The 487,587-nt window shown below is 40.2% G+C and overlaps 1 protein-coding gene across 8 annotated transcripts; it reads left to right on the forward strand.

The window, feature by feature from the left end:
- Nucleotides 1-107,083: 107,083 nt before the first annotated feature.
- Nucleotides 107,084-486,531, forward strand: sipa1l1 (signal-induced proliferation-associated 1 like 1). 8 transcript variants are annotated; one of them, XM_073040260.1, is made up of 24 exons: nucleotides 107,084-107,402; nucleotides 152,282-152,353; nucleotides 260,621-260,672; nucleotides 334,025-335,810; nucleotides 358,852-358,982; nucleotides 369,717-369,905; nucleotides 372,025-372,199; nucleotides 378,576-378,679; nucleotides 389,240-389,397; nucleotides 390,247-390,823; nucleotides 401,724-401,998; nucleotides 411,832-412,104; nucleotides 427,630-427,785; nucleotides 433,302-433,429; nucleotides 445,321-445,439; nucleotides 447,723-447,802; nucleotides 449,446-449,676; nucleotides 451,285-451,323; nucleotides 466,953-467,115; nucleotides 472,192-472,411; nucleotides 473,465-473,611; nucleotides 480,642-480,756; nucleotides 481,741-481,822; nucleotides 484,966-486,531. In XM_073040260.1, the coding sequence occupies exons 4-24, from the start codon at nucleotides 334,289-334,291 to the stop codon at nucleotides 485,107-485,109; spliced, it is 5,028 nt and encodes a 1,675-aa protein (XP_072896361.1). In that variant the 5' UTR covers nucleotides 107,084-107,402; nucleotides 152,282-152,353; nucleotides 260,621-260,672; nucleotides 334,025-334,288; the 3' UTR covers nucleotides 485,110-486,531. The 8 variants fall into 8 exon arrangements, with proteins under 8 accessions (XP_072896361.1, XP_072896353.1, XP_072896360.1 ...); XM_073040252.1 differs by having other exon boundaries at nucleotides 107,085-107,402; nucleotides 447,723-448,198; XM_073040255.1 differs by having other exon boundaries at nucleotides 107,086-107,402; nucleotides 447,723-448,198; nucleotides 472,192-472,378.
- The last annotated feature ends 1,056 nt before the right edge of the window (nucleotides 486,532-487,587 follow it).

Below are 487,587 nucleotides of genomic sequence, written 5' to 3' on the forward strand. Positions count from 1 at the left end.
TTTGTCACATTGGAACTAAAAATCAGATAAAGGAGAAAATTATCCTTTTCAGCCTTAACTAATATCAGACAGGAACACACTGGAGTATATTGGTAAATTTGATTGGTGAGATCTACAGTTGCCCCATCTCCTTCCCAAGATTTTACTCCAACACTGAATCACTACTGATAGCTCTTTCACAACCCACCATAATCAATTCATTATGTTGTATGTAGCAATAAACCTAATACCTGGGTGGCGAGGTGGCGATACATCTGTATCAAAGGAGGTGTAACATTCTCCTTCCCTCCAATAGCCTGCAAGGTCACCCTTGGGTAAGGTGTAGTATCTGCTTTGGATCTCCCCACTCCCAATTAGGATCATGTGAAGCCATGGGTGTATGTGGTGAATGGTTGTATATGCAGCTGGTACATATCACTAGGTCTGATTTTGTGACCACTGACGAAAAGGAGACGATCTCTGAAGGGTATTGATAATGGCCCAGGTCACCCGTCTTGTAAAGACACTGGCCTGAAGAAAGTAATGGCTAACCAATTCTGTAGAAAATAATTGCCAACAACCATCATGGTCATGGAAAGACCATGATCACCTACGTCATCTGACACAGCACATAATGCCCAAACGAACGAACAATATACAAATTCTGAGGTAAGTAATTTGTTTACGAGTTGTCTTAATTGGTACAATAAACTCAGTTAATTCTTTTGAAAAAATCTCTGCCAATATATTAAAATAATAGAGAATTCTAAAGCAATAGGATGTTCAGCTTTCAAATATTGGGAAGGTTGATTTCATGGGTCCAAAGGTTGCATGAGATGGTCAACACAGCATTTACTACAAAAGGTAAATTTGCTGTACCACTGAAATCAAGAGGAGTTGTTTAAATCAGCTCCTTCAATGATCCATTGGCATACAATGCTATCTATTGACATGATAATGAAGATGTCAATGATAACAAGGGAGATGAAGGAGAGGAAGATGGAATGTAGCCTAGACATAGATTTGTCAATATTCTGCACAAAACCTCTGATCTAGTCTCTACTCATCTGTATCCTCAGTCCCATTCATCACCTTACAGTCTTTTACCAGGAATAATTGAGATAATGGTATGAGGAGATCCATGTAGCATCAGGGAATTGGAGGGAGAGGGCTTTGGTACAGATCCATCTTCTCAGTGGAGACTCAAGAGATGGTGTCAAGGAATTGAGAAGTCATGAGAAAGGATGCTTAAAGGACATCACAGGTTGACTTCCAAGGACTTAGTTTTAGTTCTTGAGATTAGAGCTCTCTGGTGTTAATATCAAGAAAAAATATTTCCAGTGTAATCATCAGTGAAACAATTTCAGTCAATTCAAGGAATAGCTAGGCATTGATTAGAGCATCCAACTCCACAGGTTCGCTAGTGACTGTACGTCTAGGCTCAACCTGCCAAACACTGCCTCAAAGGGGAAAGTGCCAGCATTCTCCCTCAGGGTGAGCTAGTGAAATGGAACAATTGGCCAGAAATAATATAGTAAGGAGCCAGGTTTCTTAAAACAAGATACATCACATAATCGTGTAAGATCTTTTACAGTTAACAAGCTCGCACAGTTCCAGCTCTTGTCTTATGTCTTGGAAATATATGGTTGGGTCAAAGATAGATAACTGTAACTTTTAGGGATAGCAAAGTACTAAAGAAATATAGGTTGAATATGCTGACTTTGAATTGTTCAGTAATAAAATAGAATGTGTACTTTGCGCCAAGGATGCATTCATATTGTGCTGAGCTGTTGAGTCAGTTAGTTTTTATTGGCATGGTCACATAGAGTAAAGAGGGTGACTGCATTTATCATATTCAAGAATAGTTCTAGATTTCTTTATTTCAAAATAACTATGAAAGGTTTATGATACTCAGTTAATAGAAAAGGAAATATTTTAGTATTAGGTTGTGCTCGGATGTCATTTAGAAGTCATTGCTAAAGGAAAATTGGCTTGCAGGTCTCCTCCAAGTACTTATGCCAAGGTGACCTCACAAATAGGTCCATTATGGTGAAGCTTTACAGGAAGCAATGCTTTAAAACCACACTTGACACTTGAGCTGAAATATAGTGCCGACTTGTTACAAAAGATTTCTGTGCTGGCTCTCTTATGGACCAAAAAGGCTGACTGTCCTTCTTCCATGTTGTAGTATGGAGCAACGTACTTGTTTAGAATGGGGAAGATTACAGGCATATTTAAAACTATGTGTGTTCAGTACAGTAAAGAAGGAATTACATTTTCCATCAGGAGAATGCCAGTAAGTGCAGATTTAATGTGTTTTTGGAAAAAATAACAAGTGCGTAAGGATGAATTTATTTTAGAATGAGTTGTGATGTTTTGGATTACCGTGCCTGAGGTGAGATGAAGGCAGAAACAACTGGCCAAGAAACTGAAAGGTGCGGGGGTAACAGTAATAAACAACTGCTATCATTCTGATGATGCTCAGCCATAGAAAAATTCAGTAGAGTTCAATGCCCAATGTGTCAGACACGACCAAATGCCCCTAAACATTTACCCTTGCATGTAATGTCTTTTCACACAGGAGAAAATCTTGAATCCAAACGTCAAACAATAGAGCTGAGAATAGAGGAGAAAGCTCCATCATGGGCACAACCCTTCCCACTACTGAGGACAGCTTCAAGAGGTGGTGACTCAAGAAAGCAGTATCCATCATTAAGGAACCTCACCATCCAGGACATGCCCTCTGCTTGTCACTACCATCAGAGAGAGGTACAGGAGTCTGAAGAGCCACACTCAGCGATACAGGAAGAGTTTCTTCACCTCTATCATCAGCTTACTGAACGGTCCATGAACCCGTGAACACTGCCTCATTATTCCTTTCTTTTGCACTATTCAATTATTTCATAACTTATAGTGGTGACAGTATATGCTGGAAAATACACGGCCATCCATCTGGAAGGAAAAATAGAAGATCAAATTACCTAAACGGTGAAAAGTTGCAGTATGATGTTATGCAGAGGGACTTGAGAGTGCCTGCGCATGAATCTTAAAAGATTGGTTTGCAGGTCCAGCTGGTTATCAAGAAGGCAAATGGAATGTTGCCCATCATTGAACTTCAGGCCAGGAAAGTTATGCTGCCACTCTACAGAGTACTGGTGAGGCTGCATTTGGAGTACTATATGCAGTTCTGGTTTCCTTACTTGAGGGAAGATATACTGGCTTTGGAGGTGGTGCAGAGGAAATGATTCACCAGGTTGATTCCGGAGATGATGGTGTTAGCCTATGGGGAGAGATTGAGTCGCATAGGACTATACTTGCTGGAAGTCAGAAGAATGAAAGGGGATTTTATAGAAACATATGAAATTTTGAAATAGATAGATAAGATAGAGGCAGGGAAGTTGTTTCCGTTGTTAAGTGAGACTAGAACTAGGGGACATAGCCTCAAGATTTGGAGGGACAGGTTTAGGACAGAGATAAGCAGAATCTTCTTTTCCCAGAGAGTATTGAATCTCTGGAATTCTCTGCCTAGGGAATCAGTAGGGGCTACCTCGTGAAATATATCTAAGATATAGATAAATTTTTGCAGAACAGGGGAATTATGGGTTATAGGAAAAAGGCAGGTAGCTGGAGCTGAGTCCATGATCAGATCAGCCATGATCTTATTGAATGGCGGAGCAGGCTCAATGGGCCAGATCTTCTACTTCTGCTCCTCTTTATTATTTTTGTTTATTCTTTTGGCCACAGGAGATAGATGCCTAATAATCATGGTTTGGAAGTCAAATTGGAACCTGTATGGGATGGCTGCAGTTGATCAGGTCCTGGAGCAAAGATGCAATGTGTCAGGAAATGGAGCCGTATTCAGGGAGTTGGTAGGTGAATGGTCATCTGATTCTGATTGAAACGTGCAGTGAAATGTGTCATTTGCATTAATAACTAGCATGTGCTGGGGGCAGCCTGCAAGTGTTGCTGCACTTTCCAGTCCAACATAGCTTGCCCACAGTGTTCCACAGAGCAACTCAAGTAATATCATCAACAACAAAACCGAACAAGATGACAACAGCAACAAATCAAGTCCCTTTCCCATTCCTCCCACCTACACACCTACAGAGGCCTCCAACCCAGGGCAGGCCTCTTCCCAGCCTTCTGTCCTTGTCCCCAGATTCTCAGACTCACAGAAATCAGGCTTACAAATTCAGACTTCATCCCAGGACAACAATCAGGGTTATGAAATAGCTACATTCTCATCGAACAATCCTCGTTCTCAGTGGTTGGGATGCCAGCCAGGAATTGTCACCTTGAGCAGTGGCAGAGGATTGAAGTGGGAAGATTGGGTAAGTAACTTACCTTGAGGGGATTTTTTTTGAGTCAAGTTTGCAATGCCAAGCAGGTCCTGCTTTAAATTGTTTCGCTCATAAAACAATGGGTTCCAGGAGAACCTAACTACAAGCATGTACTAGATGGTTGATGTGGAATCTGCTCTCTCTACATTATTGTAATAGTGTTTTGCTATTAAATATGCCATGATGAGTTTCCACAGTGGCACAGTTTGGCTTGGAAATCATCAAAGTTGTATTCTATTCCAGAAATAACCGATCTTCACTTGCAAAGTGCTGAAAGAAGCAGTGCAGTTTGACTGAACTTCCATGCCTGTAACTATTTATATTGAATGTATATTTGGAAAGCAAAAATTTGCTGCACTATGGAGAAAAAGATGAGAATGTAATAAATTGGCTGGCTTTTTCCAAGAGCAGGCGTGAACTCAATAGGCAGCAAATTCAATTTCCATGTTCTATGATTTTATGATTAGACAAAGACCTGCCAAAGTGATTTTCATTCCTTTCTGTAGCTTTCATGTCAGTGGAAGGGAGGCATACTAAGTTTCTCCTGATAGCCTCTGCTGATCAGAAAATGTAAGAATTTGTTCCAGGTCAGTGTAAGGAGAATGACAGAAGAAATCTGCCATAAGTGGAAATCATGACTGAAACTCTCCCATGGCTTTGAAATGCAGTACCTGTACTGTCTTCAGCTGCACCCTAAAGTTCTCAGTCAAGTTTACTCCTTGTGGCTTATAAGCCATTAAAATATCTACAACTGAGATTACACAGTTCTAAATCTTTTAAGGGTTCAAAAAGCTCATAGGAATGTGAATTGTTTGTATGGGGGTTGCGAGACTGTGCTCCATCCTGATGCATTTTCAACCACTACTAAAAATATCACTTGTGACAACTGTAAGGAAAAACCATGATAAAAGCAGCACCAAGTTTCTAGGCTTTAATATCAAAGTGAGTTAGGAATGAAAATGACTCCAGTTGCATAGACTTTACTCCTCTAATCATCACAGTGAAGTGATGAGTGTTGGATTTTTATTAAAGAAACCTTGTCATGCTATTTTAAGATCACATTCTAAAATAAAACTGACCTTTACAAAGTGAAAATTTCAGAGCGGGGAATGTAGGACTTTCTATAACAAGTCTTCAGTGTCAAACCTGGTATAATACAGACAGCTGCCAACCAAAGCTTCCACAATGTCCTTTAAATCCAGGCTTTTGGAGATGTTCCTACACCTCCATTATGCAATTCTATCTCAAATCCCACACCGACCACACTGGTAATATGGCGGTATTAGGAGTGTAATGCTTGCAAGGGATAGGAATCTCTTCACTTCCTCTGAGAGATAATTTAAGATATGGTGCTATGCTTTTTAATGCATGAAGTGTTTCCTTAACTGCTTCTGCAATTGAAAGAATGTTGTCATTCAGTGGAGGAATTTGGTGTCTTGGAAACTTCACTCAATTATGCAGCTTGTGCAATTGTGCGTAATAATATATGCTGAGCATTTACCAGACGGCAATGTTTGAAGGATTAGTGAGGAAATGGCAAATGTATTTTTCACAGTTTTTTGAGGTATTTTTAACTGTTACATTTTTCTTCTTTTTTTTTATTTAATGGCTGTCAACAGTCTCTATGTTTCCATATTGTTGCTCAGAAAAGGTTTAATTATTGATCTTCTCACAGATTTTCTCCCTTTTCTAGCTTCATCATGGCTTATGTGAATTTAAAAAATGGGGATCAAGCCTATAATTTCTCCTGTTCTGAAGCTCCCTGCTGAACTTCACAGCAGCCTTGCTTGGCTCCATCTTGGCATCATGTTTACGATTACAGTGGTTTTTTTGCAGTTGATTCAGTTGCAAATGCTGTACAAAAATAGCAGTTTAAGTATATCCTGAAAGGATTTAAGCAATTGGAAGCCATGTCTTCTTGCATATTCACATCATTTTCTTGTCAAATCTAATGTTCAATGAAGTAAATGATGTATCATTATTAATGGAAGCTGTGATTCTTGCCAGTCACTCTCAATCTTTTCTGTTTGAGCAGCTATCATGACTGTAGTTGGAACTGGCTCAGACTCATATGGACAGGAACAGTTACTACTCTTGCAAGTCACGTACTCCAACAGTTCTGCTTCTTTCTGACTATTAAAGCTGTTTAGTTGCGTAACATGTCAACATGCAAGTATGCTGTCAGATACTATGGCATCCCGCTTTTTATGTGATTAATAGTAACTTTCTCAGCATGTTCTGTTTTGCAAAGGTAAGCTCATTGACTGTTGAGAAACTGCTCAGACTCTGTGACTTCAACTTCACACCTGTTCTGATAAATGCTGTCAAAAATACGATGTGCATTTCTACAGTACATGAATCTCGCCTTGCATTGATCAGAGTGTGACATTTTTAAATGGTGAAATGTATATCATTCTAACCAAGCAAGACAGTTAAAGAACAAGAATTTGAGGTGGTATTTGTTCGGTGTGTCCAGGAAGGATTCCTGTCACAACATGTGTACAGTCCGATGAGAGGAGAGGCCATATTGGATTTGGTTCTGGGCAATGAACCAGATCAGGTGTCAGACCTCTTGGTGGGAGTGCATGTCAGAGCCAGAGACCAGAACACCCTGGTATTTACCATAGCCTCTTAGTGAGGAGTCGGAACAGATGGTATGGGAAAGCATTTAATTGTAGGAGGGAGAATTATAATGTTATTAGGCAGGAACTGGGAAGCAGCAATTGGGAACTCTGGGAAATGCACAACTGCAATGTGGAGGTTGTTTAGGAAGAGCTGAAGAATGGACTTAGGAGAGCTAGAAGGGGACATGAGAAGGCCGTGGCAAGTAGGATTAAGGAAAAGTCCAAGGTGTTCTACATGGATGTGAAGAACAGGACGATGGCCAGAGTAAGGATAGGAAGAATCAGGGATGCTGGAGGAAACATATGCCTGGTAGGCTTTCACCAGTGAGAGGAACTTGACGATTGTGAAGACAATGTAAAACTGGCTGATATGCTCAAACATGGTGATATTAAGAAAGTGAATGTGCTGGAACTTTTGAAAAGCATCAGAATAGATAAGTCCCCAGGCCAGACAGGATATAGCCAAGGTTACTACAGGAGATACCGTATTCTTGGTAATGATCTTTGCATTGTCATTGGCCATGGGAGTAGTGCCAGATGATTGAAAGGTGGCAAATATTATTCCTTTGTTCAAGATAGGGAGCAGGCATAACCCTGGGAACTATGGACCAGTGAGTATTTCTTCAGTGGTGGAATAATTATTGGACTCTTAAAGACAGGATTTACAAGTATTTTGAGAACCATACACTGATTAGAGACAGTCAGCATGGCTTTGTAAGGGGTAGGTCATGCCTCACAAGTCTTACTGAATTCTTCGAGGATGTGACAAAACACATTGATGAAAGTAGAGCTGTAGATGTGATGTTTTAAGGAGGCATTTGATAATTTTTCCCATGGTAGGCTCATTCAGAAATCAGGAGGCATGAGATTCAGGTAACCTTAGCCATGATTATACAGAATCGGCTTGCCCATAGAAGAAAGAGGGTGTTCATGGATAGAGAGTATTCTTCCTGGAGGGAGCTGACCAGTAGTGTTCTGCAGGGACCTGCACCTTGTGATTTTTATAAATTACGCAGATGAGGAAGTGGAAGAGTGGGTTAGTAATTTTGCAGCTGACAGAAAGGTTGATGGAGTTGTGAATAGTGTGGAGGGTTGGTGTAGGCTGCCACGGAACATTGACAGGAGACAGATCTGGGTTGAGCAGTGGCTGATGGAGTTCAACCTGGAAAAGCATGAAGTGATTCACTTTGGAAGGTCAAATTTGAAGGCAGAATACAGGGCTAATGTTAGGATTCTTAGGAGTGTGAAGGAACAAAAGTCCATGTCTAAAGATCCCTCAAAGCAGCCGCGCAAATCGGTAAGATTGTTAAGAAGACATGTAAAACCCTTGTAAGACCATGCTTGGAATGTTGTGTTCAGTTCTAGTTGCCTTATTATAGGAAGGATGTGGAAACTTTAGAGAGAGTGCAGAAGAGATTTACCAAGGTGCTGCCTGGAAAAGAGAGCATGTCTTATGAGGATGGGTTGATTGAGCTAGGGCTTTCCTCTTTGGAGCAAAGGAGGAATAGAGTTGACTTGATATAAGTGTCCAAGATGATACACTGTACAGTATAGATAAAGTGGATAGCCAGAGACTTTTTCCCAGGTGGAAATGGCTAATACAAGGAGACATAACTTTAAAGTGATTGAAGGAAAGTTTAGGGGAGGAAGTCAAAGGTAAATTATTTACACAGAGTGGTAAGTGCATTAAACACACTGCCTGGGTGGTGGTAGAGACAGATACATTAGGAACATTTAAGAAACTCTTAGGAGGGAACATGGATAATTTAAAAAATGATGGTTATATAAGAGGGAAGGGTTGGATTGATCTTAGAGTAGGTTAGCACAACGTTATGAATCAAAGAGACTGCACTGTGCTGTAACCTTCTATATTCTATGTTTAACAATCAGGATTAGGCAGAGGTCAATTGAAGGACAAGAAGAAATTTCCTACTTAATTACATGTGAAATTCCTTATTGCAATTTGGTCACTTCTATCCTGAAAAACATGATTCTGTATGGAATTTTCCCATTATTTTAATTTACTTTTTCTAACAAAGTTTTGCAGATCACTTTGGAGAAATGAAGTACCTTTTCACCTCTGGCCCAATTCCATTATTTTCTGAAACTCTGTGCCTGTGGCACAGGTGCTGGAGGTGACCAGGGGTCAAAGAATTGTGCAGCGACATAGACTGACTGCTTTTCAATAATGTGAGTTTTCTGATTGATGATGTTAAGACAAAAGTAGGAAATGGTTTCACTAGAATGATACTGGAGGTAAACCTGTTAATTAATGAATGAATTGTTGAATTATAGACAATTGACTAGTTTAGGTGGTAATCTAATTGAATTGTTCAGGTGGTAATATTGTAAATAGAGGAAATTATTTCCTGTGGTGAGGCAAGTTCAAAGCAAAAGGATGTAATCATAAAATTGGAGCTACTCTACACCATTCAGGGTTGATATGAGGAACGACTTGGTCCCACAAAGGATGGTGAAATTTTAGAAATTCCTCCCCAAATAATTTTCTTGGCTAAGGTTACAAAATAAAAAGCCTGATAAATGTAATTATGATACAGATCAGCCATGATCACCTTGAGTGGCAAGCCCATTTATTGCTACTTCTCTGGGTCATGTGAGTGTTAATTAATGAATATAATCTCATGGTTTTGTTTTCATTTGCAGTGTTTCTCTACAGCAGGGCTTCCCAACCTGGAATCCATGAACCTTTTGCTTAATTGTGTTGGTCCATGACATAAAAAAGATCTACTGGGTCTACCTAACTTATATCAGCTCGATGCATGAGATGTCCAGAGGACAAGTGTCATGAAACAAGGGTTCATAAAAAAGATCTACTGGGTCTACCTAACTTATATCAGCTCGATGCATGAGATGTCCAGAGGACAAGTGTCATGAAACAAGGGTTCATAAAAAAGATCTACTGGGTCTACCTAACTTATATCAGCTCGATGCATGAGATGTCCAGAGGACAAGTGTCATGAAACAAGGGTCCTTAACGCTCATACTTTCAGGGAACTTTGGAACTCCAAAATGGTGTTTTGGTGTCAGATATCATGAACAGTGAATGACCACAACAGTTGCTGGTGATCTCAATGAAACTCCAGTGTTTAGCAGTTTGGGAAATTTCTTGTTGTAAATATATTCAGGAGCAAGATAATGACATTCCCCTTCCTTTCACCCCAAAGGGTGCATCATTCACCAGATTTAGTGCTCCACTGATTGATTTTATTATTCTACAAGTGTTTACTGCTTTCCATTATTATTTCAAGTGGCAAAGGTGGCAGGTGCTGAAAGACTTGCTGTTAACTTCAATGCTTCTGCTCAAACTATGTGTCAAATTCTTCCCAGACAGTGAAACATTACTATGGATGCCTCTTGAAACATTGTACAATTGGGAGAATGAACAGAAGGTATTCAAAATGAGCTGATGATAAAGGAAGGTTAAAAAATAAAGAATAATCTGCAGCAAGAAGGTGGAGGAGGATTTGGAAAATGTCACCCAGGAGCTGGCCATAATCAGAAGTAATAATCCAATCTGAATTTTACTGAGACATCTGCACTTCAGAGTAACTACAAATGCAACCTCAGAGCAAATCAAGAGCACCACTGTCAGCATTTGTTAATGTGACCATGGCAATAAACTTTAATGCATTTGGCTCCTTCCAGGCTGCTGCTGGACATAGTTAAAATGCACAAAACTGTTACTAGAAGAACATCTTTTAGAGTTGCTATTTAAGGAAAGCTGACTACACTTCATTCCTTGGCTAGTGACCAGGAGACAGTAAAAGCACGAAGCTTTGCTCGAATAGCAGACATCCCCGTGGTACAGGGAGGCCAGCAGCTGCAACTTCAACTCCTGATCATGGCTTTGCTATCATTGCTTCAGAACCTAGATGTTTTGACATTGACATCAGTGCCCTGAGTGAGCCATGATTAGCAGGAGATGGCCCCCTCGTTACATTGTGTCCTTGAAAGGCAAACTGGAAATGGAAGACCTTATTCATGAGATGGGTTTTGCGATCAACAGCAATCTAGTCTGGTATCACAGTAACTCCCCCTGTAGGACAGGTGACTGTCCTATGATCAATTCACTCAGTCTAATATGGAATCAATATATCATCGTATTGAGTGTATTTGCCATAAACCTGGAAGCTTCATGTGGGGCCAAGGAGGACTTCTACTCCATGCTAGAAAACTTCCTGGTCCACATCCCAAAGGCAGACAAACTGATCCTCCTATCCAACTCAGTCACTGGGAAGAGATCCAGTCCTCTGGCGAAATGGGGTGGGCAAGAAGGGAGATAGACAAACTGGCTCTAATGGGGTCCTTCTGATAAAATTGCTTGGAGTACACTCTTGTTGTTACCAATAACCTGCTTCTCTAAAGAGATGAGCACAACCCCAGTCTGATTACTATATATCATCGTCTGAGTGATAGGTAAGAATAATATCTATATCACCAATATCAAGGCATTGATGAGCATTGGACTGATCATCATCTAACCTGCTCTGTAATTTTCATCAGCCTGGCTCCCAAATGCCTGCATCAGCAATGACATTGCAACAAGGAAAACAAATCTGAAGCTCTTAAGGATCCCACAGAGGTGTTTCAACTTAAACAGTACCAGACAACCAGACAACTCCCAGGTGTTAAAGCCACGGACTGTCTACAATGGATAAACCTCTCTTAGTCAACCAAAATTGGTAGCTGTGAAGAAACATTTGGCCTGCCACAAGAACTAGGAAGATTTGATGAGAATAATTCAGGACTTCTTTAACTACAAACACAAGATGGCACTAAATTGACACTCCACCATGCTTAGGGGTAAAGTAACAGTACTAAAAGTGATTAAAGGTGGAGATACAACAATAAACAGGAGGTGGTTTGAGAGAGCTAAGGAGAATCAGCAACTTGCAGACTGCCATGATATGTGTGCGTTTTTCAGCTCTATCCAGACCATGCGTGGCCAACGTTCCAAAGCCAGATCCCACTGAGAGTCAAGAACATATTGGCAACAGAGAACAGTCAGTGCCCAGAGGAGAAAACACGTCAGTAACCTTCTCAACTGCAACTTCGTCCTTGTAGTGCACATTCTTGATTCCTTTCAATGAGTTTGAAGTGATCACATACCAACTAAAACACAACAAGGCCAAAGTATTGTTGTTCTAAAATTTAGTAGTGAGTTGCATCAGTCACAAAGCTACAGCCACATCGTCCACATCTGAGAAGAGGAGTGCATACCAGGAAACCCTGGAGATACAATAAAGACACCATCTTCAAGTAATGAAATAAATCTGATGGTGGTAATTAAAGAGGAATCTACCTGTAACCTGTCACAGAAAAAATTATTATCACCATCTCGTCACCTGCATCCTCCCAATGGCCATACAGCTGCTCTCCAAGTAACAGAGGGATATTTTTTCATCTGGAGGCACCACAGACGTGATTCATTTATTTTATTTATTTATTGAGGTACAGGTGGAATAGGCCTTTCCAGCCTTTTGAGCCACGCTGCCCAGCCACCCCTCAATTTAATCCTAGCCTCATCGCAGGACAGCTTACAATGACCAATTAACCTGCCAACTGGACTTTGGGGGGAAACCAGAGCACCCAGAAGAAACCCATGCAGTAACAAGAAGAACATGCAAACTCCTTACAGGCGGCAGTGGGAATTGAACCCTGGTCACCTGTACTGTAAAGCATTGTGCTAGCCACTATACTGCCATGCTGCCCTCACCTTGCAGCAACCACCGTACGCAGCCTTTTTCAACCCCATTAAAGCCTTTGATTTCATAAACCGGAGTAACTGTCGAGCACCTTCCTCAAGTTTAGCTGCCCAAGAAATGAATCTCCAGCCTACGTTTGCTCCATTATTGCATGCAAGCAATGACTCTAATATGTCAACAACAGAACCAACCTCATTGCACAATGTTGTCAATCAAGGGTGATTCATTGCTCCAACATTTATTTCAATTATGCTGACACAATGCTACATATTAGCTTCAATAATCTTCCCACTGGAGAGAAACTAATCAACAGGATTAACGGGGAAAACATTCAGCTTATATCGTCTCCTCTCCAAAATATAGGTCTCCCCAACCTCAGTAATCAAGTTGTAGTAAACAGGCATTGCCTACATTTGCTCACATTTGGAGCCGGATTTCCCAGTCACTGTCAACATACTCACCTGACCCCTGACTACTGAAAGTAGAAAGAAGCATTTGGTATTGGATCTCAAGTCTATCAACAGGTCACCACCCGCCCATATGATGAAACTACCCGCCCATCTGTTTCATCATATAACAGCCTGTGGCTCCCAATTCAGCCTCATTAGCCATCACAGAACTCACAAAGCCAGAGTGGAAGTAATTCATCCTCGATCCCAACGGACTTCCTAAAACAAAAAGAAGATAGTGGGAATAGCCCGGATGTGTTGGCTGTCATGCATTGCCGGGAAGACAAATGCAGACAACATGACAGAACAATTAAGTTTGTCCAACACAGAGCCAATGCTACTTATCAGCTTCCCCTCAACGATCTCCATTATCTTTCAGAGAACAGTTTATGACTGCTACAGCATCTGACAATACGGTTTGCACACAGAGTTTCCCTCCCCTTCCATGCTGGTAAGGGTCGGCTTCACACTTCCCATAAGGTCATGTGCCAAGCCATGCCACACTCTTACTTATCAGCAAATATGTATTTCTGATAGATTTCCTAGTGCATCAAGCAAGTAGGTGCAGATTTCTCCTTGCTTTCTTCTGAGTTATTATATATAGCAGTATGGTTATGGGATGAATCTAAGAATGATTGTGGTGAGTTCTCATTGGTAGATAACTTAGTCTGAGCAATGTCTGAGATTATGGAGTATTTGTCAATATGACCTAGCATTTAATGGATTTCATTTTTATTTTGCATTCTCTTTCCAAAGCATAACTACTGACATGAATCTCAATGTCTATCTACCTCACTGTCTTACTAAAATATGACTGATTGGCTTCTTGGCCCCTTGCAAATCTAGGACATTTCTCTTCCATTGTGTCTCCTCCACCACTGCCCCTGGCATCTGAAAACCTTGGAGACCAGTCACTCCCATTGCATACTGATTCTTATCTCAGATTCACTACAACAACAGCTTGAATATACTCCAGTTTCACTGCATCCTGTGCTTAAGGGAATTGTTAGTTTCAAGCAGTGATGACATTTCAGTCAGCTGGAACTGCTGACGTTCATTGGATGAAGTTAGCATGTTGCCTGGAGTGCAATCAATAAGCACTGGGCTGCCTTGCAAAGTTATCATTGCATCTGTTTTCAAAGTTCAATTTTTCAAACTTCAAAGTAAATTTTTTATCTAAGTATGGATACCATATACAACCTTGAGATTTATTTTCTTACTCACATCCAGGGGAAATACAACTGAATCCTTGAAAACCACACATAACAAAGAGTGACAAATATCCACTGTCCCAAAGAGGACAAATCGTACAAATAATAAACAGTAAGCAAAGCACACTGAGAACGTGAGCTGCAGAATCTGCAAAAGTGAGAACACGGACTATAGAGTCAGTTCGGCGCTGAGGCAAGTGATTTACTCAGAAACTATCGAAGTTATCAGGTGCAAAAAATCAGCTTTTACAAACTATTAAGGTTACCCTGTGACAGGTACTAGACTTAATATGAAGATGTACATTAATCCCATTTATTATGAAGTACATCATAATAAATGGGATTAGAGTAGACGGACAAATGGCAAATGGGATTAGATTAGATGGACAGTAATATCCTCACGGACATAATGGACAGAAAGTTATTTTTCTCTGGTGTACGACTCTCTACGACTTGATCAAACATGAAGCAAACAAAAATCTGTTTTCTTTCCTGTTCTATTTTTGAGTCTGGACCAGTTTATTAAAATAGGGGAACAAATGTGCATGCTGAAACTTGTCCAAAGCTGAATGCACTTTCCTCCCATCCACAGGCATCTGAGATGATAGCTTGCCATTTCATGACTTGACAACGGGCACCCAATAGGCTGCCTTCAGTTACGTGAAGGTAATTATCCTCCAAACAATTGCAACAGAAAAGAACAAGCAATACCAAGATTCAACCATATTTTGTGCAAGTTTTTGTGGTTATTTGCTGATCTAAGTCATATAATTTTCTGTTGGGTAATCAAATGTGGTTTAGAAAACAAAAAGTTGCACTATGCAATGTGATTGAATTAGTTAAAAATCTGATTGCTTGCTATGGTCAGATCTTTCATGTGTGGGTTCCACAGGTTATTAATCTACTTACAGGTTCTCCACATATTCTCCAAGTGGACCACAACCTTACCATAGGGTTTGGAGGCTTGCGTGCCTCAATGTCTCAGAGAGCTATGTTGGCTGGAGTCAGCACCTTGTGCTTTGGCTGTCAGTGGGGTCACCCATGCGAATCAGGTCAAAGGGCAAAGGCCAGACTAAGAGTGGTCTTGCATTCCTCCAGGTTCAGGGTTCAGCTCAGGGCTAACAACCCTGACTGGTCAAAAAGCAATTGTTATGGAAATAGTGATGAAGAATTCTTCCATATAGTCAGAGATGGAGGGTCTTCACTGCTGCTTAAATGCCAGTGGGGAACCAGGCAGTAACCATCTCCACATGTGATGCACAAAAGCATGGGATATACACAGTGATGTTAACTAATATGCAAGCCACCTTTACCTTATTAATTGTATTGAACTCAGTTACACATCTATACCCAACTTCGCAGAAGCCCTCCTTAGCAAATCATTTGAGGCACAGTTGTAGACCATATGGCCCGTGGCTGTTAAAACCTGAACCATGGATCCTCTGACAGGAAGGTCTTCTTTATTACTTGCTGCACAGTCCCACTTGTTGCTGCAAGTTTCATTCATTTGGTTCTAAATTGTTTGGCATAAATATTCACAGAAAACAAAGGGGGCAGTTGGTTTCCCATAGCGTTCTGTAGCCAAAGAAGTTACTTGGAAGTATAGTCGTTCCAGTGAGGGAGAAAATGAGACAGTTTTTATCCAATAATCTTGTGCAAATATCAGTGTGATGCTGGGCAGATGTTTAATTTCTTGTTGATCGGGAAATAACATTGACAGGATTCCTCAGATAACTCTCCTTCATTTCAGGGCCTCAGTATAATACTTCATCCAAAATATGGTGTTTTTAACAATGTTGCACTCCCTTTGGGTGGCAGGATGGAGATACTTCTCTACCAAAGGAGCTGTGAGGTGCTCCTTCCTTCTGCTAGACTGCATGTGACCCTTTAGCAAGGTGTAGAACCTGCTTCCCCCCCCCCCCCCATCAAACAATCATAGGCCATGATCACCCACATCATACAACAAAGCACATAATGTTGATGATGGACACTCTCTTGAGATTCAGAATTAGATAGGTCATTGCCTCCTCTGAGTAGCCAAGCTGGCAAAAAAAACTTTGAGGAACGGGAAAGAAAATTCCCAGATTTCTCACAATATTGAAGGAGGCTTTTTTAACACATTGTGTCTAGGCCTACCCATTAGAGCATTCCCATTTGACCCATTTCTCTACATATTACCCTGCAACCTATTCTCTCCCAACTCCATTCTGATAGAAAAACATAAATGCTAGAAAAACTCAGGTTCTGTGTAAAGAGAAACCAGTTAACGTTTCACATCATAAAACCTTCATAATAACTCAAGTTTGTTTTCTAACTCCACCCTGGTTCTGCTATCACCCACATGTGTTAGGGCCACCCTGTCTCTGGCACAAAGCACAGTATTTTTAAAGCGCACAGTCAAACAATTTCCAAGAAGACAATATGCTCATTCAAAGGATGCCAAAGGTATTGGCAGGAGTACTGACTGTATAAAAGAAAGCCGAGTAGAGAAACGCAACAGGTCAGTTTTGGGAAGGAAGACAGTAAATTTGTGTTTTTATTACATTTTGATTCTTCATCATCCAGGACACAGTGAAGAATACTGAGACAAAAATCTATACTAAATTATTACAAACTTTATCAAATAAAAAGTTTACATTATGTTTTGATTTTTCAACAATATCTTTGAGAGATACTGTATTGCCGTTTAATACATTTCACTTGGTGGTGACGGTGATGAGAGGGCATACAGGTGCAAGATATACCAGCTAGTTGAGTAGTGTCTCAGCAACAATTTTGCACTCAATGTCAGTAAGACCAAAGAAATGAGTGTGGATTTCAGAAAGGGTAAAATGAAGAAACACACACCAGTCCTCATAGAGTGATCAGAAGTGGAGAGAGTGAGCAATTTCAAGTACCTCGTTGTCAATATTTCTGAGAACCTAACCTGGACCCAACATATTAATGCAGCTAAATGAAGGCAAGACAGTGACTATATTTCATTCAGAGTTTGAGGATATTTGGTTGTCACCAAAAACACTCGCAAATTTCTACAGGTGTAGCATGGAGAGCATTTTAGCTGGCTGCTTCGCTGTCTGGTATGGAAGGAGTGGGGGGCTACAGCACAGGATTGAAGTAAGCTGCACAGAGTTGTAAAATTAGCCAGTTCCATCATTGCCACTAGCCTCTGTAGTATCCAGATCACCTTCAAGAAATGGTGCCGCAGAAAGGCGGCATCCATCATTAAGGACCCCCACCACCCTGGACAATAGACAATAGACAGTAGGTGCAGGAGTAGGCCATTCACTGTGATCATGGTTGATCATACACAATCAGTACCCCATTCCTGCCCTCTCCCCATGTCCCTTGACCCCGCTATCTATAAGAGCTCTATCTAACTCTCTTTTGAATGCATCCAGAGACTTGGCCTCCACTGCCTTCCGGGCAGAGCATTCCACATATCCACCACTCTCTGGGTGAAAAAGTTTTTCCGTATCTCTGTTCTAACTGGCCTACCCCTTATTCTTAAACTGTGGCCTCTGGTTCTGGACTCACCCATCAGCGGGAACATGCTTCCTGCCTCCAGCGTGTCCAATCCCTTAATAATCTTATATGTTTCAATCAGATCCCCTCTCATCCTTCTAAATTCCAGTGTATACAAGCCCAGTCGCTCCAATCTTTCAACACGTGACAGTCCCGCCATTCCGGGAATTAACCTTGTGAACCTACGCTGCACTCCCTCAATAGCAAGAATGTCCTTCCTCAAATTTGGAGACCAAAACTGCACACAATACTCCAGGTGGGGTCTCACCAGGGCCCTGTACAGCTGCAGAAGGACCTCTTTACTCCTATACTCAATTCCTCTTGTTATAAAGGCCAGCATGCCATTAGCTTTCTTCACTGCCTGCTGTACCTGCATGCTTGCTTTCATTGACTGATGTACAAGAACACCTAGATCTCGTTGTACTTCCCCTTTTCCTACCTTGACTCCATTTAGATAGTAATCTGCCTTCCTGTTCTTGCCACCAAAGTGGATAACCTCACATTTATCCACATTAAACTGCATCTGCCATACATTTGCCCACTCACCCAACCTGTCCAAGTCACCCTGCATTCTCATAACATCCTCCTGACATTTCACACTGCCACCCAGCTTTGTGTCATCGGCAAGAAGAGGACATGCCCTCTTCTCAATGCTACCATCAGGAAGGAGGTACAGAAGTTTGAAGGCACACACTAAATAATTCAGGAATAGTTTCTTCCCCTCTGACATCCGATTTCTAATCCATGAACACTCCCTCACTACTTTTTTTTAATTCTCTATTTTTTGCACTACCAATTTAACTATTTAAAATATACCTACTATAATTCACATTTTTCTTTTCTCTCTCTATTATCATGTATTGCATTGTACTGCTGCCACAAAGTTAACAAATTTCACAACCTATGCCAGTGATATTAAACCTGGTTCAGATTCTGGTCTCGTGACTAATTTGTTGTTCCAGAAACAGTTGGCTGCCACCATTTTCAAAAATTGTATAACACTACTCAATCCCATCAGGGTTTACTCAGTCCTGTAAACTTGCAGCCTTTTAAACTCAAATCTTCTAACAGATTTTGTTTTATTTCTAACTTATTTCTAGCTGATATTTTATTTCTAACTTTTTTCATCAGTTGGCTTAAGTTCTTGAAGAAGTTAAAAGGACCAACCATTAGTCCGTGAGGTGCATGAATTTCCATTTCATGGCATCTAATTGCATGTTGACTAGGTGCTTTACCTCTTTTTATTTTACTGCACAAATCATTGTACAGTTTAATGTGAGCACAATCTGTGAGTCAGAATTCCACAGATTACTGAAGAGACTAAAAGGAAACAGAAAAAGAAATATATATGATTAAACAATAGGTTTCTAATGCAACAGAAAGCTGGACTGAATACAGAAAATACAGTAAAAGAGAACAAGAGACACTGAAACTGAAAATAAGTTAAACAAATAAAACAAAATGGAATATCAGGGACTTTTATAAAGATAGGAATAGAAACAGCACAGTTGAGTCAAGGATGGAAAAGGAGATTTTAGAGGCAATGCTGACGTACTGAATAACTTCTGTGCATTTGTTTCCATAAAAGGAAATGCTGCTAAGGACACAGTAAAAGAGGCAGTGGAAATTGCAAAAGAGTAAAGAGAATGATTTAGAAATTCTATTACAATGCAGCATTTAGATACACTGAGCAACAGAATTCTGTTGAAAATGGTTAGCAACGTGTACACTAGTCATTAATTCATTTCAGATTCCTACATTTATATGAGACTTTCATAGATGGAGATGTGGGGCATGCATATTGATATCCAAAAAAAATATACTCAGAGGCTACTTCATTAGGTACACCTATACACCTGCTCATTAATGCAAATATCTAATAAGCCAATCATGTGGCAGCAACTTAATGCATAAAAGCATGCAGACATGGTCAAGAGGCTCAGTTGTTGTCAAACAAGACATCACAATGATGAATAAATGGGATTAATGTGACTTTAATTGTGGAATGATTATTGGTGCCAGACAGGTGGTTTGAATATCTCAGGAACAACTGATCTCCTGGGATTTTCACCTACAACAACCACCAAAGTTTACAGAGAATGGTGTGAAAACAAAAGATATCCAGTGAGCAGTAGTTCTGTGGTGAACATGCCTTGTTACTGAGAGAAATCAGAGGAGAATGGCCATACTGGTTCAAGCTGCCAGGAAGGCAACAGAAACTAAATAACCAAGAGCTACAATAATGGAGTGCAGAAGATCATTGCTGAACACACAACACATCAAACCTTGAAGCAGATGGGCTACAGCAGCAGAAGACCACACCAGGTTCCACTCATGTATCTAATAAAGAGGCCAGTGAGTTTATTTTTTTATTACAAAAGAAGTTTTCCCAGGGCTGAAATGGTTAGTGCGAGAAGGCACAGTTTTAAGGTGCTTGGAAGTAGGTACAGAGGAGATGTCAGGGGTAGGTCTTTTACACAGAGAGTGGTGAGTGCGTGGAACGGTGTTTGAGGCGGATACGATAGGGTCTTTTAAGAGACTCCTGGATAGGTACATGGAGCTTAGAAAAATAGAGGGCTATGGGTAACCCTAGGTAATTTCTAATATATGGACATGTTTGGCACAGCTTTGTGGGCCGAAGGGCCTGTATTGGGCTATAGGTTTTCTATGTTTCTAGGTTTCTAAGTTTACCTTTTAAATTAAAAGGCTACAATTCTTATGGGTAGGGGTACATAAGTGGCATTGGTGCTATGTACTGAAAAAATGTCCCTGCACTACTAACGTATGGTAATATACTTTAAACGTAATAAAATGGTACATGCTTAAACCACACTATCAATGTAAAGGGCCATATATTGTATTTTTATTTTGTGCTTGTATATATATTCTTAATAATAATTAAGTTTATCCTTAAATAAAAAACACAGCTCTCTCTCAGGCAAATATCCTAGCATGATTGCAATCTTAAAAGTGACTACACTACTCCTCTCCAATACATCGTAACCATTATACTGCTTCTTCAACAGATCCTGTCCTTGACCTCCTCTCACCACAGCAACTGATCATGATCTCTGGCAATCTAACACAATCCTTGAGATCCTAAATCTAGACTAACCAAAGCCCCTATCCTTCTTTTCTCTTTCCTGGATCTCTCGTCAGCAGGAATCACAGCATGCTCTGCAATCCAAAACTCTGTGGTTTCCTCCAATGGTCAACTAAGTTGAGAAATTAACCATCTGAAGCCTATGCTGTTATATCTGGTGCCTTAATTATCAGTTCAGCAGTCACACAATTGGTAGTTGAATTATTCACTACACAAGTTGGAAAATCACACTTAAGATGCAAGTGCGGCTGCTGAGAATCATGGAACACAATTCCTTAAATAAAACAGTTTTGTGAAATTTGTTATTAAATTTGAATTCTTTTCTTCCCATGAAACATTCTTTGAGGAAACGTGAACTCTTTGGTGAACTTCTCGGGGTAAGCCATGCAGCTTGCTAAGGAAGGCAGAAAGAACATCCAGGAGATTTACCCGGAATGAACGCAGAATAACACACAAGAGCCTAATGGAAAGCTTTGGTGGGTACAGTCAATGCAGTTACAAAAGTTGGCAGCAGTTCTGCTTTCCAGTGGTGGAAGAATTTGTAGTAGTAAGGTAGGAAAGGCTGGGGGAGTTAGAAAAATTAAGACAAGGCAAGTTTGTCTTATTAACTTCAATGCAGAGGGGAAATGAATATTGAGATGAACACGTTATTGGATGAGTGAAGGGAGATTTGGGTAAGGATGGAGACCATTCCAAGCTTGTTTCAAGGGGCACTGAAGAAATTGGATGTTGAAGTTACCAAAAAGAATGGATAAGCTTTTCAAAGAATTAAACAAAGTCTAGCATTGAGAAAACTCAACATAACTTTGAAGGTTATGAAACATTGTCTTGTGTACTGCCAAATTCCGTGAGATTAAATGCAATAGTATTTGGAACTCACCTTCTCTCAGTGGCGAGCATTATCCCACATCAGACCGATTATATAGGAGAAGAGTTTTATCAAATCAACTGCATTATGACAGTGGTATTTGTCTTGAAAAAATAACCTAAATTCTTTTGTTTTCTGTGTTGAGACTATTAGAGCTCTGAATTTATGGTTCTGTTCTCACTCTTCTTGATTTTTGAGTGTTCAGTTGACATTTTGACAATATTTTCAGATTAAGCTCTGATGAAGTAGAGAATCCCTTCAGGCCTGTCCTGGATATTGCATCAAAACTTGAATGATCTCAATGTCACATGTGCACTCAAGGTATGATTTGTTCATTCTGTTACATCCCCCCCTAAGCAGCTATCATATTTAAAAGTTTTCAATCTAACCTCCATGAGTGTTAGAAGGAGTTGATCAGACAGGATGTACCTTTCACCATCATCAAGACTGTTTGTCAGACCTTCAGGCTTCTTATAGAATATTGTTCCCTTATCCAAAAATATTCTTTGGTGTACCTGACCTGTTTAACTTTGGCACTGTGTCAGTGAAGCCTCTGCCTGAGGGTGTGTTAGCAGTTCCAGACAGAGATTAGTGAAGGACTCAATACAGAGTGAAGCTAAGCTTTATTTGTGTATAAAGAATAAAGGACATTTTACTTCAGAATTCCCCTGGAGTCCAATGTGATTATTTTTGGCAGTGAGAATGAAGATCAATTGGCAATGGATCTGTCAGCATTAGGCATGCCATTGAACATCAAGTTACTTTCAAAGTTCAAAAAGTATACTTATTATCGAAGTACACATATATCACTAAATACAGTTCTGAGATCCATTTTCCTGCGGACATTCTCAATAAATCAATAGAATAATAACCATAATAGAATCAACGAAAGATCACCCAACTTGGGCATTCAACCAGAGTGCAGAAGACGACAAACTGTGTAAATACAAAAGGAAAAGGATAATAATAATGAATAAATAAGCAATAAATATCCAGAACATGAGATGAAGAGTCTTTCAAAATGAGTCAGTAGGTTGTGGGAACATGTCAATGAGGCAAAAAGAATCCCAATGAGAATGCAATGCAGTATAGATATCCTTATCTCTATACCCAGCTCAGAGTACAGTACTGCTTTCATTCTTGGGCACCAAGATCAAAATAGTTACTTTGGGCTTAGATTGGCTGAACCTGAATGATCTCAGAGCTAACAATGTTAAGTTATGAGCACAGGTGCTATTCACCAGTGCTCTGTTGAATTGACTTTATTTACTTACATCCTTCATATACATGAGGAGCAAAAGTCTTTACATTACATCTCTGTCTAAATGTGCAATGCGCAATTTATAGTAATTTATAATAAATAGTACAAGGGGTGATTGATAAGTTTGTGGCCTAAGGAAGAAGGAGTCAATTTTAGAAAACCTAGCACATTTTTTTTCAACGTAGTCCCCTCCTACATTTACACACTTAGTCCAGCGGTCGTGGAGCATACAGATCTTGGATCTCCAGAAAGTATCCACAGATGGGTGATTGATAAGTTCGTGGCCTAAGGTAGAAGGAGATGAGTTATACAGCTCTCGTTACAGAGACACGCAGGTCAACTCTTTGAGTGATTAGGCAGAAAGTTTGAAGTTAATAACTCATCTCCTTCTACATTAGGCCATGAACTTATCAATCACCCTGCTGATTTATTAACTGAGTTATTAACATCGAACTTTAAATGTAGGAGGGAGCTATTTTGAAAAATAAATGTGTTAGGTTCTCTAAAATTGACTCCTCCTACCTTAGGCCATGAACTTATCAATCACCCCTCGTATGTACAAAAGAAAGGACAGTCAATGTAACATAAAAATACAATTGTATCAACATGAGTTAATCAGTCTGATGGCCTGGTGGAAGAAGCTGTCCCAGAGCCTGTTGGTCCTGGCTATTATGCTGCAATACCATTTCCTGGATGATAGCAGCTAGAACAGTTTGCAGTTAGGGTGACTCGGGTCCCATGTAGCAGGTAAAACAGTTTGTGGTTGGGTGACACAGGTTCCCAATGACACATCGGACCCTTTTTACACACCTGTCTTTGTAAATGTCCTGAATAGTGGGAAGCTCACATGTACGGATGTGCTGGGCTGTCCACACCACTCTCTGCAGAGTCCTGCAATTGAGGGAAGTGCAGTTCCCATACCAGTCAGGATGCTCTCAAATGTGCCCCTGTAGAAAGTTCTTAGGATTTGGGAGCCCATGCCAAACTTCCTCAACTGTCTGAGGTAAAAGAGACGCTGTTGTGCCTTTTTCACCACACAGCCGGTATGTACAGATCACGTGAGATCCTCGGTGATGTGTATGTCAATGAACACATTGTCTTAAATGTGTCTATTGTCTTTAATTTGGACTATTAATGGGTGGCTTAAATCAGACATTTAACATGATGGAAGGAGTTTATAGGATAAGCAGAAAGAAAATATTTTCTGTGGCAAGCCACTCTGTCTGGTGGATTTGTGAACTAGATGGATTTTAATGACAATTTGGAAATTTTTATGTGGCACCTGACAAATCATTCCCCAGAAGCTGATGGGAAATCTATCCTTGTTGGGTCTCAACACTTCCATCTATAAATGGATCTTGGACTTCTCAAACAAAGAGACCTTAGACCAGGTTTCCCGACCTGGGGTCCATGGACCCCTTAGATAATGACAGGGGTCTACAGCATTAAAAGGCTGGGAACCGTTGCCTTAGACAGTCCATATTGGCAGCTCTGGCTCTATCACACTGAGCACCGACAAGCACCGCCAGCCCCCCCAAGTCTGTGTGCCTAACTCGCTGCTGCTCACGCTGCTAGCGCACAAATGTGCTGTCAAGTCCAGTCCTAACCACATCATTAAGTTTGCTAATGACCACAACAGTGGTTGGTCTATCAGCAACAGTGATGAAACAGTGTACAAGGAGGACGTACAGCAACCTGTGGACTTGCGGAAATGCAACGCCTGAGTCTCACGTGGACAAGGCTAAAGAGATGATTGTGAACTTCAGGAAGACACGGGCTGACTATTCCCTACTACATGTCAAGGGCTTCTCTGTGGAGAGAATCAAGATGACAAAGTTTCTTGTCGTGCACATGACAGACTACCTCAGGTGATCCCTCAGTACCACCTCTTTAGCCAAGAGAGCACAGCAGCACCTCCACTTCCTGAGGAGACTGAGTGAAGCACCCCTCCCCCATTCTCACCACGTTCTACTGGAGTTCCATTGAGAGGGTCCTGACCAGCTGCCACTGTCCAGTATGGGAATTGCAATGCCTCAGACCTCAAGACCCTGCAACAGATCGTGAGGACTGCTGAAAGCATCATCGGGGTCTCTCTCCCCCCACCCCCACCACTCTGGACATGCTGCATTTACAGTGCCTCCAGCATTGTTAAAGGCCTCTTCCATCCTTCTCATAATTTCTTTGACTTCCTGCCATCAGGCAGAAGTTACTGTCGCATGAGAACCAGAACCGTCAGGCTGGGTAACAGTTTCTTCCCTCAGGCTGCTAGACTTCTTAACATCCTGCTGCCAGCCAATATGCATGTACACCCTGTCTGAATGCCCTGCTGCCTCCCCCCACCACCACTCCCCAAATCAGACGTACTCTCATCCCGCACTGGTCAATTTTCATCTTTCATTGTGCTGTTTCACATATTTATACCACTGCTTGTTTTATTAGAATAGTGCCAGTAGCATTATCTGTCTTACAGAAACACGTGCCTCACACTTAATGTCAACCTGTCGATCTTCAGGCCATGTCACTCAGGGACTTCAGTTAATATTATTCTGTGGCTGTGTGCTGGATCGTAACTACATGTGCTGCGTGTGACTATATGCACCGCATTTTGTATCTTGGCCCCACAGGAACTATGTATGCAGGTGTATGGTTGAATGACAATAAACGTGAACATAAATCTGAATAAAGGTTATGGGAAACACTCCAAATTTAATTTGATGGGAATTCTACTCATAGCATTAGGATTCCTAGCCTATTAATGTTTTCATTATACGGTACTGGATCTAATACTTGGGAAGAGACCTGCATCTCTAGAGCTGCCATAACTTGTATTCTCACAAAGCACCCTTATATTAGACCATAAGACCATAAGATATAGGAGCAAAAGTAGGGCATTCGGCCCATCAATTCTGCTCTGCCATTCAATCAAGAGCTGATCCAATTCTTCCAGTCATCCCCACTCCCCTGCCTTCTCCCCATACCCTTTGATGCTCTGGCTAATCAAGAACCTATCTATCTCTGTCTTAAATACACCCAATGACTTGGCCTCCACAGCCACTCGTGGCAACAAATTCCACAGATTTACCACTTCCTGACTTAAGTGATTTTTCTGCATCTCAGTTCTAAATGGACATCCTTCAATCCTGAAGTCATGCTTTCTTGTCCTAGAATCCCCTACCATGGGAAATAACTTTGCCATATCTAATCTGTTCAGGCCTTTTAACATTCGGAATGTTTCTATGAGATCCCCCCCTCACTCTCCTGAACTTCAAAGAATGCAGCCCAAGAGATGCCAGACGTTCCTCATACGGTAACCCTTTCATTCCTGGAATCATTCTTGTGAATCTTCTCTGAACCCTCTCCAATGTCAGTATATCCTTTCTAAAATAAGGAGCCCCAGACTGCACACAATACTCCAAGTGTGGTCTCACGAGTGCCTTATAGAGCCCCAACATCACATCCCTGCTCTTATATTCTATACCTCTAGAAATGAATGCCAACATTGCATTTGCCTTCTTCACAACTGACTCAACCTGGAGGTTAACCTTTAGGGTATCCTGCACAAGGACTCTCAAGTCTCTCATTTTGAATTCTCTCCCCATCTAAATAATAGTCTGCCCATTTATTTCTTCCACCAAAGTACATGACCATAATCTTTCCAACATTGTATTTCAATTGCCACTTCTTTGCCCATTCCCCTAAACTATCTAAGTCTCTCTGCAGGCTCTCTGTTTCCTCAACACTACCTGCTCCTCTACCTATCTTTGTATCAGTGGCAAATTTAGCCACAAATCCATTAATACCATAGTCTAGATCATTGACATACATCATAAAAAGCAGCAGTTCCAACACTGACCCCTGTGGAACTCCACTGGTAACCGGCAGCCAGCCAGAATAGGATCCCTTTATTCCCACTCTCTGTTTTCTGCCAACCAGCCAATGCTCCACACATGCTAGTAACCTCCCTGTAATTCCATGTAATTCCAGCCTCATGCGCAGCACCTTGTCAAAGGCCTTCTGAAAATCCAAGTACACCACGTCTACTACATCTCCTTTGTCTACCCTGCTTGTAATTTCCTCAAAGAATTGCAGTAGGTTTGTCAGGCAGGATTTTCCTTTCATGAAACTATGCCGGCTTTGGCCTATATTGTCATGTGCCTCCAGGTACTCTGCAATCTCATCCGTAACAATGGATTCCAACAACTTCCCAACCACTGATGCCAGGCTAACAAGTCTATATTTCCTTTCTGCTGCCTCCCATCCTTCTTAAATAGCAGAGTAACATTTGCAATTTTCCAGTCATGTGGTACAATGCCCGAATCTATTGATTCTTGAAAGATCATCGTTAATGCCTCTGCAATCTCCCCAGCTACTTCCTTCAGAACCCAAGGGTGCATCGCATCAGGTCCAGGAGATTTATCCACCCACAGACCATTAAGCTTCCTGAGCACCTTCTCAGGCATAAGTTACATTGCACAAACTTCACTTTCCTGATACTCTTGAATGTCCGGTATACTGCAGACATCTTCCTCTGTGAAGACTGATGCAAAATCCGCATTCAGTTCCTCTGCCATCTCTGCATCTCTCATTATAATATCTCCAGCATCAATTCCTATTGGTCCTATATCTACACTCACTCTCTTTTACCTTTATATACTTAAAAAACCTTTTAGTATCTTCTTTGATATTAGTTGCCAGCTTCCTTTTATAATTCACCTTTTCCTTCCTAATGCCCTTCTTAGTTTCTTCCTGCAAGTTTTTAAAAGCTTCCCAATTCTCTATCTTCCCACTAGCTCGGGCTTCCTTGTATGCCCTCTCTTTTACTTTTTCTTTGGCTCTGACTTCACTTGTCAGCCACGATAGTTTCCTTCTTCCCTTTGAACATTTCTTCTTATTTGGAACATATCTGTCTTGCACTTCCCTCATTTTTTGCAGAAACTCCAGTCATTGCTGCTCTGCTGTTCTTCCTGCTAGTCTCCCTTTCCAGTCAACTTTGGCCAGTGCCCCTCTCATGCCATTGTAATACACACACACACACACACACACACACACACACACACACACACACACACACACACACACACACACACACACACACACACACACACACACACACACACACACACACACACACACACACACACACACACACACACACACCTCATTGTCCTACGAGTTTTCTATTTTCCACTATAAAGACCAGCTGCTCAATCTGTGTTGAATGGAACCTATGTTGAGTTGGTGTGAAATAAAAGAAATTTAAGTGCTTAGCCTTGGGCCAAATTCAGATTAGACACTGTTGTATTGTATTTAACGTTATATCTAAATTGACCTCTGTGCTCTTCAGTTCTGCTCAAGTTCCTTCATGGCTTTGGTCCTCCCCTAACCCTAATCTATTTTTATAAATCCCCCCAATCAACCCACACCCCTCAATTATCTGAGTCTGCGATGTTAGAAAAATAGTATTCAATGCCATGTTGAATTCTCAAAATTATTTTTTAGATTAGTGGTTGCCAACCCCTCAATCGCGATCGACTGGTCAATCTTTGAGACTTTCCCAATAGATCCCGAACAAAAAATGAAAAATAAATACACAAATACTGTTGACATATTGTTTCCGGGTTGTGGGGTTTTAGTTCCATTCTTTCTGCCCAGTGCGCATGCGTGTATCTCCCCCGCACTACACAGTGTATTTCAGTGGTCCCCAACCACCAGGCCACGAGGAAACAATATGAGTCAGTTGCACCTTTCCTCAGTCCCTGTCACGCCAACTGTTGAACTTGAACGCACGCGAGGTCATTACCCACGTGAGGTCATCAGTCGCCTAAACGCAGTGATACTCTCGCGCGGCCAGCGGGAAGTGCCGTTGCTACCGGCCTGGAGCGCAGACAGACGGGCGCTGCCTCTGAACCTGTTTAGCACACCGAATGTTCATGGGAAACCCGGTGCTAAAATATTCGCAGACAACCTAATCCAGGCTCAGGGTTTCATAAGTAGCAGAGCAGCTACCGCACTGTGATCTACTGAAACAAACTTTTGTCGGCCGATAGATCCTGCAAGGGGGCGGGCGCGGGCCCTGTCGCACTCCTCGCTGAGTCAGTCGCTCTCTCTGGACTGCGACTGCCACAGACCCGGCACGGGGACCTCCGGCCCTGACCTTGTCCTCTCATCCCACCCACGACCAGCCGCACCTGGCGGCCGGCGGGCAGAGGCTGGAGTTCGGGCCTGGAGGCTGTCTAATGAGGCAATGAAGCCCTCAAAACTGCTTTGGTATCCTGAGTCCAAGCACCCCGCACTTAAAGACGAACCTGCTGAGCTTTTTCAATGGAAAAAACATGAGCAGCACGGGACAGCAGCTAAGTACCAAGAGCTGCGAAAACTAAATTATGGAATAGACCAGACATTAGGAACCTGCTTCGAGTATCGCTGTATTCCCTTCATGTTTATCACCCCGCCTCCCACCGTCGGCCGGTCCACAAGAATATTGTCAATATTAAACCGGTCCGCGGTGCAAAAAAGGGTGGGTGCCCCTGGTGTTTATACATTATTTCTACTTCCGGGTTGCGGGGTTTTACTTCCAGTCTTTTCTGCCCCAGTGCGCATGTGTGTAACTAATCAATCTGGAGTCGATCTCGCCTTTCACTAAGGCCGAGGTAGAGGATCTTGGGCTTAAAAAGGCTGGTTACCACTATTTTAGATGATTCTTTCCTTTGCTACTGCTAGATTGGGAGGGCTTTTCCTGTGATGGCCTGGGCTATATCCACCTCTTTCTGTAGTCTTCAAAGGAAATAGGGGTGCTATTGTGCCTTCTTTGTGATGACATTTATATACCAGTCCCAGTACAGATCCTCTGAAATGTTAACACAAAGGAGTTTAAAACTACTGACCCTCTCCACCTCCCGAAGCCCGAAGCCACTCTCAAAATCTTCAAATCGGTTCAATGCCCAGAATGAAGCAAGCTCACAGTTGTACAGGCATCAGAACTCCTCTGCCTTGACTTCCTATCTCTGAATGGCTCACTCCATCTGCAGTGATTCTTCAATGCACCAATACAGCTTATCCCTCCAACTTGCTTCACCTTCACTTGCCTCTTCATTGTTTGCGGTGATAATTTCCACAACTTACTTCAGAAAAGGTGTTTTTAGTCAAATCTTTTTGCCTTTTGAACTACCAGTGATCTGCCACATGCATTCAGCAGCGTCATGTTTGCATGTTCTCCCTGTGATCATGTGTGTTTCTGCCAGGTGTTGCACCAATATCCCAAAGACACATGGGTCAGAAAATTAACTGGCAACAGTAAATTGATCCTAGTGTGTAGATGAGTAGTAGAATCATCTACTTTTTGGGTGGGCCAAAGAGCATCTTTTTGCGCTGTATCTGTGATTCAATGTCAGAAAGTTGTGAGCTTCAATGTGAATAGAAACTGGAGCACTTGATTCAATGCAGTGCTGAGGGAGTGCTGAAGTTTCAAGAAGTGCTGTCAATCAAGTGATAAGTGAACCAAGACCAGCCTGTTCTTTCAAGTATTCATAGAAGAACCCACTGCATTATTCTGAAAAGGAGTAGTTTTCCCTGATATGCTTAAAAATATATACTCCTTAATTAAGATCACTCAGGCACACACTATCACGTTTTTATTGGACAAAGCTAGACTTAAATTTGCTGTTGCATTTAATAAATCCTTAATTAGCTGTAATGTGCTTTTGTATCGACTAAAGTGTGAAAAACATTATGGATTCATTGCTTCATTTTAGCTTTTGGAAGTCTATGAAGGAACAGTTGAGATTTGGTAACCTGACATACATTGGAAGAGTTATGGGGACGAGAGAGGACATCAAGAAAACTTGTGGAAAATCCTAGGATGACCCCGTCTCACACTTCACTTCTTTGATGTAGCCTGCTTGATAGTATCACAGCATGGTGTCATACCTTAGATCTGCAGCTCAATAAATGTGAGATAATATGCACCAACAGCTGTTTTAACATCTATAATGCCGTTACATTTTGGTGTTTGCTGGATCACTTCTAAGATGAAATTATTACTATCAATGTCCATTTAGAGATTAGATGGCAGAGGGGGGATCACTGAGTGTGTGCATTCAGGCTTCTGTACCTCCTTCCCAACCGATGCACTCCCTGATTAAAACCTATAAACTTCGTTTTGAAATTTCCAATTGACTTTGTGTTTTGCATCATTTTGAAAATACACTTCTTAGTGCAACCCTAAGTTTATAGAAAGCAGTGAAAATATCCCACTGTTCTGGCAGCACCTGTGAAGAGAAAAATAGGTTTAACATTTCAAATCATGAGCAATGGCAAAAATTGGAGATGCAGAAGATTTTAAGCAAACACAAAATCGGAAAACAGGGAAAGGGGATCGTATAGAAAAGAGACCTTTAAAAGTCTCTAATATTTTGGAAAGCAGAATGGCGTAAGGCAGAGAAACTAGTCATTAAAAATAGCCTGATGCAAGTAATAAGAGGTGATGTTTGAAAAACTAAGCAAGGTAACTAAGCAAGATGTGGTTACTCAGTTATTCAGACCACATCTCTGTTATGCTAATCCCAGCATACAGACCGCTCGTCAGGTACTCCGGACCAGTTCAGAAGCGGGTGAAAACCTGACCAGCAGGAGCCATCTCTGCTCTTCAAGACTGCCCCCCCAGGGTTGTGTGCTCAGTCCACTGCTGTTCACTCTGCTGACCCACAACTGTGCTGCAACACACAGCTCGAACCATATCATCAAGTTCACCGATGATACGACCGTGGTGGGTCTCATCAGCAAGAACGACGAGTCAGCTTACAGAGAGGAGGTGCAGCGGCTAATGGACTGGTGCTGAGCCAACAACCTGTCTCTGAATGTGAACAAAACAAAGAAAGGGTGTTGACTTCAGGACGGCACGGTGCAACCACTCCCCACTGAACATCAACGGCTCCTCGGTAGAGATCGTTAAGAGCACCAAATTTCTTGGTGTTCACCTGGTGGAGAATCTCACCTGGTCCCTCAACACCAGCTCCATAGCAAAGAAAGCCCAGCAGCATCTCTACTTTCTGTGAAGGCTGAGGAAAGTCCATCTCCCCCCCCCCCCGCCCCCATCCTCATCACATTCTACAGGGGTTGTATTGAGAGCATCCTGAGCAGCTGCATCACTGACTGGTTTGGAAATTGCACCATCTCGGATTGCAAGACCCTGCAGCGGATAGTGCGGTCAGCTGCGAAGATCATCGGGGTCTCTCTTCTGGCTATTACAGACATTTACACTACACGCTGCATCCGCAAAGCAAACAGCATTATGAAGGACCCCACGCACCCCTCATACAAACTCTTCTCCCTCCTGCCAACTGGGAAAAGGCACCAAAGCATTCGGGGTCTTACGACCAGACTATGTAACAGTTTCTTCCCCGGAGGCATCAGACTCCTCAATACCCAGAGCCTGGACTGACACCAACTTACTGCCCTCTATTGTGCCTATTAGCTTGCTTATCTATTTATTGTAATGCCTGCACTGTTTTGTGCACTTTATGCAGTCCTGGGTAGGTCTGTAGTCTCATGTAGTTTTTATGTCTGTGTTGTTTTTACATAGTTCAGTGTAGTTTTTGTACTGTTTCATGTAGCACCACGGTCCTGAAAAACATTGTCTCATTTTTACTGTGTACCGTACCGGCAGTTATGGTTGAAATGACAATAAAAAGTGACTTGACTTGACTTGAAGGTTATCTGAATCTGAATGCATTGCACTCAAAGAGGATCTATTTCCATGCCGTATCTCTCTTTGACTGATGTATTGTAAAATTCCTGATTAAAAGATGAAGTTCTTTAAGCTTCATCAAAACAGTATGAGAGGCCATGCATGGGCATATCAGAGTAAAAGTTGGACAATGAACCAAAACTATAGGGGACTACAAACTCAGTGTCAAGCTTTGAGGCGGAATAGTTATATTCAAAATTTTGCTGCTAATCTGCTTTTGGACTCCCGAATGTTGAAGCCACTTTGTCAGCAGCATAAACAGTGAAGAAAGACAACTGAAGGCACATCTATATCAAAGTAAATTTATTACTGAAGTACATTTATGTCATGTATACAACCCTGAGATTCACTTTCTTGCTGGCATATTCAATAAAACCAATAACCATAATAGAATCAATGAAGGACTGCGCCAAACTGTGCAAGTATAAAAGAAAGAATAATAAATAAATAAATAAACAAACAAACAAACAATAAATATCGAGATCATGAGATGAACAGTCCTTGAAAGTGAGTCCATAGGTTGTGGGAACGTTTCAATGATGGGACAAATGAAGATGATTGAACTTATACCCTCTGGTTCTAGAGCCTGATGGCTGAGGGATAATAACTGTTCCTGAACCAGGTAGTGAGGGTCCTGAGGCTCTTGATAGCAGTGAGAAGAGAGCATGACCTCGGTGGTGGGGGTCCCCAATAACAGATGCTGTTTTCCTGCCACAATGTTCCATGTAGATATGCTGAATGATGGGGAGCACTTTATTCATGATGGACTAGGCCGTATCCCCTACATTTTGTAGGATTTTCCATTCAAGGGCATTGGTGTTTCCACACCAGGCTGTGATGCAGCCAGTCAATACATTCTCCACCACACATCTATAAAAGTTTTTCAAAGTTTTTGATGTCATGCTGAACTTTCACAAATGTCTAAGGAAGCAGAGGACCGCTGTGCTTTCTTTGTAATTGCACTTCCATGCTAGGCTCGGAACAGCTCCTCTGAAATAGTAGCTCCATCCTTGTTGACCCTCTCCACCTCTGATCCCCTAATGAGGACTGGCTTATGGACGTCAGGTTTCATTCTTCTTCAGTCAGTAATCAGCTGCTTGGTCTTGCTGATATTGAGTAGGAGGTGGTTGTTGTAGCACCACTCTGCCTGATTTTCAATCTCTCTTCTACGAGCTGATTCATCACCACCATTGTTTTGGCCTATGACAGTGGTGACTAGTTAAGAGGAGAAGGAAGCAGGAATAATCATATGGCAGCACTGTACTGAGTGGCTAAAATATCCCAGGATTATCCATCAGAGAAAGTTTCTGTCTATTCATCGAACCAACTAACCACCTTAAACTTAGATCAATACTTAATCTCCCATCCTTTAGAAAGTACAGACTTATCGTATATAATCTTTCCTCACAAGCCACAAACTGTTATCCCTAGTGTGATTAGTTTTTAGCATGACTTTAGGAGGGAGGAAAAGAGGTGAGAGCAGGTATGTGAGAAATTGAACAGCTACCATAGAATGCCCTGTGATAACAGAAGGATAAGCATCAAAGATCCCCCATAAAGAAGGTGTGATGATTAACTGGAGATTTGCACAAGGGTCATTTCGGGAAATAGGTTGGCAAGTCATAGTTAACATAGCTGTGGGAGTTCTGGACTTAATCATTTACAGCTAGTGTCAGAAAAGTTGAGGAAAGAAAAGGCAAAGTAAGTGACACCCAATTAAAAGGGAAGCTAGAGATTTGAAGTAAAAATTGAGAGTAGGAAAGCAACCAAAGTATTCATCAATGTACAAGAAAAAGAGGTGAAACAGTGAACTGAATTAGACCATATTACCATAAGATGTAGGAGCAGATCAAGGCCGTTCAGCCCACTGAGTCTACTCTGCCATTCTATCACAGCTAATTTTTTCCCCTTTAACCCCATTTTCCTGATCTCTTCTGTAACTTTTGACATTCATACTATTCAGGAACCTTGAATGACTTTAAATGACTGTGTGAGTTTCCTCCAGGTGCTCCGGTTTCCTCCCACATTCCAAAAAACATACAGGTTTGTAGGTTAAGTGGTCACATGGATGAAATTGGGTGGTTTGGGCTCGCTAGGATGGAAGGGCCGGTTACTGCACTATATCGCGAAATAAACAAACAAATAAATGAATATACCCAATAGACTGGAACAAAAAAATCCTTACTTGTGTCCCATGTAGGCTTCGGCTTTCAGAAACAACTCAGTGAAATGGGATGTCTTATGGTCTATCTCAGTGGGAAGGTGGGCACTGGTTTAATAAATCTGCTTAAGTGCAGATTCAAGAGAAGACCTCATAGGCAGCACAGTGACATAGCTAGTCGAGGTATGGCCTCACGACTCCAGAAACCAAAGTTCAACCTTGACCTCAGGCATTGTTTGTGTGGAGTTTGCATGTTTTTTGTGTGGCTGCATAGGTTTCTTCCTGGTGCTGTGTTTTCCTCCCACATCCCAAAGATGTGCAGGTTGGTAGATTAAATCATGACCATGATTGTTCTTGGCAAATTTTTCTACCAAAGTGGTTTATGATTGCCTTCTTCCGGGCAGTGTCTTTACAAGTCAGGTAACCCCAGCCATTATCAATACACCTCAGAGATTGACTGCCTGATGTCAGTGGTTGCATAACTAGGACTTGTGATATGCACCAGCTGCTCATATGACCATCCACCACCTGCTCCCATGGCTTCCCGTGACTCTGATTGAGGCTAAGCAGGTGCTACAACTTGCCCGAGGGTCCCCTGCAGGCTACTGAAGGGAAGGAGCACCTTACACCTCCTTTGGAAGAAATGTACCTCCACCCCACCACCCAGATTAATTAGCCATTGTAAATTGACTCTAGTGTGTATGTGAATGAGTTTAATAGTAAGTGGACAGAATAAAAATTTAGTTTAATATAGAGCCATAGAGTACTACAATACAGAAACAGGCCCTTCAGCCATCTTGTATGTGCCAACCTCATCTTCTGCACCTAGTCCAATCTGTCAACACCCAGACCATTTTCCTCTAAACACCTCCATCCACATACCTTCCCAAACTTCTCCTAAATGTTACAATTGAAACTACGTCTACCGCTTCACCTGGCACCTCATTACACACTCACATTGCCCTCTGAGTGAAACGGTTTCCCTACAGATTCCCTTTCAATTTTTCACCTTTCACTTTGAACTTATGACTTCTAGTTCTAGTTTCACCTAACCACAGGGGAAAACCCAGCATCTATTTACCCTACTATTCCCTTCTGTAAGATATCCTCTCATTCTCCTAGGCTCCAGAAAATCAAGTCCTAACCTGTTCAACATGTTTCTATAACTCAGGTCTTCAAGTCCTGGCAGCATTCTTGGGAAATTTTCTCCGCACTCTTTTAATCTTGTTGATATCTTTCCTGTAGGTAGATGACCAGAACTGAACACGGTACTCTAAATTCAGCCTCACCAACATCTTGTATGACTTCAACATAACACCCCAACCACTGTACTCAGTGCCCTGCTTTATGAAGACCAAAAGCTCTCTTTAAAACCCTATCTACTGCTTTTAAGGAATTATGTGTTCTGAGGATTACCAAAGATCATCATAGCTTTATGTAAATGTGTTGTTGATGATCCGTGTAGACATGATGGGCTGTAAAAACTACTTCTGTTCTGTTTCTCTGAATGATGTTGATGACCAGAGGAGATACTTCGAACTTCGTTTGCAATAAAGGTATCTATTCAATGGGATCTGTATTACTTCAAGCACCATAATATTATGATCCCCAAAATAAATTTACAAAGTTAATTGTGACTTGCCTCAGATAAGACCCTCAGACTCACCATCACCAAGTTCAAGGATATTTTCTGCTCCTCAACCATCAGCTCTTGAACAAAAGGAGATAACTACATTCACTTGCCCATCCATTGAGATGTTCCCTCAACCAATGAACTCACTTTAAGGACTCTTTATCTTGTTATCTCATGGGTTCCGTTATTTATTGATATTTATTTATATTTGCATTGGCACAATTTGTTGTCTTCTGCACACAGGTTGATCTTTCACTGATCCTGTTACAGTTACTGCTCTATAGATTTGCTGTGTATGCCCGCAGGAAAATGAATCTTAGGGTTGTCTATGGTGACCTATATGTACTTTGATAATAAAACTTACTTTGAATGTAAAAGGAAATTTCACAAACCTGAATAATTATTTTCCTACAAATGTGTTGATGTGTTACTACAGTATCACTGCACCAACAGATAGTGTTTGCACTGCTGAAGATGCCATACTTCAGGTGAAATGTTAAAGAGAAGTTTCTGTTCGACTTCTCGTGAGAATGAGGGGTCTTGCTGTATTAATAACATTTTTCCAGAGTCCTAGTTGATATTTATCCCTTCAACTGCTCATGCTGACAATGGGATTTATTGCTTTTTTGCAGCTTCCAAGTGGACAAAACAAATGCTAATATTTATCTCCTCGGAGGTATTTCTGGCCTATGATCACTCAAAATGGAGAACAAGTATTCAGATAGTATAAGTTACTTTGGAAGTAAGTGGAGGCAAAGAAAAGCTTCACAGCACCTCCCAGCCAACTTGTCCATCCATCTCATCAAAAGCATTTGCTCCACAGGTGGTAGAGTTGAGAGCTCCCATATTGGCCTCATCAGCCACTTCTAAATCCACAGAACAGGGATAGAAGCAATTTACCCTTTATCACAGGAGATTAGTATAGAGGAAAGAAAATTGGAGCTAGGGATTACATTAACAAAAAAATGTGACTACACTAAAAAAAGATCTGATTGGCTGTGAGGCATTTTTGGGATGTACTGAGGTTGTGAAAAGGTGCTACAAACAGCTTCTTTAGCTTTTGCTTTCCTGAAGGATTTAAAAGCTAAATATTCCAATAGCAATGCAAAGAGGACAGGAAGTTGGCATTACTGATCTCACTCATTTGTTTTGCTCTCAGGAATTGACTATTCAACTCTCAAATCATCGAGCTGGGAGTCATTAGGCAGGTTAACTGCAGCATTAAGACAACAGCCTCAAATAGCTGAAGGCTTAAATCAGGCTTCTATCTGATGAAGAAACTATAAGAATCAAGTAACAGATCTGAAAAGGATGATGGGATAAATGTACTTTTTGAAGTCTCCCATTAAATCTTTAGAGCAAAAGACCTCTAGAAGTTCTTGTGGTAGGACTTTTTTTACATTATGTATTTTGACCCCAGGAGTAACTAAATTTCAGTCCAAGTTTATAAAGATGTGGAATATTGAGGGGAAACAAGGGAGTGTGCTTGCAGTGGGGTATGTAGGGTTGAGAGTAAAACCTAATAATGTTGGATGAGAAAAGGAAATCTGTTTGGTTGTGCCAGAATACATTTGGGTAATGTCTAGGTGAGCTTCAACCAGTTCCTTGTGTATTTTGAAGAATTAGTTTTGAAAGACTTAACTTGCTGATTTGAAAACCTTGATGCTCTCTCTTCCCCCCCCCCCCCCCCCATATCAGAACACATAATGAATTCTCAGTTCTTCTCATCACAGTAAAGTTATTTCGTGCATGATGGGTGCATGATTTATTCATGGAAAATGGTAAGAATTTTCAGGGAATTTAGAAGAAGAACATCTGGATTAGATTGTTTTCTCTTGAGTGGTGGACACTGAGAGGAGACATGGTGGAAGTTAATAAGATTATGAGAGCCATAAATAGAGGTGACAACTAGGTTCTTTTTCAAAATGTCTAAATCTAGAGGGCAAGCAGTTAAGGTGAGAGGGGTGTACAAGGTAAGATTTGTTACCTCATTATGTGTTGGTGTGAGGAAAACACTGCCAGGGACTGTGGTGCCAGGAAAGGTAGAATCATGTGCAGCAGATGGGACTAGTTACTTCTGGAGTCATGGTTGGCATGGATATTGTGGTACAAATGTTCAACAGTTATTTTTCTAGGGATGATATTGATCAGAATTTAATAGAAAATTTACAAATTCTCATTTTCGCTTTGATGTCTTTGATTTCCTTTGATCATCCCTTCTGTTTACAAAGTCTTTTTCCTCATAACTATTTGATTTTCTTCAATACTTCTTAATAATTTAGCATGTACTAACAGGCCTTGAAAATACATGAGGTAAACTTTCAATTTTGGCAATTAATGAAATGGATTTAAAAGATATTCAGTTAGTTTTTGTCAATTATTGATTTCAGTTCATGTTCAGACTTTTACTTGGTCTTGTGACAAATTGGATGAATCACAATTGGAAAGTAGTTTTTTATTAAAACAGGATTAGTGAAAGTTTAGAGCAAACATGTTCTGGGAATAGTAAAAGATAAAGATGGCAAGATTGAGGAACTATGAATGATAAAGGCCATTGAAAGACTGTTCAGAGAAAAATGGAAACACATGTCTGGTATAGGCAACCACACTCAATCATGTCTCTTGATGAATGTAGAGGGTGGAGAAGAGTGCTTAAGAAAGAAGGAAGTAAGTCAAGTCAAGTCACTTTTTATTGTCATTTCAACCATGGTGCTACATGAAACAATACAAAAACGACACTGAACTACGTAAAAACAACACAGAAAAAAAACTACACTAGACTATAGACCTACCCAGGACTGCATAAAGGCAAAAAGAGGCCACAACATATCCTTGGCAGGTAAGATTAAGGAGAATTTTAAGTCATTCTAGAACAAGGGTTGCCAACCTTTTTAATGCCATGAGCCAATACCAGTAAGCATTCTAGAACCCCAGGTAGAGAACCTCTGTTCTACAAGTATATCAGCAAGTGGTTAGCTTATAAAGAGTGAGTCCTCTGAGGGAATAAAGGTGTGACGTATGTGGGGAACCAAATGAACACTTATTGTCTGCATTCACCTAGGAATTGGTCATGAAGCATAATGAGTTCAGGAAGGGATACTTTGAAAGTGTGGAGCATGTCAACACTCGGAATGAAGTAATGTTGTTACTTTGGAATGTATGACGGTGTATAAATCTCCAGGGCTGAATGAGATGTATCCCAAAATGCTGTGGTAAACTTGGGAAGAGATTTATAGATACAAAAGTCAAGATTGTTTAATGTCATTTCTAGTACACAAGTGTAGAGGAGAACAAAATGATTGTAACTCTGGAACCCATGCAGCATTAAAAAAACACAATACGATAAAAAAAAATCAATAAAAATAAATACAGAGCCTATAAAAAGTATTCAATCCCTTTGAAATTTTCATGTTTTATTGCTTTACAACATTGAGTCACAATGGATTTAATTTGGCTTCTTTCACACTGATCAACAGAAAAAGACTTTTGTGCCAAGGTGAAAACAGATCTCTACAAAGTGATTTAAATTAATTAAAAAATATAAATCACAAAATAATTGATTACATAGGTATTCACAACCCATTAATATGACACACCAAATCATCACTGGTGTAGCCATTTGGTTTTAGAAGTCACATAATTCGTTAGATGGCAGATCTGTTTTTGGAGACCTGTGTGCAGTCAAGGTGTTTCGATTGATTGTAGTAAAAATACACCCGTATCTGTAAGGTCCAGCAGCTGGTGAGTCAGTACCCTGGCAGAAATTACACCATGAAGACAAAAGAACACTCCAAACGACTCCACAAAAGGTTATTGAATAGAACAAGTTAGCAGATGGATACAAGAAGATTTCCAGGTCACTGAATATCCCTTGGAATACAGTTAAGTCACTCATCAAGAAATAGAAAGAATATGGCACAGCTGTAAATCTACCCAGAGCTTATTGACTGTACAAGAAGGGAGCTAATGAGGGAAGCCACCAAGAGACCCATGACGACTCTGGAGGAGCTACAAGCTTCAGTGGCTGAGATAGGAGAGACTGCACATACAACAACGGTTGCCTGAGTGCTTCATCAGTCGCAGCTTTATGGGAGAGTGGCAAAGAGAAAGCCACTGTTGAAAAAAACTCACATGGATTCTTGGCTAGAGTTTGTCAGAAGGCATGTGGGAGATTTTGAGGTCACCTGGAAGTAGGTTTTATGGTCTCATTAAACCAAAATTGGGCTTTTTTTGCCACCAGACTCTATGGTGAAGCATTATAGTGGCTGCATCATGCTGTGGGGATGCTTCACTGCAGCAGGTCCTGAGAGGCTTGTGAAGGCAGAGGGTAAAATGAATGCAGCAAAATACAGGGAAATTCTGGAGGAAAACCTGCTGTAGTCTGCAAGAGAACTGTAACTTGGGAGAAGATTTGTTTTCCAGCAAGACAATGCCCCCAACCATAAAGCCAAAGAATGGTTTGAACAGGAATTGTTTAAAAACAATAAAGTTAATGTCCTGGAGTGACCAAGTTAGGGTCCAGACCTCAATCCAATTGAGAATTTGTGGCTGGACTTGAAAAGGGCTATTCACTCACGATTTGCATGCAATCTGACAGAGCTTGAGCAGTCTTGTAAAGAAGAATGGGGGGAAATTGCAGTGTCCAGATAGATCTTTTATATGGGTACTGTACATAAGGTGAATCTGACAGAAAATGATAAAGTAGTGGTGGGAGAGGGGGTAGTGTGGAGCGGCGGATTAGTGGGAGAAGGTGTTGATCAGCCTTACTGCTTGGGGAAAGTAATTGCTTTTGAGTCTGGTGGTCTAGGCGTGGATGCTCTGTAGCCTCCTCCCTGCTGAGTGTGGGACAGTCCATAAACAGGGTGTATGTGATCTTGCATGATGTTACTGGCCCACTTCTGGCCTGTTTCTGTGTATATGTCCTTGATGGTGGGTAGGCTGGTGCCATTGACGCTTTGGGCTGTCCTGACTGCCCGTTGGAGAGCCTTCCAGCTTGCAACAGTGCAGTTTCCTTACCATGCAGTGATGCAGAATGTTAGGATGCTCTCTGCTGTGCATCTGTAGAAGGATGTAAGTACAGATGTGCAAGGTCCAGCTCTCTTCAGCCTCTTCAGAAAGTAAAGGCATTGGTGAGCTTTCCTGATTGAGAAAGATGTGTTCAGGGACCGTAAGAGTCCTGAAAGAGATATCTGCATATATTTTAGCCATATACAAAGTGCCAGAAGACTGGAGATGAGCTAACTGTTGCTGCTAAGTTAACAAATTTCACATCACATGCCGGTGATAATAAACTTGATTCTGATTCTGATTCTGTCATTGCATCTTTATTTCATGAAGACCAGCAGGAAAAGTCTGGGTAACTACAGGCTGCTGAGGATTATGTCAATGGTAGGGAAATTACTGGAGCAACTTCTAGGGGTAATATTTACCGTAGATTTCGCACTACAGAGCGCACCTGATTAAAAGCCGCTGGCTCTAATTTTAGAAAGAAAATCAATTTTGTACTTGTACAAGCCGCACCGGATTTTTGGCCGCAGGTGTCCCACGTTGTAATATGAGATATTTACACAGAAAGATATTACACGTGTTGGGCTTCAAATTCTGCCCTGTGTTCGTTTTGGAAGAGAGACAACCAACACCGGATTATAGTGAAGCGTGGCTTTATTGCAGAACGCGTTCTGCCTTCCCCTTACATTCTGCTCTTATTTATACCCCTTTTTCCCCCAAACCAAACCCTCGCTACACATATTTGGTAAGGCTAAACTTTGTTATACCTATTTGGTAACATCGGACACTTGTGTCCTTATTGGCCCGATGCCATTCACTCACGAGTTTTCCTGTTTTTTTGTTTACTGAATCACTAGCAGTTTTGGTGCAGTGGAATCCTCAGTTTCGCTCCCTCCATCCCTTGTACTGCTGTCTCCTAATATCACGCGAGCCACTCCTGACCTGAAGCGGCAGTCCCAAATTAACCCTAACACACGTGAGGATTTTTTAACTTTTAATTAAATCCGTATGGTAACATAAACAAATACATATTGCAAATGCTTTTTTTCGAACCGTGCCTGTAACACGGCTACTTTTAAAATACATACGTATTATGCCAAGATTACGTGCAGCAGCTCGATTTCCTTCTTCAACCGCCAGATTGATTGCCTTTAACTTAAAAGCTGCATCATATGCTTTTCTTCGAGTATTTTCCATGTTGATGAGGGTGAGTACAAATGGCTGATTTACAATAATTTGTGAAAGTGCGCTTGATTTATCGTACAATTTCATTGGACCTCTGTGAACTACTCATCAATTTTATTGGGCTACTGTTACCAGGCAAAATGTTTTTGGCGGCATGAAAAAAAACCATGCATTAGCCGCACCGTAGTAAAAGCCGCAGTGTTCAATGCTGTTCAAAGCATGGGAAAAAAGTAGCAGCTTAAAATCCGGAATCTACGGTAAGTACAATTTCATTGAGTTTTTTGAGGTGGGAAAAGATGGAGCACTAGATGTGGTCCATATGGACTTCAGTAAGGCATTTCAGTAAGGTCCTGCATGTTAGGCTGGTCCAGAAGATTAAGGCACACAGGATCCAAAGTGAGCTGACTAATAGGATCAAAAATTGGCATGATGTTGGGAGGTAGTGGAGTAGTGGTGGACGGACGTTGTTTTCTGAATAGATGTCTGTGACCAGTGGTGTACCAAATGGATAAGTGGTGATATCTTTGCTGTGATATATATCTGCATGTGGATGTTGGAGATATTAGTAAATTTGCAGATTATATGAAAATCGTAGTATTGTGGATAGTGAGGAAGTTTTGACTTAGTCTACAACAGGATATACTGTACAGTAGATCAGGGAAAATTAGGTGGAACATTGGCAGATGAAATTTCCTCATCCTCCTAAACCCTGAAGAGGTGTTGCTCCTCAGGATGGAGGAGTAGCACTTTATATTCCATCCGGGTAGCCTCCAACCTAATGGCATGAATATCGATTTCTCCTTCCAGTAAAATAATATCTCCCTCCCTCTTCTTCTATTCCCAACTCTGGCCTCTTACCTCTTCTCACCCACCTATTACCTCATAGATATCCTACTTCCCCTCCCCCCAATTTCATTCTAGCATATTCCTCCTTCATTTCCAGTCCTGAAGAAGAGCCTTGGCCCGAAATGCCGACTGTTTATTCATGTTCATGGATGCTGCCTGACCTGCTGAGCTCCTCCAGCATTTTGTGTGTGTGTGCTTTGGATATCTAGCATTTGCACAATTTCTCGTGTAGATGAAACTTAATCCCAAGGATTGCAACATAATGGATTTTAATGCATTGGGGTAGGACATAAACAAAAATGGTACAAAGAAATGTTGATGAATGTGAAGACTCTTGGGACCAAGTCCATTGTTCCCTGAAGATGACAACATGGGTGGAAAGGATGATGATGATGAAGATATATGACATGTTTGCCCTTATACTGTAGGTCAAGGCATAGAATATCAGAATTTGAAATGTTATGTTGCAACTTTGAAAACAATGGTTTGGCCAGACTTAGAATATTGTGCACCATTTTGGTTGCCACACTATAGGAAGAATGTGATGGGATTGAAGAGATTCACCAGCATGTTGCCTGGATTGGAAGACTAATTATAGGGAGAGAATGGACAGACTGGGCTTGGACTTGTTTTCTTGGATTGACCAATGACCTGACTAAATTATATAAGAATACTATAGCGAAACAACATTTGTGAGAGGAAGGAGATTTAAAGGAGACCTGAGGCCTAAGCTTTATATTCAGAGAGTGGATGATATTGACAATGTGCTGCCAGAGGTGGATTCAGGTACAATAACTTGGAGGCATTTAGACAGATACTTAAATAGGCAAGGCAAAGAATGATAGAGTCCCAAGGCAATCAGATGGGATAAGTGTAAATAGGCAAAAAGGTCTGCATGGATATAGAGGGTTGATAGGCATTTTTCTATGACTCTGTAACTAAGGTGCAATTGAGCAGGCAGACTGCATCAGTCTTTCAGCTTCCTGCTTACAAAGTGGCTGCTCATCCCACAAAGTTGCTGTATATTGTTAAACTATGAAGTTCATAGGGGGGAGGGGGTTGTGTATGCATGAAATAGGAATCTTTATAGATAGTACTGAGTGGTGTGTTTTTGAATATTTTGATTTTACCTTTTAAGTTTTAAGCTTTTTGTCCCCTTTTTCTTTAGGCTGTACCCTCTTGAACTAGTCTTTTCCAGCCAGTGGTGTAGTCAGGCAGTGTGCAGCGTGAATGGTGTGGATCGGCCCATTGATCAAGATTTGCCATTGAGGTGATGCCAGATGAAAGATGGTAAAAGCAAGATGCTCTGTGCATTCTGGGAATGCTCCAGAAACTCGTGGCAGGAAGCTTTACCTGTTATTTATCACATCTCTTGTGATATGCAATCTGAGGAATAAGTTTAAAACAAGCAGTGAGAATGTGAGATCTGCCGTTGTTTTGTTTTGCTTCCTTGTTGCTGCTTATGTTGTCTTACTGAACACAATGGGCATGCAATGTTGGCGTTAGAGTGTTGGCACTGGAATGTGTGGTACACTTGCAGGCTGCCCTCAGCACATTGATAGGTTTTGTTGGTTGTTTCTGTAAATTATGCATTTCACTGTACGTTTCAATGTACATGTGATATATAATGTTATATCTGAATCAGAATTCAGGCTCACACCCATGCCTGCACTCGTTTCATACCTAAAGTTAACATTGCGGCCTGGCTTAGATTCCTTGTCACAGGACCATTCCAGTTACTGACCTCTGCCACGTCACACAGATTTTAATCTCTTGCTCCATTGGAGAGACAGCTCATTTCAATTAGCTAGTCTGAGAAGACAACGTATCTGACCAACACACACAAATTACTGGTGGAACGCAGCAGGCCAGGCAGCATCTATAGGAAGAAGCACAGTCAACGTTTCAGGCCGAGACCCTTCGTCAGGACTAACTGGAAGAAGAGAGTGTAAGAGATTTGAAAGTGGGGGGAGGGGGAAATCTGAAGTGACAGGAGAAGACAGGAGGGGGAGGGATGAAGCTAAGAGCTGGAAAGTTGATTGGTAAAAGGGATACAGAGCTGGAGAAGGGAGAGAATCATGGGACAAGAGGCCTAGGGAGCAAGAAAGAGAGATGGGAGCACCAGAGGGAAATGCAGAGCAGGCAAGGAGTGATTTTGAGAGGGGCAGAGAGAGAAAAAAGAGAGATTAAAAAATGGGATAATTAATTAATTGATAGATAGATAGATAAATAAATAAATAAATAAATAGATAGACAGATAGATAAGTAAGGGATGGGGTAAGAAGGGGAGGAGGGGCATTAACGGAAGTTAGAGAAATCAATGTTCATGCCATCAGGTTGGAGGCTACCCAGCCGGTATATAAGGTGTTGTTCCTCCAACCTGAGTGTGGCTTCATCTTGACAGTAGAGGAGGCCATGGATAGACATATCAGAATGGAAATGGGATGTGGAATTAAAGTGTGTGACCACCGGGAGATCCTGCTTTCTCTGGCAGACCGAGCGTAGGTGTTCAGCGAAACGGTCTCCCAGTCTGCGTCGGGTCTCACCAATATATAAAAGGCCACACCGGGAGCACCAGACGCAGTATACCACACCAGCCGACTCACAGGTGAAGCGTCGCCTCACCTGGAAGGACTGTCTGGGGCCCTGAATGGTGGTGAGGGAGGAAGTGTAAGGGCAGGTGTAGCACTTGTTCCATTTACAAGGATAAGTGCCAGGAGGGAGATCGGTGGGAAGGGATGGGGGGGACGAGTGGACAAGGGAGTCACGTAGGGAGCGATCCCTGTGGAAAGCAGAAAGGGGGGGGGAGGGAAAGATGTGCTTGGTAGTGGGATCCCGTTGGAGGTGGCAGAAGTTACGGAGAATTATACGTTGGACCTGGAGGCTGGTGGGGTGGTAGGTGAGGACAAGGGGAACCCTATCCCAAGTGGGGTGGCAGGAGGTGAGAGCAGATGTGCATGAAATGGGAGAGATGCGTTTGAGAGCGGAGTTGATGGTGGATATTCTGATATGACTATTCATGGCCTCCTCTACTGTCAAGATGAAGCCACACTCAAGTTGGAGGAACAACACCTTATATTCTGTCTGGGTAGCCTCCAAACTGATTGCATGAACATTAATTTCTCTAACTTCTGTTAATGCCCCTCGTCCCCTTCTTACCCCACCCCTTATTTATTAATTTACCCCCCCTCTCTCTCTTTCCCCCTCCCTTTTTTCTCTCTCTACCCCTCTCAAAATCACTCCTTGCCTGCTCTGCATCTCCCTCTGGTGCTCCCCTCTCCCTTTCTTGCTCCCTAGGCCTCTTGTCCCATGATCCTCTCCCTTCTCCAGTTCTGTATCCCTTTTTCCAATCAACTTTCCAGCTCTTAGCTTCACCCCTCCCCCTTCTGTCTTCTCCTATCATTTCGGATCTCCCCATCCCCCTCCCACTTTCAATTCTCTTACTATCTTTCAGTTAGTCCTGACAAAGGGTCTCAGCCCGAAATGTCGACTGTACTTCGTTCTATAGATGCTGCCTGGCCTGCTGTGTTCCAGCAGCATTTTCTGTGTGTTGCTTGAATTTCCAGCAACTGCAGATTTCCTCGTGTTTGCGTATATCTGACCAATATCTAGGCAACGCATCTTTTTCTAATTGCAATTGTTCTTTAAATTTACAACTCATGGGGTGATGAATGTTCTCAGAAAGGATTCAAAGTTGACCATAAGATCATAAAATCATAAGATATAGGAGCAGAAAAAGGCAATTTGACCGATTGAATATGCTCCACCATTCGATCGCGGCTGATTTTTTTTCCCTCTCAACCCCATTCCCCATAGCTTTTGACATCCCTATTAATCAAGAATATATCAACCTCTGCTTTAAATACATCCAATGGCATGGCCTTCATAGCCATCTGTGGCCATGAATTCCACAGATTCACAATCCTTCAGCTAAAGAAATTCCTCCTCATCTCTGTTCTAAAAGGACATCCTATTCTGAGGGCTGTGCCCTCTGGTCCCGGACTGTTGAAAACATCCTATCCATGTCTACTCTATCTCGGCCTATCAATATTTGATAGAATTCCCCCTCTAATTTTCCTAAACTCCAACAAGTACAAGCCCTGGACTATCAAATACTCTAATATTTTAACCGTTTAATTCCCACAATCATTTTCATAAACCTCCTCTGGACCTTCTGAAACACAAGCACATCCTTTCTTGTAGATAGCATAAAGTGAACTAACCACCAATCTCACTCCCTACATTTATCACCACCACTAAGACAACCCCATATATTTTTGGTTTGGAGGCCATCTAATGCCTGGCTTGTCCTCTTCAATTCCTGTCCTTTACATTGATGCAATATGAAATTTAATTAAATAAATCCACAGCTTTCAGATTCCCCACTTAAGCTTAACAAGCAAAGGTAAAGTCATCTCCCCTGGTGCATTAATATTTGTTGAACTTATTATCTGAAGGTGTTTTTGGAAAGGGGAAGAGTTTAACATCTGTCAGACCTCTGATAGCATACAGAAATAACATCCCAATGGCTGATTGACTCAGGTATCAGCTCTAATCTTATTAACTTCAATTGCTATGAATATTGCAACTGAATAGAATAGTTATGCATGATTTTATCATTTTTACATCCATTTACTCATAGCAAGGAAATCAGATATCAGATAGATATCAATGGAAATGCCATGTAGAAAACAATTATTCACCTTTGCAGTCAGTAGATAAAAAGAAATCCCTTCTTAACTGTGATAGATCCATTTTTAGAAAACTTTATGAAGATAGTTCCCTTTCAATATTTCAAATTTACTCATGTAAATAGGACGTGGGATCCTATTGGCATTTAAAAGAAGCAGACTTCCTTCTGACCCAATATCTTCAAATTGATTCAGGAGAAACTAGAGTTTTGCTTCATTCCTCCTAATGGGTGGGAAAATTAGGAATGTAAAGGCAAAAAGGATCTGGAGCTTTCCCAGCGTATATGACGGATAAACTCTTTTCAGGCTTCCAGACTGGTGGAAACCTGATAAGAGTTTATTCAATGTAGAGGCATGTCTACAGAGTCAGTGCGTGAAGCAGAATATTTGCGATGAGGCAGTCTGTCAAGACTTCATGGAGACAGGAGTCAATGCTCTTACTGCCATGTTACTGTCGGAGAGCTGGGAGTGAGTGTTGCAGCCGATTGCACTGGTACCAGCTGTCCTCACCTGTTTTCACATGGGATTAGCTCACAGTGAATCCTCTATTTTTTTCATTTACAAAGAGCAGAGCCTTGGGAAATGACCATTCAGGCAGCCCAGACCTGAGTCATCAATCATTGCCTGAGTTCTCAAAGAAACATTTGTCACATATTGTATTATTCTTTCATGCTTGTTTCTCTGCATATCTCGGTATGATGATTTGCCTCATTACCTTCGTCTCATTGCTGCTATTTCTCTGTTGTTACTTACTAGTCAAGTGGATGCAAGAAATATGGGCCTGACAGCAGTGAAATAAAAGAGATCTCTTTCTAACTCGAGTGTTCTGATTACCTCAGGAGAAGAGGTCACCAGCACATGCATTGAGATATCGGGCTGGAAGATCCAGAGCCTGGCTACCCAAACTACTGGATGTGACATGGCTACCTATGACAGGGTCAGACTGGATCAGGCATTAGTCAATTATTTCCTCTTGCTGGGTTCTGGAAGGTTCTGGATGACCCATAATAAATACATGTAAATGCACTAAAGCTCATTACTGCCTGAATAAATTCAATAATATATGTGTGAGGCTCCCAAGACTTGTGGATGGAACTTGACCACGTGAAAGAAATACTGATTTCAGGTTCAGGTTAGCCTCAGCCAGGTTGGACTCAGGTTAGATTTTGTGTTTGTTCCATTTTTAAGGCTCAATGCCTGAATGACCTAATTCTGCTCCTATGTCTTATAGTCTTATAATCAAGCTGCCATTCCTATAGCCACTTTCAAGCCTGTGATAAGCATTATAGTGAATGAAGTGCTGTCACTGTCAACATGTTGGAAATGCAGCTGCCAATTTTTGAGTAGTAGGTTTCTACATACTGAAATCTCTCTCTTTTGACAGCACAGTGCCTTCTAAAACATGGCAGGGCAAATAATTTTTCAGACAAGATGTTTTCTGGTTATTCGATTCATAGGAAGCATGCCCTCTCCTTATTGTCCCATCAGGAAAGAAGTACAGAAGCCTGAAGGCACATGCTCAGCAATTCAGGAACAGCTTCTTTTGCAGGTTTAATAAATGATCCAAAATTTGGCTGCCAACAGATGTGAATCGGGTAAATGGAATTCTGTGTTCAATTGACTGATTTGCAGTATGTGCTCTGCTCCCTTGTCTGAAAGAAACTGAGTTCTATTAACAAGATTATTAGTTGCGTTTACAGTTGGGATCATGTGCATTTCCTACAGTTGTAAAAATTGTAGTTCATAAGGCTGGGAAAACAGAAGTTGCTTTTGTTTCCATGGTTCTACATGAATTGGAGAAGGATATTAATCTATGTGAGAATCAGAGGGCTCATTATACAACAGTATTCTTGATGGAGTCTTAGATGCCAAAAACAGGTAACAGGAATCAAATTGGATGTGCTGGGACTATTTTTTCTGATTCATTTCTCAAATTGTGCTGCTCCAGAGAGGGATTATGCTGAAAGGTCAAAGACTGACTCCAAATGTTTTTTTATTCTAACACTGTTCCAATAAATATCCCAGGATCCCTGGTTATAGGCCACAACACTGCTGGCTTGGAGGGTCAGAGAAGATTGAGCATAAGGAAGTAAGTGTCTCTGTTTAAGTTCTGAGGCAATGGCTGAGTTTCATTGCATGCAAGAGGCTAATTTAGAGAAAATGTCAGGGATTGGATTGTGTCATACTAGTGCTATGACGGTGATTGGAGCATTTAATATTTTTTAAAAAGAATCTTTTCCAATTCTTACATTGGGAAACGTAAGAACTGTTCAGTTTTGGAACACCTGCCCTTAATAAAAGGTTTTCAATTGTTAGCCCTACCTTGATTTGAGTGATAATACTTCCAGCAACAAAAATAAATTCCACAGACGTTGTGGTTGTCATGGAAACAACCCAGCATTAGAAGACCCAAAATCAACAACTCAGTAACAGCTTCTCTGATTTCACCGTCATATTTTTGAATGGTTCATGACTCCATGAACACTACCTCGTTACTCCACTTCCTTGCACTTTATTTATTTTTGCAATTTTTTGGGTAATTTTAAGCCTTTTCTCTGCACTTCTAACACAAAACATCAAATATTTCATCATTTAGGTCTGTGATAATAAACCTGATTTTGATCCTGACATTTTCCCAGTGGAAAACAGTCAGTGTGTACAGAGTCTTCGGATATCTGGGTCCTCCACAGAGTCTGCATTAATAAAATCCATGTGGCCATTAGACCTAAACTGATGGACAAATGCAGACATCACAGATATGACTATTTCTTCATTAATGTGCAGTTGGTATCCTGCATATTATTTATGTTATCGAGAGAGAAACTGTGATGCTTTCATTATGCAGCAGTTCACCTGTTCCAAGACAGGTGCTGGTTGAGCTATTAGGAATTTCTCTCTCTGCAGGCTTCAGGGTATTCATAGCCATTCTCACAATTGCTCTGTTCTGGTATTGTAAGAGCTAAGCTTTAGGTTTTTTGAAATAGATTATCTTTAAAAAGTCTACTATCCCAGAAAACTTCAGTAATCCTCTCCAATTTTTAAATGCCTTGCAGAGCATCATAGCCAATCAGGTTCTTTAGGATTCTTTAGTTAGTTATTTGTGTTAGTCCCCCCATTGACAATTCCCAGACAGTTTTTGTTTAAAGTAAGAATCTGCATCTATTTATATCAACTGTAATGCAAAACACATTACAATAGTTTATAAAGTTCTCTTGTTGAAGTTGTCAAATTGACAAACACATGGCAGCAAAAATCTGATACAAAGAAGTGTGAAGTGATTTAATTTCACATAGAAAATAAGAGGCAATGCAGATGAAATTGTAAAGCATAAAGGACAAGTACAGACAGAGCTAGCAATAGTTGAAGAGAAATCTTCAAAAGTGGCAGGAAAGCAATGAAATCTAATAGGCAAGAGAATCTCTATATTTGGAAGCATAAAATGAGGATGGTGAGGATGTTACACTAAGCAATTACAAAACAGTGGACAGTTAGCAGTTGAATACTATATTTGGCTTTGGCTCGACATTTTAAGAGGATTGTCAAGGCTTTAGAAAGAGTGCAGGGGAGATTAAATAAAAGTGCCAGTAATGAAAGACTGGGAAAATGAAATAAGTGGAGTGGTTCTCCATACAGCAGAAAAAAAATTAAGGAGAAATTTGAGAGAAAGCTTTGATAGGGTATATAAGGTAAAGTAACTTCTTGTAGCAGAAAATTTGACAACTATAGGATAGAGATTCAAAGTGATTGGCATAAGAGCCAAGGGTGGCACGTGCAAAACAAAAGTAAGTTGTTATGTTTTGGAATGTGCTGCTTGAAAAAAGATGAAAACTTACCAAAAAGAGTGCTTAAAATATAAAATCTTGTAGGGCAATTGGAAATACCAGAGAAATGGGACAAATTGAATACCTCTTTCAAAGATCTGGCACAGGAACATTGGATTTAATGACATTTTTATGATTCTATGATTTTTAATATTGTTTCTTGTCTGCTGCATTTAGTATCATTGGCGGGGATCCAGTGGTTCATAGGTTGACAAGTGGACCGTAACACCAGAAAAATGTTTTTTTTTGTTCCACTTACCTTTGAGTAGCCAGATTTGTGGTACAGCTGGCAATGTAACTCTCCAGTAATAAAAATATAAAGCTAACAACTCAATTTTCTATGATAATAATGTCCTGAATTGCAAAGATGATGGTGAGGTAATCCTGGAGTACTGTGAACTGCTCCAGTTCTCTTATTGAATAAAAAATAAACTGACATTAAAGGTAGTTCAAAAGAGGTTCATGCAGCCAATACCTGGGACAAGAGGATGTTCCTATTACAAGTGACTGGTTAAGTTGGATCTGTATTCTTTTGAGTTCAGAAGGATCAATTGTAATCTTGATGACGAATGTAAGATTCATTGGGTATATGACACGATAGATAATGAGAGGTTTCCACTCATGGGAAAGTCTCAAATGAGGTTCATTGTTATAAGATAAGAATATAGTCATTTAAAACACAGATGTATGAATTATTCTCACCAGAGATAATGAATCTCGAGAATTCCCTGTCTCAGAGAAGTGTTGAGGATAAATCAATGGAGGTACTTAAAAGGCAGATTAAATGCATTGTGGACTCTGGAGATCTGGGCAGGCTTGAGGAGATAGATGGCCTAATCCTGCTCCTTTTGTTTTGTATTCTTATTTTGCTGACCTCATGAGACAATATCAGCATGCACTATCCAGTTTCTACTATGTCACTGAGTTTTCAAAAAAAAAGATTCAAAAACTTTATTGTCATTCTAACCGTACATCAGCTCTGCAGGGCAGAATGAGACAGCGTTTCCCAGGAGCAGTGCAATCATAACATAACAAATGCAACACTAAATAATAAACATAACAATAAATAGTAAAACACAAAGCCACATGTCAGTTAAAAACAAGTTATAAGTGTCCAGTGCAAGTTAAAAGTGTTAAAATTTAAAAGTTACTGCCTTCATTCAAATAATGGAGGGAGGGTTCACGCCAGTCCATTAATTCAGTCTTCTTAACATTTGAAGCCCAGGTAACCTACTTGGTGTTTATGTTTTTGATTTCATCATAGAGCTAGATATATTAAAAATGAAATGCCTTTCTAATTTTGCACATGTAATGCCCTGGGTAAAGTTTCTACTGCTAGTCTGTGAGTATTTTTGCTTTAACAGTTTTCTGTAAAAACGTTGTGTCCTGCTGGTAAGAGTGTTTTGGCTTGGGCTAAAGATAGGGAGCCACAATGCCAACTTAGGAATGCTGTGTCCACCAAACAGATCTGTTGTAACTTTCTGTCTTGTAGGATGTGAGAAAAGATTCTAGAAAGATGGGCCAGATGAGATTTCTGAAGGACAGTTGTCTGGTTTGGGGTCTTTTGGTGGGAGGTGCAGAGAGAAGAGCATAAGGGAAAACGACAGGAGGATCCCATCCGGAGGGGAGACCCTAATGCAACAAGTGCTTTGCAGGATGAAGGATTCCAAGAAGGGAAGTTCACCTGTAGCTGGTGATGGGAATTCAGTGCTGCAAGTAAAGTGATACACCAGCTACTACAGAAACGAGCTCCAACATTTATGTGCTCATTTAGACTGGTTAATTGTATTTTTTTTATTAATCGTTTGATAAAGTTGACATTGGTAAATATACATTTTTTGTAATTTTATTCAATCTGCCATTTCTTGGCAACCCATAACTCTGTATGGGCAGTATCTACACAGCATTCTCTACAATCAATTTTCCTTATTTGAACATCCCAATCCTCCAGTTTGGTTGAACCTAATTCCTACTGACTCTAGGCGTATTTTGCTTATATAAGGTGGCTTCTCACTGCGGAGTCACGTAGCTGTTACCAGAATTAGCTAACCAGCCAAGCTGTTATACAAGCTCTGGTGAGAAGGTTGCATTTGAGAAGCTTGTCTGGAATTCATATGCTGTGTGAATGCTGTATAAGGATTGAAGAAGCAGTTTATTTGTGTATTTATTTAAGCCACTGTTTAAACTCGCGTTTGTGGAAAGTGAGGTATATTGTAATTAAGGTGTTTTTTTAATGAATACCACAGGGATTAAGTTTTGGTGCATTTCGAAGAGGTTCTCCACAAGTAATGCTTGTGCTCTGCATGGGATGGATATTCAAATTCACGCGGAACTGCTATTTAGAGTAAAATTATTGAGAAAAGTTACACTGGTAGAACAGTGTTTTGGCTAATCAGCTGGTGAGGATGTTGTGACTGAAGTTGTGCTGCCCATTAGGATAATGGCTCCAGGAGATGTGGGGACATGGCCAGTCCATATTTTTAAAGAAGGGGGTAATGTAACTGAGGGGAAGACTTTAAAGACAAGTTGTTCTCACTTCTGCGAAGTGAAGGAAAGCAGTTGTCTGATGTGAAAGATCTAATGGGTCCTTCAGTGGCTGATTTAAATTCTGAGCTGGTTTTGACTATTACATCACTGGTTGATAAATGCCAAAGTGCGCTTGCAGAGAGCCAAAGTTATTGCAGGTTGTGAGTGTTCTGAGGAGTCAAGGCCACCTCGGATGGGAAAGAAGAGTATGAGGCTTGGGTGTAGCAGACATCTCTGTAACTTGATAAGTGGCAGTGCTCGACTAATTTGAAAAGACTGTGATTGGTAGAGACTTTAAAGGTCCGGCTGCTGAGGTGATGAGTTCCTTAAATGCAGAAACCCATTGGCCACCTCTGTGAACTACATGCAAATGTTGGGAAATGTTTTTGGCATGACAGACATCCTTGCTGAACTTATAATGAGGTTTAGGCACCCATTCCAGCAGAAAGGGGAGATACTTTCTGCCTACATTTTCAGGCTAGAGAGACAGCTGCATTGCTTGTGCCACAAGGGGGCTATTCAACTGGTTGGGATAAATTGATTATGGATGGAGCAAGCTGTGAAGTGCACACTGTCACATGACGTGATGGCTTTAAGCATTCGAATGACCGACAAGACGTGTCCCTCTCCCTCATTTGTTGAGCTGATCAGAGAAGTAAGAGAGGAGGAAACTATGATGGAGGAGTGGGAGGCCTCTGCCAGCTGGGTAATGTCCCCAGTAGCGGCCTCTGTTGCTGAAGCAAGCCCTGATGCCACACAAGTGAGGGTTTTGCAAGGTGCAGTGAAAAACAGGCAAACCAAGGTATCTTGGTTGATGTTGGCTAGTGCTACAACCAAGCGTGACAAGGGTAACAGGAAACCTGACCCACCTGTAGGACGTACTAAGTCAAGGAATGCTTTTGATGAGGGAAGCAACCGGTATTTTCTGTTACAACTATGGAGAGGATGGACACTTCAAGTGGGAGTGTAAAGGACAGGAAAAGTAACCCAACAGTTGATTAAACAAAAAAGGAGGTCCGGAAACTTTGGTGGAACCCTGTAAGGGAACAGACTGGTGTTTTGCAGAGGACACATTCCAATCAGTGTGTCAAGGGAAATACTAAAATGCAAAACCCTATTCCTGAAGGTTTAATGGGACAAGCTCGGGTGTATCCAAACAGATTGAGGGTATTTATGCTAGAACCACACTTGACACAGGTTCTCAGGTTACTTTACAGATCCTTTTACAACCAATATTTGATGCATTTACCATTGACGCCACTCAATGTCCCGAGAAATTTTGGACCTTGGTACTGATGATTACCCGTATGATGGTTACTTGTCGTTGAAACTGGGTTTTTGGAAGCAGATGCTCGAGTAGTTGAGACCATTGATACATTAGTGTTCGTCTGTCTGAATCTGCTTGATAAAGGGGAAGCTTCCATTCTTGTGGAAACAAATGCTTCCATCGTGAGAAGGCTCGTGGGATCATGCAAAAAGAGAGAGGGTGGAAATTTTTTGAAAACCCTGTCCATTCACCCAGTGTTCAGAGCTGCTTTTGAGAAGGCGCAAGTTCCTCCTAAGCAGGATGATGAGCAGAAATGAGGAACTGTGTGGTACACCTAGTTCAAACCCATCATGTTACTTCCTGGGGAAGTATCTAGAGTGATGGGAACTCCCGAATTCCCCAGAATGCCTGTTGCTGAGGCCCTCCTATTGGATACTCTGGAGTATCATGAAGGACAGTCGCATTTACCTGCTGGAGTGCTGGTGAGACCTGAACTACAGAAACCTTCAGCTGGCCACACAAACAGGCTGACAGTGATTTGTCAAGAATATCTCAGTAAGGGAAGTTATCATCAGACAGGTGATGCCGATGGCACATATTTTTCCTGTGACGGTAATGTTTATTTTTCCGGTGAGAAAACTGGAAGAGAGATAGTCTCCTAGATTGGGAAAGTTAACAGCAAAGTTGTTCAACTTTGGTGACTCCCCGGCACCCGAGGAATAGAAAAGGAGACTAACTGAGAAGATGTTGAAGCTCAAAGATGTCTTTTCTACTGACGAGTTTGATGTGGGTTGTTCCAAAAGTACTCGCTGCACTATTAGAGGGACAGAGGACGCCCCTTTCAGAGAGGCATCTCGACAGCATCAGCAGAAGTTGAGGATGTTCCTGCTGAAGCTGAAGAAAGCTGGAATTATCACTGAGTCGAGAAGTCCCTATGCATCACACATAGTGGTGGTGAGGAAGAAGAATGGGAAGGTATGAATGCGTGTAGAGTATCAGTCACTGAACAGACGTACAGTCCCAGACCAATATACTGTTCAATGGATCAAGGATGCTCTGGTCTGCTTGAGTGGAGCAAAATGGTTCAGTGTGCTGGATCAAAGGAGCAGGTATTATCAGATACCCATGAGTGAAGCTGGTAAAGAGAAGATGGCATTGATATGCCTACTTGGATTTTTTCAGTTTGATAGAATGCCCCAGAGCATATCAGGAGCACCAGCTAGTTTTCAACTTGCCATGGAGAAGACTGTTGAGGCATGAACCTGCCTGATGTACTGGTGTACTTGGGTGATCTCATAGTATTCAGGTCCACACTGGGGGAGCACGAGATGAGGCTGCTGAAGGCGTTAGACCACCTGAAAGCTGAGGGCTTAAAACTGTCAAACTACAAGTGCCAGTTCTATAAGACGTCAGTCAACTATGTCGGGCACATAGCCTCTCAGGATGGAGTGGCTATGGATTTATCCAAGATAGAGGCAATAACGACTTGACTAAGCCCCATCAATGGCCTATGTGCATTCCTTGAAGTTTGTGGATACTACTGGAGATTTGAGAAGTACTACTCCAGAGTAACCCATCCTTCGAATCAGCTTCTGTGAGAAAAAGACAAGGTTTATCTTACCCCTACAGAGCCTTACAGAGAAATATGGGGTGCAAAGCATGAAGTGGCATTTCAGCTGCTGAAAGGGTTGCTGACTAAGTCACCTGTGCAGGTCTTTGCAAACCCCCAGTTGCAGTATGTATGCCAGTCATGAGGGATTAGGCAGTGTTCTATATAATGACCAAGGTAAAGGTTTGAGACCTGTTGTTTTTGTCAGCCAGAGTCTGTCACCATCTGAACAAAACTACCCTATGCATAATTTGGAGTTTCTGGCATTGAACTGGGCAGTGGTGGATCAGTTAAGTGACCGTCTAAACAGTGCCAAGTTTGGAGGGGGTGGACTGACAACAATCCACTTATATCTTGACCTTGGTGGTTGGATGCCACAGGTCATTGTTGGTTGGTCTGTCTGCTTATGATTTCAGCCTGAATTATCAGCTGGGGAGCTGGAACATTGATGGAGATCTGTTGTCCTAGCATTCGCATGAGGTGCCAGAAAAGGATGGCAAGTAGGAGGGTAGTTCTGCCTCTGGTGTTAAAGCAATGTGCCTATTTTCTGTAGTGGGGAAATCAGAGGCAAGGCCTGATAGAGATGTGGATCATTTGGGAGCTTCTAGTCAATGCATTCCACAACCATATTACAACTTGATCACTCTGAATAAGAAGCAATTGTCCATCTTGAGTCCTGCAGTATTGGCAGCAGCCCAGGAAGATGATCCTTGTATAGGTGTTATTTGGTCATCTGCTGGCAAAGGGAATATGGCCCAAGTTGAGAAGACAAACACCCTACCATACCTCTACTGATGAGGGAGTGGAAAAAAATGGAGTTGAGAAACAAAGTTTTATGCAGGGCCACGTCTTCTCCAGACAGACCTCAGCTTTCCCAGTTGGTTTTGCCTGAGCATACCAGAGGATTGTACTTGCGTCACTTCATGATGACTCAGACCATTTGGGGTTTGACAAGTCCTACAGATTGGTCCGAGATCAGTTCTACTCACACCGAATGAAGGTCGAAGAGTACTGTAAGTCATGCATCCGATGTATTTGGAGGAAGGCTCTGCCAGCGGGAGTTGCTCCATCATCTCATTTACAGATTATGGGACCACTTGACTTAGTGTGTATGGATTTCCTCTCCACAAGAGCCTGATTACAGTAACAATGTGAATATCTTGAGTTACTGAGCATGCTTGGAGTCTGGAAGTCGAGGACCATGCCGTATCACCCTCAGGGTGAACTTCAGCCTGAAAGGATCAACTGGACATTGTTAGACATGCTTGGAACCCTGGATGCCAACAAAAAGAACAAGTGGAGTCAGCATATTGGGCATTTAGTACACTGCTACAACTGTACACAGAATGAAGCTACTGGCTACTCATCATACTAGCTGATGTTTGAACGGGAAGCAAGACTACCAGTAGATCTCTGTTTTGGAACCGGCAGTGAAGGCTTGCCACAAAAGTCTTATCTCAAGTATGTGTCTAATATTAGTAAAGAACTGCAAAAAGCTAATGAGCCAACAGTGGTTTCTGTTACAAGCAAAACCAAGAAAACAAGAGAGGATATCATCAAAAGATTAGGTTCTCTTAACTGATGCCTGGTGACAAAGTTTTATTAAGCGATTTGGGGCTACCAGGGAGGCATAAGTTGGCTGACCCCTGGGTTTCTACCCCTTGTGTAGTGGAGAGCCAGATGCCAAATTTGCCAGTTTTCCAGGTGGAGCCGGAGAATGGAAATGGTCCTGTCAAAATTCTCCATCAGAATCACCTTCTACCCTTAGGGCAGGAGAGCCTGACATGGAACCTACGCCTAGCAGGAGAACAGAAGGCAATAGGCTGACAACAGTGTGATTTCAGTGGAAAGACCTGAAGAGGAAGCAGCCTCTGAGTACTGTTCAGACTCAGAGGATGAGGAAATGGGTCGGTGGTACGCTTTACCTTATGCAAACTCGCCGAGAAGTGATGAAGAGATTTCTGAATCTCCTAGCCCTGACTCAGATATAGTGGGGAGGACTACCAGTGGACAGTCAGACATGATAGTAGACAGTGAGAGGAAACTGGGCTCCAATATATTTGGGGATGAAGTTGAGCTCAGTGAGGCGGCAGAGGTTCCTGAGTTGCCTGAAGCTATGAGTGACAGAGGGGCGAGGCATCCCCTAGTAGATACGGATGGTCACAAGAAGTGGTTGAAGCTGAAAAAGCTGAAGATGAGATAAGGAAGCCTCAGAGAGTCAGGAAATCCCCAGATAGGCTGACATATGCTGCACTGGGAGAACAAAGTGTTGCATTCATGCCAATAGTGAGATATGTTACCTCCATTTACAAATGGATTGGGAGTCCTGAAATCAGGAAATAAATTTGAACACTTTTTTAAATAAGTTCCAAAATCATGAGGGCATAGCTATTTTTGGTAGGGGGAGAATGAAAGATTTCTACTGCTGTGCTGTGTGTTATTTTTCCTTTAGCAGTTTTCTGTAAGTATACTGTGACCTGCTAGTAAGTGTTTTGGCTTGGGCTAAAGATAGGGAGCCATGATGCCAGCTTAGGAATGTTGTGTCAGCCAATCAGAACTGTCTGGGTTCGTGTTGTAACTTTCTGCCCAGTGGGATGTGAGAGAAGGTTCTGGAGAACTGGGCAGGATGAGATTTCTGAAGGACAGTAGTCTTTTGGTGGAAGGTGCGGAGAGAAGAGTACCAGGGATGTCGCCTGGAGGATCCCATCTGAAGGGGAGACCTTGCAAGGAGTGTTTTGCAAGATGAGGGATTCCAAGAAAGGAAGTTTTACCTATGGTTTCTGATAGGAATTCTGCGCCGTGAGTAAAGCAATACACTAGCTACTACAGAACTGAGCTCCAATGTTTGTGCACATTTAGACTGGCTCAGTGTAATGGGCACTTTATTTTTTCTTTCTTCTCCTACTAATTGTTTGATAAAGTTGAAATTGGAAAAGACACTTCCTATGTAATTTTATACTGGTGTACAATCTGTCACTTCTTGGCAACCGATAATTGGGGATGGGCAGCATTTACACAGTATTCACTACGATCAATGTTCCTTAATTGAAAAATTCCAACCTTCTGGTTTGGTTGAACCCCAAATCATACTGACTCTGGGTATATTTTGCTTATGTAAGGTAGCTTTCGCACTGCTGAGTCACGTGGCTGTTAGCAGAGTTAGCTAACGAGCCAAGTTGGTACACAAGTCTCAGTGAGAGGGTTGGACGCACACTGAAAACTCCTGGGTCACTCACTGTTTGGACTATTGAAGACTACAGCTCAGGAACAGGCTATTTGGTCCATAAGGTTGTTCTGAACCAGCCAAAGAGCAAATCAAAAACACCCAAATATGAATCCCTCCTACCTACACCATGTTCATATCCTCCATCTTCCTTATAGCCATGTGCCTATTCAAACACCTCTTAGAAGCTTCTAATGAATTTGCCTCTTCCACCATACCAGGCAGCACATTCCAGGCATTCATGACTCTCTAAGTAAATAATTTACCCCGCATAGCCCCCTGAACCTAACCTACCCCTTCTCATCTTCAATGCATGCCCGTTGGTATTAGACATTTCAACACTGAGAAACAGATACACTCTGTCCACTCTATCTATGCCCCTCAAAATCTTGTAAACCTCTGTCAGATCTCCCCTCAGCCTCCGACACACCAGAGAAAACAAGCCATGCCCTCTAAACCATGCAGCATCCTGGTGAACCTCCTCTGCACCCTCTCCAAAGCCTCAACATCCCTCCTATAATGGGGTGACTGGAACTGCGTGCAATACTCCAGATATGACCTAACCAGAGTTTTTTAAAGTTGCAACATAACCTCCTGACTTTTGAACTCAATGCCTCGACTAATAAAAACAAGCATTCCATAAGCCTTCTTAATCACTTTATCGACCTGTGTAATCTCTTTCAAGAAGCTATGAACATGGATCCCAAGGGCGCTCTGCTCAGCAACACTTTCAAGGGACCCTGCCCTTAACAGTGTACTGTTTTCTTGCATTTGCCCAACCAAGGAGCAACACCTCATATTTATCTGGGTCAAACTGCATCTGCCATTTCTCAGCCTATATCTGCAACTGGGCTAAATCATGCTGTATTCTTTGCCAGTTTTCTACACTATCCACAACTCCACCTATCTTGGCATCACCGGCAAATTTACTAACCCAACCATTTACATTTTCATCCAGCTAATATATATACATTACCAACAGCAGAGGTCCTGACACAGATCCCTGAAGAACTCCACTAATTACAGATCTCCAGCTCAATATGTCCCTTCAGCCACTACCCTCCAACCTTCTGTCTTCTATTCACAAGCCAGTTCTGAATTCAAACAGTTGATTTGCCACAGATCCCATGCATCTTAATCTTCTGGATTAGCCTCCCATGAGGGATTTTGTCAAAGGCCTTACTAAAATCCATGTAAACAACATCAACTGCCCTACCCTCATCAATCTCTCTCATCACCTTGTCAAAAAACTCAATCAAGTTGATAAGGCTTGACCTGCCATGCACAAAGCCATGCTGACTCTCCCAAGTTAGGCCATGGGTTTCCAAATGCTCATATATCCTATCCCTAAGAACTTCCTTCAGCAATTTCCCTACAACTGACGTGAGACTCACCAGTCTATAGTTCCCAGGATTTTTCCTTGTTCCTTTCTTAAATAGAGGTACAATGTTAGGTACTCGCCAGTCCTCCTGGATCTTGCCTGTGGCTAGAGAGGACACAAAGATACTGGTCAAGGGCCCAGCAATCTCATCTCTTGTCTCTTTCAATAACCTGGGGTAAGTCCCATCAGATCCTGACGACTTATCCACCTTCATACTCCTTACAAATCCTCCCCTAAATCCGACCATCCTAATTATATGGCACATCTAACTCCCATCTCTTATCTTCAATAGTAACCCAAACAAGCATGAAAACAGAACAGACTGCTCTTGCAGTCTGTCAAAATGAAACACATACAGCATAACAGTAAAAATATGAATCAGAGCATTACACAATTTTCCCTAATGGCTACAACATCATAGTTCCATGTACTGATCCATGCTCTAAGCTCATCACCTTTACCTATAATGCTTCTAGCATTAAAATACACACACTTCAAACTATCTGATCCATCATACCTGTTACGTCAATTTTGCCTTTCAATTATTTTTCTGACATCTACCTTATGATCCAATCCTTCCCTTACTGACCTGGGGCTCCAGTTCCCAGCCCCCTGCAAAACTAGTTTAAACTTTCCCAAATAGTTTCAGCAAACCTCCTGGTAAGGATATTGGTTCCCCTGTAGTTCAGGTGCAACCCGTCCCTCTAGCACAGGTCAACCCCTTCCCCAGAAAAGGTTGCAATGATTCAAGACATTAAAAGCCATGTCCCCTTCACCATCTCCTCAGCCACTCATTCATCCATGCTATCACCCCATTCCAACCTGTACTAGCCTATGGCACAGGGAGCAATCCAGAGATTACTACCTTGGAGGATGTCTCTTCAGCCTCTTTCCCTACCTCTATAAACACGGTGTAGGACCACTTCCCCTTTATGGCCTCTGTCATTGGTGCCAATGTGCACCATGACCTCTGGCTGCTCCCCGCCCCCTTGAGTATATCCTGCAACTGCACCGATACGTCATGGACCCGAGCACCCGGGAGGCAACAGACCATCCTGGTGTCTCTTTTATGGCTACAGAATCTCCTTTCTGTATCCTTAACTATCGAGTCCCCTATAACTACTGCACTGCCTGACTTTACTCTTCCCTGTTGAGATTCAGAGCCAGCCATAGTGCCACCAGCCTGGCTGTTGCTGCCATGATCTGATGGGGTATATTTGTTGCTAAGGGGATTGGCCACAGGGAAACCCTTCACAGACTTTTTAATTCCCTTACCTCTCTTGATGGTCACCCATCTACTGTCCATTCTGTCTACATTATCAATAACATTACGTAACCGAGGCTTCTGCTGCACAAGAGTGGACACTAATTGTCTACTTCTGGCTTCATTTTGTACTTTCTAAATGTATCCGACTTCGAATGCTTACTGACATGAGAATGAGCAGGCTGAACACAGATCTCTGACCTCTGCATTGCATAGAATAAAACCTGAGAATTTACAGCAAAGAATAAAAAAACGATCTGTGAAGCTGAATGATGTAGTAATAGTGAATTCAACATTGAACATATCCAGCCAATCCCGTGCAGCAAATTACAAAGTCAACTGAGTATCAGGTGACATTGTAAAAACAGAAGGATACAAGTCAAAGACATCAAGGTTGTATCTATAGAATTCTTACTGGGGTGAAAAGGAGCTGTAGAATGGATTTCCCTGATGTAACAGACTTAAGTTTCAACCTGGAATGGAAATACCTGCAGCAGAATAATAGAGAACTCTCTTGCCAGAATTCGCAAAAAAATTACCTGGACTATCACTTCACTCAGAAAAACACAGGGCCAACCCAGAATCTAGGCAATTCTAAAGAGGTAGTATTGATGGAAGAACAAGAGATAACATTTCATTTCAAAGCCATAATTGTTTCGAGCATTTTCTGCTTTTATTTTAGATTGCCTGCACCTATAGGTTTGTTTTTATCTTACTTAATTCTACAGGGTCTTCATGCCCATAGAACTGTGAGCCCTGTAAGTCAATCTTGATCAAATTAATTTTAAAGACATTTGTTTTGACTGTTTGGGCCAAGTTTTGGTAATAGATCACGTACAGAATCATTGGACCGCTAGGTTCTTCCTGCAGCATGGTTCTTGGATTCTATTAGTAGCAAAAGTCATAGAAAGGCTAGCAATCCAGCTGGATTACTTCCAAGGCTGACACGAGACAGAAACAACAGCCACAGTGAAGGCAGGTGATTGTAGACTTTAAAGAGTAAAATGGCACAAAGGTTACAGTAGCAATTGTCAGGTCTGCACAGGTAGGCACCTCCCAGTCTCCACCCAGCTAATAGGATTCCCCTGCCGCTCATTCCAGACTCGTTCAGACTGCTACCTGCACAGAGACAGAGCTGAAAGAGCAAGGCTCCAGAGATCAAGACAGCCAAGAGGCTAAGGAACAGTTACAGGATTCCCTTGAGTCAGCGGACTGGGCCGTGTTCAAGAACTCATCTGAGGACCTGAATGACTACACCAGGGTCGTTACACACTTTAGTAAAGCAGATGTGGATTAGTGTGCCCCCACAAAATTGTTTAGAGTTTCTCCAATCAGAATCCCTGGATGAACAATGAAATCCAGAACCTTCTGAGAGCCAGATCAGAGACATTCAAGTCTGGAGATCAAGAATGCGACATGAGGTGCAGGTATTGTCTCTGGAAAGCCATCTCTTGGGCAAAGTGGAGATTCCAGACTAGACTGGAATCAGCAAGGGATGCTCAGCAGCTGTAGCAGGGTATGGATGGCAAAGCTTCCTACAAAGCTAAATCTTGCAACATGGAGCATAGCAGAGCTTCGGTCCCAGATGCACTCTATGCTCACTTTGACCACCAAAATAGGAAGGAACCATCACACATCCCCATCTCTCCCAAATATCATTTGGTCTCAGTATCTGAAGTTGACTTGTAGGCTGCCTTCAAGAGAGTGAATCCAAAGAAAGCATCCAGCCTGGATGGTGTCTGACAAAGTACTGAAGACCTGTGCTGACCAACTGGCTGGTGTGTTCACAGATATCTTCAACCTCTTTCTCCAGCAGTGTGCGGTACTCATCTGCTTCAAGTAGGCTACAATCGTACCAGTGCCCAAGAAGAGTGTGGTAAACTGTCAAAATGACTATCACCCAGTGGCACTTATATCCACAGTGATGAAGTTTTTTTGAGAGGCTGGTATTGAAGCATATCAGCTTCTGCCTGAGTGTGACTTGGATCCACACCAATTCGCCTCCTGAAGCAACAGGTCTTCAGCGGATGCTATCTCTTTGGCTCTTGAAACATCTGGACAGCAAAGATGCATACATCAGGATGCTCTTTATTGATTACAGTTCAGTATTTAATACTGTCATCCCCTCAAAACTAATCAGTAAACTCCAAGACCTGGGCCTCAATACCCCCTTGTGCAACTGGATCCTGGATTTCCTCACTTGTGGAACCCAGTCAGTCTGGATTGGCAAAAACATATCTTCCACAATCTCCATCAGCACAGCAACACCACAGAGATGTGTGCATAGCCGCCTACTCTACTCGCTTTACAGCTATGACTGTGTAGCTAAGAACAGCTTCAACACCATAAACAAGTTTGCTACTGTAACCACTGTTGCAGGCCGTATGAAAGGTAGTGATGAATCAGCTTACAGGAGGGAATTTGAAAACTTGTCTGAGTGTTGCAAAACAACACCCTCTCACTCAATGTCAGTAAGACCAAGGAAATGATTGTAGACTTCAAGAGAAGGAAAGCAGAGGTCCATGAACCAGAATCACTGGAGGATCAGAGGTGAAGAGGGTCAGTAATTTTAAATTCCTGGGTGTCACCATCTCAGAGGACCTGTCCTGGATCCATCATATAAATATTATTGTGAAGAAAGCACGACAGCATCTCCACTTCCTTGGGATTCTGCAAAGGTTCATCATGTCATCGAAAACCTTGGCAAACATCTATAGATGTGTGATGGAAAGTATACTGACTGGCTGCATTACGGCGTGGTATGGGAACACCAATGCCATTGAAGGGAAAATCCTATAAATATAATAGATTCAGCCCTGTACATCATGGGTAAAACCCTCCCAACCATTTAGCACATCTACATGAATTGTTGCTGTAGAAAAGCAGCATCCATTATCAAAGACCCTCAACAGCCCAGGCCATGCTCTTTTCTCACTGCTGCCATCAGATAGAAGGTACAGGTGCCACTAGCTTCAAGAACAGTTACTGCCCTTCAACCATCAGGCTCATGAACAAAAGGGAATAGCTACACTCATTTAAGTTTCTTATACTCAAGTACCTCATTTGGCCCTACCTGCCTATACCTGCTATACAACTCCATTTTCTTAACCAGGGTCTCAATATCTCCTGAAAATCAAAGTTTTCTAAACCTGTTATCCTGACCTTTTATTCGGACATGTACGTATAGACCCTGTACTCTCAAATTTTCACTGTAGAAGGCCTCTCACTTATCAAGTATACATTTGCCAGAAAACAACCTGTCACAATCCAACACTTGCCAGGTCCTTTATGATACCATAAAAACTGGCCTTTCAATTTAGAATTTCAGTCAGTGGAGTAGATGCATTATTTTTCATAATTACCTTGAAACTTACGGTATTATAATCACCAGGTGCAAAGTGTTCCCCTATACAGACAGACAGACAGACAGACAGACAGACATACTTTATTGATCCCGAGAGAAACTGGGTTTCGTTACAGTCGCACCAACCAAGAATAGAGTAGAAATATAGCAATATAAAACCATAAATAATTAAATAATAATAAGTAAATTATTCCAAGTGGAAATAAGTCCAGGACCAGCCTATTGGCTCAGGGTGTCTGACACTCCGAGGGAGGAGTTGTAAAGTTTGATGGCCACAGGCAGGAATGACTTCCTATGACGCTCAGTGTTGCATCTCGGTGGAATGAGTCTCTGGCTGAACGTACTCCTGTGCCTAACCAGTACATTATGGAGTGGATGGGAGACATTGTCCAAGATGGTGTGCAACTTGGACAGCATCCTCTTTTCAGACACCACCATCAGAGAGTCCAGTTCCACCCCCACAACATCACTGGCCTTACGAACCTCTGTCACCTGCCCTGTTTCATCTCCTAATAGGAGATCTAGTATCACACTTTCTTGAGCTGGGACTTCTATGTACTGATTAAGGAAACTTTCCTGAACACATTTGACAAACTCTTTCCTATCCACCCCTTTTACGGTATGGGAGTCCCTGCCAATATGTAAACATTAAAGTCACCTAATATCACAAACTTCTGTTTCTTACAACAGTTGGTAATCTCTCTACAAATTTTCTCTTTTCAATCCCACGGACTGTTGGGAGCTCCATAATATAATTCCATTATGCAATTCTTATTCCTCAGATCTAGCAATAAAGCCTCACTAGACTGAGCATTGTCATTACATTTTCCCTGATTAGTAATGCCATCTCTCTCCCTTTAATCCCTCCCACTCTATCATGTCTAAAACAACAGAACCCAGAACACTGACCTACCAGTCCAGCCCTTCCTGTGTCACTAATGGCTACAATGTTATAATTCCATGTGTTGATCCATGTACCAAGCTCAGCCACTTTTCCTATTTTATTCCTTGCTTTGAGTCCTTCAGCATCTCCTCAAAAACCAACTGTACTGCCAGTTAGAAAAACATCAGCTTTGCATCCCAGTCATTTCCTTCTGGGTTACATCCTTTCACTCCTAGGCATAACCTGAACATAGACAAAGTGTGCACTGTCTTGGAATGACCCTGACCATGCTCCATCAAACAGTTATGGTGTTTCTTGTACTTCTCCAACTTCTATCATTGTTTCATCAGAAAACACAGTCAAATTGTTGCTCCTCTCACCTCCCTCACCAAGTCACCTTGCTCCATAACGAGACTGAGGTCTTTTAACATCTGCCGGACAATGCTGAGGATGTTCTATGAGGCTGTGGTAGCCAGTGCTATCATGTTTGCTGTTGTGTGCTGGGGCAGCAGGCTGAGAGTAGCAGACACGAACAGAATCAACAAACTTATTCGTAAGGCCAGTGATGTTGTGGGGGTGGAACTGGACTCTCTGACGGTGGTGTCTGAAAAGAGGATGCTGTCCAAGTTGCATGCCATCTTGGACAATGACTCCCATCTACTCCATAATGTACTGGTTAAGCACAGGAGTACATTCAGCCAGAGACTCATTCCACCGAGATGTAACACCGAGTGTCATAGGAAGTCATTCCTACCTGGGGCCATCAAACTTTACAATTCCTCCCTCGGAGTGTCAGACACCCTGAGCCAATAGGCTGGTCCTGGACTTATTTCCACTTGGCATGATTAACTTATTATTTAATTATTTATGGTTTTATATTGCTATATTTCTTCACTGTTCTTGGTTGGTGCGGCTGTAACGAAACCCAATTTCCCTCGGAATCAATAAAGTATGTCTGTCTGTCTGTACCTCAGAGATAACCTGGTGTGCTACTGCAAACCACACTTTTGAAGAACGCAAGAGGCCCTTCACGTCTTCCATACCCTACCATCCAAGCCCTTCCAAAACTTTTGTGGTAGAGATAAATGCACGTGACATGAATGGGGACGGGATGGGAAGACACATCCTTGTGCTTTTTCACACAAATGCAACCTTACACAGCACTGTTATGGAGCAAGAGATGGTGCTACTCAATATTAAATGGAGACCTTGGCTGATGGGAAACATCGAGCCCTTCCTGATCTTGACTGACCACCAGAACCTCATATACATATAACAAACCCATGGCATGGTAGCGTAGTGGTGAGCACAATGCTTTACTGTACCAGTGATCGGGGTTCAATTCCCACCATTGCCTGTGTGGTGTTTGTACCTTCTCCCTGTGACCGCATGGGTTTCCTCCAGATGCTCCGGTTTCCTCCAACAGTCCAAAGATGTACCAGTTGGAAGGTTAATTGGTCATTGTAATTGTCCCATGATTAGGCTAGGGTTAAATTAGGGGTTGCTGTGCAGTGGGGCTCAACAAGCCAGAAGGGCCTACAACACACTGTATCACAATAAACGAATAAATAAACTCATCCAGCACGCTGTGCTCTCTTCATCAAACAATTCAACTTCACCATCTTGTATCAATTTGTTTCCAAGAACACAAAGACAGACATCCTGTTTGACCCACCTGAAATGGAGACGTAACCTCAGCCCATCAGTCCACTTTCCCAGAACCTCATCCCAGGCATCTGGGACCCTTGAAAGCCAGATCTGCCAGGCCTGACAGCACGACCCTGCTCTGGCCAACACACCTGACAACCACATGTACGTACCAGTGGCCATACACTCTGAGGCCCTCTAGTCGGCCTGCTCCTCACACCTCTCCAGCCATCCAGGTGCACGATCAACCCTTGATTTTCTGCAACGCTGGTTCTGGTGGCCCACCATGATTGCAGGTGTGTGTTAGTTCGTCGTGCCTGCCCTCAGTGCACCTGGTCCAATTCCTCCAACCAGCGGTCCACTGGGTTGCTACGGACCCTACTGTCCCTCAACGACCATGGTCCCTTTTGCTGTGGATTTCATCATGGATTCAGCAGCTTCTGATGGGGCCCCAGTGGTGGACAGGTTCTCCAAAACAGCCCACTTCATTGCCTTCCTCAAGCTCCTGTCAGCTGCTGAAATGGCAGACCTGGTTCTCCAGTCTGTAGTTTGCCTCCACGGTTTTCCTCAGGACATTGTGTCGGACCAGGGCCCACAATTCATCTCCCACTTCTGCTGAGCCTTCTACTCCCTCTTCCACACCTCAGTGAGTTTGACTATCATCTGCAGTCAGAAAGAGTCAATCAACAGGTGGAGAAGTTTCTGTGATGCTTTGTCACGTCTAACCCTTCCACATGCAAGAAGCATCTGCTCTGTGCTGAGCTGAACCACAACCTATATTGCTCCTCGGTTACGGGAATGACACCCTTTGAAGTGCTTCATGGCTACCAACCCCTGTTGTTCCCCACAGAGGAGCCCACTGTGGGGGTCCAATCTACCAGGGCCTTGGTTCTCAACTGTCAGAATGCTTAGAGGAGGGCATGGAGGGCCATCCTAGCCACCAATCATACCTACTGCTGCCAGGCCAACTGCTATCGGTACCCAGCCAGACCAATCTGGCCTGGAGAACATGTCTGGCTGTCTACCCAAGATTTGCCCCAGTACACCAACTCCCGCAAGTTCTCACCCCAGTTCCTTGGTCCCTTCAAGATCACCCATTGCATAAATCCAGTCACTTATAATCTCCAGCTGCCACCATCCCTCAGGGTCACTCCTACTTTCCATATGTCCTGCCCCAAGCCCATTATCTATGGGCTACTCAACCCAACTAAACCTGCACCTCTGGAACCTAGGATGGTGTTTCATGACCATGTATACACAGTTCGGTGGCTGCTAGATTCACATCAGTGTAGACGGGGTGGGTAGTACCTGGTTAACAGGGACGGGTATAGCCTGGAGGAGCAGTCTTGGACATCGTCCAGTTACATCCTGGATCCATCACTCATCAATGAGTTCCACCAGTCCCATCCAGATTATCCTGGGCCACTGGGGGCTGGCTGTGAGGGGTTGGGGAGGATCCTGTCAGTCCTGTACAGGCAGGCACCTCCCAGTCTCCATGCTGTTAATAGGATTCACTTGCCACTCATTCCAGACTCATCACCTGCAGACGATTTAACCCAGTTCTCATCCACAGTCCCTGTTCATTCATTCAACCAGTTGCTCTCAGTTGCTCTTTGTGCTTATTTTTTGCTCTCTCTTGGTTTGCAGCCCCTCATGACTTGTTATTTTGTGGTTTAGTATTAACATTCCCTCTTACTGCTGAATCATCTCCACTGCTCTGCTTTTGGGCCAAGCCTCCTCTACAGTCTCGGACAACAATACCGGCAGAAAAGTTGCTGAGAGTCTGCAAAGCCATATTGGATTACAGAGGAGGCTACACCAGCAGGTAGAGTATGCTGTCATTGGCTTTTGTCATCTGTTGAAGGAGGAATTGAAGACAAACTCTGATCTGTACTTAAATGTGATTCTCAATTTCTACGTCACAGGCATATTCCAGGTATCAACAGGTGATCTGTAAAACACAAAATGCACTGTAGATGCTGTGGTCAAATCAAGACGTACAAAAAAGCTGGATGAACTCAGCAGGTCGGGCAGCATCCGTTGAAAGAAGCAGTCAACATTTCGGGTCGAGACCCTTTATCAGGCTCCGCTGCATCTGCTCCAAGGATGAGGCTTTCTGTTCCAGGACATCCCAAATGGCCTCTTTCTTTAAGAATTGTGGTTTCCCTTCTGCCGTCATCAATGATGCCCTCACCCGCATCTCCTCTATTTCCCGCACTTCATCCCTCACCCCATCCTCCCGTCACCACAACAGGGACCGTGTCCCCCTTGTCCTCACCTATCACCCCACCAGCCTCCGGATCCAGCATATTATCCTCCGCAACTTCCGCCACCTTCAACAGGACCCCACCACTAAGCACATCTTTCCCTCTCTACCCCTCTCTGCTTTTCGCAGGGATCGTTCCCTCTGCCACTGCCTGGTCCACACGTCCCTCCCCACTGATCTCCCACCTGGCACTTAACCCTGCAAGCGTAAGTGCTACACCTGTCCCTACACCTCCTCTCTTACCACCATTCAGGGCCCCAAACAGTCCTTCCAGGTGAGGCAACACTTCACTTGTGAGTCTGTTGGGGTAATCTATTGCATCCGGTGCTCCCAGTGTGGCCTCCTCTACATTGGCAAGACCCGACACAGATTGGGGGACCGCTTCGTCGAGCACCTACGCTCCGTCCGCCACAACAGACAGGATCACTCAGTTGCCACTCCCTTCAACTCTCCTTCACATTCCCATTCGGATATGTCCATACACGACCTCCTCTACTGCCATGATGAGGCCACACTTCGGTTGGAGGAACAACACCTCATATACCATCTGGGTAGTCTCCAGCCTCTTGGTATGAACATCGAATTCTCCAACTTCCAGTAATTCCCTCCCTCTCCCTTCCCCCATCCCACCTTCACTCTGTCTCCTCTTCTAGCTGCCTATCACCTCTCATGACTCTGCCTTCTTCTGCTACCCATAGTTCTTTCCCCTTAGATTCCTTCTTCACCTCTCCTACCTATCCCCTCGCTGCTTCCCTTCCCCCACCCCTTGATCTTTCCTCTGATTGGTTTTCCACTCTCACCCCACCTTCTTTATAGGGCCCCTGCCCCCTCCTTCTTTAGTCCTGACAAAGGGTCTCGATCCGAAATGCTGACTGCTTCTTTCAACGGATGCTGCCTGACCTGCTGAGTTCATCCAGCATTTTTGTACGTCTTGACATCTGTAAAACATGTCTTTCTGTTGCCCATACAGACATGAGGCAGGTGATGGATGCTGTCTTTTTTAGATGATAATAGTATATCCCCTTATAAACTGCTGATCAGGGAGACAAAGTTCTCAGCTATTCCTTGATGACAGGATTTCTCTAGGTGCTGGTCTTATCAATGGGTGTTACATTCTCCCAGTCACAAAGCAGCCATGATTTACACTGCAAAGTTCATCTTCCAGAACCAGATGTGTCTTTCACCAAGTTATTCCATTACAGTTACATTTTTGAGAATATCGCCAAAGGATATCTTCTCCTCACATGAAATAGGACAAATGCAATCTTACAAATTACAAACCAAAAGTCCATTCTTAATCCTCAGCAAAGTGATGGAAATTTCCTTCAACGGTACTACCAAATACCATTTACTCACCTATTACCTGTACACTGGTTCCTTTTTGAGTTCCACTAGTACCAATTTTCTCCACAATTCTGCACAGAACAATGAGCTGAATTCTAGAGATGAGATGAGAGTGACTCTCTTTGATATGAGGCAGCATTTGACAGTGTCCTGCTAAATTTGAAGTCAACATACACCAAAGGAAAAACACTACAATGGCTGGAGTCATACCTCACACAAGTGAAGATGGTTGTAATTATTGAAGGTCAATTCTCCCAGCCCAACATCATTTTTTCAAGTGGTGTTCTAGGTCCAACCATCTTTACCTGCTTATTAATGGTAGAAATGTTTGCATATGATTGCACAATGTTCAACTCCTTTTGTAATTCCACAGAAAATGAAGCCATCTACACCTGCATGCAGCATGCCCAGACAATATTCTGAGAATATTGCCGAAAGTGGCAAATGACATAGGCAGCATACAACTTCAGCCAATGACCATTTCTAATATGAGAAAATCTGATACTTACCTTTGATAGACAATAGTGTTATCAACATCACTTCTCCCATTATCAGCATTGTGTTGGTCATCATAGACCAGAATTTTAACAGAACCAACTGCTATAATTACCATAAAATTTGACAATAATTTGTTTCTCCTATGAAAAATAATTTTCTGCTTGATGCACCAAATCCATTCCATTAATGACAGGTCAGGAGAGGGGTGAAATATCTTGCACATGACCGGATGAGTGCAGCTCCAACAATTTTCAAGAATCTCAACACCATCCATGATCAAGCAGCCCACTTCTTTGGCACCCAGCCACCACCCCTCAATAATGGTGTACAGTGACTGCAGTAGATACCAACCACAACATGCATTGCAACTACTCATCTAGACTCTGAAACACAGAACATAACCAACAATATAATGGGACTGACTTCACTGGAAGCACCACTGCAGTTCAAGATAGCAGCTCTCTGTATCTTCTCAACAGCGAAATTTAATGGACCATAAGAGCTGGCTATGAAGTAAAATCAAATCCCAAGGCACGAATAAAAAGGTGTGTATGTAGCAAACATTGCAGATCTGTGCCTTCCTTGGTAGTAGCCGTGATTCTTCATTTTAAGGCAATTATCAGTCACTTCTTTCAATTTCCTTTGTCTTTAGTAAATGTTGGCTTGGTTCTTTTGTGTGGCAGTTCCATTCACACTTGAAATTTCACTTCTGTCAGAATCTTGATTACAGACCAATTAGGACAGTCATTAAGGATAAGGTCTCTTATTGAATATGATAGATATCTTCAATGAACGTTCTAGTTTCTGTACTAATCCTCTAGACCAATGGTTCTCAATGTGGCCCATATGACTCCTCCCCCCCCCCCCCGGGGGTCATGCCAGATTTCGTAAGGGCCACGAGTAAAAAACAGTACAGTTTTCAGGAATTTCTGAATGGGCCATGACAAGTTTATTGATTTAATGAAATGTTATTAAAATAAATACAAAATTAATATACGTAATTTAATTGGAACATTCTATTAACTGAATGGGAAAATATACTGGATGATGCAAATGAGGCAGCAAACAGCTTAGCCTGTGGGAGGGGGGAGGGGTGCAGCACATCAATCGTTATCTTTACTTCTGTTTGGCAACACACAAATTACCGTTCACACCCTACAGGGTGGCCTGCTGAGCCTCACAGCAAGGCCAATCAGCGAGTATGCAGCAGGAAGCTGGTTCCATTTGCCTTTCACTGACCCATGCGTGTTATCATACTTATAAATAAATTCTATTCAGAGCTTTGAAATAGTTCTATTTTTCATAAGCACCTGTAACATTATATTTAACATATAATACCTATACCCTGTTAAAACATATATATTGACTCTATATTAGTACAGCTGACCAAAAAAAACTTTAGCAACTAATGGAGACTATGGAGGGTGGGAGTCATGGAGGTAAATGCAACTCACAAGTGGGCCATAAGCAGGAAAAGACTGAGGACCACTGCTCTAAACTCCTATTATCTACCATTGAGAGCAAATGTTAATAAGTGTTTGATTTATGTAACACAACCACAGAATTTTGAGAGACCAAGCCTTGCATTTGTTACTGGAGGAAGATACAACAGCAAGTTGAAATTATAGCAAATATAATCTGGAGGTATATCAAGGCCAAGCTGACAATAAATAAATTTGAGCAGAGATTCTCCTGAACCAGTCCTCTCTGTACTACATCAATGTTCCAACTATTTGAACACCCACCTTTAAAATGCTCTTGAACATTACCATCCTATTGCTCTTTCTCTCTTAAATAACTTTGATATGAAGAGTAAGGCTAGTATTGTGTAGATAAAACACTTAACTTCAGTGATAAATATTTCATAATATTTTGCCTCCTTTCCATATTGAAATGAAATCATCCTGGTACAATTCCTTCATGATTAGCCTTCTGAGCCGGTTCAGCTACCTGAAGTAAAAAATTGTTTTTCTGATCGTGAAAGACTAGGAGGTGAGAAACAATAGATTACCCACTGAGGGCATTTGAGATTGGCCAGGAGATTGATTGCAATGAGTTTGCAACTTGTCAAAGTTACTGTAGACTCCTATATTTTCATGTAGGCTGAAGAGGTCAGGGACAACTTTTGTTTGTGACCAACTGGTGAACTGGGTTAGTAGCTGGCAGAGAAGCAGGACTGCTATGATCCAGAGAAAGGAAAACACAGCCTCTGCCATAGAGCCAAAGCCACTACAGTATTGTTAAGTCACTATGCATGACCTGCTTTGTGTGAAAACTACACAATTGAGAACGAAACATCAGCCGTCCCTAACCTACAAGTGAAGCCATCAAAGCAGTGACCCCAAGATGTGCATTTTTTCCTCAGCTAGTGTGACCTGAACTGTTGCCTTCCTTATTCCTGTACTCTAGAGTTTAGCATGCCACCCAATGCAGCGTCTATCATTTCATTATCAGTATCACTACAGTTTAGCAACAGTATTACCATTTTGCACTAAAATTGACTTCTTCTTGTTTCAATGTGTTCTTTCTTGTGAAAATTGTGTATAATTTATATTTTTCAAGTAAGTGCTGCTTATCAGCTGCTATGTGACAGTGATGCTGCTACATGTAAAATCTTCGTTGCACCTGTGCAGACATGTGCATGTGCATATGATAATAAACTCAACCTTGACTTTGACTTTCTTTGATGTAAACCCAGCATCGGTCTCTGATCTGATATTTTCCACAGGATGGTAAAGTGACACTGTTACAACCCTTTGAGATGGTTTCTCTCAATTTCTCTGCTGATAGTGAAGATCAGGACAAAAATCATTGTCAGCAATGAAATCAGAAGCTTATAGATCCAAATTCCACTCCAGAATCTTGAGCAGAAAAATATGAACTGCGACTCCAATGAGATTTTAAGCAAGTGCTACATCCCACTTTCCACAATTACTTGCAGCCTCTGTCTCAAAGTGCATTCCCCCCCACCCCACCTGGCTCTGTCTGCCCAATTGGTTCCACCTCCCACCTACCAGCTTCAGTCTCACTCCTTCCTCTCACTTGTTAGAATCATAAAGTAATGCAGCAAGGGAAAAGGCCTTTGGCCCATCTAGCCTATGCTAACCATCACACCTTCCCTCCTAGTCTTAGTTACCTGTGTTCAGCTCATAACCCTCCAAGCCCCTCTCTCCCATGTACTTATCCAAATGCCCCTTAAATATTGCAATTGTCTTGGCAGCTGATCCAGGTACTCACTCCCTTCTGTGTAAAGAAGTTACCTCTCAGCTCTCTTTTAAATCTTTCCCTCCTTATCTTGTATCTGTGCTTTTCAGTTTTGGACTCCCACACCCTGGAAAAAGACTATGATTATCCAGCTTATCCATCCCACTCATGACTTTACAAACTTTTATGAGATCACCTCTCATTCTTCCATACCCCTAGGAATAAAGATCCAGCACGACAACCCTCTCTCTGTAACTCAGGCCCTCTAGTCCCAGCAGCATTCTTCTAAATCTCTTCTGCACTCTCGGCAGCTTGACAATGTCTTTCCTATAACAGGGCATTACATTCTTGCTATTATATTCTAGTACTCTCAAAATGAATGCTAATGTTGCATTTGCCTTCCCTACTACTATCTCAACCTGCAAATTAACTTTTAGGAAATTCTGCACTAGGATATCAAGTCTGGTTTCTGAATTTGCAGCCCGTTTAGAAAATAGACTTTGCCGTCATTCTTCCTTCTGAAGTGTATGAGCATACACTTTCCCATACTGTATTCTACCTACCAGTTCTTTGCCCATTTTCCTAATCTATCCAAGTCCTTGCTTCCTCAACACTACCAGCTCCCTCACCTCCTTTGGATCATCTGCGAACAGGACCACAAAGCCATCAATTCCGTCATTCAAATCATCAACGTAGAATGTGAAAAGGAGCGGTCCCAATACCGACCCCTGTGGAACACCACTAGTCACCAGCAGCCAACCAGAAAAGGTCCCTTTTATTCACACACCTTGCCTCTTGCCAGAAAGCTGATCTTCTATCTATGCTAGTATCTTTCCTGTAATACCATGGGCTCTTATCTTATATAGCAGCCTCACATGCAGCAGCTTGTCAAAGCCGTTCTGAAAATCTAAGTAAGCAAGATGCACTGACTTGCCTTTGTCTATCCTGCCTTTTATTCCCTCAAAGAATTCCAACAGATTTTCCTTTCAGGAAACCATATTGACTTTGTACCACCAAGTATCCCAAAACTTCATCCTTAATAATGGATTTCAACGTCTTCCCAACCACTGAAGTCAGGCGAATGGCCTATAATTTCCTTTCTTTGACCTTCCCTCTTCTTAAAGAGTGGAGTGAAACATGCAATTTTCCAGTACTCCAGAAGAACCATTCCAGAATCTAATGTTTCTTGAAAGATCATTACAGTCTCCTCAGCTACCACACATAAATGCAAATTTTTTTAAGTTATATTTGGATTTTAGCACAGAGGATGAGCAAAGGTGAATGAAAGGCGAACGTTGGCAGTGTCTCTGGCATAGCATAGTGGTGTGCGACCTCGGTGAGAAGCATCAGAGTAAAAGGAAGCCCAAAATTTGCAGAATCCTTCCTTTAGCTTAATACTCACAAGGTCTCTGATAAAGATAGTGAACATCTCTTCTCTACCTCTACGGACCTCAGGAAGTACCCCATACCATGCTGCAACTAAAAGGAGAGATTATCGTTGGCAGCCCTGCTCAATTGTTTGAGAATGGGATCATACAATTATGGCAGGGTACTGGATTAAAGATCACTTTGTTGTAGACACTGAATAAAAGACAAAGTGTTGAAATATTGAAAGCAAAAATGCAGAATATGGAGATTACTATCCACTGATACATGGGAAGAGACGTATGTGTGTCAGGAGTTTGGGCACAAATTGGGGTTATACAGAAAGTCAAAAGAAAATGGAGTTAAGAGACTTACATTATCTGCCCTGGTCAGGTTAAACTTCTTCCTACGCTGGAACTGGGCTCTTTTATTGGTACTGTATCATCTTAGCAAATAATCATCCAACTATTTGATATGGATGAGAATGCATTAGAGCCTTTCCAATTAACTTGAAAACCCATTCAAATATATGCTACTGCTATTATTTTCTCAAGGTAGCTTCAGGTTGTCCAAAACTAATACACTTTTTTTTAAAAAGAGGCACAATCTGTCTTTAAATTGCAATACATTCATTGGTTTGATTAGATGAATGGCCAATTACCCATGAGATTAATGCAGGCAGTCCACATCTTCAAATGAAGTGAAGATCACAATTAATTTACTAGTAGTGATCCCACTCCACCACTGGCAATTGATGATTCCTGACTTTTTACCCAAATGAGTAACCAATAGAGGAAAAGTAACCGAAGTGAAAACTTCAGAAATACACTTTGCAGGACTTTTCTGAATGAATGAACTTTGATTCAAATGACCTTCCACATCCATTATTAATGACATTGGTAGCAAAGTCATATCAAGGTTTTCTTGCCTTTGTTATACTTTATACTTTGTTATACTCTTGATTCCTGATGAAAGGCTTCATATTAATAGTCCAAGGAATCTTGTTATGATTGAAATGTAAAATTATATTCTCACTGTCTAAATATCATCAAACTTGCCTCTGTGTTTTTTAAATTAAAAATTGGCATTGCATTTAATCTAAGCAATGTCTACTATATTGCCAGACCACATTTAGAACATTAAAACATAACAAGAAAAACAGCTAAGAGATTTTGAGTTCTTTCCGCCTACGCTCCCTATGTCTTCTAAAATGAATCATCTCTGTACAATATTATTAAGAAAACTGCTGTCAGTGAAACAGTGCAGCCTTGTGGAAATACTACAGTTGGCCCTTTCAGACACTTAAAATCTATGAACCATTATCTGCCCTGTTGGGTCACATTAACACTATCCCTATGTTGTTTTTAATTAACATAATTGCTCCAAATTAACATCTAATTTTAAGGAAAATTTATCACTTTGTTTAATAGATGTGAGCGATGGCTAATCCATGTCCTTAAATTGCCGTCTTGCCTTGTGGTGCTCCCCTCTTCTCAAGCACCAGAATGGTAATTTAAGACAGGTGACAAAACATATTGCAGGTGTATTGTACGAGCAAAATTCCTCCCAAGTGTCTAATCAAGTCGACTCATGGATTTAAAAAAGGAGCTATTATTGAATTTTTTATACCGTAGAAAGTTCTTTTCCCTTTCTCAGTAAGCCTGCTGTATCAGTAAAGAGCCAACATCAGTCATGACTTGAGATATTCAAATGCAAGTTCAACCCTTTAATACTTTCTGCTTTCACAAGGAGGAGTACTGATACCTGCCTTGCAGTTTTCCATTCATCGCCACAACTGTTTTGCTGCTTTGAAAGAAGTTGGGTGACTGCACTGAAACCGCACACCACTAACTATGATGTTGGAAAGACATAAAGAACATATTGACCTTTCTCAACAGTGTAGAAGAGCATTCAGAGATTTCTTTCTACAACAATAAGTGTTGATATGATTTTTTGAAGCTCAGCTTCATTTCATACTGAAATAGTTTCTTCCTCATCCTTCCTGTTAATTCCTCATTACAACTGTTCAGGGAAGGATTTATTACCCAATCTGGAATTTGGATCGAGAGAAGACCTAGAAATCTCACTGACACGTGTTTATGCAAGTCACACAGGTGAGCACAGTATACTTGAAGATCATCATCTGGTATTCTTACTTTCTCTTCCAACTCAGAGGTTTGGAAATTGGAAAAGATCGTGATGGCTGTTGCCCTTAAGCAGGGTTAACTTGGACAGAACTGTGGAGATGATTAATTTGACTTTGATAAGGTTCATGTCATTTTCTTGCATTTGAAGATTGATTTCATTAAACTTTGCAAGTAATTCTGCAAGTAAGCAATATCATGCCTATCATTCTTGAGTTGATTACTGAATGAAGCATTCAAGTCTTCAGAGAATTTTATCATAGTTTCAAAAAGAGCATTAAAAACATTTCAGGTACTTTCCTTTTGAGAGCCGTCTGAGTTCTGTGTGCAGCAGCAAGCGTTCAAACTGTTCATCATTCTCAATAGAAAGCTCTCAAAATAGTCAAGAATTGAGAACATGGGACTTGATTTTACTTTGACAACAGTATTTAATGATTTGTATAGCCAATCAGTTGAGTTTTCTAGCAAGATGTTATCTGTGAATTACACAGTGAAAGGTAAATATGTTAAGCATAGCTTCAGCTTGTTTTCAAAATAGAAATAACCCTACAGTGGCATCTTGACATTGATGGTGCCCCATCTAATGCACAACCAAGAATGGCGGTAAACAGAATGTCCTTCTCTTTCAAAAATTGCTCAACAACCCAAAATATTAACTCCCCCTTTCTTACCTGTTTCTAGTACCCTTGTAAATAACAACTCTTGAACCATGCTTTCATTTTTCATGAAGCAAAGATTCTTTGCCTGACAAAGTCGACTCATCCCACTGAAGAGTGGATTCTGTTGTCCTAAGTATGTTGCACAATGTGTCTTTCGCATTGTCAAACATTTCATCTATTCATCTTTAAGCAGAGTAATCACGGAGTGGAATTGCCTTAGTTATTTGGTCTGGTGACTTATGCAAAATAACCTCTCTTACTGATGGCAGAATCAGTTCTTCTGCAATTGTATGGGTCTTTCCAGACTCATCAACAGCAATGAAATGTTGAATGAAGCATGCAAACTATCACAGCCCCTCACTCCAGGTCACATAACTATTCAACACTCTCTGCAATCTCCTGGCCCTCTCTGATGACTCCTTTAATTTAAAAAAAACACCTTCCTTCTCTTTGTTCACTCTCGTACCATGACTCTCCCTCCACACCAGTCCCTAACCTCACCAATTTCCCTGGTTACTGTAACACCAACCAATCCCACTTTTGCTGCCATGCACAATTTTAGCCAACAGTTTTGTCACTCACCACATGATTCCACTTACTGTACATCATCACAGTGTTGCCATGGCTCAATTTAATCCAGTCTTTTCAAAGAAAAATTTCCCACTGCACTCCAGAAACATTGTACACGTGTTTAAAATAATACTTCTCTTAAATTAAGCCTGTAATCCCTCAGACTGGGCCTTCCACCCCCCCCTCCCCCCCCACTACTTCCATTTTTTTTGCCTCCTTAGAAACTTCCAATGCCCCAGGCAGGCAATATCACCCACTTTGCTAATCACTAAGTAGGATCTATGGGATAGTGAAATGCAATGACAAAATTTTACCTCATCTCAAAATATCTGAGGAAGAGAAAATTGACATGAGATCTTTCTAAGTCTCTCGTTTGTGAGCAGTATCAGGCTTGTGTAGTTATAACGTAGATGGTGAGGCTTCGAGCTGCTCAGCAGGCTTGGTGGATTCATCCTGATGAAGGGCCTCAATCTGAAATACTGACTGTCCATTCGCATCCATTGAGAGAGTTTGACCTGCTGAGTTCCTCTGGCTCCTTTGTGTGTTGTTCATTCAAGAAAGCATTCTACCAGCGAAGGTGCTATCTTTTGACAGAGATGTCAAGTTGAAGCTTATCCTATCTGTTCTGCTGGGCATGAGAAACTCCATTCTCTAACCTAATCTAAGCAAACTCCTCTGACGTTTAACTCACTGCAATTTGTAGAAACATTATGTATGCAAATAATCTGCCACATTTCCTGACACTAAATACTTTTAAAATATTTAATTAACTATCAAATGGTTTGAAAAGGGCTGAATATTTTCTATAAAGGCTGCATATTCTCCTTTTTTTCTTCTTCATGAAGTGGCATAGGCCTCCCAACAACCTCTTGCTGTTTTTACCAGCTAGGGAACATTGCATGACTGCTGCAAGGTCAAAGAGAGAAGAAGTCAGTTTTAGAAGCATATAATGCCCAATATAAAATGTTTATAGATTTGATACTGAAGATATTACAGTTCCTGTATTATCTTGGGACATGCTTCCATAATTATTCAAATAATTGCAGTTACTGTATATTACAAGGCATGAGTGACTTGTGTTAACACACTGTGGCAATCTCTCAGAAGTAAAATTGTCATTTCTAGATTCAACTTTTATACTTTGGAAGCAGGAAAAGAAATTAAAACATTTTGACGCTGAGCAAGTGCATTCAGTACTAGATATGTGTCTGTTCAAGGGTATCTGTGCCTTATGCTTTGGGTCATTTTCAACATACCACGTAGTCATTCCATCATAGGTCTTTTGATCTGATCTTCACACAATGTTTTAGCTCAGCGATTCCTCCACAGATTCCTGTGAGGTGGCATTCTGGGTCTTTGAATAAGTATAACATTTGCTGCCACCATCTACTTCATTCACCTCAGCTCAAAACCCTTAACATATTACTGTAGATGAGTGCTTGTAGAGTGCTCTTATCAGCAAAGGAGGAGGGATTTCATTGTTGTGCCTTACCACTTTGCAGGTCCGTGGAGCTTTAAGAGGAAATTTTGTGACATTTAATCATTTTCTTCTTAAAATGCAATCAATGCACAGCTAATAGCTTAATGTGCCTCCATGGCCCAGTCATGCTAGCCAATAGCAACACACAAGTAGGCTTTTTTTAAAAGGGAGTTTAATGGAAGAATTTCAGGTTGTAGACAGCATATATTCTCTGATATTAAATTGAACTATTGAACATACCAGGGATTCGTCTTAACAGTGATCTTTCTTCAAGGCTATTTTGATTGGTTGCTTTTAAATAATCATTGCTACAAAGTACATCAAGCTTTGCTGATTTTATGAACTGTTGGCAATAGGCCAGAAATTCCATGGATGCATGAAGAAAGGGTGCCCAATTCTTAGGATGTGGAAAGACATTTACACATCATGTACAAAAATCATTGCAGGCACCTCCATACCTGCGACACTCTATCCCACTAAAGCCATTAGGGATGTAGCACTTAGTGGACATCACTAGTATAAATTTCTAATGTGCATTCAATGCTCAGGAGAACCCAGCAACAAATTCTAACTGGAACGTTGAGCTTTACTTTAGTGTTAAAGTACCCACCTTACAGGTCCCACTGCCAGAGAACCCAAGGCTGACCAGACTGGTAAATTTCCATTATTACTGAGAACCACCTCTCCACAAAAATCCAATCACTGGTGATGACTCTACCCCAAATATCCTGGCCTTGTACTTCTCTGGCATCATTCACATTTTTCAAACCTTACAGTAATACAGCTCTTTAACTAAATGTTCAACCACCATTCCTGATTTTCTGCCAATCACTTGCTCCATTTATCCTCTTAAGGAACTTAAGATACTTTCTATGCTAAAAGGTCAAATTATTCCATTTCTGATTCTATCAATCAAATAATTCCTTGCTAGATCAGCGCAATTAACAATTTATTTATCTTGGCATGTTTCTCACCAGCACAACTCAGGGACACTATTTCTAGTCCATTTGAGCTCTGAGAATGTTTGTTATTCTTAAGCTAGCATTGATTAATAAGGAAATCCTTTGCAGCTTTGATATGGTGAAGTTATCTAAAATCAAATCCCCATGGAGAGAAAATCCTTGGATTTCTACAAAAATACACCCAGGTTTTATTTCATAAGCTATGCAGATTCTATTCCATATTCAGTTCATGTTGTTGCAAATTTAATAAATGTACAGAGAGAGAGATGAGTGATTTGTGCTTAATTTAAATCAGACAATTATGTGTCAGAAATGTTTACAAACCTTATGGTGATTCAAGCTAGTAGTAGAAGAGAGGTATATGGCAGAAATGAGCTACCTTAGCAGAAAGAACTGTCTCATACCTTCCACTAGCTCCTTAGTACTAATTAGTTTGCATTCCAAAATAATTTTTACTTTAATTTGACTTTTTATCTGTAACTTCATATATCATCATTACTGGTGGTATGAATGATAGCAGCCTTCATTTTTCTTCTGTTCTAGGCTCCAACAGATAATCAAAGCCTTTTGCAATCTGCAGCTTGGTATGTGTATATTTGAGAAACCATTGCCACACACACACACACACACACACACTCACACTCACACACACAGCGTCAGGCAGGGAAAAACATCAGAATATAAAAATCACAAAATGGAGTTCATGGCAGCCCTGAAGTGCAGAGACATGCAATGGTGTCCATGGTTTAGGATGATAGGGTGAGGAGAAAAGAGGAAGTTTCAACAGCAGATGTAAAGAAATTATGCTGGGGGAGGAGGTTAAGCATTGTGGAAGGAAATAGTTTCTGTCAGTGGAAGAAAGTGTGAATGATAAATAGGCCAAGGCAAATAACTTTGGTTTAAAGTTCAAAGCAAATTTAATATCAATGTACATATATGTCATTATATACAACTCTGAGATTCATTTTCTTGTGAGCATACTCAATAAATTCATAATAGAACAATAACCATAATAGAATCGATGAAAGACTGCACCAACTTGGGAATTCAACCAGTGTGAAAAGACAACAAACTGTGCAAATACAAAAAGAACTTAATAATAATAAATAAATAGGCAATGAGATAAAGAGTCCTTGAAAGTGAGTCCACAAGTTTTGGGAACATATTAATGATGGGGCAAGTGAAATTGAGTGAAGTTATCTCCTTTGGTTCAAAAGCCTGATGGTTGAGTGGTTATAACTGTTCCTGTCCTTGGTTGATGTGAGCTGCAGACAATAATTCAGGTAACATGCATACTAGGGTAGAACAAGGACGAACAGTATGTTGGGGAACCATGGTAGCATAGCAGTGAGTGTGATATTGTTACAGCTCAGGGCATCAGAATTTGGTGTTCAATCTCAACGTCCTCTCTAGGGAGTCTCAGTATGTCCTCGTTGTGGATTGTATCGGTTTTCTCAGGGTCTTCTGGTTTTCACCCACAGTCCAAAGACATACCAGGCAGGTTAATTGGTCAATGCAGATTGTCCTGTAATTAGGTTAGGGTTAAATCAGGGTTGACAGGAATTTCTGAGCAGTGCAGCTTGAAGGGCTGGAAGGGCCTCTTCCACTCTGTATCTCAAAATTAAAAAAATATAATGTGCACGTGAGCTGCACAGGATAAAAACTTGGAACATATTCGAGACTAACAAAGTTTTATGAGCACTTAGAACAAATGCATGGTAGACAGAGTGATGAAGAAGGTTTTTGAAGTACTGATCTTCATCAGACCAAAATCTGGGATGTTATGTTGCAGCTGTACAACATGTTGGTGAGGCTGCATTTGTAATATTGTGATCAGTTTTTGGTTACCCTGCTCCAGCAAGGTTGTCATTATCCTGGAAAGGGTGCAGAGGAGATTTACAGGGATGTTGCCAGGATTCAAGAGTCAAAATTGTAGAGTGGTTGAGCAGGTTGGGACTTTATTCATTGGAGCACAGAAGAATAAGGAATTATCTTATAGAGGTGTATAAAATTGTGAGGGGCATACATAGGGTTAATGCACACAATCTTTTTCACAGGGTTGGGGAAATAATAGAACCATAGATTTAAGGTGAGAGGGGAGACGTTTAATAGGGAATGGAGGGGCAACTTTTTCAGACAAATGTTGGCCAGTACGTAAGCTGCTAGAAGAACTTGTTGAGACAGATACATTAACAACATTTAAAAGGCACTTGGACAGGCACATGAATAGAAATGATTTAGAGGGGCATGGGCCAATCACAGGCCAATGGGACATGCTTAGATGGGAATCTTGGTCCTAATGGGTTTCTGTGCTTTATGGCTCTATTTGTGAAATTGAGCAGCTACTGGAAACCTAAAGCTAATACAGAAAGCATTGAAAACATGCAGCATTTGCAGGGAGTGAAATGGAGTTAATATTTCAGAATTGGAAAAAGTTAGTATATCGACCAGTTTATAAGGAGTAAGCATAAAAAAGTGAGGTAGTGAGGACAGATGTGTGGGAAATAGAATGGTTATGATCATAGTGGCAAGGAATTCTGCATTGAAGGGAAAGGATATATATCAAATGGAATAAATGTATCCGATAATTTTTTAAAATGGTAGAATGAAATTGAGTCCTTATAGAAAGTAAATAGGGAGGATGTACAATTAAGTAAGCTGTGGGAATCAGTGGATTGTAGACAATGATGGACAACCATGAGCAGAATTAGAGAGGGAGAGGTCAGTGAAAAGCTACATGAAAGCAAGAAAACAAGTACAAATGCAAGCAAACATGTTGATATTTTTCATCTTAGGAAGATCCTCCTTTTTCATCAGGAGATTGATGAAGCTAACACACACAGCAATGCTGGAGGAACTCAGCAGGCCAGGCAGCATCTATGGAAAACAGCACAGTCAGCGTCTCAGCCCAAAATGTCGACTGTACTTTTTTTCCTGGCCTGCTGAGTTCCTCCGGTATTTTGTGTGTGTTGCTTGGATTTTCAGCATCTGCAGATTTTCTCTTGACTGAGACCAATGAAGGTTGTGTTTAAGAAAATGATTCTAAAGGTGCTGAAGACACTAGAATTTTGTTGCCAGGAGAGAAAGATCCCTGAAGGCAATATTTCAAATTTAACAAAATGGTGATTGATCTAATATATGAAAAAAGGCTACCTTCAGGTTAAACAAAATGTGAGAATTTGCCAGAATTCAGCACAACTAGGTTTGCTCCGGTGAGTATCCTGGAAAACATATGTAACTGCGGCCAGAAGTCAGGAGATGCTGATTAGCTTCAGGCAGCATGGTAATGCATAATAACATTGAGCAGTTTAAAAGCAGCTGTTTTTAGTAATAGGTAGATTACTAAACAAAATTGCCCAAGGTGAAGGGAATCAAGCTCAAAGCATATGGTGTTTTAGTTGTATTCTGACCTATTTTCAGAACATCAGGTTGCAAGGAAGATGAACATGTCCTGCAGACAATTTAGAGAAGAAACATAAAACATAGCTGATCCTTATGAAGTCTGAATTATGAAATTATTTTAAAATGGTTTATTCAACCTCAATCTTCTAAAGATTTGTTGGGTAATCAATGACATGGAAAGATAGATCCACTATATAACGTTAAGCCAATTTAAGAGAGAAGAACAAGGAAATGGGGGTCGAATTAGTAAAAGCCAGATTTAGGAATGATATTAATAAGGTTGCAGAGCTTCAGCTTACCTTTGATATTTTCATCTCCAAGTATGTAGGTGAAGCCCCCTCAGCAGATTAGTGAGCTGGGAGGCTAAGCATGTTTTTTAAGTCCTGTGACTGACTGTGTTATTACCGGATTAGCCACATTAGGTACTCGTCTGCCTGGAATTATTTTGTCTGAATGTGAATGGCCAAATGAACATCAGCATCCCACCCTTGGCACAGCCTGCTCCTAAGAGACATCAACAAAGATGCATAAGGCTTCAATGAGCAATTACTTCTTAGGCATTGTATCCACAGAATAAAACAATGGCCTTTAATGCCTCTGAAGTTATTTGGAGCCACCTGAAATTGCACATGATGGAATTGGGAGCAATTAAACAGCAGACTAAATCAGTGGATTGAGCAGCATCCGTGAGAGTAAAGGAATCATCGACGTTTTGGGTCAAAACCATACAAAGGGCTAAGAGAGGAAATGGGAGTTAGCTCATATAAAGAGGAGAGGAGGAGTGGTGAGGCAAGGCCAGAGGTGCTTGGAGCATAGAAGTGGGGTGAAAAGCAATGGACAGATTGAGACAAGTAGTGGAGGAGGGGTAGAACTGGGAGTCAGAGGTAATGGGTGAAGTATATTGGGCAGATCAAGCCAAGTAAAGGAAGAGGAGTATTGGAGTTAGGAGACAAAAGCATATGGATGGTAGATGGAGGCAGACAAGTAAAAGAGGAAGGGAGTAAAATTGGGGGAGGGGAGCTTTGAGAGTGATAAGCAGGTACACAAAAGTAGTAGCCTGATGCAGAATGTGATAATGGGAACTATTAGGAGAGAGGTGAATGGCAGATGGAACCAGAACTTGAGAGCAGAGAGGAGAATTAAATGATGAAGTAGGTGGGGGGAACTAGGATTGGGAGAGAAGAAAAATGGGTGATGGGGTCTGGGGTATGTTTAGGAAAGGGAGCAAAACTGAGAGGGCTAAAGGGTAATTAGAAGGAGGAGGGAAGTGAATAGGAGAACACACCAGAGGTGAGACTTACCCAAAAATGGAAAATTAAATGTCATAACATTAGATTGTAGAGCACTTAGTCAAAATAAAATATATAGTTCCTCTAGGATGCATTGCGCCTCAACCTGGCAGTGGAGAAGGCCAAAGGTGGATGGGTTGATGTGAGAATAGGAGAGGAAATTGAAGAAGGGTGCAACTGGGAGCTCAGCCTGGTCATTGCAGAAAGAGCACAGAGATCCTGGTCAGCTATCTGTGCTTGTTCTCATTAATGTAGAGGAGGCCACTCTGATCAGAATCAGATTCAACTTTATCAACATTGATAAATGTAATGAAATTTGTTGTTTTGTGGCAGCGGTACAGTGCAAGACATAAAAAATACTATAAGTTACAATAAAAAAGTAAAATAAAATAAATAAGGATTTCAGAAAAAGAATAGGAAGACAGTGTTCATGAATAGGAAGATAGTGTTCATGGACCGAATGAGGTAGACAGGTCTAAAGGAGATGTATCTGAACCATTATCCTATCTGGAAGGGCTGTTTAGTGACAAGGAAGGTGTAAGACCCAGTGAAGTTCTCCAGCTTGCTGTCTTTTGATCCAAAGGTTATTTGGAACTGGTTTTAAATTACCATAAAAGTCAGTGATGATCAAAAACATATAGATAAAATAAATTCATCTGAGGTACCTAGGAGATAGATGTAATTTTGAAAGACTCGGCAGCTGAGGGTTATGTGGAACTGGCACAGAAGAGGAGAGAAGGCCTTGGGCAGATCAGCCACCATCATATTGAATGACAGTGCAGGCTTGCATACCCCGGCCTACGGCTGCTCCTGTTTTCCCATATTTCTATATTCTTAAATTCTAATTCAATTAAATAAAAAATATTAGAAAATTGAAATACCTTAAGTAAATACCTTGATATATTAATAAATATTACACGACTTGTCAGCTCATCCAGGGTTTACAGCTCACAGTCTAACCATCTCTTACAGCTAAGGGGCTGGATCATCCTTATCATGTCGATAGTATATAGATTGCCAGAGTAGGAGCACAGGTGGGAATGGTATCTCATCTCCTGTTGGTTTTGGACTTCCATGTTAGGTTCACTCTGGAAATTCCATGTGCATAGCCCTTGACTCAATATTAGTTTTCTCATTCTAAGTCAGCAAAATTTAATTTGGAATCCCATCCAGCCAATGTTAAGAACCTTGCTCAGAAACTCCCCCCATCTCCTCCCACCACACATACACCCCCCTCCAGATTCAGCCACAAATGCAGATTACTTTGAGGCATCCTAGGAGAAAGTGTCTTTAGCTCATGGACTGCTACCAAAGATAATATGATGCTAAGACATGGAAATAAACACAGAGGCATAGCAGACAGAAATTAATTAAAACTGGATCATAGAGAGGTGTAGAACTTTAAGGAGTGAATTTCAAAATGTAGGGCTTATGCAGCCAATGTTGCAATTAATAACGTGGGATAATGCAGGTTACAGCATACACAGTAAGTTTAAGTTTATGAAAAGTAGCATATGGAAGATTGACCAGGATCATGTAGGAGTAGTTAAGTCTAGAGATAACAAAGGCATAGTTAATGGTTTCAGGATCAGGTGAGCTGAGCGGGGAGGGCATTAGATAATGTTAAACGTGGGTGGAAATTGGCAGAATTTTCTCTATGGAATTTAAATGCGTCTAGTAAATGGAGATTAAATTGTTCTGCTAATGCTTCAGATTGTACTTGGGCACTGGAAGTATATTGGGTTGAATAGAGCTTGTTATAAAGAATAGTGTAAATGGTTTAAAGCAGAGTTATTGGTTACATAGATTTCGTGATTAGTGATAGTGGTTAGTGATCGTGCAGCTATGTGATCAGAAGCTTATATCATTGTAAAATACAACACCAAGGTTGATTAAGTTATGAACATAGAACAGTACAACACAATACAGGCCCTTCGGCCCACAACATTTAACCTGCTCCAAGATTAATCTAATCCTGTCCTCATACATAGCCCGCCATTTGTCTTTCATCCATGTGCCTTTCTAAGAGTCTCTGTATTCTTGGGGTGCCATGGTAGTGTAGCAGTTAGCGCATCACTATTATAGTGCGGGCCGATGAGCTTTGGAGTTCATTTCCGGCATCATCTGTAAGGAGTCTGTACAATGCGTGGGTTTTCCCCAGGTGCTCCAGTTTCCTCCCACAGTCCAAAGGGTAGGTTAATTGGTCATTGCAAGTTGTCCCGTGATTAGGTTAGAGTTAAACTGGGGTTGTCAGGGGTTGCTGGGGCGGCTCAGCTCGAAAAGCTGGAAAGGCCTATTCTGCACCGTATCACCAAATAAATAAATAAATCCCACCTACACTTTCCTCCAATCATTTTAAAATTATGTCCCTCATATTAGCATTTCTGCTGTGGGAAAAACTCTCTGCTTACCAGTATATCATATCAGTTTAAAACAAATCCAGTTGATCTTCTCCATCCTTCCATTGCTGTCCTCTAACAGGGTTTACCACAGGACAGAGACAATGTCAGAGCCATGGTCTATGCTCCACTAAGTTTAGACTCAAGAGCTGTTGAGCATGGAAACAGGCTATACGGCCCAATTCATCCATGTCAACCATGATGTCCATCCAAATCAGTGATGTTTGCCTCTATTTGCAATATATCCCCTTAAATCTTTTCCATCCATGTACCTGTCTTATAAAGATTGTAATTGTACTCACCTCTACAGCTTCCTGTGCTAGCTCTTACCAAATACCCACCACCCTCTTTGTGAAAATTTTAGATAAGATTAACTTTATTTGTCACATGTGTATTGAAACTTCGAAACATACAGTGAAGTGTGTCATTTGTATCAAATCAAGTCAGCAAGGATTATAGTGGGCAAGTCGCAAGTGCTTCTGGCGCCAACATAGCATGCCCACAATTCACCTTAACTGCACATCTTTGGAATGTAGGACTAAACCGGAGCACTGGGGGAAGCAAGCTCAGTCATGGGGAGAGTGTACAAATTCCTTACGGACACCAACAGGAGTTAAACCCTAGTCTTATTGCTGGCATTGTAATAGCATTATGCTAACCACTATGCTACTATGCTGCCTCAATTTCTCTCCTCATTTCCACTCAAAGCTTTCTCCTCTCAACTCATACTATGTCCATTAGTTTTACATTCCTTTATCCCAAGAGAAAAACTGTGTCTATCCACTTTATCTAAATCCTCATGGCTTTATGTAGCTTTATAAGGTCACCCCTCAGCCTCCTATGTTTCACAGAAGGAAGTCCCAGCCTAACCAGGATCTTCTTATAACTTGGGCCTTCCAGTCCCAGTGACATCCTCATGAATCTTTATGGCAAAGTTGTCATACCTGGCCCTAGTAGCTTGAAGTATGCAGCTGCCTCCAATTTGCCATGGGATTATCACTGGCCTGAAATATATTGCAAAGAAATCTATTTAAAATTACAGCCGAGTCTTCACCATTCCCTCCAACCTTCCCCTGTCCTGAGCAAGGCTCTTATCTTTGTTCCTCCAGACCTTCGCCTCATTGAGTTCCACACCCATGCCACACTTTTTCCATCGCCTCTGTCTCCAAGCCCACTTCTTTGGCACACCTTTCCCATCCTGCATGGATGACCCTTTTTCCTGTGTTCAATCCTCACCTTCTTCTTGGACATCCTACACAAGTCTTCTGCCCACTCTGGATCTTTTCTTCTCTAACTAGTGATAAGACATGCACTCCTCTCTCCTATTTGAACTCATACCCTCTGAACGCACTGCCCTCCACTCACTCCACACCAATCCCAATCTCACCATCAAACCTGCAGAGAAGGAGGATACTCTTATAGTCTAGTGGACTGAGCTACCTTGCTGAGGCCAGATAACATTTCTCAGACACCTCCTCTTACATATCCCTTAAAAAGGACCTTGTTAAGGAACATCAGGTCTCCTGCACCATCACTAATCTCAATGACTCTGAAAATCTCCCATCCACTGCCACCAACCTCATAGTTCTCTTATCCCACTGCTCATTTCTGCTCCCTATCCAAGATCCACAAACCTGCCTATGGTTTCTGCCTGCTCCTACCTCACTAAACTCAGGTCCACATACCTCAAATTCATTTTGCCCTCTTGAATCAGTCCCTTCCCTTCCACATCTATGACTCTTCACATACACTTGACCTCTTCAATTACTTTCAATTCCTTGGCCCAGATCATCTCATTTTATCACTATGGATGTTCAGTCCCTATAGTCTTCTATCTCCCAACATGAGGTCTTAAAGCTCTCCACTTTCTTTCTAGACAACAGATCCAATGAGTTCCCCTCCAAAACCACCCTCCTCTGCCTGGTGGAACTGCTCATCCCACTTTCTCCAAACCCAAAATGAAACCATGGGCATCCGCGTGAGCCCCAACTACTCTTTCCTTTTCATTGGCTATGTGGATTAGTCTAAGGTCCAACCCCACACTGGTAATCCCAACTCTCTTCTGTGATACATTGACATCTGAATTGTTGCTGCATTCCAGAACCCATGCTGTGCTCATCAATTTCATCAACGTAGCCTTCAATTTCCACCATGCCCTGAAATTTACTTTGCCCAACAGTGACATGTCTCTCCACTTTCCTGATCTCTCTGTCTCCATTTCTGGAGAAAGCCTGTCTACTGATATTTCTTATAAACTCACTGACTTTCACAGCTACCTTGACTATACCTCTTCCCACCCTGTCGGTTGTGAAAATGTTCTTTGCTTATTTCAGTTCCCCTGACTCTATCAGAGCTGTCTTCAGGAGGAGACTTACCATTCCATAACATCTGAAATGTCCTCTTTCTTCAAAGAACCTGGTTTCTTTTCCTCTACCATCAAAGTAGCCCTCTCCCACATCTTGTCCATTTCCGAAACATCCGCCATCACCCTATCTTCCTGCCAAGTGGACACCGCTACATTGTTGAGATCAGCCATAGATTGGGGATCACTTTGTCAAGCACCTTTGCTCCATCTGACACAACAGGCGAGATTTCCCACAGGTCACCCATTTGAATTCTACTTCACACTTCCATTCTGACATATCAGTTCATTTTCTCCTCCACTGCCACAACAAGGCTACTCTCAAGTTGGAGGAGCAACACCTCAAATTCCATTTATGTAGCCTCCAACCTGATCAATTTCTCTAACTTGTGTTAATTTCTCCCCCACTCCTACCCTCATTTCTCTCTTTTTCCTCTCTCCATTCTGGCTTCCATCTTACCCCTTCTCCTCGTCACTTGCCCATCACCTCCCTCTAGTGCCCTGCTCCTTCCCTATCAGATTCCTTCTTCTTTAATCAATTACCTTTCACGCCTATCACCTCCCAGCTTCTCACTTCATCACTCCTCCCTCACCCGCCCACTTTACCGCTCACCTGGTTTCACCTTTCACCTGCCAGATTGTACTCCTTTCCCCCCTCACCTTTCATGCTAGCTTCTTCACTTTTTCGTTCTATTACTGATGAAGGGTCTTAGCCCAACATGTCCATTGTTTATTCCCCTCCATAGATGGTGCCTGACTTCCTGAGCTCCTCCAGCATTTTGTGTGTGTTGGTCTGCATTTTCAGCATCTGCAGAATCTTTTGTATTTAAAATTACTTGTAGATCAACACCTGACATCAACCCCTCACTGTATCAGAGTTTTGATGTACATTTGTTGAACCTTTCCCATCCTAGATCTTTCTCTTCTATATTCCCCAGCAGTCCTATTATGTCATTACATAACATAGTAGGAACCGACTGAGAAAATAGAAGGAAATGATCCATCAAATCATTTCCTTCTATGACATACCAATGCATCATAGTAGCTTCTACTCAACTATTAATCCCATTCCACAGGCTATCTGCACTCCACCCCATCAAATTTTCAGCATGACAGCAGAATATTTTTCCTTCCCAGTAGAAGCCCCATCCATAGTCTTCTAAAGCTGAACTAAACCTGATCTAACAATCCATGAGCCATCATGTACCATGATAAACCATTCTTTCAATCCGCCCAATCCCTTTGACTGGGTACAGCATGCATGAGTAGGGGGTTTTGATACTGTCTAGGAGTCAACTAGACTTCTGCATACAGTTCTGCTTGCCACATAGCATAAATAACATGTGTATTCATTAAGTTCTTCAAGGAGATTATGAGGATTTACATGTTTGATGCTTAATTATGGACAAAAATTGGTCAAGCTTGAGTTATTTTCTTTCAAACAAAAGAAAGAATGTGTATGTCTAGAGAAATGAACAGGAATTAACATTGGTAGAGAGGTTATATATTTAAGGTAATTGGTAGTATAGTATCAAGGGGTATTGCTGAAAAAAATATTTCTCTCAGACTGAAGTAGGGATCTGACTCACTGGATACAAGGATACTGTTAGCTAAGACCCTCATTATATTTTAAAAGTACTTGAATGAATGTAAGAATAAGCATATATAGGAATATAAGAAATAAAACCAAGAATAGACCACATCTACTCCTCCTATTCAATAAACTCATGGCAGATCTTCTACTTCTACCTTCATGATGACACAAAATTAGGAAGTAGTTATTGAGAGTGAATAAGGTGATCAGAGATTACAAAGGGATCTTAAATTGGTTAGGGAAGTGGACTAAGGTGTGGTAAGTGTGAGATGATATGTTTTGGAAAGTTAAACCAGTTTAGGACTTGTATTATGAATGGTAGGACATAAGTGACGTTGGAGTATGTGCATCTTTTATTAAAAGTGGCATCAGGAGTAGTTAGGGTGGTGAAAAAGGTGTTTAGCCATAATCAGTCAGGGTCACTGATTTTGGACATTATGTCACAGTCATATAACTTTGTGGTGAAGCTGCAATTGGAGTACTGTGTACAGTTTTGGTCAACTGTAATTGGAAAGGCACAGCTAAGCCGGAAAGAGTGCAGAAAAGGTTTACGGGGATGTTGCAGGACTTGAGGGCCTGCATTATAGGGAGGATTGGCCACGCTAAGTCATTATTCCTTGGAAAGTAGGGAAATGAGGAGGGAACTTTGAGAAATGTTGAAAATTATGAGAGGTGTAGATAAGGTGTATGGTAACAGTCTTTTACCCAGGGTAGTATTTAGCCCACTACTAAAAGGTGTAAATTTACAGAGGGGGCAAGATTTAAAAAAGACTTGAGGGGCAACTTTTTCATGCAGAGTGGTGAATGGAATGAGATGCCAAAATGGTTGAGGTAAGTACAATTATATAATTTAAGAAGCACTTGGAGGGTCAGGCTTAGAGGGATATGGATGGAACACAGGAAACTGGGACTAGGTGGTTGGGCACTGTGGTCAGCATGGGCTATTGGGCCTGTGTCCATGTTGTATTGTTCAATAACTCTGTGCCAGATCTCGCCTTTCACCCCACATCCTTTAATATCCAAATACCTTTCAAATCTGTCTTGAATATACTCAGTGACTGAACATCTTCAGCCCTCTTACAAAGATTCACTGTTCTCTTAGTGAAGGCATTTCTTTTCATCTCCGTACTGAATGGCCAATTCTTTGGTTTGATACTGTGACTCCTGTTTTTAAACACCCCAGCCCGGGAAAACATTAATGCCACATCTAATCTGTGAAATCCTGTAATAATCTTGCATCTTTCAGTCTATCTATGCTCCCCTCATAGGACAATCTACCCGTCCCAAGAATCAATGTAGCAAATCTTTAATGCATTCTCTTTATTACAAGTATATAATTTCTGAGGCAGTGAGAATATTAGGCCTATGCATAATATTCCTGATGTATTCTAATGAGAGTCTAGTTTAAATGCACTGTGGTATCTTTGTTTTTGTACTCAAATCATTTGCTATTTTGGTGTTGTTTCGTATGCAGGTACAGTATTTTTCTTTTCGCACCTAATTGTTTTTTGTCAAGCCACTCCTCCAGTTCATGGCCACATCGATGAACAACGGCAACGCTGTCTCAGGTCTTGGTGATGGGGCATGTTTGGACCAGGTGGGGGACATCCTGAATTGGGGCACTACAGCGGCAAACTGGAGTTTGTCGGGCATCCGATCGATGTAGTGTTTGTGCAGTTTTGGTATATCGACTTCTGAGTCTATTTGTGGCTGTCCAGTTTTTTTTTCCTAGTAGCTGTAGTAAAGCCTGGGAGGAGCGAGGTGGGGTTGTTGATCAGATCTCCACCGGGGATGGGATGAGGGGGGTGGGGGACGTGTTCATGTGCCGGTATTGGCACCATTCAGTGTGCTCGTCATAGGAGTTGACGTTGTTCAAGTTGTAGAAAGGTTTTCAGGTTTTGAGTTGGAAAGTTGGAGGAGCATTTTTGATGAATTTATGAACTAGGAAGTTATTGGACATATTTTGGATACACTTGTTGAATTTTTCTGAAGTGAATCTTCTATGGATCTCTGGGGGTGCTATTCTGCTCATTGTTAGGAGTCATTGGACAGGTGTGGATTTTAGAGCTGCTGAGATTATTCTCATAGAAGTATGGAGCTGTGTATTGATAATGCTTGTGTGAGCACTTCACTCCCAGGTGGGCGTTCAATATTCAGAGACTGAGAAACATGATGCTAGGCTAGATGATCATAACACTGACTGGTTAGCACCCCATTTGGTTCCTGCTACCTTCCTGATCATGGTCATTCTGGATTTCAGTTTATTTGTAATATTTCAAAGGTGGGTCTTGTATGAGAGAGTTCAATCCAGTGTGACTCCTAAGTACTTTGTGTCTAGGTCATTGGGTAGCTGTTTGTCATTTAGTTAGATATTAAGTTTAAGTTTGGTTAGTCGGTTATCCTGATGAAATATGGAAGCTACTGTTTTGTTGACATTCATATTTAGGTACCACTTTGAAAAGTAGTCCAACTGCAGCTCCCAAATGGACAGACTTGAATCTGCCCCTACTGGGCCACACTTCATCATGAAATAAGCCAACTTTTCAATCAATTTTGCTATCAAGGCCAATGTAGCATTTGGCTTCCAAATAGCCTGTTGTACCTGCACATTAACTTTCAATTATTTGTGAAGAAGGACAGCCCAGTTTCTTGGAACACCAATGCTTTTCAGTATCTGACTATCTGAGAAAAACTTTTGTGTTTTTCTCATTTTTCCACATAATATTCCATCTGTTACATCTTCACTATTCACTTGCATGGATTTCCCTTGGGAGTTTCTCTGAGTCACATCACATCTTGATAACATCAGTAAACATAGATATTTTGCTCTTCTAAATCATTGATATATGAACAGCTGAACGCCCACCCATCACAGCCTTACAAACCTGAAAGACCTAGTTTTCCTGTTCTCTGTCATCTCTTAACCATTCCTCAGTCTGCACCAGTATTACTGTGAGCCATCCATAATGTAGATTTGTTTTATAATCTCTTGTGTGATGTCTTGCCAAAGATGTTCTGAAAGTCAGGCTCACCATTTCCCCCATTCACATCTGAGGAAAGACAAGGAGGAGAAGAAGAAGAACAGCTGTAGGAAAAGCGTGGTTAAAAAGCGATGGCAAGGGGGTTTCCCTGGCAAATCTGTGCTGAATCGCCTTTCACTGCAGCTAGGAACCAGAGGATCAAACCAAAGAGTCACTTTGTGTTAGTAAGTAACAAATCTTGAACATCATCTCAACTTGAACTGATACATTGACAGCATACAAAGTAATTCCCAACTACATGAAGAAGCCTGTTTCCCCTTGCCAAAGCTGAGAGCCCCCTATCTATTCAGCTGGTTACAGGCTCAGAAACCTAACTGATTTGCTAAACGTGATCTTCTTTTCATAAATCCATGTGGACTCTGCCCAATCCTATTATTATTTCCTAAGTGCCCTGCTGCTGCTTCCTTAATAATAGATTTTATCATTTTAAGAGCTGTGACTGACAGCCAGAAAATAGGATTAGTCTGGATAGCTTTTACTTTTGCTTGGCATGGTACAATGGGCAGACTGACTTCTTGTTGTGCCATAAATTTCTATGACAACAGGCATACGAGGCTTTTAAAAGTTGTGGCTGTGGCAGTGTTGATGGTGGCTGCCAGAATTCTCCTGATTCTTAGATAATCACAGCAGACTGGGAGATAATTGAATGTTATATTAGTATTTAAGAAGAGGGAGAGAAAAATTGGGGAATCAAATACTAATTAACCTGGCATCTGTTATCTGAAAAATAGAGAGATGTCATTCCTGACGTGGTGACAGGGTATTGGGAAAATGAGACACAGCTTCCACCCTCAAGACAGTCCTGTTTCTGAGATTCAATGAGACACCAACATCTTGGAAGGCTATTCTGGGCCCAAAGTATTGATGCAGTCATGAAGAAGGCAGGCCAGCATCTATACTTTGCTAGGAGCTCGAGGCAATGTCACCATTGGTATGTCACCAATGACTTTTCCAACTTTCTGCAGATGTATGATGCAGAGCAATCTGACTTGTCACGTCACAGCGTGGTATGGAGTCTCCAAGACACAGGATTGCCAGAGGCTGCAGAGGGGTGTAACTCTGCCGTGGATCATCCCAAGCCTGCCCTTGAAAAGAGGAGGGTTGGGCATGGAGCTAGCAAACCCATCCCATAAAAGCCTAGAGCTACAGGAACACCAACAGAAGCTCCAGAGTCCTCATGTCTGGGAGAGGAAAGATAAACCAGTAAGATGGGCTACACCTGGGACAACTTAAGACTGGACAGAGGATTCTGGCAAGCTGCTCTCAGTGGCCGATATCCTAATAGGGGAGATGAGCTTAAGAAGAAGAAGAAGAAGAAGAAGCAGCATGGGGACTGTAGACTTAGCTAGCTCCATCATGGGCACAACCCTACTCATTATCAAGGACATCCTCAAGAAGGTCGCATCAATCATTAAGGACTTTTTCCATTTGAAACATACACCCTTTTCATTACTACCTTCAGGGAGAAGGTACAGGAGCCTGAAGACCCACACTCAATGATTCAGAAACAGCTTCTTTCCCTCCACCATAAGATTTCTGAACAATCCATGAATTCACAAAAGCTACTTAATTTTTCCTGTTTTCTTAGAATATTTATTATTGTAAGTAATAATGATTTTATGCCTTTGCACTGTCTGCTGCAGCAAAACAACACATTTCACATCACATAAGTCATTAATAATAAATCTGATTCAGATTCAGTATCTCTGTGAAAGTATTGGTTTCCAGTACTAGTATCTGTCTAAGTTGGCAGAGGTATTGTATCCTGCCCCACAGACATTGGCCATCCCTGTGCTACCCTGTTGAAGTCCTCATGAAATCCAGTGGTGCAATCCTTCACAGGTCTTCCTGCTCCCAAGCTGCAAAGTTTGTCACCTTGCAGCCATATCAGGTTAAACAAGGAACAGTCAAGGCAGAACCCTGCAATGAATAGGGTGGAAAGGCAATTTGATTACATTTCTACTAGCTGCTTGTTAACTTCAGTTACCCTAATTTATTTTGAGAAATGTTCTGAATCAAAATCAGGTTTATTATCACCGGCATGTGACGTGAAATGCATTTCATCATTATAGTTGTATTTCTTCTTGATTTAGTTTTCTAGTTAAAACAGCTAGGAGTCCATCCTGGTAGAGGGGCAGAGGAAAGGCTGACAGTTTTGGGCAATGGGAGATCTGCATAAGTATGGATCAGGAAAAGCCATCATGAAAACTGTTTTGCAGGGTGCATGAATGTAAATACATTGTATATGGATTTGCAAAGGTTTTTGATAGGCTACCACATAAAAGGTAGCATAATAAGCATGGATAGAAATTTGTTTATGTGACTAAAAGTAGGAGATAGAAATAGATGGATTGTTTTCAGGTTGACATGTTGTCGTTTATTGGTACTACAGGAATTCAAACTTCTCTTCAATCATTCACAAGTTATGTTAATCACTTACACAAAAAGATGAAATGCAATATCCCAAAATTTTTCATGATGCAGTAGTGAGAGGAAATATGTCTTTGCTGAACTGAGAAGAGGACACATAAGCTGACAATTTTCTCTATGCCTTTATTTCACTGTGGTAACAACAATCTTGCGAAGAATCACAAAATTTGTTATCACCAATTCCAAATCAGCACTAATGAATTCCTTCATGTAATTAGTCATTAAGGAACAGTGGGCATTGGGGTTGGATTTCCTGTACTTGAAGCATCTTTCCTTGTATCTCTGACATAAGCAATCAGTCAGTATGAGGTCACACTATAATGCAATGATAAGCAGAAGAGATTCCACAGATGCAGATGCTGGAAATCTTGAGCAACACACCCAAAATGCTGGAGGAACTCAGCAAGTCAGCCAGCGTCCATGGAGGTGAATGCACAGTCAATGTTTTGATCCAAAACCTTTCATCAGAGCTGGAAGATCAATCTACTGACCTACTGACACTCATAGATATCTTGATCAGACCTCTTCCCAAACAGTCCTTCCAGGTGAGGTAATACTTCACCTGTGAGTCTGACAGGGTCATCTATTGTATCTGGTGCTCTCACTACAGATTTCTCTACAATAGCAAGACCTTACGCAGGTTGGGAGATCACTTCTTCGAGCACTTCAGAATCTTCTAGTGGCTTCCCATTTTAATTTGACTTCCAATGATGAGGCCAAGTTCAGGTTGGAGGAGCAACACCTCATATTTTATCTGTGTAGTCTACAACCTAATGGTATGAAAGTCGAGTTCTCAAACTTCTGGTCATTTCTGCCTCTTCCCCTCAAGTTTTTTTCCATTCCCCATTCTGGTTATCCTCTCAACCTTTCTCTTCTCTTCTCCTGCCTATCACTTTTCTCTGGGTCCCATCCTCCTTCCTTTTCTTCTATGATCCTCTGTCCTCCTATTAGATTCTTTCTTCTTTACCCCTTAACACTTTCACCTATCACTGCCAAGTTTCTTACTAAATCTCCCCTCCCCACTCACCTTTCATCTCACCTGGTATCATCTATCACCTACCAGCTTGTACTCCATCCCCTTACCCTTCCTTTCCAGTCCTGACAAAGGGTCTCTGCCCAAAGTATCAACTGTTTATTCCCAACCATAGATGTTGCCTGACATGCTGAGTTCTTCCAGCATTTTGTGTGTGTTGCATAATGCAATAGTGCACTTTCAGTAACTAAGGAGTACGTACTCGCAAGGAATGAGTACAAGTTGGAATCATATCTGTGGACTAGCAGAGTCCTCTGGGGCTTGGAGGCACCCTCTCTTGCAGACATTTGATCTCTGAAGAGATGAGGTGAGACTGTCTTGTGAAAAACTTACCTGCCTAGGCATTGCTTCTGTAGATAATGCTGGCTAAGGTGTTATGGTCACCTCTTTTGTTAGATGATTTTCTCCAGCTTTTTAATTATTTCCCATCTGGTGAACATGGTACACTTTCATTTTGCAAGTTGTGTGCTATGCTAGAAAGTATGGAAAAATAACTTTTTAAAATGTGTAGTATGCAATAGATATTAGTGTACAGATGTATGTATCTTGGTCTGCTGTGTCATGAAACACAGAAAGGAATTAGTGAGGGAAGATGCATATTGGCCTAAGTTGGAATCAAGGGCACATATTATTTACCTTCCTCAAGTGAGTCAAAACATAAAATGCTGGAAGAATTTAGCAGGTCAGGCAGCATTCATAGAAAGGAATAAACAGTCAATGTTTCAAGCCAAGTCCCTTCATCAAGACACAATGAAGGTTCTCTGTCTGAAATGTCTGATGTTTTTTTTTCCTTTTCCATTGATTCTGTCTGACCTTTTGAGTTCCTCCAGCATTTTGTGTTTGTCACAACACCTCATATTCTGCCTGGGCAGTCTACACCCAAATGGCATGAATATTGTGTTTCTCAATTTTAGGTAGTCCTCCCTAACAGGTTGCTTCTTGACCTCCTTCCCTTCCCTTTCCTCTCATTCGGATACCCTCCTGTCCTCCTTGTTTTGTTCCTTATCCTGTATACCTCCACCCATCTTCGTTCCCCATTCACTTCCTTGTTCCATCCACTCACAACACACAATTCACCTACTGTAGCCTCCACAGCATCCCTTCACCCCCTCCATCTGGTACTGGTGCTGGTTCCACCTGCCATTCACCTCTCCCCTAATAGGTCCTAATATCATCTCCTTTACTTGTACGATTGCAGCATTGGTAGCCCTTTGTTCCTGCTTATTGCCTTTCAGCAACTATCTCCAATCTTCACATTCCTTCCCCCTACATTGCTCCATTTCTCCACACTTTTTCTTTACTCTCCACTGCTGAGGACGGTTCTCCCAAAAGACGTAAGACCATAAGGCATTGGAACAGAATTAGGTTTGCTCTGCTATTCGATCATGGCTGATTTATTATCCCTCTCAACCCCATTCTCCTGCCTTCTCCCAAAAACCTTTGACACTTGTAACTAATCCAGAACCTATCAAGCTCTATTTTAAATGTACACAATAACTTGGCTTCAACGGCCATCTGTGACAATGAATTCCACAGACACATCACCTTAGAATAAAGAAATTCCTTCTCATCTCTGTTCTAGAGGGATGGCCTTTGGTGTCTCTGATCCTAGATCCTCCCTGTATTTGAAGTATCCTCTCCATGTCCACACTACCTTGCCCTTTCAGCATTAGATAGGTTTCAATAAGATATCCCTCATTTTTCCATTTCAGTGAGTACAGGCCCAGAGCCATTAACTGCTCCTCATTTGTTAACCCTTTCATTCCTGGGCTCATTCTAGTAAACCTCCTCTGGACCATTTCCAATGCCAGAACATCCTTTCTTGGGGCCCAGGACTGCTCACAATTCTCCAAATGCAATCTGACCAATTCTTTATAAAGACTCATCATTACACCCTTGATTTATATTCTAGTTCTCTGGAAACGAATGCTAATATTGCATTTACCTTCCCCACTATCGATTTCCATGGTAATCCTGCACTAGGACTCTCAAACCCCTTTGCACTTCTGATTTCTGAATTTGCATCTCATTTAGAAAATAGAGTACACATTTATTCATTTTACCAAAGTGCATGACCATACACTTCCTTTTCACTGTATTCCATATTCACTTCTTTGCCTATTCTCTGAATCTGTCCATGTCCTTCTGTAGATTCCTTACTTTCTCAACACTGCATGCCCCTTCACCTATCTTTATATATCTGCAACTTGGCCACAAAGCTATCAATTCTGTCATCCAGATCATTTACTGTAATATGAAGAGAAGCAGTCCCAACTTCGACCCTGCGGAACACCACTAATCAAACAGCCAATCAGAAAAGGTCCCCTTTATTCCAACTTTTTTGCCTCTTGCCAGTCAACCAATCTTCTGTCCATGCTAGTAATCTGTAATACCAGCCTTGTAGGTGACACCTTGTCAAAGGCCTTCTGAAAACAACATCCACTGACTCTCCTTTGTCTATCCCACCTGTTATTTCCTCAAAGAATTCCAAAAACCATGCTGACTTTAACCAATTTTATCTTGTGATTCCAAGTACCTGAAACCTCATCCTTAATAAGGATCTAACATCTTGCCAAGAACTGACGTCAGGCTAAATGGCTTATAATTTCCTGTTTTTCACTCCTTCCCTTCTTCAAGAGGGGAGTGACATATGCAATTTTCCAGTCCTCTGGAGCAATTCCAGAATCAAGTGATTCTTGAAAGATTACGACTAATGCATCCGCAATCCCTTCAGATGCCTCTTTCAGAACCCTGTAGTGTACTCCATCTGCTCCAGGTGAATTATCTACATACCTTCAGACCTTTCAGCTTCCCAAGCAACTTCTCCTAATAGTGACTACACTCACTTCTGCTCCCTGACACTCTCAAATTTTTGGTATACTGCTGGAGCCTTCAACAGTGATAACTGACACACTCCTGATTTCCCCTTCCAGAATTCCACCATCAATGTTTAAAACCAGACCATAGGTTTAAGGTGAGAAGAGGGTTAGTGGGGAGCTGAGGAAGTATTTTGCTCACCAGGATGGAGATTGCAGCCGATAGCACATTGTGTGAAAACATAGCTACTCCCACAACATTTTAAAAATATAAGGCACAGAAGGCAACAAACCAAGTGCTGGTAAGGAAGATCAGTATGGATAGGTAGTTGATTTCACTAACTTCCGTTAGTGCCCCTCCTCCCCTTCTTACCCCGTCCTTTATTTATTTATTTATTTATCTCCTCCCCCCCCCTCCCTTTTTCTCTCTCTGTCCCTCTCACAATCACTCCTTGCCTGCTCTCCACCTTCCTCTGGGCTCCCCTCTCCCTTTCTTTCTCCCCAGGCCTCCCGTCCCATGATCCTCCCCCTTCTCCAGCTCTGTGTCCCTTTTGCCAATTAACTTTCCAGCTCTTAGCTTCATCCCTCCCCCTCCTATCTTCTCCTATCATTTCAGATCACCCCCTCTCCCTCCCACTTTCAAATCTCTTACTATCTCTTCTTTCAGTTAGTCCTGATGAAGGGTTTGACCCAAAACATCGACTGTATTTCTTCCTATAGATGCTGCCTGGCCTGCTGCGTTCCACCAGCATTTTGTGTGTGTTGCATGGATAGGTAGTTGATGGTTGGCATGGACATAGACAGCTAATAGGCCTGCTTCTGTGTTCTATGGCCCTTTAACACAGTTCCATTCTTATTTGTGACCTCTTAAAAACCAAAAAAAGTACCAAATCACACATGTTCCTTCCATGCTCTTTAGGCAGAGTCAGGATTGTCCTCATAGCAAGATAATGCAAGGAGGTCCTACTGAAATTGTACAGAGCTTTGAAGAGAACTCATAAGACAAAAGACAATGGAGTAGAATTAGGCCATTCGAACCATTAAGTCTTCTCCACCATTAAATCATGGCTGATTTATTATCCCTCTCAACCTGTGGAGGTTAATGTGGACAGTTTGAGCTTTCTTCTTTAGGTGACAGCAGTAGAGATTACTTTTTTTTCCATAAATAGAGGGTTTCCTCATAATGATTGAGAAGAACTTGGAAAGATTATGAGACTTCTGCTCACTGAGACACAAAAGGTTTTAATGGGGACTGGCAGGGCTTGAAGCATTGCTTGCTTCCTTTACTTAGCTAGTAAATCCAGAACAATAAATCTCACCTTGGGGCAAAGAGATTGCCATTTTAAGCTGAAGCCAGAAAAAAATATTTGAACAGAGGCTTGTAACTCTTTGAAATTCTCTATCTGGGAGGCTGTGTTATTTTCAAAACTGGATATTTGGATGCTAATGGGAAAGTGGACATGAGGCACAGAGCTTGTCACAATCTTATTCAATGGTGGAGCAGGATCAAGAGGGCATTCACCTATTCCTACCTTGCTTTCCTATGCAGTTCATGAATCTTGCAATGCATGACTTTTCACTTAGGTTGGAATCTTGCATATTGTATGAGAATGTTTGTAATATGTTAATATGTTATGTGTTTTAAAGTATGGTACATGAAATGTACATTCATCCAAGTACAGAGTACATGAAACATTGAAAGCATAACAATACAAATATTAACCAGCATTTATAGTCTGCATGGCCACATCTAATTCTAGGCTGCTACTCCATTTCCTGACAGAAGCGAGATAGTGTTGGTTGCTAGCTATTCCTGGGTATAGTGCATGCTCAATATGTTGATTTTATAATTATAAACACATACCAACTGGAGAGATTCCTGACAATTAAGTGTAAATTATTTACTGAGCTATTTCATTATATTTTAATCCTTGTGTGTGAGTACCATATATCAGTAACACAGCATGAACTAGCAGATGGCAAACAAACCAAACACTGAACAAATTTATGCCTAATTTGTTCCCCTGCTTAGCATGTTAGACTACATACCTGGCCTGTGTTGAGCTGACTAGACTGATTTGGGGCCCAATATTTTGATATTTTGCCCCCGCTGATCCTTTGATAATGAGGATGTTCTTTTACCGGAATGTGCATCTATATGCACTTCAGATAAGGACTTGGTTAAAACAAATCAGAATTGTAGATCTACTATTTATTTCACATTTCCAGCATCTGCAAGTTCTGTTCCAATTGAGTTTGATTCTGAGGCTGTCCACGGTTAAATAGTACACTCTAACGACAAGAATGTTGCAAAGCCGCACAAAACACAAATAGATTGATTCGATTAATAATTTATCCACAACAAAAGTTTGTTACATTATTGAATGGCAGACAAAACTGCCTGACTTTACTGCATGATCTGAACAGATTCTTCTAAGTATGATTGCTGCGTTGCCTGTGGACAAACTGCTGTCTGCTTGTGTAAGCATGAGATGGATACTGAATTATAGCTCTTATCTTGGACAGTATTAACCAAAATAATTTAATTGCTTCTGTATAAAATGGCCACTGGTTTTGCTTATACCATTCAAAGTAATTGAGAGAAAGATGACATAAATGCAGTTATTTTGAGTCTGACACTGACTTGAGTCGATAAAATAATATCCGCTTGAAAACGCTTTCAGTGTACAGTACTGTGAAACCCCATCCCGTAATGGTGGCTGGGGAGGAGATAATTAAATGAAAAGGCTACCCTTGTGATAACCATTACACTTATGAAGCTTACATTTTCTACAAATGACACATTAAACTGGAATATTAGTGTTTACAAAATTAGCCGTTCCTTCGGCAACCGCTCAGAAAGTTGAAAGAGTTAAGTCGTCCTCTGCCCTAGCCAGCGTGCTGCTCCTCGGCAACAGCACAGCCAACCGCCCTCTCCTGCACTTCAGTATCGCGACGTTTTGCCGCAGTGACCTCAGACGCTGGAGGTGGATTGGCCTGAACTTTTTCGGCAACTTCGAACAACCGGCTGCACTCGGGGCAGGGGGTTGGTTTTGAGGCAGGCAGGCGGGCACATCGCTATACGGCGAGCCGTTGCTTTGACGAATCGGGCGCTCTGATCGGATCTTAAATCTTACTTCGGAGTCTGGAAAATAAAGAGCCTCGCTGCCCTTCAGTTCAGAAACGGGCAATTCCAGCACACTTGCGGGTAAGAAACCACAGCTTTTTTTTAAATACGAAAAGGAGAAATAATACGAGAGTCTCTGCATGGATATGTAAGCGCTCGAAGCTGCAGCTTTCGTCCCTCTTTTGTTGACTCTGCGCTAACCTCGGTGACTGCAGTTCCACTCACACACACACACACACACTTTGCTTACTGGTATCTTACATTTTCTCAGAAATGTTTGGAATACTTAGAAAGAATCCGAGTGGATCAAAATAATCTGCTCAACATAAAACTTTATACACTGCCACTGGAAAGATCCTTGCCGCTGGTTGCAGACTGTCACAGATGTAGCAGATCGTTTATTTTCCTCGGATCTCAGTTTTTTTTCGGTTCAGCGCTTGTACAGAAGCAGTGAAAAAATCTGCGTTGAAATACTAAGATTACCCACCTCATAGTTACAGAAGAATGACACAAGTTACAAATATTGTGGGGGTGGGTATGATAATATTCAGTACAACAAGCTTCAGAAGCGGCAGTAAATGGATCAGAAGCCAAAACTGATTTGAGGCCGTTCTATTGTGCCAGGACTGGGTGGTTATACAGACATACAACGATTGTTCACACAATATCACGGCCGGTTGAATGAAAATAAATGAATGTGACGCTGTGCCTGTTTCTCTACGTTGGTCGTTTCTGTTTTGAAACACTCAATGTTTTCATTAATATATTTATTGTAAATTACTGCAAAATGACACCGAGAAAGGATCGCTGTCTGAAAAGGTTCAATATCTCAGTTTGAATGGGAACGTCGCTTCGTTTATAATCTAATTTTCTCCCAGTGAAATATTTAACGCTTCGGTTCAGATGGAAATCGTTTCTGGCAGCCAAACAAATGTCTCCGGCTGGAGGTGACGGCGAAACATTCACCTGCTACTGTCCGGGTAACTTGCTGTGTGACAATTTTACCACGTTTTTTCATTCACTGTAGACATTTCGAGTACAAGTGAAAATGTCCACTTTGAAATGCGGGTCCGCGGTAGGAGTGTAGACAAACTTCATGAAAATTGCTTGTTTTCTGGTGTCTCTGCGCTCCAGTCATGAAGGAGATCGGAAAACGACTCTTAAAATTAAATGACATTTAAACAAAAATATGTGCAAATTTATCTTTCTTGCTCTTCTGGCACATTATTTTGTTTATTTCTACCCTTCTTTGCATATGGATGTTCAATAAGATTAATGTGTTGATGGCGGTTTTATTTCATTGTATTACAATATCCTTATTGAATTTCCTTTGGGAAATTTTTGATCCTTTCGCCATTTGTGAAGTCACTGTCGTTCACAGTAATTTTCATGCTAATGGAGATTGCCTTCCTCGTCGTATAGAATGTAACCATTGACACACACAGGTAAAGTAGCCACCAGAAGCGACTCGTCCGTTCATTCTTTTGGTGCAAGTCCCATGAATATTTCCGGCACCCCCCACCGTGGTTTGCAAAGTTCATTCATGGCAAGAAGCAAACGGATAATTTTGCAATACTATTGCTGTGGGTCGTTTATATTGCTAGAAAGCAAACAAGACTGTGATGGGCAGCTAATCGCCATCGTTAGGAGCTTCATTTCACAACGTGGGCGTAGGTGCAGGCCATTTATTTCTTTCGCTGAGTGCCATCATCTCAGGCGCCACCTGAGCAAGTGCTTGAACACCTCAAGCTGCAACCTGGTGACCAGTCCTCCCTCCTGCCTCCAGAAGGGAGCTTGCGGCCGGAGCTGCCGCATCTGATTGGCCGATTCCCGAACGTCAATCAAACTGTCGCTAGGCTCTGCCCGTCGTCAAGGAAGAAGAGCGAGCCGACGGCGCAGTAGGTTGAAAGGACGAGACCTGCTGTGCGGAGGTAAGAGGGTGGCAGGATTCGCGAGCTCTTGACAGGCAGTTTCAGCCAGTGAAAGGCCTATTGGAGTAAACATCTGGCACCGTAACTACCACGTTGGCTACGAATCACAGTATTAACCTTCTACACCCACTCGCCTTCTCCAACCAGCCGCCCACTCAGTGAGAAGCCTGCAAATTGGATACAGGTGGGTAAAGGGAGATAGCAGCTTTTAATGGTGTGATCGTTGCGTGCTTAAAGAAAAGTTGTGCTAGTTTAAATCGCCTTCGCTGTGGATAGCAAGCATGCAACATAACGATGCATTCTGATGTTAATGACATCATTGTTGTTTCAGTGAACCGGCTTCGCCAGTCGTGCGATAGGATTTTGGTTCATTGCCTAGTGAATGAATATAGTGTTTTTAATTTTCTGCCCTTAAACTTGCATGTACTATACTTAAAATAATGACGACCTTCGAAGTGTTGCAGTCTGTAATTTGTAATGTTCAGCTGACGAGTCAACTGTTTTATTCAGTCACCATCGCCTTGAGATGTGATAGAATATTTTCCTCAGTATTTACAAGATACACAAGTTCACACACAATTACAATTGACCACTTAATACTCGTACACAATCTCTAAGTGTTTCAATTTATCTTGTAATTCCAATTTTATCACTTTCATTTATCTTACATCCTGGCATCCATAATGTTTAACAACCTTTAAATCACTTTATGATTGCAGGCTCTGTACGGGGGGCGGGGTGGGGGGGGGGGAGAAGAGACATAAGGTTGCTTTGGACTGCCTGGGACGTCCCTGGTCTGCCTATTGTTCTCAGCACTGTGGTGTAGGGCAGTCGATGGCAATCATGCATTCTCCATTACACAGTGGAGGATAATCGTAGAAAACATCAAATAATTCCTGGGACTATTCTTTCTTCTAACCAGCACCAGCATAGAGAGAAATGTTGGTCACAAGTAGCTTGGTTAGTGGGTCATTTCCAAGATGTGACCATCAGGATCAAATAAGTGTCTCCTTATAAATTTGTGTGGGGATTGGGGAGGAAGATCATGAGCTTGAATTTGGTAGTGACTGGGATATTGTATTATAAAATCTATGTTAGAATATCAGTCTCTTGTGTGCCTCCTGCTGTCATCCTCTTCACTATGAATTGGGTGACTCCTAGAGGTAACGCTAGCAGTCAGTGACAGTGTTTTAGCGTTAAGCAAGAAAGGCAAATAAGATTTGCTCGATATACTCTCAATAAAAGTCACTATGGATTAGATTATGAGCGTGGGGGTGGGAGGAATGAAAACCGCATAGGAATTGCTGATTAATGGAATTTAAAAGCAAAGGAACATCAGAGCTGCGTAGTCAGATGGACAAAAGATGTTTGCCCAAAATGTTAGCATCTATCAGTGCACGTCATTTTTCAAAAAGCTAAAAATGATGTCATTCAAAAGGGAGAAGTCCATGTACATTATTTTTATTTTCAGCCCACCTATATCCAATACAGCGATGCATTATGTAACACATAGATAAGCTACTGTGGAGAGTTTTAAGATAAGACCTTAAGACATGGGAGCAGAATTTAGGCCAAGTGGCCCATCAAATCTGCTGTGCTTTTGCATCATGGCTGATTTATTATCCCTCCCAACCTCACTCTCCTACCTACTTCCCATAGCCTTTGATGCCTTGACTAATCAAGAGCCTATCAACATCTGCTTTACATCTATTCAGTGACCTGGCCTCCACAGCCATTTGTGGCAATGTTTTCCACAGATTCACAACCCTTTGGCTGAAGAAATTCCTCCTCATCTCTGCTGTAAATGGACATCTCTCTAATCTGAGACCCTCTGGTCCTGGACTCACCCAGTACAGGTAATATCCTCTCCACATCCATTCCATCTAGGCCTTTCAATATTTGATAGGTTTGATCACCTATCTTCTGATCTCCAGTGAGTAAAGGCCAAGAGCCAGCAAATGCTCCTCATCCATTAACCCTTTCATTCCTGGAATCATTCTTGTGTACCTTCTCTGGACCCTCTCCATTACTATCACATCTTAGATAAGGGTCCTAAAACTGCTCACAGTACTCTAAATGCAGTCTGAACAATGTCTTCTAAAGCCTCAGCCAACATATCCTTCCTCTTGTATTCCAGTCCTCTTGAAATGAATGCTTTTGTATTTGCCTTCCTTCCCATTATCTCATCCTGCAAGTAGGTCTTTAAGGAATCCTGTACAAGGAAACCCAAGACCCTTTGCATCACTGTCTTTGTTTTGAATTTTCTCTCCATTTTAAAAAAAGTGTACACATTTATCCCTTCTACTGAAGTGCATGACCATACACTTCCTTCCATTGCCTATTCTCCCAATCTGTCCAAGTCTTTCTGCAAACTCCCTGCTTCCTCAACACTAACTGTCCCTCCACCTTTGTATCATCTGCAAACTTGGCCACAAAGCCATCAATTCCATCATCCAAATCTTTGACATATAACATGAGGAGAAGGTCCCAACACTGACCCCTGTGAAACACCAATAGTTAAAGGTAGTCAACCAGAAAAGGTCCTCTTTATTCCTACTCTTTGCCTTCTGCCAGTCAGGAAATATATCCATGTTAGTATCTTTCCTGTAATATCATGGATTCTATCTTGTTAAACCGATTCATGAGTGGCATCTTGTCAAAGGCCTACTGAAAATCCAATGAAAGAACATCTACTGATTCTCCTTTGTCTATTCTACCTGTTATTTCCTCAAGGAATTCCAACTGGTTTGTCAGGCAACATTTCCCCTTTAGGAATCCATGCTGACTTTAGCCTACTTTATACTGCCTTCAAGTACCCTCAACCCTCCCCCCCCCCCCCCCTTAATAATGGACTCCAATATTTTCACAATTACTGAAGTCAGACCAACTGGCCTATAATTTATTTTCTTCTGCCTCCGTACTTCTCAAACAGTGGAGTGACATTTGCAATTTTCCAGTTCACTAGATGCCAGAATCCAGTGATTTCTTGAAAGATCATTACTAATGCCTCCACAATCTCCTCAGATACCTCTTAACAGAACCTGGTCTGTAGCCATCTGCTCTAGGTAACTTATCTGCCTGCAGATCTTTGTTTCCCAAGCATCTTCTTAGTAATAGCAACTACACTCACTTCTGCCCCCTAATACTCCCAAATTTCTGGCATTCTGCTCAGTGATAACTGACACAAAATAAACCCACCATTTCTTTGTCCCCCATTACTAACTCTCCAGCGTAATTTTCTGCTAAATGGTTTCTACTAACAGTCAGCAAGCCAACTACTAAAGTTACCTAGAGGCACAGTTCTGTACTTCCCTTTACTGAAGGGTTAGGGTTAAAGTGAGTAAGTTGTGTGCATGCAATGTTGATGCCAGAATCGTGGCAGTACTTGCAGGCTGCCCCCACTACAATTGTTGGTTATTCGATTAAGCGAAGCAATGCATTTCTCTGTATCTTTCAATGTACATATGACAAATAAAGCTTTATCTTTTCTTTGCACACTAGAATGTCAGGTTTAATTGATATTCAGTGTTGCAATTTATCATTTTGATGAATGACTATGCTGCATGATGAAGAAAAATTGGTCAATGTTCCTAATTTATTACTCAACAAGGAAGATAATATTTCAAAGTGTTTGGAGTATGCTGCAGTGTGGGAGTTATCTAGATTCTTTATCTGAAGACTAATATTAATTGGATTAATCGCTCTGATTCTCTCCTTTATAGTTCTATTATGGAGATATCTTTGTGGGAGGGATGGGAAATGTATTTGAGGTTGTTTGATACTTATGATTCTCTCCTAATAAAACAGTAAGCAGGTTGCCCAATGGCCTATCCCACCATTCATTATGATCGCAGCTAATCATCTTACTATCCTGTTCCTGCCTCCTTTCACCTCCTTATTGGTTTCCACTGCTTTGTGTAGTAGTGATTTCTACAGGTCCACATTTCTTGTAGTTAAAATATTTCTCCTGATGGCTGTTTGAAATGGCCTACCCTGTATCCAAACGGTATCTGGCTCTGGCCCCTTCACCTCCATTTGGTCTGTGCAGAAAACATAAGTTTTTTGTGTCTGAGGTACCCTCTCATTTTCTGAAATGCCAATGAATTTAGGCTTAATTAGAACATAAGACATAGGAGCAGAATGATCAATTTGGTACATCGAGAGTGCTCTGACATTTGATCATGAATGACTTACTTTCCCTCTCAACTCAGTTCTCCTTTCTTCCTGTAACCATTAACACCCTTCCTGATCAACTTCTGCTTGAAATATACCTAATGACTTATTGCCAGAGACAGCCGTGGAGATGAATTCCACAGATTCACCACCCATTAGCTAAAGAAATTCCTCCTTATCTGTTCTAAAGGGACATCTTTCTATTCTGAGTCAGACACATTCTCTATTGGGGGGGGGGGGGGGGGGGGAAGAAATCCCTTTCCTCTATCTAGGCATTTCAGTATTTGGTAGGTTTCAAAGACACAGTCTGTCCTTGTATATTAGTTCTGGCATTCCACAAGTAAGTCCAGTAAATCTTCCTCTCACCATCTCGATGGAAGAACATTCTTATTGGATAAGAAGGCCAAGCAGCATGGGCAATTTTCGGTTGGCTTACGTAGCTGCAGATTGATATCCTGGCTCCATTGAAGGCCCATGTACCATTTGCCATCCCAGTTATTCACTGCACCTGATTACTGGGGATTACTGGAAAATGATACCAAATCTCTTTGCACCTTCTCTTTCTCCAATCTAATCTTATTCACAATGTCTTTCTGATCTTCAATCCTTGCCTGGTCTGGCCAAATATGACTCTTGATCCATAGTAGTGTGGATACTCTTAATAGCTGTCAGAGATAGACTTGCATAGTGATATCCAGTTAATAAATAAATTGAAAAGTATCCACGACTGCTTTGTTATAATAGAGCATGGATAGTGTAGTGCGAAGGAAAATATTCATTTGAAAATTGTTAATAAAATACTTGCTTTTTTCCCAGTGTGTCACTTGAACAGACTGTAGTTTTCCACTTGTTTAGAAATGTTATACAGTACTGGCAATACAACAGGAACCTCCAATCATACTTTAGATTCTGTGATCTTCATTGTGCTTACGTGGCCTAGAAACTGTTCATTATCTGAGCTCCCCACTGTGAAGGTTTAAGTGGGTCATAACAGACTCTGATATCTGGAGCAAATGCATTTTGATTTTTATCCAATTCTATAGTGTATGAAAAATTTGTGTTTAGGCCACTATATAGGTTATTTGAAAAAAAGGAGAACAATTGGTAAAAAATCATATTGCTATAATTACTTGAAGTTGAATTTTGCATAATTTTATCATGTTGTTGTGAAATTAATACTTGTGGTGGAATATGCTGGTACATTAGTTTCTTGGCAGCTTGCATTTGTGCAGGAAGCAATTTGTTCTTGGCAGTGCAGTTTCAGTGATTGGAAAATCAACGGTGCCTTCCTTTATTATCATAAGAAAAGATTATAGCTATCTATTTGACCTCCTCATTCCAAATCATGATTGATGCCATCTTCTGTTACTTCACCCCTGTTTTTCAAGATGTTGGATGTTCTTCTGCAGCTAATTTTTTATCTTCCATTTCTCAAGTTGCATTTTTACGAAGTATGGCAAAGTGTTTAACAAGCACGTTAGTAAAAGGGGAAAAATGGCATCGCTCAAGCATCACTTGGAACGAATGGCCAAAAGCTTGATCAATGAGGTAGATTTTAAGAATTTTTGTTTGAAATTGGGAGACAGGAAAGATGGGTAGGGAGTTCCAGATGTGGGACCTGGCAAGTTTTAAGCATGGAATGATCAAACTTGTTTGAAAAGATTTTTTGAATTAAAAATAATTCAATACAAGACCATATGAGCATAATTAGGCCATTTGGCCCATTGAGTGTGCTCCACAATTCGACCATGGCTGATTTATAGACAATAGATAGTAGGTGCAGGAGTAGGCCATTCGGCCCTTCTAGCCAGCACCGCCATTCACTGTGATCATGGCTGATCATACACAATCAGTACCCTGTTCCTGCCCTCTCCCCATGTCCCTTGACCCCGCTATCTATAAGAGGTCTATCTAACTCTCTCTTGAATGCATCCAGAGACTTGGCCTCCACTGCCTTCTGGGGCAGAGCATTCCACATATCCACCACTGTCTGGGTGAAAAAGTTTTTCCGCATCTCTGTTCTAAATGGCCTACCCCTTATTCTTAAACTGTGGCCTCTAGTTCTGGACTCGCCCATCAGCGAGAACATGCTTCCTGCCTCCAGCGTGTCCAATCCCTTAATAATCTTATATGTTTCAATCAGATCCCCTCTCATCCTTCTAAATTCCAGTGTATACAAGCCCAGTCCCTCCAATCTTTCAACATGTGACAGTCCCGCTATTCTGGGAATTAACCTTGTGAACCTACGTTGCACTCCCTCAATAGCAAGAATGTCCTTCCTCAAATTTGGAGACCAAAACTGCGTACAATACTCCAGGTGGGGTCTCACCAGGGCCCTGTACAGCTGCAGAAGGACCTCTTTACTCCTATACTCAATTCCTCTTGTTATAAAGGCCAGCATGCCATTAGCTTTCTTCACAGCCTGCTGTACCTGCATGCTTGCTTTCATTGACTGATGTACAAGAACACCTAAATCTCGTTGTACTTCCCCTTTTCCTAACTTGACTCCATTTAGATAGTAATCTGCCTTCCTGTTCTTGCCACCAAAGTGGATAACCTCACATTTATCCACATTAAACTGCATCTGCTATACATTTGCCCATTCACCCAACCTGTCCAAGTCACCCTGCATTCTCAAAAAATCCTCCTGACATTTCACACTGCCACCCAGCTTTGTGTCATCAGCAAATTTGCTAATGTTACTTGTAATCCCTTCATCTAAATCATTAATGTATATTGTAAACAGCTGCGGTCCCAGCACCGAACCTTGCGGTACCCCACTGGTCACAGCCTGCATTCCGAAAGGGACCCGTTAATCACTGCTCTTTGTTTCCTGTCAGCCAGCCAATTTTCAATCCATGTCAGTACTCTGCCCCCAATACCATGTGCCTTAATTTTGCCCACTAATCTCCTATGTGGGACTTTATCAAAAGCTTTCTGGAAGTCCAGGTACACTACATCCACTGGCTCTCCCTTGTCCATTTTCATAGTTACATCCTCAAAAAACTCCAGAAGATTAGTCAAGCATGATTTTTCCCTTCATAAATCCATGCTGACTTGGACTGATCCTTCTACTGCTATCCAAATGTGTCATAATTTCCTCTTTTATAATTGACTCCAGCATCTTTCCCACCACTGACATCAGGCTAACCGGTCTATAATTCCCTGTTTTCTCTCTCCCTCCTTTCTTGAAAAGTGGGACAACATTAGCCACCCTCCAATCACCAGGAACTGTTCCTGAATCTATAGAATATTGGAAAATGATTACCAATGTGTCCACGATTTCTAGAGCCACCTCTTTAAGTACCCTGGGATGCAGACCACCGGGTCCCGGGGACTTATCAGCCTTCAGACTCAACAGTCTATCCAACACAGTTTCTTGCCTAATATAAATTTCCTTCAGTTCATCCTTTACCCTAGTTCCTTTGGCCACTATTACATCTGGGAGATTGTTTGTGTCTTCCCTAGTGAAGACAGATCCAAAGTACCCGTTCAACTCATCTGCCATTTCCTTGTTCCCCATAATAAATTCACCCGTTTCTGTCTTCAATGGCCCAATTTTGGTCTTAACTTTTTTTTGCTATTCACATACCTAAAGAAGCTTTTACTATCCTCCTTTATATTCTTGGCTAGTTTACCTTCGTACCTCATTTTTTCTTGGCGTATTGCCTTTTTTGTTATTTTCTGTTGCTCTTTAAAAGCTTCCCAGTCCTCCGGTTTCCCGCTCATCTTTGCTATGTTATACTTCTCTTTTATTTTTATTGTCCCTTCCTTCTCAAGAACCTATCAATCTCTGCTTTAAATACTGTATACTCAATGACTTGGCTTCCTCAGCTGTCTGTGGCATTGAATTCCAGATTTATCACCCTGTGGCTGAAGAAATTCCTTCCCATCTCAGTTCTAAAGGAACGTCCTTGTATTCTAAAGCTGTGCTCTCAGGCTGTACTTTCCCGCACTATTAGAAGCATCCTCTCCACGTCCACTCAATCTAGGGAGTTCAATATTCATTAGGTTTCAGTGAGATAGCCATTTACTGTTTTAAACTTCATTGAGTACAGGCTCACACCCATCAAGCACTCCTCATATACTATGCACTATAAATTAGCTGGAGAAGGATACAAAAATAGTCAGTGCAGATTTCACAAGCAATAGAAATGTTTAGCAAGCTTTATTGGATCCTTCAGACGTGGTAATAGAAAAGGTTGGAGTAAAGCAGTGAATGTGATCTGCATTGACCTTGAAACCCCTTTGATAAAATGTACACTAGGGACTCCATTCTGAAGATCAGCATTTTTAGATTCAGAAGTTTATTTGCAGAACATATTGTGAATTAGCTACGTAATGGAAAACACAGTAATAGTTATGAAGAGTCTTTCAAATTGACAGAAGTGGTATTTTACCGCAAATATTGTTGGAATCATGGTTGACAAGTTAGATGAATGATTTGGACGTTTCTGAAATTAAATTTGAATTTTAAGGGTATGGTTAATATTGAGGGAATTGTGCCAAAATACAAGAAAACGTTAGTTACCTTGCAGAATAAGTGTGTGAAAAGCAAATGTGTTTCAATATAGATTTGTATGATGTGCTTTTTTGATGGGAAGAATAAGTAGGCCATGCTGTTCTTGGTTAATAAAAGCTTAAATAGCATAGTTGTACATTAAAATAGAAATGTAGTAAAATATGAGGCCATGTTCAAGCTGCAACAGCTTTGATTCTTATTCATTGGAAGAAACTTCAAAAGCAGGAGTTGTGTTCATCTCTAAAGGTTCCCTGTTTAGGATACATTTTAGGTTCTGGTATCTATTTCTGAAAAATATTAAACCACTGGGGAACTACAAATAAAAGTACGAAGTAATAATAACAGAACCTTCGCTTTAGAAATTAGTGTATTGAATTGTAATCTGATCTCTTGCAGGTCTTAATTGTAAATGTAAAAAAAAAACTAGACAGTGTTTTCTAGTATTTTTGGGTGGAGGTTATGGTAAGCAAGGAGTGTATGAGAAGAAATCATTATTAGTAAAATCAGGAAGTTCAAGAGAAACTCCCTGACCCAGAGTGAAGCATTGTGAAATTTGCTTTCTTGAGCTCAAGCTGAGGTACATAGTATTTAGAAATGTCTTTTAAGGGGAATGAGATTATGATGGAGGGAGGAAAAAAAGCTGATTGATAAGGCTTCTTTCAGTGTACTCCATCCAATCCTGTGTGGACTATGAACCACCGGCCTGTCTCTGCACAGCCACATAACTCCACTTTCATACTGAACTTCTTGCAATATTCTTTAATTGATAGCACTTTCATTCTGTGCTTCAGGTAGGATTTACATGTTTTTACTTTTCATAAGCATTATTATGCATTTATACTGCTGTTGTGGGAAGTCATAACATCATCTCTGAAATTTTTGTTATTTGACTGAAAATCATCTTTTGATTTGAGTTCAATTTGAAGAATATAAAACATTGAATTTGTAGCATAGAAACTGTGTGGGCATTTGACCCAATAGTTCTACGCCTTTGTTGATATTCAAGTGACCTTCATCCACTTTGCTTAACCCAAACAATATGTCCTGTTTTTCTTGGCCCTTCCTATATTTTTTTGCTTCTCTTTAAATGCATCTTTGCCTCAAATGTATCTTCTGGTTGTAACTGGTACCCAATTATCATCACCGTTGTTGAAACCTATATTTTAGTAGCTTATTCTAGAACCATTGAAAAGAATTTTATTTTTAGTGTGGATGAAATGTTTGTTAAATGACACTGTAATTTAATTCTTCAGTTGTTGCTGGGGAGAAACAATCCTTTGCTTTCCTGCAGTATGACGCAAAATATACCCAGTGGATTAATGAAGTGCATATGTATAGAAATAAGAATGGATGGACATTTACCTAGATGACAGTCAACATAATGTGGATATATTTGTGACGTTAAATATCATTATGTTCTTTGCATTTTCCCTGTAATTCCTTTCTAATGTTGCAACACTGATACACATGCGTCAAACAGCATATTTAAGGTAGTTTCAGTGAATTAATTACTAGCAAAATATTAGTTTTGGGGCTGAATATCTATATATTTAATATTTATATATGAATAAATGATCTTATTAAATAAGGTAATATTTTCCCAGCAAATCAATTTATTTGTGCAGCAAACAAAACTTGCTCATGCTGCGGTACTGGTGCATGGTAAAATCTTAAGTGTCCTGCTTAGGTATCAGCATCAATGAGTGTGCTAGTTGTCCCCATGGAAACCAAATTGCATGCTTGCACAACCACTTCACACTGCATTTTTGACTGAAACTGCGTGTTTAACATATGTCTGATGAAAGAAAAGCCAGGCGGTTAACCCCTGTTGGCATGTGGGTCAGGTAATGGTAGACTCTGAGCTCTGTATATTTGCACATTCTTTTAAGACCTTGATAAAGTGTAGCCTGTGTCTGGGTGCAGTGAGATTTGTGAAACAGTAAGTTATACAAACTGGGAGCAGGATCTGGAACTAGTCACATGACCCTACTCGGCCATTTAAAAAGATTGGTGCTGGTCTGTTTACAACCTCAACTCCATGTTCTTTTCTAGCACTTGAAATCTTTCACCTTTTTGCATAATAAGTGTCCATCCATACACCTTCAAAATGTTCAAAAACTCTGCTTCTACCACCTAAAGCCTCATGACCCAACTAAAGGGAAAAACGTGGTCTCATCTGTCTAAAATGGGTGAACTCCCCTTCAGTTTGAAACTATCTCAAGATAAATGCCCTCTCATGACACCCAAGATTTTGTGCTTCACTTTAGTCAATCTAGTCCCTTCTTAGTCTCGTACACCCACAGATCCAAAATTGGTTTCTTCAGCCTGTTCTGTGAGGCAGCTAGCCCGTTGCAAATGTTGAGTCAATCTCTGAAATAAACCAGACAAGGGATGAATCTAGATAAAATTACAATGCTTGGACAGAGACTGGAAAGGTTTAGAAGGATATGTGCTGAACACTAGCAAATGACGTTAGGGTGGATAGGCATTTGATTGGCATTGAGGTTTTGGCTGATGGGCACTATTTCCATGTTGTGTCATTTAATTAATCTATGAATAATGCCAGTGTATTTGTGAGCCTTTAAATAAGATGTCCGAAGTGTTCTTGCAATATCCTAGGTAATGGAAACATAATCTTTTTCCCTTCCGTATTCAATTTCTTAGTAATAAATAACATTGTTAGCTTTCCTAATTCCTTTTATATTTAATGCTAGTGTAGCGATGTGCTACACACTGCGCTGAAATAACGACACGCAGTCGGTAAGTCGTTTCGAGACTAGTTTATTCAAACTTAGTGGTGCTGGCATTTAATCCCTAGCGCCCGCCCTCTCTGGGCAGAAATGATGTCAGAGGTGCATTACCAAAGTCTCCCCCCGTGTGCTGGCTATCTGTGAGCTGGTTCGCCTGCGCAGAAAGTGGGTCGCCACACTAGCTTGTTTGAATAACATTTAATTCTATGTGCAAGTATATTGTAGTAATAAACAGAGTGCAGAATATAGTGCTGTAGTTACAGAGAGTGTGGTGCAAGTAGACAAATAAAGTGTGAGGTTGGGAGATCTAGAGTTTATCTTGTGCAGGAGAGGTCTCCATTTAAAAGCCTGATAACAGTGGGATAGAAGTTGTCCTTGAGCCGGGTGGTATGTACTCTTAAGCTCTTTTTTTTTCATGTGGTTTTGGGCAGAGCAGTTGTCATACCAAGCTGTAATGCAGTTGGAGAGGTTGCATTCTATGGTGCATGTACAAAAAAAAACTAAGAGTCATCATAGTTATTTTTGTATCATCAAATTTAACACACATACCAAATTACCTGAACAAGTTGTAAAATGTTGAGATCCCAGTTCTGATCTCTCTGGCACACCACTTACCCACTAGATAAAAAGATAGATTACATGCTTTCTCTGTTTCCTATGGTTAACTAATCTGCTACCCAGCGCTGTACTGTTATACTGTGAGGTCTTATTTTCTGCAATAAATTTTGATGTATCACCTCAGTAAAGTATTGTGCATCCATTGGTTCCCATGTACTATTTCAAGGAATTTCAAAAATTTGCTCCTTTATTTTTTACCATTCACAAAACCGTGTTAATTTTCATTGAACATCTTGAATTTTTTGATATGCTCTGCTATTACTTCGTAAGTAGTCCTTCCAGATCGAAGATTATTTAATTTTAGACTCAGTTTTGTTGGTTGTAGATATATGGAAATACAGATTCTTCAAGTGATGGGGTAAGTAGTGATTGACACAGCATAAGTGTCTGTAATCTCTCCTAATAGATTAATTCAAGATACTACATCCAAAATACGTCTCCACTTTTGATTGGTAATGAGTCAACGATTCTCTTGAGTCTGTGGGTAAAATGATATTTCTTCAAGAAACTTTTCCTTCAATATTTCACTCTGTTTACCTGGCAATCTCTTCCCATGAAGGAGCTTGGAAGAGTGTCTATTTAGGAGTCTGGTGTTAGGTGATGATATTGTCTGAGAAGGTACCTGAGTGTAACTCGGGTCTTAATATTGAGGACATTGACTTGGGAGATGACCCTGATATTGGCTTGCTCATGTTTTTTTTTCCATTGAAGTTGAAGGATGTTATGGATGCTGTGTTGGTGGCATTTTTCTTTGCCTTAGGATGCCTGCTGCAGATGGTTCAGGACTCAGAACTACATGGGACAGGGATCACTGTTGCCTGAGGACCAGGAGCTTTACCTCAGAATCAGAGATGTTATCACTGACATACCTGCTGTAGCCCAGCCCTTTCAAGGTTTAAAATGCTGTGCATTCAGAGATGCTCTTCTGCACACCACTGTTGTAACGTGATTATCATCTTCCTGTCAGCTTGAACCACTCTGGTATTCTCTTCTGACTGCTCTCATTGGAAGACATTTTCACTCGCAGAACTGCACACTCACTGGAGGTTTTTTCTGTTCTTGTAAACTCTAGAGACTGTTGTGCATGAAAATCCCAGGTGATCAGCAGTTTCTGAGATACTCAAATTCCGTCTGGCACCAACAGTCATTCCACGGTCAACATCACTTACATCACATTTCCTCCCCATTCTGATTTTTGGTCGGAACAACAACTGGAACCCTTGGCCATGTCTGCATGCTTTTATGCATTAAATTGTTGCCACATGATTGACTAATTAGAGGTTACATTAACGAACAGGTATGCCTGATAAAGTGGCCATTGAATGTATGTTGTGATATTTATGGTAGCAGTACAATGCAATACACAAGAAATTCCTTATGTTACAGAAGAAATATAAAGTGCAAAATATATAGTCCATTTGGAAATCTGATGGCAGAGAGGAAAAAGCTGTTCCTAAATTGTTGACTATATGTTTTCAGTCTCCTGTAACTCCTTCTGGATGGTATAATTGAGAGCATATCCTGGTCGGTGAGGGTTGCTAATGATGGATGGCGCCTTCTTAAGGCATCATCTGTTGAATATGTCCTGAATGGTGGGGAGACTAGTGACCATGATGAAGCTGGCTGAGTTTATTCCAATCCTGTGCGTTGCTGCCTCCGTACCAAGCGGTGATAAATGTGCAGAAATTTACTTGAATTGTTAGTGACATACCAAATCTTCTCAAAATCCTGATGAAATATATTCACTGGCTTGCCTTGTTCATAATTGCATCAATATGTTGGGCAATATAGATCTTCGGAGATGAGGCTGCTTGCCCTTTCCAATGCTGACCCTTTGACGACTAGTATGTGTTCTGGCTTCCCCTTCCTAGGCATTACTGAGTGCAAGGTTGTTGTGACACCACTCAACCAACTGATCTCTCTCCTGCATGCCCCCTTGTCACCATTTGAGATTTTGCCAACAACAGTTGTGACAACTGCAAATTTATAGGTGGCATTTCAGCTGTGCCTAGCAACATAGTCAAAAGTGTAGAAAGGAGAGCAGCGGGCTAAACACACATCCTTAAGATGAGCCTGTGTTCATTGTCAGTGAGGAAGAAGTTTTATTTCTGATCCGGTCTGACTATGGTCACATGATGTGGAAGTCAAGGATCCAGTTGCAGAGGTAGGTATGGTGGTCCAGGCTTGCTGATTAATACTGAGGGGATGATGGTGTTAGACCACTGAACTGCAATCAGTTAGCAACAGCCTGACGTGCATATTACTATTGTCTTGTGGTCCAAGCCAAGTGGAGAGCCAGTGAGATTTCATTCGCAATAGACAAATTGCAGTGGGTCCAGGTCTTTGCTTAGGTAGGAGTCAAATCTTCATTCAACCAATATCTGTGCTGGTATATTAAAGACCACGGTGATTGCACCATTGATTACTAGTTTTGGTGAGAGTCACAGGATATGAGAGGATGTCCCTTTTTTCCAGACTCTTACTGTGAACTTTCATTGTTAATGGGCAGTATGGTGTAGCAAAAAGACTTTTCCATAACAATTTTCCTCTGACAGATGATAAGCTAGAGTTTTTATTGCCTTTATAGCTTCCTTTCTGAAAAAGGACAATACGTATTTTCAATCAAATTGAACATTCTCTAATATTATCTAGGGAGTTTTGGCAATATTTTGAGTCTTGTCACTTCCAACAATTGGCTCAGTTTCATTTACCTGCAACTGTAATTTGCCACAGTTGCTCATTCCCAACTGTTCTGATTTCTGATTGGCAGTAATTTCTGGGATGTTGTTGATAAAGTCTATATTTAAGACTGCACAATATCAGTTTAATTCACTTGTAATGTTAAGTATTCCATTACTAATTCTTCAAACTCACTTTCTAGAGGAGCTACATTAGTTGTATAATCATTGAAGCTTTCTTTCTGAAAATGTTTATTTTTGTGGCAAAAATTCAGATTCAATAATTTGGCTGACAGTAAATTTTGTGGTGTCTTTGTTTCTTCGTTATTTTGGAAATATGAGTTACGTTCCATGGTACAGTTTTAATTTAATAGATAAAATTCCTCATAGTATCAGAGGTTTATGAAAATTTACATTAATATCTCAAATAGCAATGTGATGAGGGTCGACTTTTTTTAAAAATTATAAATCTATTGATCAGAGGATTCATAATGTACAGGATACTAAAAAAGTGCTCTTGGATATTCTTTCGTCAGTGTTTTTGGATGTTTCAGCATAAGTGAGGATTGAAGTTTGATTCTTCTACGTTGAAACACTAAATCAGTAGTACATTGACATTTGAACTTTGAGTTTGTTGCACACAAACTTAAGAATCCAAATCCACTGCTTTGGTAAAGATGTTCTCTGTATCTCCACCATCTGAACCATCTCTCACCAACTGCCCCCTCCCCCCCCCCCCCCCCCCCCACCCCGGCTCGTCTCAGCAGGAACAAACAACAAGATGATCCAACTGAGGCATCCAGAGAGATATGGCAACTAGATGAGACTCTTTGAGCTAATAGTCGTAGAGCACTACATCACACATACAGGCCCTTCAGCCCATCTAGTCAGTGCCAAGCTATTATTCTGCTAAGTTTCATCAACCTGCACCTGGAGGATAGCCCTCCATACTCCTCCCATCCATGTACTTACCCAAACTTCTCTTGAATGTTGAAATCAAACCGGTATTTTTTTGCATCACACTCTGAGTGAAGAAGCTCTCCCTCAAGTTCCCCTTACATCTTTCACCCTTAACCTATGTCCTCGAGCTGTAGTCTTACCCAACCTCAGTGGAAAAGGCCAGCTTGTATCTACCCTACATATACCCCTCATTATTTTGTATACCTGTAATAATCTCCCCCTCCTCCCCCATTCTCCTATGCTCTAGGAAGTAATGTCCTAACCTAGTCAACCTTCACCTGTAACTCAGGTTGTCAAGTCTCAGCCTTGTGATTACATCCCTTCATTTAAGACTCTTCCCACTACTGAAAACATCTCACAGCTACTTTGGCATGTCCCCTCAGGAAATCAAAGTAATTCTGCAATGTTTTAATTAACAATGTACAGTCCTTATCAGCGCGTTCTGCACGCGCGAATTCAACCAATCGTGAAAACCCGGAAGTGCTGTTCCAGCACTTGTTGTTTGAGCATGTACAGACTTTTTTTCTTGTCATTATTCCCTAAGCAATGCAGTATAACAACTACTAACATAGCATTTACATTGTATTAGGTATTAGAAGTAATCTAGAGATGATTTAAAGTATACGGGAGGATGTGTGTGGGTTATCGTGGATTGGGATAAAAAAAATCGGAAGTTCTCTTAGTCGGAACAGGTACATCTGGTATTAGCTTCAGTTAGTCAAACGTTTGTCTTAGTATATAGTATATATTTTACCTTTCTATGCATATAAAACACTTAAGAACGTACGTTTCAGTGCCTGGCTTGGGAACAGAAGTTCCCGAGTTCGATCCAGTGACAGACTGCTTCCGAATGCGCTCTCCATCTGTGCCGGGTTGATGTGGAGGATCAAAAACCCAAAACTCCAAAACCCAATAATTAAACCGCTGTGTTGCTTAGTAATAATTGTAGCTTTCATCGGCGCAGGGCCTTTCTCACTTTATCCTTTAAAATTGTTCCGATTGTTGACCGATGTAGCCCAATGCTTTTACAGTGACCGATGGTGTTTCATCTCTTTCCGATCGCTTTATTATTTCCACTTTATTTTCAATCGTGATCATGATTATTTTCATGAACAGAGCTCTGCCGCCGGATCATAATGTCCACCGCACTGAGACAGGTTAAGTAAAGTCTGGGGTTCCGCTGGGTCCTAAGGTCCACCGCATTGACACAGGTTGAATAAGGGACTTGAGCACCCATGTTTTTTGGTATCTGCGAGGGGTCCCAGAACCAATCCCTCGCGGATAAGGAGGGCCAACTGTATATAAATAATCTGCTGGATAAGCAGCATCTGTGGGAGGAAAGAATCTGTTGATGTTTTGGGTTGGAACACTTGTTGTCAATGTAAGTCGAGATCCTGAGGTAAAATGTGATAAAGACTAACCAAGGTGGGGTGAAGTTAAGTTTGAGAAGAGATTTGCTGTGAGTTATCTTAAAGAATGAGAGGAGTGGAGAAAAATCATTAAATTTTAAGGACGGAATTGCAGGGATTAGTTGGAAATGGATGATGCTGAGCTGTGGCCTCTGTTGAGTCACGGCCCAGATTTAGATTTTTTGTTAAGTTTAGAGGAATGCATTTGAGCGCTGAGAGTGGAGTTGTAGGTTAGATTTGGGTGTAGGGACAGGTATATGGGAGGAATTAGAGGTCAAGTGGAAGTGTAATCTTCTGTTCCACATTTGATGGTCAATGACGCATTTGTGCGATATCTGTGGTCGAGTGTCAGGATGGCTGACCAGCAGGGACAAGGGTTCTGGTTGCCCTTCTAACCACCCACAGGGTCAGCGAATTGTCGGAGGGTTGTGGAGTTAGATTTCCCTGTGGGCGGAGGGAATTGAGTGCATGACGCCCTGGGGTTGCAGATTAGAGAGATCAGAGTTTGAGGCCTAATATTTGGGGTCCCATCGTCGGCAAGACTGAATTTCGTGGTCTAGTGTTTTGGTGATCAGCAGGTCCTGGGTATGATGCTGAGGATCAAGCCTAAAGATTGAATCAGAGGTCCAGATGTCAGGGTCTGTGGGCTGGGGCATGAGTCTGTGAATCTCTGCAAGCCTTCTGGAGATGTTGAGGACCCAGTGTCAGTGATTCTGAGTCCAAGTCTGCTGGATGCTGTCGACAGCCTGTCCTGGATTTGAAGAACTGTGTATGCACTGATGTTAATTCTTAATTTGAGGTTTAATCTCACAGAGTAGGAAAGCCTTGTTATGTACTACCCATGTTGGTGACTTATTGGATTAAATTGCATAGCTAGCAGTCCTGATGAAGGGTCTTGGCCTGAGGTTTCAACTGTTTGCTCTTTCATAGATGCTGCCTGGCCTGCTGAGTTCCTGTAGCATTGTGTGTGTGTTGTAAAAAAAAAGATACTTCTCATGAGTTCAGATTGTATTTTACATTTAACATTAAATGTAGTCATCAATATTGAAAACTAAAGGAATAAATCAGTTAATTTTATTAGTGGCAAGGCTCATGTGTACTAATGAGGCAGCACAGGAGACTGAAGAGAGATTTAATTGTATATAAATGTGAAGTGCCAGTAATGGAATAGGGTCTATAATCCCTATGCAGAGGGATTAATATCTTCAGGAAAAGTTAATTAACTGAAGATTTTGTGAAAAGTTGAAGAAAATTTACTTTTCAATCAAACAGTGATCTAAGTATGCACAGATATCCCCACCTTTGAAAGATTATACTGTATCATTTTACATACATCTCAAGGACTGGTTTACTTCATTGTTCAGACTCCATAACAGGGTTCAGTTGTCAATTATGACTGTTTGAGTAGTGGGTTCTCCCCCACCCCCACCAAGCATAAGATAAGTTAAAATTTTATTTATCCCAAAGGAAATCATTGTTGCAAAGTTGCTGAGTCAGAAATATGTACTTTAAAATACAAAGTGTAAGCATTGAGGTATGAAAAAAATACAAAATGTGCATTTAAAAAGCAATATTGCAAAATACAGGTGTGGCATGAAACCATATACTTATATACTTAATGAGGAGGAGTTGTAGAGTCTTATAGCCACAGGGAGAAAGTATCTCCTGTGGCTTTCAGTGGTGCACCTCATTGGAATCAGTCTGTTACTAAAAGCTGATCCTCTGTTTGTCCAGTATGTCATGGAGGGAGCGAGAGGGATTGTTTGTCCATAATGCTCTGCAACTTCTGCAGCATCCTCCTGTCAGACGCAATCACTAGGGAATCCAGTTCTATCCCCAGAACAGAACCAGCCTTCCTGATGAGCTTATTGATCTTTTTGGCATCAGCTGGTCTCACCCTGCTGCCCCACAAACTACAGTGCAGAATAGAATGCCGGCCAGCACTGAGTGGTATATCATCTGCAGCATAGTTCTGCAGACATTGAATGACCAGAGCCTCCTCTGGAAGTACAGTCAGCTTTGTCCCTTGTACAGAGCCCCTATATTTTCAGTCCAGTCCAGTTTATTGTCCAGGTGAGTTCTCAGGTACTTTTAGTCCTGGACAACTTCCACGTCTGTTCCCTTGTTGGAGATGGTAATGCAGGGTGTTTTCATCTATCTGTCCTGAAATCCACCACCAACTCCTTTGTCTTAGTGATGTTGAGCTGCAGGTGAATCAGCCCACACCATTCAACAAAGTTGCCCACTACTCTTCTGTCTTAGCCTCTTGTCTCTGGCTGATAGAGCCCACAACTGCCAAATTGTCCGAAAACTTTTACAGATGGCAGGACTCATAGTTGAAGAGAGGGATAAGACAGTCCCCTGAGGTGACCCTGTGCTACTCACCACAGTTTCTGATACATGGCTCTGCATCTCACATACAGTAACTGCCTGGACCAGTAGTCTGTAATCCAGGTCACTAGTGAAGCATTCGTTTGCATCTCTGTGAGCTTACTTCCTAGTAAAGCAGGTCATATGGTGCTAAAAGCAATGGATAAATCAAAGAACATGACTCTTACAGTGCTGTCTGGCTCATCCAAATGGGTGTAAGCCTGTTGAAGCAGGAATGGCGTCCTTGAGTCCAATATGTGATTGGCAAGCAAATTGCAGTAGGGGGGGGGGGGGGGGGGTCTAGTGAATGGTGTGTGTCAGGATTAGTTTTTCTAATGATTTCATAATGTGAAGTCAGTGCCCTGGTCTGCAGTCACTGGGCGTGGTGGGACATGTCGTCTTGGGTAATGAAACTAAGCAGAATGTTTTCCTCAGTACTGGGACCCTCTCCAAGCTTAGATTAAAGATGTGTTGAAAGATTGCACCCAGCTGAGTAGCACACACCTCAAGATGCTTGGGCTGATGCCATCTGGGCCCGCTGCCTTGCCTGGGTGAAGTCTCCTGAACTCTCTCCTTACCTGTTCAGCAGTGATGGGATGAGATGTTATCAGCTAACAATGTAGTTTTAAATAGTTTATTTTAAAACTTTTAGTTTTTTAGTTTTAGTAATGCACATTTAATTCAGACAAAATAATTCTTGACAAAGACTTAAAACTCAACGAATTTTTAACTTCAAGATCTCTGAGGATCTAACCTGGTCCCAACATATCGATGCAGTTAAAAAGAGGACAGCGACTGTACTTCATTAGGAATTTGAAGAGGTTTGGCATGTCAACAATTACACTCAAAAACTTCTACAGTCGTACCATGGAGAGCATTCTGACAGGTTGCATTGCTGTCTGGTATGGAGAGGCTACTGCACAGGACCGAAAGAAGCTGCAGAGGGTTGTAAACCTAGTCAGCTCCATCTTGGGTACTAGCCTGCAAAGTACCCAGGACATCTTCAAGGAATGGTGTCTCAGAGAGGCAGCATCCATTATTAAAGACCTCCAGCACCCAGGGTATGCCTTTTTCTCACTGTTATCATCAGGTAGGAGGTACAGAAGCCCGAAGCACATTCAGTGATTCAGGAACAGCTTCTTCCCCTCTGCCATCTGATTCCTAAATGGACATTGAATCTTTAGACACTATATCACCTCTTTTAATATCAGTATTTCTGTTTTTGCAGTTTAAAAAAATATATTCAATATTTGTAATTTTGTTTATTATTTTTTCTCTGCTAGATTATGCATTGCATTGAACTGTTGCTGCTAAGTTAACAAATTTCACGTCACATGCCGGTGATAATACACCTGCTTCTGATTATAATTGATTTCTACAGTACAGGTACAGTTCTTACAATTGAAAAATACATAACAAATTGCAGAGAAACAAGTCATCTGTTACAGGAACTGAAGACTGAGGAATAAATTCTCGCATCTTCCTACTGTCATTCCCATAGTCCTGGCTGCTTTCTAACATTTATACTGTTTTGCTACTCTGACATCATCTGCATGTGATGTTTTCAGTTGCATTCAGCACACCTGGAATTTTTAATTATCCTGTTGTTTGTCTTGATCAAATCATGGGTCAATAAGAACTTTATGTTCTGTTGTTTATATAAGAAGAGGCTGATCACGGTATATTGGTTAGAAGTTTAACTTGGTCACAAGCAAGTCTTGGCCTTTAGAACCCAAGTCTTGGTCATGCTGCTGTGATTTTAAAAAAAACTGGGATTAGCAGTTAGCTCCTTGGGCCCTGGAAAATAAACATCTGTCACAATACATGCTATTTTTCTCAGTAAACTCAGTTATTTTCAAAGGTTATATTTGTGATGTCCTCCTGCCTCTGACGGCACAGCCTAGGAATGATGTACTGCAGGTTTTCTTCCTGCAGTGAAAGTCACATGATGCTACCAGCAAGGAAACAGCTGAGATTGGGAGATATGAAATCAGTTAGGTTTAGCATTTTTATGGAAAAAAAAACCAAAGTCAATATAGGAGCAAGGGTTCTTATGGTTAAATCCAATTTTTTTTAGGCTGAGGACTGAATTTGCAAAAGTGGACTGGAACCAGCTGCATGATGGTAAATCGGTCTCCAAGCAATGGAAGACAACGAAGAAAGCGAATCAGGGTTCAGGGTAAACATCTTCCAACAAGGGAAGAAGGTGAGATTGTCAGATCTAGGGCTGTCTGGATGGCAAGGAAAGTTCATGTTGGATACCGATCACTTAAAGGATTGAAATTAGAAATGAAATTGGCAAATAAAAGGGAAGGCATGAAAAATATTTGAAGGTTTTTTTTAAAAAAAAAGCAAATATTTAAGTACCTTTTAAGAAAGAAGGCATTTAGAAATGAGTTGGGGCCCACCGGAAGCTACAAGTTAACTTATTTATGGAGGTGGCAGATAAGGAAGGATTCTTAATGAATACTTTGCAGTCTCCACAATATTCTGTTTTTTTTTGTACTTCCCTTGACCTCAGTGTATTGCCGTGTACATGTCTGAATTAAAATCCATTTGCCACTACCTGACCAGTCCACCTATATCCAATGCTGATGTGTATAGTTAAGGGTGAAATGCTGGGTGGGTGAAAGTAGAAAAGCAGTAAGTTTATTGGATTTTGAAATTGGATAAATCACAAGGCCTGGATAGAAAATGTCTCAGACTATTAAGAAGCAAGAAAGAAAATAGAATCATTTTTAATAGCCCTGCCTACAGGAAAGGTAGCGGGGGGATGGAGAGCTACCATTGTTTTGAAATGATGCAATAAAGTAATTAATTACAGATCAATTAGTTTAACTTTGCTGGACATCTTATTGGAATCAATTCTGAGAGAAAGTATAAATCTTTAGTTGGAAATAAATAGTCAAATGTCTTGGCATAGATTTGAGCTAATCTATTTATTTCCCTGTTCTTGAGAATGAGGATGCTGATATTCACACAGACTTCCTCTTGAGGTTCTTTTTGCTGTTGCTGTACACAGTAGTTCCATTAAGCACAATGTAATGTAACAACTTGTAAAAGCTTCTTCAATAATACTTCACATATCCACAAACTCTTAACTAGATGGTGAGGTCAGCAGGTAGAACTGAACAGCAACATGTTTCCCTTTAAGTCACATGCCACTCTTAAAATGAAAAATATTGTCGTTCCTCCTTTGCTACCAGTTCACAACTCTAGAATTCGCTACTTGTCCTTCATTATGAGGGTAATTCATCTCTACCTCAAGCAACCCAAATCTTGTTTGTTTATTTAGCAATACAGCATGGAGTAGACCTGTCCAGTCCTTTTAGCCACCCCACCCTAGCAACCCCACAATCCTGATTAACCCTAACCTAATCACAGGAACATTTGCAATCACCAATTAACTGTTACACCTTTGGACTGTGGGATGAAAGCGAAACACCTGGGGAAAACACGCTTATTCCACCGGGGGGCCATGCAGAGACTCCTTACAGAACGGCTCTGGAGTTGAACTCCAGACTCCTGAATGCTGTGAGCTGTAATAGCGCACTATTAGTAGGATATTATCATTTGTGGGATAGTATATTGCAAATTCACAGCCATACAGTGTTATATAAGGAATATGACTTTTTTTTAAAATTTGGACCATTGCAAGTGTTTTAATACAATCAAATTACGAGACTGGATAATTAGACCTGTGGTAGTTTTAGGATCAAAAATAAGTAGATATAAATGAAAATTTAATGCAAGAGATTTTGAGCAGATGGCAGGAGAAAGTTCTTCAAATCCTGACCCAGTGGATTTTTATTCCCAGTTTCACAGGACTATGCCAGCATTCAAGATTAGCTTGGCTCAGTGTGGATGAAAGAAAATGATAGGAGGGATAATGTAACTGCGTTGGTAGATATGATTGAAACTATTTGCTTGATGAGTAAAATCCAACACATATTAGGCAAAATGTTACATTTGCATTTAGGACTTTGTATGTTCCTCTCTACAAACTGAGAGGCTGACACGTGTAGTATATATTCTATACTAAAAGCAGCACCTATAATCAGATAAAGAAGTGATTGTAAAAATAGTCAAGGTGACTTGTTGCTTTATAATAGTTACGTGTAGAGGTTGCTGTAAATGTAATGTAGTTTGTCTTGCATTGTTTGGTCTTTTGGATGAGGTTTCTGAATTTCATACAGTGATCTTTTTTTCCCCATCCTTCACTGTTTTCAGCAGAGACCAGAGTTTATTGTTTCAACCTCCATGCTATTTAATTAAAATTCTTCCCGAAGTGAGATAGGATAGAATATCATTGTGTAGTGTGGTTTGATATGATTTAAGAAGGGCAATCGAAATTAATATCTTTTCTGGGCATGGCTCATTCAGCAATAGTTTTTAGTGTACATCTTCTTGTCTATACTTTTTCAGAGAGCTGCCATGAATGGTGCATAATTAGAATATTTTGAAAAGTTGGTTATTAAAGTTCTTTGTTACAACTTGTGTAATTTTGATGTGTGAAATGTAAAACTCTTAAGTCGTTAAAAGAACTGTTGTACTTGAACAAGAAAATCCAGGCTGGTGGCATGGTGCAGACCTGAAGGAGTGCCACATTAACAGGTTTATCTTTTTGACATGTCATTGAATTGATAATATGACTGTGCTTATGACTGGGTGATAAAGATTCCAAAGTACTACCTTGAAGAAGAATATGGCAGTTAGCCTAACCAATTTTGCTTCCAATTTGCTATTTTTAAGAATCTCATGTAGGCAAAATAGTTGTCATTTTTTTACTCTGAGTCCCTCTCCATGACTCTTATTTGATAATCTATAACCTTTTGAAGGAGAAAAAACTAGTGAATGAGGACTTTTGATCTGTCCAGTATCTTGTGTCATTTAACTTTATCCCTTCACTTAAATCATTAAAATAAGGTATATGCAGATGTAGCTATTTGAATTTTGATATTAGCTTTTCAGATATATTACCGTACTGCAGTTTTGAGTTTCTTTATGAGATATGTTACCTATACTTCAATGTTGTCAGATACTTGGGTGGTTTGACGGGAGAGAACACTCTCTCCCAGTTGTCCGTGGAAGGTCTTGTATGGCTTTAACATGTATTAAGGCATTTTAAGGTAAATTAAGTATATGAAGAAGAATTTATTTATTTTTGTTACCTGTTGATTGTAAGAACTATCATGGACCTCCACTCTAGGATATGGTTGGATGCTGCTTATTTATCTGTCATTTTAGAAGAAAACTAATAAGTGAGTAGAAGAGATCAATAGTACCTTCTGCATTTGTTGCCAGAAAATTTCAAGTGCAAGTACTGAGGGTAACAGTTTTCTATAACATGAATGTATTTACTCTTTTTTTTTAAAAAGAAGTCACATTTAAAACTCCACCACCATGTATGCTATATGGCAGCAAGTAAAGCAGTCATTAATTATTATCCAGCATGATTTACATACCATGAACCTAGTAGCTTTTTAATCAATGGATCAGAAAAGCAAACAAATGAGGTAAAGCTCTAGTTCACTAGGTAATCAACTGTCATCCTGTTCCTGCAGCTACAGGCTTACTCAATATGAAGTTTCCAATTTAAATTTTATGTAACAGAGATGTGATGAAGTGGTGGCTCCATTAGAGCATTTGAGAGCAAAGTTTTCAAATTATGCAGCACCCTTTTAAAGTTTAAAGAAATGTCGGAATGCTTCACAACAGTGCTCTTTGACACACTTGTCAGTGAGCCATAGTCACTCCCTCTTGGCTGAACAACTGTTTTATAGATTTATAACAGATATGTTAGCAGCAGTAAATGATCTGAAATCACAATAAATGCAGTATCTATTGTCTGTCAATCTGCTTATTTGCCAGTGTTATTTCAAGTCCGAAGCAGCATTTATTCCAATATTTTTGAGACTCGGTGGCCAGAGGAATTGAATTGTCAACCTGCTTCGTTGGGCTCTGCTTATTTGGTAACGAATTCAACGCTGCCCTGAAGAGTTTGTTGTTGACTTAGTTGCATGGAGCACCAGCAGCTAGTTGTGACTCATGCGTATCACTGTCCTAGATTCAGAACTCCTACAGTATAGCAGCATAAAATATGCTATCAGGTTTGCATGATAGCTTACTCAATTGCTCAATCAGTTTTCACTCTTTGTTGTAATCATCACCTTGGCTTAGCAAAGGTTGTGGAGTTCAGCCCTCCTGAACCTGCTGGCTGTATTAAGTATAATTAACAGTGGTGCCTCAATTAATATTTTTTCTTTCCACTTAAGGGTCGGCATTTTTTTTTAACAGGGGTGCAATCTGCATGCTTCCTTAAGCCTGGTCAAATGCTAATGAAGTCATTGCATTGTTTGAAAAGGAGTTTGGAATTTCCCTGCTGACCCTGTCTAAACATTCCTGCAATAATTGCATCTGGGGCTACCTATAGAATATTCACAATGCCATCCTGTTTGGCTGCATCTGAATTCACAGAGCTCCATAGTAAATTGGTGTTGTTGAATGATCATTTAAAATATTTCGGGTGAAAACATTAAAATATTTTTGACATTTATATTATGTTCAACTGATAGTCTTGTTCCGGAGGCACTTACTTAATATCATGTGTTTCATTGTAGTCTGAGCATTTCTCATCCCCAAGGAAAGAAGTAATGGAAATATTATTGGCTTATTCCCAAATCAAAACCAATTAATATTTGTGCACAACATAATTTTTATTAAAAGACAAACCAACTTATTTTTCAACAACTTTAATTTGTTCTTGGGATTTGTTTCTAGTGATACCAGCATTAATGATTATCCCTAACTGCTGTTTGAGAAGGTGGTTATGTAGCATTAGGATATTCGCATTTCATGTGGTATAGCTGCTCCAACCGTGTTATTAGGTGGGACATTTTGTTGATTCTAACTCAGCAACAATAAGGATCAGCAGTGTGTTTCTTATGCACCCGCTGTCTGGACCCATTGCAATTTGCCTATCGTCATAATAGGTCAATGGCAGATGCAATCTCAGTGGCTCTTTCCATGACTTTAGACCACCTGGAGAACACAAACACCTATGTTAGTATGCTGTTCATCGACTATAGCTCAGCATTTAATACCATCATTTCCACAATCCTGATTTGCTGTTAAGGCATAGTTCAAGTACGTTCTATAAATTTGCTGATTATACAACCATTGTTGGTAGAATCTCAGATGCTGACGAGAGGGCGTATAGGAGTGAGATATGTCAACTAGGGGAGTGGTGCCGCAGCAACAACCTAGCACTCAACGTCAGTAAGACGAAGGAGCTGATTGTCGACTTAAGGAAGGGTAAGGCAAAGGAACACATACCAATCCTCATAGTGGGATTAGAAGAGGAGAGTGAGCAGTTTCAAGTTCCTAGGTGTCAAGATCTCTGAGGACCTAACCTGATCCCAACATATCGATGCAGTTAAAAAGAAGGCAAGACAGCGACTATACTTCATTAGGAATTTGAAGAGATTTTGGTATGTCAACAAATACATTCAAACACCTTTATAGATGTACGGTGGAGAGCATTCTGACGGGCTGCATCACTGTCTGGTATGGAGGGGCTACGGCACAGGACCGGAAGAAGCTGCAGAGGGTTGTAAATCTAGTCAGCTCCATCTTGGTACTAGCCTACAAAGTACCCAGGACATCTTTAAGGAGCAGTGTCTCAGAAAGGCAGTGTCCAATATTAAGTACCTCCAGCACCCAGGGCATGCCCTTTTCTCACTGTTACCATCAGGTAGGAGATACAGAAGCCTGAAGGCACACACTCAGTGATTCAGGAACAGCTTCTTCCCCTCTGCCATCCGATTCCTAAACGGACATTGAACCTGTGAGGATTACCACACTTTTTCATAATATATATTGGTTTTTGTACGAATTTTAATCTATTCAATATACATATACTGTAATTGATTTACTTTATTTTTCTTCTATTTTGTATTGCATCGAACTGCTGCTGCTATATTAACAATTTTCAGGACACGTGCCGGTAATAAACCTGATTCTGATTTCCCCCCCACCCCCCAAGAGGTAGGGGGCATTGCTGTTGAAATTACTATTGTAGTAACTTATTTGCTGCAATGTACTACTTAGATGCTAGAGATGGAGGCTGAATATTTTGGGTGGTGAATAGATTTCCAGCTCCTCTGTCCTAGCTTGTGCCTGCTTTCTTGGTTCTTGTTCAGCTGCACATCTAGCCAAATGGAGAATATTCCATTGTACTCACTGCTGACTCATGCTTCATAAACTTCAAGCTAAGTCACTGTTGACGGAATATCAGCACTTAATCTGTTCCTAAATTACAGTATTATTTTTGTATCCAAGTTCATCTCAAGTTCTGGGTAATAGTGCGCTTGGTGGTGGTACCACTTGGATACAAAGGCTAGTCATGTCTAGTTCCTCCTAAGCAATCCCTCAGAATTGAGGATAACTTCCTTCCATGATTTGCTTCATCTCTGATTTAGTGGGTTCCAAGACGAGTGATATGTGACCTATAGATGCATTCATAAACGAAGTAAGAGGTGGCTGAAGGAGAAGGTGCAAATGAGTAATTTGTAAAGTGGTGCACTCTTCTTCCACTTGAGATAGGTTCCTGTCTCTGCCTCCAATGTATGATCTTAAAAGGTTCTGAATACCAACCCAAACGCTCCTCCTCCACTTTGGGTAATGAGGCTAGAGGCAGTGTGATTGTGCGCTTCTTCAGGGAATTTTTCGGTACATCCTTGAATCTTTTATTTGACAAATTGGTAATCTCCTTCTCGGGTACAGGTCAGATTTAAAGTACATCTATTATCAAGGAACGTATAAATTGTACAACCTTGAGATTTCTCTGTTTACAGGCAGCCACAAAACAAGAAACCAGAAAGAACACCTAATGTGCAGAGAAAGGGATAGAAGTGAGTAACAGCATTCAGAACTAAATTGAGTCCTTGAAACCGAATCCCCGGAGTAGCCCGGCGCCTCAGTATCAGTTCATCACATTAGTGGGGCAAATCAAATTAAGATTTAAATTTAATTATCACATGTACATTAAAAACACACAGAGAAATCTGGCATTTGCATTAAGTCAACAAAACCAAGGATGTGCTGAGGCAGTCCACAAGTGTTGCTATACACTTGAGCCAACATAGCATGCTCACAATGCAGACAACTGGTCACATCTCACAAGGCATGCTAAGAGCAACTTGGCCTCAATGCTGGAGTATTTTCTTGTCAGAGGACACAAAGGAGGTTTGCTTACCCTTTCAGTAAATGTGGAGAATTTTGCAAGGACATCATTGATATTTTTACATTGCTGTGAGGTGCCTACTTTTGGTGGTCCAGATTTCTGAAGAGTATAGGAAGGTAGGAGTAGCGTTGCTCAGTAGACCACAAACTTTGTGCTCGTTTTGAGACCTTAATCTTGAAATAACATTTTTATGTCAATTGATCAAAGGCAGTGTTAGGGCATTGAAGGCAGCAATGAGTTTCATCATCTGTATCTGCCCTTGCTGAGAGGTGTCTCCTGATATATATGAAATGGTCCACGTTTTCCAGGGTCTTGCCTTGAACCTTGATTGTTAGTTGACAATATGGAGCCATTGGGCAGGTTGGTAGAGGTATTTAGTGGATGTTAGGTGCAAGGCCTTTCCACTTTAATGTCTTATGCGTAAGAGTTAACAATGTATTGGAGCTTGGATTCCAAGTTTCATACTTTTGTTGGAGATTGTTGCCTGGCGTTTGTATTCCACTTATCTGCCTATGCCTAAGTATTGTCCAGGTCACATCTATGCAAACCACTTCATTATCTTGGAAGTCACAAATGGAATTAAAAACTCTAATCATCGTAATTTTCATTACGATGGTGAATGTAAAGTATGAGTTATTTTCTTTTGTGTTGGAATTTAATAGCAGCTCCAATTCCCTCGTTTATAGCTTGCTGTGGAATTAGTTGTACTACAGTACTAATTGCATCAAATTACTTGTTAATATTAACTGAAGGAATTTTTAAAATTAATGCCGGATCTTGAAGTATCATTGATGCTTATTTAAAATTTAATAATTTTTAAATTTGTGCATACAGTTGTTAAGCTTGATTCACTTCTATCATTAAACTGCCTTATTCAGGGCAGCTGGTTGTTATAATCTGGAGCAAAGAAGCAAATTGCTAAAGGAATTCAGCTGGTCAGGCAGGACCTGTGGAGGCAACAGGATAAATTGTTCTGAATTGGTGTGGCAGAACTGATCTTCTTTACTGCATAGTGCTTTCTTTGACTACATTCATAAGGAATTGCCAAAAATTAGCCTGGCTCTGTTCAGTATAGTATTTTGTACAGTTTTATCATTCATTTTCATAATGCCATAAATAGGATTTCAGACGAGAGAGAGAGAGATCTGTGTAAGAAATAGAAGTGTGAGTAGGCCATTGAATCCAGATGAAGGGTCTTGATCTAAAACATCAATTGTCCTTCATAGTGCCTGACCCATTGCAATCCTCCAGCAGTCTGTGTTCCTCCAGATTCCAAAACCTTCAGTCTTTTGTCTCCATTTAGCCTTTGTGGCTGCTCATCCATAAAACTGTGATTGTCAACCTGGTGCCACTTTCCTGCATTAATTCAGTAGCCCCGATTGCCTTAATACCCAAAAGTCTCTGCTTTAGATACACTGAGTGACTGAAACTCGGGCAGAGAGTTTCAAAGCTATGCTGTTCTTTTCTCAGTGAAGAAATTTCATCTCATCTCTGTTCTGAATGATTATCTTTTTGAGACTGTAACCCCAGCCAAGGGAGTAATCCCTATAGTCCAGCATTTCATATGTTTCAATGAGATTGCCTTTCCCTTTTAAACTCATGATGGGTGAATGAGACTTGGTGTGCATTAAAACAGACAAAAAAGGTAAGGATTATCTCAGATGTAAAGTGCTAGGATGCTAGGGGCCCATTAGGATTTCATTGGAATATTCCAATCTGAAAATTCACACTGGTTTCAGCAGCAGATGGATAGAGACAAAGTTGAATTCCGGAGAGATTAAAAGGAAAAAAGTGGAAATAGATATTCTGAAGCTCTTTTCTGGGTCAAAGCTGGCAGCTATTTCTTTCAATCTTAGCACGGATACCAGGTTTAGGAATGGAGTGACTCAGAGGATGTTGGGGGCTGGAGCCATAGGGCTGATTTCCAGCACTGCCATAAGTTTTTCTTCGTGGAAATCTGGTAACGACACCTCTGTTTCACAGACTTCCATAGTCTAATCAGCGCTCAGGCTGGACATCTGCCTGCTGGGTGTGTGCCAGATTAAAATTGATGCAAGCACTGTAATCCCATTAAAATGGGAATAAACATTTGTCAAGAGAAAGGCAAGAAGATCTTATTTGATTTAATTTTGCTAGTTTAAATTTATTAAATTAAGTATGTATGTTTTTGCTTTTTCATAAACCACTTTTTAATTCTGTTTTCTTAATTCTCAGATTTTTGGATGTTTGCTGGCCTTAAAGACAATACTCAGGTCATTCTGACATTTAAACAATCTCCCTCAAAAGATCATTGCACCTGAGCTGAAAGGGCATTAATGTCCTAGCAGGAAGGTTTGCTAGTGCTACATGGAGGGGTTTAAACTAGAGTAGCGGGGGATGGGAACCAGAGTGCCAGAAAGTTAGTGGAGAGGTTGTGGAGACAGATGTTGTTAAGACCTCAGAAAAATTCAGGAATCAAATTGGTGCGACTAGGCTTGACCTGAGCTGTGTATATTTTAACGCACAAAATATCGTAGAAAAGTCAGATGAGCTCCGGGCATGCATCAACACAAGGAATTATGATATTCTAGTCACTAGTGAGACTTGGTTGTAGGAGTGGCATGACTGGCAGCTCAATATTCTGGGGTTTTGTTGTTTTAGACACGACAGAGCAGGAGGGATTAAAGGAGAAGGGGTGGCTTTTACTAGTTACAGAAAATGTCCCAACAGTGCTCAGTCATGACAGATTGGAGAACTCGTCTGGTGAGGCACTATGGGTGGAACTGAGAAATAAGAAAGGTATTTCCACGACAAAGGGGCTATATTTGACAACTATATAGATTACCCAACAGCCCAAGGGATTTAGAGAAACACATTTACAGAGAGGTTGCATTATAGTTGGTGATTTTAACTTACCACATACTGACTAGAACTTCCATACTGTAAAAGGAGTAGATTGGATAGTTTTGTCAAATGTGTCCAGGAAAGTTTCCTTCATCAGTACATAGAAGTCCCAATGAGGGAGTGTGTGATGCCTGATCTGTTACTAGGAATGAGAACAGGCAGATGACAGAAGTTTGTTAAGGGGCACTCTTCTGTTTTAATGGATATCTGTAGAGAACAAGAATTTCAGGTTGTATATTGTATATATTTCTCTGATATTAAATGGAAGTATGGAACTCTTGAGCTTTGCATCCAGTGATCATAATGCAATTAGTTTCAATGTAAGTATGCAAAAAGGTAGGTCTGGTCTATGGGTTGAGATTCTAAATTGGAGAAAGGCCAATTCTAATGGTATTGGAAAGGATCTGGTGAATGTGGATTGGAACAGGCTGTTTTCTGGCAAAGTGTACTTGGTAAGTGGGAGGTCTTCAAGCAAAATTTTGAGAGGAAGTGTTTAGACAATTAAAAGTTCAAAGTAAATTTATTACCGAAGTACACATGTCACTGTATACAACCCTGAGATTCATTTTCTTGTGGGCATACGCAATAAAATTTATAGAATAAACTTGAATATGGCATTGGAGCTTTATTTTATTGATTTAACAAGCTGTTTGTATTTCCCAAGTTTTATTATACCAATTGTTCAGATCTTCATTTATGTGGAACCACATTTGATTGTCCTGTAAATATGTACTGAGTATCACTTTCTAGCAGAGCCACCTTCAAACCTAGCTACTGGTTATTTATGTCCCATGTGGATGCCATTAAATGCATACTTTTAGGTGGTGAGGGAAGACATGGGGCCAATTGAGAACCTATCTGTCTCTGGTGGCAGAAAACAAGACGGGAATATTTAATATCAGATGTGAACTGGTCTGTGCCTGAACATTAATTCAGTTTCTCTTTCCACCATGCTGCCGGATCTTCAGAGTTTCTAGGATTTTTAGTTTTTACTTGTAATAGATGTTTACTAAGAAAGAAGATTTTGCTAAACTTTTGTAATGTTGATGTTTGATTAGGCCAAATTTGTGTTTTGTGTGCAGTTCTGGGTATTAATACGGCTGAAAGGTTGCAGAGAAAATTTAAAAAGGATGCTGCTAAGACTTGAGGATCTGTGTTGTAGGGAAAAGTTAGAGTGAGGGCATTCTCTCTCCCCCCCCCGTAGAGCATAGGAGTTTAGGAAAGATTTGATAGAGATGTAAAATTATAAGAGGTATTAATAGGATAAATGCAAGCAGGCTTTTCCCACTGAAGATGGGCCAGCCTAGAATTAGAGGTCATAGATTAAGGTGAAAGATTTAAGGGAAGGTGAGGGGAAACTTCATTCAGAGGATGGTGCAAATATGGAATGAGCTGCCCACAGAAGTGGTGGTTGTGGGTTTGATTCCAATGTTTTGGAAATTTTTTGAGAAATTTTGATTATCCCTCCCCCCCCCCCCAGCCTTAACATTTAAGAGAACATGGATGGGAGGATTATAGAGGGGCATGGTCAGGCACGGGTCAATGGGACTTGGCAGATTTATTCTTTGGCGTGGATTAGATTGGTTGAAAGGCCTGTTTCTGTGCTATAGTGATCTATGACTTTGTGATCCTTTATAAAGGGGAATCTCCACGGCAAAGAAGGAGAGCAGAATCCTGTGAGTAAGTTGAATGATGTGGCCTGTTGTAGCAAAGGCCTGTTTATTTGGAATCCGTATTTTCTGCAGTATTTCTTTATAGATGGCTTTGATAATGTGTAGCTTTTCAAATGATGGGTGTATTTAAGATCCAGAAATGATTTTAAACACCATATTTTTGGTATCGCTTGTTTGGTTTCAGTCTTTCCAAATTGTACAGATCTGCATGTTCTGTAAGATTTCATTTGGTTGAAAGGCAAGTGGAAAGGAGTTGGTCAAAAATGAAATAACTATAATATTTTTCAAAGTAATATAGAATTGAGGAGTAGTACTTGTATTTCTTTTTTGCCTTCACCTGCTTGGAGAGTGTACTCCTTGTGTTCTTTTCAGGCAATTGATCAGTTTCAGTATGATTGAAGATGTGTGAGATGCTTTACTTTGGAGCTGCACTAACTTGTTTTGACAGCAAAAGTAACTCATTGAAGGATAAACTGTCCACTCGGGGAAAAAATTTGAGTAAAAGGCCTTAGAAAGGGCAGGAAATAAATTGCTGAAATGAATGGGATCAAGAATAGAAATATTATTTAAGTTTCTGGTTTTGGGATTGATGTTCCTTCAGTACCAGAATTGAAATATAGTTTGAGTTCAAGTTCAGTTATTCAACCATACGTGAATATATCCGAATGAAACGGCGTTCCTCCGGGGTCATGGTGCAAAACGTAGTACCAACAGTCATACACAGCACAAGGCACATACAGCACATTTAAGATCACAGTAAACATACTGTCACACAAGAACATAATATAGACCAAGTCCCGAAGTAACATGCCCTGCAGATTGATGGAGCATGAATGTTATTGACGAGAACAAGCTCTCAGCAGTCCGCAAACAGACTCGTGCATGGAGCTTCCACCGAGCAAGCACTGGAGGCCAGCACTGATGGGAGGAGCCTGTCCCCAATTCGGCATGGATGCTTTGTCACACTGCCTCTGGCCTCTCCCCTCCTAGTGGCTACAACAGGCAATACAGTGGCTTGAGGCCTACTCCTCACTACAGCCAAGACCATGCTCCCACCGCCAGTCTCGCCAATAAATCAGTAAACTGGATTTGCAATATTCTATCTTACCGAAGTCCAACAGGGTCTTGTGATCACAAGAGAAACATAAAAGAAAATCACTCGCTGTTAGACTACACACTGCCTTTGCGCGCCTACGTTGACGCCTTTCTGTCGCAGGCAGCAACATAGTCCGCATCATGTCCAGCTCCTCGTGCTCTTCTGCTAATGAGTAACTCGCTGATGGAGCAGACCTGCAATGCTTGGAAGTTTGCAATGTCCAGCCGTGCCTTGTTATCGTAGTAAAAGGCAGAAACACCTTTGGTTGGCTGCTGCATCTGAATGTGCCACCATCTGGCTGGAGATGTTGAACCTGAAAAGTTACTGAGAAAGTGAACCTGATGTTCCATTTTAACTGACCGTGCATGTTGCTGGATCAGTAAAATTCTTCTGGGTCCAAGTACACTACCTGTGCAAATTATAGTGGTATAAATGAAATGAATTCTGAGCTTTGTCAGATGTTTATATTCTGATTAAATACTCACATTTACATTGTTCAAATTCAGATTAGCATTTCATATAATATTTGTTGCATTTTGCAATTATTTCTATATGCATGAGAAAGATCATTTGAGTTTTGCTGCAAAACATGCAGTGGATATATGATTGACTAACCTCTAATTCTTCAAAGTATTTCTGCCACTTTTGGGGCAAAAGCAACATATCAATTTTCAAACCATCCAGGAAGAAGCTGTTGTCCTGATTGACACTTGCCCATCTAGCCGACAAATAAAACCAGTGATGGTGCAATGAACCAGCTGCACATCTTGGCAAGGCACTCTGGCTTGGAAACAAAGATCACCTTCCTCCTGGGTCTGAAATACTTGATCACCATATCTAAAGTTTGTCAGATACCTGTAGTGTTTCAAGAAGTTTCACCATCAACTTCACAAGGAACAGGGTAGTGAGGTCAGCTCTTGATTATGTCAACCAGTTGCAAGGTTGATAGTTTTTGTGTGTAATAAAATACACATTTTGTTGTGTAACTTTTTTTTTATTCTGCCAGAAATTGGATTGTGCTGAGATTTTTTTCTTTGGTTCTCCTAGATATATTTTAAGTCTGTAAAACTAAGTTGGATTGTCAATGTTTTTATTTAGAGTTGTGAAAGTACAAACATTTTTGTGTGTAGCTTCAGGCAATGGCAGTTTCCTAAATAAGAAAGAACATTAAAATGAGGTTACAGTGATGAGGCAGCCTATTTAAAGTCCTCTGGACTTCAAGGCAGTACTGTGTATATGACCTCAAAACTTTAAATAGATTTTTGGCCATTAGCAGGGAGATGAATTTAATCATTTCATGAGTTGTAGAAGGTAATGGCCAGTTAAGCAAGCACTTTTTGACCAATTAATTCTTTTGGGAAACACTTATCTTTTTCATGTGCCATTTCATTTGGTTACATTGTAGCTTTCAAGGTTTTTGTCTTGCTGTGAAATAAATTGTTATGATGGACTGCAGGTAATGTTGCTTAGGGAATACACTATGCATTAATTTACTTGAAGCACTGTGATGTATGCTTTTATAGTTAACATTTGTCACAAGGTACATCAGTTAATCTGGGGCTGCTGCTTATTTGGGACAACTCTTAAAGACCGAAAACTATTCAGGAAAATAACTGGTATTCCTTTTGTTTATTTGGGATACTATGCCACTTAATTTGGCAAAGAAACAGTAGACCAAACAGCTTTTAACTAGCGATAGACGAATTAACTTTGTGGCCTTTCGTCACTACACTGTGCTTAGGGTGAACAGTTTTTAAATAGCATCAGTTCTGTGTGCCTCGGTTTAAAAAGCAGTGAGTTTGGTCACTGATAGTTGGCGAGAAATAAGTAGTAAGATAGTTCAGAACTGTTTTGCTCATGGTGGTTTCAAGCACTCGGGCTTAGAAATACCAGAAATGGCTGGGAGTGAAAATGAAATTATTTCATGACTTCAGCTAGTTAGGAACTGTGGAAAAATTTGAAGGTTTCAACAGTTATCTTGAATATTACAATGTAAGTGAATATTTGGAGGATGCAGTTGGTGAAGAGAGTGCGAAGGCAGTCCCATCATCTACGTTAGGTGTCTGTGCTGATTTTGTTCATTTACAGTCAATCAAAAGAACACTGCAGCATGCACTCAGCTGTCACCCGTGGCTCCCAGGAGCTGTTTGCATGCAACAGCGAGCACACCTGGTACATCATTTCAACAAGTAGGTTAAACCAGGTGAAGATAGCTGGTGGGCCTTATACCCCTGAGGAGTAGAGACATGCCTGTCTTTGAAAGTAAAGTCAGCTTCAGTGGACTGGGTAGATGAGATCTACAGTGAGAAGCAATGGTCAGGAAGGTGGTTCTGCAAAGCTCTGTGGAGAGTGAAGGGTATAGCGGGGCACTGAAGAAGACATGGTCAACCAGTGCAATCAAGGAAGACCCGAGTTGAGACCATTGAACCCAGACTTCCGAGTTCGAGAGACTGCCCTGGTTCAACAGTGTTTCCACTTTAAAAAATTTCCACACAGGTTTCCTGTCACCGTTGGATACAACGGGCAACCACCAAACCGACCATTAGGACCTGGTACACAGCTTAATAGTACTGTAGTAGTATTGATAGTATTCTGATTTGTTCTGAACTTCATTTAAATACATGTTACTCAGTTAAATAGTAGTTTGCCTTTTTTATATACCTTTTTAGCTATTTACACAAAACTTCAGCTAATTGATGCAGCTGTGTAATTGGGCCAAAGTGTTTTGAAATCTAAGTTGCACAACCTGCTTCTCCACTCAATGATATATCATGCATTTTTTGGCTAATCAGTATTTGTTTTAAAAGTTTAAAAAGTTCAAAATGCCTATGTGAATTTTGTGAATTACCAGTATCATTGCTTGTGGTAGCTGTTGTAAGTATATTCACTGCCTTGCTTCTGCTATTGTATTCATTTTTTAATGACACTGAGTAAATGTGTTTCTGGATTTGCTAAAACTGTACATAGAATCGTAAAAAGTTACAGCATAGAAATTAGCCGTGTTGGCCTACCTCATCCATTGCTGTCTGTGATGCCTGAGCACCCTCATTCCTGCCCTGATGAAGGGCATCGGCCCAAAATATTGACTGTGCGCTTTCCATGGATTCTGCCTGGTCTGCTGAGTTCCTCCAGTGTTTTGTGTGTGTTGCTTGGATTTCCAGCATCTGCAGATTTTCTTTTTCTTTTGCCTACATTGGGTCTGTATAACTTTTGTGCCTTCCAAGTAATGTTCAAAGCAAACTTATTATCAAAGTACATGCATATTACCATATACAATCTTGAGATTCATTTTCTCGCAGGCATACTCAATAAATCCATAATAGAGTACTAACCATAATAGAATCAATGAAAGACCGCACCAATCTGGGCATTCAGCCAGTGTGCAAAAGACAACAAACTGTGCAAATACAAAAAGAAAGAAATAACAAAAAACGAGTAAGCAATAAATATCAAGAACATGAGATGAAAAGTCTTTGGAAGTGAGTTGTTAGGGGCAAGTGATGTTGAGCGAAATTATCCTGTTTGGTTCAAGAGGGATCCAAGTGCCTTTAAAACATTTGTAATTGTATTTTTCTCTACCACCTTCCTTAGCAGTTTGTTCCATCTAACCACCATCCTTTATGAAAAGATCTGCCTCTCAAATCTCCTTTAAATTTCTTTCCACTCACCTAAACCTGTACCCTCTCATTCTAGATTCCACTGCCCCAGGGAAAAAGACGTGGACTATCCAGATCTCTGTCCTTGTACTTCTATAAATCTCCAGAAGGTCACGCCACAGCTTCCCATGTTACAGTGAAAACAAGCCCAACCCACCCAGTCTCTCCTTGTAGCTAAGGTCCTCCACTCTAGGCAACATCCTGGTGGATCTCTTCTCTTTTCACCACATACATTTTTTTTTACCCCAGATAAAGCTATCTAGAACACGTGTGGCAAATGGAATTGTATGCAATATTCTTTAATCAATCTTTTCTTCAGTTGGACTGTGAAGTCTTTATACCTACACTCACTGCCTCGGCTCATGAAGGCAAGTATGCCAAATGATTTTTGCGTGACTCTTTCCCACCCATGTCACTACATTCTTTCCTGGATAATTTTAATTGACACTGCTTGTTGTGTGTGTCAACTCAGTCTTTTATTTGTACATCCTACTATAATCATTTAGTTCAGCATTTTGTGTTTGTTGCTTTGGATTTCTAGCATCAGCAGAATTTTTTGTGTTTATGATTTAGTTAGAGCTGTGCAAGCTAGTAGAATTATCAAACTATCTATGTGCTAATTGTCTTGAGCGATATGATTGTGATGACAAAATCCAAATTGTCGCTCACGTAAGTTCCATAATTTGAATGCAATGTAATATCCTCAGGTCTTTATTAACAGCATTATAAGTAGTTTTACTTAGTTGTTCTAAAGCTGTTGTATGCTTTTATTATACTGAGGAAGGTTTCATTTACAGAAGAGTATTTATAAAGTGACGGATTCAATATCCTGGTAATAGCTAACCCTAAGCCATTAGCTTTAAGTAGAATAAACCTGTTTATCAGGTTACTCTTCATGGGACATTAACTAAATGCATTTAGCCCTCTCAACTACTCTAACCAACTCATGGTTCTGTTGAGCACAAAATGCTGGAGGAAATCAACGGGCTAGGCAGCATCAATGGAAAAAAGTACAGTCGATGTTTTGAGCTGAAACACAAACAAGAGAAAATCTGCAGATACTGGAAATCCAAGCAACACACAAAAACCACGTTTTTGCTCAAAACATCGACTGTACTTATTTTCCATAGATGCTGCCTGGCCTGCTGAGCTCCTCCAGCATTTTGTGTGTGTTGCTCGAATTTTCAGCATCTGCAGATTTTCTCTTGTTCATGGCATAGAATTTGAAAGTTGGTTGGCTCAAGATATAACTCTGGTTTGGAGGATAATTGAGATAATATCTGAATTTAACTCGTAGGCGTTGCAGGCTTCACATATCGCAACAGCTACTATTGGCAACATGGGTTTTTTCTAAATGTACTTATCTTGAGGTGCTTCTTTACTTACTGCCCATCACACCATTGGTGTTCAGGGCAGCATTTGAAGGTCCTCCATCTCTAGCAGTTTTCGGGGCTTCCTTCTTCACGACAGTTGCTTCCTCTCGGTCTTCACTACTGTCGCTCAGGGACGTCCCGGAAGGAGACTGGGAATACCATTGCGCTCTGATGTAGAAGGTATTTTTCAGTGCTGTTTCCGTAAGAATTTTGTTTTACCTGTCAGAGTTGTTAGCCCTGAGCTGAACCCCTGAACCTGGAGGACTGGTGGACCAATCTTGGTCTGGCCTTTACCCTTTGACTTGTTTGGCAAGGGTGACCCTACCAAGAGCCAGAGCATAAAATCCTGTCTCCAGCCAACATAACTCTCTGGGTCATTGAGGTACACATGCCTCCAAACCCAACAATGAGATTATTGTCCTCTTGAAGGTTAAGGTGCTTTGCAGAAGTTTAAAACATGGGTTTCTGGGTAGTGGATTCTCTATTTTTGCTGAATTGCGGATGCTGAGAATAAATGCAGTATATTTATCTGAACTTTGGCTTTTTTCAAGTAGAGTTGATGACAGATGTGACTTGCTGATTGCATTTCAGGGTAGTGTATGGTTGTATTTCAGGACAGCCAGAGTTCTGTATTGTTGATCCAGATTTGCAAGATCAAATCCCACCATGTCATCTGGGGAATTCAATTCCAATTTTTTTCCAAACAGGAGAAAATCTGCAGATGCTGGAAATCCAAGTAACACACACAAGATGCTGGAGAAACTCAGCAGGCTAGGCAATATCTATGGAGAAGAGTAAATAGTCGACATTTCGGGCCAAGACCGTTCATCAGAATTCTTATTTACTAGTATTTCAAAGAAAGCTAGTCTTTCTAGTGATGACCATGGAATTACTGGATTGCTGTGAAAAGAAAATCTATAGTTCATTAGGCTCCTTTTTAGGCAAATAAATCTTATTGTGCCTTGGTGTGACCTATGTGAAAGTACAGACTTGAAAATGTATTTTAATTCTTATCTGCTGCTGACTCAGCCTGTACAGCCCACATCCCTTAATAAATGGAAAAAAAAAGATGCCACTTGTATGCATTTGAAAATGTATGAAGTATACTCATTTGGTTTGGGGGAAAGATCATGTTTGCATCTTGTATGAGATAACTAATGGATGTGTTGGGTTAAAACCATAAGCCAAGTTTTGACAACTGTTGGCACGGTTTAATATATTTATATCTGATTTATATCTGTGGTGGAGACGGATGTCAAAACTGAAAGCAAAGCTCTAATTTTGACCATTGAAAAAAAATCAACTCTTCATTCCAGAAGAGATTGAATTAGAATGTCTTGTTCTCTGGTTGTTGATAGAGCAATTAAGGTGTTTCCTGTTTTAAAGGGCCTGCAACAATTGTGTCTTGACTTGTCCCATGAGTCATGCACTGATAATGAGAATGTAATTCTGGTAACACAGCATAATGTTGCCCAATGCAGTAAATTAATGTTTCTGTGAAGTATTTTTTGTGCCCTGTTTATCACACCTGTTTACATTATTCTTTGGGATTGGTTCACACTATATTGAGTTAAATCTGACCTGGATGGTCTTGTTTAATATCCCTATTAAGCACTGCACAAGCAATTAACAGCACGTGAAACTATTCTTTATTTGAAGTTCTTCAAGTATTGTGATGTAAAGTGCCTTTCTGAAAAGTTATTTTGTTCTTAAGTTTCCTCAAAATGGAAAACAGAAGTTTTTTTGTTGCAGCAGTATGTTTGGATTTTGACTTGTATTCATGTGTCAAAGATTTCAAAACAGAAAATCTTTCTTTTATTATTGCTTTTTTTTGCCATTAATGTAACTCATTTCCCAACAGTTAACTAGGTGAAGTACAGATTTAAGCTAGCTTGACTCCAGCCAAGAGGAAAATACTGAATTTATTGAGCACTTTTTTCACAATTACAGAATGTCGCAAGTATTTCATCATCAACAAAATTGCTTTGGAATGTAGACGTTATTGAATGGGGTTATGTGATAGACAGTCCATGTAGAGTAAGATCTCAAGGAGTAAGGGTGAATGGCTTTAAGATAGAGATAAGGTATGTGGAGTGAACTTGAAGAAATACTTAAACCCAGGCTGTAGCTGAAGCAGGGGTATGATAGAAGCAGTACTCCCAACAGCATTTATTTGCATTTACTCTTGAAATGCTGTAGCTACAGCATTTGGAAAATGGGAATGGTGTAGATAGGGGTATAGTAGCTGGCACAGACGTGATTCTCAGAAAGGCCATGCTGTGTAACTCTAAGCAGAAAATAAGTTGAACAATCAAGTAATCCAAAATGATTACTTTATTGAGATACAGTGTGGGATAGGCCTTTCCAACCCTTCAAGGCACGCCGCCCAACAATCCCGAGATGTAATCCTAGCCTGTTTATGGGACAATTTACAATGACTAAGCTACCAACCGGTATGACTGTACGGTTGTGGAAAGAATATGCCCAGCGCATTATGTAATTTCAAACTCATTTGACTGGTCCTCTGGGTGGCACAGTAGCACAGTGGTTAACGCATCACTTTGCAGTGACAGCAATCGGCAATCGGGATTCAATTTCTGCAACTGCCTGTAAGGAGTTTGTACGTTCTCCCTGTGACCGTGTGGTTTCCTTAGACTTTCCAGAGATATACAGTTAGGATTAGTGAGTTGTGGGCATGCTCTGCTGACACCGGAAGCGTGGCGACACTTGCGAGCACCCGAGCACAGTGCTTACTGATTTGATAATGATCATAAAATAAAGCAGACTTTATGTATACCTGTATGTTTTGAGGTTTTGATGTACATGTGACAAATAAAGCAAATATTTATCTTCAAAAAGATCTTTAGTGCCATGTAGTCCTTTATATCTGCATGAACTACTGAATAAAATGTCACATCCTCACTCTGATGTCTCTGCTGATAGATGCCTGCTTTGACAATGCAGTACTCTCATATTGAAAAGATTGTCTGCTTCACGGAGCTTGAGTGACCAGTGGAAAAACCTTGGGTCTTGATGTATTCCCTAGCTTGTGAATTTATTTTCCCACAATAATGATTTATGATTATGACAATGTTCATCATAACCTGCATTATGTGCAAATGTATCCAAGCACAAATGATTGTAGTCTCATGTGCTATCTAGGGTTATATGCAGTAATGGGCCATACTGGGACTAAAGCTGTCTGGGGATGTATTAAAAGGTTCTTACACAGGTGACCCTTGTTGAAAAGTACTTATTCTTGAGGTTCAAATCATGAACACAAGAAACGCAGACGCTAGAAATCCAAAGCAACACGCACAGAATACTGGAGGAACTCAGCAGGTCAGGCAACTTCCATGGAACTGAATTGATAGTCGATGTTTCAGGATGGGTTTTGGCCTGAAACATCAACTATTTTTCATTTCCATGGACGCTGCCTGACCTGCTGAGTTCTTGCAGCATTTTGTGTGTGTTGTAATTGTTGAGGTTGAGTGGTTTTGATAAGTTTGAACTGCCGAGGGCGAATGTCCGATTTGTCTTTTGAACCTGCAACACATCCTTTTTGTGAGTGCTAGCTTTGCTTGAGGATGAATAGCTAATGTTTCCTTTCCTTCTCATTTTCAGAATAATTCCACCTGCCTTAAAAATGGAAATAGTGAATGTGCATGCCAAACTTCTGAGCATCTGAAAATAAAGGTGAGGTTAATTTATTGTTTTAAAATGACTCCCAAATCATCTATTTGTTTTTATTGATGTCCTATACACTTCACTATTGTTTTACTTTGGATTTCCAATTATCAGAGCTTCTAATAAACTGACAGCATTAAATGACTGTTTTGAATGGAGTGCAGGTGCTCTGCAAAATGATGGCCTGTTTTGCCAATGTAGAGGAGGTCATCTTGAGTTTTAAGTTGCATTTTCTCTGCCTTCTCCATGATGAGGCCAAATCCAATCTAGAAGAACAGCATCTTCTATTCCTTTTGAGTAGTCAAAACAAAAATCAGGTTATCTACTCCCCTTTTTCTACTCCTATCAGTCCATCCAGGATCTCTTTCCTTGTTCACTTTTTCCATATCTTCCCACTCCCTCCCCCACCCCACTTGTTAACTGCTTTCATCACCAACTCCTTCCCCCTTGCCCAAGACAGAGACACACATTTGGCTCCATCTACCTATTTATTTTGCTTATTTTTCCACCTATTATCTTCAGCCTTTGTCTCAATACTCCCACTCCACTGCCCTCAAAACCTCTCCCACCCTCTCCCTATCTGGTTCCACCTAACACCTTCCAGCCTCCCTCTCTCTCACCCCTCTCTTTCTTTTCTTCCATAGAACACTGCAGCACAGAAAACAGGCCATTCGGCCCTTCTAGTCTGTGCCAAAACTTTATTCCGCTAGTCCCATTGACCTGCATTGACCCTACACGCTCAGCCTTGATGCGAGATCTCAACCTGAAATATCTACCATCTCTTTGCTCCTTAGATGCTGCTTAACCAGCTGACTTCTTGCAGTAGTTTGTTTTGCTTCAGATTTCAGCATCTGCAGACTCTTGTGTCTCCTTTCAGGAACTTCTGTTCTAAATACTTTTAGGTTATTTAGATTTCATAACTGTACTGGTCCTGTTGCATTTGCCTCAAACAGAGCAGGATCATTTGAAATTACAGATGGAAGATGTTAAGGATACTCAGTAGGTCATGGAAAGAGAAGCCTAATTAATGTTTCATGTTGATGACCTATTAGAACTATTTTGGTGAGATGTGGTGACATTATACATTAACTCTCCTTCTCTTTTCAGCTATTTTTCAGCATTTTGTGTTTGCTTTAGATTTTCATAATCTGATTTTTTGCTCTTTGATTTATGTATGTATTCATCTGTCTATCTACTCACCTATTGTCTTTCATCCCTTCATACCTCCATGCCTTCGAGCCCTTTGAGCTACGCAGCCTAGCAATCCCCCAATTTAACCCTAGCCTAATCATGGGGCAGTTTACAATGACCAATTAACTACCCACCAATACATCTTTGGACTATGGGAGGAAATCGGAGCACCGGGAGGACATCCACACAGTCACAGGGAAAACGCAGAAACTCCTTACAGACAGCATTAGGATTTGAACCTGCGTCACTGATACTGTGAAGTGTTGTGCTAACCACTAGACTACCATGCCTGCCTGTGTGTCTGCAATCCCATGATAGAATGAGAATCGGATTTAAAAGTCATCCCTGCCATCAGAATAATATGTAAACGTTAACAACCATATAGCTACACGTGTGCCACATGAATGCCATTCAAGTGAACCCTTCTGTTGTCACTGGAGTTATCAATCCATATTGGTCATAATAAAATCAGACTTGGAGGTACACAACAAGTCAAGTTGCAATTAACATTTCACAAGTCAAAATTAACATTTCAGGTCAATGACCTTTCAAAAGAAAGGAATCAAGTTTTAAGTTTTAGGGAGAGCAAAGTGAGTGTCCATGCTCATGAGTAGTAGTTAATTGTTTATTTTAAAGTCAGCTGGCATTAACTTAAAACAAGAATTGTCAACTGTCTTGCTCACCATGCCGTCAATATATTGTTTTGCTACTGGACATCCATAGCAAAGTGTTAAGACAATTGCACCTGTTTCAGTGATCTCTGGAGACAGACTGTTCATTGACATCTTCTATAAACCCACTGATTCTCATAACTCCTGATGCTCATGAGAGGAACTGTGACTTCTATGTCCAACTGGCTGAAATCTGCCAAACAATGGAGAATGGACAGTTCATTGGGTCTAATTAGATGGCTTCTTAACAGTTGACTATGCGATGGAGCAAAAAGGCATTAAATCATTTTGTAAAAGAATTTGGATGTTTTTTCTCTGATCAAGATGGAGAGAGGGGATGGGAGGGAAGAAAGATCATGCTTCAATTCCTCTAGATAGTCTGCTCCTACAGTGCTGGTGGGTGGTGATAAATTTACTGCAATCCTCTGATGATGCGTATCTCCTTTCCGCTAATAGTGCTAAACTGTAAGGTGTGGAGTTTAAGCTTTTCCCTCACAGCTTTGTTTTAATTTGTAGAAATTAGTCTGCTCCCAGCAGAAATGAGAAGAATTCAGGTGAGGTTAATTAACAATTAGTGACAAGGGTGCTACACAAGTAATGAGACATATTTATAAGGTTAGGTAGGGTTTATGCTGAAACCATACTTTTTAAAAAAAAATTTCCTCAGAGATCCTGGAAGTTACTGTTTCCAGAACAGATAACTCAATACTGTGAGAGAGCAGGGTTAATAGTCTGCATTTTACAATCTTACTCTTTACTAGTCAGTAAAAATGTAATCAGAAAGGTATCAACATAATTTTAGTTTTGATTTTTTTAAAAATTCTACATGGATATGAAGTATATGATTAAAGACTTTCATGAGTAGCAGAGACTGAGGCTAGCCTTTCAGATAGAAAGAGTGTACATATGGGTAGTAGAGCTGTCTGCCTTCAAGCTCCATCAATGCATTATAGTTATTTTTGCAGTCTTTGCCATAGTGTAAGTTTGTGAACATTGAATGTAGAACAGTGTATTACAGGAACAGATCCGTGCTGACAGTGGTGCCCATTTAAGCTACACATTTGCTGGCGTGTGGTCTGTATCCCTCCATTCCTTATCTGTTCTTGTGCCTGTCTAACTGCCTCTTGCACGCAGCTATCATATCCGCTTCTACCTCTTATCCTGGCAGTGTGTTCTTGGCACCTACCACTCACTTGTGTTTTTAAAAAAAAATACCTGCCTCACACATCTCCTTTAAACACTTCTCCCATTCCCCCTAAAGCTATGCACTTTGAATTTGACATTCCCACCCTGGGGAAAATGACTATCTAGTGCTTTATTTTATGAGCATGTATATTGTATGCACACTTACAACTCACTGAAATGTATATAATACAAATATGAAAATTTGATTTTTATTCCCGTAATGTGGGTGTTGCTGTGATGGGGAGTATCTGACCCACATTTCTAATAACGCTAGAAGGCTGTGCTGCCTAGATGTGTAATTTGGGGAAACTGGTGATGTTTCTATGCATCTACTTACAGCAGTTCCCTTGGTCTAAGTGTTGGCGAAGAGTCTCGGCCTGAAACATCAACTGTTTATTCCCATCCATAAATGAGCACCTGTAGCACATTATGTGTATTGCTTGTTTGAAAGGTGTTATTAAGAACCCTTGCTAAATTGCATTGCAGCATCATATAAATGCTACAGAGTAGAAGTCAAGTTTTTTAACTTGGTTGATGCAGTAGCTTCAATACTCTGCAATTTGTAGTTGCTGCTCTTGGGGGGGCCACTGGGTCCCAATACTCTCGGAGATGTTATCGAAGTCTGTAATTTATGGATTGGACTGTAGTTCATATCGGCCTCTTTCAGTTCTATTGTGTTCTTGCCCATTCATTCTTGTTACTGATTGGTGGGCTGGGGTTTTGTGGTCTGATGTTGTTTCTCTATGTGAGTGATCTGTTGGTCTTTGTGTGAGGGAGGGGTGGGGGGATTTTGCAGTTTAGTTTTTGTTTCTTTTTCTTTTAGTGTAGGGAGGGGATTGATTGTCTTTTAACTACTTCAGTCATCTATATTTTTTGGCTAACTGGAGAAGACAAATCTTAGTTGTATTCTACATACATATTTTGATAACAAAAATGGATCTTTTGAACCTTTTCCTGGATGATGTTGAATTGTCAATTTTTTTTTTGTTGCAGCATAAGTGGAGACTTTCGTACAGTTGACTTATTCCTTATAGAAGATATCAAGCCTTTAGCAAGTTAGCAGTAGAGTAACTGGCCAGAGAATTCGTACTATATGACCTGCTCTTGTAGTTCATGATAATTGTGGGTGAGTCAATTACCTTTGTGGTCAGTGGTGACCCACTAGATGATTTGTAGTTAGTTCCATTGAATAGTAAATCACAATGGTTTACTGAGGTTTTGTTGGAAAGAACACTTCCCATATAAAATGTTACTTGTTCCATAATAGTCAACACCTGGCTGTTGTCCATGTTTTGCTGCAGGAAACACAAACTGTTTTATTTCTGGGCCAAATCTCCCTTTGTTTTAAATTGCATCTCTTGGTAAGAGCACAGCTGCACAGCAATCTGTTCAGCTGAAACCCTACTATATGACACAATTTTAATATTTCATGTATTTCAGGGACTTTACAGCTCTTCTACAGACAAACTGCCTCTTGTTTGAGCCAAAAATTTCAAATTTTGACTCATCCGTCCAGAGCATTTGCTGCCAAAAAGCCATTCCTCCAAAGTGGAACTGGAGCTGAAGGGCTGGGGTGCTGAACAATGACAACAAGTTCTGTGGACTGATGAGTCAAAATTTGAAATTTTTGGCTCGTACATGAGGCAGTTTGTCTGTAGAAGAGCTGGAGAGTGCTACTTGGGTGAGTGCCTGCAGCCAGTAGTGAAGCACGATGGAATTACCTGCAGGTTTGGAGCTGCATTTCTGCAAATGTGATCAGGTCAGAATTAATGGAATCCTCAGTGCTGAGAACTACACACAGATATTCATGCATCGTACAGCCTTATCAAGAAGGTGCCTAATCAGTCCCAACTTCGATGTGCAGCAGGGCGATAACCCCGTACACATGGCCAAGGCCATAAAGAACCATCTTCAGCAAGAAGAATAGCGGAGTTCTACACAGATGGTATAGCCTCCACAGAGCCCTGATCTTACATCATTTGAGGCTGGCTGGGATTACCTGGAGAGACAAACAAGTGAGATGGCCAGTGTCTGCAGAAGAACTGTGGCAAGTTCTCCAAGAACAACCTACCAGCCAATTTTTCTTATAAAACTGCATGACCGGGTACCCAAGAAAGATAATGCAGTTTTAAAGACAAAGGGTGATCACAATTTTCTTTTTACTGTTTACTGCTCTTTATAGTAAATTTTTTGATATTTAGTAACTTTTCATTATTTTTGAAAGCATTTTTGCTTAACAATTTTTTTTACATTTGCCAAAGACTTTTGCACAATACTGTGTATACTCTGAATCATATTCAATCCAATCCTTGTAAATACTTTATATAACTGTTGAAAAAGACACCGTCTTTCCAAACTATTTCATGGTTAGTGGGAAAAGCAATCTGATCATAGATTTATTTCTAATACTTAATTAGAATCCTTAAACCAGAGTAGCCCATTTTGCCTAATTACACCCATGTGTCTAACTTGCCTACTAACCTGTATACCTATGGAATGTGGGAAGAAGCCAGAAAACTCAGAGGAAACTTGTGCTGTCATGGTGAGAAATTACACCCTCCTCAGGAGCAGGAGTTGAACAAAAGTCACTGGCGCTATAATAGCTTAATGCTAATCGCTATGCCACCGTGTTGCCTCACCATGTTTTTTTTTCAGCCTTTATTCTGCTTTCAGCATTCATGGAACTAGTTCCTGTATTTTTAACTGGTTATTTTAAAACGACTGTTATTTTCTCATGTGATCTCATGTGATGCATACTTAGTTGTAGCAGCTAAGAATTCAAGGTTCAGTATTTGCATTAACACAGCAGGAGACTGCAGATCAATTTTTCCCCCTAATGTGTTCATTTTGATCAAAATTTAATATATTATTCCTGCTTACTCGTATCTAATTATTCAGTGCATTCAAAATAAATCTCTGCAGGGGATAGAGGTAAAGTAGTTTACAACCACAGAATGCAGAGACTTTTTTTGTAAGTGTTGTGAACATTTCGATTGCGCTAAAGGCAAATGACCAAGGCAGCTGGAGATCAATTTAGTGTTAACGATGCTTTCTGGAAGAAAATCTCTCTTACAGTCTGCCTCACCCTAGTGGTGGTATTAAAGGAGAAAGGTGAGGTGATTTCAATTTACTGTCAACACTTTCTGGGGATCTTTGTTTTCTCATTGCCTTACTTTCACAACAGTTCTGGAGGTTCTTGGGTGACAAAAGAGGCTAACAACTAGTGCTGCAGATGGACATGTTGTGCTTGATTAGTGGTGAGCCAAATGCATTTCTGTGTACTGTACATCTGTTGTTTGTGTTTGGTCTTCATGTGCTTTGAATGGATAAACTTGTGCACAGTACCTTCCTGTATGCTTCTCTGCTGGTTTCAACTCTTTCTTTCCATAAATAGTGAGACTGTCATGGAGGCTTTGAGGACATGGAGGACTATAGTGTATTTTTTTTCTACCCTCACAGAAATTGCTTGCCATGATGAGCTCAGAGTAATGTGTTTGTTTTGGACTTCCGGCATTGATGTGACTCATCCATTGGAGCTGATAGAATGTGATCGGAGTACCTATCCTGGGGCATTGGCCTGGGAAGAGATGCTGATTATGGCTTGCTTATTCTGCCAGCACCATTAGTGATATATCTCCAGTGCTTTGAGGAGCCCGCTGTAAATTGTCTATGTATCTGCATACTGAAGAGTGGGAATCACTGATGTTCATTTGATCATGAATTTGGTGATAAGTTTACTGAGATTTATAAAATTACGAGATGGGATAGTCATTGTCTTTTTTTACCCCCAAGATTGTAATGTCACATGCTAGAGAACATAACTTTTAAGGTGAGGGGGAAAAGGGTTAAAGAAGGTGCCTCTACTATCCTGCCAGGGGTGGAATAGAAGCAGAATTTATGATGACACTTAAGAGGATCTTTTATACTGTCCAGGTTTCACATCCATACAAGAGACTGCTGAGGACAATAGCTTTGTAAATCTTTAAATTTATGGGCAGGCGAATGTTCTGCTGGTTCAACACACATGATCACAGCCAACCAGTGTTCTGGCTGGTTTTGCAAATCCTAATGCTGTGTTTAGTGAGTCGTCAGTACAGATGACACCGCTGAGATACTTGAATTCTTCCACTGTAGCAGCTGACCCAGGAGCAGGAAGAAATGGTGCTTCTACAGTGGCATGCAAAAGTATGGGCACCCCTGATCAAAATTAATGTTACTGTGAATAGCTAAGTGAGTAAAAAATAACCTGATTTCCAAAGGGCATAAAGTTAAAGATGACATGTTTCTTTAATATTTTAAGCAAGATTACTTTCTTTATTTTCATCTTTTACAGTTTCAAAATGACAAAAAAAGGAAAAGGGCCCGAAGCCAAAGTTCTTCGGGTACCCTGCATGGTCAGTACTTAGTAACACCCCCTTTGACAAGTATCACAGCTTGTAAACGCTTTCTGTAGCCAGCTGAGAGTCTTTCAATTCTTGTTTGTGGGATTTTTGCCCTTTCTTCCTTGCAAAAGGCTTCTAGTTCTGTGAGATTCTTGGGCCGTCTTGCATGCACTGCGCTTTTGAGGTCTATCCACAGATTTTTGATGATGTTTAGGTTGAGGGACTGAGGGTCATGGAAAAACCTTCAGCTTGCACCTCTTGAGGTAGTCCAGTGTGGATTTTGAGGTGTGTTTAGGATCATTATCCTGTTGTAGAAGCCATCCTCTTTTCATCTTCAGGTTTTTTTAAAGACAGTGTGATGTTTGCTTCTAGAATTTGCTGGTATTTAATTGAATTAATTCTTCCCTCTACCAGTGAAATGTTCCTTGTGCCACTGGCTGCAATACAAGCCCAAAGCATGATCAATCCACCCCCGTGCTTAACAGTTGGAGAGGTGTTCTTTTCATGAAATTCTGCACCCTTTTTTCTCCAAATATACCTTTGCTCATTGCGGCCAAAAAGTTCTATTTTAACTTCATCAATCCACAGGACTTGTTTCCAAAATGCATCAGCCTTGTTCCTTTGCAAACTTCTGACACTGAATTTTGTGGTGAGGATGCAGGAAAGGTTTTCTTCTGATGACTCTTCCATGAAGGTCATATTTATGCAGGTGGCGCTGCACAATAGAACAGTGCATCACCACTCCAGAGTCTGCTAAATCTTCCTGAAGGTCTTTTGCAGTCAAACGGGGGTTTTGATTTGCCTTTCTAACAATCCTTCGAGCTCCTTGTTAAATGTGTAAAACATGTCTGCATCAGTATTACCTTGTATTTCCGTACAATGTTACATTAGGCTGTTACACATCTATTGTCAGAGAGGTACTTGCATAAATAGGTAAACCACCTTCATACGAGCAAGGACAGAAAACAGGGCAAAGTGAGTATACTTATTTATTCAGTAAGTTATGGGTCAAAGTATTTGGTGAGTACATTTCAAACTCTTCTGGCTTCAGTCTCGTTGCTGTCTGTTCTGAAATTGTTAAATTGCATTCAAGAAAACAATGAAATGGCGCGCTACCATCTGACAGTGTTTTAAAATTTCTCTGGTTACCCTGTCCACACTGATCTGCAGAATCGGTGTTTTCAAAAATACCCACCCTGGAGAGCGTTTCTGAAAAGCTCCAGTTTCGGGGGACGAAAACGTTGTTTTAGTGTGGACGGAGGGTAAAAACGAAGAGAAAAAGCTTGGGTTACGGATTTATCTAGTGTAGTGTGGACGTAGCCTTAATGATGGGGATCAGTGAGGACACTGATACTGGTTGCTTACCCTTCCATAGATTTTGCTGTGCCTGGGGTAGGTGGTCCATGTCTAAAAGTAAATGGGAGGTTAAGGATGCCACAAAGATTTGCTGCCAGGTAGAACATGGGTTTTGTGTCAGTTCTGAGGTCTTAATCTTCAAACGCACTTACCTTCATCAGCTGAAGACTGCTGGTGTATTGAATATACAGAGAACAGAAGTCTGGACACGAGTTACTGTGGCTGCAGCTGCTGTTAATGGGATGGGGGTGGAGTGGTGTTGAGGTGGAAGGCGTTTTCAGTGAACTGTCAGTAAATTAGAGAGCATAGTTCTCTTCTTTGGCTTATGCACTGCATTTTTATAATTAAAATATTTTGACCACAGAGCTATCAGCTTGCAACCTTAATTTAAGTATGAACATTGGTATAGATTTTGTCATATAATATTTGTTCAAATACATCTATGACTCAGTCAAGTAGCAAGTTTTTGCTCTTGTTATAAATATCAAAATATTTTCATTTTCATTAGGAAGGTTTTGTTTGTTATAGCATATTCTGCAGTGTTTATAAATAGAATTATAGAATTTTGATATTAAAATGTTATTTATAGACTTAAGTACTGATTAAGTCCTCCTAAGGTACCCCAAGTAATTGAGGTTTATTTCAAAGTGTATGGAATACCATGTAGCACCACTGATGGGGAAATGTACACCCATTTACAGCTTTCTTATGTGTAATATCATTACCACTGTGTTGGATCCAAATAATGATTCTGTCCCACATATAACCAACGTACAACAGTCCTCATGAAAGGTAGGTACTTGTGGCCTTTGTAGGTAAACTTGCCCTTTTCATACTTTATCCTTAACTGGCTTGCATATATAATTAATGAAAGAACTGCATTGGATGTTGTAACTGAGTCTCTGGTTGCTGAACCTCTGAACTGGACTCGATTCTGTGATGTGCTGGCAACGAATTACCATTTCAGATGTTTAACTTTTAACTTCCAGCTTGCTTTATGTGTATGTGTCTCAAATTTACATTAAAGCCTTTAGTGCCGCTGATGAAATGGTGAGAGCTTCTGTAATGCAAGATGAAATTTCAAACAGAGCAATTGGTGCACATTAAAACCATCAGCATGATGATGACTAAATGGTATGTTCCCTTGATGTTGATTTACGGGATCACTATTGGCTAGTGCACTGGTCACGTGTTAACTTTCCTTAAGACCCTGTTAACCCAAGTTAAATTATATGTGTATATTTCGCTGAGCTGGTTAGGCACTACCTGCTATGTGTATGTCTGCTGAGCTGAGATGGAGAAGTGTGTAAGCCATGGTGTGATTGTGTCGATAATGTCTTTTGATGGGGACAGATGTAAGCCATTATGACCTGGATCATATTTCTATGGTCTTTATACCTAGAATATGTCTGCCTTTCATCTATTGATCTCTTCGTTGAAATATTGTGTGGACATAAAGTAACCCCCAGAGTTGTGTTTTAGGGAACAGTTCAGATTTATGTTATCTTTTGTATGAAGAGGTGTGATTTTGATGTTGAATTGACCTGACTCCAATTTGTTATACTTTCTTTATCCTGCAATCCATCACCAGAGGAAACATTTACTCTCTGTACACTCTATTAAATCCATTAGTTGTCATATTAAATATTTCGTTTACAGCATCCATCAAGTCAACTGTACTCAATTAAATAGAAGTATACATAGTCTTGTTCTGATAGTTTAACTCTTTTATTTCCAGTATCATCTTGGCTAAAACAATTTCTTCCAAGGTTTTTTATTTAGTTAAAGGGTGGTGCCCTGAATTGAATGCAGCCACCTGAATGCAGTCTAAACAGAGCTCTATGTACGTTTAAAAAGGAATGGCTCTACTTGTATGAGTTACAATCTCTTTGTGGGAGAGAGACCAGGATTTTATAAGCCTTCTAAGTTGCTTCCTGAGACTGACTGGTTATATTTTTACTTATTTCTTACTACTCATTTTAGCAACAACTTAATTGTTTTCAAATAGAATTTGACACTGAGTATTTACAGTGTTGGTGGTGCAGATAATGAGCTGGTTGGGTTGAAAAGTAGAGCAAGGCCTTTAAAGGGGAAACATGAGTTGATAGAAATGGAGAAGTTAAGAAAAGGAATTCTCAAGTTTTAGGGCAACAGAAGACATGGCTGCCAGAAGTGGAGTAATGAAAACAGGGTGCACACAGATGCTAGAATACTGATGCTTCTGTGGTTTGGAAATCTGAGATATGGAGTATGATGACATGAAAGATTATGAAAATTGGTATTTTAAAAATTGAATGATTATTCAACTAGAAGCCATCTTCTCTTTGGACAAGTTTCTGTACTTTCAGTTACTTAATTTAGCACCTCCTCTTTCTCTCCCCCCCCCCCCCCCCACCAAAACAAACAAAAGGAAAAAAACACATTAGGGTTGCATCACACCAGATGGTGTTTTGCAGTGAAAGTGGCTTTTGAGATGGACAGTTAATGTTGGCCTCCTCCTGGTACTATACAACGGATGAATGAATAAAGTTGAGGCCCTGTTTTTTTTTGCTTCCACCCCCTGTTGCTGCTGCTGCTATTATTTTATTATTCTACTGATACTACACAATTCCTTATGGTTACCTGAGCATTCATCCAAAAATACCTGGATGTTATCCCACTCTTCTGCTGGTCAAGGCACTCTCTAGCCTGCTTGATTGATTGATTCAGAATCCTGCTACTTCTTGGAATGCAAATAATGTAGTTTTACAGCATGTATGTCTCTTATTTAAAATAACTCTGGTTACATGTTCCATTTGCTTTTTAGAGCATGCATGTGGGACATTTTAACCATAAATGTACAGGATGGAATACTAGGCCATTCAACAGCCCAGTCCCAGAAATGAAAGCATTACCATCTTTTTAGAATGAGTCTCAGCACAAGTTTATGCATTGTCGACTACAATTGAGTTCTTGACTTGTTTGGTCCGCAGAATCGCCTTTCTCCCTTTCTCTCCAAAAAACACAATACCTATATTGTTGTTAGATTTCTTTTGAATTGCATTTTCATTCTGCTGTGAGACAAATAAGAATGGCGAAGGCAATAAATAACACATTTATCATAGAAAATTGGTCTTTCAGTCCATCAGGTTTGCAACAACACCCATTTATCTGAACCCTACACAAATCCCATTTCATTCTCATCAACTTCCCCGGATTCTGCCACTCAACTACACAGTTTGGGTGATTATAGTGACCATTTGACTTTGCTAACCCTTGCATCTTTGGAATGTGGTTGTGGGTGGGGGGGGGGGGGGAGGTGTTGATTGTAGCACTGGAGGAAACCTACAAAGTTGTTGCAATTATGAGGCAGCTAGTCCTGCCATCTACAACTCTTTAATAGACAAATGTGGTGCATTATCTACGTATGAAGGTTGGATAATGGGACAATAACTGGGAGAGCATTATTAATTTTGTTCCTTGCGTCATCTGCATGTTGCATGTGCGCTTCAGGGATTTGATGAAGATTCAGTAGTCCATTGACATAACTGAGCATGCACAAAAGCTATTCATTGGGAATGCTAGAGTGGGAACTGTTGTTATCATTAATGCAACTATAATGCAGCATCAGCACAAAACCCTTAGGGAAGAGGGAAGTGAGCGGAAAACACGTTAATATTAATTGGCTGAATAAATTAAATTATAGAGCCAATCACAAGGATGGTTGAGTTCTGTAAGTTTTAGCTGGAAAGTGATTACCAGCCATCTTCCCACAAGATAATATTCTGAGACATACATTGACAAATAGAATTCCTCTAACCAAGCTTGGGTTTGTTATGAGATACAGATCTAATCAGAAACTTTTGATATGCAGTAGTTCATCACTCACATATGAGTAATCATTTTACAAGACCTACAGAAGACTGTCAGAAATAAATTGAAAGACAGTAATTTATTGACTCTCTGGAATGCTTGTGCACACCTTTTAGTTGAGTAGAACATTGCTGGAGTTTCATTTATAGGCAATGCAATGAAAAGTATTCAGAAACGTGTACGTGAATGCTTCATCCCTAGTGGATAAACTGCTACCATCCACTGGGAGGAAGTAGCTGTGTTGTTGTGTTTAGGTTCAGCTCAGTATTCTGGACTGAATTCAAATCAAGTTGAGGTTGTAGAGAAATTTCACTTGTCCACAGGGTAATCTATTTAACATAAATTTCTCATTTATCTAGCACGTGGCCAGCAAAGTCCACTCAGCTGAAAAATGCCCTTTATGTGTAAAATTGCAATTCTCCCTGTTCCAGCATTCAGAGAGACTATGGCTGGTATTCTACTTCAGCACCATTTTCCTGCAGTAACCCCATATCCCTTGATTCTCTGGATTCCCTTGTTATTTTAAGAAAACATCTGTCTGCCTTTGTACTGAATTTACTCAATGACTGAGCCTCTACAGACAGCTTTCATGAATAATTATAGAAGTTTACTACTCAGAAAGAATTCCATTTTGTTTTCGTTCCAAACTGCCAAACTGTATTTTGAGATTGTCTTTGCCTCTAAGTATACACTTTCAAGCTACTTGAGAATTCATTGATGATCCCTCACTTTCTTTATAAACTAGAGAATGACTGCTTAATCACTGCCAATCAAAACTGTCATCCCAAAATTTAATCTGGTGATCTTTCATTCCATTCTCTCTGTTGCCAGTATATTCTTGGAGAAATCAACCAGATCTGTGTATGATATTCTACTCAAAGTCCTATATTCTCAAACTTCTACTGCCTTGTGGCTCTACCCACTCATGGGGAATGCTTTGGGAGTAAACCCCGAAGGGAAAAATTCAGAGCTGGAGTCCCTAGGTCAGTTCTACTTTGAGTTCAATGCTGACTGGCATCTCCTGTGATGCCACTGGTACTAAACTGTACCAGTCTCTGCTATTCCTTTGGTCTCATCAACTGCATGGAGAGGGGGAGCCTGCGACATGGGCAGTGGTTTGCTCTCCATACTGTACCCCCCGGCTTGAGTATCACATAGACAGCTCAGATGCAACCTCCATGGTTGACCCCGAGCAAAGGAGGGGCCCCCTCCCATATAACTGGAGCAAAGTATCATGATTCTTGCATCCTAGATCTTTTTGGAATTGAGGCCATTTGACATTCCAATCTGGGCTCTGTGCCTTCTGGGAGAGGTCAGGCTGTTGTGTCATGCTCTTACTCTATGCATTTCTCTTCCTATTGCCTTTCTTCTTTTCTGCATCTCCTCTCCTCTCCCCATATGCTAACATCCCACTTCGCAACAGCTGAGCTTTTGTACTTGAGATACTGAGTCAGACGATGGTCAGCAGCACAAGATTGGAGTGGGGTGTGTTGGACAGAGGAAATGAGATTAGTGTGGAAAAAGCTTTGGCCTTTGGAGAGGGTACAGTATATGGGTGATGATGCTTAGTGATCCAAACAGTGGCTGTGAATGTTAAAGAATTAATCATTCTTCAACTAGAATAGGAGATTTGCCAGGATATCGGTCTGGATTGGAGGTCTTTAGTCATGGGGAGAGATTGGCTCGGTATCGGTCTGGATTGGAGGTCTTTAGTCATGGGGAGAGATTGGCTCAGTATCGGTCTGGATTGGAGGTCTTTAGTCATGGGGAGAGATTGGCTAGGTTACTCTTGAGGAGACCAAATGACCTAATAGAAGTATAAAGAAAGTATAGTAGGCAGCCATCGATCCCATGGGATAATGGGTTTGCGCTTCTGGTGGACTGTGTCCTCTGCTGGGCGGGAAGATTTGAAGAACCAGCTGTTGTCCATGTAGTGAGCTCCCCCTCTCCATGTCACTGATGTAGTCCAAGGGAAGGGCAAGCGCCGATACAGTTTGGCACCAGTATTGTCACAGAGGTTGCCAAGAGTGAGTTTGTAAACAACATCAAACTGCCTTGGGGATCCCAGCTCCGGATTTCTTCTTCAGGGTTTACTCCCGAAGCCTGTCTCATGAGTGGGTTTGGCCACAAGGCAGCGGATGTTTAAAATCAGTTTTCCTTCTCCTAGGCGGGCTGCAGTCCAAGGCTGACAAGCCCTGCCTGCTCAAAAAAGAAGGTAGATGGTGATTGTTCCATGGTAGGAGTATCAAAAAATAAGAATGCGCAGCTTTAGAGGGTGAGGAAGGAGATTTAAAAGGGATATGAGGGGTAAGGTGTTTTTTTTTAAATACAGAAGAGTTGATATCTGGACCACAATGGCAGAGGATTTGGTGCAGTGACTACATTTGAGAGGCATTCAGACAGGCTCTTTAAATGGGCATGACATTAGAGAGATATGGTCCCTAATGTAGGCAAAATGGTTTGGTGTCATGGGCAAAAAAAGTTTCCATGGGCATGGTGGACAGAAGATCCCATTTCTTTGCTGGACAACTCTATGACTTTATTGCCTCATTCAGGGCTACCTTTGTATCTTTCTCAGCAAAATTGGGTTCAGTTGTATTTCTTAGGACTGAAACCTAAAACCCTCTGTTTTCAACACAGGTTAGCCATTTTGAAAATTGCATTTTTAGTGTCTCGTGAGAATGCTAATTCAACAGTTCTCCAGAAAGGGAATTGTTGTTTCTGCTGCTGCCACAATAAGACTAGTGACAGCCACCAAGGTTCAGCAGAAAACCAGTCCTCCTTCCTTTCATTTGAAGTATTTCCTGCAGCTTTATGCTAATGTGGCTGCAATATAAAAGCTATTGTGGATTTATCAGCATGACTGTTTTTGGTGACTGACAGTAATCACATTATGCAGAGATTCAAGAAGGGCTTAGGCTTCATACCATATCTTGTTGATCTATATGACAATGGCATTTGGTCCAGATTTATTTGCAGAGATAAAAGAGAATATGGCATTTGGATACAATATTAAAAACTTTAGTTTGGGAGACCTGAATTGAAACACCTTTGTCAGTGTTTACAATTTGCCTATGAGAATTTAAATTCATTGAATGTATTTTCCTACTCAATTACTACTCATTACTTCAAAACTATCAAAATGAGTTACGATAAGCCTTAAACTGCTGTTGGGGATTTAACATAAAAGAAAATTTGAGGGCATTAATACTAATAAATGATCACCACACTGCTTTTTGACTCTTGGTTTACCTAGGAAAAGCAAATGACTCTGTACTGACAAATGACTGTAACTGCTAATGTGTATTTTTAGTGGTAGGTAATATTGTGCTTTCCTGTAATTTAATTCTTTTGTGTTTAACTTGGCAGAGTTGGTTTAAAAAAAATCTCAACATGTGTTTTCTTTGCATGGAAGGAAAAATCAATAATATGGACTAAAATAGTGTAGAATTTAATCCTTGATAAAGCTTTGGTGTTTCCTGTGAAGAGGAAGAGTGCTTTTATTTCTTAATGTGTAGCTGCCTTTCCTTTTTTTTAAAAAAAAGTCTCCAGTATATTAAAAACTAAAAAAAAATGAGCAATATTATGTTTGCTTAATTTATGGATTTGTGATATGTTGTACTGTTTGCCAAGGTACTGAATATACAGATTTCCTTTCCATTGCATGAAAACTGTGCCTGTGCTGTCCGTTCCCACCAGACTGCCTTGTGCAGCTGGTGGAAGTCAAATGCAGAAGCTGAAATCATCAAGTCTTCCTGGTGGGCATCCTTTTCTTTCGAGTGTCAGCAGTTTTGTATGCATCACAGAACTGACTGTGAGACCTATGCTTTGGAAACAGGAATTAAGTCCAAGAGTTGGTTACTGCCTAATGCTCCAACTGAGCATCTCTGGCTTTTCTTTGATATTCTGCAATATTGAATTACATAACAGACAGTTAGATGTGTGTTTTTCTTAATAGGTCTGGAGGCAGCTTGCAGAAGATTTCTGTTTGTGGAGTAGGGAGTGACTGTTCTGAAGTTTCTCTGAGAGGAACATGTACCAGAATTTGTTATTTCTGACCTCTCATTATTGGCTTATTTCCTTCACTGAAGGCTGAGCTTCTCCAGCTCAATTTACTTCAGTACAGTCATCAAATGCAGTTCTTTGAAATGAAGGAGCATTTTTCACTGTTGACTGTGATTAAACAGATGCAGAGTAAAAGTTGATTTTGTTTTTGGATTGTGAGGCTGCTACACTCATTGCACAATTATTTTTGCACAAAATTATTATTTTTAACCTGAGATATTCTTGTAGGAAATCTGTTATTTGAATGTGTTGTGCTTTGAGCTAATTATTGATAGTGAATTGTGCCAGCAGGGACAATACGGATATTTATCAATAACGGATGAAAACTTTATTATACTGCATTTGTTTTAATAGGAGACCTTCTATCATTTGAGAAATGTACTTGATTTGTAATTTATGGGAGGACTGCCATTGCTGTGAATTGGTCATAGCTGGTAAATGAAAGCGAAAACCAAATTACTGAGAAGATAACATTTATTTGTTAGGGATGAGAGGAATGCACACTTAAAGCATCTGCAGGGGAATAATTAAAATGAGCCCTTTTGCTATAAAGTTGGCAGCAGGGCTTTTCATAATTACCCTTCGATGTACGCCATTTTCTAATTTCTGTTGCTATTGCTAAATTTTGCACATTCCCTCTTGTGCTGCTGAACTGGCAGCTGAATTGTCTCCAGCAAGTTAAAGTAATGAATTCTTGAGACAATGTACTTCAACAGCTCCCACCGTGCCCTTTTCCTGAAGAGTAAAAGATAACTTAAATGCCTGTGTTGTGGTGTTCTGGACCACTATATAATTCTGCTGTGTATGCCTCCTTGTGGTCTGGACTTTTACTAATTACCCTTTGTTCAAATTGCATTATCTGGAGTGCATTGCTTGCTACCAATACCTTTTAATTCTAAAAATTTATGATTGACATCTAGAGGCAAGTTTCTCTAACACTGGAGCTACAGATAAACTTGATCTTTTGTTTCGGCAGCAGCGCAGACTTGTGGATTCTTGAAGAGGCCACTGGTTTTGATTTTTACGTGGCACCTTTTTAAGGTGGAAGAGTAAGTGGAGAATATTTCATTGAGAGTTGAACTCTCTTAGAAACACTAGAATTTGGAGTACTTTAATGGGCTACCCCTCTAAAAAGAGACTGTAATCAGACAATTGCCAAGATTGATATTTTCTGATATCCTATCCCACCTCAGCAACAAATAGATTTCCTCTGTTGTAGTCATAGAAGGAATCGTGGAAATAATCACAGCCTTCAGTAAATGAGAGTAAGTGGGGATTCAGGCTCTCTTTCTGTGAGCTTCTCAGATGATTTAATTCTACTCGGTTGCATCTTGTTGACGTGATTCTTGCAAAAACATTCTTGTCACTTAAGTAAGATGATGGATAGATAATTATTTCATAATGTTTCATCCCACATGGACTGGCTTGAGCTATATTTCATGTGGTGGTGAGGATGGGGAAGACTTGGGTGAAAGTGAAGGTGAGACAAGTATGATTCCTTTCTCGTTATGATCAAAGTACAGGCAGTCCCCGGGTTATGTATGAGTTCTGTTCCTGAGTCTGTCTTTAAGTCGGGTTTGTACGCAAGTCGGAACAAGTATATCCGGTATTATTTAGCGTCAGTTTGTCAAACGTTTGTCTTAGTATACGGTATACATTTTACCTTTCTATGCATATAAAACACTTAAGAAACGTATGTATTCCAATAATTAGACCACTGCGTTGCTTAGTAATATTTGTAGCTTTCATCGGGGCAGGGCATTTCACATGCTCCATTATTCTCACTTTATCCGTTATCCTTTAAAATTGTTCCAATTGTTGACCGACTATAGCCTAACGTTTTTCCAATGACCAATGAAGTTCCACCTCTTTCCAAATGCTTTATTATTTTCACTTTATTTTCAATCGCGATCGCTTCCCGTCAATGGAACAGAAACACTGCGGGTTGTGGGTCCCGAGGTCCGCTGGGTCCTAAGGACCACCACACTGAGACAGGCTAAATGGGACAAGTGGGGGCTGTGCTGGGTTTGGGTATTTGTTCCTCCACAATATTCCACATGGGTATTTAAACTGGAGGTGGCAGTTTTTTTTTTACGAGGTTGAGTTGCAAGCTCGACATCAACCCAGCACGGGAGCGGTCTGTCACTGGATCGAACTCGCTGATCTCACTGCGCCACCAGCCAACCGGAATTGGGGGAGGGGGGGCAGTGCGGGGTCAGCGTGAATTTTACTAAGAAAAATTTAAGCCAAATACAAAGTTAAACACTTAACACAGTGTCAATGGCAATGACTTAAAATGTCGGACAGCGTCGCGATCCGACTTAAAATGTTGGACGGCGTCATGATCTGACTTAAAATGGCCGACGGCGTTCTCCTTCCTCGGTTCGTAAGTACAATTTGTTCGTAACTCGGGGACTACCTGTATGTGTACTATCTATTTCACCATATACTACTCTGAGATTCATTTTCTTGCAGGCATTCACATGAGCAAAAATTACAATAGAATCAAAGAAAAAACATACACTAACAAAGACTGACAATCAACCAATGTGCAAAACCCACCAATAAATAAATAAACCGACAAACAAACAAGCAATAAATATCAAGAACATGAGGTGAAGAGTCCTTGAAAGTGAGTTCAGAGTTTGTGGAATCAGCTCAGTGTTGAGGTGATTGGTTCAGGAGCCTGATAATTGAAGGGGAATAACTATTTCTGAACCTGGTGGTGTGAGCTACATTTCCTGTGTCTCCTTGCTGATGGTAGCATGGCCTGGATGGTGGGGGTCTCTGATGGTGGATGCTCCTTGTGGATGTGATTAATGGTGAGGAGGGCTTATCCTGCGATGGACTGGGCTGCATCCACTACTTTTGTCGGCTTTTTCATTCTTGGGCTTTGGTGTTTTCATACCTGGCGATAACGTAAATAGTCATGGTGCTCATCACTGTGCATCTATAGAAGTTTGTTGAAGTTTTAATTGAGATCCAATCTGTGCAAATTTCTAAGAAAGTATTGATGCTGCCTTGCCTTCTTTGTAATGGCTTTTATGTGCAGGTCCCAGGACAGATCATCTGAAATGATGATGCCAATTAATTTAAAGTTACTGATACTTTGCACCTCCAGTCCCCTAATGAGGTCTGGCTTATGGACCTTCTGTTTCTTCCTCCAGTAGTTATAATCAGTTCTTTGGTTTTGCTGACATTCTTGTTATCACTCCCTCCTGTGTGCCAACTCATCACCACCTTTGATTTGGCCAACACAGTGGTGTCATGACTTAAATATGGCATTGGGGCTGTACTTCAGTCTCACAGTCATAAGTATAAAGTGAGTAAAATAGAGGGATAAGCACACAGCCTGTGGTGCACCTATACAGAAGATGATTGTGGAGGAGATGTTGTTGCCAATCCAAACTGACTGGGGTCTGCAGTTGAGGAAATTGAGGATCCAGTTGCATAAGGAGGTATCGAGGCCCAGGTCTTGGAGCTTATTGATGAGTTTTGAGGGTATAATAGTGTTGAATGCTGAACAATAGTCAATGAAGAGCATCCTGATTCATTGTCCGGATGAGTGAAGAGCCAGTGAAATTGCACCTGCTGTTGATTAGGCAAATTAGTGTGGATTTAAGTAGGGTTGATGTGTTTCATCACTAACCTCTCAAAACACTTCATCATTGGATGTACAATTGCAAGAAAAAGTTTGTGAACCTGTTGCAATTACCCGGTTTTCTGCGTTAGTTACTCATAAAATGCAGAAAACCAGGTAATTGCAAAGGGTTCACAAACTCTTGCAACTGCAAGTGCTACTGGATGGTAGTTATTGAGGCAGGTTACCACATTCTTCTTAGCACCAGTGTAATTGATGCTTGCTTGAAGCAGGTGGGTAACAGACTGCTGGAGCAAAATGTCACAAAACACTCCATCCAGCTGATTAGTACAGGTCTGTATTATTTGGCCAGATACCCCATCTTGTCCAGATGTTTTCCATGAGTTCACTTTCATGAAGGATGCTCTCACTTTGGCTTTAGAGACTAAAATGACAGCATTGTCAGGGGCAGTGGGAGTTTGTGTCGGTGCCTCTGTGTTCTCAAATTTCAAATTAATTTTTTATTATCAACCTTGAGATTCACCTCCTTCAAAAAACAAAAAACCCCAAAAGAATCTTTTTTTATAACAAAACAAAGAAAATCAAACACTTGATGTGCAGAGAGAGAGAGAGAAAAAAAACAAACCATTCAAACAATAAATGTAAGCAAGTAGCATGTAGATTGAAAGTGAGTCCTCAGACACAACTATTAGAGCAGTCACCAGCCTCAGCCTGAGTTCAGTGCAGAGATAAGTAACATCGTGGAGCCCACAGACATGAAGCCTGGAGCAGTTGGAGCAGTCCATGGCCTCAACCTCATTTTAGCATATAGCGGAGTAAATATCACCGAGCCCGCAGGCCACAGCCTCAGCGCAGTGCAGAGTGGAGTAAACATTGTGGGGCAACGAGCAGAACCGGCCCAACCATTGCCTCTGGTCGTGACACAGTGTCTCTTCAATCCATCTGGCCCAGCGTTTCAGTCGTCCAAACATCAGGGCATTCCTTGATCTGAGACCTGGGCCCTGTCACATCGATACGCTCTGGGCCTGGAACCTGCTGCCACAGTTTGGCTTGTACCCAGCCTTTACAAATCAGTCCAGCACTCAGATTGATCAAACTTCACTCTCAGTTTAGGTGGACGGGCCTTGAATCTGCCTCTGCCCTGTTCCACTCAACCCGACCTCGCGTCTGCAAGTTTTGACCCTCGAATTTGCTGGCCTCTTCATTGTTTGTGGTGATCATTTGCCACAAATTTTTTACAGCAAGTGTATTAACAGGTTATTTAGTTGCATTCTGGTTTTGTTAACCACCGGTAAGTAGTCACTGGACTTTAGCAGTGCCATCTGAAACTGGAACTGCTTGGTTGTGCTTTGTAGAAGGCCTGCCACAGTTGTTGAGCATCCTTCTATGACTTAAGTTTGGTCTGGAATTACCACCTTGCATGTGAGATGTCTTCCCAGAGGTCATATCTGGAACTAATTTGCTTTCCTTGGTTGTCAGATCTAACTGATTACCACTGATCTAGCCCTCAGCAGATTGTGAATCTCTTGATTCAACCATGGTTTCTGGTTGGAGAAGATTCTAAATGGTTTTGTGGCATCGTGCTCATTGATGAGTGTCTTTATAAGATCATGATAACCGCAGTGTATTCATTCAGGTCCTCTAAGTCCTTGAACATGGCCCTGGGCACTGACTTGAAGCAATCTTGTAGTCTGTCCTCTGCTTCTGAAGACCACTTTTTTTTTTGTCCTTGACTATGCTGTCTTGCTCTTTAACTTCTCACTGTATACAGGTAAGAGGATAATCCAGATTTCCCAAAATGCATTTTAGGGATGGAACGATGGGCGTTATTGTACTTTAGCAGTGGGCAAGCGTGTTGGGACTCCTCGTGTTGCATGTGATAGGCTGCTGATAATTGGGCTGCAATTTCTTCAAGCTAGCCTGATTGACATTCTCTGTGTGGATGCGAAAGGTGTCGGGTTAAGACTGTTTCTTGTTTGCTAATCACGGTACTCAATAGATCGAGTGCTTGCTTAACATCTGCCCTCCATATTGGTGTATGTTTTAACATTCAGCAAACAAAGTGAATTTACTCAGACCTGCCTCTAATGCTGTTAGCTTTTATTTGCTTATTATCATCGTTTGTATTGAGATACAATAGAAGAACTTCATTTGCTTACCATCCAGAAAGATCATGCCATGTATTAGTACATCAAGGTAGTAAAATAAGAATGGGATCAGAATACAATGTTGCATCTACAAGTTGCAGTGTAAGCAGACGAAGTGTACGAGCCACCATGAGGTATATTGTGGGATCAAGAATTTATCGTTAGTATATGAGAGGTTCATTCAAGAGTCAGATGATGGTAGGATAGAAACTGTCCTTGAGTCTGGTGGTACATGCTTTCAAACTTTTGGAAATTCTGCCCAGTGGAAGTGAGGAGAAGAGGATAACTAGGGTTTCACAGCTAACATAATCAATGTCCGCTCTCACCCCAGTTTCCTTGGCCTTCGTATGACTAGGGAATACACACTCCAGTGCCACCAAATCTGTGAGATTGGAACGGCACCCCCACTTCAAACCCTGATTGGGATGGCACCCCCACTTCAAACCCTATGTGTGGATGCTGTGTAATTTGCTGCCCTGTTACAACTCGGTGCCAAGAACTAACAGACAGCACACTGCATACGATTAAAGGAATTATATTTATGAATGTTAACTAGAGGGGTAGTAAAGAAATGAAAGGAAAAAACCCCAAAAGAGCCCATTATAATTAAACAGTCAAATGTGCACAAGTTAGAGCTCAACTTTTCCAAAAGTCATATTCACAGGTCCTCAGTATACTTCTGCTTGCTCCATTGAATCACGGTCCCCCACTGGGTCGAATCCTATGACTGGTTCTCTCCAGCATCTTCTCACTTCATCTCCTGCCGAACAAACCCCAGCTCGCACTAGTGTCAGGAACTCAAAAAAAAAAGACTCCCCTGATTGGATAGCTTACATTCCAAAGCGCCTGTTATCTGTAACCATAACCCAAGCACTGCTTCTACAGAAAGACCGTTATGTTAGCAGTGAAACCTTTACCAGGGCATTACAGCTGCTTTCACAGTGGAGGTGGAGACAGTTGGAGGGGAGGCTAGTTCATGTGATGGACTGGACTATGTGCACAGCTCCTGCAATTACTTGCAGTCTTGGGCAGAATAGTTGTTACACCAAGCTGTGACGCATCTGGGTAGGATACTTTCAATAGCGTGTCTTTAAAAATTGGTAAGAGTCATCAAGAACTTGCCAAATTCCCTGTACCTTCCGAGGAAGTGGAGGCACTCGTGTGCTTTCTTGGCAGTATCAGCCTTGCTGGACCAGGACAAATAGTGATATTTCCCCAGGCAATTTGAAGGTCACAAGCATCTGATTCTTGGCACTATCATTACAAGCAGTGATTATATACTCCTCCTGAAATCAATGACCATAATATATAGGAGTAGAATTATGTCATTGAGTGTCCTCTATCACGGTGATTTATTGTCCCTCTGAACCCCTCTAAACTTAGATGGCCTTACTAATCAAGAACCTATTAACTTCTGCTTCAAGTATACCCAATGACTTGGCCTCCACTGCCGTCCATGACAATGAATTCCATGGATTCACCACCCCTTTGCTAAAGCAATTTCTCCTCCTCCCTGCTCTAAAATGACGTCCTTATAGTATGTTTCTAATACTTAAGTGAATAAATTTCAGGTTAAGATTTTTATAGGATGTTGCAGTGGATCTTCTGCCCAGGTATCAGTTCTTCTAGAGATATTTATTTGTGGCAGTTCCAGTTTCCATGCTAACATGGGAGTAACATAGCTGTGGTATATGCCACTGTATCACCTGTACTGTAAGATTTCCAGTGAAGGCCAGTGGAGGAGAGAGTGCAATATTTTGTAGATTACTAGCTTTTATCAGCTTGACATCAGTGGGAAGGATGGCTGCAACAGAATGATAATTGACCAGTTTGATAAGTGGAAATGTTTATAATTGTTTTAAGTTCTTGTAAATGTCTTATTGTTTGAAACCTTAAATTATTGAAAGCCTTTTATATGATGAATGTCAAATATACTTGCACCGCTCAAATTTTAGTGATATCTTTGACAGTGATGAGTGTAAGGACTGGCCTCACTGATGTTCAGCTGGAGGAAATTGCAGTTGATCTGAGAGCAGGGATTATACTGTTGGTTGTTATTTTCCTTAAGGTTGTCATAGCCAAGGGAGATAGTGGGGATAAGCTCCCAGTACCTATTAAATGCTCCCAATAGCATGCGTCTCAAATAGCCTCTGACAATCAAGTTCAACTCCTGGCATTCACGTGTTGCTTAGCTACTAAGCCTGGCGTGTTTCTGATGACAGGAGAAGGGGCAAAAGTGGGTTACTGGTTGCCCGTCATTTCAGGCAAATAGGACTCATCAGCCATGGTTGGCAGCTCATCTAGGAGAAGGAAAACTGATCTCCGATCTTTGCTGCCTTGTAAGTATACCTACTCATGGAGAAGGCTTTGGGAGTAAACTCCAAGGGGAAAATTCTGGAGCTAGAATTCTTAAGGCAGAGAAATATTGAGTTCAACGCTGAATATTAACAACTGCGATGCCAAACTGTATTGATCTCTGCCATTCCTTTGGATTCATCAGCTGTACAGAGAGGACGAGCCTGTTGCAGCAGTTCTTCATATCGTACAGCCCTAGTGTAGATATCAAGTAGACAGCTAGGACGCAATGTCCGTGGTTGACCTGGACCAATGGAGGGCCACGTGTTTGTGGTTGCTATGGAGATCTTTAACAAGATTCTGCATGTCATTGAAGACTCTAACAAACCATGACAGATTTACAGTAGGTAGCATTCTGACTCATTGCATCATGGCCTAGTATGGGAACTCCGATACAAAAGGAATCCTACAGACTCAACCTGTTCCATCAGTGGTACAACTCTTCCTACCATTGAGGGTATCTACAAGAGGTAATATTTTAGGATGGCAACATCCATCATTAAGCACCCCACATTTTGGCATGCTGTCTTCTTGATGCTGCCATCAAGCAGTAGGTACTGGAGCTTGAAGACCTACACCTTAAGGTTCAGTTACAACTTCTTACCATCAGATTCTTCAGTGAAACTTCTGTCTTGCTTTCTAAGTATGCATGGCTATGTCAATAAACTTGAATGAGCGAGAAGATGGAGAAAGTGATGCACATGACACTGGGGGAGAAAATATGGAAGTTGATTGCCATGCCTGTAGTTGAAATTACTATGGAGTAGCATGAAGTTGAAAATGGAGGAATAGTGGATAGGTTCTTGAAGAAACAAGTCATTGTCTTCATGGTTGTGTGGATATAGAGACTCTTGCCATCCTTTTTAAATGAGTAGGCACTAAATGAAAGGATACAGAAAGGGTGGCAATTAATAATTTGTAGAAGCATTTAGATTGGTCATTTTTGTTCAAGGAGCTGTACATATTGGATAAAACTAAGAATTCTAACCTACGTACAAAGTAAATTAAATTAGAAAAGGGTAAATAAATAACTTGAGGGGGAGAAAGAGTGGATTCTTTGGTTGTGCATGCAAGCAATTTTTAACTTACAAATTGTATGTTGGAAAGAAATAATAACTTTATTTTTATTAAGTAGAAATCAGTTGTGCTTTGTTTCTTCTTGAGGAGTAAAGCACCTATTCAGTGGAGGGTCTTGAAAAAATCCCAGATACAAACTACAAGAGGAGTAATGTTGACTTTCAGTCAGGAAATCAAGACATTAGCAGAACAACATAAAAAGCATTGGCATATTGTGTTAATAAAGAAAGCAGATTTCTCAATTTTGTTTCAAGATGAATGCCTTGTCTTGTATTAGTTAAATTTTAAGTACAGTATGTAGTGATTTACTGGAAATATGCTTAAAAATTGAACACACTTCAAATATCCTACTAGGCAGTTGATAGAATCATTTATCCTGGTTGGGGATTCAGCAATTTTTTTTAATCCGAGGAGAATTTTTGATTGGCTGAATGCCTTTGTCCTTGACTGTTCTCCCATCTCATTTCCCATTTGCATGATTCCATATTATTCCAGATATTTAGGTAAATCGCCACTTCCCTTCCAAGTTGGCTAAAATGATGCAAAGAAGCAGTCTTTCATTTTGCATGTTGCACAAGTACTGTATCTGCTTTAAAGGAGGACCCTCGAGTGTAATTTGTGTGTTAGGATGGATTAGGCTGTGTGCTCAAGGAAGGTGTCTGGAGCATTTTCTGCTCTTTCAGCCTTCTGTCTGCCTCCATAATTTATTGTTTAAAAAGCGAAATTCAGTGAAGTACAGTTCACATGTGTGAAACTACTCTTCTGTCAGTGGAATATTCGGGTAGCTGTGCGAGCACTTACTCTGCAATAAATTGCCAGGTAATTCTGAATACGCCAAAGTATATAGTTTCTACTTTTACAGTCATATCTCCTTGTATGCAGTGGAGATAGCTGTATTTTTTTAAACTTGAGTTCTGCTTCTGAGCAGTTGATTTACAACCAATAATCTGAAGCCTATAAATGTACAAAAGGTTGAAAAGGAACTTTTAAAGAAAAAAGAGGATTTGAATTGGAAAGTTGTTTTATTTTCGAGAAAGAAAAAATAATTTAAAGCCAGTTATCTAAAAGTAATTGGTCACACACTTGGCTGTTTTTTCTTCGGAGTCCTCCATGTATATAGTGTGTAGATGTGTACAGTAGTAATATCAGACAATGTGCAGTGCATTTTCTGATGTTGCTTGTACATTTTAATTTTATTTTTTATTTATTTTTTGAGATACAGTGCAGAATAGGTTCTTCTGGTTCTTTGAGCCAGGCTACTCCTCAAACTCCCTCCCCCGGATTTAATCCTAGTCTAATCATGGGAGTATTTACAATGGCCAGTTAACTGTGGGAGGAAACCAGAGCACCCAAATAAACCCCACACAGTCATGGGGAGAATTTACAAACACCTTACAGGCAGCACTGGGAAGTCAGCCCCAGTTGTCTGTACTGTTAAGTTTTGTGCTAACCCTGACACTACTGGTCTGCCCAAAAGACAAAAGGGTGTTAGTTGTAATGCCATGATTATAAACTGTGTAACTAAATTCAAGGCACAAGAGTAGAGCTTGAAATACATTTTTAAAATTTATTTTCAGAATTCGTGCATCATTGGCGAGGCCAGTATTTATTGCCCTTCCTAATCGCTCTTGAGAAAGTGGTAGTGAGCCACCTCACTGACCTACCACAATCCTTCTGGTGAAGGAATTTCTACAGTGCTGTTTTGTGGGGAATTCTAGTGTTTAGAACCAGTGCTGATTGTTGATACATTTCCTAGTTGGGATAGTATGCAGCTTGGAGAGGAATTTGTAAATGGCGGTGTTTCCCTGTGCATGCAGCCCTCATCCTCGTCCTCCTTGATAGTAGAGATTGTGAGTTTGGGAAGTACTGTTGTACCTTCTGCGGGTGACTGCATTGCATGTTGTATATTGGTAACCATCGTGTATCAGAGTGTATAAACATTAGGTGTGGTTGCTGGCATGTTTCTTGAGGGCTTTTGGTGGTATGTTCATTCATTCATACAAGTGGAGAGTGTTCCATCACAGTCCTGGTCTCTTACTTTGTAGGTTATGGAAAGGAATTGGGGTATCAGAAGCTGAAACTCATCAAAGATAAGCAGCCTTTGACCTGCTCTTCTAGCCATAGAGTTTATATGGCTGATTCGGATGAGTTTCTGGTCGATAGTGAGGGATTCCACAATGATTATTTTGTTGAATGTTGAAAATAAATGGTCAGACATGGTTAGAGATGGTTACTACCTGGCACTTTAATGAGGCAGTTGTTACTTGATACTATTCAATCCTTGCCTAAATGTCAATTTGATCTTGATCCATGTAAGCAGGTGCTGTTTCATTTTCTGAGGAATTCAGAATGGGAATGAAATTGACAAAGTAGCTGGACATAATTGAGCCCAAGACACTTTCCAGGGGAATTCTTGCAGTAATGTTCCTGACATGGATGATTGACCTCCAATAACCATAACCACACCCACTTTTAGGAGAAGTCTGACCCCAAACTTGGCAGGGGTCTGCTTTTCATGTAAGTTGTCTTTAGTTTTACTAAAATTCCTCTCAACTTACCTCTAGAATTCAGCTCTTCATTCCATGTTTTAAGCAAGACTGTGGTGAGGACTGGAGCTCAGATGTCAGCAAAATTAAAACTGGGCATCAGTGAGTAGGTTATTGGTGTGTTAGTGCTGCTTGGAAGCTTATCTAGGGTGCAGTTAAGTTCTGGAGCAGAGGTCTTCAGAACCAAGGCTAGAGTGTGTTCTAGTCTCATTACTGTTGTCGTATCCACTGCTCTGAGGTGTTTCTGTACATTGTGTGGAATAAATTGAATTCGGAAGAGATTGGCTTTTGTGATATTGTGGAGGAAGATAGATAAGAATGCTGAATCATTTCAGCATTCCCTGCTGAACTTGGTTGGTTTTAGCATTCCTGTGTCAAGCCCTGCCATTACTGAGGACGAGAATGTTCTTGGAGCCTTTAGCTGTTTAGTTGTCCACCATTTGAGACCAGTTGTGGTTGCTGGCCCAAGGCTTTTGAGTCCTACGTATTCTAATGTGAAGGACCAGTAAGATAATTTGCTTGTAGTTCATTCGCACCCTGAATTTTCAAGGACATTTTTCCTATCCTTCTGTGTTTTGTACTCACTGATTCAGTTTTATTCCCTACATACTCTTGACTGTTTAGTTCTCTGACCTTGGAATCACTGGAGGGAAGGCCTTTATGTGTTTTTTTTTTAATGCAAGTTCATCTAGGATACATTGTCCCTTGGGTTTGAATATTGTCCTTGCAAAACTGTGCATGGTACTGGTTTAACGAGAATGAAAGATTTTTTTTTAGACGATTGCTTAGAATGTAGAACATTGAACGCAATCGTACAGGAACAGACTGTTTGATCTACTACATCTGTGCTAACCACAATGCAACTGTAATGCCTTATGCTTGCTAGATTAAACTCCCATCTGCCAATTCTCCTTCCGAACATCCAATTGATTTACTGTATATCCTATTCTTCCATCAGCACCTAGTGTCTTTTATGAACAAACTAGTTTTGTATTGAATTTACTAATTCAATGTAATTCCCATGTGAGATAGTCTCTTGGACAAGCCTATTGTGAAGGACTCGAGTTTTAGTAAAGCTCACATACACAATATCCACTGCCCAACCCTCATCATTCATTTTCAACACTCCACCAAAAAATTTCAATTAGGTTTGTGAAGCTGGCCCCTCCCTGCACAAAGCCATGCTAACTTCCCCTAGTAAGTTCATACTTTTTCAAGTGTGAGTAAATCCTGCCCTAGGAATCCTCTCCAGTAATTTTCCTACAATTGTTGTAAGACTTACTGGCTTATAAATTTCCTGGTTTGAATCTTTTTGTCCTTCTAAAACCATGGAAAAACATTGGTTATTCTCCATTTTTTTGGGCCCTTGCCTGTATCTAAAGAGAATACAAAGATCCTCGTCAAAGACCCTAGAATCTCAAATTCCTTAAATAAATATCCCTTGCCTCACTCAATATTCTGTGAAATATTCCATCTTGCCTGAAGGATTTAATCTTAATGTTTTCAGGAGACCTAACACACCCACTTCCACCTCCACTTCCATACCTCCTCCTCAATACCAACATGCACTTACAATAGCACCATGCCCCTCCATGACCCCTCCATCATTCACGTTTTTCTCTTTGAACTCTGATACAAAGTACTTGGTTAGGATATTGGCTGCTTCATCTGGCTATGGGCATAGATTCACTCCTATCTCCTCTCCTTTCTGTCCTTTCTCTGGCTTAATTCTTAATTCTAATATATTCATAAAATGCTTTGAGATTGTCCTTAATCCTACTTGCCACAAATATCTGTCACTCTCCTAATTTTTTAATGTCCTTTTCTGCTTCCTTTATGTTATTGAAAGGCTTTATGCAATTTTAGCTACTTAAACCTTATACATGCTTTCTCTTTCTTTTTGACTGAGCCTATAATACTTCTAGTTATCCAAGCTTCCCAAACCTTGCCATTCTTGTCTTCTATCCTTGCAGAAACAAGCTGGTCCTGAACTATAAGCGGTTGGCCTTTAAATGACTCCCTTGTATCACATGTAGATATGCCCCAATCAGAATCTCCCAATCTGTTGTCCCCCGTTTTTCCTTTTCTTCCACCCTGTTTAAAGCTGCTTTAAAGAAGCTAAGATTGTGCCAAAGTTTTTTTTAAATTACAATTGATAGCACTGGGCAACAAAGATTTTGCTTCCTGAATACTTTTGAGTGTATCATATGGTTTTTGAGCTGTTGATCATGAAAATCACCATGAAATTTCCCTATCACGGACCATTTAAAAAAAAAAGCATATATTTGTTATTTCAATTTGTAATTCAAGTCAGAATAACTGATGCCAAGATCAAGAAAGCCATTTTTGTTGGTCCATAAGTCAAAGAGGTCATCAGTGACAGGTATTCGAAGAACTTCTAGTAGGAACAGAGCAAATTGCATGGAAAGCATTCAAGGATGTTGTTGAAAATATTCTTGATAACCACAGAGCACCAAATGATGTGTGGCTGGTTGACAACGTGCTTCAAGCATGTAAAACCATGAGGTGAAAAATATCACTAAAGATTCATTTTCTGTATTCCCATTTAGACTTCTTTCCTGCAAATCTTGGCACTGTCAGTGACAAGCATGGTGAAGGGTTTCACTAGGTCATTGCAGTCATGGAGAAATAGTATCAGGGCAACTGGAATCCATCAATACTGACTGATTATTGTTGGATCCTTAAGCAAGAAGCCTCAGACATGGAGTACAAATGAAAATCATCAACAAAACATTTTAGCTTAGTTGAACTATTGCAAAGCATCAGCACTGTCATATTCAATAAACATTCATTTCTTGTTTCTCCAGATTCCTCTGTGGTACCAGTAGTCTGAAATTATATTTGTGTTCAGCTTCAAATGGTCTATCATAAACAATAAAAAAATTCTGAGGAAACAACATTATGCCTGTAGTGCAAATTTCCTTCTGCTCTTCCTTTTCCACCCCTGCCTTTTAGATGTCAAGAGAGGAAACTGCATTGGCTAAGTATGTGTTGTCAACATCTATCATTAATGCATAAATATTAGATAAAAAGCTCAATGAATTACCTATTCTCAAAATGTGCTTCCATTTCATCTCCTTCAAGAGTAGTCATAAGGTATTTGCTCTCTCATACCTGGATAAATATACTGCACTGGTTTTACATCCCATTTTGAGTTTGGTAAACTTATTCATTTGTCTGTCTACCACCAGTTTCTGCATAACTGATTCTGAATCTGTACTTCTGAAAAAGCACTTGCCTTTCAGTCTGTGGTAGCACTCCAGGTTATTGACAAAAGTGGATGCAAAAATATGCACTGGTTTCTTCCAAATGGGTTTATGACCTCTATAGCTCAGGATTTAGAGAAAAATATCACTGGAAATTATCAGTTTATTTTGGATAAATTCCTTTTTTTTCTTCAAATCAGATATTTTCTATTTGCTTATTTATTTTATAAATTACTGTATAATCTGCTGCATTGGATTAACAGCAACATGAAGCATCTACATAACATGCAACTCTAAGTTGTATTCCTTTGATTATTGGAACAAATAATCTACCAGAAGAGACCAGGATGTCCATGTTTGGCCATTTGTACCAGAATATCAGTGTTACTTTTATGGAAAACAGTGCTACGCTTTTACTCTGTTAGAAGCTGTACAACGCTATGTAAATCGAGGAGTAGTAAATGCATTATTCATTATGTTTGTTTGAATGTGCACATGTTTGGATGCCTTCCTGGATAATCTGCACCACCTTTTGGTACATTCACCTTTTTTTAAAAACAAAAAAAAGTGCAGATGCTTATAACGAGTCATTGGTACATCCTTACTCACTGATCAAAGCTATAATTTAGTTCTACTTCCCACTGCTAATTTGACATCGTTTGCTGCCTCCAGGCTATGCCAGTGTTCATCTAGCCACCCACATTAAGTTAATGGAGTGGAAGTCATCCTTGATCCCAAGGTGCCACCTAAGATGATGATCAGTAATCATGACTCATCTAAATCCATATTGGTCACATCCTCAATCAAATCATGCCTGGAGCTTCATAAGTTGTGTGCTTGTTTCCTTCTATTGGCTACCACTGTGATGGTGAATGGATTTTTAATATCTTCATCCTTGTGCACCAGTTCCTTCATGCTACCATTGCTCACTGCCCTCAGTAAGCTTCTCTACTCTGTGAGCTTCTGGAACCTCCTTCTCTACCAAAGTTTCTTTGCTCCTTCTATTGGCGGCAGCATCTTCACCTACCAGGCTCTTTTGCACTCCTACCTCTTCTTTAAAAGGATCATTAGAAACTAACTTCTTACTCAGGTTTTACACACCAATTTGTGTGTAATACAAACATGAATACAATAACTCAATAGGGTAGGTACATCTGTAGTAAGAGGAACCAGATTAATGTTTCAAATCTTTGGCCTTTCTTAACTACACAACCAATTTCTGTGTTAATTTTTACCTGATGTTCCAGTAAAATACCTTAAGTATGTTGTTTCAACCTCATTCAATCTTCATAAAATATGCTAGCTGACCATTTAAAGCACTACCCCCTCCATCTCTAAGCAGCTCCTTTGAGGGGATAACTACATTCATTTGCCCATCCATTGAGATGTTCCTAAAATCAGTTACCTCACTTTAAGGACACTTTATCTTGTTATTATTTTGTTCTCATTATTTATCGCTGTTTACTTATGTTTGCATTTGCACAGTTTGTTGTCTTTTGCACTTTCCTCGATCTTTCATTGATCCTGCATAGTTACTATTCTATAGATTTGCTCAGTATGCCCGTAGGAAAATGAATCTCAGGCTTGTATGTGGTAGCAGACATGTACTCTGATAATAAAATGAACTTTGAACTTTTTTTAGAATTGGGTATTTGTGCAGATGACAGCTGCTCTCCGAAACAATTAGTGTGTCAGTACATTTTCTTGCTATTTTTGCGAACTTTCAAACTAAATTATCTATTATTAAGATCTCAGACAGTCTGTGTTGGCAGCATCATATCTAGCTCCATCATGCTGAGCACCGGCACCCCCAGGGCTGCATGCTCGGGCCGCTGCTGTTCACTCTGCTGACGCATGACTGTATTGCCAAATCCAGCTCTAACCATATCATTAAATTCGCTGATGGCATGACAGTGGTTGGCCTCATCAGCAACAATGATGAGTTGGCATGCAGAGAGGAGGAAGAGTGGCTTGTGGACTGGAACACAACAAACAACTTGACTCTCAACATGGACAAGACCAAAGAGATGATTGTGGACTTCAGGGATATGCAGGCTGACCACTCCCGACTGCACGTCATGGATTATTTCACCTTGTCCCTCTACACCACTTTATTCAAGAAACCATGGCAGTGCTTTTACTGCCTGAGGAGACAGAGGCAAGTGAGGTTCCCTGCCCCATTCCAACTGCATTCTATTGGAGCACCATCGAGCGTGTCCTAAACAGCTGTCATCATCTTGTATGTGAATTGCAAGGCATCTGACCACAAGACCCTGCAACAGATTGTAAGGGCTGCTGAGAAAATTACTGGGGTTTCTCTTTGTTTCCCCCCCCCCCCCCCCCCCCCCCAATTCCTCATCCAGGACACAAACCAGAAGTTCTGCTGCGTTCACAGAGCCCTCAGCATTGTAAAAGACCTCCCCCATCCATCATGCAATCTCTTTCTTCCTACCGTCAAACAGAAGTTAACAAGCACTGTTAGGCTGGGTATCAGCTTCTTCCCTCAGGCTGTGAAACTTCTGAGTACCCTGCTACCATTCAGTACACATTTATGACAGTGCCAGCAGCAGTAATACAGTTGTACACCTTGTATCAACTTGCACAACTACAGAATACATTTTTTATATCCATTAATACTATTGTGTAATACTGTGTGATATATGTACTGTGTATTGCAACTTGGTGTCTGAGGAACATTGTTTTGTTTAGCAATATCTGTGTATATGGCTGAATGGCAATAAACTTGAACTTGACGACTAATGGATCGAACGCTCTGATCTTTCACATTTCACTTAGCTCGGAATCACTGCCATAGCCATTCTCCTAACTTCAGTTTTGCAAATGGCAAGAAAAGGACTGATTGTAGGTTGGTTGGAAACATTACTGTAAAGGAACAAATAAATAAAGACACCATTACAGGTGTTTTGCTAATGCTGAGCTGCTCAAAGAAGGGACTATTGGATGATATAACTCTTAAGATATGACTTAAGCCTTTGTAACTTGATGTTTGTGAGATTGTTCTCACATGCTGTGTGTCCTTCTCGGTTCTGACACAGTCTGATAATGTTTGTCTGGTCCATACCTGATGGTTACATACTGTCCTTTTACATTCAGTCCTTTTTGCATTTGTTTTCGAAGTTGAGCCAAATGGATGCAAACATTCTAACCGGTACTTCAGAGTATTGTGAATTAAAATCTAATTTTATCAAAAAGTAAATATTTGAATATTTTGTTGTTTCGGAAAGGACCAAGATTACTGTTGAATCTCTAGGAGTGAATAAAAATTGCAAATAATTTCAAGCACTAATCATGTTGTCAAGCACGTAAAACCACCATATAAGAACGTTGTGTGTTCTAAATAAGAAAATCAATATTGTTTTGATTGGTAGCAACTTGAGGGGAATCTAGGTTGCTCATAGGTTAGAATTAAATGGCACAGATAATTTAGACCACTTTGTCTTCGCTGACCATTAAGTACTCATCTATAATGATCTTATTTTCCTTCACTTTGACGCACTACTTGGTGAATACAAATGAGATGTATTCATTTGAGACCTCACCCATGTCTCACGTGCAGATCACCCCTTTGATTTCAAATGCGTAAGGAGTTTTCTAAACATTTGTCTGGGATTTGTATTTTGAGCTCCCGTTTGCCTTAATTTCACTATTTTTGAATAGTTTTCTTTTGAATATAGATTAATCCAGTCCACCAGGATATTTTCCATTGACTTTACCATCATTGATTTTAGACACTTCCTGTATTATCTTTGTTTTGCCTGGCTTTGCACACTTTCAGTTCTCTATATATGCCATATTTTTTTGCCCCACCCCCATCGCTTATCTAGCCTTCTGTGCCTTGGTGAGTTGGTTGGAATTGTTTTGATTGCCCACCATATGAGAATGAACTCTGGACCTCTCATTTGTGGTCGTTGCAACTTTCTCTGTAACAATAACACTACAGAATTGCATTCCCTTGTAATACATTGTTGTACTTAAGTTTTGAAATGATCTGAATTCTTGGCATGCAGAACAAAGTATTTTAATGTAACTCAGTATGTATATGACAATAATAATTACCAATTACATTGCCCTGATAGTTTCCAGATTTGCTTTGACGAAAGTCTTGCTTTTCCCAAAACTTGTCTTATGATTCTGAAATAAGCTTCCCCCCAATTTAGGATCTTAATTTCTGCACCATCCTTATCCCTTTCTGTAACTACTTTTAAATGGTATCACCATCACCAGGATGGTCTCCCACTGCCAATCTAGCTTCTGGCTCAGATGCATTCCCTAGTCTCTTTTCTAGTGTAACTGTCTATTTATTGTTTCAATAAGCTGTCCTGGACACTCATTTCAACTTTTCACAATGAGATCCCAGTATTGTTGGGGAAGTTGACATGCCCTTACTGTTATGACTAGTTTATTCTTTGTTTATTCTTTGTGATATGCTTTTATATCTATTCTTTTATCTTCTGGTAATACTAAAAATAGCTTTATTTGTCACCATGTACATCAAACATCAAAAAATATACTGAGATGTGTTTTGTGTCAACGAAATCTGAAGATTTTGCTGGGGGCAGCCTGCAAGTATTGCCTTGCTTCTAGTACCAACATAGCATTCCTACTCATTAATAGACAATAGGGGCAGGAGTAGGCCAATTGGCCCTTCAAACCAGCACCGCCATTCACTGTGATCATGGCTGATCATCCACAATCAGTACCCTGTTCCTGCCTACTCCCTATATCCCTTGACTCTGCTATCTTTAAGAGCTCTATCTAACTCTTCCTTGAAAGCATCCAGAGAATTGGCCTCCACTGCCTTTTGAGGCAGAGCATTCCATAGATCCACAATTCAATGGGTGAAAAAGTTTTTCCTGAACTCCATTCTAAATGGCCTTCCCCTTATTCTTAAACTGTGGCCTCTGGTTTTGGACTCCCCCAACATCGGGAACATGTTTCCTTCCTCTACTGTGTCCAATCCCTTAATAATCTTATATGTTTCAATCAGATCCCGTCTCATCCTTCTAAATTCCAGTGTATACAAGCCCAGTTGCTCCAATCTTTCAACAGTACATCTTCGGAATGTGGGAGGAAGCCCATGCGTTCATGGTGAGAACATTGTCTTGCAGGCAATGATGGAACCAAACCCAAATTGTGTTCGCTGGCACTCTGAAGCAAATACACTCATCCTTGCAATAATGCGACCCTGCAATATGATTGCATCCTTTTTGTTTCTGAGCTCTACCCATATGGTTTCGTCTGAGGATCCTTCTCAGGTATGCTGCTTTATAATTTAAGAATGTTATTCTTGTATTTGTGTATCTGGTTACATCTGTAGATTTAAAATGAAACTAGTCTGAGTGACCCTCCACAGTGAATGAAATTTATTTGTTCCTTGGAAAAAAAATCTGCAAAGCAGTATGCAGGAAGCCAATGTATAGTGTTCCATTGTTCTAACAATTGAACTATGATGAGCTTTACATTAAATGTCAACAGCAAAAGGAGGGTTAAAAATAAAAATAAAATCTCTGCTTAAAAATGCATGTCTGCATGTTGTGTCGGACTTCATTTGAAGTTGAATTGTTATCTTGCCATAAAAAATGCACAACTTAAAAATGAGTGTAAAATGGAATAAGCAAACAATGTTGCGTGATGATCTGTGGCAAAGAGGCTTGCGGCTGAAAATACAACAGAATTCAGGAGTGGGTGGTTGGCAGTGGAGAAACACATCAGTCTCATTCCTACTTTAGATCCCAATAGTACATTTAAAATGAGTAACTGGGAGTGGCCCTATCCTTAAGGAAAGCACTTGAATGTGAATTCAAGTGAATTCATTATTTGAGAATGTCAAGTTTGTATTAGTTTCTGGAAACTAATTTATCTGATTTAACTGTTTCATTATGGTGATGATTGTGTTAAAAATTTTTTTTGAGGTACTTCATTCTCTTTCCTGTTTCAATTTCTCTGAATCCTGCACTCCTATTGACCAAAGAATGAAGATGAAATGATGGCATGTATTCTTACGTTATTGACTCTGCCATTTGTTGATGCCTGGGATGATATGATTAATTGTAATCTTATTTACAACATGCTTCCCCATCTCTGGTTTCTAGTTTTTGCTGATCAGGCCACAGCATGTTTGAGTATAGTATGCATTCACACTTTCAGATGTCTGAATCCACGGATGTTTGTTTACTTGCTGGTTCCGCTTTTAAAGCCTACAGCCAAATTTCCAGAGAACATTAGAACTCTTTTTATTAATAGGAATTATAAATATTTAATAGGTTATTTGTTGATATTAAATGGACTTGTATGAAATTTTCAGCTTTTATTATTTTTGAAATGCCAGGAAAAATGCCAGACATTCTTTTGGAATTATTGGCAATATGACAGAATGGCAAGTAACAATTTGTCTTATTTTCCTTCTGTATTTGTTAAGGACATCAAACATCACAGCGCAGGAACAGGCCCATAGCCCCACAATACTGTGCCAAACAAACTAAATTAGTAATCAAATACCCATCACGACTAATCCCTTCTGCCTGCCCTACATAATGTTCATATCATTTCATTCTCTGTATTCATGTTAGCTATGTAAATTTTTTAAGTGGCTATCTGTATTTTTATTAGGGATCTTGTGAATACATTTTCCATTATCAATGGTTACATTTTAGGGTAACTAGAGTAGATCTAGTTATTACAAATAGTTTTTTCTCAATAAAAAAGGTACACATGAGGGAAAATCTGAAATAAGCAGTTAAAGTATTAGAGAATCTCAGTAGGTGAGGCAGCATTCGAGAGAAATAGTTAATGTTTCAGGTTGAAAATTTCATCAAAGCCCAGAACGGGAAAACAGGGGAAGGGTGGATATGGGAGAAAGATAGAAAACAATTCATCTCTTGGTTGAAGTTTCAACAACAGCTCTGGCCTGCGTTTCACAGCTTTTATACAGATCCTTGTTTGGTTATTTTGTTTTTACTTATCACCAGGCAGTTCTCCAAACTAAGCAAATCTAGCCTCACCCCATCAGATAGAATTATCTGTATCCTATCAATATCTCCCCCACCTTTTGTAACTTGAAACTAACTTTGCTTTCTTTCCTAGTTTCGATGAAAAATAAAATAGTGAATCAGCCATTTGATCCTTTGCTTTGGCTCTGCCAAGGTCTAAAGTTGATGATTATCTTCACCTTAGTTAATATTAAAAATAAGAACTCAAAAATAGTCACATGAAACTTCTACCTTTTGTACTGCTAAATCCGGTGACATATGTGCGGAATATGTAGAGAGTGCTCAAAGTATTATGAACAGGTAACGTTCTCTTAAAGAACTTTGTGGTAGTGAGATAATCTGTTCTTCTAACCTTGATGTTGCTAACTGTGTTAGAGAGGAGTTGGTGTACAAAGGCGATGTGCAGTTTAACGGTGAGTGATTGCCTTAGTCACTTGTGATTGTATGACCCAGTTGGACATTGTTTATGTGAAATGCTGCAAGTCCAATTCACTGATTTATCGGCGAACAATGGGGGAACTACACGGCCTTAGTCATAGCAAGGACTATGCCTCAAGCCGTAGTGTTGCCTGTTTACAGCTGCCCAGGAGAAAGACATCAGAGCTGGTGCGCTTCACCTGAGGCACTGTGGTACAGCGTCAAAGCTGGAGTTTGTGTTGCCCCCGGTGTTCGCTCGGCCAAAGACAACCTGCTGACTACAATATTCATAGGCTCCAGGTCTTGGACTGTATTTTCATGTATGTTTTTACTGATATCTTACTTGTGTCTTGTGCTCTGTGTGATTGCTGGTACCATGTTTTGCACCTTGTTCTTGGAGTTGCATTATTTCATTTGGCTATATTCATGGGTATGGTTGAATGACAAACACACTTGAACTTGGAACTTGAGAATATATACCTAGCCTGCTTAACATCTTATGATTTATATTAAATCAAGTTCAATGCAAGCTGGAGGATATGTATAATTGGAATCCATCAGTTTGGAGTAAGATTGGTTAAGAATTAACCTTTCAGAGTCAAAGCTGTATGACTCAACATATTTTACCAGAGGATCTCTTCTGCCACTGCATTGAGCCAGAATTTATTTGTTCTTGTATAAAAATGCAGGATTATTTTGCACCTGTGAGATGATTGATTTCTGTAACTGACTCAACATCAATTTTATATCTACGGTGGATTCTGGTTAATTGGGGTACATCAGGATCAATACATTTTGGCCCAATTAAGCAGCTGTTCCAAATAGCCAAAGTTTCATGGAAATAGTCAAAAAGGTATATCAAAATCCAACTACTGTTTAACTGAGTAACAAATTATGTTTTTAAGTGAAATACATAACAAATTAGAACACTACCAATACCTCTACAGAAGAATGAAACTGTGTATTTGTTGTTTACAGTTATCGATGGAGGAATTCATCCGTATACACTGCCATGTTCTTTTGATTGACTATAAATAAACAAAATCAGTACAGACATCTTGTGCAGTTAATGGACTGCCTTCGATGATTGCAATCTTCAAATCTTCGTTTTTCATTGTAATTAACTAGGTGATTGTCAATACCTTCAAGTTCTTCGTAAGTCCCAACTTTTTGAATTAGTGAAATTGTTTAATTTTCACTCCTGACCATTTCTCATGTGAATGCTTGAAACATCAGCGAGCAAAACTCTGAATTGTCTTATTGCTTATTTCCTGACAATTATCAGTGACAAAAGTCACTGCTTTTTGAATGCAAACACATGCAACTGGGGCTATTTTAAAAACTTTGCTCTAAGAACAGTGTAGTGTTTTAATGGCCCCTCAAATGCACGCAACTGACATTAGTTAGGTGCTGTTCAGCAATAGTCTCCTGTCTCAATAAAGCAGCATAGAAGCTCCAAATAAACAAAGGGAGACCCAGTTATTTCCTCAGATTTTATTCTTGAAGAGATGTCCCAAATAAGCAACTGCCCCGATTGGTGCAATTAACTGGAATCCACTATATTAGCAATCAATTATCCTTTTAAAACTTGGGAATATACAGTAAAGTTGTACAAGATGTACCAGGTGCCCCTTTTGAAAATGTTGAGTAAGAAGAATTGGATATTAGCTGCACATAAGGATTGATTCTATGCTTTGCCGGAAGAGGGCTTAATCCTGGGAATCAGCAGAATCTGCTTTGATTCTGAGCTTTCCTCTCATTGGAGTTAATAGCTTTGAAGTGGAATGAAGTGTGGCTGTAATGTGATATGGATGCTGGAGTTTGGCAGGAGATGGTCCTTCTGACATCACTGTAAAGTGCCAGTCCTGAACTTGGAAGAGCCAGAAATGGTATGTTAGGTTTGGCATATTGATGTCAAAGGAATCGAGCAGAGAGTTCAGTTTGCATGGTGGTTGAAAAAGACTATAGGATAAGGAGTATATCATGTTTCAGCATTTTCTGACTATGTAAAGAATTTTTGCTTGCTTTTATAAGCTACCTGTATTAAGAAGTGTTATGTAAAGTTTCCCATATTCAAAATTTTTAAGAGTAAGCTTTTCTGTGAAGTTGTTCTGCTTTTTTTCCCCCCTCTCTGTCTTTTGTTTTTTGTCAGAAATGTGGGTACGGAGAGGAAATGAAATTTAGGGCCCTTCTTTGGGCGGGTCCAGATCTTTCCAAGTTTAAATTTGAATGCATTCTTCAAATTCACCACACTGTTCAATTAAACAAGCTTAAATTAGTGAGGCAGTTGATGGAGATGCTGTCTCCAGCACACGGTACACAACAATCACTGTGTGGACTTTGCTCACTCTGCTTGTTGATCACCCTGTTTTTATTTCCGAAGTGCTCTGGATTCCACTCACATCCCAAAGATGGAAGATTATTTGACTAGTGTAAATTTTCCCCTAGAGTATGGATAAATCTGGGAAGGTGATGGAATATGGTGCAAAAGGTTTACAGAGAAAGTTAGTTGAGAAGTGGGATTACCCTGTAACCTGGTCTGAAGTAGCTTATATAGGAACATAGGAAACTAATTTTTGGTTAAACCTTAATGAAAGCAGAATTACCAACTCCAGTTTTCAATGTGAAGGAACACTAATGTGAGCAGAAAACAAGTTGTTTGTCATGAGGGACATAGTTGCCTGGATTCTAAAGAAGATGCGAATGCATAGCTTTCATAATGCTTCTCAGCTGAAGTTTTTAATTAACTTAATATTCTGAGACCTATAGTAAAACTGGTGTAATTTGGTAAAAAGATTGGTGACCTGCTTGTGCAATTGGATCCTCAAACTCCTCACTTGCAAACCCCAGTCAGTTTGGATTGGCAACAATATCTCGTCCATGATCACCATCAGCACAGGTGCACGAGAAGGCTGTGTGCTTAGCCCCCCTTGCTCTACTCACTTTACACTTGTGACTGGTCAGTTAAGCACAGCTCCCAATGCCATTTTCAAGTTTGCTGACAACACCACTGTAGACTAAACCAGAGATGGTGATGAATCAGCGTATACGAGGGAGATTGAAAATCTGGCTGAGTGGTGCCACGAAAACGATTTCTTACTCAATGTCAGCAAAACCAAGGAGCTGAGTTTTTTTTAATTTCAGGAGGTGGAAACCTGAGGTCCATGAGCAAGTCATCATTGGAAAATCAGCGGTGGAGGTCAGCAACTTTAAATTCCTTGGTGTTATCATTTCAGAGGACCTGCCCTAGGCCCTAATAAGTGCAATTACATAGCACCATAGTGTCTCTACTTCCTTAGGAGTATACGAAGATTCAGTGTGACATCTAAAACTTGGACAAACTTGTATAGATGTGCAGTAGAGAGTAGTTGACTGCATCACAGCCTGATATGGAGACACCAATGCTCTTAAATGGAATATTCTACAAAAAGTAGTGGATACTGCACAGGCATTCATGGGTAAAGCCCTCCCCACAATTGAGCACATCTACAATGAGCATTGTTGCAGGAAATCGGCATCCATCACCAGAGACCCCCCCCCTCAAGCAAGGTATGCTCTCTTCACACTTCTGCCATCAGGAAGACAGTGCGGGAGCCTCAGGACTCACACCCCCAGTTTCAGAACCTGTTATTACCCCTCAGCCATCAGGCTCTTGAACCAAAGGGGATAATGTCACTCAACTTCATTTGCCACATCATTGAAATGCTTCCACAACCCTTGGACTCACTTTCAAGGACTCTTCATTTCGTGTTCTTGACGCATATTGCTTATTTATAAATTATTATTTCTTTCTTTTTGTATTTGCACAGTTTGTTGTCTTTTGTGTACTGGTTGCATGCCCCATTGGTATGGTCTTTCATCGATTCTATTATGGTTAGTACTCTATTATGAATTTATTGAATATGCCTGCAAGAAAATGAATCTCAGGGCTGTATATGTGACATGTATGTACTTTGATAATAACTTTACCTAGAACTTTGATTAGTTTGGAAAGGGAGATTGGTTTGAATGACGAGCTGTAGTCATTGAGGAGCAGCCTGATGTTGCCCAGATGGTCCAGAACAGTTCAGAGCCACTGCGATAGTATCCACTGTTGACCTGTTGTGACAGCAGCTAAACAAAAGGGGATTCAGTCATTTCTGAGGCTGGAGTCTTGCCATAACAACCTCTCATCAATCAAAGCACTTCATCACAGTCAATATAATTGGTTAGGAGCTGTATTTTGACTGCACAAATCCTTTCTGTGATTACTGTTACAGGCTTTAGGTCCACTGAATATGGAAAAGGTTTTTACTATAGGCTGCAGTTTTAGACTTCAAAAATTCTGTGTCTGATTTTCACAATGCTAGTGGGGCTTCTGAACAAATCCTTGGTACCAATTCTCCTTTATAAATAAAATTCTAATGCTCATTGTTGATGGGTACTTTAGGTTCAATTAATTTCCTACAACACTTTTTGGAGATTTGAAACATTTTGTTTTCTGTGTAAGTTTAGTGCTTTGGATGCATTCCCAGAAATGATATCGTTCCTGAAATCAGTGCTAAAAAGGAGGCAGTATTGTGTTGTTTGTTAAAGTGTGCCTGGAGCCTGATGCTTACCTCAGTCCTTTGTGGGTGCTGATCCTGATGCAGCCCTGTGCTCTGCATCTGAGTGATGAATGGATACACTGCTCATGCCAGTATTCACGTGCAGCTTTGTCACTCCAAACTGTGGGCTCTGTGGAGGGCAAGGAGCCGTTTACACAGAATGCAGCATGCAACCTAAATGGATGTCATTTGTAATGTTCAGTGAGTATGTTGAATCAAGAGCAATGTAACAAATTAGTGCTTATGTACTTGAATTGAGGGACGTTATTGCTCAGTCTTGGAATTCTTCCTGTGTTACTAAAGGCCACTCCCTAATATGTAGTGAAGTTTAAAAATAGTGCTTTTCCCTGCTTCTTACCAAGCAGTGAACTTTGGCATCCTCGGTGGGGAACACTGCTATGACCCTTCATAATTTCAGTCAGCCATCAAATTTAACAAGTCATTATGGTTGGTTCTGTAGAAACTGCATCGAAGCTGTTTAAATTAATTTTATGAAAGGAGATTGAAACTGAATATAAACATCAAGGTTCCTTGTTTGGACCTAAAGCCTCTCTTTAATCAACAGAAGCAAGTGCTTCTGCCTGTTTGGTTGTGGCTGGTTTCCAGAAATATCATATGCTATGGCTTTGAGCTGGGAATGTTAATGTCGTTCATTCTTGTTGACTGATCACTTAAATGTGCTGTGTATTGCTATGCATCATTTTGCTTTGTGAATGTTTTGTCCATTCTGTCCTTTCTGATTAAAATAATTAATATTAAGAAGTAGAGAACATGGTCCACCAAAGATAATAAGGGAATAATGTGTTGGCTTTTTAATGACATGGTTAGTTGTAGGAAACATAATGTGAATATACATGCAGTCAACACACACAACATGCTGGTGGAACACAGCAGGCCAGGCAGCATCTATAGGAAGAAGTACAGTCGATGTTTCGGGCCGAGACCCTTCATCAGGACTAACTGAAAGAAAAGATAGTAAGAGGTATGAAAGTGGGAGGGGGAGGGGGAAATCTGAAATGATAGGAGAAGACAGGAGGGGGAGGGGTGAAGCTAAGAACTGGAAAGGTGATTGGCAGGAAATAGGGAGAAATAAATAAGGGATGGGGTCAGAAGGGGAGGAGGGGCATAAATGGAAGTTAGAGAAATCAATGTTCATGCCATCTGGTTGGAGGCTACCCAGGTGGAATATAGGGTGTTGTTCCTCCAACCTGAGTGTGGCTTCATCTTGACAGTAGAGGAGGCCATGGATAGACATATCAGAATGGGAATGGAACGTACCTGCAGTGTCCACTTTATTAGGGATACCTGTTAATGCAAATATCTAATCAGCCCATCATGTGGCAGCAATCCAGTGCGTAAAAGTATGCAGACATTTATTGTCAAGAGGTTCAGTGTTGTTCTGACCAAATATCAGAATGAAATGTGATCTAAGTGACTGATTGTGGAATGATTGTTGGTGCCAAACAGGGTGGTTTCAGTATCTCAAAATACTGATCTCCTGTGATTTTTCATGCACAACAGTTAGGTATGCATGTTTATCTCCTGGCTCCCTTGTTTTTCTTTCAATTAGTTGTTATGTTTTGGAGTTACAAACTATGTGTTCTCTTGGACAGAACTTCGGTGAGACCCTCTCGCACGGCTCCCCCCTGTGATCTCTGTTGCCCGCCAACCAATAATCTCCGCTCCATCTGCCAAACGCAACATTTCCTGGTGGCGAATCATTTTATACCGATTCCCATTTCGTTCTGACATGTCAGTCCATGGCGTCTTCTTGTGTAATGATGAAGCCACCATCAGGAGGAGCAACACCCTGTGTTCCATCTTGGTAGCCTCCAACCTGATGGCATTAGTATTGATTTCTCCTTTTGGTAAAAATATTTTCCCTCCAAGTCCCCTCTTCTATTCCACACTCTGGCCTTTCTTTTCACCTGCCTTTCCCCTGAGTCCCTCCCCTCCTCTTTCCCTTTCTCCTATGGTTCTCTATCAGATTCCTTCCTCTCCAGCTCTTTACCTCTCCTACCATCCTCCTCCCCCCCCCCCCCCCACCACCTTTTTTCCTAGAATCTTTCCCTTTTCTTTCCAGTCCTGAAGAAGGGCCTTGGCCTGAAAGGTTGTCTGTTCATTTCCATGGATGCTGTATGAACTGCTGAGTTCCTCCAGCATTTTGTGTGTTTTAGTTAGTGGTAAAAATTTTTAGCCATTCTGGTAATTAACCAAGAATTCATAATTTCCAAAGAATACACAATTACTGTTTACTATACACTGTTTATGGTCCAAATGTACCACTGAATAGGATAGACCAGGTAGTTCTGTTTACATTATTCAATTCATTTAATCATTGTCCTTGGGCAGTCTACAGACATCCCACTCCCCCCCCCATCCCCCAGCCTATTCATTAGCAACTCTTTTTACATAACTGCTACAAAAGCCGTTTGAGTTTAGTTTGACCTACAATAACAATAATCCTGTAGCCAGATTTTCTACTAACCTAATTTTCTTATATGTTGAATTTGTTCATACTCTGAAATAATAGTTGCAGAGCCTTTGACATCTTGAGACATTACTGACTGCTGAACTAGAATTAAACCAGTGAATTTGTGTTAAAAATATATTTTCTTTCCACAGCTCCATTTGTCCCGGCAGATGAAGGCTTAAGTCTTTGTGGTGAAACAGTTGATCACCAGAAGTCCTCTGGTGTTTCCCAGTAATGCACAAGACCACCTTGTTTCTGCAGTTCAGTGAATGATTGGCAGTTCAATAGCTGAGAGCTCATGAGGGAACAAATGGAAATTTACTGGAATCAAGTGTTCTAAAATATCCTATGGGATGGGATTATATTGCTTTGCAGTTCCAATCAGTCTGTCATCTGAAGGGTGTAATTGATGAATGGGGTTTTGAAATTAGATTTTTTTTGCATCATCATAATAGTGAAAGGTTGGAGATCAGGAATCCTGGTTGCTAGTTTTGGTGGGCTGTGTTTGTGTGGGAGTTGAGGCTTGGCCTAATTCCTTGCAGACACAGACTTTATATTTACAATGGTTTTTATATTTACTTTATAATGTGATCAAGCATACTGTCAATATCATGTGGTCAGGATGTAATAAGTGAACTTCCAAGAATGTCTGCAGGACCCTTTCTCAGTCCAGTAAGCTTGTAGTGCAGGTTTTCATTGTTCTTGTTGCAGAAACACGAGCAAAGAAGGACTCCTTGCAGATGAGTTTTGCCTTTAAGTCAGCATTACCTGGCTGTGCTTTAGAGTAGCACTACACTCCTTTGCTGGCAACTTTTCCAAGTAAATTAATGAGGACCAAATGAACAATCTAATTTTTCCTAGTTTGTGTTGTTGGCAATAGTGATATTAGTTCAATGCAATTCCAATAATGAAGTTTGATGGTTTGCTGTATTTCTTCAGCTCTTTGTAATGATAATTATGTGTTGTAGGGCAGGGAAAGGCATTTGGAAATAATTGGAAAATACTATTTTTGAATAATCTGCTGACAGGAACATCCTAACATCAATTGAGGAAAATCCTTTTATTGATCTAAAACAACCAGGTTGAGTTTGTTTGAGCTAGAACCATAGGGAAAAAGGCAACCTTTGTTTAGTGTAATTGAAAATTAGAGTGTTGAACTTGAGGCAGCCACACACTCGTCTTCTGAAGGAAGATGGTGAAGTGTGGCTAAATCCTAATTTAAATCTTGCAGTTCAACAATTTATGAACTGCTCCTGAATCTTCCCACTCTTCACAAAAATGAATGCTGTCTTGTTGTTTGGAAATCTGCAACAGAATGAAAATTAACATTGTGCTTGAAGACTGCTTTTGAAGTGAAATTCAGCATGAATGTTTAAATGACTGCACTTTCTGTTGTTCTCTTTCTCCCATTCCTACTTTTGGAAGAAGATCGTTTTATCGAGGGGAGCATTGCAGAATATTGGTTGCCAGCATGAAATTTGGAAAGAATTCCAAGAGATTATTGGCTTAGTCGGCCTTCTGTATGACAGATATTTTGAATAGAGGATTGAAAATGAATTGACTGACTTTGTGAAAGTCACAGGACTCTAGTTAGTTTTTGTCTATTTAGTCCCACAGTTTTGATTTCAGAGTAATTTTATTAATTGTACCGGTTCTGCATAATTAAAAATGTTTCCACCAGAACATAAGGAATAGCATGCAACTGGGCAGCATTCTCACTGCTCCAACAACTCATTTTCAATCCTTAATTCTGGTGCGATCTGTATGGAGTTGATCAGTAAGCACACCGGTTACCTCCATGTGCTTTGGTTTCATCATACATCCCAAAGATTTGTCAATTAATTAGCCGTGGTAAATTACTCCTAGAATGTAGGTAAGTGATATTATCTTGACGAAGGGAATGTAGGGAGAATGAAAGTGGTTTAAGGTAAATTGAGTGCTGAATTGCCAGTATGGACTTGGTGGGGCAAAGGGCTGCATATTCTATTAGTATTGGAGACTGCATAGTTTTTCTCAGGAGTTTTTACTTAAGGTTGCAGGATTGGCTCTTTGGTTCTTTTCTGTACTGCCATCGGAACCATTCTTCTGCGGCAGTAATCACAACAGGAAGATGTATCTGGCTGTGGCCTACTGAAATCTTGCAAATGCCCTGGGTACAACTTTAAGTTTGTTGACTTTCAAGTCAAGTCAAGTCACTTTTATTGTCATTTCGACCATGACTGCTATGTACAGTACATAGTAAAAATGAGACAAAGTTTTTCAGGGCCATGGTGTTACATGACAGTATAAAAACTAGACTGAACTACGTAACAAGCAACAGAGAGAGAGGGGGATAAAAGACTACATTAAACTCCAGACCTGCCCAGGACTGCATAAAGTGCACAAAACAGTGCAGGCATTACAATAAATAATAAACAGGACAATAGAGCAGTAAGGTGTCAGTCCAGGCTCTGGGTATTGAGGAGTCTGATAGATTGGGGGAAGAAACTGTTACATAGTCTGGCCGCGAGAGCCCGAATGCTTTGGTGCCTTTTCCCAGATGTCAGGAGGGAGACGAGGCAGGGGGTCCTTCATAATGCTGTTTGCTTTGCGGATGCAGCGGGTAGTGTAAATGTCCGTGAAAGCCAGAAGAGAGACCCTGATGATCTTCTCAGCTGACCTCACTATCCACTGCAGGGTCTTGCGATCTGAGATGGTGCAATTTCCGAACCAGGCAGTGATGCAGCTGCTCAGGATGCTCTCAATACAACCCCTGTAGAATGTGATGAGGATGGGGGGTGGGAGATGGACTTTTCTCAGCCTTCGCAGAAAGTTGAGATGCTGCTGGCCTTTCTTTGTTATGGAGCTGCTGTTGAGGGACCAGGTGAGATTCTCCGTCAGGTGAACACCAAGAAATTTGGTGCTCTTTTTAAAAAATCTTTTTATTAATTTTAAACAAACATAAATGAAACATGAATACAAGAGAGTTTGAAAGTACATAATTAATAGGTTAAGTATACATTCATATAGATGATAATCCATATATAATAACCTCCCAAACTCATAGTAATTACGAAAAAAGGGAGTAAAAAAGATTAGGAAAAAAAAATCCCCAAAAAAGAAGAAAAGGGAAAAAAAACCTAACCAACATGGACCATTGCATTATGTCAAATATACACAGTAGCATCAAAAACTCCACACTTCCATCCAAATAATTAAGGATAATAGAAGCAGGGTTTAGGAAAAGTCAGTTTAACTACCGTAGATGTCGGATTATAAGCCGCTACTTTTTTCCCATGCTTTGAACAGCATTGAACATAGCGGCTTATAATAAGGTGCGGCTAATATAAGGTTTTTTCCCATGCCGCCAAAACATTTTGCCTCGTAACAGTAGACCAATAAAATTGATGAGTAGTTCACAGAGGTCCAATGAAATTGTACGATAAATCAAGCGCACTTCACAAATTATTGTAAATCAGCCATTTGTACTCACCCTCATCAACATGGAAAACACTCGAAGAAAAGCATATGATGCAGCTTTTAAGTTAAAGGCAATCAATCTGGCGGTTGAACAAGGAAATCGAGCTGCTGCGCGTAATCTTGGCATACATGAATCGATGGTGAGACGGTGGAGATTTAATTTGGGACTGCCGCTTCAGGTCAGGAATGGCTCACGTGATATTAGACAGCAGTACAAGGGAGGGAGGGAGCGAAACTGAGGATTCCGCTGCACCGAAACTGCTAGCGATTCAGTAAACAAAAAAACAGTAAAACTCGTGTGTGAATGGTATCGGGCCAATAAGGACACAAGTGTCCGATGTTACCAAATACCGGTAGGTATAACAAAGTTTAGCCTTACCAAATATGTGTAGCGAGGGTTTGGTTTGGGGGAAAAAGGAGTATAAATAAGAGCAGAATGTAAGGGGAAGGCAAAACGCGTTCTGCAATAAAGCCACGCTGCACTGTAATCCGGTGTTGGTTGTCTCTCTTCCAAAACGAACACAGGGCAGAATTTGAAGCCCAACACGTGTAATATCTTTCTGTGTAAATATCTCATATTACAAGCGGCCGAAAATCCGGTCCGCCGGAAATCCAGTGCGCCGAAAATCCGGTCCGCCGGAAATCCAGTGCGCCGAAAATCCGTTCCGCCGGAAATTCGGTGCGGCCTAAAATCCGGTGCGGCCTGTACATTTATAAAATAGATTTTATTTCTAAAATTAGAGCCAGCGGCTTTTAATCAGGTGCGCTTTGTAGTCCGGAATCTACGGTAATATGAAAATGTTGGATAAATGGTCTCCGAGTTTCTTCAACTTTAACTGAAGAACCAAAGACAACACATAATTTTTTCTAAGCTCAAACAAGAGATAGTTTGAGTAAACCTCTGAAATATAGTTGGAGGATTAATTTCTTTCCAGTTCAATAGGATAGATCTTCTAGCCATTAATGTAACAAATGCAATCATCCGTTGAGCTGAGGGGGATAAACAAATATTATCCACCATTGGTAAACCGAAAATTGCAGTAATAGGATGCGGTTGCAATTTGATATCCAGAACTGTTGAAATAATACCGAAAATATATTTCCAATAATTTTGCAAACAAGGGCAAGACCAAAACATGTGGGTCAATGAAGCTACTTCAGAATGACATCTGTCACAGGTTGGATTAACATGAGAGTAAAATCGAGCAAGTTTATACTTGGATATGTGAGCCCTATGTAAACCTTAAATTGTATTAGGGCATGTTTAGCACAAATAGAAGAGGAATTGATTAATTGTAAAATTTTCTCCCACTGCTCAGAGGGTATACGACAATGAATTTCTTTTTCCCATTCCTTCTTAATTTTTTCTGATACTTCTGGCTGTATTTTCATGATCATATTATAAATGGTGGCTACTAAACCCTTCTGGCAAAGATTCAGAGCTAAAATTTTTTCCATAATGTCCATTGGACATAATTTCGGAAAAGACTGTAACATATTATTCAAGAAATTTCTAACTTGCAAATATCTAAAAAAAATGAGTTTTAGGTAAGTTATATTTATTAGATAGCTGTTCAGAGGAAATAAAACTATTATCTAAAAATAGATCAGGAAAACATGTTATACCTTTTGTTTTCCATAATACAAAGGCTTGATCCATAAAAGAGGGTCGTAAAAAAAAGTTAGATATAATAGGGCTTGATAAGATAAACTTATTCAAGCCAAAAAAATTACGAAATTGAAACCATATTCACAATGTATGTTTAACTATGGGATTAGTTATTTGTTTATTCAATTTAGATAAAGAAAAAGGAAGTGAAGATCCTAAAATTGAAAACAGTGAAAAGTCTTGTACAGATTTACATTCCAAATTTACCCATTGTGGGCAAGATGCTATAATTGATTCTTGTGTCCAAAATATTAAATATCGAATATTGACTGCCCAATAGTAAAATCTCAGGTTTGGCAAAGCCAAACCACCCTCCTTCTTAGGCTTCTGTAAATATTTTTTGCTTAGTCTAGGATTTTTATTCTGCCACAGATACGAAGATATTTTAGAATCAATAATATCAAAAAAAGATTTAGGAATAAAAATTGGTAGTGCTTGGAATAAATATAAAATTTTGGGTAACACTATCATCTTAATAGCATTGGTGCTCTTAACGATCTCTACTGAGGAGCCATCGGTGTTCAGCTCCGTGCCCTCCTGAAGTCAACAACCATCTCTTTTGTTTTGTTCACATTCAGAGACAGGTTGTTGGCTCTGCACCAGTCTGTTAGCTCTGTAAGCTGACTTTTCGTTCTTGCTGATGAGACCCACCATGGTCGTATCATCGGCAAACTTTATGATGTGGTTTGAGCTGTGTGTTGCAGCACAGTCGTCGGTCAGCGGAGTGAACAGCAGTGGACTGAGCACACAGCCCTGGGGTGCTCCCCATGTTCAGTGTGATGGTGTTGGAGATGCTGCTCCCGATCTGGACTGACTGAGGTCTCCCAGTCAGGAAGTCTAGGATCCAGTTGCAGAGGGAGGTGTTCAGGCCCAGTAGGCTCAGCTTTCCAATCAGTTTCTGAGGGATGATTGTTGAATGCTGAACTGAAGTCTATGAATAGCATTGGAACGTATGTGTCCAGGTGGGTTAGGGCTATGTGGAGGGTGATGGCAATAGTGTCATCTGTTGAGTGGTTGGGATGGTGCGCAAACTGCAGGGGGTCCAGTGAAGGGGGCAGCAGGGTTTTGAGATGCCTCATGACAAGCCTCTCGAAACACACACATGGATGTGAGTGCAAAGGGATGGTAGTCATTTAGGCAGGACACTGAAGACTTCTTCAGCACGGAGACGATGGTGGCGGCCTTGAAGCACGTTGGAACGGTGGTGCTGCTTAGGGAGATGTTGAAGATGTCAGTGAGAACATCTGCTAGCTGGTCTGCACGTCCTCTGAGCACTCTACCAGGAATGTTGTCTGGTCCAGCAGCCTTCCGTGGGTTGACCCTGCACAGGGTTCTTCTCACATCGGCCACGGTGAGACACAGCACCTGGTCATTTGTAGGACGGGTGGACTTCCTCGCCGCCACATCATTTTCTGCCTCAAAATGGGCGTAGAAGTTATTCAGCGCATCTGGGAGGGAGGCATCACCCCCACAGTTAGGTGATGTTGTCCTGTAATTGGTGATGTCCTAGATGCCCTTCCACATGCGCTGCGTGTTCCTGGAAGTGGCTGTGAATTTGCTGGGCATGTGCACTCTTTGCCCCTCTGATGGCCCAGGAAAGTTTGGCCCTTTCTGTTGTTAGGGCTGCCTTGTCACCTGATCTGAAGGCGGAGTCACGGGACCTCAGCAGCGCATGCAGCTCTGCGGTCATCCATGGCTTCTGGTTAGCACATATAGTGATGGTCTTGAACAGAGTAACATCATCAATGCACTTGCTGATGTAGCTGGTCACTGATACTGTGTACTCTTAAGTTGGTAGAGTCACCATTGGTTGCAGCCTCCCTGAACATGTGCTAGTAAGTGTGCTCAAAGCAGTCTTGGAGAGCAGAGATGGCTGCTGCTGGCCAGGTTTTCACCTGCTTCTGGACTGGTCTGGAGCGCCTGACGGGCGGTCTGTATGCTGGGATTGTTGAGATAATGAAGGAAAAACAATGCCAAACATTTGTGATTCTGTAGATTCCTTCTTAACTGCCAGCTATCTTCAAAGATCTTATGGACTTTGGAAGTGGAGTCACTTTTGAGATGAAGTAACTACAGTAGGTCTGTGGGCAGCCACTCCCCAAAGACACCACTGTTAAACTGAGAAGATAAATTGTCTGTAAATTATTAGAATCCGCAGACATATTCTTTGGCAGTGGAACAACAAGCAGTTGGAGGAACTCAGCAGTTGAGCAGCATCTGTGGGAGGAAAGGAAACGCTGACAACTCCATTCCTTTCACAGATGCTGCTTGACCTGAAACGTTCCTCCAATCATTTGTTGCTCTAGATTCTGGTGTCTGCAGTCTCTTGTGTTGCCGAAGTGTTTGGTGGTGATCTGATTGGCGTCAAAGGGACTGAATTTCATAAGTGGAATATGGTGAACAGCCTGTACAATATGATGTGTTTCATGTTGCTAGTCAGTGATGAATTTGTAGGTTTAGATATCTTAGTGATACATTGAGAAGGAAAAATTTGAGCCTGGCCACTTGGATAGCACCATAACGTTCATTGCATTTCCTTCAAGGATCCGATGTTACCTCACATCAGAAACGTGAGATCACTGACAGTTACAGGAAACCCTCAATACTCCACATCGAAGTGTCAGCCCAGATGTTTGATTTACTCATATTAGAGGCCTCTAATGCATCGATATTGACAATGTCAACTCTACATTTTTTTTTCAATGCTTTATAACCTTTACTGTCTCTATCAGGTCACCTTTCAATCTTTTCTTGATGAAGGAGAAGTTCAGGTAAATTTTTATAGAACTTTAATTGGACCATATTTGGATTATACGCTTCATTCTGACTTCTGTGTTGCTCAAAGTATTTATTGGCACAGGAAGAGGTGCAAGGTAAGACAATAATAGAAATGCAAGTTAAAACCAACTGTAAGGACTAACAGTGTTAAAGCTGTTTTCTTCATAAATGTCCAGTGGTGTTTTGGAGGAGATTTCAGGGTTTTTCCCCCAAAATCAGGAGCTGATTTAATCTCACTGGGATAATCTCACTCGGAGTCCTGCCATGTGCAGAAGTTCGCTGATGACACGGCCATAGTGGGATGTGTCAGGAATGGACAGGAGGAGGAGTATAGGAAACTGATACAGGACTTTGTGATATGGTGCAACTCAAACTACCTGCGTCTCAATATCACCAAGACCAAGGAGATGGTGGTGGACTTTAGAAGATCTAGGCCTCATATGGAGCCAGTGATCATTAATGGAGAATGTGTGGAGCAGGTTAAGACCTACAAGTATCTGGGAGTACAGTTAGACGAGAAGCTAGACTGGACTGCCAACACAGATGCCTTGTGCAGGAAGGCACAGAGTCGACTGTACTTCCTTAGAAGGTTGGCGTCATTCAATGTCTGTAGTGAGACGCTGAAGATGTTCTATAGGTCAGTTGTGGAGAGCGCCCTCTTCTTTGTGGTGGCGTGTTGGGGAGGAAGTATTAAGAAGAGGGACGCCTCACGTCTTAATAAGCTGGTAAGGAAGGCGGGCTCTGTCGTGGGCAAAGTACTGGAGAGTTTAACATCGGTAGCTGAGCGAAGGGCGCTGAGTAGGCTACGGTCAATTATGGATAACTCTGAACATCCTCTACATAGCACCATCCAGAGACAGAGAAGCAGTTTCAGCGACAGGTTACTATCGATGCAATGCTCCTCAGACAGGATGAAGAGGTCAATACTCCCCAATGCCATTAGGCTTTACAATTCTACCGCCAGGACTTAAGAACTTTTTAAAAGCTATTATTAATGCTTTTGAGATAGTGATTTAGATGCATATCATATTTTTTACTGAGTTAAGTATTGTATGTAATTAGTTTTGCTACAACAAGTGTATGGGACATTGGAAAAAAGTTGAGTTTCCCCATGGGGATGAATAAAGAATCTATCTATCTATCTATCTATATCATGAAATTTGTTGTTATGTGGCGGCAGTACATTGATATATGCAGTAATAAATAACTGTAAATTACAGTAATAAATGTAAATTTGTATAATGCAAAATGAGAAAAGCAAGTAGTGAGGTAGTGTTCATGCATTCTGTGACCGTTCAGACATCGGATGGCAGAAGCTACTCCTGAATTGATGAGTGTGTGCCTCCTCCCTCATGGTACCAATGAGATGAGGGCATGTCTAAGGTGATGGAATCCCTTCAATAAAGTAGATATTTTCATTTATGATAATATTCAAAACTCGAAGATTGTTCTTGATGGCTGGTATGTTCCCAGTATACTGAAGTGCCCAAATCTAATTTGCAACACTATGACTCTATAGTCACAAGAGAACACTATTTTACCCTGAGAGTGGTTGTAAAATGCTAGTTGCTAACCAAAAAATGATAGACCCATTATATAAGTGCAATTGCAAAGAAAGCATGACAGCAGCTCTACTTCCTCAGGAGTCTATGGAGATTTGGCATGACATCAAAAACTTTGACAAACTTCTATAGGTATGTAGTGGAAAGTGTATTGATTGTCTGGCTGCATTCTGACCTGGTATGCCCATGGATGGAAAATCCTATGAAAGCTAGTGGATTTGGCCCAGTACATCATGGGTAAAGCCCCCCCAAATGTTGAGCACATCTATATAAAACACTGTTGTAGGAAAGCAGCATCTATCATCAAAGATCCTCGCCACCCAGGCCATGCTCTTTTCTCTCTGTAGCCATCAGGTAGAAGGTACAAGCATTTCAGTACTTGCACCACCAAGTTCAAGAACAGTTACTACCTCTCAATCATTAGGCACTTCCAACAAAAGAAGATAACTGCACTCATCTATTGAGATGTTCTCACAACTAATGATCTCACTTTAAGGACTCTTTATCTTGTTATTTTATGCTCTTGTTATTTATTGCATTTGCACAGTTTGTTGTCTCATATGCTCTATGTGCTCTTTCATTTATCTTGTGTATAGTTACTATTCTATAGATTTGCTGAGTATGTCTGCAGGAAAAAGAATGTCAGGGTTGTATGTGGTGACATATGTGTACTCTGATGATAAATTTTGCTGTGAGATTTGTGAAAGCTTTTCCAGCCTTTTCAGTCGTAGCCACTGTTTCTGCTAGTGTCTTACTTTGCATCTTCTCCAGTACCTCAAAATTCTTAGAGCAACGCAGAGCTCAGAATGAAGTGTGCAATTCATTGAAAGTTTAACTGAACTTCTCTGTCTAGGAAAGAGTAAGTTGAGAGGTGACCTGATAGAGACAGTTGTGGCAAATGTCAAAATTGCAATGAAGAGAAAGTTAAAGTTTTGCAACTGAGGGGAATTATCTTTATTAAAGAGTCAGGTAACACCAGAATTGACTGGTTCAGCCGAAAAGCCTTTTTCTATGGATTCAACTGGCTATTTTTAGAATACAATATACAAAGACTTTGAGATTGTCTTCTGCCTGTTTAGTAGATATTTCAACACCTTTTATGATATGTACAGTAGATCTGGATCACTTTCACTTTACTATTTTGAGCATGCTGCCTCAAGGCATTGTACTTTTCTGTATAAAGTGAGTTTTTCTAGTTCAGGATGCATAATTTTAGCTCCAATAATTTAAGTCTACCTTCCTGCAACTACTTATTGATAGCTGTGGTCAGCTAGCTGTCAGCTGTGTAGAAATTATAGTTGTCAAAAGGAATTACTGAGTAACTTTGACTCCTAAAGTAAGTTCTGCTTAATGTGACATGCAGACAGGAGGGGATTTTGGCAGTTGTCAAGAAAATAGTACTGTTGGAGTTTACTGGTACAGATCCCATTTAGTTGATTAGGCTGGTTATTTGAAATTACCTGGAAGTCCCAGAACCTGTATTAGATTACTGAATCTGCCTTGTTCAGTTAATTCTATTGATGTATATGCTGATCTTCACCTGTTGGTTCCTGGGAACCTTGGTGGATTTTTTGTGAATGCTTAGGTGTCTTCGCAACTACGTCAGGACTTCCTAAACTAGCACATGTTCTGCTCCCAATAGTAGTGCATTTTGATTCTGACATAATTGTCCAAAGAAATGCACAGTGATATCAAGATATGAAGATTCTGTTCCAGTGCTGCAGAAGATCAGAATGCACCTTTGCCTGAATTAACGTCGTAGCAAGATCCATTCTGGTTAGACTAGTAAGGTTGGGGTTGCTGTTGGGGATAAGAGGAATTTAACAGGAGAGGGTCATAACAGGTAAGTTTAGCTGTTCACATCACCAGATGCTTCAGGGACAGGGGACTTCGATCCAAAGTCAAAGATGAAAGAGTGACGTGGTGGGGGGGGGGGGGGGGGAGTTGGGGTGGTAGAGAACATGAGGGAAAACAGAAGATAGACTTTGAAGCATGCTTCCTAAATAGTCATTTAGGGCTTTCAAAAGGGGAGTGGATAGACACTTAAGGAAAAAAATATAATAGTTTGCAAGGATTGGGGGAGAGACCTGGAGACTAGAATTGATGGAGTTACTTTGTTGGACAAAATGAGCTTCATCCGTGCCATAGGAATTCTGCGGAACAGTCATTTGCAGCAAATTTAATTTTTCTCATGTTCTGTTGCCAGGGTGTCATCTTGAAACAATCTTAAACCAAAAAGATGTTTTTATCTGCCCCTGTAACTCTCTCCACTCTGATCTTAACAATTTTGTAGAGAATGCTTTATTCTGAAACCTAACATTTGTCTTGGTATAGGTAGAGTACGGGTGATGATCATATATCCATTATTACAAGAGGAGTTTTTTTACGTGTTAGGAAGTGTTTACATGGTTCTGTTAATTTTCTTCTTGCTGCTTGGAACTGAAATTGTTAACTGATGCAAATCATAGTGTGGGAGACATGAAAGAATGCAGGAAACAATAACGTTCCAACCCAGTGCTCATGAAGCCTGCAGGCTGCAATCCCCACACCCTATGTACAGACAGCATTGTAGTTCCAATCATTGCTACCAGCTTTGCCATTTAAAAAAAGTCTTATCTACCCTTTAGAATTAAGAAGTTGTGTAATATGTGAAACATCTCTGTTTTCTTTTTACCAAACCTGGTAGAGCATTCTATCAATGCCAAAGCTGTTGGTATCTTAGACATGAGGTAATGATGTTGCTTTTTGGAAATGGTGATAGTGATGGGGTTGGGAGGAAACTAACAGGATTTCAATTCTATGATTAAGTGAGCTATCAATATTGTAAGAATGTGTTTACAATACAACTGCAACAGAATTCATAGTTCTAACTAAAATGCAGAAGGTCATGTTTGCGCTGGCGCAAGATGAGCACAGGAAGATCACTTTGGTCTATGGTCTTGGGAAATACTTCAGAATTTTATTTTCAAAACCCAATATCCTCATAAGAGTAAGGACTGAAGAATTAGAAGCAAATTATTTTTTGCTGTGTGGTCTATTTGTTGAATTCAATTCAGTTTTGATGTTTTTCTTGGATGTGCTATTTCAGGGTGATGGAACTGTTCCAAAGTTCATATTGTTTAAATGAAAAAGTACAGAAATACTTGAACAAAAGGGACATTTGGAGACTGTGATCAACTGTCTTTAAGTGCAGTGAAATTTAGTGGGGAGTATTTTTGACTGGGATATTCATAGGCTATTTTTACTATGTATTAACTATTCTTCAAAAAGTTAACTTGCGAGTTTTATTTTTCCATTGGCTAGGATAAAACTGGCATAATGGGGAAATAGTTGATTTTGCTACGTGTGCTGGCAGCTTGTAACTTTTCTTTTGAACACACAACAGGCATCCCTCATAATAGATGATCAAAGAAACTTTTGCTTTTCACCAGGTAATTGATCTTAGCAACAGGAGTAGCAACAAACTTCGAAATTGATATTGGTTGGTAGTGTCGAGTTTAAAGGGGAGATAAATTGGTAAAGGTTCTGTTTCCAATTGCTTATTGGACACTTTGCCCGTTGCTTGTATGCATTTTCAATTGGTATGTTAGGTTTCTTCTCCCTCTTCCTTGCTGTGTAAACAACCTGTTTCACTCCAAGAACAACTTGACTACTTTAACACAGAAACACATCAAAGGCCATCTAACAATGATGTAATTAAAGAAATGCAAACCTACTTATTTGGCAGAGCAGTGAAAGTTTGATGGAAGCAGTCATGAAAGGAAGTGAGGGAAGTGCAGAAGCAAAGGGATTTGGGGAAGGAAAAGCAGCATAAGATTGTGAGGGTGTAGACTTGGCCGGCTGGTTTAATGGGGTAGGTTCTCAAATGCAAATGAGAGTAAGAAAGAGTAGAAGCCGTGATGGGAGTTGTTGAGCGACAGTAGTTGGGGGGCAATAGAAAGGGGAAGGGGCAAGGTCTTGTGAGTTTTTACTTCCGAGAAATCCTTGAAAATTGGTGGCTGTAATAGTGTTTTTTGCATAGTTTAGCTACCTGATTTCAAATTACTTCCACCAGTGTTGACAAATTTGTAATCAGTTACAGCTCTTTCAGATATTTTGGGATTTTTGTGAGCCCCTCAGATCTAACCAAGATTGGAGCTGCATGTATTTGTGTTGTGCAGGGTTTCACAAGTTAAGTGGATGCAATATGAAATTTCTGGCCCATTTAATTCTTTATTTAAAATCTTAGTCGCAGCATAAAACACAATTGCTTTCAGTAGAGTATGAATTCTTATGTGGTGTAATTTCCACAATTCCTAGAGGTTTCAGTGCCAGACTTGGTTACCATACTGTATTTTCTCAAAGACTTAAGGGGCAACTTAATGGAAGTTTTTGATAAATAGGTTGGATGGGACCGACATGAAGAGTGTGGATTGAAGTCATGATTATAATTCCCATAGGCCAGAAAAATGTCTTTTCCCAGAGAATGATTAATGAGAGAATCTGCCTCTGTTGGAAGAAGATGAGGCAAAAATGTCGTGCACTTTCAAGAGTTGATGTGAACATAAAGGGGGAATAGAAGGTATATGATGGAAGGCTGTGGTAAACTGAATGAAATAAAAGGAGACTTGGTAAATGTAAATACTAGTGTATAGTAATGGAAATAAACGTCTTATTTCTGTACTCTGTGTTTTATGTAATTCTGGAAGAAGTTCAGCAGAGCTAGCCTTGGATGGCCATGTTTTAAAAACAGAAAGTACTTGTGAAGAGTCCAGAATTATAGAAACCAAGAAAGACCCCGCTGCTCATTAAGCTTGTACTACTGTAATGTTTGTATATATGTGTGTAGCATTTGATGGTTATTTTCATGATATTTCCTATTTAACTTAAGGGAAATTGAAATGTGACTAAAATACCCATTGACTCTCCGATCTGAAAATCTAAATAAAACTTCATGAAACTTCACCACTGTGGTGAAACATTGACCAAAAATGGGCGTAGCAACAAAATTACAGCTTGAGAACTATGCATGTTATCCTGTGCTACAGAACAACTTTTTGGTATGTTACTGGTAGAATATATTTTGTGATTTTATTTCTTCTTGCCCATTTACTCTACACCTTTACAGCAGTTATTACGCTATTTTACTTTGCTTTCTTGCACTTCTATTGTCCTTTTGTACATTGCCCAGTTTGGCAAACTGTAGAAATAAGTTGTTCATCAGGGCTTTGCAACAGAGAAGAAGGCCATTTAGACCATGCCTCTTCTCAGATTAATTGCATTCCCCATGGATCCAATAATATATATAAATTAAATAAGTGCAAAAAGAGATCAAAACAAAGTAGTGCTCACGGGTTCGTAGATTGTCTGTTCAGAAATCTGATGGCAGAGGGGAAGAAGTGTGCCTATCATTGAGTGTGTGTCTTCAGGCTCCTGTACCTTCTCCCCATGTTAGCAGTGAGAAGACGGCATGTCCTGGGCGATGGAGGTCCTTATTGATGGACTGTATTCTTGAGCTATTCCATTTTGAAGATTTCCTCAGTGCTGAGGAGGATAGTGCCTGTGACAGAACTGGTTTGAATTTGCAACCTTTTGCTGCTTTTTCTGATCCTGTGCATTGGCTCCTCCATACCAGATGGTGATATAACCAAATAGAATGCTCTCCACGATATGTCAGTAAAAAGTTTCAAGAGTCTTTGGTGACATAGCAAATGTCCTCAAACTCCTAGTGAAATATAGCCATTGTCATACTTCCTTTTTAATTGCATCAATGTGTTGGACCTAGAATAGATCTTTAGAGATGTTGATACCCAGGAGCTTGAAACTGCTCATCCTTTCCACTGCTGATTCCTCGATGAGGACTGGTGCGTGTTCCCTCAACTTCCCCTTCCTGAAGTCTACACTCAATTCCTTGGTCTTTCTGATGCTGACTACTAAATTGTTGCAACTCTACTCAACCAGTTTTCCTCATCATCACCTGAAATTCTGCCAACCATAGTTGTGTCATCAGCAAATTGTTAGATGGCATTTTTTGAGCTGTGCCTAGCCACACAGTTGTGAGTGTAGAGAGAATAGAGCAATGGGCTAAGCACGCATCCTTGAGTTGCACAGGTGTTATGGTCAGTAAGTAGATGTTGTTTCCACTCTGCACTGACTGTGGTCTCTGATGAGCAAGTCGAGGTACAGAGGCCCAGATTTGAAACTTGTTGATTAATACTGAGGGTAGGATGGTGTTGAATGCTGAGCTGTATTCAGTAAACAGCAATCTGGTGTAGATATTGCTGTTTTTCCAGTTAATCTCGTGCTACATGCAGAGCCAGTGAAATTACTCTGCTATTACCCTAAATTACCCTATTGTGCCAGTAGACAAATTGTGGTGGGTCCAGGTCCTTGCTTAGGCAGTGTTTGATTCTAACTATGACCAGCCTCTCACTCAGTGTCACTGTAACTGGGCGATGGTCACCCTGCTCTTCTTGAGCATTGGCATGATTGATGCCTCTTTGAAGCAGATGGGAGCTAATGACGGCAGCACTAACAGATTGAGCATGTCCATGAACATCAGTTGGCCGGCACAGGTTTTCCAGGTACACCATTGGGGCTGGACACCTTGCTTCTTGAACGATGTTCTGACATCAGCTTCTGAGACTGCAGGGTCGCCGGATGCTGCAGGATTGAACATGGTCACTAGCACTGTAAGGCAACACTGCTAACTGCAGTGCTCATTATGCTGTGGTGGGCTACTGGATTGCACCACCACCACCTGTCATCATTACCCTAGAAAGTTGAGGCAAGTTGTACTGCTTCAGCTATTTCTGTTCAGGTTCCTTTTTTAATAAAAATTTCTCAACCATCACGGAGCGTTTCTCTAGATCCTTTTTAAATGACTCACAAGGTAATGACGAGATCTGCACCATGTGACATCATATTGTATATTGTTGAAACCATTAAGATTTTCAACAGTAAATGTTTGGAGCGAGTCTTTCACTTTCTAAAATTTTACCGAGGGATTTTCTTGCCAACCTGCTGCAATGAACCAGTAAGACAAAGGTTAGCATTTAAGAAGATCTGCAGATATCTTTCGTAGCGTTAATTCTAAGTGATCTTCTTTGCATTTCATTTCCCAGTAAGTATAACATTTGTAAATTCTGCAATTATACCATAAAATCACAGGGAATGCAGGTAAAATTAAAACCTGTATCCTATTCAAACATCATTCAACAAATTAATAGGGCATTTATTCACAGCTTTTACATCCTTAGACTGAGCTTGTGATGTACAGATATACTGTGGAGAGCATTCTGACTGGTTGCAGCACTGTCTGGTATGTAGGTGCCAATGCACAGGATTGCAAAAAGCTGCCGAGGGTTGCAAACTCAGCCAGCTCCATCATACACGCTATCCTCCCCACCATCGAGGATATCTTCAAAAGGAAGCAACAAATATTATGACATGTCAGTGATATTAAACCTGATTCTGATAATATACTTGGGTTCTATTTGTGCAATTTAATGTGCTTCTTTTACTGTGCAAACTATTCCACATATTTGAATGTTTAAAATTATTTGCAACTTCACAAACACAAACAAACAATCCGTTCTCATCTTTGTCTCTGAATTGCTCAGGGATTTTGCCCTGTGTTCCAATTCTCAATATTGTTTCCATCTGTATATCTGATCAGTCACATCTGGCAAGAACGGTTTTCGGCTGGGATCCTGCAATGCCTCCGCTCCTGTTCCATTAGGTCTTGCTTGATTTCAAAATCTTTTTCACTTGCTTTTTTTTTTGTCTTCACTGGCTTTATTTCCCCTGAATTCAAAATGTACCAAAATGCCTCGCTTGCATGTGGAGCTCCTTTAGAAATCTTTGGTTGTATCACATTGACAAAAAGAGAATGCGATGCATGCAACTGAATTTATTTCCCCCTAAATAAAAGTCTGAAGGAGCTGCTTTTGTAAGCAACAGCAGTGATAGGGATGGCGGAGGAAAGAAATTAATTTGTGCAGTGAAGAATAAAGAGTGTGCAGAGCTTTATTTAAATGCTGCCATTATAGGGAGTACTCTGTCTTAACTTTTTATTTATAGATATATATATATAAAGTAAGTCCATATTGCAATTTAAACTCAAGAATACATTTTTTCCTCTTTATAGTTTTCATTTATTGTGCAGCTAATTAAAGAATAGTCAAGAATAGGCTAATTGGAGTAATCTAGATTTGGGTGGAGGTTGCAGAAACTAACTTTGAAAATTCATACAAAAAATGTGTTGACTTTGTGGTTGTTCCCGGTTTAGAAATGTTCATTGGATTACTTCAATCAAAAGTAGTTATTGTTCTAGCAATCTGTTACCAGCTATTCTTCCAGATAGGCTTTCCCTATCGTTGCCAGTTCATGCTTACTTTTTTTTAAAAGTACCAGAGACATATTGGCTAAGAATGGATGAAACGGTTAAGAAGAGAACAGGATAGTGTTGTACTTTGTTTGCTAAATGCTGCAAAACCAGTGTTGTACGGTAAGGATTCTTATGTGATCAGTGTTGTTTGGTAAGGTTTCAAGATTCAAGGTAGATTAATGTCATTTCCAGTACACAATGTAAAGGAGGACAAAATAATTGTTACTCAGGATCTGATGCAGCACAAAAAACACAATAAGATAAAGAACACCATGATAAAGCACACAATAACATGTGGCTGGTGGTGTAGTGGCATCAACACTGGACTTGAGTTCAAATCTGGCCAGGTCCTAATCTGGGCAGCAGCAGTACCTGCGTAGAAGAAAGGCCTTCTGTATCTTGCCAGGGAGGTTTTCTGGACAATACACTATCCACAGGGTCACCATGAGTTGGTGACCATAACAAATATATATACACGCAAGCTAGCTTATGTACATAGATTATATGTCCATAAAATGACACAAGGCACAGGAGTACATGTACAAAGGTGCTTCTAACAGGAAATGTGGTGGTGGGGGGGGGGGGTGTGGATTAGTAGCGGAAGGTGCTTATCACCCTTGCTGCTTGAGAAGGTAACTTTTTTAATTGTGTACTCTACGTAGCCTTTTCCTTGATGGGAGTGGGACAGACAGTCCATGAGCAGGGTTGGTGGAAGCCCACATGATGTTTCTGACCATATTCTGGCACCTTTCTGTATATATGCCCTTCATGGCGGGTAGGGTGGGGCAGCTAATGCATTGGGCAGTTTTGACTGCCTGTTGTTGAGACTCCTGTACCGTACAGCATGTTAGGATGCTCTCTGCTGTGCATCTATAGAAAGATGTGAGAATAGATGTGCAAGGTCCAGCTCTTTTCAGCCTCCTCCGGAAAAAAAAAGCAGTTGGTGAGTTTTTCTGGTTGTGCAGAATGTGTTCTGGGGCCATGAGAGGTTGTGCGAGATGTGCATTTCTGCTTGCAGTTTCCACTACTGTGTCACCAATGTAAGGAGGGGAGTGAGTGGCGTGAGTTCTCCTGAAGTCGATAACCATCTCCTTTGTCTTGTTGACATTGGGGAAGAGGTTATTTGCTTTGTACCATGCCTTGAACACCTCTACCTTCTCTCTCAGGACAGTCCGATTGCTATTGGGGATGATCCCTGGCACTGTCTTGTCATCGGCGAACTTGACATTGTGAGAACTCGGGTATTTGACTGTGCGGGTCACGTGTGAGCCCAGTGTACAGCAATTGGCTCAGCACACAGCCCTGGGGGGCACTTGTGTTGTGGATGATGGGGAAGGAGGGGCAGTTGTACATTTTGACTATCTGAGATGTTGTTGGTTAGGAAGACCATATGGATTTGCACAGTGGTGTATTTAGACGGAGGAGTGATTGACAGATACTATGGCACAGATTTTTCTGCAACCTCTTGCCGTCCAGTTTCTAATTTAGTGATGTTATGAATTGGGAACCAAAAGTAAATCCTTTTCTTTGGGCCATCTGATTCATTCTCTGATGTATGTGTCAGAATGCTGAGCATACTTCATAGGAACAAAGTCATTAAATTGGTTCAATTTACCCACAGTATATCAGTAAATAAATATATTTTCATAGTAGTATGTAAAGTAAACAGCACAGAATTTAAACATTTAGTTCTCCTGACTAATATGTACTATTACCGTAGATTCCGGACTACAGAGCGCACCTGATTAACAGCCGCTGGCTCTAATTTTAGAAATAAAATCAATTTTTTACTTGTAAAGGCCGCACCGGATTTTAGGCCGCACCGGATTTTCGGCCGCAGGTGTCCCACGTTGTAATATGAGATATTTACACAGAAAGATATTACACGTGAGGATTTTTTAACTTTTAATTAAATCCATATGGTAACAAAAACAAATACATATTGCAAATGCTTTTTTTCGAACCGTGCCCGTAACGCGGCTACTTTTAAATATACGTTGCGTATACTTCTTTACTGAACAACATTCCAATATCTCCTAACAACTGGTAAAAAATATATATACTGCAGCCTACCAGGAAAAGTTATTGATCACCTTTAACTTAAAAGCAGTGTTTTCGCTCCGCCGCTCGACCCCCTCCTTCCCGTTTTATCGCAAACGGCATTTAAAAGCAGCGTTCGCTCAGATCCAAAGCCGCTCGCGTAATGCGCTCCCCCCCTCCTTTCCTTTTATCGCAAACGGCATTTTTCCCACAAGACGCGGCGAAACCGGGTGTGACGTCATAGCATCCCGCGATGTAGTACAGAAAACAAATATAGTTAAAACTCTTCTAACTTTAACTAGAAAATGAATTACTAAGCGAAAATATTATAAACTAAATAACTGCCATAAAGGCAGCACAATGCTTTTCTTCGAGTGTTTTCCATGTTGATGAGGGTGAGTACAAATGACTGATTTACAATAATTTAATTGTGAAAGTGCGCTTGATTTATCGTACAATTTCATTGGACCTCTGTGAACTACTCATCAATTTTATTGGTCTACTGTTATGAGGCAAAATGTTTACGAGGCGGCATGAAAAAAATCATGTATTAGCCGCTCCGTTTTAAAGGCCGCAAAGTTCAAAGCTGTTCAAAATGTGGGAAAAAAGTAGCGGCTTAAAATCCGGAATCTACGGTACATACATTTAACAAAAATCTCTTCATTTCATTCCATTTGCTTTGGCTTTCTATCATATCCTTGTATTCCACTCTCATGTTCTCATCCACTCCTGAAAGTGTCCAAGCCTCATCTTCTCCCCAGAACCATAGTTCATTAATCAATGTTTGGGGAAGGACGTTTTCCCTTATTTGCCTACAGGATTTCTGAGCAATTATCAGGACTTCAATCCAACCTATTCACATCTGTCCCATCCAACCATTTTATTTAAGATTTCCACTAGGTCACTCCATAGGTCCTTGAGAAAGTGTGTATACACGCATGTGCATGCACACACACATCTGTCTCTGTCTCTATGTCCCGTCCAGTTCTCCCCCCCCCCGTCTCCCTCTGTGTCACTCTTGGTAGTTTGAGTAGCTGAAAACTGAAAAAGCCAAAAGCTTAAAAAAGCTATTGTTATATTTATGATCAAGCACAGAATAGGAGAATGAGATAAATCCTTGGGGATTCCCTCAAAAATAGTGGCCCCAAATTAAAGTGGGGTTCCTCTGATTTTTCAGTGGTGGTTTTTAGAGAGGTGGCAAAGGTGATTATATTGTGCATTGCCATGGTGTCAATGAAGCATGCTGCTTGAGGCATTGTGTTCTGCACAGAGTATGAGAAGTTGTGAGACAAATTGGAGCTGGGCTTCATTGTCTTTAGTGCAAATCACAGATAGGGATTTCCCAGCAAATGCTGAATGAAGTTCTTTCACTCTTCAGAGACTTTGAAGTCAGTATCTGAGTTCATTGCCTCAAAGCTTGAATGAAAACTCAACCTCTGAAGAGCAGGCGCCTGTGGTTTTCAATACCTCTTCTCAGCTTCTTCCAATCAAAGTCACCACCTTGAATGAACACTCCCTTTTTGTGTGGAAGCTCACAGCATTTGTATATTCAGCTAGAGTTCCTGCTGGCTGCACTTGAATGATGATGATTCTAGCAGTAGGGAACCAACAGTTATGGATGTGTCTAGCCATTTTCTATTAATCCCAAATTGCATTTCAAGTATCTTTTAAAGTTGAGAATTAACTTTTTTTTTGGGAAATTCAATTTCTAATTTAACAGCATTATTGCAACATAAGGAAAATATAAGCTGTAAAGGTAAGTGTTGTAATAAATTGCACACTGGCATTGATCAGCACACATTTGTTATACCAATAGGTGTTCTATGCATGGAAAATGCTCTCTAATAGAATCAGCCTCTTTTGTGATTTGAGCCTCTTTTTAGTCTGGAAGTACCATAGGCATGAATTTCAACTAAGAATGTAGTTGATGTGATTGTGTTCTAAATGTGGATTGTTGTCTTTTGTGTTGAAGAATGTGCACAGTCCCTCAAAAGGAGCAAGAAATATCCATTAGCTAATAATGTATAGTCTGTACTTACTGCTAAATTCTGTCAGTGCTCCATAAATTAATATGGGGGGGAAATCATTAATTGAAAATGCTGCTGATACATTGCCCATGTAGATTTATCTTTTTTGTTGAGAACTGTGCATTACAATGTGAATTCATCTACTAGATACAGAGCTGTTAAAGGCACAGATTGTAAACTTAGAATTCACTGAGAAATCATATATCCTTTGAACTGTTGATCAATATACGTTGCAGCATTATCACTGTATCTGGGATAACGGTTTATCACATTATCATCTAAATCAGGGGGTCCACGGACCCTTTGTTTAATGGCATTGGTACACAGCATAAAAAGGGTTGGGAACCCCTGATCTAAGTCATTAATATGGATGATAAGGAACAACAGACCCAGCACCAATCCCTGCTGCACACCACTAGTTACAGGCCTCTATTCAGACAGGCAACCATCTGCTACTGCTATCCTGCTTCTTTTACCAAGCCAACATTGAATCCTGTTGACAACTTCATCCTGAATACCAAGTGACTTAACCTTCTGGCTCAGCCTCCCATGCGTGACTTTATCAAAGGTCTTGCCTAAAGTCCATATAGACAACATCCACCCCTCCCAGCCTTCATCAACCTTCCTTGTAACCTCCTCGTTCTATAGGTTGTTACAATGTGTTACTGTCATCTTGCTTCTAAATGGATCTTTGACCTCTGTGGCTTGATGCTGTTGGTTTGATACCATCCAAGTTAAATGCTTTGGAAAGAGGAAGGAGACCATTTGTTCCCTGTATAGCCTGTGCTGCCATTTTGTGAGACTCGGGGTTGAAGGTTGGCCTAACTATCGCACAGTAGCTCCTACCTTTTGCTGAGCGCCAATTACTGGCACCAGATTAAAACTAAACTTAGCATTACTTTGGTCACCCTACTTATAGAAGGGGCATAGTTAAACTGGAAAGAGCTCAGAGAAGATTTATGAGGATGTTGCAATGACTTATGTTGCCCTGAATTATGGGGAGATATTAGCCACGCTAAGTTTTTATTTCTTCCCATGTAGGATGATGATGGGAGAATAGAAGTATTAAAAATTGATGTGTGTGTGGATTAGAAGGATGGTGGTAGTGTTTTCCCCAGGGTGGGTAGGGAAGTCCTAAAGTAGGGAAATGAATTTAGGGTGAGAGCAGGAAGATTTAAAAGGGATCTGAGGGCCAATTTTTCTCCATGGTGAGTATATGGAACTAGCTGTCAGAGGGAGTGGTTGAGGCGGGTGCAATAGTCGTATCATTTTAGAAACGCTTGGATAGGTAAATAGTGGGGCAGGGCTTGGAGGGATTTCTGCCAAACACAAGAATTGGGACTAGCTGGGTACACACTGTAGTCGCATAGACTGTGTGGGCTGAAGGGCCTGTATCCACACTGTATTGTTCTTTCATTCTATTAGACTTTTTTATGGTAGTTTTCTAAATTTCACCCACTCATAAATTTTTAAAGTTCTATTCCCAGTTACCTCAACCTGTAGAAATACTTGCCCCCCCCTCCGCCCTAACTTTTACACCTGATGCCCTAGCTCTCAATAGCATCCAGAAGGCAGGGTTCCCTGATGGTGGATGTTGTCTTCCTGAGATATCACCTCTTGCAGATCTCCTCGACAGTGGGGAGAGCAGTACCTGTAAATGGTTAAGTCCACCACTCTGTGTAGCCGCCTACGTTTCTGTGCATTGGAGTCCCTATACCAAACCATGATGCAGCCAATCAGAATATTAATTCCACTTCTGTTTAGTTCTACCTACTTTGCTCCACCTAATGGATAGTTCAACAGGGACTCCTTGCTGCACTGAAGCTGCTTTGTAAATGTAAGATTTTGCTGCGCAAGTTTAACTTTATTGCAAATGTTTAGATCAAATCACTTGATAGTTCCTTCAATTCTGTGAATTGAATGCAAATGCTTTTAAGGTCCAATACAAATAGCCTTTCATGCATTCAGTAGTTACATATACCTGGCTCCAGATATGTGCTGTTTCAAAGCTTGTGCATCAGAGATAGTACATTCATTAATCGAATGCTTGTGTTTGGACATTGAATGGTTGGGCCATGAGTTGTAATCACTGCAGACAAGATGTATTTGTATTGGACAGTAAAACTTTGATTTAAATATGATTTCAATTTTCAGCCCAAGATGACAGTTTATTCCTCACCATAAATGCTGCCTGACATGATATCCTCTAGCATTTTGTGTATGTTGCTCAGTATTTTCATCATCTGTAGAATCTTTTGTGTCTTAATTTCAAGGTTTCTGTTTTCCCTGAGGTCAAGTAGTTGATCCTTTGAGCACTGGTGTGAAACAATTATGCTCAACTACAGCTACAAAAGCTTGGAAATAGATGTACATTATTAGTGGTGCCATCTCTTGAACTATTGCTTGCAAGGTGTTAATGAATCCATGGTGTTACTTGGAGCAAGAGCAGGGAACTTTATTTCTCCCCCACCTCATGTTCTGGGGCCAACATGTATCCCTCAACCAACATTGCCTAAAAGGGCAACATAGGAGACTGCAAATGCTGGAATCTGACTATCTGAGGGCATATGTGGGGCAAATCGTTTTTTAGAGAGTGGTAGGTACCTGAATTGGGCTGCTAGGGATAGTGATGGAAGCCCTGCTATGGTTGGCAAACTCATCCCACTAGTGTCTCAAACACACCATAAAATATCAAAACAGATTTGGGCCATTCGGCCCTTCAATCTTCACTGCTATTCATTCATGACTGATTATTTTCTTTCTCAACCCCCATTATATTGCCTTCCCTTGATAAGTTTTATTTATTTCATTATATATGCACTGCTGCCCCAAAAGTAAGTTCCTGTCATAATTGAGATAATAAATGTGATTTTGATTCTAGCCCTGAACCCCCTCACATAATTTAGGAGCTCTTCAGCTGGGGAGGTCCTGTGTAGGATAACAGATCAGCCAAGATGGAATGGAGGAGCAGACTTGATGGACTGAATGGCCTAATTCTGTCCATGAAGCTTAAATATTTATTCTTAAATCAAGATGCTGAGTAAAATCCTTCAGCATGTATGGGGCAACATACTAATAGGAAGTGCATAACTCCACATAAATTGCACATTTTTAAAAAATCCAGTTTTCAAAGGATTTTGTCTTTGTAGCTGCATGTGATGATGGAAGTGATCAAGCTGGTGAGAAATCTGACAATGTAATGTATTTATAAAACTGTAAATTGAGTCCTTGGGATTTACCATATTCCCTAGTGTTTTGAAAATAGTAGATTGGAACATGAATGTGGGCTCAGGACCTCTTAATGATCAGAGTCCAGATTGGGGTAGAGAAAGCCTCCATCACAATAGGAAGCCTTCAGGTCCAGCTGTCTTTTTCTGCTTTGTCAAAGTCATAGTCGAATCAAATCAAACACCTCACTGACCCTGGACATTCTCAATTCTCCATCCTTGCACAAAGGGAAGAAGATACAGAAACCAGAAAGCACTTATCTCTAGGCTCAAGGACAGCTTCTTTCCCATTGTTGTAAGATTGTTTAATGGTCCCCTAGTATGATCAGATGGACTCTTGACCTCACAATCTGCTTAATTGTCTGCCTGCACTATCTCTGTAACTGTAACGATTTATTCTGCATTCTATTACTGTTTTCGCTTGTACTCTCTCAATAGGCTGTTGTAATTAATTGATACATATGGCTGATTTGTAAAGCAACATTTTTTCACTGTATCTCAGTACACACAACAATAATAAACCAATTTACTAATAACCTTCCTTCACGATGAGTTCAAAAGTGTAGAAGTTTTGATGTTAAACCATAAAACCATAAGACATGGGTGGAGAATTAGGCCATTGAGTCTACTCTGCCATTCGATCATGGCTGGTTTATTTTCCCTCTCAACCACATTCTCCTGCCTTTGCCCTCCTTGTAGCCTGACACCTTACTAATCAAGAACCTATCACATCCTCTTTAAATAGAATCTGTGACTTAGCTGCCATGGCAATGACTTCCATGGGTTCAACACCCACTGGCTAAAGAAATTCCTCTGTTCTAAAGGGGCGTCCTACTGTGAGGCCTCTGGGTCATAGACTCTTCAATATTGGAAACAATCCCTTCAAGTCTACTCTATCTATATTCAATGTCTCCTTTCAGCATTCTGTAGGCTTCAGTGAGATCACTTATTATTCTTCTAATCTCTAGTGAGTACAGGCCAAGAGCCATCAAACACTCCTCAAATATTAATCCTTTCATTTCTGGGATCATTCTCATAAACTTCCTCTGGAACCTCTCCAGTGCCAGCACATCCATTCTTAGAGACAACCCAAAACTGCGCACAATACTCCAAATATGGTCTGACCCATTCCTTATGAAGACCCAGCATTACACCCTTGCTTTTATATTCCAGTCCTCTCAAAGCGAATGCTAACATTGCATTTGCTTCACTACTTACTCAAGCTGCATGTTAACCTTTAGGGAGTCCTGCACTAGGGCTACTTTAGAAAATCTTGCATTAGGACTTTCAAATTCCTTTGCAATTTCGATGCTGAGTTGTATAGGGTTCAGCTTTGTTTATAACTTGGAACATGATGCAATCTATGCCTGAATGCTGGAAAACCCACGCAAAATTCTGGAATGGTTATCTTGATGATATAAAATGATATTTACAATACTCAGCGCCAGCCAGCTTAATGCAACTTGCATGTTGGAATGGCTCGCCCACCATTGTGAACATTCACCTCTCCATCTACCATTGTATAGCTCCTATGTGCACCATGTACCACAAATCCACTGCAATTGCTTAGACTGCAGTGACAGTAGCTATAAATCCCAACCTCTTTGATTGTAGGGGAAATGGAAACTTCATCTGCAGGATCCCTCCCATGTTACACACTTCCTGATTTGAAAATGTGTCACTGTTCATTTATCATTACTGTTTCAAAGTCCTGGAATTTCCCATCAACAGTGCCAAAAACCTTTAAGAGATGGACTGCAAAAGGGGAAAGAGGGGGTTTCTCACCATTTCAAGGACAATTGGGGATAGATGACAAATGTTGGTCCTATTGGTGGTGCCCATAACCCACAAATCAGTAAAAAGCCAAACTACAATTGGCCATGTAAATTGCTTAATTCAAGCAATAGTGGCATATTTTTCCTTAGTCTCCAATTCTGTTTCAAGTTGTGGTGGGAATGAGATCTTTCCCAGGCAATGTTGACATTCATTTTTGTGGGGACTAGAAAATAAAAACATACATGTAAAGCTGAGGCTTTATAAGGCACAGAGGACGTTCACTAAAATGATTCTGGTATTGATAGGCTTATCATATAAGGAACGTTTGATGGCTCTGGCCCTGTACTCACTGGAATTTTGAAGAATGGTGGTGGTGGGGAATCTCACTGAAACCTATCGAATGTTATAAGGTCTAGTTACGACTGGATATGGAGAGGATGCTACCTATAGCGTAGTCTAGAACCTCAGAATAGAGGGATGTTCATTTAGAATGGAGATGAAGAATTTCTTTAGCCAGAGGGTGGTGAATCTGTGGAATTTGTTGCCGCAGCTGGTTGTGGAGACCAAGCAATTGGTTGACTTTAATGTGGGGATTGATAGATTCTTGATAAATCAGGATGCGAAAGGTTATAGAGAGAAGAGTGGGGTTGAGAGAAAAATGGATCAGCCATGATCAAATGGTGAAGCAGACTCGATAGGCCAAATGGCCTATTTCTTCTCCCATGTCTTGCAGTCTTAGGGTGTTAAATTGCAAGTAACCATGATATTTATCGTAAGCGTCAAAAATGCTCCATTTTGTTCCACATAGTTTTTCTTTTCCAATATTTCTATACAAAATTATTAACTTAGAGACAATCATTTCAGAACAGAAAATTTCTGAAGCTTTGATCTCAAGACAAAGGAATTTTTGTTAACAGTCAAGTACAGTGCATGAAAACTACACTATATGAGCAGGATCTTACATCAGCAATGTAATCAATGCATTGTCTCTGAAGATATTAAAATGACCTTCAGTGCGTTTCCAGAATTTTTGTGTTTATGAATTCTTTTTGCAACAAACAATCTTATGTTTCTCATCTAATTTGACCCGATGCATTTGGTTCCCATATATTTTGTAGCTTTGATATTTAATTAAGGCTACGCTATTGGTGGGTTGCATTGTGCAACAGTACTTTAGAAGAGGCAAAGTAAATACTGTGTCACATATTGGAAACATGTTCTAGATTTAATGCATTAGTACATAGCATAGTTGCTGGAGAAACAGAAAATGCAGCAATATCTAGGTTGGTCTGCATCTGTGTGTGGAGAGACTGTTCAGACCCACCAGTATCTTTCTTCAGACCTTTCCAATGGAAGGTCATTGGCCTGAAAAGATGACCTCTGCAGAGATGTTGCTTGATCTATTTTAATCACTTTCTGTTTTTATTCTCATTTGATTCTATGACCTGTGCTCAATTAGATGATTTCAGTCAGCAGTTCTTTTAGTTGATATTGCTGGAAAAAATGCCCAAAGTTTTCATTTCTGATGCCATCCAGTTACTCTCACTACATAGCCATTTATAAAATTTCAGTGGAAAACCAGTTAGGCCTCTATGTGATGTGCATGATAGTTAAATTGGCACTATTGCTATGGTATTCAAATGAAGAATTGTGGAGGATTGGTAAAGCTAAACCAAGTGTACCCTAGCATAATTCTAAACAGAAGAGATTTTGCAGATGCTGGAAATCTCGAGTAGCAATAATACTTGAGGAACTCAGCAAATCAGGTATGGTGAGGAATGGAGTTGGATAGAGACGGGTGAAGTCCTGGTGAAGATTTTGGCTTTGCATATTGGAATAAATGCAAGTTGGTTGAGATAGCTTGAATTGTCATGTCTCAACTAAGGATTAAACAAACTTTTTATGTGCATACGTCCATCAAATTTTGTGGTTGAAATAGATTTTTAAGCAAGCATGTTTGATTTAAAGTAAATCAGATTAGGCCAATTTCCTCTGCTTCCACAGAGAGTGAGCTCAGTAAGATGAAATGGGAGTTAGCATTTAAATTGAAATCCCAGAGGCTGGTAAAGGTTCAGCTGAATTTCTTGCCTTCTTTCTTATGCTATCTTTTGGAATCAAAGATTACTTGCTTTCACTCTGGTTTTGTAGTTTCTCATTGGCATGAGGCCAGTGTGAGAACTGTAGGCTAAACTCAGTTTGTAAGTACTGTGTTGCTGACGAAGCTCTAAAAGTTTGGAAATACATGTACATTACTAGTGGTACATCTCTTGAATTATTGTTGGCAAGATGTAAATGAGTACATGGAGTTACTTGTAGAAAGAGCAGGGAACTTTATTTCTTCTCCCACCTCATGCCCTGGGGCCAGTATCTATCCCTCAACCAAAATTGCTGAAAGGGGCAACACAGGAGACTGCAGATGCTGGAATCTGGAGCAACAAACTATCTGCGGGCATGTGTGGGGTAAATAGTTTTTTTTTACAGAGAGGTGGGTGCCAGGAATGGTCTGCCAGGGAGAGATACAAAGTAAGGAGTTTATTGTCCTGGGTTCCATTTCTTATTGTCAGCTTGACTTGTGAAATCTGAGATCATATTTGAGAAAGGATTGTGCTGGTGAATCTGACTCTGCAGCAGCTGAAATCTGATATTTGCTAAAAGGAAGAAACATTTTGCAAGCAATGAGACACAAATCAATTGCTAACAAGTCACCAGCAGCAGTTTCTCTTGCTCTCTAAAGCACATTCCATTCTAGTGGAATTCTTCCAAATAGTGGAAGACTTCCACATGACATTTTCAGAACAAAGGAAGACCATTAAGATTATTAAGCTATTCTATTCGGTTTTTGAGGCCTCTGTCGCTCAGAGTTGACTATGGATATTGTGTCCTAGCTGTCTAGATACTCAAGCCTAGGCAGTACAATATGGAGAGCAGGCTGTTGCCCATGTAGCAAGCTCCCCCTCCCTCTTCACGCATCTGATGAACCCAAAGGAACGGCATTGACTGATACAGTTTGTACCAGAAACGTTGAGGAAGTTGCAGTCAGCATTGAACTCTATATAGGACTGCCTTAGGGACTCCAGCTCCAGATTTTTCTCCTGGGGTTTACTCACGAAGCCTTCCCTATGAGTATAGCAACAAGGCAGTGGAGGTTTGAGATCAGTTTTCCTTCTCCTAAATGAGCTGCCAACCATGGATTTGAGCCCCATCTGCCCGAAGTGCCTGGTTCTTGAGGGTCAGTATCCCATCTTTGCCCCTTCTCCTGTCAGTAGAAACGGTTCTGCCAGGCTTAGTAGCTAAGGCACAAATGAAGGCCAGAAGCTGGACTTGGTTGTCAGAGGTTATTTGAGGCACACACAATTGGGAGCATTTAATAGGTAGTGGGAGCTTATCCCATTACCACCCCCCTGGCTAAAAAAACCTTAAGGAACCAGCTACATGTATCGTCCTTAAAATCATTGCCTTACAAAATCAACCTCTGTTTTTGAATAGGTGAGGTGGGAGGTTTCCACTAATGTTTTTAAAAAAAAAAGTTTGTCCAAAATAACACCAACAAATTACGTAGCTCTAAGTGATTTTCATACTGGTAAAATTCTCTGAAATTGAGGCATGAGAACTAGAACTGAGGTATTATATTAACATAGCAAAAAAAGAGATTGGGATTAAGTATTGAGTTTTTACCTCTGGGACAAAGATTCATGTTAAACTCTAAAATGGGGCTTGAAGTCCTTATCTTGTTTTTGAAGCAACTCAGAATAAATTAAGGGAGACTGATATTGATCCCAGCAACATTTCAGATAATAAACATTTGCCACTTGGAAATTAGCTGGTTTAGTCAAAAAATATAGGGAAACTTATGGTATGGTGAGGAATATTGTCACACTACACTAGATTAGCTTCATTTGTCACATGTACATTGATACATAGAAACAGGCAATGAAACACACACAAAATGCTGGAGGAACTCAGCAGATCATGCTGAAGGGTTTTGGCCCGAAATGTTGACAGAACATTTTGCAATAGATGCTGCTTGGTCTGCTGAGTTCCTCCAGCATTTTGTGTGTGTTGCTCAGATTTCCAGCATCTGCAGATTTTCTCTTGTTTGTAACAGACTGTGAAATGCATTATTTGTGTCAAAGGCACAATATGAGGATGCGCTGGAGGCAGCGCACATGTTATCATGCCTCTGGCGCCAACATAGCAAGCCCATAGCTTACTGACTCTAACCCTAACAGTACGTCTTTGGAATGGGGGACTAACTGGAGCATCCAGAGGAAACCCATGCGGTCACCAGGAGAGCATACAAACTCCTTACAGATAGCGGTGGGAGGACGCTTTAAAGACTAGGAAAATACAAAGAAAATGCTTAGCTGCACTGTTGTTGCTAGATTTATCTATAAGTTATTGTGTTATGGGTGGTTTTAGATTACTGATTCCAGTCAATCAATATTTCTGATTCTGGCTTCTAATTTTTAGCACACTCCTTCCATTTTGACTTGTGAAGAAAACCAAAGGTGAAAGGAAGGACAAAGGATGCATGCTGTGAATTCCATGTGATTAGAATGGAAATATGAAACTTTAGCTTGTAGATTTTTCCGACAGCTTAATAATGACTTGGAAGCAAAAACATTTAATAAACTGCAAAGAATGGGATATACTTTTGGATAATATTCATTAATCGACACAGAATCTGTTTATTTCTATTTAATGTCATCTACCTTGATTACGTTAGCTGTGTAGGCACTGTGGCATTGAGCTTGTTCCACTCTCCTGTCCCCACCTAAATTTTGTGTCATCTAAGTTTTTCACATCCGAATTTACCAATAATGTGAATTGCCCAGAGTTTGGAGTAGCATACCCACTGGAGATCTTGGTACAACTTGAGGTTTAAACAGACTGTACTCGCAACAATAATTAACGTAAACAGATTTTGAATTGTTTTGGTAGGAACTCAGTTTTCACTTCACTTGCTTAAGAATCAGTGAGGTGTTTCCACAATGTAATTTTGTGCCAATACAACACAATTTCAACCTGCACGTGTTTGTGAAAGTTGAACTCCCTGTATATTAGTTGTGGAATCACATGTAGTATTTTACTCTTCAATGTAAATTTAACACTGAGGGTTAAAATTGATTTTAAAAAAATATTTTGTAATTGCAAATTTCTATTGGTGGTTTTACTTTTTAATCACAGCCAAATCACCAAATTAATCAGTTTCTTGGCAGTGGATTGTTCTGCAGTTCAGAACATGCTAATTACAGGAGAGAGAAAAATCAACTATGAGGACAGTGTTATGCAGATCCAAGCACTAGCTATGGCAGATTATGAAGACAGAGGATAGTGTGTAGGAAAGAACAGTTATGTCCAATTCTAAGATGCCTTCCATTTTCCTCAACTATGGAAGGAATCTGGAAGGTAAGGAAAAATAGAATAAAGAGTAATTTTTTAAAAAAAGGTTGGTGCTTGGTGGTAGGAGGCAGGGTTGAGGGTTGTTTTTTGGATTTGGACCCCAAGATGACTTATGGCATTGAGACTTCTGTTTGTCATTTTTTTTTCATGATTTGAATGAGAATGTAGGTGGCATAATGAAGTGTGCACATTACACTAAAATTGGTGTATGATAGTGAAGTAGAATGCCCAAGGCAGTAGTTCCCAAGTTTTTCTGTGCCATGGACCCCCTACCATTAACTGAGGGGTCCATGGACCCCAGGTTTGGAACCCCTGGAAAGGTGACAACAGAACATATATCAAATGGGCAAGTGAAGGAAGGGAATGAGAGATAAGAGTTTAACTTGTACAATTGTGAAGTAATGTGTTTTCAGGATCAGAATCGGGTTTAATATCACTGGCATATGTTGTGAAGTTTGTAATTCTGTGACAACAGTACATAATAACAAACTTAAATTACAATCAGAAATATGTATCAACATTAAATTAAATAAGTACTGAAAAAAGAGAAAAAGATTAGGTAGTGTACATGAGTTCATTGTCCAAGCAGAAATCTGATGGTAGAGGGCTGCTCCTGAAATATTCAGGCTCCTGCACCTTCTTGATGGTAGCAATGAGAAGAGGGCATTTCCTGGGTGACTTTCTATAGAGTGGCCCCTCCGCAACAGATGGTGATGCAACCAGTTAGAATGCTCTTCATGGCACATCTGTAGAAATTTGTGAGAGCGTGTGGTGGCATGCTGGGTATCCTCAATCTCCTAAATGGCGTTGTGCCTTTTTTTTTGTAATTGTATCAATATGTTGGACCCAGAATAGATCTTCAGAGATGTTGACACCTAGGAACTTGAAATTACTCACCCTTTCCATTGTTGTTCCTTTGCTGAGGACTGATGTGTGTTCTCTCAATTTCCCCTTCCTGAAGCCCACAACCAATCCCTTGATCTTACTGACATTGAGTGCAAGGTTGTTGTAACACTCAACCATCTCATCTATCTCACTCCTGCATGCTTCTTTGTCACTATCTGAGATTTTGTGTCATTGGTAAATTCATAGATGGTATCTCTGCTGTGCCTAGCCACATAGTCACTGGGTGTACAGGAGCAGAGCACTGGGCTAAGCACACACCTTGAGCTATGCCAATGTTAATTGTCATCAAGAAAGACATGATATATCTGATCCACATTGACTGTGGTCTCCCAGTGAGGAAATCATTGATCCAGTTACAGAGGGAAGTAGAGAGGCTTAGGTTTTGAAGCTTATTGATTAGTAGTGAGGGGATGATTATGTTGAATACAGAGTTGTAAGCAATAAACAGCAACCTGATGTAGGTATTGTTTTGATTCTGGATGATCAAAGCCAGATGGACAGCCAGTGAGATTTTTCATTAATTCTCCATTCTCCTACTCTGGTGTCTTTCTGTCTCTTTCTGTTATTCTCACTCTTTCTGTCTTTGGTCTCAATAGACACAAGGAATTCCACTATAAGCTTAAGGAAGATCACATCATCTTCCATCTGGCCATATTGCAACTCATTGCACTTGATTCTAATTTCACCAACTTTGGAAATTCGGCTTTCCTGTTTGGTTAGGACTTGTCAGTTTAGATGTTAACTCATCTACTAGTGATATTAACTCAGCTTTTCTCCCTGGCCTGCTGAGTATTTCCAGAATTTCCTTTTGCTTTAAAACTCTTGCAGTATTTTTTCTCTCTCATTTGTTCTCATTCTGCCTCCTTGCCTTTACTTAAAGCAGATTATTTGCAATTGGCAGCTTCACCATACTCTAAGACAACATTGCAATTGGAGTTTCGAGGTGAATCACAGAGATTAGAGGATGCTTTGGTACACAGCTGGAATTGATGTCTTGGCTGTGGATGACTTGTCATCATGAATACATGGTGAAGTCATCAAAAATGGTGGGAGGTGGACAGCATGGAATGTGATGGAACATGGAAAGTGGTGACAGAGGGGAAAGATGATATTGCTAGAAGTTTTTCTGACCACAATTAGATAGGCAATAATGAAAACAGGAAAGAATGGTGTCACAAACACAAGAAAATCTGAAGATGATGGAAATCCAAAGCAACACACAAAAAATGCTAGGGGAACTCGGCAGGCCAGGCAGCATCTATGGAAAAAAGTGAACAGTTGATGTTTCGGGCTGAGACCCTTCATCAGGGCATTTTGTAAGGTCTCACCAACAAGTTAGAAAATGGTACAGAACTAGAAATGGTCAAAATGATCATTTTGCTATTCCCTGGGTCACTGCAATGGTGGCACTCTGCTCAGCTGTCCTTGAGTATGGATTAGTCAGCCATGTCAGAGGTTACTAGGAAAATGAAAAGAGATAATGAACCGTAGCAGAATTCCAAAGCTTAAATCACTTTCCCAGCTATCCATTAATAGTGTGCATGAAAGCCATCTGACTCCATTTTGTAAACACCTGAACACTTTCTCTTTTAAGTCCTTGCAGGATTTGTGATCCTGGGAACAGCTAAGTGATCGTACTTTTTTTTTTGTCAAAGTATGCCTGTACAATACAACTCTGATATTTGTATATTTGTCATTTTGACCATTTCTGACTATCTATCTTTTTCTAACTTGGTGGTGTCTTGCAGAGGAACACTTCAGAAACTCTGAAGTTTCTCATCCACACAGTTATGTCTATTCTGTTTGTTTGTCATTTTGGGTAATCTATCATAGGTGCATACCTTGTTTGGAACTGAATTTTATTGAGGAAGTGTGGTTATGTGTGCATTTATGTCCTTCAGTATCATTGAAGGCTAAATGTAGTGTTAAAGTTGCAGGTTATTAATATAGAATTTAACTGCCAGTACTAAAATTATATAAAACCTTTTAAATCCTTAAAGATTGCTTCTAAACCATAATAAATTCAGCTGTGACTCAAAGCCGTAAACAATAAAACTATAGTGCATATGAGTATAAGATTTGAAATGCAGATTTCTAACCTATTTATTAATTGAAAGTGGCATTTTCTCATTGTGACTGCATGTGTATTTTCTGGTTGTTTTGATGTTCTTCCATTCTTCCACACATCCAAGGCAAATGGGTTGAATTGACGGTTGTAAGTTTACTCTATTGTGCAGGTGAGTGGAGGAACCTGAGGGCACTGGATTATTATTTTCTTTGAAAAGGATCAGTATGGATGAAGCAGTGTGTTTTACCACTATAGTGGATTACCTTGTTCTTTTGTTACAGAAATACAGTTTCATATTTTTCCATGCTAACGAAAAAGTGAAAATGTGCTACTTTGCATCGTCTCAAACATTAATGAGAGCAGTGCATGGTTTTGTTGAAAAGTCTTGACCCAAAATGTCAAACTGTCCATTTCCATCCATAGTTTTGATTTACTTGCCTCATTAAATTACACTAATTGGCTTGTTAGATTTGACAATCTAGTTGGTGTTAGACAAACTTGGTCTTTGTTAGTTCTCAGTCTGCTATCATTCCCAGATCATCCGTTCTATCCCTCAGCTACCTTGTCATCATTATTTATGGATGTATAACACAAAATGATAGGCAAGAAAATGCTTGCTGGTCTGTTTAGCTTGTCCTTGTCTTTGTAAGCACTTGCCATCTACTCAGTGAAATCTGTTTTCCTGAAAAGAGGAAGAAAGCTAGGCAACAATCCCTGGGGTACATAAATGTAATGTTTGCTAACAGTGATTTAGAGTTGTCACTGTTAGTTATCTGTCAACTAGAATTACAATTTATTAATTTCAATTTCTATAGCTAAAGCTCAGATTTAGAATTTAAAATGTTTATACTGTAACTGTAATATTCTAACCTTAATGCATTTTCAGAATAAACATTTAGCTTTTAAAATATTAATTACACTTGTAACAATGCAAGTTGTTTTCATCCATTTTCAAGCCTTGAGTAAAAAAGACATAAGTAATACCCCAGTAACCCAATGGATATGGAAGGAGAGCTGCCCCACTGAAGGTATTTTTTTTTGGTAATATGTTTGACTAAGAGTTTGATGATCTTTTGTATGGACCTAAAGTAGTACTTCCCACAGAAGTACCTCAAAGATGAGTCAGAAAGAGGTTTCTGTGGAGTCCTGTCCAATATTTTTATTCAAAATTGAATTAAATTAAAAGGCCAAAGTTCAAAATAAGATTTTTTTAAAAATCAAAATGCATATGCCATCATGTACAACCCTGAGATTCATTTTCTTGTGGGCATACTCATCAATCCCATAGAATAATAATTATAACAGGATCAGCCAGAGTGCAGATGATGACAAAATGCAAGTATATATAAATAGCAATCAATAACAAGAACATGAGATAAAGAATCCTTAAAGTGAGATCTTTGGTTGTGAGAATATCTCAATGGATGGGCAAGTGAGTATAGTTATCCCCTTTTGTTCAAGAGCCTGCTGGTTGAGGGATAGTCACTGTTCTTGAACCTGGTGGTGCCGGTCCTGAGGTTTATACCTTCTACCTGATGCCAGCAGTGAGAGAAGAACTAGGGTGGGGAGGATCTCTGATTGCTATTATATGTTTGTGGTAGCTTGCTGTGTGGAAATCGTTGAATTTCCTGTATTAAAACTTGGCTATAAAATACTCCAGGCTATCCTGAGATTAAGAAGGGCATATTATATAAGAAAAATCTCTTTCATTTATGTCACTGGCATGGTTTGATCATTGGTTGCGTGCTTTAATGCACAGCAACTGCTGGATAGTCAAAAGTGACAGTACTAGTGCTTTGAGCTTGTTCTAAGTGAAATATTTGGTTCCTGGTAAAGTAGTTTATTGGCTACAGTTGTATTTTGTATTATGTTTTGTTTTGATCTTACCACTGTATCTTTTCCATACTGGGATACATTGAAACATTTTTGTGCTTTGATACTCAAGCACGCCAGTTTCAACCTTTGTTAAGATGAGGTAAGATAAAACTTTATTTATCCCGAAGGAAATTATTGTTGCAAGGTTGCTCAGTCAGAAATATATACTTTAAATTACAAAATGTAAGCATTGAGGTATGAAAAATAAGCAAAATGTGCATTAAAAAGTATTGGTGCAGAATACAGATGTGCAATGAAACCATGTACTTAAGGAGGAGGAGTTGTAGAGCCTTGTAGCCACAGGGTGAAAGGATCTCCTGTGGCATTCAATGGTGCACCTCGGTGGAATCAGTCTGTTACTAAATGTGCTTCTCTGTTTGTCCAGTACGTCATGGCGGGGGCGCAAGGGATTGCTCTCACATAATACTCTGTGGCTTCTGCAACATCCTCCCCTCAAACACAACCACCAGGGAATCCAGTTCCACCCCCAGAATGGAACTAGCCTTCCTGATGAGCTTATTGATCTTTTTGGCATCAGTTGCTCTCACCCTGCTGCCCCACAAACTCCAGTGCAGAATAGAATGCCGACCACCACTGAGTGGTAGAATATCTGCAGCATAGTTCTGCAGACGTTGAATGACCGGAGCCTCCTCAGGAAGTACAGTCGGCTCTGTCCCTTCTTGTACAGAGCTCCTGTATTTTTACCTCAGTCCAGTTTATTGTACAGTGATTGTATTTGTTATTTGTGCTATATTATGTGATGCATTTGCACAGTCAAATATTAGAGAGCCCTAATATTAACAGCTTGAAGACATTATTTTCAGGTGCCGGGAACCTTTGTTTTTATGATAATAGCTGAAAAATGTGCTGGTCTTTTAATTTTTGAACAAAACCTACTGATTCTTGACACCACCTCGATGCATTTCTGCTGCAAGGTTTTAATGCATCCAGTGTATAATCAACATTTTGAAGCTGTTGAGTTTTATTTTCCACACCATGCAAGCTGAAATACAACCACTGTCGATCTTTTGCAGCATTTTAGCAGTGAACTTATTGTAATTTTCTATCTGTTGAGTATCAGAAGCAGTACACAAATGCATCAGTCAGTGGTATTATAACTAAAATGGACAGAATTAGGCAGATCTTTTGCTTGACATCCAGTGGATCAGTAGATGATTTGTAATCTTTCAAGTGCTTAACTAGATGGCACTTTGGGATTCCAAGTGGAGACTGAAGTTCAGCTTTTGTTCCAAGTAAGCGTTGGCCCCTGAACTCATGCTGCACAGATGGACTTCTCAGTGGATCTAGTTTGGCAGTGCAGACTCTCTCATGCTCCCAGCATTAAATTCAGAAATCTGTATAGAACCACTGCCAAGTTAACTTCTTGTCCAATTGAAGTCAATGGTGAGGGTAGTGGTGGTGAAAAATAGCTGACAGAAAATGGAATGCAATATTTCTGAATGCTTAAGCTTTTTTTTGAATGAGCAGGTGCTGAATTTTGTGTCATTGGCATGGGAAAGCACTGTGAGGAGAGGAATGGTACGTATAGTTGGAAAAGTGGACCAGGGAGTCGCAAAGAGAGTGATGCAACTTTAGTTTTTGTTTTTAATCCTTCATACAGTCCGGGATCCCACAAAGATGCTGTGATTCACTGGCAATTTTAGTGCACTGATGTGTGGCCTCCTCACATTGAAGAAAGGAGATTCACGTTGGGTGACTGTTAACCTCCTGTTAACATAGTGGTAACCTAAACTTTGAATTGCCTGTCGTGTAATTTTCCATCATTTGCAATGTGGCCTCTGCTTTAATAAGGACCAACACGATCTTGAGGAATAACACTTAATGTTTTGTCTCAACATGTTGCAACTTCCTAGACTCCATCTCAAATTCAAGTATTTTGGGTAACATGCTTTTTTTTGCTTCTATCTGAACTGACCAGATCTGCTGTATGTTACCCATCTGTAATACTAAGTTTTTTTTTCTCCCACCTTCTTAATCAACCAGATAGCTCAGTAGAATTACTCTCTCAGCCTCTCAGAGATATTCTTTTAGTCCTAATTATCCTTCCTTTATCCTCTCTCCAGCTTAAAACTAGCTTTTTTTACTTTATAGGTCTAATAAAATGTCTTTGATCTGAAACATTAATGCAAAACAACAAATTTCACTGCATATGTCAGTAATAATGACCTGATTCTAATTCTAGTTTCTAGACTTGTAACTAATGATTTTTGGAAGAAAAAGTCTTTAGGTGGCAAATGTTGTTCTGTATCCATTTAGGATTCTAAATGTAGTTAATGAATTCCGCAATTTATGTAGAAGCACAATTAATGTGATTTTGGTCCTGTTTCCAAAAACAAAAGCAGTAAAGATGCATTTACACAGTGCCTTGATGTGTTCTGAGCCATCTAGAATAATTTTGCTGCATATGGCATTTAGTATGTTAACCATCTAATCTAGCATGCAATGTAATAGTGAGCCAAAGAGTAATATAATCCAGATCAGGAGATTAAAGCCCATTTCTGGTTACCAATTGAAAATCTTTGTTAAAGTGCTTCTGTCTGCATTGTCTACTGTATATTGTCTGGATGATTGGACTATACTGGCATCATATAGTTGGAGCCTGTACTTCAATGTGTTGACCATGTCAAAATTATTGTTATCCGTGAAATGAACTAAAGATGGAATGACTTGTGTTTGTACTGCTGCAAATAGATACTCACTGGCCACTTGTTAGGTACAGGAGAGGAACCAATGTGGTCTTCTACTGCTGTAGCTCATCCACTTCAAGGTCCATTTAGAGATGCTCTCCTGCACACCACTGTTGTAACGTGTGGTTATTTGAGTTACTGTCCCCTTCCTGTCAGCTCGAACCAGTTATTCTTCTCTAATCTCTCTCATCATCAAGGCATTTTCACTCACAGAACTGTCGTTCACTGGATGGTTTTTGTTTAACGCACCGTTTGGGACTGTCAGTGAAAGTCCCAGGAGATCAGCAGCTTCTGAGATACTCAAACCATCCCATCTGGCAAGAATAATCATTCCACAATCAAAGTTAGTTGGATCACATTTCTTCCTAATTCTGAAGTTTGATCTGAACAACAACTGAACTGTTTGACCAATCTGCATGTTTTTATTCATTGTGCTGCTACATGATTGGCTGCTTAGATTTTTGCATTGATGAACAGATGTAAAGATGCACCTAATAAAATGGTCACTTGAGTGTAGATCAGTAGTTATATGCATACTTGAAATGTGAATTATGAAATTCCAGTGATCCCGGTATACCTGAAGGCAATGTCGAACAGGACTGAGCTTGACTGCTCCTGTCATCTTTCCAGTTTTAGAAAGATATAAATAAGACTTTTCTCCTCACCATTGTCAGGTCCAAAATTGTCCCAGGGTGAAAACGTAGCAGCGTTGGGAGAAGACAACTGTCTACTTGAATGTGTAGTACCACATGAGATCCAAGAGACTTCACACCATTTACTAAAATGGTTCTCATACATTAACCCTTTTGGAAAGCTGTCAACAAAGCAGCCGGTGACCAAAGGATAAAATTTCACCCTACAGCACAGACTCATACAGTTACAGAACGAGGCCCTTCAGCCCGCAGGTCTATTCTGACCATTGTACCCATCTATAGCAGTCCCATTTACTCCCATTTGTATGTGGGTTGTTAAGGAAGATGAGCAGTGATGGGGTGGGAGGGGGCATCATGAGGATTGATGTACAGGATTGTGTTCACAAACTGCATCTTTTATTTCTTACTGTGGATTAAAAAAGGAGAATAATTGCATAATTCAACTGGTAACTTCAAGGGTAATGAGTGATGGCTGTGGTTTGGTAAGTGGCTGCCCATGACTTTAGTTCCCTCTCCATGGATTTGATCACGTCCAAGATGGAATTTCCAATGCAATTTGACTAAGTGCTGCATGACCAGAGGGCTTTCCCTTGACAGAAAACATTGAAGTGAGGCCCCATCTCCTTTCACATGAGGACGTAAAATATCCAAGGCTGTATTTCAGAAAAGAGCAGAGATGTAATCCCCAGTGTTCCATATCTATGTCTAAGCAAGCAACATTTGAAGAGCAGGGTATCTGATCGTTACATGTCACTGTTTGAATAAGCTTCCTTTGCATAAATTGACCTGTTTCCCACATTATACTCCAATGACTATGCTGGAACTAGTAAATGACTATAGATAAAAGATTTTAAAATCATATGTTAAAGAGTAAGTGTACTGACACTGACTGACCTGCTGATCCACGGTTGAAACCATTGAATCAAACTTGGAAAACTCAACCGCTGCAATGACAAATTAATTTTTGTTTATATCCATCATATGAATGAAGTTGATCTCAACGTGTTTCATTTTTTTAAAAAAAAGAGAGAAATCATCTTATTGAAAAGAAGTTGCAGTAGTTTGCTTGTTCTTTTTAAGTAAATCTCGCTTTCTTAGTTAATGTTGTTTGTTGTGCTGTCAACTGTTTTAAATAACATCTTAACCTTCAAGCCATCAGCAGATGTCATGTTTTATGCGAGTACTCTCTAATGGAATGTACTGTATATAAATTGCAGTAGAGTGGTACTGAAAGCCACTAATTCAAAGTAAGCAAGCTGACCTTTGTTCAGTCAAATTTAGTCCATGTGCTGCAAAAATTTGGGCCACGTGCTTCTTCCGGTAAGACAGCTGCACACTTGGTCACAGGAGCTTCTGCAGGTCCATTAATGGTGCATATGTTTGTCTTAAACATTTTACTTGTCACAAGACCCTGTTGGACATTGGGAATGCAAAATACTGCAAGCCCATTTATTGGTTCATTTGTGAGACTGACTTATAGGGGGAGTTGTGTAGTTTAGTTTGTTGTGCGGACAAAGCCCTCGTGGTGCAGCGTCGCCTCTTATAGCGACGCATTGGGAAGAGATGCCAAGGTGGTGTAGGAGAGAACAGAGGCACAGTGGGCATGCTGGGTGGGAGGCTGGCCTCTGCATGCCAGCTGTCCTGTTGGGTTCTGCTCTCCAACATTTGTTCACCGGTAGACAAGCTGGATTGTCTTCATCTGTAGCTGACCCAGTGCGAGACGAGCTGATTTTCATTCATCTGCAGCTGACCCAGAGTAAAATGAGGAAATAATACGTGCATATTCCTACAGAATTGTGGCTCCAAGACAACATTCCATGCACCATCAGTCTTCAGGCCATGCCACTCAGGGACTTGTGCTAATATTATTTTGTGACTACATGTGTTATCATACCATGTTTGCTGTGTGTGACTGCGTGTTGGTCAGGATCGGCCATGGATGTTGCATCCTATCTGTCCAGAAACGCAAACCAGGGCAGTACAAGCTGTTGCCCATGTAGCAAGCTCCCCCGCTCCACGCATCTAATGAACCCAAAGGAACAGTGAGATTGATGCAGCATCGCAGGAGTTACCAGTCAGCATTGAACTCAGCATAGGACTGCTGTAGTGACTCCAGCTCCAGATTATTCCCTCGGGGATTACTCCCAAAGCATTCCTCACACAAAGGCTAGGAGGTGGACTTAGTTGACAGAAGCTATTTGAGACCCACGCCGTTGGGAGCATTTAATAGGTGGTGGGAGCTTGTCTCCACTACCACCCCCCCCCTACCAACCTTAAGGAACTGTGTCTGTGCGACTGTATAACTGTGTTTTGTACCTTGTCTCTGGAGGAACACTGTTTTGTTTAGCTGTATACATGTGTATGTTTGAATGACAATTAAACTTGAACTTAACTTGAACTTGAAAAGGTTCAAACAACAATCAATGTGAGTGAAGTTAAAATGTAGCAATAATTTGATTTATTGCAGTAATATCCTCAAAATATGTGATTGCTCTTGGGGAAAAATCAACAGAAAATAGTCCTATATACACTGCACAACACGACTTCAAAGTAAAATTGATGTTTCTTGAAGTCTACAAAAATATTAATATTTCTGTTGAGAATTAGTACAATATGATATATTTATAGGGGGAGGGGAAACAGTGGCCCAGCAGATAGAACTACTTAGTTTTCACGAACTGAGTTTGTTTCTGATCTCTGCTGTTATCTCTCTGGAGCTTGCAGGTTTTCCTGCATGAATTTCTCCTTCTGCTCCAGTTTGCTCCATCATCCCAAAGATATGCTGGTTGGTAGGTCAACTGATTATAAATTGTTTCTTGTGCAGGTAAGCTGTAGAAGAACTTGGGCTGCCATTGATGAAAATCTGAAAGAAAATGTAATGGGGAAATATGGGGTTGCTCTGAGAATCCAGCATAGATAAGGAAATAGAATTGCCTCCTATGTCAAAAGGAAATGTAAGTAAATTGTAATTGCCATGGAAGGGAAAAGATTTGTGTTAACAAATTTGCTTGAGAAGCTGCAGCTACAAAGATTTTGGAAGTTTAGTTTTGGGGACATAGGGCAGGAATTTTAAGCCCTCAGAATAGGAGTGGTAGTTGTTTGTGTCAGATCAGATGTCATTTGAAAACAAAACCTTAAACCTCAGCCTGTATTTTACCACTGAACTCACCAGTCTTCACTTGCTTCTCCATGGTAAATTCCGATTAAAAAGTATTTATATATTTAGGGGTTCCTTATGACTGACTGGCAGAGATACAGTTTCTGGTTTTTATAGAGATTGAATGGGGCAAGAGACTAGCCTCTTCCCAGGAGGCAAATAGTTAGCTATCCATATTCAAGAGAAGGTGAAATATCTTCTGCTTTAAAATAAGTAACCCCAGCTTTGCTATGCAACTTGAGTCCTTTATTATTGGAACCCTTCTATAATCCTCCAAAGACAGTATATCCTTTCTGAAATCAGATGCTCATATCTTGATCAGCAGATAGCTCAGCAATCAAAAAGAGGCTTTTGAAATTCATCATAGAAAAGCGATTCTACTAAATTACCACTGAATAGAGAATATAAGAGAGTATTTAATCATTGTTTGATGGAAATTCATTTCCAGTCATAATTTACTAATAACATTAGAACCAAATTGTGGATGTAGAATACTGTGATTAGAGTGCACTTTCAATGAAAGACAAAACACCAAGCTGCTTTGAGGTATTCCATATGAAATACTTTATTTCCGAACCATTTAGGTGACTCACCTTTGCACCCCAAGGCTTAAGTAACCTTATATAGGTGTGCCAAAATAGTTGATGCTTTTTCACCTGTGTTCTTTATCTGATAATTTATTGGTCAACTATTACAAGTCCAGAGTGGGTGGTTAACGATAGTTCATTACTTCGATAGGCAACTACGTTGTTTAGATTGTCTATGCTGATGTAGTGAATCTCAGTGGTCACCAGCTATGCTGATGGTATCTAAGGCCCTGTTTGTTGGTGTTACCACAAATGCGGAGTCCACACCTATAGAAAAGGGGAAAAAAGATAAGAAAGTACTTGAATATTCAATTATATTTTCCTTTTGATTATGCCAATTTGCTATGATTTGACAAATTAAGATGTACTGACAGATTGCTTCAAAATGCTAGTTGAATTCACCTTTGAGTAGATCTGTATTTGTATACATTTTAGTTCAGCTGTGTAAAAACAAAGACATTTTGATTGGATGGACTCCAAGTAATTGTCGGGATTTGCTGGTTTTTGTTTGCTATGTGTCTAAACAGCTGCTTGTCAAAGTCTGCCAGACCACAAATTTTAGAGGTAACAAGATGTTGGAAGGTAGTTAAGTCTGCCAAAGGAGTTCTGTTAGGATAAGAATGTAAGAAACAGAAACTGGAGTAGGCCATTTAGTCCTTCACACTTGCTGAACCATTCGGTAAGATTATGGTTGGGCTTTGTAAGTAAATCTAAGTAAGTGACCACTAGTTGTGACTCCTTAATTTAAACTGAATTCTGACTTCCCCTGCAGTAGTCATATCCTAATTACAAAGAGTAAGGTCAAGAGTACATTTCTGTGCAACTGTGAACAATCAAGTTTGCTATCTTATTTTTGGGGAAAGAAATAGCCAAGTCTGTTGAAGATGCTTCCACTCACCTGCAATCATCCTATACACTGTCTCTATTCCTTTGCCCTGTGTCTATCTTCACCTCCCTTTATGCCCTCCCATGCCTTGAGCAATACCCTACAACAACATTTCCCTTCATGCATTTCTTGTTCCCTTTCAAGCCTATCCACTCATTCTGCATGCTCCATTTCCTTCCACATGCCATCTCTTTCCTCCTGTTTTCAGTAAGGTCATTCATAGCAGAACGGGAACCAAATATATATTAATAATCCTTATCTGCTGTGCAGCGACAATTTTGACCACATCTTCAGAGGTTGATTTGCAATTCTTTGCAATGACATTGGCTTCTATCAAAGGCAGAATGATCCAGTCTGTCATGTAAGCATGGGCTGAATACAAATTTTCATTTTTGCTGTTTCCCTGATTATATTAATGATTCTGTGACTCTGAATCCTGTTTTTCATTTTAAACTCAGTTCCTTCACACAGGAAATCCTTAAACCTTATAGAGTCATGATTATTTTCACAGCCTGATTTCAAATAACAAGCTGTGAGGAAAATGTAAGAAACATTTATTTAGGCTTTTGTGCGCCTAGGGTGGCGGATGATGCTTTAATTTGTAGCATAAGGGTTTTTGCCAAGTGACATGGACAGGATATCTCAGTTGCAAGCTTTGGATGTTCCATAAATACATGAATTTGTTGCACCACTGCAACTATATAGAACAGTCTTGTGTTCTGTCTTTTATTGATGATTTCTAATTCCTCCTTTAGCAAAAGTAGCAAAAAACTTTTGGAAGTAATTATCACCTGACCTCCCAGTTTAGAAGGAATGCCATTGGTGGTGCTGGAAATAGGGGATGCAAAGTTAAATGTGTAATGTGAGAAATCTAGAGATAAAAAGAAATTTTGTTCTTGAAATACTTCCTTTCTGCTAAATGTTAATATTCCAGTATATTTGTTGCTTTGTATTATTATTTACTGATAGATCAGATTGATCTGGAGAAACTAAACTTTCTCTTTTTTTGGTGAGAAAAATTGGTTCTATTGTCGCAAAATTGAAATTATTATGTTTCACCCTCTACTTTGCTTTTGGATTAACTTAACTGCCCTGTGGATTTTTCAAGCTTTTCTTGGACCCTAGCTATTTCAGTAAACTACTTTAAAAACATTTTTGTTTTAATTTTTTTTCATTTTTAAACTAATGACTTGCACATTCCAATTCTGGCTTGGTATATAAATAACATCTAAGATTTAAATTAACAGTTTACAAAAATGCATTTAGATCTTGAATCGAGGTAGCTTACACAAGAAAAGAATGAAGATTTAAACCATCAGCTTCTGACCCTGCCACAGACCCCATTTACTGGTCCATATTTGCATTTGTCAACCTGTGTGCATCTTGTGTCTTGGCCCATCTGCTGCTGCAATCATTATCCATGATGATGCTAACTCTAGGCTTCACTAAGTCACTCAGCCAGTATCCTCAGTGTTCAGAGTACATATGTGTCACCACATAGAACCCTGGGATTCTTTTTCTGTGGGTACACATAGCAAATCTATAGAACAGTAACTGTAAACAGGATCAATGGATAACAAACTGTGCAAATGCAAATATAAATAAATAGCAATGAATAACAAGCATGAAATAACAAGATTAAAATGCCCTTAAAGTGCGACCATTAGTTGTGGGAATAGCAGACGTAAAATGCGGGTAGGTATCCCCTTTGTTCAAGAGCCTGATGGTTGAGGGCTACAAACTATTGTTGAACTTGGTGGTGTGAGTCCTGAGGCTCATGCACCTTTACCTGTTGGCAGCAGTGAGAAAAGAGTATGGCCTGGGTAGTGAGGATCTTTGATGGATGCTGCTTTTCTATGTCAGTGTTTCATGTAGATGTGCTCAATGGTTGGGAACATTTTACCTATGATGTTCTGGGCCAAATCCACTACCTGTTGTAGGATTTTCCACTCAAAGGCATTGGCGTTGCCATACCAGGCCATAATCAGCACACTTTCATCCAAACATCTGTAGAACTTTTCTAAGGGTTTTGATGACATGCCAAATCTCTGCAGACTCCTGTGGAAGTAGATGCGATGTTGTGCTTTCTTTGCATGTGATGGATCCAGAACAGGTCCTCTGTGATGGCGATACCCAGGAATTTAAAGTTACTGACCCTCTCCACCTCTGATCCTTCGATAATTACTGGTTGTAAGTGCCATTGGGTGATAGTCATTGAGGCAGTTTACCACGCACTTCTTGGGCACCGGTTTGATTGGAGCCTGCTTGAAGCAGGTTGATGCCACCCACTGCCGGAGCGAAAGGTTGAAGATAACAGTGAATACACCAGCTAGTTGGTCAGAAGTCTTCAGTATTTGGCCAGGTATTCCATCTGGACCAGATACTTTCCTTGGATTCACTCTCTTGAAGGCAGCCCGCGCTTCATCCGATACTGAGACCAAAGGATCATTGGGAGACATGGGGGTTGTGTGATGGTTCCTCTCTGAACTGGTGGTCAAAGCAAGCATACAAGGCATTGAGCTCACCTGGAAGCGAAACTCTGCTGCCTCCTATGTCGTAAGATTTAACTTTTGTAGGAGGCTATGGCATTCAAACCCTGCCACATTTATTGAGCATCCCTTGTTGGTTCCAGTCTAGTCCAGACTCGCCATGTTGCCTGTGAGATAACTTTCCAGAGAGCATACCTCTTGTAGCATTCTTGATCTGCAGACCTGAATGCCTCTGATCTGGCTCTCAGCAAATTCTGTATTTCGTTGTTCATCCAGGACTGCTGATTGGGGAAAATCCTGAATGATTTTGTGGGGACACATTCATCCACAATTGTTTTAATAATGTCTGAAACAACCCTGGTAGAGTCATTCAGGTCCTCAGATGAGTTCTTGAACTTGGCCCAGTGCACTGACTCAAGGCAGTCCTGTATCCGTTCTCAGTTGTGTTTTAAGGCTCTGTCTGTATGCAGGTAGAAGGAGTACAGCCAAGTGGTCTGACATGACAATATGTGGTCTTGGAACGGAATGATAGGCATTCCTTATCGTAGTGCGGCAAGTGTGTTGGGACCTCTCATGCAACAGGTTAGGTGCTGGTGATAATTGAACAGTGTTTTCTTCAAATGGGCCTGGTTAAAGTTGCTGACTCTAATTTGAAGTGCATTGGAATGGGTTGTTTCTTTTCTGCAGACAACCTCATGCAGTTCTGCGAGTGCTTGCTTATAATCGGCCGCTGGTGATATATGAACTGCAGCCAGCATCATGGATGAGAACTCCTGATGAAAATAGAATGATCTACATTTAATTATTAGGGGTCAGGGGAGCAAGAAATCGACATAACCCGAACATCTGAACACCAGCAAGAATTGACTAAAAAGCATTTGCTGCCATCTTTTTCCTCACCAGAGTTCGAGGTTCAATCCATTCTGAAAGTCGTAAAACCGACCAGTTCTATCACTGCATCTGTGGAGTATTTGCCATTATCCAATTTTCATGGCAGCAAACAATTGATCTGCTTCATCTATCTCTGATACAGCACCTTGCTGTGATATCATCAGTATTATTCTCCAGCAACTGCACGTTCATCAACAAGATGTAGGGTAGAGGAGGCCTCCTACCACGTTTCTGGCAATGGCGTTGACTCTTAAAGGTGTCACACTTGAAAGCTCCAGTGGAGCAATGACTTCTGTTCTGCATTCAATTGCTGGTCGTGAGATTTGAAGATCATTGATGTAATCAAATAAATAGAGCTCACTGATATTACTTGCTGGTTTTCAAATACCTCGAGTATTTAAATGTAAAACATTTAAAATATTTTGTTACACTTGCAGGTCATGAAATGCAGCATATACTAATATATGCTAATATATACCAATATACTAATACCATTTTGGAAAGAGGCGTTCTCAAGGAAACTGCTAAAAGGAGCAATGGCAGTATTATATTGGGATATGTTACCACTGCTTTGTTGGAAGTTTGTCATGTATCCAACAATGAACTACACCGTAGCTTGATTTGGAGAGTTTGCCTGAGGGTTTCTGTTGAGTGGATTATGCCAAGTCGTGAGCTAGCTCAAGGGGGGTGGGGGAAGGGAAGGATCAAGGTTGCACCCTGGCCAGCAAGGTGTGTGTGGATAATTGCAGGGATTGGCAGCAGCTACTCCATGTGTTGCCAGTATTCCCTCGTTGCCAAATACTGGATGTGATGGAAGCTGCTACCTTCTCATTGCTTTGTTTTGCTGCGCAACTGTCTCCAGATTATCCTGTGCTAACAGTCTCAGCTGAGGAGGAGAGATGGCTGCTTCCACCGCATTAAATAGGAGGTGATTCATTGTCATAGGATCCAGGCAGTCTGTCAGTACATACAATAAACTTGCTTGATCCTTACGCCCACCATCTTTGCAGGGTGCAGTCCTGAGCTCCACATCTCAGCACTGAGCAGCCAGATCAGGTCATTCTAATCTGTTCAACACCAGACCCTGATGACAGACCCTCCACACAGAGCTGTCAGGCATTCACTTGCTGGGGAGTGCCAGCGGAGGGCAGGGATTCAGCATTAGATTTCCAGCACTGCAGTTGACAAGGCACAGCCCAATCAGAATATTTTATTTAATGTTCAGGTGTTTATATTTTTGAATGTTCAAAGCTAGAGACCAAGAGCAGTCTCAATTCGGACCTCAACAAGATACCACTATCAAAACTTCCTGTTTTTATTGTGTGCCATGGCTAAAACTGAGAAACAGCAAAAGTAAGAGGGAGTGCAGATAGCCTTTATGCAATCCCTTGTCGGTGGCCTCTTAAATGTGATGAGTTTGAAATAAAAGCTTAGTGGGTGTTTGTGTGAAGTAAGCTGATGAATGTGAACAGTATAATAATTACTCTGGCCAGAGAAAGCTGAGCTTAATTGGTAATCTTCAATAATTCATTAAAAATGGTAAATAACTGGAATGTTGCTGATAGTCCTGCTGAAGATCTAGGTACCATGGTGATGTGTGTAATTACAATCATTTTTAACGAGTATGCTGGATATGGATGTTTTCTGAGGGTCCAAGGCTTTGGCCTTTTGCAGATAACATCTGGGGTTTGAGGGGGAAAAAAGGTTTCTAGAGATTGTTTATTGAGTACAAAAGATTTTTATTATCTTAACGTGTTATGCGGAGGTTGGGGCACTGCTGCTAAACTTGTATTCATTTAACAAAGGAGCCATGGTGAAATTAGTGATGTATGATGCGATCCTCAAAATTGTATAATGGCAGTGCTATTCAGGGCAGTTGTTCATTAGTATTAGATGAAGCATAGAGCAAACTTGTCTTTATATTACGTTAAATCTAATTCAGCTGTTAGTTCTGTGTTTAGAACAAAAGCTTGGAGCTTTCTAATGAAGGATAAAGGTAAAAGAGCTGACAGGTATGTATGCACACAAGAATAGTAGAAAATAAGAAATAGGTGCTGGAGTAGGCTATATGACCCTTGAGTCTCCTCTGTCTTTCATTCAGATCAAGGCTGATCTGATCTTTGGCTTCATTGCCAGATCTCCCCACTGCTCTCAATTCTATTTCTATCCTACAAAAATACTTTCTTGGCCTTTAAATGTAGCTAATAACAACATCTGCAGTTCTGTAAGGCAGAGATTTCAAGATTTACAAGTAAATGCATGTTGGAGCATGAAGCATATTGGGCTGCCAGAGTGAGTGATGCCTGATGTAGAAGTGGAGCCAAAACAGTTGAAAGCTCTGGTACTGATGGAAAATAATCCTCAACCAGAAATTGGCTGCAGCAGATATACAACATGTAAATCCTGTCACAGCTTTATTGACTAATCCGTATCTCCAGAAAAGTCAGTAACTCCGACTAGTATGCGGGTCTATTTTTTTTTTGTTTATGCAGTTTAGAGGCTGGTAACCAGTTAAAATGGTCTGCTTGTGCATTTTGACATGTCACAAAATCATTTTCCCCACAGAGAAAGCCATTGCCTCAAAATAAAATAGAATTTATAACACAAAACTTTTTCAATTAATTCAGTGCACTAGTTAAAGTAAGTATTGTCAAAAGTATATGCTTAGGCATCCCTTTAAAATGAGGCTCTCTTTTAATTGAATGGTGCTGCTTACTGTTGCATCTACAGTGTTGGCCAGATTTGGATGTTTTCATAGCAGAAAATAAATTCAGTGTGTTGTCCCAAGATTTTTCGATCTTTCTGTTATGAAATTCATCTGTCAGTTTTGGCTGGTCTGAGTGGAATTTGAACAGATTTCATCTGGGTGTGGTAAAGGAACGAGGGGGTGTCTCATTCCATGAGAAAACTAGATCTTTGAAATCACATCCATTATCACACACCTTTCACATGCAAACAATGCAGAGAAGTGTTTTCAACCAGATTGGATCATACTAGGGATTATTTCTAGATGGCATTGATCCTGGCAGCTGCTTAATACCCAGATGCAGATTAGTAATTTCAACCCAATATCACTGCCTCTCATCTACACTGTTCTGTCAGATTGGAAGTAACCAATCACAGTTCCCATTGTTTCTTACAGATTTGTTTTTTGAATTAACTTTGCACCAACTTCCCTTCACTTGTTCTGTAAGTAATGTTATACAATTTTCCTGCAGGAAACTCTGACGCTAGTTTGTAATTTGGAGCACTGTTCTGCTACTAAACGAGGAAACAAAACATCAGCTGTGCTGAGTTCATGTTAGCATGGCTGACTGTTTCCCAATGTCAGTCACTTTCCATCTATGCCCTCCTTTACAACGTAAATTGGAGCTTTTGGATCCAACCTTCAACCTTGGCTGAACAATCAGAAAACAAACTGGGAATACGTTAAAAGCGAGGTATTAATTGCAAAGTCTGAACAGTGACGCCAGTGCCTGGCATGCAGCACCTTGGCAGCCTCTTTTTAAAGTTCAGGAAAGTGGAAACTGCATCAGTGGTGGTCTCTTCACAGTCTGCAGAATTTTTGTGCAATTCACACATGGGCTATGTGCAAGGATCACAGTACTCTTGATAATTTCACACCTGGCAGTGGTATGGCATTATCTGTGCCATGAGACACAACCGGGACAGACCACCGCCTAAGGAGCACTAAGGGTCACTGTATCCTGTCTATTTCAAAGGTGCAGTGTTTTGTAGCTGTGCTTGGGCTGCTGTGGGAGAATTTTTGTTTAATTTCAAAGACAAGTTATGCATAAGAAGTACACAGAAAATAAATACCATGCACCCTTTACATTTGGTTATGCCGTCAAATCAATATATTTTGTTGGCGTTTCATGAATGTCACTTGTGTTTCCTCTGCAAACAATACAAATCGGAAAGGCTACCTCTTGGGGCCCAGGTCCTCAGTATCCAGTGTCATCAGGACTTTAGACTATTGTCCTTTCCCACAAAGCCTTTGTGTTTGCTGCACCAATCTTCAACATGTACTTCAAATGCTTAATGCTTTAAATCCCCTCTTAGTGATTGGCATAGTAGTGACAAAGCAATATCGTCTCTAGGTGGGAAGTGGATGGGTCCTATTTCAGTGCATGTGTGCATAATATCATTGTGCTGATCCATTACTTTTTATCTCTATTTCATAAATGATTGCAGCAATCTAATTGGGTTTTATTGCTATGTGTGCATCAAGAGGGGGTGAAGTCCACTTTGCAGAACGGTGTTCTTTTTATTGTCCTTGTCCTTGTTCCCAGCAGTCAGATTGCCATATTTGGCTGAGATGTCTGTTGACAGAAAATAAGAAAGCAAACAAAGAAATCCTAGGTTCAAAGCCATGTCATCTTACCACCTCAGGACTGGCTTTCAGATGATTTATTTTTCTATCTAATTCTGACAGTGATTGTTAGTATAAAGCATTGCTGTGGAATGACCTGTGTTAAATGCTCTGCCCTGATGTATGCAGTACCTGTTCTATTTTAACTTTGTGGTAAAAAGCTAGTTTATGTCAAAGACAAGCTGTAGCATTATATATGTATTCTTGGGATGCTTTTGGTCCGGCTTTATTATTAACAAGAAGCTTGTGGACTTCTGGCTTTCTGAAGACTGAATTGTGGATGTGTAATACCAGTTTACAGTCCTGTGCCCCTGTCTTTTCATATTCTGTAAATAAACCTTTCTGAGAAAACTCTGCACCAAACCTTCATTGCTCTGCTGGATATGCTTTTTGCTTTTTTTTTTACACTTTATACTTCTGGTACTGGTTTATATCCCAAAGCAATCTGTTCCAATATCAGAAGTGAATTATATAAGCAACCAGTCTTCACATTTTGATCCACATTTTGATCCATGCTGTGTTGGACCACATACTTTTCTTGTTTTTTATTCGAAATCTGGGCAAAACTGATAAGATGGGGAAGATCTTAAATAATTTTTTTGCATCTGTATTTACTCCAGAGATGGACACGGAGTCTATAGAAGTGAGGCAAAGTGGCATCACAGAAGAGGAAATGTTTGCTGTCCTGTGGAAAATAAAACCCCAGGGCATGACAAGCTGTTCCCTTGGACCCTGGGGGAGGCAAGTGCAAAAATTCCGGGGCTTGAGCAGAGATACTTGTATCTTCCTTAGATGGATAGCTAATGTTGTTCTGCTGAATAAGAAAGACTTCTAAGAATAAACCAGGAAATTGTAGGCAAATGGGAAAGTTATTGCAAGGTATTCCAAAGGAGCAGATAGTTAAGTATTTGGATAGACATGGACTGATTAAGGATAATCAGCATGCCTTCATATGTGGTAGGTAATGTCTAACTAGTCTTACTGAGTTTTTCAGGGAAGTTATCAGGAAACTGAGTGAAGGGAAGACTGAGGATGTTGTCTACATGGATTTTAGCAAGGGATTTGACAAGGTTCAGTATAGGATGTTGACAAGAAAGTTCAGTTGCTTGGCATTCAAGATGAGGTAGTAAATTGGATTAGATATTGGTTTTGTGGGAGAAGCCAGAGAGTGGTAGTAGACGGTTGCCCGTGACTAGTGAAGTGCTGCAGGGATCGATGCTGATCCGCTGTTGTTTGTCATCTATATCAACAATCTGGATGATAATGTGGTTAACTGCATCAACAGATTTGTGGATGTCACCAAGAATGGAGGTGCAGTGGACAGCAAGAAAGGCTATCATGGCTTGCAGCGCATTCTGGACCAGCTGTAAAATGGCAGATGGATTTTAATGTAGACAAATAAAAGGTGTAGCACTTTAGTAGGCCTAACCTGGATAGGTCTTAAACGGTAGGTCACTGATGAGTGTGGTAGAACAAAGGGATCTGGGAATACAGATCCCTAATTTATTGCAAGTGGCATCACAGGTAGATTGACTCGTAAAGAAAGCTTTTAGTGTCTTAATAAATCATAATATTAAGTAATGAGATGTTATGTTATAGTTGTATAAGACATTGATGAGGCCTAATTTGGAGCATTGTGTGTAGATTTGGTAACCTACCTACAGGAAAGATGTAAATACTGTTGAAAAAATACAAAGAAAATCTACAAGGATGTTGCTGGACCTAGAGGACCTGAGTTATAAGGAAAGATTGAGTAGGTTGGGACTTTATTTCTTGGAATGTAGAAGATTGAGAGGAGATTTGATAGAGGTATGCAAATTTTTAAGGGATATAGATAGGCTAAATGCAAGCAGGCTTTTTCCATAGAGATTGGATGGTCATGACTTAGGAGAACATGAGGGGAAACTTATTCACTCAGTGGGTTGTGAGAGTATGGAACAACCTGCTAGCACTAGTGGTGCATGCTAGCTCGATTTCAACATTTAAGAGAAGTTTGGATAGGTACATGGATGGTAGGGATATGGAAGGTTATAGTTCCAATGCAGGTTGACGGGAGTAGGCAGTTTAAATGATTTGGCATGGAGTGGATGGGTAGAAGGGCCCTTTTCTGTGCTGTACTTTTCCATGACTCTGACTTTGAGATCTAACACTTATTACTTCTCCCTTGAGACTGTGGTGGTGAGCCACCACCTTGACCTATTTAACTTCTTCTCTTGAAAGTATTCCCACAATGATATTGAGAAGAGAATTTGAAGATTTAGATTAAACAATGATGAAAAATCATACTATATTTCCAAATTGTGATCATCTTTGACTTGGAAGGGATTCTGCGACTGGTTTCAATGCACTTGCTCCTGCTGTTCTCATCTTGAATTTGAAGTAGTCAAGGCAAATAACTGTAGTTCATTATGTAGATAGTACATACTGGAACTGGTTGTGGAGGGAATGAATGTCAAGGCTGATCAACAGGGTGCCGATCAATGGGCTGATTTGTTCTGGGTAATGTCAGAACTCATGGGCATTGTTGGAGATGTATTTACCAAAAGCAAGTGAACAGTCTACTATCAAACTTCTAACATGCCTTGTAGGTGATAGTTGGGGATATCAAGAAGTGAGTCCTTTGCCGCTGGATATGTAGCCTCTATTTCTGTCTTATATTGGTCCAGTTAGGTTTCTGGTTGAGAGTGATTCCCAGATTGTTGCTGGTGGAGAACTTGCAGATAATAATGCACTGAATGTTTAGTGTAAGTGGTTTTATGCCACTGGTTTTATAGGTGATCATGGCCTGGCACATTTTGTGGTGCAAATTTTACTTGTAATTTATTAGCCCATGCTTGATTGTTCTCATTGTTGAGACAAAAGGTATCTAATTTGATCTTGCTATATATTGCATTGAACTTTCTTTTTGTCCACATTGTTTAATAATCTTCCACTAATCATTTTCTGAACTGGTAATAGGTAACTCTGGTAAAAGTGAAACTAGATCAGTAAGAGAAGAGGAAGGAAGTAACAATGCAGAAGATGAGTAATATTTCTGTTGTACCGTGTACCTTGCTCTAGGGCAATAGAGTAAGCCACATCCGGCTCTCTGTAGTTCATGGAATATCTGATAGCTCTTCCAATATATTCTTTCAAACAAATAGGGAATATTACATGTCAAGAAGACTGATAACAATTGATACTCTTACCACTTTATTGTTAGGAGTACAGTATATATTTGGAAGAAGTCTAAAAACTCTATAAATGTATACTTGAATGAGTTTTTAAGGAGTTACGTCATTGGAATAGATACTTCGTCATATTGTAAAATATATGAGATATGGATATTTCACAATATGACAAAATGTGTGTGTGTGTACATATATATTTTTTCAGATTATAGATCTTAAAGATTCAGTTAATTAATTGAACTGGTCATCACAGTAGCCTCTTGTCTCTGGAGACCTGATTTGTTGTTGAAATTAGACTGCTTAGATGAACACTTCCTCTGACTACTGTAAGAATTCTGCTTAAAAATTGTTGGCAGCCTCAGTTGGCCCAGTTCTCACTCTGAATTGACAGATGAAAGTTATTCGAGTTCTGGCATAAAGCTGGGTACAAGTCCAGAAAGGCAGACTGCATGAGAACTGGAAATTACACATTTCACTAACCTTGGGAATAAGATAAATTATAACAGCAAGGCCAAGGGAATTCTGTTGTCCACTTTACCCCACTATACTAAATTAAGATTGCTTGATCATCATGCCAACTGGGAAATATGTTCTTTTTAATGGGAAAAAGATGCAAAAGGAAATGCAGTAAATCTGCAATTTGGACCGACAAGCTAATGCTCTGTATGCCATGTTATTCCAGTAAACTTTGAGAACTTTGTTCTTTGTGACTGGTTCATTTGCACTAATGGCAGGTTTATGCTCTTTTAAAATTGCTTTTGCACAATGTTTCTTCCCAGTGAGCAATTGCTTCAGGGTTCATTTTTCCCTTCTTTGATGGGGTAAGGCCAGCATGCATTCATTTTCAATTACATTGATACAGAACTGTTTATAACAATGGAAACTTTATTTTTATAATGCATTTTAGTCTGTTGGGGTGAAACTGTCTTCCGTTTGGATGATTATGTCTCAGAACTAACTGACGTGTGACATAATATTGTAAATTGATGAGTCTACATCGGTTTTTGCCCTCCCCCCCCCCCCCCCCAGAACAGACACAAATCAGCATCAGACATTACTTTTTTTGAAAGACTCTTCTTACATTTGTGACAGTGATGTTGGAAAATTTATTAAAGTTTAAAGCTCTCTTTCACATACTGTTGGAGATTTTCACAATGTTATGGGTTATGCCATCATTGCCATAATTGGTGTATATAGGAAGGTTCAGTGGGTATTCAATATTACACAGATGCCTTTACCCTTGGATCTTATGCAGTGGTACAGTATATAAGCCACCAACATAGTATAAACCAGAATATTAGCCTGTAACAAGAATAATGATGTGATCATCAAAACAGCATTAATCTATATATCAAACTTCAAAGTAAATTTATTATCAAAGTGTATGTATGTCACCTTATACAAAACTGAGGTTTGTTTTCCCATCCAATCTGATAACCATAATAGAATCATTGAAAGACCGCACCGACTTGGGAGTTTAACCAGTGTGCAAAAGAAAACAAACTATGCAAAGACAAAAAGAAAGAAATAATAATAAATAAATAAGCAATAAATATCAAACATGAGATGAAGAGTCCTTGAAAGGTTGTTGGAAATATTTCATTGATGAAATGAATGAAGTTATCCTCTTTGGTTCAAGAGCCTGATGGTTGGGTAATAATTGTTCATGACATCTTCTATAAACCCACTGACTCCCATAACTACCTTGATTATACCTCTTCCCACCCTGCCAAATGCAAAAATTCTATTCCCTATTCCCTGTTCCTCCATCTGCACCGCATCTGCCTGAAGGATGAGGCTTTCTGTTCCAGGACATCCCAGATGTCCTCTTTCTTTAAGAATCGTGGTTTCCATTCTGCTGTCATCAATGATGCCCTCACCCGCATCTCCTCCATTTCCCGCCCTTCAGCCCTCACCCCATCCTTCCGTCACCACAACAGGGACCGTGTTCCCCCTTGTCCTCACCTATCACCCCACCAGCCTCCGGATTCAGCATGTTATCATCCGCAACTTCCGCCACCTTCAACAGGACCCCACCACTAAGGACATCTTTCCCTCTCTACCCTTCTCTGCTTTTCGCAGGGATCGTTCCGTCTGTGATTGCCTGGTCCACACGTCCCTCCCCACAGATCTCCCACCTGGCACTTATCCCTGCAAGCGTAAGTGCTACACCTGTCCCTACACCTCCTCTCTTACCACCATTCAGGGCCCCAAACAGTCCTTCCAGGTGAGGCAACACTTCACTTGTGAGTCTGTTGGGGTAATCTATTGCATCCGGTGCTCCCGGTGCGGCCTCCTCTACATCGGCGAGACCTGACGCAGATTGGGGGACCGCTTCGTCGAGCACCTACGCTCCGTCCGCCACAACAGACAGGATCTCCTGGTTGCCACTCACTTCAACTCTCCTTCACATTCCCATTTGGATATGTCCATACACGGCCTCCTCTACTGCCATGATGAGGCCAAACTTCAGTTGGAGGAACAACATCTCATAAACCGTCTGGGTAGTCTCCAGCCCCTTGGTATGAACATCGAATTCTCCAACTTCCGGTAATTCCCTCCCTCTCCCTTCCCCCATCCCACCTTCCACTCTGTCTCCTCTTCTAGCTGCCTATCACCTCTCATGACTCTGCCTTCTTCTACTACCCATAGTGTTTTCCCCTTAGATTCCTTCTTCACCTCTCCTGCCTATCCCCTCCCTGCTTCCCCTCCCCCACCCCTTGATCTTTCCTCAGATTGATTTTCCACCCTCCCCCCAGCTTCTTTATAGAGCCCTTGCCCCCTCCTTCTTTAGTCCTGACGAAGGGTCTTGACCCGAAACATTGACTGCTTCTTTCAACGGATGCTGCTTGACCTGCTGAGTTCATTCAGCTTTTTTGTACATCTTAATTGTTCATGAACTTGGTGGTGTAGCAAGAAGAGAACATGGCCTGGGTGGTGAGGGTCCCTGATGATGGATGCTGCTTTCCTGTGGCAGTACTCCTTGTAGATGTGCACAATTGGGGGGCAGGCTTTACTGGTGATGAACTGGCTCATATCCACTATTTTTTGTAGGATTCTCTGTTCAAGCGCATTGGTGTTTCCAAATCAGGCCATGATGCAACTAGTCAATACACTCTCCACCGCACATCTATGGAAATGTCAGAATTTTAGATGTCATGTTGAATCTTCTCAAACTTCTAAGGAAGTTGAGGCACTGTGTACTTTCTTCATAATTGGACTTAAGAAATCAGACCAAGACTAGTCCTCTGAAGTGATAACACTGAAGAAATTAAAGTTGCCTACCCTCTCCTCCTCTGATCAGATGATGAGGAATGGCACATAGACCTCAAGTTTCCTTCACCTGAACTCAATAATCAGCTCCTTGGTCTTGCTGACATTGAGTAAGAGGTTATTGTTGTGACACCACTCAGCCAGAATTTCAGTCTTCAGATATAGAATGGGTAAACCAAATGAGCAGTAATAAAGTGGGAGATGGAAGTTTTCTAGATCAGTATATTAAAGAAGTAGTTTGCTTTTGATCTTGTATTTTATAATGCTATTGGGTTAGTGAATAACTTGGTAGTTTAGGGCTTTTTGTGTTGGGACTGGGGTCTCAGCTGTAGTCAGTCTATAATCATTTATTTGGAATAGGCGATAAATTGTAATATGTCCAAGTTTGCTGATGCCACAAAGCTAGGAGAGGTAGCTTGGGCCCTGAGGAAGATGCAGAAAGGCTTCAGAAGTATGGCAAGAATAAGATTGTGGCAGATGGAATATAATGCTCACTTTCACCCAGTTTGGCAGAGAAAAGAAACTAAAGGCAGGGAATTTTTTAACATGGTGAGAGGTTGAAAGGACTCATCATGTAAAGAAAGACTTGGGTGTGTTTCTTTTAAGTGATGGGTATATATATCCATCATATATATATATATAAAATAGGTAGAGTAAATATTTTTAGTTTTTATTGTAAGAATAGCTGAGGCTAAGAGTAGAGATATCCTACCCCAATTATACAAGACCTTGCTAAAACTGCAACTGAAATTTATATAGGTATGATCCCTCTATACAAGGAAGCTTATACTTTCAATGAAGGAATTGCAGTGAAAATTCACTAGATTACTTCTGGGGAAGTGGGCTTATCACATGAGAGATTAGGCAGACTAGGCCTATATTGGAATAGTGAATGGTGATGTCACTGAAATGTACAGAATTTCCTCCGGCAGGCTTCTCGAACAATGATAGTAAGCATTAGTTGTTCACGGCATAGATGAGAACTTTATTTACCCAGGCATTCGTGAATTTTTAGAATTCTGCACCCAAGAGGGCCATGGGTGGCTGCTGCTGTGTATTTTCAGTTTGGAGATCTAATCATTAATCGTTTTGAGGAATGTCATTCAGAGACAAATCATCATCTGTGATCATAATGGATAATGTAAAAAAAAAACAAGGATTACATTCGCAAGTCAGAGACAGCAAACCAGAAAATGAGACTCTAGTAGGGATATGCAAACTATGGCGTTCAATGTTGGATAGATATTTCAAAGAATGATGAGAATGTGTGGATTAATCCTCAGCCTATGCAAGTTTAGTGAGAGGTGGTAGAAGCTGTGTTAGTGATGGTGCTACTGTTGTCATTTTTCTTGGTTGAACATGGTCAGAAAGTGATTCTTTGACTGCTTTACTGCAAGTTATGAATCTTAAAGTGGGATAGCTATTTTGGAAAAAATAGCTTAGCTTTCTTTTATTAGCAATGGTTGGACCACGTATCCCTTTAGTTTTAAATCTTCCATGGTAAATCTATAAAAAAAACTAGTTAACAGGCTAGAGAGCCTTGGAAACTTCAGACCTATTTGGCAGGTGAGATAAGTTTATACGTACATTGGGATCATATGTGGTTGCTGCTTCTCTGTGGAACTACACTGAAGTTCGTAGGATTATATCCTCTGCCTATGCCTTTGACCATTGGTGTAGTTAAGAGGCATCATGTATTAAAATGAATATGGTGAAGGTGGTTAGATTTATGTTTATCAGCAGTATTCACAGGCTCTGAATCTTAAAGATGATCAGCAGGCATTTGTTCATTGGTAGTGCACTGGGCTGACTGACAAATGTCTGTTGTAGCAGCATTCCTAGATGTACATTGGCTCATATTTGCTACAGCTTATGAGATGCATTGAGAAGGTTATAGGAGCTTTATCTTTTTATAATTATACCACCTCTGATGTGCTACCATATTAAAAGAGTCACTTGAAAACACACACAGCCATGAATAGAAAGAAGCAAAGGTCCAGTTTACGAGTCTCTGCAAGTACTATTGCTTTGCCCTCTGTTTTGTGACAGCTGTGGAATCCCTGGTTGAACAACGACAGCAACTTTCTGTTAGCTAGTGATGTTTGAAAAACCTTGCACAGCAGAATAATAGAAAGTTACACATCTTAAATAAAAACAACATGAAAAGTATAGGATTTTCTTTTTAGAGGAACGTAAAAGAAAGTGACCTTTCAGTACGTGGTCATTTCTAAAGAATAGAAACCTAAAATCTTTCTGGAAGTAGACTTGTTCCCTTGATGTTTGAAGTTCATTGTTGTGACCTTAATTAGATATGACATTGAAAGACTTTAGTAGCTTCTACAGTCTGACAAGCCTGACTGGCTGAGAATTTCAGAGCTTCCTAGTACATCTTCATTGTACCGCTTCTCCAACCCAGATGTACTTTGTTCAAAGATTTTCATTAAGATGAGTTTCAGTGTCTCTGTATCTCCCTTAGTCTAATTTCTGAGCAGGCCTGCGCTTGGTTCTTAAATTAATTTGTTATGATTGACTTTAGGCCTGAAAATGTTTTCTTCTGGAGACTTGAAAGGAATGCTGATTGCTTTCAGAGTTAGTTTGTTGTTACCTTTCACACTTTTAGACTGTGATCTTCTTACACGTGGCATGCCAGTCATCTTGTAAACTAAACAGCGTTCATTTCTGTCACTCCTTTCCTTTACTGAAAATGGGCAGTTAATTGATGTTAGTTTGGCTATTAAAGTGGTGACAATTTTCTGATTTTTATGGTCTAATGGGTCACTTTCTTTTGCAGATTTTTGGACCACATTACAATTTGCATTCCTCCTCGGTGTCTGTGTAAACAGGTCAGTGCTCTGCCTCTTGTGTTTTGGTCAACAGAAAGGGGTTTGGAGTTGTTGAGGATGTGGGTGAGGTTGTAAAGCACATTTGCCTCCCGTGTCAAACAGAACATTCTAAAGTACTGGGGATTTCCAGATAAATGCGGAGTTAAACTCCTTATTTTTTTTTCTTTTGAAGTGGTGGGTAATTTAAAAAAAACACATTTGGTTAAAATTTGAACTGCCAAAATAATTTTTTTATCTGTTTTTACCAAAACAACTTTTCTCTTTTACTTGTTTTTGCTCTCTTTAGTGGGTGGCACAGTAGTGTAGTGGTTAGCATAATGTCATTAAAACCCCAGCGATCCAGGTTTAATTCCTGTTGCTGTCTGTAATGAGCTTGTACATTCCCCTGTGACTGCATGGGTTTCCTGTAGGTGCTCTGGTTTCTCCCACATCCCAAACTTCATACACGTTAGTAGATTAATTGGTCATATGGCTATAATTGTGTGGAGGCCCTTCATCTGGACTGAAAGCCAGAGAGGCAGTGGCCAATATAAAGAGGAGAAAAGAAGGGGTAGAGTAGGAGCTGGCAAACAATAAATAGATCTAGGTGTAGATGAAGGAGAGAAAAGAAGGTGGAGGCAACAAAGGGCTGTAAATGATGGTATCTGATGGAGGAGAATAGGTGGAGCATGGAATCAAATGTGCTGAGAGAGGATCTGTAGGGATAGGCATTGCAGTTCCTCCAGTTGCAGTGGTAAGTACTTCAGGAGGAGAAAGAATGGACAGGGAGGAATGAAGTCACATTATGATGGCATTGTAGCTAGTGGAAGTTGCAAATCATGGTGTGCTGGATTTGTAGACTGGGAGGGTGTGTAAAATGAAAGAATGAAGGGAACTTCATCCATGTTCTGTCAGAGGAGAGGTGGATTATGAGCAGAGGTGCAAAAAATGAAGGAGATAAGGGTGAGAGGCTCTATTAACAATAGAGAAAGTTGGGAAGAGAAGCCCCATTTTCTGAAAAAGGACATCTCTGATGTCCTAGAGTGGAAGGTCTCATTCAAACAGATACAACAGAAATAGAGAAAGGAACAACATCTTTACAAGAGAAAGGGAGGGAGAAGCTGTAGTCTAGCTGTGTAAGTTGGTGAGACTTGTTAAAAGTTGGTGGATAGATTGGCTCCTGAGATGGAGGTGGAGAGATCGAGAAATGGGAGCAGTGTGTCAGAAGTGGTTTAAGTGCACTTGGAGGCACAGTGGAAGTTGGCAGCAAAGTTGATGTAATTGTTGAGTTCTGCATTGTTGCAGGAGACAGCACTAATGCAGTCATTTTGGTAGTGAAGAAGGAGTTGGGGGAGTGATGCTAGAACAAAGATTGATTCACATTGCCAATGAGAAGACGGGATAGCTAGAGCTCACGAGTACCCCTGCCTGCACTTCTGATTTGCATTAAGTGGAGGGAGTGAAAGGAGAAATTCTTAAGTGTAGCACATGTTTTGCCAGTCAGCGGAGGGCATAGATGAGAGGTACTGGTTGGGTTTGTGTCCTAAAAAGAAACAGAGATCCATAAGAGTCTTTCGTATGGGGAATGAATATACAATCTGAGGATGAGGCACTGGGGCTGAATAATTGAAAGCTGTTAAAACAGTGGAGGGAAAACAAGGTGTCCTAATCTAGGTGGAAATGGATTAAAGAAAGAAAGATATTACAGAGTTAAGATATGAAGAGGTGAGAGCAAGCAGAAACAATGGGCCAAGCAGGTCAGTCTTGCTTGTGAATCCAGGTTAGAAGACAAAAAGCCCACTGAGATCTTGGGAACCATCAAGTCAGAAGATGTGGAGAGAAGATGTGTAGTAATATGGGAGACAGAAGCCTGACGATCACTGGTGGGCTCATAGGTAAGAGGTGGGTGTAAGAAAGTCAGCAAGCTATCACAAAGACACTGCAAGATAGAAGTCTATCCACCGGACCTCAATGATACTGCCTTAGTCAGCAGATTGATGGTAAAGCTGGGACTGGTGTGGAGTGCATCAAGAGCTACAGATTCAGAGTGGGTGAGTGAGGGGAGGGGTGAAGTCAAGGTGGTTGATGTTGCACTGGCAATTGAAAATGAAAAGATCAGTCAGAAGGGGGTATCCAAGAGGAGCTATCAAGCATAGGGAGGAGTTATCGAGCATAGGGAGTGGGCAAGGACTCCTTATTAAAGAACTAGACATGGAAGTGACAGCTCAAAGTTGTGGCAGGACTGAAACTTATGGAAGTGCAGGTACAGGGATACACAGGTGTGATGCCTTTGCTGTGGACAGACGGGAAGGTCAGAGGGGATAATAATGAGCTGGGGTCAGGTGTAGGATCCGAGGACAGCAGTGGAGTGGAGGGCTCATGGGAGGTTAGGCCATCGGGGGAGAAGTGTTAAAAAGAGCGAGGGGTGGTGTATTTGTAGGGGTGAAATATGACATTGGGGATGGATTGATTACTAGCAGGACAAGAAATGGTGGGACCATGTCCTGGAGGAACTCTGGACCTTGTTTGTATTACTGCCATTTTGATTTGGTTTTCCTAAGTATTTCTCAGAGTTCAAATCTTGTGCTTCTGGTCATGTTAACATTTCTTTCCAAGCTCAATGATTTGCCGTCTACACCTTTTCTGTCTTTTCTCATCTGCATAACTTTCTCTTTTCACCCTCTCATTGTTGTTCTCCCTCCTTCCCTCCCTCTCTCCATTTCTCTCCTGTCCTTTCTTCCATCAGTACATCCCTTTTAGGCTGTTGAATCTTAAATTTTGAAGAACTTAAAAGCAGTGTGACTAATGATGTGCATTTTCTTGTATGTTAATCATTAGCTCTAAAGTACTCCAGTCCAATGTGCCCTTTTACCTTGCTTGCTGTCATTAAGCAGCAGACCTTTAACTTTTTAGAAAAGGAATTGGATTGCAAATGAATAACATTTCCCATGTTGTACCGTGTTTTATTAAGGGCCACTATATGATTCTGCAGTGTTAATGAATCGTGTTGTTTGGCATTATAGGACCTCTGTTGAGCCGTGGGAATCAAGCATGCACTTGATTTTCTAGGGTTTAAAGGTTAAGTACTTTCTATTCATTGTTATTTGGAGAATGCTGGTGTGAGGTGTATGACAGGCTTCCCATCTGCCAGAGCAAGTTAAAGGAAATGGAACTCAAACTTGAGAGTTGTTTGTTTAACCCTTTCACCAGCACCAAGTTTGAATAAGTGTATCTGGTAGTAGAATGTACTGCAGATGCTGGAAATCCAAGCAGTGCACACACAATGTTAGAGGAACTCAGCAGGCCAGCAGCATCTATGGAAAAGAGTATAGTTTTACCTTTACTCCTGGTATCATCTATCACCTTGTGTTTCGTCCTGCCCACCTCTCACATTCTAACCCTTGACTCTTCATCATTTTTCTTCAGTACGGATGAAAGGTCTCGGACTGAAATTTAAACTATACTAGAGGAAGATGAGAAACTGCCGCTGGTGTTAGGTACATTAATGTAGTACCTATCTGCACAAATCCATGACTGTTATTTTAAAACGTGAAGATGATTTTAAAAATCTGAGATGGATGCTTCACAGATTGAGGCTGTGCAGTGTATCATCATCATTACTTGATCAAGTTTATTCTTAAAGCACTGAAACAATTTGTGTTGCTATGGTTGTGACTGCAGCACCAATTTAATTGGTTAGTTGTCCCTTCATTGATTGGTGGTGGTGTAGTTGCTAGGGAAGTATTTAGCTTTCATTTTTTTCTTCAACATACATGGAGAGCTGAAGTGCAGTAAGCACATTTTTTGTTTTGCCTTAAATGGAATTAAACAGTTATGTAAAATGTTACTTCAGAAATGCTATTATATCCTCAGACATTGCAAGATGTTGGATGCACCTTGCTGAAGTGTATAAATTCAGCCAGTGCTTACTCAATGCATAAAAAATATACCCTACTCTGTTCTGCAGACCATTCAGTCTATTCAACACCTCCAGCCAGGGTGGTTTACCTAAACATATCATAAAATTCCATGTGGATGTGGGCTGCTATTAATTTCATAGCTTTAGAATGAGAAACAGCTCCACTTATCTAGAAGGCAGAGTAGTGAGACTTTGACGCAACCTCTGGATGCCCCAAAATCTTTTCAGCCAATGAGTACTTCTGAAAACTAAATAAATCTGATAGTTGAATATGTTTTTGGCCACCTGTTTAGTTGTGATCTCTGTTGTCTAAATGTGACCAGTTTTAGTATTGAACAATTAACTGCAAGTATTGAAATGAATAATGAACGGAATTATGTTCGTGGAGTGCTGCTGCTTAATAATATAGTAACTGCATTATTTGATTAAACAAGCATCCTAGTTTGATTCTTCGTTCTAAACATCTTTAATTTAGTTAAATGATGTACCATCTCACTTTTGAAGGCTATCATGGACTTATTAAATCATTGTTTCTTTCTTTCAGTGTGTTTAAATTAATACTGAGCTATACTCATGCCAGCAACAAAAGGGTAATATTGTGAAAGTTAAAACACAATACAGTACTTCAAACTTGTGGTGTGAAAGTGGTTGGATTCATGTAGTCCTCTAGACTGAATGAAAATGCCACAGCACTCAGATGGAGACGATGCTATCAATGAACTGAAAGTTTGAAGAATGTGAGCAAATGCATTCCTTTTTGATAAAGCAATCAGAAATCTGTCTAAAGCCGACATCTGTTTTTTAACTGCATCTTGTGGAGTAGGGATTTTATTTTTGGTTGATCGCTCTTTCCTTTTTTCACAAAAACTAGATACGTTTGGCGCCAATAGATCACTTTAGTCTTGGAGATAAGTTCCATATTTCAGATATCTTTACATGCCTAGATGTCACATGGATTTGGAGCACACCCAGGGAATGAACAGAGACCCCATATCAGTTTATTTTGGCATTTAGTTTCACCATGCGAATTTTGTGATTCTCCTCATCTGTGGGAGAGAGATAGAAAGAAAAATAATATACTAGAATTCCATTTAATTGCCCTACTATTCATTGAAGGAACAGTATATCTAGTCTAGTAGATTCAGGCCTGTGTTTATACCCCACACCAGAATCTAGCCACCTTTCTTCTAACCTCTATCTGGATATCTTTGTGTTCCTTTCTCACTCATGTTGTTATCTACCTTTCTTTGAATGGAGCTGATGCTATTAGCTTCAGCTAATCTCTGTGTAAATACATTCTTACTGCTATTAGTGAAGTAGCCTAATGAGATTCCTGTTGGATTAATTAGTGTCTACCTTGTATTTTTGGACCCTGATTCTGGTCTTACCCGCATGGAAATGTTGTGTAAGTAGGATTTAATACAAAAAGTAGATTGGAAGTTTGTTTCAACAATCTCGCGACAGGATATTATCAAATTTGAGTGGGGAAGGGCAACAAATTACCCTGCACTCAGAAAATTCAGAGAGGGAGGAGTTGGCCATTTATTTATGTTAATGAGAATCTGTCTCTGAATAAACCTGTTTAACAGAGTTTTCTGTAGGAGCAAGACATTTGAAATCAGCTTCCGGGAGAAGGCAAATGAGATTAACATCACTTATTGTGGAGTAGTTTTCCCTCATTTCCACCCTTCTCAGTCTCCATGAGATTTACATGCAAGGTAGCCACTGTTGTGGTTAAGATGTTCGTGCAAACAGCAAAGCATTAAAGACCAGACTTACTATATCAGGGAATGGAAAAAAATAAAATGTGTATGTTGGAAATTGGAAGCAAAAACACAAAATGCTGGAAAAACTCATAGGTCAGGCAGCATCTGTGGAAGTAGAAACAGTTAAAGTTTCAGGAGTGCTTTGTGATGTTGGGTATCCACATAAGGTGCTGGATGGGACTTTGGCATAATATTCCTTCTGAAAGACAGCAATCCTGGCAAAGCAATAATACCTACATACTGTACTGAAATGTCAATTTATATTTGTATTCTTGGAGTAGATACAAGAGCTTCAAAACTGCACATCATTATTGCTTTTCATTAGAACTGTAAGGCAGTACTGTGAATGGTTAAATGTACAGTCAGCCCTCCGTATCCGCGGGGGATTGGTTCCGGGACACCCCCCCCCCCCCCAGCGGATATTAAAATCTGCGGATGCTCAAGTCCCTTATATAAAATGGCGTAGTATTTGCATATAACCTACGCACATCCTCCCGTATACTTTAAATCATCTCTAGATTACTTATAAAACCTAATACAATGTAAATGCGAATGCTCGATTCGTTCCTACCGACCTTACGGTCCAGTTCAGCAAACGACATGCCACTTTTCCACCATCTTTTTCCAAAAGATCTAAGATTTTTATTTTCTCAGAGATAGCACTCTTAGCCTTTGAGGAATTGCTTTGACCACTTAATTGCTTTTTAGGAGCCATTTTTTCACAAAAACAAAGTAGCGACTGAACGAGACGCAAGACAAACAATGCTCAAACAATGAGCTCTGGAGAGAGACTTCTGGGAATTTTTTTTTCTGATGCAGCATTTTCAATCCGCGGTTGGTTGAATCGGATACGGAGGGCCGACTGTATTAATCATACTGCTCTGGTGATACTATTTTTCCATGATATTATAATGCTGTTTTGCTGATTAGATGTTGTGTAACGTGTCTCATTATTAATGTCTGCTCCGTTAAAATAAGGCCTGTGTGTCAGAACAATAGATAACATTGGAGTAACACACAATATCATGCTGTTTTAATATGAGTTGGTTATGATCACAATTTATTATATGATATTGAGGACAATTCTCAGTCCTAGTTTATAGAACTATACATTGGGGGGAAATGAGCTCTGCAAAAAGTGACATTGCATCTTTCTTTCAGACAACTTGAAATTATTTGAGAGTAACTCATTAGTCAGTCTGGTCGTAGGAAATAAACTTAATATATTCAACAACTTTGGTTTGTGTCACATAATTTTAAATACCTGCATAAGACTCAAGGTTTGAATGTTAATGTTAGCATCATGTTCTATGTAGAATAAAACCTTTTATAAAGGAATCATAAATTTGAGCAAAACTGTGCTGAACCATCCGGGGGGGGGGGGGGGGGGGGGGGGGGTGGAATGAGTGGGTTGGAGTGCAAGGTGATAGAAGCTGGAATGTCAGCTACAAAATCTAACTGCTTGGTGTTTGTGATTATTGCTACAAAGTAGACATACAGCTGTTACTAATTGGGGTTGAATTTATCTTTTCAGAGTCACTGCCTCCCATCCACTTGATATTCTTTATTTCTTTCCAGGATCTTAACAATTCCCTGTTCCTGTGTGTCTATACTGTATAAATACAGCTCTGATCAAGTAACAAAATAGTATCATAGTTCCAGACATCCATACTTCCACATATGCAACGGTGTAGCGTACAAACACATTTGGAGGTTTCTATGCAGATGTTTTCAACATAAGTTGCTAGTTGAAGAGTCTTAGTATTTTCTCTCTCTTCCAACCTCTGTCGCATCTTGACTTTAATGTTACTTGTCTGTGCACCAGCTGTTATTGTGCTATTTCGTGGACGGCTGTGTTGGGAAAATAATGCAGTGCCATTCAGGATTATGGAGACGGACTAGTTTGATGGATCATTAAAAGTGTTTTAGAAATAATTCATTTAATAAGTAGCAGTGCATAGAATATTTATATTGTCCTGCATAAATGAAAGAACACAAAAAGGACATTGTGTTATAAAACCGCTTTCTGCATTATGTATCTGTCAGTGACATTGAAAATATTAATACAATAATGCATTTGTTATGACTAGACAGTATCGAAACTTGGCATTTTTGTCCTCCCTGTTTCCTCTCCCAAAGGATCATGAAAACTATGTTTGAGAGTTTTGGAAATAGATTGCATTTACAATTTTCTGTCTTTTTTTTATTATTTTCTAGTTTGTATTGACTATCTAATACAAACTAGTGTAAAAGTCAACTGATGAAAAGTATCATCAAATGATGAAAAAACTTTATCCAAACCCTTTTAAAATACAGGTTTTCAATGTAGTTGGCATTTTTCTTAGTTTGAGGTGAAGCATCTGAAGTATAAGTTGTAGAAAACGTAGGAATGAGAATCGGAACCAGAATGCTGCTGGTTGTGAGCAATGACCAGTCAATAAACACGAGCTTCTGCAGATGCTAGAAATCTTGAACAACACACACAGATTACTGAAGGAACTCAGGAAGCCAGACAGTGTCTATGGAGGGGAATAAACAGTTGACATTTTGAGCCACAACCCTTCATCAGGACTGGAAAGACAGGGCTTCTTTTCTAGCTTCTGCCGCTTTCTTTTCAATCATGCTAAAGGGGCTTAACTTGAAACTGTAACTGTTTATTCCCCTCTATAGATGCTGCCTGACTTCAGCATTTTGTCTGTGAAGGCATATCTCCATTTTGTGGACACAAGGGATTCTGTAGATGCTGGAAATCCAGTGGAACGCACACAAAATGTTGGAGGAACACAGCAGGTCAGGCAACATCCGTGAAGGTGAATAAACACTTGATGGTTTGGGCTGAGACCCTTCATCAGCCTCTATGTTTTGTGGGCAATGTTAATTGAAGGATACATATTTGCAGGGCTTCTGAGAGAATGCCTCTTCGTGGGATCATGAACATTCAATATGAGAACTGAAAGCTCACTCTTTTGATGGTATCCAGTCCTTCACTGAGATCTCAGCTTGACTAATACCAATATCCACTGAGACTTAAATCAGCAATCTTCCAATTTGGGGTGAGAATGCCCCACTGGGCTCTGGCTGAAAGACTTGTGTTGGCACCCATGTGTTATTGATAACACTTTTGATGAATTTGCAAAATATTTTTGATCTTCGGATGTAGGCGTTCTGGTAAGGCTGTATTTATTACATGTCATTGTTGGGTTTGGGATTTCGCTTGGTAGTCATACCCAATGCAGATCTCTTGACAATTTTTGGGATTTAAATAGACAATTTTGGCTTTCTTTTCAAAGATCCATTACCACACCGCTATGCCAGCGATATGAGCATTCCGTCAAGCCAATATGTCACTTTGCCCTGCCATAATTGCAAATCTGTGAGAATATTTTTCATGTCCTTTGTTCTAAATTCGACGTATAATTTTACCTCAGAATCAGGATTAATATCACTGGCATATGTTGTGAAATTTGTTAACTTGTGGCAACAGTACATTGCAGTGCATGATAATGTAGGAAAAAACTCTGAATTATAGTAAAAAATATATGTATATATTAAATGAAATAAGTAGTGCAAAAACAGAAATTTAAAAAATGTAACGAGGCACTGCTCCTTGAAGATATCTTGGATACTATGGAGGCTAGTGCCATCCTTCCATAATTTTCAAATTTACATCACCTTGTAAAATGTGATTCAAAGACTCTGTAATATTGAGTAAGATAGGTTTACCTGTAATATTCAGGAATGCAGTAATACATTTACAGGACAAACTAGGAGCTAGGATTGAATGAGAACACTGTGAGCTGACTAGTCACACTGTCACTAAAAGGGGGTTGGCCATTTACTAAAGTTCGAAGTAAATTTATTAACAAAGTACATAATATATCACTATATACAACCTTAGGATTCATTTTCTTGTGGCAAACTCAATAAATCCATTATGGAATAATAACCATTACAGTGCTGAGAAGGAATTTATTCTCCCAAAAGTTGGTGATGTTTTGGAATTCAGTACCTAAGAGGGCTGCAAAGACGGTCACTGAATATATGGAATGTCTAAGTTGAGCTTATTGTCATATACGTTAGTATATGTGTGTATAAAGAAACACTTGCATGCAGCAGCACGTCAAGCATACACAATATTCACGAGAAAAACAAACAAAACTTGAGTTTCAGAAGGCCTTTGAAAAGGTGCTGCGCATAAGGCTGCTAAACAAGATAAGAACCTATGGTATACCAGGAAAGATACTAACACGGGCAGAAGATTGCCTTCTGTCAGTTAACCAGAGAGTGGGAGTAAAGGTGGCCTTTTCGAGTCACCAGTAAGTAGTGATGTTCTGCAGGGGACGGTGTTAGGCCTGCTACTTTGGAGTTATATTAATGATGTGAATGATGGAAATGATGACTTTATGGACAAGTTTGTGGATTTAACAAGGATTGGTGGAAGGGCAGGTAGTATTGAGGAAGCAGGGAATCTGCAGTAGGAGTTGGACAGAGAATGGGCAAAGAAGTGGCAAATGGAATGCAGTATAAAGAAGTTAATTGTCATGCACAAGGAATAAAGGAGTAGACTGTTTTCTAAATGGGGAGCAAATTCAGAAATTGGAGGTACAAAGGGACTTGAGAATCCTAGTGCAGAATTCCCTAAAGTTATCTTGCAGGTTATGTCACTAGTGAGGAAGGCAAATGCAATGTAAACATCCATTTTAAGAGGACTAAATTAAAGAGCTAGGATATAATGCTGAGGCTTCATAAAATATTGGTCAGGCTGCATTTGGAGTACTGTGAGCAGTTTTAGGCAGTTATATAAGAAAGGCTATGCTGGCATTGAGAGGGTCCAGAGGAGTTTATGAGGGTGAAGCCAGGAATAAAAGGGTTAAAGTATGAGGAATGTTTGAAGGGTCTGGGTCTATACTCACTGAAGTTTAGAGGAATGAAGGGAGCATCTCATTGAAACCTACCCAATATTGAAAGAGCTAGATATAGTGGAACTGGAGAAGATGTTTCTAATAGTGGGAGAGTCCAGGACCAGAGGGCATCATCTCGGAATAGAAGGACAACTTTAGATTAGCAATAAGGAGGAATTGTAGCGATGTACTACATACAGAGCTAGAGACAACGACACGCAGTCGGTAAGTCGCTTCGAGACTAGTTTATTCAAACTTGCGATGTTGGCATTTAATCCCTAGCGCCCGCCCTCTCCGGGCGGAAATGACGTCAGAGGTGCGTTACCAAAGTCTCTCTCTGCGTGCTGGCTATTTGTGAGCCGGTTCGCCTGTGCAGAAAGTGGGTCGCCACATAACCCCGCCCCCAGAACTGGCGATACACCCCCCAATGTCCACAGTCTGGATCAGCCTCTGTTTGGGAGGTCTGCCTCTGCACCGCGGTGCCTGAACCTCGACCGGCTGCGCCAAGTCCACACGGGCTGGTTTGAGTCGGTCCACCGTGGAAAAACCTCTTTCCCCCCCCCAATGTCCAGAACATACGTGGACCCGTTGTTGTTGATCACTTTGAACGGCCTCTCGTGCAGCCGCTGTAGCGGTGCCCGGTGTCCGCCCCTTCGTAAAAACACAAACTTACAGTTCTGCAGGTCTTTGGGTACATGGGTCAGGGTCCGTCCGTGCTGTGAAGTCAGTACAGGGGCCAGGTTGCCGAGCCTCTCGCGTAGTCTGTCCAGGACTGCTGCGGTTCTTCCTCTTGCCCCTTTGGGGCTGGTATGAACTCTCCCGGGACGGCCAGGGGTGCGCCGTACACCAACTCGGCCGACGAGGCGTGCAGATCCTCTTTGGGCGCTGTGCGAATTCCAAGCAGGACCCAGGGAAGCTTGTCCACCCAGTTAGGTTCTCTCAGGCGGGCCATGAGAGCTGACTTCAAGTGACGGTGGAAGCGTTCCACTAGTCTGTTCGACTGTGAGTGGTAGGCAGTTGTGTGGTGTAGCTGCGTTCCTAACAGGCTGGCCACAGCCGACCACAGGCTGGAGGTGAACTGGGCGCCTCTGTCGGAGGTAATGTGGGCCGGTACCCCGAAGCGTGCTACCCAGGTTGCAATCAGTGCTCGGGCGCAGGAATCAGTGCTCGGGCGCAGGAATCGGCAGATGTGTTGGTGAGCGGGACCGCCTCTGGCCACCTCATGAACTGGTCTACCATAGTTAGGAGGTACCGTGCTCCTTGGGACACTGGTAGGGGGCCCACGATATCCACATGAATGTGGTTGAATCTCCGGTGGGTGGATTTGAACTGCTGTGGCGGGGCTTTAGTGTGCCGCTGCACCTTGGCTGTTTGGCACTGCGCGCACGTTCTGGCCCATTCACTGACCTGCTTGCGAAGTCCGTGCCACGCGAATTTGCTGGAGACCAGCCGGACGGTTGTCCTGATAGATGGGTGCACCAAACCGTGTATGGAGTCGAAAACTCGCCGCCTACAGGCTGCCAGGACAATGCGGCGAGGTTGGCCGGTAGCCACGTCGCACAGGAGGGTCCTCTCACCTGGGCCTACAAGAAAGTCTTGCAGCTGCAAACCCGAAACTGCGGTCCTGTAGCTGGGCATCTCGCCGTCTGCCTGCTGCGCCTCTGCTAGTGCTGCATAGTCCACCCACAGGGACAGGACCTGGACAGCTGGTCTAGAGAGTGCGTCCGCCATGATGTTGTCCTTTCCCGAGATATGCTGGATGTCTGTCGTGTACTCAGAGATGTAGGACAGATGTCGCTGCTGGCGAGCCGACCAAGGATCAGACACCTTCGTGAACGCGAAGGTCAGCGGTTTGTGGTCCATGAACGCGGTGAACGGCCTGCCTTCTAAGAAGTACCTGAAATGCCGGATTGCCAGATACAGTGCCGACAGCTCTCGGTCGAAGGCACTGTACTTGAGTTCAGGTGGTCGTAGGCGCTTGCTGAAGAACACCAGGGATTGCCAGCGCCCCTCGATGAGTTGCTCCAGCACCCCACCGACTGCTGTGTCAGATGCGTCCACTGTGTGGGTGCCGTAGGTCCGTATCGTGCTGCCGTTTGTGGCCCTCAGGGTGGGTCCTGGCTTCCTGTTGCGGGTGTCGTGCCCCGTCGGGGGCAAGACATTGATTTCTGCTCCGGTGTCGACCAAGAAGCGGCGTCCTGACTGTTTGTCCCAGACGTACAAGAGGCTGTCCTGGTGGCCAGCCGCCATAACCATTAGCGGCAGCTGGCCCTGGCCCTTGCAGGGCGGGCGACAACGGCGGGCTTCTGTGTCCCACCACTGGTGGTAGAAACACCAATGTTCACTGTCCTCCTCACTCCTGCCTCTGTGTCGTGTGCGGCTCCCTGCCGGGCCTGGTCTGGTCTGCTGTTGGGCGTGTGGCCTGGTAATCTGACCGACGGACGCCATGCTCTCCCTCTTGTCTTTCCACAGCACGTCTGCCCGGGCCGCCACCTTCCGAGGGTCGCTGAAATCTGCATCGGCCGACAGCAGATGTATGTGCTCGGGCAGTTGATCTAGGAACGCTTGCTCGAACATGAGGCAGGGCTTGTGTCCGTCAGCCAGGGCCAGCATCTCGTTCATCAATGCTGACGGCAGCCTGTCTCCCAAACCGTCCAGGTGAAGCAGGCGGGCACCCCGCTCATGCCGTGAGAGGCCAAAGGTCCCAATGAGCAGCGCTTTGAATGCTTCATATTTGCCTTCTTTCCGGGGCGACTGTATGAAATCCGCAACCTGGGCGGCCGTCTCCTGGTTAAGGGCGCTCACCACGTGATAGTAACGCGTGGAATCAGAAGATATCTGCCGAATCTGGAACTGGGCTTCTGCTTGGCTAAACCACACGCGTGGTCCAGAAAGTTGGCAGTTTTAGCGAAACTGCGTGAACAGATGAAGAGTCGGTCATCTTTGGTCCAAATCGCGTTTGGACCGTCGGGGTCACCAAAGTAGCAATGTACTACATACAGAGTAGTACAACGACAACGACACGCAGTCGGTAAGTCGTTTTGAGACTAGTTTATTCAAACTTCACGGCGTTGGCATTTAATCCCTAGTGCCTGCCCTCTCCGGGCGGAAATGACGTCAGAAGTGCATTACCAAAGTCTCTCCCCGCGCGCTGGCTATTTGTGAGCCGGTTCGCCTGCGCAGAAAGTGGGTCGCCACAGAATCTCATTAGCCAGAAGTTGGTGAATCTGGAATTTATTGCCAACAGACTGGCATGGAGGTTAAGTCATTGGGTATATTTAAAGTGGAGTTTGATATCATTTTGATTAGTAAGGGCATCAAAAATTAAAGGGAGAGGGCAAGAGAGTGGGGCAGAGATGGAAAATAATTCAATGTGATTGAATAGTGGAGCAGACTTGATAGTCCAAATGGCTAATTCTACTCCTATATCTTAAACTATACAAGAAGGAACACAATTAGAACAAATCAAAGAAAGTACATTATAGTGTAAGGTGGTCGTAATGTTGCTATACGAAAGTTGTGATTAGGGTGGTAAGACCTGAGATATCAACGGGATTAGGTATTCAGGGAATTGAGGGCTATGGGATAAGTGCTGTAAATGGTGCTATCGTAGGAGATTAGCCATGATATTGAATGGCAAAGCAGGCATAAGATGCTGAATTCCTTTTTCCTATATGCCTGTATGAAAGTAATCATTGAGTGGAATAATTGGTCTTATCAACATGGAGATGTGGAAGGCTCTGCCCTTTTAAATTGTAACTCGCCTCATACATTCAACTTTGATTGTATAAGTAGAGAGTATATCATAGCAAACTGCCTGGCCACGCATCACCTTTAATTAACAGGACTTGCACAAGGTACTTTGATTTTTCTGATTTTGAATCTGGCTGTATGTGCCTACTACAAAGGAAATGTTCAAATCTGTATGCATGCTCTCCACAGTACGATTTGGTTGCAGTAATTCTTTCTTTATTAGACCACATTACACGTTCAGATTCACGTATTTACCCATTTACTCTGCCATATTTTGTGAAATTCAACCAGTGTAGCCAGGGACAGTGATGACTGTTCTATAGTTGATGCATCAATCAAAATGTTCATTAAATGTTTGAAGCAACCCAATCATTGTACAACTTTACAGTCCATCCGCAAGTGCCATTTTTCTGTACAATGTGCACTGGAGGATATTTCAGCATTTTAATCAAATTCAGATGATGCTGATAAATTGCTCAAGCTTTGTTTGGTGCTTCCTGTTATCTCTACCCTTCGGTGTTTTTATCTTGTAACAGACTCTCAGTATAATAAATCTGTGTCTCTCTGTGTGTGCCTGTCTGTAATGTGCATAATGTGTGCAGGATTTGTGACTGTCTTGTGGCATGCCATGAAGTAAATTGCTTGCGTGCTCGCATGGGATAATCCATAGCTGGATTTATTCACAATAAGCAATATTGTATTGTGAACAATATTCACGTCCCATCTGGTACATTCCATGACGCATTTCCAGTGCCTGAGTGTGCTTTTCCCCTTCATTGTTTTTTCAAACTTGACTTTTCATTTAATTGTACTTAGATGCCATGCAGCACAGGTATAGATATTGTCTTTCTTGGCCTGTTTGGGATACAAGCAACTTAAGTTAATAAATTAATCACCCCTGTAAATATCATTTTAATTAAACATGTTTATGTCCTTCACTTTGTCCCCTTTAATGGTTAAGTTTCAAGGTGAATGCTGCAGCATTTGTTCTATTCTGTCACTTCAGTGGTGTCTGCTGCAAACTTTTTAACTGGTCCTTGTGAAACTGAGCTATAATTATGAAAGAACAATTGGTAGGGAAGCTTTACTTTGAAGTATATTACTCAAATGAAATATGCTCAGAGGATTCGGGCTAGATCATGAGTCACATTGGAATGCTTTATTTTTAAGTTGTTGCATCTATAAACTGATCATATTTTGGATGCACTATTTAACAGGAAACAGCAGTGGAGACCAGATTTGGAAATGTGATTCAAGTTGTGACAGTAGAGTCCTGGCAGTTGGAACAGGATATCTTGCAGAGTGCTTGGAGAATTTACTTCTGATTTTTCAGCACATGTAAGCAAAAAGAACAATCCCTTTGAAATAAATTCAAAGAATATATTTTGTCTTTGGTAAAGGTCTGTTCTTTTACACAGCTTAATCTCTTAATGTCTATGAATTCTGATACTGTGTTCCAAAAGGTTAGATTTGAGCTGAATCTGTCATTTGAAGTGCCACATGAAAGTAAAGGCTAATGTTTCCGATTGCAAATCAATTAGCCAGCCACTTTTAATTTGGGCACGGTTGTGTGGACCTTTAACAACGTATATTTTTACATGAATAGTGTGCATTACCAGCAGAACTCCACTACTGGTTGTTGAGAACTTTTCTAACAAATGCAATGTATTGGTGCATGTAAATAATATGTTGGTGGTTACCATGTAATCTGTCTCTATCATGGGTATATAATTCTATATTTATTCCCATATGATTAGGGATTCAAACCAAATTTGGCATTTTTCAATACATAAACACGACATCTGGAAAATGTGGCAGTATTGTCTTCTATATAAAATGACAGCCGGTATACCGCATGATATTCCAGAAGTAGACAGACTCTCTCTACCTTACAGCACGAATATTAGCAAGACAGTTGGGCAAACTAGTTTAAAGCTGCTAGTAGCCATTTGTATAATATCACTAGTAATACCATTTTTAAAAAAAGGTTAATTTCAATATGGTGCTTAATTGTTATCTTTTATTGCCGGCTGGTTATCTAAATGCTTTCCTATTGTAGGAGTCAAATCAAGAGTAGAATATAGCTGGTGTGCCTTTGTCTACATGTATTTTGTCTTTGGTAAAGGTCTGTTTTTATATGCAGCTTAATCTCTTAATGTCTGTAAGTTGTGATAGTGTTCCAGATGGTTAGATTTGAGCTGAATCTGTCATTTGAATTGACGCATGCAAAGTAAAGGCTACTGTTTCCAATTGAAATGTAGGTGACTACCTTCCTTCTTCTATGTCTCAACCCTTGGAAAATGACATTTTGAATGATGTATGATAGCATTGACACAATCTCTGGAATTATACATCAGTATCAATCCTTACCTCAGGAAATGTATGTTCACAGGACACGGGACAAAAAATGCCATTTTTCTGCGCTTTCTTTCAAATGCCTTTTGATGTTGTGCTTTATTTTCTACAATGGCAGGAAAGTGACTGATAGCCATAAATAAGCACTTCACTGTAATTTCAAGAGAAAATTTTGCTCAAACTAATCATAACATAAGGGAAAATAATTCTGAATTACTAATGTATTATTATTTGTGAAGGAGGATGAGGTGGAAATTAAAGGTCTGTGCAGAAACAGTTTGAAATAACCATATCTTCTTTTGAACCTGAAACTGGAAAATGCAATGCCTCCTTGGAAGATTGTATATTCTAATTCTTGTTGTGCATTCTTCTGGATCTCTGTTGTCTGGAAGCAAGGATAGTTTAGGACTCTTGGCAAGTTTGCTATTGGAAAACACCCTTCCACAGGCATTGGGGAGCAGACAGATAGCTGCTATTTGCTGTATCTGTCTATGGAGCTTTGTCACTTTGGAAATGGTTTTGCTATTCCAAAATACCTCATGACTAATTTCTTATACTTCAGAGCAGAGTGATACTGCAATAAATAAAGGTGAAACGACTCCAATCAAAAGTCTGTAATCCTAAATTTCAGAAGTAGCCCTGGGAAAAAATGTGCGTAACTTATTTTTATGACTAGCCAGATATTTTAAAACAAAAAAAATTGTTAACATCTGTTTGCTACTGTCTTTGGATTGTAGATGGGTGGAGTAAAGGCTTATTGATTCCTTGGAATACACTTGTGGGAGGTTGGGTGCACATAAAAAAACCCAGGGAAGCAGAGGAGATGAAGATGCTTGTACATTACTTGCTTCATTATTTTTAACCATTTAAAAAAAACTTATTGAATCACAGAAGCTTCATTAACAATCAGGGCAAACACTTCAAAATTCTTATAATGACCATATATTTAAAATAATTCTTAAATGATTGTGGTTTAAAACTTCAATATAATAAAGCAAATGTTATCAAAGGGTGAGCTTCTATTTCATTTAATAACCTGTTTAGATGAAAATAGAATTTTTTTCATTGTAATCTACATAGAGAGAAGGCTAGAAATACTAAATAGGTTAGGCAGCTTTCACATGTGCAGAGAGAAACAGAGTTAATATTATCAAGTCAATGATCTTTCATCACAACTATGAAGATTTGGAAAATGATCCCTCTGACTCACAAAGTGTGCTAATATTTACTTCATCTATGTATCTTGCTCTTGCTGTTTCCTTTTAGCTAACACAGATTCTCAATGCCTGATATAGACTTAAAGATCCCTTAGTTGTCTTGACTGTCCCATTCTTGTATCTCCTTTAGACTTCATTCCACTCTCCCTGCTCTTCCCACTCATGAGTATCTGTTCCATTGATACTTGTCATACCAGTGCTTCCAAGATGTCTTCCTTCTTCCTTATCCATGGTTTCCTCTCCACAATAAATAACACGGGTCTCAATCACATTTGTACCACTTCCTGCATTTCTGTTTATAGCTTTTCTTGTAGTCCCTCTCCCTTCTGCCACACCAAAAGTGGGATTTTCCTTTTAACATAAGAATATAAGAACATTAGAAATGGGAGCAGTAAGTAGTAGGGCATCTGGCCCGTGGAGCCTGCTCCGCCATTCAATAAGATCATTGCTGATCTGGCCATGGACTCATCTCCACCTACATGCTTTTTTCTATAACCCTTAATTCCCCTATTATGCAAAAAAATCTATCCAACCTTGCCTTAAATATATTTACAGAGGTAGCCTCCACTGCTTCATTGGGCAGAGAGTTCCACAGATGCACCACCGTCTGGGGAAAAGTGGTTCCTCCTCATCTCCGTTCTAAATCTGCTCCCCTGAATCTTGAGGCTATGTCTCGTAGTTCTAGTCTCACCTACTAGTGGAAACAACTTTCCTGCTTCTATCTTATCTGTCCCTTTCATAATTTTCTATAAGATCTCCTCTCATTCTTCTGAAGTCCAGTGTTTTCAGTCCCTGGAGACTCAATCTCTCCTCATAGTCTAACCCCCTCATCTCTGGAATCAACCTAGTGAGCTTTCTCTGCACCACCTCCAAAGCAGGTATATCCTTCAAGGAAACTAGATTGTATGCAGTACTGCAGGTATGGCTTCACCAGTACCATGCACAGTTGCAGCATAACCTCCCTGCTCTTAAATTCAGTCAACATTCCATTTGTCTTCTTGATGGCCTGCTGCACCTGCAAACCAACCTTTTGTGATTCATGCACAAGTACTCCCAAGTCTCTCTACATATCATCATCCCCCAATTTTTTTTTTTACCATTTAAGTAATAATCTACTCTTTCATTTTTTCCTTCCAAAGTGGATGACCTCACATTTACCAACATTGTACTCCATCTGCCAGACCCTTGCATTTAACCTATCCATATCGTTCTGCAGACTCTCCATATCTTCTGCACAATTTGCTTTTCCAATCAATTTAGTATCATCAGCAAACTTGGATACACTGTACTCTCTCCGCTTCCAGATTGTTAATGTGTATTGTGAATAGTTGCGGGCCCAGCACCGACCCATGCGGCACACCACTCACCACTGATTGCCAACCAGAGAAACACCCATATATCCCAACTCTCTGCTTTTTATTAGTTAACCATTCCTCTATCCATGCTAGTACATCAGCCCAACTCTAGGTATTCTTTTATGGATAAATCTTTTATGTGGCACCTTATTGAACGCCATCTAGAAATCCAAGTAAATAACATCCATCTGTTCCCCTCTATCCACTGCGCTTGTTATATCCTCAAAGAACTCCCAATAAGTTTGTCAAACAGGACCTTCCTTTGCTGAATCCATGCTGCATCTGCTTGATGGATCCATTTCTTTCTAAATGCCTCGCTATTTCTTTAATGATAGCTTCAAGCATTTTCCCAACTACAGATGTTAAACTAACTGGCCTATATTTACCTGCCTTTTGCCTACATCCTTTTTTGAACAATGGCATGACACTCGCTGTCTTCCAATCTGCTGGGACCTGCCCAGAGTTAAGAGAATTTTGATAAATCATCACCAAAGCCTCTACTATAACTTCTGCCATTTCTTTCAGTACCCTGGGATGCATTCCATCAGGACCAGGGGAGTTGTCTTTCTTCAGGCCTACATGTTTGCTCAGCACTACCTCTTTAGTGATAGCTATTGTTTTGAGGTCCTCACCTCCTGACGTATCCATAATATCTCTCTTTGGCATGTTATGCGTCCTCCACCATGAAGTCCGGCACAAAGTAGTCATTCAAAGCCTGCCTTGCCTTTCAGCCACTCAGCGAACCTTACTAGTCTTTTGTAATTTTTACCACCTTAAAGATGATGCCATTGCTTCACTTTTTGCTGTCTTGTACCCTTTTGGCATTCCAAATGAGGCCATCCCCTTGCAAGTCCACGATTCACTCTTCCATCTCTGCCATTGTCATACTCCTTGGGGCACCTTCCAATGCAGTTGTAAGGGATGTAGTTAGTGCCTTTTTAACTTTTTTTCCCTTTTCACCATTTAGGGATATAATTTCTAATTGTCTTTACTGCATTTGCTGCATGTCAGGTAATCTCTTAATAGATAACACAGGTTGGATGGTCCCTTTGTGCCACAACTATTCAGTCTGCAAAGGTGGCTCTGGCTTACATTTGACATTTACTTCTCCTGATTTGACCTCTTGCACTGTTCCAACAGAGCCTAACAGAACCGGATACACCTGCTGTGCAGTTATGTTACAGCCCTTAGGATGCAACTTTGCATTCAATAGTATCGGTTAACTATCCTTTTCAGCTTGTGCCAGGGCTAGCCAGTTCTGATGAAAAGTCACAAACAGATGCTGCCTGACCCAGTGGGTACATCTCACATTCTCTTTCATTTCAGATGTGCAGTATTCTGTAACTGATTTGCAGCATTGCTTCTCTCCACTGTCCTCCTGCTCACATTTCAGACAGGTCAGCTACAGTTAACAAGTATCCTCTACTTTTTTAACAGCAGACGCCACCACCATTTGCTTCATTGATTCATGTCTCATATACACCTTTTTGTTCTTTTTATTCTTGCCATTTTTCAAGATGCCTTTTCTAACTTCATCAAGTGAACAAACAACAACCTGAACCCTTAACCCTTGTTCCTGTTTCCACAGATGCTGCTTGCCCAGCTAAGTATTTTCAGAATTTCTCTTTATTTAAATTTATTGCATCTCCTGGGTTTTAATTACTGTGTCATTCAGGATCACTAGGTCTTAATGCTAAAGGGCAATTCATTGTTTTAATTCTACAAGTATAACATGATGGTTCTTAACACTTGTCCCCTGTGGCGATAGTTGTTGAAGAGGTGTGTGCATTATTTGATACAAAGGACTGTCTATACAACTGTTTTGATGGGAGAAGACAGACAACTGTCTACATCATTATAATGATTAGTGGAGTTGTGCAGACCCATTGATAACCAATGACTCAGATTTCTTTTCAGACATTTAGACAAGAATGTTGTAATCTTGAATCTGCGCTCATTTTACAATGATTCATTGAAGAGCAAATTTTATTTTGCTGTTTACTATAATTGCTCCCTCATCAATTCCTTTCTCCTTCAGTGGATCTTCAAATCTTGTATTACTGGTCGTAGCTGATATCAAAAGACTGCAGAAATGTAGATAAAAAACAGTTTGATTAACCTAATGTACTAGTGCAGAAATTCACTTGCTAGTATCTCTGTTTGATATGCGAGTTAAACACATATAGACTTTGGTTGACAGTGACTCGAACTGCGGTTCCGATTATATTACATATTCTTTTTGTGATCCTGTAAATCAGGTAAAAATGATGAATTATCCCACCCACATCACGACCATCAGCAGTACCTCTGATTTGTAATCACTGCTCATTCTCCACTGTGAAGTTACAACCCACCCCCCCTTTGCCTCAGCCAGAAGGACAACCCTCCCACAAAAGGTATTTATTTATTTATTGGGATACAACATGGAATAGGACTTTCTGGCCCTTTGAGCCACGCCACCCAGCAATTCCCTGATTTAATCCTAGCCTGATCACAGGACAATTTATAATGACTAATTAACCTACCGAACAGTAGGTCATTGGACTGTGGGAGGAAACCCACATGGTCATAGGTAGAATGTACAAACTCCTTACAGGCAGCAGCGGGAATTGAACCCAGGTACCCCATACTGTAAAGCATTGTACTACACTACCTTGCCTCTCCTTGGGATACCTTTTTATGTCAGGTTTATTCCCATCCCTCCAATATGTATAAAATAAAAACAACAGTTGCTGAAAATCAGAAACTTAAAAAAATGTTGGAATCACGTAAAGTTGGGTTGTGGAAAGAAAAAAGTGTTAACAATTCATATTATACCCTTCATCAGAACTACAGGAGATTTGTGTCTTCTGTTTGTACCTCTAACTGGAATACCCACTATACACTGATCTCCCTCAGTATCTCTTTTCAGCTCCCTTCAGATCCTCTGGTTTTGCCATCTGTCCTAATATTCCCTTGTGTACTTTGGCACCAATTTTTGCCCAAATGTATTATCTGATGGTTTTTAAAAATGCAATTTATTGTGGTAGTATGATTGGACTTCAGGATATTTTGTACAGGAGGGGATTTATTCCTCTTTAGATGCTTTGACATGTAATCTTCCTTGATTTAATAAGCCTGCTATCAATGTGTGCGGAAAATATTTTTATTGGTATATTTTGTAGTATGAATATTGAAGTGTTTCTGTTTACCAATGTAAATGCCTATGCTTTGATTCTTCATCTGTGTTACTTGCAAATGGCAACAGATGCACTAGAGTTGTCTTTGGTGCCTTGAACTACAAAAGTGGGGGTGAAGTTTAACTGGATCTGCTGCTCTTGGGTTGATAAGAGGTTTCCTGGTCATGTTCATGCAGCAGGATTATTCCAGGAGAGCAGCCTGATATTTAGTAACAGGAATGCTATTAATCAGTCAGGTCATCATGTCTGACTCAATCTTTGGCAGTTTTCAGCAGGCAATAATGTAATGATAAACTGAAGCAGAGTTTAGTGAATGACATTGATCAATTTCTCTTGTGACTGAATTTTAGTGAGCATTTAGTTTGGAATGAGAATACTAAATGTTTACTGCCAACTACTGTAAAGCTCCAGTAATTTGCTGTTGAATTTTTGAGAAATTTCAATGATTTGACGTTTATCTTGCAGAGTGCTGATTCCCACACTTCACATTATACCCTGGCCTTTAATGCATCTGGGCCTTCAGTTCTTGTGTTCGCTTTGAACTCACAAGGAGCTCAGTTTCCCCTCTGCCTCTAAAATTACCAGGTTTGCTGGAAAATTTATTATACTATTGCGTAACATCTGAAGGAAAAGTGTGCAGAGTATTTAGTTGGAATAAAATCCAGTAAACCAAAAGATCTGACCGCATCAAAATCCAGAGAGGGCTGAATAAACAGAGCTCCTCTGTAATGGATTTTGCGCACAATGTTGGAGCAGTATGGCCTCAGAAGAAGCTGCTTGTGAAGAGCTTGAGATCCTTGGGCTGTGGACTTCCCTTCTTTTGCATCTGTTGCTTCAGGTGTCAGTTCTTGGAAAACCCTGGTATCCAACAGCAGCATATTATATTCAGGTGTCACAGTGTTTACTGATCGTTTTAAAAACAAAATGCAAAATAAAGATTTAAAAGTGTGCATACATTTAGAATAGCTAAAATATCAAAATATAAAAATGTTTATTTCTCAGTTTTAAAATATCAGAATTTTTTGTATATATTTAATAGACAACAATGCAAATGATTGAGCATTAATTACTGCTTGGTTTACTGTATAAAAATTCATGCCCGATGTTACAACGTGCAGGCATTTTCAAGTTATTTTCCTTTGAGAGCAGTTTGTTAATTAGGTGAAATTAACATCCATGTCCCAAGATCATACATGAGAAGGTTCCAAACAGTTTAATCTATGAAAGGAGAGGAAATTGCTGATGGCAACTCAAGATTACCATATTTAACTGTTAAATTGCTTTTTTAAAAAAAATTGTAATTTTTGCAATATAATGATAAGTGCTGGAAGTTACATTTTACAGAAAAAAATATATGAATTGGATGTTTTGCTTAGAAGTGTCTCAAGAAATGGGTGATAATTTTAACTTCTCTGGTTTCTATTTTTCACCTTCAGTTCATCCTCTATTTGCACACAGTTGTGTGCCATTCTTGGTGCTAGTAAATGGTGTTCTTGTTCAACATTTCTCCCCCCCCCCCCCCATAAATTCATTTTATTTTCAGCTGGATAATTGAAAACTGGGAGACATCTGTATTCCAGGAGATGTGAAGACACTTTTGTCCCAGTTGCAACCTAAGCCTATCGAAGCACAGTCCAGACATCAGATGTGCGGCCTTCCTGTTTGAGTTAGCTTGGCTTCGTGTTGAAACAAGTACATCTGTCAACTGAATCTTAACAGGAGCAAAGCTTTGTCTCCGACAGAATAGAATGCTTGTGTGGACAGGGAGGTTGTGCTGGTCCTTCCCTATTTCTTTTCCCTTTGGACAAATGCTATTTATTCAAGCCCGTTTTAATACTTTAATACCATGAAATAGAGCAGGGTATGTCAAAAAGCCACAGGGAGCAATGAGCACTCCTTCCTTCCTGTAATGCTGCAAGAATGTTTTACTTGCTTTGTATTATCCCAGAGGAAAATTTAAGTCATTATTTTGAAATGCTGCCATGCGAGCAAGTGGAAGCTGTAATTAGTTTGCACATTCAATTTAGTCAGCATCCTGTGTTATTCACTAAGATGAAAGAACGGAAACACTACGTTTACTGTTTTCGTGGCTGGAGAAACAACGTGAACTTAACACCAAAAGCTGGCATTGTAGAGGATGCTTGGCTGTTCTGGCACTACTGTGTTGCAGAGTATACAAAATGCCAGCATTTTATCCTAATCAAATCCTGCATGTTTGGATAGAATAGATACATTTATTATGTTTGTTAATGAGTTGTTCTTTTAAAACTGAGCACAATATCATTGCGATTGTCTTGAAACTTTATAATTTCATTTAGTAAAACCGTGCAGAATAGGCCATTCTGGCCCATCGAGCCACACTGCCCCAGGAACCACCAACAGACTCACTTAACCCTAACCTAAGCACGGGACAATTTATAATGACCAAATAACCTACTTGCTCCATCTGTGGACTGGGTGAGGTAACAGGAGGACCCAGAGAAAACCCACCTATTCCATAGGGACGACTTAGGAGATTCCTCACAGAACAGCACTGGAATTGAACTCCGAACTCTGGAACACCCTGAGTGGTAACAGCATCATACTAACTGCTACACTACCATGAAACTCAATAATACACTGTGTAGACCACAACTAGAGTACACTTTAGGAAGGATGTTAAGATCCTGGAGAAGTCAATAGTTCCAATGATTTTTGGCTACTGGTTATATTGGAGAAGGTTGATTATTATTTCTGCTTGTTGCAATGAAGATTAAGAAGAGATTTTATAGGGGTGTACAAGTTTAGCTTAGATAGGGTAAAAATAGAGAACCTGTTTCTTTAACTGATGGCTGAAGGAGCAGAGCACAGGGATTTAAACTAAAAGACAAATGACATGGAGGATATATGAGGAAGAGGATTTTTCTACATAATTGTGATGATATGGAATTTTCTGCCAGTAATTGAAGAAGCAGACTCAGAGAATTGCAAAGGTAATACTGTGATGGTATTGGGTTTGCTGACCGCGAAGTGCTTAACTCAAAGATCTTAAGCTCTATCTGATATAAATAGACACGAGTACTCTCACTAAAGGGAGATTATACTGTAAATGCACAATCTCACAAGATTTGTTTCCTTCCCTGTTTATACCACACAGTGAGCTTAGCTGCCAGTACCCACTATTTGAGTAGTGGGTCCTTCCTCCTTACTAAGGAGAAAATACATCCAGCTAACAAAGTAGTTTAGAACCCAGTTCATTTATTTTCAGTGAAATATGTTTGAATTCAAACAACATTCTTAAAACGCGCTTAAAACTCAGAGGATTTCTATTTTAAATGTTTCCCAATTACAAACCATTTCAAAAACACAAAGCTTTTCCAAAATACAGGTACAATTCCTACAAACTGAAGAGACATGCCAACAATGCAGATGAACAAATTGTCAGTTGTAGAAATCAAAGTCAGAGGAATAGATTCTAGTTCATCCTGTGTTTCTTTCATGCTCTTGATGTTCCTTCCCTCATTCCTAATAATCCTGCACTGCTCTCTACACTTTTTACAGTTTCTTTGTCACTTGGGTGACTTCACATATATTTGATATTTCCTCAGATACCCTTTTTACACAAAAAGTCGAAAAGCCACTTGGAGACACAGTTCCCAGCTACCTACAATTAATACTCTGAAGCTAACTTCACTGAGTACATAAATCTTCCAGCTATAAACACATTAGTTAATAGATATGATAAATGATATTATCCATCTGGTCTACAAACTTGCTGTAACTAAGCAATTTAGTCAGCTCGTCTGTTTTGAAACAATCCAAATTAAGTAACCCATTGTCTTATATTGTACCTATTCAACAGCAATAAACCAGGTGCTGTGACCAGCACCTTGCTTTCTACAGACAGAACATCCACTTTATAAAGAGCTTGTTGCAAAGCTGTGTTTTCAAACTTAGTACTGCTTGCCATTTACATTTTAAGAACTGAAGACTGGTTCCTATTTATGACCAGAAGCTAAACAAAAGGATAGAGCTGGAAGTTCAACGTATACTGTTTGATCTTACAAGTGGCAGCTGCTGTGTTTAGAAAATCAAGCTTGAAAAAAAAATGAGGCCCCCGGCCCAGGAAGTGAATGTCCATCACGAGTGAAGAAAATAATTTTCAGGCTTATGGGGAAAATGGGAGCGACAAGGTTGCTCTACAGAAGGTTTTCGTACATTTGAAGTACTGAGTAGTATCTTTCTGTGCTGTAACGATGCTCTGATTTGACTTCTGTTTTCATCTTGTACCCTGCTTATATTTGCGTCTTGGAATGTAAGACTGGAGCTGAAGCAGATCTTAAGTATTTGTAGATCTTTTTCCTCCTTGTAGCATTTTGCATCCACTGATGTATAACTTGTCACAGAACTTTTACATGGTGTGTATAATACTGCAACAGGTAGTGAGTGCACTTGTCTCACCGGTCCAGTGACCAGTGTTTTCAGTTCTAATCTTTGTTCCTACAGTGTTTGGGCTTTGCACATTCTCCGGTGAACACATTAGTTCCCCTGGGTTCTCCAGTTTCCTCCCACTTCCCAAAGATGTGCTAGTTGGATACTGTAAATTGAATCTAGTGTACAGGTGGCAGGTATCAGGGGTGTTAAACATAGAACAGCACAGTACAAACCATTTGGCACACGCTGTTGTGACCTTTTAACCTACTCCAGGATCATCTAACCCAACCATCCCAAGCAGCCCTTAATTTATTTCTTTAACCATGTTCCTAAAAGTCTCTTGTATGTCCCAAATGTATCTACTGTTACCACCACCCCTGGCAGTGCTTTTCATGCACTTATACTCTCGTTTTTAAAAAAAAGTACCAATCATCTCCCCCTCCCCTCATATTTTCCTCCAATTACCTTCAAAATATCTCCTGCCATATTGGCCATTGTCATCCTGGGAAAAAGGGGCTGCTCTCCATTCCATATACCTTTTATTATCTCATACACCTGTATCCAAGAGAACAGCCCTGGCTCGCTTAAGGTTTCTTCACAAGACATACTGCTCCAGTCAGCATCCTGGTAAATCTTCTCTGCATTCTTCTAAAGCTTCCACATCCTTCCTTTAATGAGGCGACCAGGGTGTAGGTGAATATGTGAGAGGGAATCAGTTACAGGAAATAACTGAGAGAATGGGGTTGATGGGTTAGCTGTGAGAGCTGGCATTAGCTTAATGAACTGAATGTTCTTCACCTGTATCATACAGAAAAATAGCGTACAGATGGCCCGAACATTATGGCTACGAGAGCACCAGAAATCTGCCTGAACGGATTCACAAAAACACTAAAAATTAGTGAGGGAATAACATTGGCTTCCTCAGAATTTTATGGGAAGTAAATAAACATGTCTTTTCCCCCTCAAATTGTGCTTTTTGACACATTCAAATGGAGCACCTTAACATTATCGAAAATCATAATATGGACTATATTCCTGGAGTGCATCCCCTCTTTCCCCCTCCCCTCATAATTCATGCATTGTCTGTAATAATGACGTATTATTAGGTCAGAAATACTTACATTGTTTACATAACTTTAGAGTAATTCTTACTGTTTCTGTGACTTTTTTTAAGCCTCATCTGAGCAATGTGTGTTACTGCCTGAAGGGTGGAGAAACTCCATGATAATTAGTAGTTCTCAACCCATGGCTTGTCACATTGTGAGGTAAATGTACAAGGTCATGGCACATACAATGTATGTTTCAGCCTCCGTCATCAGCAGTACAGATTCATTCTATTTCAAACTTGGCCAGGGCTGTAGTTCTATTTATCTATCTCTTGTCATCCCACTTGAGATATCAACACTCTTCCGGAGCTCCCCCCACCCCCCCCTTCAGTTTTTACCGACTTGGTTTCTCCCCCACCTCATCCTCATTTTGTATCAAATTTTCTTTGCGTGCTGTAATGTTCCCTTTGATAACCCTGAATGTTCCATGCTCTGGTATGTCTTTAACTGAGGGCTCATCAACTTTGAGATGTGGCGTACTCTCCATTTGCTCCAACAACACTTAAGACGATCTTTGAACCCTCCACTCTACCCCCATAACCAATTGCATCCCACCTGTGTGACTTTTTCGACGTTCAGTACAACCTTGTCATTGTCCTTTTTCCCTGCACAAGCCAACTGCTATTTATCATGGATGTTCATTCTTCAAAAGGATGGCCTTGATGAACTTGCTGTTGGAGCAAGATCCAATCATTCCTTGGATGTCATTCTGCATTAATATTAAAAATAGTTTGATAAACACAACACTGAACTTGGGTAATAAAGGGTTATTGATCTGAATAGATGACTTTTTTCTCCCCACAGATGCTGCCTGTATTTCCAGTATTTTCTGTTTTTATTTCTCAATTCCATTCTCCCAATTTTCTGTCTTCACATTAGTTCTGACATTCCTGCCATGAATCTTAGTATGTCTTCCTCTGCTGACTCTTAATGCTTAACCGTGCCCATAAGCATACTTTCACTCCTTTCTCCTTTACCCTGCTCTCCATTCAACCAAACATTGGCCTGCACAGTGGTGCAGCTCAGGCTGCTCACAAAACACTGGGGGGACTCAGCACATCAGGCAGTATTTATGCAGGGAAATGGACAGTTGAAGTTTTGGGTTAAGATCCCGGATATAATGGGCCAGATGCCAGCAAATGGTATTAGCTCAGTTACACAACTTGATTAACATGAGCAAATTGAGCAAAGTGGCTTGTTTCTGTGCTGTATAGTTCTATGACAGTGACTCTATGACAATGATATGTGGCTTGTTAGGTTAAGTGGTCGCTGTAAATTGCCCTAAGAGTATAGGTGAGTAGTAGGGGGTATTTGATGACTGTGGGGAGATAAATAGAGGATTAGCCCAAATGAATGCTTGACGCTTCATTACTTAGGAGACTAGAGGTTCTGCTTCTGTGTTGCATCTCTTTATGACTGTAGTTCAGTTAAATCAGCAAGAAATGAAAATTCTTTTCCTCTTTTACTATTCTTAAGGATTTGAAGTACATTCTTCAAATTTCTCCTCTTTCTCCCCCTTCACAAAGTGTCTACCTATGCAACAATTGGTTACTGTTGTTCACTCAATTCAGTGGAGCAGACAGGGAAGTGAGTACTTCCCAAGATGCTCGCAGCCCAGCAATGAGTGTTTTTAACTCCTGCAGTAAAGTGGTGGGAGAGTGTAGCAGGATATTTACTCTACATTTTGCTGTCCCTCACCTGAATATAGTGTAGAGAGAACCTCACCATGTATTTATCCTGTTTTTTAAAAACCTCTTTCCCAACACCTCTGTTTTGTAATTTTTCTTTTTTATTGTTTCACAATAACTTTATTTATAACTGTTGTTATTCACTGCATTCAGGATATATTCCAGCCCTGATTGAGCTAGCCTGTTGCTGAAAGGATGTGACTAAACCAGGAGCACCCAACTTTTTTTTTATGCCATGGACTAATATCATCAAGCAAGGGGTCTGTGGACCCCAGGGTGGGAATCCCTGGATTATACAGAGCAGTTGATTTTATAGGGGACAGTGAGTGTATTGTGACTGATGCTACCAGTTTCATTGATCTGTGGGTGTATTTCTTTGCTTGTGATAACCAGTTGAAGGTTAACATTTAACTGAACGAAGTTGGCAGCGGGATCTGCTATTGCAGGAAAGTTGTGCTATTAATATGGTGGAAAGAGTTTGCTCTGCTGCAATACATCACTAAGCTGATTTTACAGCATTGGGGTGGTATGTGTGGGTTGGTTTATTTAAACATGGTTGTGTAATCCTCTGCATTTCCTTCTGAAGCAATAGAGAAGATTATGCAAGAGGTACTGAATCATTCTGCAGCCTGCGTATTTATGGGACTTTAAATTATTCACAAATTTGACTGGAAATGGCAATTAAACTTGCTATTGGAGTACAATCCTTCAGATTCAAAGTAATTCTGCAGTATTACGTATACCATTATCCTCAGCTGTATTCCCATTAATGTCAGTACAATAACAAACTGAACTGTGTTGTTGAATAAAATGAGTTGAGTGATTATTAAACATTAATCCAGTTCAGATTTGGCAATTCACTTTCTGATTATTAACTCAAAGTTAATTTCTTTCAGTTTACAGTGTCCTTGTTTTGGAAGGGTTTGGAGTTCAGCTCGTCACCACTTTTGACCCCATTCCCATAAATCGTACATATGCTCAAATCAAAAGGAATCATCAGGACTTTGCTGAAACAGACACTTTTTCCAAATGAAGTGTATACTAATTAAATATATTTCAGTTAGTCCATGAGAAATTTGTGTGTGTTTTAATCAATGAATCTGACGTTTTTCTAACTTTGGCAAGCAATCCTATTCACACCTACACATGCATTCTTTAGTAATGTTTTCACATGATCCAATGAACGTGTTGGAGGGAGGTGTCCTAATACAGGGGTGGATGCAAGTAAACAAGCAAGTTATTTTTGTATCAGGCTGGAAGGAATGTGCCACGGTAAAGTGAAATTTTATTGAATAAATTTTTAAACAGCATGAGAAAATGCATGGATTTTTTTAAGGCAAAACACTTAATTTTAATGTGATTTTCCACATAGTCCTGTGGATATTTTAATTTCATGGCTTTTAAAGGAAGATATTTGAGGTCCTCTTACAAGTGTAGTCAGAAAAGTGGATATGTTAACTTTGTCAAAACATAGCTGATGACTGCTCAAAATGTGAAACAGGCAATGCTTGATTTCTTCAAATGAGTATTATTGCTTGCTGAATTATATCTGCTTGTAAATTTAGACCATTACTATCCCCTTCACTGTCTCACTTCATGCCACAGTTAGATGAGCAAAGAGCATTGTGTGTGGTCATTCTTAATGTGAGACACAAGACACTGAATGGAATTATTGGCCATCATGCCTGCAACACCCATCCAGACATGCTAGCCTGTACTCAGTTTACAGCTTATTGACTTGATGTTGATCAGAGACATTAAAAACATGTTAAAAGTCTGCTGCACAGAACACCATGACAGTTTGACAGTAGGATTAATATTGCAAAATTCTCAAAATGTATCTGTAGAAATTTACCATAGGAAAAATGCTCTTGATGTGAGTCTTAGAAATAGATCAAAATTTATTGGATAAAAATGTCTTATTGACTCAGTGTTTGACATGATATCCACATTTTGCCACAATAGCACTGGACAAACAAATTTCTTCAAAAAAGTTGCTTCCTCAGAATTTTTTTTCCTTTATGCAAGACTGCTTGAAGTTCAAAACAAATATAATTTCAGACTACTGCATCATGTAAGAATTTAGAGAAACAAGAAATGACCATTTATTGAATATAATGTGTTTAATTGCACAATGGTGCTGATGCTTTGCAATAATTCAACTAAGTTAAAAATATTTTGTTGAGTATTTTCATTTGTACCCTGTGTCTGAGGCTTCTTGCCAAAGTGTCTAACAATAATCAGCCAGCCTGGGTGGATTCCAATTGCCCTGATACTGTTTCTCCATGAACGCAATGTCATGGTGAAACCTTTCACCATGCTCATCGCTGACAGTGCCAAGATTTAAAGGGAAGAAGTCTAAATGGGAATGCAGAGAATGAATCTTTGCACTTCATGGTTTTGTATGCTTGAAGCATGTCAACCATCTGCATGTAGTTTGGTGCTCTGAAGTTGCCAAGAAAACATCTTTGATTGCCTTCCATGCAATTCTCACCGGTCCCAGTAGAATTTCTTCAAATTGCCTCTTATTGATGAGCTGTTTGATTTGTGGACCAACAAAAAAGCTTTTTTAAATTTTGGCATCAGTTGTTATGGATAACATCTTCTCAAATATCAAAATCCTTCCTGGGAATTCTAAAACCTGTCCTGCCAAAGCATGCCCAAGCATGCCAGAACAAAATGGAAAAACTTTTAAGCCTACATTGTGGACAACACTTTAATTGATATTTTAATTGAATTATGAATTGAAATAACAAATATACGTAATTTCAAAAGTTGGTGCGTGATAGGGAAAGTTCATGGTGATCTTCGTGATCAGCAGCCCAAAGTCCATACGATATACCCAAAAGTATTTGGGAAGCAAAATCATTGTTGTCCAGTGTAATTGGAGAACTCAAAAGTCCCAACTCCTTCAATGTTGACAGTTCTCCCTCATACAGCAGTAGTCATACTGGAGAGAGCAAGTAACATTCATGTTCAGCACTCATGAAGGACTCTGCAAATGTGGCACAAGTACTTAGCACAACTGTGATGCTGAGTATTAAGATGATCAACACACAAGTAACTAATCTGCACCTTAACTCCAAGTTAACATACCATTAATAATGTTGCATCTGTCATCAATGTATGATACTCAGATGTGTGTGTTACTGAATATACTGCTCTCTGGTTAACATTCTGACGGCCTTTTTCCGCGCAGAAAACTGGGAGCCCATCCATTATAGAGGTTTAACATTCAGTTGCAGGTGCTGAAATTTTGAGGGTTTTTTGTCTGCTTGTTTTTTTTTTGCCCCATACAAAATTTGCCCATCTTAGATCTTCCTGATATACAAGAATAGAGGAGTATTGGTGAGTGTGGGATATGGGGCAGTCAAAGAAAGTTTGTATATTTCTACACTATTCTTGGTTGGTGTAACTGTAACGAAACCCAATTTCCCTCGGGATCAATAAAGTATGTCTGTCTGTATATTTCTTGTTACTTCAAATGTTTTAACCAAATATCTTGCTTCTCTTTCCACCAGCGGAAACCAAGCTTTCATTTGTACCTTGTGTTTACTGAAATTGACAATACTTATTGTGAATCATTGGGGCTTGAAGCACTGATTCCTGCAATACACCACCAGCCTCTTCAACACAGTCTGAAATTTTCTTATTTCATGACACTTTCTCAATCCGCAATTGTCTGGTTGTGACTGCGGTTGACACGTGGTTTCCTGTGTTTTGTTCAACACCTTTCATAATCAGTCACTAGTCTTAATAGGTAATATAACATTCATATAAACAGCAATGCACTTCATTGATCCTAGTAGGGTTATTGGATTTATTGAGTATGCCTGCAAGAAAATGAATCTCAGGGTTGCATGTGGTGACACATAAGTACTTTGATAAGAAATTTACTTTGAACTTAGACATTATTGCATGTTATCCAAGTTGTTGGTTCCCTTGGGTGACTATGGAATTGCGTTTAGTTTGGTGATTGTTCTCTTACATTAAGGTGTGCATACTTCCAAATGATCCAAGTGGTATCCTCCAGCTAAAGAGAGGTTATGGTTCTAAGTCCCAGCTTATTTCCTCAAATTAATAGAGTTTGCATTCTCAATATCTAAGAAAAAAGAACACTCTGTAAGGTTTTACTTGTGCTTAAAAAGAAAGGCTGCAAATATTTGTTTTAAGACATAGGAAGAGGCTATTTGGCACATTGAGCTGATACTGGCTCTGAGCAGTCCAATCAGTCCTTATAAGCTATTCTCTTAGGTATATGCCTGTGATCTTCCCCTCTATCCACTTGTGTGAAGTATAATTTATAATAGCTAGTTAAGCTACTATCTGGGAAACTTAAGTAAATCCACATGGTCACAGAGAATAAGTATAAATTACAAACATGAGCACCTGTGGTAAGTTTTGGACTCCGTGCACTGCAGCAACACTGCTGCCAGTGTAAAGGAGATAATTTGTCTTTGCTCTGGTGGTGAACACAGAGTAAACCAATGCCATTTCCAGAATCTGATAGGGATCCATGAAGGAAAACAGCTGATCAGTGGAAAAAGGGCAAAGCCTGTCGTAGGTGGCACGGGCTTGCCTAGAGGGAAATTGGGGTGGTGGACTGTGATATTTGCTTTAGTTTGAATCACTGGAAGGATTTCAAGATAATTTTTGAAAATGTGGAGAAGAGGTCAAAAGAAGAGCTTTCAACTCTTGCTTCTGCATTTTCTGAAGTATATTCACGATTTTCCAATGGGAACTTTGAAGAGTTCTACACTGAAACAGGATGAAGAGAAGATGGTGTGGCCATGTGTCTAACAATGGAAACTAATATAAATTACAGCTGAATCGCTGCAACATGTTTCTAAAATGCTTTTTCTACTTTGCATTTGGTAGTTTCCTATGTTTATTTGAGATTTCCAGTCATTTTTGTTTTTAATATTCTATATTTTGTTGGGTTTTGCTTCTTTATGAAGTCTTAAGGCTGAAGTGGCAACGGGAGGAGTAAGCTGGAAAGGAGAAAAAAGTACAGTAAAATTTCCACTTTTTACTGTAACTGTTTTGCCAAATGACTCATTTGCTTTTACAGATTCAGCAAGTGAAATTCTAAACTGCATATTTTAAAAATGATCCCAGCCTATTACTATGGTAACTAGGGGTGAAACAATGAAGGAGCTAATTACTTTGAAAAGCGATGTCACAGAATAGTAGGCACCTTGTTAGTGTTGAACAAGACAACAGAAATGTTATCAGTGTGGTGCGGAAGGACAGCCAGATTGGACTTACAATGGAGGTGGTTGTAACAGGAAGCAAACACAGCTGCTGCTTCAGAAGTCTCTGGGAGAGCTATACCCAATAGTGAGAAATGTCACAGTTCAGGGAAAGATGTCTTGTTGAAGCCCTCGAGATTCCTCACATTGTGGACTGGGTTCATCATACTTCTGTATCTCCTTATATGTATTATTGTGCTGTTGCTGCACTGCTGTATTTTACTAGTAGCTGTGTATTCCGGTGCAATTATTTGAGGCTTGTCTCCACTTTTGGAATTGTAACACATTTGCTAGATGACAAATATTGCAAAACCAAGTGATGTGCTAATTAGCTTTCTACCAATTGGTGGTGTCAACAGGTATGTTTTCCAAACATTTTTGCAGTATCACTGGATTAGAAAAATAATTGTTTATATTGCCAGAAGCAACACGTGTTGCAGTAGAGATTTTTTTGGCTGCAGTTCCTTCCAAGTTATCTGTTTTGTCAGATCTGCTTTTTGTTTTGATGCTTCACCACAAAAGAATAGTCTGACCTCAAGTGTTATGCAATTGTGCAATAAACCAGCTCAGGAAGACAGCAAAAGGAAATGTAGCGGATTCCTGTTAATTGGGACAAATTGGGACCAGTATTGTCTGGCCCAATTTAAGTGGCTGCCCCAATTAGTCAAAGTTTCATGGAAATAAAAGGCATAACAAAGCTACCATTTAACTGAGTAACAATTTATGCATTTAAATGAAATACAAAACAAAGTAGAACTCTACCAATACTACTAGAGTATTATAAAACTATTATTTCTAACCGTTATCAACACAAGAATTTTGACTGTCAATGAAACAAGATAATGGACTGCCGTTATTGCCTTCCTACATAAAATAAAAATTTTTTTAAAAATGATCAAAAATCATTGCTTTTTAAATTGGTGTTCATCAGACGAAATGGGTAACAACACAAGCATGTGCAACTGGTGTTATTTAAAGACTGATCACTCAAAGCACAGTGTAGTGTTTAATGGTGGCCGTGGCGCAAGTGCATGCAATTGATACTAGTTAGAAACTGCTCAGCATCAGTTTCCTGTCCCAGTTAAGCAACATAGTATCCCAAATAAATGAAGGGTATTTGGCTATTTTAATAATTTAGTTTTTGTTCGTTAAGAGATGTCCCAAATAAACGGCTGTTCTGATTAACTGATGGCCCAGTTAACTGGAATCCACTGCACTTGACTCCTATTGGAAGTAGTTTGGTGCCTGTCTGGTCAATGAACATGACAGGAGATTTTAAGCCAGCTGAGTGAAGCTTGTACTGTTGTGCTGAACAAGACTTCAGTTCTGTGAAATTCACACACATTTCCTGTTTTCCAAACCTTGGAAAAATTGTATAATCTTAATTAACGTATGTCGCCCTAAATTCAATTTATTTAAATCCAGGCAATTGACAGACCTTGGATTTCTTGATATGCATTCAGTGTAGTTTGCCCCATGAACCTAACACCAGTGTCCGTTTAAAATTAACTAGTTATTAGGTTTATTTCTGGTTGAATTTAAACCATCAAAGACCACCTAACAATCAGACCAAGTTGGCTAGTCAGTGATCTTTGGAGTCTTGCATGTTTGGCTGACTTCACATCATTGTATGTGGAGACATCTTTCACATGCTTGAAAATCACCCCTAGAGCCTAGATGGTCCTAATGAGATCTTTCTTTGGGATGGATTCAAATTTATTGGCAGCAGGTAAGAGCATGTGTGTAAACTCACTTAAAAGATGTGATTGGCAATTACATCTTGTGCTGGAAGAATTGTAATAGTAAGCAGTCATAAAGTCACTGACCAATACCTGGCAGCATTGCAATTTGTTCTATGAAAAAGAGCAGATCAATATGATCCTGGATGTCCATTCATCTAGTAGGATTGTAATTTGAACAAGTTATTCAAAATTACTTGATTTAACCTATTTTGGAATGTGACTTCCAGTTAATTGAAATGACTCTACTTACTCTCCTAAATGTTTTGGATGCATCCCATAGATTTTCATATTGCACCACTATCTTAGAAATGTGTTACAAGAATAATTCGTCTATATTTGGTGGTCTCATTTTGGCTTTATACGTCCAGTTAGAAATTATTTTACCATGCTGATTAATTTCATCGAATATTCTGTAGTTGTTTTAATGGTACTTTCTACACAAAGGGCAACGGGTAAGTTGCAGTGGACTGGAGAAGATTTCCAGGAGTATTTTTACTTACTAGAGATTCTAGATGAGCATTTTTTTTAACAGCAGCTGCAGTGGAACAGAATTTCCCCTTTCCTTGTCATCCCCTGAACTTCACAGAAGTGCTCTTGCCTTTCTTTCTGCCACTCTTCCTGGAAACTACCTGCTCCCTCCGCAGAGAGAGGCACCTCCTTTCTAACAATCCATCAATATTTTATTAAGTCCTCATGTTCTTGCCTTTCGATCATTCCGAAGTTTAGTTACTGCACCAATATCAGCTGTGTCATTAGCTGTTAAGGCATTGAACTCTGAAATTCAACTTCTCTACTATTTTGTCAACTTTAAGACACTCAAAACATACTACTTTTAGTCATGTGATGCTAGTTTTGTTTAGTCACACATTAGAGTATTTTGCATTGTTCATCATTGGTAGCAATGGTACTGGCCCCTGTAACTGCAGTCCGGTGCAAGTCTCGCAGTAATTAATACTGATCATAATGCTCCTTATATGATGTGATTTAGAAAACTTCCATTCTATCAAGTATAACCCTCAGAAATAGTGAACAAACCTTTTCTGACAGTAGGGAAGGAGGCAGCTATGATTGCTAACTTCTTCGTTTCATCAGGTTGATTTTTTGAATAGCTGCTGCAAGCTTTCAGTAATTTAGTGAAGCATGGGAAGCTATAAATGAAGCTACAGATTGGTGAGGCTAACATAAACGGTAGGGAAACGATTGTAAAAGTATTCTGAGACACAATTAAGCTGCACTTCAGGAGGCATCAATTGATAAGGGTGGCTTTGTAAAGGAAAAGTTGTGTCTGACTATGAATTTTTTTTGAAGAGTTGACTAAGTGTGTTGATGATGATAATGCACTGGATGGACATCATCTACACTGATTTCAGTAAGCCCTTTGCCCAGGCCTGACAAAAGGTAGGAGCCTAGTGAAGAATAACAAATTGGATTCAATACTGGCTTGGTGAAAGGAGGCTGAGAGGAGCTGTGTTTGCAAGCTTGTGACCAGTGGTGTACTGTAGAGATCTTTGATGCTTGTTATGTGCATTAATAATATGGATCTGAATGCAAAAAAGTATATTTGGTCATTTTGTAGATGCTGCAAAAGTTGATGGTGTTAGTCTTAAGCAATAGAAGTATATTGATTATTTGGTGACATGGTAGAGAAATAGCAGATGGAATTTAATCCTGAGAAGTATGAAGCACTGTATGTATTTTGGGAGGATTAGCAAGGCCTGAACATATACAATTAATGGTAAGTACTCAAGGGGGTACTGAGGAATGGAGGGACCTTAGTGTACATGTCTGAAGATTTATGAAGCAGGAGCACAGTTAGGTAATATGATTAAGAAGTATGCTGGGACTCTAACTTGCATTAATCAGGGCATTAAGTACAAGAGCAGAGAAGTATTAATTAGGCCAAAATAGAATACTGTGCACAGATCTAGTTGTCACACGATAAAAAGTATGAAATTGCTCTGGATCAGCTGCAGAGGGGATTCAATGGGATGTTTCCTGGGATGGAGCATTTAAGTCTTGAGGAGAGACTGGATAGGCTGTATTTGGTTTAGAGCTGAGAAGCTTGAGGAGTAATCTGATTGAGGTATGAGGGGTATAGATAGAGTACAGTGAGAAACTTTTCCCCGTCGCAGAAGTATCTATGATTAAAGAGCATGGATGTAAGGTAGGGTTTGGGAGACTTTGAGGGTATTTGATGATGAACCTATTCATCCAGAGGGTTATTGAAACCTGAAACACAATGGCTGAGAGTGAATTGGAGGCAGGTATTCTTTACTTCAGAAGGCCACAGGTTGTGCTAGAAAATGGGATTGATATAGAATGGATATTTGGTGGCTGGTATATAGAAGATGAGCCAAAGATCCTGTTTCTGCCCTCTGATTCTGATTCCAAGTTGAAATATGAGCAAGAGTCAAACTGCTGAAGGAACTGCAAGTCAGGTAGCATTAATGGAAGGGAGATAAACTATTGAAGTTTTGGGCCAAGACTTCATCGGGAATTGATGAGGGTATTGGCTCAAAATATTGACTGTTTCCTTGCACTGATACTGCCTGACTTGCTGAGTTTCTCCAACATTTTATGTGTGTTGCTCAAGACTTCCTGATCTGACAAATCTCTTGTATCTCCAAGTTGAAGTATGGCTTGAGTTCTGAGATAGACGTGTGTTACTAAGCAGCCCACTTCTAGCTGATCGTATTCTGATAATGTTGAATTAAGTAGAAATATCGGTAGGTTGGAGTTGACTCCATTTTAAAGGACTTTATGCTCATCGGCACTTACTTCCCAAAGCAGCCGAAACAAAACTTATTTATCCACCTACTGAGCAATGAGGGTTAAACTTGGATAGTCCTGTATGTCATTTACTCCTATTCAGTTATTCACTTAGTGGTTGGTAAGTCAATTTGGCAGCTTGTAGCCCAAGCTATTCTCCAGAGAACTGTGCAATCTTCCACCTTCTAAATTACATGAGGATGAACCAGATGGATTATAATGTATTCCATATATAAAGCTTTCTGTTTGATACTTGTGTTTATTGAAGTCGTGATGACTTGACCAGATGGGGTGGACAGAGTTACAAATTCAGATTTTAAAGAGAAAAACAAATTGTCTACAGGAGTGGCCTTGACTGTTGAACCAAGAAAATCATCTGTATATGTAGTTTGTACTGTTGTCCCATGTATAAGACTTAATACCCTGAATGTGCTTCAAAAATTGTCAGTTTCTTAACATGTCTGGCTGAGGGGCAGTACAGACTAACATGGTCCCTGACCACCACTCACGACTGGTATAGGATCTGCATAGAAGAGAAGTGAAAAGTATTGTTCCATAGTGAGTTGACTTGAGGGAGAGGGACAAAGTTTTCCATCATCTGATTATAAGAACCATTCAGTGAACCCTGCTGTTACTTTTTAGTTGGTCAGTTTAGAACGGGTGTTCCCAACCTGGGGTCCTTAGAGCCCTTGGTTAATGGTAGGGGTCCATGGCAAAAAGAAGGTTGGAAACCCCTGGTTTAAAAGAAGAATAAGAATATAATAAATGGGAACAGGAGTAGACTATGCTCTTTTTGTAGTCCTCTTGTGTGCGCAGGTCCAAATATGCAGTTCGCTTTGGGTGAAGAAATTTCTTCTCAATTGACCTTGAATGGCCATTCCCTTACTTTGAAACTAAGCACTGGTTCTTGATGCCCCAGACAGTGGAAACCTCATGGCAGAATCTACCCTGTATGAATTTTATGTTTCACTGAATTCCTTTCATTCTTCTAAGCGTCAAAGAAACTAACCTTTCCTCATAGGAAAATCCACCCAGCCCAGGAAACGGTTTGACAAACTTCCTTTATTACAAGTATGTCCATGGATGGAGAGGCAGACACGTATACAACATTGCAAGTTCAAGTGCAAATGTCTGTGCACATGCCTGTTCACTTGTTTTAAAGGCCAAGTAATATTTGTCTTCCTAATTGCTTGCTGTAGTTTCATGTTAATTTTCAGCCATTTACAATCAACGACACCCTTATACCTCTGAATAGCATTACTTTGCAGTCCCTCCCCATTTAAAAAAATTAAAATATTTTCTCTACCAATATGGGAAACTATTAAGTTTCATAAGAGTCTGTCCTTTACCTCTGTCTCCACTTTGCATCTTGGCATGAACCACAAAAGTTGAAGGACACATTTTTATAAACTTCAGAATCTTAAGCTAGCTTGTAGTTAAGTGAATATTGAGAAGGCACAAAATGAGTAAAGGAAAAACACGAAATGCTGGCAGAACTCAGCAGGCCAGACAGCATCTATGGGAGGAGGTAGTGACGACGTTTCGGGCCGAAACCTTTCATCAGGAGTGAAGTAACATGGGATGGTCGAGGGGGGATAAGAAGTGGGGGGAGCGATGAAGTAGAGAGCTGGGAAGTGATAGGCTGGAGGGAAATGGGCTAGGGGGAAGGTGGAGAATTATGGGAAATAAAAGAGAAAGAAAGGTAGGGCTGGGGGGAGATTATAGTGGGGGGGGGGAAGAGAGAGAAAGAGAACCAGACTAAAATAATAGATAGGGATGGGGGTAAGGGGGGGGGGCAGGGGTATCAACAGAGGTCTGTGAGTTGAATGTTCATGCCGGCAGGTAGGAGGCTGCCTAGGCGGGAGATAAGGTATTGCTCCATCGACCTGCGTGTGGCCTCATCTTGGTGGTAGAGGAGGCCATGGACAGACATGTCGGAGTGGGAGTGGTCTGTGGAATTGAAGTGTGTGGCCACAGGGAGATCCTGCCACTGCTGGAGGACTGAGCGCCAGTGTTCAGCGAAACGGTCTCCCAGTCTGCGGCGGGTATCCCCAATGTATAAATAGCCACATTGGGAGCACCGAATACAGTATATCACCCCAGTTGACTCGCAGGTGAAGTGGTACCTGTCCCTTTCTCTCAATTCCTCTGCCTCCGCCGCATCTGCTCTCAGGATGAGGCCTTTCATTCTAGGACAACAGAGATGTCTTCCTTTTTTAAAGAAAGGGGCTTCCCTTTGTCTACTATCAACTCTGCCGTCCATCGCGTCCCCCCGTATTTCATGCACCTCTGCCCTCACCCCATCCACCCGCCAGCCCACCAGGGATAGAGTCCCCCTGGTCCTCACCTATCACCCTACCAGCCTACAGATCCAACATATAATCCTCCGTAACTTCCGCCACCTCCTACGTGATCCCACCACCAGCCACATCTTCCCCTCCCCCCCCACTCTCGGCTTTCCACAGGGATCGCTCCCTATGCGAATCCTTTGTCCATTCATCCCCCCATCCCTCCCCATGGACCTCCCTCCGGGCACTCATCCCTGCAAACGGAAGAAGTGCTACACCTGCCCCCACACTTCTTCCCTCACCACCATCCTAGGCCCCAGACAGTCCTTTCAGGTGAGGCACCCACTTCTTATCCCCCCTCGACCATCCCATGTTACTTCACTCCTGATGAAGGGTTTCGGCCCGAAACGTCGTCACTACCTCCTCCCATAGATGCTGTCTGGCCTGCTGAGTTCTGCCAGCATTTTGTGTTTTTATTTATTTCCAGCATCTGCAGATTCACTCGTGTGCAAATGAGTAAAGGAATTGCCTTTATTTAGTGCCCTTTATTTATAAACCAATGATGTACACTTTTTGAAATGTAGTGCTTCTTGCATATAAACATTCAGTCAGCTTGAGTGTAGCAAGATGTTAAAAATATAAAAGGTGATGATAACCAGGATTCACTTTTGTGAACTTCAGTTCTGAATGTTATTTGCTTACTTTTATCGTTCACATAATTTGCTTTCTGCACATTGGCTGTTTGACGGTGTTCTTTTTAATGGGTTCGATTGTTTTTTTAATTTGTGGCTATCTGTAAGATTAATTTCAAGGTTGTATTATAGTATATTTACTTTGATAATACATGTACTTTGAACTTTAATTTTCCTTTCAATCCCAATTGGCATGCCAGGTAGTTTTATTTGAGTGCCTTATCCAAAGGATGGCATCTCCAACAGTGCAGGACCCACAGAGAGTGCAGTCTAAATTTCCATGCTAAATTCTCTGGAATGGAGCCTGAACTCTGAATTTTCTGATATGGATGAGAGTGCTGCCAAACTGAGCCACAGCTGACCTAAATCAATAAAATGGAAGAAGACAGAGGAGGCAGTCAGCCAAAAGAGAGGGGGGAAGAAAAAGGAATCTGCATGCATAATTGAACACTCAGTTGCCAAGAGCATTCTGGTCACTGTAGGGTCAAAAATAAGATTTCTCTCTTGTATTGATGTAACAAAATCTTAAACATTTTTATAAACCATTCTTTTTCTGCATCAGGTGCATGCAAGCAGTCTGCATCCAGGAGATCTGGGCAAACCTGTAGCTAAGTACCAGAGGGCACAGCCTCAGAATAGAGGGACATCTATTTACAATGGAGACAAGAAGAAATTTGTTTAGCTAGAGGGGCATGAATCTGTGGAATTCTTTGCTACAGACAGCTGTGGAGGTGAAGTCATTGAGTATATTTAAAGCAGAGCTTGATAGGTTCTTAGTCAGGGAGTCAAAGGTTACAGGGAGAAAACAGGATAATGAGGGTGAGAAGGACAATAGATCAGCCATAACGGAAAATCAGACTCGATGGACTGAGTGGCCTAATTCTGCTCCTCTGTCTTATGGTCAATCAGTTTGTGTAAGTGGCTGTTTTATAGGCTTGTTAATAAAGTGCAACTTTCGTACAGAGAAAAACTTCCCCAAGGAATGAAATGGGTTGGGATCACAGACACGGTAAAAGATGTAGCACATTCAACCAACTTCATGTCTAGCCAACCACCCCTCCTCTTTATTTGTACTAACATAAAATGAGACCATACTGTAAGACTACAGAAGGGAGAAGCTGGCTAGCAACATTGATTCTCAGAAGGCACCGAGCAGTATTGGCATTGGAGTTTATACTATTAAAAATTCGTAAAAATCTTGTAGTGCAAGATTTGTAATGGAGTGTTGTTGATTTAAAGAGGTTTCTTGCATGTCACAGTTGTTGCATTGTGCAGCAAATATTATGCCGGAATCCTTGAGAACTCTTCAATTTAATATTGTGATGTTGGTAACATGTGGAGCTTTATTTCATGGGGCTTCATGTATAATAAAAACTCATCATTTCAACTTGGCTTATTTGCCAGAGGTATAGCAAAATTAACAACAGACAGTAGAGGTATCAGACCACAATCATTCAATGAACCCATAGATTTTTATTATTTACTCTATCCTGAAAACAAATTTTCAAATGCCCTTGCTCTGGTAATCCTTGTTCTTCAATTTTCTAGGTTCCCACATTGAGCTAGTTTTCTTCCTTCTCTATTACCAGATCTGAGACAAGCTGTGGATCCATTGATACAGACATACTGTCAGAGCTGTCAATAACCACAGTCCTACTTCAAGTTCAGTTTATCTGACCCCTATATTGTGATGGTTCCTGCAATGGTTTAAAATTCTGGTTTATTTACTTCTCTCAATTTCAAGTCCAGTAAAAGTTACCAGATATTGTTTAGAAAAAGGAATTCTATCCAGGTTTAAATAATTTCATACTCTTTATGTTAACTTCTCCATGACGGATAGCTGCAAAGAAAATGGTGATTCATTTCGTAGTGATCTCTTGGGGTATTGTTAAAAAGCATTCCTTTGAAGCAAATCCTGCTAGGATCCTGTTTTTTTTTGACCCAACACGAATGTACTTGATAATGGGGACCATTGATATTCCCTGGTTCATTTAAACTCCATTCATTTTCTTGGAAGTGGTGGAGCTGCTGCCGTCGATGCAGTCCTGACCTCTGGTACCATCTGTATGAAGTGTGTATGCTCTCCCTGTGACCATGTGGGTTTGCTCAGTGTGCTCCTCTTTCCTCCTGCATCCCAAAGGTGTGCAGCAATGTAGGTTAAATGTCCACAGGCACTAGTGCATAGTTGAATGGTGGAAGGTTGAGTTGGTGGGAATGTAGAGATTTAAAAACTGGGATTAATGCAAATCGCTGCTTTATGCTTCATGGTGGGCCAAAGAGCCTGTTTCCATGTTGTCTCCCTTCCTCATTTAATGATTCTTGTGTTCTCTGACCCAAAACAAGATTTTAGCACATGCTATTTGATTAACTAGAAGCTTATGCTATTAGTCAGCAAAATATTTTAATCCTTTTATTTGATTACCTTCAACATTGGACTAGTACCTTTCTCATTCCTGATATCTATCCCCAAAAAGTTAGGATAATTGATATCCATCCCAAATAAAACTAAAAGTCTCTTGTAAGATAGAGCAATAGAAAGCCATGATTTGGTAGCTTGAAAGGCAATACATATTATATCTGCTAGTAGTGTTGTGGTACAAGAAATCTGTGTTTTGTCAGCAGTGTATTCCTCGGGGTATTTGCCAATTAACCTTCACATTGCCCAGTGCTAATAGGTCTGATTACAAGCTTGGCCCTTGAAGACCTGCAGGTGATTTAATTGCTCTTGATTTGTTCATTCGTTGAAGCGAGTACGTACACTGTTGCAAAATAAAATTCGAGATGATTTTTGACTCATTAGCTGGTAAGCAAGACATTTAGTTACCTGCCTTTTAATTAAGTTCAATTATTTCTAATATGAGTAACTGAATATTTTAATTAGCATCTCAAGTTTTCAGAGATATAGGTGCTGGAATCAGGAGCAAAGAATAAACTTGGAGAAACTGAATAGGGTGAGCAGCATCTGTAAAGGTCAGCATTTCAGGTGGAGGCTGTGTTAGGGCAGGCACAGGGCCTTGATCTGAAATGTTGACCATCCCTTTGTCTTCACAGGTGATGCTTGCCGTACAGTTCCTTCAGAAATTTGCATTCTTTTTTTTCCAATTTACAGATCTTGGATTAAAGCCTGCAGTTTTTATTATTGTATTAGGCTTTGATTCTTCTCCTAATTTTTGAGGTTTACAGGTTATGATTTGAATATATGGATGGAAATAGTACATCATAGACTGAATTTAACATTTCAGTATTCCTCCTTTCTCACCTGTACCTCCCTCCTTAATTTTCTTCCACTCATCAGTTCCCACTTTCACTCATTTGGCCCCACTCTCCATTTCCAATTTACTCTGACACATCGTTCTTCCCTTTCTCGTTCACCCCCGCCCCATTTCTCTGTTGTAGGAAGTGGGGAATTCTTAAGACCAGTGGCTACTGAGTAGCTACAGAGAAAATAGGGACACAATAGGTGACAAGCAAGATGGTTATGTTGGCTTTAGCAACTGAACATTTTTTTAGTATTACTTTGCCTTTTGGATTGTTTTGAGGTGAACTGGCTGAGCAGTGAAATCATTTAACACTTCCTTCCCCTGCCAGCTCAAAATTGTATGATTGAGCTGGAACGTTTCCTGTATTATAGCAATGACTGCACTTCAAATGTTTGAAGGTTTGGGACCTCCTGAGACCACGAAAAGCTTTATGCAAATGCAAGCCACTTTTAAAAATTGAATAAGTATTCCTACCTTGAAGATTTGTGAGCTACATAGATAGCTCTGGTTATATTCTGTACATCTCCAGTTTGCTGCAGAGTCACTGGCTTTAAAATGGGAGCGCCAACTGTAATTTGCTCAATTACTCAATTTGCTAAACCCAAAGATGTTAATGACAATTCTAGTCAGCTGCTGAGCCATTAACTCAAAATTGCAATGGGAAGTTCCTGGCAGGACCACTGGGATTAGGAAGTTGAATTTTTTTTATCCCACAAAAAAAGACATTTTTGATGTTCAGCCCTGTCTTTCACTAATCAACTACCCAGCTCTTTAATTCATCCTTTCCCCCTTCTGACTTCACCTATCAATTCCTTCCTTCCTTCCTCCCCCCCCCCACTCTCTTACTCCGACTCCTCATCGTTTTCCCCAGTCCTGATGAAGGGTCTCGGCCCGAAATGTCATCTGTACTCTTTTCCATAGATGCTGCCTGCCTGCTGAGTTCCTCCAGCATTTTGTGTGTGTCACAGTGTTATAAATCAGCTTTTGGTTTTTTAATAGAATTGTGTAGAAAGCCCAGAGTCTTTCACATTAGCTGTGTGTAAAGTAAAATACTGGCAAAAATAAGCAGCTAATTCATTGTGGTGTAATTTTGATTCTTTAGATTTTTTGGAACGCTCTGCTGCTTAGGGTGTTGGAGGTAAAAGTCATTAGAAGTGACTAAAGTAGAGATAGATAAATATTTGAAAGATCAAGGCATTGATGGTTATGGAGAAAAGGCCGTATGAGTCGGTTGGTCATTGCTGCCATCTGATGTAGTCATGTTTTAATTCTCTATCAAACTCGTTCCGGTCCTGAACCCCTTTCTCCTCAAAGGTGTATAAGTGTGTCAGTACCATCTGCTCCATCCAGTGCACATGACATATCTAGGCAGTTGGACAATTATGGAACACACCTAACAAAAGAATTAAAAGGTCACTGGAAATAGGATGAAAGATTACGCATGATTTCCCTTCCAAATGTTCAGTACAACTGCAGCGTGCATCTTTGCTGTCGCCTACTGTTAATTTATTTCTTTTATTCTCTTTGTGCATCTGTTGTTGAATATCTTCATGCCCCATATTTAGGACTCCTGGTGCTAATGCTTTTTCACATCCTTCTTGAATACCTTCATACTTTTGAAGCCATCTGTCTCCTTGTCATTAACTTTTCATGGAGATCCAACCTTTCCTGATTGTTGGCTTCATTCATTTCTGGCCACATCTTTGTAAGTTTTTGCTACACTTTATGTGCTTCAATTTGTTTTCCAAAAGAACTGCCTAATTCTCCATCTGTGGCCAGTTGAGTTTTTAATTGTATTTAATATCGCTTCTTTCTTGTGGATTATTTTACTCTAGAAATTATTTTGAACTTTCCACACTTACATTTCAGCCATCGATAATTGTTTTTTTTTGTTTCGCAAGTCACTTTGCTTTTTTGTATCATGTCTCACCTGAAAGCATCTTGCACTCTGCAGGACTCCTTTAGTCCCTTGCTAGATGTCAGCCTTGATTTTATGCTTGGGTCCCTGAATCAGAACTTCAATGTGCAATCTTCGAAGCTGGGTCACTGCTGACACTGTAATGGTGTATCCTTCAAAAGTTCACAGGATTACACTTTGATGTTTAGATTTTTTCATTCCCTTCTCTCCAAAATACTTGTGCTAGCTTTGTTTTACTGTAAGTTTCAGTCCATTGAGCTCAACCCTGATTTTCTTTTCCTTTATATATCATCCCTAAATACTTGGGTGCAAATCATTTATGTTTATATGACCACTTTAGGTCTTTATCCCAGAGAGCTTTCACTTGATGGCACTTAAGATGGAAATAGAAAGTGAAATAATTTCTTTATTTCCTAACCCTTTACGGTGTAACGAGAAATTAATATTACAATTCTATCTCCTTTACCATAGCATTGGAGAGGAATAGGAACAGACAAGTTAGGGAAACATTTAATTGGAGTAAGAGGAAATATGAGACTATCAGGCAGGAATTTGGAAGCATAAATTGGAAACAGATGTTCTCAGGGAAACATACAAAAGAAATGTGTCAAAAATGTTAAGGGGATATTTGCGTGGGGTTCTGCGTAGATACGTTCCAATGAGACAGGGAAAGGATGGTAGGGTACAAGATCCATGGTGTACAAAGGCTGTTATAAGTCTAGTCAAGAAGAAACAAAGAGCTTACAAAAGGTTCAAAAAACTAGGTAATGATAGAGATCTAGAAGATTATAAGACTAGCAGGAAGGAGTTTAAGAATGAAATTAGGAGAGTCAGAAGGGGCCATGAGAAGGCATTGGCGGACAGGATTAAGGAAAACCCCAAGGCATACTACAGGTTTGTGAAGAGCAAGAGGATAAGGCTTGAACGAATAGGACCAATCAAGTGTGACAGTAGAAAAGTGTGTATGGAACCAGAGGAAATAGCGGAGGTACTTAATGAATACTTTGCTTCAGTGTTCACTACAGAAAAGGATCTTGGCGATTGTAGGGATGACTTGCAGTGGGCTGAAAAGCTTGAGAATGTAGATATTAAGGAAGAGGATGTGCTGGAGCTTTTGGAAAGCATCAAGTTGGATAAGTCACTGGGTCCAGACGGGATGTACCCCAGGCTACTGTGGGGAAGCGAGAGAGGAGATTGCTGAGATTCTGGCAATGATCTTTGCATCATCAATGAGGACAGGAGAGGTTCCGGAGGATTGGAGGGTTGTGGATGTTGTTCCCTTATTCAAGAAATGGAGTAGGGATAGCCCAGGAATTTATAGACCAGTGAGTCTTACCTCAGTGATTGGTAAGTTGATGGAGAAGATCCTGAGAGGCAGGATTTATGGAAATTTGGAGAGGCATAATATGATTAGGAATAGTCAGCATGGCTTTGTTAAAGGCAGGTCATGCCTTACGAGCCTGATTGAATTTTTTTGAGGATGTGACTAAATGCATTGATGAAGGTAGAGCAGTAGATGTAGAGTATATGGATTTTAGCAAGGCGTTTGATAAGGTACCCCATGCAAGGCTTATTGAGAAAGTAAGGAGGCTTGGGATCCAAGGGGACATTGCTTTGTGGATCCAGAGCTGGCTTGCCCACAGAAGGCAAAGAGTGGTGGTAGACAGGATATATTTTGCATGGAGGCTGGTGACCAGTCGTGTTCCTCGGGGATCTGTTCTGGGACCCCTACTCTTTGTGATTTTCATAAATGACCTGGATGAAGAAGTGGAGGGATGGGTTAGTAAATTTGCTGATGACACTAAGGTTGAGGGTCTTGTGGATAGTGTGGAGGGCTGTCAGAAGTTACAACGGGACATTGATAGGATGTAAAACTGGGCTGAGAAGTGCAGATGGAGTTCAACCCAGATAAGTGTGAGGTAGTTCATTTTGGTGGTCAAATATGATGGCAGAATACAGCATTAATGGTAAGACTCTTGGCAGCGTGTAAAATCAGAGGGATCTTGGGGTCCGAGTCCATAGGACACTCCAAGCTACTACGCAGGTTGACTGTGGTTAAGAAAGCATATGGTGCATTGGCCTTCATCAGTCGTGGGATTGAGTTTAAGAGCTGAGAGGTAATGTTGCAGCTATATAGTACCCTGGTCAGACTCCATGTGGAGTACTATCCTCAATTCTGGTCACCTCACTTACAGGAAGAGTGTGGAAACCATAGAAAGGGTGCAGAGAAGATTTACAAGGATGTTGCCTGGATTGGGGAGGATGCCTTCTGAGAATAGGTTGAGTGAGCTTGGCCTCTTCCCCTTAGAACGACAGAGGATGAGAGGTGACCTGATAAAGATGTACAAGATAATGAGAGGCATTGATCGTGTGGATAGTCCACACAAGGCTTTTCCCCAGGGCTGAAATGGCTAGCATGAGATGGTGTAGTTTTAAGGTGCTTGGAAGTAGGTACAGAGGAGATGTCAGGGGTAAGTTTTTTATGTAGAGAAAGGTGAATGCGTGGAATGGGCTGCCGGTGGTGGTGGTGGAGGTGGAACGATAGGGTCTTTTAAGAGATTCCTGAATGGCTACATGGAGCTTAGAAAAATAGGGGGCTGTAAGTAAAGCCTGGGTAGTTCTAAGGTAGGGATATGTTTGGCACAGCTTTATGGGCCAAGTGGCCTGTTTTCTATGTTTCTTATAAGTATCAATTATCTTATTGCAGACCCAACTTAAGCCATAACCATTGGAAGCCATTAAACCATTTACCATTAGAAAGAAAATTGGGTATGGTAGCCTTGTGGGTGAGCCTAGAGGCCTGAACTAATGTCAAGTATGGGTTCAAATCCCCCAATGTTACTCAAATTTAAGTTCAGTTAACCGAATACACCTGGAATATTTTTTTAAAATGCTTGGGTCAGTAACAGTGAGCCATATTATTGATATGAGTGCCATTGGGTAATCTACTTTTACTGCCCAATAAAAAAAGGAGCTGGAGAAGCTCAGTGGGTCACCTTCTGATGTAAAGACTTGATCTGGAGCATCAACTGTCCACTTACCTCCATAGATGTTGCTTGATCCGCTGAGTTCCTCCACCTCTTTTCTGTGTTGGGCAGTAAAAATAGCTTTGCCAATGGCACCCAGATGTTGTGAATAAATTATAAAGATATCACCATAACATGTTTAAATAAAACAAGTGTGAAAATTGCCTGGATTAACACCAATGTTTTTATTTCTCTTGACCCATGGCCAGTGGCCTATCTCTTTCTAATTTACGTCCCCTATATTGTTTAGTATTTCAATTATTCAGATTCATTGCCAGTAGTCAGGAGTGTAATATACCACCATGTCTTAACGCAAATTTAATTTTCAATTCATTCACAGCAAGGCAGTTTTGAAAAATGACCTCTCCAGTTCCTTCAGGGTCTGAGGCTTTCTTGAATATTAGTGAGGTAGTTCCTAGAATCTGAGAACTGTTATGTTTCTTTTGCTTTATCACTTTTTCTGGGATATAGCTGTAGAGTGCCAAAGTTTACTACACTACTAATAAGATCAGTGCTAGGGCAAATTTACCATAGTATTCTATGTCAACTCTTCAAATTTCTCACTTCAGTGTCACATCAAATTCATATGTATGTAGAACATAATTTGTTTATTCTGCCCATTATTCCAATTTTCTGATCACCCCATGAATAATCCAGAGTTGTCAGCAGAGATCTTGAGTCTACAAATTACAAATTCTGATGTGCAAAGAACAGGTGGAGGGGTAATGTTGTGGCTAATCTTCAGCAATAACATGGGCTGCCCTTGAATTAATACATCTATTTATGCTTCAAACAATGTGCTTTGTCTAGGGCAACATGATTTTTAAGTGCTGGAGTACCTAATTGTGCTAACCTCAAGGATCTGTTCCCAGAGATGAAAATAGAAGGTTTGTGTTTAAAAGTGCCTTTCATGAACTCAAGATGTCCCAAAACATTTTCCAACAGTCAAATAATGTATAAAGAGTCACTGCTGGAATGAATGTAGGAAATGTAGCGGTCAATTCACATACAGTGAGATGGCCCACAAACAGCACTGCCAGGATAACCAGGCAATCTGTTTCAGTGAAGTCAGTTGAAAAATATTTGTCAGAACAATGGGGAGAATGCCATGCTCTTCAATATAGTGTCATTAGATATTTGGCATTCATCTGAAAAGGAAGAAAATTTCACTGAACTAAAAGAGACCCACTGCCTTGTCGGGCTGTTTAAGATTCTCATGTGTCTGTACTAATTTGTGTTCCGTGCAGACGGTCAGTGTCTTTTGCATCTTTCAACCAGGCAGTGATGATAGAAGGCTAAAGGCAGCATAGTACAATGGGCCTTTCAGTGTCTCACTGGTACTCTGATAGGAAGCAGAGCAATGCCTTCTGTCAAAGCTGTGTCATGGATTTTAAACAAATTGACAAAGGTACTTAGTATTAAAATTTAAATGCTAAAAATATATTTTAATAAACACTTAACCATAAAAAAGACACAGGCACTTAGAAATAATTAAAAATACTAAACTAAAAGAAGATAAGTAATTAAAATACTTGTATTCTCTCCCCTACTGATTTGCAGGAAAGGAACTCCCAGTGAGGTTCAATTCCTATGCTTGGTCTGAAATGTATAGTATCTGAAATTTAATTTCCACAGCACAAATGGGAATCCCAACAGCAATCTGTCTGTGACTCCTCAATTCTGATCTTGCATACATGTAGCTTCAGTTTGAAAGAACACCTGACCAAACCCAGTAAAATTTCTTTCATCGGAAAGAAACCACATCCTTCAGTGGTCAGTACTGCACACAAGTGTTAGTTTGGATCATGTGCTCATGTTTCTCAATTTGAGGCCATCGCCTTCTGACTTAAAATTAGTGAAACATGAAAAGGCACAGTCATGTTGTGGGTGCAACTCAGTGGTATGTCTTCCACTTGACAGTAACAGTGAGTCTCATTTTACAGCACACAGGGTCCTGTCTTTTGCTAACTCATTGGCAAGTAGTGCCAACTCCTTGTCCATGGTAAAAGTGAAGCAGCTCCAGAATACGCTAAGGCTAACAAGTTCTGAGAAAACAAGATAGGAGACAGTACACTATAACAGTAATCAGCTAAATTGTCCATCGACAATTACCAAACTCAGTTCAGTAACTAGCCATACAAAGGGTGAACCTGAGAGCTGGAACATTTGAGAGGGAAGAGTGGAATTTAGAGCTGAATGAAATTTTATTGGATTTTTCTTTTCAGCAAGAACAGAGGGAAAGGGATCATTTTTAAAGAGATGATATCAAATAGGGCAGAGTTTGTAACAGAACATGTTGTAGAGTGGCTGAAGATGAATATGGATTTGCTTGCCCATTTGTACCTTTTATCATGTCGACTTTGCTTTCACCAGGCAAGTTTCCAAACAGCATATGCTATTTATATCGTAAGAGAGGGGTGGTAGATTTTATTGTAGGTCAGCCAGAAAGTTATCACTTAGTTTTTTAGGAATCTTAATAATCGTCGTAAGCACTGATTTTATTTGACCATGAAAAGAGTGTTCATGTTATTTTATATGCATACCTTGCTAGTTTTGTCTAAGATTGCAGGTTGAGCATAAAGATACGACTGCCAAGTCACAATGTAGAGATCTGTTATATTCTTAAAAACCTTGAGGTAATGAAAATAAAATATCAGGAGTAGCAGAGGTCAAGTGAATAGTGACTTCAAGCAGCAGTGGTATTTCTGGTAGCTAGTGGGAAGAATTTGATATTGTGACTGTACAGTAAATTAATCTTGAGCAAACTGCATAAACCAGCTGTTCAGGAGGATTAAGTTTCCTCTCACTTCATGTGGAGAATTTACAAAGCCGATCTTGCTGCCGAAATAGAGCACAGCAACATTGAACTAAATGCCAGCAAGCCATAACCATCCAGATTAGAAATCAGGATTGAGAATCCAAATGAAATTGACGTCCAACCTGCTCTGCAGTTTTTCATATTGAAATTGAAGAGGAATTGGATGTGTGACTGTACTAAAGGGGCAAAGTAACTTAAACTTGCAGACTTCCAAACTAGACATACATCTGAATATTATTACAGTTGTCTCTCCTGGGTATAGTAACTATAGTATACTTGCTAGTGGTCATGGTTTTATGCTCTTTTTCATCACTTCAAGATTCGTGCCAGTGAAGTAGCAGTGAATGCTGTTCCAGATGCCTGGAAAGCATTGTGGGAGGGAAGGGAGATCTCCTGGCATGAAAATAAATGGAACATAATACAGGGCACCACTCTAAACATTCCACATTACTGTGTAGAGTTTGCTTTTATTCTCTGAAATATTTTGCCTCTTGTAAATTCAGGGTGGTGTTTCTAAGCAGCAGAGGTTGCTGAATACATGAGAGTAGTTTATTATTTATGTCAATCTTTTGTTCAATTGTTAATACAACAATTTATCATCATTGACATAAGGACAACCTACTTTTCCCTTTTCTCAGTTTTCCATTTGTAGCAGCTTATTTCTTTCATAATTCCTTGATGTCTAACTCAGTTATTTTTAATTAAGCAGGCACATTATCCTTAAAGCTTACTTACATTGTACTTTTGAATGTGGGATCCCGTATGGATTGTAGATCTACTTGACACCAATATTTAGGGTGCTATTAAGTGGGCATGGTGGTGTAGTGACTAGCAAAATGCTTTACAATACAGGTGATGTAGGTTCGATTCCCGACTCTGCTTGTGTGTTCTCCCCACGACTGTGTGGGTTTCCTTCAGATACTCTTGTTTCCTCCCACAGTCCAAAGACGTACCGGTTGGTAAATTGTCTCGTCATTAGGCTGGGATTAAATCGGGGAACTGTTGAGCGGTACGGTTCAAAGGGCTGGAAGGGCCCGTTCTGCATTGCATCCCAGAAAAGGCACTAACGCATCTTCAATACAGTGCTGTATTTATTCCTCATTTTTAATTGCCCTTGCAAAAGCTGAGGATGAGTCACTTTCTTTAACTGCCTGGTTAACAAAGATACTCACCTGGAGTTAAGTATCAGATGAGATGTACGCCGGGCTACTGTGGGAGGTGAAGGAGGAGATTGATGAGCCTCTGGCGATGATCTTTGCATCATCAGTGGGGACAGGAGAAGTTCCGGAGGATTGGAGGGTTGCGGATGTTGTTCCTTTATTCCAGAAAGAGAGTAGAGGTAGCCCAGAAAATTATAGACTAGTGAGTCTTACCTCAGTGGTTGGTAAGTTGATGGAGAAGATCCTGAGAGGCAGAATTTATGAACATTTGGAGAGGTATAATATGATTAGGAGTAGTCAGCATGGCTTTGTCAAGGGCAGGTCGTGCTTTACAAGTCTGGTTGAATCTATTGAGGATGTGACTAAACACACTGATGAAGGTAGAGCAGTAGATGTATATGGATTTCAGCAAGGCATTTGATAAGGTACCCCATGCCAAGGCTTATTGAGAAAGCAAGGAGGCATGGGATCCAAGGGGACATTGCTTTGTGGATCCAGAACTGGCTTGCCCATGGAAGGCAAAGAGTGATTGTAGACGGTCATATTCTGCATGGAGGTCGGTCACCAGGGGAGTGCCTCAGGGATCAGTTCTGGGACCCTTACTCTTCGTGATTTTTATAAATGACCTGGATAAGGAAGTGGAGAGATGGGTTAGTAAATTTGCTGATGACATAAAAGTTGGGGGTGTTGTGGATAGTGTGGAGGGCTGGCAGAAGTTACAGCGGGACATTGATAGGATGCAAAACTGGGCTGAGAAGTGGCAAATGGAGTTCAACCCAGCTAAGTGTGAAGTGGTTCATTTTGGTAAGTCAAGTATGATGGCAGAATATAGTATCAATGGTAAGACTCTTGGCAGTGTAGAGGATCAGAGGGATCTTGGAGTTTGAGTCCATAGGACACTCAAAGCAGCTGTGCAGGTTGACTCTGCGGTTAAGAAGGCATATGGTGTATTGGCCTTCATCAATCATGGAATTGAATTTAAGAGTCGAGAGTTAATGTTGCAGCTATATAGAATCCTGGTCATACCCCACTTGGAGTACTGTGCTCAGTTCTGTTCGCCTTTCTACAGGAAGGCTGTGGAAACCATAGAAAAGGTGCAGAAGAGATTTACAAGCACATTACCTGGATTGGGGAGCATACCTTATGAGAATAGGTTGAGTGAACTTGGCCTTTTCTCCTTGGAGGATGAGAAGTGTCCTGATAGAGGTGTATAAGATGATGAGAGGCATTGATCATGTGGATAGTCAGAGGCTTTTTCCCAGGGCTGAAATGGTTGCCACAAGAGGACACAGGTTTGAGGTGCTGGGGAGTAGGTACAGAGGAGATGTCAAGGGTAAGTTTTTTACTCAGTGAGTGGTGAGTGCATGCAATGGGCTGCTGGCAGCTGTAGTGGAGACGGATACCATAGGGTCTTTTAACAGACTTTTGGATAGGTACATGGAGCTTAGAAAAATAGAGGGCTATAGGTAAGCCTAGTAATTTCTAAGGAGGGACATGTTCAGCACAACTTTGTGGGCCGAAGGGCCTGTTTTGTGCTGTAGGTTTTCTATGTTTCTATGTATCATGAGCAGCTTTGGTTTTTATACTACACGAAGAATGTGGTAGCAATAGAGAGAGTGTAGAGGTGGTTCATCAGAATGTAGCTTGGAACAGGAGACTGTAGTTATCAGGGTAGATTATCAGGGTGTATTTTCATTGGAAAGTAGGAGGCTGAGAAGTGGCCTTGTAGAGGTATATAAAATTATGAAGGGCATAAGATAAACTCCCCCCTTTCCCAGTTTGGGGGAGTTTAGAACTAGAGGGCAAATCGTGTTGAGTTGATTGAATTTGCTGAAAATTGATGTTAAGGACCATGGGGAGGCTGGTGTGAATCATCCTGTTGGGCAGGGGTTCCCCTTTTTATATGCCTTAGTACCTTACCATTAACCAAGGGGACCATGGACACCAGGTTGTGAACCCCTGCTCTAAGAATTTTGGCCACTTGGTTGCGGGCCTTTTTGTCCTTTATATCCTGAGAATGGAAGTGTTCATGGAGCCTCCTCATCACTATTTGTCATTTGATTCTTTGTTACCATTTATAACTGGTGTTATAAAACTTTGATCCATTAATCTTGGTACTGCTTACCTCCTAAAGCATGCTGGTTTGGCAGTTTAATATATGTGTAGAACTGAGCTAAAGCTTTACCTGCAATGGAACCCTTGTTTTTTTTTTTGAGTACACACACTGCTGGTCTTAGCCATTCACATTCTCTCTACGTCTATGAATTAATTTGGTTTCCTGCCTTGATAGTAACAGTGAAGTGTGTCAGGCCACTGGGTTGCATATCGTCGTGAAAAAAAAATCTTTGGCTGATAGTCCATGGTCTCTTGTGAATTGCAAATTAAAGCTTCTGATAATGCGTCATGATGAGTAATTTTTGAAGATACCTTGAAAAAATAATTTTGCAGGTAATAAGTAGTATGATTTCAGTGCATGTTCTATGGATTGTAAGGAGGGAGGTAAACAGGTGAAGCTCTTCCTGAAAGATGCTTTTCCCTCTATAATCACATACCCCTTATCCCAGAGTAATGGAGCTAATGTATTATGGTGTTTGAAGTGAGTTTCTTGAGTTTAGGGGCAAGAATTGTTTTCAGGTGACTGCAAACCACCTCCACATTTTAACAATAGATACCCATGATGTTATGCCTTGTGCTTTTCTATACCACTTTAATTCTAATCTATTGTTCTACTAATGCCCTGTTGCTTTGGAAATTGCTCCGCTCTATGCCCTTAAGGATCACAGTGGTTTCTGTCTCCTGCAGCAGTACATTCTGTTCCTCTTACAAGTTTTTGGGTGAGGAAATTTAGCCGAACTTATTAATAATATTAAATTCATTACTCCTTGTTGCTGATCTCATAACCAGGGGTGGTTGTCTTTCTTTATTCATTTTTTTTTAAAAACCCTATGCAATTTAAAAGAAAGATAATTAAATCTCTTGGCTTTCCATGACAACACTTTCCTATCCCTGTTGGCAATATATAGCATGCTGCCTCACTAGTTTTAATGTTCTTTCTATAATGGGATATCCACAACTGTACTCAGTACTCTGACAATGCCTCAGTCATATTTTCAATTATTTCTTGATTCTTGTGCTTGATGCCTCTAATTACAAAGCTGTGTTATGGCCTATTTTATGAAGGTATCTATCTGAATCCATATTGCCTACAATTTGTGTTTCAACCCAGATGTATCTTTCTTGATCTACACCCTCCAGTATTTTCCCATAAATCAAAGCTCTCACTTTCCTGCTAAAATGCTTTTCCCTCAAACCTCTGATTTTTATTTGTGTTCTCATCTCGTTTCCTGTTTAGTGAGTTAATAGATGCTGTGTGCCTTTGCTATAGAGGCAGTAAATGAACATGGTTCCAAATTTCACAGCATGAAGACATCCAAAAGCTCTTCCCTCTGTTCCTTGATGAATTAGTTCGCCACTAGCCCAAGGGTTTACCCATGGTACATTTCCAAGCATAAAATAGGTTTGGTTCCTCGTCGAGTCCCTGTTGAGCTCACTTGACCTCTTCTGTTTGGTTTTAAGGCGTATACCACCAGGAAACAATTTAGCTCCCCTACTGAAGCTGTCAATTCCCAACAAAGCTTCTTTTCTCTCCTTCTAATCCTCATGAAAGATCTATAACATTGGCTAACTTCTTGAGCTACGTGGTGGATTGACTGGCCGCATCACAGCCTGGTATGGAAACACCAATATCCTTGAATGGAAAACCTCAAAGTTCAAAAGTTCAAAGTAGGTTTATCATCAAAGTATGTATATGCTATTGTTTGCAGTTGTCAGGTCGTTTTCTTGCAGACTTAATAAGTCCAATAACCATAATAGAATCAATGTGAGATAGGACCAACATGGCAACAACCAGTGTACAGAAGACAACTAGCTTTTCAAATACAAAAAAAGAGAAAAGAAAAGAGTAATAATAAATAAGCAATAAATATCGAGAACATGAAATGAAGAGTCTGTGAAAGTGAGTCCATAAGTTGTGGAAACAGTTCAGTGATGTGGCAAGTGAACTTGAGTAAAGTTATCTCCTCTGGCTCAAGGGCCTGATGGTTGACTGTTCCCGAACCTGGTAATGTGGGCCCTGAGGCTCCTGTACCACCTTCCTGTTGACAGCAGCGAGAAGAAATCATGACCTGTGTGGTGGGTATCCCTGGTAATGGATGCTACTTTGCTGCAACAATGCTCTGTTTATCTGCGCTTACTGATTGAGAGACTTTACCCGTGATGAACTGGGCGTCATTCACTACATTTTGTAAGATTTCCTATTCAAGGGCTTTGGTATTTCCATATGAGGCTGTGATGCAGCCAGTCAATATACTTTACACACACATCTATGGAAGTTAGTCAAAGTTATAGATGTCATACCAAAATTTTGCAAACTCCTAAGGAGGTAGAAGCACTGCCATGCTTTTTCAGATATTGCACTTTAAAGAAATTCCCACTCGGGATCAATAAAGTATTTATTTTTATTACTATTACTATTGTTACTTAAGTGCTGGGCCCAGGACAGGTACTCAGAACTGACAAACACCAAGGAATTTAAAGTTACTGACCTGCTCCACCTCCAATTTCCAGCACCTCACACTCCCCCATAAGGACTGGCCAATGGACCTCAGGTTTCCTCCTGAAGTCAATAATCAGCTCCTTGGTCTTGCTGACATTGAGTAAGAAGTTGTTGGAGTGGCTGCTCAGCCAGATTTTCAGTTTCTCTTCTATATGCTGATTTATCACCACCTTTGATTCAGCCTACCACAGTCGTGTTGTCTGTAAATTTAAATATGGCATTGGAGCCTTTCTCAAAAACACAATCATAAGTGTAAAGCGAGTAGAGCAAGCATCTGTGATGATGGAAATTATGGAGGAGATGCTGTTGCCAATCCAAACTGACTATGGTCTGGAAATGAGGAAGTTGAGGATCCAATTGCACAAGGAGGTATTGAGGCCAAGGTCTTGAAGCTTATTGATTAGCTTTGATAGTATTAAATGCTAAGCTGTAGTCAATAAAGAGCATCCTGACGTGAGCATCTTTGCTGCCCAGATGTTCCAGGTTTGAATGAAGAGCCAATGAATTGTCATCTGCTGTGGACCTGTTGTGCCACTAGGCAAATTGGAATGGATTCAATTCGCTTCTCAGGCAGGAATTAATATGTTGACCTAAAATGTTTCTCCTGCCAGTGATGTGGGCTGCTTGCTGAACATTTTCCATTTTTATTTGTGCTCTCATCTCATTTCTGGTTTAATGCATCTGTGCTTAGTATGATCTTTATACACTCCCATATTTTTACATATTCTATGTGAGTGTGAGGCATATGCAGAGAGATGCCTCTCGGCTTTGATAGTGACATCAAATGGATGTTAATTTTGTTTTGATGTTACTCATTTAACAGACAAAGACTGTGAAGAGCATTGTGGTCTCATTTGAGGCTGGTTTGTATTACTAGGGGGTGGTGCCTAAATTTAGCTGCAGTACTGCTAGGTAATACAAGGTATTCATCATCTTGAAGAGTTCACTCATCCTTTCTAGCATGCATCAGATAGTTTCAGTCCATATCGATCCTTGGCCCCCTATACACACATTAAACCACCTCCTCCAGCCAATTCCACTGTCCACCAATCTTCCCATTGACCTCTTCACATTCCTCTATTGCCATCAATCACTTCCAGTAACTGTCTTTCCAAACCACCTCCCTACAAGGTTTCCCCTACTTCTAGTCAACTTGCTTCCTCACTGCACGTCCCTGGTGCTGTACTCACTAGTTATAATAAACCTTTCTGGGGGCTCTTCCTTTTTATCAAGGGGAAATAGTGTCTCAGTAAATCTTATAATTAGTAAATCACTTTGTTAGATTCCTTAAAGGCTTTATATATTAAATTAATTTAATATTTATTATTTATTATTCATTGCTCAGTTTAAGACATCTTTCTTAATGAGAATCTACTTCCTTCAACTTACAAAAATCTGTGTAGCATTCATAATGTAGCAAACAATAAATTGTACTAATTGCAAATGACTCCCTGCAAAATGTGGAGGCGTGACTTCTTATTGGATAACTCATTAGTGCCTGCAGCCAAGCTCATCCAGAAAGGATGCTTTGGAGCTATAACAACTGTGTGCGGTGTGATGGCTCACCAGTTAGTGCTGCGGCCCTTTAGCTCTACTGATCGCGGTGCGGTGGAAACTCGGAAGGTGGTGAGAATGTGGAACGAACTGACAGCTGAAGTGGTGGATGCTAGTTCAATTTCAGCTTTTGAATAGTTTGGCTAAGTGCAGCGATGGGAGGAGTGTAGACGTCTGCAGTCCAGGGGCAATTTGATGCAGTTAGGCAGAATAATAGTTTGGCACAGCCCAATGGGTTGAAGGTCCTATTTCTGTGCTATAGTGCTCTATGACTCTTGAGTGAGTTTGCACTATGTGTCTTTGACAGTCTTCCTTCTCAATAAAAGATACAGACCTGACTGTCTGAGTAGGCTCATTGTCTCTTCCTGCTCCTGCCCCACTGAAGTCATGTCCTCGTACTCCATTCTGTTCCCTTCTATCATTCCTTTTTCACCTACATCCGCGACACTTCTCGTGCTCACGATCTCCTAACTTTCAATTCCCTGGACCTGACTGCCACACTTTCACCATGGAGATCCAGTCCCTTTACAGATATGTTCCCCATCAAGAAGGCCTTAAAGCTTCTTAATAGAAGAACTAACCAATTCCCCTCCACCAGACCCTCCTCCGTATACCAGAACTGGTCTTCCCCCTCAACAATTTCTCGTTCAGCTCCTCCCACTTTTTCGAGACTTGAAGGGTAGCCATGGGGACCCGCATAGACCCCGACCATGCCCGCTCTCTCTTTGGCTACGCAGAGCAGTCCATGATCCAGGTTTTCCCCAGTAATGGTCCCCAACTCTTTCCCCCACTACATTAATGACTGCTTCATGTACCCATGCGGAGCTCATCAATTTCATCAATTTTGCCACCAACTTCCACCCTGTACCTAAATTCACGTAGTCCATTTCTGACACCACCATCCCCTTTCTAGATCTCTCTGCCTCTTCCTATGAAAAAAATAACAACCAGCACCTTTTATAAGCCTCCCAATTCACATGGTTATCTTGACTCTTCCCATCCTGTCTCCTGTAAAAATGCTGTTCCCTTTGCTCAGTTACTTTGTCTCCGCCGTGCCTGTTTCCAGGAATGAGGTTTTCCTTTCCAGGACAACAGAAATGTCCTCCTCCTTCAAAGAATGGGATTTCCCTTTCTCCACCACTGGCGCTGCCCTCACAAACATTTCCTCCATTTCCTGGATATTTGTGCTCACCCCATCTTCCTGCTACAGTGATAGTTCCTCTTGTTCTTACCTACTGTCTCATGAGCCCCCACACCCAACACATCATTCTCCTCAACATTTGTCATATCCAAAAGGGTCCTACCACCAAACACATCATCCCCCCCTCACCCCATTTTCCACTTTCAGCAGGGATTCCCTCTGTGATTCCCTTGTCCATTCATCCCCCACTCTGATCTTCTTCCTGGCACTTGCCTCTGCAAGCAGCCAAAATGCTACACCTGCCTATTTACCTCCTCTGTCATCTCCAAAGCCCCAAACAGTCCTTCCAGGTGAGCAAATATTTCACCTGAAAATCTGCTGGGGCTGTCATTTGCATCCAGTGCTCCCAATGTGGCCTCCTCTACTTCATCGAGCATCTCCGTCCCATCTGCCAAAAATGGAATTTCTGGTGGCCAAACATGTTAATTCCAATTCCCATTCCCATTTCAACATGCCAGTCCTTGACCTTCTCTTGTGCCACTATAAGGCCACCTTCAGGGTGGTGGAGCAGCACGTTGTATTCCATCTGGTTAGGCCTCAACCTGACGGCATGAATATTGATTTTCCCCTTCTGGTGAAGTATATTTTTCCCTTCCCATCCCTCTTCTTCTATTTCCCACTTTCACCTCTTCTCACCTGCCTATCATCTCCCTCCTCCTTCTCTTTCTCATACGACCATTCTCCTCTCCTGTTAGATTCCTTCATCTCCAGCTCTTTATCTTTCTCAGCCCCCTGGCTTCACCTGTCATCTTCTAGCTGTCCTTCTTCCCCCTCCCCTTCCCCCCACCCCCAATTTTTATAATGGCACCTTTCCCCTTCCTTTTCAGTACTGAAGATGGGTCTTTGACTGAAATGTCAACTATTGGTTCATTTCCATGGATGCTGCTTGACCTGCTGAGTTCCTCCAGCATTTTGTGTGTCTTTCTTCGACAATCTGGGTTTTTCTTTGTGCTGGCTGTTTTCCTTCTACAGCCCAAAGACATGCTGTTAGATTAATTGGCTGTTGTAATGTATCTCTTAGCCGGCCCGTGGTGTAGTGGCATCTACACCAGACTTTGAGGCGAATGGTCTCAAGTTTGAATCTGGGCAGCACCTTGCACGCTTTCCATCCGTGCTGGGTTGAGCAGTGAGCTAGCAACTCGGCCAGATTTTAAAAAAAGACTAAATGCTAAAGAAATGGCAAGATTGCCACCTGATGCGCCACAACGAATGGCAACAACAGTGGGGTTAAATGGTAAAAATTATTACCATTGTCTGTGAGAGAATAACTTGCAGCAGCCCAGAGAATTGGGGTTGATGGGATTGATTCCGTGGAGGCTGAATGGTCCTAATTGTCCAAATGACCTCTTTCTGTGACAATGACAGAAATGATAGTGGAACGGCGTCACATTTAGAAAAAACTTAACACCCATGAAGAAGAAAAGCAAATATTGTGTCATGGGAAATGTAACCGTTCAGTAACACTTGTTGCTAAAATTAGAAACTGTCTTCAACATGAATTAGTCAAATTATGATCTGAAATAATGTTGAGTAGTCAATGTGCAGGGTTGTGTAACTAAGGACTGTTTTCCATTTGTGAGCTGTCCTCTGCCTCCAAAATTATGTTCATTGCAAAATTAACCAAATTTGGTAGCAGAATAGATCTGTGCTACTATCGGTTTGAATTTCGAGGTGTGTGTTTGATTTTGATTGGCAGACAGACATTGCTCATTCCTAATTGGTCTTAAAGGTGGCTGTGAATTTCCAAATGAATCACTGCCAGCCTTATAAACAAGATACTGCAATTTTTGTGGTTGATTTCTGTAAACTCTGAGTTAACTGCTATCAGTTTTGGTATTGGTTTACTAATTGTCACATGTACTGAGATGCAGTAAAAAGCTTTTGATTGCATGCTACCCAGACAGGTTATGTCCTACGCAAGTACATTGAAAAGATATGGTTGTCTAGTGCTTAGGGCAGTGATATTACAGTACCAGTGACCCGGGTTCAATTCCCACCACTGTCTGTAAGGAGTTTGTACATTCTTTCAGTGTCTGGGTAGGTTTCCTCTGGGTGCTCTGGTTTCCTCTCACATTCCAAAGGAGCATGGGTTAGTTGGCTAATTAGTCTCATTGTGGCATGGGTTTTGTTGAGACAGGAAGTCTGTTACTGTGCTGTATCTCTGAATAAAACAGAATTATGGCAGTAAAACATAACAATGCAGAATACACTATTGCAATAGTGTGGTGTAAGCAGGGAGGCACAGTCCCACCAACCCGGATACAATTCCCACCACTGTCGGTAAGGGGTTTGTACGTTCTCATGACTGCGTGGGTTTCTTCCTGGTGCCCTTTTTCCTTCACACAGTCTATCAGTATATCTTGAATAGGTTATCTGGTCATTTGTAATTTGTCCTATGATTAGGCTAGGGTTAAATTGAGGATTGCTGGACAGCAAAGGTCGAAGGGCTGGAAAGGCTTATTCTATGCTTTATCTCAATAAATAAATAAAAAATAATATGTAACAAATACAACAAAGTATATTGGTTAAGAGAGGGAAAACTCTGATTTCAAACCTCCACTGCCTTGCGGCCATACTCACTCATGGGAAAGGCTTTGGGAGTAAATCCTGAGGACAAATCCAGAGCTGGAGTCCCTAAGGCAGTCTGACGTTACCTTCAACCTCGTTCTGGCAACTCCTGCGACAACACTGGTGCCAAGCTGTATCGGCCTTTGCCCTTCCCTTGGACAACATCGGTGGCGTGGAGAGGGGAGACTTGCAGCATGGGCAACTGCTGGTCTTCCACACAACCTTGAGAGAACACTCCAGTAGACTTTGCAGGTGCAGATCCATGGTCTCACGAGACTAACGGATGCCACCACATATTGGGAGAGTCAAGAGTTCATGTTTCAGTTCAATAGTCTGGCAACTGCAGTATATAAGTTTTCCTGAGCCTGGTGGTATATAGTCTTCGTCTTATGAATTTTCAGCCCGACAGGGAGGGAAGAAGCGAGAAAGGCCAGGGGTGGGAGGGTCCTTGATTATATTGCCTGCTTTTCCAAAGCAGTAGGAAGTGTAAATGTATAAATCCTTGGCTCTATCAAAGTTAGTTAGTTTTTAGGAAGTATGGTTTTCCTTTCTGGGAAGATGGAATGGTATACTTTGGTTCTAATTTCTCTTTGGTATTGTATTTCAAGTCGAGATTTGATGAAAATTTGAACTAGTTAAACAGCTGGCAGCAACTGGAGAAAGCAGGGTCTCTTCTTCCCATGCTTGATTAGCATTTTCAGAAGTGAGCACGTGTAATGTTTCCAGTCCTCTTTTGTTTTAAATCAGTTGTTGCTTAGTCAGCCAGGAAGTGGCAAGGTAAAATGCAAATCACGATATCCTTAATGCCTTAATCTTTCACTTGGAGGCTGCTTCGAAATATGAAAAGCAATAATGGAGTACAAATGAAGTACAATTCAAGTGAAGCATGCTGTTTGGATCTAAGCGTAATTTATTTAATGGATTGCAGTGGTCCATTTCTAATCTTTTTATGGGAGGTGTTGATAAGCTGCATTTGTGAACAGCTGTAGTCAATGTTGTCAAGGTACTTGACAATAAGGTACTGTCAAGGTAATGTCACAATAGTGTTTGCATGGAAGTTGTAGGACTGTCACTAATGCCAAGATGTATTGGTAAAATGTCAAAGTCAGGATCCTGTGTGACTTGCAGAGGATCATGGAAGAGGTGACTTACCTTGTATGCTGAAGGTACAGAGTTTGTGTCAACAATGGCAGTGTGCTTCTTGTGGCTGATGCTTTATACTCATTGTATGTTGGTGGTGCAGGACCATTTCCAATACTGTTCAATACATTACAGCTCGGAAAACTTTATATCTGTTTACTGGCTCACAGAAGCAGATCAGCAGTCCGATTTGAAATCAGGTTCAATATCAGCCGCATATGTCATGAAATTTGCTAACTTAGCAGCAGCACAATACGTGATAAATACAGAGGGGAAAAACTGAATGGCAGCAAGTATACGTCTGCATATTCAATAGTTGAATTTAAAAAGCTGTGCAAAAACAAATAAAAAAAAAGTAGTGAGGTGGAGTTCATGAGGTTAATGTCCATTTAGAAATCAGATGGCAGAGGGGAAGAAACTGTTCCTGAATTGCTGAGTGTGTGCCTTCAGGCTTCTGTACCTCCTTCCTGATGGGAACAATGAGAAGAGGACATACCCTGGGTGGTGGGGGTCCTTAGTGATAGACATTGCCTCTCTGAGGCACTGCTCCTTGAAGATGTCTTGGATAATACAGAGGCTATAACCCATAATGGAGATGACTAATTTTACAACTCTCTGCAGCTTGTTTTGATTCTGTGCAGTAGCACCCCGCCCCCAATACCAGACGGTGGTACAGCCACTCAGAATGTTCTCCCTGGTACATCTGTATACGCTTTCAAGTGTTTTAGGTGACAAACCAAATCTCAAACTCCTAATGAAATATAGGTGCTGTCTTTACAGCTGCATCGATATATTACAACCAGGTGAGGTCCCTAGAGATATTGACACCAAGGAACTTGAAACTGCTCACTCTCTCCATTTCCAATCCTTCTAAGATTGGTTTGTGTTCCCTCATCTTACCCTTTCTGAACTCCACAATCAGTTCTTTGGTCTTGCTCACGCTGAGCATAAGGTTATGGCTGCGATACCACTCAACTAGCTGGTATATCAGTCTCCCGAATGCCTGGATGGAGAATGATGTGAAACAGTGTATGTTTTAAAACCTTATGAAGTCAGCTTCTCAGTGTGGTACATGATTCCACACAATATAAATCTAATTGTGGACTCGTTTCGTAGCAGTGTACCTATTGATAAGTGAATATCAAACTGTGGTTCCTGTTTCAACAGTTCAGATAATATCAGAGAACGTATACAAGATCCAACCTGAAATCATTACTCTTTGCAGAAATACACAAAACAGATAAAAAATGAATGAATGAATGAATGAATGACAGAAAACATTAGACCACTAAAGTCCCCCCCCCCCCCACCCCACACTTGCTCCAGAAAAGCATCAACCTCCACACCCACCATGCAAGCAATAGGAAAGCTCTCAGAGACCATGATCTAGAGTCCATCAAAAAGAACTGTCCATCTCAGGCAGCACCCCCCACCAACTCGAAGACCACCAGGCTCTCACTCACTATCAACAGAGGGAGAGTCCATTAGTGTAGGGGGTCTTCCAACAACAATGCGCACCATCTGCTGTCTCGATATTTCAATCTCTTGTGACGCTTCAGTCGGTGACATTGCTGAGGAATTGGGCCCTACACAATGCAGCACTCCAAAAGCGCACGTCTTCCAGGCCATACCTAGAGATATTGAAAAGCAAGGCCACCCGTCAAGTTTCGAGAGTGTGAATCCACAAAGAACTGTAATTTGAGCTGCAACTGTAGATCACAAACTCTGATAGGCCCCCAACCACCTTGAAAAAGGAAACATGAGAAGAGAAGAAATTAAACTTTCGCTTATGGGATGAAGTCATCCAGGCCCGCAAAAATCTCTAGTGCCATCTTAGTCTTGCTGAATATTCTTGCATAAAATGTTGGTTATGCTTTGTAACACAATACAGTCAAGTGCAATGAAGCAAATTCCATTTTATTACGCTAAAGTGTACGTGTGTCAAATTATGGAGCAGGTTATCAGATGTATCATTTTTAATCAGCTACTAATTAACATTGGAGCCTATTGTCACACCAGTGTTTTCAATAAGGATGTTTACTTCTCTCCAGGGGCAAACTTAGTGTTCTAGTTTCCACAACCCAAATGTATTGGAATATCAGTAGGTATTTTGAATGGTATGTAGCAGATTTGCTAAATCTCAGGTGGTAACGAGAGGGCGTACAGGAGTGAGATATGTCAACTAGTGGAATGGTTTCCGTAGCAATAACCTGGCACTCAATGTCAGTAAGACGAAAGAGCTAATTGTGGACTTCAGGAAGGGTAAGACGAAGGAACACATACCAATCCTCATAGAGGGATCAGAAGTGGAGAGAGTGAGCAGTTTCAAGTTTCTGGGCCTCAAGATCTCTGAGGATCTAACCTGGTCCCAACATATTGATGTAGTCATAAAGAAGGCAAGACAGCAGCTATACTTTATTAAGAGCTTGAAGAGATTTGGCATGTCAACAAATCCACTCAAAAACTTCTATAGTTGTACCGTGGAGAGCATTCTGACAGGCTGCATCAGTGTCTGGTATGGAGGGGGCTACTGCACAGAACCGAAAGAAGCTGCAAAAGTTAGTAAATCTAGTCAGTTCCATCTTGGACAGTAGCCTACAAAATACCCAGGGTATCTTTAGGGAGCGGTGTCAGAAAGGCAACATCCATTATTAAGGACCTCCAGCACCCAGAGCATGCCCTTTTCTCACTGTGACCATCAGGTGGGAGATACAGAAGCCTGAAGGCACACACTCAGTGATTCAGGAACAGCTTCTTTCCCTCTGTCATTCGATTCCTAAATGGACATTGAAGCTTTGGACACTACCTCACTTTTTAATATACAGTATTTCTGTTTTTGCACATTAAAAAAAATCTATTCAATATATATATAATTGATTTACTTATTTATTATTATTACTTTTTCCTCTGCTAGATTATGTATTGCATTGAACTGCTGCTGCTAAGTTAACAAATTTCACTTCACATGCTGGTGGTAATAAACCTGATTCTGATTCTGAAATTTCAAAAGTTGGCACATCTTAAATAATCCAATTGTAGATTATGAAAAGTTTTACCTTTTTTAAAAAAATAACAATTGTTCCATTTGGGGTGAAATCTTGTGTAGACCTTTAATCGTGGATTGTGACAACACTGGCTAATTTAGTTTGCTGTGTGTGGCAAAATTTATGCACTGACAACTATTCCAATTAAAAGCAACAGCATGCAACATCTAAGGATTAATGAACAGGACTTTGTATGTTCCAAACAAATCTCGTTACAATGATCATGCTGGTCCCTTGCTCTCCAGCCTCCTTTTGGAGCTGTAACTGAACAGGTCTATTTGATTAATGGTTGAGTACTTACAGTGAGCTTCCGAATAATTTCAGAATGGCAGTGGTCTTGTGTGTTTAAAATGGTTTCCTATACTGTGGAGCAGATACTGAATAATAAATTTATTCAAAACATTAATTCTGGTTTATCCCTCACTAACATGTTATTCCAGCAGATTTCCTCCCTTTTATTGGTTTACTCAGCCAGACCACATATGGTGCAGTGCTACCAGATGTACCTGTGGATATTTTCAAACAGGTCAAATGCCCAAGGGACAGAGAAAGTGATAGGGTCCCCCCTCAGCTCTAAAAATGTGTATATTAGTGAGAGCAGCCAGTATAAACTGGGAAGGTAGTAAACTCTTGTCAGGGTGGGTAGGGGAAATAAATCCGGTTTGGTGGATTCTGTGAGTTTTTAAGTAGAAAAACAAATGAGTCAACTTTCCTGGCAGTCATGGGGAGACTCATCTGCACTACTTTAATCATGCAATGATTTATTAGTGATTACTCATCTGCACGGCCATTGCCAGGTCTTTTCTAGTCAGGCTCTTGGTTGCTGAAAACCTGATGTGATGTCTGACTTTATTGCAACATTTTGCTGCTACCTTGGCTCCACCTTTTGTGGCTTAAGTGTGCAGGTTCAAATTGTACCATGACGCTTAAAAACAGAGTCAGCTGTTTAGTGCTAAGCAATGCTCTGATACTAATTGAGACATTAAACCGTAGTCTTGTCTGGTGAGGAGGATGGAACCTAGGTTTAATTTGGAGCACAGGAGGATTCTGATTTCTTCCTTTTTAGACAGAACAGAATCTACTGGAATCATCTTTTCATCTGCTGTGAGCACTTGTAAGAAGGTTTTGAAATTCTTGAGATACTTATTGATTTTTTAAAAGTACAATAGTACTGTCAAGAATATAATTTTATTTATTTTCTGACCTAATTTTAACTAAATCCTGAACTCTATTCATTTGAGCCTGTTTTTTTTTGTGTGAGACCTCTAGTTTTTTTTTATCCTACATGGTGAACATTTTATTAGTGCAAGATGTTCATATAATTTCCCTGTAAAAGCTGGTACTACAGCATTGCTTAGGTGTCAGTTAACTACAATTTAATCTGAAACAATTTAAATGTACTGTTTAAACGCAGAACATAGGCATCCCTTTATCATTTGTTCCCTGGATGATTGTGAAGTAAACTTGATGAAATTTGTTGGTCAATCCTAATGGACTGTTTGATTTGTTTGTAATCGTTTTATTTAATAAAATTAAGAATCTCAGAGTTAGAAAGGGACTATAGGGTCACCTATGACTAGACCAAGTTGGTGGAGTTGGTATTTACAACAATCTGTAAATTGTCAGTTTTTTTTTCTTGTTGCAAGCATCTTCTCAAATTTACAGTGGTGGGAATTGAACTCATGACCTCATTTGCTGAATGTTTTTCATCATTGCTACATAATTTAAGTTGTGCAATGTTTCATTCCATGGTTTCTTATCTCTCATTCTGTCAAGCTAGAATGAGCAGCCTTTGTTCCTGTTAACCTAACATTGGAATTCTGGTGTCATGGTTGTGCATTTAACAATGAGAATGGTAATACACCGATTAAAAGTATCTGATTGATTCCAATATTGCATTTAATTTCTTATATTTTCCCTTTTTTAACTTCTGGACATTTTATCATAGGCTATTGCCATGTTGTTGTTGCCCTGCCCACATCACTGTTTTCATGATTCATCATTTTCTTGTGGGTTTCTTGATTGGGTGTGTGTTGAGCTCGCTGGGCAATGTTACGTATTGAGGTTTGCTTCCTGGTTTTAGGAGAATTATCTGAAATGGATCATATTACAGAGATAGATACAAACCCCATTTTCAGAAAAGTTGGGATATTTTCCAAAATGCAATAAAAACAAAAATCTGTGATATGTTAATTCACGTGAACCTTTATTTAACTGATAAAAGTATAAAGAAAAGATTTTCAATAGTTTTACTGACCAACTTAATTGTATTTTGTAAATATACACAAATTTAGAATTTGATGGCTGCAACACACTCAACAAAAGTTGGGACAGAGGCATGTTTACCATTGTGTTACATCACCTTTCCTTTTAATAACACTTTTTAATTGTTTTGGAACTGAGGATACTAATTGTAGTAGATTTGCAATTGGAAATTTTGTCCATTCTTGCTTGATATAAGTCTTCAGCTGCTCAACAGTCCGTGGTCTCCGTTGTCTGATTCTCCTCTTCATGATGCGCCATACACCTTTCAATAGGAGATAGATCTGGACTGGCAGTGGGTCAGTCAAGCACATGCACTCTGTGTCTACAAAGCCACACTGTTGTAGCCCGTGCAGAATGTGGTCTGGCATTGTCCTGCTGAAATAAGCATGGACGTCCCGGGAAGAGATATCACCTTGATGGCAACATATGTCTCTCTAAAATCCTAATATACGCCTCAGAGTCAATGGTACCTTCGCATACATGCAACTCACCCATGCCGTTGGGCACTGATGCACCCCCATACCATCACAGATGCTGGCTTTTGCACCATTTGCTGATAACAATCAGGATGGTCGTTTTCATCTTTGGCACAGCGAACTCGACCCCCGTTTTCCCCCGAAAACTAGCTGAAATGTGGACTCATCTGACCACAGTACACTGTTCCACAGTCTTTTGGTCCATCTGAGATGAGCTCGGGCCCAGAGAACTCGCTGGTGTTTCTGCATAGGGTTGATGTATGGCTTCCTCCTTGCATAATACAGTTTCAAGTTGCATTTTTGGATGCAGCAACTTACTGTGTTAAGTGACAATGGTTTTCCGAAGTACTCGCGAGCCCGGGTGGCTATAATTGTCGCAGTAGCATGATGGTTTCTTAGGCAGTTCCGCCTGAGGGCTCGAAGATCACGCACATTCAACAGTGGTTTCTGACCTTGCCCTTTATGCACTGAGATGTCTCTGAATTCTCTGAATCTTTTCACAATATTATGTACTGTAGATGTTGAAAGACCTAAATTCTCTGCAATCTTGCGTTGGGAAATGTTCCTTTAGAACTGACTAACAATTCTCTCACGAATTTTGGCACAAAGGGGTGAGCCACGACCCATCCTTGCAAAGACTGAGCCTTTGATGGACGCTACTTTTATACCCAGTCATGATACCTTACCTGCTACCAATTAGCCTGCTTAATGCGGAGTCTTCCAAACTGGTGTTACTTGAATATTCTGTGCACTTTTCAATCTTATTTTAACTCTGTCCCAACTTTTGTTGAGTGTGTTGCAGCCATCAAATTCTAAATTTGTGTATATTTACAAAATACAATTAAGTTGGTCAGTAAAACTATTGAAAATCTTTTCTTTGTACTTTTGTCAGTTAAATAAGGGTTCACGTGAATTAACATATCACAAATTTTTGTTCTTATTGCATTTTGGAAAATATCCCAACTTTTCTGGAAATGGGGTTTGTATTTTGAAACTGAGGGGAGTTCAATGACTCATAGAAAACACCTGCATATAAGGATGGGTTTGGTTGAATGTGAGGATTTTCACTGTGTGTGCAACTGTATGTCAGCCTGAAACCTCACCCATGTGGCAGGTGTATATTTCAGGCAGTCATTTTGTATTGATTGTAGAAATGGGAATTTGAGTGGACGGAGGGTTGTCACTGAATTGGACAACTTCTGAAGAGAGAATACATACACGCTCCATTGTCTTGCAGAAACTTTGTAAAATGCTCCCCTTCAAGTTGTAATTCAGGTATCATCTTTCGTTTTCATTCATTCCGTGCATCCCTTTTCCTTCTGGTATTCACTTCCATCTTCAGTTCTAAACCACTTTTTTTAAAATCTCCTCTGTTCGTTGTGGGGGGGGGGGGGGGTAAAGAACCTTCCTAACACGGAATCTGACTTTATTTTTTGAAAAGGCATGCACTGAATACACAGTGTGACAAACTCTCGTCCTTGTTTATTTGTGTCACATGATTTTTAGGTAAAACACTATCTAAATTATAGACTGAATTTCAGAATTACGGGGAGGTAATGTCTGTGGGGTACAGAGGAAGTGATCAATACATCAGGGTGATAATCTTTATCAGAATATTTTGTGAATGATCAACGTGATGAAGCATTTACTTCATGTGATCAGACTTGATATTGTGGAATCCATGCGGGTTTTCAATACAGGTTGAGCTTTGAGTATTAAGGTGTACCACTTCTGATGGAAGGCATCAACTCAAGTTATTCCTGGGATTCTCCCTCTACAGAAGCTGAGCGCCAAGCTATGTGTTTCTAATATTTCATGTTTTTGTGGATTTCTGATGCTTATGCCATTCTGAAATTATTTAGATGTTTCAAATTGCTTCTCATAATATTAAGTTGAACAAACTAACCAACACATCTTTTCTTTTTCTTTTCAGATTTTCTTTTCAAACCATGGCAATTAAATAATTTGTAAATTCCATATTGTGAATATGCCAAGTGGATCATCAGAGGGAAGCTTTACAGATCATGAACAGCTCAAAAATGTGTACATTTAAAAATTATACCATAGAACATAATAACTAATGGATTACTAACCTTCGACTGAACTTGTTTGGAAGTCACTCTCGTGGAGATTCATACTTAATGAAAGAAATGGTCGTATATTTAGTGAAAGCTGTTGTGAGAAACCAGTGTGGAGTATGACCAGTTTAAAACGTTCCCAGACTGAAAGGGTGGGCATTGGTGCCACTTCAGTTATTGGGCCAGAGCTGACCATAGGTGCACGCTCAGATGACTTCTATGCACGACGATTCCGAACGCCAAATGGAACCTTTGGTTCAGCCAGTACAATGGGGCCACCACGAAGTGAAAGTGCTCACCATGTTGGTGCAACACCAAGTGTGCCTAAAATGGGTGTTCGAGCAAGAATTGCTGATTGGCCTCCGAGGAAAGACACTGGGAAGGACTCCTGTAGGACAAGTGATCAGGAATCTGCAGGCAGTCCCGATGGCACAGTGATGTCTATCCACTCCAGTAGCCCCAATAGTAGGATGAGCCAAAGTAATCAAAATTCATTAGAGTCTTTGGCTTCCAAGAGGATGCATAATGATTATAGACCGTGCAAGGCACAAGAAATGGAGAGCTTGGATTCTAGGTTTCTTACACCAGATGGTTACCTCCAGTCCCCTGCGAAGAACCTTCGCAGGATAAGACAGCGGAGTAATAGTGATATCACAATCAGTGAACTGGATGTGGATGGAGCTGAGGAGTATGGAGCATTGAGTCACAAAATGGGAGCTGTTATTCACCGCGAGTATGGCAGCACTTCCTCCATTGACAAACATGGTATGTCAGGTGATAGTTTTTTTGATTTGTTAAAGGGTTATAGAAATGAGCAGACAGATCAACGAAGCCCTGCTCCAGAGCAGCTCAATGAACTCCTAAAGGCAGAAACCAGTAAAGCTTATGGTTCGAGTATGGATAGTACTAAACATGACTCGGTGGATGGTTTCTTTGCACACAGAGGGAGTCCCAGGCCACTGCACAAAGAAAGAGAGAAACCACTTAAGAGGCGGTCAAAATCCGAGACGGGGGATTCTTCTATTTTCCGCAAGCTGCGCAATGCCAAAGGGGAGAGCGAGCTGGGCAAGTCAGCAGACTTCGAGGACAGCAAGTCAGAGGACAGTGTGAAGAGCTGGGCTTGCCAGAAATGCTTTGCCCATTATGACGTGCAGAGTGTGCTCTTTGACTTGAATGAAGCTGCAGCAACCAGGCACAGTGTTATTAAGAGAAGGAACACCACAACAGGTGCCTCAGCAGCTGCAGCTGCCTCACTGGCTGCTGGTCCACTTGCGCACTCGATTAGTTTCAGCTCTCCTGCAGGCAGCACAGAGGACCTGAACTCCAAGGAGAATCTCAATGTGGACTATGGGGATGAGAAAAGCAATGAACTTGTGCTGAGTTGCTCGTACTTCCGGAATGAGATTGGTGGAGAAGGAGAACGCAAGATCAGCCTATCCCGTTCAAATTCTGGATCACTGAGTGGACTTGAAGGCTCTTCTTTTGAACTTTCCTTAAGCTCACATTGTACAAATGCAGGAGTTGCTGTGCTGGAGGTAGCAAAGGAAAACTTGGCTGTGCATTCTGACAAAGTGAAGAGATATATTGTTGAACACGTAGACCTTGGAGCTTACTACTATCGGAAGTACTTCTACCAGAAAGGTAAAGCGCTGATTAATTGTATCACTAATTTGGATGTTATTGTTACTAAACATCAGATCTCTGATGGGGTGAGAGACTTCATAAGTAGGGTTGATCGGATTGCAAAATAAATTTTGGACAAATATATTCTGTGCATCTGAAGAGGAGAGTTTTAAAATATAGTTGGAGAAGTAAACAGCTATGATGTAAATACATTTCTAGTAATGCATTTTCTTGGAATAAGATACTTTTATGACTTTGTAAGCCACAATCTGTGAGTAAGTGTCACTTGTTAAGAGCCATGTTTGGTGCTGATGCTTTAAGCAATTGGCAGCACAAAGGGAAGACCAGTCCTTGTTGGCCTTGGAAGACCAGCATGTGACCATGCTGGCTCACAAATGAACCACAAACCTAATGTCCATGTCAAATATTATTAAAACCTTGAACAAGCATCTCTCAGCAGACGTGGCCAATACATTAGATAAGTGACAGCACTATTCGTAATCAAACTTGCTCAATATTTTAGCACCTAGAAATTTATACTGTATGATATAGTTTCCTAAATTCAGGCATAAATAATAATGACTGGCAACACTACTGGGCAGCATTGATTTCTTCATCCCTCTGGCTGAATACCATTCTGTGACTGTTCTTCCACACAGACGCTCTTTAGTTTTCTCTTAAGCAGTGGAATCCATTGTTTCATTACTCGTGGAATATTGCGAAGATTGAGTTGTAATCGGATTCTCTGACTCTAGGCCTGTGACTAGTGGGGTGTCCCAGAGGTCAATGTTGTAACCTCTGTTTCATTATTATGGACTAATTTTTGATATGAATGAGGCCAGCACAATTGGCAAGTTTGCAGCTAATTCTAAATGGGGGGGGGGGGGGGCATATTGCTAGAGAATTACAGTGAATTACAAAGAGATCTGATCAGTTGGAGGGAGGGTTGAGGAATGGCAAATGGATTTCAACTTGGACTAGTGTGAGTTAATTAATCTTGAACATTCAAACCAGGGTCTGACTGTTCAGTGAATGGCAGGACACTGACGAAAGTTGTGGAACAGAGGAACATGGGATTACAAGTTGTTGAAAGCAGCTGTGCAAGTAGACAGGTTAGTGAAAAAGGCATTTAACGTGCTGGCCTCCATCTTAAGGGCGTCAAGTTTAGGAGTAGGTATTGTGCTGTTATGTAAGTCATTGGGTGAGATTGCACTTGAAGTATTGTGTACAGTTTCATCATCCTGTTATAGGAAAGACATTGTCAAACTGGAGTGGAGGCAGAAAAGATTTACAAAGGTGTTGCCTAGATGAGAGGGCCTGAGTAATAGGTCTTGTTGTCACACTGGATCTTTATTTCTTGGAAGATAGGGGAATGAGAGGTGACCTCAAAGAGGTGTGTAAAATCAGGAGAGATATGGATGAGCTGGATGGTCATAATATTTTCTCTAGGCTTTGGGAGTCCATAACTAGAAGGCACAGAGACAAGATGAGAGGGGAAGGATTTAGAATAGGCCTGAGAGGTTACCAAGAGTAGTGAGTACCTGGACGTGAGCTGCCAGTGGAAGTGGTTGTGACAGGTACATTTACAACATTTAAGATTTTACCTTGATAGTTTATGTGGAAGGTAAGGCTGGAGGGTTATGGGCCTAATGCAGGCAACCAAGATTAACAGTGAGAATGTTGTGGTTGCTATGGACCCTTTGGGCTGAAGGGGCCTGTTTTGGTGTTGTATTACTCTACGACTCTACAACATTTATCCATGGGGCAATCTTATTTAAAATAAAGTAGATTTGGCCATTCTGACACTGCTGTTTAGAATCATACGTCATAGAAATGGGTTTTTGGCTTAGCAAATCTACTCCAACTCTAATCCAGTTGTATTCTTCCCCACATTCCCATCAATCACTCCAAGTTTTACCTGCTTGTGGAAGTTTGCCAAGTGCAATCAATTGCTAAATTTGTACACACCTCAGTTCCAAAACTCAACCCTATGTAGCTATGTCATCTTGTCTGAGACTCGCCCACTACTGATAAGATCCCTATATCAATCCTGTCAAGCCTCCCTGGGTCATACACATTTGAATAAGGTCACTTCTCCTCCTTCTAAACTCCATTGAAAATGAGCTCAAAAATCTCTTCAGCACTGTTTAGGCATAATATATGTAATCTTCAGAATTTTCCAGCATAGGAGCAGGCCATGTGGCACTTCATGCCCATGCTAGACAACAAAGATATTCATGCTGTTATATTGGTGTTCAACTCTGTTATGTTCTCTCCCCCCCCCCCCCCCCCCCCCCCCCCCCCCCCCCATCTCTGACTGCTTTGTCCACTGGACTTGCTTGCTGTACTAACTATATGTGCTTTTCTCTCTCCTCCTGCTACACTGTCATCCCACATCCCCCATCTCCATCCCCAATACCACCACTACTGCACCTATGTTTCATAATAAGTCCACCATCAGGGACCCTTACCCCACCCCCCCACACTACTCAGGTCATGCTATCTTCTCGCTGTTGCATCAGGAAGAAGGTACAGGCAGGAACCTCAGGGCTCTCACCACCAGGTTCAGGAGCAGATACTACCCATCAGCCATCAAGCTCTTGAACCAAAGGGAATAACTTCACTTGTCCCATCACTGAACTGTTCCCACAACCTATGGACTCCCATTCAAGGACTTGTCATCTCACGCTCTCAACATTTATTATTTATTTATTTACTCTTCTTTTCCTTTTGTATTTGCAGTTTGTGGATTTTTGCACGCAGGTTGTCCTCCATTTTGGGTGTAGCTTTTCATTGACTCTATTACGGTAGTTGATTTTATTGAGTATGCCTGCAAGAAAATGAATCTTAGTGTTGTATATGGTGACATATATGTACTTTGATAATAAATTTACTTTGAACTTTGCACATCTTCTCTAGCTCTATGACCGTATAAACTCCCTGAAAGTTTAACTCGGGCTGTTGCTCATCATTTGTGGCAATGAATCCAACTCCAAAAGCTGTGAAAATCAGAATTCACTCCTTAAGCTCTCCTTTCAATCTTCCCTTTTCCCTGATAATGAATACTTTTGGTTATTGTCCTGAAGTCTTTTATCTGGGTTTAAGTTTATTGTTGACTGATATCCTGTGAACCGCCATGGGCATTTTTTTCTATGACTAAGTGCTTTAACAACAAAGTTATTATACTTTTGGCATCAGAGTATATTTGCAATTATGTCTTGGTGTGTTAAATCCCCCCAACTCTTGTGTTGCATACCCTGGTTTAATATTTAATTCCAGAGTCTATAAATTTCTTTAAGTACAAAACAGCCTGCTTCACCAGATTCTATGTCAAGCATAGTTTGATCCCATGTACCTGAGCTTTGCAGTATGTAGATGAAATGTGAAGTGGCAAAAATGAATGTACTCCTTAATTCTCTATTCCCTGCGAAACCTGAATCAATTTGTCTTGACTTGTACAAGACCTATTGTCTGATAAATTATCTATGAAGTGTTTAAAAGATTTCCTGTAAAAGATTTTATGCAAGAATAACTAATTAATTAATCAGTCCTTAACATATGCAGTCATTTAATGCAAGTATTTTGCAGTCAGTGCAAAATTACCCATTGTTGTTTCATACTCGTGGCAATAAATCACAATTGGTTTTAATGCCTTAAGCCATGAATACTATGTATGCATCTGTGCACAATTTATAATTTGTTTACAAAAAGTTAATCCTCTACTGAGTTGAGATTGTTTGTGTGAGTTAAGTTCTACTGTTGCCTAGCAAAATACCTTTAATTTCAACTCTTAACCTGCCTTGAAATAATGACTGTAAGAAAGAATTAGTTGGCACATTTTGGAGGCTGGAGCACAACTTGATACTTCACTGTATATAATCTTATTTTTAGTTTTAGTTCAGTAACCTAAAGACAGAAGTTCCGCCTTGCATTTGTATAGCATCAATATCCTATTTATAATGGTACACCTGCTTCAAAGGAAGTTCTTCAATGGATATCCTTCTTCCTTCTCTTCAACTCTTGATGGTGCTTTCTTGTTTATCATTTGCCTTCCTGCTACGAGGTAGTGTTAGATCTATTTATCTTCTTAATTGACCAACTTCAGCTTATGTAAGAAGTTTTTAACATTTAGGGGAAAAGTCACATGGTGTTCCAATAGAGTGTCAACCTACGGTGAGAGAGAGAGAGCGGAGTGGTTGGTCAATAGCTTATTTGAAAAGATTATTTAGAAATCTTCAGGCTCCTGTACCTCCTGTCTGATGGCAGGAATAAGATGGTGGACTTCTTAAGAAAGGACATTGCCTTCCTGGAATATTACTTCTTGAATATTACCATTCAATCTGGAAATGGACATTGTTTGGATGCGAAGCACGGGAAAAATAACATTATGCATTTGAGTTTTTTTTTATTCTTACTCATAGAAAATAATACGAGAGCATTACCAACTAAATCACAGCTGATGCTAAATGAAGTATGAGATCTATAATTAACACCATTATTTCATTGAACAGGTTAATTTATCTTAGAGTTTCAGCTTCCACTTCATTTTGAGGTACGTTTGGAATATTTAAAACTATTCGAATACAAAACCACGCAGAGTGTCAGAACAGCTATTATACCAAAAGCCATTAACTTATAATGTTCGGTATGTGTTTTTCAGGATGTCTGTATATCGATCAGGATGTCTGTATATCGAGGTCAATTTGTAAACTTTATGTAACTTTACATTGGAATGGTTTGATGTGCCCCAAACATGCTTTGAACTGATGGCTTAGATTTTGAAGGTCCAGGAAGAAGCAGCTTGTTGAAAGCAATCATTGTATTAATTGTAGTTTCCTATAATTGCAGGTGGCAGTCTTGACTGTGACTCAATTGATAGCACTCTTGTCTCCAAGTAAGAAGGTTCAGGTATCAAATTGCATTCTAGAACATAGATCATAAAACCTCTGTTGAAACTCCAGTGCGTCGGTAGGGAGGGTTTCACTACTGGATGTACCAGCTGTCCCATGGGCCATTTACTGAAATCTGGCGGCATATGTACAAATGTATTTGGTCTATAAATATTCTTCCAATTTCTTGCACTTTATTCTTCCTTTAGAATTTATTGGAAATCACAGGCCTTGATGAATGATTTTAACAATTTGCATAAATTCATAGCTGCTGAAGTCACATTTTAGTGTTTAAAAACAACTAATTTTCACATGTTAATGACAATCCATTCCATCAAAATAACAATTGCATTTTTAATAACATTAATCATGATTTTATTTTGAAACATTTTTCAGTAATCTACTCTTATATTTAGATGCCAGGTTTCCTTTATGTTTGAATAAAGTGTGCTTCAATACAATTTCTTTTTGGGATTTGCTCTTTGAAAATTCTGAATCCGATTATGTTTTCAGCTAGCTTGTTATCGCAGCTGTGCAATGTCATGGATGCCCAATGGAAGATACAGGGTTGTAAGTCAGTCTGATAAAAGGAAAATAAATGTCAGAAAGACCATCACATATTTCCTGCTGACTACAAAATCAAAGCAATTATGTATGCACCACTTGTATTTGGTTTTCCATGTTACAACACTGGCTCTGGTATTTAGTAAAAGAGAGAGATTGTATTTAGTAAGGCAGCTTTAAAGCCTTCAAATAACCTAAAGCACTTTCAGCCAATGATTTACCAGTGTAAATACATTTTATAAAATTAATGTTTTAAAAAACATGGCAGCCAATTTATGCTCAGCAAAGTCTCAAGCATAGCAATGTAAGAATGACCAAATGATATATTCCTGATGATTGATGGATGAATGTTGCTCAGGACCCTAGGGAAATTCATATCACTAAGACAATGCCCTTGGATCATTTACATCCATATACGGCATGTGGGTTCTCCCAAAGCACGCACACTCAGAATTAGATTTATTATCACTGACATATTTTTCCAATTTTGTTGTTTTGTGGCAGGACTATAGAGCAAGGCAAAAAAATCACTAAGTACAAATAAATAAATAGATAGATAGATAGATAGTGTGAAAGAGGATTAGTGAGGTAGACATTGGAGGAAAGGGATAGACTATGAGATTAAGATGGAGCCATGGACTGTTCAGAGATCTGATGGCAGAGAAGAAGCTGTTCTTAGATTGTTAAGTATGAGTCTTCAGACTCCTGTACTTCCTCCCTGATTTTAGTAATGAGGAGAGGGTAAGTCCCAGCTGGTGAGGGTCCTTAATATTGGATGCTGCCTTGCTGAGACACGGCTTTTTGAAGATATCCTCAATAAGGAGGCCTGTGCTCATGATGGAACTGCTGAGTCTACAACCAGCTGCAGCTTCTTGTGATCCCATGTATTGGAGCTTCAATTGCAGATGGTGATACAGCCAGCCAAATCCGCTACACTGTACATTTGTCGAAATTTGCAACAGTCTTTGGTGACCTAACAAATCTCCTCAAATTGCTAATGAAGTATAGCAACTGGCATGCATTCTTCATAATTGCATCAGTGTGTTGGGCCTAGAATAGATCTTCAGGGATGTTGATGTTCAGGAAATTTTCACCGCTGAACCTTTCAACGAGGACAAGGTGTGTTCTCTCAACTTACGGAAGTCCATAATCATTTGTTTGTTCTTGCTGAAATTCAAGGTTATTTTTGTGGCACCATTCTTCCAAATGAGCTATCATACTCCTATGCACTTCCTTATCACCATCTGAGAATTTGCCAATGACACAAGGTGTCATCAGCGATTTATGCATGACGTTTGAGTTGTGTTTAGCCACACAGTCCCAAGTATAGAGAGGGTAGAGCGGTGAGCATGCATTCTTGAAGTGCACTTGTGCTGAATGTCACCAAAGAGGAGATGTTTTTACTGATTCACACTGACCCAGATTCTGAAGCTTATTGCTTAGTAACCATATAACCATATAACAATCACAGCACGGAAACAGGCCATTCCGGCCCTCCTAGTCCGTGCCGAACTCTTAATCTCACCTAGTCCCACCTACCCGCACTCAGCCCATAACCCTCCACTCCTTTCCTATCCATATACCTATCCAATTTTACCTTAAATGACACAACTGAACTGGCCTCTACTACTTCTACAGGAAGCTCATTCCACACAGCTATCACTCTCTGAGTAAAGAAATACCCCCTCGTGTTTCCCTTAAACTTTTGCCCCCTAACTCTCAAATCATGTCCTCTCGTTTGAATCTCCCCTACTCTCAATGGAAACAGCCTATTCACGTCAACTCTATCTATCCCTCTCAACATTTTAAATACCTCGATCAAATCCCCCCTCAACCTTCTACGCTCCAATGAATAGAGACCTAACTTGTTCAACCTTTCTCTGTAACTTAAGTGCTGAAACCCAGGTAACATCCTAGTAAATCGTCTCTGCACTCTCTCTAATTTATTGATATCTTTCCTATAATTCGGTGACCAGAACTGTACACAATATTCCAAATTTGGCCTTACCAATGCCTTGTACAATTTTAACATTACATCCCAACTTCTGTACTCAATGCTCTGATTTATAAAGGCCAGCGTTCCAAAAGCCTTCTTCACCACCCTATCTACATGAGACTCCACCTTCAGGGAACTATGCACTGTTATTCCTAGATCTCTCTGTTCCACTGCATTCCTCAATGCCCTACCATTTACCCTGTATGTTCTATTTGGATTATTCCTGCCAAAATGTAGAACCTCACACTTCTCAGCATTAAACTCCATCTGCCAACGTTCAGCCCATTCTTCTAACCGGCATAAATCTCCCTGCAAGCTTTGAAAACCCACCTCATTATCCACAACACCTCCTACCTTAGTATCATCAGCATACTTACTAATCCAATTTACCACCCCATCATCCAGATCATTTATGTATATTACAAACAACATTGGGCCCAAAACAGATCCCTGAGGCACCCCGCTAGTCACCGGCCTCCATCCCGATAAACAATTATCCACCACTACTCTCTGGCATCTCCCATCTAGCCACTGTTGAATCCATTTTATTACTCCAGCATTAATACCTAACGACTGAACCTTCTTAACTAACCTTCCATGTGGAACTTTGTCAAAGGCCTTGCTGAAGTCCATATAGACTACATCCACTGCCTTACCCTCGTCAACATTCCTCGTAACTACTTCAAAAAATTCAATAAGGTTTGTCAAACATGACCTTCCACGCACAAATCCATGCTGGCTACTCCTAATCAGATCCTGTCTATCCAGATAATTATAAATACTATCTCTAAGAATACTTTCCATTAATTTACCCACCACTGATGTCAAACTGACAGGTCTATAATTGCCAGGCTTACTTCTAGAACCCTTTTTAAACAATGGAACCACATGAGCAATACGCCAATCCTCCGGCACAATCCCCGTTTCTAATGACATCTGAAAGATCTCCGTCAGAGCTCCTGCTATCTCTACACAAACTTCCCTCAAGGTCCTGGGGAATATCCGGTCAGGACCCGGAGATTTAACCACTTTTAAATTTCTTAAAAGCGCCAGTACTTCCACCTCTTTAATTGTCATAGGTTCCATAACTTCCTTACTTGTTTCCCACACCTTACACCATTCAATATCCTTCTCCTTAGTGAATACCGAAGAGAAGAAATCGTTCAAAATCTCTCCCATCTCCCTCGGCTCCACACATAGCTGACCACCCTGATTCTCTAAGGGACCAATTTTATCCCTCACTATCCTCTTGCTTTTAATATAACTGTAGAAGCCTTTCGGATTTACTTCCACCTTATTTGCCAAACCAAACTCGTAACTTCTTTTAGCTTTTCTAATCTCTTTCTTAAGTTTCCTTTTACATTCTTTATATTCCTCGAGCAATTCCTTTACTCCATGCTGCCTATATCTATTGTAGACATCCCTCTTTTTTCGAACCAAGTTTCTAATATCCCTTGAAAACCATGGCGCTTTCAAACCTTTAACCTTTCCTTTCAACCGAACAGGAACATAAAGATTCTGTACCCTCATAATTTCACCCTTAAATGACCTCCATTTCTCTATTACATCCTTCCCATAAAACAACTTGACCCATTCCACTCTCTCTAAATCCCTGCGCATCTCCTCAAAGTTAGCCTTTCTCCAATCAAAAATCTCAACTCTAGGTCCAGTCCTGTCCTTCTCCATAATTATATTGAAGCTAATGCTATTGTGATCACTGGACCCGAAGTGCTCCCCAACACATACATCTGTCAGCTGACCTATCGCATTCCCTAACAGGAGATCCAACACTGCCCCATCTCTAGTCGGTACTTCTATGTATTGTTGCAAAAAGCTATCCTGCACACATTTCACAAACTCTAAACCATCCAGCCCTTTTACAGAATGAGCTTCCCAATCTATGTGTGGAAAATTAAAATCTCCCACAATCACCACCTTGTGTTTACTACAAATATCTGCTATCTCCTTACACATTTGCTCTTCCAACTCACGCTCCCCATTAGGTGGCCTATAATACACTCCTATCAGTGTTACTACACCTTTCCCATTCCTCAATTCCACCCAAATAGCCTCCCTAGAGGAGCTCTGTAATCTATCCTTCCAAAGCACCGCCATAAGATTTTCTCGGACAAGCAATGCAACACCTCCTCCTCTGGCCCCTCCTACTCTATCACACCTGAAGCAACTAAATCCAGGAATATTTAGTTGCCAATCACACCCTTCCTGCAACCATGTTTCACTAATAGCTACAACATCATAATTCCAGGTATCAATCCACACTTTAAGCTCATCCACCTTTCTTACAATGCTCCTAGCATTAAAATAGATACATTTAAGATACTCTCCACCTCCTCCTCTCTTTTCATCCCTAGCAATGCATTCAAATTTATTATCCTTTTCTTTCTTCTCCCCTACAACTTCGGGCTGAGCGCATCCCTCCTCCATCACCTGCCTGTCCTCCCTCACACACGGTCTACTTACTTGCTCTACTGGTGAACTAACCTCCTCTCCCATAGTAGTGAGCAGCAATCTGTAATCAATAAACAGCACCTTGATGTGTCTATTGCTGTTGTACAGCTGGTCCCAGCCAAGAGAAGAGCCATTGAATCTGTATCCACTGTAGACCTAATATGGTAGTAGACAGATTGCAGTAGGTCCAGGTCCTTGCTCAGAATGGAGGTAATTCTAACCATGATCAATCTTTCAAGTACTTTATCACAATAGATGAAAGGGCTTTATTTTACACACATTTACTTAGGTTGTATGGTCAAATTTCACAAGTTTGGCTGTGCACAGACAAGAGTGACTACCGTACTTTAAATTGGTAAAGTAATCTTCTTTGCATTGGTCTATATGGCTCTTTTATGTTCATATACTTGCTCGCTGAACCATCACAAGGAAACTTAAAGCCTTTTTAAAAGTAATCTGTTGAAAGTGGAAAATATACTTGATAGATGTCAAGATATGAAAAAAGTGAGATAACTGCTCATGCCAGGACGTCCATACCGACTGTGATTTTAAAAAGGTACTGGAAGAAAATAACTTTCCTTTCAATCATGAAACAGGCATTGACAGATGCTAGTTTTGAAAGGCAGTGGGGAGCCTGGTACAGGAAATACTATGCAATGGATTAGCCATGACAAGAAACTCCATTCCATTGTGTCCTGCGAAGAAGAAAAAATGGCAGCATCTCCATTCAGTAAAGTCAGAGCTGATCTGATTTTGGCCATGAGTCCACTTTCTCATCCTTTCCCCATAACCTTTGACTCACCTAAACCTTGCATATATTAAATTATTCAGACTCCACTGCTCTCTATGATAGATTCATAATTACTGCAGGATGTTCTTCCTCAATATCTCAAATAATCGGCTGTTCCCTTGTCCAGAAATTTATGTTCTCAATTTCTCAACAAGGACATCTACCTTATCAAACCTTCTCAGAATCTTACCTTTTTCAGTAAGATCTCTCTTCCTCCTAAATGCCAGTGAGCGTGGGCCCAACTTATTCACTTGTTTTTCATGAGATAGCCTGCTAGCTCCAAGAAATTTGTCTAAACCATGTCCAATGTCACCGTATCCCTCCTTAAATAGATCAAAATTTTACACAGTACTCCACTTGTAGCGTCACCAGAATCCTATATGGTTGGAGTCCCTGCTTTTGTGCTACTTTTCAAATAAGATTAGCATTTAAGTAGTCTTTCTAGTTACTTGCTGTATCTGTATGCTAAGTTTACAAGGAACACACAGATACCTCAGCACAGCAGCATCTTTAATCACAATCCACTGAAGCATAATCTCATATTGTGCAGAGTTTTGCTCCACCTTGTAGCCCACAGCTCCATGTTTTGCCTGAACAGGCAAAGGCTTCCTCACTGCCACAACTTATTCCTAACTGATTTCTTCAAGCCTTTCCATTTCTGTAGATATCTAGATACAAGAAAGATAAATACTGTATAGCATGTCCTTAATTCTTCACTTACTTTGACATTGCATTCAAAACTATTTCATAATCATATCAACATTTAAAATTTTGTTGCTGTCCTTAAAGATAGAGATAAGAAGAACAAACAGAATAAAACTGATTATTATTTGGTTGTTATTGGAGCAATGTCAATTTTGATCAGATCGTATATTGCTTGGCTGCCTCTTTCTCTTGAGTCATCCATCAGGAGATTTAAAATGATCAAACAGTAATGTTGTTAGAATGACTTTTTAAATTTTCTAACTCTCTCTTAATAATGATCTAAACTATTAGTTGTTACAGTATGTAGTATATAGGTTCTGAGGTTTCCCTATAGGAAGGACTTAGTTTTAAATCTGTTAACTGTTTACTGTGATACTTTTGAAGCAAACTTCCCTTGAGGGGAAAATCTGCAAATATATCCTCCCATGTTACAGGCTACAGTATCCTGACCAGGAACCTTAAGCTATTTGGATTTTGTCCTAATAAATTACATGAAACACCCTTACTGAAGTCTGGGACAGTGTTCTGTTGCAATTTTATTTACTTATTGACACAGCACTGAGTAGGGCCTTTCGACACGTAGAGTCGTGCGACTCCAGCAATGCCCAATGTCCCTGATTTAACCCTAACCTAATCACAAGACAATTTACAATGTCCATTTAACCTACCCAGTCTGTCTTTGGACTGTGGGAGGGAACCAGAGCACCTGGGGAAATCCCATGCATTCCACAGTAGTTCAGGTGAATTAAATTATGATTATTGTTATACTTGTAATGTTGAACGATTAAAGGGTCTTTTAAAGAACACTACTCATGTACTTGTATTGGGACAGAATCACAATAGCTTAAGGGTTTTGGTATGTGAATCAGGTTTTATCAATAACAACAATATTTTTGTGCTGCTTTTTTTTGTAAGGAAATTTTAGGAAAGTGTTACTGAAGTTGTGAGGGATTATTAATTCTATGCAGAGAAATTTCAGTGTTCCAGAAGCACAAAGTTTCTCTGTGGGAACAGTATTCAATTAAGTGGGCATATTAGCATAGTGGTTAGCACAATGGTAGCTGTAAAACAGCGGCCTGGGTTCAATTCCCGCCACTGTACATTTGTGCATTCTCTCCGTGACCTCGTGGGTTTCCTCTGGGTGCTGCAGTTTCCTCCCACAGTCCAAAGACATACTGGTTGGCAGGGTACTTGATCATTGTAAATTGTCCCATGATTAGGCAAGGATTAAATCAAGGGTTGCTGGGTGGCATGACTCAAAGAGCCAGAAGAGTCTATAAATAGATCCTTGAGTTTCCTGCAAAGGGATGGAGTGTATGAGGGAAGCCACGGGTTAGATAGTAACTCTGTAACCTGGATCACCGGTTACCTGATATTGATTAACATACCAGTTATTAAAGAATTTGTGCTCTTGTCCTAGAAGGGCCATTAATTTGGTATTGGTTTTCACACTTGTGCAACAGTAATTCTAAAAGGAAATAGCACGGCTTGCACCCAGTCAAATAATTTCCCCAGCAGGCTTTTTGCATTATCTTACAATACATGTTTAATGTGTTACCATGGATGTGACAGGTTATTTGGAACTGTTTTGTGTTCTCAGTCGGCTTTTATATTTTTATGGTCTTTCCTCCATTCACTCATTAAAGGAATCAGTCTATTCCCATATATAGTAAGAAATTTCTTAATGCATACATCAATAAAGTTAACTCCCTCATCCCAACCAAGTGAAAATAATCCTGAATCCGAATCGGAATCAGGTTTATTATCATTGGCATGTGTTGTGAAATATGTTGCTTTGCGACAGCTGTACAGAGCAGTATATAATTACTATAAATTACAATAAGAATGTATAAAAAATAAATAAACAGTGCTGGAAGAAAGCGAAATAGATAGGCGGTATTCATGGACTGTTTAGAAATCTGATGATGGAGGGGGAAGAAGCTGTCCTGAAATATTGAGTATGTGTCTTCAGTCTCCTGTACCTCTTCATTGATGGTAGTAATGAGAAGAGGGCATGTCCTGAATGATGAGGTTCCTTCAGGATAGACATTGCATTCTTGAGGCTTTGCCTTTTGAAAGTATTCTCCATGGTGTGAAGTTCAGTGCACATGATGGGACCTTTTGAGAATGTTCTCGATGGTGGAGAGTTTAGTGCCCATGATGGAACTGGCTGAAATTACAAACCTCTTGCAGCTCTTGCTGGAGCCTCTGCTGACATACCAGGTCATCTCAAACTCCTAATGAAATAGAGCAGGTGGCATGGCACCTTAACAATTGCTTCAATATGTTAGCGCAGGATAGATCTACAGAGGTGTTAACATGCAGGAAATTGAAGCTGCTCACCTTTTCCACTGCTGATCCCTTGATGAGAGTTGATGTGTGTACTTCAGTTTTCCTGTTTGTGAAGTCCACAATCAGTTCCTTGGTTTTAGTGATGATGAGTGCAAGAGTGGTGCGATGTCACTCAACAGCTGATTGATCTCACTCCTGTATACCTGATTGTCACCATCTGAGGTTATACCAACAATAGTTATGTCATCAGTGAATTCATAGATGGCATTCGAGCTGTATCTAGCCACACTGTCATGAAAGTAGAGGGAGTAGAGCATTGTATCTTTGATTCGCACTGACTATAGTCTCCCAATGAGGAAGTCAAGGATGCCTTTGCAGAGGGAGATACTGAAACAGGGTTTTGAAGTTTGTTGATTAGAACTGAGGGTATGATGATGTTGAATGCTGAGGTGTAATCACTAAACAGCAGCCTGACAAAGGTATTTCTATTGTCCATGGCTAAGTAGAGAGCCAGAGAGATTGCATCTGATGTAGACCTGTTGTGGCAGTAGGCAGATTGCAGCAGGTCCAGGTCCTTGCTCAATCAGTAGTTAATTCTACCCATGACCAATCTCTCAAAGCATTTCTACTCAGTATATGTGAGGGCTACTGGGCAATAGCTCGCGCTACTCTTCCTGGGTTGATGCCTTTTGAAGCAGGCTTGAACCTTCAACTGTAGCACTGAGAGACTGAAGATGCCCTTGAGCACTCTCACCAGTTGGTTGGTACAGGTTAGAGTGCCCTGCCAGGTACACAGTCAGGGCCTGATGCCTTGCAAGGGTTCACCCTCGTGAAAGATGTTCTGATGTTGGCTTCTTGAGACAGGCACATAAGGTTGCCAGATGCGGCAGAGATTCTCACGGCTATAGTATTTTCATCCTTTCAAAGTGAACATAAATACTGTTCAGTTGATCAGAGTGAAACATTACAGCCACCTGTGATGTTAGATTTTATCTTGCAGAAGGTAATGGTCTGCAAACCCTGCTACAGGTGACATACATCCAATTCCGTCTCTGACTTCCCTTGGAATTGCTTTCTTGTTCTTAAAATAGCCTTTCATAGGCCAGTGTGGACCTCTTGTAGAGTCCTGAATCGCTGTTCTTGAATGTCACAGGGCTAACCCTCAGCGGACTACAAATTTGTTCATCCATGGCTTCTGGTTTGGGTATGTTCCGTATTTTCTTGAAGGTGCACTCTCATCAACACAGGTCTTGATGAAGTTGGTGACAACTGCCTTCTTATTTGAAGCAGATTTTGGAGAATTAATGTTTTTTTCCTTCTCTAAATCCATTCATTCCTTAACTAATTGGACCAACCAAACAGCCTTGCAAATTTATTTAAGCTTACTAGTGGGTGAAATTCTCTGATATTAACCATAGAAAACTAATCAATTATTAATTTATTCAAGTTGTTCTTATTAATGGATACACAGACATACAAATGCAGATCGGTTTTGATATAGTCTGAAACAAAAGACAAAGGCATCTCAAGCAAAAGAACAGTCCAACTTTTATGCAAGGAAATCAAGGTGTTTTCAAACTAAAAACTATTAGCATCCTTCCAAATTTGATAGTTGATCAAATTGTAGAACTTTTGCAGTTTTTGCTTCCCTCCCTTGGCTTTTCATAATTCACTGCACTATCTTGACACTCAGTTTTTATGCTGTTAAAGCCAAAAAGATATTCTTTGGCTTTCAAATGTTGATCATTGCAACATCCCAGTCCCTCTTGAAAGAATTGTTTTATTTGCAGCAAATATGGAGTGCAACATTTTAATAGTGTTACCAAAGGACTTCCATTAATAGCACTTACTTTGAATGAGCCATACCATTGTTTCTCACTAACCCTGCAGAAATTAATGTCATCAAGAATTTGATCATTCAAAATGTGATTGTGTGCTGTTTGAAACATTCTGACCGCTATTGCACGATATTTGCTCCAAAGAAGACAAGCATATGAAAACCAATTGTAAACAGACATTGACCTAGAATATTTAAAAATAACTGAAGTAGTAGTCAAATTTTCGTTTGGAGTTTATGATTTCGTTCAGCTTTCAAGATGATGAAGTATTTTTCTCTCCTGCTATCTGTATGGCATTGTGTTTATTCTGACCATAACGATATTGATTGAATTCATGAATTTAAGTCCAAGTTTATTGTCATTTGACAGTACGTAAATACAACCAAAGAAACTATGTTCCTCTGGACCATGGTGCACCCACAAAGCATGTAACACACACAGCAAGTAAACCAAAGTATTACTATAAATAAGTTAATAGAGTATCATTCAAACTGCATGTAGTACAGGTAAACAGCATGTTGATCTAGTGACAAGACCTCAGTGGTGGCAGGATACTCATTAGTCTCTCAGCCCGAGGGAAGAAACTGACACACAGTCTGGCGGTCCTAATCCTGATGCTTCCGTACCTCCTTCCTGGTGGTAGTGGGTCAAAGAGATTGTGGGATTGGTGGTAGGGATCCTCAACAATGCTTTGGGCCCTTCGTCTGCAATGATCTCGTAAATGTCACAACTAAGAGAGAGGGAGACTCCGGTGATTCTCTTGGCAGTTTTAACAATCCTCTGTAGGGTGTTGTGGTCTGATACCTGGCAGCCTCCATACCACACAATGATGCAGCCAGACAGTATACTCTCAATAGTGCTGCTGTAAAAAGTCATTAGAATGGGGTCGGGGTGCTTTGCGTGCCACAAAGTGTAGATGCTGCTGTGCCTTCTTGACCAGTGAGGAGGTGTTGTGGGTCCAGGTTAGATCATCTGCTATGTACACACCAATGAATATTGTGCTCTTCACTTTCTTCACAGCAGAGCCATTGATGTGCAATGGAGAGTAGCTGACTTGTGTCTTCCTGAAGTCCACAATCATCTCTTGTGTCTTGTCCATGTTGTTGTTCTCGAACATTTGACAAGCCTCTCAACCTCCTCTCTGTATGCCAGCTCATCATTGTTGCTGATGAGGCCGACCACTGTACTTGGTACAAACCACTGTTCATTAGCGAGCTTGATGTTGTTTGAGCTGAATCTGGCCTTGGAGTCGTGAGTCAGCGGCGTAAGCAACAGTGGGCTGAGCACACAGTCCTGGAGGGCAGCAGTGCTCAGCATGATGGAGCATGAGATGTTGTGCCAACTCAGAATGACTGGGATTGTTATGTTAAGTAGTCCAAGATCCAATTACAGAGAGGGACATTGAGTCCCAACAAGGACAGTTTACCCACCAGCCTCTGAGGAGTGGCCAAGCTGGTGTCAATGAACAGCATCCTGGTGCACAGGGCATCGACTTCTAGGTGGGACAGGACAGAGGCTATGAGATCATCAGTTTGAACAGTAGGCGAACTGGATGTAGCTGGAAGGTGGTATTTTATATGATCCATTATGAGCTGCTCAAAGCACTTCATTATTGTTGAAGTCAGTGCCACTGAGCAGTAATCGTTTAAGCCAGTTACTGTTGCTCTCTTGGGCACTGTAATGATGGTAGCTGTCTTTTAGCCTGAAGTGACAGTGGATTGTTTCAAATAGATGTTAAAAGATATCCAATAATACGTCTTTAGCTGATCCACACAGTCCCTCAGCACCAGACCAGACATCATGTGTAGCCCTGCAGCTTTGCTTGGGTCTGCTCTGACTAGTGTCCTCTTCACTTTGGCTGCAGCCAGAGAGGGTGCCTGTTCCTCAGGGGCAGAGGGGGTTTTCCTCGATGTCACATCATTCACTGCACCAAATCCTGCATAGAAGGCATTCAGCCTATCAGGAAAGGAGGCATAGCTGTTGTTGACCCGTGGGGTGCCCCTGTTGTTCAAAGGTGTTTGTGAATTTTCTGTGCACACTCACAGTTTGCCCTCCTGATAGTACAGGAGAGTGCTGCTCTTGCTGATCTTGGAGATGGCCTGTCCCCTGATCTGAAGGCAATATCCTGATTCTTGAGCAGTGCATGAGTCAATGCAGTCAGCCATGGTTTCTGGTTTGCCGAGGCAGTGTAGTGTGTATGCACGGTAATGTCCTCTATGCACTTCGCTATGCAGTCAGTAAGCGACCCGCATATTCATCAGTGTTGACGTGATGATAATAGGTAGTCACCTCCTGAATATGATCCAATGCATGCTTTCAAAGCAATCCTGTAATGCTGAATTGTTACTTTCTGGCCATGCCTTGATTTCCCTGTAAACCGGTTTGATTTTTTTAACCAGTGGTCTAAATACAGGCCTTAGCAAAATGGATATGTGGAGCGTGGGCCTGAAAGATCCAATTTAAGTCTCACGTTAATGCTGGCATGCTTATTACACTTCTTTCAAGGGCACCACTTCCCCAAGTTACTGTAGTAGACCATGGGATGATAGCCACCTCCCCGTGTTAGTCCATAATTGCTCAGCATCTTTAGTATTCCACTCCCCAGCAGGGTAGTCTTACAAATTTTAGTGTCCTTAATGTTCAGCAGTGTTTTTCAGTTATAGAAAAGATGGACAGGACAAGAAATTTCCCCATGGGTTTGAGCTGGAGTGGCATGCATTCTTCAGCCTCTAGGACAAATGGCGTTGCAATTGGGACTATTAACAGAAACTATTGTTCACTCTTCATTGTGTGATGTTCAGTTTATCTAGCTCCTTCATACTGGTCTAGAAACTTGAAAAAATTAATATATTTTGCTTCTGAAACTATGACCTTTTTTAGGTACCATTGGATACTGTAAGCCTAACTTTAGTTTCATTGTCTGTACAATCTATCATCCTCTTTTCACCATTAATCTCACTGCTGTCATTTCCCTCTGAGTTTTAAAGCTGTGATCTCTAATGTTATAGATATTTACTGTTTAAATAAAAATACTCTGATGTCTGAACTTCTGAACTCCACTGAATAAGCTGACAAGATGTTAGGAGAACAATGGGAGTTACCTTTACACAACTCCATTCATACTTCTGGATGTCCCAAAGATCCTTGCAGGCAGTTTTCCTGTTAAGCTGTCCCTCAGGATCACGGATGACTTTTAACATATAAACTGTAAGCAAAGGTGGCTTTCAGTTGTGGACAGCCAGGTTCCATAACCAGTGGTGCAATAAATTAATCTACTGTGATGGGAAGGGCTTAATGTTGATCCGAACTGTGGCAAAAACCTCCATTTGCTGTAAATAGATTTGTTTACATATAACAGATGGCCCCTTCAGCAGTGTATCTTTTCCTCAGTATTAAGTAAAATATTGGTCAAGGTGTGAAATGTTTTGGGACGAAACGTTCATGAATATTGGTATGAAGCACCTTGATTACTTGATTCCATGGACCATAGAGCAGTGAAAGAATAATTCCTGTAAAAATATTAGTGTATTTGTTTAGTTCTGCTGAGCAAAGATGATTTTAACTCTTTCTCCCACCCCCTAAACATCTTGGCTTTCCGTTAAAATGTTGTAGTGGACGCATACTATCGCTTTAAACTTCATCACATTTTTCAGACCTGATGTTTTCATTTAAATGACCCTTAAATTTATGTAAGGTTCCGACGTTGTTTTGTTTGATGGGGTTGATTAGTGGTCATCCATTGTGGGTCAGCAGTGCCCTTCCAGCTGGATTGCAGAGCAGTGATCAGTGCCAACAGCTATGGTATTCTCTTAAAACAATATTGTGTTAAATTAAATTAAATATCTGCTCTATTAAAAATCATTTAAGTAACACATTTGGGTTGAAATTCTTTAGATGTTTAAAAAAAAATAGGCTGGGTTTCATAAAATGGAATTCCAAATAGGATGAATATTCTACTTTGTGCAAATATGTTTTGCAATTTAGTTTTTTATTCTATAATTTTACTAAGCTGAGGTGGATCCAGCCCATGAGACAGTTCCAGTGGGCTATGTCTGAGAAATGCAGTATCTGAGCTTGCTACCCAGCCTATCTATATCTTCAGAGCTGCAGATTAAAAGTTATCCAGATTTATAAAAGCTAATAATGATTATATTTTTGTTTCTCCCACAATGCTTTGCAATGGGAACTTGATCCCAGTGCTGGCTGTTGACCAGCGAGACGCTGTGTAGAATTGGCGGCTGACTAAGATGTACCCCCAGGCTTACCAGCTGTCAGAAAAAGTGAATGACTTTAACAAACATTCAAAAATAAACTATTGAACATTAACACAAATTGAAGTACTAAATATTAAAACTGTTTGAAAAAGAACTTTAAAAACACTCGATCAACTTAAAACCCAATAGAAGTAATGTAAGATCTTTGAATCTCTTCTGCACCCTACTCCCTGAGCTGTTGACTGAATGAAGCTGCTGAATCTTTGCCAGATCTTCTGTGCTTCAGGCTCAGAAGGCATATCACCCAGGAGGAATTGGACCATCGGAACACAGTTGGTGTGACAGCAGTAAGAACTTCTCGTGAAGTTCAGGGCTGTTGAGATCCATATGAGTGGTTTTCAGTAGGGGTTTGTCAGTCTGCTGCTTCTTGCAGAACAGTTGTGCAACACAACTATTGTTATCCTTGCACTTCACCAGATGGTTCTCTTTTGCTTGCAAGTTTGGAATAACTTGATTTCCTCCTGAGTGAAGCTGTACCAACAGCAACTTGGCAAATCACCTTCCCCTCAGCAGTCTATACAGCACAAGAGAGTTCAAAATCCAAATATTGAAGTTGTTGGAAAATGAAAAATGCTGAAAACACTCAGCCAAGTGTTTCAGGCAACGCCAAGATGAAAACACACTTGGAGTTACTGATCCTTTGTCAAGTCTGGAAGTGATAGAGAAAGAAAGATTTTGAGTTGCAGAGGAAGTGGAGGGAGAGACGGCGTGAAAAGGAGATCTGAGATGTGTAGGCAGCCAAGTGACATAGAAAGCCTGAAACCAGCTGAAAAAGAATGAAGGATCCTAAGAATACAAAAACAGCCACGGTGAAAGAGGATATATATAATCAATCTCCTTATTTGGAATTCATTTTCTGGATCTTACATTTAGCAAAGTAAATCCTTTAAATTACTCAGTTGTTGAATTTTACATAGGAATAATACCAAACTGTTCCATAGTGGGGGCCAATCAATCAGAATCCAAACTGTCCTTATGCATTTCATAGCAGAATGTTGAAGAGTGTGATTGGAAATTTCTTCCTGAAGTACCCAAGCCAGCTATGTAATGCACATGGCTAACTGTGCCCTGACCAGGTATTCAGGTTAGCATTACCTTGGGCTGTATTTTGTGGAGCACTATATGATAAGTTGAAATTTCTTTTAGATTGATGCTTGTACAGATGTAATTTATTTTTCAGTCAACTGGAAGAAAATGCTGTACTTCAAATCTTGCAAGAAAGTGTGCTGTCATTATAGATAATTGTAGTAATGGCCTTGGGCAAATCATCTAAGTGAAGAGTTCTTAAAATAATATATCATCTAACAGATACAATTACTGAGATTAACCTTTCAGACCTTACGTCAAAAAGATGCTCTATTTTAGATCTCTTCCCTTAGTCTCGAGCTTCTTCCCATGGCTGACATTATGCAGAGAAGAAATCAATATCTTCAACTTAAAAGTACAGCATACCTAAGCGGCAGTTGTGCTCAGAGGGAAAAAATGTGCTAAATTTACCTATTTCACACACTCTCTCCATAACATCTTATTATGAAGTTAGTCCTCTTTGCGCAACCAATGCTTCAATTTGTCAAGGCTGGGCAATAGTTGCAAACCTGTTATTTCTTATCACAAATCGTTGAAAAAGGGTTTGATTTTAACTTTCCTCCACTGTCAGAAAGGGCATCAAATTTGAATATGCTGTATTTCCCTGCCAATGCTGTTTAAAAGTGCAGTACAATCAGTCCCATTCCTTTGTTCTTCCTTTAGCCTTGCAAATGCCTCTTTTTGGGCTCTGGGGATGTTTGGCATATGGGGAAGGAAGATGGAGAATGGTGATTTGCTTCAAGAGCCGATTATTTCAGAAAGGTAATCAGACGTCAAGAAATGTATTAGTTTGGGCCTTATGTTAGTTAGGCCCTTCTTTGTACCGAACGCTCTGACAAGATATTTGGTTATACTGCTTAATCTTTTGGCCTGGTTTTCATTTTCCTTGCCTTGTATATCTGCAAAGCACCTTGTGGTATTTTACATGTGTATATGTAATTTTCATTACAGTATTTGCAAATTTTAGCTTTCAATACTAGCTTTTCTTCTGTGCTCCTGAGAGAAATATATCAGTTTTCTGTATGCTTAATCTGTGGATTCTGGCCATTGAGATTAGCTAATAAGAAATTACATCACTCAGACTGCACTAGGAAATGAAATGCTGGAGTCTGCTGCTGTGGAAGCTGCAACAGTTACACTCCAAATTTCAGTTATGGGCATTAAAGCAGAAAAGCACTCTTGTTATGGTGATGGTTCTGAGTTTGACTGGGATTTCCTAGTCTTAGCAAAGTGAAATGATTGTGAGGTGAATTTAAGTCAAAAACCCATCTGTCTTTCTCTCATCATGTTATCGTCTTCCTCTTCTATTCTAAAGGAAAGACCATTAACAATTTCACTTAGTCCACTTCCAACCAACTTTCTTCAGGATAAATGGTGAAACCTGCAGGGAAATGTAATCATTAGTGGTATGTGCATTGATGAAAATTGTTTTCAAGTTGGGGCCTTGGTCTGTGGATGGAAAGCTGGGAAGAAATGCTAGTTTGAATGAGCTGCTATACAAGTGATTTAAAATGCAGTAGATCACTTCTGCCTCTTTGTGATGGTAAGTCTGTGACTATGCTTCATTGTCAAGGTAAATGTATTATCAGAGTACGTACATGTTACCATATGCTACTTTGAGATTCATTTTCTTGCAGGCATTCACAGGAAAATAAATAAAATAGAATTTATGTAAAACTACACGTAAAGACTGACAAACAACAAATGTGCAAATACTAAAGAATTATACAGAGAACATAAGTTGTGGAGTCTTTGGAATTAAGACTGTTGATTGTGTGATCAGTTCAAAGTTGTGGTGAGTTAAGTTATCAATGCTGGTTCAGAGGCCTGGTATTATAGGGTATAACTTTTCTTGAAGCTGGTATTGTGTAGCCTTCTGACCAATGGTAGGAACAAGACAAAAGCATGGCCTCCAATAAGAATGGACACAGTCGTCAAAATAATAGCTAATAGTCACAATTTAAAGTTTTGCCACTGATTTATGACCAGATGGTAAATGTTACTGTACTGTTAAATGTTGTGCTGCGCACCAAGAATGACTCTCCTCAAGTGACAATTGCAGTTATGTGGTAATGGAATTTTGCTAGTGCTAATTTTATATCTGGATTTCTGCACAAGTAATAGATGAAATTTTTAACTGACTGATGTTTCTACAGAACACTCAAACTACTTTGGGGTGGATGAAAATTTGGGTCCTGTGGCAGTAAGCATTAGACGGGAAAAACTGGAGGACAGTAAAGAGCATGGACCTCAGTACAACTATCGAATCATCCTGAGAACAAGTGAGGTGAGAGAAATGTATCTGTCTATTTCCAATTGAAGTGAAAGTTCTGTTGCATATATTTGCAGTTGTTTACCATGGATGTTAAACAATCAAGTTTTTCAAAAAAAGTGAAGTTTGTATTCTCAAATTTCAAGCAATAGAGCAGATGATGGAAATCAGAAACAGGAAAGAAAAAGCAGAATTAAGTACCAACCTCCAAGAGTTCTCCCAAATTCCAGTAGCATGCGCATAATATTCTTGAAGTTTGCGGATTTTTTATGTTATGCTATCATTTCACCATGTCCTGGTTGTCTTGAAGAAAATCTTGTGCAAAGGAGCTGTGGCAACTACTTTGTCATATAAGAGCAACCAATATTCCTTTCAGAAATAGAAAACAAGTAAGTATCGATGACAGATCTTTTGCTTGAAGGAAGAGGCGTTGACTGGAATTTGCTGCAAATTCCTTGCTAATTGTGCAAATAGTACTGGTAGAATTTTAACGTCATTTTAAGGCGGTGTATAACCCCATGGCTAAAAGACGGCACTTGCAGCAATGTCGCTTCAAACAGAGGCGGTACCTGGGGGATCTGGGAATTATCAGAAGAATTGTGCCCTGAATGGCCAATTTTGTTTCACCTGTATGTATCACATATTAAAATCATTGCATGAAGTTTTAGCCAGCAACCTTACTGAGACAGGTGTGATGTCAATTATGTGAAGCTGACACTGAAGTGATTTTGGCATGCTGCAACCAACTTGCTGTTCCAGTCCACGGTATTCACTTGGAGCCCAATTCCGTTGAACTGCTAACAGATTCTACGTTATGCAGTCATTTGCTTTCTTTCACTTGTAATTATAAAGAAAACACTGAAACAAAAGAAGACTGAGTCATGACAATAAATGTACCAATGTCTCCTTTTCTACCATGAGAATTTAGATAGCAATTTAGCTAAAGAACACCATGTTACCCATTCTAAAAGGCCTTACTGTTGCGAAAAAGTGAGATCTCATCAATTATTGCCATCTTAAATTATGTGAAAAGAGGCCAAAAATAAAATCAAAATTCTCTATTGGTTCAGTGTTGATGACATTTGGCAGAACTTTTCAGGCTCAATCCACTTACACCAAAATAGGCAATTGTGATTGAAAACCATTTCTGATTTATTTCCATTAAACTAATAACATTTTTTACTTGGAAAGTAATTTTTCTGCAGCTAGTAATTTATTGTCCACATACAAGCTGTATTTTTACTGCCCCTGGGACTTTTTATGAGAATTTGCAGTTTTTTGGTTAGCAAATTGCCTTGCATATAGTGAATGTGAAAAATTGTGCATGTATTCCACTGTGATAAATTGCTGCTCCTGTTTATAATTTGCTCTTGCTGTGAAGATGATTTCCAGTCTTACATATAAAAGTCATGAACAATAACCATCTTGCATGGTGTGAAAAATTGTGATGTAATTGAAAAGTGTTGAAATTTGAGTTATCTGAAGTTGTCAATTTTTTACTAAAATATTTCTTCTGATTATTTTTAAAACATGAGTATTTAATAGCACATTCAAGGTCTTGCGTCTGCTTTTAATTGCTGTCATGGATGCAGTTAGAACAGATGAGACAAATGTATCCTTCAGCACACCACTGAACACGCCTGAGCAGCAGTACTAATTTCTTATGATTAAATGTGCGCCAGACTCATCATTTGGCTGTCCTCCTCCTACCTGCATACAGGCAGAGACTAAAGAGCAAAACTCCAGTGATAAGGACAACGGCAAAGAGGTGGTAGCAGGAGGCTGCGGAGCAGCTATGGGGTTGCTTTGTGCCAATGGACTGGGTCCTGTTTGAGAACTCATCAGAGGATCTGAATGAATATACCATGGTTATCACAGACTTTATAAACATGGTTATAGACAAATGTGTCCTCACAACAATTTGCCTACCATCACAATAAGTCCACGGCATATGCCATTTCATTGGCTCTTCACTCAACTCTGTAGCTTCTGGATGCTCTTCATTGACTGCAGCTTGGCATTGAATACTACCATACCCTCAAAACTAATCAATAAGCTCCAAGAGCTTCAATACCTCCTTGTGCAACTGGATTCTCAATTTCCTTACTTGCAGAGCCAAGTCATTTTGGATTGGCAACAACATCTCTTCCACAGTCTTCATTACCACAGGTGCCACAGAAGGCTGAGCTTTTCCCCATGCTGGACTCACATTATACTTATGAATCTGAGGCTAAACGTAACTCCAGTGCCATATTAATTTTGCTGATGACACCTGTATCATAAATCTTATCATAGGTGATCATAAATCAGCATTTAGGAGGGAGAATAAAAATCTGGCTGGAGTGGTACTACAACAGCAACTTCTCACTTAATGTCAGCAAGATCAAGGAGCTGATTATTGACTTCAGGAGGAGAAAACTGAAAGTCTCATGGCCAGTCCTCATCAGGGGATCAGAGGTGGAGATGGTCAGCAACTTTAAATTCCTCTGAGTTATCATTTCAGAGGATCTGTCCAGGGCCCAGCGTGTAAGTACAATTATGAAGAAAGCACGGTGGCGCCTTTACTTAGGAGTTTGCAACAATTTCAGACAGACAGATAGACATACTTTATTGATCCAGAGGGAAATTGGGTTTCATTACAGCCGCACCAAGAATAGTGAAGAAATATAGCAATATAAAACCATAAATAATTAAATAATAATAAGTTAATCATGCCAAGTGGAAATAAGTCCAGGACCAGCCTATTGGCTGAGGGTGTCTGACACTCTGAGGGAGGAGTTGTGAAGTTTGATGGCCACAGGTAGGAATGACTTCCTATGCCGCTCAGTGTTACATCTCGGTGGAATGAGTCTCTGGCTGAATGTACTCCTGTGCCTAACCAGTACATTATGGAGTGGATGAGAGTCATTGTCCAAGATGGCATGCAACTTCGACAGCATCCTCTTTTCAGACACTACCATCAGAGAGTCCAGTTCCACCCCCACAACATCACTGGCCTTACGAATGAGTTTGTTGATTCTGTTGGTGTCTGTTACCCTCAGCCTGCTGCCCCAGCACACAACAGCAAACATGATAGTACTGGCCACCACAGACTTGTAGAACATCCTCAGCATCATCCAGCAGATGTTAAAGGATCTCAGTCTCCTCAGGAAATAGAGATGGCTCTGCCCCTCCTTGTAGACAGCCTCAGTGTTCTTTGACCAGTCCAGTTTATTGTCAATTTGTATCCCCAAGTATTTGTAATCCTCCACCATGTCCACACTGACCCCTTGGATGGAAACAGGGGTCACCGGTACCTTAGCCCTCCTCAGGTCCACCACCAGCTGTTTAGTCTTTTTCACATTAAGCTGCAGATGATTCTGCTCGCACCATGTGACGAAGTTTCCCAGCGTAGCTCTGTACTCAGCCTCATTTCCCTTGCTGATGCATCCAACTATGGCAGAGTCATCAGAAAACTTCTGAAGATGGCAAGAATTTGTCATAACATCTAAAAATTTGATAGACTTTTAAAAGTTTGACAAACTTCTACAGATCTGCATTGGAGAGTATATTGATTAGGTGTATCACAGTCAAAACACCAATGCCCTTGAACAGAAAATCCTACAGAGAGTAGTGGATATGACCCAGTCCATCATGACTAAAGCCCTCACCACCACTGAACACATCTACACAGCGCTGTTGCCGGAAAGCAGCATCCATCATCAAGGACCCCACCATCCAAGGCATTCTATCTTCTAGCTACAGCCATCAGGAAGAAGATACAGGAGGCTCAGGACTCACACCACCAGGTTCAGGAACAGTTATTACACCTCAACCGTCAGGCTCTTGAACCAAAGGGGATAATTTCTCTTGCCCCATCACTGAACTGTTCCCACAACTTATGGATTCATTTTCAAGGAATCATCATCTCAGCTTTTCAATATGTATTTATTTATTGCTTATTTATTTACTATTATTTTTTCTTTTTCTATTTGCACAGTTTGTTGTCTTTTGCCCATTGGCAGTTTGTCTGTCTTCTGAGTAGGTCTTCATTGATTCTATTGTATTTCTTGTATTTACAGTAAATCCCCACAAGAAAATGAATTTGAGGGTTGTATATGGTGACATGTATGCACTTTGATTTAAAAAAAAGATTACTTTGTACTTGAGCTTTGAAAAGATTTGTTCAGTACAGTAAAAAACAAAGATTTGTGTTTTTTTTTGGTTTTGAGAAAAATGAAAACATGCCCATGTCTGATATGAAAACCGGCATGTTTAGTGGAGTTTTTGAGGGGTTCCTACAATATCTTTGCTAATTATACCCTTAGAATTGATGTCTTCACCACTCAATTTTGAATCTAATGAGATATTTGTGGTTTATATCACCATTGAAATGTGTAACCCTCATGTTGATTGCCTTTGTCCATGCATATAAGTGAAGGCCAGCTTGGATTTCAGTAAATTATATTGCATTAATCTGATTGTAGTCTAAACACTAAGCATCAAGTTTTAAACAGTGTTTTGCTTGTTTTAAATCCAGCGTGATAGAATTGATGAACATATCATTGGTTGTAATGAGGAGAATGTGAAGTAATGCAGTAGTGCAGTACCCTCAGGCACCAATGCTGAATATCGCAGTGATGATATTTAGATTCTCAACCAAAGACTTGATGACTGTTTTCTTATAATTACTCATACCTTTCAGCTGCATGCCGGAAACACTGACTACCAGAAGGATGTCACCTTCACCCTACATTTCATTTACAAGTAAATGTTTTAGATCAGTGATTCCCAACGGGGGCAGTAAGGGGCATAGGGGAAACAGAAGTCATCCAGGGTGTGTTCAAGATTCTTGGGGGTGTGGTAAGTGGCACCCTAACTTGAGGCATGAGACCTGGCTGACCGCATCAACTCACTGCTGTTGTCAACTTCCAATAGGCATTTCCAGTTTATGTTAATGTTTGATTTTAGTTTAGCCCTGCTAATGATGGATAAATATGTATAGCACAATCTCTATGAGTCTTAAGGCAGTGTAGCCTTGAATTCTAATCCTGCGAAGAAACAGAAACTACAGAAAGTGCATCAATACAATGTTAGGTATTTGGAGTACGGCTTTATTCCATTCCTGTCAGATCAGCAATGCCCCATGTGTCTTATTTGTAACACTGTACTGTCTAATGAAGCTATGAAACTATCAGGATTGCAGGAACACTTCCATAAAAGACACCTGAAAAGGCTACTTATGGTGTTACTCAGTTCTAGAAGATGAAAGAAGCATTTGAAAACCTTTGCGCACTCATCATTTGCCAAGAAAGCTAAAAATGACCTTGTTAGTGGTCTCATTACTTCTTATAACATTTCCAAAATGATAGCAAAGTGTGGAAAATCTCATACAATTAATGATAGATTAATAATGCTTGCTGTATCAGAGGTGCTCACCACTGTTCTCAAAATGGATGCCAGTATTTTTAAATCAATTCCTTTGAGTAATAACTCTGTCGCTTGTCACAATGACGAAATGAGTGAAGACTGAGTATCAACTATGTGCAGAGTTACAAAAAAGAGAATTTGGAATACAGCTGGTTGAGTCAACTTACGAGACCTCAAGGCATTGCTAATGGCATATGTACCATTTATCAAAATGGAAAAGTTTTTATGAAGAGATTCTTTTGTAAAAAGTTAAAAATAAATATTAATGGAGAATTAATCTATGATGAGTTGAAAATGTGTATTGAAGATTAAGATATTCTGATTAGGAACATGATTTTTTTGTGCAACAGATGGAACATCATATCTGACAGGTCACCATGCTGGTTTAGTGACATTTATGAAAGGAGAAATTCCATTGTGTAATGCATCGTCAACATCTCACAGCCAAAAACTTCAGCCAGTGGCATTTTTCAGTCTTGACTCTTGTAATATCTGCTATTAACAAAATTAAAGCTCATCCATTAAATAGCAGAATATTTTACCAGTTAACGATGAAACATTTGAACATTTGTTTCTTCACACTGAAGTGTGTTGGCTGTCAAAAGGCTGCTGTTTAAAACGCTTCTTTGATCTTTTTGACATGGTGGTTGAATTTTTGTTCAAAGTGGACAAGAACTTGGGAAATAAGATTAAATTTCTACATGGAGATGCGGCATACCTAGCTGATCTGTATGACAAAATGAGCATTCTAAATATGAAACTGCAGGGTGAGAACTTCAATTTAATCTAGTCAAAGAGTGCAGTGTCCACTGTTACAGGAAAATTGGAAATATATAGGCAAAACATTGGGAGAATAAAACTGGGTCCTGCTGAAGGGTTCCAGCCAGAAACATCGACTATACTCTTTTCCTAGATCCTGCCTGGCCTGCTGAGTTCCTCTGGCATTTTGTGTGTGTTGCTCGGATTTCCAGCATCTGCAGATTTTCTCTTGTTTGTGATTGGGAGAAGAATGTTCTCACAGCTTACCTGCATGGAAAATATGGCACTCTCTTTCACACACAGTGATTTGCAAGAGTATTGCTTACACCTGCAGTCACTGAAGAAGGATTTTCAGAATTGATTGAAGGGTTTGAACAATCTGGAAATTACGGACTGGGTTACTAACCCATTTCTTTGCAAGATGGAAGAACAGGAAGAGAGCTTGTAAAAAAAATTATCAAAATTCAGAATGATGAAGAAGCAAGAATGTTTTTCAAAAATGTCAGCTTTAGTGGTATGTAGCTACATTGTCATATGAAGTTTCTAAGTCTTTGGAGAAGAGCCAAACTACTTATCATTGCATTTCCATCCTCTTACTTTGTTGAAAGAGGCTTGAGTACAGTGAACCCCGGACTCAAAAACAGAAACCGCTTGAACATTGTTACACATGGGGACCTGAGGCTTTTGCTGTCACAATTTGAACTTGATATTTCAACTCTTGCAAAATCCATCAAGTTCAAGGATCACATCAACATTGAAGCTGCATATAGCGTACAGCTGCTGTGTAAACTAAGTTTAAAGACAAATAAAAATTTGAAGCAGAATCATTTTTCTCATGTTAGCATATGGTAGACATAGTTTTACACAACGGGGGTGCTGGCAAGTACACTGTGCCTAAGAGGGGTATTGCAAGTATGAAGTTGCTTTAGGGGGGCATTGTGCTTAAAAAAACAAGTTTGGCAAACTGGTTTAGATGAAGCCCAATTTCTCAAATCACAATCAGCTTTAGACTGTACTTGATCAGGAAGTTGCAAGAGCATTAGTAGCTTCACAGCCCATTTCTCTAATGAAAAATAATGCATTTCATGGTTATGGTACATTTTAGAAACTGTGAAGTTGGCATTGGATATAGATTTTTGAATAGTGAATTTTAATTGTAGTTTTCTTTTAAAAAAAAAACAATAAATCTTCAGAAAACCATACAATTGCTTTCAAATGAACTGATGCAACAAATCTAGAGCATAAGTTATTCCTTAATAGCTGAGCCAACATTTATCTTCCAGTGTGGTTTCCTACATAGTTCAGAATACAATAGAAAGCTTGTATGGACTGTTTATTGGAAATAATCTTGCACGATAAAAAAATGCATAGGGAAAGACAGCTCCCATTTCGGCTTTGCTATTCAAATGTTTAATCTTCAAAGTCCTGATGAAGGGTCTTGCATGAAGCATCAACTGTTTATTAATTTCCATAGATGTTGCCTGATTTACGGGGTTCCTCCAGCATTTTGTATGTGTTTCTCTGGATTTCCAGCATCTTCAGATTTCCAGCGGATTCTTTTGTGATTTCAATCTGGCAAACTGTTGTTGCCTCCTCGCAAGTATAGTTCCTATAGATTGATCATACCTGTGCACTGTATTCTAAATCTTAGGGGCTTTTCTAATAGTAGTAGGGCTTTATTAGTTTAGTTTTCAAATCTTTTTGCAATAAAAGGCAGTATGATATTTGCCATCTTCATTGTTTACTTCCATTTCCGTATTTTGTGCCAAAGACAATGACCTTATATTTTTCAATTTCATCTTCCATCTGCTATGTCTTTGCCCATGCTGTTATTTCCTCAGTGTACTGATAATCCACATTGTCACACAGATTTTGTATCATCAATTGCTTTAATTTATTACATCTCATCCTCTCATCTTAGCCATTGTTCAAGACTGTAATGAACTTGGGCTTCTGCACCTCTCCTTGCACATCCTATTAATCTCAGCCCTAGTTCAAAAGAATCTACTTGTTCCCATTTAACAATCCACATCAGTTGGTCATCCCCAATCCCGAGTGCTCTAATTTTGTTTTATAACCTCTTGAGTGACATCTTATTGAAGACCATCACAGCAGTTCCCAACCTGGGGTCCACGGTTAATGGTAGAGATCCATGACATACAAAAGGTTGAGAACCCCTGTTCTAGAAGTTCAAATCCATATCGATTATTTTTATTTGTTCCTACTATATATTTTCCTATTTTTAGTCATTACACACCTTTAATAGTCAAAGATAGCTTACTAAAAGTTCAGTCCACGTTCTTCATGAAATCAAAGCCTGCATGATTCTCTGATGTCAGTATCTGCCCTTCCAAATTTTAATTCTTTAAGCATTTCACCATGCTCTTATACTATATTTGTTTTCCATTTCCATTTTCCTCCTTTCTTCTTCCCCGATCCCATGCTCGCTCTTGAAAATGGCTATCCTTGTTCTTTTCCCACACGCTCTTTGGGGGGGGAGAAAAAGATGTTAAGAAGACAAATCCTATTAGCTAATTTAATAAGGCTAACTTGTAAAGTTAAAATGTATTTTAATTTTAAGCAGCAAAAATGAAATGCTCTATTATATAATGTAATTAATGAAACATTACATTTTGAGAAAATCTGCTAAAAATAAAATATCCAACAGCATAACTGTATTAATAAAATAAAGCATAGTCTTAAGCCAGAGTATTACATTAGTAAGAGAGGCCATGCAACACCTTAACCCTGTGTCAACTTTCAATAAGGTTACAGCTGATGTGATGATAATCTCAGCTCCATTTTCCTGCCTGTCTTCCCATAATCTGATCGATTGTCCATAGCTTCAATATATTCAATGACTGAACGTCCTATAGTTTAAAGCAAAATCCAGCAATTTTCAGTTGTTAAAGAAGAAAATTCCCTCGTATCTCCATGTTAAGTTGGCAATACCTTATTCCAAAACTGTAAAGTCCCCTATAAATCTTTACATGTTTCAGTAAAGCTACCACTCATTCTTTTCAACTCCATTAAGCAGAGACTGTTACTCCTCACAAAACAAAGCCTTCAGCATACCAGTTGACCTTCTCTTAACTGTCTTCAGTTGAACTGAAGTCTAACCCTCATTAAATGCCCAGAGCTACAGTACTGTGCAAAAGTCAAAAGGCGCATATATATATCTAGGTGTCTAAGACTTTTCCACAGTACTGTAGTGTTTTATATATTGCACTGTACTGTTCCCACCAATAAAAGATACATATCATGACATGAGTGATGATAAACTGATTCTGATATGGTGGACTGAAAATCGAAGGGGGCAGAGAGAGGGGAGTCATGGTTAGGAAGAGGGGAGGGAGCAGGAAGCACCAGAGAGACCTTCAGGAGTGGTGAAGGGTCTTGGCCAGAAACATCGTCTGTTTACTCTTTTCATAGATGCTGCCTGGCCTGTTGAGTTCCTACAGCATTTTGTGTGTGTTGATCAATAAACCAGTTGTTTGAATCAAATTACCTTGCCTGGTGTCTTAGGGTTGAGGTTGTCTGCACCCACAGCAGCCCACATCCCTGGCATTCTTTATTACCACCTGCCCCGCACCCCTCCTGTAGCACTCCACCCTTGCCATTCTTGATATCCTTTGCTCCTGCCAGATTTACAATCTCACTCTCTCCATTCCAACTTAACAAATACAGTATTGTGCAAAAGTGTTAGGCACCATAGCTATATATACATGTGCCTAAAACTTTTGCACAGCACTATATATGCTGTACTCTAGGTGTGATCAAAGTAGTTAGAAACAGAGCTACTGGATGCTAAACTTCCCCATATTTTACATCTTACTTCTAAAATATTTGCATGATGAATTCCCATTGGTGCTGTAGAACCTGGGACCTAAAAAATCTCAGACTGAAATTGTTGGGTGCTGGCATTATCCAATAGAGTTCTGGCCTGAAATAGATCTGTAATTTTACCTGATTATGCAGTATCTTTACCAACTCTATAATGTTGAAAATTCTGCATGTACAATTTCTAGCAAAACATTATGTTGAGTTTATCATTTAGATTCATATCAATTAATAGAAATCCTAAAAGCATTTCATTAATTTTGAGATAGGACAGCAAACTTCCCTTTGTTTTATCTACTTTGTTTGCTTTATATCCACACTCTCAATTCATCTCAACTATTCTTGAGAGAGTTTGATTCCAATTTGGAGGCCAATAATGTCTATGAAAAGAAAGTTTAAAAACCTTCCATACATGCATTCAAGATCATTAAATCATTTTTCATAGCTAAAAGCATGGTTTCTTATCTGGCTCATGATGCCTCGCCTCTAAATGATGGTAGCTTGTAACTTAATGTTCATGTATGGATATTTATAACAAGACATTTGGAAATAATCTGAAGTGGGAACCCTGGTTGATTTTCCTATTTTCACTGCTGTGGTATAGTGTTCACTGAGTTTGCCCAGCAAAACATAGACTGAAAATTGAACACAAAACTTGAGCCAATGTAACTCTCTGAGTAAACAATCGAAGGCACAGGGGTTTGACAGCAATATAAAATCTCGTTTGATGTTGTTTTCCAGCTGACTACTTTACGAGGTTCAGTGTTGGAAGATGCAGTTCCTTCGACAGCCAAGCATGGCACAGCTAGAGGTATACCTATGAAAGAAGTACTTGAATTTGCTGTACCAGAACTCAGTGTTAATTGTCTGAGACTGGGCCTGAATACCCCAAAAGTTACAGACCAGCTCATGAAATTGGATGAGCAAGGAGTGAGTATTTTTCATTTAATCTTGCTTTCTATAAAATGTTTATTTTTGTATTTTTCACAAGGAAGGTTGGATGGTTTAGTTCAGTTGCTGCCTTGCCGCAGGAGCTTCAATGAAAAAACATACCTAGGAAATGACACTCTTGGATTTTAATGAGATGAGTGAGGTATCATCTTTTTGAGTGTAAAATTTGTTAAAAAGTTATAAATTGTCACCGCTAATTTAAAAAAACCCTAATTAAGTTAATTTAATTGTAACAAATTACAATCTGCATGTTATTCATTCCTCATGGATGTGGTTATGGACTGCAAATGATCTCATGAGGTCAGTTATATTTTCCAGTTTGATGCAGCTAGTTCTCTAATTTCACTCAATCAATCACACTTCTGAAATGTTTACTGGAGTTTTGGACCACTCATTTCCACCATGGGTTGAGATCACTTACTAAAGTTTAGGAACCCTGGGCCTATGCCACTGATCTATTTTGCTCTGCTTTTTCAGTCAAAATAAGATCACTATAATCATTAAAGTCAATACAGTAAAAATGGAGGCCATTCAGCCCATTTATTTTGTGCCAACTCTTTGTAGAGTCCTCTGGAAGCTCCATCCCATTGCATCTTCCAAATTCCACTCCATTTATTTTACTTCCAATTACCAAGCCAAAAATTCCATTTTGAAAGCCATACTTGAATCCAAAGATATTGGATCAAGCTTGATGTTTCCTGTATGAATTGTGGCAAATCTGAAATGTCTCAGATAAATAACTGTTAGTATAATAGTTGCATAGAAGCTGGTAGCTTTTTATTGGTATATGGCTTTGTTCTGTAACTTCTGGTTGTTTACCCATCATTGAAGTTCCTAAGGGAGTTTATGGTGTCCTTAACAATTTCAATCACAATCTATTTCTTTGTCGTGAGTGTTTGGTGCAGATTGGCGCTCTTATGGCATAACTTGTCATCTGGAGTAGTGAGCCCAGGATGGCACAGTGGTGCAGCTGGTAGTGCTGCTGCCTCACAATGCCAATGACTTGGTTTCAGTCCTCCCTGCATGTTCTGCCTGTGCCCACCTAGGTTTCCTCCTACATCCCAAGCAATGTGGGTTGGTAGGTTAATTGGCCACTGTGAACTACCCCCAACGATATGGCTGAGTGGTAGAATCTGGAGGGAGTTGATAGGCATGTGTGCAGTGTAAACTTAGATTATAATGGGTGCGTGACGATCAGCATGGATTTACCAGGCCTAAGTGCCTGTTTCAACACTATGTAGCTTAAAGAAATGTCACAGAATTCGACTGGTGACTTGTATATACGATCTCCCTCTCCTGGAAATCTTGATGCTGACGTTGTGTTCCTGATGCGTTTTATTTTCCTGCAACCATCTTGAAGTTAAAAATTGTAAAAGTAAAAAGACTTCCCACCAGATTCAATTGCTCTTTAGCACTGAGTCCTGAAAAAAATCAAATTACAACCCTGAAGCTTAGGCAGAGCTTTCACACAAGCTTCTAAATTTATCCCATTGTCTGTATCGGTGTAGTTCGATTGCTTTCATTTTTTTCTCTGATTAAAAGTGACTGTTATGACAATAGGGAAAATGTTTTCATCATCAGGCCTATTTTTTTTTAAACCTACGTAATATAACCTGCTAAAGCTGAGGCTCCAGAATTAAAGAAAATGCTTGGCCTATCCTCGTATATATTAAAAGAAAATAAATGCTCTGAGACTGTTGTGCATTTATAGAAATGAAATTGATTCAATTTTAAAAAAATAAATGATTGTAAAATTATCAAAAAAATCATCTGGTTAATTATATCATTCAGGATGGGAAATTTCACTCCTTTCCTGACCTTGGCCTTCAGATGATTCCAGTCCTGCTGTCCCAGAAACTCCGCATCAGACAAACAGATCCACTAGAGTTGGCGCTGCCTGTTTCTCTGGACAAGTCAAGTTTGTTTTCAAATAAGTGATTATTCCATGTTAGAAATCATTGCTAAAGATACCATCTGAGAGACCATTTTAATACCATTTGTTTGATGCCTACTGTGGCCAGTGGATTGATGCTTCATTATTCATTTAGACAGTCAATGCAATATGATGAAATTAATAACCTATTTTCTAATCCAACAGCTGAGTTTCCAGCACAAAGTGGGGGTAATGTACTGTAAAGCCGGACAGAGCACAGAGGAGGAGATGTACAACAATGAAGTGGCTGGTCCTGCATTTGAAGAGTTTCTCCAATTGCTGGGAGAAAAAGTGCGTCTCAAGGGCTTCGGCAAGTACCGAGCACAGCTGGACACCAAAAGTAAGGACTTTGGAAGTGTGCCCAAATATGGGCTCAAAGGGCTGTATTCTGCACCACTCTCTATATTTTCTATCTTCTCTGTTTAAGCTATTTCAACATCTGCAGTTTATTTGGTTTTCGTGACCCTGTGGTCATTGGCAACTATCAGTCACAGCACAAGTGGCCCGAGAAAGCAAATGGTAGTAGGCTGTTTGGGAACCGAGAATTAAAATGCACGTTTTTTTTTACAAGTGAGAAGTTGATCAGGTGTGTGATAATTGGTAGGAGTTACTGAGTGGACTGGATTCACCTGATTAATCACGTCATCAGAAAGCATACGTTTGTGTAAGATGGAGGGCAGTCGAAGATATTAATAGGCCCTCAGCTCACGGAAAGAACTCCTATTCCTCTGACATATCATTTAGTCTTTGATGAATTCAGCACGAGTGACCTGAGTATTTGGGGTAATTATAACTTTCAGAAGCAGTGGGATTGGGTTAGGTGAAACTTGTTTATAAACTGTTACCAACTTCCTTTGGGAACCTGGATGCACTCTCTCTCTGTTTTAATGGAGAAAGAAAAAGAGATGAGCAACCAGAAAATTGGTTGTTGAAACCTTTGGATTGCTGCCTGCCTTTTTTTAATTTGGGGGGGAGGGGTATGCATTCTGTGAGGGCTGTTGACCACAGTGGCATTGGTTTTGGGATACTTGTCATATAAAAGGAGGCAAGAAGGGCCAAATACATGAAATTTATTTATTGAGATACAATTTACAATGAACAATTAACCTACCGGTTGGTGTGACTTATTACCAAACAGCAGCTTTACCCTGAGACTGCCACTGAATGTTCTTTATGGAATTTCCAATTATGTTGCCTCTTCATCCAAAGCAGTGCTGAACTCACCTCCTTGGCTTTAATGAACCAAATGCATTGATGACAAACAATCCTAACAGGCAAATTGGATTTCTGATGGGGAGAACAGGAAAACACAGAGTAAAATGTGCATTACCAGCTTCAGAATCCTGTCCTAGTGATTTACAAGCATTATGAATTGCCTATGGCTATAATCATACACTAATATATCGTTGCTCAATACTCTGCAAGACATTTCCACCATATAGGAGACACATGTCAGAAATATGATGAATAAGGCTTACCACCACTTTTCCAAGGGCTTTTAGGTTTAAGCAATGAGGCCTAAGAACTGGAATCTAATACCCAAGAATAAATAGAAATACAAATGTTGTATAATCACCGTTTAACAACAAGAATTTCTGAATCTGTTATAAAGTAGTTGACATTGAATTGCTGCAGCTTGTTTGATTGATGCAATGGAGTTTTAAAAATAAAACTGCAGATGCACAAAATGCTGGAAATACTCAGTATGACAGGCTGCACCTGTGAGAAGAGAAACAGTCACTGTTTTGGTCAGAAACGTTTTGTCAGAGCAGAATATTTTAGGCATTTTCTTGTTTTTACTACAGGATAACATTACTGGTTACCCCAGGTGATGTAACTAGTAATTGCAAGTTCTTCATCCAAATGCAACCATTTTCAGGAGGTTTTTTTACAAAAATTGACTATTTCATCTCATTTACAAACCTTGGTACTCCATCAGTATTATTTTCTGCTCTGTATAGCTCAGGTGTTTATTTTAATGTTCTTAATCTCGTGAATTTCTCTGCTTACATATACCCAGCTCTGCTCTGAGATCTTTCAACATCCAGCTTTGCCCGATTAATTTTCTTGTTAATTTTTGTATTCATTCAGTTTGTATCCTATCCAATCATCTTTTCTACCCTGTGCTCATCCATTTGTTAACTATTAGATCCACCACTCCACTAAATGAAGAGCAAGCCAGTTGTCCCATTAAGATCTTCAAGGAAATGAAGGCATTTTTAAAATCCTCTCTATTTGTTTTTTTTACTCCTGGGCTACTTTTTCAGTTCTGTTGAAATCAATTGTCTTCTTGTCCAGTGCACTTGTATGAAATGTATCTGTCTGCAATTAGCCATTAAAATTTAGTGTGTTGACCAGTAATCCCAAAGGGCTCAGTAAGATTTAACATAATTAACTTCTATTTCATTAAGTATCTTTTGTGGGTATGTAGACATACTGCTTGAGAAAGGAGCTGCATATTTCCATTCTCCTTTCTCCTCCCCAGCAAATCCAGTGAATGGTGGTGGGTAAATTAAATGACTCCCTTTCTCTTGATTTTACTTCTGTTCAAAAGTAATGAGTTGTTTTTAATCCCAGTTGTTTCCCAGCCATCAATTTGTCAATTTCGCTTCATTCCTTCTCATGCAATTATTTTCGCCTTTATATTAGTTAACGTTCTCTGCGTTTTCTTGATGGCTTTTATTTATATTTTAATTTATATTCACATTTAACTATTTAGCTGTTCTCCTAGATCTCCCTTGCTGTTGTGACGCACTACATCTTCATGGGATGGTTCTCATGTTTCAGAAGTGCCACCAGTGATGAAATGAGAACCCTCTTCCTGACAATGGCCATTAGCCATATGTTACACGTGTTAATCTTTCTTTCTTTTATTTCTCTTGTGGCTGCAGTAATAATCTAGAGTTCTGTCAATGTCAGGGCTCTGCTGATATGTTTGCTACTGAATCTTCGCTTGTAGAGTTTAGTTTTGTCTTTTCATGTCCTGTGAACCCCTATGCACCACCCTAACCAATATCTTTTCTAATCTTTTGAGATGCTCATCTGACCTGTGATGTAAAAAGGCTAATTGTTTATGACATGCTAATATGCAATACCAAGTGGTATTCAGTGCCTGAATGGCTATTCTACCCTGCATGACTGAGATCACAGGATGCAGATTTTGTCTGCAGAGTTTCCTGTAGCCAGTAAACATGAATCATTTATAACCAGAAAACTTGAGCCTGACTTTTGAACCACAGGGCCATCATTAGTGGCATCTGTTAGTATGATCAATTAAAGCCACATGAGAGGGCATACTCTAACCATGTCTCCATCCCCACCTGCCTCTATTCATTGTTCATTCAAATAGTGGCTTATCTCTCCCTTAACTACATCTATTAACGTGAGTTCTATAACACGTAATTCTACGACCTGATATAAATGTCAGCTCTGGTATATTACTTTTCTCCTCCTTTTCTTGACCTGAAGGAACTGCTTGCTTGAGATCAGCGATCTCATTTCTGCCTGTAAATTTGAGAATTGGAATCAGGCTTAATACTGCTGATATATATCATGAAATTTGTTGCTGTGCAGTAGCAGTACATTGAAATACATAATAAAAATTGTATTAAATATGAAATATATATTCATTAAATAAGTAGTGCAGACAAAGAAAAAAATAATAGTGAGGTAGTTTTAATGGGGCAATTGTCCATTCAGAAATCTGATGGCAAAGGGAAAGAAGCTGTTCCCAAGACATTGATCTGTGTCTTCAGGCCCCTGTATATCCTCCTTGATAACAGCAATGGGAGAAAAGGTCATGTCTTGGGTGGCTGGGGTCCTTAATGATGGATGCAGCCTTTTAGCGACATCGCCTTCTCTGCTGGGGAGGCTGTGCTCTTAATGGAGATGGCTGAGTTTGCAACTTCCTGCAGCTTTCTGATCCTGTGCAGTGGCCCCTCCATAGCAAATGGTGGTGCAACCGTTTAGGATTCTCTGCACGCTACATCTATAGAAACTGAGAGAGTGTTTGGTGACATATCGTGTCTCCTCAAACTCAAAATACAGCAGCTGTTGTGACATCCAGGAACTTGAAACACTCACCCTTTCTACTGCTGATACCTCGGAAAACTGGTGTGTAGTGTCTCAACTTCCCCTTACAGAATTCCACAATCAATTCCTTAGTCTTACTGATATTGAGCAAAAGGTTGTTGTTGCGACATCACCCAACCAGCTGATTTCTTCCTCTTCATCATCTGAATTTCTGCCAACAATTGTATCATCAGCAAGTTAATAGATGGGCATAGCAAGAGTAGAGCAGTGGGCTAAATACACAACCTTGAGGTGCAGAGGGATGTACAGGGGCTCAAGTTTTGGAGCTTGTTGATTAACACTGATGGTATTGAATGCTGATGTGTATTCGATAAACAGCATCCTGATGAAGGTATTGCTAATGTCCAGGTGGTCCAAAGCTAGTGTGACTATATCCACTCTAGACCTATTGTGGCAATAGACAAATTGCAGCAGGTCCAGGTCCTCTGTTAAGTATGAGTTGATTCTGACCAGACCACCCTCTCAAAACACTTCATCACAGTAGATGTGAGTGCAACTGAGCAATAGTCATTGAGGCCACTCACCCTGTTCTTCTTGGGCACTGATACGAATGTTGCCTTTTTGAAGCAGGTGGGAACTTCCAACTGCAGTAGTGAGAGATTGAAGATGTCCTTGATCACTCCCAATAGTTGGTTGGCACAAGTTTTCAGTGCTCTACTAGATACACCATCAGGGCTTGATGTCTTGTGAGGGTTCACCCTCTTGAAAGATGTTCTGACATCAGCTTCCAAGACAGAGATCACAGAGTGACCAATTGCTGCAGGGATTCTCACAGTTAGTAGTTTTATTCTCCCTTTGAAATTGTGCATAAAAGGTGTTGAGCTCAGCTGGGAGTGAAGCATCACAGCCAGTCATGATGTTGGGTTTTACCTTGTAAGAAATAATGGCCTGCAAACCCTGCCAGAGCTGACGTGCATCCAACTCAGTCTCTAACTTCAATGGGAATTGTTTCTTTGCTCTTAAAATAGCTTTCCATAGGTCACCTTCCTGATTTGTATTAGGAGTTCTATTAGAGTCAGTGAAACTTACAATAAGTATCCAAGAGATCAACTCGTATTAGGCAATATATTTAAAAATTCCTTATGCTTATTTTTGTAACAGAAAACAAATCATGCATAAATTTGAAATGATTTTGACCCTTGCTTCTTTTCAGTAGGATGCCAAGGTATTATGTTCTAAAACGTAGCCCTATCTTGCTGTAATGAACAAAGTGAATCCATTTATGGGTTTGCATCCTAGAAAAAAAATATAAAATTGCCATTAACAAGGACAATCCAACTAATTAGAAATGGATTTTCTTTTAACGTATCATCTCAAACTTGGAAGTCAATAAAATATCTTTGAAAAATAGCTCATGCTGATATAAATATGTCATTATTAGTAGTTATTATCGGCTTAACTTTAAAAAAAACATTTGTTTCTTTTAGTGAAGCTGGTACAGAAATAAGCATCAGTTGAATCAAGACTAAGAAAGTAACTTTTAGTTCAGAAGAAATTAGTGAATATTTCTAAAGTTAACAAGATGAAAATAAGAAGTTGATGAAAATCTGCACACGTCATTTAGCTCAACACCCAGAAAGCATTTCATGTGCTGATGAAGAGTGCAATCTTTATGGATGAACAAGCATTACTAATCGAGAATGAAGCTTTCTCTTCCAGAAGTTCTCCTTTATCACTTAACAGCAGGATTAAAAATAGTGTTTTACAGCAGATCTATAAAACCATACTTTTAGTTCTGTTTATAATATTGTATGAAGGTTTATTAATCCATTATCACTTTGGTCAGATTCTTTATTTGAGCCAAACCACTATGACTATTTGTTTCATAGAAGCCTCTTATTGTTTCTGTGAGCAGCTTTAACATGAGAAGTCAATGGAAACATTAGGAATTATCAGTTTACTCTATATAACCTAGAAACTTCATTCATTAGGAATGAAGGTGAAGACCATACTTGTGTGAATACAAGTCTTCCCCTCTGCCGTCTGATTTCTGAATGGACACTGAACCCATAAACACTATCTCCCTACTTTTTGTACTGCTGCTGCAAAGTCAACAAATTTCATGACATATGCCGGTGACATTAAAACTGATTCTGATTTAGGGGTACTGTTTTGGGTACTGTTAGTTATAAGTGGATTTTAATGGAATACTAATTGAGCTCCTTTGATGTTGCCCTGCAGACAAAATAAAGTCTGAAATTAACCCCTGCATTTTTGATATTGCTTGTGTTCAATTTAAGTTTCTATTAATCAGAACATTACATAGTGTTGCAATCTACTTTGGGGGGGGGGGGGGGGGCTAAGTTCTTCCAGGCTTCCCTAAGTCTGTATTAAAATTTAAAATTTCAATTTTATGTAGTTATTTATAAAGGTGTGCTTAATCATTTAGGTTTGATAATTAACTGTGGGATTGCATTTTATGTTTGTTATTGATATGGCCCTGCAATCCTATAAATAAACGATGGATAGCTTTGAACAGCCTGCCTGCAGAAGACGGCAGTTCAATTATAACAATATTGTAGTAAAAAATTTCAATAGATTTTTTCTATATGCTGATCAGTGATTTCATTGTATTCACATCTTTTTGAGTTTCTCACTAATGATGTATTTTGCTGTGTTTTCAGCTGACTCAACCGGTACTCATTCCCTCTACACGACCTACAAAGATTATGAGATCATGTTTCACGTCTCCACTCTCCTCCCTTATACACCAAACAACAAGCAGCAGGTAGGCCTCGGTACTTCAGCAAGAGAAAGATTTTCTTTACTTACAGAGCCTTTATTTGGGCACAGGTTTAAGTGATGTGCAGATTAATTAGTACCTTTAATACCTTAACTCAGCTTTGTCCCACCTGTTCAGATGTATAAATGCTAGGCTGATTTCAAATTTCAAGATTTCCAATACTCTCTGCATTTTCTTTCTCCTTCAGCAGTGACTGGAAAGCCTCAGTTGTTAATTGTTCTGGCACTTCACCTCGGACAATCTCACAAGTTTATTTATATACAAAAACAAATTTTGGATGTCAAAACCTCATTCAGTCTTCCCTTGACATGCACATTTGTACATTATAATGCAAGGTAACAATCAAGAACAAAAATCATTGGTAAACTGTGCTACTACATGGTTCATTAATTATGAATAACCACTTGTTGAGTGAGAAGCAGAATGTGCAGGTATTGAGATCAAACATAGGACCTTTCTGTATTCTAAATCTTGGATCACCATCATCATTATGCGCCTTGTCATGAGACATGGGCGATCATGGTCTTTCACCATGACAGTTCTTGACAAATTTTTCTGCTTAAGTGGTTTGCCATTGCCTTCTTTTGGGGAATGTCTTTACGAGACAGGTAAACTCAGCCATTATCAATACTCTTCAGAAATTGTTTACCTGGTGTGAGTGCTTGCATAACCAGGGCTTGTGATATGCATCAAGTGCTCACCTCCATTGGTAGAGATGTATTTTCAGGTTTTTCATTTATACAATGGGCCATTGACTAAAGCCCTGAATTATCTTTCTGTTCAAATGAAGACGGCTAATATGTATACTTTATATTGGATTGCATTTTTCCCTTTTCAGTAAGCTGAAGAACAACCTCTTTAAGAACAGAGCAGAGGGTATGTGATCTTTCAAGTAAAACTCATCATCTGCAAAATTCATATTGGGGACCTAAAACAATTTCATCACTCAAGTTAGATTTTAATCCTTCACTTTAACCATTCAAGATAAAGTACAGTCGGCCCTCCTTATCCGCGAATTCTGCATGCGCGAATTCAACCAGCCGCAAATCGCGTTGCTTGAGCATGTACAGACTTTTTTTCTTGTCATTATTCCCTAAACAATGCAGCATAACAAATATTTTACAGAGCATTTACATTGTATTAGGTATTATAAGTAATCTAGAGATGATTTAAAGTATACAGGAGGATGTGCGTGGGTTATCGTGGATTGCGATTGAAAAAAATCGGAAGTTCTTACTAAGACTTATTGTGTTATTTAGCGTCAGTCAAACGTTTGTCTTAGTATATAGTTTACCTTTCTATGCATATAAAACGCTTAAGAATGTATGTTTCAGCGCTGGGCTCGGGATCTTCTTCCTGAGTTCGATCCAGTGACAGACCACTATCAAGTGCGCTCTCCACTGTGCCGGGTTGATGTGGAGGATCAAATACCCAATAATTAAACCACTGCGTTGCTTAGTAATAATTTTAGCTTTCATTGGGGCAGGGCCTTTCTCTATTTATCCATTAAAATTGTTCCGATCATTGACCAACTGTAGCCTAACGCTTTTCCAATGACCGATAGCGTTTCACCTCTTTCTGATTGCTTTATTATTTCCACTTTATTTTCAATCATTACCGTGATTATTTTCGTAAACAGAAACACTGCGGATTCAGAGCTCTGACGCAGGGTCCTAATGTCCACCACACTGAGACTGGTTAAATAAGGTCTGGGGTTCTGCTGGGTCCTAAGATCCATCGCATTGAGCCAGGTTGAATAAGGTACTTGAGCATCCGCAAATTTTGGTATCCGTGAGGGGTCCCAGAACCAATCCCTCGCGGATAAGGAGAGCTGACTGTATTGCATTTGATCTGCACTTTTACTGTAGACTCAGTAACTACCACTTAGTGGCTCTAACATCCACCATTGCAAAATACTTTGAGAGGCTAGTCTGGCATGCATATTAACTCCAGCCTCCCAGACAACTTCACCTACTGTGGAAACATATTTCCAGCAAATTCCATCTCGCTGTTCCTACACTTAACTCTAGAGGTGAAGATACCTATATCAGAGATTTTTGATTACAGTGCCTCCTTCAATTCTATAAGCTCAAACAAAGTCATTTCCAAACCCCTACATCTGGGACTCAACTCCTCTCTTTGCAACTACATCCTTGATTTCCTGACCAACAGACCAAAGTCAGTAAGGATAGACAGCAATACCTCCAGCGTGATAATCCTTAAAAATTGTAACCAACAAGGCTGTGTTCTCAGCCCCCTACTCTAGTCCCTATACACTCAACATAGCATTGACAGTTTCTGCACTAATTCCATCTATAAGTTGGCAGTGTAGTAGGCAGTATCTTAAATAATGATGGCGGCAGAGTACAGGAAAGCGATAGAGATCGCAGTTATGTGGTGTCAAGACAACAACCTTTTCCTCAATGTCAGCAAAACAAAAAGACCTTGTTGGTCTTTGACTTCAGAGCATTAGTGCTACTGTTAACATCAATGACACTGAAGTCATGAGGGTTAACAGCTTCAATTCACTAGGAGTGAATATTACCAATAGCCTGTACTGGTCTAACTGCGTTGATGCCATGGCCAAGAAACATCACAGCACCTCTGCTTCCTCAAGAAGCTAATAAAATTTGCCAAGATCCTTGGATCCTTACCAGTTTTTGTCAATGCATCATAAAAGCACTTTTCCAGCTGTCCCATGGTTTTTGGTGTGGCGACTGCTCTGCCTGTGAATGCAAAAAACTGCAGAGAGTTTTCATTTTATACCACCTATAGCATGTAATATGAAAGTCTAAATTTACCAAGGTAGCTTTTCTCAACCTTGTGTTTGAGGGTAGTGATGGAAAGGTCATTGTTCTGAAATTTTGTCATGGATCCTACCTTCACAGATGTTATTGCATCTGCTAGTTGTAGTATCTTTTTTTGTGTGTATATTCCAGATTTCCAACTTCTTCAGTACTTTTTCATTAAATTCACTGTTGCAACAAGTTCATGTTCAGTTGAAAAATAGTACATTTAAATAGAATGATTTTACACTTGTAACTTCAAACAAAACTAGCTGGAACATTACACATAATTTGATATTAAGGCAAAGATCCTTTACCAACTAGAGTAGTTGTTTGAACAATAGAGTTATTGTTTAATCATTACAATTTATACCTATCACAACAGTTCCATACCTGGAGTAACAAAACACTCAATGTCAGAGCATTATAGAAACCATGAGTCTAAATTTGCTTATTCATCACTTGGCATATGCTGTTCCACAGATATCCAGCAACTATTCAGAAACATTTTTTGTTCTGTGAAACACTCATTTAAAATGTCCAGCCATCCATACAATGCACTGCATTTAGCCACATAAGAGGATTGGTCTGCAGTGGTTTGAGAAGAGGCTTTATTTTCTTCAGGGAGTTTCTTTGGCATTTATGTTCATACTATGTGTGTTTGATTGCTATATTAAAAGTTCCGCAGAAACAATGCACCTTTACTTTGCATTTAGAAGAGCATACCCTAGCAATTAACATGTTCCCTAGAGTGAAAATTGCCAATTTGCAGATACTTTCGTTTCTCATATCACCCTTCTGTTTGTTTCACATTTTCTGTCGTGTTAAAACTGGCTCAGAACATATTATTGTTCTCTTGTTAATGAAATTACATTAAAAAAACAATTTTGTTAAATAGAATATATGCTGCCATATGTAAAATAGATATCAGCAAATCTGAATGCTCATTTAGAATTTGAAAGTGATTGTGGCTTTGAGAATCTTGCTTCAGTGGAAGTATATTCCCAGGGTAATCTTGAAATTTTTCAAACCAATGACTGGCATTAATATTAGGAAGACAACTTAAATTTGAGGAGCTGCCCTTTCTGATCAAGATTCTAATGAAAGAATTCTGTACTGAAAACAGAATTGGAATTGCCTTGCAAATCCTTTTGGAGAATACATTTTTCGTTATTTTATTTTCCCTATAGGCATAACAGCCTTTTGGGTCAGAAGTCACCAGATTTCCATTTGCGGGGGAAAAAAAAGTGCTTTTTTTGGTTTAACACATGACCCGCCTATATTTTGAAGGTTATATTTCCACACTGCACTTGATTGGGTGGATGGGTGTTTTACCAGGTTGTCAAATGTACAACCAGCGATCTGTCTCAAAACAAGGGTCAGAATTTAGGACTGAAATGAGAAATTTCTTCACTCAGAGGATGGTGAATCTTTGCCATTTGTGTCATAGATAGCATTGGAAGCTGAGATGTTGACTGAATTCAAAACAAGGATGATGCTGAGGTGAAATCTCAGCCATGATCTTAATGGATGGCAGAGCAGGCCTGAAGGATCAAATATTTTATTCCCTTTCCTACTTCTGTTCTAATTATTTTTTTATCCTCTCACTAGAAAGCAATACTCCTCTGTATTGTCTACTTGTTACCTTAAATTTTATGAACTTAAAAGATACAAAATGTTACATTTTGTAACTCCAAAACACAAAACTAATCAAAAGAAAAACACAGAGCCAGAGATAACATTGCTGATCTATCCCAGGCCACCAGAGAAAGCTTTGAGCTAATACTATCATTTTGAGCACGCCTAGATGACCAGCATGTAGCTCCTCAAACTTTAGTTCTCAGCTTTAATGGTACAACTCTCAATCCGCTATAAAGGGCAAATTCATCCAGAGGCTGGTAAAAATGAGGAAACTGGAATTTCTGCTGCACTTCCCAGTCATTTTGGGTGGCCATGTAGACCTGAGACTATGTGGAGTTTTTTCTGGTTCCCTTTGGATCATCCCTATTGTAATCGGAAGACTTTTGATTTGTATTAGGGAGAATACGTCAAGAGAAATGCTCTCTTTTGTAAATTTTTCAGTTATTTCCTTTTCCAAGGGTAAACAGGACAATCCATCAACATTTTAATGATTAGTTGTCCCTTGAATTTGATTTTGTAATTGTGTCCTCCAAGAAACAGAGCCCATTTCTATATTTGTGATGCTGCTGGTAGTGAAACACACTTCAGTGGACCGTAAATGAACACTAGTGGCTGATGATTAGTGCGGAGGGATAAGCTCTCTCCAACACGTACAGGTTGAAACGTTTTACACACCAAACCAGATTCAAGACCTCTCCACCAATCTGTGTATAATCTTTCTCTGCAACGGTAAGGGAATATGATGCAAAGGCTAAGGGGTGTTCACTTCCGTCACTCATAACATGTGACCTGACTGCACCTGTACCATAAGGCGAGGCATTCCAGACAAGCTTCACTGGTCAGCATAGATCGTAATGTGTGAGCACAGTGTCTGCCATCCTGATTTCCTTTGTTGTTTGGAAAGCTACCTCACACTGCTTGGTAGATTGCCTTTTCTTGCCAGTCAGTGAGTTCAAGGGGTGGAACACAGTGGCCAGGTTTGGCAGGAACAAATCTGAAGAAGAAACACAACTATGACATGTTCTTTAACCTTGGGGCATCCACCACTGCTTGACTTTTCTCAGCACACTTGTGTAATCCTTGTGCATCAATGGTGTGACCACAGTAAGTGATGCTTGGTTTAAAGAATTTACATTTGTTGCATCACACCCTGAGCCTATAATCTTCTATTTTTTTTAATACTGTCTTGAGATTTTGGAAATGTTCCTGGTCATCCTTACAGGTAGCATTGAGGTCATCCAGGCAACACTGAGTAGCTAGTAGCCTTGCAGCACCTGGTCCATAGTTTTCTGCCAAAGTGTAGATGCTCCTCCAAAAATAAGCCTATTATAGTGATTTAAGCCCTTTGTAAGTGATTGTGATGAGAAACACTTTGGACTCTTTTCATAGTCCATCAGTAGTTAAGCCTCAGCTGTGTAAGTCCACTTTGCTGAAGTGTTACCCTCCAGAAAGGTTTGCAAAGGTATCCTCTATCCAGGGCAGAGGGTATTTATCTAGTTTCAGTACTTGGTTAATGCTGACCTTAAAATCACCACAGATCCTAACAGACCCATTTTTCTTGTGGCTACTGGGACACAATGCATTGCCCATGGGCTGCACTCAACCTTGAAAAGACTTCCTTCAACCTCCATGCAATCTAACTCACTGGTTACTTTATCATAGATGGTATCAGAAACTGGATGGGTTTTGTAAAACTTTGATGTGGCATTTTCAGTTAGCACTGTTTTACCTTTGATAGTCTGAGTTTTCCAGTGCCATCCTTGAACCCTGCTGTTCTATCATCCAGGCCCTTTCTTAATTCACTTTCAGTTGACTCTACTGCAGTGAATGTATCTGCAATCAAGTTGCAGTTGTCTCAGCCAATTATGGCCCCACAATGCTGGCCCTGCTCTTTTTTTTTTACCACATACAAGCTCAATTTGGCTTGCTGGTTATTCTGTTTCACAGTTACAAATTTAATTCCCACAGGAGTTATCTTTTCGCTAATATAAATTCTTAGCTGGCATCTGCAGGCTCGAAATCAGTCTCTTCGAAATACCATTCAAACTCATTTTGTTGAATGACTCACACAGCCGAGCCAGTTTCCAATTCCATTTCAATTAATTTGCCACTCACTTCTGGTGTAAGTTTCTTGTTAGTTTTTATTTTGTAAATCTCAAGGCTATTCAGTTCTGCATCACCCTCATCATAATCAGATTTTTCATCAACAGCTGCAGATCAGTGTTCTTACTGAAACTGATACTTAACTTTTTATCATTATCTCTTCCTTGTGCAGTCTATTTATTTTTGTCTGCCTGACATGCACTTTGTATGTGTCTACTTTGTTGAATTTTCTGCAAGTTTTACCTTTGAACTTAGACCATAGGACATAGGAGCAGAATTAGAGGCCATTCAGCCCATTGAGTTTGCTCCACTATTCTATCATGACTGATCCCAGATCCCACTCAAACCCATACACCTGCCTTCTCACCATAACCTTTGATGCCCTGACCAAACAGGAAACTATCAATTTTTGCTTTAAATATACTCAAGGTCTTGGTCTCCACATCTGTCTGTGGAGGAGCATTCTACAGATTCAGTACCCTCTTGCTTAAAAAAAAACTTACCTCTGTTCTAAAGATTCACCCCTCAATTCTGAGGCTGTGCCCTCTAGTTCTGGACACCCTCACCATGATAACTTGCATTGGTCTGATATGTTGGAGCTCAGTTTGTTTGACCAGGCCGGTTTCTGTTTTGACATTGTAATTTTGTTCACGCTCACTTTCATTCCTGACTACAACTCAATTTCCTATCTCTCTGCTGTTTCATTGATACAGCAATTTCAGTGGCTCTTTTAAATGTGAGTTGTGATTCAGTTTGAAGCCCTTTTTCAATACTTTCCTGTAAGATTCCACAAACTAAATGATCTTTCAGTGCATCATTAAGCCCATCTCTGAACTGACAATGCTCTGACAATTTCTTCAATTCAACCACATATGTTGAAAGCCCAAACCATTCTGTAATCAACGAAGTTTTCAGTTCTGAATGTTCCAGCATTATTTTCACAATAGCAACAAAGCTTTTATCGGCTGGTTTGGTTGGAGCAGTCAAACTTCTAAGCAAACAGTATGCCTTTCTACCCAATATACTCATCAAAACTGCCACTTGCTTTTAATTAGCTATTTAATTTCCTTCAAAATATTGCTCAATTTGCTCAGTATACATCATTGAGGCTATGTCCACAACTAGACTGGATAATTTTGAAAACGCCAGTTTTGCGTAAAAACGATAGGCGTCCATACCAAGCTTTTTTGAAAACATTTCTGTCTACATTGAAACGGAGATTTTGGTGAATCTCCTCCTACTGCGCATGCGTAGGACACATCTACCAAAAACAAGAGACATGTTTGGTGTCGAATCTCACCATGAAAGACTTGGTGCGTGTTTGTCCAGTTACAGACTAGAAAAACTTAAATGACAGACAGCTGTTGGCTCTTGCGCAGGAGGCAAATGACAGGGAGTTCAAGGACAGTATGACCCGGCTGACAACGAACATTGAAAAGCTGACTACCTCTGTTGCATTAATAAAGCTCCTTGTTAAATGTAAACCACTGCGTCAGGGCGAAGGGTCTTGGCCCGAAACGTCAACAGCGCTTCTCCCTATAGATGCTGTTCCACCAGCATTTTGTGTGTGTTGTTAGAAAAAGCTTTGGTTACGGATTTATCCGGTGAAGTGTGGACATAGCCTCAGTTATCTCTTGTGCAATTGAACATGTCTATCTTTGTAATTTAGTCAACCATTTCTGTTTTATTTATTTATTATTATTATTACCACTGGGTACTCACTGTTTATGAATCCATGAATTCATCCACTTTCTGCCTTTTTTAAAAAACTTGATCATCTCTGTCCTTCCTAAAGAAGCACACGCTGCATTCTTTTTTAACTCAATCATCCCTCTACTTGCAAAGAAACCCTGCTATACATTTTTTTTAAACTGGAACATCTCACTGCGCATCTGCAGGTAGTCATCTGAGGCTTGTTTTAAAAATTGCTCATCGTAACTTATGATTTGCAAATCCAAAACATAAAACTAATTGAAAAACACAGAGCTGGGGATAACGTGTATTTCCCTTTTGTTTTAGCGAGGTGCATACTTGGATCCACTCTAATTTGTGTACTGAAGCAACAGCTCTACAGCATATGCCATCTCCTGGGCTCTTCGCTCAACTCTGGAACGTGCAGCAAAAATGTATACATTAGGAAGTTCTTTACCAATTACAGCTCAGCATTTAACACCATCTTACCCACAAAACTAATCAGTAAACTCTGGGACCTGGGCCTCAATACCCCTATGTGCAATTGGATCCTGGTATTCCTTACTTTTAGAACCCAGTCATTTCAGTTTGGTAAAACCATCTCCTCCACAATCCCCATCAGCAGAGGAGCACTACAGGGGTGTGTGCTTAGCCCCCCTGCTCTACTCACTTTACCCCTATAATGGTGTGGCTATGTACAACTCCAACACCAGATACAGGTTTGCTGACAACACCACTGTTGTGGTCTGTATCAAAGGTTGTGATGTATCAGCATACAGGAATGAGATTGAAAATTTGCTGAGTAGTGTAATTACAGCAACCTTTCACTCAGTATCAATAAGACCAAGGAACTGATTGTAGATTTCAGGAGAGGGAAACCAGAGGTCCATCAGCCTGTAATTATTGGAGGATCAGAGATGGAGAGAGTCTGTAACTTTAAATTCCTGGGTGTCACTATCTCAGTGGACCTTTCCTGGACCCATCATATAAATATAATTGCAAAGGAAGCATGACAGTGCCTCTACTTCCTCAGGAGCCTGCAGAGATTCAGTATGTCCTCACAAACCTTGACAAACTTCTATAGAAGTGTACTGGCTGCATTTTGCCTTTGAGCGGAAAATACCCGTAAGGGTAGAAGATTTGACCTAGTACATCGCAGGTAAAGCCCTCCCAACCATTGTGCACATCTACATGGAACATTGCCGTAGAAAACAGCACCCATCATTAATGATCCTCACCACCCAGGCCATGCCCTTTTCTTGCTGTTGTCATCAGGTAGAAGGTACAAGTGCCTCAGGACTCACACCATTGGATTCAAGACAGTTACTACCTTCAACCATTAGGCTCTTGGGAAAAAAAAGGGATAACTACACTCATTCTATTTCTGGTGTTCCCCCAACCAATGGTTTCTTTACCTTGTTATTTCATGCTTTTATTGTTTATTGCTATTTATTTATATTTGCATTGCGCAGTTTATTGTCCATTAATCCTGTTTACAGTTGCTGTTCTGTACATTTACTAAGTATGCCTGCAAATGAAGAATCTCAGAGTTGCATGTGGTGACATGTATGTACTCTGATAATACATTTTACTTTGAACTTATGGTGAGGAAACGTACATACGAAGGCTATTCACGTACTTCTCCATATAACCCGTAATGAATTATGTAATCAACAAAGAATGCTTAAACAATGTATTTACAATATTACTGAAATGTTAAATACACAACACAAAGGAAACTTTGCAACTTAATTCTTTAAATGCAAGCTTAATTCTGCTATCTCTGTACTGCATCTTCCTCCTGTATAAAATTTACTACAAATGGGTTTTGACTATGGATTAGTACCTCACAGAATTATTGAATCCTTGCTTATATACTCTAACCTTCCCAAGATGGTCAGGATTCTATTCAACATTTCTTTTACTTTTTGTCCCTGTGATTTATGTGCATGAGCATAAATTTCCCTAGTTTTCTTCCACAGCTCTTAATTTATTTCTCCATTTAGTGCAATTGTCTTTCTCTGATCCGAAGTAGATTGCCCCATTCTTTATCAGGTTGAACTCCATCTGCCAAAGTTGTTAGCAGGAGGTGTATTTCACCCTGCTGCTATTGCTAGAGAGTCTGCTGACATCAGCAGAAAGGCTGCTTAGAGTGCAATACATGAAGGATACTGCAGCCGTTCCTAAAGTGATCTTACATACTATTGAAATACTATTTTTAATCCTATTCTCTAACATCAAATTAATAGCTGGTAATAGATTAAAGAAAGTTTTTTTTATCTGATTTACAAGAAACACGCTACCTTCCCTTTTATTCTTTCAGCTTCTTAGGAAACGGCACATCGGGAATGATATTGTGACCATAGTGCTGCAAGAACCCGGGGCCCTGCCCTTCACCCCGAAAAACATTCGCTCTCATTTTCAGCACGTCTTCGTCATTGTAAGAGTACACAACCCTTGCACTGAGAATGTCTGTTACAGGTAACTTATTTGTTTATTTGTTGAAATACAGCACAAAATAGGCCCTTCCAAACCCTTCAAGCTGCACTGCCCAGCAATGGGACAATTTACAATGACCTATTAACCTGTTAACCACTACATCTTTGGACTGTGGGAAGAAACTGGGACACCCAATGGAAATGCACACATTCACAGGGAGAACTTATAAACTCCTGACAGACAGCAGTGAGATTTTAACCTGGGTCAAAGGTAATGTAGAGTGTGTGAACAACTACACTACCATCTACCCTATGCTACCATTTACATCTCAATGCTGTTTTAAGGAAGGTCATGCAGTTGATATATAAAATTTGGCTGGTGGTAGCAGATGTGGTAATGTAGACTGCAGTTCTTCTCAGTGGTAAATTATAGCTAGAGATTGTCAATATATGTATTTCTATTTCTCCCTTAAGGTCTTTGACAGTGGAAGTGCCAGATTGTTCATCAAAATCTGCCCCAATTTACATTCATGGTTGTGACTGAGAGTATCCTCTATGCAGAGAAAGAGACAATCCCATATCCTAAATAATCATGCTCTGCACAATTAGTTCTTAATGCCATATTACCCTTTTCTATTCAATAAATAGTGTAATTTTGAATGACGTATAATGATTTCTTGCATACAAGTGTTTTAATGCCTTATACTCCCAACTTAATATGAAGATTAGAGCTGAAGCATCCCAAGTTTGCCCTCTTTGGTAAGAATCACAGGCTTGCAGTGAATGTAAAATAGAAAACAAACTACCTGTGCTAAAATCTTATTTGTCATCAGATCAGGAAATAATTGTTTAGTTACGTCCAATAAAAGTAACTAGGATTCTTGTTTTGTAGTGTCGCTGTGGCAAGATCAAAAGATGTGCCTGCGTTTGGACCACCCATTCCCAAAGGAGTCACCTTTCCCAAGTCGACTGTCTTCCGGGACTTCTTATTAGCTAAAGTGATCAATGCAGAAAACGCAGCTCACAAGTCGGAAAAGTTCCGTGCTATGGCAACGAGGACCCGGCAGGAGTATTTGAAAGACTTGGCAGAACACAGTGTCACCAACACACCAATCGATCCTTCTGGAAAATTTCCTTTTATTTCTTTGGCAACAAAAAAGAAAGAGAAATCAAAGCCTTACCCCAATGCGGAAATGTACAGTTTAGGAACCCTTGTATGGAATGTTCATGCAGAGGACTACAGCTGCGCTACTGAAATTGACTGTTTACTGGGTATCTCCAATGAGTTTGTGGTACTCATTGAAGAGAATTCCAAGCAAGTAGTGTTCAATTGCTCCTGCAGGGATGTTATAGGATGGACTTCAAATCTTACGACAATTAAAATCTTCTATGAACGAGGAGAGTGCATTTTTGTCAGGACTTTTAATAATAATGTCGAGGAGATTAAAGAGATAGTTAGAAGACTGGAGGTAAGCTATTGTTTCATTACTCTTAAAGCAATTAATTCAGTGTTTACTTTAATTGTGAGAAATCCTTTCTTCACAGCTGCATTGACCTAACTCTGATTGAAACAATATGTGTTCTACTTTAACAAAGAGAAAACCACAATTCTTTTTATTGTGCAAACACGAGGAAATCTGCAGATGCTGGAAATTCAAACAACACACACAAAATGCTGTGTTCCACCAGCATTTTGTGTGTGTTGTGATTCTTTTTATTGTGATTGTTTCCTATAAGGATATCGCTTAACCAGAAGTAGACTGAGAGTCAGAGCATATAGTCTTAATAATACCATTCCGTGATAATTTCCCAAGCTACGCTGCAGCTCAGGACAAACTTCAGTGGTCTGATTGGATCTACATGCCGCATGTAACAGCTGGCACTTAGTTGCTTATTAAGCATCTCAGTACTAATGTGTCTTTGCAATGCAATATCAAGCTTCAAGTTCATTTGACATCAATCTCAAACTGACTGGACTGTGTTGCTGATCTCTCCAATGTCTAGAGAACGTGAGACTGGCAGATGTGAACTCTGAACCATAGGGTAATCAAAGAACCTGAAAGTTAGTGCTCCTGATCATGAAAGTAATTTAGCTGAGCTAAGATCACAAGTATCTGAAAGATTGAGTACACTAAATATCTACTTTTTAAAAGATGTTTGAAGTAGATTGTAGTGTAGATGTTAACTTCAGGAATTATAGCTCCGCTTTCAATCTATTGCACGTGCTATTAGTGTTATGGATCAGTAAGTCCAACCACTGCTAGCAGACTTCTGAATTAATGTTACTCAGTTGAACTTTCTTTCTGGGGGAGTGGGGCTTTGAGTGAATACATGTCGTGTGGTCTTCAGTGAGGTCAGTAATGTTGCAAATCTGGTTTTTGAGCTGACTGCAGCCCACAGTGGGGTTTCAGCAAAAGCAATACAGAGGGAGTATTTGGCTTGTGTTGATGCTTGGAGAACAAGAGTGAAAGCCAAAAGATCTCCCAGAAATCCTGGATCATTTGGTTAATTAAATTTTTACTTTTGATCCCGATCATGGATCATTTTACATTTTCTTAACACACTACATCACTGCGTGGTACGGAAAATGCACCACCATGGACAGGAAGGCTCTACAGCAGGTAGTCAAAACTGCCCAATGTATCACCACACCAGCCCACCCACCATCAAAGACATATATATACAGCAAGGTACCAGAAAAGGGACAACACCATCATGAAAGATCCCACCCACACTACTCATGGGTTCGTGCATCAATCCAATATGTACTTGCATTTAGATTGCAACTTCCATGACTTTCTGTGATCCTAACATGCTTTATAAATAATGAAATTCAGTTGGAAATGTATTCAATGTTTTATCATAACGATTTGGTGAGCTTGTACGATTTACTCAAATGTCAAAACCAGGCAATTTCATACTAGAATTTGTTCCCTATGGAACAATGTCTCTAGGCGTCTTTTTAACCATACTGTTTATGAAGAGCACAGAGAAATTACCTTGTTAAAATCAAATGGACTCGGTGAGTCTTCAATTCTTCATAAATTAGTTCCATGTCAATCACATTCTTCACTATTCCTTTCACTCTTTACATTAACCAGTTTAATAGATGATTCTTTTAGTGGAAGAGGTTTATGGATTCCTTCTTTCCCATGAACACATTGTGTTCCCAGGCATTGGTTTTTGGGAAGCTTAAATAATTAGACTTTGCTGTCGTGTTTTTTATTTCCAGGAAATTGTGTAGTAGTTTAAAATTTGTCCTGTTGCTAATGAGGATTGGGTATGGCCAGATCATGTTGATGTAAGATTTGGTTAATATTTATTATGTAAGTACTACTGGCAGCACAATTAATTACCAGAAAATAACAAAAAATAGGCAGCTTGGAATTTTAGATTATGTTAATATTCTTTGCCCAGTGGTTTGTCATGTTGCTCTGTTGATTATTTAGCAAGAATGAACTACATCTGTGTTTAAATAATATTTTAAGTGTTTTGACATTAATTTTAATTGTTAACCAAGTAATCCAATAGAGAGACATAATTCATTTTAAATTGATTTACTTTGGTTTGGAAGGTCAAAGTTTTCCACTCTTTGTAAAACCAAGGCCACGTGCATGTCTTGTGTTCATTACATTTAACCAAGCATATTTTAACAATTTGAGCACAACAGATTTCTTCAGTTTTCCTTTGTCCAAACATCCATAATCATCTCTCAACCATTTATCTAAGGCTTTCCTTTCCTTAACAATATTTACTGGCATAAAATATTGCCAAAGATACCCAGCAGACTTGCTTTCTCTTGCTCTTCATAAACTTCTATAGAGCTAAAAACTTGGAAAATATTAAAGTTTTAAAACTTGTTTTCTCATTGGAGAAGGATTTTGGACAAAATTTAAAGAAAGAACTTATCAGATAATGAAATCTTTTAATTGAGGTTTGCTGCTTTCAAGCTCCCTCCTTATTGCAATCTTTCTTGCAATTTGCTAGCAATATTCCTATCGTTGCTGCTTTCTTCATTGTTCCTAAATTCAAGGATATTTCTACTTTTTCTTTCACTGCCTTGATTTGTCATTTTGGATTCATGTCAAGTTTGCTAATGACACAATAATTGTGTGGCTCATCACTAACAAGGATGAGATCTCCTACAGAGAGGATGTGGAAGAGCTTCAGGCCTAGTGCCAGACAAATAACCTCTTCCTGAATGTCAACAAGGCAAAGAAGATGGTTATCAACTTCAGGAGAACTCGCATCACTCACCGCCCCCCCCCCCCCCCCCGCCTTTCATCAGCAGCGCAGCACTAGAATCTACAAACAGTTTCAAACTCCTGGCAGTGCATATCTCGCACAACCTCTCAAGGACCCAAAACACGTCTTACACAATGAAGAACTTACCAACCACCTCTACTTTCTGAAGAGAGCTGAACTATGCACAGTGATACTCAAGATGTGCAGCAGAGTTTCTTAACGTGCTGCATCACTGCATGGTACGGAAAATGCACCACCATGGTGGACAGGAAGGTGCTACAGCAGGTAGTCAAAACTGCTCAATGTATCTCCGCACCAGCCCACCTACCATCAAGGACATATATATATACAGCAAGGTACCAGAAAAGGGACAACACCATAATGAAAGATCCCACCCACCCTGCTCCCACTCCCATCAGGGAAGAGGCAATGCAACATCCATGTCAGGACCACCACACTCAAAAATAGCCCAAGCAGTAAGGCTGATCAACATCTTCACCCATTAATCTACCACACTACACCACCCACAAACACTACTTTATCATTTCCTATCATTCACCTTCTGTACAGACACCCCTCTACCTGCCATTATTTTATGGACATACAATCAATCTATTTATGTAAATACCTCATGTATTCATATTTATTGTGTTTTTATAATTATTTTGTTCTTTATCTGGAGCAATAATTATTTGGACTACCTGACCGGCAGACTGTAGTTTGTGCAGCTTCAGGGGTGTGTGTCAGACATGGATATAAGCAGCACTGGGGCCCCGCAAGGGACTGTATTGGCTCCTTTCCTGTTTACCTTGTATACAGCAGACTTTAGATACAACACTGAGTCATGTCATCTGCAAAAATTCTCCGATGACTCAGCTGTAGTTGGGTGTATATGGTGAGGACAGGAGGATGAATACCAGGCCCTGGTGGAAGACTTTGTCAAATGGTGCAAGCTGAATCATGTGCAGCTCAACATCAGTAAGACAAAGGAGACGGTGATGGACTTTAGGAAGACCAAGCCTGCCCTGCTCCCTGTTACTATTGATGGTGAGGACGTGGATGTGATGAGGACCTACAAGTACCTGGGGTACACCTGGATGACAAACTTGAGTGGAGCACCAACCCTGAGGCTATGTACAAGAAGGGCCAGAGTCTTTTCTATTTCCTGAGGAGAGTGAGATCCTTTGGAGTATGCAGGCCTCTCCTTCACAGGTTCTACCAGTGTGTTGTAGCAAGTATAATCTTCGATCCAGGGGTGTGCTGAAGCAAAGGCATCAACAGTGATGCCAACAGGCTCAATAAACTGATTAGAAAGGCTGGCTCTGTTATAGGAGTAACTGTAACTGTAAAATACGAAAGGTACAGCCTTTATATACACCATGCTACAAGATGGTCTACCTCTCTTCGATAGCAGGTCACATCATTATTAGAGATAAGACCACCTACAGTCCTTTCATCTGAATTTTAATGGACATGCATGTGAAGGCGTAGTCATTTGTATAAAGTGAGTACATAGGTGAAAAAACACAGCCCTGCGGAGAGTCTGTTCTTACAGATATTGGATTGGACAAGTAGGAACCCAGATTTACATACTGCTTCCTTCCTGTCAGGAAGTTTGGAATCCACTGTCAGAAACTGTAGGGTACAGCTGGCTGTGTTATGGCTTGCTGTGGTACAACTCTGGAACAATAGTGTTGAAGGTGGAACTAAAATCCACAAGCAAGATCCTCAGGTCGGTGTTGGGGGAATCTAAATGTTGAAGAATGTAGTGAAAGCTACAGGTTGATTGCATCCTCAACTGAGCGATTTGCCTTATAAGCAAATTGTAGTGGGTCAAGAAAAGGATCAGTAATCAGTAAAGTTAAGCCGACATTCAAAAGTTTTCATAATTACTGAAGTTGGAGCGACTGGCCTATGATCATTAAGTCCAGCGATCTTGTCTTTCTTGAGAGCTGGAATGATTGTAGCAACTTTGAAGCATCCTGGAGCCCTGCATAATTTCAGGTGTTAAGTATCTTAGTGAAGACGGGTGCTAGCTGATCCACACAATGCCTTAGAGTACCAAGTGAGACATCATCAGGGCCTGCAGCTTTCCAAATGCCTTTCTTGCTTCATGGAAAATGTAGGAAGAGATGTAGGGAGGTGAAGAAGGTGAATGGGACTGGGGTAAAAGGAGGATGATGGTGGTTGTGAAAGGGAGAAGGGGAGGGCTGATGACAAAGATGACAGGGGGCAGGAGGCTGGGTAGGGGCTCAACATATAAGGATCAGAGGAAGTGAAAAATGGTAGATGTTTATTGTCTTTGTCAACTTTGCAATAAAATTAATTGAACTGATTGGCCAAGCTAGGGGAGCTCTTCTGTTTGAAGTTGGTAAGACTTTTCAGGGAACTCCAGATTGCTTGGCTATTGTTGTTGAAGTCTCTTTCTAGCTGATCCTTGTAAGTGGCATCCGCCACCTTCAGAGTTTAATTAAACTGTCATTTCACATTTCATATTCCTCTCTTGTTCCAGACCTGTAGGCATGATCCGATGCAGATCTAAGAGTCCTCAACTCCTTGGTGAGCCATGGCCTGTCATTGTTATATCTCATGTAACACTTACCCAACAGGCTGGTATATGTCTAGGGGAAAAGGAGATCCAGCCACACACCAACCCCACCTCCCGTACACGCAGGTGCTGTTGGAATCAAGTTTATGCTGCGCGCACACACACAGTATCAAACACACACCAGATACCGTTATGAAATACACTTTAAAGATTTTACTAAAACTAAAAGAGTACTATGTAATACAATATATATGAAAGAAAAGAAAAAGTAAAAGGCGCCAACTTATCAAAGTTCAGTCAGCTTAGTGCACATCGTTGGAGCTCAACCATCGAACCATTCAACCCCTCGTCACTTTCCTCCGACCTCCACGTCCTCGCACCTGGGACCACCCCCGGTGGTCAACCAAGCAGTGCAGCGCACGTCCACCTTCCTCGGCGGCTCCTTCCGCCTCTCCTGAAAAAACCGCAAAAACCCCCAAACTCCCAGCCTCACCAGACAAAATAACATTCCCCATTGGTTAACAAATGAATACAATCCCCATATCAGCAAGTCTAAAGCTGAACAACTGCGAGAGAAACACTTATCAGACAAAGAAGCATTCCTACTCTTAACAAACCAAAGAAGCCATTTTGAGTAACATACACAGGACATTGTACACTCGCAATGATCTTTTTAGGAGGCACACATATTACAGAAGGATATGTTGGATGTTACTGTGTCAGCATATTCACCTGCACTGCTACACCAGCCTTCTGTGGCCTTCCAGTCCAAGGAGCCTAAGTCGTCCCTCAGCCTTCCAACAGCCTCAGGAGTCCATTGCCGTCTGATGGTCCTGGTTGGCTTAGACCAAGGGTTCCCATCCTTTTATATCCCTAACCAATTGCTCCATAGACCCAAGTTGGGAACCCCTGGTTTAGACTGAAGCTTTGTTGTTTGCTTTTAATCCCCAAGGAAATCACGTTGTTGGTAATAGACTTATTTTATTGCCTTTTCCAACCCCATCACTCCCACAGACAGCATTGGCGGTCAGGAGCTAGCAGTTAATGAGTAATCCAGTTGAGGAAGGTGATATGCAGAATGATGTCAGAGACTGAAAGGTGATGGGCGGAAGTGACAAATGGCTGAAGATGGTGGAAAATGATTAGCAACCTACCTGCTGCACCATTATGTCATTGCTTTTAATATCGAGTTCAAAGTGTAGATTTGAGCACGATATGTGTTGTTAAGTATAGGGGGAAACAATATCCACTGAGTCTGTATGGGAGAACTCAAAAATACGAAAGGTACAGTTACTCTGATAGTATTATTCTGTGGACCCCAAAAGTCACTGGGATATTGAGGCAGGCAGGTTAGGGAATGATTTGGATACAACAGGGCAGTTGTAGTGAGTAACTTCAACTTCCCCAATATAGTCTAGGACTTCCTTAGCGAAAGAGATTTAGATAGGGAAGAATATGTTACGAGCATCCATGTAGGTTTCTTAAATCAATATATAGATAGTTCCGACAAGCAGAGAGACTATACTGGACCTAGTATTGGGTAATGAGTACTGATCTTTCTGTGGGTGAACATTTAGGAAACAGAGACTAGAGATCCTTATGTTTTAAGGTGGGTACAGACCTTGAGGGAGAGTATTTAATTGGAGCATAGCAAATTATGAAAATATTAGTCAGGAATCAGGGTGAGAGGCGAATTAATTGGGTACAGCTATTTTCAGGCAAGTCCACATTGGATATATGGAGAATATTTAAAGACTAACTGTACAGGGTATAAGACAGGTAGGTTCCAGTAAGGAGAAAGGACAAGGGTGGCAAGGTATGGGCCATGGATGTCGAGAGGTGGTGAATTTAGTCAAGAAGAAAGAGGAAGCATATGCAAAATCAAAGCAAGACCTTGACAATTATAGACGAGCCAGAAAAGTACTCAAGTAAGGAATGAGGAGGGGTGGGGGGCATGGGGGCTAAGAAAAGTCCTTGGCAAATGGGACAAAAGAGAATCCCAAGGGATTCTTTACATACATTAAGAGCAAGAGGAAGCAGGTAGGACCACTCATGGATAAGGGAAGGAACATATGCTTGGAGGAGATGGAGGATGTGAGTAAGGTCCAAAATGAGCACTTGCATTAGTATTTACTAAGGGGAATGACTTGGAGGAACAGGGAGATCAGTGTGGAGCATGCTAATTTACTTTGGCATTTTGAGATAAAGGCGGAGGTAGTGTTGGTCACAATTCCAGTAGCCTGGTTAAGTTCTCATTGGGTGCTGTTTGTAAGAAATTTGCAAGTTTACAATATGTCTCTTCTGTGTGCACCTGTTTCCTTTTGCATCCCAAAGATGTGTTTCTCAAAACGTTCTTTGCCGATCTAGTATTAATGAACAGTAGGAGAATCAGATGGAAGTCTTTTGGCAAGTGAGAGAGAATAGTAAGTTGTGTAATGAATTTTCTTTGGTCTGGAAGCCAACATAGATTGGACTGAATGGCTCCTCCCTAATACATCTGCACTTCTTAAATGGGTCATAAATTATTGTAGGCTATTTGCAGGATTATTTCTTCTGGCTAATTTGGCTTTTATTACTGTGGTGATTTAAAACTGTAGTCATCAGCGAGTGATCTGTCTGATGCTTGGGTAGGGTTTTGATGGTTTGTTAAAAAGCTTGTGCTGAAAAGTTGATTAACAGACATGGTTGACTTAGTGGGCCTTTCTCCTGATATTGAGCATTACTGGGGAAAGCACAAGAGGCTATGCAAATTTGCTATTAGGAAGAAAGTGAAGAAGGAAGATGAATGGACTGTCAGAGCTGTTTTTACCAAGGGAATTTGGGAAACAATTTTCAGCAGGGGATTAAATGCCTGAGGACAGAATCTGTTTTTGTGTGATTTGCCCCCACTGCTTGTCATCATGATGCACCTTTCCCTTTTAATGGATACAGTTTGTTTTGAAGTGCCTCCAACATCCCGAGACATCAGACTCCCTGTTGATGCATGCAGATTTTAAAAAAAAGTGCGAGTATTGCTGTATTTGGGAAACTAATAGCAGGCGGTCAGTTATCATGGAGCTCAAGACGTTTGTAGATGCAAATTAGAATTGCACAATTTCCTTTCCTGTTTTCTGATGTCAGACAATTTTTCCTTAAAGATTTGCCTCAATGCTACCTAACTTTATTTATATATTATATGTGCAATCAGTCAGTCTGTAGTTATTGATTTGTATTTTTAACACATTTTATAATTTTCCAGGTGGTGTGTTTTTATTAATTGTTTAATGACTAGGTGAAGCTTCCTGTCTGAAGATTAAGCTGGAATTAATTACAGGTTTATACATAACAGCAGTAAAATATTAATTCATAGAGATTTGAATACCAGTTATAACATCAATCCAAAAAAGAAATTAAATGCTTTGAGAGGTTTTGATTTGGCAAACCATTGTTTCCATTAAGTCAGTTTTCTCATTCTTCCTCCCTCTTTGCATTCATCCATTCGCTTTATTCTTGTTCCCAAGTTGAGATCTAATTATTGGTTTGATTACTTAGTCATAATTTGAGAGTTTTAGTGGCAGCTATTTAGTTTGAATAAATATTTGTTTTACTCTTTGTTAATTTTGTCTACATTTTGAAAAGCAACTTCTAAATCTAGTAGCAGTCTTGTTGGAGAAAAGTCTGAATGTTTTGCATGAGTAAAGCAAATAAAAGGCTGATTCATTAATTGTTGTACCTCATAAAAGCAGGAAGCCTTTGTGACCAACTAGGGTTCATAGGCGCACGCTTGAGTTAAATGCCTCCAAATTTAACTCTTCATGTGTTCTGACAGGCTTCCCAACATTCTGTAAACTTAAAATATTTCAAGACCATCTGATAGCCTGTACCCTCCCACGTATCTATCATCATGTCATATTTAATAAATGTTGCCGACTAGTTAACAAATATCTGAGATAAAAAAATTCTCATTCTTGTGCGTAATGCTTTCATTTTCTCATCCCTCCATTTGTCTGTTGCTTGTCTGTCCTCTGCATGTACATTTCAAAAGTCCCTATGCCTCACTGTCAGTCAAATTCACAAACTCTCGAACTCCTAAACTGAACGCCGCCATTCTTCCACTTCTTTAAGGCCTGACTCTCTTAACCAAGCTTTTTCTCATCACTGTTTTTGGCCTTGGCTTAGTCCAAATACTATGTAATTGTGCCTCTATAGTTTGTTGTAGTTTTGAAGTTATTGTCTTAAATGTGCAAAATTAATGAAAAGTCTGACTTTTCAAAACAATATCTTAAAGGCTGTGAATAGGAAAATGTATTTATATGATGCTTTATATAATTCACAACTAAGGATTATCATGATCAGATTGTTACAAGTTTATTATCCTGAGCATAAGGTATAAATGCCATGAAAATTAGCATTTTTGTAGCAATAGCTCTACATTACATATATGACAAATATAAATTGCTTTAACATAAATTGCACATAACACACAACAAAATAAAAATAACAGCGTTAGTGTAAATTGAAGAAAGTATTGTCCAAGAGAGAATTAAGCTTTTTTCAAGTCCGCGGAAGAACCTCATGGCAGTGGGGCAGAAGCTGTTGTTGAACCTTGAGGTGTTGGTATTCGGGCTCCTCTACCTTCTGCCTGTTGGCAGCATCACAGAGGACGTGGCCCAGGTTATGAAGGTCCTTCCTGAGTATCACCTTGTGTAGATGTCCACAGGGGTGAGGAGAGCTGTACCCATGAATTACTGGCTGAGTCGACTTCTCTCTGTAGCCTTTTGTGTTCCTGTGCATTGGAGTTCCAATAGAGGGTCTTGATGCAACTGGTCAGAATGCTTTCCACTGTACATCTGTACAACTTTGTCAATCTTTGATGACATGCCAAATCTCCTTAAAATTCTGCAGAGCTGTCACCATACACAAATGTCTGCTCTCAGATAAGCTGCCATTTCCTTCAGTTGAGCATCGATGAGGCCCAGCCCTTAGTTTCATGCCTTCATGGTTGGACCCAGAATCGTTCCTCCAAGATGCTGACACCCAGGAATTCCTAATCTACATAACATGTTACTAAACACGGGATCAAATATTCTAAGGACTGAGACAGCCACGATTGTGTGATGCAGCAGTTAACAGTCCCATTTCCAGTAGTCCCGTTTTCCCTCTTATTTTCCTGAAACCTGCTTCTCTTGTATATCTATCAACCAAAGCCTGACTCTCCTGCCACCTATAGTTGCCATTTAAACAATCAGCACGTCATTGATACGTTGGTAGAAAGCAGAGTGGTAACAGGTCGTGCCCAATGTCAGAATCAAACTTGGCTCACCAGAACTGTGTTGGGAGCACAATTAACTGCTGCATCACACAGGCCTGGCTGTCTCTGACTTTAGAATATTTGATCCTGTGTTTAGTCACCTCTCTCAACTTCTCTTGTTTGCATCCTAACGTCAGTTCCAGTATATGTTACTGCAAAATACCTGTAAAAATGCAATCTTTGTGCTGACACTGGAGATTGTAGCTATTTGTACACATAGACTTGCACTCTTTATGAAGCATTGTATTTGTTAACCAATCATAACGTTAACTTTTTCCTCTTTCAGGTGACCACAAAGGGGTGTGAGACAGTTGAGATGACATTAAGGAGAAATGCTCTAGGCCAGCTTGGTTTTCATGTCAACTATGAAGGGATCGTGGCAGATGTTGAACCTTATGGCTACGCTTGGCAAGCAGGACTGCGGCAGGGGAGCAGACTAGTGGAGATCTGTAAAGTTGCTGTGGCTACTCTAACCCATGAACAAATGATTGATCTGTTACGAACATCTGTAACTGTTAAAGTTATCATCATTCCACCCCATGAAGATAGCACTCCTCGCAGGTATAGTTTGTGAATTCTCTGCCATTCTAATCTGTCTGATCACAGTACTCTGTAGATTGCAGTTACTCATTCAGTGTGATGGATACTCTGTGATAAGATCTGATTCACTCACTTTTGTAATTAAGAATAAGTTACTGCAGCAAGTTAAGTAGTAGAAAAAGAAACAGAGTTCAGACATTGCAGGAGTATTTGAAGATCAATTATTTTTGGATTCCAATTATAATTACAGTCTATTAATCAAACTGCACTTAAATGGCACTGAGAAATATCTCGTGAGATCTTTTATGTTCATAAGCTGATTGTGACCATGTTAATATGTTGCTTCATTCTTGACAAAACATGATTTTGTCTAGTTCTGAATCTTGATGAGATAGATTTAGGTTGGCACAGTGGACCTTCTGGTACAGCCTAACATTTCCAGTGACACAGGTTCAATCCTGATCTCAAGTGCTGTCTTTGTGGAACTTACACATTCTCCCTGTAGGTTAATTGTTCATTATAAATTGCCCTTATTTTAGGGGTGAGTGACAGAACCTGTGAGTAGTTGAGGGGAATATGGGGAGAACAAAGTGGGGATTAGTGCAAATGGGTGCTTGATGTTTGATGTGGACTTTGTGAACCAAAACAGGTTGAGTGAACTCGGCCTTTACTTCTTGGAGCGATGGAGGTTGAGAGGTGACCTGATAGAGGTGTATAAGGTGATGAGAGGCATTGATCATGTGGATAGTCAGAGGCTTTCCCAGGGCTGAAATGGCTGCCACAGGAGGGCACAGGTTTAAGGTGCTTGGGAGTAGTACAGAGGAGATGTCAGGGGTAAGTTTTTTTACACAGAGAGTGGTGAGTGCGTTAAATGGGCTGCTGGCAACAGTGGTGGAGGCGGATACAATAGGATCTTTTAGGAGACTTTCAGATAGGTTCATGGAGCTTGGAAAAATAGAGGGCTATGGGTAACCCTAGTAATTTCTAAGGTAGGGACATGTTCGGCACAACTTTGTGGGCCCAAGGGCCTGCATTGTGCTGTAGGTTTTCTATGTTTCTAAAGGGTTTGTTTCTGCGCTGAATGGCTGTGAATCCATTTGTAAGGTTCCTGAGATTGTTGTTCATTTTGCCACAGTAGAGACAATCTGTATCTTTCAGCCATTAATGATTGTTTTCAGCTTTCAGAAGTTTTTCAGGTTGGATATAAGGATCGCATATGAGAGGATGCGCGACAAGCATAGATGAGTACGTGATAGTTAGAATTAATGCAGTGTTTTTATGCTCTATGACTCTATCACATAATTGCTGATGGCTTGGAAACAACTGAGGTTTGCTCACCTTTGACTTAATCCATTTGTGAAAGCATGTCACCTACATCAGTTGGATAATCTGCCCACATCTGAAGAGATGACTAATTAGGCTGTCTTCTCTGGATGAGCAACTCGCACATTGTGCTGCTTTCTGGTTTACAAGGGTGCAGAGAACTGTAATATTTCATACCAGGGACTCTCCCACAGACGCCCTCTGCAGAAACACTCCCTAATGCTTAAGCTGTAGTTAGTTCAGCTTGCTTGCCAAAGGAATACTTTTGTTCACTCAGAACTCATGCAAACTATAGTATCTAAAATCAGCAGTCATTTTCAAATGTCTCAGTTCTAGGTCCCTGGGATCACTACAGCTGAATTTCAATGATTGGGAAATCTCATGTTTACTGTGCCATTTTCAGGAAGGACCCAGTTTGTGATTTGTGTCTTAAAATTACAAATGCCTTTTCAGATAAAATGAAATTATGCAAACATAATTTCAGAACCAATGTCAAAATAAAATTTTAAGGGAATGAATGGGCACTGAGACCTTAAATGTTTATGAAAACATTAGATAGAGCTCTTATAGATAGCGGGGTCAAGGGATATGAGGAGAGGGCAGGAACGGGGTACTGATTGTGTATGATCAGCCATGATCACAGTGAATGGCGGTGCTGGCTAGAAGGGCCGAATGGCCTACTCCTGCACCTATTGTCTATTGTCGATTATTGTCTAAAACTTTAATAATGGTAGGTCAAATTGATATGCCTAGTTCTTTTTAGAAAAAAAGTATACATTTTACAAGCAGGGGTGTAGAGCAAACAAAAAACAGCCATCCAAACTAATGCTTACATTTCTGAATGAGAATTGTGTTCAATTGTATGAACTACCCTTTATGAATGATGTTAAGTCCTTGAAAGGATGTCATGAGAATTTCAAGAATGTTATCGGGAATGAGGGAGTCCAGTCCTCTGCAATATCTGACGTTGCTCTCCTTCAAGCAAAGAAGTTGAAGAGAAGATTTATTGAAATGTTCAAAATCAAGGTGCTGTGATAGAGTGGAAAATTTGTCTATTAGCTCAGGAGTTGGTAATCAAAAAAGCTCAGATTTAATGTAATAGCCCAAAACTAAAAGGTACAATGAGATTTTGCTTTGTACAAACACACTGAAAGACTAGTGGAAGCAAATTCAGTAACAATTTTGGAAGATCTTATTGGGTAGTGCTACTCCAAAGAAAGTTGATGTGCTTGAGCGCTTTTAGTCCTAGAGTCTGAACATTCACACGTATGCACCCACTACACTTTTGTAAAAAGACATCCACTTGGGCTACACATTGTTCAGTTCTGTACTGTGAACCTTGTCATGGCATTCCTGTAGCAAAGACACAGTGATAACATCATCATATCACTTCAGGGCTTGGTGTAGAATCAAGCAATGAGGCATTCTGCACAGTCTGCCTGAAAAGGATGTTGCTGGGTTGACCAGTATGAAATGCTCAGTGTCTGATGAAAGATCCATCACCCCTTGTTTGTGTTTAGCTATGCAACTTTCCCCAAGCTGGACCTTTCTCAATGAATGACCAGTGATCACCTTTTGAGCCTATTACCATGGAGCCATCTTCAGGCTTGGGAGAGTTATGCAGACAGGCTTAATTGCGAATATATCACTTCAATAGGAGTAGTGAAGGAGACTAGGATCTGGGTCATATGCCAACGCACTGCTGCTAGTCCCACACTCGCCCTACTGGGCAGAATGTAGCCTTGAATCCTGCAGTTTGGCATTGACAGGCACAAGCAGCCATCACATGTTGCAATGAGATCATTTTAACTGTTACATTGCTGTGTGAGTTCCAGTGGAGGCCTGAAGCCTCAGCCAGGTTCCTGGCGCAGTAGCATATATTTTACCTCTGATTTCCCCAGGACTCGTGATTCCTGTGTGTGTAAAGAGATAATTACTGACAAGGAAAAAGAACATGGTAGTGGGACTCTTTGGATCTTAGATGAGCTCAGTGGGTTTGCTTTCTGTTGTATGATCTTTCAATTTTAAAACTGCACCTGAAAATTTCATCTGTAGTGGTAGAAAGTCAGAGCTGTATTGTGAGGTTTCAGGTCATTTTAACCATTGAGAGATTGTGGTTGATTTTTTTTCTGTAAACTAAAACTTTTATAAGCACTGTTAACTCCTCAGAAGCTGCTTAGTGCCGGGCGGATCTGTTGGAATTCTTTGAGGAAGTAATAAGCAGGATGTTTGTTGTTTACTTGGATTTTCAGAAGACCTTTGACAATGTGCTGCACATGAAGTTGATAAACAAGATCTGAAGATTGGCTGACTATTAGAAGGCAGAGAGTGGGAATGAAGGAGGCCTTTCTGGTTAGCTACCAGTAGTTTTTCGTGTTCTATGTTAATGATCTGGATGGTAGAATTGATAGTTTTCTGGCCAGGTTTGTGGATGATGCACAAACAGTGTTGAAGAAGCAATGAGTCTGCATAAAGACTTGTACTGAGGGTGAAGAAGTGGCAGATGGAATACAATATAGGGCAGTGCACTTTGCTAGAAGAAATAAGGGTATAAGACTATTCTCTAAATGTGGAGAGAGTTCAGAAATTGGAGATACAAAGGGATTGGGAGTCCTAGTGCAGGATTTTCTAAAGGTTAACTTGTAGGTTCAGTTGGTGGTAAGGAAGGCAAAAGCTTGCTTTTGAAAGGACAGGAATATAAAAGCAAGGCTGCAATGCTGAGATTTTATAAGTCAGACTGCATTTTTGTGAACATTTTTTGGCTCCTTATTTAAGAAAAGATGTGCTGATGCTGGAGAGGATTCAGAGGAGGATTACAAGAATGGTCCTAGGGATAATAGATTAATGTATAAGGAGTGTTTAATGTTTCTGTGCCTGTACTCAATGGAGTTTAGAAGGATGAGGGAGTGGTCAATTTCTTTGACCAGAGGATAGTGAATCTGTGGAATTCATTGCCACACAGGGCTGTAGAGGCAAAGTCATTGGGTACATTTAAATTGGAGGCTATGGATTCATGATTAGTAATGGGAAGAAGACAGAAGAATGGAGATGAGAGGGGAAAAATATATCAGCCATGTAGCAGGTCGGCTCAATGGATTGAATAGCCCAATTCTGCTCCTATGTCTTATTCATGCTCTTAGTTTCCTTTACTTTAGACAATTTGTGATCAAGGTAGGATAACTTGTAATATCTGTATGATCCAGTACCCAGATCAGGAAGTCCACCTGACAGATAAAATGGCATGGTAATGAAGTGACCTTCCATTGTGACACATTTATCTAAAACCAGAGTTACGGTATTAACTGATCTTAAATTATTTTGCCTTTGAAGGTATTTGTGAGGTCATGCGGAATAATGCTGCCACTCCTGCTCCTTTTTTATGCTGGCTGTGTACCAAGACTTGCATTTCAATCAAAGCAGTGCTGCAATTCACAACTGGGTGAATCTTTCATCCTGGCGTACAACTTGACTTTCAATTACCATTCTATCCACTTCCCTGTCTGCTCAAACAGTCAGTTCTGATCAAGAGTTGCAGTGTTCTTACTGCACAAGCAATCTTCTCAGCACCTCAGCCTCAGAATTAAATTGCATGGGTCGAATTGAAGCCTCAGATGTTTGCAAACAATCTGATTGGTCCTTTTTACCAAGACTTGGATTTTTGAGTTATTTTCGATTCAGCTGGGGAGTTCTTTTCTGGTTGTGGTGATTCTTTGACAAAATCACCCATCATTAAGTAAAAGCTTCAAACAAATCGATTGACTTTCAACTTCTATAATAAATGGCTTCTAAGTTGATCATGTGAGGGATGATCTTCATCCATTGCTGCCAATGTTTTTATTGTCTTAGAATCTGTGGCCAGCCAACAATTCTGGATTGTATGCCAGTAGTCATTGGACAAAAGCCACATTCATATAGCAAAATGCAAAGTAAACTTTGCAAAAGGTTCTGCCAGTTCCAGTTTTATCATGGTTTGGTGGCATTGTTTTAAGTTATTCTTTTAAAACTGAAGAATTCAATCCTGCCTTGAACAGCACATCTTGTGCATAATTAAACTTGTTATTACACAGTTCAGTGGGCATCATTCTTGTGTACAGAGTACATGGTTGAGCAATTCAGTTATCAAATGCCTCTGTCATTCAGCTGAACCACAGTCCTACCTCTGAAACTTTCGGAGGAACAATACAAAAATTGTTGAAGGCAGCAGTGACCGAGATCTGTTGCCTTCTGAAGGCACAGCTTCAGCTCCAGAATGCCTGAGCCACTCTTCCCACAGTTGTTTTGAATTCCTCAGTGTCCAGCTCAGCAGCCAATGTGGCTATTTGCAGCAAACTGTAGGAGTAATTCCACCAGTTCCCTCTACTACTCATTCTGGTGCCAGGGTCCGTACCTCATTCAGCACAAAGCACCCTGCTACATTACCCCACTCTCCTAAGCACAGTAATTAACTCGCAACCTGCATCGCCTCAACAGGCAAGGGCACTTACCACGTGGAACTTTTAATATTTCCAAGGTGGAGTGACAGTCTACTAGTATCTTTGTTTGGTAACCTCTTCCCATTCCTGCATTCTATTGTCTTCCTCCACAAGAACTGTAGGACAAAACGACAAGGGTAGGTCCTCAACATCCTTGCTGGCAATTAAGGAGTTTAGAGAATTAAGAGAAAACTGAACATGCAAAACAATAAACTTAATTTTTTTTTTATCCTTTCTTTTCTGATGTCCCCTTTGGCACAGATTATGAAAGCAAATCAGTAAGTCTATACATTCCATCAAATGGAAGAATAATACTGTTGTTAATACAGCACTCTTGAACATCTCCTTCCATCCTGTTTGCCTTTCCTGATGCTTTTATAGTAGCTATAGCAGAGTTGGTGGATAATTACAGGGAAAGGGGCTACAAATTGCCTCAAAGATTGATCACCTTTGCATTATCTTACCATGGCAGACAGCAACAGTCTGGACTAGTAGACTAGGAGGCAACTATATTTTGCACTGGTGGATTCATGAATAATGTCTTTATGTGTCAATGACTTGCTTAGGCAGTCAACGTCCACTCGATGTGCTTTGAAAGTGGTAAAGACCGCTAAACCATAATGCTGGATATTGGGCTGCCAAATAACATCAGTATCATTTTAACTTATCCCATTTGTTCCTTGAGAGAACTGAGGCAAAAAATGAAGATAAATACATTTTTTACAATATAAAACCAGTAGAAGTGCTCTCATGAAAAGAAGCAGCTAACACATGAGAGTATTCAACATTTTAAAAGGGCTAAAACCATGAAAAAATAGTGTCTAATTTTCTTTGCTGATCATTTCTACCAAGAAAGATTTGATGGCTGTAGGGAAGTTCAACATTTTATTAAAAAAAAGAAAAATAATCGTCACTGTTCGGTTTCTTAATTTGACCATCAAAAGAGAAGACTTTTGAAGCTAATGTACCATATTGCCTCTATGCGGAATATGCTTTCTCAACCTCAGTTCTAAAGGAGTGTGCATATGGAACACACAAATTAACAAAACTGACTTATTCAAGGAAAAGAGCCAAATCTACATACAGGTTTGAAAAGGGAGAGGGGATCGATTAAACATAGCATTTATAATGAGAACTTCCAGCTACCAGTCAACATTAGTGCCATTATAATGGTGTCTGGAAGCCAGATGTATCTCCTTTGCCTGTTACACATCTGTGATCCCTGCCCTTTGGTACATAGATATTGGGCCTGAATTTGAAGCACCAGAGGCTAATTAAGGAAGTCGTCACAGACAGGGATCCCCTTATTCCCTATGTTGGAGCTCCAGTGCTGAATTAATTATTAATCATGTTAATTTTTTTTCCTCCCTGGAGTAAAGTTGTTTTACCCTCCCATATCTATGAATATAGTTACTGTAGTAAACACAGTTTGCCTGATTTAATAAATATACACCCATCTTAATATAGAATAAAATGTAAAACACTGCATCAATAGGCATTGAGTATTAATTCAAAATATCTTTATTATATTTACTGTAGTTAACGTGTCTTTTTATTGTTGTCAGTATTTTTCACAGGTAGCCATGATCGTTGCCTGGTTGATGAGACTTTTAAAAGATGCTGAACTATTTACAATATTCTGTGCATAGATTCTCGGATGGATTAGGCAACCAAGAGTTGATTAAAACTAGAGGCAGCCGCTGGTTCTTCTTTCGGATACAAAATTAATTTGAGCAGTAACTTGCGGGCAGTGAATCTTTTGGGTGATGCATCTCTTACTTGGTCGTTCTTGCTGCATTTTATATGTAACATGTTTCATATTCTCTTTTTGTAAATGCACTGAACCATTGTGCTGATGTGATTTGTGATGAGTTGGAAACATTTCACACCATCAGGAATATAAAATTGCTTCTGTCGTTCACCTGTCTTACACATTTTGTTAAATCAGGATACAGTAGAAATAACAGATGAGTTGATGACATGACTAATCTTATTCTTTAAAGCTTTGCTTTATAAAATGTTCACTTCACAAAAAAATTAACTTTACTGCTTGGTGGCATTATCTAATGATTGATTGAATTGCTGCTATTTAGAATATCATAACAGTTTGATTTCTAAATCAGTTTCTGACTTAAGAGTGAAAAATTAAATTTATCCAGAGACAGAACACAAATATTATATTCAAAATAACATTTTAGCTTTTTCTTTGAGTACTTTGTAAGTGGGTTCTTGAATTGTTCACTAATTCCAAACATGGACCCTAACACCAGCATTCTCACTTTCCGTGAAAAATAAATAGTACAGGCTGACAAGACAAAATAAAGTGCTTAATCACCGGAATACTGGATGATGAACTGTCAGCCGACAACCAAATCAGAGACAATAATCTGAGTTTCTGTTCTTTTTGAGTAAATACTGATGCATGTCTACGTTAGCTGATAGCTATTTTGTGCACACTGCAACTGCCTGCACAATAAAAGATCTTTTCATTGGCTTAAATATTACAAACCTTTAGAACCACAAGTGAAACATGTTGCACAAGTAAAAGAGGAGTTGTACTGCTGTTGATTTCTAGTGATTTCAGCCAGCAAAAGCACACACAAGTTTGCTTAGAAAGGAATATAATGAAAGCATGCAGTACAGGGGGGAAAAAAGCCACAGTCCCTAAGCTTAGTCTCTCAAGTGAGCTTCAAAAGTCGTACGGTATTTCCTTTGACCTGAGGAAGTGTCCAAAGGCAATAAATTGTTGAGGAAAATCAAGAATGAATTCAGTTTTCCCGACCTTTTGGTAGAGAAAGTTAAAGTTCATACATGGCTAGAAACCGGACATGCCATCTGAGCTCACCAAATACTGTGGTGAGCTCAGGAGAAGCAGTGCTGGATCCTTACTGGAGTCTATGGGAGCTGATTTTGTGTATCATAAAGATTGTAATTTAGATTAAGGGAATGAATTGACAGTAGATTCTGGAGGAGGTGAGAAGTGTAGTGATCGTTCTGTGTTGGAATACTTTGGAATGGAACGATAAAAATGGAGTAGCTTTTCATGTGTGGTGGGGTGGAGATGCATTTCTAACAAAGGAGGTGCAAGGTGCTCTTTCCCTCTGCTAGCCTGAAGGTCATCCTTGGGCAAGGTGTAACACCAACTTAGCCCCTCAATCAGGGTCACATGAAACCATGGGTGCAGGTGGTGGATGGTCATATGAGCAACTGGTGCATAGCAAAAGTCCTGACTATGTGACAACTGACACCAGGCAGACAATTTCTGAAAAGTATTGATAATGGCTGGGGTCACCCATCTTGTAAAGACACTGCCCACAAGAAAGCAATGGCAAACCACTTCTGTAGAAATTTTTTTGCCAAGAACAACCATAGTCATGGAAAGACCTTGATCACCCACGTCATACATAACAAATGATGAATGAACTTCATGGTAAAGAACAGAAACATTGGAGGAGGAGCACATGGTGGACCTTGATAAAGTTAGGGATTCAAGAAAGTAACATACATCTTGGTGTTTGCCACCAGAAAAAAAGTATTTGTCATATTGATTTGGATAGTTTCTGTGATGTGATAGAGATCAGAAAAGTCATTAGAGGAAATTGATGGGGAATGCGAAAAGCCAGAAGCAATTTAGCTGATGAAGACCCAATTGAAGAAATGGTGATCAAAGGGCAGCGAATGGTTGTAGTGAAGAGGATCAAGGGTCAATACTTTTGAAGAAGAAAATTCACCCAATCAGGAAGTTGGTTGCAGTGGGCTTGAGAGAGGATGGATCCAGGAAAGGTCAAAGGCTCTGGACCTGTGATAGTAGTAGATTTTGTATGGCAATGGCTGAGGATGTGAGCTGGTGGTTGTCTTTTTAATCAAGAAGAAAAAAGAGACCAGTTAACAAATAACTAAGGAAATTTCAGAAATAATCTGTGAACAAAGGTTTATGATCAACCATGTACTGAGATTGGCAATGGAAGTATGTCTTTGTTTCAGCTGTTTGCAACAATAATTATGTCTCCAAGGTGTAATGAAATATTTCAAAAGAATTTTCCCTTGTTCTGATTTTAGGGGCTGTTCAGAGATGTACCGCATGCCTGTAATGGAATACAAAGTAAACAATGAAGGGATTCCGTATGAGTTTAAATTGCCATTCAAAAATAGCAATAAGTGGCAGCGGGGAGTTCCGTCATCCCATAGTACAGTTCAGTCCCAATCGCAGACACAAAGTGAATCTGCAAACAGGATGATGTCAGCATCAGGCAGCAGGACCCAGCCACAAGAACGCAGCTCTGCCATGCCACGCAGTGCTTCTAGTGATGGACGCTCATTGGACACCAAGAGGTTTGTAATTTTCTTTTTCTCGGGCATAATGTAGCAAAATGTCAAGTTTAGAAGAATCATTTTGTTAAAGCAGTGTTTAATTAAAAGTTCAATATTGTACTTAAATCCTAAAAAATGCATAATTATCTAAGACAAAACTTGTATTCTTGCCTGTATGTCAAGTGTGGGGGAAAACACTCAGCAATGTAAAAGAAATTTACATTTCTCAATGTTTTTTCTGGAAACCTTGCTATGTGGGAAGCATATATTGTCTTTGGAGATACTCTGTCTCAGATTCATCAGTGTGAAGCTGGCCTTTAAGGATTTAAGGGTTAGGTTATGTGTGTGTACAGATGCATAGACTGGTTTTGGTTTCCCTTTCAAAAGTTTTAAGGATGATGTTATTAAAATGCTTAAAATGTTCGAAGAAGTTGATACTATTGACAAGGGAATCAGTAATCCACAGTTAAAACATTACTGATGCAAGTAAACTTGGGACTGTTGTACCAAGATTGGTTTATGGAGTTACAGTACAGGTCATTCAGCTGTTTTGTATGTCTCAGTTGATAGCATTGTGCATTCAAGTCACAGAGTCTTAAAGAGAAAAGTCTATGCTTCAGTGTAATGTTGAACTGGATTCCCATCTTTTGGGTCAGGAATTATACTGAAGCTTAATCTCCCCTCTGAAATGGGAATAATGGAAGATATCACGCTATGTTAAAGAAGAGATTCCCCTGCTATTCTGTTCAAGATTTATCTATCAGAATCATTTAATATCACTGGCATATGTCATGAAATTTGTTGTTTTGCAGCTGCAGTACAGTGTAATTTAAGAAAAAAATTAAAAATCACAGTAATAAATAAAATTAAACAATTAGTGCAAAAAGAGAGCAAAAAAAAGTGAGTTAGTGTTCTTAATACGGTCCATTGCCTGTTTAGAAACCTAATGGTGGAGGGCAAGAAGCTGTTCCTAAAATGTTGAGTATGTATCTCCTCCTTGATGGTTGCAATAAGTAAAGGGCAGCAATAAGCAAAAGGCATGTCCTGGGTAATGGGGGTCCTTAATGATGGATGCTGTCTTTTCTAAATTCTACTTTTGTCAGACATACTACTGGTTGTGGGAGCTGGCTATATATTGAGCTCCCAAAATCAATGATGTGCTATCCTATGTTACTACCTGACTACACTTCAGAAGTACTTCATTGATTATCAAGCACTTTGTCATTTGTAGAAAAATGCTAATCTGTTTTCATTTGCTGGTTGAGATGTGGACAGGCCTCTGTGACTTGAGAAGGAACATGGAAAGCAAACATACAAAAGCAGGAAAACAATTTTTAAAAATCTTAAAATAACCAAGTAACGCACAGAATATGCTGGAGGAGCTCAGCAGGCCAGGCAGCATCTATGGAAAAGAGTACAGTCGATGTTTCAGTCCAAGACCCTTCATTGCTCTGTATACAATCTGGGTGACACCCACTACAGTAAAATCATAGTAATGGCAATGAAAATGAGAACATGTTCAAGAATGCAACACTCATGCTAGGGCTCATAACACAATGAATTTTAATCCTGTGGTGTGTGGTGCCTTCCATTCTCACTTCATTTTGTTGGATTTAGTGTTATTTTATTAGGAGTTTAAAAGGAATAGAAGATACTTGCAGGAAGTATTACAACTAATGTACATGCAAGAAGCATCTAATAGCTTATGCAAACTAAACAGAATCTATGACTCAGTAATAAATCAAGTAGAAGTGTTTGCAAAGAATTTGTGACAGATTCCAAACGGTGCTTAATCTATGGTGGATAGAGTCTCATTAGTGCTAAAGTTAATTGTTGCAACCTTGGGAAAGATACCAAATTGTCAAGGATACAGTACTTAACTAGGGGGCGTATGTGTCTTTGTTTTTGTGTGGCTATGTAGATTCATGGTGAAAATGTGATATGGTCCAGTTGTAAGGACCTCTTAGATCAGGGGTTCCCAACCTGGGGTCCATGGCATAACCAAGTTACACACAGAATATACTGGAGGAGCTCAGCAGGCCAGGCAGCATCTATGGAAAAGAGTATAGTCGACATTTCAGTCCAAGACCCTTCATTGCTCTGTATAAAATCTGGGTGACACCCACTATAGTAAAATCATTGTAATGGCAATGAAAATGAGAAAATGTTCAAGAATGCAACACTCATGCTAGGGTTCAAATGATTAAACGATATTAAACTATTCTGATGGATAAATCTTGAACAGAATAGCAGGGGAATCTCTATATCCAGTCCCTATATACCTCTATCCCTGACCAGGAAGATCTCAAAGCTCTCCGCTTCTTTTTGGATACGTGACACTTCTCACGCTTTGAATTTTTTCAATGATTTTAAGTTCCCTGGCCCCCACCGCCTTATTTTCACCATGGATGTCCAGTCCCTATATACCTCCATCCCCCACCAGGAAGGTCTCAAAGCTCTCCGCTTCTTTTTGGATTCCAGACCTAACCAGTTCCCCTCTACCACCACTCTCCTCCGTCGAGCGGAATTAGTTCTTACTCTCAATAATTTCTCCTTTGGCTCCTCCCACTTCCTCCAAAACAAAGTTGTAGCCATGGGCACCTGCATGGGTCCCAGTTATGCCTGCCTTTTTGTTGGCTTTGTGGAACAGTCCATGTTCCAAGCCTATACGGGTATCTATTCCCCTCTTTTCCTTCGCTATATCGACGACTGCATTGGCGCTGCCTTCTGCACGCATGTTGAGCTCGTTGACTTCATTAACTTTGCATCCAACTTTCACCCTGCCCTCAAATTTACCTGGTCTATTTCTGACACCTCCCTCCCCTTTCTTGATCTTTCTGTCTCCATCTCTTGGAGTTGGCCTATCTACTGGTATCTACTATAAGCCTACAGACTCTCACAGCTACCTGGACTATTCCTCTTCCCACCCTGTCTCTTGCAAAAATGCTAACCCCTTCTCACAATTCCTCCGTCTCTGCCACATCTGCTCTCAGGATGAGGCTTTTCATTCCAGGATGAAGGAGATGTCTTCCTTTTTTAAACGAAGGGGCTTCCCTTCTTCCACCATCAACTCTGCTCTCAAACGCATCTCTCCCATTTCCTGCACATCTGCCCTCACCCCATCCGCCCACTACCCCACTCGGGATAGGGTTCCCGATGTCCTCACTTACCACCCCACCAGCCTCTGGATCCAACGTATAATTCTCTGTAACTTCCACCACCTCCAACGGGATCCCGCTAACCAAGCACATCTTTCCCTCCCCCTTTCTTCCTTGTCCATTCATCCCCCCATCCCTTCCTACCGATCTCCCTCCTGGCACTTATCCTTGCAAGTGGAACAAATGCTACACCTGCCCTTACACTTCCTCCCTCACCACCATTCAGGGCCCCAGACAGTCCTTCCAGGTGAGGCGACACTTCACCTGTGAGTTGGCTGGTGTGGTATACTGCGTCCAGTGCTCCCAGTGTGGCCTTTTATATATTGGTGAGACCCGACGTGGACTGGGAGACCGTTTCGCTGAACACCTACGCTCTGTCCGCCAGAGAAAGCAGGATCTCCCAGTGGCCACATATTTTAATTCCACGTCCCATTCCCATTCTGATATGTCTATCCATGGCCTCCTCTACTGTCAAGATGAAGCCACACTCAGGTTGGAGGAACAACACCTTATATACCGGCTGGGTAGCCTCCAACCTGATGGCATGAACATTGACTTCTCTAACTTCTGTTAATGCCCCTCCTCCCCTTCTTACCCCATCCCTGATATATTTAGATTTTTCCCCTCCCTTTTTTTTTCTTTCTCTCTTTGCCTATCACTCTGCCTGTTCTCCATCTCCCTCTGGTGCTCCCCTCCCCTTTCTTTCTCCCTAGGTCTCCTGTCCCATGATCCCTTCCCTTCTTTAGCTCTGTATCCCTTTTGCCAATCACCTTTCTGACTCTCAGCTTCACCCCACCCCCTCCGGTCTTCTATCATTTTGCAATTTCCCCCTCCCCCTCCTGCTTTCAAATCTCTTACTATCTTTCCTTTCAGTTAGTCCTGACGAAGGGTCTCGGCCCGAAACGTTGACAGCGCTCCTCCCTATAGATGCTGCCTGGCCTGCTGCGTTCCACCAGCATTTTATGTGTGTTGCTTGTCCATGGCATAAAAAGGGTTGGGACCTAGATGGAAGAGATCCGAAGATTGGCCGTTTGGACAATGTATACAATATTGGGAGCCTCTGCTTATTATGCTGTATGAATAGGGAAGGAAATGGAGGAAACCACATATCCCTTTAATCTGCATTTTAAGTCACTTCAAGCAATAGGCATATTGCAGCAAAATTGATAGTGTATCATGATGTATCATGAATTTTTATAAGGATAATTGGGGTTTTCTACCTCCTGGCAACTGATATTTGGACGCATATGTTAATTTAGCAATGTATCTGAATTTGGTGTTTCAATCAATTCACATTCTTCTTCCATTTTCTGTAGTGGAACCTTTTGAAAGGTTGTTGATAACCTGCTGGTGTTTTCTGCCATAACCTGGCAAAAGGCTTGAATAAATTCCTTGATTGCTTAGGAGGCTATTCAAAAGACATGCTGTGTAGTGCTTGCAATTCCATCCACTTGTACCAGTGAAAATAGAAAGTGGGAGTGCTCAGCAGCATAGAGAGAAAAACATTTCAGAGAAGTGACTTCTTGTCCTGACAAGAAGTTAACTCTGGTTTTTCTCTCGGCCTGAATACTGCTCAGCCTGTTGCTTCCAATATTTTCTTTTTTTTAAATTCCAGGTTTGCACCATCTGGAGTATTTTAGTTTTTGATTTCTGCCTGTTCAACTTGTGTTTCATGGTACCCCTCCACGGTCATCCTTCTGAATTGAACCTCCAAATTGAAGTTGAAGGATGAAATCAGTTGAATCTTTTTTTTAAAAAAAGTATGTGGGGAATTGATTAGGTTCAAAGTAAATTTATTATCAAAGTGCATACATGTCACTATATACAACCTTGAGATTAATTTTCTTGTGGACATGCTCAATAAATCTATAGAATAATAATCAACAGAATTCATGAACGACTGCCCAACTAGGGCATTCATTCAGGCTGCAGAAGACAACAAAATGTGCGAATACAAAAAGAAAGAAATAATAATAATAAATAAATTAGAAATAAATATTTAGAACATGAGATGAAGAGTCCAAGAAAGTGAGTTCTCAAAATTGTGGGAACTCTTCAATGATGAAGATGAGTGAAGTTATCCCCTTTAGTTCAAGAGACTGATTGTTGAGGGGTAGCAACTGCTCTTGAACCTGGTGTTCTGAGTCTTGAGGATCCTGTACCTGGCAGCAGTGAGAAGAGAGCGTTTTGGGGGTCCCTGATGATGGATGCTGCTTTCCTGCAGCAATGTTTGATACAGATGTGCTCAATGGTGGGGAAAGCTTTACCCCTGATACTCGCTTTTTTAAAAATTTCTCACCCAGACTATTTTTTCAGTATTTGCCCCTAAAAAGCCTGCAGAAGGATACTTTGTGCTGTTTACAGGACCAGTAAGAAATTGATTGACTATCTCATTGTGGTTCATGAGGTCCTGTCACAGATAACAACAAGCCACATTTGAATGAGCTCAGTCAATGGCTGTGAAGCACTTTGGGATGTTCTGAGTTATGAAAGGGACATTGTAGTGTTCCACAGAAAATAATAGAAATAATCAAAACACGTTTGTCAAACTGAGCTGATAATGGTAGTACTGAATAAAAAGAAAGCTTCAATAATGGTAGTTGGAAAGTGAGAGAAATGGGGATAGCTGCCACCATTGACAAGGATAGTGTGCTGAATGGAGTGACAGTGCATGTTACAGTTTGAAAATAGAGACTCCGGCTCTACTAATGTGTTTCAGCAGGTCTCAGGTAGGCACTGAACAAAAACTGTATGTATTATGTCCTTGAAATGTCTGTTTATTCACTTCAGTAATTACTAGCTCATAGTATTCACTTCAAATTACTTTCACATTAAGGATTACTTTGCAACACTGGAATACAAGCCTTAAATGGAAATAAATCACAAATGTTCATATATGCTAGTTAACTGAAACTGACAGATACTGGTGACAATCACTGAAGCACGCAGTAAAACTCTTAGTGAGAACAGACAAGTTGAAGTTATTAAATTGCAACTGGGAAATTGCATTTTTTCACCGTGGATGCCAGCTGACTTCCAACATCTTCAGCTTTTGCTTTGGCCTTCTTGAGACGGAGCATGAAATGATACAAAAAAGATGAACAAAAATTACTAAGACAGGAAAAATTTTTGAGTGTCATCTTTAACTTCTCCCTGTTTATCCTTGTGGTTGAAAGAACCCTAAAATTGATGCATTTGTTGAAGCTGGTCTCAGTAAAAACAACAGTTGAGATAGAAGTTGAGGAACAGTTGGGGAAAAAAATAATTAGTTCTTTTGTTCTTTATGCTTTTTCAGAATCAGTACCAGGTTTAATATCACTGGCATATATCATGAATTTTTTTGTTTTGCGGCAGGAGTACATAATTTAAAAAAAAAACTGTTGAAGCATTGGATGTGGACCTGAGAGATTACTGGTAATCACCAAGTTGCAGTGGGAAAAGTTGACCCTATTGAGAAAAGGGCAACAAATTAAGTTCAGCTGGATGGAATTAAACTTGCTTTGAATTAAGTCAGTTGCAAGCATAATCTTTGCTTTAGGTTTGTTGTAGTTAGCTCTTTATTATCCTAGAGCCATTTAAAAGTGCATTAGTGCCAGAACTCATTGGAGACATAACTGTATGGTTATAGCAGGAAATGAATTGTCATATACAGTGACTATAAAAAAATTATTCACCTCCCTTGGAAGTTTTCATGTTTTATTGTTTTACAACATTGAATTACCGTTTAGCTTTTTTTGACACTGATCAACAGGAAAAGACTCTTTCGTGTCAAGATGAAAACAGATCTCTACAAAGTGATCTACATTAATTACAGATATAAACTAGTGAAACTGAGACATCTTTTTTTAATTTATTAGGGAGAGACAGAGAGGCTGTGGTATGTTGAATTACTGGGTGAATGAGTAGTCTTTGGAGTACTGCAAGTCTGTGTCTGTTGATGTTTTGCTGCACGCTTGAGTGCTCGGTGGAGGGTGCAGATGCTTTTTTTGGTGGTGGGGGAGGGGAGGTTATTACTTTGCTGCTGCTTATGCATAGGAGGGGGAGCCGGGGGTGCTTTGTGGTTCTAACTTATAACTGTCATTCATTCTTTGGGGCACACCTCTGTCAGGAGATAGATATAAGAACATTTCCAAGTCACTGAATATTCCTTGGAGTACAGTCAAGTCAATCATCAAGAAGTAAAAGAATATGGAACAGCTATAAATCTGTCTAGAGTGACTGTGCAAGAAGTGGACTAGTGAGATAAGCCACCAAGAGGCCTACGACAACTCTGGAGGAGTTACAAACTTCAGTGGCTGAGATGGGAGAGACTGTGCATACAACAATTGTTACCTGGGTGTTTCACCTGTCGCAGCTTTATGGGAAAGTGGCAAAGAGAAAGCCTCTGTTAGAAAAAACTCATGAAATCTCAGCTAGAGTCTGCCCGAGGGCATGTGGGTGACTCTGAAGTCAGCTAATAGAAAGTTTTATGGTCTGATGAAACCAAAATTTGAGCTTTTTAGCTATCAGAATAAATGTTTGGCATAAGCCAAACACTGCACATCATCAAAAACACACCATCCCTACTGTGAAGCATGGTGGTGGCTGTATCATTCTGTGGGAATGGTTCACTGCAGCAGGCCCTGGAAGACTTGTGAAGGTAGAGGGTAAAATACAGCAAAATACAGGGAAATCCTGAGGAAAACCTGATGCAGTCTGCAAGAGAACTGCGACTTCGGAGATTTGTTTTCCAGCAAATCAATGACCCGAAATGTAAAGCCAATGCTACATGGGACTGGCTTAAAAACAACAAAGTTAATGTCCTGGAGTGGCCAAGTCATAGTCTAGACCTCAATCCAATTGAGAATTTGTAGCTGGATTTGAAAGGGGCTCTGCACCCACAATCCCCATGCAATCTTACAGAGCGTGAGCAGTTTTGTAAAGAAGAATGGGGAAAATTGCAGTGTCCAGATATGCAAAGCTGGTAGAGACCTATCCACACAGACTCAAGGCTGTAATTACTACCAAAGGCGCACCTACTAAATACTGACTTGAAGGGGGTGAATTCTTATGCAATCTATTATTTTATGTTTTATGTTTGTAATTAATTTGGATCACTTTGTTGAGAACTATTTTCACTTTGACACGAAGAGTCTGTTTCTGTTGATCAGTTTAAAAAAACACCAAATTAAATCCACTGTGATTCAATGTTGTAAAATATTAAAACATGAAAACGTCCAAGGGGCATGAATACTTTTTAATAGGCACTGTATAGACTCAGCTTCATGAGCTTAAAAAAAGGCATATTTGTTTTAAAATTTAATTTTGTTTGAACTTTCATATTAGTATTAGGTTATTGCCATACAGTCCACTTTTTTTATCTCACTGATTCAGTGAAACTTCAGAATCAGGTTTATTATCATTGACCTATGTCATGAAATTTGTGGTTTTGTGGCAGCAGTACCATGCAAGACATACATTGCTATGCATTACAAAAATATATATATAATTTGAAAGGGGAATAACAAGGTAGTGTTCATGGTCTTATGGACTGTTCAGATATCTGATGGCAGAGAGTAAGAAGATGTTCCTAAAACGTTGAGTGTAGGTCTTCAGCCTCCTATGCATCCTCCCTAATGGTAGTAATGAGAAGAGGGCATGTTGCAGACTGTGAGGGTCTTTAATGATGAATGCTGTCTTCTTGAGGCACCACCCCTTGAAGATGTCCTATATGGTGGAGATGGTTATGCACATGATGGAGTGACTAAGTGTACAAACTGCAGCCTTTTGCAATCCTGCACATTGGAGCCGCCGTACTGGGTGGTGCAGCAACCAGTGAGAATGCTCTCCGCTGTACATCTGTAAAAGTTCGTAAGAGTCTTTGCTGACATAACAAATCTCTTAAAATTCCTACTGAAGTGGAGCTGCTGTCATGCCATCTTCATGATTACATAAATGTCTTGGGCCCAAGATGGATCCTCTGAGATGTTGATACCCAGGAACTTGAAGCTGCTCACTGCTTCACATAGGACCCCTAAATAGGTGTGTATTCTCCTGACTTCCCCTTCCTGAAGTCCACAATCAATTCCTTGGTCTTGCTGATACTTAGTGCAAGGTTGTTTTGAGACTGCTCCCTGGATAATATAAACTTATTTGTTGAAATTTTAGAAAAGGTTCAAAGGTTAATTTTATTACTAAGTATGCACGTACAATACTACTTTGATATTTTTCTTCTTCTTCAGATGGCCATGAAATGTAGACAAACCATGGCTGTTGTCAGAAATAAATTAATTATGGCATTGATTTCAAAAACCATCCTTCTAACTGTTCTGTAGTCGAATATATCAATGCAACTTGCAGAAGCACTTCAGATGCCCAGTGCAAATGTCAGCGACCTGCAGCAAAGAATTTTTTACGTAAGGTTGGTGTGGGATGATCTTTGGCACTTCTACCAGATATCAATCTTTTTCTAAAAGCTCATCCATGAATTCCTTTGCTTTTAGACAAAATAGAATAATAGTGGAAGGTGGAAGATCTTACACCCAATGAATCTTATTATTTCTATTTAAAGAACCTATCTTGGTAATGCAGAAAACTTAAATCTCCATGCTTGGAATATGGTGCCTAAGGCTCCATGCCATAACACAACTAAATACTCATTATACCAGTAGTGAGTAGATAGATAAGTGGGGAAGTGAACAGCTAAACCAAGTCAATATCATTCTTGCCAAACATGAAATCGCCATTTAATAAGAAGCAGGAAATGTGGCTTATTTTATTCTATTTGAATGGTATTGATAGTATTATCATCTGACACTCATTCTTGGCTAGAGTAAGTTAATTCTGCTCTGACAGAAATTTAAAGCCACAGTCTTCGGGGTCAGTCAAATTTAGTTTCATTAAGTTATAAACAGGATAAAGTATTTCAAACAAAAGTCATCAAATTGATTGGCTTGTCTTAATAACTGTTCAAATGTATTCCAAGGAGCACGGAAGCAATCATTTTTATGAATCCTAACATCATAGTAAATGGAGAAAGTGTTTGCGTAATCTAAGAGATTGGAGTGTAAAGAATCTTAAGTTTTGACATGTTATAATTAAATTGAATGAAGTGTGCTGAATGAATAATAAATGAATCTGGCTGGGAAAAGCTACTTTTACGTATATCTTGAAAAGTAGTATAAATGGTGATTTATATTATAATTGGATTTCCAGGGTAGTAAGCACATTGAATATAAACATACTTTTTTCCCTTTGGAGTAATGTATTATTCCTGAAGATGACTTTGCTGAAATTTAGCTGTGTTAATATTTTTTAGTTTAGACCGTAAGACATAGGAGCAGAATGAAGCCACTCAGCCCATTGAGTCTGCTCCACGATTCCATCACTCTCAACCCCATTCTCCTGTCTTCTCCCCATAACTTTAGATACCCTTACTAATATAGAATCTATCAGCCTCCGCCTTAAATACGCCCAATGGCTTGGCCTGCACTACCATCTGTGGCACTGAATTCCACAGATTCACCACCCTCTGGTTAAAGAAATAATTACCGTACTCATCTCTGTTCTGAATGGATGCCCTTCAACTCTGAGGCTGTGCTCTCTGGTCCAAGACATCCTCGCCACATCTACCTTATTTAGGCCTTTCAATATTTGATAGGTTTAAATAAGATCTCCCCCCCCGCCCCCCCAAAACCCCCAGCCAATCTTCTAAACTCTAGCAAGTGTGAGCCCAGGCTTATCAAATGTTTCTCATGTTAACCCTTTCATTCCTGGGATCATTCTCGTGCACTTTTACTGGACCTTCTCCAATATCAGTACATCTTTTCTTAAGTAAGAGTATTGTTCACAATACTCCAAGTGCAGTCAGACCAGAGCCTTATAAAGCCTCAGCATTATATCCTTGCTTTCATATTTTAGTCCTCTGGAAATGAATGCTAACCTTACATTTGCTTCCTTACCATCAACTTAAACTACAAGTCTTAACCTTTAGGGAATCCTGCATGAGGACTCCAAAGTCATTTTGCACCTGATTTTAGAATTTTCTCCACATTTAGAGAACAGTTTATTCCTTTATTCCTTCTGCCTGAGTGCATGAACATGTACTTCTCTACACTATATTCCATCTGCCACTTCTTTGCCCATTCCTCCAGTCTGAGACCTTTGGCTCGCACCCTGCTTCCTCAACATTAACTACCTGCCTCTCCAACTATCTTTGTATCGTCCACAAACCTGGCCACAAAGCCATTAATTCCTTCATCCAAATCATTGACGTATAATGTGAAAGGAAGCAATCCCAACACCAACCCCTGTTGCATAACACTAGTCACCAGCAGCCAACCAGAAAAGCTCAGCCTTTTTTCCTACTCTTTGTCTCCTGCCAGTCAGGCAATCTTCTGTCCATGCCAGTATCTTTCCTGTAATACTATCTGCCTTTCGTCCTGTTAAGCAACCTCATGTAGCACCTTGTCAAAAGCCTTCTGAAAATCCAAATAAACATCCACTGACTTTCCTTTGTCTATCCTGCCTGTAAGTTCTCTGAAGAATCACTCTGAAATCTCATCCTCAGTAATCAAACCCAACATCTTTCCAGCCACTATAGTCAGACTAACTCTAATTTCCATTCTTCTGCCTCTCTCCTTTCTTAAAGAGTGGAATAACCGTTGATGTATTCTAGCCCTCAGGAAGCATTCCAGAATCTATGTGATACTTGAAATTTCATTATGAATGCCTTTACAATCCCTTCAGCTACCTCTTTCAGAACCATAAGGTATAGTCTATTGGTCCTAGTGACTTATCTACTTTCAGACTTTTTAAGCTTCTGAAGCACTTTCTCCTCAGCTTTGACATTTACTTCCAGCCCCAACACTCTCACATTTCTGGCATTCTGCCCTCCATAGAGAAGACTGACGCAAAATACTTATTCAGTTTGACAGCCATTTTTTGGTGCTCTATTGCTACCTCTCCTGTGTCATTTTCCAGTGGTCCAATATCTGCTCTTGTCTCTCTTTTACTCTTTATATATCGGGGAAAACATAATTTGTGTCCTCTTATATTATTGGCTAGCTTACCAATATTTCATCTTTTCTTACTTTATTGCTGTTTTAGTTGCCATCCTGTTTGTTTTTAAAACATTCCAATAATTTTTGCTATATTATATGCCCTCTTTTTAGCTTAAATGCTTTCTTTTTTGTTTTTTGCACGACATTATCTGACATTCAGTAAAATAATCTTGAGGGTTATTTACTTCAAATAATTGACTATTTTAATTTTAACGAATAATATTTTTACATTCACCTTTTCATTCCAAAAGAAATTTCCAATCATACAAGGCCTTGGCAGAAATTGGAATTAATATGAATGAAGAAATCTATCAAAGGTTATTTTTTGTTTGTTGCTAAGGATTATGTAATATCCCAAGCAAACCTATTTTTGAAATGTTTAACAAGAACAGAATGTTTATATGAGCAAGTTCAGTAAACACTTTTATGGTGAGTGGTTACCATTTCTGAGCTCTCTAACAACAAAATACTCTTGACCTGTGTTTTGTTTTGGTCAGAAGCCCAGAGAAATGCTTCAAATTTGCAGAATTTAATGGGAGCCATCTGCTGTTTTAAAGCAATCAGGATGGTTTTAACCCTTTGGTAACAACTTAGAAAATGGAAAAGGAGTTTATGATGTAGTAGAGAGGTGGGGCACTAATTATTTTTTGATCCTTTCCATAACTCAACTTTGAAATGGATTAATTAAGCTTCATTCTTTTCTCTTAAAATCTGTTTTTTGATGGAACTTGAACAGATCACCGGGTGAGGTTAGACACATATTTTTGGGGGTTCATGTATTGCAGTGTGGAGATAGAGATTGCCTGTGTTTGTTTCTCAGATGAGGCTTGCTGACAGCAGTGACTTCCACTTGCCTCAAAAAGCGAGTGGACTAGGCGCTATATTTGTTTAAGAAGGCTGGACAGCCTGAAGGCTTGTGATGACATCTAAAGCAAACATTGTGAAGTATTTTACTATTTGTCTACTTTTTGGTGTATGTACATTTTGACTTTGCAGTATGTTTATCATTTTTCAATGAAACCCATATGAAATGCGGGATACAAGAGCAGGAAGGTTAGGGTACATCTATATAAACCATTAGTTTGGCCACAGCTGGAGTACTGTGTGTAGTTCTAATTGCTATAAAATATGAAGCATGTGATTCCACTGGAGAACGTACTGAGGATAATTGCCAGGTAGTCATTTGGAATGCAACTTTTCAGTTATGGCAAGGTTCAGGATAGCCTGGGCTTGTTTACTTTGGAGTGGAGGAAGCTGGTTACGATAAACAAAACTTTAGAGTATGCTCAGGATGCACAGCGAGAAACTCCCCTGCCATCCATATCCAGATAGCAGTGATTTAAAGCAAGGTTTAGAAAATTTGAGAAATAATTCTTTTTACTCAGAATGCAGTTGGTATCATTTAGTAGGATTGCAAGTCTATCCAGTGAAGGGATGTTGTGTATGGAAACATAACTGCAACCTGGTCCACTCATATTTACTCAGGCAGTGCATTACCTCTTTTTGTTTCATCAGATGAATACTAAGTGTTTCTTTCCTGCTCGATATTAAAGGATTGATTATATCTCAAATAGCTGACAGCAAGTAGTATTTGGCCTACCTGGTGTGCAATAAACTGAAACATAAACCACTTTATGCTTTATTTAATAAAGGAAATTAGTATTACCAAAGCTGCAATAAACTGAAATCAGATCAAGCAACAATAATAGTTGGATGCATTTTGACCTTCTACTCAGATTCATTTGGTCCATTTCTAGCACCTCCCTTCCTTTCTCGATCTCTGGAGTTGGGTTGCCTACTGATACCCTTTCTAAACCTACTGACTCTCTCAGCTATTTTCACTACACTTCTTCCCACCCTCTGACTTGTGAAAATGCGATTCCCTTTTCCTAGTTCCTCTGTCTCTACCGCAGCTGTTCCCAGAATGCGCATTTCCTTTTTAGTATATCGGAGATGATGTCTTCCTTCAATAAATGGAGTTTCCTCCACCATTTATGTTGCCTTCAGCTGCATCTCTTCATTTCTCGGACAGCCACCTTCACTCCACTGCCCTAAGAAGGATAGTCCTTCCCTTGCCTGCCACATCGTGAACCTCTGCATCCAGCACATTGTTCTCCACAACTTCCACCATCTTCAACGGATCCTACCACCAAACATACCTTCACAGTGATTGCTCTCGCAGTCTGATTCCCTTGTCTGTTCATCCCTCCCCACTATCTCCGTCCTGGCGCATATCCTGCAAGCGGAAGAAATGCTTTCCACCTCCTTCAACTCCATTGAGAGACCAAAACAGCAGTCAGAATCAGAATCAGGTATATTATCTCTGGCATGTGTCACGAAATTTGTTAACTTAGCAGCAGCAGTTCAATGCAATACATAATATAGGAAGAGGAAAAATATAATAATAAAATAAGTAAATCAGTTACAGTACATGTATGTTGACTAGATTAAAAATTGTGAAAAAAACAATATATATTTAAAAAATGAGGTGCTGTTCACAGGTTCAATGTCTGTTTAGGAATCGGATGATGGGGGGGAAGAAGCTGTTCCTGAATCGCTAAGTGTGTGCCTTCAGGCTTCTGTATCTCCTACCTGATGGTAACAGTGAGAAAAGGGCATTCCCTGGGTGCTGGAGGCCCTTAATAATGGATGCTGCCTTTCTGAGACACCCTGAAAATGCCCTGGGTACTTTGTAAGCTAGTACCCAAGATGGAGCCAACTAAATTTACGACCCTCTGTAGCTCCTTTCGGTCCTGTGCAGTAGCGCCCCACCATACCAGACAGTGATGCAGCCTGTTAGAATGCTCTCCACAGTACATCTATAGAATTTTTTGAGTGTATTTGTTGACATACCAAATCTCTTCAAACTCCTAATGAAGTATAGTTGCTGTCTTTACAACTGCATCGATATGTTAGGTCCTCAGCGATCTTGACACCCAGGAATTTGAAACTGCTCACTCTCTTCACTTCTGATTCCTCTATGAGTATTGGTATGTGTTCTTTCATCTTACCCTCCCTGAAGTCCACAATCAGCTCTTTCATCCTACTGACGTTCAGTGCAAGGTTGTTGCTGCGGCACCACTCCACTAGTCAGAGTCTGTATGATACAACCTTTAACTGTTTAGCATACATGTATGGAGAAGAGTAGGTAGACAACAACCACCAGCGTCTTCAGGACTAGGTTGTGAAAAAAGGGAACTTGAAGACACAAAGGTGATACACTATTTGTTTTCATTTTTATTCTTAAAACAGATAACAATTTTATTCTGGAAAATGTATTGGGAAGAGAAGAAAGAGTTATTTGAACTCAAATATAACAGTTGTTTGCCTCCTATTGACCGCTGCAGGTTGATATCTTCAATGGACAGTCCTTATGTCTCAGCAGCATCGGTCTCTATGGGACGAAACCAGCATAGCCGCAATTCTCCCAGCAATCTGTCTTCTTCCAGTGATGCAGGATCCGGCGGTGGCAGCCATCGAAGGCAAAAGTCTATCCCTGATGGGTATGTCTAATCACAGTTAGTTATTCGGTTGGCAGCCCCTGGCAGTACATTAAAGAGCAGTCTTCAGTTTGTACAAATTGCCTGTGCCCTGCTGAGCAGACTAACTGAGAGACTGATGTGATGGATATCTGCTATTAGGTACTCATTTCCTGTTAATTGTTGGCTCTGACATTAGACTGAAATAAAGTAGAAATAATCCATGTGCTACTTGCACCCATTAATTGCATGCTAGGCAATTCTTCAGAAGTAATCCACACAGGGTCTGCTGTAGACACAGTAGATAGCTCCAACCTCATGATGCCAATTTTAGCCCTGATATTTATCTATCTATCATTCAATAAAGTAACTCTCATCACGATATCCAATACTGATCTTCTGCCCTCAGCTGGCCTAGCACCAATAACCTTGTGTGTATTTTGTGTTTTTTTTAAATTTTTACATGAATTCTTTTTTCTCTCTCATTTTTCTTATTGACTTCCTTTCATTTGCTCTTACTTTCTCATTCTTGTTTTCACTCCAATTTTTTTACCTCGTGACTTTTGTTTATTCTTTTGCTCTGTCTTCCTCTCCATCTTTTCCTATATCCATTTCTTCTCTCCTCCTCTCACTTTGTCCTTCATCCTACTGCTTTTGCAGCCTTTTCCCATACCTGCTGACCTTGTGCTCCACCTCTGTGTACGTCATCTTTTACTCTCCTACACTCAATCATTGTCTAAACTCACGCTTCTACTGTACCGTCCACGTGTTTTTCCTGTGACCTTCTCAAACCTACCAACCACAGTAAAAATAGTCCCATCTAATATGTACTGTATTCCCATAACCTGTGTCCTCAGGTGATGAGGTAGATCATTGATTTTTAAACAATAGTTACCATCAATCATTAAAGACACTCAACCATCAAAGCAATGAAGCAGCATCCATCATCAAAAATCCTCACCATCTACACCGTGCCCTCTTCTCAATACCATTGGGCAGGAGGTACAGAAGCCTTAGATTCTACACTGCCAAGTTCAGGAACAATTATTACTCTACAGCTATCAGGTGCTGAATTGGAATGAATAAATTCAATCATCACTACTCTAATCTAATTCTACAACCTACAGACCTATGTTCAAGGACTTTTTACAACTCTTGTTTTCGGTATTTTTTTATTTGCACCATTTGTCTTCTACACATTGGTTGTCAGCATTTGTCTGATTATGTATAGTTTTGTAAATTCTATTCTATTTTTTCCTTTGTAAAGAGTATATGGTAGCACATACTTTGAACTTTGAACAAATTAGGCCAATGAAGAGAAAGACATTCTTTAAAAGACATATTGAAAACTATCTTTAACAAGTAATAAAATTGGAATAATGTCTGTGACTCAGTTGACAATTGAGAATATGTAATTAATATTTGAGAACAGTGTGCATAAATGCCAGTTTTAAGTGTTTAGTTAAGAATTCATGCATTTGAATGAATATCACATTTTTCTTACTTGGTAGAAGGAGGGTAATAAAAAATATTTACCTGAATATCAGAAAACCAATTCTGTCCATCTTGTCAGCTAACCTGTGAGTTTAGCTACTGAATCACAATGACTGCTTGCCAAATTTAATCCTGGGGTGGATTCATGGGGAATTTCTTTATTTGCTAACCTATGTGGATTAGGGAATCATCATAATTAAGAATCTGGATTGCAAGATTATTATTGGCTTCCTGAATTAGATCCAAGGTTATGCTGAACTGTAAGTAATTTTGTGCCATGAGTGCACACAAGGCTACCTAGAGTCATCCTTTTTGAGACCAGTATAGATGCGCAACAGAATATTGGTAGCCTAAGCAGGATTTATATTAAATGAGGGAGAAAATATAGAGTAGTGCCTCCTCACTTTCTTCATTGGTCACGCACTCTGCACTTTTTAACATGAAATGGTATAAGGCAGGAAATAGAGTGTAGGCCATTCAACCTGTTTAAAAAAAAACAGTTGTACTGTATTGTGCAACATCCTGTATGGATTTGTCTTCCAACTCTGAAACCTTGTATAATCACCTGAGCGAGGCAGAAAAATGTATTTAAAATCCCAGTCACATCAAGCCAGAGATGGGGGAGAGGTAAAAGATTAATGAGGTGTCAGACTGGTGAAGCTAAACATCAGTACAGTAGCACTAATTTTCTTGCAGCTGATCTCAAAAGCTTTCCTACATCTCATCAGATAAAACCTCAGCAATCATGCCACATTCAGCCAGGAATGATGGAGGTTGGTTGATTAACCAGTGGGAGGAGGTTTCACCATGATTGTCTCCATCCTAAATGATGGCAGAAACTAGGACTTGCTTACAAGAGACAATCTTGGGTGTCAGGTGATCAATCAAAATTTCCCACACAAAGCAGTCCACCACCAATTCAAATCACATCTTCCAGAGGTGCAGTCATACACAAAAGTGTGTTGAAGCCTACACAGCTTGGCTACAGTGCCAAATATTTGTGGTTCATAACTAGACAGTCTTCTGGCCTACCTCACTGACAATGTGGGGAAATTGTTGTACTTTTAAAAATCAGGACAGATCTAATTCAGCCAAATACCAACTCCCTTCAGCAAAATGATGAAAATGGTCATTAATATCAAATGAATTTCTGTTTAATCATCTGGCATCTGCAAAACAGTTTGGGCTCTTTGTGAGCTGCTCTGCTTCAGACCTTATTACTGTCTTTGTCCACAGGCTAATCAAATGAGCTGAATTCCAGAAATCCAAAGTGACCACTCAATACCACCAGTTCAAAGATGGGCAGTTAATGCTGTTTGCTTCATTACTGCCCACTTCCTATGAATTGATTCTCAATGACAAGTTCATTAAGGCTTTGATCGACATTGGTCTCTTGGGCACAGTGATCTGCATCTGAACTTATCAAGCTGAAACTGATGAGGTGCTATAGAGATCAGTGCTGGGTTCAACCATTAACGGTCTATATGGATAAAGGGATGAAGTATAGTTATTCACAATTATTGAGGATACAAAGGTAGTTGGGAAATCAAATTGTGAAGAGGGCATTGACTGCAAATAAATACAGATAAATAATTCAGTGGGAAAAGATTTGATAGAGTATAATAAGGAAAAGTGTGAGTTTTTACAGTGAGCAGAGCCTACAGAACGCTGCAGTGCAGATGGATCTGAGTGTTCTTGCACAGGAAACACTAAGTTAGCATGAAGTACATTTGGTAATTATGAGGGCAAAAGAGAGGGTGTACAAAAGTAAGGAGATCTTCAAATTCATATTTAATTGTCAGTCAACCATACATGAATATAGCCAAACAAAACCGTGCTCCTCCAGGGCCAAGGTGCAAAACATATTGCAAATAGCACACAGTGCACCACAAGTCGCACAAATAGTACATATGGTTACAATAAATGATCGCTATAATTATATAGGTTTTGTTAAAACTATACTTGAGTTCTGTGCACAGTTTTGGTGACCTTACTTAAGGAGGATATACTTTCATTAGAGGCAGGTCAAAGGAGAGTCCTGAAATGAAGGGATTGGTATGGAACAAAAGTTTGATTAGGTTGTGCCTTTGCCTACTCAAGTTTAGAAGAATGAGGCATGATTTTATTGAAATGCCAAATTCTAAGATGGGTGGTTCCTCCCTTGGGGAAATCGAAAACTAAGAACCATTGCCTCACCTTCTTAAGACTAAAAATTGAGTGCGGGTGGGGAGAGGTGGAATTTCTCAAAATTTCATGGGCTTTGAGATTCTCTACTTCCAAGAAAGCCACGGGAACTCAGATTTTGAATATATTCAAGTCTAAGGTAAATTATTGGACTAAGCTGACAGAATAGAAGAAAAATGAGGCTGAGGCCAAGTGCAAGCATAATCTTATTAATGGCTGACAAACTTGAGAGGCCATATCATCTGCTCTCTCTTCCGTTTCAGTCAGAATTGTATTATAAAGAATTAAGGCAGCTGGTGTTCATATAAACCCTTTGGGTGGCTTCAAACATCTATTGTGTGATACCCCACTACCTCAGAATCTGTTTGATGAATCCCTGTGCCCTGTTTGACAAAAATGTGCAATCTATTATGAAGATCATCAACTGGACATGACGAACAACAGAAAGTGACCCTATTGTTCTGATAGCTGTTGTGTTTATACCTCCTAAGTTTTTTTTTCTCTTTCCCATCATTTTTAGACAATCAGTTCTTGAGATGCTTGACTAGTACATAGCATTACTGATTATTGTGGAATGTGCAAATGAGCTACGCAGCTGCAAATCTGTGGGAAAAGTCTAGTCTAATTAATGTTGCTATTTATGTATTTTTAATACTAGCTATTTATGTACTTACCATGAGCAACCGCATTAGTCTGTGTAGCATAGATTTTGTTAAACCTGTTAGTTAATTGAAATCATCAAAATGAGCAGTTGAGATTTTGTACTCTGAAGTTGCACAACACAGATCTCGTCCATGCATTGATTTTATAAATCTGGATGGAAAATGTGTATAATTTTTATATTCTTCTCATAGGTACCCCATGTACAATTTAATCTCCGTGATGATTATTTAAACTTTCATAACTTTCAACAAAGCAAGTTCAACAGTGGGGAAGGGGAAAGCACTGGAAGAAATACTGTTTGTAATCATTAGCTCCTTCCCTCCCTCCTAAAAAAATGTTAAATCAGTTGATTTTTTTTTAGTTTTGTTCTATGGTTTCCTTGACAAAGGTTTATATCATCCCTGGCAGCAGTTGCCCATAATCCAGCAACATGGTGTTGAACATTGAAAGGAAATGTGTTTTTATTGCAAAAATATTTTATTTAAAATAGAAATAATGTGCCTAAAATCAATAAAGAAAACTACAGAAGGAAGGCTTGACGATTGTATATAAACTATGTATTAGTAGTGCCAACTCAAACAAGTACACATACATATTCAAACTCTTTAGAAAAAGTTGCCAGTAATTGTATATTGTCATATTGCTATGCTGTCTAGATTAACTATTAATAATGCTTCATGCTAATTGCATAGCCCAAGCTTTCTGAAATGTCACATTTGATGGATTGAAGTCTAAATTGTGACTAAACAGCAGTGGTTTATCAGCAAATTTAGAGATAGTGTTTAAACTGTGCCTAGCTACGCAGTCATGAGTGTAGAGGAAGAAGAGCAGAGTTTAAAGAGAAATATAAAGAAAGTCTGAGAGGCATCTTTTTCACAGAGGATGATGACGAAAGTCTGGAATTAGTTGCCAGGATGGCTATTGGGGGCACAGTTCCAACATTTTGACTGTCCTTCAGAACTCCAGCGCGATCACTTGAAATTGTAAATAGCGTTCGTTGATGTAGTAAAGATTCTGAAATAAGATAGTGGAGATCAAATTTTAATCTGGTAGTTAAGAAAAGTATGACCATCTTGTTCATCTTTTGAAAAACATTGTCAATAATACAGAAATTAACTGCTCTGAATTATAATTTATTGACCTAATTGTTTACTTCACAAACCAGTAATCCTGTTGCTCTTCTTCATTTCCATCTAAAGATTTGGTCTTAACCGAAGGTCTCCTGGGTCAGTTGATCGTCTGAGCTTTAATGAGGGCAGTGGTAGTGGTAAATCCACACCCATCTGGCAGAAAAGTGAGGATGGCAACATTGAGAAAACCACAGCAGGTTTGTGTGACATCAACTATATGTTCACTGTTCAATGTCAACACTATATACAGTGCATATAAAAAGTATTCAGCCCCCTTGGTAGTTTACATGTTTTATTGTTTTACAACATTGAATCACAATGGTTGTTTTTTACACATTGGCAGAAAAAGACTGTGTCAGAGTGAAACAGATCTCTGCAAAGTGACCTAAATTAATTACAAATATAAAACACAAAGTAATTGATTGCAGAAGTATTCACCCCCTTTAATATGACACACCAGATCTTCACTGGTGCAGCCAAATGGTTTTGGGAGTCACATAATTAGTTAAATAGAGATCTGTTTTTGGAGACATGTCTACAATCAGGATGTTCCAACTGATTGTAGTAAAAATACGCCTGTATCAGGAAGGTACAACTGTGGTGAGTCAGTATCCTGGCAAAAACTACACAGTGAAGACAAAAGAACACTCCAAGTAGAGGTTATTGAAAAGCACATCAGGAGATGGATGCAAGAAAATTTCCAAGTCGCTGAATGTCCCTTGAAGTACAGTTAAGTCAATCACCAAGAAGTGGAAAGCATTTGGTACAGATGTAAATCTGCCTAGTCCAGGCCGTTCTCAAAAAACTTGTGTGACTGTGCAAGTAGGGGACTAGTGGGGCAGGCCATCAAGAAACCTGTGATGACTCTGGAGGAGTTACAGGCTTCAGTGGTGGAGATGGGGGAGATGGCACATACAACATCTGTTGCCTGGGTGCTTCACCAGTCACAGCTTTTTGGGAGAGTGGCAAAAGGAAGGCTACTGTTGGGGGGGGAAAAAACTCACATAAAATCTCGGCTAGAGTCTGCCAGAAGGCATGTGGGAGACTGTGAAGTCAGCTGCTGGAAAGTTTTATGGTCTGATGAAACCAAAATCGAGCTTTTTGGCCACCAGACTAAATGGTACGTTTGGCATAAACCAAACACAGAACATCATCAAAAACATACCATCCTTACTATGAAGCGTGGTAGTGGCTGCAACATGCTGTGGGAATGCTTCACTGCAGTAGGACCTGGAAGGCTTGTGAAGGCAGAGGGTAAACTAACTGCAACAAAATACATGGAAATAGTGGAGGAAAACCTGATGCACTCTGCAAGAGAACTGTGACTTTGAAGATTTCCAGCAAGACAATGACCCAAGCATAAAGCCAAAGCTACACAGGAATGGCTTAAAAACATTGAAGTTAATGTCCTGGAGTGGCCATGTCAGAGTCCAGACCTCAATCCCATTGAAAATTTGTGACTGGACTTGAAAGGGGCTCTACACCCACAATCCCCATGCAATCTGACAGAGCTTCAGCAGTTGAAAATTGCAGTGTCCAGTTGTGCAAAGCCGATAGAGACCTATCCACGTAGATTCAAGGCTGTAATTGCTATGAAAGGTACATCAACTAAATACTGACTTGAAGGGGTAAGTATGCAATCAATTATTTTGTGCTTAATAATTGTAATCAATTTAGACTAATTTGTAGTAGTCTGTTTTCACTTTGACGCAAAAGCCTTTTCTGTTGATCAGCGTCAAAAAGCCAAAATAAGTCCAATGTGATTAAATGTTATAAAACAATAAACACGAAAATTTCCAAGGAGGGTGAATCCTTTTTACAGGCACTGTGTTTTTTTGACCGGGTATTATTCAACTGTTTTATATTAATTTTTTTGTAATAATTACATAACTGGTTATTTTAATATGTTTATTATGGTGTTCATAATCAAACAAAGCACATGTCCCCTAGTTCAACTCCCTCTTCACTTTAATCATTATTAAAGATATAGCTGGTCTCAAAAGTGATTCAACCACTTTTTTTTTGTAAAACAATAAAAAACTTTAAGCATTTCCTTATTTGTCACCCACTGCCAAGGGGAAGGCAGACTGCATGGGCACAAGAATGTAGGCTGCTGTGACTCAGATGATGCTGTTGCAGAATGAATGGAATTTGGAGTGCTTGTTTTTTTTTAATGTTTACTTCTGCACATCATAGCCAATGCTTTCCAAGCCAAACTGTACGCATCTGTATGTAAAGCACCCATTCATTTGTCAGCCAGCCTGTTTAATTGTTTAAAAAAAAAACCAAAAAGTACCAGAAGTACTCAGCAAGCATATTGACTTTGGGAGAGAGAAAAAGAATAACATTTTGATTATTGGTACTGAGGGATGAATCATTTATTTTGCTTGTGTACAGGCACACACATGAAGGGAATGGGCAGAAGCAAATAATCAAATGAAAATGACAGCAGGGTAGATTGTGGTGACAGAGATCAAGCATCAAGGTGTTCTGGACTTTTGTGCCTTCTTTCTTCCACGCAGAAGTAAAGAACGGATTGATGGTTAGATTCCAGGCTTGTCACCTCAAGTCAGTGAACCAAATGGGCAGATGTGCCATAGCTGCACCCTCAGCTTAAGACAGCGGCAACCATGCCATCTAATGCAGTTCCCACTCATTTCATCAGTGACATTGATCTTAACAGTTTAACAATTTTGTCAGTTAACCTGTTTTAAGGGAATTTATTAATTTTAATGTTACATTAATGTTTTTACTTGTTAATTATTGTGATGCATTCACCTCTCTCTAATCATCAGAGATATTTAGAAATAGTGGAAATTGCCAGACCTGATTACACTGCCAGGCTGTTCTGCCTCAGAAAAGTGCCACCAGTGCAATGCCAGCAGGACTGTAGGAGCTGCATAAGCAGAAAAGTTTGTGCCAGCGCAGTGGTTGGGATGGGGTAGAGGGTGAATGCAATTTCAACATACCACAATAAAATGATGTAGAGAACACCTTCCAGATTGGCACCCAGTAACCAAATGGAAATTTTGTTTAAAAATCTGTGAGTGTTTCTGCAGACGTACCAGATCTTCTCAAACTCCTAATGAAATACAGCCATTGTTGTGTCTTCTTTGTAGCTGCATTGACATGTTAGGTCCAGGTTTGATCCTCAGAGACATTGACACCCAGAAATTCAAAACTGCTTTCTCTTTCCACTCCGTATGTTTAGAGGTAAAAACCTATATGTACAATGAACTCATAAACAAGAGAAAATCTGCTGATGCTGGAAATCCAAGCAACACACACAACGTGCTGGGGGAGCTCAGGAGGCCAGGCAGCACCTATAGAAAAGAGTACAGTCGATGATTTGGGCCGAGACCCTTCAGCAGGAACTCTTCAGAGTTCCTTCTGCATTTTTTGTGTGTTACATACAACAAATGTTTTGGAAATCTTACGCTGCTGCATTTTTTTTTTAAAACATGGTTCCTGTCCTACAAATGTCAGAATTCTCATGCTCTTTCATGATCCTTTCTTTTTCTTACCATGGAAAAAATGTTACTATTCTTTCCTGAATAATTTACAATGTTTTAGTAAGGAAGCAACTCTGATTTCCTGCCAATCAGAGAATGTCTTCTTAATCCTTGCTGTGCTTCATCATCCACCCCCTTGAGCAATTACAAGCCTTTTTCACAAGTTTAAACTTCCTATGCTTTCATATTTTCAAATGATCTCTTGTGCAGAGCATTTTTAGTTGCCTACTGAAAACTGATGTTAGGAGCACTCACACAATTAATGACTTCAAAAAAAAAGCTTGAGTTACTTCAGTACAATCTACGGTACTTATCACAAGTCCGTGGTATCTCTTCCTAATAAACATATACTTATCAATTATTTTGCAGAAACCTTTCTCTGGCCATCAATATTTGGGTTAAGGGTTTTAAGTGAGTATAACCATTCAGTTAGCAATCTCTGCAGAATAAGTTGCTCACTTATGATTGTACTCAGAAAATTTTACTTTTGCATGGACAGTTTTGCCCTCACAAATTTGTAGCAATCAAGCAGCAAGTTATATTACAAGCTATAATTATTGAAATTGGTAGGATGTTGCTTGACAGTGTAACACTCAACGTTGCTGTTGAGACCCCAATTGAGTAGCAAGGTCAACCAATGTTAGATTTGTAAGAGAAGCATTCCTTAGGTGTAATGAGGGGGGAAATGAAACCTATTTTGTACTTGTATGTCTTTTGTCTTTAGTTTTACAGTTTAAGGGAAATCTTTGAATTAATTATAATTGTTACAAAATAAAATTTAGAGTGTCCATTATAGAAACAAGCCCTTATGCTTAACTAGTGCATGCTGACCAAACTGACTTAAGCCAGTCCCATTTGCTTCTGTTTGGCCTATATCCCTCTAAACCTTTCCAATCTCTGAAACTCTCTAAAATGTCTTTTGGACATTATAATTGTACAATTTCCACTGGCATCTCATTCCACGCACACTACCCTTTGTGAAATGGTTGCCCATCAGGTCCTCCTTTAAATCTTTCCACTGTGAACATTCACGTAATTGATACTATCCTTGATTTTGTGCACTGTGCCTCTCTAAGGTCAACCTTCAGATGCCCTTTAAATCTTTCCACTCTCACCTTAAGCCTGTGCCCTTTGGTTTTAGTCTCCCCCACTGTGAACATTCACCTAATCTTTAACCCTCTTGATTTTGTATAGCTCTGTCTACACTCCAGAGAAAAAAGACGCAGCCTATTCAATCTTTTCTTAAGCTCTCCATTCCCAGCCCAATTTTTGTGAATGTTTTCTGCACACCTTCTAGCTTAATGATGTCCTTGCAACAGCAAGGTGACAAGGACTGCATACGTTACTCTGTGTGGTCTTACCAACGTCTTGTGTAGTTGTTAAATAATGTTCAAACTCTTGGGCTCAGTAGCCTGATCAATTAATATAACTGTGCCTAATGTCTTCTTCATCACCCTATCTACCTGTGTCACCATTTTTAGGGACCTATGTATTGTGCCCTTGGGTCGCCGTTTAACAATATTCACCAGGGCCCTGCCCTTTCTTGTTTAAGTCCAGGCCTGGTTTAATTACCGTAGATTCCGGATTTTAAGCCGCTACTTTTTTCCCACATTTTGAACAGCTTTGAACTTTGCGGCCAATAATCCGATGCGGCTAATGCAAGGTTTTTTTCATGCCGCCTCGTAAACATTTTGCCTCGTAACAGTAGACCAATAAAATTGATGAGTAGTTCACAGAGGTCCAATGAAATTGTACGATAAATCAAGCGCACTTTCACAATTAAATTATTGTAAATCAGTCATTTGTACTCACCCTCATCAACATGGAAAACCCTCGAAGCATTGTGCTACCTACCCTCTTAGTTTAAACTATATTTGTTTTCTGTACTACATCGCGGGATGCTATGACGACACACCCGGTTTCGCGGCGTCTTGTGGGAAAATGCCGTTTGCGATGAAACGGAAAGGAGGGGGTCGAGCGGCGGAGCGGCTTTGGATCCGAGCGAAATCTGCTTTTAAATGCCGTTTGCGATGAAACGGGACGGAGGGGGGGAGCGGCGGAGCGGCTTTGGATCTGAGCGAACTCTGCTTTTAAATGCCGTTTGCGATGAAACGGAAAGGAGGGGGGGAGCGGCATTACGCGAGCGGCTTTGGATCTGAGCGAAATCTGCTTTTAAATGCCGTTTGCGATGAAACGGAAAGGAGGGGGGGAGCGGATTCCGCGAGCGGCTTTGGATCCGAGCGAACTCTGCTTTTAAGTTAAAGGTATCAATAACTTTTCCTGGTAGGCTGCAGTATATATATTTTTTACCAGTCGTTAGGAGATATTGGAATGTTGTTCAGTAAAGAAGTATACGCAACGTATATTTAAAAGTAGCCGCGTACGGGCACGGTTCGAAAAAAAGCATTTGCAATATGTATTTGTTTTTGTTACCATATGGATTTAATTAAAAGTTAAAAAAATCCTCACGTGTAATATCTTTCTGTGTAAATATCTCATATTACAACGTGGGACACCTGCGGCCTAAAATCCGGTGCGGCCTTTACATTTAAAAAAATGATTTTATTTCTAAAATTAGTGCCAGCGGCTAAAAATCAGGTGCGCTCTGTAGTCCGGAATCTACGGTACCCAAAGCACAACACTTCGCACTTGTCTGAGAGAAATTGAATCTGCTGTTCATTCACCCACTTTCGTAGTTGGTCTCTTATTCTGTCTAATATGAAGTGTCTAATATAAAGTGCTCTACAGATTGTGGTGATTTTGGAGTGGCACAGTGATGTAACTAGTAGAGGTGCTACCTCACAGCCTCCAGAGGTCTGTATTTAATCCTGATCTCTGCTACTGTTTGTGGAGCTTCTCCCAGTGATGGTGTGAATTTCCTCCACCTGCTCCAGTTTCCTCCTGCAGCCTGGAGACATGGGGGCTGACAGGCTAATTGACAGCTTGAAATTGACTCTTGTACAGTTGAGTGGGAGGATCTGGGGAAAATTGAAAGGAATGTGGGAAGAATAAAATGGGATTAATTAAGGTTAGTATAAATGGTCAGCACAGTCTCATTGTGGGCATAAGGACCTGCTTCCATGTTGTATTACTTTTAAGTTTAGGCCATGGGTTTAGTTATTGAAGTGAAAATGCATTTCAGTATTGAGAGCTTCAGCAAGCCAGCATCCTAAACTCATTCCAAATATTTGAAGGGTCTTCTATTGCCAAAAAGCTTTTGTCCTTATTTCAATATTAAAACACATTTCTGGTTACATGTGGTGTTCTCGTGTTCCCTTTCTTCTCCCTCTCTATTCTCTGACCTACCATCTGTTCTGTCTGCAAAAGCCTGTCATTATCATTGTGCATCAAATTGCAGTGTGTTTGACAGGATAGAGTTTAGCTCTGAAGATTCATGGTAATTGTGATGACAATAATGAATGTAAAACCACCCATCCCCCTGCTGTGTATCCGTAGCCATCGAAGTGGCTCTGCAACACCCAGCAACTAATGATGCAAGTTTATTATTTAAATTGTGCTCAACGACAGAGAACTTTGGAAAAGTCAACAGTGTCATCGATCAGCTTGTACTGATGGCACTCTGCTCTAATGAGTATTTATCCGTCAGCTTTATTTTTAAGGAATAGTGATTCTGTTTAATCATCTGCTGCTGAGCAGCAGTGTTTTGTAATTAATTTGTCTTGGTTTTTGTAGCCCAACCTGTAAATGCACATTATGAGTCTTCCAATATGGTTGCTTAATGTGTGTCATTTTGGTTGGTAATTCAGATGCCAATAAATCCTTCCAGTTGTTTACACTGGAAGGATTAACCATTACTTCTTAGAGGCAGCAGAACATTTTCTATTAAAGAAAATGGTGGATAACTCATTTATGATCACTGCAAACATATCAGCTTGTGCTTGTTTTCATCTCTGGAGTCAGTCCAATCCAAGTCCAGATTTGAAATCCTGAGACAGAGTGCTATGTGCTGCCTTGTGCCATAACATCTCATTTAACAATGCAGCTAGGGTTGAATTTCTAGCTAGTGATGTTTAAATATTGAAAACTATGTGCATTGATTTTATAACTGTAATGGAACTGATGCTTTGAATATTGAGCTGATGCTTTTTAAATTTGTGTTGAAATTATTTTATGTTACAGAACTTGCTGTTAAACTTTTAAATGACTTTCCAGTGCTGATAACTGTGTGAATCTTAGGGAAAAATCTGAATCCCCGATCTTAAGCAGTTTGTGACAAACCTATTTTCTGACGGCTGTCTTCACTGGAAATATGCCGAACATCCTGTTGCCAGAGGGGATGGGGTTTACACTCTGTGAGGACTTAGCAAGTGTTTTTAGTAAATCTTTGGGCTGTACACTGGATTCCAATTTTTGAGATAGCTCTACTTGCACTGTACATCCCTCCTTCTGCCTTTCAGCCATCACCATCAACATGATCAGTGATATTGGATATTTCCACATTAACAGGGAATTGCATCAACGGCGTCAATTTATCAAGCTAGTTCATGTGACTTGAAACCCCATCTGCTTAGTTACCACTGCGGTGTGTCCTCCTTGGTGCACCTGCTGAATGAAGGCTGAGATTCTGGCAGACTGTGCATTGCTCAGTGATTGTTAGCGTGCTAGGATTGGATCACTTAACAGCCTCTGGCATTTGCTGATGATTCAGTTTCCTTTGTTTCACAGGTGACTGAAGGGAAAACTCCTGTTGATAGCCCTCAACTTTATTTTCAGGAATGAAGTGGTCTTTTATCCGTCCTTACCCTTGCCCCAGAAACGGGCACAACTGAAAAATGTCCCTCTGCCAATAATATGGGAGGAAGCAGGAATTTGAAATTAAAAATAAACTAGGACGGGATATAGAGTATATTATAATTCTTTGTGCAGGGTATACGTGCCTGTTACTCAGCGTTCAGAAAATATACTCACATAACATAGGATAGTTCAGCTAAGGAACAGGGCCTTTGCCCAACCATGTCTCTGCTGATTATGATACCTATCTGCCCTATATCGCTGTTTCCAGCCTGTTCACATGTCTGTCTTAATGTCTCCTAAACTTTACTGTTATATCTGCATCTACCATCTCCCATAGCAAAGCCTTTCAGGCACCTACCACTTACTCTGTGTAATTAAAAAAACCAAAATGCCTCATAAATCTCCTTTGACCTTCCCCCACCCCACACCTTAATCCTATGCCCTCTAGCATTTGATAACTACACCCAGGGAAAAAGCCTCCAAATATTTATCCTGTCTATGCATCTCAGAATCAAAATCAGGTTTATTACAATAATATTACAGGTTCATTATAATACTTATTCTAGGTTACACCTCAGCCTTCTACACTCCACTCCGTGCAATGTACTGGTGAACCTTTTTTCAAGTCTCTCCTCGTCCTTCCAAAAATGCAGTGATCAGAAATGCCCACACACTACTCTAAATATGGCCTTACCAAAACTGCAATATGACTTCCCAGTGCCTTGACCAATGAAGTCATGCATGTTGTACACCTCCTTTACCACTCCATCCACTTGTGATATCTCTGAAGATCCCTCTGTACATCAATGCTTCCAAGGAAATGACTTTATTCTTCCCTCTTACATTTGACCCTCAAAAATGGGACACCTCATAGTTCTCTGCATTTTCCACCCAGATTTTTGATGGATCTGTACCTGCTCTATCCTTAGACAATGAAACAAGATGGTTTTTTTTATATTACACTCAGATCCCACTTAACACTGAGGTTCCTTGGAGGTGGAGCGCCAGGTAAATTAGTGCTATGTGGGATCATTTTAACATTACATAACTGGACATGTCTGCCTGATTTTAAAAAAACGAACCTGAGATATATGATATTTTATGTATGCACAGTAATTCATGGAGTAACAAACATGCAAATAGGCTGAACTTGTGCATCAGTGCAGCAATAACACATCACAGCAGCAACAGAGGGAAGCAGGTGGTGGTTATATCTTAGAGGAGGGACCAGGCTGTGGGTCCTCCTCTAGCTTTGGCTTCTTCTTCAAGTAGGTGTTGAGATTTGACTGCCTTTTCTCCAGTTTCCTTTCACAAAGCAGTTCTCAGTAGAAGGGAATCATGTTGAGAACATCTCTCTTTGCCTCACTGCTTTGCTCCCAGTCAAGGTCGTTACTGATTTGTGTGATCGTGGTGATACTAGTGCTGAGGAATTTTGTGGTGATGTTTCTCGCTGGTGTTTTCTCTTCTCTATCCATGTTCTCAGCTTCCCAAGATGCGTTGCTCTGTGAATTCTTGAAGCTCTTCGTTGTTAAAGCTCTCACCATGAGGATGCAGTAACTCTTCAACATTACCATCATAATAACATCCTCTGATCCTGCTTTATTGGCCACTTCAGTTATGTTTTGGACGACTAGTTCTGCCTGAAATCCTAGGATGCCATACCTGCTTCCACAGTCCATTCATGCAGTTTGAAGTTACTTCATTCCAGGCTGCTCTGGTATTGTCTACAGCTTTCATGATGTTGTCAAAATGGCCTGATGGATTGTTTGTTTTGACTTTTTGTTTCCTCTGCTGGTTGTTTGAATGTGCGAGGAAGGTAGTAGGCTTTAAAATCCGATATTACTCCTTGATCCATTGGTTGGAGTAATGTGGTTGTATTGGGTAGAAAGTAAACCACTTCCTCAGAAATGCAGGTCCAAAGCATGTCAAGATTCTCAGGGTGGCATGGGGCATTATCAAGCACCAACAATGCTTTATGTTCAAGGTCTTGATCCTCACAATGCCACTTCACTGCTTGACAAAAGTGTGAAACAAACCAATTTTGGAAAACATCAATCATCACTCAGGCTTTCTTGTTTGATTTCCAAATCACTGGTAGACTTAACTTTAAATGCCTTTCATTGCTCGTGGTGTTTCAGAGTGATACACAATCATAGGTTTTAACTTAAAATCACCTTTAGCATTGCCTTCTGGCAAGAGAGTTAACCAGTCCTTCGCAGCCTTGAACCCAGATGCATGTTTCTCTTCTTAGGAGATGAAGATACAAGAAGGCATTCTTTTCCAAAATAGACCCATTTCATGCATATTGAAGACTAGCTCAGGAGGATAATCGTCCATTTCATTTATGTCCTTCAGTGTTGCAGGAAAATCCTGGGCTGCCTTGCTATCTGCACTTGCTGATTCACCAGAGATGCATACACCAAGGAGGTTACTGCGATGTTTAAATCTATCAAACCAACCTTTGCTGGCTGTGAATGTTCCTGAATATGATTGAAGATGCTTCTCACCTTTTCCAATATCATCAGCTAGCTTAGGGGCATATTTCATTGTATTTGGTCATCCACCAATATTTAGTCTATGTTCTAGTTTTTCCAAGCAAAGGGCTCCTTGCACGAGTCATCTTCATTGATGATAACTTTGAGGTCGTCATTGGAGAAACTTTTATCTTGTTTGCATTTTTTATAGTAGTTCTGATCATTGATGTAACCAATTTCAAAGAGGCACCAACATCAACCTAATGTTTCGGCTTTCAGAATCAGCTTTTATCTTTCAGTATTTCTTTTTCTCATTAGTTTTAGAATGTATTTACCCCAGAGTGATATGTTAAAGGCAGAACTGAGGAGGAAACAGCACAGCCCACTGCCCTAGGCATAAATCTGAAATAAAATCATCGAATGCTGAGAATGAGATTGGTGAGCTGTGATTGTTTGTAAGATAACCTAGTCAGGTACTGAATTTCTTTTTAAATGTTGCAATGAAGAATCCTTTATTTGGATCAATAAACAGATCAACAGGTTTGATTGTACATTAAAAGGCTGTCATATCTTCCAAACTTAGCATTAATTTTTTATTACGTAATAAGGTTAACAAATTAGAAGTATTTTTGAAACAAAAGCCATATTACATCTCAGCTCACAGTTTACATGCAAATACTAATGCTGAGACACATGGAAGTGTTTGATCATTAGTAGGTAATTAGTATTGAATAACTAATGAGGCAGCCCATTCCTCTCTGATGTGAGGTAGTTTTTGGAATGTACACAGATTGAATGGGCTATCAGTATAGTTCTTATGATACTTGTTACATCTGCATCTGCAGAAAAATTAGCATTTGCTGTCTAATTGTATTTACCTTGTCATCTTGTGGTTCTCCAAAATGTTGCCTCATTGGGTAACAGAATGCACGTTCTTTGCTGCAATGAACTATTCTACTGTGATCATAGTTTTGGAAAAATATTCCTTTGTACAGAGGTTAAAACGCCGTTGTACTTCTTTTGAGATTGACCTATTTTTCCAATTCTGGGACTTGCAAACACTTCACACAAAACTGCTGCTAAATGCATTTTCAAAAGATTCTATTAATTAATTGCAACATCTGAAATTATAATTGTAGCAGTTTCTGGATCCACAACAGTCAACAATTTCCAACACAAATGTACTCTGTATAACTTCAGTAATAGAGATTACAGCTCCTTCAGCTTCCTTGCTCTGCCAGTTTAAAATCTAATTAAAGCTGGGAATGTTTACGAATCACACTTGGGTCAGAGGAAGAAGAAATCCTCTAATAGTTGTTTTAAAAAAAGTATTGAAATATATTTCAGAGCCAACTTGGCATATCCCGTCGGTGTCGAAGGTAACATCTGCACTCAGAGATAGCCCCGGTGGGAGACTGGTGAGGCAGGAAGTTGTGGACCACGTTTCACCAGTCAAACATGGACAGGTAAACAAGTTAAAATTTCCTATGTGCCAGGTTTATGTCTGTGCCAGCATAATAGGAGTGATCTCTGCTCCCCACCCACCCCCATGCCTCCATCTTCAGCCTTCTTAAAGACTTGTTGTGCAGAACAAACTGTGAAGGCCTGCCATGTTTATAGATGCTTCCAACTCTTAATACACAGAAAATTATTGAAAGCCTTGTAGTGGTTTTCAAGGTAACAGTGTTCGATTTGACATGTTGACATTTGATGAAACAGCTTGTTAAACAGCTTCTTTGCAGCTCCTGAAAATGAACCTTGGGCTCTGTATATCTCAGTCTGCTTTAAAAAAAAGAGGATGTATTTTTATTCCTGGTTGTTTGTACTAATTACGTTTTTGAGTTATTACTTGGAGCTCAGGTTTTGCCACATTCTTTGATGTGACATTATATTGTCTTGACAAAGAAGGCTGAGTAGATAGATAGATAGATAGATACTTTATTCATCCCCATGGGGAAATTCAACTTTTTTTCCAATGTCCCATACACTTGTTGTAGCAAAACTAATTACATACAATACTTAACTCAGTAAAAAAAATATGATATGCATCTAAATCACTATCTCAAAAAGCATTAATAATAGCTTTTAAAAAGTTCTTAAGTCCTGGCGGTAGAATTGTAAAGCCTAATGGCATTGGGGAGTATTGACCTCTTCATCCTGTCTGAGGAGCATTGTATCGATAGTAACCTGTCGCTGAAACTGCTTCTCTGTCTCTGGATGGTGCTATGTAGAGGATGTTCAAAGTTATCCATAATTGACCGTAGCCTACTCAGCGCCCTTCGCTCAGCTACCAATGTTAAACTCTCCAGTACTTTGCCCACGACAGAGCCCGCCTTCCTTACCAGCTTATTAAGACGTGAGGCGTCCCTCTTCTTAATGCTTCCTCCCCAACACGCCACCACAAAGAAGAGGGCGCTCTCCACAACTGACCTATAGAACATCTTCAGCATCTCACTACAGACATTGAATGACGCCAACCTTCTTAGGAAGTACAGTCGACTCTGTAGGGGAATGCCCAAGTTTAAAAAAGATCCTAATCTGCATTCATGGTGGTGAGTTTTCTTTCATAAAAAAGGAAGGGACGAGGAAGCAAAGCCAAGGGAATGAATTGCAGAAAGCATATTTTCTCAAGTACTTTCCTCATGGGCAGTGCATAGGCAGTAGGAAAATGGCAAACTCAAATGATTTGAGAATGTGGGTCAGTTCATACAAGTGGTAGATTGAAATGCACAAAGTGCTCAAAAGTTTATTTTAGAAATTATCATTTTAAAACATTGCTTACAAAGTTGACAGAAATTCAATATACAAAACGTTGAAGGAAGAGAAAAACAGCAGAATATACAAGCTCACAAGGCAAAACCCTTCGGGGTACCAGGAAAGAAAAGTGAAGTGATTTAAGGAAAGAGGACATTTCACTGGGTTAAATACATTCAAATTAAATGTTATTGCTTTCACATGTAGCCTCACATTCCTTTTTCCATCCTGCCCCAATAAACTGCATGACATGAAAAAAGCTGTATTGCTAAAACTTTTTATCCACCTGGCAAGCACAAAATGTTAAAGCAAAGAGCTTGAGAAATCAAATGAAGAAATGCACTTAGTCACCTTTCATTGTCTCATATTATGTAATGAAGGATTGATTTTTTTTCCACCTGGCAGGAGCAGCGATGAACCAGCCATTTCTGTAAGGAAAATTGCTTAAAGAATATTTGTTTATGGCAATAACTTTTGAATTATTGTCTTTACAGTCCAGGGTTGCCTACAAAGAGGAGGCAAGAGAAGAATATCTTGAGACTATTTGAATTCAATGCAAAGCATAGAGCATTCCACGATTTTTACCTTGTATAGACACTGCATTGCTGAAACATTGTGTTTTATGTGAATCAGTTACTTCTCCCATCCACTTCCCTCCCATCTCACGTACGCTGGTACAGAAACATTGCATTATGTCCTAGCATTTTTGGTCCCTCCTGACATTTGGAGTACTCTCATTATCACTCAATAGCATCGTGGTACACTGATTTTTTTAAAATGGAGGTTATTATGATTTAGTATCTCTTAGTTAAAACATTCAGGTTGATAGACAATTATGAGATTATTAACTGACCTGAAGTCTTGTTTTTAAGAATTCAGGTACAGATCATCATTTAGATGGTATGTTTTGAACTCTGCATTATGTTAAATAAACTGTAGTTATTAAATGGTTTAGAGTCTTGACCAATGACGCTATTTTCTTCTCCGCTTTCTAGTCTGAAGCTCAATATTCAAGCCATTCAAGCAGCAACACACTTTCCAGCAATGCTTCAAGTGCTCACAGTGATGAGAAATGGTATGACACAGGGGACAGGACGGAATCTGAACTAAATGGTTATAACTACATTCAGGGTACATCTGCAGACAGTGGCATTGATACAACCTCTTACGGGCCATGTCATGGCAGCATGCTGTCTGCAGGAACCCCAGCTGCTCCAACAAACTCTTTGAGGTCTGCACCAACAAAAGAGAAAGCGGCTTCTCCTTGGCCTGGTCCAAATGACAATGGCATGCACTGCAGCAGATTAGGAGATCGAGGCTCCCACAGTTATGAGAGGAGGGGCGCACTCTCACCGGCACTAAGCACAGAAAGTCAAAGCAGATGTTACGGAGGGTTGGTCCATAGTGTTTCAAGTGCATCAGCTCAAGAAAGCAGAGCGTATAGCCTCAGTGATACCTCCTCTCAGTCCAGGTAATTAATTTGTGATTATGTGTCGTTTGTGTTTCTTCTGAGTTTGTCCCAGTTTCTCATCTACTCTTAATAGCCTTGGTGACAGCCCGTCAAGACTGGCAATCTCCTCTCCCTTCAGCCACACGAAACACTTACAAAAAAAAAAGGTGCATTTGGCAGAAGGTAATGTGCCTGTTCTGGCCTTTTCCAAAGTGTGAGCATGTGTCTAAGTTTTCATGGCTGGATCTATGAGAGAGTAGTCAAGGATAACCACCTTTGCAATGTCATGGCGGTAATGTAGCTGGAAATGAGTAGGTAAATCGTCTTCCAATATTTGCTTCCCTTTTGGTTGCATTTCCATCACTCCTTCGCCTGGTAATGCATGAGAATCACCACACATCATAACAACAGATAGTGTGTTAGAAATACGTAATTGTTCAGAGAAAGCATCTAATGTGTATATAATTTACATGAAAATCATTATATATTTTGTGAAAGCATGTTGTGTTCAGCATGACAATATAATTGATATGTGTTAAGAATGTGTAATTTGGCTCATTTGCCTGAAGTCATTCATTTTGCCATTTAATATGTTACAATTTGATTAATAACTTGCAGTTTAATTCTGGTCGGAACAGTTCGCAAAGGAAAGATATTTACATATTTTGTGCTGACTGCCATTTACCTGTCACCCTTGTCTTTACCAGTCTAAAGTGGTTCCAGTCCTTTATTTGACAGGTTTATATCATCATGGCTCTATTCCTCAAAAAAATCTCCTTTCTTCGCATGTCTTCCTTCACATTGTCTCAAGCTCTGGGACTTTTTCTTTAAACTCATATCCCTCTTCATTGTCCATTTATATGCTTATACATTCATCCGAGTTCTTTGAACAAACAGAATCCTTATTAATGACATACAGTGTTTGACCACATTCACTCAAGGTGTTAATGTGCAGCTGAGGATAACAAATCGCACCCCTTTAAAAGGTGAAGACCATTCCCTGCCTGCTGTCAACAGTTGTCATCCATGTTTGCACACCATGCAAATTTTTCCACTGCAAATTAGTGAGCAATCTGTTCTTAGACAATTCAGATCATTGTAAGTAATTTAATAGCATCAATAATTTATTTTAAGAAGGGAAAATATGCAGACTAAAGATGATATTTTGACGAAAACAGTGGATCCATGCAATGGCCAACTTATGAGAAGCAAGTTCTTCATTTTCAAAATGCATACTCCTTGTAATGGGGAATTTATTTATTTTCCAGTACTCTGAGTTCAAGGCATTCCATTAGTCCAGTGGTCTTTACACACAGTAGGAGTTCACCCCACGATGAGACCCAGCCAACTCCTTCACCCCAGGCGTCACACCATTCATCCTCCACATCTGGGCCCAGAACATTTTATCCTCGCCAAGGAGCCACCAGCAAATATTTAATAGGCTGGAAAAAGCCAGAAGGGACTACCATTAACTCTGTTGGATTTGTGGATTCAAGAAAGTAAGATGCTAAGTTTTTCTCTGATTCTCTGAAGTGTTCTGTAATCCATTCTGTGTCAGCAGTTTAAATATTTATGTATGGACCACAAATCAAGCAATTCTTGAAACTCTCTGCCCACACTTATTTCAACAGAGTTTGCTGGGTAATATTTTGCCCCTCCAAAGCAGAGAGAGTGGTTCAGGCGAGGGTATCTGGGCATGACGTGTGTGCTGAGACCAAGTACAAAACACTTGCTACCCATGTACATGAAGGAACAACTGTTACCAAAGATGTGCATCAATTACTGCTATAATCAAACTAAATAACTCAGTCAACAATGCAGAAAACCGCTCCATATAGGTGTACCTGTGTAATTGAAAGATTGATAGCAAATAGCATTAACAGAATGTTAGCAAGGGAAGTTTTTTTTGTTTGAAATCTGATTTGGGCTCCATGATCATGAGAAACAGGAATGTTGTAAAGGGAATCAAGTCAGTTTCTTAGAGGATATATGAGACATACAAATGCAGAATTGGGATGTGTTTTAGGAAAAGTAGGCTCATCCATACAAGAAAATCTGTAATTCCCCCTATTCATCTATGCATTGTTACTTGCATATAAGCACAACATTATGAAGAACTGATCAGAGGTTTTGTTGAAGTGCAAATATTGATTTGTTTTTCAGTGAAGAATTTGTGTTTTCAGGTATAATTAAACTGTTTTTCTTTTTAGTGCCCTGCTTTTCTTTCACATTAAAGCTTAAAATAATATCTGAATTTTGCTTTTAGCCCTGGTGCCTTGAGATATCCATGGCAAAAGGAAGATGGTTGTGAAGCCGTACTTGGGGTGCAAGATAATGTTAGAGGAGTTGCTATCATCTTTTAGTTCAGTATTGATAACTAAAATGAGAGTGGGTGAGAAGAATAGCAAATTCCTTTATAATAGAGTACTGTAAAGATTATTTAGGAACCCATATGGTAAATAGTCAGCTAAGTCTGTTCTGATGTTACAAAGAAAACTGATAGCAAATGCAGTTTAAGCTTGTTACAAAAACAGATCTTCAGTCATGTCATTATTGGATGAATCATACTTTACCATCAAACTCTATGCTGACATCCAATAGATGCTTGCAAATGCATTTCCAGTGGCATAAGTATTTAAATTCCTTTATATGTGTCAAGTGCACAAGAAAGGATGAAGATACTTGTTTCTTGACTATTCCTTTCCATTTAAATTTCCTGCTGTGTTGTCACTGTTAGTAACCCTACAACCGAAGATGAAATTAGCACAGGTTGATGGGAACTCTGTCATGCGGAGTCCCTGCACCTACATTGTTTTTGATAGTGACGATAGAAGACAGTTTTGTAATATCCATGTGATAGACAGCCCAGACAATTTTCATGTTTGCAGTTGGCCTGTTGACGAGGGGAAAAACTACTGTATATTTTATTGAGTTTTGAGAAAATCTGCCACATGTTATTCCTTATGTGATGTACCTCATTCCAGTTAATGAATTCCATCTTTATCACAATGCATGCATGGCTACAGTAGGTGAAGATCATGACTCTATTTAATTGTTAAATGCAGAAACTTGTACATATTATTTATATTTACTCTTTTTCTCAAAAGGAAATATCCTGCAGCCCTTAATGTCTGGTGGAATGTCAGGTAGTTGAGTGTTCACGACATACGTTCAAAGAACAAGCTTGGTTTGCTGTTTGAGCCACGGTTGCTTTTCATTAGCCACGCATGTGATTTTGTCATGTCAGTTGCAGTATATATACGTAATTGAGCATGGGCTTTGTTGTGTAAATTGTGAATGGCATGAAGGCATTTGACATACACTAAATTGTAAATAGGGTACTAGGGCAAAAGAAAATGAAAATCTGAAAAGTTGCAGCCGCTCAAAATCTGAAGTAAAAGCGGAAGGTGCTGGAGACATGCAGCAGGTCAGACAGCATCTACAGAAAAAATTCAGATTCCAGCATTTTCTGTTTTCCATGGGGAAGTGTCAGTTCATTAGCAGCACTGCGACTGCAAGTGAAACGCCAATCTGCTTTGTAAATCAATCGTCCTTTTTTTTTACTGAGCACAGTGGGAGAATTTCAACAAGAAGGACCGCAACTGGCTAGGGTCACCAGCAGCCTGGGGTCAAGGGTAATTTGATGCTGACTTCTCCGGTAACCCACAAATCCCAAGAGAGGAGACTGAAGGAGAATAATGGCCTATGAGTTTCAATGCAGAGTGACACTTTTTCAGTGTTGTGTGTAGAAGTCAATGTGTTCCCCAGCCCCCACACCCTCAAGATTTGAATGCAGTTATGATTGTGGATTGAATCTTGCCACTCTGGAAATTCAGACATGCATTTCCAATCACAACTTGCATATGTGAACATTTTATAGTCTTGCCTGACAAGTGCAACCTTGTGATTCTAAAACACTTGTCAGTGGGCACTTCCAAACCAACAGGGTCAGAATCAAAATCAGGTTTAATATCACTGGCATATGTTGTGAAATTCATTAATTTAGTGGCAGCAGTACAATGCAATTCATGATAAACATAGAAACTTAAATGAATTATAGTAAGTATATATGTATGTATGTTAAATAGTTAAATTAAAAATAGTCATGCAAAAGCAGAAATAATTTTAAAAAGTGAGGTAGTGTTCATAGGTTCAGTGTTCATTTAGATATCAGACGGCACAGGGTAAGAAGCTTTTCCTGAATCGCTGAGTATGTGCTTTCATGCTTCTGTACCTCCTTCCTGACAATAACAATAAGAGGGCATGTCCTGGCTGATGGGAGGATTTGGTGCGGAGGGTTGGTTCTTGAAAATGGATGCTGCCTTTCTGAGGCACTGCTTCTCGATGTCTTGGTGTTAATAGTTCTGCTGGAATCACAACAGAATGATAAGAGAGACTATTGACAACATCCCTCCATCTACCTCAACCATAACCTCCAATATACCAATCCAATAGCAGTCAACGTCCTGCAACTCAGGAAATGTGCTTTCAAATATTCCACTCATTGATGAAGAAATATTTTGTTTTATCAGATTGATTTCATTTCTTCAACAACCAGAGTTGCATGACTTCATTTTTTTGGGATCTGGGCATACTGGCCAAGCCATCTCTAATTGCCATTGATCTTCGTGTGCCTTTTCAGATTAATAGGTAACTATTTTGTGTGGGTCTCTGCCTCGAGTAACCCCATAGGCAGAATATTCCAGATTTTGTGATTCAAAGATAGTGACTAATATTGTACCACTCCTTCATCATTTCCCATCCCCTTTTCACTCACTCTCTCTCTCTCCTTGCCTGCCCATCGCCTCCATCTGGTGCTCCTCTCCACCTTCCGCTCTTTTTTGTTCTTCCATAACCTTCTGTTCTCTCCTATTAGATTCCCCCTTTTCCAGCCAAGTATCTCTTTCACCAATCAACTTCCCAGCTCTTTACTTCACCCCCTCCCAGTTTCACCTATCACCTTGTGTTTCTCCCCCTCTCCCCCCCCCCCTTTTTAACTCTACTGCTCAGTGCAGCTGAAAGTTCTCAGCTGGAAGCTTTAACTGTACTCTTTTCCATAGATACTGCCAGGCCTGCTGAGTTCCTCCACATTTTGTGTGTGTCACCACAAGTATCTGCTGAGTTCCTTGCTGTTCATTACAACAATTTACGATTTGGATGTGAAACTTGTAGGTATGATTAGTGAATAAGCAGAAGACATGAAAATTGGAGCTGGTGAGGAGGATAATCTTAGGCTACAGAATGAAGTTGATAACTGGCAAATTGGGCAGAGCAAAAGCAGATAGAGTTTAACTCTGAAAAGTGTGAGAATTTTGGGAGGTCAAATTAGGGAAGGGCATGCACCATGAATGCAAGGGCCTTGGGAAGCATTAAAGGGCAAAAGGACATAGGTGTACTACGTGCTGTGTAGTCTGAATCCTAGCATACTTTCCCTCTCTGTTAATGCTCGTTAACCTACTGTGTAAATTTTCAGATTTCCATTGTTTGTTTTTAGACTGAACGTAATTTGTCACCTGATCCAGGTTTTGACCCGCATTAGTTGTGCAGTCAGATGCATTATGCATTTCCAAAATAGGACAACATTACCATCAGTATAATGCTCAAATTAGCACAAAAAAACATTCATTGTTATTCAGATGGATTACCACAGGCTTTAAGTACATGTTATCAACAAGCTGAAGCATGATGAACATCAGTAGATGGCAGGGGAATAGTTCAATTATGTACTGAAGCTTAGTCCTGAGACTATGTTGCTCTGTCACAGAGAACTGCAGGAACTAATGGCAGTCTGGATAAAATGGCACTCAGTATTTTGATACCCTGTAGGCTAACTTGGAAATAGAATGGTGTTAGCTGAAGCAGGGGAAACATTTGCTGCAGAAATGATGTTCTGATATCCACATGGAAATCGAGTGCTTTGTGAATTGAGCTGCGCAGCTATAGAATACCCTCAAGAAAAAAGACTACTCAGTCAGTTCATCATTCAAAGGATGCAATTTAATAAAACTGTTCATCGCAATCAGCATAACTTTTAGCTTTAGTAATCTTAAAGAGATGCAAGTGTTTAACCTGTACTGCAGATAGACTTTTAAACATATTTGCAAAAAGCTCAAGGAATGTGAATGGTCTCTAAACACAAATAATGTATCCTCATCATTTATTTGGTTTTGACTTGTTTACTTAGAATGTCAGCCTAATTTAGATTCAAATTACCTAAGTACCCCTAAAAATGATTAAGCAATACTGAGGTCCAAAACCTTGTCTTAAATTTTGATTTTAGTTTTCCTTTTAGAAGTTTCGAGGGGAGAGGCACTGATACTTTCCTGCTGTCTCTCCCAATAAGTTTCCCATCTTATATATAGTGAAATACTGCAAATAGGACAAGCATGAATGTTACAAGGCATTAGTGCTGCCATTCACGTGAAGATTGATATAGACAACCTCATAAGATTTAAGGCATTTGTTCCATGTGTTGCTATTGCTCAAACATTTTCAAAGTGTCTTAATATTTATTTGCACTGCACCTATTACAGAATCACATAAAAAGTGTGCTGACAGCTGTACGTATTCTTTAAAATTATGTAGGTGTATGCTTTCACTATAGAGCTACTTTAGTTAATTAGAAACTGTACTTTAAAAGTCAAAAACCCTAGAAATGCAAAGAAAAACCATTTCAGGATGTGTATTGTATACATTTCTCTGACATTAAATTGGACCTTTGAACCTATGATTCTGCACATCCTGGAGATCTAGAGCAGCAGACACAAAATGCTGGAATAATTTAGCAATAATTTAGAGGGAAATAAACTGTCGACGTTTTGGGCTGTGACTCTTTGCCAAGATTCAGTCTTGATGAAGGGCCTCAGCTTGAATTGCTTTTGTGTTTTGCTCTGCTTAAGTAGAGAAAGGAGCATCCCTTTTAGCAAGTATGTGATCCAACTGGTCAATATCCTTTCACAAATTTGTTATCGTCAACTGTCTGTAAGCCATGTGGTTTGATTTCTGATTGTGTAAGTTTGTAAGTGTGCTCACTGGCTTTTAAGGCTGTCTAAGTTGAAATTTATCATCCTCACCTGCATTTTCTTTGAAAATTCCCCTAGGTGTGCAAAAAGGAAAAAAAACATGATTTTTAAAAGATTAGGAAATTGAGGGCTTATCATTTAGTGCTTGAAAGAATCCTAAGCTGAACATTATAAATCTTTAAAATTTTCTAAACTGCAAGCTGTGGATGCTTAGTCATTGAGTATTTTCAAGGCTGATTTTTGTTTCTAAGGGAAATAGAGGGTAACAGCATCAAACAGAACAGTGAATGAGAAATGACTCCTTAGAATGAGAAATTGGTGATATCAGAAACCATGGAACAGTGAAATGTTGAATCCAATTGGAGAAATTAGTAAAACCAAGAAGAGAATATCAAAAGTAATTGATAAGTAATTGAAAATGTACTGTTTTCTTTTATCCCAGAAGTGTGGAGATTTTGTGTTACATGAGATTATGGTGAGAACAGACAAGGTGCACAACAGGGAGGAGATACTGAAGAACAGATTGAGTGAAGCAGTGACAGGGCTGAATGAGTTAAAATGAATAGAGTGGATTGGACTAGGCTTGTATTCCCTGTAGTATAGGAGATCAAAGGCTGAGATGAGAGTTTTTTTAAGATATTAAAGGATTTCAGAGAGTGGTATTGAGTGTTGCCTTTCTCTAGTGGTTGGGGAATGGAGGACATGGGGACTTAACCTTTAAAATTATTGAGCCATTCCAGAGTGACATCAGGAAACGTTTATTTATGCACATGGGATTGGGAATCTGGAATAAAAACAATGTTGAGATGCTCATCTGGTCAGGAAGTATCTGTGGATTTTTGTTCAAAGCATGGTTGCTTAAAGATAAAAAATGAGTTTTAAAGATCTGCGTATCCAGGAAGTATGAAATAAATCAATAGTATCATAGATGCCAACAACTCTTTTGTTGAAAAGGATTCTGGTACCTTATTCTGCTTATGAGCACTTAAAATATAAAAAAAAACTGGATACCAGTTTTTCCTGTATCTGTAAATGGTTTAACAATTCTTATACGAGCAGCGTGATGGCCAGCTTTCCTAATTGACGGAATCATAATGTCATAGACATTCATTTCACAATTAAAGGCCTTTCAGCACTAACCAGTAACCACTCAGTTACACTATCCCTGCACTCATCCTTCCCTGAATTTGTCCTCGCCAATAACTGAACTCAGAACACACGGACATTTACTGCTCAATCATACTTTATTTTACTTGACTACAAGGAGAATAAGTGAATGCTTAAGGTGAAGATCATGAATTCAGTCCATCAGCCCAGTGTTCTTCTGGCCACCTGTTTCCTGGTCCAGTGGCACGGCTGAGAGGCATGTATCTATGTCGGCTTTTCTTGAATATATGGTCTGCAACTCTTGGAATGGAATGGACCTTCCTAGCAAGGCTCCAGGCTGTTTTTTTGTCAGTAGGCTCTCACCAGTACCCAATTTCCCAACTGGATGGGGTGGCATCCTGCAGCCAGTATGATCTTCTGAGCTTCAGGAAGCTGTGGATGGGAACCTTTAATACTTGTGTTAGTGTTCTATAATTCTGCAGCATTCTTCCACTCGTACTATGGATGTTCATCTATTTAATTAAAAAGAGAAGGACAACTGGCAAGTCCAAAACTCACATGTGGAGAGAGCAAACATGAGGAAATCTGCAGATGCTAGAAATTCAAACAATACACACAAAATGCTGGTGGAACACAGCAGGCCAGGCAGCATCTATAAGGAGAAGCGCTGTCGACGTTTCGGGCCGAGACCCTTCGTCAGGACTAACTGAAAGGAAAGATAGTAAGAGATTTGAAAGTAGTGGGGGGAGGGGGAAATGCGAAATGATAGGAGTAGACCGGAGGGGGTGGGGTGAAGCTGAGAGCTGGAAAGGTGATTGGCGAAAGTGATACAGAGCTGGAGAAGGGAAAGGATCATGGGACGGGAGGCCTCAGGAGAAAGAAAGTGGGGGAGGGGAGCACCAGAGGGAGATGGAGAACAGGCAAACAACTAAATACGTCAGGGATGGGGTAAGAAGGGGAGGAGGGGCATTAACGGAAGTTAGAGAAGTCAATGTTCACCATTGAGAGAGGCCTTTTACAACTATTCAGAGCACAGTGCATTGTCACGAGGGCCAGTGGAAGTGCCTCTGGCCACTTCAGCTTGGTCTTGTCATGCAGTGTAGCTAACCTGCATTTCAGGGTCCCATTCTGTCTTTTAGCTGCCCCATAAGATTGAGGTTGGTAAGGGCAGGTTAAGTGATGTTTACATTGAGAGTCTTTTGTCAACACCAGTAAAGTGGGGACTGTTATCACTTGAAATTTTTACAGCATCATTCCTCTATGTTGGACAGTTTTTACCCATAGAGTTAGCGAACACAATCACAATTGCTTAATCAGAACCCATACATTTACGTAATTGCATAAAATCCATTTGGAGATAGATGCAAGGGCCCAGCAGTGGCAGATACTGGCAGTGTCTTTCTGGATTATGTCTCTGGCAAATCATACAGTTGCTGCTACTTTTCTTGCTATGGTTGAGAATCTCTCACTTTCAATTATACCTATCATCCTTTATAGCCTTGCATATAGTATGCTTGAGTTCAAAAAACCTTTTTCATCTGCCGATGCATCATGCTGTAATTGTATTAGTTCATCAAAGAATTTGGAAAGTGTTGGCAGCCTGATCACACTACGTAGCCGTAAAGATCTGCTCTCGCTGTCTTAGCAACGGAGTCAGCCTGTTTGTTCCCTCTAGTTATCTCATCCTTCCTGTTAGTATGAACCACATAGTTAATAACAGCAATTGCAGTAGGTAATTACAAAACAGGAAAAAGTTCATTGTCAGTTCACTATGTTTTATCGGAGTTCTGAAGAGGTGAGAAACCCAAGTAGTTTCCATAATTGTACTTTGTCGTGTGCTAATCCTAAATTCAGTGTAAAAGTCTACAGCAGCACCGGCTGCAAGGATGCTGGCTTTAGTTAAGTTTCTGCTGCTTGATCAGAACAGGAGGGACGGTCGCTGTGCCACCTCAGCTACTATATGAGGCAAACGCACCACATATCCAGTAAGATTTTTTTCCCTGTACTGCAGCAGTCAAGAAAATAATATAGGGCCTACATCAGGTGGCATTGTACAACTGGCAGAATTAAAATTGTACAAGTTCTTAAGTACAATATGGGAAAGGATAATCTAAAGTAAATTGCGTCATCTATGGTGTTGGTGATGGTGGAGGCAGAAACTATTATCAAAATTGCCTTTGCACTGAGACACTTTGAGCCCAGTGGCCAAGCAGTCTACAGGCATAAACATACCCCTTGCAGACGTCGCTGTGTTCTACTCCTTCCATGCCCACAGTCCCATTTTCATGTTTATTGACATGAGTCAAAGAACTATAAAAATCATACATTTAGAATGACATTATCTAAAATATATCTACACTGTTCGAAACAAAAATAGCATCAGTTACAAGTGGGTCACATGAGCCATATGTGTAGAAAGCAGGTAACGTTAAACCGAAGTCTACAGTGAAATATTAAGCGGAAATTAATCTGGTAATGATTAGCCAAAATTTGGTCGCTGTCAATTTAGTTAAATGTAAAACTAAGCTACAAGTTAAAATGACATTCAAATTGTGTAGGACAGCTGTCACAATACTTATAAAGCAATGTAAAAAATTGTCCAGGGGCTGTAGTGGAGCAACCCAGGAAGTGTCACTCAAGTATTGTCCCCATTCCCCTTAGCTTTAATCCTTTGATGTTGTAGTTGTTTTTGGCAATATTGTAAAACACTCACAATTTTGCTTAACTCTCTCATCTCACACAAGTGACAGTGTATGTTTTCCTTTACCTAGGTTGCAACTTATTTACAATAACATGTATTAAGATGGGTGTCCTCTCTTCTAGAGTGAACCCAGAATACTTTTGAAAACATTTACGCGTGTGTTCAACATATTAATTAACATCATTGTCTCCTGTCCCAACACTTTATTTTTATGCTAATCTACAATGCGAGGGAAAAATTTTGTTAGAACTCCTACTAGATCAGCTCAGGGTTTATTTAAATTACATATGGCTCATCCTCTCTGCACCCCTCTGTCTTCTGTCTCCTGTAGTGCTGACATTCTTCATCGAGTACTTGAGGCGTGGGCCTTGTTGAAACACTGCCTGGGAAAGCGGGGTACAGCATATAGTTCATTCTCAGAGTCTGGTGCCAGTAGATTCTTTTTTTAATCACCGAGGTCAACACTGTTATACCTTGTCTGTTCTTTCTGTGTCGTTTCTTCATTTAACTTTGATTCACATTCTCTGCTTTTTACATCTAGATTGAACAAACACAGGCTACCCTACAGATTTCTTACATTTTCCTTTCACGAACAACACAACTGCAACCACTCAAGTAGTCCATTCCACCTGTATAGAATACTTCTCAACATACTTAATGTTTCCTGGTCCATAATACACAAACATGCACCCTACCAGTGTTGCTTAAGAGGTACAGGACAAGGGACTTCCACACTATGCACACATATACATACAAACAAACACATTTCAAAATTCCTTTTTTTTTAACCACACACTTATGGAGCTCCTGTGGGAACCAAACCAGACCACAGAGGGTACCCCATTTTTAATGTGTTCATGTGGGATCCTACCCAAAACATGGCTTTCCCCTTTTTCTTTATACTGCGGCTTTCCTACTTCGCTTTGACAACTGAGGTATTGTACCTTGACTACTGCACATGGGAGAAAGTTTGCAATTCCGCAGCGGTCTCAGTCCCTTGCTCAGATATGAGCAACTGAGGATTTGGGACTGATCAACTACAGGGGCTGAATTCCATTCTCCTGTATAACAAAGTGAAGGGTTAGCCATCTTGGTGGAACCTCCAAGCAACTGTTGTAGCCGATAACTGGACACAGAACACACGCACACATTTACTGCTGAACCATGATTTATTTTACCTGTGCACAAGGAGAACAGCTCTTGTCGCTACACGGTTCTGAAGCCAGGACAGAAAATTGCGATTTTTATACAGAATTGGCTATCAGTTTCAGATATTGACCATTTGGTAAGCTCTATGTTTGAATTCCTACGTAAAAAATCAAAATTGCCATTCACAATGGAGATATTAAAAGTCAATAGAAACTACAAACTGACAACTGATAATGCTTTGACGTTAGTAAAGTGATTGTCCTATAGTTGTTGGGTGTTTCATATTCTTCCATTATATTCCTGTCTTATCTTTCTCTGGCTCCCCTAGACCCTGTGTGAAGGGAAGCGTTGTTTTTCATTGCCCAGCCTTTCTGGAAATGGTCTCAATTCTGAGGCCCCACTCATCTGGGTTGATTAGACACTGCCACAGTCATTGTCACGTATCTTGTCTGCAATAAGCAGAGGTGGCTCCTGCAGTCTCACTTGCTTTCTGTTGACTACAGCTGCCTCAGATATCCTTGCATGGCAGCTATCTTTAACTCTTGCCTAACTGCAACTCCCACAAATTCTCATCAACTCCTCCTCCCAGATCCTGCTTCTCACCTACAAGGTAGGGCAAATACAGAGCACAATTAACTTCCTTATTTGCACAACTTTGGAATGTAGAGGAGACCAGCACCCTCAGAGGAAACCAATGAACTCAATGTAGAGCATGCAAGCCCATAGACAGCACCCAGGGTTGGGAATGAACCCAGGTCTCTAATGTTGTGAGGTAATATGGCTCTATTATGTGTACCAATGTGCTGCCCTATACTGTCTAAGTTGAGTTTATTGTCATAGGCACACGTAAATGTATGCGTAGGTCCAATGAACAACTCTCTTGCAGCAGCATTGCAGGCACATAGCATCGTATAAGTAGCATTCACAAGAAAAACATAAACTAAACATAAATTATACAGTATTTTTACAAAAAAAAGGACACATTTAGAATGAAACATGTCTACTTTAGTGCTCAGAGTAATCGTATTGCTGCTAACCTGTAGTGGTGATTAGGATTTTCCTGATTGGTTCAAGAACCAACGATAATGATTGAGCTTATTGCAGGTATCCAGAAAGGTAGAACTTAAAACTGCATTTAACAAGGCCAGAGAACTTGGACAAAAGTGATTCAACAAGTTGAAAAGACTTTAGAGCAGACAAGTAAGAAACTTTGTGCCAGTTTTGAATGTCCATTACTGAGCTAGTTACTGAGCTAGTTACTGAGCTTCAAAGCCTTGAGGCTTAGGGGCTTGATGTTTGCCAATTGAAACTATACAATTTACCAATTTGTAAGCATTGCAAAATTTTACACTTTTCTATCCAGTCAGACCACCTTTCCAATCCAGTTGTTGCTTGCAGCTTTACCTAGAGCTGAATGAAAGAATCCCAGTTTGTACTAATGAGCCAGCCCACCCCATCAGTTGTCATCAGTGCTTTGGAGTGTTTTGTGGTGACCTGGTTTACAATCACCTGGAGCTAGAAATGACAGTATTGTTGGTTATGTTCTGAGAAGTCTGATTACTTGACTCTGAAGCACACAACAGTTGCCTAAACTTTGTAAATCCCAATCATTGCTCTCCTTCCCCAAGTAGTCATATATCTTAACTCTATTAGAAGGCATGTATATGTAATTTTGCACACTTGCAGGAGTGGAAAGGACATTGGGAGATTTCGTAAAGGTTCCTACACTATCCCACAATTTCCCATGCATTATCTTCTCCCCCATTTGGGAAATCTTAGAAACCAGGATGTGCTGGAATTGAGTGGCATCTGTAATCTGGAAGAAATGCAATTTATGTCACGTGTACAAGGGCAGAGAACTTAAATAGCATTTCATCCTTCAATGAAAGATATCAAGGTATGGGTGGTGATGCAGTTATTTTAAACACCAAAGCCCTGTATAAGTTTCCAGACACTTACGCCTTGAAGTTTAATTTCACAATCCTGATTTTTTTTTTTGGTTACAGCAATATAGTGATGACTTCCATTTCCAGGTTATTTTGTGGACTCCAGAATTTGACATGTTTGTCATCCTTACATCTGGTACTGTTTCCAAGCTAGAGCACAGTGAATGATAATTCCTTGCATAGAATTTCAGGGTATGTGACCAATGCTATCCTACCTCTCATCTAGCACACCAGAAATAAGGTGGTGTTTCAGCATCGAATCCAACTGTGCAACACTGCCTCAACCCCACACCACCCAATGACTGAAGCAATCACCCACAGATGTTCAGCTGTAAACCTTAAACCTATCAATCTGTTGTATTCTAGTATGACAGAAAGGGAAGTAAAACAATTTCTAAGGCTGACTTCAACAAAATGAAATAAACTGTCCATAATCAACAGGAAAAAGCCTGTTCATTGTTAAAATGGGCTGTGGGAGGTACTCAAAGCTAAATCTAATGTGATACAGAATGTTTATATGCTCGAGGGAAAAATAATTTAATTGCCAAAGAAGTAAGCCATGGATGATGGGAGAGCAAAAAGATAAATCTTAAAGTGAAACCCACACAAAAATATAAAGACTGGCACAGATCCTGCCAAATGGGAGAAGTTTATAAATTAGCAAAATGGACAAGAAATGCACATAGAAATTTGAAAGAGGACTACCAAGTTCAGCATAAACAAACTTCTAAAATTACACTTGGGAAAAGGAATGTAGGTCTCTTTAAAACTGAAAATGATGTTGTAAGCGCAGAAATATTAAAATGATGAATAATTACTTGGTGCTGTTTTCATGGAAAAGGATCATATGAACCCCTCAAGGAAACTAATACTGAATCACTAAAATTAGTGTTGCCTGCTACAGTGGCCCCGTAGTTGAGAATGAGTTTGTTCCACTCCAGTTCTGTAGGTTCTGAGGTCACAGATGAGGCTGATTATCCCTTACTGTTGAGTAAGAGTGCTTCGCAGTGGGGGTGGGTAGTGCTCTTTTTGCAGGGCTCTTTGCATTCCCAAGACATGGATCTGAGGTTTTGATGAAATCCTGAATGCTTCTCAACTCAGAGCAGTCATGGCCAAGGGGTACCAACTGATGAGAATCTTGCATTTTCTTCAAAGTTTTTAGAACATTCTTGCATATTTTTCTCTTCCCACCATACAATCTCTTCGCAAGGCAGAGCTTGGAACAAAGTGAAACAGGTTAACACAAATAAGGAAAACACATTCTCTTTAATTCCAAGGAGTTAAGAAAACTCAGCAAATGATCTGATAAAAAAAATCTCCTGAGATTTTCTCAATTAACAAACTATTTGGTTTTTCTGACCTTTCATGGGATAGGCTGAGGGTTACCAATGGATTATAGGTGACTCAACCACGTGTCTGTTGCCACAGATTGTCAGAGTCGATGAGTATAGTAAATGAGCATCTTGAATATTTCCAGCTGCTCAGTAAAAATGAATTAATTGGCAAAAGATAGCTCATGTTTCTTAAATCCAATTAAATTTCTGCTGGAGGTGATTAATCTAAAGACATTATTTTTATGGAACTCTAGAAGGAATTTAATAAAGGTGCTCAGAATAAACTGCTGCGAAGCTTTGACCTGATTGCAGATACTTAAGTTGACAAAATATGACTAATGGTATCCTTAAGGAATTCTTATTAAGTTTCACTATTTGTTATTTATCACTTGGATATCAGGATAGGGAGGTACTTGTCCAAGTTTATCATGTTACAAGGCGATGCAGCATGGCATACGGTGTAGAAAAACACAAATTTACAAAGAGACTAAGTGAACAGTTAAAACTTCAATCCAATAAATGGGAAGTTATCCACTGTGATCTTGATAACATAAATTGTAGTGCTTTCTAAATGGTGATCCAAAGATATTTAAGCATCCTTGTACATCATTAAAATATCTCGTTAATTAAATGTTGGGCTTATACTTAGAGGTCTAAATAAAAAGAGTTAGATGTTGCAATGCAGATACTCAAATCCCTGGAGAGAATTCTGTGAGTAGTTCTTGTACCATTTCTTAGGAAGGGAATAAAACATGATTTTACTGGAATTATACTTGGGTTAAATGATGGGCAATTTTTGGAACCTGTGGTGATGTTTCCTGAAATTTAGAAGATAGAAGTATGACTTGATTGAAGTGAACAGGATATACAGGGGATTGAAGGGTTAGTTAAGAAAAACCATGCTGGCTATGGGATTCAGGACTCCCTACTCATAATACTGACATTTCAAGGCTTAAGCTCCTACTGAGTGGACAGCAAATATGATTAGCTTGGCATAAAGTTAACAGTGAACAGCATAATTAACTGCAAAATATGCTATTAATTGATTATTTAAATGGTTGTACTCTTGGCAATAAACAGAATTACTTACTTTCTGGTCCCAATGATGTCAACACCAAACCGGAGATATGTGAACGAAGGGTCTCAAAGATAACCTGCAGCTAAACTCTTTAGCAGCTATTTACCCAGGCCATGTGCCTCCCACCATGTGAATTATGGGCATCCAATTTCAGAATAATTAAAGAACTTAACATGTCTTATAACTTGCTATATACCTCTATTTTACATGTCCAAATCCAATACTGCAAATCATTTAATCCACAGAAGCTATTTAGTCCTGATTTTCTTGTGAGGAATTGTCTATTTACAGACTTTGGCAGGAACCAAAAAAAAAATACTGTGGTGCAAGATATGGATAACCTCAGAGATTTATTTTCCCCTTTTCCTGATGTTGAAGGAACAACACTTTAGCTGTTTCTCCTTTTACTCAAAATTCCCCTTAATAGTTTGGTACAAATTTCTCTCCTGAGAAATAGGGTGCCCTTTTATTTCCGGCTGGGCAGTTCCTAACCACAAAGCAAAGTCAGTGAAATATACATGTGAAAAAGCTTAACCTATGTTTGAAATCTGTTTCCATTGAAAAGGACTAAGAAATCCTTTACTCTTTTTTAAAAACAACACTAAATATTTCTGTACACCAGTCCCAACTGCACCTTGCTTTCCCCATGCATCTTAGTCCCAAATTAACAAGGATCAGCATTTAAACTGATACCATTGCATCTTCCAGTCCTACTGTTGTTCTGTTGTTGTACAGTGCTGCTACACCACAGGCTCCCAACCTTTTTTTATGCCATAGACCCCTACCATTAACCAAGGGTTCTGTGGACCCCAGGTTGGGAACACCTGTGCTACGCATTGTTTCTTGGTCTATAAAGTAAAATCACACTTGGGGAGCAGACTTCCACTACTCTGGGCCTGTTAACCAAGTTGACCAATGGTGTGTACTAAGTCCTTGTATTAGTTCACGAATGAGACAGTATCCCCAAAGGAACAGAAAATCAAAATCTTCTCCAAACTAGCCAGTAAAGATAATTTCAGGCCATGGTCATTTCTTGTAGAGCTCATCATCAAAGGAATATAGGGATTGCATGTTAAAGGAAGGTCTAAGGCTAATATAGTTTGTGTACTATTCTGCTGTTTGCATGAAACATGCATTTTTGAAAATCAATCACCATGGATTAATTTACAGCAGACTTCAAGATGAAGTTAAAAAAGGTCAGTGATGCAAAGCATTGAGAGCCATTAGCTTGTTATTCACATGTTGATTCAAGCGTATCACATATCTCTGTCACTAAATCCAGGTGATTAGCATGGGCAGCATAGTGGTTAGTACAATGCTTTACAGCAGTAGTGACCCAGCTTCACTTCCTAATGCTGCCTGTAAGCAGTTTGTATGTTCTCCCTGTGACCACATCGGTTTCCTTGGGGTGCTCCGGTTTCCTCCCACAGTCCAAAGACATACCAGTTGGTAGGTTAATTGGTCATTGTAAATTGTCCCATGGTTAGGTAAGGGTTATATCAGGGGAATGCTGGGAGGTGGGGCTCAAGGGGCCGAAAGGGCCTACTTCGCTCAGTATCTCAATCCTATGCTCAACCCTACCGGAGTATGAACTGCTTGATATTAGCTATTTTGAACAGATTTTCCCCCTGGTTTTAATTTTGTAGTATCCTGAAGTTGTGCACAGAATTACCTTATTTGTTGTTAATATTTTATGTATACCTTAATAGTTCTCTCTCCCCTCCTTTCAATGCTGAAGGAATATAATTCACATAAATAAATCTGTGACCAACGTAGCTGGCAATCTTAACCCAGCATGTTTGTTGGGGAATGTTGGGAAGGTGTTGACTGTTAGCTTTGCCTCCCCGTCTGATTTTATTAAGTGATAGAGTATAGGATTGCATTACAGTGTAGAAGTGACATGGCAACTAATCCTGTGGGTGCCCTGTGCTGCAGTGTCGCTTAAAATGAGCTTCTGGAGTTGTTCTCATAGAGCAGTTTGGATGATGAATCTCATACTTTGGTTTCAGCAAAGCTAGACACAGATTGAGTTTGAAAATGGAAGGAAAAACCTTTAGTTTTTATGTGCTTCAGCCATATCATGAATAGGCGTGCATGTTGTGGTTGTTGCTAATAGCGAATATTGTGTAATTGGCATATCCAACAGAAAGAAACATTTAACACTTTTTTTTGACTGAATTAAGACTCAGAATGCATAATGCAGCAATTACTTAAGTTTCTCCTGCATTAAGCTCATAAGGGATAAATCTGCAGCTCAATCACAACTTTAGCCTCTCTTACAGCCTATCTGTTAGAGAAATTAACATGCATTGAATAATACATTCCAGCAGATGTTCTCTTTCTATGTATGGATGCCTGCATGAAACTGATCATAGACGCTATACTTTATTTATATATTTAACTGAGGATTGTAGCTGATTGCTTATTCTCTTTATTAGGCGCCATCACAGTGATGCTTGTGAAATTACACAGACGAGACTCAGGGCTTCAGTTCGGGACTTGAGGTCTCCTCAGAGGTCATCAAAGTCAACAATTGAAGATGACTTGAAGAAGCTAATTAACCTGGAAAGTCCTCCCCCGGACACTGGCAAAGAGAGAAAGGTATGCAGATAATTTGCACTTAATGATAATGACGGACCTGGATCAAGTTGCAGTCAGTTTGGTGAGAGTACACGTGGAATACTTATACTGAAGAAGAGTCCTAGAGAAGGATCTTGACCTGAACTGTCGACTGTTTATTCATTTTCATAGATGCCGCTTGTCCTACTGAGTTACTCTAGCATTTTGTGTGTGATAAGATGAAGTATTGTGTACAGTTTTGGTCACCCTGTTATTAGGAAAGACATGTTCAAGCTGGAGGGGGTGCAGAAGAGAATTACTAGGATCTTTCCTGAGTTTAGGGAGGGGTTGGTCATGCTGGATCTGTATTCCCTGAAATGCAGGAGAATGATGGATGATGTCATAGAGGTTTATAAAATCAAGATGAGTGTGAATAAGGTGGATGGTCATAGTCTTTTCCTAGAGTTGGAGAGTTCAAAACCAGAGGGCACATCTACAAGAGGCGAGAGATTTAAAAGAGAATTGAGAAGTTACTTTACACAGAGGATAATGAGAACCTGGAACAAACTACGAGAGAAAGTGGTGAAGGCCTGTAAAATTGCATCTTTTAAGATGTATTTAGGTAAGTACATGGAGGGGAATAGCTTGGAGAGTTGTGAGCTGAATGCTGGCAACTGGGAATAAGCAGGCGAGGAGGCTGTAGTCACTGTGGACCATGCCACATTACTCCTATGACTGTAATGTACATTCAATGACATCACAGTAAATATGAGATAGAAGTGTGCAGAGGTTAATCTAAACTTTACCACCAGGCTTCCAATGAAGGCTTCGTGACATCAAACTCAATGAGGGACTGTTGCACTGACTGAAAAGGACTTTACATGCTATCCCATACATGAAATATTGGAAGATTCCCATGTTGCCTTACAGATGATTGTGGTTGATGTGTAGTTGTAATTATGATGGATCTGTATATTATTACTTGGTATATGATAGCTGTAGCATCCACATTGTACACAAGGGTCCCATAAATAGTAAATCAGACAAATGACAATTTCATAGTGGTAGCTGAAGGAAGAATTTATTTCTTTGTTCTACTTTAAATTGTGCAAGCAATGTTTAATGCTTGACTGAGCAGGAAAACCTGGTCCCAGTTAACTTGGCATTAGTACTTGCTCTAAAAATGTGTAAAATTGTTAGCCTCAATATACAGTGCCTATAAAGAATATTCACCCCCCAGAAGTTTTCATGTTTTTTGTCTTACAGCATTGAATCACAGTGGGTTTGTCTTTTTGACACTGATCAACAGAAGAAGACTCCATGTCATAGTGAAAACAGATCCCTACAAATTGGTCTAAATTAAGTACAAATATAAAACACAAAATAATTGATTGCATAAGTATTCACACCCTTCAAGTCAATATTTAGTAGATGCACCTTTGGCAACAATTATAACCGTGAATCTGTGTGGATAAGTCTCTATCAGCTTTGCTCATCTGGAATTTTTTCCTATTGTTCTTTACAAAACTGCTCAAGCTCTGTCAGATTGTGTGTGAATCATGAGTGAACAGCCCTTTTCAAGTCCCAACTACAAATTCTTGATTGGACTGAGGTCAGGACTCTGACTTGGCCACTCCAGGGTATTACATTAATTTTGTTCTTAAGCCATTCCTTTGTAGCTTTGGCTTTATGCTTGGGGTCATTGTCTTGCTGGAAAACAAATCTTCTCCCAAGTCGCAGTTCTCCTGCAGACTGCATCAAGCTTTCCTCCAGGATTTCCCTGTATTTTGCTGAATTCATTTTACCCTCTACCTTCACAAACCTTCCAGGGCCTGCTGCAGCGAAGCATCCCCTCAGCGTGATGCAGCCACCAGTATGCTTCACCTTTAGGGATGGTGTGTTTTGTTGATGAGCAGTGTTTGGCTTACGCCAAACATAGAGTTTAGTATGATGGCCAAAATCTAAATTTTGGTTTCATCAGACTATAGAATTCATTCTTCCAGCTGACTTCAGAGATTCCTACAGGCCTTTGGGCAAACTGAGGCCGAGATTTCTTGTGAGTTTTTTTTTCAACTGTTGCTTTCTCTTTGCCATTCTCCCATAAAACTGTGACTGGTGAAGCAGCTGAGCAACAGTTGTATGCACAGTCCCTCCCATCTCAGCCTGTAACTCTTCCAGAGTTGTCATAGGTCACTTGGTGGCCTCCCTCACTAGTCCCCTTCTCGCACGGTCACTCAGTTTTTGAGGACAGCCTACTCTAGACAGATTTTCAGCTCTGCCATATTCTTTCCATTTCTTGGTGATTGATTTAACTGTACTCCAAGGGATATTCAGTGATTTGGAAATGTTCTTGATTTGCTTTTCAATAGCCTTTTCCTGGAGTTGCTTGGGGTGTTTTTTTGGTCTTCATGATGTAGTTTTTGCCAGGATGCTGACTCACCAGCAGTTGGACCTCCCAGGTAGAGGTGTATTTTTATGACAATCAATTGAAACACCTTGACTGCACACAGTGATCCCCATTTAACTAATTATGTGACTTCTAAAACCAGTTGGCTGCATCAGTGATGATTTGATGTGTCATATTAAAGGAGGATGAATACTTATGCAATCAATTATTTTGTGTTTTACATTTGTAATTAATTTAGATCTCTTTATTGAGATCTGTTTTCACTTAGACACAAGAAGTTTTTTTTTATGTTGATCAGTGTCAAAAAAGCCAAATTAAATCCACTGTGATTCAACGCTGTAAAACAATAAAACATGAAAACTTCTGGGGTGGTGGGGGGTACTTTTTATAGACACTATACATCTGTCTTCATCTTTCTGTTAGCCTTATCATATAGTTATTATATACCAAGTGTTAGCCTTGGCTCAATGATTGCCCTATCCGCTCAAAGTCATGAACTCATGGCCATTTGTATTAATGCAAGTCCAGTATGAAGAACCTGTTTGTAGTTTTAAAAGTCTCTTTTATTCCAAATGGATAAATTCCAGCCTACTCATTAATATCTCAAACTCACAATATCTTGATTCTGTTAACGTGGTAGAAATTATTTACACTTTAAAATTCTGTGATCTAACCAAGTTTGAAACAAATTGAATTTTGCTGAATACACAGCAACACATATGCTCAATTGCCACTTCATTAAGTACATCTGTACACCTTCTCGTTAATGCAAATATCTAATCCATCCAATCATGTAGCAGTAACTCAATATAATACAGCAGGCGGAGATTGTCAAAAGGTTCAGTTGTTGTTTAGACAACCCTCAGAATGGGGAAGAAGTATGATCTAAGCGACTTTGACTGTGGAATGATTGTTGCTGCCAGATGGGGTGGTTTGAATATCTCAGAAACTGCTGATCTCTTGGGCTTTTCATGCATAAGTCTTTCAAGAGCTTACAGTGAATGGTGTGAAAAACAAAGAAAAACATCCAGTGAGCAGTGGTTTTGTGGGCAAAAACAATGTGTTAATGAGAGAGATCAGAGCAGAATGGCCAGACTGGTTCAAACTGACAGGAAGACGACAATAACTCAAATAACTGCATGTTACAACATTGGCATGCAGAAGAGCATCTCTGAATGCACAACTTTCAAACCCTGAAGTGGATGGGCTACAGCAGCAGAAGATCACAAATGTACACTCAAGTGGCTACTTTATTAGGTACAGGAAGTACCTAATAAAATGGCCACTGAGCGTATGTATTATATAGAGTCATAGAGTCCTGCAGCATGCAAACAGGCCTTTCAGCTGACCTGTTGATCTGATCTTCTGCCTAGTCCAAACTACCTGCTCTGGACCATATTCCTCCAAACCCCTTTATCCATTTACCTATCCAAACTGCTTTTTAAGTGTTACAATTTAACCAGCATCTACCATGCTCGCTGGCAGCCTGTTCCGCATTTGTACCTCCCACTGAGTGCAGAAGATTCCTCTCAGATTCCCTTTAAATTTTTCACTTTTCATCATAAACCTCTGACCTCTAGTTCTTGTCTCAGCCAATGAGTCACCATTATTTAGTTTATTCACTATATGTCTATGCAGCATTGTGCTGCTACATTTAGCAGTTTCAGGTAATGTGGTCATGGGGTTGGCTGTACTTTCCTGCATCAGTATTTCTGGAATCGTATCAGTCATTTCACCATGTACAGTAGGTAATTCGGTGAGGTGTTTGAGTTGCTCAAAAGAGCTGCATAAATGCAAATGTTGTTTCTTCTGTTGCTATCTCTCCATGAAGAAGTGTCTTGTTCTGAAACGTCAATTATCTATTAATTTCCATCATTGCTGCCTGACCTGCTGAGTTCTTCCAGCATTTTGTGTGTGGTACTTACCTCTGCATTGTCCTTTCTCTCATTCTAAGTAGAAATAACAACACAAAAAAAAATCAGCTGACACATCACAACCGAGTCCTAGTCCGTCCACATAATCTGTTCAAGTATGAGTAGGTTTACTCTGTGAAAATCTCTTATTTAGTATAGCCTGCCCTACTTACTAGGCACGTGCCACAGTCTTGCTATTCGGAAGAGATAACAGAAACAAAGAAACGTAACCTGCTATAGCTGCCTTATTAAGTCAGCTGGTCTTGCCTCCTCAGAATATTCCCTTTGCTGTGCCTATCTTTTCCCCCTTCTCTGCCATAAAAACTTTTCCCCACTCTGATGAAGAGACACGACTGAAATGTTTATCTTTGGATAGATGCTACCTGACTTACTCAGTGTTTTGTGTTTCTATTTCTGACTTGGGGCACAGCATTCATTCATTTTTTTGTAAATTTTATGGACTGTCATTAAAAAATCTTTTCAAGGTTAAGGTGGAATTTTTCATGCAGGAAGGGAGGGGGAATAAGAACTGAAAAATATTGTCAATATTAAGTATGGAATCATTATTTTATTACTCCAGTCTAAGAGATTGGTTTGACAAAATTGCAAGTGACATGCTTATGAGGGAAAATGTGTCAAGAACTTGCATCTAAAGCTAAGAAAATTACTTTTTAAAAATTAATTTCCAAATGTTCCCTTCAATTGCCTTGCATGTTTAGATAGTTCAAGGTCTGTGTCTTTGATGCATGGGCAGTGTATGAAATGTTTCTGACTTGCCTGCACTTTTTCTTGACCTAGCCTTCGCTCCCAGACACACCAACCACAAGGAAGCCACTGCATCGGACACTGTCAGATGAGAGCATTTACAGTGGCCAGAGAGAGCCGTCGTACTCCAATTCGCACGTGTCGCTCTTGGATCAAGCCTTGCCCAATGATGTCATTTTCTCCAGCACCTACCCATCCCTGCACTACACACTGCCAGGCCGTAAGCATGGACAGTCGATAAAATCCCATCATGGTGGGTAGTGTTCTCGGGCCCCTCCTCTATTGTTTTGTCTGAGTGAAACAATTAGTAGTTCACCTTCTTCCATTTATTCGGCCTAATCAAGTTTCATATTTTGATCTTTACCCTCCTGGAAACACAGATACGTTTTGGGGTGTAGCACCAATGAAGCCAGCTGCCCCTGATATCTCTCCACATCTGTCAGGAACAGTAAAAATCAGGATACCAGTCAACAAGTGGCATCACTTCCAAGGATTTTACCTGAGCTCTGCGGCAATCTCCAGCATTAGTTTTTGTGTGGTGATAGGGAACAAGAATCCACAATGAACTTTGAACGATTTCTTGCAACTCAGAGATCCTTGGAATCAATAATAACTCCTCTGTTGTCTTACATTCAATTAAAGGACAATCGAGGATTAAATCATAGATTTTCAGCCTCAACTGAATTGCAGCCCACCTCTATAGGTAGCAATGTACAAATCTTAGCGGAAGTTAAATTAGTCCTTTATTACAATGGGAAATTGTAAAAGATGCATTTTTAAGTTTCTATTTTGTTTCTAAATTTTGATTTCTTACCAGTTTCTCTGATTGGGCCTTCAATAGCTTAAATATTCTGAACAGAAACTGAACAGTAAATATTTTTAATAGTTGCCAGCAACAGCTCATTAAAGGAAGAATTAATAAAATCATTCAAAGATGGTTACCGAGCTGCTGAAGAGCAGGATGTTTGTGGTGATCTGTATGACGAAAGTGAGAACATCATTTTGGTACCTTCCATCTTGCCTCCTGTATCTTGGAGAGGGTAAGGGATGAAATAACCCACCAGCCTCTCTCTAACAAAGAATGCTACAAGCATCTCCACAACAGGAAAAAAAATAGAAAACAGAATATTAAAAAAAAAACTAAAGATACCAATGAGATCAACTGACAAGATTGAAGCTCATTCCTCTGTCTGGGATCGGTTTGTTCTTCTAAAGCCCATTTCAGATCATTCCTTGATTTGTTAAAAGTGGCATTATCTGATGTCTACTGTAATGTTAGGTTAATGTTGTGCAATTTATCCTTCAGTTGAATTGTCTGCCTCTGATGGGTCGCTGTCTGATATTCATGAAAGAAGACGGCAGCCACTGCCAGATCCAGGCCTTATGCCCCTGCCGGATACTGCCATGGGCTTGGAATGGTCAAACCTTGTGGATGCTGCAAAGGCATTTGAAGGTAATGTGTGTGCTTGTTTGTGACGCTTAAACTCCTGTGTACTGTGCAGCGTATTGTTCGCCAGATAGAAAAAAATGACCATTTTATTTGCTGCAGTTGATTGCTGACCTAAATGTTCTCTTGCCTTATTGCCTGGCGTGGATTCAGGGGCGTGACAGTAGATCGTCCACTTGTTTGTTATCTACTCATGCATCTGAACTTTGCTACCAGTCTAAAATCAATGCAGGCACGTGGTGACAGATTCTGCTGCACTTGTGTGTTTCTTACAGTGTTCACGCTGCAATCTGTAGTCAAGATTTATAGCTGAAAGCGTAAGACTGTTCAGTCCATCAATTATTTATAGAACCCCAACATCTTGGGTTATTCTTTGTGGCACAATGAATGTATGCTATATTACTTATGGAATTACTTTTGTTCACAATGTGTTATGTTAATCATAGCTTTCCCATAGATGTTGGAGATTTTCACCATTGTTCCAGATTCCAACGTGCTCGTATATTAACCGTTCTGTACAACAGAACCACACTGACATTTAGTTCTTTTTATCAGATCATAAGATGACTCATCTGACATAAAGTCTATAGATGTTAACTTATTTTGTTTAAGAGGCTCTACTGAATGCACAATTGGGCATCAATAGTCATTGACACACAGTGCCAGCATCTTTTATGAAACAATCACAGTCTGAACAGAAACTATACACCTCTTTCCCAATCTTTGGGCAATCACAGTCATCTCTAACATCAATATTTACACAGATTCCCACTGTATGACTTTCAATGCAGAAACTGGTGTGATCTACGTTCAATGACTTAATCTTCTGCAGGACTATCTGTGACAAATAACAGTGAGAGTTAATTGAAGTGGAAGATAAAGGAAGCTAGTGAAATCACTTTTTTTTTCATTCAGGATTCTGTTAAACTTGCAAGGTTTGCATAGTGCCAGTTTCCATCATATTGGGATAGTGCTGTGAAGTTGGTACAGGCTATTAATCTCTGACCGAAGTCAGTGCGAACTCTGTTAACTAACTACACCTTCAGCACTTTCTGGGGCATAAAGATAATATCCCAAAAAAGCCTTTAGGCTGTCTTGCAGAGATTGCAGAATAGGAAGAGCAGGTTGGCATAGGTTAGTAATTATAATATGAATTACTTGTCTCATCAAGGTTTTTATAAAAGCCACAGTTGAACAAACGTTCAGATAGTATCTCAATACCAGCATATGTCTTTGTTTAATACCCTGTTTATATGGTTAGACAAGGTCTTTCCAGTTTCTCAGCATTTCCTTACTTTCCCATTTGGTATAAACAGGCAGAACAGTGCAAATTCTGCATCTGTGGCCTTACTGTGCTGTCATTATCCCATTTCCAGTGTAAATGAGGACATAAAGGCCAAGAGGAATAATTGAACTTGTGAAATGCAACCCAGGAATTGGCTGTGGCATCAGTGTGGACTGCTCATACAATGCTTTCAATGAATGCATTCTCCAAATATTCATTTTCATTGTAACATTCAAGATGATTGTTAATATCTTCAAATTCTTATTTCCTAATTTGTTGAAGTAGTGAAATCGTTTCATTTTCACTCCTGGACGTTTCTGGCATCTCCAAGCCTAAATTCTTGAAACTGCAGGGAGGAAAACAGTTTTGAATTCTCCTGCAGCTTATTTCTTGCCAACTACCAGTGACAAAAATCACTGCTTTTTGAACACAAACAAATGACGCTATTTTAAAAACTATTTATTCTGAGCATGGTATAGTGTTCAACAGCCACGCGTGTTCACATGACTGACGCTTGTTGGAATCTGTTCGGCAACATCTTCTGTCCCAATTAAGCGTCAGAGTGTCCCAAGTAAACAAAAGGAATCCTGGAAATTTCTTCAATGAATGTTTGTTCTGTAAGTGTTATCCCAAATAAGCAGCTGCCCCAATTAACTGATGGCCCAATTAACCGAAATCCACTCTAGCATCTTTCATATTTAGATCACTGTTTCAATTAGATGTTTCTGTTTAAAGATACAGCCTTACATTTGAAAATTCTTTGTACATTTATTAAAAAGTCATTTTTATACTTGAGGTACCTAATAATTTCTGGTCAGGTCAGTATATGTGGTGAATGTTAGCTATGACAGCTCTTCTGCCCAAAAAAATATTATATTCCACAAATGCCCTAGGACTGACTTGGAATTATTAAAGAAGAATATGGGCTGGGAAACTACAAGAGCTCCTTTTTAAACTAATGTCCTGGGATCACAAATATCTATGCAGGCAGCCCTTAATCTTGTGCCAAGCACTTCTCTAAATTGCCAGACACATGAATCAAGAATCTAAGAAAGTGGGAGGAGAGGTACAGCATTCAGCTTCTCACATCTGCTTCAGCATTCAATGTGATTATGACTGACCTGTCCCTGGTCTCATTTCCTCTTCTTTAAATACTCCCAAGTCATGATGCCTCTGCCTCCTCCAGGATGATAAATTCCAGAGATTCATCAACCTCTGCAAGAAATTCAGAAAGAATCCCATCCCCTATGAAAGAAGAACTTCATGACCTCATAAAAGCTAGATAGAAGTTAATTAATATTTGTCTAGTTCTTTATCTGCGACTTTCTATGATCTTAACCGCACTGAACACATTTTTACTTAACCAACACTGCTACTTCCCCAACCACTAACCAAGATGTTATTGATGTCTCCCTTTTACTAACAAGAACTTCTAGTTGTTGTTTCTTCCTGTGTTAAATTCATTCTGTGCTTCTGTTCTGCCACTAAATGGCATTCAATAAAGGTGTACTTTGATAAGCCAGGACTGTTTCAGACCAGGAGCTTTCTTCTGGTTGCTTGCTATCTGATTACCAGTATATTTGCCAGTTGATTGTGTTCTGTGAATTTTTATTGTAGGGTCTCATGTTCTCTCAACAGAGAGGGACTCAAATATTATGCTGTGGCTTGATATTAAGAAGTCTGAGAACTAGGATTTGAACAATTCTCTCCTATGTTCCTGGATGTATTAAATTCCCAAAGGCCTTCAAGAATTGTAAATTTGTTACCATGCTACTTTAAGAAGTTGTGTAATCCATTGCTTGTGTATCTGAGGGTTATGGGAAGTTTGCCCTAATATTTAGAAGCTGGTTACAGTTTCACATAGTAAAGGCTTAGATTTTTTATTATTTGCCAGGCTTATCTGATCTTGGCTAATTCTCAGTGCCTTTGGAAAATCTTTAGTTCCTGTACAAAAGAATACGGTACAAAAGATCAGTGTAATAGAATAATCTGAAGGCTTGTAGATATGTTACACGATGAAACTGGCATCTGGTTTCCAAGGCGCACAATCTTTATTTTTCTTAGCAATTGTATGAGTTTCTTCTTCTTTACCATTTTTATACTGTAAAGAAAACCAAATTGGGGGTCCACAAAGGTTCTATTATGAATTGTAAAACATACAAATTAAAAGTGATATGATACATCTTAGTATCTATGTAAATGTGCAGAGTTGAGTAGCATTTTTTGATTGTTATAATCATTGAATGCTTCCAGTTCTACAGTATTGTTTGTCGGCAGTCAGCAAAGCCTGAGAGCGCACGTTTGATCAGTGGCTGGCTAGGAAGGTGAATCACGGCCATATCCCAGCACCATACCCATCTGTAGAGTTTAGGAAACCCAGCGCACTGCACTTGCGACGTCAACACACTTTTACTCAAAAGGTGAAATTTTTAAAATAAAATAAAACAACTCAGTATGTTAGGCAGCTTCTACAGAAAGAGAAATGGGGCTAGCAGATCATGACAAAAACCTTTCATTAGATCTGGCAAGGAGAGAGAACAAGAAAGGTTTAAGAAGCAGATAATGATAGGGAAAGGATAGATAACACAAAGGAAATATCCAGCCATGGTTGCTATGTTTATGGCACCATCTGATTTATAGGTTAGTGGAGAAAGTTGTAGATTGAAAGCGGAACTGAGCATATCAAAGCTGTAAAATGCAAGTCAAAGCCATGGGAAATGCCTAAGCAATCAGGCAGTGACAGTGAAAGGGGGGGGGGGGGGGAATAGCTTATTTTACAAGTGCACAATCTATAGCAGAACCAGCCAGTTGTAACGCAAGCACTGACAGTGGGTTATCTCAAGTTGTTAAAATCAATGTTAAGCCTAGAATGCTGCAAAATGTCTGGAGGGAAAATAGGGTGCTGTTCCTCAAGAATACATTGGGTCTCATTGGAACAGTACAGGAAGCCCCAGACAGCTTGGAACAGGATAGAGAATTAAAAATTGTTTTCCACACTTTCCCATGCAAAGGTAGGAGATGCAGCACTGTCTCTTCTGCTTCACCCCTTACCACATGCAGGAACCCAGACAGTCCTTCCAGGTGAACCGACAATTTACTTGCATTTCTTCCAATCTAGTGTACTGCATTCAGTGCTCACGATGTGGTCTCTGTACAATTTGTAACCAACCTCAGACCGGCTGAACACTGTTGCAACCCTAAGCTTCCAAATGCCTGCTGTCTTAATTCTCCAACCTACTCCCACTGACCAATCTATCGGCCCAGCCCTTTTGTTTTCATACAGAAAGGGTAGTTGATTCTATTGTCTATTTTACAAAATGCGGCAATGAATTCTTCTATTTTTTAAATAACGAAGTTGGTAATTTTAGATATTTCTTGAAGATTGACCAAGCTCATTATTTTCCTCAGTGGCATTGGGAGAGAAGTTTGTCCAATAAACTGCCCGGGCTGTTGAATGAAAGTATGTGTACATTTCTCCCTGCTGCCTGCAGGGAGAAGCTGAATTTGTTTTAAATACACTGCATCACCAAGGCCCAATATCTGGCATTTAGCTATGCATTGTACTCAAATGGGGTTGAGAGAGAAAATAAATCAGACTTCACAAAGTGGTGGAGTAGACTCAATGGGTCGAATGGCCTAATTCTGCTGCTTTATTTTATGGGTTTATGGAAACCACTACTTCCTGATTCAGAAGCAATAGTACTTCTATAAAACCATACTTGCATATGTATCTTCACTGATTCCTTCAAATCCTTCAGATAGACACTGAGTATCGGAACTTTACCCTTCTCTTATATAACTGGAAACAGGTGATTCACAAACAGTTCAAAAATTGAAGGAGCAGAATACTTTCTGTGCTATTTGATGAACACAGTATGGAAACATTTCTGAACAGCATTATACAATTATATTTCTTCATTAAAGAAATTGTTAACCTTAACATTATATAGTACTATAAGTTAACACATTCTTTAAAGAAGTTTTGAACATCATAAGACTATGTGAGGGGGAAATAACTCAATTTTTCCAATCTTTTGGAATCCAGTGGTTTAGCATCTGATTCTCCCTGTTGCTTCCCAAATTCACTTTAAACTCACTGTCCCTGTTCCCATGCTCCCTTTAAGCAAAACCAAGGCCCTGTGTCCTTGATCCCTGTGCGTTCACTAAAAATCATTATACAATGATGTGCTTAAAAAAAAACTGTGTAACCCCCAGGCTCACCCAGCTCGTGTTCGTCTAGAGGAAACAGCCTTTGGCCCTGCCAAACTGGGTAATCACGTTTGTGTGGACGCTGTGTAATGTACCCCCAGTTACAAACCCACAATGCAAAATATCAGACAGTACACCATCTGTAATTAAATGATTGAACTTTATGAATCTTAATCAGTATATAGGGTTAATAATGAAAATAAACAAAAAAAAAGGGTCCAAGTCAAAGTCACATTGGAGCTCACTCAGTAATCATTCTTCCACCATTGGTCTCCTCCAAACGTCACCAACCTTCGGACCCTCAGATCCCAGTCCACTCCGTCCGGTGGTTTACCTGCTCTCTCCACATGTGTCTTCCCTCTTCATCTCTCTTCGACAATAGACCGCAAAAACAACATCCTTCCAGATACGCAAGACAGAGCAACAATCTCCAGCTGGCTAACATGCATACTACAGTCCTGTTAGCTCCAGCCACAACCCAAACGTTGTTGCTACAGAGAAACCATTACCTCAGCAGTGAACATTACAGAGAAGCCATTACAAATGAATTATATATAAAGACTGAGAAAAATGAATTAAAAATATATTGATATATCAAAAGAAGTAATATCCAGTAGTTTGGAAGGCCTACAGTCCTGCACCTCTAAGTCGCTGGATTGCCAGATTATTTGAGCCTTGCTATATTGGGCATAATTTTTAGTGTAAGTCCATGTTGGTGATGGAATTGTATAGAGAGAGCACAGAGACTAAGTCTATCAGCCCACTAACTCCTCCCCACCCCCTGCATTAACAGTAATGCTACATTAATCCCATTTCTATTTCCCACTGCTCCCCCCCCCAAATTCTCTCTCTCTCTCTCTCTTCTACATCCTGTGGTAATTTACAATGGTTAATCGACCAGCCAACAGCGGAACTTTTGAAACTGGAATCATGTCTTCTTGTGTCAAAACTAATAGATTTGGATTTCTTCTCAGGATCAGCGTGCTCATTTCTCCTCCACCTTTTCATCATGAGCGCCATGGTAGCATAGCGATTGGTGTGACACTTACAGCTGGGTGCGTCGGGGTTCAATTACAATGTCATCTGTAAGGAGTCAGTATGTCCTCCTCTTGGAATGCGTGGGTTTTCTTCAGTTTCTCCAGTTTCCTCCCACAATCTAAAGACATACCAGTTAGTTGGTTAATTGCTCATTGTAAATTGCCCCATGAGTAAGCTAGGGTTAAATCGGTGGTCACTGGACAATACAGTTCAAGAGGCCAGAAGGTCTTATTCTGAACTGTATCTCAATAAATAGTTGAATCTCTAAAATGAAATACTTTGTCACTATAAAGTGTCTCATGCAGCAACCCAGTTTGACCACCTGCCATCCCCTTAGAAGAGCGATTGCAGTTGCCAGCAGTAGTTGGAGAAGTGAAGTGTGTTATGGTGGTCCATGTAGTTAGTGCACTTAGGAGCATTTAATAACATGGTTATAAATGTCTATGAACCTGTACCTCAAAGTATGAAAAGAGTGAGCTTTACCAGTATTTACTCTCTTTCCAGTCCAAAGAGCTTCTTTATATGGTGTTGATGACGCAGACCACAGGCCTGATAGTTTATCCCTTGACAGCAACAGTCAGGTAGACATTCTCACGTCACCACAGGCAATACCCAGAAGGTGAGTCACTCTGTCATTCTGTCTTGGCAGATCATGCAAATGTATTTTGATATTTTATTATAGCATTACTTTCAGTGTTTGTGTTTATAAAAATCCGGGTTAGGATTCTATGTATGCTTATGCATAGCCTTGCCACTTCCCAACCTTTCTCTCCTGTAAACAGTAATGCTCAAACTACCCGAGTTGCAGATTTTTTAAATTTGTAATGAAAATCGCAAAGACATCTTTCTATCTTGCCCATAGATTGGTTATCCTACCAAAATTCAGTCATCACATACAAGCATAATTTCACACATTCTAAGGATTTGTCATTCATGGCAAATCCTTTCAGCCCTGTACTTACTCACTGATTTTGTGCATTCACAACCATGTGTTATTAACATGCCTTTACTCTTCAAAGTTTCCACTACATGGTATAATGCTTAAATATAATCTTTGAATTGTTATAAGTAGTGCTATGAGACATCAACAACAACTGCATTAAAAATGATGAAATATTTATTGTGAGTGGCTGTGGACAGGTTAAATCTCTATCTGCAAAAGCTCTGCTTTTTCAAGTGTATATTAGTGTTTTAGTTCTAAGAGGAAACTATAACTGATTTCCCCTTGGTTGTTAACAACGTAAGCTGGAGACAATAATCGATAATGCTTGAAATGCACAGCTGGTCAATATGCATCTGGGAGGAAAAAAGAATTTCCTAGTATTGATCTAATTTCAGATTAAATATCAGGGAAGTCAGAAACCTCTGGTTGAAGAGCAGGAAAATAAAGTCGGGCGAGGTGGGGAATTGTTCTTTCCATCTCTTGTTGACCATATGTGGCAACAGCAGGTTTCCCACTAGTAACATCCTGTCCCACAGTGCCATACTGGTAGTGAGAAAAGAATAATTCTGTAGTGCTGACCCAAATTCATGACATAAATAAGACTCTCCTGTCTAAGTTTGATGGAATGCTCTTTTGAGTGTACTTTTGTTTTCTTTGCAGAGAGGAATCACCTACCACTCTGTCTGGCAAGGTGACTGAATTGGAGATGCTGTTGAAGGAACTTCAGGATGACTTGAGGAGGGTAGGTGATAAGTTGTCATCTGTGCAATCACTCACTGATTTTACAAAATCTTAACATCCCTCTTTATCCTGTGGAAGAAGAAACTCTGCCCAAGTGACAGTGCATCATCTTTCTTTTGAGATACATTGTCTAGCTATACTGTCACTTGATGTAAACCATTCCACAATATCTCAGAGTCATAGAGCATTACAACATGGATACAGACCTTTTGACCAAAGTGCCCACCCAGACAATCCCAGTTTCCCATGTTTAGCCCATATCCCTCTAAGCCAGGCTTCCCAACCTTTTTTATACCATAGACCAATGCCATTAAGTAAGGGGTCTGTGGAGCAGAGGTTGGGAACCCCTGCTCTAAGCCCTGCCCCTCCATGTACCTTCAATGTACATGTAAGTGCTTCTTAAATGATACTACATTACCTGCCTCAAACATTTGTCCCATATACTTATCACCCTCTGCATGTAAAAGTTGCCCCCCGGGTCCTTTTCAAGTCTTTCCCCTCTCACTATAAATCTATGCCCCTTAGTTTTGGTCTCCCCTAACCTGAGGAAAGGACTGTTACCATCCATCTAATATATATTGATAATTTGAAAACTTTTTATCAGGTCACCCCTCATTCTCCTAGTCTGGCCATCCTCTCCTTGTAAGTCAATCTGTCTAGTCTTCCGACATCCTTGTACATTTTTTTTTGCACTCTTTCCAGTTTAATCATACCTCTCCTCTAAACGTGTGACCAAAACAGTACACAGTGTTCTAACTGTGTCTGATATTCATCGGGTGCTGGTGCTGGAGATGGATGGTGGCCTCAGTCGTGAAAAGTGCTGCGCCAGTGCAGAAATAATATAAATTTTTATTTACATTTCTTTGATTCTTTGTTCCCACTCACAACCAGAGCAAGAAAAGTGTGCTGACACTGGAGTGGAGTACTTGAGATATTATTGAGATGTTTAAACGTGGTTTTGTGTGCCCCCACATTGTGGCCCAAAGGATAGCAAGGCACGACTTGAATCAGATGGAAAATGTTCTCTCAGACGGTTTTGGAAATATTTATTCTGCAACCAAAAATAGAGATATAGTGCAGATACAGGCCTTTCAGCCCACTGAGTCCACGCCAGCCATCAAAAAAGGATTAACATAATTGTATGTTAATCCTTTATTATTCTAAGCTATGCACCTCCATGTACCTTCAATGTATATGCAACTGCTTCTTTAATACTACATTTCCTGCCTCAAAATTCTTCTCAGCTACCTTCCCCCTGCCCCCCAAATTTCCACTTGCCTATATAAAAAGGGGCAATTTGCCGTTGCCAAATGACCTGCCAACCCACATATTTTTGGGACACGGAGTAACTGGAGGAAACCCACACCATCATAGGGAGAACTTGCAAACTCCACATAAACTGCACCAGAGTCAGGATTGAATTTGTGTGTCTACTGTAGTTGTACAGTGGCTCTACTATCTGTCCAAAGCAGAGAAGTAGGAAATGGAGAAAAAGGGGGGGGGGGGGGGAATATTTTAGGATCGAGGTGAAGATAGTGAGAAAGAACTTTGCTGTAATGAATGGAGAACAGCAAGATTCAGCTATTGTTGGGTGGATTAGGTATTCTGTTTCTTGTATATTTGTTCTATTTTGATCAGAAACTAATTAGTACTGACACTGGGTGTCTGAAGGGAGGTGGTTTGCCACTCTTGGCTAATGAAAGTCTAAGAAATACAATTCATAAAAATTAATGTTTGCTGCAAAACAGAAAGCTGCCAGAACGTAGATAATCTTTCCTTAAGTGGAGTCTTGTATGGTAGTTAAGAGACTGGATTAATCTTAAATTCATCGTGCCTGACAATCTTGACGTGTTTTGCGGAATATGTTTAATTTAATGAGGTCCCTTCTATGTTCATGACCAGTTAGGGCCCTTGTCCCTAAAAATGTTTTTTAATAATCTCATATTATTTCTTCTCCTTTGATATTTTTTAAGGAAAGATGGGGTATTGAAATTCTTACTCATATTGTGTTAATCCTTAAATTTGGTAACAATGTCATCAAAGTAGTAATTAAGTACTGCATATACAGTAAAGTTTCTGTATGGATAAAGTGCATCTTCCTGCTGGCCTTGTTCAATGCAAGGTGCGCAGCCAGCATTTAATAATTTAAACTTAATATGTACTGCTAATCCTTGCAACGTATCTAGCTCCTTGGCAAGAGAGTGTTAACCACACGCTCTGACCTGAATGAGCCCCTGTGGAGGTTGAACACTGAACTTGTTCACAAGGTCCTGTGGCTTGTTGACACTGTCCATGCTCATGCATAAAGAATTTCACTGAAGTACACTGCCAGAGGATAGCCCAGCATGAGGCAATGCTACAGAGGACAGTGAGGATTTCACTGTTGAAATCTAGACAACCCATTGGTGACTATAAATAACTCATTGTCCATTGTCAGCTGAATGATTTCTCTTCAGTGGTATGACAACAAAAGTATCATTTTGCCAATTACTCTGAAGAATTTGTCATTTTCTATTTAAAACCAGCCTTTTTTTTTATGACATATCTTAATTATTTCCCTGTACTGATCAGAAAGCAGACTTGCATTTATTTAATGGCTTTCATGACCTCTGAACATCACACATTGCTTTACAATAAGTGTATTTTTTCTTACCTTAAGACACTGCATTAATGTGCAACAAATTCTGTCACAGCAAACTCCCACATGGCAATGAGATAATGAGCAGACAATCTGTCTTAATAATATTGATTGATAGATAAGTAACAGCCAGGAAAACTCCCCTTGAATGTTGCTTGAAATATTGTTATAGTATCATTCCGTCCACCTAAATGATTTGACAGGTACTTAGTATCAACCATGGTAACCCTTCAATCTGATAGATGGACTTCGGTTATACCCAGTTCCCACCTTTATGATCTGGCTGTACTGAAGTTGATCACTGCCAGGTATTAATTGCTACGTAAGCATGATTAGGGATGTTCTGATATCCGTAATGACATTGCACTTGGGCAGCATGATGGCCTTTCCTGCTTAACTGTTGATTTGATTACGCTCCACATTTGTAGTCTGAGACGGCTTCCTCTTGCGCAGAGAGGGGCTATGTTCTGTACTCCAAATCACCCCCATGTGTGTTTCTTCTTCAGGCAAAGGAAGACAGGGCTGCACTGCAAGCTGAGGTGCAGCACCTGCGGGAGGACAACATGCGGCTGCAGGAGGAGTCCCAGACTGCATCCGCACAGCTGAAGAAATTCACTGAGTGGGTTTTCAACACAATTGACATGAAATGACTTCCACAGGAATAGAAACAAACCCTTGTTAAAAAGAGTCATTGTGATTCCTGTTTGCGAGGAGTTCTATTTTAGAAAAAACCCAAGCACTTTCATCACAAGCTGAATGAATGATTGTTCTCTGCACACCAGATACATCTTTGCTTGCCTTACATCAGCATCCAAATTTGTTAAAATGTGAAAGTCAGATTTTGCACATATATATATATATCTTCTGTTTGTAAAGCTCATTTTACTTTTTGAGCCATTTTTGTGGCTTTAATATTTTTTGTTGCCATGACAGACATTAGTTGCTTTTCATTATTTCATTTGATATCAAATACTGTGTTTTTGAGGGAGAACTTAGTCAGCTACATGCCAGAAACTTTTAGGAGTCTTAAAAGCAAAAAAAAAGGATTTTTGAATTCCAGAAATGTTGATTTGTATTTTAATAATGTGACATTTCTTTAATCATTCACTGTGGTTGGGAATCATTCAGGTTTTTGTTCAGTATTTTAAAAATCAGTTTCAGAATTCTTTTTTTCCAGATTTAAATAATGCACGGTGTGAGTGTCTTTATCTGAATTGATTTTACAAAGAAAGGTACAGTTTTGCGTCTGCTGTACTGTAAGGCTTTCTTCTCACACTTCTAAAAGCGCATGTGAAATGCTGTTTGCACCTTCCTTGTTGTATAGGTTTAGATTATAGCACAGACTGTGACCAAAACAATGCATTCAATTGAGGTTCTCTGGCATTCTATTAGAGTCTTAATAACAAGCTAGTTTTACTTTTTAAGAAATATCCTTCATTTCTTTAACATATTTTCAATTCAGATCTTTGGGGAAAATCATTGTTTAAGAATGGTTCAATCAGAAGAAAGCAATAGGTTTTGAGTTACATTGATGACATGACCTGTTAGTCCTGGGGAGAAATTATTGTGACTTCCATTGGGGCAGATTCAGTTTTCCTACTGATAGTGGCTATTGTGCTGAGTGCAGAGTTCATAAACATTTGCAGTGCCACTCCTTCTCCATCAAAACGGACATTTTGTTTTTGCCAAGATAATAGAAAATAACTGATAACTTTTGTAAATAAATGAAAACTGAACTTTTCAGAATATTTTGTAAGGTTCTGGTAAGTTTTGAAGTTCTGGATTTTTTTTTTAGTTTAATATGGCCTTGTATGAAGGAGATGTATTATACCTTGTAGTGTATTGTTAATACAAATGGGAATTATGGCAGGCATTAATGAAGCTTCAAGAGGTATTTGTTTGTTAAATTTCTCCATCGCCCCCCTCTCCCACCCCCAAATCCTTGATAAGGAGTTGGAATTAAAGCCCGCCTATTTATTGTACTAAAGAAAATTTCTGATTTATTGTGGCCTGTATTTAATCAGAAATGGTACATTCTAAACATCTCACAATAAAATTTGTCTCAATGTTTTCAGGTTGATCTAGCAGTGGTTTATTACAAGCTATCCAGTGGTTCTACAATTCTTACAGTATGTGATATGTGAATGTGGAGATATGTTCAGTATGTTTGTGGACATTTAGCATAGTTGCTTTCAGTGTGGAAGGTAGTCTTACACTGCAGAGAGCTATCAATATGTTGATGAAATGGACTAAACAATAGCAGATGGAACTTAATCCAGACAATGTGATGGGTTTTTCTGGGAGTACTAATGATGCAAGGATGCATACTGTGAATGGGAGTGTCTTACGAAGCAAGTACAGAGAGACTCTGGAGTAAAAGTCAATGGATCCTTGAAGGAGCCGACACAGGCAGGTAGCTTGTTAGAAAAGCATATTCTGGCCTTAATTTGTTGGGTGTTGAATACAGAAGTGAGGAGGTCATATTCCAGCTTTATAAAAACTTTGGTCAGACTTCAGCTAGAGTTGCATACAAAAGGTGAGCTAGAGAGGGTGCAAAGGAGATTCATTGGGATTTCCTGGGATGGTGCAGAGGAGAGACTGGAGAAGCTGGATCTATTTTCCATAGAGTGAAGGTTAAAAGGGGGCATGATTGAGGGTAGACTGCCGGAAGCTTTCCCCATATCAGAGGTAGGTGACACTAGACATGGGTTCATGATAAATGGAAGAGATTTAGACGGGATAAGAGGAGAATACTCTTGAAGCAGAGAGTGGTTAAGTACCTTGAATACACTGCAGAGAGAGTGTTTGAAGCTGGGTCACTGGCAGCAATTAAGATGAACAGTTGAATTGTTTAGGCATAGAAGGCATGGTCAGATGATTATCATTGATCTTTCATAGGTGAGTATCTATTCCCTTCTTTGAAAATTTATAGTGCAGTAATTTTGTTTGACTGGTAACTAGAAAACAAAGTTAATAGTTTGGAAACAAGTATTCAAAGTCTGCCATTCCTAATCATAGATATAGCTGTATTCCTTAAGTATAACAGTTATATTTGTGAGGGAGTTCAATGCATGCCTCTCTCTTAATAAGTTTCATCCATTTTGCTTGGTGCTCTCCTCCCTACCAAC

This window comes from Hemitrygon akajei, chromosome 3 (genome assembly GCF_048418815.1).
Source record: "Hemitrygon akajei chromosome 3, sHemAka1.3, whole genome shotgun sequence".
In the NCBI taxonomy this organism is placed as follows: domain Eukaryota; kingdom Metazoa; phylum Chordata; class Chondrichthyes; order Myliobatiformes; family Dasyatidae; genus Hemitrygon; species Hemitrygon akajei.

What these genes read in the sequence shown, in the direction of transcription:
- sipa1l1 (XM_073040252.1), top strand. Translation starts at nt 334,289, where the DNA reads ATGACCAGTTTAAAACGTTCCCAGACTGAAAGGGTGGGCATTGGTGCC. An exon ending in ACACTGGCAAAGAGAGAAAG is followed by an intron (nt 467,116 to 472,191) that starts GTATGCAGATAA and finishes TTCTTGACCTAG; the next exon opens with CCTTCGCTCCCAGACACACC. An exon ending in GTCGATAAAATCCCATCATG is followed by an intron (nt 472,412 to 473,464) that starts GTGGGTAGTGTT and finishes TTTATCCTTCAG; the next exon opens with TTGAATTGTCTGCCTCTGAT.